The 570,294-nt window shown below is 52.2% G+C and overlaps 1 protein-coding gene, 2 long non-coding RNA genes and 1 other non-coding gene across 7 annotated transcripts; 3 read left to right on the forward strand and 1 right to left on the reverse strand.

Annotated features, from left to right (window-relative positions):
• The first annotated feature begins 14,168 nt into the window (after positions 1–14,168).
• Positions 14,169–49,770, forward strand: GLRX3 (glutaredoxin 3). 4 transcript variants are annotated; one of them, NM_001243896.1, is given in 11 exon segments: positions 14,169–14,289; positions 21,091–21,199; positions 30,884–30,958; positions 31,694–31,895; positions 37,666–37,838; positions 38,075–38,136; positions 40,137–40,194; positions 42,051–42,103; positions 44,829–44,868; positions 44,960–45,052; positions 49,521–49,770. In NM_001243896.1, coding segments are annotated over 11 exon segments (1,005 nt in total). In that variant the 5' UTR covers positions 14,169–14,200; the 3' UTR covers positions 49,572–49,770.
• Positions 49,771–56,684: 6,914 nt separating this feature from the next.
• Positions 56,685–469,219, forward strand: LOC146397148 (uncharacterized). The gene is made up of 4 exons (XR_014827763.1): positions 56,685–56,801; positions 136,718–136,830; positions 462,223–462,538; positions 467,140–469,219. It is a non-coding gene; the product is annotated as an uncharacterized LOC146397148 (long non-coding RNA).
• On the forward strand, positions 204,694–207,690 carry LOC146397149 (uncharacterized). The gene is made up of 2 exons (XR_014827764.1): positions 204,694–207,060; positions 207,208–207,690. It is a non-coding gene; the product is annotated as an uncharacterized LOC146397149 (long non-coding RNA).
• Positions 469,220–499,935: 30,716 nt separating the features above from the next.
• On the reverse strand, positions 499,936–500,041 carry LOC146397150 (U6 spliceosomal RNA). The gene has a single exon (XR_014828493.1). It is a non-coding gene; the product is annotated as a U6 spliceosomal RNA (small nuclear RNA).
• Positions 500,042–570,294: the final 70,253 nt, after the last annotated feature.

A 570,294-nucleotide genomic window follows, 5' to 3' on the forward strand; every position in this document is an offset into this window, starting at 1 on the left:
CAACCTGTACCCAGAGCCTGGCACAAAATAAGTGTTTAATAAATGCTCTTTCTCTAGAGTTCCCGTCGTGCCTCAGTGGTTAATGAATCCGACTAGGAACCATGAGGTTGCGGGTTTGATCTCTGGCCTTGCTTAGTGGGTTAAGGATCCGGCGTTGCCATGAACTATGGTGTAGGTTGCAGACGCGGCTCGGATACTGCGTTGCTGTGGCTCTGGCATAGGCCGGGGGCTACAGCTCCGATTCGACCCCTAGCCTGGGAACCTCCATGTGCCAAGGGAGCAGCCCTAGAAAAGGCAATAAGACAAAAAGACAAAAAATAAATAAATAAATGCTCTTTCTCTTCCTTCTTGCCCTCTTATTTTACAGAAAATTCTAGCATTCCCCAGTGGCTCAGCAAGTTAAGGATCCAGCGCTGTCACTGCTGTGGCTCACGTCAGTGCTGTAGTGTAGCCCTGGAACTTTCAAATGCTGTGGGTGCAGCCAAAAAAAAAAAAAAAAATTAAGAATGATCTATCCGGACAAAACTCTACTTAAAAGAGACACGTGCACCCGCATGTTCATTGCAGCACTATTCACAATAGCCAGGACATGGAAACAACCTAAATGTCCATCGACAGATGATTGGATTAGGAAGATGTGGTGTATATACACAATGGAATACTACTCAGCCATAAAAAAGAATGACGTAATGCCATTTGCAGCAACATGGATGGAACTAGAGAATCTCACCCTGAGGGAAATGAGCCAGAAAGACAAAGACAAATACCATATGATATCACTTATAACTGGAATCTAATATCCAGCACAAATGAACATCTCCTCAGAAAAGAAAATCATGGACTTGGAGAAGAGACTTGTGGCTGCCTGATGGGAGGGGGAGGGAGTGGGAGGGATCGGGAGCTTGGGCTCATCAGACACAACTTAGAATAGATTTACAAGGAGATGCTGCTGAATAGCATTGAGAACTATGTCTAGATACTCATGTTGCAACAGAAGAAAGGGTGGGGGAAAAAACTGTAATTGCAATGTATACATGTAAGGATAACCTGACCCCCTTGCTGTACAGTGGGAAAATAAAAAAAAAATATTATAAAAAAAAAATGCCCCCAACTTCCTTGGGCAGGAGTATAGGTTATTGTTTTTTTCTTTGAAATTCCTAATTTCTTTAGATACTGTATCACAAGGCTGGTTTTCATCTTTGCCTGGACACGCTTCCCCCTAGACAGCAACAGCTGTTTCTTTTTTGTCAGAAGTTGAGGAAACTGATCCCTCTCCCGGTCCGCTGCCCCCCTTGGTGGAGAGAGATGTCGGGGACCCACCCCTGGGCCTGACTCGGTCTCCAGGGTCTCTCTTCACCAGGAGGGAGCTTTCTTTTTCGGGGACTGAGGTTCCAGATCCCCTCCAGGACGGCTGTTCCCCGCTGCGCGGAGCAGGCGGCAGCCCCCTTTAGAAATCACCGTCCATCGGGTGTGAACAGACTTTAGGGGTCAGTGTTGTTCCCTGATGTCCCTTCATCCTCACGGCGTCAGGATGTTCCCTGCCGCACCCAGAGCTGCAGAAGGTTGAGGATGGACCTGAATTCAGACCCAGCTCTGGGGCTTTTCCTTCCATCGCTCCTGCCCTTGGTTCCTGGGGAGAAGCCTCCTGGTTAAGCTGCGGGCCCCGTGAGTTGGATCAAACAACAACAGCTTGCCCCAGGGGCCTTCATTTCAGAGCACATCCCCAGGCGCTGCTGGAGGGTACAGAGCCCCAGCCGGCTTGGTCAAGGCGAGCCTCTGCGCTACCCGGGCATCCGCTCTCTGTATCCTGAACACCCACCGCAGCATTTGAAGCGGGTCCCACGTGGAGTGTGCCGCCAAGGGCTTTCTCCTAACGATCTGCGTCCTGGAGTTCCCACTGTGGCGCAGCAGGATGGGGTATCTCTGCAGCGCCGGGACGCAGGCTTCATTCCCTGTGGGTTAAAGGCTCCAGCGTTGCCGCAGCTTGGCACGGTTCCCACAACCTAATCCCTGGCCCAGGAGCTCCATCATGCCCAGGGTGGCCAGAGAGAGAAAGGAAGGAAGGAAGAATCTGATTCTCAGCAGCCAGCAGAGTCCAGCTGAGTTAGCTGCGTGGCATCCGTTCCAGCCAAGGCCAGGGGAGACCTCAAGACAGGCACCTGGTCCTCCTGCCCCCTCCGGGCTGTTGTGAATGAAAGACACATCTCACCTCGCTGGGCTGTTAAGTGAGACAAAAACAACAAAAATGCGCAAGCTGCCCAGTGGTCCGCTCTGGTCTTAGGTTTCCGTGCTGGAGTCAAAACGCTCCTCAAGAGTGGCTGGTAGGACCGTCTACAGGGCCCCGAGCTCGGCCCTCGGCCTCCGCCTTGGCCTTCGGCCCCACAGCACACAGGTAACTCGAGGGGCCCACTGGCTGTGGACAGTTTCTCCCTCCCAAGAGGATTCGAGTCTATTTAGAAAGTCAACGCCTGCATGTTCGGCTGAGGGTCATGATTTTGTTCCAATGTCATTTCACCTCAGGGTATTTTATTATGGCAAGACTCCGTATAAGATTTTTCTAAATGCAATCCTTGTAACAATGCAGGAATATTTCTCTAAGGCAAATAACAACAAAAATCAACCATTATTTTCAACTTAAAAAATAATATTGCTACATAGAGAGCTTTGAGATCTAAGCTAGCTCCCCAGATCACTTCCTGATATTGTACATGTGCTCTTCAGGGACGACGAAAAATAGAAAAGTCTTTGAAAGACTTCACGGCCGAGGGCAAATTAGGGATGTGTACGCTATCACGCAACATCACGGTGTGAACCCCCATCCATCCCAGAAGTAACTGGAATCACTTGCTCCCTGCAGTAAGCAAGGGTGTTGTAGTCTGTCATTTTGCAATTTCCACCTAGGTGCTATAGAAAAATTAATTTTTTTTTTTGTCTTTTTGCCATTTCTTGGGCCGCTTCCGTGGCACGTGGAGGTTCCCAGGCTAGGGGTCTAATCGGAGCTGTAGCCAAAGGCCTCCTCCAGAGCCACAGCAACGCGGGATCTGAGCCGCATCTGCAACCTGCACCCCAGCTCACAGCAACACCGGATCCTTAACCCACTGAGCGAGGCCAAGGATTGAACCCGCAGCCTCATAGTTCCCAGTCGGATTCGTTAACCACTGAGCCACAACAGGAACTCCAGAAAAATTAAAATATTAATAAACCACAAATGTGGAGTTCCTGTCATGGTGCAACAGAAACGAATCCGACCAGGAACCATGAGGTTGTGGGTTTGATCCCTGGCCTCATTCAGTGGGTTAAGGATCTGGCATTGCCGTGAGCTGTGGTGTAGGTCGATGATGTGGCTCGGATGTGGTGTGGCTGTGGGGTAGGCTGGCACCTGTAGCTCCAATTAGACCCCTAGCCTGGGAACCTCTATATGCCACAAGTGAGGCCCTAAAAAGACAAAAGACAAAAATAAAAATTAAAAAATAAACCACAAATGTGCCTTCTAAAATCAAGAGCACTAGGTGTGAACAGAAAGTATTCGTTGCCTCTCATTTGAACTTACCACTGCTTCTAATCACTGGGTAATAATTGCTAAATGCCAGACACATGCTATGTTTTGACAATAGATTGAAATTTTAGCATGATGTTTTATGTATCATCCTAAAATTTTTTATTTGCAAGTGTGTGAAGCCCTATCGGCTATGTTTGATGATCCATGTTTGGCATGTATTGTCATAGAATTATAGTGGCTTTTTGCCTCTCAGCTCTTACAACATAGTAAGGAGAAAGCCCTAGCACGTGGAAATATGACTGATGCCGCGTTAGCGTGTGGGCTGGAAATAATAAGGATTATAAATGACTGTGTAGGTAGAGAAAATAAGGGGAGAAGACGTACTGGGGAGAAGTAAAAAAGCTTGCTCTCTTTATGCGCAGCCGAAAGAAGGCACCGTGAAAGATATATTTACTCGTCACCTTCTTTTTATTTCTAAGGGGTTTTTATTAACCCCTTTTTATCAATCAAAATGAATTGATTGCCAGCAGATGCCATATTTTTCTCTTTGAAATTATACAACAAAAGCAGAGGCACTCAGACGCACCTTCCACCTCTGCCGGTAAATAAGAGGCAGCCCCTCCAAAGAGATTGCTAAATAGTGTTAAAGAGTTTTATAGCCGGCCCTTAAAATAGGATGATTCGTGTAAGGACAGAAGTCGGCCTGGGATCTGTCTTTCCCCACTGTGCTAGTGAGGGGCAGCTTCTCCAGAGCACTTATTTAATTTAATATTTTTGCCCCATCCTAAAAGGACGTATTTGTTTAGGGTAAATACAGTCACGCCCAACAATAACTCGGTCCTGGGTATGGACCGAGTGATAACCTGATCCAAGGGGAGAAGGAACCTGGGGGGTGGGGGACCCAGGCCATGTGCCGCCGTCATTTCCGGAAGTGACCCAGTGACAGAGAGTGAGCGGAAGCTAGAAAGCCAACGTTTCATCCAGAGGGGCGAGAATGTCCTCCTGGTGTCTGAGCAGCGGCAGAACGCAGCGGCTGGGGAGACGGCACCTCCGGCCGGAGGGGATGTGCGGGTGGCAGGCCCCCCGGAGGCCGGGGACCTGGGCCCGTAGGGCCACCGTGATCTGATGGGCTTGGCGCCGGCCGATCTGCGGGGCTGAGTCTGCGCAGGTCCACGTCAGGAAGGGCTACCCTCTGGGCCCCCCACCTCGCATGCCCCTTCTCATAGGAAGGAGACCTCCCCCAGCCCCCATATCCACTGTTACTCTCTTCTTAGTTCAGCAGATACAAACTGACAACGGGAAGTCTAAAGGTCATGTGGCATCAACATTTTTGTGTGAGATATTTGTTCTGATTCAAGCAGTGAAATAGATTTCCCACGAATGAGCCAGTAACAGATACTAACTTATTTGCAATGGAGTCACCACCGCGTCTTCTCTTTGCAAAAGCTGCAGAAGAGACACAGCCATGGAGGTTTCACTACTTTATCATGAGAACATGAACTACCAACCCATCTACTTATGTTTGTTCTTTCTTTTGTTTTTTCTTTCTTTCCTCCTTCCTTCCTTCTTTCTTTCCTTCCTTATTTATTTTTTTCTTTTTAGGGCCACACTTGTGGCATATGGAGGTTCCCAGGCTAGGGGTCTAATCAGAGCTGTTGCCACCGGCCTACGCCACAGCCACAGCCATGCCAGGTCCAAGCCGCATCTGCGACCTACACCGCAGCTCACAGCAACGCTGGATGCTTAACCCACTGAGTGAGGCCAGGAATCAAGCCGGCAACCTCATGGTTCCTAGTCCGATTCATTTCCACTGTGCCACAATGGAAACTCCTATGTTATTTATATTTTTTGGCTCTGCCTATGCCACATGGAAGTTCCCAGGCCATGGATCAAACCTGTGCCCACGCAGGGACAACGCTGGATACTTAACTGCTAGGCCACCAGGGGGGGAACACCATGACCCATTTATTTTGTATACATAGTACAGAGCAATAGCCTCTGGGCATCATTTAAAACTCAGTGGTTTGCTCTTTTCCTTTCTTATTTGTTTCGCTCTAGAGAAAGGCATTTAAAGTCAGTAATTTTTTTACAGATAGATCATCCCACCCATGGAAATCCGAGATGGGTGAGTCGGTTTGGGGATTTTCAGGCACGGAAGCAAATCCTAATCTGCTCACATCACCTGAGGTTATTTTATTATTTCCCCACCTTCCCGGACTTGCCCCGACCTTCCCTGAGAGCGACTGTGGCCTCAGTGTGGGGCAAGGGCTCCCACAACGGCCTGACGTGTGTGCCCAGAGCACCACATCCCTGCCCAATGCCCGCTGGGCTCCAGTGGGGGCCACTGTGCTGGCCAGGGCTCACATAGCCCAGCTCGACAGCTCTGGAAGGGACCCAAGAACACAGATTTCAGACGCTTTTGTTTAAACAAACAAAAAAAACAAAAACCCTCAATGTTCCTTCACCCTGTGCCTGGGGGAAAAATGTCACATTATCTTTCATTGTTTCATTGTTTTATTTTTTGTCTTTTTAGGGCTGCACCCGTGGCATATGGAGGTTCCCACACTAGGGATCCAATCAGAAGTGTAGCCACCGGCCTACACCACAGCCACAGCAACGCAGGATCTGAGCTGTGCCTGTGACCTACACCACAGCTCACGGCAACGCTGGATCCTTAACCCACTGAGCAAGGCCAGGGATCGAACCCTCATCCTCATGGATATTAGTTGATTTCGTTAACCAAGGATATTAGTTGATTTCGTTAACCACTCAGCTACAAGGGGAACTCCTTATTTTATTTTACTTTTTGCTTTTTAGGGCTGCACCCATGGCACGTGAAAGTTCCTAGACTAGGAGGGGAATTGGAGCTGCAGCTGCCAGCCTACACCACAGCCACAGAAATGCAGGATCTGAGCTGTGTCTGCGACCTACACCACAGCTCATGGCAGTGCTGGATCTCTAACCCACTGAGCCAGGCCAGGAATCAAACCTGAATCCTCATGAATCCTAGTCAGATTCTTACCCTGATGAGCCGCAACAGGGATGTGGTAGATGGTAGAGAGGTGGCGAAGGATGCTGGTGTAGGTGTGGCTTTTGAGGCATCTTGTGAAACATAGGACTACGGCGGTCATTCATTTAACCAGAGTTAAGCTGGTTTGCTCTCCAGGTTGGGATGGCTTCTGCTTTGTGTGAGATGCACTGTCGGGCCAAGCCTTGGCCCCCAGAACTATTAGGGTGCATTTTTTTTGTCTTTTTGCCTTTTCTTGGGCCGCTCCTGCGGCATATGGAGGTTCCCAGGCTAGGGGTCCAATCGGAGCTGTAGCCGCCGGCCTGCACCACAGCCAGAGCAACTCGGGATCCGAGCCACGTCTGTGACCTACACCACAGCTCACGGCAACGCCGGATCCTTAACCCACTGAGCAAGGCCAGGGATTGAACCCGCAACCTCATGGTTCCTAGTCGGATTCGTTAACCACTGAGCCACGACAGGAACTCCTAGGGTGCATTTTTAAGGGGTGTGCCTTCTCAGCATTCCCAGAGCTCACACCCTGAATTCCTTCTACAGGAAGGAAGGGTCAGCTCAGCTCATGGTGCCTGCTAGACGCTCCAAAGTCCATTCCATCAGGCGGATATCTCCAGGAAAAAGTAGCCGTAAGAGTGCCAAGGTCAGTGGGACAGAGGGCCCGTGAACTCAAACGAGGCAGCAGGGGTGGAAAGGTGCTCTTCGAGGCATGAAATCTTGGAGCCACACAACCTGAAGGAGCTTGCCTGGTTAGAACTCAGATCTCTTAAGAATCACCTCTCATTTTATAAATGATCTTGTTTGTGACACCAAGGCAAAGTTGTTTGTACCCATAGCCTCTAAAATTAGAAAAAAGGATTGGTTGTTTAGCAGATGTGAGTTATCATATATAGAATGTATAAACAAGGTCTAACTGTATCACAAAGGGAACTATATTCAAAAATCCTGCGATAAACTGCAACGGAAAAGAGTATAAAAAAGAGTGTATATATGTGTGTAACTGAGTCACTTTGCTGTACGGCAGAAATGAACACAACCTTGTAAATCAACTACACATTGATTTTAAAAAATTATAAAGAGAAACAAGATGCATTTCCGCAGTGGCACAGTGGGTGGAGAATCCGACTGCAGCAGCTCAGGTCACTGTGGAGGGGTGGGTTCTGTTCCTGGCCCAGCGCAGTGGGTTAAAGGATCTGGTGTTGCCACAGGTCAAAACTGTGGCCCAGATTCAATCCCTGGCCTGGGAACGTCCATATGCCGTAGGTGTGGCCATAAAAAATTACAAATAGCAGAAGAAAACTAATTCCAAATGTACCTGGAGAATAAATACACAGACATCTGCACATGTACCCAAAACACTTTATATGCAAAACATTTGACTCAAGACTCTTTCATGTCGGAGTTCCCTTTGTGGCTCAGTGGTTAACGAATCCGACTAAGAACCATGAGGTTTCGGGTTCGATCCCTGGCCTTGCTCAGTGGGTTAAGGATCCGGCGTTGCCGTGAGCTGTGGTGTAGGTTGCAGACACGGCTCGGATCTGGCATTGCTGTGGCTCTGGCGTAGGCCGGCAGCTACAACTCCGATTCGACCCCTAGCCTGGGAACCTCCATATGCCGTGGAAGCAGCCCAAGAAATGGCAAAAAGACAAAAAAAAAAAAAAAAAAAAAAAAAAAAAAAAAAAAGATTCATGTTCTTCCCCAATCCCCAACCCAAGCTAGTGGGTCATATGTGCAGAACAGACTTGGTACATCTGACAGGACCTCAAATACCCTGCCGATTGAACTGAGAAGGCAGGAGAAAGTCAGGGTTCAAGCACGTTTTTGGTGGATCCGCAAAACCTCTACAGATAGAGCATCATTTTGTGTTGATTCTGAATTGCGGCGTCTCCAGGTTCAATAAAGAAACCACTCAACAAAGAATGCTCCTTCCGCAGCCTGAAGAGGTGGCTGATGCCACCTACAGCCTGGAAACTGGCTTTACAACCTGCATCTGGCTGGTCCTCAGTGGAAGAGAGATTAGAATTGACGCAAGGGGTGGAAAACTCACAGTCAACTCTCAAGATGAATTTTCCCAGATACATCGTAAATAACTGGAAACATGTTTAAAAAGTTCTTCAACTTAGGCATTTTTTATAAGATTGTAGCAATTGGATCAAGATTTTATTTTTTATAAATATATTTCTTCCAGAGAGCACCCTGATGGGATGTGATCACATCTTTTTTTTTTCTTTTTTTTAATGTATAGCAGCCCCAAAACATTCAAGGCAAGGGTGGATTAGGTTAGTGGGTTCATGCTTATCCACAGAGCCTTATCTTCTTAGGGGAAACGGGATTACAATGCAAGCATCAGATAACACATACTTCTGAAAAGAAATGCAGTGTATTTTTATTGGTAGAGCTAAGACGAAGTATGTCTTGAAATATGTTTTACAAATAAACTTGCACATAAATTGTCCATTCACTGCTTTGAAATCTTTTTTCACATTTGAGGAGCTGTCAGAGGTCCCTAATAAACATGAGTCTTATTTAGTTTACAGGATATGTAATTCTTCTTTTCTTTGGAAATAATTATTTTTTGAGCAAGTGCAGCAAAAATACAACCCATAAAAATCTACCTATGGCAGCATAAACAACCTTTATAGCCGGCATATACATAGAGTTCTTCTAATAAAAGCAGTTCCTGTAAGGAAGGGACCGGAAAATTGACGGATTTTGCTAAGCTCAAGAGCCGGCTGCTAAGAGTTGGCAGAGGAAACGTCACAGTCCATTCCTCTTCCCGATCTCAGACTAGTTCTTGGCTCGCAGGGTGACGGTTGGAGCATCCTAGTCCCTAAGGAGATCCCTGGGCCAAGGAGAACAGGACTGGCTGCTTGATTGGACCCAGTGTCGGGTTTATCTCAACGTGGTTTGTGAGACAACCACCCAAGGCCCATTCCTGGGGCCACCAAAGCTGATGGTGAATTCCCCTGGAGGGTTTCCTAGGGGCCAAACACAGACTGTCCCAGCTCTTAGTTACCCCACTCTTAACCCAGGCCAGTGGTCCCTCAGTGGGGTGGTGCCAGGGTGAGTGGCAGGACTGGGGTGGCCAGTGGGTGCCATCTTATGAGAATGTGGTCCAGGGATTCTGCTCTAGGCTTCTGGTCAACCCGTTGGGGCTCCTGGGGAGGGGCGTTTGTTTCAGCCCTTCCAGACCTGCACCCCACCATGCTCACGTGACATTGACCTTGACCTTGGCTTCCACCCACAGGGACAGGGCCCTGGGGTGGCGGCACTGGGGGTCCTGGTGACCCCAGCCGGGCACCGTTCCTTCCCAGGGAGCTCTGGGTCTATGTTCACAAGTTCTCAGCAGATGTGTGGGTGCTCATTTATGCCTTTTTCAGCAGCTGGAGAAGATGTTCTCGCAGCTGGAGAACAGAAATTAAAATATGTATCCTTCAGGTGCAAATCTACTGTACTTACAGTTTTACCACTTCTCTGCAGGGGGCTCCATTAATCTTGGAAGAGTGAAATTCCTCAGGAAATTAATTCCCTCCAGTTGGGGTTATTTCAGCTGGTCTTTGGGGGTGGAGTAAGTAGGATTTAGGAGCCTCTCTTAAAAGCAAGGAAGGACTGGCTGTTTTACCTGATAACAACAGTTTTTAATGCCATGCTTTGCCCTTCAAAAACCCTGGGCATCTCTTACCTGCTGGGGGTCAGGTTTACAAAGACCCAGCCAGGTGGGGATTCAACTCCACATCCTCATTTATGGTGAACAGGTGTTTTTCTCTACCTGGCTTATTTGTGCCCACCTAGTCCTCAGCACTAGACTCTGCCGGGAGAGGTAATACTCGGGTCCCGGAGAGACTGTGATGCTAAAATCTTCCTTACCTGCTCAGGAGTGGTAAAACAGCTGTCTTAAGCATAATTACACCTCAACCACACACACAGCCCTCTCTAGAATGGGGTCAGTTCCTAGACCACGAGTGCAGCTCCTTTGCTGCCAGGAAGGCCGCCTGCAGATGTCTCTGGAGCTTCAGCTCTGCCAGACCAGGACGTCAGCCCCCAGGACCCAGAGACTCAGCTTCCTGGTCCGCACGTTCCTGGGCCCTGAAGTGCCACTCAGCACCCTCCGCAAAGTGTAATTGTCCCATCCCTCTCAGGGATGAGCTGCTGGGAGAGCTGTTTCTGGTCCCTGACCGCGTGGGTCTGGGAGGCCAGGAGAGGGCGAGAAGCATCGCTGGGTTCCCTCGAGCCTCTCTCCCCCTGCCCCTGCCTGGAGAGCGATTGGGAGAATGTCATCCCACTGAATGGCAGTGTCTGGGGTTCATCACACTAGGGACAGAGGCTATAGTCAGTCCCAGTAGTTTGCTTTGTGATCTAAGTGCCACCTGATAACGATGAGGTTTTTCTGCTGGGTCTGGACTTGCTCAGGGAAGCAGAGGCCTGCGCTCCCCAGACTGAGCAGCCCTGGGCGGGAAGAGGTGGGAGCGGGGTCTGGGTTGGTGGCAAGAGAAGAGCTTGAGGCCTTACAGTGGAGGCAGCAACTGAGTCCTGGCCCTGTGCCCTCCCTGCTGTGGGTCTGGGCCATTTCCTTTGCTTGCTTGCTTGCTTTCTTTTTTTTTGTCTTTTTGTCCTACACCACAGCCACGGTAAAACGGGATCCAAGCTGCGTCTGTGATCTACACCACAGGTTATGGCAATGCGAGATCCTTAACCCACTGAGCGAGGCCAGGGATCGAACCCACAACCTCATGGTTTCTAGTCGAATTCATTAACCACTGAGCCATGACGGGAACTCCATGGGCCATTTCCTTAGCTGTGAAGTGGGGCAGGCAGTTAGGTTTCTGCATCATGAGTTGGCGGGAGCACTGAATGATAAATGCAGACCCATGACTGTGAGGGCTCTGGAGGGCTGAATAGCTCTCTATAGCGGTGTGTACCCTCCATACCTGTAGCTCAGGTGTGACAGCCTGTCCCCCAAATGTGGCTGGGCTCAGGACTGAGTGGCATAGCTTTTGCTGCAGAATCAGAGCATTTTAAAGCTCAGAGATGCACCTGCTGAACGTTAGGCCTGTTGGTATCAGTAGTGATGACTGCAGAAAGGGCAGGAGGTGGACTTGGAAAAGTTACCCGAGAGTTTTCCCAGGATTTTTTTTTAAGGTAGGGAGTGTGCTCTGTAGCAGGTGTATCCTGATTTCAGCAAGTTCCATTTAAAGGGAAAAAAAATCAGGAGTTTTTGAAACAGTCCCATTAGAGGGATAATTCTCGCTTTGGAAAAAAGATTCACTATGGCACATTTCCCTGGTGTATCGGTTTCATTATTTCAAAATTACAAAGCCAGTCCATGTTCTTCCAAAAAATGCAAATGGCAGGAAGAAGTGGATCATGTAAAAAGTGAAAATCTCCCTTTAAAACTCCCCAATTTTCATGTTTTGGGAGAAACTCTCCTCATAGTTTGGGACACATCCTTCCGAAGACCTGTTTCTAGGCTACATTCAGCTATCCAGTTATACGTTTCATTTACATATAATCCTGTTTAAAAATGGTCGCCCGAGGATACATCCTGTTTTTCAACATGCTGTTTTCTCCCCTCCTGTTGCATTTTCACAGTAATCTGTAGATTTTATTTGAAAAAAAAAACCCCACCTATTTATTTTAAAATAACTGTAGTGTCTCATGCAGTCATAAGAAATAACAGAAGTTCCCGTCGTGGCGCAGTGGTTAACGAATCCGACTAGGAACCGTGAGGTTGCGGTTGGTCCCTGCCCTTGCTCAGTGGGTTAACAATCCGGCGTTGCCGTGAGCTGTGGTGTAGGTTGCAGACGCGGCTCGGATCCTGTGTTGCTGTGGCTCTGGCGTAGGCCGGTGGCTACGGCTCCGATTAGACCCCTAGCCTGGGAACCTCCATATGCCGCGGGAGCGGCCCAAGAAATAGCAACAACAACAACAACAACAAAAGACAAAAAATAAAAAATAAAAAATAAAAAGAAATAACAGAGAGAGTCTGTGTTCATTTTCCCCCCGAAGAGAGCATCTTGAAACACTGCAGGACAATGTCACAATTAGGATGCTCATGTCCATACAGTCCGTCCGTCTTCCATCCGTTGTCCCTGTTTGCGGTCCTCTTTGTATTTCGTTCTCTGCAGTTGTGACCACACTAAGGTTTGCGTATCTACCATCGGGCAGGTCGTTCCTCGCCACCCTCTTGCAGCATTTTTTTGTTTGGTGGTTTCCGCCGCATATGGAAGTTCCCCGGGGCCAGGGATGGAACTTGTACCACAGCAGCGACCCAAGCCGTTTAACGTGTTTCACCACCAGAGAAGAATAATTCTGCTTCTGCTCCTCCTCCTCCCTCCTTACTTTGCTTTTTAGGGCTGCATCTATAGCATATGGAAGTTCCCAGGTTAGGGGTGAAGTTGGTGCTGCAGCTGCCTGCCTACACTATAGCCATGGCGACACCGGATTCCAGCTGCATCTGCCATCTCCCAGTAAGCGTGATCCTTAACCAAAGGGGCCAGGAATGGAACCCGAATCCTCACAGAGACAACCGTGGAGCCCGCTGAGCCATCACAGGAACTCCATAGTCGCAGTTCTAAAGCAGTGACATGAGCAGTGGTAGAGGCTGCACAGGTGCCCTGAACAAGGAGGGGAGGCTGCTTGGGTCCTGCCCTTCGGCCAAAGCCTGAGGACCGCAGGAGGAGTTCCACGTGTCAGAGTGGAAGTGATGACCCTTGAGATGGGAGCTACTGGAGGAGGAGGAGGAGGGGCGCTTTGGAGAGAAGGCCAGGGGTGGCTTGGCCACAGCTTAGAAAGAGATGCCCACTCTCTCTCCAGGGCAAACGGATGCGGGGCTCTGGAGGCAGAGGAGAGCTCTCAGCCATCGGTTGAGGATACTAGGGCCATGGACAGGGTTACCCAGGCCACAGAGCTTGTGGGAGGCAGGAGGAGGGGAGGTGGAAAGGTGGGGAGAGCACACTCCCTGGAGTGTCAACATCAGGAGTTGCCAAGGGGAGCCAGAGAAGGCCCCGAGGTTAGAGGGCATGGGGACCCCGGAGGCCTGAGTGAGCTGGGCCCATGGTGCCCTAGGTGATGAGCCTGCTCAGGCCGTGCTGCTGGTGGTCACAATGGGCGATGGGCCTGCCCACTGGCAGCGCTCAGGGGTGGCACTGCTGGGGGCTTAGGTGACCGGGCACGCGCTGGTGCGGGTTCGGGTACTTTGGGACTGGGTTCGAAGCTCCTTGTCAGTGTCGAGGCTCGGAAGCGCCACAGCCTCCCTTTCTTTGGCCTCCTACTCCGTCCCCACCTTTATGTAATTTAATTTTAGATTAAAATTTCAGCTTGTGAAATACACCCCCACACACACACACCCCCTTCTCCCAGCTGCAAAACACACACACACACACACACACACCCCTTCTCCCAGTTGCAGCAGGAGCAGCAAGGAACATACAGAGCCCTGCGAATCAGGAGCCCTCGCATCCAAGAACTCCGGCGGTCAGACGCCTGGAGGGCAAGATTCCCGACAGCGCCGGGCCGCTGGGGTCTGGAGCCCGGGGTCCGCCGCCCCGGGTTTCACCTTCTCCAGGCGCCCGCGCGGGCCGGGGGCGGGGCGAGCCGGAGGGCGGGGCTTCCGTGCGCGCCGCGAGGCCCCGCCCCCAGCGGCCGCCCGCGCTCGATTGCTCGGGTCTGGCGGCGGCAGCATGGCGGCGGGGGCGGCCGAGGCGGCGGCGGCTGTGGTGGAGGTCGGCTCCGCCGGGCAGTTTGAGGAGCTGCTGCGCCTAAGAGCCAAGTAAGCCGGGCGGCGGGCGGCGGGCGGCGGGGGTCGGGGGCGGCCTGGGGGAGGGGACGCGGGCGGCAGCGGGCGGCCCGGCCTGGGCGCGGCCCCGGACCCCACAGCCTCCCGGTCCGGAAGGAGAGCGGGGTCGGACCGCAGACCCCGGCCCCCGGCGCCCGGAGGCCCGCAAGCGGCCCGTCCCAGCGGCCCCGGCGCGGCGGCGGCGCGGCGACTCAGCCCCGGGCGGGACGGGGGACGGGAGACCCCGGCCCTCGGCCGCCGCGTCGGGCGGGCGGCGAGGAAGGCCGCGCGTGGTCGGCGGGCCGGCCTCCTTCCCGAGCGCTCGGACCTCGGCCACCGGGCGCCGTCCCTTTGGGAGGCTGACCCGCGGCCGGAGCCGAGGGTCCCCTGGTTCCGGACCGGGCTCGGCCGCCGTCCGTTCTGGTTTGGCCCGCGTGCCTCTTGCCCTTGGGGAGACGCCGGCAGGAGGCCCGCGGGGTGCGGCGGCCGTGCCGGGGTCGCAGGCGGGTCTCGGCGGATGGGCGCGCACGGGCCTCCGCGGCGGTCAGCCCACCTCCCCCTGTAGAGCGCGGGGGCCGGGCCGCCTCGGGGCGTCGCGGGTGGGGACGGAGGAGCGCCGGCGCCTCGTCGGGGAGCCAGGCCCCCACTTGCCCCTTTGCCAGCCTGACCCCGCGCCGGTTTCGGAACCAGGCCTCGGTTCCTGCACGGTGAGAGGGGCTAGGCCCCCGGCCACCCCGGGGTGAGCGGCGCGAACCCGCCGTGTCCCCTGGCGGGGGCAGCCCTTGGGCTTTCCAGTCTGGAGTCAGGGCCCGCGTGCAGCTCCCAGGCCAGCAACGCAGATGCAGTCCCGAGGCAGAGTTAGGGAGCCCCGGGGAGAGCGGCGCGGAGCGGGGTGCAGGGAGGTGGGAGTGGCCTTTGTTGGAAACGGGAAAGGCCGGAGCTGCTGTCTAACTTGGGGTTGGCCAAGCCTCGAGGTGGTGAAGTTAAACAACAGCTCTTTGGCCATTTCGATTTTATCTGGGAAATTGTTAAAAAAGACAAAGTGTGTGTGTGTGGGGGGGGGGCGATGCGAAAGGAGTGACATTGGCTCCTTGGTAAAAGGTGGCCCATCCTGCACTGGCCACATGTTACAGCAGCCCGGTTGTGCAGTACCCCAGGGGCTGCCTCTTGGCAGGAGCAGGGCTTGTGTGGACCTGCCTTAAATAAATGGTCAACTTACTTTCACCCGGAAGGCTGCTTTGTTTGTATGTTTCACATTTTTGTTTTTATGTTGCCTCTTTCAAACATTAAAGTCCTTAAACCATGGCAGTCAGTGAAAGTTTAAATGTTCATACCATTTGGGTGTCTTCTTGCCACTGGCCTATGCTTGAAATAATCCAGAAAACCACCTTTTCCATGGTGATTAGTTTAACCGGGAAGTTATGCTTGGCAGCTGGGGAAGGAGCAAATCTGTTACTTTCTGTGAAAATGGAAGCATTTAAGAAGATTAAATAGGAGTTCCCTTTGTGGCTCAGCGGTTAATGAACCTGACTAGGATCCAGGAGGATTCAGGTTCGATCCCTGGCCTTGCTTAGTTAAGGATCTAGCATTGTGTGACCTGTGGCCTAGGCCTGCAGCTCAATTCTACCCCCAGCCTGGGAACTTCCATATGCCCCCAGGGCAGCCCTAAAAAGAACACACACACACACACACACACACACACACACGCACACACAGAAGATTAAATAGTGCTTGTTAATGTAGTCGTTGAAGTCTGCACATCATCACTTCTCAATTTTACAGTTTCATGTGAATTGAAACATTTTTGGATTAAGTTATCTAATCAGGTGTTTATATGTTATTGAAACCTCAGCTGGTCTATACAAGGGGGCTGTTAATACCCATTTGCAGAGTAATTAAGGTTTTGCCTGTTTGTAAAATATTTAGCAGAGTCTAGCACTATATGATTTTAGTAAGTGGTAGCTGGTGTTATCTGCAGAGGGTAACTAGGAGCAGAACACCTGTATTAATAGAGAAATGACCATTTATTGAGCACTCATTATCTTACTGAGGAGAACCCAGGTTCATTACAGTTGTTTAAAATCACATTAGTTAGGATTTGAACCTTACCTTTCTCGAAAGGTTTCCCTGAATAATGTACCCTGTGTATTGGGCTGTCCACAGAGATGGAGAGGATACTGTTACATATAATCCAAGAGAGGATAATAGCTTTTATATTTGTTCCAGGTTTATGTCCTTATGATAGGCATTGCATACTTATGGAAAGTGGAATAACAAACATGAAAATACTGTGGATTATTAATAACATTAGTATGATTCTTTAATGTTTTCAGGGTGCTTATATATTTTTATTTGATGTTCCCACTATCCCAGGGAGTTAGTTATTGCTCTTTTACAGATGTGGAAGTTAATTTACTCTTCAAAGCTGCATTAGTAGTCATGGAATTTAAGTTATGTATATGTTCTTTTTTCTTTTTTGCATACATGGGCTCATACTGTTAAAAACTTTGGTAACCTGTTTTAGGAGTTCCCATTGTGACTCAGAGGTAAGGAATCTGACTAGTATCCACAAGGACGTGGGTTTGATCCCTGGCCTTGTTCAGTGGGTTAATGATCTGGCGATGCCGTGAGCTGTGGTGTGGGTCGAAGCTGTGGCTTGGATTCCATGTTGCTGTGGCTCTGGTGTAGGCTGGCAGCTGTAGCTCTCATTTGACCCCTAGCCTGGGAACTTCCATATGCTGCAGGTGCAGCCTTAAAAAGAAACGAAGAAAAAAAAAAATCAAAAACCTATTTTAATTTTTAAACAAGGTACTTATATTGTGAGCATTTTCCCATGTCATTTAAAATCTTCGAAATATGATTTTTAACGGCTTTATAATAAATTACTATATGATCATTTAAAAATCTCTATTTTTGAACAATAGATTTTTACAGTTATTTGCAATGTGAAGTACTGGGAAAGTATTCATATACATGAATCTTTGTCCCTTTAATTTCGTGTATAGGATACTTGAAAGCATGTAAGAAATATCTGGGAGTTCCCATTGGGGCTCAGTGGTTAATGAATCTGACTGGGAATCATGAGGTTGCAGGTTTGATTCCTGGCCTCACTCAGTGGGTTAAGGATCCAGCATTGCCATGAGCTGTGGTGTAGATCCGCAGACATGACTCAGATCCCACATTGCTGTGGCTCTGGCGTAGGATTAGACCCCTAGCTTGAGAACCTCCATATGTCACAGGTGCAGCCCTAGGAAAAAAAAAAGAAATTTCTGAAAGGTTCCAATTTAATTTTTACCAGCAGGATATGAGAGTGCTGTCTCACTCCATCCCTTTTTATCATTGAATATTATGCTTTAAAAATCTTTCTTCAGTCTGGGAAAAATCTTTTAAAAGATTGCAGTATTAACTTACTAAAAACTGAGTGTCCGTTGTGGTGTAGTGGAAACGAATCTGACTAGCATCCATGAGGATGCAGGTTCAATCCCTGGCCTCGCTCAGTGGGTTAAAGATCGGCATTGCTGTGAGCTGTGGTGTAGGTCACAGACTCGGTTCAGGTCTGGCGTTGCTGTGATTGTGGTATAGGCCAGCGGCTACAGCTCCGATTTGACCCTTAGCTTGGGAACCATCATATGCCATGGATTCGGCCCTTAAAAAAAAAAAAAAAAGAACTCACTAAAAACTGTAATAAAATGCACAGGTCTCATTGTTAGGTGTGATGAATTTTGACATTTGTTTAAACACAAATGGTGTAACCATCTTTCGTTACCAGGATATAGATCCCCAGAATGTTCTCTATGGTTTTTCCGATAATTTGCTTTGTGTCGCCATAGATTAGTGTTGCCTCTTAGACTTTATGTAAATGGAGTCACAAAGCTGGTGTTTTATGTCTGTCTTGTTTTGCTCAGTGTGTTTTTGGAATTCACTCATGTTGTCGCATGTATCTGTAGTTGGTTCCTTTTTTATTGCTGAATGGTGTGCCATTGTATGAATAGGCAACAGTTTCTCCAATTTGCAGACATTTGGGTTACTTGCAGGTTTTGGCTGTTATGTCCCTGGCTTCTGTGAACATTCTTGTACAGTCCTTTCTTGGGCCTGCTTTCCTTCTCACTATCCCTTCGGCCTCCAAGCCTCCCCTGCATCCTCTGCAGAAGCTCTTTGAGGGGCTGGGCAGACCACTCTTTTTTTTTTTTTTTTTTTTTGTCTTTTGTCTTTTGTTGTTGTTGCTATTTCTTGGGCCGATCCCGCGGCATATGGAGGTTCCCAGGCTAGGGGTTGAATCGGAGCTGTAGCCACCGGCCTACGCCAGAGCCACAGCAACGTGGGATCCGAGCCGCGTCTGCAACCTACACCACAGCTCACGGCAACGCCAGATCGCTAACCCACTGAGCAAGGGCAGGGACCGAACCCGCAACCTCATGGTTCCTAGTCGGATTCGCCAACCACTGCGCCATGACGGGAACTCCGAGGGCAGACCACTCTTGACCTGCTTCCAGAACTCAGCTGCACAGAAGAATACAGAGTTGGGGGGGGAGCTGTGTGCCCCAGGGGAGGAGAGAGCAGTGATGGGGAAGTATGCCCCGGCGCCTCTAGCCACCTGCACACCCGCTGGAGTTAGAACCCACCACGTGTCCTTCCCCCCTTGTGTGGAACTCCGTGTGGAGCCTCCTGCTTTCCTCTTGTGGCCCTGGACAGCTCTCCCGTCTTCCGCAGTTCTCCCTGTGACTCCTGTCCTCATCTTCCTTTGTTTCAGCGAAGGACCTTGCCTCCTACTTGGGAAAACTGCACTTCCAGAAGCATCTTCCCTCTACTTGTTCCTCTGACAACAGTACACGTTTTCTTGTAGCTTTACCCATTCTTGACTGCTTTGCTCTTCTCAAGGCAAATTCTTCCCCGCTGAAGATTCCTCTCTCCTGCCACCTCAGACCCTGACTCCTTAGCTGTCTCTTGTGTGTTTAGCGCCTCCTTCTCCACTGGTTTGTCCCCTCACAAAATAAACTATGAAAATTTCCTTGTATTGAAAAAAGCCCATCCCTTGATCCTTGATCTCTCTCTGTTTATAGACAAATCTCTTAAAGAGTAGGTTTCTAGCAGCCTCTACTTCCTCATCCTCAGTCCCGTCACGCACGCGCTGCTTCTGTCATCCACTGGAACTCCCCTCACAGTTGCTGTTGCCCTTCCTGCTATATTTGTCTTTTTTTTTTTTTTTTTGGTCTTTTTAGGGCTGTACCGCAGCATATGGAGGTTTCCAGGGGTGTAATTGGAGCTACATCTGCCAGCCTACACCACAGCCCCATCAACGTGGGATCCGAGCCGCTTCTGCGACCAACACCAAAGTTCACGGCAATGCCAGATCCTTAACCCACGGAACGAGGCCGGGGATAGAACCCGCAACCTCATGGTTCCTAGTTGGATTCATTTCCGCTGCACCACGATGGGAACTCCTTGCTGCTGTATTTGAAGGTCGTCTGCTTCCTTCTTCTGTGAGACCCAGGAACCTTGCTCTGTACCTCTTAGGTCTGTCTCTGATCTACCACCAGGGCTCTTTTTCTCCATCTGCCCTAATGGACTGTTGATGAACCCCAGCGGCTCTGTCCTGGCTTCTTTGGTCCTCCTGCATGGATGAGCTGGTGTCCGTTTCTTAATCTGCAAATCTGCACATCAAGCGTGGACGTCTTAGCTCCAGGCCGTCACCAGTGGCCCACTAGACTTCCTTTCCTCTTAGCTTGGCAGCTTCTGCACTGTGGTTCGTGGCTGGTGCCGCCACTAACCGTCAGTCACCCAGCCAGAAGCTTGGAGGCACTGGCATTTAGACCACATCTCCAGGGCCCCGGATCCTGACCCTCCTCCCTCTGAAGGTCCCGGGCCTCCCTCGGCTCCCCGCCTCCCCAGCTGCGGGGCAGGCTCCTCTCACCTTTGCTGCTTGTACAGTTCGTGTCTCCTTGCCTTGCCCAAGAGTAGTTGTCTTTGTTTCCTTTCTCCATGTGACCTATTTTTAATGTGTTTTCTTCCTGAGTTTTCAGAATTTTTTTTTTGGGGGGGGTTGAGGGGGTTTATATTTGAATGTAGAATTCTGTAAACTGAAGGGTTTTTTCAGTTGGGTACGAGGATAGACTTACGGATATCTTTGCTAAGATAATTTTTGTATGAAAATAGTTGATAGACATATACTGAGATCCCTAAGAATTTCATCAACAATTTACTAATCCACTCTTCTGTCTGTTCATACTAACAGTGTTTAGAAAATCTTTTGTAGCTTGATATAAAAGAGTATGTCCATAAAAAGCAGTTCCATGTTCCCCTGTTTTCTGGTTGCGTCCCTTCACTCGCAGCATTTTATTTCCTGTTCCTGGGGTCACTTCGTCACAGCGCCGTGTTTAACAAGTAAGTACTGCCATTAGTAGGAGTGATGCACATACAGTCATTTTTCACGAGCATTGTGCTTTGGCTACAGAGCTCTAGCTTCCGTCTTTCCTGTCTCGAAATATCGTTGATTTACACATGGCTTGTAGGTGAGGTGAGTGAGTATTCAGAACCACATCGTATGAGCTATGTATTGGCTCAAGAAAAATCATTAACCTGAAAATTCATCCAGAAGGTTCTCCAGACCTTGCAAATTTTTACAGTTCAGTCTGTATTTAATACAGCAGAACGAAACTGTATGTATTTCTGGCAGTACAAAAACAATTCAGGCAGTTCTTGTAACGGTTTCTTTGCAAAAGAAGTTAATCTGTTCAGTATTTGCTAATTTCTAAAGCTGCACTTTAAATTTTTAAGCTGCACTTTATGGGTTTACAGGTCCCTGCTGGTGGTCCATTTCTGGGCACCATGGGCCCCACAGTGTGCTCAGATGAACGATGTGATGGCCGAGTTAGCCAAGGAGCACCCGCAAGTTTCCTTTGTGAAGGTACGGTATTTTCAGTGTCACATCCTTGATGAATTTAATTCCGATTTATGCGTTAGACCACCTTTTATTAATTAACATAAGCAAGGCGTGGTGTGGGCGTCCTCATTCATGGTCGGTGTTGGGATCTGCTCTCACAGTAGATTATTCTTAAAAAGCTTGAAATATTTTTGCGTTTCTCAAGTACTGACTGACTTTCCCTAACGCAGGCTTGGGTGGGAGGACAGGACAGGCAGTGGGAGGCTGTTGACATGAGCAAAAGCAGCCTGCCTCATTCATTGTGGTTTTAATCTAGTAAAAATGTTAATTAGCCTCACTTCACTGAAAAGCTAGGTGTGGTGTGGAAAGTGACTCAGGAGAGGGTGTGCAAAGGCTGCTGGGAGCTAAGGGAGTGGGCAGCCCTGCAGGCCCGCAGGGGAAACTGAGCCCCTTCCACCTGCTCAGGAAGCAGAGGAAGAAGGGAGCCCGTCTCTCCCTGGCTGCTGTTTTCACTCCGTCTCCCATGCTCTGCGTTCCTGGGACCTTTCTGGGGGAGGCACGCACCAGGAGAGTGCGGAGACCAGACGAGCTCACTAGGTCTAGCACATTTAATGTTGTCAGTCAAGACTTGGTATGGTTTAGGCAACTGTGCCCCACAATACCAGTTGATTATCTTAGAAAGGAATTTTTGGGAAGGGAGGCACACTCTGTATTCACAAGCTGAAGTCTTAGGTGTTTTTTTTTTTTTTTTTTTTTTTTGAAAAAAACAGACAAAAACCCCAAAGTCGTATTTTTTAAAACCAGAGTTTGTGAGCTCAGAGGATGTGTTGGCAAGTATACCTGGATGTGGGGTTAACAATGATGGCAACTGCATTTGTCGGGGTGCTGCTTTTTATGTGAACTGAAAACGCAGAATTCTGACATATTGATTCCTTTACGTGGTAGGTGTTGTACTTTTTAGGCAGTTTCTGTGTAGGTAAGTGTGCTTCGAATAGGTGTTGCACTTAGATGGTTCAAAAATCAAAACTGTGAAAAGATGTGTGTTGAGAAGGCTCACCCCACGCCTTCCCCTGTCAGCCCCATCGTCCTATCTCATAAGTAACTGCTTGTATTAATTTTGTATGAATCCTTCTAGTGTTTCTTTATGCAGATAGAGCAAGTATGAATATAATAGTTAGCTTTTTAAAATTTAAGGACTTATTTAAAATTCCAATGAAATGTGTAATGTAACCTTAGATTGTAATCCTAAAATGTCCAGTATAAATAATAGAAGGGGACATTAAAACTGCATGTTTGGTCAGTGATAAAAGATAGTGATTACAAGTGAGATGAATGATTAAACATTTCAATCATAAGATTAATCAAGATGATGGCAATTGTTGTAGGTCTGCTTTTATGTGTATCATGTTACTGGTTTAGGTAACACATTGTTCTTAGCTGCCATTTGAATGATTTATTTAAAGTGACTATAGAATTTCTTCTCACATTGGTACCAAACTTGGCAGTGAGGTTTTAAGTTGTTCAAGTGCTGAAGTGTCTCAGCAAGCCAAGGGTTGGGAAGCCCTTATCTGTTGGGGATACCGGAACCCGACTGCACCTGCCAGTCATGGAGTGGGTAATTTGTCCAGGTGTCATCTTCTGGATATTCATTCCATGGCATAGTTTTTCTTCCATCAGACATCCTTGAGGGCAAAAGACAATGTGTGTGGAATTTGAAAGGTAGGTAATTTTAAAGGCTGCAGCGCTGAACAGTAGAGAGCTGATGAAAGGTAAAATATGTGAGCGAGAAAATAGTTGAGAGATAGCTGGCACTTCCCAGTAAGAGAGGCGTGTGGTTTATTTAAAAACAGCTTTCTGGGGTTCCTGTCGTGGCTCATTGGAAACAAATCTGACTCAGTTCAATCCCTGGCCTCGATCAGTGGGTTAAGGGTCTGGCTTTGCCATGAGCTGTGGCGTAGGTTGCAGATACAGCCTGGATCTGGCATGGCTGTGGCTGTATTGTGGGCCAGCAGCTATAGCTCCAATTTGACCCCTAGCCTGGGAACCTCCATATGCCACGGGTACGGCCCTAAAAAGACAAACCAACCAACCAAAAAACAAACAAACGAACAAACGTCTTTCTGGAGTTCCTGTTGTGGCTCGCTCAGTTTTATGTTAAGAACCTGACATAGTGTGCGTGAGAACGCGGGTTCAGTCCCTGGCCTTGCCCAGTGGGTTAGGGTCTGGCATTGCCATAAGCTGTAGTATAGGTCGGAGTTGCAGCTCAGATCCGGCATTCCTGTGGCTGTGGTGTAGGCTGGTGGCTGCAGCTCATATTCCACCCCCAGCCCAGGAGCTTCCATATGCTGTATGTGCCACCCTAAAATGAAAGAAAAGCAAGCCCCCCCCCCCAACCCCCAGCTTTCTTAGAGCTTTTCGAAACTTTTAGGATATAGAATTTATGTTCTATTACCCTCTATTACTTCTAATTTGATTTCTTGGTGTGTGTGTTGTTTGTTTGTTTGTTTTTACTTTTTATGGTGGCATATGGAAGTTCCCAGGCCAGGGATCACATCAGACCTGCAGCCGTGACCTATGCCACATCCACAGCCACCCAGATCCTTCACTGAACGAGGCCAGGGATGGAACGTGCATTCCCACAGAGACAACATTGGGTCCTTAACCTGCAGAGCCACAGGAGGAGCTCTTTTTTTTTAAACACTGCACTCCACATTTTTGACTTGTGAAATATAGAGATTAGTTCATTCTGTGATTTGTATTTACAGAATAATTGTATAGGTGATCTTAGCACGATGTTTTGAATAGTTTGTAAAGTTTTGTAATCATCAGCAATTCCTTATTTTGTAGAAGATGGTAAAATAATACCTGAGAAAAGCTAGCAGACATTTTTGGGTCCCAGTAGTCTGCTCACTGGAATAGGCTGCGGAAAGGCAGGGTTGGTTTTCCCACTTACGGCTTCTGGATCTCATTTCCTGGACTGATGAGGTGGTGGTAAAGTACACCCAGGCTCCGACCTGGGGCCATGCCTAGGCCCCATGCTGGTCTGCTCACCTGCCTCGGCCGTCGTATCTAGCCTGGTCCTGACATCTAGCCTGGTCCTGACGTGTGTCCCACTCTGGCGTTCTCATACCTCCCAGGGCTTGGAGGAGATACATGAGTTATTTCTGTGGCTAAAAGTCTCATAAACCTTACTTCTATTCAGTATAAAATTAACTAACTAATTGAAATGTCAAGTGCCTTTGTTTTTCAAATTCTGTAGTCAGTTTTTTTTAGCATTTTATCTTTGACTAAAACGGGAATAACATTTATTATTAAATCAGATTATTTGGTCTGTAGATAGAGTGTCTAGGGGTGGGAAGGAGGAAGAATAGTATTATTGGGTAATGAAATTAGGTACCACTAGTCATATTCATGTCCAAATCAAATGCATTTTTTTTTTTTTTTTAGGGCTCCGCCTGCGGCATATGAAAGTTCTCAGGTTAGGGGTCGAATTGGAGCTACCAGCCTGCACCACAGCCATGCAGAATCCAAACCACATCTGCAACATACACCACAGCTCATGGCAACGCCAGATCCTTAACCTGCTGAGTGAGGCCAGGGATCAAACCTGCATCCTCAAGGATACTAGTCAGGTTCTTTACTTGCTGAGCCACAGTGGGACTTCAGGTGCATTTTTTATAGGTGTGGCAATTTGTCATTTTCAAAAATTTTACATTTGATCTTATTATTATTTTTTAAGTAAATATTGTATTTAGGTATACTCATGAGGACTTAAATCGAAGCTTGTGTGAGGTATTTCTGTGTCGCTCTGTTTGCTTTTTTGGTTTCTCTCTGAACGTAGTCTGCGCCGTGGTCGGACTGTTAGAGAGTATCTGGTAGTTCCATCTGCTGTTGTTTCCTTCCCGTTCTCTCGGCTTCTCGACCAGGTGATGGGATGCCTGAGGTGGGACCTTTACCATGCCGGGCGTTCTTTCTTCTGTGTTACGGCTTCCTTCGTGCAAGTGGCTCTCCCTCCACCACCACCCCCGCTCCCGTTTAGTGCTTTGATCCTACTAGTTCATGGTGCTCATTTCACCTCATGATGCACTTTGGTACAAAAATTCTCAGTCAGACTTACCAGCTGCCTGGCTGGTGAGATTTTATGCTATTAGATTTCATTGAATGTTAATTTTGTTTGTATGGCAGCTGATGTACTTGAATTATTCCCATTGTAACTTCAGATATGAAATCAAGGGTACAGAAGGAATTACATACTTAAATTTGTATTTTTTGATCCTTTACAAAGTAGGAATCTTTATAGTCTGACTTATTCTTAAATGTGCATCCATCTTAAAGACGAAGCTCACACTGTTTAATTTCTAAAGGGCTGTGCTGTTAGTAGAGATAATTTCTGTGTCTTACACATTTAATTCCAAATGTCTGTACAGTTAGTATGCGTAAGCAGATAGTGGAGGGCAACCTCCAGAAAGGTACCAATTAGTAGTATAACTAGTTATCAACTACCTGAATTTGGTTTTTTGTGTCAGAGAATATTAATCAGTTTGGCATCTTAGAGAGCATAGGATTCCATTTTTAGGAACACTAAAAACATCTCTCAGGGAGTTCCTGCTGTGGCTTAGCTAGTTAAGAATCCAACATAGTGTCTATGAGGATGCAGGTTCGATTCTTGGCTTTGCTCAGTGGGTTAAGGATCTGGTGTTGATGCAAGCTGCAGTGTAGGTCACAGATGAAGCTTGGATCTGGTGTGGTTGTGGCTGGCAGCTGTAGCTTTGATTTGAACCCCGGCCTGGGAACTTCCACATGCCGCAGATGCAGGCCCCTCCCTCTAAAAAAAAAGTCTCAGGTAATTATAGTAGAATTGTTAAATCTTAAAAATATCTTAGTTTTGCGCTGTACTGTCTTGATAATAATAATAATAAAAAAAAATACCACAATTAGAGAGTTCCTGTCGAGGCTCAGTGGTTAGTGAACCCGACTAGCATCCATGAGGACTCGGGTTGGATCCCTGGCCTTGCTCAGTGGGTTAAGGATCCAGCATTGCTGTGAGCTATGGTGTAGGTTGCAGATGCAGCTCAGATCCCGCATTGCTGTGGCTCTGGAGTAGGCTGGCGGCTACAGTTCCAATTGGACCCCTAGCCTGGGAACCTCCATATGCCACAGGTGTGTGGCCTTAAAAGACAAAAAGACCAAAAAAAAAAAAAAAAAAAATCCGCAATTACTAAATCAACCATAATTTAATTAAAAAATTTTAAAAATGTAATAAAAATGTAATACACTTAGAGAGCTTTTAAAAAATACCACAATTAACATAGTTTATTAAATAGTTTATTAGCTGTTACTGGGCTAAATTTGTCAAACTTTTAAAAAAAGTTATCAGAAATGTTAATTTAAATACTACTTTGAAATTTATATTTGACTGTTTGACAAAGAATTTGATTTAAAAATTTTTTCCTGTTGTATTACGTTACCGAATAGAAAGAAGCCTCTATGGGGTATAACAGAATGTTCTGTAATGTCAGGTGTTTCATAGTTGATTTACACTGGGATTTTGGGTTTAATCATTCTTGCCTTTACCTTGGAGCCTCAGTGCCATTCCGCTTTTTGGCTTAGGCATAGTGACCACTGTTTGTTTGATACTCTGTTAAAATTTATTTATTGAGCTCTTAATTATGTGCCACACATTATGCTAGTCGCTGGGAATATGGAACAGTAGGGTATAGACGATAATTAGGTAACGTATTACTGAGGTAATTTCAGATGGTATTAAGTTTTGCAGAGGAAATGTATAGTTAGGCTCTGAAAAATGGGGGTTGGGGAGGTGGGTACCTTGGGTTGGACTGAAAATGTGTCTGGTAAGTGAGTTAGAAAATGAAAAGGTGACGGTCAGTGCAAGAACTGGGGAGAGCTTTTAGGCAGAGGATGAGCAGGTGCAGATTTCAGAGGAGCAGCAGCAGGCCGGGGGGTCTGGAGGGTAGTGAGAGAAAGGCTCTGGCATGACCTTGCAGAGGTCGTCAAGGGCCAGGTGCCTGTGGGCAGCGGCCAGGTTTTGGTTTTAATCCAAGTGCAGTGGAAGTGACAGTCCGATTGCCAAGTCGATTACTCTGCCTGCTGTGTGGAGAATGGTTTGAAGGGAGTGGAAGTACAGCCTAGAAGCAGGTATTCCAGTTGGCAGGCAGTTTCACTAGGCCAGGTGAGAGGTGCCTCAGACACCAGTGAGGGTAATGTTGAAATGTCATGGTCTGGGTGGGCTTATATTTTGGAGGAGGGCCCCAGGAGCCCTGCTGATGGATTGGATGGGGAGGGTGAAGGAAATAGATTGTTCAGGGCTGTCTCCTCTTTGATTTGAGCAGGGGTGGGTTAGATGACATAGAGATGCTCGGGTGAGGAACAGGTGTCGTGGGGGATGTGCAGTAGGGCTCTGAGAGCAGATGTTAAGTGTGTGGCTTGGAGGTGAGAGGAGAGGCCTGGCCTGGGTGGAACTTGGGTGTCGGTACCATGCTGGGGTGAACCCAGTCCTGGAACGTGCAGCCATGTAGTTGGTTCGTGTAGGTCAGCACGAAGGAAGAAGCCTGACCCTCAGGCTGAGAATTAGGGGCAAGGGAACATGGAAAGCCAGGGGCAGGGTATCGGAGAAGGCGGGTATGAGCACGCTTACCGAAGGACGTGAAAGGTCAGGAAAATGAGGAAAACGGGGTAGCCGCTGGATTTGGTGAGATAGCAGCAGGGCCGAGCAGAGTAGAGCGGGGCTCCCCTGGAGCTGGACGGCCTCGCTCCCCTCAGCAGGGTCCTGATCTTGACCAAGGTCCGGCCTCTTCAAGTCCCAGTCTCTTCCTTAGGACTGGGTAATGACAGCATCTGTCGTTGAGAGGATTAAATGAATTCAGTATATAAGCGCACCTGGAAGGATGTCTGGCCCCGATGCATCATAGCTGCTAGCCGTTATTATCATGGCGGTCTCTGGTGACCCCTGGGAAATTGAAGGAGTTGCTAGAGAATTCCCTTCTACTGTATTCATCTTGCTGCAGTAACATCTTCCGGCCCTTCTCACCCGATCGCCACAGACCCAGAGCAGCACCCCTGCGTGGGAAGGGTCCAAGTTTGAGATTCATGGGTAGGAAGCACGTGGTCCCCCAGAGGCGTTCTGACTGGGATTCCATGCTGAAAAAGGTTCCTCTTTGTTTGGTCCTGAAGTCATACAAGTCCTGTCATTGAAATTCAATTTTCCTTGTTTGGTTGCTGTAGTAGAAAAAGTTAACCATGGCGTTAGTGAGAAAAGCACGGGCTTTGTAGTTGTTTCTCAGCTCGGCTGCCTGTTAACTGTGTCTGGACAAGTGACCCCTTTCCCTAGCCCCTTGTGAAGCTGAGATTGCCCTTGGATGTAAAGCATGACATGCCCCGTGCTCTCCAGGTGTGACCAGTCTAGGCACTCTTATGTAAAGGCCTGTCACGACACAGGCCTGTCACGTAGAGCGTGTGTGATGCAGTGTGGGCCTCCAGGGAGGATAGTTCTTACTGGCCGTCTTTGGTCTCCTATGAATGCAGATCATCTTTTACTATTTACACATTTATCTTCTTCTTTCATTGTCAAAACTGTCATGTTTTAATCCAACGGAAATACTTCCAAGAAGTTTTAATGCTGCGAAGGTTTTTGGACTTCAGGTGCCCTTGATGTTCTGGGGAAAGGCTTCGCTGTCATGGTGCTCCTGGCCCCGGCTTGGGAGGGTTGACGTGCCACCATTTGTCTCATTGAGGTCCCGTCTTCTGGGAGCTCATTTGAGGGGAGGTGCACGGGTAGTGATCCTCTTGGCTTCAGCAGAAGAGGTGTCAGTGAAGGACCCTGCTGGAAACTTGCAGAACAGGAGAAGAAATCAGTGTTTAAAAGCGAGTAAGAATTTGTTTTCATGAGCCAGGATGCTGCTTGTTTTGTTCAGGTTTAAGATGCTGTTATCTTATCTCTACTTGGTCTCGCCTGTGTTTTTGGTTTGTACCACCTCTCCGTTAGAACCCAGGGGTGCTGCAGGTGGCGATTTTCACTGCGCTTGGCCAGTGCTGGGTGTGCGGTGGGCCCTCGCTGGATGTTAGCTGAAGGACAGACAGACAGGCACTGGCTTTGTCGTCCCCTTGCTGCTCTTCTTTGGTCTCAGTGCGGAATCTAGGAAAGACTACGGTACAGACGTTTCTCAGACTTTAGAAAGAGTCTGCTAAATAACTGTCTCCAAATGTTTTACCTTGCCTTTGTTCTTTTTTTCAGTTTTATCGGACAGTTGGCATTGATTTTAAAATATATATAAAATTTCAAATAAGGGAGTTCCCTTTGTATCTCCAGTGGTTAACGAACCTGACTAGTATCCATGAGGATGCTGGTTCAATCCCTGGCCTTGGTCAGTGGGTTAAGGATCCAGCGTTGCCATGAGCTGTGGTGTAGGCTGCAGACTCGGCTCTGATTCCAAGTTGCTATGGCTGTGGGGTAGGCCTGCAGCTGCAGCTGCGATTCAACCCCTTGCCTGAGAATTTCTATATGTCACATGTGTGGCCCTAAAAAGCAAAAAAAAAAAAAAAAAAAAAAAAAATCACATAAATACACTAAGAAATGAAAACTTAAAATACTGTTTTAAAAGGGTGTTCTAAAGAAAAAAGAATGAAGGTGGTAAGAGAGTACCTGAGACTATATGAGCTGGAAGATAGAAACCGAGACAAATGACTGCCTCCTGCTTGGTCATATCCTCATTCATGTGATAGAAGCAGTGCACTGGTTCAAGTGATGGACTGAAATAGTGCCTCAAGCCCAGTGGAAATCTTTCAGTCTTGGAAAAATGCACTGTTTATATTGTAAAAACTCTTAACAATATAATTTATCAATAGATTTTATTTCCTACAGGTATAATGTGAATACAGATTTTTATTGGTTTTTAAAAGTTTATATTACATTGACAGTCCTGTGAGGGAAGGATACAATATATCTTGGTTTACTCAAAGTACACTGTATATAAAGTCCTACAGAAAAGGCTTGCAGTAATTGTGTTCTAATTATTGAGAAGGTGTGTTACCAAACATGTTTAAATCCATGTTATCAGATGCCACATCGTATCTTGTTGGAGGGCTTCTAGGAAATTCTCAAAGAGAGCGTGGTCCTCTTATTTAAACCGCATTGAAGTGTATGAACAGACCCAGCAGCAGTAACCCAGCAGCCTTGCAGGAGTTAAAAGTAAAATTTATCAGACATCAATAGTTTATTGAAGAAATACTCCTTTTTGCTTCATAATTTGCAGAAGGCTGCACCTGTCAGTCATGATGTACTGCCTCTTGAAATTAGTCAATAGAGCAAACAGCAAGAATTGCTGTGGGCAGAAAATAAGCACTGTAATCATGACATAACTGGGGTCAGTGATTTATGGATTTCAATATAGTAGTAGCTGCATAGGATTGAAAATTTACTAGGTCACTAGTGCACCAAAAATTTTATTCACAGCCTCCAGGCATCTTTTGAAATGTGCAACAAAATAAAAACCTCTGAACCTGTTTTGACACCACAGACTCAGTGGATGACATGCCAGCCCAGTGAGTCTCATTTAAATGTAAATGTGTCATAACCTTTTGTCATAAACAACATCAACTACTTGAAGGGGTAGTGGCGGGAAACTGATGTACATATGGAAGTAGTGAAAAAGGACCTTTTTATAATCATGCTTAAAATCTTTTATTTTAAAGTTGGAGGCTGAAGCTGTTCCTGAAGTGTCTGAAAAATACGGAATTAGTTCTGTACCCACCTTTCTGTTTTTCAAGGTAAGGATGAAGACGGCAGAGGAGAGTGGGTCTGCAGGGGCCGTGGGGCCGGTTTCCTTCTTTACCCTCTCCCTGGTCCCTGAGTACCAGGCATTTGGTTGCTCCCGGTTTTGCCCTTTCTTCTTGTACTCTCACTGTTGGCTTGCCCTGGGGGTCCTGGAAAAGGGACACGGACTTGGGGGGGTGTCCAGCAGCCAGAACTGGAGAGAAGTCCAGATATGTGGCTGTAAACCCGCAATGGTCCCCGAGTTGGCTCTGAAGTTGGTTGTTGAGGGCATGTGCCTGGACGTAATGAAACATCTGGCTGGTTCTGTTTTGATTAATGACTCTTTTAGGAAGCGGGTGCAAATCTGTGCTTCAGGGCACCCCTGAGTGTTACCATAGTTCCCCAAATACCTCATTTATACTTAATAATAGATTGATCCCAGTGAGGGTGGGGGGGTCCTTTCTGTTTTAGGTTAGACTCTGATCTGGTTTGAGTTTGAGATACAGTGATGCTTTCCTAGTATGTTCCTGAAAGAGAGAAAAAAGACGGTTATTTATTTCTGAAATTGATGTCTGTAGCAGGTGACTTGTAATCAGATATTATATTAAAAAAAATTCTTCCAGCGGTAGTGTTGCCCTCTTTAAAAATTGTCCATAACTGTGGATTTGTGCTTGTTGTAATTTTGGAGCCTAAACAATAGAGATAATGAAGAAATATGCACACGTTTTAAGATGACTTTTTACCTGCAGAATTCTCAGAGCATTGACCGGTTAGATGGTGCACATGCCCCAGAGTTGACCAAAAAGGTTCAGCGACATGCGTCCAGCAGCTCTTTCCCATCTGGCGGTAGCGAGCACCTGAAAGAAGACCTCAGCCTTCGCCTGAAGAAGCTGACCCACGCTGCCCCCTGCATGCTGTTCATGAAGGGAACACCCCAGGAGCCGCGCTGCGGTAAGAGGCTGCTTTTAGGATTCCATAGCAAGTGAGTGCTGCACCAGGGCGGGTGCTCTTTGCAAGCTGTGCTGTTTTCAGACACCCTTAGAAGACTGGAAAGGTTGTAATTCCCGGTGGGGTCTGCAGGTAGGTGGTGAGAACTCAGCTGCACTATTAGAGAATGTTGGAACCGGAGGCATCCTGGAAGTCATCTGACTCAAGATCCTTGCTGTGTACTTAAGTCCTGTCGGAGGCATGTCACACCCGGCCTACTGCGCGGGTTGCCCAGCAGCAGAGTTGGGATCAGGGTCCAGCCATCATCCTGCTGTCTCCATTCTAGGGCTTTCGGCCTGTTCACTTAATTTTGTTCTCAACACTTCTCTTCTCTTTCTTGACAGCCTCATTTTATTCACATAGTCTGGATTCAGCAGTTTACAGAATTGTGGACTCCTGCCGTAGTGCAGTGGGTAAAGGACCCGACTACAGTGGCTTGGGTCGCCTCGAAGGTGCGAGCTCAGTCCCTGGCCTGGTGTAGTGGGTTAAGCATCTGGCATTGCTGCAGTTGCGGAGTAGATCACAGTTGTGGCCCATATTTGATCCCTGGCCTGGGAACTTCCACATGCCAAGGATTTAGCCAAGGAAAAAAAAAAAAGTAATTGACAGAACTGTGGTAGCGCTCCTGTGTCTACCCGGCGTCCTTTCGCCTTCCCTGTGGTCTCAACGTCTGATGACTGTGTCATTCACCCGTTACTGTCGTTTCCAGTTTACATCTGCTCATAATTTAACGATTCCTCATTCTGTGGCTTATCGTCACTCTTACTGTCTTACCACATGTATGCTTGTAATTTTGTCCTTAAGTAAGTTTCCAAGTTATTTGACCCCTCTGGTATTGGGTTTATGTTGTTTTCTTTTTACTGTGCCTCATACAACATTATTATGCTGCATAATTGAGCATTTAATGCTTTTTGATGATGCTGTTGAGAATCCAAGATTATTTGTTTCAACTGCACAGGAGGGAATTTATTAAGATAGGCGGCAGTAAAATTGAGTGTGTCATTGATATGATTACTGCATGGCCAGTGTGACTTTGTAAAAATAGCCAAGCTTCCAATAAAATTTAATTGTAAATTCTTCCCTGTATAGTTAGCAAATTGCATATTAAATCATGAAAAAGTTCGGTTTTAAAAGTGAAGTTTTATGATGAATTCCACTTAGAGAAATGGTAACTTTATCCCTCAGTTCTGCTTGAAAATCTTCGCATCAAGGAAATATATCAGTATTTACATGTCAGATGCTTGCTCTTTATTCATTGGAAGGCTAACCTAGTCTGGTTAACCAAAGATAGCACAAATAGTCTCTGTTTCGCTAGTTTGTTTTTAATGGGTGTAGCAACTAGTTCACTTTCTCCCATCAGGCATGAAGCTCATTTCTGGTACTTCAGGTGGTGACTTAATAACAAGAACTTTTGCTTTTTAGGGCCACACCTGGGGCCATGTGGAAGTTCCCAGGCCAGGGGTCAAATTGGAGCTATAGCTGCCAGCCTACGCCACAGCCGCAGCAATGCCAGATCCGAGCTGCAGCTGTGACCTACACCACAGCTCATGGCAACGCCGGATCCTTAACCCATTGAGCGAGGCCCGGGATGGAACCCACATCTTCATGGGTGCTCGTTGGATTCATTACTGCTGAGCCACAATGGGAGCTCCCCAGCCTATGGGTTTTATTCAGCCCTTCGCTCACGTCTGCAGTGCCGTAGGACTGGCTCTGGGGTGTGGCTGAGCCCGGGTGGCAGGTCACACGTTGTGAACCCACAGAGCCACCAACAGAGCTTCATCTTCTCTTCGTCTTTTCCGAGGGACAGCTTGAGGCGATTGGCACGTGGCGAAGACTGGAGCTTGGGGAAGGCCTCCTGAGGCGCTGGAGGGGAGGTGACACATTGCAAAGCCTCGTGAGACTAGATGGCACGACAGGTGACACCTGCCTTTGTAACTTGAGGTGCAAGTCGGTTACCTTCCTGTGCCTTTAGTTCTTCCTTGATGGTTTTGGGGGTTGGAGCCAGTCTTGGAGATCCTTTTCAGTTCAGAGGTTCTGTGATTATTCAAATAAAGTAGAGTTATACTTAGAAATAATTTTTCTGCTTGCCTTTTACTTCATTAGACTGAATTTATGATGTATTTCTTGCCAGTTTTATGTTAACTATTTGAGTGACTTTTAGTAGACTGTACAGATAACAAGGTAGAATAAAAAAAGTTTGAAACATTTCAGAACAATATGGAAAACGCTGTATTATGGACATTTAGGTAAGAATTAGGGAATTAAAGATTTTTAGGCATGTATGAGAAACAGTTTCATTCTTTACAAATACTTTTTTCTCTATAATGTGTATAACTCCTTTTTTTTTTTTGTATTTTTAGGGCAGAACCTGTAGCATATGGAAGTTCCCAGGCTGAGGGTCTAATTGGAGCTACAGCTGCTGGCGTACACCATAGCCACAGAAATGCGGGATCTGAGCTGCCTCTGCCATTTATACCACAGCTCACGACGGCAACACCAGATCCTTAACCCACTGAGCAAGGCCAGGGATCGAACCTGTATCCTCATGGATGCTAGTCAGATTTGTTTCCGCTGAACCATGACAGGAACACCTGTAACTACATTTTAATGGGCTTTTTTGTTTCCCAGCATTTTGGTTTCTGTTACAACATGTTTTTCTACTACATATAGTAAATAGATGGTTTTATTAGAGTGTTGGTGTTCTTTAAAAAGCTGCTTAAGGATTGAATGGAAGAGTTTTTCATTGTGACTGGGCCCTGCTGCTTCCTTCGTTGACTCTGCTCTGATTCCGTTTGCCCTTTTCTGTGCGAACTGCAGCACAGGCGTCTTTTGTCTTTAAACTCTTCTCTTGTAGGAGCAGAGCTCGACTTTCATCCTCTTCCTTTCTGAGCCTGTTCAGTGGAGAGTTGTTTTTGCTTTTCTGATGGTGCAGTAGCGATGAGGCACAGGCCAGCCTCCTTTATAGAGAATGGCCACCAGCTCCTGTGAACCCTGGTGGCTGGCAGTCTGAAAGCACTACTGTTAGTCATGCGCGTTAGTCCCTTTGGGCTCTCTTTGTGGAGTGGAGCTACGCTTGATTTCGGATTAGCGGGCCCTGCCTTGCTTTCTGTTAATCAGAAAAACATGAATGAATAACTTTTTTTTTTTTTTTTTGCTTTTTAGGGCTGCAACTGCTTCACATGGAGGTTCCCAGACTAGGGGTCTAATTGGAGCTACAGCTGCCAGCCTACACCACAGCCACAGCCACACCAAATCCGAGCTGCGTCTGCGACCTACACCACAGCTCACGGCAATGCCAGATCTTTAACCCGCTGAGCAAGGTCAGGAATCGAACCCGCAACCTCGTGGTTCCTAGTGGGATTCGTTTCCTCTGCGCCACGACAGGAACTCCAAGTGAATAACATTTAAATTTCATATCAAGGAGGCCTTGAAAGCTATTTCAGGGTCTGCCCCGGAGTCTCCTTGGACTTGGCCTGGCCCTGCACAGTGCACATCTGTCTTCTTACCCTTTACTGCAGGCTCTTCCGACAGAGTCTCACAGGGTGTTTTGAGTCTTACATGTTGACAGGGTCTCTGCCGTCAAAGAATCAGATTCTCCTCACTCCGTGCTCCTCAGGAGGATAGGAGAGAGACGCCTCTCGTGTTACAGGACAATTTTCAGGAAGCGCTGAGATGTACATCTTTTTAAACAGAGTGTTAAATCCTTGAGCATGCAGGTTAATTAAGTTATTTGGGAATTCTTGTATCTAGTTCCGTTCACAAAGCTTTTAACAAGGCAGAAGGTACTTGACCACGCTGCAGAAATTTCTCCTACAGAGAGTCCTCTAACTGGGTTTTACTTTTTGAATCAGACACAAAAACATTGCAGGTTCTGAAGTGTTCTTTCAGGCTTCCTTGCTGTTAGATAGTGAGGACACGTGGCAGTTAGGCTCCTTAGTCATGGCTCCTGTCGTGAGTCAAAATGACTGTGGATAGAAATGGCGGTTCTGTGACAGTTCAGCATGGTTTTTCTACTTTTAAATATTTTTATTGCATGCGTGCGTTTTTCTTAAAAAAGTGTGTAACTGTTTTGCTGTTAGAATAAAGCCTTCCCACCATTCTATCCTTAAGCATAACATTTCCAGTCTGCTACTTTAACCCTTAAAAATGAAACACTACCAGTCAATCTTTCTAGTCTGCATGTAATTGCCTAAAGCTAAAATAAAGCATTTCTCAGCCAGTTGCAGTAGAAATGAGTTAATATATTGGCAATAGAATAACCATCAGCAATCAGCCGTTAGCTGTTTACTAATGAACTCCCAGAAGAATGAAAAAATTTCAGAATCAGTGTTTTACTTCAGGCTGTACATGAACTTAACACTTCAGTTGTAGGAAAAGCAACTTACACGCTACACAAATAAATACTGGTGCCTCATCTCAGTGAACAGCAGATCTGAAAACGTCTGGCGCTCAGTAATAGATCCATGTTTTAATGGTAAAAGTGCTTTTGCATGACACCAGGCTGCCTATTTGTACAGTTCATCTTTTACTGAATTTTGTGATTTGATTTTATTTAAAAATAGCTGCAGATGCCGTCTTAAATCTTAGAGGAATTTTGAATCTGAAGAATAGGTTATTTTCCAGTGGATTATGGCTGGGTTTGAAAAGAAGAATGACGGAGTGTGAAGCAGCAGAGTACAAAGTGTTGAAAAATAATCGGGTAGAATTAGCTTCTAAAAAGAAAGACAAGACTAATAGGTTATGCAAGGCTGGCATGCGCAGTCTTGTTCCTCAGTGCTAATGTCATATAGGAAGAAAGTGATGCCGAAGCCGTGCAGAGCAAAACGTGTCGCAGAAGGGTAGTAAAATCGTGGAAGCGAAGATTGCCACCACCGTGCAGTTAGGAAAAGTCACGTTGTGTACTTCGGGGAATGTAAGTAGTTTTAAAAAAGATGCTGTCAAGTTATGACACCAGATGAGAAAGAATACTGCCAGTCAGTTGACAGTTCATACATAACAACAGAGAAGGTAGCTTTGAAATTTAGTCTGTTAACCTATTTTAGACTAAAAGAGAACACACTTCTTCTTGATTTGTAATTTATTTGACTTACAGGGATGATAAAGATTGACAGCTACTGAAATGGATACATAGCAGGTAGTTAAGGGCAGTAGAAATCAAACGGAATTAGGTTTCTGAGGATGGTCACGTGGTAGTTACCCGTAGCCAGTGTAGAGTGTTGTCCTCCACCTTGCGTGGATCCTCATAGATCCACAGAAGAGCAGAGCTGGGAGGGGCTGTCCTGGGCCTCCAGGCCAGTCCTCGGATGGATGGAAGAGTGTGGGGGCCAGGGGTGGGGGAGGCAGCTGGCCCGGGCTTAAGTGTGCTTCTCCTTGGTGACGGAACCCGGGCTGGGAGTCAGGTCTCTTCCTTTGGTCAGTCCTGTTTCTCCTACGACAAAAAATGTACCTAATATTGAAGAGGAATTTTGATAAATAAACATGCACTTAAGAAGAAAAACACCTACAGGTGTGTTAAAAAGTTAAGCCTTACCTGAACATGGGATGTGGTTCAAGGTCAAAGAAGGGGTTCTTGTAATTTGTTTCCTTTTTATATCCTATTCAGCATGCTAATTAAATCTTTGGTAACAGAGGCAGACACCTGTTGTGTTCAGTAGATAATATGCGCTCTAAAGTAATTTAAAACTGTGTGTGAGAGAGAGAAACTCAGTCCTTTGTTGTCTTTTTCTGTATGCAGGTTTCAGCAAGCAGATGGTGGAAATTCTTAACAAACATAATATCCAGTTTAGCAGTTTTGATATCTTCTCAGATGAAGAAGTTCGCCAAGGCCTCAAAACCTATTCCAATTGGCCCACCTACCCCCAGCTCTATGTTTCTGGAGAGCTCATAGGAGGACTTGATATAATCAAGGTTAGAATCGAAAAATCTACACCTTATAAAGAATTTTCGTGTTTAAGCATACATTCATAAGTGGTATAATACATCTAAAGTATAAATTTTTAAATTTACATTTATGAATATGAATCTGAAATAAATACAGAGTAGTTCTGATGAGGTGATGCACTAATATTCTGTATTATGGTATCACTAAGGAGATTTATGGTTTAATAAATGTTTTCTTAAACTTACATATACGTTTATTTTAGGAGCTAGAAGCATCTAAAGAACTAGATACAATTTGCCCCAAAGCTCCCAAATTAGAGGAAAGGTGAGTGTTTGAAGAGTTTCTGCCTGCTGTTTATTATTTTAAAAATATTTAAAATTTTTCAGTTTTTGCCTTGCTCTTTCTATATAAAAATCAAGATTTGCTTTTGTACCCCGAGGTCATAATTGTGTTGTCTGCAAAAGAGTCATGCAAACTTGGTAGGTCTAATTTGTCCTGAGAAAATTTAGTGATTATGTGGAGAATATTCTTTATTTTTATAGAAATGTCATTGTCATCATGGAACGACCAAATTTTAGTTCCCTGTGTGTTTCGGACCTGGCATCCAGTTGTTTTGGTGTGCAGGTTCCTGCTCGTGGTGTGAAGCTAGCCTGCTCGCTCACTGGTGTTTGCTCATGGGGAGGCCTGATGCCTGTCACTGTCACTGTCCTGGTAGAGCAGTGTGAACAGTGCTGAGTGGGGAAAGCACTTGCTGTGCCTGGAGATCCCGTGTCAGCACTGGGGCTTCTCACTGCCTTTCTAAGAGCCCTGATACCTTAGAGGTCAAGGAGAACGTGGAGCCATAAGATCACTTAGGGATTTTATCTTACAGAAATTTTGGACTTTGGCCTATAGGAAGTTAGGATTTTATTGTAAAAGAATATTAATTAATGTAGAGGATTAAAAAGTGATTTATTTCGGAATCCGGTAGCATATCAGCCATTCCTAGTTGGGGCTTGAGTTTGTAAGGTAAGACTTGGGTGCGTCTTGCAGTTTTCTTGTCATTTAACATTTTGAGAACTTCCCAGTGTTTCATACGCTACACCTCGTTGATCTGTTTTGATTAATAAAGTGATCTTCATAAATAGTTTGTGTATATGTCGAGCTGACCTGGAAGCACCCTGTTTTCGCAGTGATTACACCCTTGACTGGCTTCTCGATAGGAAGTGACTTCCTGGTCCCTGCCGTAGGATGCTTTGCTGTCCTCAGTTGGATTTTGCTGGGTAGCCTGGTGGCCCACGCAGGCCGTGCGGCCTCAGAAGACTGCTCTGCCTTTTCCAGCTTCCTTTCCAGAGAGTCTTGTATCTGCTTTCAGTGTGTTTTCTCTTGCTGTTGTTAAGTCCCCGTCTTCCTCAGACCTTCTCTCTCTTCTCCTGATGTGCTGTGTCCGTGTCTCCTGAGGTTTCAGCCACCAGACGATAATGGGCTAGAATTATAGAGAAAGTAAAATGCAGTACATTTTGAGTAATAATTTAAAGGGCCCTGGAGCGTGCAGGGCTTGGTGACATCTCTGTGGGTGGGACAGAGGGACCACTCTGGTTCCCTGGATCCGGGTAGCTAGGCATCCAGGTGGGCGTTGGGGAGCTTTCTGAGCACCAGCTGATGGTGCCCTATGAAAGTGCAGTGACCTCGCTTTGTGCATGGTCTGTGCGTCTCTGCGAGAGCTTCGTTCCTGGAGGAGGTTTTGAGCACGCGGAAGGAGGCGAACACGGTGCCGTAGAGGCCTTCCAGCGGCCCGCGTCCTGACACGGACTGTTCCGAGGTTCCTTACGGGACTCTAGGCTCTATACAGGCAGCATTCCTGACAGCAGGTTAGACCCTGAGGTTTCAAACAGCAGATGTAAAGTCAAGATGAGAGCATTTGATTTTAGCAGCTGGTGTCGGTTGGGGTTCGAGTCCTGGCGAGGCCTTGTGGGCACCCAGAGGGTGGAGCCGTGCAGCCTCAGGCCGGGAAGGGACGTTCTGGGTGGGCTCCGTCTGTAGGTCCCTCATGAAACAAGTCCTTATTGAGCCGGTTATTATTATTTTTTTAGTTGTGAGTTGATGGGCTTAAATGGCAACTCGAAGGCACATCCATTGCCTTAAACAGCCGTGTCGTGTTTTACAGTGGCTCAGGGAGACGGTGGAATGAAGGAACATGTCAGTGCATTTGCTTGTTTAATTCCCCTCAAAGCTGTGAACTCTCCTCCTGCCATCCTTCCGATCTGCCTGTTACTCACCAAGCGGAGCGAAAGTGGGGTTTAATAATTGAGCTGAGCCATTTTATATCAATTTTCTCTCTTTAGGCTCAAAGTACTGACAAATAAAGCTTCTGTGATGCTCTTTATGAAGGGAAACAAACAGGTAAAGAACTCAAAAATGGTTTTATTTGTAATTTCTTTTGATGTTAACGTCTGCAACAAGGGGACACTTATATCTTTTTTCCAGGCTTTAGCTAATGAAGCTGTAGTGCTATCAGGAAGTTATCCAGGCCTTAATTGGTGCTTATGGAGATCAAACAAAGTAATCTACATTTTGCTTGACTTTATCATCAACATCTCAGTGGGGTGTATTTCTTTCTGCTGCCAGACTTTGTCAGCTGACGTGGTCAGCACGGTTGATAGGGGCCTGGCTCTGTTGGCTGCCGTGGCTCCTGGAGCGTGGCGTTTGGCTCTGCGCGTCCCGAGCTCCAGGAGCTTCGCAGCTCTGGACCTTCCTTTAGGAGTGTCCACATGGGAAAGAAATCGGGGTGCATCTTGGCTGCTCAGAACTTATTGGGTGAACAGTTTGGCAGTTTTTGTTTGTAATGCGATAGGTCTTCTAGCTTTGATTGATGCAAGTTATGTTGCTTGTGCATCGTTTTGAATATCAGGTTTGATAAATCACCACTACCCATAGTTTGAGCAAAACTATTTATCCTTTGTAATTGCATTCGAATGGTGAATCTCCAGAGAGCGGGCTCTGCTACCTCGATGCTATTCTCAACCAGTCGTTGAGGTGGGTGGGGCTGGACAGAGCCGGCCTTTTCCAGAGAGGAGAAGGCGAGGCCCATATGCAGGGATAAACTGCGGTGACCTCAGTCGGCCTCACTTGCTGAGCGGGCTGTGTCAGGCGGGCCACTGGCCCCCAGGAGCGTCACTCCCTCTTGGGGAGTGACGGCGCGATTCCCGGCCATGCGTGACCTGTGTGAACGTTACTAGAGCCAAGTACAGCCAACTGAGCCAGGAGTTAATGGAACCGTTACAGTGAGAGGGATGCCTAGGAAGGTGGTAGTATAAATGTCAGCATGCTGGGATTCCCCGGATTAGGACCTGGAGTCTGACTGGTTTGCTGCATTTATTAAAACAAAGTAGAAGGAGTTAATTCCGTCTTTTTTTTTTTTCATTTTGATGATTATTTAAAGCAGATTTTTGTTCTCAAATTTTTTTTTTTTTTTCCTGAGAGTGCAGGAAGCATTCTTCGATTTTAGGAACAGAATTATTGGTGCTCCTGAGATGTTTATGTGGCGCCAAATCTTTTCTACAGGATTGTTGGGATTTGGCATGAAAAGAAAAAAAAACCCCACATAAACAAAGCCAAGATTTTCCATAACCTCAAAAAAGTTTGGTACTCTGTAATGTAATGATAAATTTGGAGTTCCCGTTGTGGCGCAGAGGAAACGAATCCAACTAGGAACCATGAGGTTGTGGGTTTGATCCCTGGCCTCGCTCGGTGGGTTAAGGATCCAGTGTTGCCGAGACCTGTGGTGTATGTTGCAGACTCGGCTCGGATCTGGTATTGTGGCTCTGGCGTAGGCCAGCGGCTAGAGGTCCAATTAGACCCCCTAGCCTGGGAACCTCCATGTGCTGCAGGAGCGGTCCTTAAAAAGACAAAAAAAAAAAAAAGAAAGAAAAATTTAAGAAGTGCAAGTAGAAGTAGGAAAACAAGACCCTGCAGGTCACAGAAAGATGGCATTGTGGTCATGAGGGACGTAGAGAAGGGGCTCACAAGCCAGGTCAGCCGAGGGCTGTGCATCCGGCCCGTGTTGGATGGCCCATCTTGAAGATGTGGGTCTCGTCGGCCGGTGGCTCTGGGTGTGGCGAGGCCCGAGAGGCTGGCTGGTGTGGTGGTGGCTGCCTTCTGCAGGTGCAGTTCCCTGACAGAGCATTAGATACCACCACGACCTGGGGCTGGGCGGAAAAGGCGGTACATCCTGAAATGTGTCTTTTTTGTAAATTTAGGAAGCCAAGTGTGGTTTCAGCAGACAAATCCTGGAAATTCTAAATAGTACTGGGTAAGTAAACCTTGTTTCCAAATGGTATGTTTAAGAAATTCTAACTTTTCAGTTCTGCCACTGATGCTTTTCAGTTGTTATATCTGTTTACATATTTGTATTTATTTTTGCTATAATGTTTTGTGAATGCTTTCACTTAGACCACAGTAGAATTTTCTGGCCAGTGTCACCTTACTGGTAACGTAAAGGAAGTACTTTGGCAACAGTTGAAATAACTGTCTCCTTTCTCAGTAACTGAGTTCTTACCATACATGAAGATATTTTAGGGAAAGTATATTATAGGTTTTTAATTTTCTTTAAAAAATATTCTAGCAAAAAGACAAAAAAAAAAAAATCTAGTTTCCAAATAGTTCATGAAACCGGCAGGATGCATGTAAAGGCCATTGTCTGGATCTGAGAGGCAGGGTAGATTCAATTGCAGCACTCATGCTTTTGATGTGGCTACCAAGTAAGGGAATTGCAGTTGATTTTTGTGGTTAAAAACAAAACCACTTCTTTAGAGATATTTAGCACATGTTCTACGGGGTTGTCAAATGATTCAGGTCATTTGATTTTTTCTTCTTTATTACTTCTCTCAACTGCTTCTCCATTGTAAGGTTCTAATTGTGGCTTTAGGTCGACTGGCAGCCCTGCGCAGGGACAGGGAAAGTGGTGGTGGAAATGCTGGGGCATTCTCGGGCCGGGTGGAGCAGCACAGGTTCAAATACAGCTTCAGGAACAAGAGGAGAAGCACAGTTCTCTCCAAATGATGGCGGCACCATCACTGCACAGAGAGCCTAGCGGCTCTGGCCCTCTGGCCCCAGCCCCGTCTTCATTGTGACCCAGAATGTAGGAGAGCCCGGCTTGATTTGGGTCATTTTTTACACCCCTTTCTCTGTCTTCCCTCTGCCACAGCACCCAGTGAGGCCCCCTTAGGCCACCTCTCCCTAGCACTAGCGTGTCCCCTTGGGTCCCGAGGCCTGGATGGGACAAGTCTGGGCCTGTCATAGCTGACGTACTTGACGGAAAGTCTCCATAACTTTGCTTTCTGTCCCTCGTCTGTCTGATCCCCATTGGGTTGGAGGTACCAGTTACCCCAGAGCAGAGGGGCTTCTCTGGAAGAGAATATACCCTTCCAGCTCCAGACCTGCCAAATGCCTCCCAGGGTCCTTGAACTCCACTGCTGGGTCTTGCTGGGAGCCATTGGAACGTGGAGGAGGCGCCTGGTGCTCTGTTCCTTTCCTGCATTCTCGCCCTTGTCTCTTCCTTCCCACGCCGAAACCTGTGTGCCCTGAGGGCCTGGGTACCCAGGGTGGATTGAGGTTGAAAGGCACCTTTGTCGTGAGCTTGTAGGAGGCGCGCTGGCCTCTGGGACTCTGCACACCCAGGCCCAGGACTCCTTAGCTCACGGAGGGATCGTCCCAGAAGCTCCTATTTTTACCAGACACTGTGGGCCTGGATATTTGCTCCTCAATCAACTCCAAGGGAGACTTACCTTGTGGGGGCCTTGCCTTTTTTTTTTTTTTTTTTTTTTTTTTTTTAATCTTTTTTATTCTTTCAAACATTCCTGTTTTGGTACTTGCTGATTTATCCTGTCAAGTTATTTATTTTTGACTGTTTTTGACTGTTTTCTTGGGAACTTGTTTACTAAGTAAACAGGCTTTCCTCATGAAGGTGGTTTTGATTTTACGGAAAACGAAATTTGGCTTCTTACATGTGGCATTTTCTTTGGTCAGGTTTCGGAACTGTGCCTGTGCTCACAGCCTCCCGGCGGGGATCCAGTCATACAGTCATACTCGTTTTCAGAAGATGTGGTTGAATTTTTATTCTTTTATACAACTGGTGTATATGCACCACAAATGCTTTCCCTGGTTTTGCTTTTTTAGGGCCACACCTGCAGTATGTGGAAGTTCCCAGGCTAGGGGTCAAATTGGAGCTACAGCTGCTGGCCTACACCATAGCCACACAGGATCCCAGCCAACATCTGTCTCCAACACCATAGCTCATGGCAATGCCGGATCCCCGACCCACTGAGCGAAGCTGGGGATCGAACCTGCATCCTCATAGATACTGGTTGGGTTTGCTTCTGCTGTGCCACACATGGAACTCCCCCACCGGCTTTATGTATGTTAGACATGGCATGTGTGATCTGCAAGAAGTTTATTTCGGTGCAGCGAGCACATCTCCATAGGGCAGAGATGGTTAGCAGTGGAGCCGCTCTGGCTGGTCAACCCCCAGCCCAGCCAGTGCTCCCTAAACAGCTGGCAGTAGGTTAGGGAGCAGCAGGCCCAAGAGGGCTGGACATGGAGCCTGTGTAAGAGGTGAGTGAGAATCCAGCCCTGGGTTGGCAAACTGCATTTGGCTGCTTCCTTATGTAAATAAAGTTTTATTGAGACACAGGCCCATTCATTACTGCCTTGTCTGGTTGCTTCTCTGCTTCACAGCCGAGTCTGTGTGGCCTGCAGAGCCCAAATGTTTACTCCTCAGCCATTAGAAGACATTTGCTGACCCCTCTCTAACCTGATGTTGTCCAGAGAAAACTCCAGATAAATGTGTATCTTGAGATGACTTACTCTGTGGTACCTGACGGATTAAGAAGTAAAATCACCTCCAGTTTTGCACAGGACATTTTGTTAGCAACAAAATAGTATTACTTTTCTGCACTAATTTTGAAACATCAAATAGGTTTTGTGATTTTTGTGTAAAACTCTTTCTTTTCTCGTTAAGATGCTTTTCCTTTTTGCAGTGTCGACTACGAGACGTTCGACATACTGGAGGATGAGGAAGTAAGAGCCGTGTTTTATGTTTCGTCCTGCGTCTTAGCTTTAGTCACGAGGGCCCGAGAGGCAGGTCTCAGGGTTCCTGTTGTTTCCGTAGGTCCGGCAGGGGTTGAAAACCTACTCCAACTGGCCGACGTACCCTCAGCTGTATGTGAAAGGGGAGCTGGTCGGAGGCCTGGATATTGTTAAGGTAAGGGTGGAGTTCCCCTGCCATTCCGGAGAGCTGAAAACTCGGGCGTGTTTGAAACGGTCCCTTCCGTGGGCTCGTTCTTGTCTAGCCTCGTGTCTAATCACTTCTGGACCTGCGCCACCATCTCTGCGGCTGACGTACCCTGGCCCGCCCTCACCTCCCCCGAGCCGGCCCGGTCAGCTGCCTTACTGCTCGGCCTCTCCTGCAGGCTGGCCCTTTCAGAACCTCGTCCAGCGCGGGGTCGCTGCCGGCCCTGGTCCCAAGGGTAACTCGGCACTCAGAGCAGCTCGGGGTGTGGCCAGGCTCAGAGCTGTGCCAAGTCCTAACACGCCTCAGCCTTCCTTCACCCTCTGCCTCGGGTTCCCTTGCACTTTCCATTCTTTTCTGGTCCTTTCAGGGCCGCACCTGCGGCATATGGAGGTTCCCAGGTTAGGGGTCAAATCGGAGGTCTAGCCGCCAGCCTACACCACAGCCACTGCCACAGCCACACGGGATCTGAGCCACGTCTGCAACCTACACCACGGCTCACGGCAACACCGGATCCATAACCCACTGAGCAAGGCCGGGGATCGAACCTGTGTCCTCATGGATACCAGTCAGATTGTTTCCACTGAGCCACGATGGGAACTCCACACATTCCGTTTTAAACTATGCTTTCTCTACCCTTCAAGGCCCCTCTCAGCTGTTAATCATTTATGGATTATTCCAGCCAGAAATGTTTGTTTTGCTCTTGCTCCTGAAGTTCTCCTCCTTTTAAGTTTATTTATCGTGATTGTGCTATTTTCTGGTGTCATTTTATTTTGCCTAACATGTCCTCATTTGATGGAGAAAGGGACACCAGGCAGAGACCCGCTGCAGACCTCGCCCTGCTGGCCGTGCCCCTGCGACCTGAGGCCATGGACCTCAGTTTCCTAAGAGAAACATGCAAGGTTGCAGGAGGTCATCTCCGAGTCCCCACTTTGGTTCTCAGGTGCTAGAAAACCGGGGCCTCTGTCAGACTGTAAGCACCGTTTCTGTGGTGCTTCAGTTCCTTCTCTGGTTTTCTTTAAATACATCATAACTGAATTTTAAATGGACCTGACTTTTCTTACAGAATTTGAAGTCCAGAACTTAGGGCACCCCCACCTGCTAGCAGCTGTGTGCCCCGGTGCTCTCTGGCTAGCCCAGAGCCGCAGGGCCGGCTGCCGCTGTCATAGCCTCCAGCCCTGCCCCCGGCCCCAGGCCCACCCTGGGTGTCATGGTGTGGAAGGAGGTGGCGGGGGCTGGGCGCAGGAGAGGGCTGGGCAGGAAGGCCGGGCTCTGCTCTGGAAGCGCCAGCCTCCACGGCGGTGGGCGTGGGGGAGCTTCCGGGCCCCAGGCCCTTGGCCTGGCCCATTGGAAAACTTTCTCTGAGGTGGGATCTCCGACTTTTTAAGTGGAAAGCAAGTAGTGAGCAGTGCTGCTGCCTTTAGCTGTCTTCGAGGATAAAGCGTTTGGCTCATGCCGTCCTACCGCCTGGGCCAGCGCTGAGCGACGTCAGCCGGCGGGCCTCAGGCTTCCTAAGCACAGGGCTGCGCCTTGGACCGCTGACCCCGTGGTTTCCATTTCATCCGTGCAAGTCTTGTCTCCTGCCAGGTTTCAGATTTGACGTCACACTTCTTGAGCAAACCAGTGAGGCATTTTCCCTAATAAACTCTTGTTCCTGGAGGAAAAAAAAGTTTGACCAAGTAGCTTTTGAATAACTCTGAAGCAGCAAAAATAGATCTGCATTTGTGATGTTTTATATATATATATGTATATATATATATATACATACATATATATATGTATGTATGTGTGTGTGTGTGTGTGTGTGTATTTAGTCATTTTGTCCTTTAGGGCGGCATCCGAGGCATATGGAGGTTCTCAGGCTAAGGGTCCAGTCGGAACTGTAGCCGCCGGCCTGCGCCAGAGCCATAGCAACATGGGATCTGAGCCATGTCTGCAACCTACACCACAGCTCACAGCAACACTGGATCCTTAACCCACTGAGCAAGGCTGGGGATCAAACCCGTGTCCTTATGGATGCTAGTCGAGCTCGCCAACTGCTGAGCCATGAGGGGAACTCCTTATATATATTTTTAATTTTTGTAAGACACCAACAGTCTTCAAACCCTAAATACTCTGGTGCCTGTTCTCATCTGAAGGTTTTGTAGCCTGTACCTGAGTGACTGGTAACTCTTGGAAAGATACAGTCAGTAAATCTCATTTAATTCTAAGGTTGAGCTGCACGGGCAGCTTCTTTTTGGGTACAAACAGGGTGTTATATGGCTGTTTGTGTTCACCTGCTGAGGACGTGGCCACTTGGAAATCTGCGCTCTTGTTGCCCTTGGCCTTGGAGAAGGGGCCTGGGAGCAGCGGCTGTGCGGCCAGCTCTGGTCTGTTGCAGAGTGTGCGGCTCTTCATCCTCAGGTCCCTTAAAACCGCCGCTGTGTGCAGGCGCCTTAATCCTGGTGCTCGCAGCAGGAGCAGGGGGTGCCCTTTTGGTTGAATGGGTGATTAAATAAATGAGTGACTCAGTGACTCAGCCTGTCTGATGTTCTGAGAGAAATACCTACTAAGTAATATGTACACAGTTCAGGTCACCCTGGAGAGTGAACAGGTCACCACCTCGGAATGCGTGGACTCGGACCCTTGAAGAGAGTCAGGATATTTAGAGCGGGTGCCATTTAACCCGTCTCCGAAGGACCTGTGTGGCGCCGGGCGGGCAGGCTGCTCTGGTGCTTTACATAGGCCACCGTGTGTCCCCCCAGCAGGTGAGGAGACACAGAAGGTGCGGGAGCTGTCTGCCTGCTCACAGCCAGCAGGCCGCCGGGTCCAGATTCCACCTGAGGGGCTGCCTGGTCCACCCACCACGCTGCAGGCCCGCTGCCGCCCAGCCGTGTGCTCAGGGGAGTCCTGCTTGGCCTTTCAGTGCAGCCGGATGTCTGCTCATTAAATGCATAGGGGATCCCCAGACCGTACTCCCTGTGTGGGTGACGGGGGTGGGCCTGTTTGGGATTAGTCCAGAGAGCAGTACCAGTGGATTTCAGTGGTTTTATTGATTGGAATCACTCGAAATGTTCTATCAAATTAAATGTTTATCTTAAACTGCCAAGTCTTACTGATCTTACGTCATCAGGTTTCAACTTGTTCCAAAATTTAGAACGTTTCATTTCAATATGTTCCAAATTTTAGATCTGAAAAATGGGCACAAAAACTTGCTGCATTACTTTATCTTTTTGATAGTTTCTGGTCCTTGCATTTACATGATGACACTGTGGCTTTTCCAGGCTGGGTTGAAATAGTGAAGCCCGTTTACGTGGTATCTGAGGGGTCTGTAATATCACAGTACTCCTTTTTTCAGTCACTCAAAAGTTCTTTTTCCCTCTTTATTGCGCTTTTAAGATAGGCTTCATTGTTTCACTCCAATTGTTTTGTTTGCTAATGCTAAAAAAAAACTGTTGGTTTTATTTTTGCTTTTTAGGGCAGCACCTGGGGCATATGGAAGTTCCCAGGCTAGGGGTCGAATCAGAGCTGCAGCTGCTGGCCTACACCACAGCACAGCAGCATGGGATCCGAGCCGCGTCTGTGACCTACACCACAGCCCATGGCAACACCAGATCCTTAACCCACTGAGCAGGGCCAGGGATCGAACCCACATCCTCGTGGATATAGACACATTTGTTTCCGCTGAGCCACGATGGGAACTCCCAAAACTGTTGGTTTTAGAACACCTTTTAACTTTTTTTTTTGTCTTTTTAAGGCTACGTCTGTGACACGAAGGTTCCCAGGCCAGGGGTCTGATTGGAGCTGCAGCTGCTGACCTATGCCATAGCCATAGCCATAGCCACAGCCACGCCGGATCCTTAACCCAATGAGTGAGGCCAGGGATCGAACCTGTGTCCTCATGGATACTCGTCAGATTCATTTCCCACTCCTCCACAATGGGAACTCCACCTTTTTTTTTTTTTTTCTTTTTTGTCTTTTTGCCTTTTCTAGGGCCACTCCCACGGCGCATGGAGGTTCCCAGACTAGGAGTCGAATTGGAGCTGCAGCCGCAGGCCTACACCACAGCCACAGCAACGCGGGATCCGAGCCATGTCTGCGACCTACACCACAGCTCATGGCAATGCCGGATCCCTAACCCACTGAGCGAGGCCAGGGATTGAACCTGCAACCTCATGGTTCTTAGTTGTATTTGTTAACCACTGAGCCATGACGGGAACTCCCTTTTTTTTTTTTTTTTTTGCACAACAGGAACTCCCCGTTTTAACTTTACTTTGGTAATGTGATAGTGTGCTCAGCTTTTGTGGCTTGATTCTTAGGTTGAGTGGGTTCGTGGAGTGGAGTTTTGATCCAATGAGGTGCTTCTTTTGGTTCTCTGGTACAGATGCCGTCTGTCAGTGTTGAGATGTTTGCATTGTTGATATATTCATACGCATGATATTGTTTCCTTTTTTATTTTTAGGAACTAAAAGAAAACGGTGAGCTGCTGCCTATCCTGAAAGGAGAAAACTAATCAGTGGGGGACTTGGTGCCCAGCTACTGCAGGAGGCCGTCACTCCGCTGAGTGACCAGTCCCTGAGGTGGCCGAGGAGTAGGAGATGCTTATCCCCGGTTACGCTGGTGTATTTCTCGAGGCTGCGCTAAGTGAGCGGATGCGACGTGTTTTCCACCCAAATGAGAACACAATAAACATCTTCAAGTTCAATTGAAAATAATTGTGTAGTGTCTCCTGTGATGTTAGGCGTACAGCTACTGTCATCAACCCCTGTTTCATTTCTTTTTCATCCTGCGTGCGCATCTTGGAGCAGGTACGAAATAGACCGGCTTTGGAGAGTGGAGAACCTTGGCAGCGTCTGATCCTCAGCAGCATTTCAGCAACGCATAGGCCAAGCCAATGGCTCCCCTCACTGGCCGAAGGTCTCTTTACAGCTGGAAATGCAGCTGCAGAGCGCTTTCTGTTGCGCGTCTGAGCCGGGGGCCGGGGAGATCGCAGCGGCAGCGTGGGCTGGGTGCGCGTTTAGGGCCCAGCTGGGGAAGCCCCCCAGCGTGGGGCCCGCAAGTTTCTGAGGAAGGTGGTTTCTCAGTGGCTGTGTCACAGCAAGGTCTCATGACTTGCAGAAGAGGGGGTGGCCTGGCAGAGAGCAGGGAAGCGAGATCATGCTGTGCTGAGCAGACCACTCGTTTTAACCGTTGTATCGAAGGTATTGATTTGGCCCTTGAGTATGTCGAGACTCCAGAATTCCATGAAAATTTCAACAGTGTTTTTGATCCTGAGTCTAACATGGGGAAAAAGTAGTTGCTCCTTGAGGCCTCTGTTGTGCATGGCTGGATTCACCGCCACGGTTCTTAGACTTTTTCGAACCCGAGGCACATGTATCTTCGTTAACTCTTTCTGCCTGTTGATCTGGGTGGTTAAGTCTTCACGGAACGACCTGGTGGCGTGAGGAAGGGGTACAAGAGCCAGCGATGTGGGGAGAGAAACGTCAGGAAGTGCCAGCTGTCTCTCTGGTTGTGGAGAGGAGACACCTGGGCGCTGGGGGGGGTGACGAGAGCGCCTGCACAGGGTCGTAAAGGCGGGTGTGGCCTTGCCTCCTGCCAAGAGGACATCCTTCGTGGTGGGGTTTCTTGCCTCTGTGGGTCATCAGATGGGGCTCTTTTGGGCATTCGTCTGTGAACTACTTTTTCCATTTAAAATGAAAGTAATATATAAGCAACACTTTTAAAATGCAGATGGAGGTTTCCTGTTGTGGCTCAGCAGAAACTAACCCAACCAGTATCCATGAGGATGCAGATTTGATTCCTGGCTCCGCTCAGTGGGTTAAAGCTCCGGCGTTGCTGTGAGCTATGGTGTAGGTTGCAGACGCGGCTGGGATCCCCTGTTGCTCTGGCTGTGGTGTAGGCTGGCGGCTGCTGCTCTGATTCAGCCTCTAGCCTGGGAACCTCCATATGCTGCAGGTGCGGTCCTAAGAGGAAAAAAAAATGCAGAGGGAAGTGACGTTTTGAGGTTTTATTAAGCCATGGGCTTTGGGAATGCGTGTGACTCATGGAGGGGTCCCTCATTTCCTTGTGTCCTTTGTCCCAGATCGAAATCACGTGCACACTGCTTTCAGGGTTTCTGCTCCAGCCGTGCTGCCTGTCCTCTAGTTTCTTCCTACGTCTCACCTCATCGTAAGCAACAGGATCTTTGCCAGCCTTTTCCCCGCTTGCCTGTTCAGATAGAATGTGTAACTTTTAACAAAGATGCCCATCTTCAGTTTGGGGGCCACCGTTCAGGCCACAGGCGTTGCTCTGGTGATGCAGGACTCTCCGAGCATCTTAGCACAGCCTCCCTTCGCCCGGGTGCCTGTTGCATGACGGACAACTCATGGTGTCGTCCTGAGCTGGGCCTGATGGTTTGCGCTGAGTTGAATGTTGAGTGTCTTCGTGTTGAACACCAGTTTGTCCTCCTGAATGCTGTCAGTTTGGGCTCTCTTGGCTCCAGGTACACCGAGTGACAGGGGGGCGTATTTCTGTTTTACAGGTGTCTGCACCACACATTGGGAAGGCTGAGACCTGCTGCAGACCGAGAGCCGCTCCTCACTGGTTTTCTTGGGTGTATTTTAGGAGCAAGCAGGTGATTCGAGTGCCCAGCGGAGCTGCACATTCCGCATTTCATCCCCAGTCACGCTTTCTGACCATCGGGCCTGCCCTTGTGCCGTTTTGTCAGAATTGTCATCCTGTCTCGGATCCACAAATCCTAGAGATAAGAGTCGTTCCCGGCGGGGAGGCTGACAGGCTGTCACTCGGTTGTTGCCCCGGTCCCAGCTGTGGTGGGAGCAGACTGGGGCAGGTGGCGTGTGAGGTGTTGGTGCCATCGGGACTTTCCTGTTACCTTGGGAGTCAAACGTCCACCATCTAGACTGCCTTCCCAGGAAGCCGCTGCTCGTGGGACTGGCGGGCAGCCCTCCGGACTCCGTATCCAGCCTGCGAGGCGAGGCGAGGGTTCTTGGGGATTCACCTACCTGGGGAAGGAGCTTGCAAGAATGGACTTCTTTTTTAAAAACTCTGATTTTGCTTTGTCACCAGAATGGAAGGAAAAATAAAACCCATGAAAGGAGTTAGGAATTCAGGTGAGGAGCCCCGACAGATGAATAACCTGTTAGCTCAGGGGCACAGCTGCAGGGCTGGGCCGGGATTTCCGCCTGCATCAGATGACCCCCGCGCCTGAGGCCGCCCAGCGCATTTGTGTGGGGTTAAATGGCCTTTGTGCCTGTGATGAGACTCCTGGCTCTGGCTCAGGCTGGAGTCTCTCGCTCCTGGGCACTGGGGAGGGCGTCACCCTGCCCCCGGCCCAGCCACCAGCTCTTCATGGCCTGTTACCTTGTAGGCCAGGGGCTGAGGTGAAGGCCTAGCAGGTAAAAGGTGTTGAGATTTGCTGCAATCATGTAAAGGCCTTTGTGAAGATAAGGGCTGAGGATGGTGGCCAGGGCTGGCCTTGCCCTGTGCTGGCTTGCGCCATTGCGTGGGACAGCTGAGCCTGGCGGAGCAGCTGTGCTGCTCTTGGCCTCTCTCAGGAACTGCAGGCCTGTTCATCTTGACTGATCATCAACTTGCTCAAGAAGGAGGAAAAAAAATGATTTTCCATTTTTAGACTTTAAAAAATACTACTGATGAGTTTGAAATAGACTAATTTTTAAAAATAGTATGCATATTCTTAGAATTAGAAAATCTCGTTAATGCTTTTAAAAAAAGAAAACTGCATTCCAGGTATTCAGAGAAGTTTAATTGACCTCTGAAGCAGCTGTACTACATTTGAAGCACTTGGTGCAGGTAGATCATGACCTGCCTCATTGGGAGGAATTACTGAAGTAAGGCCCATCCCACAGTCAGATCAGAAGCTTAAGAATAAAATATGGAGCATAATTTCTTTTTTGATTTAAGAGAAGTGTGTGTGTGTGTGTGTGTGTGTGTGTGTCTTTTTAGGGCCGCACCCACGGCATATGGAAGTTTCCAGGCTAGAGGTTGAATCAGGGCTGCAGCTGCTGGCCTACACCACAGCCACAGCAACGTGGGATCCCAACCGCATCTGCGGCCTGCATCACAGCTCACGGCAACGGCAACGCCGGATCCTTCATCCACTGAGTGAGGCCAGGGATCAAACCCCTGTCCTCATGGATACGAGTCTGATTACAGCTGAGCCACAGTGGGAACTCCCTGAAATACGGAACATGACTTCTGATTTAATCTTTAATTAAAATCAGTTTTCTTAAACTTGACCATAGGTACTTGGTGCCAACAAAATGCAAAGTTTTTTTTTTTGCTAAAGTAATTTGGTTCTTTGCAGATAAAATCATTTTTTTGTACTGCATTTCAGATTCTGAGTTCTAGCACTGGATTACTAACTTGCTGACTCAGTCACCAAATGGGTAATTTCAAAGGCAGGGCTTTATAATGAGTTGGGATTCTGGTTTCAGAGTCCGAGGGGCTTTTTCAGAGCGCTGTGTCCCATATTTACAAACGTTCAGATCTGGGAGACAGGAGTCGAGTCGGCTTCAGGGGCAGCACCTGGGAGAGTGTGTGCTGGGCCTGTGCCCGGGCTTGCCACACGCCAGTGTCTGAGGCCACAGCACCCTCTAAGGTTCTGGTGCATGAAGCCATCTTGCAGGGCCCAGGGCTGGCAGCTGGGGGTTTGGACCCAGAAGGACGCATTCCAGCCGTGGGTGCTGAGCTCGGGCGTCTCGGGGACAGCTGCAGCTGGAGCACCCCTAGGGGTCTCAGGTTTCTGAAATGACAGGATTTTTACATCCTGCTCAGGACTTTCTTGGCTTTTTAAGAAGGAAGTACCGGGACTCAGCACTCAGCACCGAAGAGAGCTCCCGTGCTCCCCCACCCTCTAAACGGTTATCATTTGTAGACGTAATTTTTAATCATCTCCTAAAACAGCCCATTTATGTAGGTGACAAGTTTCCCACAGGCATCCCTTGGGGGAGAGCCTGCCTGACCTTGTTTGGGGTCGCCTGGGGGGTGCCTGCCTCACGGCCTAGGGTTAGGGTTTGTTCTCCAGGAGCCAGTGCTGCACACAGGTCCAGCCCAGCCTTCAGCCTGGGCGTGGAAGTCCTCGGGACGAGGAGAAGCTTGGCATTGACATAGGATTTAAAATAGTTTTATGCTATTGCTCTGTATCTGGTGTAGAAGGGGCACGTGGTGAGACGCAGGGGCTTGGAGGCCCTCAGAGAGCCCCTCCTCTCCCTCTGGAGGAAGGTTCCCGGGCATCTGGTGCAGGCAGGAAGGAGGCCCAAGCTGTTTCTGGGCCAGCAGTGAGCCCTGGCTGGGCTTGGAACCGTCCAGGGCACTGGGCCTTCGTGTGTCCTGAGGGTCTCAGCCCCAAGTCATTGGTTCTGCTGGGCAGGGTGTGGCCCGTGAGGATGGCGGTGGGCTTTCCAGGTCAGGCTTCGTTCCCTAGGTGTGTCTGCTTTGCACACTCCTGCCCAGGGGCACGCCCCTCCGCTCCCCCGCCCCGCACTTCTGGGAAGTGGCGCCTGCGTCCCCGGGTGAAGCCTGAGGGCTGCGCCCAGTGCGAGATGAAAACGCAGCCCCTGTTCAAAGAGCAGGAAGAAGGGCCTCAGAGGTGCTGCAACATGAAGCTGCTGCTTCCACGTGCTCTACGCCATGGTTTTAGAATGTGGCTGTTTGATGTTCTAGGTAACAAAAAGTCCTAAATGGAAGTGACTGGCACGAGTCCACTTGGCTTTGCATCGTGCGGCGACAGCTTTAAGTGCAGCTGTGAGGGCCTGTAACTTGCACACGGAGGGCCTGGGTCACACAGTTTTCATAGCTCGTGTGTGCACGTGCGCCTGGTCACTAGAACGTTGGGAAGGGGCACAAAACGAAGCCTTTTATTCCCCTTCCTGACCTGTGGACAGTGACCCTGCCATCCGCTTACGCATGAGGCGAGGGGGTGGGATGGGACTTTTGGCCTCCTGACCCTTCAGTGTGCGTAACCAGCATGAGGCCAGCAGGAGGCTAACGGGCAGAGGGACAGATGGCTCCTGGTCACGTGTGGCTCCCAGAACGCTGTTACCTTCTTTCTGTGTCTGAAGCAAGTTGTGATTTGAAAGGAAAGCGTGGCCTCTGGGCGCGGGCTCCTTGCTGCTGGGTCGTAGGCGGAATGTGCTCTGTGCCCAGGGAGTGGCCGGGGACACAGGTGGACGCACACGTCACGGGCTTTTACCGCGCATACGCACACTCTTGTGCTGCTGGACTTCACTTACCAAACACGAGCCCAAAGATACAACGATGAAGAATTTCAAGGAGACAGCGGAGCCTTGAACAGCCCGGGTTCCCTCTGAGTGGGGGCCTGGTCTGTGGGGGGCCCAGGGGGCCTGATGGGGGAGGTCAGGTCCTGACCCGGGTTCTCTCCTAAAGCTTCTGTGGAAGACCACTTAGTGTCACGCAGTCCTGCTCACGAGTCTTCTCTTTGAGCAAACGTTCACTAGGGAGACCTGCACGGTACCCTCAGCGTGGTCAGCGTCCTCTGAGCCCCTGGTCTGCGTGCATTCGTGCCTTAGCACCTGCCCACTGGTGCGGATGACCTGTGCTTCCTCTGTATTTGCCACAGTGCATCACTCAGTCTTCACAACGAGGTGGGCGTTCTCAACCCCATTTTAGGGATGGGGAAACTGAGGCATAGAGAGGCTAAGCAACCAGGTCACACGGTACCAGGTGGAGCTGGGGTTTGGCCTTGGGTCACCTGGCTCCAGACCTTGTCCTATAGATTCGGAATCAGCTCCTGACCCCATGACTTGGAGGGAGGCCATTCAAGTCCCCCCTGGTGGCCAGAGGGCACCAGAGGGTAGAGGGCTGGTGCAGGTGTGGGGGAGGGGGCAGCTTCCTCTGCTTCCATGGGAAGGTGGGGGGAGCCGACCTCACCTGACCTGCCCTCTCTGCTGAAGGCCAGCCTCTGCTGGAAGCACAGTGCCTGTTTTGTGAAAACTGCCAAGGACCCAGTGCAGTAGGTGTCACTGGTGGTGTTTTGTTTTTGTTTTTTTCTTTTGTCGTGAGGGAAACAGGTTCAGAAATTTGCCAGTCACCTGAGAGAGTGGTTGAGCCAAGGTTCAAACCAGGCTCCTGATCCCTGCACCTGCTGGACGCTGCGAATGGTCATTCTTAGCAAGGGCTGTACTTGGGCTGGGTTTGGGCTACCGTTGCTGGCTAAGCGGGTACCCTCAGCAGGGCAGCCTCTCTGCTAGGGCGAGCCCATTTCCAGCCCCGGGGTCTTGGGTGGGCGCTGTCACCCAGGGGTAGACTGGGGAGCAGGCCGACGCTCACGGAGAAAGCCTCCCATCCTCTGTGCAAACAGTGAGGTTCTGAATCAAGTGAGCAAAACACTGTGTGCTGTCCTCTTAGCATGGCAGCCGCATTTGAATCAAGAAATCGCCCTGCAGCGCTGTTCAGGGTCGCGGCTGACGGCCCCGCCCGGCCGGCCCCTCTCTCCCCATCCTCAAGGGTCTGGGTGCACGGGGCGGGCGCCCCAACCCCGACGTGGGGGCTGGGTCTGCAGGCCCCGCCACCGCCGCCCCGGGAGCAGGCGTGCGCCCTGGGGGCAGGAGGGCGCCGAGCACGAGCGGGGAGGGGCTGCGCAGCCTCCGGACGCGCCCTTCCTGGAGGGCTCGGCTCCTGCGCGCCAAAACTTTCCGGAGGGGACGACCCCGGTGCACCCGACTTCTGGAGAGGTCGGATCTGGGCACCACCTCCTTCTGAAGAGGTAAGTCCCGGCGCCCGCTTTCCCGAGGGGCTGGCCTGGGCGCGTCTGCTCTGGGCCCGGAGGTCTCCTCGTCCCGGGAGACGCGCAGCCTCCGAGCTGGGCGGGGGCCGCACTGCGGGAGGAAAGCGCGCAGATGCGGCACGTCGGAGCGGGTCGCGCGCCCTGTCCCCTGCGTGCCGCCGTCGGGGGGTGGTGGTCTACAGGGGCCTCCTCCTCTGCCTCCAGCCCTAGTGGGTGACAGCAGGCGACGCCCAGGGCCCAGCGTGACGCTGGGCTTTCCAGTGCCTAATGCCTGGCAGAGGCCGGGGATGGCCTCGGAGGGACCAGGCTAAGGCGCAGACTGTTATAAACGGAAAGGGGTCCTTCAGCACCTCTCAAGCCTCAGTTCCATCGCATGCAACGCGGCGCAGACAGGTGCTCTCGCGCGCACCTGGCCGTGGACCTCCGGGGCGGGTGGAGACGGCGGGTGTCCACGCGAGGGCGCTGCTCACCGCGCTCGGGGCTGGCCCGCGCCGCCTGCAGGGGCGGCCGCCGGGCGCCAGGGGGCGCGCTAGGACCGAGGAGCGCGCGGGAGCAGATCCGTGTGCGCGTGCGCGGAGGGGGGTGGTTTCCCCCCTCCCCCAGCGCGCGCCTTCAAAGCAGAAGCCGCGGTAGGAAACTTCCAAGAGAGCGTCCGGCGCACCTGTTCCAGTGCCGCCTGGCGCTTACCTAACCGGCCAGGGCGTTGCTTGTGTTACGTTCCGCCCTGGACCCGGGCCTGGCCCTCATTTTCCAGCACAGGACACGGCGGCCGCGGTGCCTGGGGAGCGGGGCTGGGTCCCAGAACCCGGCGCGGAGCGCCCCCCACTCCCACGGTTTCCCCCCAGCCGGACAGCCTTTCGAGGGCCCTCGGTGATCCGGCTCTCGGCGGCCGCTGTGGTCTGGGAGCAAGGGTTCTCCGCCCTGCCGGGGGCCTTGGGGGACCTCCCCCCCCGCCCCGCGCTCCCAGGGGTCCCCGCATCACCGCCCTGCCCAGGGCTTTGGGTTCCGCCGGGGGACCTGCCACCCCTCCTGGTCCCGGCTGCCAGCGGGGAGCACCAGCCAGCGCCTTCGTCCCACCTCTGGGCAGCCCACCGGGTTTATCCTGAGGACTCCAGGGTGGGAGTCGAGCCCCGCCCTCCCTGAGCACCTCACTGGTGTCCCCGCGCTGCGGCCACGTGCGCCGAGGTGACAGTGCCCGGTTCCTCAGGACGCAGGGTGGGGCCGCCCAGGGTGTCGGCAGACACAGGCCTCGGGTCTGCGTCCCCTCCTCCTTTTTAGCGCCAGTAAATGTTAGGTGTCCTCAAAGGCGGGAGCTGAGGGACCCTGGGGGGACCCTGGGGACAACTGGAGGTTAGTGTTTTTTAATTAATAGACTTGATTTTTTAGACTCGTTTTAGATTTACAGAAAAAGTGGGCCCGAAGCCCAGAGGGTTCTCATATCCCCCAGCACCTGCTTCCTCTTGCCACCGACTCACCTCCGTGGCCTGATGTGTTGGAATTCACAACCAACGCTGATGTGTTACTCGCTACAGTCTGTACTGCCTTCACTTTTCCTCGGTTTTTACCTCATGTCCTCTCCCTACCGTCCTCGTGTCCCATTCGGGACCCTCGTGACACTTCATGGTCACGTTCCCAAGGTGCCTCTGGGCTGGGGCAGTTTCTCAGACGCTCCTTGGTTTTCGTCAAGTCAGCAGTTTGAAGGGTGCTGGCATTTTTGGGTTTATTTTGTCTTTTCAGGGCTGCACCCGTGGCCTATGGAAGTTCCCCGGCTAGGGGTCGAATCAGAGCTGCAGCTGCCGGCTCGACACCACACAGATCCGAGCCGCATCTGTGACCTACACCACAGCTCACGGCGGCATCGGATCCTTGACCCACTGAGTGAGTCCAGGGATCGAACCCATGTCCTCCTGAATAGTAGTTGGGTTCATTACCCCTGCACCACAGTGGGCGCTCCGTGGTCAAGCATTTGTAAGCCGTGTCTCCCTTGGGACCGTCTGAGGTTTTGTTCTGTCCGTCGAGGGGTTATTTGGGGGCGACACGCTCAACGTGGCCTCGCGCTGCCGAGGCTGACCTTGCTCCCCTGGTCGAGGGCGGTCAGGTGCCTCCCCTGCAGGTCACCCTCCCCCCACCCCGTGCTGTCCTCTTTGGGAGCTGGTCATTCTGCCCGGCCCGTCTCATAAGCCTTCTGGAAGTCTTCTCCCTGGAGGTTTGGGGAGGTTTGTCCCTCTTTCCCATTTATTTTTCCTTGTTTTTCCAGTAACTTCTTATATCGGCGTGGCCTCTTGTGGACTCACGGGTATCTGCTTCAGGAGTGGGAGGGAGTCTGGTTGAAGTCCTGGGGTGGAGCTGTGGCCCATGCATGTCCTTATTCTTGTCTGTCGAGAATGTTTCAAATGAAGTGAAAACAAGATGAGCTTAGGGCTGTTGTCCAGGGCCTGAGCCAGGCTGGTGGACAGTCACTGTCCCCACGGTGCCCCCTTGGCAGAGATGGCTGTCCCTGCCCCTTCTCCCCACCCGTGGTCACAACCAGGGCTCCTGGGGCACAGGCCCAACGTCCCTTGGCATCTAGAACCTGCCATACTTGGGATCCTTGCTCAGTGGACACAGACTGAGAACAGGTCTGGGATGCAGCAGGCCAGGGCACCCCCTCAGATGCCCCCACTGGGCACAGGCACGGCTCTGCCCTGGCCCACAGAGCAACGCGTGGGGGGCAGTGCTGTTCAGCAAAGCCCTGGGCTGGAGGGCACCCATGGCCGGTTGGCCAGGGATCTTTGTCAGACCCGTGACTGGCTCCGGCGTGGAACCCCTGCCCGGCACCCCTGCCCGGATCTGGGCCACCACAGCCCGGGAGGCGTGTGTGTGTGTGGGGGCGGGGCTGCTTCTGTGCCCAAGGCCCCGCTTGGACGGCTGCCCGCCTGGGCTGAAGGATGTGGGCTCATTATCTCGTCTGTCTTGGGGGAAGGTGTTAGCTTGGCAGTTAATAAAGGATTTTAATTAAAGAGGGAAGAACCATTTTGGCAAACTAGCCTTGTTCCCAAACTCAAATGACCTGTCAAAGTTATAAGTTTGGTTCATTTCCATCTGAACCTCTGCTGTGGGGGAAGTTCAGCCCAGAACCAGCGTGATGAGCGCCTGGGCCAGCTGGTCCCTCTCTCTTTCCTTCCAGGACCCCACAGCTGTCTCGTCCTGGCTTCTCCAGGCTGCCCCTTCTCCAGCCCCTGACCCCTAGCGGGTTCCCATGCACCCACGGACCCATCTGCTGAGCCCTCAAGGGCTCCAGTCTCCTCCTAGCTTCTGACCCGCGTGCTCTCCAGCGGGACTTTGACACCAATCTTGAGATGAGTAGGTCCCCCTGCACTGGGATAACGGAGGCGTCCTGGCTGGTCGCCAAGGGAGCGTCCGGCAGGGTCACAGCCAGCACGTTGACAGCGACAGCAGCATCCGCTGACTTCCATCAGATCGTGCTGGTCTGTGTGTGCACGTGTGCGTGTGTGTGTGTGTGCGCCTGTGTGTTCTGTGCAGCTTTACCACACGTGTAAACTCAGGTACCCCGTCCACTGTCAGGACACAGACAGCCCGGTCACCGCAAGGCTCCCTGCTGCCCCGTAGGGCGGCCTCCCCCCATCCCCCACGAGCCCGGCCAGTGGGATCTCTTCTAGGCAGGTCACTCCCCTCACTGCTGACCCCCGACCCGCCGCGGCTCAGCCCCGGACAGGGTCGTGGTGATGGTCCCGGCTGCGGCTCCTGACTCCCCTGCCGGCTGCCTGGGGCGCCCTCTGGTCTCCTCCCGCCCCAGGACCGTCTCCGGCCGGCGCCTTCCTCTGGCGCTTCCCACGTGTGTCCTGACCCCAGACACAGGGACAGCCACCTTGTCAGCCATCTCAGGGCAGCCCCTGCACACAGCCTGTGCCATGGATGCTTCCTGGGAGCCTCTGTCTCCATCTCTCCCTCTCCCCTCATTTCCTCCCTCCCTCCCTCCGCCTCTCCTGGACCCACCCGCCTCTGTCTGGGACCCTGCCTGTGTTCCCTTCTGCCCCTCCACGCCTGTGCTCCGCCAGCCCCTGGGGCTCCTCCTCCTCCTCTGCTTCCCCTTCTGAAGCAGGCATCCCAGCCGGGATCGGGCGGGGCTGGGGGGCTCCTGGAGGCACCTCCTGAAAGCAGCCAGGTGCTGGAGGGGGGCAGGCCTGAGTTGTCATGTGAGGTGGTGCTTGGGTCTCTCTCCTGTAGCTGGGTCACCGGCGGGGACAGAGCAGCAGGTGGCTGTCACGCTGCTGTTGAGGAGTTAGTATCCGGGAGAGCGACAAGCAGAGAGAGGTGGGGGGAGGCCAGTGTGGGGCCCTCCAGCTAGAAAATGTAAAACAGACCACAGTTTGGGGCAGTAGACGTTTGGATCTCCGAGAAACGCTGTCTGTCTCATCCTCCCCCCTGGCACTCCCTGGGCCGCCTGGGTACTTCCTATAACCGCGTCTCTCCCAGAGGCACCTGCCCGCGTCAAGCGCCCATAAAACCTCGCGGTTCCCAGCGAGGTCCCGGTTGCACAACCTTGAGAAGGCGGTTCAGTGTCACCACTTTGAAGCAGATGATGCGTCACAGGTTGAGGCAGAGCCAAGATGCATCAGGTGTGTGCCCTTCCCAGCTAGCGACGCGTCCCAGGCCCCTGTGCTGTTTGCATAAACGTCAGTGCGAAAGCCTGACCCCCCTGCCCCCAGCATCCTTTAACTTTCACTTGCTGATTTCCGGAAACCCAGATGACAATGAGGCAACACTGCCCCAGCACTGGGTTTCAGGTGGGGTCTTGGCTCATGTGGCCTGGGTGGCCCTGGCTGGCCCTGGCTGGCCCTTCCTGGCTCGGACGGCTGCTTGCCCTCTGGAGCTCTGGTGGCTTCTTTGCTGTAGCTTTTTTTGTAAAATGTGCTGCTCCTCAGGCTACCCTTCACCTGGAACGGAGCCATTGGAGCTTTAAAAACGGCACATGCACCGTCAGAAGGGCTTACCGTGTCGGAAAAGGAGAAACCAGGGGCCCTTTGCTCTAATCGTGTCTTAGTTGCTTTCTGCCTCAGAATGTCAGCTTTCAAGGCGTTTGCATCTCAGCATGTCTGGCTGTTCTGAGCTGTTAAAGACGGTTCTGCTCTCCTGTATCCAGGCCCCATTCAGCAGGTGTCTGTCTTTAAAGGCCTGGGGCCGGCGGGGGGGAGAGGTGTCTGCGCTTCCAGGGCTCAGGTGGCCTTTAAGGATGGAGCGGGGAGGAAGGGCCGTGGTTGGAGGGTGGGGTGGGGGGGAGAGGAGGAAATTTCCCTTCTCCAGCCAGGGGAGCTGAGAGAAGCCCCTGGGGTCCCGGGGTGGAGGTGGGACCCCAAGGAGGGGTGGGGAGGGAGGTGGGAGCAGCTGGACTCCGGACCTGAGGCTCTCCTGGGGCAGGTTGGGATATGACCCCAGCGGACCGAGGCCCTGGGGGCTCCTTCCCCGGACACCCGGGCCTCAAGCCGCAGGGAGGCCCCAGGAGTGATGGGGGGACTGTCCTGCCTCTGAACCAGTGTCCCCGTGATTCACAGAAGAGACGAGCAGTGCCGTTTCTAGGGTCTGTGCCCCCGTCCCCTCTGGCGAAGGCAGCCCTGCGCACCCCTCACCTCTGCGCCGGCGACGCCTTACCTGTGGCACCCTGGTTGTCACGGACGGCCTCCTGCCTCGGTTTGCTCATCTGTAAATGGGGCTGGCAGGGAGGGTGTGGTGGAGGTCCCCACGTGATGTGGGCCTCTCGGGGCCCCGTGCCCGGGGTGTCACGTGCAGGGCGGCAGCATGCTGGGCACTGGGGCGTGGGGGAGGTGTAGGCTGGAGGGGAGGCGGAGCGAGGTGGGGGCAGGGCGGGGCCTCCCGGGTGAGCACCACAGGGTGGAGGGAAGAGGGGCCAGGGGTGCAGGCCCCTGAGAGGGGCTGCCAGAGGGCTTTGGTGGGTGGGGTAGGGGCGGCCATTCACAGGGAGCAGCCTGGGAGGGGGGTCCCAGACTTGGGGGGCTCCCAGCCTGGAGGAGCAGGTGCCACCCTGCAGGTGAGCTGTCAGAAGGGAGGGACCTGGCTGGCGAGGGGAGCTGCTGCCGAGGGTGCTGGGCAGGCAGGGGTGTGGGCAGGTGCCGGCGGGACAGAGCACGTCCCTCCCTGGTGGCTGCCCGCCCAGGGCCGGGTCTGCAGGGGAGACTCGGGCGGCCGCACGGAGCCGCTCCCCCGATTGCCAGGGTGTCGAGTGGGAAGCGTGTGATACACTCGACAGGAGGCACTTGGCCGTCAGAATCCCAGGGCTGATGACTCCACAGCCTGGGACGTGAGGGCAGCCACACTGCCGCCTGCGAGGGCCGCGCCGCATCCCTGGGGACCAGGCCATGAGCTGTGGCCGTCATTCCCCAGGCAGGATGGAGGGCGGAGAAGCCCCTGTGACCTTCGCTAGGGGAAACCCCGTTCCTGTGCCTGGGGCCCCCCTGCACATTGGCCGGACAGGGGACACAGTCCCAGACCCCCTCTGGCCGAGGGGAAGGGGTCCCAGGAAGGCACGGCCCGCCTTCCCGGTCAGACTCGCTGCCCGGTGGCCCGGGCTGGCCCGAAGGAAAGGCACCACCTGTGCACGGGCAGCCGGGGCGCCTGCCGCTCGGAGGAGAGGGGCTTGGCCGTGGCGGGGACCATATGGGGGACGGAGGGCAGGGGAGGAGAGGAGCTGGGCGGGACCCGGAGCCCGGGCGCGGGCGGCGCTCCCGGAGAGTCACCGGTTCAGCGCGGCCGTGATGGAGCGGGACCGAGGCGGCGAGGCCCGTCCGCAGGAGGCTCGGGTGCTCTCGAGGCCAAGAGCGTTCCCTCCACGCGGATGAGCCGCAAGGCCTCATGTGCTGACCTCAGCCGCTGTCACGAAGAATGCGCCCAGGGCTGGGTGGTGGCCGGGTGGGAAGGACTCCGAGCTGTCGAGTAGCTCAGAGTCGGGTTGTTTATGTGGCTGTTTTACGCAGGGGTGCACGCTCAGCGCTGCCCCGGGGGTCACGGGGTCCTGCTTTGTGGGAACGCATAAACTGTGAAGAGCCCTCCCCGCACCGGGCCGCCCACGTTCCTCCGGGGCCCCTCGGCTGGAGTGTCTCCCGCCTCCTGCTGACGGGCGGTGCATCCGCGGGGGGGAGGTCCTGGGCCCGGGCAGCGGGCAGGAGGGCCCGCCAGTGGGAGCCCACCAGCGGGGCACAGGGGTAGTGCCGCCTGGGCCGGGGCCCCAGCGCCGCCGCCTCCTCTGGAAAGGATGCCGGCGATGCGAGCCGTCTTTCAGAATTAACTTCCTCTTCCAGCGAACTTCCGAGGTCCCGTCACTTGTTAGGAGTGACCTGAACCTCCATTTGCTTTTATTGGTTTGAAAGCCGCTCTGGGGGCCATGTGTGCAGTGGCTCAGAGGACAGGGCAAGAGAGGAGGCAGGAAGAGGAGAGTCCAGCCAAAGGTCATGGTCACGGCCGCTGGGACCTGAAGCTCAGCCTTCAGACCGGCCTCTCCCGTCAGATGCTTCTGGCCCTGAGGCCGCCTCGGAGGCTCAGGACTCTGCTCTCTGGTTCTTGAACCCATCCGCCTGCGGGTGGGGTGTTATTCAGTGTCGGCAGGAAGGAAGTTCAGACACCTGCTACCACGGCGATGACCCCCGAGGATGTCATGCTCAGTGAAGTAGGCCTGTCCCAAGAGGATAAGTACTAGGTGGTTCTGTTTCTGTGAAGTATCTAAAATAGTCAAATTCGGAGTCCCTGTCGTGGCTCGGAGGAAACGAATCTGACTAGGAGCCATGAGGTTGCGGGTTTGGCCCCTGGCCTCGATAAGTGGGTTAAGGATTGGGCGTTGCCGTGAGCTGCGGTGTAGGTCACAGATGCGGCTCGGATCCCACGTTGCTGTGGCTGTGGTGTAGGCCGGCAGCAACAGCTCTGATTGGACCCCGAGCCGGGGAACCTCCATAGGCCGCGGGTGCGGCCCTTAAAAAGACAAAAATAAAGGTCAAATTCATAGAAACAGAGAGCAGACGGTGATGCTGGGGCCTGGGGGAGGGGGTGGGGTGTTCCACAGGGACAGAGTCTCAGTTTGCGGGATGGAGAAGTTCTGGAGTCGAAGGTGCTGTGGTCACCAAGGTCGGGCTCACGCTGCCCGCTGCTCGACAGGCTGGTCAAGAGACGAGGTGTTGGGGCATGAAATAGTGACTTTACCCAGAAGGCTAGCAGCCCGAGAGGACGCAGGAAGAGTGTCCCAAAGAACCGTCTTCCCCGAGTTAGGATTCAGGCTTTTATACCAAAGGGGTAGGGGGACTACGCTTTACAAAGTCCTGGTTCCGGAGTTCCCGCTGTGGTGCAGCGGGATTGGCGGCATCTCTGCAGCTCCAGGATGCAGGTTTGATCCCTGGCCCGGCACAGTGGGTTAAAGGATCTGGCATTGGTGCAACTGCTGCTCAGATTTGAACCCTGACCTGAGTATGCTGTAGACCTCGGGTGGCCCCAAATGAAAAAACAAACCAAAAACACCCAACAGAAGAAAACAAAAAACCCTGCTTGGAGTTCCTGTCGTGGCTCAGTGGTGAAGGCACATGACTAGGACCCATGAGGACGCAGGTTCGATCCCTGGCCTCACTCAGTGGGTTAAGGATCTGGCGTTTGCCGTGGCCGTGTTGTAGGCCGGCAGCTGTATCTCCTATTCGACCCATAGCCTGGGAACTTCCGTATGCTGCGGGTGCGGCCCTAAAAAGACAAAAAAACAAAGTCCTGGTTCCCCAGACTCCGGAGGGGACAAGAGGTTAATTTCTTTTCCTGCGGCCACTCACAGGGGGGCCTGCGTGGGCGTTTCCTGTGAGCTAAAGGAAGGTGTTTGAGCTTATGGCTCATTCCAGGAGGTAGGGCTCCTCCGTTCTGTGCAATTTAAGCTGATGGCAGCATCCGCCAGTGATTAACTTGTAGCAAAAGCACAGGACACAGAGGTTCTTCCCATTACAGAGACGCTACCCCGCCCTGCGTGTGTCCTGAATATCTGAGCTGTGCCCTTAAACGTGGTGACTCTTAGGTTCTGTGCAACTTACCACAATTACAAAATCAGAAATAAATTCTCCTTAGCTCGGGCCCTTGAGGCCCCGGTAAACCTGGACACCGGTCAGCATGCGTGCTAGGCTGGCACAGGGCTCAGGTGAGGCCGCAGTGCGTGGGGACGAGCTTCCGTGCACACATCCAGTCGGCTGGCACGCCGTGAACGTGGGCAAGTCCCTCCCCCTCGTGATGCTCCTGCGAACGGGGACCACAGGGTCAGCAACTGACCAAGACGGAAGCCAGAGGATGAGGGCGGGGGGCGGGGGGCCTGAGCGGGTTTGCATCAGACCAGCATTTTTGTTCCTCGAATACGAGGGCGACGGTGTGTCCCAGCTCGGCTGGTCCATCCCACTTCACGCCTGCAGGATGACTGGGGGCCCTCCGGCCACCCCACAGGGCCTCTCCTTGGTGGGTGACATCACGGCGCCATCTGGATGGGAGATGCCAGCTGCACCCCAGCTCTGGTGTATGCCCCAGCTGTGCGGAGGTCGCTGTCAGCCGCCCTCCCTTGGAGTCGTCCTCCGTCGCCCGAGGTCAGGGCAGGAAGGCTGCCGGCCCAACAGGACCTGGGGGCCCGCCTCACTGAGCTGGAGGGTTTGCAGAACCATCTCTGGCTCTCAGAGGCCTAATGCCCTCTGCCAACGCTCTGTCCAGTTGAGGGGCGTCGAGTCTGTCCCTCTCTGCTGGGGATCCCATGCCTGGTGGCCGAAGAGAGAGGCACCAGTGTCGCCCCCCAGGGGGCTTGGCCGTGTCTCACAGGTGGTGACCCAGGAAAGTCCTGGGTCGGCCAGGATGGATGAGCACCTGCCGGTGAGGGGGCAGAGGCAGACCTGAGGAGGGGAGGGAAGCTTCGCCCCGAGTCCTTCTCAAGCCCCCAAACCTCGGGTTTGGAAATTAGCTGTCCCACTTTGCTGCTGGCCTCGGCCAGTCCTTGCTGGTCGTAGGAAGAGCACCCACCCTCCTCCTGGCTTCTCCGGGTCTCCACCACTAACCTCTTTCCAGGTGAGAGAGCGCGACCATTCGTTCCCAGGTCTCCGTTGGTTCTTAGTACAGGAAAGAATCTTCCTGCAGCCTCCCCGGAGGAGGTCCCAGCCTCGTCAGAGGCTTCCTGAAACCAAGCAATTCCCGCCCATTATTCTAACGCCCTTATTCCGGGAGTTGCACGAGGCATAGTCAGCCGCTGCACGTGCTTCTTCTCCTCTAAGCCCTGATGTTGTGTCGGCCCAGAGAGCCCTGCCCGCCCGCCGTTCCCTCTCCGGCTCCTCCTCCTCCTCCTCTGCCCTTCTCCCCCTGGCCCATGTCCCACCCGCTGGCTCAGGGCTTGCAGGGGCAGGCTGATAACACGGTGGCTCTTCCACGTGATGCCCTGTTCCCAGTGCCCAGTGCTCTGAGGGGCAGGTCCCCAAATGCCCGCTGTGGTCTGAGCGCTGGTTGGTGGGTGCTCACCAGGAGGCCCGGGGCAGACCCCTGCTTGGGTCGCAGCACCTGGCCTCGATGGCTGGGCCTACAGGGTGGTCTCAGTGGTGGCGTCTCGTAAAGGAGCTTTGTCCAACGGCAGGGGTTTGGGTTTGGCCTGGGGTTCAGGTGGTCTTCTGAACATGGCTTCATTCATGGAAGCATCAGGTGGGGGACAGCGGCCAGGGCAGGAGGCGCCCTCATGGTCGTGGGCACACATTCTGGGTGCCTGCAGACCCCTGACTGGGCATATGCACGGGTCCTGCCCCAGCCGCCCTCGGGTGCAGTGCTCCTGGCTACCTGTCCTGACCTCGGCGGCCGATGTTAGGAAAGCCTGCTGAGACTCTAACATTACAGATTCCTTAATACTGTGAGTTCACGTCGAAAATGCTGGCCCAGGAGACCTTGCCAGAGTCCTGAAGGTCACAGAGGGTTTATGAAGCCAACTTGGAGAGGCTTTTGTGATGAACACACACTTTCGGACATTTTGCTGTTTCCTGTGGGTTTTCACTATTCAACAGGCCATGACATTCACCTCACACTTTTGTGCTCATTTTTCTCCAAAGATAATTACGTGGGACACACTCTGGCGTGCTGAGGTCCTCCTCCTGTGTTCCTTGACATGGAAAATGTGAAGCTGGTATAAATTGTGCAATAAAAAGCTGATGCTGTACTGGATGAAACAAAAAGCCCCTTTTTCTAATTGCATCCGTTCGTCTAGTACATGTCTTCATTAGGGTTTTCGTACGTTGGAAAGATGCCTCGGCGGTGGCCGTTAAGGAAGCATGCACGTCACCTTCCAGTTACTCCATCTTTCTGCGTCGACAGCCAAGGGTAGGGCTGCACCCAGGACGTGGCTCGAGTCTGCACGGGGGACACGCCTCTTCTGCACTTGCGCCGGAGAGGAGTGTCTGCTCCTCGGGCTGCACAGATGCGGGAGGGGCTCCGAGCCAAGCCCGGACAGGTGCTCACCCTCCCAGCAAAACCGAATGCTACCCCTGCCTCTGCTCTGCAGGCGGGAAGCAGGTTCAGAGTGGTAAGGAGAGGGGCAGGAGACCTCAACGGTTCCCCTTCAACCACAGGCCTCCCTGAGCCTGAGGGCCACAGGAGCCCCAGGAACAGTCAGAAAGCAAAGTGTCGGAGTATTTGCTTGTTCTCCTCTCCCGGCTGGGGACGCCCGGTCCAGGGCCACCTCTGGTCCCCAGCTGGTCAGCGCAGGAGCTGGGCCTCACCCCCAGCCCTCGTCCATCAGGCCCCCTCCAGCACCATGGACAGAGGAGGGCGTTGGGCGGGCGGGCAGGGGCCGGCTGCTGGTGGTGGTGGCGGTGGGGGGGTTCGTGGAAAAGGGCCAGGACACTGCAGTTAAAAGCTCTGTCTCTGCCTAGTCAAGCTGCCCAGGGTAGACATTTGGTTTCAAGGGTGGAGAGTGAGGAATTAGGAGAACTTGTAAGCCAAAAGCACTACAGTAACAGTTTATTGGTCTAGTTGAGGAGAGAATGATGGGACTTTATTTTCCAAAGGAGCTGGCTGTTTAATCAGACACTGATAAACGGGCTGGCTCTGTCTTACCCAGAATTTTGAGGGGCTGTATTTTCCTCTTGCTGCTGCCATGGCGAGTGGCTTTAGCTTGTTTTGCTTTTGCCGCTATTTTCTGTTAATGAACTCAGCTAGCAGATGCGGCATTTATGAAAGGCACCAGGAATGGTCTCTGCAGAAGCCCTGCTCACCTGAGAAAGTGCTTTGCTGCAGGTGGGCATGTGGAATTTCGAGGGGAGGCAGTCAGGAAGGGCCCCCGGAGGGTCCCGAGCCTGGTGGGCAGAAGCCAGGGTTTCTAGGCAGGGGCACCCTTGACTTGCTCTAGGGTGGGCAGAGCAGACCTGGCAGATGTTCACCAGCAAGAGGAAGCTTCTTAACTGTCTATAACTAATAGACAGAAAGTCTCAATACTGGGCTTGACGTAGGATGTATATGAGTGTATACATTTGGGATGCATTTTAGAACATTCTGATTTGTATTTTATTTATTTTATGGCTGCACCAAGACGTATGGAAGTTCCTGGGCCAGAGATTAAATCTGAACTGCAGCTGAGACCTGTGTTGGATCCTTTAACCCACTGTGCTGAGCTGGGGATCGAACCCGAGCCTCTGCAGAGACGTGAGCTACTGCCATTGGGTTCTTAACCCACTGCTCCACAGCAGGAACTCCTAGGACGTTCTAGAATGTGAGTTTATTGAGTGTTTTCTAGTGTCGGGCACCATGCGGTTTGGGGAGCAAAGGTGGACGTGGCCCAGTTGCCCCGGCCCTCAGGCCCTGTAGGACCAGGGTAGACGTGTGCCAGCTGGGGCCTGGGGATGGGATCCACGAGGGAGGACCGCTGCTCTGGACACTCGACAGAAGCCTCTGCACAAGTTCAGGCTGCAGAAGCCCTCGGCAGGGCAGGGCGGGTGTGAGTGGGCTCTGCGGCTCTGGGTTGGACCAGGTGTGTGGTCTGGCTCAGCACTGTTCTTCCTGTGTGGCCTGCACAAATTGCTTGACCTCTCTGTGCTTCTGCCTTTGCAGGCTCAGTAGGTGTGGGCTCGTGTGGGCCGTTGGAGCTCTTACTCATCTGCACGTGGTTTTGGAGAACGTGTCCCCTTTTCCTTTATTAATTACAGGAGTAGTGCATGCTCACTTAGAAGACCCAGCAGGGTAAAAGTATTTAGCTGTAAAGCACACGGCAAACCTGCTTGATGCTTTGCCTGCACCCCCCGGAGGGGGGACCACTGTCAGCTGTGGGCAGGTTAACTGCCAAGATGTTTTTTCCTGGGTGTTTACAAATATGGGTCCTTCATATGGATTTAGGTCATTGAACTCCCTCTGTGCTCATTATATTAATGCATAGCAGCCTGTCCTGGCCATGCTTGAGTCCTGAGACATACAGGGTCAGCATTTGCAGATTTGGTTTTCCCGTGCTATAAGCTCCCTTAGGTGTAGGCCAATCCCTTACCTGATGGACATGCAGGGGTCTGGCCTGCTTCCTCCCCACCCCCAATTCCCCATTTTTCAATTGGAAAGAATGTCGCATCAGACATCCCCGTACGTTCATCTTTCATTTGGAGGAAGATTTGGATTCAATGAAAGAAAAACCAACACGTTCTTGTCTGCCCAGTGGTCTGAGCGTCAGCCCTGGGGAGTCAGTGCTCCCTCTCTGGGATACCCCAATGGGGGCAGGCTGGCCGTCTGTTAGGGGCGTCCTAGAGGGTGTTCTGGGCTGTGGGCCCATAGCTCTTTGCTCTTGGAACAATCTTGGCAGTGATATTAGGAGACTAAATAGACTTGTCAATGGCAAAGCAAAATGGTGAGAATTATATTAAGAAAATTATGTTGAGGGAATTAAATATTTATTGACAAATGGGAGTGCATCCAGGGAAAGATTTTCGGGCAGGCAAAAAATTTCAAAACTGTATTTTAGGCAGCAGGGATGTTCAGTCTGAAAAAGCATGGTGACCACCATCAAGGACCATCATCAGGGACCATCAGGGACCATCAGGGACCAGCATCAAGGACCATCATCAGGGACCAGCATCAAGGACCATCATCAAGGACCAGCATCAGGACCATCATCAAGGACCAGCATCAGGGACCATCATCAGGGACCATCAGGGACCATCATCAGGGACCATCAGGGACCATCATCAGGGACCATCAGGGACCAGCATCAAGGACCATCATCAGGGACCATCAGGGACCATCATCAGGGACCATCAGGGACCAGCATTAAGGACCATCATCAAGGACCAGCATCAGGACCATCATCAAGGACCAGCATCAGGGACCAGCATCAGGGACCATCAGGGACCAGCATCAAGGACCATCATCAAGGACCAGCATCAGGGACCAGCATCAGGACCATCATCAGGGACCAGCATCAGGACCAGCATCAGGACCATCATCAGGGACCATCATCAGGGACCAGCATCAGGGACCAGCATCAGGACCATCATCAGGGACCATCATCAGGGACCATCATCAGGACCAGCATCAGGGACCATCATCAGGACCAGCATCAGGGACCATCATCAGGGACCAGTGTCAGGGACCATCATCAGGGACCAGTGTCAGGGACCATCATCAGGACCAGCATCAGGGACCAGCATCAGGGACCATCAGGGACCATCATCAGGGATCATCATCAGGGACCAGCGTCAGGGATCATCAGGGACCATCTTCAGGGACCAGCGTCAGGGACCAGCGTCAGGGACCATCAGCGACCACCATCAGGACTAGCATCTAGGACCAGCATCAGGGACCAGCGTCAGGGATCATTGTCAGGACCATCATCAGGGACCAGTGTCAGGGACCAGCATCAGGACCATTGTCAGGGACCACTGTCAGGGACCACCATCAGGGATCAGAGTCAGGGACTAGTGTCAGGACCAGCATCAGGGACCATCAGCGACCAGCATCAGGACTAGCATCTAGGACCAGCATCAGGGACCAGCGTCAGGGATCATTGTCAGGACCATCATCAGGGACCAGTGTCAGGGACCAGCATCAGGACCATTGTCAGGGACCACTGTCAGGGACCACCATCAGGGATCAGAGTCAGGGACTAGTGTCAGGACCAGCATCAGGGACCATCAGCGACCAGCATCAGGACTAGCATCTAGGACCAGCATCAGGGACCAGCGTCAGGGATCATCAGGGACCATCTTCAGGGACCAGCGTCAGGGACCAGCATCAGGGACCATCAGCGACCAGCATCAGGACTAGCATCTAGGACCAGCATCAGGGACCACCGATTGGAAGGACATCATGCAGAAGAAGAACGATACCTTTTCTATGTGACTCAAAATGCAGAAGGACCTTTGAACATGAAGGGTTGTCTGCTGAAGAAGCGGGCTGGATTTCCGAGCCAGAATGGGGCAGGAGTGGATCCATGCATAATCCTCTCTTCTCAGCTCCCGACTCAAGTGCGTGATAAGTAAACTATTAAAAAAACAACAAAAAAAGTCATTTCAAAAGGAAGAGGGAAGCCCTCAGGCCCGGGAGTGGAGAGAAGGCCCAGGGGTGAGCAGAGGCTGGGGCAGTGCATTCTAGGGCCCAGGCTTTTCACACGCCCAGCAGTTACCGTAAGGTCTGCTTGTAACGGCACAACCTGCAGGCCGGGCTGAGGCAATTGCAAAATCAGGTAAGAGGGAAAATGTTGGAGTTCCCATTGTGGTGCAGCAGAAGCGAATCCAGCTAGTCCATGAGGATGCGGGTTCGATCCCTGACCTCGCTCAGTGGATTAAGGATCGGTGTTGACGTGAGCTGTGCCGTAGGTCACAGACACGGCTCGGATCCTGCATTGCTGTGGCTGTGATGTAGGCTGGCAGCTGCAGCTCTGATTGGACCCCTAGCCTGAGAACCTCCATATGCCTCAGGCATGGCCCTAAAAAGGCAAAAAAAAAAAAAAAAAAAAAAAAAAAAGGAAAAAAAGGGAAAATGTCCATGGTACAAGATGCAAAGAAAATGATGAACCACAGAAGAGACTCAAGAAGCGACCAGGAGATAGCACACGGGAGACTGCACACCTGGGGAAGTAGAAATAACAGCAGAGTCTGAAGACAACTTGAAGACGGAGGGTTCCGAATTCTCGTGGAGACTGAGGAGGGAACGGAATCCTTGAAATGGGGACAGGAGGTATGAGCCAGGACTGGTCCCAGGGGGAGTGGACTCTGAGGTGAGGGCTTTGTAGGGCCTTTATCTCAGGGGCTCTCAGCAATGCCTAAAGGCTGCATGGGAAGATGGAGAAGAGGGAGGAGCTATGCTGATGCAGCCACGTGAGAGGCCACAGACAAGCCCACAGGGAGCCCTGGGGCTTGGATGCCTCTCACAGTTGTCCCCCGGGAGGCAGGGGGCATCCGTACCCCTGGCCAGGGCAGGCCCGGGGCTCAGGCCGGGTCTTGGCACAGTGATGCTGTCTCCTCATTTTGTGGACATTCTCGTGGCTTCAGGGAGGTGTCTAGGGCCCAGATGTTTCCTTTCTTTGTTGATTAATGTCATGCTTTTCCTGGTCCAGACGTAGTGATCAGATTTGCGCTTTATGCAAATGCTGCTCCTCTTGTGTTATAACCTAATCAGAGGGCTCCCAGCCATACAACGCTTTGAAGCAGTTATTCTAACTATGTGGAAATTTTTCTAGCTAAAAAGCCGTGGACAATAATGTTCATGTATATTTCATCATTGCTGTTGTTGGAAATCATTCACAGTTTAAAAAAATAGATATTTGTGGCTGTGAAAAGGTAATAGAGCTTGAAACCCATTGGAGTCACAGAAGACTGTGTGTTTTGCAGAGAGGGTTCCAGGTGGAGGTGCTGCCCGGTCGTCGCTGACGTTGAAATGCCCTGTGGTCTCTGGCCAGCAGGGGGCGTCACAGAGGGCAGGATCCTTGTGCAGTCTGACCCCTGCCCCTCCTCCCCTTGGTCTGGCTTCCAGAAAACTCCACGCACATTTTGTGACTTCAGGTTGTTTTAAGTGCTTGCTGCTCTGCGACTGGGTGCCTGTAACAGCCTTGCCTTTGGATGTGGAAACCCTTACTTGGCATAAATGATTCAGAATATTCGGTGTCAGCCTTGAGAAGAGGCTCTGGCATTTTACCCACAGGGGTCTCATAACCAAACCAAACTCGGGTCCACTCACCCACGTGCAGTAAAGCCAACCTTCTGACCCCGGGCTCTGGGGGAGGAAAGGGCAGCCTTTGCTGCTTTATTGCAGGCGCCCAGCAAGGCGTCCAGGCAGCTGGTGCTGAAAAGACTCAAAGCACCGCCACAGCTTTCAGGGAAGGGTTTTTAAAGACAAGGTGAGAGAGGGGTTTTGTGGGCTGTGCAGTCAGCTCGTGGCCACCTCTCACTGGCTGGTGGCGAGGTCACTGGGAGTCAGCGTTCATGCACCGTCCAGCTCCACCTGATCTGGGGTCTTCGTGCTGGTGGGCAGTGTGCCGTTAAGGTCTCCCACCCTGGGGTGAGGGGCTTACAGTGTCTGCAGAGCAGCTCACAGGACTCGGCTCAGGGCAGCCTCACCCTGCAGCCTTTGAGGAGGAAGCAAAGGTCGTTGACTTAGTTGAATGGCTCGCCTGTTATTTTGTCTTGATGACTGCTTTCCTTTGTTTCTGCATTTTCTCACCCCTCTGCTTAAGTTGATTCTTTGGGACTCCGGGAAGGCCCAGGAGGCTGCATGTTTTCTACAGACAGACGGCAGGCAGAGGACAGGAGGGCCCTGGCGGGTCCTGCTAGGTCGCAGTCTGAGTGCCGGGTCCCTCTGTGTCCAGGACTCCTTCCTTGCCCCGACCTGCTCGAGGGCTCCTCCAGAGTTGGTGGCGCACTGGAAACAGGTTTCCAGCTCTTTCTCCTTCTGTGTCGTTCTCATCCCGGGTGCGCTGTCAGGCAGGCCCAGAGCAGCTGCTGTTTGCCTCCCCGCTGGCCACACTGCTCGCTGTCAACCATGTCACTCTCCTGGGGCTGCTAACAAATGACCACAGACTGGGCGGCTTAAGACACCAGGAGTTCATTCTCCCTCCGTCCGGAGGCCAGGAACCTGAGATCAAGGGGCCAGCGGGGCCACGGTCCCCCCAGAGGCTTGGGGGATACCCTTTCCTTTTCTGCATCTGGCAGCTCCAGGTTTTCCTTGGTTTGTGGCCTTGCCTCCCGTCTCCGCCTGTCTTCACAAGGCTGTTTCCGGCGTTGTCTCCTCTTCTGTCTCTTCAAAGGACACTTGTCAGCGTTCCCTCTGTGGTGCAGTGGGTTTAGAATCCAATTGCAGCAGCTCAGGTCCCGTGGCCCAGCACAGTGGGTTAAAGGATCCAGCGGTGTCGTAGTTGCAGTGGGTTAAAGGATCAACATGGAATCCCTGGCAACTTCCATGCGCCTCGGGTGCCACTTGTCATTGGATTTGGGGCCCACCAGGATAATCCAGGATGGTCTGTCCCGTGGTCCTTAACTTATACACCTGCAAAAAGGATTTCCAAATGAGGTTGAACTCACAGGTGTTGGGGGTTGGGACACAGACACATTTTGAGGCAGAGTGTCATCTCTGCATCACCTGAGAGGCACATGACACTGTGGGCCGCGTGCACACCTGCTTCTCCCGGTGGTCGCATGGTTGAAGGATGACGATGGGGTGGGGTGGGCTTTCTTAGGCTGGGAAGAGCCCTTGGGCTGATCGTGAAAACGCAGGGATTCATGCCAAGGGGGTGTCCTGCCCCGGCCCAGAGAGGCGGGAGGAGGCGTTTGAGAGAGAGGGTCGGTGGGCGGGGACAGGACGTCCTTGTGGCTGTGGTCCTTGGGGTCCTTGGGCATCAGATTTGACAGCCTTCCCCTGGGCGAGGTGGAGGCGGAGGTGGCGGGCCAGCCTTCCAGAGCTCGGCCTGGTGGGGTCCCCGATGGGATGGGCTGGACTCTGCATTGCCCTTGGGGGGGTGCCCACAAAGCTTCCACGTGGCCAGTTTCCTCCCTTTACTTTCTGCACGTGGCGGAGCTGAAGGGGCTTTTCTGTGGCTCCTGGGGGCTGCTGGCTGCTGACCCGGCGTGGGGGTCTGGTGGCAGGAGGATGGGGTGGGGGCCATGCCTGGTGAGAGCGAGGTGCCCGGAGGTTCCGTGGAGGCTGCTCTGACGGGTCTCACCCCCCACCCCACCCCAGAGCGGCTCCCTTCGCCCTGCGCCCCCACCTCCCTAGGGAGCGCCTGGTTGGGGGATGCTCGTCCCCACCCCACCCCATTCCCAGCCCCCTCCCCGCCTTGCTTCTGCGAGGCTGCATTAGGGCATCCCCGGGCCTTTGTGGGCCCTTCCTCCAGAAAAACATATGGAAATTATGTTTTATGACTCCACTGGCATAAAGAAAAACAGGATGCAGATATGATGAATGCTCCTATTGGGGCAAATGAAGTGTTTCTGTGGGCCCTGGTCCAAGCCCGCTGTGGCCGACGGTGACCTGGCATCTCCCCTCCTGCCCAGGGCCTTGCGCCTCCCGTGGCCCCCTGGGATCTCCGATTCAGTGACAGCGCAGCACTCATGGTCACTGTCCCCACATGGCAGGACCCAGCAAACACTGAACTTTTTAAGAAAAACTTCAAGTACGGTTGATTGACAATATTGTGTTGGTTTCAGGTGGACAGCAAAGTGACACAGTTTTTATATATATATATATATTTTTTTCAGATTATTTTTCATTATAGGTCATTATAAGATATTGAATATAGTTCCTTGTTCCGGTTGCTCATCTATTTTATGTGTAATAGTTTTGTATCTTTTAATCCCATACTCCTAATTTGTCCCTCTTCTTCCCCTTCTCTTTGGTAACTCAGAGTTTGTTTTCTGTGTTTCTATTTGTTTCACAGACAAGTTCATTTGTATCATTATTTAGATTCCACGTATAAGTGATGTATGATATTTGTCTGTGTCTGGCTTACTTAGTGTGGTCCATCCATGTTGCTGCAAATGGCATTATTTCATTCTTTTTTATGGCTGATTAATATTCCATTGTAGGAGTTCCCGTTGTGGCTCAGTGGTAACAAACCCAACTAGTAACCATGAGGATATGGGTTTGATCCCTGGCCTGACTCAATGAGTTAAGGAATCTGGCATTGCCGTGAGCTGTGGTGTAGGTCGAAGATGCAGCTTCGATCCCGTGTTGCTGTGGCTGCGGTGTAGACCGGCAGCTGCAGCTCTGATTCAACCCCTAGCCTGGGAACTTCCGTAAAAAAGACAAAAAAAAAAATTCTGTTGTATATATATATACCACATCTTCTTTATCCACTCATCTGTTGATGGACAGTTGCTTCTGTGTCTTGGCTCTTGTAAATAGTGCTGCAGTGAACACTGGGGTGCACGTGTCTTTACAAATTAGAGTGTTTGTCTTTTTTGGATGTAGGTCCAGGAGTAGAATTGCTGGATCCTATGGTAGTTCTATATTTAGTTTTCTAAGGTACCTGCATTCTGCTCTCCATAGTGGTGGTACCAGCTTACATTCCCACCAACAGCGCAGGAGGGTTCCCTTTTCTCCACACCCCCTCCAGCACTTGGACTTATGAATGATGGCCATTCTGACAGTTGTGAGGTGGGACCTCACTGTGGTTTTGATTTGCATTTCTCTACTAATCAGGGATGCTGAGCATTTTTTCATGTGCCTGTTGACCCTCCGTATGTCTTGGAGAAACATTTCTTTAGGTCTTCGGACCTTTTTTTTTTTTGGATATTGAGCCGTAGGAGCTGCTTGTGTATCTTGGATAGTAACCCTTTATTGTTACATGGTTTGCATGTGTTTTCTCCCATCCTGTGGGTTGTCTTTTCGTTTTGTTGATGGTCTCCTTCACTGTGCGAGAGCTTTAAGTTTGAGGAAGTCCCATCTGTGTACTTTTGCTCATGTTTCTTTGCCTCGGGAGACGCTGTGAGAACACACTGCACTTCGGAGTAAACAGACGTCAGAATGACTCCTGACCCCAGCGGTTCAGGGGCCCACTTGGGGTTTCAGGGCACTCGTGAGTCTCATGGCTGTTATTACTCTAGGCTTTTGCATCGCCCATTACCGTGGCAGCTGGGAACTTAATTGGCAAAATTAAGGACACCTACTTAAGAACGTACCGTAAATATTTGCTGATGGATTAACACGGGCCAGTCCTGCTGGGGCAGCTGGCACCGTCCCAGTGTCCTGTCTTTGAATGTCTCCCAGCGTTGGGGGATGCGGCAGGGGCAGGGGTGGGGGGCGTCCTTCCCTGGGTGGGACTTCGTTGGTGCCACGAGGGCTGATGACTCTCGGGAAAGGGGGCTCGGGGTTAGTGGCAGGAGAGGGAACTAAACAGTCAAGAGCTGCCCTCTGACCCTGGGCATCAATGTGACAGCCTCAGTTTGGGAGGAAACCCCCCCCATCATGGACATGGTGGTGAGAGTACAAGTGAGGGGTGATGGCCAAGGGGAGCCCGGGGGGTCCCCCAGGAGCCCACTCGCAGCCCCGCCATGCTGACATGTGCATGGAGGCAGCCTCCCAGCCCTCGGACCCTCGTAGGGACGGTTGTTGCCCTGAACGGCAGGTGGGAATTCGCGGTGCTGTTGGGGTCCCTCCTAAGTTTGTAGGTCTGTGTCCCCTGGAGAATCCTGGATTGACCCCGGGGGGAAGGAATACCATGAGGATTAAAAAAGAAAAACCACAAGGACCTATTTGTCGGGGTCTTTTTGCTTCACACTCTAAGCGCCGGGCAGAGCTCCTGGAGTGCCTGCTCCGCAGGGTCCTCGGGGGTCCAGGGACGGGCCCCAACCCAGTGTCTGGTCCCTCTGAGAACAGCTGTTGCCCCCGGGGAGCTGCAGAGGGAACGTCCTGTTTTCCTGTGATGGGGGCGAGAAGCAGGTGAGCAGGACTGATCCACTGCTGCCCGCAGCAGGCGGCCCACCCAGGCCCTGGACGGTCACCTTCGAGGTGGGTCCTTTTCCTGGGTGGGCCCAGAAGGATTGGAAGGCAGTGGTGCCATTTGGACCCAGTTCTGCCCGACTGGAGGTGGCGGTTCTCAGGGGGTCGGCCTCGCCCTGTGGATCCTGAGATGAGGCCGTGGCCGCGTTCGCGGTCCCAGGGCCTGGACGTGCTGGGCTGGCTCCCGGGAGCCGTGTCTTATGAATTTGTATCTCCACTCGCTTTCCTTCTAAACCCAGTTTCCAAACGGGCCAAGCATCCGAATCATGGAATAGCTGAAAAATGCCCACCTCCAGGCCCATCCCCAGAGGCTCTGAGGGCCCGGGCATCTGGCAGGTAACAGTGCTGTCGCCGCTGGCCCCTGTGTCTATAGATCCATGAAACCCGATGTCTTTTGGCCACAGCTGAGTTTAAAAAAGAGGAAGAAAGGAAGAGAAGCATCTGGGGCCTCAGCAGCTTCCCCCTCTCTGAGCGGTGACACGGCCCCAACTCCGCGGTCACCTGCGGCCCCCCGCCCCGAGCGTGTGTTGAAAATGTAGGTTCTAGGCCCCACCCTGGAACCACTGCCCAGGCCTGGTGTCGGGTGGGGCCTGGGCGAGCATCTTAGACACACACCCTGGGGCTCTGGTGCCAGAGGCCCGGTGATGGCACTCACGTCAGGCGGTGGCAGCCACAAAGGGCCTGTGCAGGGCCAGCCCTGAGCCCCCCACGCTCACAGATTCAGCTGTGGGGGCCCCAAGGAGGACCTCAGGACTCCCTTTTAGGGTGGACAGGACGGGGCTAAGACCCCCAGGTTTATGCCTGCCTCCCCCACCTTCTGGGTCCTGCCAGGCTCCTGGTCCTCTGAGGCAGGGCCCACAGGATGCTCATTGCCCTGCAGGGGCTGGAGCAGACAGTGGAGACATGGCGGTCATGAATAATTCAGTCCAGGGTCACTGCAAGATCACCAATTAAAACAGGATCCCGCTAACTTCTGACACAAAATCAATGCTGCGAACATCAGCAGGAGCAGCCGGGGTGGGGGCTTTGATGTGCCCCTGAGAGCTGACCACGTGGCCTGCTCTGCACACCGCAGCTCTGTGCAGACCCCCTCCTCGGTGGGCCCAAGGGGCTTGGGAGGGGCTGCGCCCTGAGCGTCCTCTCTGGCGTGGCCTGGGCTGGGCTAGGGGTGTCTCTGCAGGCGGGGAGACGCCTCCCTGGAAGCTTGGTTCCCTGGTCTGGGGCAGGGCATCTACCCTGAACGTGGCCCTGTGTTTACAGCACAAGCCGCTCAGCTTTGGGGCAGACGGGCTTAGACTCCCCGAAGGCCTTGCGTTGTCACGTCCCATCTGAGTTGCCCGGTGGTGCCCTTGTTTCCTGCGTGTTTGTTTCGCAAACGGAATCGAGTTGGAGTCGATTTCCTTTCAGATGTCGTCACACCCCATGGTGGAGTGTGAACGGGTGGCTTTTCTGGAAGAGAGAGCTCATCGGCCAGCACGTGCTCGCCCCTGCCTGAGCTCGTGCCCCGCGCGGAGCGGGCTGTGGCTGCTCACGGCACCGAGGGCAGGCAGGCAGGCAGGCAGCCAGCTCAGAGGAGGGACGGTCGAGCTGTATGGTGGCACGTCGCACAGCCATTAAATGCAACGTCCAAATCCAAGGGTTCATCATGTGGGGAAATATTGTCACATTGATAACACTTTTTTTTTTTTTTAATGAGAGTTAAAACATTTATTTCAGGTTCTCTCTCTTGCTCTCTCTCTCTTTTTTTTTTTTTTTTTTTTGTATCTTTAGTTTCTTTTTTTTGCTGCACAGGCAGTATGTGGGAATTCCTGGGCCAGGGATTGAACCTCCGCCGCACAGCAGCAACCAGAGCCACAGGGTGAGCACACAGGAGCCTCAACCCGCTAGGCCAGCAGAGAACTCCCTGATAACATTTTTAAAGGCATTAAAAGAGTAGATAAAGTCAGTCTTATTTTGGTTGAAGATGAGAAAATAAACACCACGTACCTGAACGTGTGTCTGCGCACATGTGCGGAGTCCTCAGGCATGTGTGCGTGTGAGACTGTGTGTGACTCTGGGTGTGTATGTGTGTCTGTCTGTCTTGTACAGGAGGAAGAATTTTCCTTCGCCCAGTTTGAGTCTCTGGCTGGACCTAAGAATGCAACGGCTGTAAGATAATGAACAGGAGAAAATGTCACCGAATTTTCCCACATGCATGATTCGCCTTCACAGGAGAAGGACGTTACGGGGTGAGCAGGGCTGGGCGTCTCCACACCTTTTAGATAAAGGACTGAGCTTGCCAGGAGCCCACAGGATGGAGGGTGTGGAGCAGGCGCGGGAGGGAGGATGCCGCTAGCAGGCGGGTCAGGTGGCTGCGGTTGTGTGTGCGGACCTCTGGCCCTGAGCCCCGGCTCTGGGGTCGAGACCGTGTCCCGTGTTCTTGGTGCTGCAGAGGAGGGTGGGGGCGCTTTCACGGGGGCGCTTTGCCCCCGGCTTTGGGCCGGGGTGGGGTGGGGTGGGGGGGTGCCAGTCCCTCTCCCCCCCATGTGTCTTAAGTGCCTTGGATTCGAAGGAATCAGTGCATCAGTGTGTGAAGCAGCCTATTTGAGGTGACGCTGCCGCTTCCTTCAGTCCGAAGATGTGTGTCCTGTGCCAGATCGTGGGAGCGGTCGGTTCTGGGTGGCAGGGTTACGAATACCTTCAGTTTTCTTCTGTGTTTTAAAATTTTCCATAATAAAAATGCAGGTTTTAAAAGGTGTAATGCGAAAAGAACCCGTGGTCGTAGGCGGGTCCATCCCCTGTGCGCTGGGGAGCTGGACGCGGGTGCCAGGGGTGGGCACAGCCGGGCGCCTCCTCTGCAGCTGTTTTGTGCTGGCGGAGGGCGGGGACCGAGACGCCGCCCGGATGAGTGTCCTGTGGCCCCTGCCACCCTGGGGTGGGCTTGGCGGAGCGGGGCGCTCCCGCCCGGCCTCGAGCGCCCTTGTGCCCCTGGGGTCCAGCACCACCCTTCTCCTGGGGCGCCTTTGGGGTCCCCTTGAGCCCCCGCTGCTGAGCTCGCTCCCGTTCACCTCCCCGCCCCCACCCGACTCTGCGGCTTCTCTGGCCTCTTGTTGTCGCCTCTTCTTCCTCCGCTTCTCCTTCTCCTCACCTGTGTTTTCTTTTTCTTTTGCAAAAATTATGGTAAAATATATATAACATGACATTTAATCGTTTAAAACATTTTAACCACTTTTTTTTGTCTTTTGTCTTTTTAGGGCTGCACCTGCGGCTCAGGGAGCTTCCCAGACAAGCGGTCCAATCAGCTGTAGCTGCCGACCTCCACCACAGCCACAGGAACGCTGGATCCCTAACCCAGTGAGCGAGGCCAGGGGTCGAACCCGCGTCCTCATGGTTCCTGGTCGGGTTTGTTAGACGCTGAGCCACGACGGGAACTCCCGTGTTAACCATGTTTAAGTTGCCACCCAGTGGCAGTAAGTGCATTCACGCCACTGTGCAGCCAGCACCATCGTCTCCAGAACCCTTTCCATCTCCCCAGACGGGCCCTCTGCCCTGTTAAACCGCAGCTGCCCGTTCCCCTCCCCCAGCCCCTGGCCCCCACCCACTTTCTGTCCCTGTCTTTTTCTTTTTCTTTGTCTTTTTAGGGCCACCACCGTGGCACATGGGGGTTCCCAGACTAGGGGTCTAATTGGAGCTACAGCTGCCGGCCCATACCACAGCCACAGCAATGTGGGATCCAAGCCACATCTGCTACCCACACCGCAGCTCAGGGTAATGCCAGATCCCCGACGCACTGAGCGAGGCCAGGGATCGAACCCACAACCTCATGGTTCCTAGTTGGGTTCATTTCCGCTGAGCCACGACGGGAACTCCACTCTCCGTCTCTGTGAATGTGCCTCTCCCAGGCCCGTCCGGTGGGTGGAATCACAGAGCATTTGTCCTTCGGCGTCTGGCTTATGTCACTGTGCATCATGTCCTCGGGTTCATCCGAGTGGGTGGCCTGTGTCAGAGTTTCGTTGCATTTTAAGGCGGAACAATACCCACTGCATGGCCGGACCCATCCTGTCTCTCTTCCTCTCTTGGTGGACCTTTGGGGAGCGTCTGCCTCTTGGCTGTGGTGACTAACATGCTGTAAACCAGGGGGAGCAAATACCTTTTCGAGGCCCTGCTGTCAGTTCTTTTGGGTGCGTCCCCAGGAGCAGAATTGCGGGATCGTATGGGAATTCTCTGTTTAGTTCTTTGGAGGAACTGCCGTACCGTTTCGCATTCCCGCCAGCAGCCCGTGATGGTTTTTGGAGGAGGGAGCGCGTCCCGTCACCAGCTCCGCTGGTCTGAGACAGGTCCGCCTCCAGGAGTCAGAATTACTGCCCGTTGGGGTTTTGTTTGCTTGTGGGACTTAACCTGTAGCAGAGCCTGGTCAGGCCCGAGCTAGGACTTGGCCCCAGGGACAGGTAGGTCTCAGGGTCTCTTTGACCTCAAGGACGAGAGACCCAGCAGAAATCTGGAGTGGCCTTTCTGTGCTCCCGGGTGGGGTGGAGGGACAGGGGGAGCTGCCACCTTCCCCACTGTATCATCACTGAATCCGACTGGCTCCTTAGTTGGTGGGGCCAGTGCACACTGGAAACATGGAGCCCCCTTTCCAAACATTGTTAACCATCTGAAGACCAAGCTGGACCCACTGGGCACCCTTCTGATCAGGGGGCTCTGTGTGACGGGCCACCCTGGTTGCCCTAGGTCACGCTCAGGTAAGCAGACCCTGCAGGGTGCTTTGTAAAGGCCGCCCCCGGGCCACGTGGTAGGTGTGACTGCTCTGGCCTCACCCGTTTGCGTGGACCCCAGGCACTCGGGTTCCTCCTGCCTGTCTGGCAGCTCTGGTCTCTCCCCGGGTCACACATGTGGCCGCGTTTCCCTGCCGGATCACCTGCAGGCTGGGCTGGTCCGCGTGACCCCTGCAGCCTCATCTCTCGTGGCCGGGGCCTCAGGCGAGCAGCTGGAAGGGGGGTGCTGGGCCACCACCCTGTCATTGTGGCCTTGCCTTAGGAGGCCTCTTGTCCTCAAGGAAGCTGGCACAGGCGGCTCCAGAGCGTGGGTGTTCTGTGTTCCAAGACAGCCAACGTTGGAGGCTCTCTGAGGCTTGTGTTCCAGAACTTACCCCCGCGGCCTCTGCCCCCGCCCCGAGCCAGCCCGTATCTGGGGATGGGCTGCAAGTCCCGGGGATCTTTTATTTCGAGTGGCCATAAGCATCACGTGGAAGGAAGTGCGTTTTTAGTGCAAAGCAAGTGTCTTTGAGTCACCCTGGCATTTGCCACCCGTTGCCCACAGGAATAACTAGTCCCCGTCCAGCTTCCCACGAGAACCCTCTGCGGCCTGCCCCCCACCCCCGCCCACCGTGCTCTGTCCCAGGGTTACTTGCGGCCCCGCAAAGCAAGTCACCCGTACCGGCTGCTGCGTCCTCTCTCGGGTGTCCTCACACTGGGCCTCACTGTCCTTCTACCCGAGCTCACATCCCCGCGGGCAGGGAGGCCAAGCAAGGAGACCAGGCGGCTTGAGCTCCAAAGACCCAGCTCCCCGATAGGTTCCAGGGAAGCGCTTTTAAAGGCCGGGTGAGGGGGGGCGTCGGGGGCGTGTGATCGGCTCGTGCAGGTCCCTGGTTGGTGGATGGCGAGGGAGCAGCGCGGGGACACGGGCGCCCGCCTCAGTCCTCGGCCTGCGGGCTGGTCTCAGGGCTGCGCGCTCAGGGTCATCGGGTGTTAGCGTCTTCCTTCCGGTGGGGCTTGAGTAGCTGCATGGGACACTGTTATCCGTGTCCTCCAGGGAGGAACTAAGGATTCTGTGACCTGACTCCCCAGCTGATCTAGTGTTTAAATTGTTACTGGTTCTCCTGGCCCAACTGGTTTTTTTTTTTTTTTTTGTCTTTTTGCCATTTCTAGGGCTGCTCCCGCGGCGTATGGAGGTTCCCCGCCTAGGGGTTGAATCAGAGCTGTAGCCACCGGCCAACGCCAGAGCCAAAGCAACGTGGGATCCGAGCCTCGTCTGCAACCTATACCACAGCTCGCGGCAATGCCAGATCCTTAACCCACTGAGCAAGGGCAGGGATTGAACCCGCAACCTCATGGTTCCTAGTCGGATTCGTTAACCACTGCCTGCGACGGGAACTCCTCAATCATGAATTCTTGAGCCAGCCTTTTGGAACTCAGGGGATGCCTGGGACAAGAGGCAGGGGAGGACATGGGGTGTCTGTCCCAGGAAGGCCCCAGAAGCCTCCTGCTCAGTTTCATTACACAACAGTGAGGCAGATAGGAGAATGCTAGGAGGTGGGGGGTGGGGAAGCTGAAGGGCCGAGAGAAGGTTCTTGTGAGTGTGCCATGTGAGTGTGCTCGTGTGTGCACATGTATGAGTTGTGTGTGGTACACCAGTGTAAGTGTGCGCACTTGTGAGTGTGCATGGGCACACTGGTGAGTGTTTTGTGCATGTGTGTGCACGTGTGTGCGTGCCTGTGCACGTGTGACCTGCCTGTTTGTAAATATGCCCACGTAACTGGCTTTGGTCCCAGCTCTCACAGCAAGCTTTCCGCGCTGGACAGAACAGTGAGTCCTTCTCGCCCATCTCCAGACTCCAAAGAGGGGGACCTGTAGCCCGGGGACATTGAAACATAGGGTGTATATTTTTAAAAAATCCCCACCCGCATGGCACCACTATAAAGAAATTTCTTGCATCCAACCTGTCTGCTGGTTGCAGCTTCTCAAAAACATTACTGGTGACTTTTTCCCTTAAAGAAGTAATTTGCCTCAAGGATTTACAACCACCATTCATTAGGTTTCTTCCTTATCTTTCGAAGGAACAGGACAACTTGCTTTCTTAATTATTTATAACTGGAGCCTCAGAGCAGGCAAATCTGCTTGGGGAGGGAAATTTCCCCTCCGCTCTCTTGAGCTCTTCTGGCTGGATGGGTAATAAAACTGGTCCAAGACAGATTAAGAGGAGGAGAAGCCGGACGTCTTCATTGTGTGCACTGTGGTCTCAGAAATGGGCGCTAAGCAGTGGCTGAAGCAGGCAGCTTTCATGCTTGTAGACAAAGCAACAGCAGATTTATGAGAAATTGCCAAGACAGGGAGACCTCAGCTTTGGTGCTCAATCAATGACCCGCAACAGAGGTTGGGGTTTGGGGGTGGTCCGTCCTTCCCTGTCTCTGGCCGTGAGGGTGTCCTTCCTCGGATCTCAGAGAGGCAGCAGTGTGTGATGGCTGGAAGCGAGATCTTTTTTTTTGTTTTGTTTTGCTTTTTAGGGCTGCCCCTGAGGCACGCGAGGTTCCCAGATTAGGGGTCGAATCATCAAGTCAGAGCTGTAGCCACCAGCCACATCCACGGCCACGTCACATCTGAGCCGCGTCTGCGACCGACACCATAGCTCACGGCACTTAACCCACTGAGCGAGGCCAGGGATCGAACCTGCATCCTCATGGATGCTAGTCAGATTCGTGTCTGCTGAGCCACAAGAGGAACTCCCTTGGAGCAAGATCTTAATTCTCTGCTCAGGAGTGGAACCTGGGCGGCCTGGATGAAAACCAGGAATCCCAGCCACTCAACCGGCTAGAGGCTGAAAGCAGCATCGCCCTGATTCTTGCCCCCATCGAAAGCGAGACTGTTTCGAGGAGGCAAAGACCAAGGGAAGAGTGAGGGTGTCCCCTGAACGAGGGGCGCACCAGAGAGGTGGTTAAGGACACTCTACCGAGTCCTTGTCGTCCTTTGGGCAGTTATCGTGTTTTATCTTTCACACCTGACCAGGCCCGGGGCCCGCCCCCGATCTGCGTGCGCATCTTTTGGCCAAGACGGATTCCAGAGCAGAGCATGGCGGGAAGGTGTCCAGAACATGTTACGGCCTGGCCCAACCCCTCCCTTCCTGACCCAGAGCAGTCTGTCTGTGCGTGTGCTGTTGGGGTCTCTCTGACCCGAGGATGGGGAGTACGTGACCTCTTGGTCTTTTGTCCAGGCAGGGCTTAGCCTCTCTTCTGATCCTGTCATCACCGTTGTTGAAGCATCCACAGAAGACAAGCTCCAGTTGTTTGCCTTGTGCCTGCTGCTATTTCGATCTTGAAGATAGGCGGGTGGCTGCTTGTCAGTGTCTGTGCTGGAGCCCACCTGTCTCCTGCCTCACCCTTCGCAGGAGAGATTGATTTCCTGCTCAGACAGAAAGGAGGGCCAGGGTGTCCCTCTTGCAGTGACCACTTCTTACGTAACTTTAGTTCAAAATAATCAACATGTCTTTGTGGCTTATTTGGGGGGTGGCCCTGAGCCCCCAAACCCTCCAGTTTCTGGGAGTCAAGAAGCCGCATCTTCTTGGGTCAGGCATGTCCTGGCCAGGATGGATCCCCAAAGAGGAGCTGGCACATGGGGTGGGGCAGGACGTGGACCGGGTCCTCCCTCTCTGCAAGCGGCCCGGCTCAGGCGCAGCTTTGATGCCCCACCAGCCGCTGAGGCCAGCAGGTCTGCTAGGAAGGAACGGCCCAGGACGCGAGGTGGAGGCCACAGCTGGCTCCAGGCACCCCAGGCTCGGCTGCCTCGCTCCTGGGCGGGGTGCGATGTAACAGGCAGGAGGTATTTGGCTTCCTTCACATCCTGTTCCTGGCTCACAGCTCCCAAGCCCCTGTAATTCCCATAGTGGTTAGAGCTGTGGGGGCATCTTTTGTTATAATGTTTGGTTTTATCCGCAGGTCCTGAAATAGCTCTGGACCAGTAAAGGTGAAGTGGGTGTCTTGTTATTTTTCACAGACCCTTCACCCACACCTGGGGTTCTGTTTCGAGCTGACTTTGGAAAGCCCCCAGGTAACCTCAGGATGGGCTGGTTGCCAAGGGAACCACCCTGTGGTTAGAGGCACATTTCATCCTCCTCCTTCCCACCTTGGGGGAGGGGAAAGGGCTGGGAATTGAATTAAGTGTTGTTGGCCTGTGATGTAATCAATCACGCTGATGTGATGAACCCTCTGGAAAACCCCCAAAGGACTGGATTCTAAGAGTTCTGAGAGCTTTGGGGTTCGTGAACAGGTGGAGGTGCTGGGAGGGTGGTGCCGGGGGTGGGGGGCATGGACGCGCCCCACCCCTGCCCCAGACCCTCCCCTGTGTGTCTGTTGCATCGGGCTGTTTCCAAGTTGTATCTTTATAATAGACCAGTAAGCCGGCACTGTTTTCCTGAGCTCTGCGAGTCATTCTAGCAAAGTAAGCATCGCGAGGAGGGGGCTGGGGAACCTGGCCTGAGCTTCGGAACCGTCAGGTTACAGCTGCTGGATCAGAAGCACAGTGGATGACTTGACCTGAATTTCTCCTGGAGGCTGAAGTGGCTGGGAGCCGACCTGGGCTGAGCCTTGAACCTGTGGGGTCCAACTCCGTCTCCAGGCTGACGGTCTCAGAACTGAGTTAAGTTGCAGGACACCCAGCAGGTGTCTGGAAGCGCACCTGCAACCTGGTGTCAGAAGTGTTTGTTGTCGAACCTGAGTTCAGGAGCCAGATGCACAGGAGGCCAAAACAACCCCAAACGTCGGAGTCTGGAGCAGAGAAAGGGGGACTTCAGGGCCCAGCAGGGAGAAAGGGCGGCTCGTGCTCAAAGACCCCAACTCCCTTGGAGTTCCCGTTGTGGCTCAGGGGTAACAAATCCAACTAGCATCCATGAGGATGTGGGCTTGATCCCTGGCCTCGCTCAGTGGGTTAAGGATCTGGTGTGGCCGTGAGCTCTGGTGTAGTTCGCAGATGTGTCTCAGATCCTGCATTGCCATGGCTGTGGTGTAGACTGGCAGCTGCAGCTCCGAGTTAACCCCTAGCATGGGACCCTCCATCTGCTGTGGCCCTAAAAAGACAACCCCCCCCCCCCCGCCCCCAAATCCAAACTCTCAGATGGTTTTCAGGGAAGGGTTTCTAAAGGCAACATATGGGCCTGAGGGCTGCAGGGGTGTGGCTGTCCCCTGATTGGTTGTGGGTGGGGCTCCAGGTACCTCATTCATCAGCTGGGTGTGGCTGGCCCCTGATTGGTTGTGGGTGGGGCTCCAGGAACCTCATTCATCAGCTGGGTGTGGCTGTCCCCTGATTGGTTGTGGGTGGGGCTCCAGGAACCTCATTCATCAGCTGGGTGTGGCTTTCTCCTGATTGGTTGTGGGTGGGGTAGTGGGTGGGGCTCCAGGAACCTCATTCCTGCAGCTGGGGCCTCAGCTGTAGTCCTGACCTCCCCCTGGACAGGGGCTTCCCTTCGGTAGGACAGCTCGAGGGTTGTGCCAGCTGTTCTGTGTATCCCCTGAGGATGAAGCAGGACCCTGCTTTCTGGATGCACTACTGTTTCTCCTCCTTGGTTTCAGCGTTCCCTTACTCCCCTGATTAGCAAGTGCTTGAATCTGCCCTTTGGGACTCGGGGAAGGTCTAGGAAACTGAAGCCTTCTTGCTACAACCCAGACACGGGATACAGGAGGTCCCTGCTTGGTTCCCTGTGCAGCGAGAGCTCTAAGTGTGGAGAAAAGCAGAGTTTCCTGTTGTTTCTGGCCTGCCGTCCCCCTGTGGCAGTGCGGGCGCTTTGTCCCAGCATGTACAGCAGGGTGTCTGCCCTCTGATCAGGCCCGTAGGGGTGCCACCCTGTGTTCCTCCGTCCAACACCTGCCCTAGGAGGCCACCCTGTTACCAGGCACTTGGGTCACGGGAGGTTCCTCTGCTAGGAATGGTCACTCACCAGCTCTGATTGGCTCCTTCCCACACTCCCCAGGACGCCCTGGCCTCTCAGGAGGGGGTCCTGCGGCCAGGCCCCCGAAGTTCAAGGCTGCCTCTCCTCGCTCCCCCAGGTCCTCAGTGCTCATTGCTGGCTGCTCCTGTGGCCTCTCTGAGACCCGGCAGGACACACATACTTGGGGGTGCTGCGGCCCCTGCCCCGTGCTCCTGTTTGCTGGACTCTTGTTCAGGGTCCAGCGGCCAAGAGAACAGTCTCAGACTTGGGGTGTCTTTGCTCCAGAAGCTTCCTTGCAGGGGCTTTCCCAGGCGAGCACTGCTGTGAGGATTTGTAGGGCGTGGCTGAACCCATGCCCACCCCCTGAAGGCCAGGCCAGGACTCCTGCGGGACCGTGGCCCTCCCTGGCCCAGGAAGCTGTGACGGGTCTTGATGAGCTTCTGCTGCTTCTGAACCCGGCCCTCGACAGGCTGCCAGACGAATCTTGGCATATGGTTTTTTTTTTTTCCATTTTTTTTTGTATAAAATAGTTTTATTTTGTCTTCAACAAGGTGGATTTAGAGACAAAAAAAATATCTTTTTAGCTCTGACTAGCAGAAATGTGAATGCCGTCGGTAACTTCAGAAATGATGGCCCAAACAGGATAGGTGTCTGTCCCAGGTCACAGAGCAGCCGTCAGCAGGGCTGGGCCACTCATGGGAGGGCTTAGCCTACCATTCACCAGCCTGCCCCAGGGCTCCTAAGGTGAGAAAGAAGCACTAGGGGAGCCGGCCCCTCCCAGCCCTGCTGTGTGCCGGCCACCCTTCCAGATGCTGGCACGGACCACTTTGTGCAGATGAAGGCACTGAGGCACAGAGACGTGCGGTCACTCGCTGGGCGTCACACAGCTGGGAAGTGACAAGGCTGTTTCGGCTGACGGGCTCCAGACTCCACCACAAAGCTGACTGCCTGAAACACGACCACGAGCCACGCTGGGGCCTCAGGTCGGTTTCTGTCCTTCAGAGCGCGTTTGCAGAGGGTGGATGTGTCGCGGCCTAGTTTGGAGGGAGGCAGAGAATAAACGTCCCGTCGATGAGGGGAGCCCAAACTGGAGGGCGTCCATCAGAAAATGCTCTTGGCCGCTGGCTCTGCTGGCCTGGGGCCCCAGTGGGTCAACTGGCTGTTGGTGGCACGTCAGCACACAGGCCGTGAGCTTCCTCCGCTCTTGTTAACGAAGAGAGGATGCGGTGTTTTCTGTGGTGCTTGGGACTGGCGAGCATCATGGACCCACAGGGCACGTTTAGGGCCTGATGGGCGGGACGGGGTGGGGGGGTGGGCAGGTGGAGCTGCCGGCTTCGATCCAGGCCTTCCCGCGCTCACCCATCCCCTGTGCCGAGAATCTTCCGCAGCAGGCCTCTGTCTTCCAGCAGAGGGACTCCCGGCTCCCTGACAGCGTGTAGCCGGGGAGACGTTTGTTCAGGGCTTGGCAGGTAAGTGCTGGAAACTTCCTGCAAAATCATGCGGATGTTGTGAAATCACCGTCGCAAGGCTGTCTTTTTAATAATGTGATGTTTGCCATGATTCTCCTACCTGGCTGCAGGCCCTGGGCGGCGGTGGAGCCTGCAGGCCGGGAGGTGGGTGCGGGGCTGCCCCTTGCAGCCTGAGCAGCACGGGGAGCCCGACACTGGCGTCCACAGGATGTGCCTTTGGGTAGATACCTGTGGAACCCTTGGGACCGTGGTCCCAGGGGAAGGGACTCACGTTTCCACTAAGGAGCAGGAGGGCATTTTGGTGTAGGCTTCATTTCATGAATCATCAGAGGTGCTGAAATGAGGGGGAAAGTCATGAGCCAGCTCAGGGACGTGGAGGCCGGGCTTCCGGCTTCATCCAGGGCTGATGGGGCGCAGGATGGCAGCCACATCCGAGCCAGTCCAAGCCGTGTCTGCAGAAGCAGGGCCGTCCTAGTTGTCTTTCTGAGCTGTGGACACCGGTTGACATTTGCTGTTCAGTAGCCTTGGTTTCAGGGTGCTTGGGATGCATGTGTGTGTGAGTGTGAGTGTGTGTGTGTGAGTGTAGGGTTGTGTGTGTATGTGTGTGTGTACCTGTGTATAGTTATATATGTATGTGTAAACTGAATAGACATTTAATCGGGTTGACTTACAAAAACGTTGGTCTTGTGTGGTTCCGATAGTTCTGTGTGAATGTGTGGGTCTGTTTCATATTACATTTCCGAAATGTTTGTTTTCTTGATTATAAATTATGTTAAAACTCCTGCGAGAATTTGGAAAGCAAAGAAAAGTTTAGAGAGGCAAACAGATTCCCAGGCCTTCAGTGCCTTGTGATGGTCCCTCCTATCTGTGGGTGGGTGTGCTTTGTGCTCATTTATTCAGAGAGTATTTATTGCACTGGGTTCCTGCACAGACTCCAGCCCTTAGGTCCCTGGCTCTCCACCCCCCTCCCCAGAGGCTTGTGCTGGCGGCTCCCCCCCGTGCCTGCCCCCGCCACCGCCCTCCCCCGCCGGAACTTCTCCCCTCTCCAATGCCCTCGCCTTCTTTCCCTGCCCCAGTGTTGATGCCCAGCAGGCCCACCTCTGTGGGCAGCATCTCCTCACTGGCTGGTTCTCAGCTGAGTTCAGCCGGTGGGAAGAGAGAGGTCCAGTTTTCCTCCTGGCTTCTCTTCGCTTTGCTGCCAGATCTTGGGCAGAATCTCCCCTGAGCAGCCCGCCCTTCTCACTTCGGGATTTTGTGTCCCGTTAGCCTATTCTGCCCCCACCCTCCTGTGCCCCACGGGTGGGATTCACTCGGAGGGTGGCAGTGACTGGCCTCGGGCTGCCTCTCCGTCGTCCTCCACGTGGGTGTTTGACCCTCTAGGTCGTAAGTACATCAGAGACTCTTCGTCGGGGCCTTTGGGGGTGAAGTCTCTTTCCTGGGGACGCAGCCCTGATCCGTCAGTGCGCTGCTGCTCAAGTATTCTCTTTCCCACACGACCACCACCCAGCTCCCCGGGCCATGAGCGTCTATGTTCCCGGGTTGTTAATATCTGACAAGGCACGTGGGTCAAGGGTAGGTCGCCTAAGCGTGACCTGATGTGACCTGATGTGCAGGTGGCTGTTCTGGCTGGAAGCCACGCCCCCAGTCTGGAGCCCAGAGGCCTGGAAAAGGTTGTGGGCTTTTGGCCTCTGAAAGGCAGCGACGCCTAGGGAAGGTGACGTCAGGGGGCCTCAGGGAGGGGTGTGTATCAGCTGGGACCCCTCCCTCCCACGGGGGACAACCCCCACCGGTTTCTGTCAACCCAGAGTGACAGGCAGGTGTTGATATTCTCATTCCATCAGTGAGGAGACGGACGCTCAGAGAGTTAGTGACTTGCTCAAAGTCACACCTTTTATAAATAGTCAAAATGTGATTTGCAGCCAGGCAGTTCACATTTTATGTCTTTTAAAAAATTCTCCAGAGTGCCAATTATATAACTGTCATCAGCTTGCTCTCATTCTGCCTGTCCCTGGGGTCCCATATCCGATTATCTGATGTGACTGCAAAACCCCCACGGGTCTCACGTGTAACAGCAAAGCATCACGGGAGCCTGCTGTCCCCTTCTCAGTGCTGTGGTCTGGGCGCTTGCATCCCCCCAGATTCACACGGTTGAAACCCCACCCCAAGGAGTGGGGTTCCGAGCCCGTGGGGGGCGATCAGGGCCTGCAGGTGGAGCCCCGTGAGTCGGTCGGCATCTTTCGAAGGCGGCTCCAGAGGGTGGGCTCTGCCCCTCCTGGCGCGGGGACAGCGGGAAGGGGCACTGTGCCCCTTGCCCAGACCTGACTGTGCCACCTCCCTGAGCTCAGACCTGAGCCTCCGGATCTGTGAGAAAGAGCGTCTGCTGTTTCTGAGCCACCCGGTCTGTGATGTGGGTTATTGTCGCACCAGGGGGCTGACACCGTCTTTCCAGGAACCCAGCCCTGGTTGCCCAGTTACACAGGCCAGTGGAACGGGGTAGTCCAGTAGAAACCCACTAGTCCTCTCGGGGCTTTAATTGTTTGAATATATATATATATTTTAAAGATCCGCCTGGCTGCTTGATTAGACGGTGGCAGAACCAGAGTCGCATGTGAACACTGCCCAGTGAACAACACGAGATGCTGGGAGGAGGGGGACGCGGCGGGAGGGCTGGGTGGACCACCTGAGGCTCGTCCTTCCGTGACGGCAGGGAGCGAGGAAGGACACACTGGCCTTGCGGGTCCCAAGGATGCCACATCCTGTGCTTTTTTACTTTATTAAAAAAATTTTGTTTGTAAGGGCCGTACCCATGGCATCTGGAGGTTCCTGAATGGGAGCTGTAGCCGCCAGCCTGCACCACAGCTACAGCAACTGGGGCTTCGAGCCTCGTCTGCCACCTAAACCACAGCTCACAGCAACCCTGGATCCTTAACCCACTGAGCAAGGCTGGGGATGGAACCCTCAACCTCACGGTTCCTAGTTGGATTCCGCTGTGCCTCTACGGAAACTCCCCTGTTCTCTTTTTTTAAATAAAATTTCACCTTGGAATAATTTTACAAGTATAGAGACTTTGCAAAGAGAGCAGAGCATTTCCGTGTACCCTCACCCAGCTTCCCCTCATGCCAACACCTTCTAACACATGGCTTATTTCTTTACTTATTTATATTTTTTATTTTTATTTTTGTCTTTTTAGGGCCACACCCATGACATACGGAAGTTCCCAGGCTGGGGGTTGAATTGCAGCTGTAGCTGCCAGTCTGCACCACAGCCACAGCAATGCCACACCTGAGCCATGTCTGTGACCTACACCGCAGCCACAGCAACGCTGGATCCTTAACCCGCTGAACGAAGCCAGGGACGGAACCCATGTCCTCATGGATACTAGTCAAGTTCATTACCACTGAGCCACAAGGGGAACTCTGTTTTTTTTTTTTTTTTTTAAATCAAAACGAAGAAACCAGTGCTGGCCCATCAGTGGTAACTGAACTTGAGTTTTGGTTGGCACTCACTAGTCTCCTCACTAGTTCTTTTCTCTCTTCCAAGATTCAGCTCAGGGTGTGGCAATGATGTGTCATGTGGTTGCTATGTCTCCTCAGACTGCTCTGGTCTGGCACATGGCTTCTCATTCTTTACCTTTTTCTTTTCGGTCTTTTTAGGGCCGCCCCCAAGGCATATGGAGGTTCCCAGGCTAGGGGTCAGATCGGAGCTGTAGCCACCGGCCTACGCCAGAGCCACAGCAACGCGGGATCCGAGCCGCATCTGTGACGTACCCCACAGCTCACGGCAACGCCGGATCCTTAACCCACTGAGCGAGGCCAGGGATCGAACCCGAAACCTCATGGTTCCTCGTCGGATTCGTTTCTGCTGCTCCTCGACGGGGACTCCTCATACTTCACCTTGTTTTAAAGCCTTCGGCAGTCATGTGCTTTAGAGTCTGTCGTGAGGAAGAATGGTTTTCTTGAGAAGAACGTCGGGTTGGAGGCTGTACGTGCTCTGGACACAACCGCCCGTTGGTGATGCCAAGCGGGATGTGTGTTCAAGGCCATGTTTTCTCTGCTGCCACGTCCCGTGCCCCATCCAGACGCTCTTCTGTGGGAACAAGTGGCCGAGTTCAGCCTCGCTCAGGATTAAGCTCTTCTTCCTGGAGGGGGAAACAGCCCCAGGCGTTATTCGAACGTCTCTTCGGAGGCCTCTTCTCCCCATTTGCTTATTCAGACATTTCTTTCTAGCACCAGCTCTCTTGGAAATGTATTTCCTGCGTTTGATGACAGTTCCAGTTTGTATTTTGCGGCTCAGATGGCGCCAGCTCTGGCCACGGGGCAGCTTCGGCATGGTTCTCTCCTTTTGCTTTCTGAGCACTTCCGTTCTTTCGGGCCCCACAGGGTGCCTCGTGCTCCTCTTGTGTTTTCCCTGCCTCGACCCTAGAGTCGGACATTTCTCCAAGCGGCCCCAGCTCCTTTTATTGCTGGATGGTGCTTGCAAACCACCGTCCGGCACCGCGTGTGCGTCTGCTGCAGCTGGGGGTTGTGTCTCTAGCCAGGAAACCCATGGGCTGATGCCAACCCACCCTCACTCGCACCCCTGTGGCTGGGTCTCTGTCATCTGTGTCTGTGTGAACCTCGACCCAAGTCCCCTGCAGGTGTTTCCGACTGACATCCAGGAGCCCGTGGCCCATGCTGCCTCCCCCTGCTTACCCGCCACTTTCCTCTCCCCGCGTGAGGACCCCGGTGGCCCCCACCCGCCACCCCCTTGCCTCCGTGTCCAACTCCCACGTCCATGAAAAGCCGTTTCAGGGCCTTAGCCCACCTCCTGCGGGGAAGCACTTTGCCGACTAGAGCACCGTGTCCGTGTCAGGTTCCTCCATCGTAAAGCCTCCGAGGCTCCAGCAAAACATCATCTTCCGAGATTTGAGGTCAGCTCTCCTCTTCAGTGACCATGTCAGGTGTTCATAACGGTTTGATTCTTTTGTCACAGTTCGCATTCCATCCTGGAGCCTCCGTCCTCTTGGTTGTGTTTTTTTTTTTTTTTTAATTTGCACTTGTAAGTGTTCCGTTTCCCTCCAGACGCGTTCCAGCAACGTCCAGCTGCCTGCTGTCCCCGGCGTGGCCTTTCCTGCTGCCCCGTCAGGAGTCGTACGTACGGCGCCTTTTGGCCTCTGGCTCCTTGCACTTGGCTGCTGCGTGTCGTTGTGTGAATCCGTAGCTCCCTCCTTTTCAGCCCCAGTGTGTTCTTGGGTCCGCGTGCATCACAGGTGGTTTGTCCGGGTGTCTGTCCGAGGACATGACTGGTTTTTGGTGATTCTGAGAATGAGCACCTGCAAGCTTTCTGTGTGAAGACACCTTGGGGTCTCTGGGATAAGCGCCCACAAGTCTCGCGCTGGGCTGCGTCTGGTGGCACCAAGGCAGCCTCGATGGCCGCGGGGGAGGTTCTGAGGCAGAAAAGCGGAAAGTCACCACTGGCACGGGGTGGGGGGCAGTGTCCAGTGCTGTCCCGCTCAGCCCTGCCGTCTGAGGTGAGTGGAGGGTCCCTCCTCCTGGGGCCCCTGGAGGGTTCTCCCAGGGCCACCCTTGGAGGAGGAGTTGTTGAGGTGACTGAGCCCTGTGCTGTGATAGGAGTCACCACATTGTGGGCTGAGCTTCTGTGGTGGGTACGCGCGGCCTCATTTCCTGCTGGGGAGACTGAGGCACACAGGTCTTGCCGTGGGTGCTGCTGGGCTGGGATGGAGCCACATGGCTTGGTGCCAGGGTTCCCACCCTCCCCCACATCCCGCCACTGCTGGTGGCCTTGGTGTCAGACGCGGGCGTCTGGAGGTTTCCTCCAGGCAGCGAGGATACGCTTTCAGCAGAGGAGGAACACGACCGCCTTTGTCTTCCTGAAAGAGGTGCAGGCTGGGAGCTGGTGCCGGCACGGCCGCAGCTGCCCGTGTTGGCGTCAGGCCAAGCTGGCAGGGCTGCGAGGGGAAGGCAGGGTCCCTCAGGCCTGGGTGGTTAACAGGTGTGGGGGTGAGGAGGGGTCACCATGATGCCTCTGGGTTTCTGGCTGAGAGATGCCCCCATTTCCTAAGATCACAGGGGTGAGGCCTTGACTTTGACTTGGTGTATCAGCCAGTGCGGCTGCTGTAACAAAACCAGAGACTGGGGGCTTCAGCCGCAGAAAAGGATTTTCTCACGATTCTGGAGGCAGGAAGTTGGGCGTCTCGGGGCAGCAGGGCTGGTTCCCCCTGAGGCCTCTCTCCTCGGCCTGCCGATGGCCTCTTCCCCCTGTGTCTCCTCCGGGCCACCCCTCCTCCGTGTGTGTCTGCGTCCTAGTCTCTCCTTATAAAGCCGTCCAGTCGGAGTGGGTTAGGGCCGCATTAGTGACCCCGGTTGACCTTTGTCACGTCTTCAGAGACCGAGTCTCCAAATGCAGTCACACTGCGAGGGACTCTAGGCAAGGGCTTCCGCCTGTGAATCGGGGGGCACACTGTTCAGACTCTAACACTCAGGAGTGGGAATTGGGTGGCGTGTGGGATGCACACAGGATGGCATGATGGTGGCTTTTCAGGCCCGAAGTTAGGAAAACTGGGCTGGCGACTTGGGAGGGGGCAGTTCACAGTCAGAAGGGGGTGGAATTATGAACAGGGCCTCAAGCCCTTCCATCCTCATGTCACGAGGTGATGCTCCCATGAGAGGAGGGGCCTGGCTTCTCTCCTGGACCCTGGATGGGACAGGGATGCCACGACCTGTGGGGCTGTCATCAGAAGTGGCCCAGCTTGCACCTGGCTTTCTGGGGAGGATGCTCGGGGCCCGTCATCCTGCCTCAGGGCAGAGAGAGCAGGAGGGGAGCTGGTCCCTCCAGGTGACAGAGCCGCCCAGCCGAGCCTGGTCCAGCTCCAGACCTCGGGAGAGAAAGAGCAAAACCCTTGTTGTCGCCCCGAGCCCTGCCTCTGGGGGTGGTTTGTTAGGCGGCAGTAGGTAACCAGGACCACGGCTTTCTCTCCGGCTTCAAGGACTGGAGGAAGATTTATCGTTTGGTGCTTTTAAGCTTAGTTAGGCAGAGACACAGAAGGAGTGAAATACGGTCGCTCGTGCATGGTTTGTGCTCTTCATATGCCTGTCAATTTACGGGCAGAGCAGAGCACGGAGCCAACACTAACCTGAGTTTAGACGTGGCAGATTTTTTGTTTGTTTGTTTGTTTTTGTTTTTTTGTTATTTCTTGGGCCGCTCCTGCGGCATGTGGAGATTCCCAGGCTAGGGGTTCAATCGGAGCCGTAGCCACTGGCCTACACCACAGCTCACGGCAACGCCGGATCCTTAACCCACTGAGCAAGGGCAGGGACCGAACCCGCAACCCCATGGTTCCTAGTCGGATTCGCCAACCACTGCGAGACGTGGCAGATTTTTAAAAAGTGGTGCTCATTAATCAGACCTAATGGTCTGATGGTTTTATGTGAGTCTCAGAACTCAGTTTTGCTAATTGTCGTCTTCTTAATTTGTGAATCTTCTGTGGAAGTCAGTCAAACGACCTTACCAGCTACGGTTGAAACGAGACCTTCAGTGTATACATAGCTAAGGGTAATTTAAAAAAAAGCACATGGAGGGAAGTTTGATTGAATAGACTTTCATAGCCTTGGTTTTCTAAACCGCAAAAGTGAATTACTGTGGGGTGTTTGCACGTGCGCACAGCTCTTCATCCACGGAATTCTGAGCAGTTTTACTGAAACTTGAAATGTTAGTCTTGCATTTATTCAGTATGCAAATAAAGCATATAAAATATCCCATCAAGCACTTTAAATAGTCAGCCAAACATATCTTCTTTACTGTTAGATCAGGAAACTCAAAGACAGTTCCTCTTTATTGGTTTAATTACCATATTGAATACACAATTTGGTGTAAACCTATTCTTTTCTCATCAAAGCTTGAAACACCAGCAACTGCTTAGTGGGATTTGAAATTCTGTTCTTTAAGGTAAATAGCTGTGTTTTCTATTAATGCCCTCGTTATTTATTTAGATCCAGACAGGAAGGCAGCCATGGGATGAAAACATTCATTGAAAGGCGGGGGCCGATGCTCTGTTTGTTTGGTGCTGAACTAATATTGCCGCTGAGAAGTTGATTTCATTCTTTCTGTGTGGATAGACACCTTCAAAGCAAATTACCGACGGCCCTTCTCTTCTTGAGGGGTGGCGATGACACCCTCAAAGCCTTGGCCGGGGCACGTCCCACGCTGGGGCTGTCCTTCCTGACGTGTCAGCCCCCGCTGGGGGTGGGGTGGTGAGAGACCCAGGGCTCCGTCAAGGGCAGTTTGGGTCGTCGTGCGCCAGGGGGATCAGCTCCAGGAAGAGGTGGCCGTGGGGAGGGGGAGGGGGAGGTCTGGGGGGAGAGGGTGGGTCCAGGTGGAAAGGACGCCCCGCCCCCACCACGGCTGCTTCATCTCAGGCACCTGCACTAGACCTGCCCCCACGGGAGACACATCACCACGTCCCCAGTTTTTTTAAAAATGCAGATTATCCCCAGGAGATGTGCGCTGGAGTCGTTACGAACATTCCTTGGGCCTGGAGTGGAGAGATGAGAAGAGGAGGGGCCGGGGGTCTGAGGTCCCGGAGGGAGCCTGTGGAGGAGGGCAGAGCACCAGGCTGCCCCTGCCGTCTGCCCCCAGATGGGGTGGGGGCCTCTGGCTGGCTGTCTCCTGACCCAGCCCCCATACCCTCCCCACCGTGTCTCCATGGAAACCCCACATCACGGCCGCCCTGGGCGGTGGGGAGACAGACCCTCCCATGTCCTCGGGGCTGCAGGCCACCCTCCTCTGGACTCCGTCCCGCTGGCTCAGGCCATCTGCTCCCTTGCTCAGACAGGTCTGCCTTCCAGCTGTGCTCAAAGCTGATTTTCCCGTGGAAACCATTTAAAGCAAACTTTGCTTGGGAACATAAGCCACTTGGGCAATTAGAGCTCCTTTAATTCTGGTGGTTGGGGGCAGTGCTGGGTCCTTGCCTTCCGGGCCCTCCCTCCCTCCATGGTGGATCCTAGAGAAGGTTCCAGAAACTGTTGGAACAGTGTGAAGAAACCTATTGACAAGTTATAATTTCTGGGTGCTCTGCACGTGTGAGCTTCCCAGGACTCTTGCAGATGTGACATGTCGGATTTTGTTGTTTCTCTAAATTGCGTTGCATCTGGTTTAGCTCTCAATCCCTTGGCCGGAGGGCAGGTGGGGGTGGAGTGGGGTCTGGGGATTCCGGAGGCGCCTCCCCCGTTCCCTGGGATCTTATGAGCACCTAGGCCTGGACGAGCCCCTCTCCCCCTCGTCCCCTCTAGGATCCAGGCCTGCTCCTCGTTCAGGCTCTCGGGTCCGAGAGAGGCCCCTCTGGAGGCAGGCCTTGCTCACTCCTCCGTGACCCCGAGCTCAGGTGTGGGGCCCTGCCTTCGGTCCTGCCTCCGAGGCCCTGCCTGAAGGCCACCGTCTCCCGGCAGCACAGCCCCTCTTGGCTGAGAACCACAGCCTCAGCCTTTCCATTCCTGGAAGCTTGGGCTCTGTCACTCTCGATGGCTTGGAAGCCCCAACATGGGGGACCCTCAGAGGGCGATGAGCGGCTGGGGCCCATCCCTTGGGCCGAGCAGCACGAGGGATTGTTCTGTTAATTACACCTGTTTCCCGTGGCTGCGGGAACAGATCGCCACAGATGTCCCACGGACACAGTCCTCACCCTGGAGCTCCAAATGGGCCAGGAGTCCAGAATGGGCCGGCGGGCCGGGGGACCTCCTCTCCCCCTTTCCAGCTTCCGGAGGTGCCTGCGTTCCTTGGCCGACACCCTCTGCTTCTGTCCTCATCACATCTCAGGCTCTGACGTGGCCCCTGCCTCCTCATGAGGACACAGGCCCGCCTGGTTAGTCCAGGACGGTTTCAGCGCCTCAAGGCCACTCCCATCTTCAAAGTCCCTTCTGCCTGTGACGTCACACGCAGGGTCGGGGTCAGGACGCCGCATCCTCCAGGGTCCTTATTCTGTGACGGCGTAACTAGTGTGCATCTCGCCCTGGGCCACACCTGCTCCTCTGCCGGGTTCCTGGACTCCGCCCGGGCTCCCCCTCTTCTCGGTCTAGACCTTTAGGCCTCCCCTGACCCTGTGTGAGCCCCAACTCTTCCGTAAGGACGTGTAGGCCGGGCCCACACTTGGCCCACCCCTGACCTGGCCCCTGGCTGCCCCCTGCACCTTCCAGTGGTGCCAGCACAGCAGCATGGTGACCTGGTCCACTCGGGCACTGCTAAGCCCTGGCCCACGCACAGCCCCTAACTGGCAGCCTCTCCGCATTCGATTTCAGGGTTTAGGCAGAACTGTGGCTGGAGAAGCTGAAATTTGTAGAAGAAACGTCTTGACACTTTGACGCCACTGGTCCTTTGATCCGCATTTTGGGGAGAGGACAGTCTGTGCTCCGTCCTCTGTCCGGGTCCATCTGGGACGTGGGGGGTGGGCCAAGTGTCCTTGCGCTGCCTAGGCTCCGTGACCCCATCTGCTCACAGGTGCCAGGGTGGCGGCCGCAGCCCTAACTGCACGAACGTGGGCAGGCGTCAGGGCTGGATTAAAGGTGCCAGGGCGCCGCTGAGAACGGGGTTGCTGTTCTGCTGCGACGTCGTGACTCTCTGATGTCCTCACGTGGGTGTGTCAGTTCAGCACTTGCATATTATTTATCAACCAGCTTTGGATTCTTAATCGTGGAAGAAGAGTCAGGCTGAATTTTTTCCAGGAGTCATTCATTCTGGTTTTCAAATTAAATACATGTGTCGGCTTAATCCAGAAGCCAGGGGCTTGGACGACCTGGCCCCCATGGGGAGCTTCTGGTTCTGAGGGCCCGCGGGTTTGGGCTAATTTGGGGGCTGGGGGTGGCGTGGGTTAGGACAGCCCCCCTCCCCCACCGCAGAGACCGGGTCTCGGGCTTCCCCATGCTTGCAGCCCCCTTCCTTCGTGTCCTGACCGTCTAGTTTTAGGAGTTAAGGCTGCAGGCTGGACACTGTCAGGTCCAATTATTTAGTGTCTGAGAAATGCGGGCTCATAGAGTCTTTCTTTCTATTATTTGATTTGCACCCGGGGCCTGTCAATCAAAGAGCATCCACATGACTTTTATGGGGGGTGGCTCCACCCAGACTGAGACCCCCCTCCCTCCTCGTAGGCACCCTGACACCAGGTCGCAGGCACCCTGTCGTCAGATGGCAGGCACCCTGTCACCAGGTCGAGGACGCCTCTGCGGGGAGGAGCACAGCCTGGTGGTGCTCCTCACCTGTGCTTGGCTCTCCCTCCAGAGATGGACTGTCCAGGGATTGGAGGAAAACGCGCAGGCCAAAGCCCCTTGGAAAAGTAGCGCCAGGTTAAAAGAGCCAGGGCTGCTGCAGTCTTGCGGTGGTTGTGGTCGGAAGCGCGGGTGGGCAAATGAGGCAAAACCAGAAAAGTTAGGGCCAGTAGTTGTCAGAGCAGAGTCTTCAGGGTTTGTCCTGTTTCTTCCTCAAGCCGCAGTGGGCAGCTTCGATGGCCCTTCCCATCTCGAGCAGGCGGGCCAGCGGTGGTCTGGGGATGCTGGGGCGGCAAGGGCCTGGGGGGCTGCTGCCCGTCCCAGCTCTGCCAGAGGCCCGACGCTGCCTCCCGGCTGTTGGGCTATTGTTGGGAAGAATGCCCCTGCCTCCTCCGGGTCCCCCAACCCCCTCCTCACCTGGGGGAGGGGAGCAGAGGGGCCCTGCCTGCTCGCTGGGGCATGAGTCACAGCCGGTGACGCCTGGGTTTTGTCCTGCAAGGCAGTGACTTCCTGATGAAGGTCAGTCTCGTTTGTGTCTGTGTCTCAGCTTTCGGATTTGTTAGAGGTGGGGTGGTCCTACTTTGCAAGGGGCTTTAGGGTTAAATGAGGTTTCTGTCCGCTGAGCGGCACAGAGCCTATTATCGGCTCCTAAGCAATTGAGGTAAGAGGCAACAGGTGCCATCGTGCCCCGTTTTACAGGCGGGGCACCGAGGCCTGCTTCTAAAGCTCATGCAGCTTAAGGTGGAAACAAATGAAATAAAATGTGGACCCAAACCTGTGTGGCCTTCGGCTTTGGCGTCGTGGGCGGAGCCCACCTCTGCTCTCCCAGCATCTGTGCTGGGAGGGGCTTCAGGCCCTGGGCTGGGGTGGGGGCTGCGCAGGATCCAGGAGAGTTTGGGGTCTTATCAATATATGATGGGGATTCATTACCCTTTCCACATAAATCCCGCCCCCCTTTTTATTGTCGTTTTAGAGCTGCACCTGCGACACATGGAAGTTCCAAGCTTGGTGTCAAATTGGAGCTACAGCTACAGCTGCCGGCCTACAGCACAGCCACAGCAATGAGGGATCTGAGCCGCAGCTGCAGCCTACACCACAGCTCACGGCAATGCCAGATCCTTAACCCACTGAGCGAGGCCAGGGTTTGAACCTGAATCCTCATGGATGCCAGTCGGTTTCGTTACCGCTGAGCTCTATCGGGAACTCCATAAACTCCTTTTTAACTTTTTTCCTCGCTCTGCTCCGCATTCGGAATGTCAGCCCGTCTCTTCTTGTTTTCCTGGAAAACGAGGAAACCATGTGTCCCCGTCGTTTGGAGCAGGAACCTCTCCTGGGCTGGCGTGTCTCCGTAATACAAACAGAAGAGCTCTTAAAATTAACAGGACATCAGAGACTTAGGTTTGCTGTAAAATTTCCCCAGGAACACGGTCTGCATACAAACGCCCAGGCTCCAGATTTGGCGAGCATCCTTTAAACACCTCTGCTGTGGCAGGCGGGGGCTGGGCACTTCTGTACCCTCACTCCTGTCACCTCAGCTCAAGTTCGGGGCAGTGGGCACAGGTGTTCTGTGTTCCCTGGGGGACAGGGCACGGGCCCTGTAGGGAGAGGTGCTGCGTCAGAGTGATAGCCCAGCCGAGGGGTTGAGGAAGGCTGTGGGCATCACGGGGGCCTGGGAGGCCCAGCCAAGGGCTGGGAGGGCTGGCAGGAATGACAGCGGCGGCAAGTCTGATCCCATGGCGCCCCCAGCTGGGTCCCAGGATAGGTTATGGGCAGGGCCAGCAGGTCAGACCAGTTCCAGGAAGGATGATGTATGGGCTTCAAAAAGTCAGAAAGACATTCGTGCAGAAGACACTCCAGTGCTGGGGCTGCAGCCGAGTCAGAGGACAGATGTGGCCAGAATTCAGCCTCTGTCACCCCAGCCCGGCTGGGGCTCTATAGACCTCATCGTCTGCTGGTCCTCAAAGGTCTTGAGGCGTGTGTGTCTAAAATGCAGCTTCTGGAAAAAGCACCGGCCTCACTGGAGGCTCTGATCCTCCCCAGGTCTGTTCGATGGGCGAACACACAGAGCGCAGGTTCCAGGTGTTGGGACACCAGGTCTGCAGGGGTTTGAAGCCACCAGCGGTACCACGGGGTGGGCTCTTTTGGGACTTCACTTTATAGGTCAAAGTTGTGGAAGGTTTGGTGGACAAACATGCGTGTTCCCTGTTTTCAGCATTTCTGGCTCACGCCCAGCAGGGCCAGCCTGTCAAATGGGCACAGCCCACTGGTCAGCCTGGAAGGGCCAGGGCACACGGGGACCACACTCCGAAGGGACGGGCGCACTTGACCACACTTTCCGGGAGATGCCTGGACTTGACCTGGCGCGTGGTGTGGATCAGGTGGGGACCTTGGTGCCCAGGCCTGTGGGGGCTGTCTTCGTCTCAGGATGACATGCTGGCCACTGTTCCACCCCTCCCACTGCAGGCAGAGCTCCCCTGTCACCAGGTGGGACCCAGCAGGTTCCCAGAGGCTGCTGGGAAGGCTGGGTGTTGGGTAGGACTTTTGGTAAATGAGGTTTTGTGCTTCTCTGCAGAGTCAGACTTTCCGCAGGACAGAGGTTTTATAGAGGAAAGATCTGGAACCGTCCCCTGGGGGAAATGAGATCCAGAATCTAGACAAGGACCTAACCAGTTGGAGCTTGAGAAGAATCTAGATGAGGAGGAAAAAAGCCTCTTTAGTGCAGAGGACAGAGGCTCATAACGAATAAATGTTAAGTAGAAAAAGAACATTTGATTACCATGCTCCAAGTTGTACAATATCAATTATTCTTGGGGCGAAGTTCTGGAAGGCTTTCCACCAAGAGGACTGCAGCTACCTCTGGGTGCACTTGCAAGTGCCTGGTCGATGCAGTTTGTCTGTTCTTAAGAATTTCTAAAATCAGCATCCACTTAGGGAAAGGAGGGCCCTGTGCAGATGGGGAGAGCCTGGGGGAGAGCCTAGGGTGTCCTCTTGCAATTGAACCAGGAATAGAGCCGCTGGCGAGCTGCTTTGGCTACAGCAACAGCTGGTCCCACTTTCCCTGCCTCAGAGTCCTGCTTTCCCGAAGTCCAGTTGTCCAGGCAGGTCACTCAGTGGCCAGGCTGCCCAGGGGCACCTCTGCCGTCACTGACCTGCTCTCTGGACTCTGTAGGGCATGTAGCTAGGAGCCTGTGTACTTGATAAGTGTGTGCTCTGACAGTCCCCAGACACCAGCAGAGGAGGGCCACTCAGGATGTAGTCACAGAGGAGGGGAGGCTAGGAACTGCCCTTGACCAGAGCAGCCAGCGAAGCCTCTAGTGAGGCCTGTGGGCAGACTCAGTACAGAGTCTTTGGGTGGTCTCGAGCCCCTTCTACTCACTGTGTCCACGTACAGGGCGAGGAAGCTGAGAGCAGGTCAGTTATGACCCCTGGGCAAGCTGGCTGCCTGCAGAATTCATTGCCTCCCCCGTTCTTCCAGGCCTGGATACTGTCTGAGTCTTGGTCTTTAGTTATTAGAATATTTAGACCGTTTACATTTAATGTAGTCACCAATATATTTGGAATTAAATCTCGTATCTTGTTTTCTATTTCCCATCTCTTTGTTGTATTCTTTGTTCCTTCTTGCCTCTTTTTTCTGACTTCTTTGGGATTATTTGAGTAGCTTTAGTATTTAATTTTTTTCTTTCTTTTTATTGAGATAGAGCTGACATAATGTATTAGTTTCAGGTGTACAGCATGATGATTCAATATTTCTAGAAATTTAATTTTATCTGCATTATTTGCTTATTAATTTTCTTTCTTTCTTTCTTTCTTTCTTTCTTTCTTTTCCTTCCTTCCTTCCTTCCTTCCTTCCTTCCTTCCTTCCTTCCTTTCTTTCTTTCTTTCTTTCTTTCTTTCTTTCTTTCTTTCTTTCTTTCTTTCTTTCTTTCTTTCTTCTTATTTTGAGTGGCTCTATGATTTGCATTGCATATGGTGTAGAAACGTTTCTTTTTGCCTGAAGAGTTCCCTCTATGTGTTTATAGTATACTTCTGCTAGAGGTGCGTTCTCTCAGCTTTTTTCTGTCTCAAAAGTCTGTGTTTTGCCTTCCTTTTTCAAAGATATTTTTGCTGCTGAGTATAGAATTCCAAGTTGACATTTTTCTTTCAGCATTTAGTGAAAGAAAAATCCATTGTGCTCTGGGTTTTATAGTTTCTGATAAGAGCTCTGCCGTCATTCTTTATTCCTTCACACATGGTGTGACTTGTTTTCCTCCGGCTCCTTTTAAGATCTTTTCTTTCGCACTAATTTACAGCAATTTGATTATGACGTGCTTGTGTTATTTTAATTAATTACTTGGTTTATTTATTGATTTATGTTTTCTCCACTTGATGCTTGTCCAGCTTCTTGGATCTGAGGGTTTATACATGTCACCTGATTTGGATCACTTTCAATTGTAATTTCTTTGAATGTATTTTCTGTCTCCCTTCCCTTTCCTCTCCTTATTGGACTCCAGTCACACATATAGTATACCACTTTATATTGTTCCAAAGGCCACAGAGCCTCTCTTCATATTTTTTCTGTGTTTCATTGTGTATAGTTTTTACTGCCTTGTGATTGAGTTCATTGTTCTCTTTTATGGTGTTTAATCTGCCCTTTATTTCATTTAGTGAACTTTTAAAATTTCAGATGTGTTTTTCATGCCTAGAAGTTTTTGTTTTTGTTTTTACAGCCATACCTGCAGCATGTGGAAGTTCCTGGACTAGAGGTAGAATTGGAGCTGCAGTTGCTGACCTACTCCACAGCCATAGCAACACTGGATCTGAGCCACATCTGTGACCTATGCCGTGGCTTGCAGCAATGCCACTGAATGAGGCCAGGGATTGAACCTGCATCCTCACAGACACCATGTTGAGTTCTTAACCTGCTGAGCCACAGTGGGAACTCCATGTCTGGGAGTTTTATTTGGGTCTTTGTAAAACATTTTCCATGTCTCTTCTCATTGTGGTCCTCTTTTCCTTTACTTCTTCAGTACATAGAACCCATTGATAATAGCTCTGTTAATGCCCTAGTCTGCTAATTCATTTTTTTTCCCCTTGTTTGTTGCTAATGATGGATTTCTCTCCTTGTTATGTGTCACACTTCCCTGCTTGTTTGTATGTATGGTAATTTTTGCTTTGATGCTGGACATTTTCTATTGAGTGCAGAATTTTAGTTGATTCCTTTAGAGAGTGTTGGGCTTTTCTGGGCTGGTATTTAAGTTACTTATGGATTAGTGTGGTCTTTTTGAGGTTCCGCTTTGAGTCCTTTTAGAACAGGTCTAGGTGTCTTTTATTCCAGAGCTAATTTAGCTCCATTTTAAAGAATGGTCCTTCCGATCTCTGCTGAATATCCATGTCTCTCGTTAGGTCTCTCCAATCTGACCGGAGGAAACTGGACAATGTCCAGCCCTGTGTGAGTGATGGAATTGTGTGTCTGACAGCACCCAGTATCATTCTTCCTGGGGAGCTGGTCCTGTCCAGCCTGGTGGGCTCCTTTTTGCTCCACGTGTAGCTTGGTTTTTAGCCAAAGACTCAAGGGAGATGGCTCTCTGTATAGCTCCCTCCTTTCTGGAACTCTGCTCCTAAGTTCTAGCTGCTTCAAGCTCCCTGAACTCTGAGGTCCTCAACTCAGAGAGACCACTGAACCCCGCCTGGGTTCCCCTCAAAAGTCCTGTGGCCCAGAATCAGCCTCAGACAGTGAGTGGGGAGAGTGTGAGGCCCCATCCACTTGTTTCTCTTGCCATAAGGATCATAGTCTTGCACCGTCTTTTGTCCACTTTTTTCCCTGAAAACCTTATGTATATTTTGTCTGACTTTCTAGTTCTTTAAGGTGGGAGGACAATTGGAGTAGCAGTCAACCCTTCGAGGGTAGTAGCAGAAGTTCCCGAGAGTTACTTTCAAGGACTGTTCTGAGGGCTTTATCATTGAAACGCTCTCTTGTCCTGTCACCGTGGGAGGTGGCAGCTGCCAGAGTTGGCAGTGACCCACCCCTTGTGGGTGTTGGGGAGCCTCAGGGTCCCAGCAGGCCGGGAGCTGGAAACCCTGAGGGCCGTGTGGTTCATCCTTGTGAGGAGAGGGGAGGCGAGGCCTGGTGTGTGCATCTGGACACGTGTGGTGCTTCCTCCTTGAGTTCCGTAGGCTTTTACAGATGCCTACAGGTGAGTCTCCAGGAATCTGCAAATATGCCACAGAGGTAGAAAATTCAGAGCTGTATTAGGTAGAGGAACTTCTAGATATATTACTTCTTCTCTCCTTTTTCACAGTTTAGGTAAAACGGTATGTTTTTCCCTAAAAATGTGTTTGGTGGCCCTGGGGGCAGCAGCAGTGTAATTTGAAGGTTTGCTAACTGCAGAGAAGTGAAAACTGAACTTAAGTACAAAAGCAAAGCATTCTTCAGTGCAGGTGCTTCCTTTCATTGCTTGTATGAAGCCCTCAAATTCAAGTGTGTGCTGGTTAAGGTCATGAGTGCCGAAGCTCCTGGGTCCGAGTTTGTATCCTGGCTTCCACCTTTGCTGGCTGTTTGATCTTGGGCAAATTGCTTGCCATCTTTTCTAGCCTCAGTTGGCACATCAGTAAAGTGGGATTCTAATAACAAACACCTAAAGGGCGTTGTAAAGATTGAATGAGCTGGTACGTGCGACGCGCTGGGCGTCCAGCGAGGGTTAGCTGGGATCCCTATAGACACTGCTGTTCATGGTCATGGCTGTTGTCTCCGTTGGGGTCCAGTCGCCGGATTACTTAATCAATGAGGTGAGCCTCAAAGCAATGACAGGACATACGGGCCCACGCAACCCCAGTGGTTCCCAAATGCCTCGCAGGCCTGGCTGCTTCCAGAACACCCCAGGGAGCTTGTCAAAAATACAGGTACCTGCCCACCTCAGCCCAGTTGGCTCAGAAGGCTTGGGGCATGTAGGTGTGACGGGTCCACGGACAATTCTGATCTATGGCCAGGTTTGGAACTGTCTAGTTACACAATGTAAGTTTTTCTTATTTGGTCAGTAAGTATTTAAAAGCAAGTGAAATTTTGAAAACAATAGCAACCACCACTAAATGTGGAGCTCCCCAGTGCTGCTGCAGGTTCAGGATCCTGCATTGTCACTGCAGTGGCTTGGGTTCCTGCTGTGGCATGAGGTTGATCCCAGGCCCAGGAACTTTTACATGCTGCAGGCGCAGCCAAAAAAATACTAAATGCTAGAATCATGATAGTCCAAAGGCTGGAACCCGCAGAATTTCTGTCTCTAGCTGTTGGATGAGGGTTAGGCATGCTACAATGAAACAGTAAGTTAGATTTTTTCATTTTTTCAAGGTGCCTCCTCGTTTTGTTTTTGGCCTTTTTTTTTTTTTTTTTCTTTTAGCACCACACCTGCGGCATTTGGAAGTTCCCAGGCTAGGGGTCGAGTCAGAGCTGCCACTGCCAGCCTACATCACAGCCACAGCAATGCCAGATCCTTTAAGCCACTGAATGAGGCCAGGGATCAAACCTGCATCCTCCTGGATACTAGTCAGGTTCTCAGCCTGCTGAGCCACAATGGGAACTCCTTTGCTTTCTGGCTTTTGGAATAGTCACCTTGGAACCAGTGGGCAGAGGCAGGTGAAGAAATCAAAAGAGTGAGTCACATTATTAAACCTCTGAAACCCACATGCGCCTGAAGGAGAGGAAGGCGGGGCTCCCTCTAACCGGCTTCAGTGCCCTTAGAACCCCCTTGCCTCCCGTGCAAACCCTCCACAGCCTTTTCTCTTGGAGCATTTTAGAGAAAATCCCAAACATCACGATTTCTCCCATAAATACTTTAATATCCATTTCTAACAGTAGGGGCTTAAGAAAAAACTAACTAAATTCCCTTATTGCATTGAACGGAATCAACAATGATTTCTTTTTTTTTTTTAATTTTTCCCACTGTACAGCAAGGGGGTCAGGTTATCCTTACATGTATACATTGCAATTACAGTTTTTTCCCCCACCCTTTCTTCTGTTGCAACATGAGTATCTAGACATAGTTCTCAATGCTATTCAGCAGGATCTCCTTGTAAATCTATTCTAAGTTGTGTCTGATGAGCCCAAGCTCCCGATCCCTCCCACTCCCTCCCCCTCCCATCAGGCAGCCACAAGTCTCTTCTCCAAGTCCATGATTTTCCTTTCTGAGGAGACGTTCATTTGTGCTGGATATTAGATTCCAGTTATAAGTGATAGCATATGGTATTTGTCTTTGTCTTTCTGGCTCATTTCACTCAGGATGAGATTCTCTAGTTCCATCCATGTTGCTGCAAATGGCATGATGTCATCCTTTTTTATGGCTGAGTAGTATTCCATTGTGTATATATACCACATCTTCCAAATCCAATCATCTGTCGATGGACATTTGGGTTGTTTCCATGTCCTGGCTATTGTGAATAGTGCTGCAATGAACATGCGGGTGCACGTGTCTCTTTTAAGTAGAGCTTTGTCCGGATAGATGCCCAAGAGTGGGATTGCAGGGTCATATGGAAGTTCTATGTATCGATTTCTAAGGTATCTCCAAACTGTTCTCCATAGTGGCTGTACCAGTTTACATTCCCACCAGCAGTGCAGGAGGGTTCCCTTTTCTCCACAGCCCCTCCAGCACTTGTTATTTGTGGATTTATTAATGATGGCCATTCTGACTGGTGTGAGGTGATATCTCATGGTGGTTTTGATTTGCATTTCTCTTATAATCAGCGATGTTGAGCATTTTTTCATGTGTTTGTTGGCCATCTGTATATCTTCTTTGGAGATATTTCAGGTCTTTTGCCCATTTTTCCAAACAATGATTTCTTAACATAATCTATACCCAGCCTATGTTCAGTTTCCCCCCACTTCTTTTTTTTTGTCTTTTTTAGGGCCACACCTACTGCATATGGAGGCTTTCAGGCTAGGGGTGTAATTGGAGCTGTAGCCTACACCACAGCCACAGTAACATGGGATCCGAGCCGTGTCTGCGACCTACACCACAGCTCATGGCAACGCTGGATCCTTAACCCACTGAACAAGGCCAGGGATCGAACCTGCCACCTCATGGTTCCTAGTCAGGTTCATTAACCACTGCGCCACGATGGGTCCTCCTCCCTCCATTTCTTAAAAAAGTGTGTCTTTACAGTTGGTTTGTTTTTAATCAGGAGGCAGACGTGGCCTACGTGATGGCTTTCTTTGACCCGTCTGTTCAGTAACTTAATAAACTGCAGCGCCTTCTCCCTCTGCCTCCCTTTGTACGGGGACTCGTGACAGACCTGGGGCGTTGGTGCTGTGGCAGCGCCCAGGCTCTGGGTTCGGTGGCCACACTTTGCAGTTTTGTTTGATGTGTGGTGTTGTCACTCTGTTTCATGAGTTGGGAGGCGGACTCAGAGTCCAGTTTGGGTCCAGCCTCATTTTTGTCCTTTGGTGAAAGGCTATTTCCCAGGGGTGAATAAATCAAATTTATTTCTCTTTATAAATGTAATTTTTATTTATATTTTTAGGGCTGCCCCGGCGGCCTATGAACGTTCCCAGGTGAGGGGTTGGTTCAGATCTGCCGCTGCCGGTCTACACCACAGCCACAGCCACTCAGGATCCGAGCTGCATCTGTGGCCTACACTGCATCTTGCAGCAACACTGGATCCTTAACCCCTTGTGTGAGGCCAGGGATCGAGCCTGCACTCTCATGGATACCATGTCAGGTTCTTAACCTGCTGAGCCACAACGGGAACTCCTGTAAATCAGATTTCATCTGCACATTTCTTTTTCTCGTTCATCTCTATCTCCTCTGCATTCTCTCACACCCTTTTGCAGTTTATTTGTTGGAAAAAACCCTTTTATCGGTCCTGTGGGGTTTCCCACAGCTTGGGTTTTGCTGACTGCATTGCTCTGTGTGTGTGTGTGTGTGTGTGTTACATGCGCCCCGTATTTCCTATAAGCTGGTAATTAAATCTAGAAGGTCAATCAGATTCAAGGTCGTGGGGTTTTTGGGCAAGAGGGAGATATATGCGCTTCCATTAAGAGGCAATGATGTCTGATTCACTCTCTTTTATGTTATAGGCCATCAGTGATCATTGCCCAAACCCATTAATTTCCTAGGGATTGAATTTCAAATGGTGATATTATAATTCTTCTTTATTAGATGTGCTAATTCTACAAAAAGAAATTTCTCGTTAATTATTTAATTATAAGAGCAGGTTCATGCAGGAAAGGCGGGATAAATGCTTGATCTGTTTCCTCTGTTTACTGTCTTTCAAACTAATGACCTGGTTCTCTAGCATATTCCAGAGGTGGCCAGTGAGTCCTAAAGACCTATCATTATGAACTGATGGCTTTGAACAGTTGGAGGCATTTAACCTGTTGCAGTTGTAATCTTTACTGATTCGGAAATTGCTCTGTCTTGGGGCTGTGGGAGCATCTTCTCTTTGGATGCCAAGGCCCTTTGACCTGACCCCAATCTCTGGCAGATCTTTGCTTCCTGCTAAGTCATTATGTGCCAGGCATATTTTATGCATTTTCTGTCCTACTGAATTGGACATTTTAAAAGAAAACAGTTTCATTCCTGTGTGACCTAGTATTATAGGAAATACGGTAGTAGGAATGCTTACTGCTGCTAGGTTGGTCCTTGTTTTTATTTATTTTTTTGGTGGTTTGGCCAGGAAACACGCAGATGTTTTTAGAGATAAAGAAACAATAGAGAGTTCCCATTGTAGCTCATGGGTTAAGAACCTGACATAGTCTCTGTGAGGATGTGGGTTGAAGATCCAGTGTTGCCACAAGCTGTGGTATAGGTTGCAGATGTGGCTCGGGTCTGGTGTTGCTGTGGCTGTGGTGTAGGCTGGCAGCTACAGCTCTGATTTGACCCCTGGTCCAGGAACTTCTATATGCTGCAGGTGCAGGCTTAAAAAAAAAAGAAAAAGAAAAAGAAAGAAACAATAAATTCATAATAGTTGTTTCAGTTAAAATGAAAGTTTTTGGACCTTTAAAAAAAACAGGCACAAAGTTTATTGTAAACTCACGTGGGCAAGCACACAGAGAAGCAGTTTAGGAACGAAACAGCACACTGGAGTGGAGCGTGGCTGCCACCGCTGGGGCGGGGGTCGCCTATGGAATTTTACTTGCATTTGTCTATGGCTCCACCTCCCTCTCGCTCATGCTGAAAATTCTGTATCCCAAGTACACCAACATAATTATTCATTTGCAATAATCAATAACGTGTATACACAACAGTCTCTGCGTAATCGGATCTGTAGCCCTGCCACCCCTGCTGCAGTGATTCCTGAAGTCGGTTTAAAAGACTCTGGCAGGAGTTCCCGTCGTGGCGCAGTGGTTAACGAATCCAACAAGGAACCATAAGGTTGAGGTTCGATCCCTGGCCTTGCTCAGTGGGTTAAGGATCCAGCATTGCCGTGAGCTGTGGTGTAGTTTGCAGACGCGGCTCGGATCCCGCATTGCTGTGGCTGTGGCAGAGGCCGGCAGCTGCAGCTCCGATTAAACCCCTAGCCTGGGAACCTCCATATGCCGTTGGAGTGGCCCTAGAAAAAGGCAAAAAGACAAAAAAAAAAAAAAAAGGCTCTGGCAGTTCTTTTGTCCTTAGACTGTGTCCCACTAGGATGTGCCGTTATCTTGCTGTGAGTTAAGATGGTTTGAAATCATTCCCCCCTAAGACATTAGTTTATATGGTTCAGCTTTGAATTTTAAGGACTGATTTTAAATTTAATTTTGGTTTATAGGTATATAAAATATCTACTGGTTTCCAAAGTCAGATCTGTAAAACAAGGTTATATGCACAAAAATTGAGCCTCTCTCCTTGTTGCTTCAGTTCTCTTCTGCCTCCCTCCAAAGTCACCATTAAGAATATCTTTGAATGGCTGTTGTTAAAAAGTCTACAAATAGCAAATGCTGGAGAAGGTGTGGAGAAAAGGGAGCCCTCCTGCACTGTTGATGGGAATGTAAATTGTGCAGCCACTATGGAAAACAGTATGGAGGTTCCTCAGAAAACTACGGATAATGTTAGCATATCATCCAGTAATCCCACTCCTGGGCATATATCCAGACAAAACTCTAATTCAAAAAGATGCATGCACCCCTGTGTTCATAGCAGCACTATTCACAATAGCCAAGTCATGGAAACAACCTAAATGTCCATGTATAGATGAATGGATTAAGAAGATGTGGTATATATACACAGTGGAATACTACTCAGCCATAAAAAAGAACAAAAGCATGCCATTCGCAGCCACATGGACCCAATTAGAGATTATCATCCTAAGTGAAGTAAGTCAGAAAGAGACGAGAAAGACAAATACCATATGATTTCACTTCTATCTGGAATCTAAAATAGGTCACAAATGAACATATCTGTGACATGGAAACAGACTCATGGGCAAGGTGAATATACCTGTGGTTGCCAAGGGCGTGAGGGAGTTGGGGGAGGGATGGACTGAGAAGTTGGGGTTGGCAGATATCAGCTGTTATACATGGAGAGGAGAAACAACAAAGTCCTACTGTACAGCACAAGGAACTATAGTCAATATCCTATGATAATCCATAATGGAAAAGAACATTAAAAAAGAGTGTATATATATGTGTGTAACTGAATCACTTTGCTGTACATCAGGAATTAACACAACCTTGTAAATCACTATGCTTCAATAAAAAAATCTTTAAATTTATTGATGAAATACATTTAGAAATGTATTTATTATTTGCTTTTTTAAAAAAATTTTTTTTCACTCTACAGCATGGGGACCAAGTTACACATACATGTATACATACTTTTTCCTCCCATTGTTGTGTTGTGATGTAAGTATCTAGACATAGTTCTCAGTGCTACACAGCAGGATCTCATTGTAAATCCATTCCGAGAGCAATGGTTTGCATCCATTAACCTCATGCTCCCGATCCCTCCGACTCCCTCCCTCTTCCCCCAGGCAGCCACAAGTCTATCCTCCAAGTCTATGATTTTCTTTTCTGTGGAAACATTCATTTATGCTGTATATTAGATTCCAGTTATAGGTGATATCATATGGTATTTGTCTTTCTCTTTCTGGCTTATTTCACTCAGTATGAAAGTCTCTAGTTCCATCCATGTTGCTGCAAATGACATTATGTCATTCTTTTTTATGGCTTAGTAGTATTCCATCGTGTATATATACCACATCTTCCTAATCCAATCGTCTGTTGATGGACATTTGGGTTATTTCCATGTCTTGGCTATTGTGACTAGCGCTGCAATGAACACGCGGGTGCGTGTGTCTTTTTTAAGGAAAGTTTTGTCTGGATATATGCCCAAGAGTGGGATTGCTGGGTCCTATGGTAGTTCTATGTATAGATTTATGAGGAACCTTCATACTGTTCTCCATAGTGGCTGTACCAGCTTACATTCCCACCAACAGTGCAAGAGGGTTCCCTTTTCTCCACACCCCCTCCAGCACTTGTTATTTGTGGACTTATTAACAGTGGCCATTCTGACTGGTGTGAGGTGGTATCTTATAGTAGTTTTGATTTGCATTTCTCTAATAATCAGGGATGTTGAGCATTTTTTCATGTGCTTGTTGGCCATCTGTATATGTTCCTTGGAGAAATGTCTATTCAGGTCTTTTGCCCATTTTTCCATTGGGTGGTTGGCTTTTTTGCTGTTGAGTTGTATAAGTTGCTTGTATATTCTAGAGAGTAAGCCCTTGTCCGTTGTATCATTTGGAACTGTTTTCTCCCATTCTGTAAGTTGTCTTTTTGTTTTCTTTTTGGTTTCCTTTGCTGTTCAAAAGCTTTTCAGTTTGATGAGGTCCCATGGGTTTATTTTTGCTCTTATTTCTGTTGCCTTGGGAGAATGACCTGAGAAAATATTCATGAGGCTGATGTCAGAGAATGTTTTGCCTATGTTCTCTTCTAGGAGTTTGATGGTGTTTTGTCTTATATTTAAGTCTTTAAGCCACTTTGAGTTTATTTTTGTGCATGGTGTGAGGGTGTGTTCTAGTTTCATTGATTTGCATGCAGCTGGCCAGTTTTTCCAGCAATTCTTGCTGAATAGATTTTCTTTTCCCCATTTTATGTTCTTGCCTCCTTTGTCAAGGATTAATTGACAATAGGTGTCTGGGTTTATTTCTGGGTTCTCTATTCTGTTCCATTGGTCTGTCTGTCTGTTTTGGTGCCAGTACCACAGTGTTTCGATGACTGCAGCTTTGTAATATTTCTTGAAGTCTGGAAGAGTTATGCCTCTTGCTTGGTTTTTGCTTCTCAGGATTGCTTTGGCAATTCTGGGTCTTTTGTGGTTCCATATAAATTTTTAGATTGTTTGTTCTAGTTCTGTGAAACATGTCCTGGGTAATTTGATAGGGATTGCCCTGAATCTGTAGATTTCTTTGGGTAATATGGCCATTTTTACAATATTAATTTTTCCAACCCAGGAACGTGGACTATCTTTCCATTTCTTTACATCTACTTTAATTTCCTTGATTAATTTTTTATAGTTCTCAGCATATAAGTCCTTTACCTCCTTGGTCAGGTGTATTCCCAGGTATTTGATTTTTGGGGGTGCAATTTTAAAAGGTATTGTATTTTTGTTCCTTTTCTAATATTTCATTGTTAGTATCCAGAAATGCAACTGACGTCTGAATGTTAATCTTATATCCTGCTACTTTGCTGAATTTGTTAATCAGTTCAAGTAGTTTTCGGGTTGAGTCCTCAGGGTTTTCTATGTATAATTATCATGTTGTCTGCTTATAGTGACAGTTTTATCTCTTCTCTTCCTATTTGGATGACTTTTATTTCTTTTGTTTGTCTGATTGCTGTGGCTAGGACTTCCAAAACTATGTTGAACAGCAGTGGTGAGAGTGGGCATCCCTGTTTTGAGTGAGAAGGCTTTCAATTTTTCTCCACTCAGTATTGTATTTGCTGTGGGTTTGTCATAAATGGCTTTGATTATGTTCAGGAATGTTCCCTCTATACCCACTTTGGTGAGAGTTTTTATCATGAAAGGATGTTGGACTTTGTCAAATGCTTTTTCTGCATCTATTGAGATGATCATGTGGTTTTTGACTTTTCTTTTGTCAGTGTGGTGTATGATGTTGATTGATTTGCATATGTTGAACCATCCTTGTGAACCTGGGATGAATCCCACCTGGTCATGGTGTACAATCTTTTTGATATGTTGTTGGATTTGGTTGGCTAGAATTTTGTTGAGAATTTTTGCGTCTACATTCATCAAAGATATTGGCCAATAGTTTTCTTTGTTGGTGGTATCTTTGTCTGGTTTTGGAGTTAGGGTGATGGTGGCGTCATAGAATGTCTTTGGGAGTGTTCCTTCTTCTTCAAACTTTTGAAAAAGTTTAAGGAGGATGGGCACCAGATCCTCTTTGTATGTTTGGTGGAATTCACCTGCGAAGTCATCTGGTCCTGGGCTTTTATTTGTAGTGAGTGTTTTTATGATGCATTCAATTTTATTTCTAGGGATTGGTCTGTTCAGTTGGTCTATTTCTTCTGTGGCAGGCTGTAAGATTCTAGAAAGTTGTCTATTTTTTCCAGATTGTCAAATTTGTTGGCATATAGTTGTTCATAGTATTCTCTTATGGTTTTTTTTGTCTTTTTGCAGTATCCATTGTGATTTCTCCTTTTTCATTTCTAATTTTGTTTATTTTGGTTCTTTCTCTCCTCTTCTTAGTGAGTCTAGCCAGAGGTTTGTCAATTTTGTTTACCTTTTCAAAGAACCAGCTCTTGGTTTTATTAATTTTCTCTATTGTTTTTGGAATCTCTATTTTATTGATTTCCTCTTTGATCTTTATGATTTCCTTCCTTCTGCTGACTTTAGGTCTTTTTTGTTCTTCTTTTTCTAGTTCATTTAGGTGGTGGATTAAGTTGTCAATTTGAGATGTTTCTTCTTTTTTGAGGAAGGCCTGTGTTGCTATGAATTTCCCTCTGAGCACTGCTTTTGCGGCATCCCATTGATTTTGAGCAGTTGTGCCTTCATCATTGTTTGTCTCGAGGTATTTTTTAATTTCCTTGATTTCCTCATTGACCCATTGGTTTTTTAGTAGCATGTTGTTTAGTCTCCACGTAGTAGGTTTTTTCTCATTTCTTTTCCTGTGGTTCATTTCTAGTTTCATGCCATTGTGGTCAGAGAAGATACTTGAAATCATTTCTGTGCTTCTAAATTTGTTGAGGTTAGCTTTGTGTCCTAATATGTGATCAATTCTTGAGAATGTTCCATGCACACTTGAGAAGAATGCATATTCTGATTTTTTTGGATGTAGTGTCCTGAAGATGTCAGTCAAGTCTAACTTTTCTATTGTTTTCTTTAGGATCTCTGTTGCTTTATTTGTTTTCTGTCTAGAGGATCTGTCCATTGATGCGAGTGGGGTGTTAAAGTCTCCTACTATGACTGTATTCCCATCAATTTCTCCCTTTATGTCTGTTAATATTTGTTGTATGTATCTGGGTGCTCCTATATTTGGGGCATATATGTTGTCAATAGTAATATCCTCTTTTTTTTTCTTTCTTTTTGCCTTTTCTAGGGCTGCTCCTGCGGCATATGGAGGTTCCCAGGCTAGGGGTCTAATCAGAGCTGTAGCTGCTGGCCTATGCCACAGCCACAGCAATGCGGGATCCAAGCCGTGTCTGCAACCTACACCACGGCTCATGGCAATGCTGGATCCTTAACCCACTGAGCAAGGCCAGGGATTGAACCCGCAACCTCATGGTGCAACCACATGGTTCCTAGTCAGATTCGTTAACCGCTGAGCCATGACGGGAACTCTAGTAATATCCTCTTCTTGAATGGATTCTTTAATCGTTAAATAGTGTCCTTCGTTGTCTTTCTTTATGGCCTTTGTTTTAAAGTGTATTTCATCTGATATGAGTATTGCAACTCCTGCTCTCCTGTCATATCCATTGGCATGAAATATTTTTTCCCATCCCCTCACTTTGAATCTATATGTGTCCTTTGTCCTAAGGTGAATCTTTTGTAGGCAGCAGATTGAAGGTTTTTGCTTTTTTATCCAGTCAGTCACTCTGTGACTTTTGATTGGAGCATTCAGTCTGTTGACATTTAAGGTGATAATTGATAGATGATCATTTATTGCCATTTTAAACCTTGTTTTCCAGTTGACTCTATGATTCTCCATTCTTCCTTTCTTTTTTTTTTTTTCCTTTGGTTGGATGGTCTTCAGTTATTTTCTGCTTGGGTATTTTTCTTTTCATTTTTTGTGAATGTATTGTTTGGTTTTGATTTGTGCTTGCCTTGTTTTTTAAGTATGTTAACTCCTTCCTATAATTGCGTGTTTTAGCCTGATTGCCCTGTAGGTTCGAACACTTTATTTACCATAGTAAAATTAAAAAAAAAGAAAATTAAAAAAATAACCCATTTATTTCCTTACTTCCCTTGCCCACATGTTATGATTTTGATGTCTCTTTTTTTCTTTTTAATTTTATTTTGTTTTAAACATCTTCATGATTAGATATATATATGCTGGCTTATTTGAGTGACTGCTCTGATTGTGGTTTCCTCCATCCTAGTTATCCTCTTTTTTTTTTTTTGATTTAGAGAAGCCCTTTCAATATTTCTTTTAGAATGGGTTTTGTATTGCTGTATTCTTTTAGCTTTTGTTTGTTGGAAAAAAATTTTTATTTCCCCTTCTATTTTAAATGATATTCTTGCTGGATAGAGTATTCTAGTTTGCATATTTTTTCCTTTCTGTGCTCTAAGTATCTCTTGCCATTCCCTCCTGGCCTGTAGAGTTTCTGTAGAGAAATCAGCTGATAGCCTTATGGGGATTCTCTTATAATTGACACTTTGCTTTTCTCTTGCTGCCTTTAGGATTCTCTCTTTATCATTAACTTTTGCCATTTTTATTGTAATGTGTCTTGGTGTGGGTCTATTTGGGCTTAACTTGTTTGGGGCCCTCTGTGCTTCCTGTATCTTGAAATCAGTATCCTTTAGATTTGGGAAGTTTCCAGTGATAATTTCCTCAAATATATTTTCAATCCCCTTTCCTTTTCTTCTCCTTCTGGAATTCCTGTTATGCATAGATTAGCCTGCTTTATATTATCCCATAGGTGTCTTATATTGCTTTCATGTTTTTTCCTTTGGTTTTGTCTGCTGTCCTGATAGGGTGATTTCCATTATTCTATCTTCCGCATCACTAATTCATTCCTCTGCATTATTCGTTCTGCTTTTTACTGCCCTTAGTTCCGTTTGTATGTCTGCAAATGAATTTTCTAGTTTTTCTTGGCTCCTCCTTATATTTTAGTTCCTTTCTGAGAGAGTCTGCATTACTGTTCATATCTTCTCTTAGTTCCTTTAGTATTTTCACTGTCTCCCTTTTGAACTCCACCTCTGTCAGACTGCAGAGCTCTGTTTCATTGTCAACAGCTTTAGGTGAGGTCTGTTGCTTTAACTGGGGGTGGTTTCTGAGCTTCTTCATCTTGCTTGTTATTTTCTTTATCGTGGTGGAGGTGCACTCCCCGTGGCTGGGCAGGGTTTGCCCTGGCACTGCTGTGGAGTGTTTCCGGAGGGCTGGCAGTGTGGGCCAGTCTTCTCTGAGGCAGTTGGGCATTTCCTGAGTGTGGGTGGGGCTCACAGGGTCACTCTGAAGCAAAGGAGGACTTCCCGAGGGAAGGTGGGACTGGCAGGTCGGCACCGCGATGAAGGCAGACTTCCCCATGGCCGGGCAGGGCTTTTTTCCCAGCGCTTCTGGGCCGCAGAGCTCTTCCAGGGGGCCGGCGGAGCTGGGCATCTGCTCTGTGGGAGCGCAGCGCCTCCCGAGGGCGGGAGCGGGTAGCCAAGCCGCTGGGAGGCAAAGAAGCGCTTCCCCAGGGCAGGCGCAACTGGCAGGACCACACCGCGATGGAAGCAGACCTCCCGAGGCCGGGCAGAGCTTGCCCTGGCGTTTCTGGGCTGCGGAGCTCTTCCAGGGGGCTGGCGATGCTGGGCGCTGCTGGGCCGGCGTGTAGCCCCTGGAGAGGGCGGGCAGGCCAGGGCGGGGAAAGGCCCTGAGGGGGTGGGCTTCCCGCGAGTGGTGAGGCCAGCCCTCCAGGATGGCAGGCGGCCTCAGGTCAGGTGCCCCCAGGGGAGGGGGATGCACTGGGAAGCACTGCACTCTGCCAGCTGGCGGGCAAGCGCGTCGCCGGGTGCGAGGAGTCGTCTAGGGCGGCCGCCCCTCCTCTCCCCTCCCCATCACGGGCACCTTGTCTCTCCTGCGGGTCCAGACCTTCTCCCATGTGCCCTCTGTTGTGGCTTTCCACCTGCCAGCCCTTAGCCTACTGCTCCCTCCACCCTCGACGCCCCGCTGCTGAGTGCCCCAGGCTGTCTCCGCACTGCCCACCTGCGCCCGCTGCGGGGCACTAACCTCGGGAGCCGCGGTCTGGGGCCCAGCCCCAACCGGAGCATCTCGGGTTTTGGCGACTGTGCCAGTAGTTCCGATGATCTGCTCGCTCTCACTCTGCTTTCAGCTCTCAGACCTACTGCGCGCTCTTCTCGGGTCTGGAGATCCCTCCGGCTCGGTTGATCTATGAGGTGACTTTCCAGGGTGTGGGTTCCCTTTCTCCTTCACGGGTCCCTTTCGGGAGCACCTGTCTGGTCCTGCTGCCCCTTCTCCCACGCTCCTCTGTTCCCTTGTTTTACTCAGTTATGGCACGAGACTCTTGCTGTCAGGGAGGCTTAGGTTCTTCTGCCAGCATTTAGCTGCTGTTCTGTGTGAGCCGTTTAACACGTAGATGTGGTTTTTTTGCTGTGTTTGTGGAGAGGGCGAGTGCATCCCCCTCCTCTTCTGCCATCTCGCCTCCCTCTATTTGCTTTATTTTCCTGTTTAGATGTATTTTCACATATTTTAAAAATGTCTCTACTTTTTTCCGAAGAACATACCGTATAGGTATTTTTGTCCACCCTGCTTTTTTTCTCTGTAATAGGATCCAGAGATTATCTATGTAAGTAGAGACATTTCTCCTTCCTATTTTACAGCTGTGTGAGATCCCATTTGGTGAGTGTACCATTGTTTCATTAAACAGTCCCCATTAGTGAACACTGGAGTGAATTCTAGTCTTTTCTGTCACTAATTGTACGTCACTAAATAGCTTGGGCATATGTCTCTCATGCACCAAGGGTAGATTTCTACAGATGTAATTGTTGCCTCAAAGAGTAATTGCATATGTAATTTTTCTAAATGTTACCGTATTTCCATAACCTCTATAATGGTTATGGTACCCAAATGATAACTTCAAAATTATCATTTCTTTTGCACTTACTAACTGGACTGCCAGTAAAAACTATTTGCCCTCATTAACTATTTGATTTACCTGAAATATAGTCTCTACTGCAAAAACAAATAGATGCTTTGTTCTTTCCTTTTATATGTTAAAATGCATCTGCATGAGTTGGTTCTCTAGCAATCATTGTGAACCTCATCATTTTCCATATAATTACAACCCAAGAATTTATATCTGTTGTGATTTAATCCATCATAGTCCCTTATATTTTCAAAAATATGCTTGCGCTTTTAGAATGATTTTGCCAAGATGGTGCAAAGAGTCCCTGTACCCTCTTCACACCATGTCCCTAATGCTGATGCCCTGACATCACATGGCCCTTTGTCAAACTCAAGAAATCAGCTTTGGTACAGGATCACATTAACTAAACTCCAGACTTTATTTGGATTCCTCCAGTTTTCCCACCGTCACCCTTTGTCTGTAGGATCCAATCTAAGAAACCACATTGCAGGAGTTCCCTGTGGTGCAGTGGGTTAAGGATCTGGTGGTGTCACTGCATCAGCCTGGATCGCTGCTGTGATTTGGCTTCCATCCTTGGCCAGGGAGAGTCCACATGCTGCGGTTGAGGCAAAAAACAAGATATTACATTGCGGTTACCTTTCATCTTTTCCCCTTTCTTTGCCTTATCCAGCCATCTCCTAACATTCAGATGAAATCCCAACGGACTTTAAGAGAGAGAGTGTGTGTATGTCCAGTTTGATGAGATGTTCTCAACTCCCTTCTTGCTCCAGACCTGGAATGAGCTGTTTTTCTAAGGATTGCCGGTTCTTTTCCATGCGAGATGGCATTTTGAGATCATAATTTGAGTGCCCAGGGTGCTCGTTGCCACTGGATTGTCATTGACTTTTTTTAGGCCTTTTCAGTGAACAGAGTTGAGAAATACATGCTTTTTAGAAAGGAAAAAAAATTATGAGTTTATAGATGTATGTACAGTTCAAATGAGTGAATGATTCCAAGGCCTTAAACCCAATTCCTTGAAACTAATTTTACATTTGTTTATCATTTGCATTGAAAATCTTGGTTCCTAACAGCACAATTCCTGTGCTCCTTATTGTGTGTAATGATTGTGCTGCTTATTACATAAGCAAATCGTATTAGCAGAGAGACAAGTTAGGTCGTGGTGTGGAAACAGCCCCAGACCCCGGGGGCTTGCTGCAGGAAAGGCTTAGGGCGTGTCCCACCGTGTGTCCCTCGTGGTGGCTGTGGCTCTGCTCATCCCTGGCTTCACCCAGAGGCCCAGACGGACGCAGCTCCTCCTTCCGGAAGAGGGTTGATTGTGGGAGCTGAGAGAAAACAGACTCAGCAGACTGCAAGCTGGCTTTTAAGCTTCTTGCAGCATCCTTTCCACCCACAGTGTTTTGGCCACATCAAGTGGTGTGGTCCATCCCGAGTGCAGCTGGATGAACTGAAGATTAGTAGCCAACATTTGGTCAGTGGGGCAGCCATGTGACATCCAGCCGCCGCGAGGGAATGTGAAAAACGGTGAATAATCCTTTGAAAATGGACATTATTTAAAGGACTAAGACTAGGAGTTCCCTGGCAGTGCATTGGGTGAAGGATCCAGTGTTGTCGCTGCTGTGGCTCGGGTTCAATCCCTGGCCCTGGAACTTCCGAATGCAGTGGGTGCAGCCAAAAAAGAGAACAAGGCTATTTAAATGCAGGGCAAGAGTCCCTTTTGCCCACAGGCTGAACATCAGGCTAAAGACGCAACAGTCAAGACCATAAAGTCAAGTTTTTTTCTCTGTGCCCCCAACTGGATTTACTGTGAAGTTTATTTGTCTCCATTTATTTTTCGATTTTTAGGGACCACTTTTTAATTTTTTATTCTTTGATTTAAATTTTTATAGAAAATATTTATATAGCTCCAAATTCAAGGAGTTCCATCGTGGCTCAGTGGTTAATGAGTCCGACTAGTATCCATGAGGTTGTAGGTTCGATCCCTGGCCTCGCTCAGTGTGTTGGGGATCTGGCGTTGCTGTGAGCTGTGGTGTAGGTCGAAGATGTGGCTCAGATCCTGCGTTGCTGTGGCTGTGGTGTAGGCCGGCGGCTACAGCTTTGATTAGACCCCTAGCCTGGGAATCTCCATATACCATGCTGCCCTAAAAAAGACAAAACCCCCCCAAAAAACAAACAAAAACCACGAAATAGAAAACCAGGTATATTGAGAAAAACCCACCTTGCCTTCCTGTCCTCCCCTCTCTCTTCTCACCCCCACCTAGAGATAATGATTTTTATTAGATATTAAATTAACTCATTTGTAATTATATGTTCATAATGTATTTGTAACTTATAATAAAATTATTTATTTAAAAATCATTCCTTTGTTTTTGAAAATACCTGTAAATATTTTTTTTTCTTTTTTCTTTTTTGGCCGACCAGAGGCATATGGAATGGCTAGGCCAGGGATCAGATCTGAGCCCCAGCTGCAACCTACACTGCAGCTGTGGCAATGCCAGATCCTTAACTCACTGTGCCGGGCAGGGGATTGAACCTGCGTCCTAGGGGTCCCAAGATGCTGCTGATCCCGTTTCGCCACAGCGGGAACTCTGAAAATATGTGTAAATATTCACCCATGCTTTAGGCAACGAGGTTTGAACCCCAGCTTTCAGGAGGTGCTGAGGCCCCGACCAGCCGTTACACTTGCAGAGCCAGCGGATTGACTTGTCACCTTGTGAATCTCCCCGCAGGGCTGGCTGGTGTCCCGGGTGTGTGGCCTTTCTCTGTAAGGGAACCTGTCCGCCTTTCAGCCTGGTTTGGGGACCACCTTGTCACAGCTGCCGTGGCCCTGCCTGTGCATCTGCTTCGAACAGCTTTGGTTTGAGGGCAGGGGATGAGCGTGGTCTGGAAAGTCATCAGAGATGGAGTTTCCGGAGCCTGCGGCCCCGACGTGCGGCCTGGAGCGGGCCGATGGGCTCCAGTTCGGGGCAGGGCCCGGGTCCGCGTCCCTCGCGCTCCCAGGCCCCGCCCTCCAGGCTCAGTTTCGAGGACCCCCCCCAGGCGAGGGCGCCTTCCCGTTCGCGGGGACGGAGACCGTCCCTCCACCTCTTTGGAAGCTTGAGAGCTTGTCTTGAGAGCTGGGGTTTGCTGAGGCCAACTTAAGTCCATGTGTAAAGGGTTTGGGGTTTGGTGGCACCAGTGTCTAAGAGGGCGGCGGCAGCTCAGACTTCATCCTGGAAGAAAGTGCTCCTTCCGGAAGCTTGTCGCACGGGGACCCACGTGCGTCATTCGTTCCTAAGCCTTCGCTCCTCTGAAGGGACTGTCCCCGCGTAGAGGAAGGGCCCTGACAGTCAGTGGCGCCGAGAGGCCGTGTGTGTGGGTGGGTGTGTGTGTGTGTGTGTGTGTGTGTGAGATCTTCCCACCGGAGCGCACGTGCCTGGCAACCGGCATCTCAGCAAAGGAGCCGGCTTGCTTCTTCAAACCCAGGGCAGATACCACCTCGTCTCTGTTAGGCTCTCAGCTGAAGCCAAGGGAGTGGTTTATTTTTACTTACTTATTTTCTATGGCAAATGTGCTTTATTTAAGAATTTTTTTTTATCATAGTTGATTTACAATGTTGTCAATTTCTGCTGTCCAGCAAAGTGACCCAGTAACACATATACATACATTCTCTTTCTCACATTATTCTCCGTCATGTTCCATCATAAGGGATTAGATATAGTTCCCTGTGCTGTACAGCAGGATCGCATTGCGTATCTACTCCGGATTTTATCGTTTGCACCTACTAACCCCAAACTCCCTGTCCATCTCACTCCCTCCCCTCCTCCTTGGCAACCACACGTCTGTTCCAAGGGAGTGATTTATTTTAACGTCTGAAGAAAGCACTTCCTGGAGAAGCCGGTTGCACTGGAGGCAGCAGTGTTTGCAGGCTTACAGGTGCTCTGAGATAAGAGCCTCATGGCTCTGTTGCAAGATTTACTACGGCTCTTCTCTCTTTTATGGCTGCTGTCCTTAGGAGGGTTCGGCATTTGCAATGAGAGAATTAGCAACTTCAGGCGCTCAACCCTTTTGTATTAAAATGTTACTGGTTGTGAAAATACCATGACACGTTTGGAGGCTCATAAACTCCATTCTAGCAGCAAGGATGGATTTCGGTAGGCGTTTGGACCTGGTTGGTCACTGACGGATGCCTCTTTTGGGTCCTGACGGCCTCTGGACGGACTTTGTAGAAGCGGTCTCAGCTCCGCGTCTGCGGGGTTGTGCCCGGCGTATTTGCATGCTTTTAGTTCCTTCTCCCATCGGTAAGTTCTGCAAAGCCAGCAGTCGTGTGTGTTTCACCCGGGATCATGGGCCTGGTGGCTACGGCGTCTGGCCATGCGAGAGACTGAAGAACTTTGGTGAATAAGCAAAAACGTTTGCCCAGGGTTCTGCTATCCCGAGGGAGCTCCTGGGGCTGAGCATTTTGTCTGCTGGCCGAAAAAAAGCTCCGCGAGTGACTGGCCCAGTGACCTAGCCACACAACTCTGCATGACCCGTTGCAGGTAAGCATCAGGGCCAGACTGTAAAAACCAGTCTGTCAGACTCCAAGGAAACTTCGTGAAAAAAAAAAAAAAAACAAACGCTGTTTTAATCCTCCCAAAGGCTTATTTTCTCTCTTCTTAATGGAAGCCTTCCTCCCTCCCCGCTTTTTTAGAACAACCTACTAAATGTAGCTATGTAAAAATTGCTTGTTCAGAACTTTACAAGCTACGAAATGTATTATTGCAATCTGTAGTTATATAATAAACAGACGCGGAACTATGTAACAATTCCCAGTATGAAATAATCATAAAAATCCAATATTACTTTTTCCCCAGCATAGCCTATATTTTTTAATAAACTGTCACTTCTTCCTCTCTCTGCAAACACCAGTCTCCTTTGCAGCCTGAATTTTGTGCTTTGTCTCATCTTGAACATAACAAGCAAGAGCTGCCTCTTGTCTTCCCCAGTGAACTGCCCAGGGATTTGCGATGATAAACAAGTTTGCTTTGAAATCAGCCTGAACTTTTAGGAACTGTCCACATGCTGACTGCTTCTGGGGGGATGTAGTTACAGCTACACAAGCCACGTGGATTCCGGCTGTGGATGGCGGCCTTTGACTGTGCCTTTGAAAGGGACCCCGTCTGTCATTGGCCAGGGCTGTGTTCCACAGTCTGGGACACCCTTGGCTCTGTCCCCCAATAGGTGCAGCGTTGTCACCCGCTGGTCCTCCGCAGCCATGGTGCAGCCCCGGGGACAGGCTTTCCAACTGCTCATCGTCCCTGCACCCATTTAGAAAAATAGGGGCTGAAAGGGGACATTACAGGGGATTTGCCTGAGATCCCAGATGCAGGAATAGTCTTCTCTTCTGCGGAGGAAGAACTGTCTCTAGCCAGGAGACCGCACCCCCTCCCTGCCAGCCCGTTTGTCCTCAGACAGAGCAGGTGGTTGTACACCGCCGAGCACGCTGGTTCCAGCAACTGTTTGCCCACCTGGGGGCAGCAGGGCTTTAGGATGGAAACTGGCTCTACCGTTCCGGGTTCAGTGTTAAATCTTCTTTTCTGCCTATGTCCAAATCTTTGCTCTGACTCTAGGGACGGATGTTTTCTGACCAAGAACCCCTCATTGGTGCCAAGTGCAGTTCCTAATGGGGTTGGCAGGCGGTGGGCTGGGTATTGAGGGAGGCGATGGTGAGCTCATTAGTAAGGGGAATAAAGACGGAAGCCTGACGTCTGTCCTCCGGGGAGCCTGTCCTCTGGGGGGGCCTGCGGTTCACCAGGTGGCCTGGCCTGCATGGGAGTCCCCTGCATGTGGGGGGTGGGATTAGGAAGCCAGCGGGTGCCAGGCACCTAAGCCACATTCCCCAGGAGGGACAAGGGAGATGTCTGACAGCCCCCCCCCCCCCGCCCCTCTGTCCCTAATTGGCTCAGGACTCAGGGGACAAGTGAGGATTAGTCCCCCCCCCTCCAGTGGAGGACCCAGTTGGGGCCGTCTCTGAGTGCTCAGTTCAGCTGAGGTCAGGGTCACAGTTTCTGTTGGGGGGGCAGGGAAGGAGAGGCTGGGGTACGGGGGCTGCTCCTGGGGATTTGTGGGGAGGGGAACGTGGCTGGGATCCTGCAAGCGGTGTGACCACAGGCACAGAGCAGCCCAGACCAAGATGAGTTTCCCCACCCCTGGGAGCCAGAGAAAAGTCACTCTGGAAAGACTGGACCACGAGAAACTGCAGATTTGCAACGAGAAGACTCAAGCAAACTTCACACGCAGGGAAAAATTAGTGTCCTGTGAGTGGCAGCCAAATGTTTTTCTCTAAATATGTATGATTTCAGACAAAGCCGTCATGCACTTTTTTTTTTTTTTGCCATTTCTTGGGCCGCTCCCACAGCACATGGAGATTCCCAGGATAGGGGTTGAATCAGAGCCTTAGCCACCGGCCTACACCAAAGCCACAGCAACACAGGGATCCGAACCGCCTCAGCAACCTACACCACAGCTCATGGCAACGCCAGATCCTCAACCCACTGAGCAAGGCCAGGGACTGAACCCGAAACCTCTTGGTTCCTAGTCAGATTCGTTAACCACTGAGCCACGATGGGAACTCCCGTGATGCACTTTTAACTCGCTGTTGAGAGCAGAATGGAGTTGTCTGGGTTTTGTCTAAATTCGTTTTCTGAACTAAAGCGACTGAAGCTGCCCCCTTGGCACATGGGGCTGGCGGGGGGTGGCTCTCAGTGGGTGCTTTGTTTTCATTTGGAAACTGGAATAGTGTCACAGTGGAACAGGGGGCTGTGGTTCTGAAAGATTGGCCACCACCCTGGACCGCTGGGAAGGTGGGGCTGCCGTGTCTTTAGCGCAGGCAGTGTTTTGAGCCCAAGTGTTTGGTAGCACCTGGCTCGGATCTCTCCTGGGGGAGAAGCAAGACCCCCTGCTGCTCCTCCATCCCTATGAGGAGTGATCGCAGGCCAGCGAACCCCGAAACAGCCAGGTGCTGCACCCCGCCAGACCTCCGGCCCCGTCCCCCGCCTGCCTCACCTGGTCCATGACTGCCCATCCTAAGTGCTCAGTGAGCTTTGTCACAGAGACGTGGCTCGTTGATTCATGCCGGATTGTGGGCGATTCAGTAGTCATCAATTTTGGAGTAAAATCCCCAGGGCGCCCCTCCCATCACAGACCCTGAGTGTCTCCCCAGAGGGCCCCCACCCCCCCGTTGCTGGTTCCTCGGAGTCATTGCGGACGCGCGCCCGGCGCTAAAGCAGGAGTTTATGCCTGTGCGTCACTCAGCACAAACCTGGACGTGTCCATCCCTCTGTCACTCGTGTCTCCCACCCCGAGGGGCTTGGCAGTTGCTCCTCGTTTCCCACTTGGGGCTCGACCCCGTCCTCCTAAGAGTCTGCCTGGGCTCACAGTGGGGCCGTCCTGTTGTTTCTTTATCGAGTCCCTTGGCGGTGGTTTCCAGCGTCCTGCTGTTTCAAAACACCCTGCAGGGGAGGTACCCGTCCAGTGCTCAGCCCCAGGACAGAAGTGGCTGGGTCAGACGGAGGACAGCAGCTCCTAAAGCACTGCTCTGCAGAGACTGCCGGGCGCAGGGCACACCCTTGCAAATGCACCACGGGAGGCCTGCTGCCCAGGTCTGGCCCGCAAGGACGGCCGTTCCCAGAGCCTCACTGCAGGATGTCAAGAATTATCTGGGGCTTACGGTGATGTTTTGAAAGAGAGTTTTTAAAGTGATTTGTCTTTAGAAATTCAAATTACTTCACACTGTTGGTGTTTTGTGGTAACATTTCAAATGAAATGACAGCTAAGTCCCATGGCCGATGACTAGCCCATAATACTCATTCAGTAAGTGTTGCTTCTTTTCCCCTTGAAGGACAACTGTTCGGGGCTCTTTTCCAGAAAAAGGGAAAATTTGATTGAGGGTGTGTCGGGAGGGCTAGGGGTCTCGCCTAGCCAAGCGCCTTATTGGAGGGGGCGTCGTGGCCTCGGCCCAGCTAACTCCCAGCAGCCCTTAGGAGGGGAGGTGTTACCTGCACTGACAGGTGAGCAACGGGGGCCCTGAGAGGTCGGTGCCTCAAGGTCACAGGTCAGTAAGCAGCAGAACCAGGTGAGACCCGGAAGCCTCATTCTAGCGAGTGTCCAGATCAGCTCGAGGGGCAGTGAGCTTTTGTGTGGAGCAAGGGCTCCGTGGCCAAGTGTCTGGGAGCCTCTTCCTGGACACGTATGAAGTTATCCACCTGACTGCTGAGCGATCGGCCAGGCCTGGGGGACAGAGAGATGTGCACAGGTTTCATCTAAGCCTTGCTTTCATGTCTCTCTTTGAGGGTCCAGCCGTGGGTCTCGGTGTTATTTACAAATTCCTCAAGTTGGGAAATAAAACTTGAAGGCAACTCATGTACATGCCTGATGTATTATTAATAGAGCAGAGAAGAGCCCCCCAAAGCAATAGGATCTTCGGGAAAGTCATTTTAATGTTGATGTGACCACACAGATTTTAGAGGAGAGAGAGGGTCATTTTACACCAGGTTCCCCGAGCCTCCAAATGAGGCAGAGAGATTTATAATGAAGCCCAGAGGAAGGCATTCTGACAGGCACAAACCTCTATTTCCCCATTATTAAGTGGATGTCTTTCTGAAGAATAAACTATTTGGTAAGATGTTTTCCTGGCGAGCGTTCCTAGCAGCGCGGGGAATTGTGAGTGACAGCTCCGAGTCATGCCCTTTCTGAAGAGCAGGGTGGGGGCTGCCTGGGGTCACTTTCCGTCCGCAGGAGGAGGAAGGCCAGCTGGCCCTCAAGCCCAAGCTGTCCCCGGTGCCAGGGGAGGGCTGCGTGCATCACGGTGCTCGGCTTTCGAGGTGTTCACTTTTGTAAGACAGTGAATGGTTTGCTTGCTTAATGCAGACCCAGTGACCATTTAACAAAGTTATTTAAAAATTGTTAAACATTGTCCCGAAGTGTAGTTGATTTACAGTGTTGGGTTAAGTTCGCCCGTACAGCAGTGCTTCAGTTATCCACACCTATGTTCGCGTTCAATTCATATGCTTTTCCGTTGCGGTCTGTCGCCGGGTGTCAAGTGTCGTCCCTGTGCTGCACAGCAGGACCTCGTTGCTTAGCCCTCCTATAGCTCATGGTTTGCCTCTGCTAATTCCACGCTCCCAGTCCTTCCCTCCACCCACCCCCTGGCAACCACAAATCTGTTTTCTGTTTGTGAAGGAGTTTCTGCTTCATAGGTAGGTTCATTTGCATCCTATTTTAGAGTCCAGATGTAAGCGATATCACGAGGTGTTTGTCTTTCTCTTTCTGACGTGCTTCACTTAGTGCCATCATCTCTAGGTCCATCCACGTTGCTGCAAATGGCGTGATTTCGTTCTTTTTTATGGCTGAGTAGTAGTCCATTGTGTATATGCATCACATCTTCTCATCCATTCATCTGTTGATGGACATTTAGGCTGCTTCCATGTCGTGGCTACTGTGAATAGTGCTGCGGTGAACACAGGGGTGCATGTAACTTTTTGAAGTATAGTTTTGTCTGGATATATACCCAGAAGTGGGGTTGCTGGATCCTGTCATACCTCGATCTTCAGTTTTTTAGGAACCTCCATACTGTTCTCCATAGTGGCTGCACCAGCTTACATTCCCACCGACAGTGGAGGGGGGTTCCCTTTTCTCCACACCCTCTCCAGCATTTATTCTTTGTGGTTTTTTTGATGATGGCTCTTCTGACCAGGGTGAGGTGGTACCTCATGGTAGTTTTAATTCGCATTCTCTCTAGTAATCAGTGATGTTGAGCATATTTTCATGTGCCTGTTGGTCATCTGTAGATCTTCTTTGGAGAAATGTCTACTTAGGTCTTCTGCCCATTTTTTGGTTGGGTTGTTTTTTTATTGTTGAGTTGTGTGTGCTGTTCATATATTTTGGAAATTAAGCCCTCGTTGGTGTCTGCAAATACTTTCTCCCATTCTGTGGGTTGTCTTTTGTTTTGTTGGTGGTTTCCTTTGCTGTCCAAAAGCTTAGAAGTTTGATTAGGTCTCATTTGCTTGCTTTTGTTTTTATTTCTATTGCCTTGGGAGACCGACCTCAGAAAACACTGGTACAATTTATGAAGTGACAATTTCATAGAAACCTGGCCTTTCCTTTCACATGTATGCTGAATGTGAGTGTTCTGGGGCCGCCCTGACACACGGCCACACACCCGGGGCTTAAAACAACAGTTATTTATTTTTTCACAGCTTGGAGGCCGGAAGGCCAACACCAAGGTGGGGGCAGGCTGAGCTCCCTCTGGGGTCCAGGGGAGGCTCCTTCCTGCTTCTCCCAGCTCCGGAAGCTCCTGGTGTTTCTCGACTTGTGGCCACACCCCCCAGTCTCTGCTACTGAGTCACATGGCCTCCTTCCCCGTGTGTCTCTCTGCTCCTCGTAAGGACACCTGTCATTGGACTTAGGGCCAGCATGGCCACATCTCAGCTGACTGCATCTGCAGAGACCCTATTTCCAAGTCAGTCACATTCTGGAGTTCCCCTTGGATGTGAGTTTTGCGGGGACACCATTCCATCTCCTGCACTCAATGCATAAAATATTTAGCTCAGGGATGGATGCACTAGGAGAAATATTTTATACATAACATTTCTTGAAACTAGAAAGTTTAGTGTCTTGAGTGGGGATACCTATCGCTGAGCTGGGATGATATAATCTAGTGTCCAGCAGAGCTTGCAAGTACCTGGCAAAAGTGAGGAGCTCGGGTGCCTTTGGGGTTGGTGTAAGGTGCAGGGCTTTATACTGGTGGCTGTCCCAGGGCCTTGCACGCGGGCCCTCCCTGACTCTTTCCTCGCCTTAGGTTTCTCACTGTTTTTAGTACGTTTCAAGTATACTTTGAATTCTTTGTGACCGTTGTGTCCCTACGGGGAGCATGTTTTTCTAACAGGTGGGGCCTGGCGGTGAGTCCGCACTGGGTGAGACCCCTGCCCCGAGGGCCCGCTCCTAGCTGCTCCCTGTGCTTGTAGGATGCTCAGATGGATGTGTGTCTCTGTACCAGATTCTAATCCTCAAAAGCCAGAGCTGAGGATTCTTTCTGCTAAGATTTTGTTTGTTTTTATAACCAACTGGGCTTTTCTTCAACCACAGTTTAATAAAACAGAATTATAACGGTGTGAGTAATATGAAATTTTACATGCCCTGAGCCTACAAAAACAAAAGCCGCTTTCCTGGGGACAAAGTGAGCAAGAACCTGGCTCAGATGTGAAGCTTCCTCGGCAGGGCAGGGAGGAGACAGAAGCCATGGAATTAGGTCAGAGGGGCCTGGGTTCCCCACGCGTCCCTCCAGCTCTGCTCGGAAGCTCTCTGGGGTCCCCCTCCCTTCCCTTCTGGAGGCAGGACAGCCGTGCCTCTCGCCCCCCCAAATCAGGGGTTGGGCAGTGCTAATTTCATGCTGTCAGACAAAGCTCCCGAAGGGCACAAGGGTTCGGGGAGCTTCCTCCTGGAGTGTGCGAGCCAGAATGTTCCGTGATTGGAATCCCCTGGAATTTTTCAAATGATACATCAGCTGTGTGCAAGTTGAGTAAAAACTACATATAATTTCTCTCAGTTCATATACGTGCACAAAATCAGGGAAAGACTCATTCTTAGGAGGGGAAGGGGGACTTGAGGTTCATCTGGAATGTTTCCTTTTTCAATGAGAGCAGGAAGTACTTGCAGAGAAAAAGAAATACAAATCACATCGCCCTGATGGGGCTGGAGGAGGCTCGTTGCACAGGTGGTTGTAGGAGTCCCGGGGGGGGGGGACCACAGACCAAGGGGGAAGCCTAGGGGACTTGGGAGACCACTGAGAGTTATTACTCACCCAGGAAAGCCATCAGGACGAAGCAGCCTCACTTAACCATAAATCCATAAATAAAAGCACGAGACGTGCCTCAGGTCGTTCAGTGAGAGAGGAAATGGGACCTGCTTTCACGTAGGGAAGGACGACCTTCCAAAGCAGGAGGCCCTCCTGGGGAACCGTGACATGAGCCAGCACATCTTAGCATCTGTAACCCCCTTCTGCTGATGGGAATAAGCGCCTCGACAGCCCTCGTTGACCTCATAGGGTCAAATGCTCTCTTATGGGACACGGAGGAGGAGCTAGTGATATGAGCCGGACGTCTTCGTGAAGAATGAGGAGGAACTCCGTGGTGGCGCAATGGTTAACGAATCCGACTAGGAACCATGAGGTTGCGGGTTCGGTCCCTGCCCTTGCTCAGTGGGTTAAGGATCCGGCGTTGCCGTGAGCTGCGGTGTAGGTTGCAGACGTGGCCCGGATCCCGCGTTGCTGTGGCTCTGGTGTAGGCCGGTGGCTACAGCTCCGATTCGACCCCTAGCCTGGGAACCTCCATATGCCACGGAAGCAGCCCTAGAAATAGCAAAAAGACAAAAAAAAAAAAAAAAAAAAAAAAAGAATGAGGAGGAAGGGGCCGCCTTTTCCCCTCCCCACGCCCCTTAGAGGATAAAACTGTAGCCCACTTAGTCCCGGGGGCAGAGTCTCCTTGCTTGACTGCTGGCATCTCTCACAGGCGTCCTATCCTAAGAAATCTATTTCTTGCCTGTCCCTTTGTCTCTCGCTGATTCCTTCTGTGCTGAGACACAAAGAACCTGAACATTAAGTCCAGACACCGGGTGAGTGATTCTAGTTAAAACACCGTGGGTTCAGGTCCCCATCTGGCTTTAGGCTGGGTTCGAGTCCTGGCATGTGGATTCAAGTCCCAGGCTGGGTTTAGGCCGGGTCTGAGTCAGGGGTGTGGTGGGTTTCACCTCCACGAGGCTGGTAAGCAAAACGGCCCTCACCGCCCCAAGCTCTTCCTTCTCTTTGGATTCCTGCCCCTCTCTGGGGAAAACTGTTGTCACTCTCGTTAGCTCTTTCTTTTGAAACTTAATTCTGTATGTCTAAGGTGGGCTTACATTTTTGATTGCTCCATTGGGGTATATTATTTATTGACTTTCTGTTGACTTTACTATTTGATAGTTTTTCTTTTTTTGGTTCGCTCTGGAACTTCTGTTGTTTGAATGTTGGACTTCCTTGATGAATCACTGAATTTCTCTCTCTTTTTTGTCTCTTATTTTCTCTCTCTGCCCTTTCTTCCACCTTTTCAGAATATGTGCTTAATTTTATCTTTCAAACCCTTGGAATAATTTTTCTTTCGTTCTGCTCTCATACGCTTTCATTTCCATGAGCTCCCATTACCTGGATGTTCCTGATTTACATACACCTGCTCTTCCTCCGTGGGTGCCCCGCCTCCTTCTACCTCCCCGAGGATACTGATCATGGGTTTGTCCCGGAAGTATCTGCCCGGATCCCTGCGTTGTGCCTGCTCCTTCTGAATTGCCTTTGATTTGTTGGGTTAGTTTATTGCCCAGAGCCTTTTCTCAGTGGCCTAGTGGTCCATGGCTGCTCCCTGGTATTTAAGAGAGAGGCCCTGGGATGCTGGCGGAAGCTTTGTGCAGGTGGCACTTTCTGGGGATGGTTGCTGGCACCTGCTTGTCTTACCTGCAAGCTCCTGCCGTCAGAGTCTGGTCTTTCCTCCTGGGCAGACGTTTTCCTGGAGACGAGCCCTCTCCTGCCTGCTCAGGGGGCGGATGAGGTCACTGGGCTTCCATGACCAAGTGTCACTGCTGGGGTGGCTGTTTAACAACACACTTTGGGTTCTTCCCAAGCTGGAGGTGTTAGCAGGGCTGGTTCTCCTTCTCTCCCAGGACCCCTGGTGCTCCTCCCTCTTCTGAGAAGGCCGCCTGTCCTATCAGAACAGGACACACCCTCATGAGCTCACTTAACCTGGTCACCCCTTTAAAGGTCCAGTCTCCAGATTTGGTCCCCACTGGGGATTAGAGCTTCCCCATGTGACTTTGGGTGGGAATGTAGTTCAGTCCAGAACATGGGGGGGTAAGCTGGCTGTCACTGTCCTGGGAGCCTGGGGTGGGGGCAGGGAGCCTCATGTTGAAATCAGCTTTCCCTTAATATGCTTGTTTTTGGTGCCTTGTTCCATGCCCATCTTCAGCCGGGCCCCTAATTCTCGAGTCTAGCGTCTGCCTTGCTCTTCCTCCCAAAGGCATCTCTTGTTCCCTCTGGGGTCAGGGGTGCCATGTGGACCTGGCTGGGAGACAGGATGCCGTTCACAACAGCCCTGTCTGCAGGTTCACCCTCAGAGTAGTCCAGGAATTCCTGGAACAGAGGAAACAGTGATGTTCGGTGGGCCACGTCTAATCAGAAGTCGTGTGACTTCCTCCTATGCCCCGTGGGCTTGCTGATGGCACCCTCCACTCCATGGCGTAATTTCCACAGTGCTGTCGCATTGGTGTGGCTTCATCACGGCGCAGCGTTCGCGGGTGAAACCATCTCATCTTCTCTTGCAGGAATCCTTGACCGTTTGACCCTCAGGACCAGAGCTGAAGTTCAGACAGCGGTCGTGGATTTCGTTCATCCGACTTTAGTGAAGAGATTTTGTGGCTCTGCGTGCTCCTGTGGGGTAAGGACTCCTCCGTGATGGAGGAGTAGTATCAGCTTTATTTCTGAATGAATGGGACCCAGAGAAATTGCACACATTGTGTATTCCCATCTGCTACAGTTTTTCAGACTCGAGTCAAAATATTTTCCCTCTTCCTGTGTCTTTCCAAGTGTTTGTCCAACGGGAGGCGCATCCCCCTCGCCTCAGCCGAGGTTCTGTTCTGCCTAAACGTCAGCGGCCGCTCCTCCTCCGGCGCCTTTCTGTTGTTTCAACCTTGTTTTGACCTTAATACCTCGTGGTATCGGCCGTTAAATAATGACGGGAAGCCGAGGGGGAATCTCCCTAATTACTTCCTTCAACTTTTGTGGGGCGCGTGCATGAACTGAGCGAAGCCCCGGGGGGGACACCGTCGCGGTTTTCGCGCGCTCCGTCCTCGGAGGAGCGTAATTAATGCCGGGGTCCATAAAAGCGCAGCGCTGTGGGCCTCGTAAAACTGGGAGGAGGCGTGAAAGCCCCCTCGGGCCGCTGGTCGCCATGGTTACTGTTCGGGGAGCCCTCTAGCATCGGTCCCCAGCCCCTTCCCTTCCTTTCCAGGGTCATAAGCCAGAGATTTGTGGGCCTCCGTGTGTCCTCCTGTGATTCACCTGGGTCTGGCTGGAGGTCAGACCCAGGACGCAGGGGGTGGCTAACTGGGACATCGTGGGGGACCAGGTCAGAACTAGATCACAGGTTGGTGATGAACTGAATTGGCCAACACAGGTTGGTGATGAACCGGATTGACGCACAGGTGGAGGACGCGGGGCTCTGGGAAGGGAGGAGGAACCCTGCGCCAGCACTGAGCAGAGCTAGGGGCCTGGGGACCCCTGGGTGGGGCGAGGAGGGGGGGAAGACCGGTGCCCTCCTCCCCCCGCCTCAGAAAGCTCTAACTGTCCATCCATCCCCGTGAGGGGTCAGTCCCCCATCAGGGGAGGGGGCTGGGCCAGTGAACTTCTGGGGACGCCGGGAAAGCCATCTCGACCCTGGGAGAGAGACCCGCAGCAAGGGTGATTTTAATAGCAAATTCGTGATTGGCTTTAAGTATTATTTATTCGAAGTGATTACTTTTCACGTTGACATGTGGAATGGAAAGTCGTGGACGAGTTAGAGCGCTTCTGGATTTCGAGTTTGTGACCGTCCCGTTGGCCAAAGCAAGGGACAGGGCCAAGAAGCCCACTTGGCTGGGCCTCCGCTGGCGGAGGCAAAGGGAGGAGGCGGGGCCTTTAATGTCATCAGCCGTCAGCCACGCCCCCCCCCGCATTGGGGGCGGGGCTTTGAGGTCGGGAGGTGGGGGGCGGCTGTGGACAAAGCCCTGTCTTCTCTGGGTCTCAGAGTCCTTGTCTCTTGCCCCGGGTTCTAGACGTGTGTCATCAGGAGTTGTGAGGACGGTGTGAAATGATCCGAGTGCTCAGCAAAATGCTGGCAACGTGGCGAAAAGCAGATGCGTGTCGGGTCCTGGCATCTCCTGGGGAATCGCCGTGATCGTCACAGCCACTGCCCTTTTCCTCTGGGGTCACCCCTGAAGGCGTTTTGTCGTCCCCAGTCCCCGTGCCCTCTCCCTCCCTGGTCGGGAGAGGGCACAGCGGAACCGGAGCCCAGGAAGCGCTGGACCTGAGGTTTTCAGGCCATCCGCACCCCAGCAGTGGCGAGGAAGATGAGCTGGCAGAGCCGCTTCAGTGTTTGTGCAGCTCTGAGAGGACGTGCTGGTGCTTTGTCTTGAAACTGAAATTTAATTTTGCTCTTCACGCTTCCAAGTGGAATGAGTGTGATTCTAATAGCAAAATTGTAATTGGCTTTAACTATTATTTATTAAAAGTGATTGCTTTTCACGTTGACATCTGAAATGGAAAGTCGTGGAGGAGTTAGAGGCTTCAGCTGCTTTCCTGTTCTTGTGCGGGCAGGTGTCAGTTAAAGGGGGGGGGCGGTTATTCAGTTGGAAGCTGCTCAGAATTTCAATGAACAGAACAAAAACCTGGTGAATAATGGAGGTTTTTTTGAACTTTAATTTAGCATTAAATTATGATGATGAAATACCCCCAATAAAGAGGTTTTTGGGATTCTATTGTCTCTAAAGTCAGAAAAGTAGAATGAATATGCATGAAACTGACGAGTGAGAGTCAGATAAAGCTTTTTAATTTCAAACTGCTAAGTGTTTTCAAAATAACATTTTCGGAGAGTGATTTTATTTTGGTGGTGGTGTTGCTGGTGAGGCAGGAACGCTCCACGTTCTGGAATTGCCTGGGGGCTCCACTGGCCCCGGACCCTGATGTGTTGCTGAAGCGAAGTTTCTTCCTTCCCCTCCCCCTCCCCAGACCCACAAGGGCTTCCTCGAGAAAGCCTGAGAGTCCTTCTTGACAACCTTAAATCACGTTTATTCCTGTGACATATGGGCTTTTGATGGTTTCCTAGAGAAACACTTGAAAATATGAGTGCTTTCTCCAAATCCGGCAAATCCGTGGTTTTCCTGTCTTTGCCGCCGAGTGACAAAGCCCCGGTGTGCATGGGCTCGGGCAGTGCCGGGCTCGGCTCTGGGATGATCGCTGGAAAAACAGGCATCCTGATGTCAAGGCAGTTGATTTTTAAAAGTGGCAAGTGGAGTTCCCGTCATGGCTCAGCGGTTAATGAATCCCACTAGGAACCATGAGGTTGTGGGTTCGATCCCTGGCCTCGCTCAGGGGGTTGGGGATCCTGCGATGCCATGAGCCGTGGTGCAGGTCGCAGATGTGGCTACAGCTCCAATTCAACCCCTATCCTGGGAACCTTCATATGCCGCAGGTGCGGCCCTGGAAAAGACACAAAATAAGTAAATAAATAAATGAATAAATAAAATAAAAGTGGCAAGTGTTGGCTATTTGCAATGCCGTCATTCTGATTGTTTCGGTCCTGGAAGCTCTGTGGCCGACTGGGTTGAACCCCGGGGACCTGTCCTTGCAAAGCTGGGGTACAGCCCATTTGGGAAGGGCTGCTTCCATCCGTTTTCTTCCCCCAGTTTTTTGGGAGACAATTGACATGAACATTGGGTAAGTGTGAGGTGAACAACATCTGGCTTTGATATGCTGACGGACTGCAAAAATGACAGCCACGGGGGCCTTAGCTAAGGCCTCCATCGTGTCACCTTTTAGCATTTCCTCCTGCGGGGTGAGAACATTTAAAATCTACTCTCTTAGCCGCCTTCAAGTGCATAATACAGTCTTAACTCGCGCCACCCACTGTGCTGGGCGCTCACTCATCTTATAACTGGATGTCTGTGCCCTTGGCTGCTCCTCTCCCTTCCTCCCCTGCGCCCCCTCCAGCCCAGCTGGCCACCTGTCTCTATGAGTCTGGCTTTTGTAGGTTTCATAGAGTATTTGTCTTTCTCTGTCTGGCGTAACCCCCGAGTCTCAGTCTGTTCAGCGGAGGAGTGGGGAGAATGGAGCAGCCCTGGTGCTGAGAGCAGGCTGCGGGGGAAGAGGAGGCTCTGAGAAGCTGGGGGGAGGCCAGGCCAGGCAGGGGAGTGGGGTCACTCCTGTTTCACCTGCACTCACCCTCCTCCTGACCCGCCAGCGCCTGGGAAATGGGGATTCGTGCGTTCCGTCCTCAGGCGTCGCTTGATACTCTGCTTCTGTTCCTGAAAACGCTGACAACCCAGTCAAATGTTCAGTTTTTAGCTTTAAACCCACTTTAGATGAAAGCAGAATGTATCGATTTTTGTAATGGTGCACACGCATGAAACCTCATTTTCTGGTAGATTTAGTGAAAGGGTTTGAGCACATGTGATGGTGGTACCTGCTTTATAGTTAGTTGAAGCAAATTTAATAGGAGCCGTGGCACGAGCTGACAGAGCACCTCCCCCCCCCCGACCCTGGTCCCCGCAGGTGACAGCTCATTGTCCTTCTCCATTTGTATGTTTGTACACTCCCAGGTCCTGAACTCCTGGGGCGGGGGAGACTTTGTTTTGTCTCTTTTTGTATTTGAGCCAAGGGGGCGCTGGTGGAGCAGTGGTGGGCACCCGTGCAGGGACGGGGGTGAGGGGTGCAGTTCTCAGGTGCAGGGTCTCTTGTCACCTAGGAGGATGAACAGTACCCCAGCATCCCCATGCTGTGACAACCGACACACGCCTCCATCCCCCATTTGTAAACCCATCCCAGCCTCCCCCGAAGACGTCGCAGAGAACAAGACCCCTGTACACCAGGCTCCCGACCCTCGTTGGTCCCAGAGCTCCACCTGCTCGTGGGTGCGGCTGGGTTTTCGGCGTGCACAGGAGGGGGGGTGGCCGGCCTGGGCAGAAGGAGCCGTTGCTGAGGGGCCCCAGGCTCTGTGTCCTTTTCGTCTAGCTGATGCCCCAGGTTTGCCTCACGGACCAGAGTGTGTCACCTCGTCGCTGAGAGGGGACAGCTGAGCGAGGCTGCTGGGGGCGGGTGGCTGGAGCCCTCTCTGCATGCAGGCGGTGCTCATCAGGTTTTAACGGAGGAAGGACCACAGGGCGCGCGGTGCCGCGTGGTGTCCCTTCGGCCCGGGGCCCGCCCTCTTCCCCGTGCTCCTTCTGATTTGTCCCACAACGGGGCCTGGTTTCCGGCCTCCAAACGGGAGCACGGCGCACACAGAGCCCAGGGGCCCTTCTTCCCGCTGACACGTCCTGGGACCTGCCTCTCCCTCGGAACCTGCTCTGGAGGATTTACTGGGCGTCTGCGGCTTCTTTAACCAGACCTAAGCTGGGCCGTGGCTCTGGCCGGGCTGCTGTGGGCCTTGGGCCCAGGGAGAGTGGGTGCCCAGGGGTGCCCGGGTCGGGGGTTCTGCCCCCTCGGATGGAGACTGTGCAGGTGCCCCCCACACACCTGGGGGGCTGCCCTGAGCCCCCGCCCCTTCTCTGTGCACCGCAGCCGCCCGGCACACGGGGTGCAGCCAGTCCTTGGGAGAAACGAGACCCCGGGAAGCTCCTTGCGTGGCTCTGTGCTTTGCTGTGTATCCGTGTGTTTCTTTTCCAAATTTGCAAAAGCCATGCGTGTCCATTTTCCTATCAGTGAGACCCGGTCCCTTTCTGCTGTTTTCTTTCCTCGCTGGTCCTCAGTGATGTTGGGGTGGAGTCAGGGGGCTCCCAGGTCCCTGCAGCTTCCCAGCCTAGGATTGGGGGGCCCTCCAGCACGGATTCCTGCTGACGGGGTCCCGGTGATGGTCGGGCCTCTGGGCTTTAACAGTGCTGGGGAGGCTGCCTGGACGGGGGCGGGGGAAGGGTGGGCGTTTTCTCTCTGCCTCTTCAGACCCAGGGTCCAGGGATAGAAACTGTTTCCAGGGATAGAAACTGAGGACGGAGGTGCTGCACCTCCCTGGCCGGGCAGGGCCAGGATGCCCTTGGTGCCGGGCGCCCACCCAGGACGAGAGCTGTGACGTCGTTCTGTCCCGGGGCTCAGGACACCCCACCCCCGCCCTCTCCCGGAGTCTCAGGCTAGTTTCTGCTTCTCTCTGGACCTCGGGTTTCTCAACAGCACATTGGGAAAATAATAGTACCTGCTGTGTCCTCTGTGTCACTCTCTGTGAGGCGTCACCGAGATACCTACTTGTTTGTTGGGAGAAATTCGTCTGTTATTCTTGACACAGAAAATGCCTCCAGAAAACCGCGTGACCTCCTGCCTCTTTGACTGAGCCAGGAAGCAGAGTGGCCCTGCACCTAGGAGTTGTTCCTGCGTCCTGTGCCTGCCCAGGGGCCCTGCGTGGTCCTTCTCCATCGTGGAGGAGACGGCTGGCCGAGTGTCCTCCGCAGGCTCAGCGTGGGGACCTTGCTGATCCCAGCAGGGTGGGGATTCAGTGTCAAGGCGCCTTCTCCTCCAAGGCTATGGCGCCTCGGGCTCTTGGGTTACAACCCATGGGAGCCGAGCACTTTTGTGGGACCAGCAAGGGTGTTCGGTCCCTTCATCCACCCTCCTGGCTTTTCACACCCACTGGAAACTTGAAGGTTTCCTGCTGATTCAGAATAGTTGGCCGTACCTTCTTGAAAACAATCGGCAAAGACGGTCTCCCAGTATTATCATGGGCCATTATTAAGTCCATTATTATGGACTAAAAATAGATCTGTTTTTAGAAAACCATGCGTATTTGGAAGTGTAAATTTGACCCATTCGGTGAAGTACCGTTCCATTGACTAGAATTACACCCCATATGTGGCTCTTTTTAAAGTAGGCTTGTGGGGACCCCATTGAAATTTCACAGGAAACTTGACGTTTCCCCCCAAGAGCTTGTCTTTTGTAGTTGGCAAAAAAAAGAAGCCTTCTCCACCCTGTAGAGGAAAGAAAAAAACCCCCCACCACTTAGAAGACCTCTGGAGAAAGCCCTGAAGGCAAGAAATCAGAATTCCAGGAAAAAGAAGCTCTACGCATGGGCCGGCCAGGGCGTGCTGAGCGTTTAAATGCAAATGCGGTGGAATCAATAGTTTTTGAAAATGTGTAATATGGTGAGTGAGTGCGGCCAGTACAGCATCATTCCCCCGGACCCAGGGGGGCAGGGAGCCTTTTCATGAGAACTGACATTGCCGGATGAAAGCAGGCAGCCTGTGAACAAGCCAGGGAGGGATCCTTTCATATTCTTAGAAGAGGCTGCCAGGTTTGCCGGATGCCAGTGGTCTTTCAACCAAGAGGCCCAGAAATATTCTCCCCCTAACCACGGAAAGCGGGGCCATTGCTAACCCCCAAGAACTGTACGGATCTTACTGATATTTACTTAGAATTCTTACTCGGAAACTAAGCCTGAGAGTGGTCTGGGCTCAAGTATATTTCTTTGCAGTTACTTTAGGGAGCATCTGGGCTGTAACTTGCAAGAAGCATGTTTTCGGGGGAAGTAGTGTTATCTTTAGATCACTCATATTCCCCAAAACTTGCATTTTGTGGAGAGACATTAATGAATTCGAGCCTTTGGGAGCTCCTGTTCATCCCGGCGTTCTGTTTCTCATCCCCTGAGGGAAGGATGCGGGGAATCCTTGGTCTTGGCAGATACGTCGGCCAGTTGGGTGGAAGTTCAGATTCCTGGGAATGGCTTTGCCAACGAGTGACATCTTTTGCCCTCGGGCCTCTGGCACTGTCCTCGGATGCCTGTGGGGTGAGAGCACTGACCCTGTAACCACGTGATGGCTGTCCCCAAGCCTTGTCCCTTTGGAGACAAAATTTGGCAAAGAGACTGAGATTGGTGAGGCACATTCAGCATTTAGGAGACAAGATATGTGTGGAGAAAACACAGGTGGAGCGGGGAGAGGCGAGCTTGCCGAGAGGTTTAAATCGCTTGGATGGGGCGGTCCTTTGGGGTTTCCTCTGGCCAGTCCCCTTGCTCTTTCTGGCCTCGAGCCCATACCTGGCCTCCCTGAGAGCCGCACCCCCCCCCCAGCCCTGTGTTCACACAGCATCTTTTAGCCAAGACGGATTCTAGCACAAGGGTCTCTGGGCCCCCTCTTCTGACCCTGGAGGAACCTTTCCGTGCATGTGTGGTTCGGAAGGTCTCCTTGACCTTGATACTGAGAAATGGGTGATGTCTTTATCTTTGACCCAAGCAGGACGCAGCTCCTCCTTGCCCCTGCCATCGTCTTTGTCTTGAAGCATCTCTCCCCAGAGGACAGGTTCCAGCTGCTCCGCCTGGGACCCACCAATCTCCTGGCTCAGCTCCTCTGTGGGCCAAGCCAACCCCTGGTGTCACGGTGGTGGGCTCCTGTGACGTTGCTGTGAACCCACCACGCGCACGCATCAGGGCTGTTGGCACACACATGGGTTCTGTGCGCTATTGCTGCCTCCTCGGTCCTGGAACAAAAACATCTTTTTGCAGAGAGAAAAATACTCCCCGCGTTTCCCCGCTCCTCCAGAAGGAGGGTTCGCATTTTCACGTGGTCTCTGGAGCTCTGGGTGATGAGTGGTGAGAAGCGTCTCAAGACAGAGGCCTCCTGGCCCTGGGACCCGGGCCCGGCTGTTTATCCAAATCACAACTCTGTCCTTCGAGCTCTCGAGGTCTCCTCTGCTTTCATCGTAGTTAATAGGAAAGGGATTTTACCAAGCACGCCTTTTTTTCTCTAAATCCTGGGACTTTCAGTTCACTAGCTGCTGGTTTGTAGCTCAGCCAGCTCGGGGAGAAGGAGGTCAGTCGCTGAGTCGCAGAACCCCGTCTTCCAATCAGTGACAGTCCACGTGTGCAGGCTTCTCTCGATTCCCGAAGGGGACCCTTGCTGGCATAGTCCCTGGAAGACACTTGGAGGGAGCATTTTCCCAGAAACGAGAGCTCAGAGCCACACTTCCCATGCTCATTTCCTGGAGCTTCTGGAACTAATGACCACATCCCGGGGGGTGGGGGGTGGCTGAGAACCACAGAGTGTATTCTCTTGCTATTCTGGAGGCCGGCCGTCCAAAGTCAAGGTGTCAAGATGCTGTGGTGCTGTGCTCGCCACAGTGGCTCTCAGGGGGGACCCTGGCTGCGTCTTCCAGTGTCCGGGGCTCCGGATCCCGGCGTTCCCTGGCTCGTTAGGTGAGTCACTGCAGGCTCTGCTTTCCGGCTTCATGTGCCCTTTGTCCCTCTTGTCTGTCCCTCCTCCTCCTTGTGCCTTTCAGGGACACGTGTCCCTGGGGCCAGGGCCACTCTGGCTCCGGGGTGATCTTTACTTATTTACAGCTGCAAAGATCCCCTTTCTAAATAAGGTCTCACTTCCAGCCTTCAGGACGTGGGCACATCGTCTCAGGGCTGCCGTTCAACCTCTGCACCTCTTTTGTGCGCTAGGATCGAAGCGTCAGGGCAAATGGTTCCTTTGGACGTTGCCGGCTACCCTGTAGCTACCTTCCCCTGCAGCTGCTCTGGGCTGGAATTTGGCGCTTTTTGGACAAAGCTCAATCTGAGTTTCTGCTGCAACAAACTACTCCCCGTGCCCAGGCTCTCTCGCCTCCGTTTCGCAGCAAAGCTTTTACTCTCCGGTCCTTATTTAATCAACTTCTTTCATTTTTAAAGTAGGTCTCTCCCAAACTGGAGCGTCACAGACGCACGAATGCAGGACGGTACATTACACTTGTAAATACTGGAGCAGAGAAACAAAGACGGCTGGAAAGTATCTGCATTAGAACTAGGAATATGGGTTTGAAAGTTGAGGTAAAATTCCTTTTATAGATATTAAACTGTAAACGACAAGAACGAGTTAACCAGAGCTCCCACTGTGGCTCAGTGGGTTAAGAACCTGGCATAGCCTCCATGAGGATGAGGGTTCAATCCCTGGCCTTGCTCAGTGGGTTAGAGATCTGGTGTTGCTGTGAGCTGTGGTGTAGGTTGAAGATGTGGCTTGGATCCGATGTGGCTGTGGCTGTGGTGTAGGCCAGCAGCTGCAGCTCTGATTCAACCCGTAGCCTGGGAACTTCCACGTGCCGCAGGTGCGGCCCTATAAAGAAAGAAAAAGAATGAGTTAATGGTGTGAACTCTTCGCCTGGGCTTGCGGAGGGGTTGGGGATCAGCCTTTCTCCTTCTGGGGATGTGTTTCTTCGTTGGTCCTGACGTCTGATCTGCAGAGGGACTGCTTTCTCCTAAAGTAACCCAGCGCTCTGGAAGGGCAAACCGCAGAGCTGGCTGATGCCCTCCAGCCGGCGTGTGAGAGCTGGGATGCGGACCTGGGCACCACGGCTGCGGCACCTCCCCTGAGATGCAGCATCTCTACAGAGAACTCTGAACGGCGATGTGGGCAGTGCGGCTGTCCCCAGTCTGGACCCAGGCACCGCCAGATGGGTGCCTGGGTCCAGCCACCTTCAGCTCTGATGCCCTGAGCCTGGTGGCAGAGAGAAAGGAGCCTCTGTGCAGCCCTGGGGAGCTCTGGGCTCCTGTGCACTTACGGGGGACTTTGAAGGCAACAGTCCACTTTTAGGAATGTATCCTGAGATGTTCGGAAAATGCACTTCACCGCACGCTCCAGGTTGTTCATTTGCAGTGTCCCGGCTGGAGAGTCGTTATGTGGTTTGTGCTTCTGCATCTGAAGGCAGCTCCCTGGCCCTTCAGGGAGAGGGTGGACCTGGGTCTGAAGGACCCGCTCTCCCAGAGCCGCAGGGGGCTGGTGGCTCAGAGTTCTGGCTGCGGAACAGGAAGGCCTGTCACGCCCGTGCTCCGTCACTTACTCCGTGTGGCTCTGACTACGTGGTCACCCCGTCCCTCATCTGCAAAATGGGGGGATCGCACCGCTCCCCTCAAGGGTCCTGTGAGGATTAAACATGTTAATAGAATCGGGTGCCGCGGACAGGACAGCTCGGGAAGGGGACGAGCTCAGCCAGGGTCAGTCCTCACCCAGACACACCTTTCAGGGGGTGAGCCCGTGTGGACGGAGCAGTACGCGGGCGATCACCCGATTTCACACACGTGTCTGTGCTGGTGTGTCAGCACACGTGTCAGAGGGGACATTTCTGTGGATTTTGATGAAATCATCGGTTCAGTCAAGTGCTTGAATCATGGGTTCCACGTGGGGTCCTTTTCCGTGTCCTGTCCAGCCTTTCACTGGTGCGTGGATGGGATGGTACCCACGGAGCTGGACACGCTGGTGGAGGGTGGCCTGGTCACCAAAGTCACGGAGATGCTGCTGCTGGGAGGGGAGACGCATAATTAACCACTTAATCCCAAGTGCAGTGCGGGCTGGAAGGGACAGCGGGCTTGGCTGGTGTCGGGGCCGCAGCCCTGGAAGAGGTCGTGTGGGAGCTGGTCACTGAAGGGCCAGCAGGGGTCCCCAGGGGAAAGGGGGGATTCTGGCAGAGGGGGCTGTGGGCGGGAAGGCCTGGAGCAGAAGTGACCAAGGAATGCCCGAGAGGACCCGGAGCCGGGAGGGCGCGATGGAGCAGGTGGCCGGGAAGTCGCTGTGGAAGCAGAAAGCCGGAATACGGGCGGCCACGGATGAGGTTTCAGACAGTGGAGAAATGGGATTAAGCCAAGGTGTGAAAATGCTCCCAGCTGCCCAGTGGCAGGGGCGCCCGGGGCAGAGGTGAGGTGGCTGCCTAGGGTGGCTGCTCCGGGTGTGGAGAAAGTGATTGCCTTGAAAGACAATCGAATTTAAATTCAGGGAGTCTCCCCATTTAACGTCATTAAAGGGAGGTGCAGCCCCTCACAGGACAGCTTTTTGGTAAGTTAACACCCGAGACACTCGGACGTCCAGCGGGATCCCTAAAACCCTTTAAAAGCCTGTGAGTGAGCCACTGCGGACGCACTGCCTCCTCCTTCAGCAGCAGCGGAACCCTGGGCTGGAACCCTGGGGGGGCTCAGATGCCAAGGCCCGAGACAGGTGGCTGCCCTCCCAGCCTGTCGCCCTATCTCCTGCAGTACCGCCAGCAGGAGGGCTGGCCGGATTTGAAGAGTGGATGAAACAAGAAACTGGCAGTGCTTCTGAAGGCCGGGCCTCCGAGGCAGGTGCGCCACCAGGGTCCTGGCCCGAGGCTGGGGCAGCCTGACCGACAGCCGCTCTGGCTGCGAGAGGAACAGGCCAGGTCTGCCTGGCGACCCCGCCATCTGTCAGCTGGGGACGACAGCAGCATGAAGCGGGGGCTCTGGTGGGGCTGCCCACCGAGGTCCTGCCCCCAGGGAACACTGGTGAGCTCTGGAAGAAGAGACCGCTGCCTCTGGCCCTTCTTCTGGCCTCTGGATGGGGAGCAGGGCTTCGGCAGAACTTACTGCGTGGCCGTGTCCTCTGGGGGCTCTCACGGTGCTGCAAGGAAGCTGTTTTGCTGCATCCTGGCTTTGGGGGCAGGGGGGACTCGGGGTGGGGCTTCCCGGCGCCTGGTCAGGGCCCTCTTTTCTCTTCCCAGCATAGCCCAGGCCTGAGCTCGCCGGCTCTCGCACAGCGCAGTGGGGCCTGGATGCCTGGCCAGGCCAAGTCAGGACAGGAGAGCCAGGCTCTCCTCCGCAGGATGGAGGAATGAGGCCTCCGGATTTCCGTCTGAGCCAGGCTGGCAGTGCGTGGCAAAGGGTGGGGACACAGACAGCTCTGGGGCCTGGGCTGTGCCCTCCAGTCACTGAGATGGATGTGTGCGTTTTCCTGGTACCTCAGAGAAGAGAGGAAAGGCGCTTAGCTCATCGTGGAGCCTGGGGAGGGGGGGAGCCACGGGTCAGCTGAGCATCAAGGGGGTACGTGGCGGGTGAGACCAAGGCTGGGATGTGGGAAACCAAAGATCAGTTTCCAACTGGGAAGCCCTGTGTTGGCACCAACAGGCGAGACAAACGTGAAAGCTGAGGCTGCGGTGGGAGTCACGGCAGAGATGGGTGACCTCACGTCTCAGCCTGCACGGGGTCTGTCGAGGTGACAGCTGCGCTGGCTCCGTCCAGCCTGAGCAGTGATGGAGATGTTGGGGCTCAGGGTGGCCCCCAGGGGCCAGGCGAACCCGTTGGCCACGCCCAGGCCCTTTCCCAGGCCCTCCGCAGGCGGGAAGGTCGCACTCTGGCCTCTTCCCTGCTCTTGTCCTGTCTCCCTGGAAAGACCACGGCCTCGGGTCTCCTTGGCCGTGTCCGCCTGCCTCTCATTCTGGGCTGATCCCTAAACCAGGGCCCCAGCCCAGAGGCGTGGGCTGCCCTGATGGACGGGCCTCCGGAAGCTGGGGCTGGTCAGGGGGCTGGGGCTGGGCGCAGGGGCCACCGTGTCACCTGCCTTTCTGTATTCCTTTACAGCCACTTTTCTAGGTCCGTCTTCTTTTTCTCTAGAATGGGTACATTGTCAATTCCGAAATTTCTAAGTCTTGTCATCTACTGCCTAGTGGCTTGCAACTGTCATTGCCAAAAGAGCCCTGGGCAGACAGGGGATTTATTGGCTTGTGTAGCTGATCACGCCAAGCGACCGTGTTGTTTCCTGTCCATGGCGAGTGCGGAGCTGCCCTGCGTAGGCACAGGGGCCTGTCACTGCCGCTCTGGGTGTGGGAGACCTCAGTTCGGCACCGTCCTCACTCGTAGCCACCCCGTCATGACCCTTTTCCTCCCCAGATGTCCCAGGTGGGAACCCCTGGGGCCAGGGCCAACTGAAGGGCACACCGGACCTTGGAGAGGACTCCCCTCCCTAGGAGTGTGTCCCCACTGGTCTGAGAGCAGCAAGGAGTGGGCACACGCTGGCCATGCAAACAGGAATGGGCCACGTTCAGAGATCCTGTGCCCTGCACCTTGTCTGGTCACTGTTCCCAGATGCCTAATGGTGCAGCATCTTATCAATGGGCTTTTCCATGGCATCGCTTTCTTTTTTTTTTTTTTTGTCTTTTTGCCATTTCTGGGGCCGCTCCCGCGGCATATGGAGGTTCCCAGGCTAGGGGTCGAATCGGAGCTGCATCCCCCGGCCTATGCCAGAGCCACAGCAACGCGGGATCCGAGCCGCGTCTGCAACCTACATCACAGCTCACGGCAACGCCGGATCCTTAACCCGCTGAGCAAGGGCAGGGATCGAACCCGCGACCTCATGGTTCCTAGTCGGATTCGTTAACCACTGTGCCACGACGGGAACTCCTTTTTTTTTTTTTTTTTTTTTTTTGTAGCATCACTTTCTTTTAAAGGAGGCATTTTAGTGTCAACAGGCCTCCTGGCGGTTTGGGGCATAACCTTCACGTCGAGTGACCGTCCTCCTGTTGAGTGAGTGCCGCCCGAAAATGAAACCATTTAGAGCAGGATTGATAGGAGTTATGACGAATGATCTTCCTAGAATCAGAGAGAAAGTGCGATTGCTCACTGTGTCCATTCTGGGTCACTGGATTGTGGGGGCCTTTGGAGTCCTCTGGCGGAGCTCTGTGTTTGAAGCCCGATGCAGGAATGTTCAGGAGAGGCTGGAATACGGCCGATGGGCTTGAAAGCTGTACTCCAGAGTTGCAGAGGTCATGTGTTTTCTTTTAGCAGCTATGTTCTTTAAGGGCTGAGGCCTTTATTTTCATATAAACATCTGGTTGTTCCAACACCATGTGCTGTGAAGACGTTCCTTTTTGCTCTGTCCTGCTTCATTGATGTATTTGTTGGTACTTGTGCCAGTGTCTCACTGGCCTGATTACTGTAGCTTTGTCGTAAGTGTTGAAGGCAGGTAGTAAGTCCCCCACCATTCTTCTTTTCTAAAATTGTTTTGGCGTTTTTAGGTATTTTGTATTTCCATGCACATTTCAGAACCAGCTTGTGAACTGCTATATAAAAGCCAGCTGTGCTTTTGATTGGGATTATGTTAAATTTATAGGGAAATTTTGGGAGCAGTTGACATTCTTAACAATTTTGACTCTTCAAAGCCAATAAAATAGGCTGTCTTTTCATTTCTTTAGGTCGAATTTAGTGTCTCTCAGTAATATTATAAGGGTTTTTTTTTTTTTTTTTTCTCTTTTCTCTTTACAGCCACACCTGTGGCATATGGAAGTTCCCAGGCTAGGGGTCGAATTGGAACTGCAGCTGCAACCTATGCCACTGCCACATCAACGCCACATCCTTAACCCACTGAGCGAGGCCAGGGATTGAACTCACATCCTCATGGAGACTGTGTTGGGTCCTTAACCTGCTGAGCCGCAATGGGAACTCCTGTTAATGTGGTTTTTAGTGAACAGGTATTATATATACTTAGTGAACTTATTGCTAAGTATTGTTTTTTGATTCTATTGCAAACAGAATTTAAAGAATTTCATTTTCCAACTGTTTGTTGCTAGGGTATAAAACTACAGTCTATATTTTAAACGTGTTCTGTGACCTTGCTAATTCATTTATTAGTTCTAACAGTTTTGTAAATTCTGTTGGATTTTCTCTGAAAGCAGTTGAGTTCTATGCAAATAGATAGAAAGTTTAAAAGCTGTTTAATTACTTTTTCTTGTCTTATTACAATGGCTAGGACTTCCAGTATAATAATGAGTATATGTACTGAGAGTAGACATTCCATTATTCCCTACACATTAAATCTTTCAACATTTAGTATAACTTTAGCTGTTGTGATTGTTGTTGTTATTTGTAGACCCCTTTGATAGATTGAATCTGTTCCTTTCTAATCCTAGTTTGCTGAGATTTAAACATCCTGAATGGTTGTTGAATTTTGTCAAGCGATCAAATGCTTTTTTCATGCCTAATGAATAATAAATGATTTCTTTCATTTTGTTAATAATGTGAACATATTTATTGCTTTTATAATGCTAAACTTTGTATTCCTGGAATAATTCTCACACAGTCATGTGATATTATCCTTTTAATATCTGCTAATATTTTGTTAAGGAAATTTGCAGGTTTCATGAGGTATACTTTTCTGTAATTTTTTATTACATATGCCTCTTTTCAGGTTATTAGAATTATGATGGCCTCATATCATGGATTGGGAGATGTTCCTTTCTCTTTTATTTTCTGAAAGAGTTTTTACAAGAGTTATTTCCTTCTTTAGCATATATAGGACTATTCAGATTTTCTGTTTCATCTGTGTCAAATTTGGTAAGCTGCCTGTTTTTCACAAAATTTTGTCCGTTTCATCCGGGTCTCCAAACTTGTTGGCATAAAGTTATTCAAATACTCCTTCATTTTCTTTTTAAAATCTGTATGTTCTATAGCAATCAATATTTTGTCTTTCATTCCTGAAATAGATAATTTGTCTTTCTCTTTTTTTAATCAGTATACCTAGGAATTCATAAGTTTTCTTGACGTTGTTTATTTTCTATTTCATAGATTTGTCTTATTTTTGTTATTTCCTTCCTTCTGTTTAGCTTAGGTTTACTTCGTTTTCCTTTTACTTGGCTCCTGGGTTATACACTCATTCATTAAATTTTCAACTGTTTTTTTTTTTTCTAATATAAATATCTGAAGTTATAAATTGCTCTTGGCACATTCCAGAAAATCATATCAGTTAAATTTTCACGATCATTCCTATGAATATTTTCTAAATTTCCCTTGTGTTCTCTTCTCTGAGACATGGATTATTTAGATGTTTAATTTTCACACATTAACAGTTTTGAAATATCACTATTGATTTCTTTCTTTTTCTTTTTTTTTTTTTTGTCTTATTGCCATTTCTTGGGCTGCTCCCGCGGCATATGGAGGTTCCCAGGCCAGGGGTCGAATCGGAGCTGTAGCTGCCAGCCTACGCCAGAGCCACAGCAACGCAGGATCTGAGCTGCGTCTGCGACCTACACCACAGCTCATGGCAATGCCAGATCCTTAACCCACTGAGCAAGGGCCGGGATCGAACCCTCAACCTCATGGTTCCTAGTCGGATTCATTAACCACTGCACCATGACGAGAACTCCTCTTTTTTAAATATATTGCTCAATGAATTTATTACATTTATAGTTGTACAATGATATAGCATTTCCATCTCAAACCTCCAGCATCCCCCCAGCCCCTAACCTCTCTCCTTTAGAAACTATAAGTTTTTCAAAGTCTGTGAGTCAGTATCTGTTCTGTAAAGAAGTTCCGTCTGTCCTTTTTTCAGATTCCACATGTCAGTGAAAGCATTTGATGTTGCTGTCTCATTGTCTGGCTGACTTCACTTAGCATGATAGTTTCTAGGTCCATCCATGTTGCTAAAAATGCTGATATTTCGTTCTTTTTGATGGCTGAGTAATATTCCATTGTGTATATGTACCACATTTTCTGGATCCACTCCTCTGTCGATGGACATTTAGGTTGTTTCCATGTCTTGGCTATTGTAAATAGTGCTGCAATGAACTTGGAGTGCATGTGTCTTTGCGAGTCGTGGTTTTCTCTGGATAGATGCCCAGGAGTGGGATTGCTGGATCAAATGGTAGTTCTATTTTTGGTTTTCTGAGGAATCTCCATACTGCTTTCCACAGTGGTTGCACCAATTTACAATCCCACCAACAGTGTACTAGGGTTCCTTTTTCTCCACATCCTCTCCAGCACTTATTGTTTGTAGACTTTTAGATGATGGCCATTCTGGCTGGTGTAAGGTGGTACCTCATAGTGGTTTTGATTTGCATTTCTCTAAGAATGAGTGATGTTGAACATCTTTTTGTGTGTTTTTTTTTGACCATCTGTATGTCTTCTTTGGAGAATTGTCTGTTTAGATCTTCTGCCCATTTATTGATGGGATTGTTTGTTTTTTTGGTATTGAGCTGCAGAAGTTGTTTATAAATTTTGGAGATGTATCCCTTGTCAGTTGATTCATTTGCAAATATTTTATCCCATTCTGTGTCAGTATTAATTTCTAATTTAATTCCACCTTGGTCAGAGAACATACTATATGATTTTAATCCCTTTATATAATAAATCTTATTTTATTGGCCTGTGTAGTGTATCTTGGTGAACATACTAGATGGATTTCCAAAGGGTGTGTGTGATGCTGTTTGGGGTTGTAGTTAAGAGTAAATCTATAGCTTTGCTCATCTTTAATCTATTTCTTCTATTATTTTAAGAGTGAAGGAAATGAAAATCTTCAGTAGTGCTTGTGGAATTGTCTCTTCCCTAAATTTGATCAGTTTTGGCTGCATGGGGTTTGAAATTCTATTAGGTACACGCATATTTATCATCGTTTTGTTTTCCTGTATCTTTGTATAGCTTGTAATTTTGGATTGTATCCCATACCTTGTGAGTGACCTGTCAGAGAAGCTCTGGCTTTTGTTCGGTGTCTCCAAAGAGGACTTATTTTCTTTGTTAAGCAGGCACGGTGTGTGGTTGAACTCAGCTTCAGATCCTGTCTGTCTTGCAGTGTGAACAGCTCACATCTGAATTCAGTCCTTGTGGCCTAAGCAGGGATGCTCAAAGCCTGCCCTGCATCTGGGCTGTTCAGTGGTACCTGGAGGTTCGGGTGAAGCTGATATGCAGAGTCCCTTCCCCTGTCCTGGCTGTCTCCTCGCTGCTATTTCCCATCTCTTCCCCAAGCTCTTCCCTCTGGTTTTTTTCAGCCAGAAAGACTGAGGATTTGCTGTGGCAGTTTAGCTGCCCTCAGTGTCTCAGATATGGACCTGCTCTTAGACTAAAAGTCATGAAAATGGGAAACTCACCCCATGTTGTTTCCTTCCTTCAAATATCTGCCTCCCCCAGTGTCCACCTGCTCTTGATCACTCTTCAGGGCCCTCAGATGTATTGTCTAAACAATATGTCTAAAGCTTTTTGTCTTTAAGTGTGGGAGGGCTTTCCAATGGGATCCGTGGTTCATAACCAGAAGTGGAATAATCCATTTGCTTGGTATTTTCCAAAATTTTGTTGCTGTTGACATGTACTGAGAGTCTGTCTTTATGAACTTAGGTTATTTTTATCCTCTGACTATTGTCTTAGCGGATTTTTTTTTTTTTTTTAGAGAGCAGCTGTAATTGCATTCCTTCAAGCTTCCACGTTTCATCTGAAGTCTAGAGTGTTTTCTCTATTTTGAACAATTTCCAAAAATATTCTGGGTTAAAGGGCATAAACACTTTCGAAGCTTGTGGTAAAAGTGCTGAGACACGTCTTAGGTTAGGTTTTTCCCTGGGGCTCTCCCTCCGCAGTAACAGACCTGTCTGCAGAGGGGCTACTCGTGCTTCTCTTCATTCTGTCTGCTCGTAGGAAAGGCTCAGGCTTGTGCCCAGAGCCGCAGCCAGAACCAGAGAGCCCCTGGGCAGAACGCTCAGAAGGATGGTTTTTTTTCAGCCCAAGACACAAATTAGATTCCCTAGGTTTCTTCCCACCTCCTCTCCACCTGATGCATATGGAAGTTCCTGGGCTGGGGCTCAAACCCGCACCTCAGCAGTGACCTGAGCTTCTGCAGAGACAATGATCCTCAACTCGTGGTGCCCCAGCGGGAACTCCTCCCAAACGTTCATGATTGGTATAAGCCTATGGAGCCTTGGGAATAGTTAAATCTCTCCTTGGGTTGGGTTTGCATTTTTATCATCTCTACCTCTGCTCATCTAGGCAACTTGCCACAAGTGAAGGTTGTGGGTTTACCATACAACTATTTAGAGAAGTAGCCAGTTAGAGCTTTAAGGGGGTAGAGAGACAGGCACGCCTTTGAAGGTCTCATATCAGGTGGTCCTTGAATGACCTGGAGACTCTGGAGGAGTCAGGTGGGTTCTCGGAGGTGAGCACAAGCCGGCAGCTCCAAGGCTGACTGGGGAGAAGCTGGCGGCTTGGCGACGTTGTTGACTCACTGCGTCCCGGCTGGCTGGGTCCCTCAAGCTCCTCGGAAGCCTTTAGGGCTCAGTTACGGTCTTTTCTTTCTTCTCTTCTCTTTGGCGGCTTTGTGATGCTCCCCCCGGGGAGGTGAAGTCTCCGTTTTCCTCCACACACCGCGGGCAGAGACATGGGGCACAGGAGCCCTGGAGAGAACACCGGTGCCAGCCGGGCAGAGAGCAGTCTGGCCGGGGACCGGAAGCATCGGCACCACTGGGAACTTGCTGGAGACACCGAATCCCACCCCAGAGCTGTGAACCTGCATGTCAACAAGACCCCGGGTGATTTCTCGGCACCTTAATTTGCTTTGCAGTTGCTCCACCACATCGGGAAGCCATGCGTGTCACCATCCTTCATTTTTCCAGAGAGTAGAAGGCCCACCCTTATGCCCCGTCCACCAGCCTCGGTGAGATGCTCGGCTCCGACAGTTATCAGCGCTGCCCCCTGCCCCCCGGGTCCTGCGGGGACCTCTGGGTGTGTGTCCTCTGGACGTTCTGGCAGCGCCTCTGTGGCCTGTCCATCCTGGCTGTGGCTGGCCGGCCTGGTTCGCTGGGAGGAGACTGGCCGGTGCCCAGCCCTCTTGGCCACCTGCCTTGTGCACAGGGGCTTCCCGTTCTGCCTCCCCCACCGCGCAGCCTGGGGGCACTGTGCCCTCCCCACTGTGCCCATGCCCTGCTTTCCATCTTTCTGCACCATCCTCTTGGCATGTTGACACCGGCACTGGCCTCTTGGACATGGCCACATCGTCCCTGAGAGTCTGGCCACATCGTCCCTGAGAGTCTGGCCACATCGTCCCTGAGAGTCTGGCCACATCGTCCCTGAGAGTCTGGCCGAAGCATCCCGGTTCCTCCCTGGGGAAGCTCAGGCCCCCGTCACCACGGCCCTGGGAGAAGAGGAAGTCATCTCACCAAGCAGGCCTCTGCTCTTTCACCGCGGCTTCTCTGAGGCTGGGCCTCGACCCAGAGGAGCAGGCACCGTGTGGGGGCACAGGACCTGCGGCGGGAAGGGTGAGCTTCACGGGGTGGAGAGGCGTGTGGCTCCCGAGTGATGTACCAGGGCCCTGGAGGGTCACAGCCAGTTCTCACTGGTTCTTGGACTCCTGGGAACCCGGCTTCTGCTGTGGCCCCTGCTGTGGCAGGGCCCCATGTGGGATCTCTGGCTGATGGGGCCTGGAGAACTTGGGCTCTCGGGACCTGCGGGCGGGTGAGATCCGCGTGACCTTGGAGAGCCTCTTCCTTCCCTGGCCTCAGCCTCCCCTTCTGAGAACGAGGACAGCAGTAGGGCCACCTCCCGAGGCTGCTGTGAGGAGCAGGTGCAGGCAAAGCTCCATGCACTACACCCCCTGGTCGAGCCAGCTGCAGAGGTGACGAAGACACAAAGGGCCCAGCCCTGGGCTCCAACCACCTGTCAGTGGTGACGACTTTTGGCACAAGCGGAGTGTGCAGAGCGCTGTCCTTGCGGGGGCGTGATCAGCGGGCTCGGGGAAGGTGCCTCCCTGCTGGCAGGGCGGGCCAGCCAGGGCCATGGGTGCTGCAAAGACCCCAGCGTTTCTGACCCGGCTCCATGGGCCCCTTGCTCGGTCTCGCCGGGCCGTCCCCAAAGGTCCCCTTCCTGCCCCTGCACTGGCAGTTGCCGGGGTGTGCAGGCCCCCTCCTCCCGCCCTGCGGCCGCGTGCTCGTAAGCCCAGCGGGAGGTGGAAAGGGCGTAAGTCCAAGTGCGTCTGACATGCCACCCTCAGCTCTCAGCCCCTGCGAACGTGCACAGAACCTGCCCGTGGTCGCCAGGCCGAACGGGCCTGTTTGCTGACCAGCTGTGGACTGTGGCGTGGAGTTCGTTGGGTCCTGTTCTGAAAGTGAGAAACGCGAGGGCTCTCTGGGGGCAGCATGGGGGCAAGTGTGCTGGTTTCCACCCTTGAGATCCAGGGCTGACCGGGGGCTGCGGCTGCTCCCCAGCGTCCTGAGGGAGGATCAGACCCGTATCACCAGCCCCGGGAAAGATCCAGATTCAAAACCTGAAGGTTTCTGTGCTAAGTGGAACCACAGGTCGGGCACCGTCCGTGGCTGGCGTTACTTTCTTCATGGGAGAATGAAAGCCTGGCTCAGATGAAGCATTTTTAGAGATCAGATATGCTGCATTAAGGAAATGCTTTAAAGAATCTGTTCTAAATTTCACTTTGATCTCACGAGGAATATTTTCTCTGACATCGCAGACGGGCAGGGTGGCTTTGTCTCCTCCTGTCCTCATCACTGTCACCGTGGAGCTGGCAGGTGGGTGTCCTGTGGGTCTTCCTCTCCAGGCCTGAGACATCAGACGACACCGCTGCCTACAGGCTGCTGTGATTACGTCGGATCTGAGAGCCCCTGAGACCCACCTAATTTCCTTGATTTACATGCTGACGTGACAAAGACGAAGCTCATCTCGGGGAGAGTCGGAGGCAGAGCTGAGTGGTGAGATGCAATTAGGAGCAATTTTCAGTTTTCACTGAGGATCAGATTTCAGACACTCTTGGGTCCGGGCTGGAATTCCAGGCAGAGCATCTCCAGGGCTGGTTTCCCAGGGCCTCCCCTGTTTTCTGACCTCATTTCCCAGCAGATCACGCATGGGAAGGGCCGTTGTATGACGGCTTTCCCTCTTCCGGTGTGGCCGGGGAACGGGGCTGGGGAGACGCTCCTGGCGGATGGTGTTGAAGGCAAGGACGATGCTTACTGTAGTCGGGTGAACCGTGTCCCCAAAGGTATGTCCAGGTCGTGACCCCAGGCACCTGTGAATATCACCTTAGTTGGAAGTGGGGTCTTTGCGGATGTAGTTAGGGTCAGGGTCTCAGGATGAGATCGTCTTGGATGAGACGATGGGGAGCGGATCTGCAAGCACAAGCTGCAGAATTTAAGGATGTGTCACTCTCAGGGTCGTGCAAGTGCAGGTTGGCCCTACGCTGAAAGCAGAGCTGAGAGAGGGAACACAAGAGTTCCTGATGACGTTGTCTGAGCTCCTGGATCCCACTGTACCTGAAACCATCGACCCCTGAAGTATTCAGTGTGTGAGCTCATACGTTTGCTTTTGCTCAAGCCAGTTTGAGTTGGATTTTCTCTCTCTTGCAACCAACAGAGCCTTACTCCCCATGTTACTCCCCTTCGAGGCTGGAAGGGTGCTCTGGGCCCCTCCCTAGGGTCTGCCTGAGGATCTAAACAGGGAAGTCCCTGCTTCAGAGGCAAGTCTGCAAGGCTTCCTGTAAGCAGGCCTCCTGCTGGCCTCTGACATCCCCAGAGCCAAGGCCAGTGCTCTCCCGTGAGCCAGGCTAACCCCAGGAAAGAGCCGGCAGGTTACAGACCCTGAGCGTCGCATTGAGGGGGCTGTTCCAGTTTCAGAGAAGCCTGAGGAGAGAACGATGACGGGTGCTTGGTGGGGAAATGTGTCTGATGAGCAGGTCTGTGGTTGCAAAATGAGGTCCAGTTTCTGGAGAGCAGAGCAGGCTCCTGGGCGCACCCCTCATGAATATGCAGGGTCTCCAGGCCTGGGTGCCGGGCCCGAAGCGGGTGCCCCCCTCACCTGGCCTGGCCTCCCTGCCTTCCGTGCCGTCAGCCTCCAGCCGCAGGCACCTGCCTGGATCACGCAGGACGGGTGGCCGTGGTGGGGGACGTTTTCCACGGCCCTGCCCCGGGATGGGCTTGCTTCCGGGCTCACAGCCCCGTGTTTAGAATAAAAGGCTGGGCTTTGATGAGCATGCGAGAACGTTCACGACCCACCCCGTGTCGGAGGGTTACCGAGAACACCGGAATTCCCCGTGGTAGATCCAGTGACGGCTCCTAATGAAGGTCCTGACCCCCCAAACCTGTGGGGTGTGGCCCCTTCCTTGCAGAGGGGACGGGGCACGTGTGAGGACATTAAGACTCGAGATGGAGAGGTTATCCTGGGTCGTCTGGGTGGGGCCGGGGCAATTGCAAGGGTCCTTATAAGAGGGACGGAGTCTGACGTTGACCAGAGGTCGGGACCAGGAGCCAGGAACATGGGCGTCCTCTCAAAGCTGGAAAGGCACGGACACGAATTTCCCCGTGAGGCCTCCTGGGTGGGTCGGCCCTGCTGGAGGCTGGGATTTAGGACTTTTGCCTCCGGAACGGCACATGTGTGTGGCTTGAAGCCAGGAGTTTGGGCGATTCTGTTATAGTGGCGGCAGGAAGCTCGTACGCTGCCCTCCGCTGGTCAGTAAGGAGCCTGTGGATACGTGATAAACACACCCACGGATGCTGGGGCCCAAGAGACGCCCTCGGCATCAGGCTGGGCTGCGAGGTGCCTGCAATCCCGGCCACAGGTCTGGCCTCCTCAGCTGGGATGACGTGCAGATGGGACTGAGCAGGGCGGGGGGAGGAAGGCTCACGGCCAGGCTCCTCCTCCCTCTGCCCCTGGGTTTGAGGCGTCCGCACGGGCAGAGGCAGGGGTCTCTGACGCTCAGTGACGCGTTGTGACCAAGAGGTTTCTGGGGCAGATCGGCAGCAGGTCGGGGATCCTGGTGTGCGGCTGGAGACGCAGAGGGCGGCCTCCCAGCCCCAGGGGAAATTGCACTTGCCCGCCTTCCTCTCGGCGCAGCCCGCCCTCCTCTCGGTGCAGCCCGCCCGCCCCCACTCAGACAGGTGGGATGTGCCTCCCTGTTGCGTGAGCCCCGCTGAGAACGAGGACTCCTCCGCTGACTCTCTTCCCCGTCCGTACACGTGAGGATCACAGTGGAGAGTGGTGCGCTCTGCTTATGCGGAACCCTGAGCTTAGGGCCCCTGAGACTGAAATGTCCAGCGAACACGTGCTTTGCTGGTGCAGCGAGTAGCACGTGGGGAAGATGTGTAGTCACTGACACAGCATCAGCGAGGGAGCCCCACTCTCATCAGTTGGTTATGGTCAATCTCGGCCTGATACCCTTTTCCGTGGTCGTTTCTGCTGCCCTAAATCTTTCCTGTGAAAAGCCGTAACAGGAGGGCCATCAGCAGCGCTGATGAGAAAACGATCGTGCTTAAAGCAGCACCGATTACTGGGCGGTATCACCGCCACCTCGCCGGGGACCATGCGGCACGCCGGAACGACCCTGGGCAGCAGCCCCGACGAGCCCCCGCCCGGCACATTAGTAAGATGGGGGAGAGGACTCGGGGGATGTGCTGGCCAGGCACCTCTGCGGGGTCTCAGGGAGGGTGTGAGCGCACCCGGGGTCACGACACCACAGCGCGTGGATCTGCTTTCCCAGGTGAGATGCCGAGGTCCGAGCTTCTGAGCTTTTCCTCCCTCACCGACGCTGTGTAGAAATGTCACATCTAGGCATTGGCTCAGATGAGCTTAGGAACTGGTGACATTGCAAAGGACAGAGGTGACACTGGCCCCTGCATTGGTCAGCTCGGGCTGTCAAAGGGCCACGGACGGCGCAGCTCAAACTACAGAAGGATATTTCCTCACAGCTCTGGGGGCTGCAGGCCCGAGGTCCAGGTTCCCTGGGCTGGTTCCTCCTGAGGGCTCTCTCCCTGCCGTGTAGACAGCCGCTTTGCCTGTGTCCTCACGGGTCCCTCCTGTTGCCCGGGTAACCCTGCGTCTCTGTGTCCGCATCGCCTCTTCTTCTAAGGGTGCCAACAGGGTCGGGTCAGGACCCAGCCCCTCGGCCTTGTTTTATCTCAATTACCCTTAAAAGGCCCTGTCTCCAAACACAGCCACCCTCCGAGTACAGGAGTCAGGACTTGAGCACACGGGGCTCGGGAGACAGCACAGCCCTCCTCAGCCACGTGGCGGTGGCTCATTGTGATAATGTTGGAAACACACCAGCTCAAAGCACATCTAGCGCTGACTCCTCAATTTCACACCCGCAGGGTGGGGTACCAGCCTGTGGGCAGGGGGGTGTGGGTGGATGGAGCCTGGGTATGGTGCCAGGCTGCAGGTAGGCCCAGGCCCACCCCGCGCGTCTCCTCCTTTGGGATCAGTGGCCTCTTGGGTCCTGGTCACTATAGGAGCCCAGGTGGCATAAGCCTGGCTGGGTCACCTCCACCAGTTTCCATTGGCCAAAGCCAGTGTCATGCCAAGATTATACGATCTTATTTCTGATACACAGACACATACAGACACACACGGACACACACACACACAATTATTTTAAAATCTGTGACCTTTTCATTTCTACCACACGCTACTCTTCTTGTTAATCTGTTAATGAAAGTCTCGGCTCATTGTTGAATCTTTGGTCCTGTTTTCTAGTTGGCCTGGTGTGTTTTTTGCCCAAACGCTGCCTTTTGACAGCACCGGATCTTAGCCTCAGGGTATTTTCTGTCGAACGGCGCTGACCTGCCTTAGCTGCACCTGCTTCTGCTGGGCATCTGTCGGATGGCTAACGGAACGTGCCTCGGCGTTTGGCTCAGCTGCTGTAATTCTCAGGGTATGGCAGAGAGGCGGCTGTTGAAGCCACGAATCCGGCTGAAGATGCCCACGCCGACACCGACCTTTCAATTGACATTCAATTCGACAAAATTCGTTCTGGTGGGTCTTTGACTTTTGTCAGCGTTATGGAATCCACGCTCTGGGGGAGAGGTTGGAGATTTGGGTTGCAGATCTGGGCCACTCAAGCCTTGTTGCCGTCGATAGAAATGAGTCTGTTGTATCTTACAGGAATGCAGCCTTTCTCATCTGTCTTCCTTTAGATTTAGGAATGTGTCTTAGGCTCTGCGGCTGGTCGTGTGTTTCACAAGCCGAGCCTTTGTCCTCCCTGAGAAATCCTGGGAATCCAGATACACGCCGGCTCCTCAGCTGGTGTCACACCTCCTGGCATTTTTTGGGCACTCGAGTCGAGAGGTGGTCTCCCTTCACGCGTCCCGGAAGTCATCTTTTACTTTTTAAACTTACTTTCTCTTGGGGTAAAATATTCATAGAATTCAACAGCTTAATCATTTTTAAGAGTAGTGGCCCGGCTCGGGGGCATCAGGTTCAGGCTCGCTGTTGTGCGGCCGTCACCGCCGTCTGTGGGACCTGTCACCTCCCAGACAGGAGCTCCTGGCCCCCTAAGTCGTTCCTTTAGGTGAAGAGGCTAAAAACCGTTCGCCCTCCAGAGGAGATCGGCCTGGCTGCTAGAGTGTGAACACAGGCTTTTTTTTTTTGTCTTTTTAGGGCTGCACCCGCGGCATATGGAGGTTCCCAGGCTGGGGGTCGAATCCGAGCTGTAGCCGCTGGCCTACACCACAGCCACAGCAGCGCGGGATCCAACTTCGTCTGTGACCTACACCACAGCTCATGGCAACGCCGGATCCCTCACCCACTGAGCGAGGCCAGGGATCGAATCCGCACCCTCGTGGATACTAGTCAGGTTCGTTACCACTGAGCCACGACGGGCACTCCCTGAACACACGCTTTTGTTGGCCCCAAACATGGTGAGGCTCGATGATCATTCTGGGTGTGAGGATACCGCCCCGCGTGTCCATGAGGCCAGCGAGGCTGGGAGCAGGGCCGCCCGCTTCCCTGTCCCTCTGCCCCATCAGCTGGCACTTCACCTGCCTCCGCCTCACATCCTGGCAAAGCTGAGATGCGGGTAGAATCTTCCCCGAGGTGGAGGGAATCAGGTGGTCTTCCCACATAGTTTGTATACAGAAAGTGCTCAAACACGACCCAGGACACGTGCGCAAGAGGCAGCGCCGTCACACGGAGAAGGGTTTCACCAGGGTGTGTTCCTGGTGGCGGGTCGGGGCCTGGGCTCCTGACCTCTGTCCTCCCCCGAAGGCAGGATTCCAGAGCTCGAGGGCTCCTGACAGTCCCTCTGACCACGCTGGCACATCCCTCTGGCCCAGGGGACACAGTGTCCACCCTGCTCTCAGTCCAGGGAGCTTGGCTTGCTCTTCCCCTGGCACCTGTGAGGCCTGCGAGGCCCTTCCCATGGAGCCAGCGGGCCCAGGCCGTGAGTGGGGTTGGCTCGTCACAGGGACGGGCCGCTGATGGGCGCTCGGCCAGCCAGCTGTGCAGCGCTGCGAGCAAATGCATCTCTAAATGGGGGTTTCGCTTGTAATGAAGTGATGTGACCTTTGCTTCTAGAATTTGCTGCCGTAACCTTTATTATCCGCCGAGGTGGCCGTGCTCTGGGCTGGCCCTGCCTGCTGGGTTGCAGGGGTGGCGTGGGGGATGGGATAAAAGATTTGTTTCCGCCGCGGCAGGCGACATGCAGGTGCAGCGCTGACCCGAGGCCTTAACACGCGTTCCTTTAACGGCTGTGGGGGCGGGGCAGGGAGGGGGTCAAGGTGGAGCCGACCGGGGAAGACAAACCTGGACTCCAGTGAAGCGGATGAAGACCTTATCAGGGAGCATAGCCTTGTGGGCCTTGTTTCCACCCCCGGGAGGTGCGGGGTCTCTGACCTTTCTAAGGAAGGACCCCTTTATATCCATCCACGGAATCCACGTTCTGAAATAGCTCTGCCAGCCCCCTCCATCTGCAGGTTATAAGGCCCCCCGCCCCCCAGTCAGAGACCCCACTGACTTAGGAGTCACAGCCTCTGTCACCGCAGCGGATGGGATTTAGTCAAGGGTGCGTAGGGGTCACACACCCACAGGAAGGGGCTTTCTGTGGCTCTGAAATGATCGAAGATGCTGTTACTCGGTGTGTGAGCTGCGGACCCCAGGCAGGAGCCCTGGGTTGGGTGAGACTTGCGGACGTGGCAGATGAAACAGAGGAGCCAGCATCTGCATGGAACCCACCTAGACTAAAGAATGGCTTGGCAGAGGTGACATCACCACGATGGTGACGTCGGTCGTTCCTGATTTCGAGCCCCTCTCGAGAAGAGCAACTAGCACCTCTGTAGGAACACGGGGGGATCCCAGAGCAAGGGCGAGGCTGAGGCGCCCCCGCTCCGCGGGGATGGAGACAGACGCAGGAGAAGGTGAGAGACGTGGCCGCACGCTGACCCCCTGCCCCTCCCTGGGCCAGCACAGCGCCACGCGGAGACCCACCCCCAGCCTTCAGCTCCTCCAGGGGGCACAGAGACCCCAGGGGGACAATCACCCCAGGAGTATTGTGGGGCCCTTGTGGGAATATCTGCTCTGATCCCACCCCACAGAGCTCACAGGGGAGGCTGACTCTCATCTCTAGAAAAGCACCACAGCCCTTCATGGGGACCCTTCGGGGCTCCTCGGGGCGAAGCCTCCAGAGCAAAGGTGCTGGCCTGAGAGTCAGGAAGGTGGTGCTGCCCTGGCTGTGCCCCGAGACTTTATCGGCCTCAGCATCCTCATCTGAGAAACGGGGCTCCAGGCCCTCTTCCGCCTTGTGGTCGGCCTGGTAGACTGAAGAGCAGACAACAGCGAGGTACTGCTGCGTCGTCATGACATGGCCCAAATCCAGAACAAGGACAACACCAAACGCTGGCAGGGATGAGAAGCGGCTGTGTTAGTAGCGAGATGCAACGTGGGACAGCCACTCTGGGAGACGGCAGGTGACTGCCTACCGTGAGGTCCTGGGTTAGAACACAAATAGATTGACTGTTCTAGCACAGAGCTCCTAAACCCTGGGCATTCCCTAAGTGGCGAGGCCCTTAGGGTGTCTTCTTCATGTTAACGAGGTGACTCTTGGAAGACGGGGGGCTGCTGCCCGTCGTGCCATCCTGTGCCTTTCAGTCCCAACCCCCGACCTCTGGGGAGGAGGGTCTGGATGTTGAACCAGTGGGCACATGGCCAATGATTTAAGCAGTCCCGCCTGTGGAATGAGGCCCCATAAACCCTCCCAGGACAGGGTTCAGAGAGCTTCCCAGCCGGTGGACATGGGGTCACTTGGGGAGAGGGCGTCAGGAGAGGGCGTGAAGCCCCCCCAACCCCTCGCCCCTCACCCCTGCCTCTCTTCCTGTGGCCGATCCTGCGTTACAGCCTTTGCGAATAAGCCTGTAGTCATTTAAGGAAATATAATGTTTGACTTCGCGGGCTGCTTCAGCCAATTAATTGAGCCCTAGAAGGTGGGCAGTACTGGCCAGAGGCACAGGTGACCGCCTGGACTCGTCATTTTCGGAAGTGGCAGCCGGGCGGGGAGGGAGGGTGGCCTTGTAGGTCTGAGTCCTTAGCCTGTGCGACCCCAGAGTGTCAGAGCCGAGCTTGCAGGCACCCAGCTGGCGTCGTGGAGGGTTCCCCGGATGTGCGGGGAGCGCTCCGCGCCCGCCCGCCGTGTTGGGACTGGGGGTCCCGAGCTCTGTCACCTACGAAGCTAAGCGTACTGTCACTGGAGGAGCCAGCAGCCTCGCTCCTTGGTGTTCAGCCAAAGGACTGAAAACCGATGTCCACGGAGCCCCTGCCCGTGGGTGTTTACGCGTCTTCGTTCACTTGCCAAAGCTTGTGAGCAGCCGGCGCGTCCTTGAGCAGGTGAGTGAACATGCATCAGTGGCGGGCCATCCGGGCAACGGAAGTGACTCAGCAGCGAAAGAAATGGGGTCTCAGGCGATGAAAAGCCACGCGGGGAGTGTAAGCGCGTGTTCCTGAGTGAGGGACGCCCATCAGAAAAGGCCGTGTGCTGGGTGAGTCCAATCCTACGTTCTGGGAAAGGCACGTCCATGGAGTCGGTAAAGGGAGGCGTGGTTGCCGGGGGATCAGGATGGAGGGGAGAGGAGGGGTTTTAGGGCAGTGCAGACGCTGTGTGTGACGCTATAACGACGAGGATGTGCCGTCATGCGTTTGTCAAACCCATAGGTTGTCCAGCAGCAGGAGTGGCCCTAAAGCGAACTGCGGCCTTCGGGTGACAGCGACGTGTCCGTGTGGGTTCCTTGATCGTAGCAGACGTGTAAATCTGTGGGGGTTTTGGTAGTGACTAGAGGAGGGCGTGCGTGCACAGAGCCAGGGAGGTCTCTGGTCTTCCGTTGCATTTCGCTGTGAACCTAACACTGCGCTGAAGAACCAAGTTTATTAGGAAACAAAGTCAGTAGTGTTCTCTGGGCCTCCAGAGAACCAGAACCAGTAGGATGTGTGTGTCTCTACAGAGAGAGGGAGACACCAGGAAAGAGAGACAGGCTGACTTTAAGGAGACGTGGACGTCAGCATGTCTGAAATCTACGGGCTTGGCCAGCAGGTTGGGGCCCCAGGGCAGACAAGATGCTGCAGGTCCAGCCGAGGGCCGTCTGGAGCAGAACTCCCCCTTCTCAGGCCTCAGTCTTTTTCTCTCGAGGCCTTCGACTGATTGCACGAGGCCCACCACACCAGGGAGGTTGATCTTTTTTATTCCAAGCTACGGATCTAAAGGTTAGTCTCATCCTAGCGGGAGCTGCACAGTGACCTGGATGGGCGTTGACCTGACTTCTGGGGTCTACAGTCCAGCCCAGCCGACCATCGCATAGTCTCCAAATGTGACGTCGTCTGAGCCGTGACTGCAACCCACCCCACGGCTCACGGCAACACCAGATCCTTCACCCACGGAGCGAGGCCGGGGTTCGAGCCTGATCCTCATGGATGCTAGATTCCCTGTGGGTTCTTAACTGCTGAGCCACAATGGGAACTCCCCAAACTTATTTTTTTCTGATCATGAAGATAATAACACATCCTCATGGACTTAACGGTGAAACTCAGCAAAGAATAGAAAAGTGAAAGGCCACTCTCACACTTGTTTTTCCAAAAGAGCCGCGGCTCACACCTCTTTTAAGCAAACAGGTATACCCCTGTGCACACATGCTCTCACACACACCCACACCCACACCCATGCACACACACTCCCCCCACCCATGCACACATGCTCCCCCACCCATGCACACACGCTCACACACAACACACACCCGTGCACACACCCTCACAGACACACCCCTCCATGTGCGCGCACACACACACACACACACACACACACACACAATGATGTTGCAGAAGCCGTCCCCTTCTTTGTTCCCTCAGCAGCATCACTGACCTGCCTGGGGTGCTGGTAGCTATCGTTCTCATCAATGGCTGCCTTAGTTTCCCCTGAATTAATATACCGTCATTTATGTAACCAGCTGCGTAATCGTGGGTGTCTAGGTTGTTTCTCTGTGATTTGAATATTTCAAGCAGGTATCTAATGATCTCCTTGGGACAAATTCCTAGGAAAGGAGTGTCTGAGTGCAAAGGGTGGACGTGTTAGGGTTCCTGTCGTTGAGGCGGCTGGGGGGTGTGGCTGCCCCAATTTGTCGTCCTGCTTGCAGCCCACTTTTAAATATTTGCCGGTGCGATGCACGGGGAGGGACAGCCATTGCTCTTCCTGTCCTCGAGTCCTTGAAACATGTCTGTCATTCTGCTCATGATGCTGAACCTGTCTCCTCTGTGCGGTGACTGTCACGAGCAGAACCCAGCAGAGAAGAAAGAATGATACTCGTTTTCAGAGCAAAGGAAGGACGTCCGTCAGGTGCTCACGGTTTTACCTTCAGAAGCACAGGACTGGAATGCGCGACGCGGGCACCGGGCAGGGTGGTGTAGTGAGACTCCCACGACGGCGTCTCTACTTGTCAGCGCTGAGCGCGGGAGACCCTCGTGCAAGGGAGATGGGACCGTCGTCGGCGGGCAAGGCTGCGGCCGTGATGTGGGAAGAAGAAATAGGAGGAGCGGCCAGCCGTGGGCAGGGATGACACGATGAGTGGAAGAGACCTGGGGAGGACGGGAGGCCGTGCCTGAGAAGAGCTGCGGGTGTTTAACTTGGAAGGACGCCTCCTTGCTGGCGGTGGCGCCCCCTCTAAGGAGGGGGCGTGACTCGCCCCCGTGTCTGCTGATCCCACAGATGCCAAGCTCCTTTCCAAGCAGGAATCTTGTGTTGGCAAATCTGCCCCCGTCCATCCTCTCCTCCGGCCGAGCCTGCGGGTTGAGAACCCCCCGCCCCCGCCCGGCTGAGGGGAAGAGCGGGTGGGAGCCCCCGTGGGGCCACATCTGCAGCTCCACGTGGGGGACCTGGGGCTCACTGGCATCCCCGCTCGAGGGGTGCAGAGGGACCCCAACAAACCCCGCCCTCATGCTTTATTTGTATTTTTTCTTTCTACTGAGATATAGCTGATATGCTGTATCATAGGTTACAGGTGTATAACACAGTGAGTCACAATTTTAAAGGCTGTATTCCATTTATCGTTATAAGATGTTGGCTCTGTTCCCTGTGTTGTATCCTTGTAGCTTGTTTATTTTACGTAGTCAGTTGTTCCTCTCAATCCCCCCCCATCTCACCCCTCCCCGTTCCCTCTCCCTACGAGGAACCATGGATTTGTTTTCTATGTCTGTTTCTTCTTGTTACATTCACTAGATTTTTATTTTTAAAATTCCTCATGCAAGCAATATCATAACAGTATTTGTCTTTCTCTGATTTATTTCACTTAGCATAATGCCCTCCACGTTGGTCCATGTTGTTGCACATGGAAAAATTTCATTTTTTATGGCTGAATAATATTCCATCATGTATATGCCACATCTTCTTTAATCCTTCATCTGTTCGTGAACACTTAGGATGCTCCACATCTTGGCAATTTTAAATAATGCTGCTCTGAAGATTTGAGTGCATGTATCTTTTTGAATTAGTGTTTGTTTGGGTTTTTTATTCTCTCTCTCTCTCTCTCTCTTTTTTTTTTTTTTTTTTTTTTTTTTGGATATACACTCAGGAGTAGAGTTGCTTGACCATATGGTAGTTGTGGTTTTATTTTTTGAGGAACCTCCGTACTGGTTTTTACAGTGGCTGTACCACTTTGCATTCCCACCAGCATGTGGAGGGCTCCCTTTTCTCCACATCCTGGCCAACAGTTGCTATCTGTGGTCTTTTGGATGATGGCCATTCTAGCAGGTGTGAGGTGATCTCTCATTGTGGTTTTGATTTGCATCTCTGATGACGAGTGATGGTGAGCATCTTTTCACGTGCCTGTGGGCCATCTGCAAGTCCTTTTTAGGAAAAGAACTGTCTCTTCAGGTCTTCTGCCTCTTTCTTTCTTCTTTCTTTCTTTTTTTGTCTTTTTAGGGCTGCACTCGCAGCATATGGAGATTCCCAGGATAGGGGTTGAATTGGAGCTGTAGCTGCTAACCACAGCCACAGCCACAGCAACCCCTGATTTGAGCCACGTCTGTGACCTTCACCACAGCTCATGGCAAAGCTGGATCCCTAACCCACTGAGCAAGGTCAGGGATCGAACATGTGTCTTCATGGTACTGGTCAGATTCATTTCTGCTGAGCCACCATGGGAACTCCCCCTTCTGCCCTTTTCTTAAGCAGGTTATTTGTCTTTTTGATGTTGATACGTGCTGTTTATATATGTTGGATATGACTCCTTACTGGTCACATCTTTTGCAAATATCTTCTCTGTTCGGTAGGGTGTCTGCTTTTATCTCTCATCTCACCCTTCCCTCTGGGCAGGGGCTGCCTCCCCACTGGAGGCTTTGGACGCAGGGGTTGCCCTGCAGACATCACCCTTGAGCGTTGCAGAGCCCAGTGGGCTGGATGGAGTCTTCTCTCCCTAGTGGGCGCGAGGCTGAGTGACTGCTTCCAGCCCTGACTCTTGGTGGGGTGGGCGCTGACTTCAAGGCAGGAGCTGCCGACTTTGGTCTGAAATTCCGGGGGGAGCACCCGTGGACAAGCCTGACCCTCAGACGACTCACCCGGGGGGCAGCACACCGAGGGGTCTGTTTCCACCCTGCCTGGGAATGGACAGCATCTCTCAGTTCTAATCTTCTAACCCCCAGAAACTCCCCAGAATTAACCCAGAGCAGGCGCCCCTCGTCCAGGCCTGGCCACCCCCCTCCCACCTTTGGGACGAACTCTCTGCTTCCCACCCCCCATGGCCCCTCAGTCCCTGCAGGGGAACAGAGCCTTCTTGCTGCTGCTGCAGCTTCCGCTCAGACTAGAAGGAGGTCTTTCCAGAGTCACCTGCAGGGCGCATGTTGGGTGGGGTGGCCGGACGTCCCGCTCTGTTGGGACAAGCCTGGCCCTCGGCGGTGGTCATCAGACTGCCTTTCACCCTCGCGAGGGCTCCTCTTGGGGGATGACGTGCAGGGTGCCCTGCTGTAGGACATTTGTTCTGCTGACACCCCGCCGTGGGCCTCACCAGCGTGTGGGGGTCCCGGGAGCAGCCCCGGACGTTCTAACCTGCAGCCGGGCCGGCGGGGACCTGGCCCTGCCCTCCAGCTGCCGAGGACGGCAGCCCCGCTCCTTTCTACAGGCCACGTGCCTGGAGGGCGGTGGGTAAACAATCTACACAGCTCACATCCAGGAGAACCAGGGAATTACCATTCAGGTCCAAGCAGTGACCACAATGGCCGTGAAGGGAAGGTCTTAGCCCTGGAAGCAGGTTCCTGGATGGGCGGGTGGGGCTGGAGGAGGGCGGCGTGGTGGCCGTCAGGGGGCAGAGGGAGGCCGGCCGGGACCGCGCTCGGCCCCTGACGCCGGCTTCCTGCCCCCTCCCCAGCCTCCCACACCTTCCTCTGGCTCCAGCACTGGCCACTGGTCACCGTCCGCTGCCCTCACCTCGCGGGAACAGCCAGGGCTTTGGGACTGACCACACGGGCCATGGGCGGGATCGGGGGCAGGTGCCTCCTCTTCTCTGTGCCTTGGTTTTCCGGATCTGTTAAATGGGGGCAGTGCCTTGTGGGCTTGTAACCACTGCTCTGGGCTGAATGGTGTCCTCTCCCCCTACGCCACGTTCATGCGTTGGGGTCCTGACCCCCAGCACTCCAGACGCTGACCTTACTCAGAGATGGGGTTTTCGTGGAGGTGATGAGGTTAAGATGAGGCCGGGGGGCGGGCCCTGACCCTACAGAGCCCATGTCCTTTGTACCGAGGGGGAATTTGGCCATAGAAGAGCATGGTGTGAACGTGAGACACCCCCCTGCTAGCCTGGGAGGGGTCTGGAGCAGAGCTTCCCACAGCCCCAAAGGGCCAACCGTGCCGACACCTGGTTTCAGGCTCCGGCCTCCAGACTGGGAGACGCGTCTGTCTCATGAGAAACCAGCCCTGTGTTAACCAGGCTGATAGAACCAAAGTTTCTTGGCACAGGAGGGGCTCGGTGCAGCCTGCTGAGTCAGCCCGGTGGTCCTGGAGCTGCAGCAGTGGCTGCACCCTCGGTCCTTGCAGCTCTGAGGCTGCTGTGGCGGTGCTTAGCCCGGGCAAAGCAGTGCCGTGTCCCCTGGGAAGGTGCCGTGCCGCCCTCGTCTTGCCCCCGTGGGGGCTCTGAGCGCTGAATGTCAGTAAGTGAAGCCGAAGGAGACCTGAACTGCCAGGATTGCTTTAAACCAGCTGATTGATGTGGATTTGAGTCTTTGACCCCAGTGGGTGTAGTTTTCACCATCACCCCTCGGACGCTCCTGTCTGATGGTCGTGGAGTCACTGGTATTCGAGTCAGGGTTCTTGGAGGGTGTTCTCTGTTCTTGCCCAAAACTAGGTCCTGCTCCCTCCTCTGCAGAGCACCCCCCCACCCCCGTCATCCCTGGGTTCCTTCAACTCGCCATTGCTGTTCCTGTGGGCACCTCACTGTTCCCTCCCCCGGCACCCCCAGCCCTCATCTCCTCAGGTCTCTTTCAGGCTTGGTTCGAAGGTCTCCTCTTCCATGCTGCCCCCCCAGATCACCACACCCAGGCTTTCCGAGGCTCTGACAGGCCTTGAGGATGGACCCGCCTCTGTTCGTCCTGTCCAGGCTTTTCCTAGCAGAGCTTAGTACACATGCGTGTGATTCATTTCTAGTTTCTGCATCGGTGGTTGTATTAAGACCATGCAACGTATGCGGCTTGTACTTTTTTTTTTTTTTTTGACTTTTTTAGGGCCGCCCCCATGGCATATGGAGGTTCCCAGGTGAGGGGTTGAATCAGAGCTGCAGCTGCCGGCCTACACCACAGCCACAGCAACGCAGGATCTGAGTGGCATCTGCGACCCTCACCACAGCTCACGGCAACACTGGATCCTTAACCCACTGAGTGAGGCCAGGGATCGAATCTGCGTCCTCATGGATACTAGTTGGGTTTGAGCTGCCGAGCACCACAGAAACTCCCCAGCTTATAGTTTTAATTCGTGCCAGAGACATGGTCCCTGCAGGTCTTGCTGGGGGACCCGGGTGGGCACGTGGGGTGGGCTCGTCCTGGCACTCATCGCTGTGTTGTCATTACTCCCAGCCTCGGGATAGCCTGGGATGGGTGGGAACTGTGGCTGCTCTCCGTGCTGGGGGCAGGCTGGTTGGCACTGCCATTGTCTTCTCTCAGTGTTCCCTCCTAGGCATTGTCACAAGTTCATCAATTCTTACCAATGCCATCTTTATCTTACCTCACAGATGTACCATGGTCAATGCCAGCATTTCCTTAAACTCATGGGTATTGACTTTGTTTGACGTGTACAAAGACACGGCGGTTGTCCTGGTGCGTCCGAGCGTCCCTCTGCAGCCCTGGCTCCTCGGGAGAAAGTCACGGAGGGACAATGAGCGGGTTGGCTCCAAGGCCGTCAGCCCTCATGGCACAGTTGTCCTCTGGAAGCTCGGAGCATCCACACGGCTTCTGGCGGTGAGGCTGGTGCCCAGTCCATCAAGCCGGCCGCCGCAGCGCCGGTGTTTTAATGCCACAAGCATCACCACTCGGGAGCGCGAGGGCGTAGGCAGCCGATGGTTTCGCTCCCTCTATCAGCTCTGTAGCCGTCTTGGCCCGGTGCAGTCACGGTCTAATAAGGGTCAAGAAGCAAAGCCAGCAGCTGGCTCGGGCCTCTCACCACGGAGCCCAGGGCAAGGCCCCTCCTCAGTACACCCCCATATGAGGTCCTGCAGCTGCGGCTCAGGCCATAGGGGGCCAACGAGGCACCTGTTTTCTAGATGGACAAATTAAGCAGGCAGCCCCTGCCCCCCAGATGGGCAGCCCTCATATGGGTGCTGTCTCAAGCTGGGCTGCCCCCCTTGGCCTGTGTGCAACCCCTGACTTTGTGTCCGGCCTGACCGGGCAGGGATCTGGCGGGTCCCAGCTCAGCCCCCACCCACAGCCCTGCCAACAGCGCTGGATGCCCAGGCCCGGGTCTCTCTCTGTTTTCCGTGCTGGACAGAGAGCCCCAGCGCCCGCCCTTGATATGTGGGGGTGCAGCTGGAGTGTGCCTGCGGGCGTGCAAGTGTGCGTGTGAATGGGTATGTGCATTGCAGTCTTTGTGTTCGTGACGCAGCCGACAGTGGCCTCACTCATTTCCTGATTCGGGTGGCGATGGAGACCCTGCCACCCTCCCCCTCCCCCGCAATGGGACGAAGCCGGCTGAGTTTGGAAGCTCTGTGATGCCTGGAGGCCCAGGTGTATCCGAGTTCTGACCCCACGAAGAAACCCACTCACAGCTCTGGACGAAGAGAAACCCCAAGACCTGAGAGGACTCCGTGTCCAGTGGGAGCAGGTGCTCGAGGCCCCGAGTGGCCCAGGCTCAGGGGGACTGACAGTCCGGGACTGGCCAGAGGAGGGCATCCCGATCCCAGGGCTGGACCCAGGTCAAGGGTCTGGCCTTTGGCCTGTGTGGAGCCTGCACCGTGCCCGGTCTGGCTGGCCGCAGCCCTGCGGCCCCCGGGCCCCCTGGAGGTGCTGATGGGAAGCAGGCTCAGTGCAGCGTGGGCCTTGTGGGGACGGGTGGGGAGCCTTGGCGTGGGGCTGGGGTGTCTCAGAGAAGGAAAGCTTCCCCGGGGGGTCAGTTATGCTAAGAAAGGTTTGGGGTCTCCTGCCCTGAGGGCCTCAGTCGGGCGGTGGGGGGCTGCCAGCTGCCTTGGGGGCTCTGCCTGTGTTGGGGAGGGGAGTGCACTGGCTACTTCCATCCCTGCAGCCCAGGGTGATGACCCGGTCCCTGCCGGGCACGCTCCCCTCGTGCTTTTCCGGTGCAGGCCTGGAGCACTGGCTGGTCGTGCTGGCTTTGCCAGAAGTCCCCTTGCATTTCGGTGATGGATTCAAAGGTGTGTTTTGTTGTTGACGTGGAAAGGGTTGGCGCCTTGAATCCCCTCCTCTCTGCTGACCAGACTGTTTTAATTACGCTGGCAAAGTCCAAGGAAAGTCTCCTCAGTGGGGGCTGGTTTCGCATTTTTGTCAGCATCAGCGGGGGGAGGCCTGTCCCCGCGTCCTGCATGGGACTGCGTGTTGGGGGCCCAGCTCACATCTGCGCGCCCGAGTCTCCAGACCGAGAGGTGCATCCACAGCAGAGGCTGGAGCAGAGACGGGGTTCAGCAAACCCACTGGGACTTACCCGCCCCAGCACCTCCTTCCTTAAGATATAGGATGTGCTGGGACAAACGTGAAACGAGGTGGGACAGTGGATTAGCAGGCGCTGAGCAGACTGTCCCAGGTGGAGTGGGATGTGGGGGGGGGGTCCTCCCCCATGAGCAGACCTGTGTCACCTACTGCAGGCAGCTGGAGCTGCCGGAGACCCACAGAGGCTGTGCTCTAGGAACGTTCTGGAAGAGTGGGGAGCAGGCTCCGGCGGGTAAAGTCCGGGAGGGAGCCGTGAGCCTCCGTCCTCTGCTGCCCTGTGTGGAGCAGTGCCATCCTGTTTGTAGGCATCACCAGCGTAGTTTCCTAGACCTTCTAGAAACCGAGTGGCTGGTGGTGGAGCCCGCTGCCCAGAAACAATGCCGTGTGCCCCGTTTGCGGCAGCTCTGGCACGGCCCTCTCCAGAGGCGGAGTTCATTTTTCAAACGGTCTGCGTTTGAACCCTGGACTGGCTTCCCCGGGCTCCTGGAACAAGTTGCCACGGACTGGGTTTCTTACCCCACTAGGATTTTATCCTCCCCCGCTCTGGAGGCCAGAAGTCTGAGTCACCGTGTTTGCCGTGTGGGTTCCTTCCAGAGAGAGTCCGTCCCACGCTCACGGCTCGGCTCATCGCTGGCTCCTCGAGGCCCCGTGGCCCTCCCGGGACCTTGGCTATGGACGCTCCGCTCCCGTCTCTGCCTCCCTCTGTGCATGGCCTTCTCCCCGTTGGGCCCAAACTCCCTCTCCCTTCTCTTATAAGGACACGGGTCACTGTGCTTAGGGCCACCTACGTCCAGGATGACCTCATCCCGAGGTCCTTAATTACACCTGCGGAGACCCTCTTTCCAAGTCACCCTCACAGGTGTGGGCTTAGAAATGGATGCGTGTATCGTTTGGGATCCGCCATGCAGCCCAGTATAGACCCTTTATTTCTGCATATTCTCTTGACTTGCTCTGTTTCCCAAATGAGAGGCTGAACCCTACCAGGATGAGGGTGGGTGGTGGAGGCTCTGCCCTCAGCCTCGCATGTTCCAGGGAGGGACTCAGGTGGGCTGTCTCCCGGCTTTGTCTGCCTTTGGGGCCACTCCTGGGTCGCTGGCTGGGTGGATGGATGACTTGGGTGGCTCCTCCAGCTGGTGGCGGGGGGGCTGAGGTCCAGGCTGTTTTCTGAAGTTCAGGCTGAACAGCTTCATCCTCAGGGAGAGTTTTCTAAAGCCAGGAAGGGGGACAAATACAGGACAACCCCACAGAGCCCTTCCCCCGCTACATTTCTAAGTGTAACATTAGAAAAAGCAAGGACGTTAAGCTAACCTGCACCGGGAGGGGAGCAGTGACGGTCCCCTCTGTGCCTCCAGGCTTGGAAATGATGGATTAGCTCTGCATCGAAGCTGAGGGAGCACACGCAGCCCCAGCCTGCCGACCGAAGGACTTACTCTCCTACATGCGGAGAGAGTGCTCCTACCAGCAGCAAGGGCCGCTGGCTTTGTGATCCTTGGCAGTGGGGTCCCTGGGAACCAGCCCAGACGCAGTGGGGGAGCTGGTGTCTTCCCGCTGCGTGTCTCCGGGACACAGTGGGAACCTCTGAGCCACAGGCCTCCAGTTCAGAGTGCGCCCTCGTCCAGCAGCGCAGCAGGAGCTCAGGATGAGGCCCAGTGCAGCCGGTTGCCGGCAGTTTCTCTCCAGACCGGTCCAGGGTGCTGGGGGCTGCGAGGATGGATCTGGCGTGAGTGTCTTGGCTGTTTGGGGACAGATACACGCTCGTCGCAAGCCTCTGTAATGATGGGGTCAGCTGTGGCGTTTCAGCATCTGTGGGCTTTCTGGTCGGAGGTCGTGTCCCCACAGGGTTCGCTGTCCTGCCCGAGCTCCGCACCCCTTCTGGCCACAGGAGCGGAATGCTAGTGGGTGAGAAAGCTGGATGAAATGAGGAGGTGCCTTCCGAGGAGGCAGACCTGTGCATCTTCCGCCCAGGCTCAGCATCTCCTGCCTCTGCGTGGGGCTGGCCGAAGGCATGAGACTGCAGCCGAGGCTTTCCTGGGCTTCTTCCTGCCCGTGAGGCCAAAGCCTGGGAGGCAGGGGGGAGGCTGAGGGGAGGCAGGAGCTGGGGGTGCAGCGTTCCGCTGGATGGAGAAGCCCAGACCGCACCTGCCAGGCTGGCGCCCTGCTGCCCAGTGACCGTGGGGCGTGGGTCTTCCGAGGACAGACCTCCCGCTCTGCTGATGACGGGGCCGTCGCCGCTCAGGGGCCTCCTCCGGAAAGACAGGACTTCCCCATCCTCTCCGCCCTCGGCTGTTGAAAACCTTCAGTGGGGAGGTCAGTGCATGAGACGACGCAGCTGAAAGGGCTCAGGAGGGTGACAGTCGGGCGCAGGGTCACCGTCTGGCGGCCCGTGGAGCATCGTCCTGGTCTTTGCGCGGATCGTGACTTTCTCAAGACAAAACCTCCTTCTGTGTCTTGTCACGAAACGTGAGAGCAGCCGAGCATCCTCCCGCCGTGGGACTCAGCTTCGCTCCCGCCCTCTTCCCGCCTCCCTGCCTGCCCGAGCCTGTCCTTCCTCTAAGGCTGAGGTCTGCCCCGGGCAGAGGAAGCGTCAGGTTATCGAGTCTTCGGTTATTACTTCGAGTGTTATTTTATAATTGTTTGCCGCTTAAAACTAGAAATGGAGTTAATATTTCCCCATGAGGACCAAGACGGACCCCCCCCCCCCGGTCTCTGTGTCCACGATGCAACCACCCCCCCACCGCCCCCAGCTGAGCAGGCAGCAGAGACCTTGGCTGTGGTTTCCTCCTGTGGCCTGGGGCTCGGCAGGCCTCGTGCCTCGGGAACGGACTGCTGGCTTCATCTCGGTCAGAGGAAGTCCACGCCATCAAAAAGCGGGCTGGAGAAAGAGTCCTAAGAACGTGGGGGCGGGAGGCATTACTAATGACACAAACACAAGCTGGCCCCGAGGAAATGGACCCAACTTCTGTGTCCTGTAAAGATGGTCACCAGCTGTCACCTAGTGACACAACCAGGAACATCAAAGAGGATCTAACTGGGTTTGACTCAGAGACACTGGGCAGGAAGATACAGAATTATCCAGAAGGCTAATGGATTGATGCTCCCTGTGATTTTGGAAAATTTGGTGGAATTGAGAAATGGCTCCCATCGAATAACAGGCACCCGTTTTAATGGTCAGTCGATGTGTTTTGACTGAACTTTACCTGCTGTGAGAGGCACCAGGATAAGGACACAGAAGGCTTCCATCACCCTGGAGAGTTCCCCTGCTTTCAGCCCCAGGCATACGCTGCTCATCTGCTTCCTGTTCCTATGGTTGAATTTCATGCTCACGGAGTCACACAGTTTGTCCTCTGCAGTGTTTGGCTGCTTGGGTTCAGCATAAAAATTTTGATGTTCATTCGTGTTGTGTGTGTAAGTAGATTAATTCTTTTTTACTGCTAAGTCGTGTTCTGGCATTTGGCTTTACTGCAGTTGTTCAGCCAATCTGTTGATGCGAGTTCGGGCTGTATCTCTGTTAGAGAAAAAGTCTCTGTTTTTTTTTTTTTTTTTTTTTTAACTGAAACATTTGACTCTTCACTCCTGACACTAGATGTGTGTGTTTTTCCCATACCACACAATTCTCAGACACCAGCCAGCTGTCCTGCAGTAACTCAGTTCCCACACTGCCTGGAGATGGGATCAGATCCCGTAGGTCACGGGCTCAGGACTGCTCTCACTTCAGCCCTCCTCACCCGACAGTCTAGTGTGTCACCTGTGCTTCTGACAATGATGGGCAATAGATGAGAGGTTCCACTGAGCCCCGCCTTGGGTTCCATGATTGGATAGGGCGACTCGCAGAACTCTGGGAGGCTGTTCACTTGCTGGGTTACTGGCTTGTCATAAAAGGATGTGACTTGGGAACAGGCAGGTGGAGGCGATGAGAATTCCAGGTATGGGGGCATCCCCGCCCCCTCCAGGTGCAGCATCTCCAGCACCTCTACGGCTTCCCCAACCTGGAAGCTCTCTGAACCAGTCCCTGTGGGTTTTTATGGAGGCTTAATTGTGATTGATTAATTCAACTCCTGATTAATTCAATTAATTGCGATTGGTGATTAATTCAACTCCAGTCCCTCTCCCCTCCCCCAAAATAGGGAAGGGGCGGGGTTGAACGTTCCAACCCTCTAATCACCTGGTTGGTTCTCCTGGCAGCCACCCCTCATCCTGAGGCCATGCAGGACCCCCCAGCCCCCAGTTATCTCATAGCATATAAAAAGCTTATCACTCTGGAGAAGGCTTTTCAGATGCTATGTGTCTCGCTAAAACTAAAGTTTTATTTCTGATAATATTTAGTTTTCATGTCTTTTACTTTTTGGTTCATGCTTTTCGGGTCCTGTCTTAGAAAACGTTGCCTATTCCAAAGTCTCAAAAGACTGTCTCCTAGGCGTTTCATACTTCTGGCTTTTACATTTAGGACTATAATCTTTATTTCTTTCATTTTTTTGAGGTTCATGGTTTATTAAAACGTAAAGATCTCCAAGGCGGAGTCACGGAAATTCTGGGATATTTTGCACATTGGCATTAAATAAAGTGATGCTTTAACATAGAGAAGAGTAATAAGGTTCTTCTGTTTTAACATAATTACGGGATTTAGAAAAAAAAATTAAGTAAAAATTTGCTCCAGGCAGTGTAGATCGGGGAGGAGTACAAATGATTGTCTTCGACCAGTACCGTTACTGGGGCTCTGACAGTGTCTGTAACCTGGGCTATTGCCTAAACTCCGCTATAGGCAACAATACAATAGTAACCAGAGCTTACCCCTGCCCCCCGTTTTTTTTTTTTTGGTCTTTTTACCATTTCTTGGGCCGCTCTCGCGGCATATGGAGGTTCCCAGGCTAGGGGTCGAATCGGAGCTGTAGCCGCCGGCCTACGCCAGAGCCACAGCAACATGGGATCTGAGCCGCATCTGCGAACTACACCACAGCCCACGGCAACGCCGGATCGTTAACCCACTGAGGAAGGGCAGAGATCGAACCCGAAACCTTTTGGTTCCTAGTCGGATTCGTTAACCACTGTGCCACGACAGAAACTCCAATTTTTTTACATTTTTTTGTCCGTTTTTTATTTTTTTAATGTTTATTATTATTATTATTATTATTATTTGTCTTTTTGCCATTTCTTGAGCCGCTCCCTCACCATATGGAGATTCCCAGGCTAGGAGTCCAATCGGAGCTGTAAGCTGCTGGCTTACACCACAGCTCACGGCAACGCTGGATCCTTAAACCCACTAAGCAAGGCCAGGGATCGAACCCGCAACCTCATGGTTCCTAGTCGGATTCGTTAACCACTGCACCACGATGGGAACTCCACTCCTGCCCCCGTTTTTGAAAGGCAGAGCCTTCTTTTTATTTTATGGTTTTGCTTCCCCGGATCTGGTATGATTGTAGGCGAAGACGAGTTTGTTTTTGTGTGTTTACTTCCTTTACATGGCGGTAGTTGTAGATTCACATGCAATTATAGGAAATAACGCAGAGGTCCGAGTGGTCGCTGGTACCCTTTGCCAATGGCGACATCATTTACGGCCACAGAGCAGTATCATCACCAGGATGTCGTTAAATGGCGACATCATTTACGGCCACAGAGCAGTATCATCACCAGGATGTCGTTACTGATACGTCAAATGCAGAACATTCCACCACCAGGAGGACCCCACATGGTGCCGTTTTTGTAGCCACATGCGTCTCCTCCTGCCCCCATCCCTGCTTAACCACTAATCTGTTCTCCACTTCTATGATTCGGTCACTTGAAGGCCGTGGTATCAACAGAACCATACATTGTGAAACTGTTTGGGATTGGCTGCTGTCATGGAACGTAATTCTCAGGGGGTTCATGCAGGCTGTTCCTTTGTACGGCTAAGTGGTATTCCATAGTCTGGATGGACCATGGGTTTTTTTTAAACCATTCATCCATTGATGGACAATCTGAGTTGTCTCCAATTTTCTGTTCTGGATAAAGATGCTGTAAATATTCACACATAGGTTTTGAGTCGGAGCATGCATCCCATGTCTTTGGGATAGTAGCCAGGAGCTCAACTGCTAGGTCATCGGTTAGTGGTCATGGGCATTTCGTTTTCACGGCAAGTGCCAAAATGTCTGCCATTTTACGGTCATCTCCTTTCTCTGAACTCCAGCCAGCCTTTGGTGGTGTGGCTCCTTTTAGTTTCAGCCCTTCTAGTAGGTGTGGAGAGATGTCAAACTGGGGTTTTCATTTGCGTTCCTCTAGCGGCTAATGATGTGAAACATCTTTTCATGTGCTTGTTTGCCATCTGTTTCTCCTCTTTGGTGAAAGGTATCTTCATGTCTTTTTCTCATTACTAATTAGATTGTTTTTTATTGACGAGTTTGACAATTCTTTATATATTTTAGATATAGCAGTCCTTTATCAAATATGTGGTTTACAAATATTTTCTCCTGTTTTCAGCTTGCCATTTCATCCTGTTAAACATCTTTTGCAGAGTAGCTGTTTAAATTTTGAAGTCCAATTTATCAGTTTTTCTTTTTATGATTGTGTTTTTTTTTGTATCAAGTCTGAGAACTCTTTGCCTCATCCTAGATCATGAAAATTTTTCTATCTTTTATTTTCTAAAAATTTTTTTACAGTTTTTAGTGTATCTTTACGTCTGTGACTTAATGCAGTTATTTTTTGTATAAGGGGCAAGGCATAGGTCAAAGTCCTTGTCTTTTTTTATTTTTCTGTCTATGGCTGTCCAGTTGGTGCTCCAGCACCTTTTGTGGAGAAGGCTCTCTTTCCTTCATGGAATTGTGTCTGCACATTTGTCAAAAATCAGTTTGGCATGTTTGTGTGGGTTGATCTCTGGGCTCTTTGTTCTGTTCCACTGCCTGTGTGTCTTTCGGCCAATATTGCGCAATCCTGACTACGGTATCTGTGCAGCAAATCTTAAGATCAGGTATCTTATCCTTCCCACTGTAGCCTAATTTTTTCCAAAACAGTTTTAGTTATTTTAGTTCCTTTGCCTTTCCATATAAATTTGAGAGTCATCTTGTCTCTATTTATAAAACCTCTTTCTGGGGTTTTGATGGAAGTTACATTAAGCCTGTGTATCAGTTTGAGAAGAACTGACATTGTTACTATGTTGAGGCTTCCATTCCATGAAGATGGTATTTATCTACATGGATTTAAAGCTTGTCTGATTTACAGTGTTGTGTATTTTCATCATGCAAGTCCTGTACATGTCGTTAGATTTACATCCAATTTTTTGAGGAATTATAAATGATTTGTAGTTTTAATTTTGATTTCCACATATTTATTGCTAGATATAGAAATAAATTGCATTCGGAATGTTTATCTTACATACTGTACCCTTGCTGAATCCACTTATTAGTGCTAAGATTTTTTTTTTAATATTCCTTGGGAATTTCTATATAGACAATCATGTCACCTGCAAATGGGGATAGTTTTATTTCTTTATTTTTCTTTTCAATCTGTAGGCATCTTATTTCCTTTTCTTATCACACTGGCTAAAATTTCTAGCCCTGTGGGGTTTTTTTGGTTGTTTGTTTGTCTTGGCTACACACTGCACGTGGAAGTTCCTGGGGCAAGGGATCAAACCAGTGCCATAGCAGTGACTCACACCACAGCAGTGACAACACCAAATCCTTAACCCACTAAGCCACCAGGGAAGTCCTCCGACTCCATGTTGAATAAGAATGGTGGGAACAGGTATCTTTCTCTGGTCCCCATCTTGGTGGGAAAGTGGTCAGATTTTTCATTACTCGGTCTAATGTTAACTGTAAGCTTTTTGTAAATACTCTATCAATTTAAAGGAAATCTCCTCTATTCCTATTTACTTGAGAGTTTTTCTTAAAACCATAAATGTGTGTTGAATTTTACCAAATTCTTTTTATGTATTGACTTCATGAGAATTTTCTTCTTTAGCCTGTTAACATGGTGAATTACAGTGATTGATTTTCAAATATTGAACCAGCCCTGTATCCCTCAAAGAAACCCCATGTATTTGGTCATGGCGAATAATTTTTTTATATGTAGCTGAATTCTGTTTGGTGATCATTTTAAGGAGTTTTGCATTTGTCTTCATGAGGGATGGTCGTTTGTAGATTTCTTTTCTTCTGCACTCACTGGCACTTCCAGGTTGCTGGCCTTGCCAGCTTTACATCTGCAATGTATGAGGCCAAAAGGAAACCCAGAGAACTCACCCCCACATCATTCCTTGGGGCCCAAGGTACCTCATGGGTCTGAATTCTTTTTTCCACCTTTCCGAGTCTTCTTGTATTGGTGTTATACACAATGGCTAAGGTTTTCACTCCGGGTTTTCTTCTACTCAGCAGGAGGAACAGGGAAAACTGTATCACTCTCATTCTTCCGGAAGTTTAAGTCCTTCATGAGCTGTTTTTTAGGTAATATCTATGTGTGATCTGAGATAACGGTTGAGACTCATTTTTTCCCCCGTATCCTTTATTAAGAAGACTTCCCTTGTTCTGTTGTATTACCTTGAGATCTGGGCTGTCTTTAGTTTCTGACGCCGCTTCTGAATCCAACTGGGTGTCCAACAATTCAATTAACTTCCAAGAGTTAAATTCTAACGAAGCATCAGTGTCAGACCCGCAGATTGAGGGCTCTGTCGCTAAAGACTGTCCCCGTCTGAGGCGCCTGCAGCAGATTGTGCATATGCCACCCTCACTTCTGCTTGGCTGACGACAGATTCGGTGTCCCCATGATTCCCCCTCAGGTCCAGTAATTCACTAGAATGACTCAGAGATCTCAGGAAAGTGTTTTACTTGTGTTTGCCGGCTCGTTAGAAGGGAACAGCCGATGGAAGAGGTGCTCAGGGCGAGGTCGGGGGTGGGGAGGGGGTGTGGGCTCTCCCAGCGCCTCGGCGTGCTCACCAACCCAGAAACTCTCCAAATCTCTCTCTCTTTCTTTCTCTCTCTTTTTTTTTAATGGCTGTCCCCACAGCATATGGAGGTTCCTGGGCCAAGGGATTGAATTCAAACCTTAGCTGTGACCAAATCTTTTAAGCAGTTGTGCCAGGCCAAGGATAGAACCTGCACCTGTGCAGCGACCTGAGCCACTGCTTTGGATTCTTTGTTTGTTTACTTGTTTTTGTCTTTTTGTCTTTTCTAGGGCCACACCCGTGGCATATGGAGATTCCCAGGCTAGGGGTCTAATCGGAGCTGTAGCCACCAGCCTATGCCAGAGCCACAGCAACGCGGGATCCGAGCTGTGTCTGTGACGTCCGCCACAGCTCAAGGCAATGCTGGATCCATACCCCACTGAGCGAGGCCAGGGATTGAACCTGTAACCTCATGGTTCCTAGTCGGATTTGTTCACCACTGAGCCATGATGGGAACTCCTGCTGTTGGATTCCCAACCCATCGTGCCACAGTGGGAGCTCCTCCAAGTCTCTTGTTTAGAGATTTTTTTGAAAGGTTTCATTGTGTAGGCATAATTGGTCAAATTATTAGCCATTGGTTACTGAACTCAATCTCCAGAGGTTAGGGGATGGAACTGAAGGTTCCAACCCTCTAATCTTGGCTTGGTTTCACTGGTGACCAGCTCCCACCCTGGGTGACCCCATTCTAGGCGCCACCAAGAATCACCTCATTGGCATAAGCTCAGATCCGGTGGAAGGGCGCTTGTTATGAATCACAAAAGGTCCTCCTGGCTCTTATCGCTCAGAAAATCCCAAAGGTTTTGGAAGCTCTCTGCCCCAGGGACAAAGACCAAATGTATATTTCATATTATACCACATGTCTTTTTTGTTTGTTGTTTTTTTGCTTTTTTTGCTTTTTAGGACTGCACCTATGGCATATGGAAGTTTCTGGGCCAGGGTTCAAATTGGAGCTTTAGCTGCTGACCTATGCCACAGCCACAGCAACACCGGATCCGAGCCATGTCTGTGGCTCCTGGCAATGCCGGATCCTTAACTCACTGAGCAAGGCCAGGGATCGAACCCACATCCTCATGGATACTGGTGGGGTTCATTTCCACTGAGCCACGATGGGAACTCCTGTACCACAAGTCTTTATCAACGATCCATTGGCCTTTTATGAGAGGTCAGGTTTTCTTTTCTGTTCTAATGACATAGGTCTGTCACACTCTTGATTACGTAGCTTTATAGGAAAATGTGAAGTCAGGCAACATGTGTTCTACTTCAAAAGTTTTTGGGCCATTCTAGGTCCTTTGCTTCTCCATATGTATTTCAGAACCAGCTTTGCAATTTCTACAGAAAATCCTGTTGGAATTTTGATTTTGATGTATTGCATCTATAGTTCCGTCTGGGAAGCATTAACATCTTAATAATATTGTTTTCAAATCTATGAACATGATCGATTATCTCAAAGTTTAAAAATCATCTTTATGCGAGAAAAAAGAATGTATACATGTATGTGTAACTGGGTCACCATGCTGTATAGTAGAAAAAAAATGTATTGGGAAAATAACAATTAAAAAAAAATAAATAAAATAAAAATCATCTTTAATCTCTCTCAGCATGTTTTGTATAGGTTTCACGCATATTTTGTTGAGTTATCCCTAGGTATTTTATGCATTGTTCTATTATAAATGGTATCTTAAAATTTTCCATTTTCAAAAGTTTATTGCTATTATATAGAAATAGAGTTGATTTTTTTCCAACTGACCTTATAGCCTGTGACTGCTAAATTTACCTCCTGGTTCTAGTAACTGTCTTATAGCTTCCTTAGGATCTTCTGTTTCAGTTTTTTTTGTTGTTGTTCAACATGGGATGGGGCTCACGGGTACCTGGTGGGTCCTGAGGTGTTTTCAGGTTGTCTTTGAGGCCGTGACTGTTTTTAAAGATATGCTAACATCTTATTTTGTGTGTATGTGTGGGTGTTGGTATTTGGTATCCAAAGCAATGAGGGTAAAAATGCTCGTGCGTGAATTACTGTGAGTTAAAGTAGTGACACTGCACGGTGTTTGTAGTTACTGCATCTAGACTTCCTTGAACTCACAGCAAACAACCCCATATCTAGTTTCACTTAGTACAGTAGTAAAAATTAATAATTGTATCATGGGTTTAAATATAATACAATGTTAATATATTTGTAATAAATACAGTATCATCATTTTATTAACTTTTTGATCCCCACGAGAAAATATTTAACACTCTGCGTGATGTCAGTTCCTTAGTTTATTTCTTTCTTCCATAGCATTGATATTTCTAATAGTCCAGGCCAGTCGTTTTCCCAAACGCCCCTTAATTTGGATTTATCCGATTGTTTCCTCATTATTAGAGGCAAGTTAAATATTCTTGGCAAAAATACCACACAGGCGATGTTCCCAAATAATTAATTTCCTTGCATTTAAGTAGCTTAACTGAGATGTATATTGACATTAAACACTGTGTAACAACAACATAGAAAAACCTTCTGTGTGATGAAATGGGCAGCAGATGGAAATGAAGCACCTCTACTGATTACTCAAGAATGACGGTGACTTGAAGAAAGGCTCTTGACCAGACAAAACTTACGTTGTAAAAGACACATGCACCCCTGTGTTCACAGCAGCACTAGTCACAAGAGCCAAGACATGGAAACAACCTAAATGTCCATCGATAGACGAATGGATTAAGAAGATGTGGTACATTTACACAATGGAATACTACTCAGCCATAAAAAAGAACAAATAAGGCCATGTGCAGCAACATGGATGGACCTAGAGTCTCTCATACGAAGCAGAGTAAGTCAGAAAGAGAAAGACAAAGAGCGTATGGCATCACTTATATCTGGAGCCTACTATATGGCACAAATGAACCTATCTACAGGAAAAAAGTCTCATGGGTGTGGAGAACAGACCACCCCACCTCCAGCCAATCATTGATCTGTTTTCTACTGATTATCTTTTCTAGACTTTTATGTTAATGGAAACATGTGGTGGATGGTTTTTCTCTGGCTTCTTTGATTGGGTACAGTTATTTTTAGAGTCATCCCAGTTCTGTTTCTCTTTTTATTCCCGAGCAGTCTTCTGTTGCATAGCTATAGCATTGTTTATCCGTTTACCTGATGATTGATGTTTGAGTTGTTTCCAGTTTGGGACTCTTCCAAATACAGCGTCTAGAGACATTCACGTAGAGGTCTTTGAGTGGACGTGTTTTTTATTTTTATTTTATTTTTTCATTTCTCTTTGGAAAATATCTAAGACGAGTGCTAGGCATGTATTAGATTGACCTTAACACGTTCCATGATCCTTCTAGCTTCTTTAACGTACGTAATACTGTCATAACTACTCTTTTGAAGTCTTTATCCACAAATGTAATCACCCATGCTCATTCTGGGCCAGTTTTGATTGATTTTTCTTCTCTCATTATGGGTTGTATTTTCTTGCATCTTTGCCTGCCTGGGGAGTTTTGACTGGTTGCCAGACAGTGTAGGTTTTAGGTTGTAGAATGGTGGCTGTTTTTGTATCCTATAAATACCTTTGAATTTTGGTCTTGACCTGGTTAGTTTGCTTGCAAGGAGTTAGATGTTTTGAATGTTGCTGTTATAAGCTTTGTTATCTGAAAAAACAAAGGGTTTTGTCTACGGTTATTCTCCTTCATGACTGAGCAAGATGCCTCTTAGTAACCAATGCCTAGCCAATGCCAACACCTCTTGAAGGATGAGTGTTCAACTCTCACTGTTGGAAACAGGTGCTAGTTCAGACCCTGTGTGTGCACTGGGCACTGTTCCTGCTCATCCATTCATGTGGTTCCTTCCCCAAGCTTAGGTATGTCCCCACACTCATCCATGGCTCAGGATTCAACAGAGCACTTCGGGCGACCCTCTGCTGTGGAGCTCTCTTTTTTTGAGGCTCTCTCCTCTGTACACTTGGCCTATGGATTCTAGCGCCTTGTCCTCAACTGGGGGAGACCCCCTTGCTCTTACTAGGTTTCCTTCTCCTTTTCTGAAACCTGGAAACTTCCTCTGGGAAGTAAGCTGGGGCAGTCAGAGGGCTTACCTCACTTGCCTCTTGTCTCGGGGTTTGCTGCCTTCCTTTCTTTCTCTTTCTTTGTGCTTGCTTGCTTGCCTGCCTGCCTTCTTTCTCTCTCTTTCTTTCTTTTAAAACAAGGCTTTTCTTTTTTATAATTTTTTACATTAAAATAGACTTGATTTACAATGTTGTGCCAAGTTCTGCTGTATGGCACAGTGACCCAGTTATATATATACATTCCCTTTCTTATACTCTCTTCCATCATGTTTTATCCCAAGAGACTGGATAGAGTTCCCCGTGCTGTACAGCAGGACCTCATTGCGTATCCATTCTCAAGGTCATAGTCTGCATCTACTAACCCCAAACTCCCCGTCCATCCCACTCTCCCCCCCCCCCCCCCCCGGTAAACACAACTCTGTTCTCCATGTCTGTGAGTCTGGTTCTGTTGTGTAGATAGGTTCGTTTGTGCCATATTTTAGGTTCCACATATAAGTGATATCATATGGTATTTGTCTTTCTCTATAACTTCACTTAGTATGAGATTCTAGTTGTATCCATGTTGTTGCAAAAGACATTATTTCATTCTTTTTTTTCTGGCTGAGTAGCATTCCGCTGTACATATGTACCACATCTTCATCCATCTGTCGATGACATTTAGTTTGCTTCCATGTCTTGGTAATTGTAGGTAGTGCTGCTGTGAACATGGGGGCGCATGCATGATTCTGAATTGTAGTTTTGTCTGGATTTATGCCCAGAGGTGGGATTGCTGGATGTCATGGTAGTTCTGTATTCAGTTTTCTGAGGATGGGGGTTACTTTTCTTACTGTCTCAAGTTCAATGTCTTATGCACTGTTTTTTTTGTTTGTTTTGTTTTGTTTTGCATGTATTCTGTCTGTTTCTTTTTCTTCATTGTTTCAGGTGGGTGAATAAATCTGGCCCCTGGTAGTCCATTTTGACTTGAAGTTCCATCCTCGCTGTTAAGGAATTTTGTATCTCTGCGTCATGGGTGAGAGCTATCTGTCCCTTTTTTTCCTTTTATCTTTGCCTTTGGTATCAGAATGTTGATAACTTCATTAAGGGATGTGAGAAGTGATCTCTTTCTCTCTTTTCTCAGCAGTGTTGCAAGATTAGTGTTATTTTCCTTTACGCGTTTGCTAGAATTCAGTAAAGGAAACGTTGGCTGGACAAATCGAAACGCAATCTTTGTTAGCAAAGACCCGGAAGGTGCCCAGAAGACCCTGATTAATATTTAAAGAAAATAAATTGGAAGACATCACACATTTTGTGTGTGTGTGGGGGGTGCACTGTGCTTAAGACACAGATGATTCTTATATATTACCTATGATATTTGCTGCAATTTGTTTTCATTTGTACACACATGAAGAACCACTCTTGAGTCAATTTTAAGAAGATGTTTAGGAGAAAGTATTCAGTAAACAGTTTTTAAACAAAACAGTGTTTTAAGAATCAGCGTAGGTGTAGCCGCAGATGGAGTGGACGCTTGGACTAGAAATGGAAGCAAAGGATTCAGGGGCAGAATTACAAAGGGCCTGCCGGCTCTCCATCCGCCCTGTCACTCAGCTTAAACAGGTGCAGCAAAAAAGTTGAGGTTAGAGGTGTACCCAGTGCCAGGGAAAATCCACTACATGATTAATGGGATCGAAGACAGACCTTGGGAAACTATTAGAAACTTTATGATACTTTGTAATGAAATGGAATGTGATTAGGAAAATATTTTGTGGTTACAAGATTTGTCAAACGTCAACATATATATATATTTTTTAAACAAAGTGCATGTTTTAAATTTGCTGACATTTTCTGTGATGACAAGGGACTCTGAGGTCATGCATGCCTCCTAGGATGTATTTCTGAAAAATACAGACCTTTAATCTGAACCTTCAGAGAACAGATGCTATTAACCGACAAGTGGGAAAGTGCCCCTTGAAAAGAACGTGCTCTGTAGGAAAGCAATGAAACGCCGAAAGCTGGTGTTCGAGAATGTTCTTTCATCTCGTGCTGACAGCAGTGATAGGCCCTTCTCTTCTGTCTGCATCGGCACGTTTTAAATGTTTGGGGGTGGAATTTTCTAGCATGATGCAATTTGCCAAATGAAGATTTTGATATGTTTTGAGCACATTTGTGGAAGGCATGTGGTGACACCCTTAGCATTCAGCTTGTGAGAACTACTGGTTGATTTTAGGGAGGCGGAAGGTTCGTCCATTTTTTCTGGTCAGAGGAGCTCCCCTGGGGGTCCTTCTTGGATGGATGCCAGGGAGGGAACCCTTCAGCCCAGGGCCTTGGGGCCTCTCGGGCATGGGCTGTGCTTGCCCTTTTCCTTACTGCCTGTCAAACCCTGAGCATCCAGTTCAAAGGGTTCTTGCGTGACAGCTCCACGAGGGTCTGGACTGGATGCTCCGGGAGGAGAACGTGGCCCCTCCCCCTCAGAGCTGCAGAGAAGTCAAGAATCTGTGGGGTGACGGCTCTGCAGGCGGTGGCCTGGCTGCTGGATTAGCATAGAAGGGCTTCTCACCCTGGGGGGGACCCTGGGGCTGGGGGGGGGAGCAGGAGGCCAGAGGGGAGCCTGGGGCCTGGTGCTGGGGGTGGGGCTGGATGGGTGCACAGGGGTGTGGGGGGGAGAGGAGCCGAGGGAAGCCGGGGGGTGGGGGGGACGGGCGGAGGAGGCTCCTTTGCTGCACCAGGTGGGGGTGGGGTGGGGCTTGCTTCTGGGTGGGGGCAGGGACGTGCAGAATGGAGCAAACAAGTCTGTTCTAGAAGGATGGCGGTGGGCAGGTGAGAGTCACTGCTGCAGGCCAGGAGTAGCCGCCGAGGACAGAGAGGCACGAACCTGGGCGTTTAGCAGGCAGGATGTGGCCGTGGTCCTTCAACGATGTCGCTGTGGGTGAACCGTGTCCCCCCAGGATGGCGAGTCCTAACCCCCCGGAGCCGTGAACCTGACTGCGTTGGGAGCAGGGGCTGTGCAGCTGATCAGGGAGATCAGGTCAGCGTGGGCCCCAGCCCAGTGGGACCAATGACCGTATGGAAAGGGGGAGCTGGGGACGCAGAGATGGGCGCGCAGGGGCGAGAGGATGCGGAGACGGGAGGACAGCGTCCCCAAGCAGGGGGCGGCCGCGAGAGGCCTGGGCCAGAGCCCGCGTCGCAGCCTCCGAAGGACCCACGTGGCCCGACGTGCCGACGCGGTGACGTCAGGCGTCTGGTCCCCAGACGCGGCGAGGGCCCGTTTCTGGCGCGGAGGCTCCCGGGCCGCTGGGCTGGCAAATGCTAACGTGCGGGGCCGAGGTTGCGGCCAGGGAGCCAGGCGGAGGGCGGCGGCTTTTGGGGAGGAAGGCGGGGTTTGGGGGCGAAGCTGCTTTAGGGGTGAATCCGAGCTCCGCGTGGGGCAGCGCACGCCTCAGAGGACCCCTGAGCAGAGACGCAAATCCACGTGGCCCCCACGGGTCTGGAGACAGGACTGGACACGATGGGCCTGGGCTGGGGGGGTGGTGAGGGAGAGCACGGGGGGGGGGGCAGGGCAAACTGCCCTCTGGGTGGGGGCAGGGAGCTGCCCAGAGGAGTTGGAGGCCCGGGAGGAGCCAGCGGCGGGGCGGCTGCCGGTCTGTGCAGAAGGCCTGAAGCGTCTGCGGACCCTGCCTGAGCTGGGAGGGGGCTGGGAGCTGGGCCGGGGCAGCCTGAGTGTGCCACGTGGGGCCTTCTCTGAAACACACGGGGCAGGCGACCTGCACACTGCAGGGATGGCCTTTGTGACCCTGGACCTTTCCTGGGCACCCTTGTAAGTCGCCTCCGTTAAAAGCCTCCTCTGCCGGCCTTGCCGCCCGCTTTTGAAGGACAGGAGGCTCTGACGGATGGTCCTGTCTTCCCTCTGGCTGACCGTGTCTGGTCCTTCAACCCAGACCTGGGGACCTGAGGCCCGGACCCCTCAGAGCCCAGGCACCCAGCCTCCAGTCTGGCTGGTCCCCCTGAGAGGCATTCTGCTCCGACTGGATGCTTGGCTTCTTTGCCAGCCTGTGTGTGCGGGTGTGTTTATGGCCATGAACCTGTCCTGCTGGCTTGGGCCGGGAGCTGGGCCTGTTGCAGAAACACCTGTTGCAGAGTCTGGGGCTGTGGCATTTGCTCGGCGGGTGAGGTGGGTGGGGTCTCCCTCAGCAGAGACACCCCTCGCTGTGTCTGGTCCAGACCGTGGGTCCAGGAGCTGCTGGCCTTGTCCAGGCAGTGGCGGGCAGGCCCAGCTCAAGTACACGGGCAGTTTTGTGCCTTCCTGGCCCTGCCGCAAACACTGCCCTGTGCTATTCCGCAGGCCCTGTGGCCTCACCATCCTCCAAGCACAGCTGGGGTGGGGGTCTGGCACAGGGATGGGCACCCATCTCAGTGCCTTGGCATCTCGTCTCCCCTTGTCTTGGCCTTGCCTGTGGCCCCGTGTGGGGCTCATCATGGGCAGAGAAAAGGGGCTGGTGCTCCAGCTGGAGAATCGAACCTGGTGACGGAGATAATGGTGCCTGAAAAGCCATCTCATGGAGGAACGTTCTCTAGCCGATAGTTCTAGAAGAGATCTGAGTTAGGCAGGAAGGCCGTGCCCTGAAGGGAGCTGTCCCTCTGGCCAGGGGCTGCTCTGTTACGGGAAAGCAAAGCTCTCCTCCAGGAACTGGCTGAGGGCCTCGTCCACTGTCCACTGGCTCCATCACCTGCTCACGTGCTCCAAGGCAGCCGTGCAGGGCAGGAGCAGCGCCGATGGCCCGGCTTTGTGCCGCTTCTGCCAGGGAGCCCTCCAGCTTGGCCATGGCCCAGGTACCTTTGGGTTTGCTGTCTTGAAAACTGGCTTTTCCCATCTTTTGGGGGCTGCCCCTCCCCTCCTCGCTGGTAGGTGTTGCTTTGGGTGGTGGCTCTTGTTATTTACAAAACTCATGTAATTATTTTTCTTTAATATGATGGTGGAATTTAAGCCAGATGCATTTAGGATTAATATTTTGTTTGAAAAATAAAAAGAATGTTTTCTGGGAAACAAATTTCATTATGGCAGTAGAAAAACCTATTTTAAAAGCATTAAAAAACTATGTTTTCAACTGTAGGTTAATTTATAATTAAAACATTTTTGGAAAAGATATAGCCCGGGGGGTTTATTTTACAGTCAGATACAAATGGTTATTGACGAGGGGCTCCTGTGATCACTTATTATTCTGATGAAATGATTAATACCAGGAGGTTTAAAAACGGGTCTGTCAATTTCTGCCTTCCTTTGGATCCTGCAAATACTTTTACACCCAGTCGGTTTAAGAAACTCTGGAAACGTAGATTTCCGGGTTCCCGAGGACATGGCGGTGTGTGGCCGTGGTTTCGTTTCTCCAGCCACTCCAGGATTTGGGAGAAACCGTTTTCGTGAACGAGGAGTCATTTCCAGTTGATTGAAGGCTTCCTCCCCGTATTTGTTTTAATTAATCTTAATGCAGGTCGGTAATTAGTATGTGGCTTGGAGGACTGTGGAATGTGTGTTCCTGAGACTAATTGTGTATTTAACAGTCTGTGAAGTCAGTGACGTGGAAAACGGTTTGCGATGGGAAAACAGAAAATGGGGAAGATGAGAGGTGGTCTTGGGCCCAAAGCCAGCCCACGTGCCCTGCCCTGGGGTCCTTTGGTCACAGCTTCTCCACCCGCGAGCTCGAGGGACGCCCGCCGAACTACCAGCAGCAGGCACCTCTGCCCTCGCAGGACCTCGGCGCTGTTTCAGGAGAGTCAATGTTTTTCTTGGATTGGCTCTCTTTCAAAGAGCGGCGGGCGAAGTGGCTCTGCCCGACGTGGGTGGCGGGGCTGCCAGGGCGGCGAGGCCTGTGGGCCCGGCCGGGTCCCCTGGCTCATCTTTCATCCCGGCGTCCTGCAGGTGTGCTTGGACTGCTCCTCGGGAAACCTGTCGTCTCTCTCACCGGAGGGGTAAGGCCCCCTGATTGAAAGAGTGTGCTTTCTGGCCCTCGGGCTGTGACGCTGAGCGTTCTGAGGCGTGGTGTTCTCTGGGCTGATGGAACTAATTAGGTTTAATTAACAAATTTCAGGACTAACTCCTGGAAGGCCTCCTGGGCCTGCGAGGAGAGCTTGGATGTTTCCCAAGCGGAGTCCCCTCCCCCGGCTGGTACCGCACAGATATTATTGTGTCTTTTATCACTTTGACAACAGAGTCGGGTCTCTTCTGCCCTGTTATCCTTTGATCACTGAAATGAAGCTTTGATCCTGTCTCTCGCTCATCACGGCAACAAGTTCTTGGACCTTTCGTGCCGGAAGGTGGATATCTTCAAAGAATCCTGATTTTAAGACAGGTCCCCCCACCCCCATGCTTGAAGGGTGAGACTCAGTCTTAGATGAAGCATCGTTCTCAGAGCCGGGCTGGGCTAGTGACTGCGGGAGAGGAGGTGGAGAGGGGTGGGGCACCCGCCCATCTGCTGTGTGGCTTCCCAGCAGTGGACACTGGGACCTTTCGGGATAACTCCCTTCTGACACTGACCACTTAGAGCAGGTGTAGACCCTACCGGTTAAAGGGCAGATTCCCTCAAGACCGCCCGTAGGTCAATGGCAGCCCCATGCGGGGTCCCCCCGGCCACCCGCACTTCTGTCCAACTTGGCTACAGATCCAGGGGTTCTTGGAGCTCCCTGTGAGGTTCAGTGTTTCACTAGAGGGACCACAAGAGCTCAGAAAGTGTTGTGTTCACTGTAACCATTTTATTACGCCGGGTCCAGATGACGGGCTGGGTGAAGAGGTACGTAGGTGGGTCTGGAAGGGTCTCAAGGGCAGGGCCACTGCCTGTGGGTTTGGGGTGCATCACGCTTCTCCGATCAATGTGATTGTCCCCCAGGAAGCTCCCCAGCCCCCTCGTCTGGAGTTCTTACGGGGTGTGCCCTTTTGCAGGCATGATTGGTTCACTCGCTGAATCATTTGAACTCAGCCTCCAGCCCCTCTGTCCCTGGAGGCCAGGCAGCTGAAAGTCCCAGCCCTCGAAGCCCCTGGCGACTCCTTTTCAGGAGAGTAGCTCCGTCCTGGAGCTTTATGCCTCCTTTCCAAGAGCCACCTCATTTGCACAACACAGACACCCCAGCACTCAAGACATTCCAAGGGACTCGCAGCTCTGTGCAGAGACCAGACCCAATTCTCATTCGACCACAGCGGTCTTGGGCAAAGCACCTGGACCCCGTCCTAGGCTGCGCATCCACGACCGCTGGCGACCCATTGGCCAGAAACGGCCAGTTCAAGGGACCCTGGGGAAGGGCTACTCCGAACACGGCAGGTCAACCTGACCTCGAAGAGCAGGTGCTCTGGGGCTGAGGCCAGGTCCCTCCTCATCCAAGAACGTGGGCCTGGACTTGGAGTCTGGAGGCCAAGCCTTGGTCCCTGGAAGCAGCTCCAGAAACACTTGTTGAATTCAGGCTTCACATACTTAGATGTAAAAAAAAAAAAACAAAAAAACAACAAACAAGAGAAGACAAGAATGACATTTTCTGGCTATGCCCTAGAGGAGGTTATTTGGGGAAATTCATTGGCTTCACGATTTAGCTTTGCTCTTGTAAGCCAGACTTCAGTGGAGGGATCTGGTTCTTTAAGTTTCAAATGAAATTGCTGCCCCTGCCCCAAAGCGCACACACACATGTGCAGATACGCATACACCCACGTCTTGCGTGGTCAAAACCCAGCATCCTCCCCCCATCTCTCTAAGGCAGGATCAGAACATCAGGGCCCGCAGGTCAGATCTGCCTCGATGCCAGGTTTTTTTTTTTGTTTTTGTTTTGTCTTTTTAGGGCTGCACCTGCGGCCTATGGAGGTTCCCAGGCCAGGGGTCTAATCGGAGCTGCAGCTGCCAGCCTATGCCACAGCCACAGCAATGCAGGGTCTGAGCCGTGTCTGCAACCTACACCACAGCTCACAACAGGGCCGGATCCTTAACCCATTGAGTGAGGCCAGGGATTGAACCCACATCCTCATGGACACTAGTCAGATTTGTTAACCGCTGAGCCATGACGGGAACGCCTCAATGCCTGATTTTATATAAAAATGTGGGAACACACTCGCAAGCACTGTTCCTTTGTGTCTCGTCCGCTTTTGCGAGGCTGGGCCTGTGGGGAGGCTGCAGCAGAGACCCCGCAGGCCGGGAAGCTGAAAATACTGTCTGGTGCTTCCCAGAAGGGATTTCTGGTCCCCCCGCGCCCCAGCAGTGTCAGCTGTCCCCGGGAAAGCCCTGGAGCTGGCTGATGTCTTGTGCAGAGTGACATAGGCCTCCTTTCGTGTCACCGCGTCCTTCAGACTCCGCCTGTGACTGTCGCCCGAAGCAGCGGGGCTCTGGAGGGTGTTGCCAGAAAGCGCGTCTGTTCTGAACCGACCGTCTCAGGCTCGATCTTGGGATCAGCCGGGCTCTCCTTCCAGGCCCCTGTGCCCCCTCGGGGGTCCTCTGGAAACAGCTGTGGCCTTTGTCCCAGATGGGCCAGGTTCTGGGTCAGACCGCCTGGGGCCCCTGGAGCCCCCCGCCATGGAGACTAGACGTGAGCCTGCAGGTAAGCGGGCAGGCGGGCCTAGAGGAAGGCCTGGGCCCCCCACCCGGTGAGGACCGTTTCTGGGGCAGGCCTGGCCATGGGGCCTCAGCGTGGCGCCACGTGGGGCCGTCTGGGGCTCTTTTTGGAGCCTCAGCTCTCGGGCTGTCCTTCGATTTCCTGTGTCCCACACCCTCCCTGGGGCCCGCGCTCCCCTGGCCGGTTCCCAGCACAGATGTCCCAGGATGAGGCCCCGCGGCCATTCCCCTCGGTGGGTGTGGGGGGACGGTGAGTCACAGGGCTGCCCCCTTCCCGGACTCCCGTCCCAGGACCTGCAGCATGGCTCTGGTTCCCGTGAGGAGCAGACAGGAAGGGGCTGTGGCTGAGGGGCCCCTGTGACTCACTCTTGGCTTCTCTGCCCCCTTGGTCTTGTGCACAGTTTCCACTGGGCCTCAAATCCACAACTAGGGGTTTCTTTATGCAGCTGCTTCTGTGTCCTTGGGGTGGGTTGCTTAGACCTCTGCTCATGTCCCTGCTCTGCTGTCCACCAGGCAAAGTCACTTTGCTTTCAGAAAAACGCAGGAGTTCCTATTGTGGCTCATTGGTTAACAAACCCAACTAGCATCCATGAGGACGCAGGGTCGATCCCTGGCCTCGCTCAGTGGGTTAAGGATCCAGCATTGCCATGAGCTGTGGTGTAGGTTGCAGACATGACTCAGATCTGGCATTGCTATGACTGTGGTGTAGGCCGGTGGCTACAGCTCCGATTAGACCCCTAGCCTGGGAAGCTCCATATGCCGTGGGTGCGGCCCAAAAAAAAAAAACAAAAAAAAAGAAAAAGAAAGAAAAAGAAAAATGCAACCTTTAGTGTTACGGTTTGCCGGAGGCGGAGCATGATAAACGTTCTTGAATCTACGTGAAATCCTGGGTGTGGGGCTGGGTCTTCTGGCTGCCAAGGCTGGCTGCTTACCTGTTCTGGCCAGGTCACCACTGCCACTGGGCCTAGGCTCCCCTCCATGGGCCTTCTTGCTGTTGAGACCGTGAGCACAGCACCAGGGATCCCACTGAGCGCCCCTCACCCTCCTGCCAGCACTACTGTGTCTTCTGGAAGCCTCAGCTCCTGATCTGGGCCGGGAGGGCCTGGGCCCAGAGTGACCTGCCCCGTCCTGGTGGGGGGCGGGGATACTTTCCTGCCATGGCAACACCAGATCCCAGCTGCATTTGCAACCTCTGCCGCAGCTTGTAGCAATGCTGCATCCTTAACCCACTGAATGAGGCCAGGGACTGAACTTGCATCCTCAGGGAGACTGTGTCAGGTCCTTAGCCCACCGAGCCACAGTGGGTACTCTCCGTTCTCCCTACTTTAAAGTCAGCTGATTAGAAATCTTAGTTCCCTCTGCAAAGTTCCTTCCCCGTTATAGTGGGGTGACTGGGGTCTCCCCACGTTCCTGTCTGCCAGAACTTCAGAACGTGACCGTCTTTGGACATAGGGTCATTGCAGCCATAGGGAGTGGAGGACCGAGATCAGGTGGGTTAGAGTGGACCTCACGTCCAGTGCCTGGGGCCTCATGAGAAGCGGGAGGAGACACAGACCTGGGTACGTTGGCGCCACGAGGAAGCAGGGACCACAGTGATGGGTCTGGGGGCCGAGGACCGCTGGGGTGGGAAGAGGCCAGGAGGGCTGTTCCTGGAGGTTGTGGGGCCCGATGACCTCCCCGCCTCTGGAGCTGCGAGAACACATGTCTCGTTGTGAGGCATTTCTGAGGTCCGCAGAAACCTCCCATTTTGCGGTGGTTTGTTACGGGGGCCCCGGGAAGAGAGGGCAGGTGCTTGCCGGAAGATCCAGGAGCTGACAATCCGCAGGGGGCATCTTGAATCCCGCCCCCCCAGAGTATGTGGCAGAGCCCTTTGTAAAGGCCAGGGCTGTCACAGGAGGTGCATGTGGGCATGTCCCACGGTCACGAAGATGCTCCGTCTAGGGCGGCAACACTGTGACCCAGTCATGTGGCTGATGGAGACAGTTGTTCAAACGTTTCCTTCTGTAACGATCAGTGGGGGGGTTAGAAACCAGAGTGAATTAATACAGCATGTTTATGGCCATGGACTAACACAACGGTGACACAAGATTTACTCCCAATCCCTCCGGACAGGCGAGGAGAGACTGAGGCAGAGTTAGAGGACCGGGCGACCTAGTCATTAATTAAGTCGGGTGATGTCATCGAGTCTACATAGAGAGAAGGGAGGAAATTACTGGCACAAGTGCCCTTACACCTCTGCCCCCGGGGGTCTGCGGGTGCCCTGTCCTGCTGGATGCAAAGCCTCCTCTGCATTTCTCCTGCTGTGGGGGAAGAGCAATAGAATAACCTGTAGGCGGAATAGGCAGGAGCTCAGAACGTCTTCCCAAAGTACGCTGCTCGTACTGAGGATTTGAGTCAGCTGCTTCCCAGCAAAGGCTTCACCCAGGTCATTTTCTGACGGTCCCCGCATCCTCAGCCACAGCCCCTTCCTTGTAGGTGGGGTGTACGGACAGGTACCTCTTTGGGTCCAGAAATATGTATTTTCTTTGGGGAAAAGAAGAGCTGTTACTTCTTCATGGGACAAAGCAGAGCCAACCCAGGCCATCGCAGCTCGGTGCTGCCTTCCTATGGGGACTCGGTGAGGCTGGGCGGCACGTGGCACTAACAGCCCAAGATCTTAGGGGCTGGCAACCATAAAGCCTCCCCCGTTTAGAGAGGATTAGACACTGGTGGGGTCTTTCTCCACGTTGACCTCACTCAGGGACCAGCTGCCCCATCTGCAGGGGCTGCCACCCCTGCCTCTGGGAACGAGAGCAGAGGGTCCAGCCTGGTGACCAAATGCCTCAGCTGAGAAGCTCACAGGACAGGTCTTCTCACACCTCACCGGCCACACTGGATGCACGGTTGCCCCTGGCTCGAGGGGGTGGGGTGGCCCATCCTCCTTGAGTCCCGGAAGAGGGGCATTCATGGGTGGTGGGTCTTAGGGAGGCCTGGAGGCTGGGGAAGGACTGGCTCCCATTCTTTCTGCAGAGATCCCAGGGCAGACCCAGGGCCACAGAGGATTATTAAGGGGGTAACTATGTCATGGGATGGACATGAAATTGGGGGCCGAAGGGTGGACTGGTAATTGGTCGAACATGGCCCCTCAAAGATACGTCTGCCTGCAATCTCAGACGGTGACTTTATTTGGGACAAGGGGCTTTGCAGATGTAACTCAGGTGAGGACCTTGGGCCCCTTGTCCAAAGTCAAGTCTTCCTAAGTCAAGAGAAGGGGAGAGAGATGCAGACGCCTGAGGGGAGGCCACGTGATGGTGGGGGCGGAGATGGCAGTGATGCTGCCACAAGTGGGGGGTCCAAGGCCGCCCAGCCACCAGCACGGAAGGGGCAAAAGCACGGCGTCCCTCCCAGGCTGTAGGAGGGGGCGCAGTGCCAGCTCCATGCTGATTTTGCACCTCGACTTCCAGAACCGAGAGAGAATGGATTTCTCTTTGAAGCCCCGAGTTTGTGGTGGTGTCCTGGGGAGCCCCAGGTAACTGATCCAGGTGACCACAAAAAATCCCCTGCAGCATAGTTTAGGAGAAATGATTTTCTTCCTTTGCTGCGCCTTTCCCTTCCTGATCCAGGCTGGTAGCCAGGATTCACTCTTCTTCTTTGTCTTTCTTTCTTTTTTTTTTTTTTTTTTTGTCTTTTTAGGGCCGCACCCACAGCATAGGGAAGTTCCCAGGCTAGAGATCGAACTGGAGCTGGAGCTGCCGGCCTGCACCACAAACACAGCAACAGGGGGTCCTTAACCCACTGAGCAAGGCCAGGGATTGAACCGACATCCTCATGGATCCTAGTTGGGTTCATTATCGCTGAGCCACCACGGGAACTCCCTTTTTTTCCCCTGTGCTTCTTGACCCTCCCTTCCCTTGTTTTATTTCTAAAAAGGAGCTAAAGGTGATGGCAGAGTCAGAGGCCCCTCCTGGAAGTGGGGGGAGGGGGCCTAGGCATACACTTCGCACCTGAGTGAGCTGGGAGTGGGTGAGGGGTGCTGCTGGTCCAGGGCGTCTGTGGGATGGGTTTTGGACAGGTGGGGTGTAAGCCGCTCCTTGCAAGGTTGGGCTGCAGGCAGCCGGAGGGGTGTCTGAAGTTGGGACCACCTGGTGCCTCTGAGCCACTGGCATCCAGGTTTCGGTGAGGCGCTGCGAGCCTGCCTTTTCAAATAGGCACTGGGGCTTAAAAATCTGATTAAAACTAATTTATCTGACTAGAAATGGATGCTATATTGACTTGTGTTGACTGTGTGTCTAAAGGCCAAATATGAGTAAAATCCGTAGCGGAAGAGCTTTGGCAAATCCGCCTGTCTGTGTGCTAAATACACCTGTGCCTGAAAAGCCGGCGCGGCTCTTGTTGATTTATTAGCTTTGCTTGAGAAGGTCAAACACCTGAAAAAGTACAGTTGATCTTAGATTCCTTCGCCGTGCTCTGTTCATCCCACAGACGGTTAGTTCCTGGGCCTCCGCTATAAGTGTGTGGAACACGTCTGGCCTCGGGCAGCCCTGCGCAGCCGTGGCCCAGCGTGGAGACCGCACACCCTGGCCGTGCGCGCGGGAGGGGAGGACAAAGCCCGGCCGGTGCGGGGCCAGCCGGGTGGAGGGCGCCGGGGACAGGGTCAGTGTTGCGTCTGGGCGGGCACCACTGAGGGTGACAATTGTGGGAGGATCCGGGGAGGTGGGGACAGCTGTGCGGAGAGCTGGGAGAGGGCGTTCCTGCAGGGGGAGCCGCTCATGAAGCCCCAGGTTTCTGGCAAGTTCCCGGAGCACTGGGGTGGCAGGTGACCAGGCCCATGGGGCTTTTGGATTCCATTCTGTCAGGGCCACTGGAGGCTGCTGGACAGGGGAGAGCCATGACCGGACCGTTTTAAAAGGCTGTCCTGGCTGCTGGCTGGAGAGTGGTGGGTGCAGGGCCTGGGGGGCAGCGGGCACTGTTTAGGGGGAGCCGATGGAGGGAGTGGGAGAGGCCAAGGTGGGAAGAGGAAGAAGGCATTGAGGCGGACTCCGAGACGCCCCAGGACCACGTGGGCCTGTGCTGGGGGAGGGGAGGGCCCCAGGAAGGGGCCTGGGGGTCTCACTGGCACAGGGATGGGTGAACCTTGGCGCATACAGGATCCTGTGGTTCTTTAGTTTTGGGGACCAGAGCCGCAACCCTGGCTTTGTCTGGCAGCACCCAGGCAACATCTCAGCTCCTGAAGAGCCTGCTGGAGCTTCCACAAGCCCCTGGCCACAGCCCTGAAAGCTGGCACCCCCTCTTGGCGATGCTTTCCTGGTGTGAAGAGAGAGGGAGGGCGGCCACCTGTTCCACCGCCCTCAGCGCTCCCACCCCGAGGTCAGACGAGGGGTGCTCCCTGCACCTTGGGTCTCCGGCTTGGGGCTGTCCGGGCAGGGAATCTGGTGTGGGGGTGTGCCTTCAGAACCTTCACAGCCCCCACCCCCCACCCTGGGCCTGACACTGCAGCTTCCCAGTCTGTGCTGTGATCCAGGACCAGCTCGCAGGGGCCCACAGACCTGCCCTCAGTTTCAGCCTTGGGCGCCTGTGTCCCCTCTGGAAAATCCCTTCACTTGTCCGAGTGTCAGTCCTCTCACTTGGGCAAGGAGGAGAGCCCCTTTCCTGGTTGCCATGGAGATGAGAGTTGTGCAGACCAAGTGCCCAGCAGGCAGCCACCCCCCCGCCCATAGCAAGGTCTCCTAGGAGAGGTGGAATAAGGGGAGGGAGAGGGCCCTGGGCGTGGGGGGGGGGGCCAGGAGGACGAGGACAGGTGCACACTCTCCCTCAGGGCCTGGGAGGCACGGATCAGAAGGCCCAGCCCGGGCTTGTTTGGGAGGGCAGGAGTGGCCCTCCAGAGGCCAGCTTTGCAGTGTCCCTAGCCAGGGGGACCACTCTTACCAGGTGCAGAGCCACCAAGACAGAGGTGACCCAATTGCTCTGAACTGCCCTGAAGATGATAATTTTAGCAGAGCATTCAGGCCCCATGCAGATTTATGCATTTATGCAAATCACAGCAGCCTGACTCCTGGTAGCTGCCTCTCTCTCGTCCCTAGAGAGCTGGGGTGCCCTGGGCCCCTCCAGACCCTCTTTCCCAGCGGCCGATGGGAGAGTGACAGCCCTGCCTGGGTCCCTGCTTGGCTTTCTGTGACTGATCCCAGCCTGGCTGAAGAGGGCAGAAAAAAGCTGTTCACCAGGCTCAACCCTGTTTATCGCAGGGCTGTGCCAGTCTCTTAACCATTAGCGGATTGATCGCGGTTCTTTTTATTTTTTTATTTTTTTAATTGTAATTTTATTTTATTTTTTAAAGTATTTCCCTGATATAATTTTTTTCTACTGTACAGCATGGTGACCCAGTTACACATACATGCACACATTCTATTTTTGCACATTATCCTGCTCCATCATAAGTGACTAGACAGAGTTCCCAGTGCTACACAGCAGGATCTCATTGCTCATCCATTCCCAAGGCAATAGTTTGCATCTATTAACCCCACGCTCCCCAACCACCCACTCCCTCCCTCTCCCCACTGGCAACCACAAGTCAATTCTCCAGGTCCATGATTTTCTTTTCTGTGGAAAGGTTCATTTGTGCTGTGTATTAGATTCCAGATATAAGCAATATCATATGGTATTTGTGTTTCTCTTTCTGACTTACTTCACTCAGAATGAGAGTCTCTAGTTCCATCCATGTTACTGCAAATGGCATTATGTCATTCTTTTTTATGGCTGAGTAGTATTCCACTGTGTATATTACCACATCTTCCTAATCCAGTCGTCTGTCATGGACATTTGGGTTGTTTCCATGTCTTGGCTCTTGTGAATAGAGCTGCAATGAACATGTGGGTGCATGTGTCTTTTTTAAGGGAAGTTTTGTCCAGATATATGCCCAAGAGTGGGATTGCTGGGTCAAGTGGTAGTTCTATGTATAGTTTTCTAAGGTACCTCCATTCTGTTCTCTGTAGTGGTTGTACCAGCTTGCATAATCTCAGTTCGTGACGCAGAGTCAAGTTCTCTGCTGATTGGAGTTCAGCAAACAGAGTGGCTTCCTGTGTCTGATTAATAACAGCTCTTGGTGCTTCTACTGAGCCTTCGTCAGTGATGCTGCCAGGCAGCCCCTAGGTTCTGGGGACGCCCCTGTGACAGGCAGACAAGGAGTCTTGGATCCCTGCCTGCACATCTGCAGGTGGGAGATACGCCTTGATGGAGCCAGCCTGGCTCAGGAGGCTGAGCTGGGGGTGGAGTGGGGAGGTGGGAGAACCCTTGGGACCCCCAGCTGCTCCCCAGGCCCCAGCGCTGGGTCTGACCTGAGTGAGACCCCGCTGAATGTGGGCGGACAGCTCTGAGAAGGAGAGCACATGGCAGATGGATTCACCAATTTGTCGCTGTCACATGGTTGGTTGTCTCTGACTCCCGGGAGACCTGGCTGGCCCGCACTGAACACCGACTGGGCCTCTCCTCCGGGTTGCACTGTAATCAGAGGTGCCCGCCCATCCTCCCTGCTCTGGAATGATGGAGGCGCTCGGCTCTGCCCCTCCAGACCCCCAGCCGGGTGGCCGCCCCCTCTGTGTTCACACACACCTGCAGGCCTGGCGCTGTTCATTAAGGTGCTAATATGGACGGAAAATAGACGTTTCCAGGGTGTGATGAAATTAAGACTTTCCTGTTAGCTGGCAAAACTCAGAAGAGGGTAGAACTACATCAAACGATGCGTTTGAAGCCTGGGAAGCAGGAACGCATGTGGTCTGGGCTACGGAGACTTTGAGGCCCAAGATAATTTAAAATCAGCCAGTTTACTGTGATGTCTCTGCTGAAACACGCTTCTCCCAGGCGCCTGAAATCAGAGCTCCAGCTCTGACTAATCTCTCTGTTCTGATTAGAATATTCAAACTTCCTGCCCAGAAGCAGGTCCACCAAGGCAGAGATTGGGGTGTGCCCAGGCAATCAATAGCCGGGGTGCTGGAGAGCATCGAACCGGAGGTCCTTATGGGAAGGGGCCGGGGACCCCGCATGGCTGTTCGGAACCCTCTTCCTGAGGCGCGGAGGCCAGCCCCTTACCTGTGTGACTTACCTCGGGCTGCGGAAACTTCCAGACCGCGCGCAGCACACAGGCCTCTCCCGGACTCCACCTGAGAGGACAGTGGACCCACAGGCTCCGTCCCAGAGGGCTCCGACCCCGAGAGGAAGGAATGAACCAAGAAGCGAGAGAGACGAAGCAGGGCTTTCCCTCCGCCCGCAGTCACTGACCAGGTGTCACCCCGGGCCTCAGGGCGCTCTGCCCACTGCAGAGAGCCAGCAATGAGCCATCCCGACCCCAAAGCAGGCCAGCCCAGGACTCAGTGACACATCCTCAAGGGGAGCAGGGAGCCGGGGTGATGAGCTAGCCACAGGCCCGCTGGCCCTGCTGGGAAGCTGCACTGGGCCAGACACTGGGGAGCACCTGCAGAGCCTGAGAGGGAGGCGGCGCAGCTCGTGGCTCAGGCCCGGGCCTCAGGACTCACCAGACCTGCGCCAGCATTGGTCTCCTGCTGCAGCCTCTTCCTCTGCAGGGGGACAGCTGTGCGTCACCGGCGTGGGCACCGGGTGAGCTGATGCCATCAAGTATTTAACTCGGGGCTTGGCTCTGCGTGGCACAGCTGATCCCCTGTGATTCCAGGAGTTGACGTGAGCTTGGCTGCATTCGTTTTCTGTTGCTATGGTAACAAGGCATCACGATTTAGCAGCTGCACACACCGCCAGTTTATGACCTCTTGGTTTCTGGAGTCAGAGGCCTGCGTGGGTCTCGCTAAGATCCTTGTTTCAGCCGGGCTGCCTTCCTTCCTGGGGGCTCCAGGGGGAAGCCACCGCCAGGCTCAGTTCCTTGGGGTCATAGGGCTGAGGTGTCATTTCCACACTGCAGCTGAGAGAGCTGAGAGTTCTTCTGGCTCCGAGAGGCCTATCTTGGGTCCCTGCCTGCGGGTCCGTCTGTCTCAGCGCCAGCAGCGGTGCCCGAATCCTCATGCCTGCCGTCTCTCTGACCTTCCTGCTGTGTCCCTCTGGCTTCGACCAGACAGAGTTCTTTGCTCTTAAGGGCTTGTGTGATCGCATAACCCGGGATAATCTCCATAGTTAAGATCTGCCCTAGGAGTTCCCTGGTGGCTCAGTGTTGTAAGGATCTGGCATTGTCACTGCTGTGGCTTGGGTCACTGCCATGGTGCAGGTTCGATCCTTGGCCCAGGAGTTTCCACATGCTGTAGATGCGCCCAGAAGCAACAAAAAGAACGACCTGCCTTAATCACATCTGTGCAGTCCTGTTGTGGCCACGTGATGTGACACACTCACGGATCCTGGGGTTAGTGCCTGGGGGCCACTCTGCCTCTTTGGTGGCTGCTCTGCCTCCCACGCTGGCTTTTTGAGGCATAGTTGAGGGACCCCGTTGGCTGCAGGGAAGGTGGAGTAAAAGCTCCAAGCGCTGCTTGTCTGCATGCTGACCTGCGGGCGGCTGCTGTGTGAGGAGGGCGTCCGGGGTGAGGGCTCTGCTGGGCCGACCTCACTCACGCCGCACGGCGACTCTAGGACGACGGTGCCAGGATCACCCCAGTTTTAGCGGCCTGTGGACTTGCCCGAGTTCTGTATCGGGGGGTCCCAGACCTGGGAGCCGAGCCCCTGGGTCTGGCCTGTCCCCAGAGTCAGAACTGTCGGTGGTTGTGTCACATTTCGTTAAGATACCACTACCGTGTTGTCATTACATTTGTAGATAATGGACGAGCCGTTGGTGCTGGGCTCACGTGAGCCTGGTGCTTTCAGAGCCGGCAGAGCCTCCCCGTGGGCTGGCCGGCCAGACCCGCGTCCAGCAAACACTTCCTCTCGGCCGCTGCGCCTGCGTTTACTCCTCAGCCTCCATCCCGCCTGTGGTGTCGGCTCTGCCCTGTCACTTGCTTTGGCCAGTGGAACTTGGAAGGAAGAGAGCGTGTGCCAGCGCAGAGCCCAGCCCCGATGGGCATTGCATGTTTCTCCTTGCCCCTCAGGGAGCCTCTGTCACCTGCCAGGGGATGGCGCCCCGGGGGCTGCTCTGCAGGAGGCGGCTCGTGCGCAGCCTCAATGTGACCTTGGCCCGGAGCAGAGCCTCCCAGCTGTGCCTCGTCTGGTTGGCGAGAGGCAATGCCTGTTGCTGTACCCCGCTGAGATCGGGTGGTTGTTTGATACACAGAAAACCTGGCGGGTGCACCCGGGAGCTCCACAGGAGCAGGCTAGGAACAGCGCTTATCGGGCCGCGTAAGGCTCGTGAGGAGCCGATAGGATGGTCAGTCCCACACGTGCCAAGTCCCGACCTGTGCGTGGCATCTGCATCTTCCAGGTCATCGTCATGCTCTGAGTTCCTCCTGGGGGACCCTCCTGCCTTCCTGCGGGTGGGGGCTCCTGGGGGAGGGGCATCAGAGCCTGGCCCACCCCCAGGAGGGCCTGGGCTGGGGTTCAGGGCCGCGACCACATCCTGACTCCCTGGAGAGACTGCCCTTCTCCAGATCATTTCGGCGTCTGGTCTCCTTGTGACCCTGGGAGAAGCGGAGTTAGGGTTGGGGTTAGGGTGAGGGTTAGGGTTAGGTTAGGGTTAGGGTTAGGTTAGGGTTAGGTTAGGTTGGGTTAGGGTTAGGGTTTAGGGTTAGGTTAGGGTTAGGGTTAGGGTTACGGTTCGGGTTAGGGTTTAGGGTTGGGGTTGGGGTTGGCTTTGGGGTTAGAGACAGAAGGCCCACTTCTGGCCTTGCTCACCCCGTCCTTTGCTCATGGACTCACCCATGTTTTCTGAGCTCCTACGTGGCTCCGGCACTCGACTAGGGACCCACGAGGTCAGAGCGCTCATTTTCCTGCCGTTCTGATGACCTCACGGGGGTTTGCCCAGACCCGGTACCAGCGGGAGGTTGTTGTGTGGAACGAGGCCAAGACACCCCACAGCTCTCCAGGGAAGAGCGGATGCTTTCAGCCGGCAGTGCCGGGGCAGCTTCGTGCACGCGGTGCCAAGTGTACTTGAAAAAGCTTGAGTCATTTGTTCATCAGTCAAAACACCATCTCTTTACCATCGACCATGTGCCGGGCACTGGGCTGGACCCAGGGACTCAGTGGTCAACTAGAAAGCTGTGCCCTCACTGTGTGGGCTGCAGGGCTTCATGGCCGCCGAGTAGGGACAGGGACACAGAGGGACAGGATGCTTCAGAAAAAAGAAAAACCGTAGACAAGATGTATTTTTAAGATAGGATTTGGGGCAACACTGGAAATAAAGAATGGTTAGATCTGAATGGCGCAGCATTGCAATGTAAGAAAGCCCCAGAGCGATTTGTCCTTATCACCTCTCGAAGCCTGCTAGGAACCGTGGTACAATGCGACAGAAAAAGCTGCCACTTAGAGAGAACAGCGTTAGTCACATTTCACCCGAGACCCTTGACTAGGAGGAAAGCTCTGAATGGGTCTCTGCATTATAGTGAGAGGTCAGTGAACCGCGAGTTTCCAGTCGTGCTGAGATGCCAGATGGGCAGGTGCCGAGCCTGCGTAGTGACGGCCCAGGGGGACGAGAGACACACCCTTTTGGAGAAGAGCACCAGACTCCGGAAAACCCAAACGTGCACGAAGGGTCTGGGTGTGAACAGTCTAACTGGTGTCATGTCCAGAGTGAGGCTCTCTGGGGGGAAGAGCCTGAATCACCCACTCCCAGGGCACAGCTGGTCTCTGTCCTGGCTACAAGTCAGTGGACCAGCAACCCAGGACCTGCGTTCCTGGCCAGACTGAGAAACTACGTCCCTTTTTCCTTTCGGTCCCGAGCCTTGGAAGGGAGAGAAATTAGTCCTCTTGTAAGGTTACTGTAATGCTGACAAGATTTAGACGACAAGCAGTGCGTTAAAACCATGCTGTTACTCTTTCGACTGGGACTTAGTGAATGCAGTTATAACTTGTATAATCATCTCGTTTATGGATGTGTTTCTGCTATTTATGTGCTTGAAGGCTTCAAAATAGTCTGTCATATTTTATTTGTACATATGGTTTAAATCATTTAAGGGAACTGAATTAATTTAACTTGTAAATGTTGCTTAAGAACAATTATTACCTACATTTTGTTTATCAAGCCCATTGAGAATTACATGGCAAAGAGTCTGAGCGCCCTTCTAGCTCCAAACCCCCTGCAGATGTTAGGGTCCCGAAGCTCATGGGTTTTCTTTTGTTTCATGATGATGAATTAACTAAATTTCCTAATACTGAGCAGATTATTCCTTTGTTAATTCAGCCAGTTGTAAAGACTCTGTCCTTTATGCATGTCTTGTTATCAAGGGGCTGTGTTGAGGCCACTGATTCTTAAATATAGTCAGCAGCATCTGTGTCATCTGGGAACTTGTCAGAAATGCAGGTTTTTGGAAGCCTCCCCAGCTCACCTGCCCACAGACCTCTTGAATCAGAAACTCTGAGCTGGGCCCGGCCGTCTGTGGTTCAGCCAGCCTTCTAGGGGATCCTGATGCTCCCTTGAGCCTGGGAACCACGGCTGTTGGTTTTCTCTTTCTTCTTGGGTCAGTTTTATGATTTGTCTTTGCCTAGACATTGTCCATTAAATCTAAGTTTTCAAATAGATTGTCATGGGGCTGTGAACTGAACATATTTATTTAGGATTTTTAGGAGTTCCTGTTGCGGCTCAGTAGGTTAAGAACCATGAGGATGCTCGTTGGATCCCTGCCTTGCTCAGTGGGTTAAGGATCCCGCAGCCCCTCCGCGCTGTGCTCGTCCACCTGGCTGGGAAGAATGGGAAACAGCGACTCTGACCCAGCCTATGGGCACAGTGCCCTCCAAGAAGCAAAACGGATGCGTCTCCACCTCGCGGCACCTTATTTATGAAACACTGTAACGACTGCATGTATGTGCTTTTGCTGCCTGCAGGAGGGCAACACGGGGCTATTTGCAGCGAGTTCCGTTGTGAACATTCACTGCAGCGGGGCTGGGATGTGCTGCTCACGTTAGCCTCTTCATTGGGGGCCCTCTGGGGCACCCACTTTGCCCCTTGGCGGCCCTGAGGCTTCCCTGAGTTCCTGCAGGACTAACGGTCTGCTTTTGTGGGAACCGTGGGCCTCCGGGCTTCCTGGCGACACCCGCGGTGCTCCTGGCCCTCCCACCGTCTGGCTGGGGATTTGCGAAGAGTGTGACTCCGAGTGTGACGTCTTCTTTCTTCTCTCCGCTGTTGGAACAACCCACCTCGCCCTTTCTGTGCATCCCTCCAGTGGGTGTCCGAGGGCCTCTCTGTACCAGGTGCTGGGCAAGGTGCTGGGTCTGCAGGGCGCACATCGGATCTGGTCCGTCAGGGGGAGAGCTGAGGGGATGCTCTCTGAAGCCCCTCAATCTCCATCGGACCGCGTGGGGCTGGCGGGGCTGGTGCTCTGGGCCGAGTGCTGTGAGTTCACGGTGCTGGTCGTCCGGGCGTCACGTGCCTGGGATGCTCTTGGGCCTGAGGAGGGGCTGCCCCTCTCAGGCATTTTAGGGGAAAACCTGCCTGGTGCGCTGGCGAAGCGCCTCCTCGGATGTGCATGACAAGCAGTGGCCACTGAAGGGGACCCCAGGCTTTCAGGAAGGCGTCCAAGCTGGGGGTGTGGGTCGCTCCGGCAGGTCCAGGCGCCCGTGCCCAGGCGGCACTGACCAGGGGTGGACCCCAGGGGGACCTGGTGGACTTTGATGACTCGTGAAAACACCACCACAGGCGGGAAGGGGTAAACGTGGATGGCTTACTTGTCATTTTCAAGCCATGAAGATGTTATCTCTGAATTCACTAGATTGTTATGGTTGAATGAAGACACTTAGGGAGGCAAATTCAATCGGGTTCGTTTGGAGGGAGGGGGCGTGTGAGGTCTGGGGCCTCATTTATTCATCATATTGTGCTTTAGAGCAGACCCCATGTTCACTGAGTGCGGGGGGGCAGGTGCGCTGTGCAGCCTGCAGACCTGCTCAGACACTTTAAAGTGTGATGTGCTTTGGGAATTCCCAACGGCGTAAAACATCCTTGCACCTTTTTCTAAACAGAATTCTTCCTTGGAGGGTACCATTCGGGGGTGGGGTGGATGCAGCCACAGAGGCTGGAGCGAGTGTGATCGAGGCCCTGGCCTTGGGGACTGAACACGGCTCTGCCCTCCTGTTTGCAGCAAAGTCAGTTTCACTGTCACACGGTGCATGGAGGAGGCAGAGGGGTGGGTGGCTGAAGCCCACCTGAGTTCCTCCAGCATCGTCTTGAGAGCGAGGCTGGCCTTTGCACTGCTGCTGGTCCAGAGCAAAGGGCTCCCTCCTCCCAGGCTGTGCCAGCGTTGGGGGATGGTCTGTGCTCTTCTTACTCAGTTAGGGTGGACGCTTGCCTCTGCTCCTGGCAGGGCTCACACAACCTTCCAGCCTTCAAGGAACAAATCCAGACCAGAGCTGCGTGCTTCTTCCTCTCTCAGCCCCCAAATTTCAAAATAAAAAGTCTGCTGAGGAAATTCTCGTGGTGGCACAGTGGGTTAAGGATCTGGTGTTGCCACAGCTGTGGTGTAGGTCACAGCTGCAGCTTAGATTCAGTCCCTGGCCTGGGAACCTCTGTGTGCCGTGGGTGTAGCTGTAAAAAAGAAAAAAAAAAAAAAAAAAAAAAAAAGGCCTGGTGGAGTTCCCGTCGTGGCTCAGCAGAAACGACTCTGACTAGCATCCATGAGGACACAGGTTCGATCCCCAGCCTTGCTCAGTGGGTGAAGGATCCAGTGTTGCCGTGAGCTGTGGTGTAGGTTGCAGATGGGGCTTGGATCCCACGTTGCTGTGGCTGTGGTGTAAACCAGCAGCTGTAGTTCTGATTCCACCCCTTGCCTGGGAACCTCCATATGCCGCGGGTGCAGTCCTAAAAAAGGCCAAAAAAAGAAAAAAAAAAAAAAGGCTGGTGTTCTTGTCATCTGGGGCGGGGGCGGGGGGTGGTCTATAGCTTGTGCGTGGGGCCACCAACTCGGCCTCAGGAGGTGCTGGGGTGTGGAGCTCAGCTATCCGAGGTGAATCAGGGCTGCCTTGTGGGCGTGGGGGGAGAGGTGGCCTCTCTCAGCTCTGAAGACACACAGACTGCCTGCCAGCAGAGAACCCTGGAATAAACCAGCCACCCCCCAAACCCCAGCAAGTCCCCGGAGTGAGAAATTTGCTGTTCTTTCACAATGAAGTTTTGGCTGGCAATTTCTCCGCCAAACAAACACAATTTAGGAGCCGGTTCCTGGTAACTTGCAGACGCCTGAGCCTCTGTATGTCCTACTGAGGCCACTTTACGAGGATTCATGGCTAATCGGTGCTCCGAGCCCCCCCATCCTGAGTCTAAGGGACGCTCCATCTGGCAGAGCTGGGATTTCGCATCCGCCTCTGCCATGCTTAATGCAGTTCATAAAAGTCTGTTTCAGTTGAAAAGGGGGTTTTGTCTTAAGAGACGTATTTTCTTTGTGAGGATCCATTTCCAATTCCCTTGCAAGTGAAAACTGCTTTCTCCTGAACAGGGATGAAATCCGTTTTCCCATCTCTGTGCCCTTGCTCCCTGGCTTTGGCAGCGAGGGTCTTTGCAAACACGAGGGACCCTCCTGTCCCCATTATTCCAATGTCCTTTAATTTGCACTCAAAGCTTCTGACCCCGCAGCAGCAGCTGAACAGTTCCGGTAAGTGTGTCATTACCGGGTGGCTCCTTCGGGCTCATGTGTGGCACGGTTTGCGGTTTCCCATGCCAGCCTCTGCAGCTCCATTTTCCATGGCATAGAACATCTCACCGGCACGTTTCAAACCCTGACGGATCCCATAATTTATTGAAATCCCCAGCCCTCTGCTCCGGTCACCAGAGCTTCTGCAAAACCTGGGAAGAAATGGAGCCCGGCAGATGCTCCAAGCTCTCCCCCTAAGGCGATGTGTTAGGTTTGTTAGGATGTCTGTTTCACGGCATTCAATTTCTTGTCAAAGTGCAATAAACAACAGAACGAATACGTTGTGTGATAGCTGTTCATGACTCGGTGGACTCTCTCACTCTCCCACAGCCTCTCCTAGCATCTCTGGTGTTTCGTTTAGCTGAAATGGGGCCACAGGAGAGCCCTTGCGTGGCTGATGGGTACAGTGGCGCCAAAGACGTGTGTGCTTCTGAATTCATCATTGGCCTCCGACGGGTGCCTTCCTCGCCTATTGGGCGCTTTAGCTAATTGCGCCCCGACTTCATTTGTCTGGTTTCCAAGCTGATCCCCCAGCTCAGTACCCGTCTTCCCCACCCTTTCGTCTCTGCCATCGTCCAGCTGCTACTGCCGGCGCGTCAGTGCTTTTCTAGCCTCGAGCTACCATCTTGTTCTGTTTCAACGTTTCTGACTTACTTGATGTCTTTACCCGAGCTATTTTCAGTGGTATTCTTAAAACCAAATTATTTGATGTGTGTATAACATGTGCCTATTAAACGAAGCGCAGTGACTTCAGTCAGGCATCTGTGAAGTATGTCCGTATCCAAAATTAACCTTATTAAGAGTTGGTAGGTCTGCGTTATGGGTTTGCAAGTATTTTGACTTCTCCCAATGCTGGTGAGACGTCTGTGGTTCGTTTCCCCCGAGGAGCTGAGAGGATGCTGCGAGAGTGTGGGATGGACCTGTGTTGCGGTCGCCGCGGGTCTACTGCGGTCCCGGGGTGAGAGCATTTGAAAAGTCGATTCAAAACTAATATTCTCGCCACTTCTCTCCTCTGTGTCCCTGTTGATCAGGGACTTGTAGAGGTAGTGGTTTTGACACTTGGATATCCTCTCTGTCCTGGAAATTGGTGCTGACATTTTTTCTACAGAGACATTGAACTTTGATGCTCTCTATACAAAACTCAATTGAACCCGTCAGAAAACTCGTTCTTTTTTTTTTTTTTTTTTTTGACTTATGGGATGGGAACACAGAGGTGCACTTACCAATTTCTCCATAGAAAGCAGACATTTGAGAGATTTCCGAAAAGTCGGGGTTGGAAGAGCCCTGATATCGGTCTTTGGGGCCCTCGGTAAGGAAAGGACTTCTTCTTCCTGGCTTTCGGCCTCTGAAGTGGCTTCCTAAATACTCTCGCGCAGGGGCCAGTGAGGGAGGTGTGCAGATGGCGTAACAGGGGGAGAGATTCTGGCGATTTGCCTGGAGAGATGCTTTGAACGAGGATGTTTTTAGCAGGGGGGTTTAGGAGGAAGTCGTTGCATGCAGAGGTCATTTTAAAATAAAAATCGCCATTCTGCATGAAAAGTAATTAATGAAATGCTTTGTTCTGAAACGTGGATAGTGATTCCTGCTTTCAGGGAAGCCTTTCCCCTCCTAGAGCCTCGTCTTGAGAGGACGCGTGCTCCACAGGGTGTTCTCTTGAGTTGGGCACCAGGCCGGAGAGTTCCCGGCGCCCAGATGATCCTTGGGGTGCAGCCGGAGTGAGTCCACACAGCCGCATTCTCAGCGTCTGTTTTGGGAGAGTCACCTGCCACCCTACAGCCCCCTGCAGGGGGTTAAATTGGGCCCTCCTGAAACTGCAGAAATGTGTCTCGGGGGCTGCAAGTGTCGACAGGCAGGCGGGTGGGCCCGGAGAACTGCCCGAGAACTTGGTAGGGTACAGGAGGGTTTTTTTTTTTGTTGATTTTTTTTTTTTTTTTTGTCTTTTTAGAGCCGCCCCTGCGGCATATGCAGGTTCCCAGACTAGGGGTCGAATTGGAGCTGTAGCTGCTGGCCTGCACCACAGCCTTTGCAACGCGGGACCCAACACGCCTATGACCTACAGCACAGCTCACCCATTGAGCAAGGCCAGGGATCAAACCTGCAGCTTCATGGTTCCTCGTTGCATGTGTTTCCGCTGTGCCATGATGGGAACTCGTTTTTTTTTTTTTTTTTTTTTTTTTTTCCTTTTTAGGGCCACACCTGCGGCATATGAAGGTTCCTAGGCTAGGGGTTGAATTGGAGCTGTAGCCACCGGCCTACACCACAGCCACAGCAATGCCAGATCTGAGCCCTGTCTGTGACCTACACCACAGCTCATGGCAGTGCTGGATCCTTAACCCACTGAGCGAGGCCAGGGATCGAACCTGCATCTTCATGAATACTCGTCACTTTCCTTTCCGCTGGATGGGAACTCCGGGTTAGAGTTTTATAATCCAAAGAAAAGCGGGAGAGAAGACCACCCCCCTCTTCCTTGGGAGGACGTCCGGGGTCGGGCTTCCATCCGCGGCTCCTCCCACACGTCAGGCAAGGGAGCTTTCTTGTCCCTCTGTGGTCGCCCTGGGACCGTCGCGGCGCAGTGGAAATGAGCAGACGGCAGCAACACACCCTAAGATCCCTCAGGTTTAGTAGAATGTCGCCCGTCCCTGCGTTGTTGGTTTTCGTGTGTGCAGGGAAGCATGTGCGGGCAGACTGTGGGTCTCGTGCCGCCACTGGTATTGTCCGGGGCCAAGGGTCGCGCTTCTGCTGCGTGGTTTTGTTGCTAAGCGAGCCTGCTTTCTCGAGTGATCATTAACTTACAGGGTCTCCCATACTTTCTTTTTTCCTGCTCATGATCCCCTGTTAACTATTCCGTCACCTCTGCTGGCCCTTTACTCTGTCCCTGTGACCAGGGAAGCTATGCTGGGGGCTGGGCTCACATTCCAGAGGTGAGGACCCCGGGGAGCAGGTGGCCGCTGGGTCCTCAGGTCCACCGCCTCCCTCCCCCGCAGGCCCGGTGTCACAGGACCCTCCACGTGGGATGTCCTGTCTGGAAAGTGTATGACACCGGACACTGGGCGTGGGCAGAAAACACCAGAACTTCTGCTGATACTTCTCTTCGGTCTAAAGAAATTGCGCTTTCTATTCTTGTATGTTTGTAATGTACGTCTCATCGGTCGGGTGTCCTGGCAGGTGCAGCACCCAATGTTGGGGTGATCGGGGAGCCCCAAACAGAGGTGGGGCTGGGGCTTTGTCTGTGCAGCAGCCCTCTCACGGCCCCTGCCCTGTGTGGGCGGTGACTAGTCCTCTGGGTCCAGCTGGGAACGGGGACCTACTCGGACGGGGCACAGGGCACCCTCGTGGCTTCTGGGAGAGGGAGGAGGGGGAGGGGTTATTCCTCGGGCCCCTTTCCCTCCTTCCGGGCGGGGGAGGGGACATCAGTGGCCGACTGTCCCACCAGAGGGCCCTGCTTCTCTCCAGGCTTCTCTCCTGGCAGCCCTTCGGCAGGTCTCTGCCCTCTGGGCTCAAAGTCCCCTTTCCCCCTTTTCCCTTTGGGCCTAGAGGTGGTGACCAGGCCTCAGCCACTGGCCCTGAGTCACCGTGATCTCCCTGTGGTCCTGCCCCCTTCCTGCCCACACCCCCGCCAGCAGTCATGCACTAAAAGCTCATGGGATTGTTCTAACTGTACGAGCCATGTGCTTCTTGTCACAAAGTGACAAAGGGCCCCTTACGATGACGTGGGTGGGGTACAGGGAAAGCTCAGGGCTGAGCAGAGAGGGGCTGGGCAGGTGGAGCATGTGTCCAGGCCGCGGTGTCCCCCCGTGTCCCCCAGGGAGGGCACCGACTTCCTCTCCTTTCCTCCCTTATCTTCCAGGCCCCTGAGGGCCAAATCCCCTGGGAGTGAGAACACAGGGGGTTCCGGATACGGCCGGTACTGGACAGCGCTCTGCGGCGGGCCTGGGTCTGGCGGGGTCATCCGTGACTCCGGCACCTACATTCTGTGTTCGCTGGGTCCCTGAGGTGTCTGATTAACAGAGAGATAGATGTGCAGGCGTTAGGAAAGGGCGCTCGTCTCTCTCAGGGGATGGGAGTGAAGCACCAGCACGTGCTGGATACTGCAGATTCGGAAGATGACTCTCCAACACCTAGACCTCAGGTTAGAGTGGGGATCATTTCTTAGTCATCGATCATCGCTTGGTGAGGACATTTGAAGCCACAGGGTGTGGAGATCGGCTGCTTGAAAGCCGTGAAGCTGTGGGATGACATGAGTCTGGTGAGAGGCGAGGCCAGTGGGATGAGCAGCTGAAGCCCCCGTCAGCGCCAGTCGCCGCCGAGCAGAGGATGTTGGTTGGAACAGTCTGGGTGGGAGAGAGATGTGGGGGCTTGACCCAAGCTGGTGGCATTGGGGCAGTGAGAAGAGGGTGCATCCTTGGTTCATTTTGAAGGTGCAACCTACAGATTTTGCTGCTGGATGGATGTGGGTGTAAAGTGAGTAAGAGTGACACTGAGGTCGAGCCTGCACACCTCGCAGAGCTCCCGGCGCTGGGGAGCAGGGACCACAGGGGCAGGTGGGGTCAGGGACAGAGCTCGGGTTTGGACACATGAGGACGTGCTGGGCACACTTGAACTTCTGGGGCTGCAGCAGGGCCTCCCTTTCTGGCACCCATGCCCTCTGCGGGGGGCTTTGCTGCTCCTTCTATAAAGAGGAGGAGGCTATCGCCCAGCCTTGAGTCTGGCTGGTCTTGAGACTTGCTTTGGTTGACAAAATGCAGACAGGATGTTGTGTGGCTTCTGAGCCTCGGCCTCAAGGGGATTTGCAGCGTCTGCTCTCGAGATCTTCAGCACCTTCCCTGAGATGCCAGGAAGAGCCCAGGGTGGATCAGAGACCACGTGGGACAGAGAGGAGCTGTCCATGCTGAAGCCCCCAGACCCGCCCGCCAGCACTGAGTGCCCCAGTGATGACTGAGGCCACCTCAGGGCATCGCCCCATCAGGCGGCTGGGGCATGGTCTCTGTGGAGTGACCCCAGCAGGGGGACCACCCAGCAGGGGGACCACCCAGCGGAGCCCAGCTCACGTCACTCATCCATGGAGCAGAGCAAAGGGGAGGGTTTATTTTTTGTCTTTTTAGGGCCATGCCTGCAGCATATGGAAGTTCCCAGCCTAGGGGTCGAATCAGAGCTATAGCTGCCCGCCTACACCACAGCCACAGCAATGCGGGATCCAAGCCGCATCTGTGACCTACACCACAGCTCATGGCAAGGCCAGGGATTGAACCTGCATCCTCATGGGTGATCGTCGGGTTCTTAACCCACTGAGCCAGGACAGGAACTCCTGTTTTTCAGTCACCGAGGCTTGGAGTGGTTGTCAGGCAGCGGCAAATAACGAGTAATGTCCACTTGACATGCACGCACATCCTCTGAAACACGCAGGTTGTGTTATTACTCAGGTTTGGTGAAGCCAATAAGCAGGAGACTCTTGCTGTCGAAAAGATAGCTTGTGACTCACAGTTCCCAAGGCGGGGGGGGGGGGTCACACGATGCCTTGGTGGGGGGTGGGGGGGCATGGAAGCATCAGGACCAGGCATGAGACAGAGGGAGCACGGAGACATGAGCAAGGGCCTCTGGTGAGTCCCGCGAAGACGTGGGCCGAGCGCGCAGTTGAGGAGCTGCCTCCTTTGAATGATCTCCTGGGCTCTGGGTCTGGGGTCGGACCCTGGCTGAGGGCAGGGGGTGTGTGAGAACCTGGAGGAGGGGCTTGGGCGTGTGGACTCTGGGTTAGTTGGTTCGCACGTGAAAAATGCACTCTAGTCACTTACTATCCCTAGGAATTGGGTGGTCCCGGGAGGGCCAGTCCCTCCAGGCCCCAGATGTCACAGCATCAGAATAAGAAGACAGGCTTAGTGAGCAGGTGTCCCAGAACCCGCTGGCTCTGTGGCTCTGGCTCAGGGGAAGGTCCTGCCTGGAGACGCAAGCGTGAGGGTTGTCTGAGCCTGGATGGGACCAGCCTGAGTGAGGCTGGGAGGAGAAGTGGCCCCAGGCAGAGCCAGCAGGATCTCCATGGAGATGGCGAGGAACCAGAACCTGAAAAGACGGCAAAGGAGCCACCCCCTGGAGGGGGAGGAAGCCAGGAGCGAGCTGGCATCCTGGCAGCCAAGGGAGCAGGAGGAGGAGGGCTGGACTCCGGAGCTGAGGCTGCAGTGGTCAAGGGGGAGGGGCAGAGAAGTGACCTTGGGGTCAGGTGACATGGATGGGGAGGGCGGGACACTGCCCCAGGGGTCCAGAGGGCACCGTCCCCTCTGCCCATACACCTCACGCCCAACCCCCCAACCCTTTCACCTGCCCTCTTCCTGCCTCATTTCTCCCCCATTGTGCACCTGCTGCACACGCCACGTGCCACTCACTTCTCCTGTGCCCTGTCCCTCCCCTCGGCGCACGTGGGCTTCCCTGGCGGGGGATTTTGGCCCCAGCTGAGCCCTTGGAACCCAGAGCAGAGCCTGACAGTCTGTGCCCTGGGCTGAGTGAGGGAGGGAGACGAATGCATCAGCGGACCCACAAGCTCCTGCGGTGCAGAGGAGCAGGGCCCCAGGGGAGCAGAGGCCTCGCCTCTTGGTGCCCACCCACCAGCCGCTGCTTTTCGCTGCCATTGGGTTAGGGCTTCCTCAGTGCCTGGCACTAAATAAGTCGTCATGGAATGAACAGATAAATAAAAAGGCAACGCCATGAACTCAGTGTTCAAAAGGGCTTGTGTTTTGTGTTAATTGCTAATCCAAATCTGACATTTCTCACACCTACTCCAGAAAACAAACAAACAAACAAACAAAACCACATCCCCATTAATGAAAGCACTTACTGCAATTTTACTCTGTAGAAAAGTGAGCCACTTAAGGGAAAGCTTTTAGCAAACACCAAGACAGTAAAAATTAAAGTTTAAATTTTTGCTGAATTGTTTGCAGTTTAATTATCCGGCGTGTTTTCGGCAAGAAATGCTTTAGTCCGGGGCAGTTGAACATTTGTTGGTGTGTTCTCTCTTGATTCTGCTTGATTGTTGGCGATAAGCCTTCTTGGGGAGGGCTCCAGGCTCCCTAGAATGCAGCCTGAAGTTCAGGTTCAGAAGCATGTATGCGGCCGGAGGTCCAGGTTCAGAAGCACAGTGAAGGGGAAACGGAGGAGGGACCTTGGCGCTGGAAGCCTGCGAGGATGAGCTCTTCGTGTGGCTGATGGATTTGGAGACGAGGAGCATGCGTGGCCCTCCCAGGAGCGGTGAGGCCCTTCCGATCCAGACCGGCCGGCTCTCTTAGGGAGGCCGTGTGCAGGCCCGTCGGTGTGGCCGGGGTGCGCACGGCCAGTCAAGCCTGGTTGTGCCGTCAGGACAGGCGAGGTCGTGCTGCGGGAAGGAGCGGCCTTGATCTCAGAGCGTCCAGGCGGTGAGCGCGCCTAACTTACGTTCCTGTCTCCGTCTCGCGCAGCCCGGCGCTCGTCCCGCGGTAGCCGTGCAGGGATCCTGGACGACCCAGGCGCCCAGTCCTTGGACACCTGGGCCTCACCACAGACCCCAGGTGTTGTCAGGACGCAGGAGAACATGGCACGTCCCCCACCAGCTCTTACATTCTCTGTCCAGGGTTGGTTCCATCCTTGGAGCCATGAATGGTCACGTCTGTGCTCACGGGGTTGGGAAGAGGGAGCCTCTTGGACGGAAGGCGGGAACTGGGAATAGTGGTGTGTGCAGCTGGACACAGGGTTCTGTTGCCCAGGGCCTGGTGTGGTGGTCAGATGCCAGCTGGGCACAGGAACCCAGAGGCCCTCTGGGTCAGGGAAGCCATGGGTTTAAGTGAGGAGGGTGGTGTCCCAGCTTCCCAACAACGGGGCGCCTTGTGCATCAGCTGGAGACCCCGGCATGGAGACCCAGTGCTTTCAGGACGGCCAGTCCTTCCCCCCATTCATGAGGCTCCCTCCATCCAACTCCCCTGAGCTGCTCCCTCTGGGGGGCCCAGGGGCAGACGAAACACTGAGGGGGGTCCTGGGTCAGAGCAAGCTTAGTACCTCCTGGGCCAGCCCAGGGGCGGTGCCGGAAAAGGGCCAAGCAGAGGACATGGCCCCTGTGGTTAAGGGCCCCAGTGGAGGGGCCCTGGGACCCTGCTAGCTGCCTCACCAGCCCCCCAAGGGAGAGGCCCCCCCGCAGCACGGTTCATGTCCACGTCCACGTGTCCCTGAGACTCTGCTCAGCCGCCCTGACTTGGTCCACGTGGGTTCCCGATTTCAGAGCGGGCAGGGCAGGTGTGAGTCTAGGAGAAGGAGGGGAGCTCTGGATGCCCTGTGTTGGGGGAGGGGAAGCACACGGGGGAGCCCCTGGCGGTGGCACAGAGGAGAGAAGCCTGGGTTGTCCGGTTCTTCCTAAACTTAATCTGTGGGACCAGTAAGTCTTGGTGACAGAGGCACATGCCAGGGCATCCCCACTCCTGGAGGAAACTCCAAGCAGCAGAGCAAGTGTTGCTGAAACCCAGGAGAACGCTCCTTCCCTGAAGGCCTGCAAACTTTCTCCTGCGAAAGAGGAGCATGGAGACCAAGCCCCTTTTCACCTTGGCTGGTAGGAAGCTCAAAGCCAACTAAGAAGAATGGCTCGAGCCACCAATCTTTCTCTGTAGTTTTGTCTTCTGTCCTCAGGTATGAATGATTCCATGGGTCTGTTTTTAAAAATTATTTTTGCGTTTTATATGAATTAGTGTCGGGTACTCTGTAAAGGGAAGCCCAAGGACGTGCAGCCTGTGGTGGAGGGGACTGGATGGGGAGGACGGGAGGCTTTGGGGTGGAAGGTGGAAAGTTTGTCTCAATTGACAAGACCGTCCGGGGCTGTTCACCCCCTGCAGCTGTGAGGCGATCCCCCAGGCTGGCCGTCCAAACAGTGGGTGGGCACGGGTCTTCCATGACAATGCGGCCCCAGCAACGGGATCCTTAGCCTGACTGAGGAGAGCCTTCTGGGTATGAGCCTGGAGCTGCAGGCGGGGTCCTCTCTGGCTGCTGGAGGGGCCCACGCAGAGCTGCCTTGGCTGCCCAGCGGGGGAGGGGGAGGCGGGCAGGCTTAACCTGGTGAGGGCTTCTCAGCAGGGGTCAGCATCTGAGCTTCTGAAACACCCACGCGTGGGCCTCCCCCAAACCCGGGGAGTCAGAGCCTCTGGGATGGGGCACCAAGTCGGCATTCTGAACCAGGTGGTTCCCACGTGCAGCCGGAGGGGGGGGCGGCCACCCCCTCCACTCCCGGTGGGGTGTCTCAACGTCCTGACAGCCTCACATCTCTGAGGACACTGGGTTCTCCCCTGTCCCCTGGGGAGGACCACATTCACCCAGGGGGGACCCGGCGGGGTGTGGACCGAGCTCCCCAGCTCCAGAGAAGTGATGGGGTCTGTGCCACCCTGGGGCCCCGGCGTGCCACCCTGACCCTTCTGAAGGCGGCGGGGTATGTGCACGTGCCCTCTGCTCCTTGTCCAAATCTTCGTGCTCAATGTCCCCCGAGGCTTGCACGCCCAGCGGGCTGAATTCTGCATTCGAGGGGCTGTGGCGTAACCGGCGCAGGCACATTTCTGGAGGCTCTGGTGCGGCTGCTGGTGGGGCTCTCGGGTCTTCAGGAGGGGGCGGACTCAAGGGGCCTTGCTAAGACAGGGGGTTGCTTTTTACACAAATGCAGAGGCTAAGAGCACGGGTTGCATTGGTGGGACGGGGTGGCGCAGGTGCTAGGAGGGCCTGTCTCAGTAGGTCTGGAGTCACCCTCAGCCTCCTGGAGCAGAGCCGAGGGTGGAGCCGGCCCAGGTGGCCCCAAACCTCAGACCTCTGCGGGCCTGTCCTCTGAAGTGGGCCCTGAACACTGTGGCGCCAAAGAAGAAAAAGAACGAAAACAAAAGCAAAACAAAACCCCTAGGAAAGCAAATCAGAAGGTCTTAGGAAACCTCCCCGAAATGCAAACAGCAGAGGTCGGATTCCCCCAGGAACTAATTAGGCTTCCTGTTTAAGTGCAAAGCATCCGTTCTGAAGTGCTTCCCCAGACTGGCCTAGGGCCTGCCAACCTGCCCTTCTAAATGGCTTTGTCTTCCCTTCCGGACTAATTGCTCTTTAAGCTATGTGTTGTCAGATAAACGCTTTCTTATTCAAATAGCCAAGCAGCTCCTTGAGCTCCCGAGGCCGGCTCACCTTGGGCAGGGAGCTGCCTGGGTTTTTTTCTCCCCATCTCTGGTCCGGCAATTTAGCAACTGCTGGTTGAGAGATGCTAAATTAATTAAAGAGGTAATGTAATGCAGAACAAGGCTGAACATCGAAAATCAGCTCTTAATTGAAAAATGAAATGCATCTTCCCAACATCAGAGTTTAGATTTGGAATGCTGATGTTTCATTAGCATAGCGTTCGGCCTTTTAAAACGAAGAAACTGTTCTTTAGAGAATCCAAAACCCAGTGCATTTTCCTCTCAGGTGAACTGGGCCGTGTGAGCAGTGGCCCTCCTTAAGGGCCTGCGCTGGGCAGCCTTTGGGGCTGGCTTTGTGCGGAGGGGCTGAAGGTAGCTGGTTTTTGCTGCAAAAGCTCCTGTATGCCCTGGCTCCTGCATGCCCTGGCTCCTGCCTTCTTTGCTTCTTTAGAGCCCTTTCTCAGAACGATCCTAGAGGCTGCCTCCCCGGATTAAGTCCTCAGCAAACCCGCTGAATAGAATATAATTCTCAATTCTCAGGATGTGCATATTTTGTTCAGTCGACGATGACACCCGCACCTGGTGTCCCCAAGCGCTTTTTTGGCGCCCACGCCTCTTTCCGGGATCTCCATCTAGTGCGGAGCTGGGGCGAGGGAGAGGGATGCTGATACGCAGTCCTGTCACCCGGTCCTGCTCCGTTCATTTGCAAGTGACCCCGGGAGGCCGGCTGGTGATAACACAGTTGAGAAGTGTCATTGCGTTGGGGACGACTTTGCTGCCACTGGTTTTTGGTTAATGGGATAAGTTATAATTTTACACTCTAAAATATCAGCATCCATCCAAAATGAGTACATTAAAAGCAATTAGTGTAGATTATGGATTTGAAATGGAGAAGGAAATATATTAATATGTCTAATTACTATGTTAATTAGGCATCAGTGCCATAATATTTCATACCTAAATGCTAATGTTGATGAAACTGTAATTATTATATATTTTTTTTGGAGTGAAAAATGAATCCCTGCTATTCTCCATGGTAAAGAACAGACACTGGCCCAGCGCCCGGAGGGTCCCCGCTTACCGCTGCCTGCCGCTTGCCTGCCAGGCCCTGAGTGACGCAGCCAGCATCTGAGCGGACAGGCCGTGTCCGTGGAAAACCGGGTGAAATGGTAGCAGCCTTATCCTGTCTGAGCCCCTGCTGCCTCGGGTAGTGGGTGAAGTTGTGTGTGCACAACTTGGGTGTGCACTTAGGGATTTCAAGGAATTTGCTGGACTCACATACCTTCTAAAGCCTGGTGCCTCCAGAGCCAGAATTACATTCTAATGTCTGCCGTTTTCCAGGGACGCGTCTGCCCCAGAGCCGTGGGATGGGCCAGCAGGGTGACCTGGGACCCAAGGTTCTCAGAGGTGGCTCTCGTTGCCCCCAGCCAGAGTCACCAGGTGAAGCATCCCCAGTGGCCTGGAACTTCCCTGACTTTAAAACTGACGGCATCTTGGGAGCCCTGGGACGCGGGTTCAATCCCCGCCCCGGCACAGCGAGTTAAGGATCATGCCTTGCCGCTGCTGCGGCTTGGATCGCAGCTGTGTCTCGGATCTGATCCTGGCCCTGGGAGCTCCACGGGCCTGTGGGGCAGCCAAAAATGAAAACGGGAAAAGGAAACAAACCCAAACCGACAGTCCTGTGTGCTGGGAACACTTCAATCCAAGGAGAATGGAGGTGGCTTTCCTGGGACTACCGTGGATTTAAAACTGAGGCCCCCTAGGTCCCTGGCAAAACCGGGCCGAGCCCTCCTTCTGGCTCCGGGGACACCACCGCCAGTGAGACTCCGCCAGGGCCTGTGGGACTCGAGGGCCACCCACCTGCTGGGTGGCTTTGTGTCCAGCAGTAAGGACGACTGGGAAATTAAGGTGCCCTTCCAGACACTTGGGTTCTGAGCTCTTGTGACCCTTCATGTCATTTTGCCTGTACATGGCCTGGGGCCTTGGATGGCAGCTCTCGGGGTGAACGGAACTTCGAGGCCACGGAAGGCAAGGCTGTAGGCTCCAGTGCGAGCCCTTGAGGCCTGGCCCAGCTTCCCAGCGGGTGGGAGCCCCTCAAGCTGACCTTCTACCTGATGTCCACTCTGCTTTCTTGTGGGAGTGTCCCCTATTTCCCTTTTGGGGAGCCCCTTTTGTCCCACCCGTTGGACAAAGTCTCATGGGACCAGGGTTAGGGTCCCTGAGCCTTCCTGGGGAGGAGGCGGCGGGCCACCCTGCATGGCCATCAGACGGTTCCTGTAAGCTGAGTCCTGAGCACAGGGACGAGAAGGTCAGCAGTGGCTGGAGGCGCCTCACCCCTGAAGCGCGGGGGGTGTGGCTTCGTGGTCCCCGAGTCTCTCTGGGGTCACCTGGTTTCTGTTCATTCTCAGTGTGGGTCCTTGGTCATTTCTGTGAGTCCTTGAGCTTCTTTCTTAGCCTTCTCGTGATTTCCCTAATGGCTTGAGCTTTCCAGATCGACGTAGGGTCTAGCAACCCGAGATCCCCCATGTCTGCAGAAATCAGGACCCAGGGTCTCCAGGGTCCCCGAATGGCACCCTTGCAGGGACTGGTGTCCTGTCCTCTTTAACTTGGTCCCAGGACCCAGGGGTCTCCAGGGTCCCCGAATGGCACCCTTGCGGGGACTGGTGTCCTGTCCTCTTTAACTTGGTCCCAGGACCCAGGGTCTCCAGGGTCCCTGAATGGCACCCTTGCAGGGACTGGTGTCCTGTCCTCTTTAACTTGGTCCCCTTTCATCAGGGACCCTGGTGGGGGCAGGAATTTCAAGCTGCCAGAATCCAGCCACCCAAACAAACAATCTGGTTTCCCGCTGACCCCAGCCAGGTGGGCCATGGAGAGAGAGGGTCTCTGGGCATATGGCCCCGCAGCCCCGGGCCCTGTGCTCACCTTGGTTGAGAACTGAGGGGCTCCAGGGCACCTGGCCTCCCACTGGCCATGCCGCAGAAGCAGCCAGCTCCCCTCCGCCGTGGTATGGCTCCTTGGTGGCACGTCCCTCTGTGCCCAGAGCTGGGGGCCGGGCCAGGGAATGAGTGGTCTGGGACCACCCTGTGGATGGGCCGTTCCCCTCCGGCTCAGCTTGATGACCCGGCGAGGCTATTCCTCACTTCGCTACTGTCAGCTTCACCTGCTATTTTATTCGAAAAAACAGGCTTGTGAGGCAGTGTCTGAGAATCCAGGCGGGAGGTCTCGGGCCTGCGGCTGGGCAGAAGCAGCACGGGGCCATCTGACCCCAAGAAACATCCCAGGGGGAGCACCTGCCTGGCCTGGCGCTCTGTGTGCCCAGCGCCTGGCCTGTGGCGCGACACCCTCACCTGCCCTGAGTTGGGTTCTGGCTTTGATGTGGCCGCATGAGAGCCTCGGTTGTTCCCTGGGTTTTGTCAAGCCCTGAGGGGCGGCAGGTGGGGGGGAATGGGTCCCCGCAGCTGGAAGGATGCCTGGGTGTGCCCTGAGGGCTGGATTCAGGGAGGCGTGGACGGTGCCACCCTTGGGGACCGGGATTGGGGTTTTATCAGGAAATTAGCCAAAGGAGAGTGTGTTGTTACAAGGGGGCGCCTTTGGGACGTCTGGTCATTGCTTTAGGTTTGCAGGGTGACAGGTCGTGTTCCTAACGGGACTATCTCCATGGATCCTGGATGCTCCGTACCCTGTGCTGTTGTCTTTTTTGTCTTTTGTCTTTTGAGGGCCGCACCCGCGGCATATGGAGGGTCCCAGGCTAGGGGTCTAATCAGAGCTGCCGCTGCCGGCCTGCGCCACAGCCACAGCAACACGGGATGCTTGACCCGCTGAGTGAGGCCAGGGATCGAACCTGCAACCTCAGGGTTCCTAGTCGGATTTGCTCCCGCTGCGCCACGACGGGGACTCCTTCGTAACCTGCATTGTTAAGGGAGGATATTCATTTTCAGATGCGTCTGGGAAGCGTCACAAGTGCTCAGTGACCCTGCGACAGTGTAGAAAGGACCTGCCTTGGCTGCTTACCTGGAAGGTGGGAAAGTATCTTTTTCCTTGTCTTTGAGAATTTTATTCACCTTTCGCCGCCTCAGCTCTCAGCCCACGTGAGGGTTTCTGTGTGAGTCTGAGCCCGGTGCGAGTGGGCCGAGCCGTCCGGATCCTCCTTAGATTCCCATGCGCGCTGAGCAGCCCCACGGCCCTCCCCCTGGAGAGCGTGATGGGTGCCCATCTGCCTTTGGGCAGGACGGAGTTGCCTTGGTTCTTCCCTCTGTGGTCACGGGTGATGCACGGGAGACGCAGCGGGAGGGAGGCCTGTCACGCCCGGGCTCCCCCTCCGTTGGATCCAGCCTGCCGTGGGGGCGCTGCCCGGGGCTGGGACTGGCCGGGAGTGCCTGCTGACACCACAGGCTCAGGCTGAGGCCAGCCCTGGACGCCTCTCTCTGTCACTGCCCCTTGGTTGATTTGGACATGCAGCTGTTATGCTGGAAAGCTGGTTGTCAGCTTTATGTGCAAATTGAACCCTGCCAGATGCGTTGGTGGAGATGATTAGAGCATAGTGGATTCTGTCCTCCGGAAGAGGATTTTTTCATAAGTAAACCGTTACCTTCTGCATCCTCTTGCAGCAAATCTAGATGCCTCTTCACTGAATGTTTTCAAAGCCGAGCCATCCTCGAGGAATTTAAAAAGAGGTATAACTGGGAGTTCCTGCCGTGGCTCAGTGGTAATGAACCCGACTAGTATCCATGAGGATGTGGGTTCGATCCCTGGTCGTGCTCAGTGGGTTAAGGATCTGGCGTTGCCGTGAGCTGTGGTGTAGTTTGCAGATGTGGCTCGGATCCCACATTGCTGTGGCTGTGGTGTAGGCCAGCAGCTAAAGCTCTGATTGGACCTCTAGCCTGAGAACTTCCATATGCTGCAGGTTCAGCCCTAAAAAGACACACACACACACACACACACACACACACAAAAGCTATAACTAATAAGCTAGTAGTGGAGACAAAATGATGTCATAAAGAACACTCTGATAACCCAGAAATAGTCAGAAAAAGAGGAAAAACAGGACAAAGAGTAACTGGAATGAAAAGAAAATAACTAGAAAGATGATAGGTGTAATCCGATCCAGTCAGTAAGTGTGTTAAATGCACGTCCTAAACATTGCAAATATTTTCAAGCCATTTAAAAGCCGAGATGATTGGATCAGATGAGGGAGAAAGGCGCAGCTAACTGCCTTCTAAGAAACGTACTTTCCTGTGAAGACATGGACGGGGTTAAAGGCTAAAGTTGGGAGAAGATGTACCCAACTAGCATCAGTCAGTGGACCCAGAACAAGGGCCGTCACCAGGGAAGGAGAGCGACGCACGTTAAGGGAGAGGACAGTTCATGGAGAGGTGTCATCCTGAATGGACGCGGCGAATGCAAGAGCTTTCAAATGTACGAAGCGAACTTGATGGGATTGACAAGGGCAACGGCCATAATTATAGTTGGAAAGCTGTGACCCTCCTCTCTTTGTAACCCATGGAACAAGTAAACAGAAAATCAGTAAGGACGTAGAAGATGAGCACAGTGGCTCTTCCAACTTGATCTAATTGACACTCAGAAAAATTCACCCAGCAGCAGCAGAATCTACAACCTCTCCAACGGCACAGGAAACATTCACCAAGGCAGTCTCTACTCTGGACCTTAAAATGAGCTGCAGCAATTCAACACATTTAAAATAATTAAAATTACATAAGGTATATTCTCTAGCTACCAAGGAGTGAAATGAGAAATCTATTACAGAAAGATATTTGGAAAATTCCCCCAAATTTGGAAACCAAAAGGCCTGCTTCTAAATAATTTGCAGGTCAAGGGGAAGGCGGGAAGGACAGGGAACCGATTTCCCACTGAATGAAAATAAAAACACCTGACATGAAGATTTGTGGGTTACAGTTAAAGCAGTGTTTTGAGACATTTATGGCATTAAACATTTATACTTAAAAAAAAAAGAATGGTTTCCGTTCAAGAATCTGTTAAATAATTGGATGAAGAAGAACTAATCAATTACAAAGCAAACTGAAGCAAGGAAATACCAAAGATAGGAGCAGAAACTAAGGAAATTGAAAACAGAAAAATAGAGAAAATCAATAAGACCAAAAGCTGGCTCTTGGAAAAGATCAATAAATTTGATAAACCTTGAGTCAGACTTGTCAAGAATAAGAGTGGATATACTAGATCCCATATCAGGGATGAGAGAAGGTGTCATTAGCGGTCCTAAAGACACAGGGAGTATTATGAAACACTCATAAGTATTTCAGAATTGTGGGGCATCTGTCGTAGCCTTTGACAAATTATATATTAACTCCAGGCTTCAGTTTTATCTTCTTTAAAGAGGTGGAATAATAGCACCATGCCTTGCAGATTTGGTGTCTGCTGAGGGCTTGCCTCCTGGTTTGTAGAAAGCTGCCTCCCTGCTGTGTCCTCACCCCCTTCTAAAGGCATTAATCCCTTCCCAGGTCCCCACCCTCATGACCTAATCTAACCTAATCACCTCCCCAAAGTCTTACCTCCAGATACCACCATGTCGGGGACTGGGCTTCAACAGACACATTTTGGGGGTGGGGGGAACACAATCAATCAGTCCATGCCAGGCCTTTGGCTGTGGTGTGATGTCGAGACAGCCTATGCCCCAGGATGCAGCCCAGTGGTGAAGGAGCAGGTGGAGCTGATAGGAACATCTCTTGGAGGCCTCTTGTCTGCTGCCCGTGCCTCCCATCAGCAAGTCCAACCAGGAGGCAGAGAGAAAGGGCCTGAGACGACGGAGTCTGAGCAGGGATGCTGCACAGGGAAGAAGGTCTGGGGGGATGGAGAGGACAGCCCAGGACAGGTTCTGTTTCCTCCTCTGTGAAACGAGCAGGTCGGGTACCCAGCGAGGTTGTCATGGAGACGAAATTGATAACACCTGTCCAGGGTTCCACCCAGCGCCAGCATAAAGGTAAGAACAGAGCGAGTGACCATGCTAATTTTTCACAGTGGTTTTTTATTTTTGTCTTTTAGGGCTGAACTGGAGGCATGTGGAGGTTCCCAGGCTAGGGGTCGAATCGGATCTGTAGCTGCCGGCCTACACCACAGCCGCAGCCAGGTGGGATCCGAGCCAAGTCTGTGACTGACACCACAGCTCACGGCAATGCTGGATCCTTAACCCACTGAGTGAATCCTCATGGATACTAATCGGATTTGTTTCTGCTGAGCCACTGTGGGAACTCCTTCATAGTGATTTTCGGTAGAACTGCTGTGTATTTTCTTTTTGCTAGAACACAAATCAAAAATAGCTTTCCATGTCCAAAAATTCTTCCAAAGCATCGTTTTTAGTCTCTGAAGAATATCCCGTTTTATGGATGTTCCCAAATGTCCTCAACCTTCTCTTGTTTTCGGACAGTTAGGTTCTTATTTTCCACTAAGAGTGAAGCTTCGGGAGTTCCCTGGTGGATCGGTGGGCTAAGGATCTGGTGTTGTCACTACTGCGGCCCAGGTTGCTGCCATGGTGTGAGTTCTATCCCTGGCCTGGGAATGTTCGCCTGCCATGGGCACAGCTGAAAAGAAATAAAAAAAAAAATAAGTAAGTAAAAGGAACACAATAGAGTCCTTATTATTATTATTATTTTTTTAAGTGAAGGTTGAATCAGTCTTCCTGTAGCTAAATATTTGGACATATCCTTGATCAATTTCTGGAAGTAGAATTGCTGAGTCATGGCATACACGTAGCTTTCAAGTTTTGATATTTACAGCCAAATCAACTTCAAAACGATTGTGTAGCAGTAACCACGAGCTTTGGGTCACCAGCTCCTTGGAATCAGAACTGTCTCTGGCTGGGGACGCAGGACCACTCAGTGGGTGTGTCTGGGGAACACGTGACTTTAGCTCTCGACGTCTCTGTGGATGGATGTAGGGCCTTGTATCAGCAAGATGGCATCTGCCTGTGGGGCCTTCCTCATCCCGAATGGCCACCTGCTTCTGGGGACGTGGCCACCAGGGTTCCCCTCCACACTGCTGCTTGGCCGTCTCCTTCTCAGCGCCACCCCCCTTTCCTATCTTAGTTGATTTAGATTTCCTGGAAACAGGACCTGGAGCAGGGACCGGGTGCTCTGTTTGGTTCATGGACTGTGAGCCAGCATGATGTGGGTGTGTGTCACTCTTAGGCAGAAGCATTTCAGGGCTGGAGCCCTGCTTTGTGTCTCTCCTCCCCGCCTCTGAGACCTGGGAGAATCTGTGTTCAGAAGGAGAGCTGCAGGTGGAGGCCTCACCTGGTCCTCGCCCGCTGTATGTGCGTGAGAAGTAAACCTTGGTTTTAAGCCATCCGGCTTCAGGTTTGCCTGTCATGAGAGCTAGTCTTCCTCTCCTGACTAGTTCAGGTGGGGAGTTTGACCTCGTTCATGAAATAGCAGAAGGACAGTGTGGCTGGGGGTGTGGTGGCCAAGGCAGGTGGCGCACGTGGGGGTGGTGCTGGCAGCAGGTGGCGCACGCGGGGTCGTGATGGCAGATGGAGCGGGAGTGAGGACATCAGGCTTGACTCTGGAGTAGCTGGGAGTCCTGTGAAGGCCGGAGCAGAGGACAGTTTGGTCTGGTTCACACCTCGGACAGACCGCAGGCGTCAGGATGACCTGAGGGCTGGTTGCGCCTTTTGAGGAACGCAGCGGCTGGCTCGGACAAGGCCAGGTTGTGTGTGTGGAGGGGGGAGCAGGTGGGTCCAGCACAGTTTGGAGGCAGAGAAGACTGGACTTGTTCATGGAGTCGGGGTCAGGAGTAAGGATGAAGAGAGCCAAAGACAGCTCCCCGTTCGGACCTGATCCACTGGAAGAATGATGGGGCCGATCTTGGCCCTGAGAAGACTTGTGAAAAGCAGCTTGGTGAGAAGTTCCTGGGTTCTGCCTGGGCATCTTTGGTTTGAGGTTCCTGTTATATCCACAAGGAGGGGGTGATGTGTGTACTAGGATCAGGTCCGGAGCTGTCACCCTGCCTGTTCGGCGTTAGGAGCGTGGTGCCTCTCAGAGACATGAGATAAAGCGGCCTCAACCCCGTGCATATTCTGTGGGCTGTTCGGGGTCTGTGGTGCCTCCAACGACAGCAAGCGGCCAGTTCACATTCAGATCTCGTAAGATGTTTGGTAGATTTCCTGGGAGCTGACAAGCGCACCTGCAGCACCGTTTCCTCTGCAGCTACTGTTCACAGCGAAAGCACTCCCCTTGCTTTCCACCATTGCTTCTGTGTCAAGTTCCCTAAAGTGCCTCAAGAGTCAGAGTTTCCACTTCCGAGGTTTGGTGGCGCCCAGTGGAAAGCTGCTCTCACCAGCCCCCCAGGCGCCTGGGCTGGTGTTCTCACGCTCACTCACTTTCTGCCACATGCATCTCAGCTCAGGGTGGGAATTGCTGTCCAGTCTCTGATAAAAGAGAGTTCAGACACTTGCACTCCTGCATGTCCAAGACCAGCTTCTGGTGGTGGGAGGGGGTGTGAAGGTGAGCAAGGCATGGACCAAGGGCAAGGAGCTTACACCGTGAGGATGGATGAGCATGTTGGCCTTGACCAAGCCCAAGGTCTGTTGAGGCAGGTTCTCAGCATTGTGCTCTGGGGATGTGAGGAATACGGGTACCATCTGGGAATCAGAGATGCTTTTTAGGGCAGCGGGGGGTTCAGCTGAGTGGCCAGAAGTAGGAGACCATGTTTCCTTTCCATTGCAAGTACAGAGACCTCACCAACTTACTCAACCCCGGTAGAGAATTTGCTGGCCTTCGTAACTGGCAGGGCTGGATCTAGGAGTTCGCATATCACAGTTAAGAGCCTGTCCCTATTTCTTAGCCACAGGTTCTCCCACGTCATTTCATTCTCAGGCAGACCCTTCCCATATTCTGACAGAAAAAGCCCCTATGAGCTCCAAGTGCAGACCTTACTAGTTTGGCGTCCCCTTTCCTAGGAGGGAAGAGCTTTGCTTCGCTAACTTTACAGCAGAGAAGCCCCAGGGTGGCCATGTGTCCAGTGCTTAACCAACACTGCCCATTGGGATGTGTGTTCTATTCAGCAGCCCAGGCCCTGGGCCAGCCCTCTTGCTGGACACCCACGTTAGCCTCTCCCGAACCACTTGGACAAAAGATGTAGGAAGGGTTGTTTTTCCAAAGTGAAATTAAGGAGCTGTTACCAGATGAAAAGGCATCAGTGCTGAAGGAAGCAAAAATGACAGATGCATGACATAGAAGCCAGGAGGTTGGCAGCAGACACTTGATCTGTCCATCCATCTGTCTATCCATCCCCCCACCCATCCGTCCATCCATCCATCCCTCCCTCCATCCATCCATCCATCCATCCATCCACCCACTTGTTGAATTCAATGTGTAAATTTCCTGTGGCTGCTCTTACAAATGATCACAGGTTTTGCGATTTAAAATAGCACACATTTGGAGTTCCCATGGTGGGGCAGTGGAAATGAATCCAATGAGGAACCATGAGGACTTGGGTTCAATCCCTGGCCTCACTCAGTGGGTTAAGGATCCGGCGTTGCTGTGAGCTGTGGTGTAGGCCGGTAGCTTTAGCTCCAATTAGACCCCTAGCTTGGGAACCTCCATATGCAGTGGGTGCTGCCCTAAAAAGACAACAAAATAAAATAAAACAGCACATATTTATTATCTCATAGTTCTGGAGGTCAGACATCTGACAGAGCCTCAGGGGGCTAAAACCAAGGTGTCAAGAGGGCGATGTTCCTTCTGGAGGCTCCAGGGGAGAATCCGTCTTCTTGGATTTCCTGCCTGGAGAGGCTCCCACTTCCTTCATCTTTGAACCAGCAGTGGGCAGGGTCTTCTCACTCTGCCATTTCCTTGATTCCCTCTCTTATCATCTCTCTTTTTGACGTCCAGACATTTTATTTCTGTATATTACAAACCAGACAAGCAGTTATTAATTTTGATTTAAACAGTCAACTGTATTTTAAAGTGATTTAAATAACAAGAATAACTGTCTTTTTATTTACGTTTCTGGTCATCAGTTCGAGTATTCTTTATTACTTGGTGTAGATTCAGATTTCCATCTGGTCTTACTTTCCTTTGCTTGAAAATCTCCCTTTCTCGTAGTGCAGTTTCATTGGTGAGAACATCGTTTTCAGCTTTTGCATTTCTGAAAACTATTTTGCCTTCATTTTTAAAGCTCTTTTTCGGGAGTGAAGGATTCTAGGTCGATAGTGTTTTTCAGTGATTTAGGGTCACTTCATTGCCTTTGAGCTGACACTTTTCCATCGAGATGTCTGCTGTCATCCTTATTTATTTTCGTCCAGGTAAATTGACCCTTTTCTCTGCCTTTAAGATTTTTTCCTTTATCATTGACTTTAAACAATTTGACAATGATATACCTTTGTGTGGTTTTCTTTGTTTATTGTGCTTTAGGTTTGATAAGTTTTTTTTTGATTGACGGGCTTATGTTTTCATCAAATTTAGAAAAATCTGGTCATGCTAGCCTCAACTTCTCCCCTCTTGTAGGAGCTCCCATTGCGTGTATGTTTGGCCACTTGAAGTTGTCCCATGCCACCGTGATGCTCTGTTCATATTTTTGAGCCATTTCTCCCTTTCTGTGTTTAATCTCATCTATTGCTGTGTTTTATCTCATCTATTGCTGTGTTTTCAAGTTCACTAATTCTTTCTTCCACAATGTTTATTAATTCACTGTTAATTCCATATGTTGTATTTATTTTAATCTCATACCTTATAATTTTCATTTCTAAAACTTCAATTTGGGTATTTTCAAATGTCTTCCACAGCTCTTCTTAACTTGCATGGTCTTTCTGGTATGTCCTGGAGCATATGGGGCATTGTAACTGTTTTATGTCCTTTCTGCTAATTTTGTCATCTATGTCAGTGCTGGTTTAGTTTTGGTTTCTTGCTTTTTCTCTTCATTGTGGATATTTTCTTGCTTCTTTGGATGCATAGTGGACTTGGACTGAACGCCAGACACAGTGATGTTTACTTTATTCATATGCTGGATATTTTCTATTCCCATGCACATTCTTGAGCTTTGTTCCATACCACAGCTTAGTTCCTCAGAAACAGTTTGATCCTTTTAGGTTTTATGCTTCTTTGGTGGGAGCAGGCCAGGGCTAAGCTACTCCCCAGTTGAGGTAAAACGCTTTTGGGTGTTGTGTCCTATGCTCTATACCTTAATATTTTCCTGCATTGGCTGGTGGGAACAGGCACTGTTCCTGGACCTGTGTGAGTTTGATGATTTTTCCCTGTAATCCTTGTGGGGCTCATTTTCCTGGTCTTGGGTAGCTTTTTCAGAGGATGTGCTAACTGTTGAGGGGAGACCTCCCCAGGTCTCTGGAATTCTCAAAGTGGCAGCCCTCTCCTCCTCCACGCCCTGTGACCTCCAGCCTCTTGGGCTTTCATGGAGTCACAGTTCTGTCTCCTCAATGCAAGGAGACCTCTGCCTGGAGGAGATTTCAATGCAATATCAACTTTAAGACAAATAAAAAGAACCACTTGTTGGGTCTTCTCTTCGGCTTTCCATCACCTTGGGAAGGAGAGCGCTTCAATCAGGTGACTTCTTAAATGGGTCATTCCATGTCTGAGCAGCTGTGAGTGCAGACAGCTCCTCCCAGCTTGTCATTTCTGCTGAGGAGTCCTGGTCCCACTGCTGTGATGTGTGCTCAAATCCTGGGACCGACCTTTCTCTCTGTCTCTCAGGGCTTTATTTCAGCCCCTAAACCATCCAGGTCATGCTCTCTGTTGCCTCCTTTCTTTCCAAGCGAGGGCCCCTTATTTTTTTAGTTAGTTAGTTATTTGCTTTTTATGGCATATGGAGGTTCCCAGGCTAGGGGTCTAATCGGAGCTGTAGCCACTGACTACTCCACAGCCACAGCAACTCTGGATCCTTAACCCACGGAGCAAGGCCCGGGATTGAACCCAAAACCTCATGGTTCCTAGTTGGGTTCGTGGACGGGGGGCCCATATTTAAATAGGACATTTCAGGTAAATTTCAGTGACAGGGTGTGGCGTTACCTCCTGCTTCCTAGATACTGTGATTCTCTTAGTGTAGCCCAAGCTGCTTCGGCCTTGTTGATGCCTCTGTTCTGTTTCCTGACAGTGAGCTTACAGTTGACTGAAGCCCCCACATCTTGTTTACCTTCTTGCTTGTTAAGCTACAGGAAGCGTGGTATTTCTCTGCCTCACTGTTAGCTTTCAAAGGATAAGTTTGGGCAAGTGTGTGTTAAAAATTTATTAGCAAAGAGCCAAAAAAAAAAAAAAAAAAAAGAAAGAAAAAAAAAAAAAAGAAAACCTGCCTGAGCCGGGTTTGCAGTTGTGTGTGCCCTCAACATAAATACGCTAACTTCCATCCTAAATGACACCGCGTTATGTGAGGGCTCGTTAGAGGAGGGCGCGTGTTCAAAGCACAGCCGAACGTGTGGTTACCTGAAGATTCCGATGTTTTATGGAAGTTCTAAATTCGGCAGATTTCAGCATTTCAAGCCAGACTCTTTTAAATTGGTTCTGATTCATTAAACCACACTTCAGAGAACACTTATTTAACCGATAACACTTATGGTATGAGGCTTATGGTGTAACAAATGGTATGTGCTATTGACTTAATGCCGAAATAAAGATGAGCTATTGATATTTGATTAAGATAGCAGCTGTTATATAAGTGCTAGACCCTAATGCGGAGAACACTGTTATTATACAGTAGGATAAAATAGTTACTGCAAAGCACCACAATTTAGAAAATAAAGGTTACTTGAAAGCATGAAATTATTTCAAGTTAATTTTGCACTCTGCTCTTGAAGCTGATTAGGATAAAATGTAATGAAATGTAATTTTTGCTAAGCAGCTGAGCCAGGAGGGTAGCACAAAACCCTGCAATTAGCCCTGATTGGTACTGAGCTTTCTGTGTGCCAGAGATCTGAGTGCATGCTGCTGGTTAACAAGGTGACTCTGCTAAGACTGGCCAGCCTGGCCTCTGGCGAGTGGACTGACACAAGCTGGTCTATGTTTGTGGTTGCCTCTTGGGGGCCGTGGAGACGCAGCCATTATATCTGAGTTCCCTGGGACAGCGAGAGGGCCACGGGAAGTCTTGCGGGCGTCCTGGTGTATGTCTGAGTCGGGTGGGCTTGCTTCTGGTCCCTGGGAGGGGTCCAGGTCTAGCGTATTGCTCAGCTGCTGCCCGGCCCCCTCCTTCTCGGGCTGTCGGTGGGGTAGTCACAGCGACTCACAGGGATGCGCTCCGGTGGGCGATCTCGCTGTTGGGCACCCGGAAGCGATCCCTTCTCGAGGTCTTGGCAGAGAGCTCCGCCCGCGTGTCCAGAGGTCGTGTGTGTGGCTGACGAGGGCGCTTCTGGCCCAGCAGCCCGGCCCCGTAGATTGTCACTGGAGAACGGCCTCAGTGTCTGTACGTCAATTAAGGGAACCGGCCCTGATGGACCGCGAGTTGGACCTCAGGCTAATGTGACAGAAGTGATAAGAGCTGAGCCCAGCCCTGGGCGGAGCGTCCTGCTCCTGACCCAGAGACACTGATGCCGGAGCCGCGGGAGACCTGGCTCGTGGATACCATGCTGGGCAGACGGGTGCCGAGGCCTGGGGCGTGGCGACATCGTGCAGCTGCATCAGCAACTGAGCTCCCTGCGGGGCTTCTCACCTGTGGGGTGACTGGGATTTGGTGAAAGAGGGTCCCTAGCTGAAGGGAGGAGAACGTTGTCACCGAACAGCTTGGACAGCCAGGGCTGTCCATCTGACTGTTAAAAAGTGCGTGAGCTCGTCATGTAGTCTGAGCTGGTAGAGGGGCCCAGATCAGCTACATACCCGTGAAATTAAGTGTGGGGTGGACGCCGGTGTCCTTGAAGACACCAAAGCATGAAGAGAAATTCAGCCTGCCCTGCACTCTCACTTTTTCTCTCCTGACTTTCACAGGTGTCCATGTTGGATGGAATGTCTTCTGGCTTTTTTTAAAAAGTATTGAAGTAGAGTTGATTTATGATGTTGTATTATATCTGCTCTACAGCAAAGTGATGCAATTATACATGTTCTTTTTCTTACTCTTTCCCATGCTGGTTTATCACAGGATGTTGACTACAGGTCCCTGTGCTGTACAGCAGGACCTCGTCGTGTATCCGTCTTATAGATACTAGTTCACATCTGTAGAATGACTTCTTATGTCCTGCTAAATCTGAAATGGGAGACAGTAGAAAATCAGGTTATTTGCCTATAAGGAGTGACCGTCCTAGCTGGTGGGGAGCAAACATAAAAAGGTGTTCCCACTTTTTCCTAAAGTTGAGCAGAGAGACTTGAGCCACATCCATGGTCAGCAGGCACCATATTCTTTGTGCTCCTTCTGGCGATAGGTCTTATTTCCCCAGCTTTCCCTCCCTCTGGGGTGGAGGGGGAGGTCCACTGGCTAGAGAACTTCCACCCATGCCCCTGAGAGACCCCCTGCTCTGTGCCCAGGAGCTGGAAGAGTGACACCCACGTGGCTTCCTTATCTGAAAGGGAAATAAGACAAAATGCGGTGGTCCCCCATTTCTGTGTGGTGCACAGTGAAAGCTCCATTCCTTTTACCTTTGAGGTCAGCTCCACTAAGCCTCCAAAGCTACTCTCACTTCTTAGCCCAGAGCGAAGCATCTCCAGGCACCTGGCACCCAGGTGAGGCTCTTCCGGTGCAGGTAAGAGACGCCTCTTTGTCGGTGGCAAACAGAAAACTCATTGGCATGTAGAATTCAAAAGAGCTCGGGTCAGGGCCCCTGCTGAGCCCATCCAAGTGTGGCCTTGGATCCCATCCGTGTTGTCTTAACTCTCAGGGCAAGGGCGGGGGTGGGGGCTCCCCACGAGCCAGCCTGTCCCCCCAGCAGCTCCCGCATCAGCCATGTTGTCACCTGAAATTTTAGCCCAGAGAGGGTGTTTCCTCTTGGGGGTTCCAAAGTTGGGGCTTGTCTGCCGGGGATTGTCTCCCTGGGGGTTCTCGGGTCATGTGCCCAGCCCTCCACCTGTCAGCACGGCCACAGGGTGGGGTGTGTGAAATGCCAGTTCTGGATCACATGCTTACCTCGAGTTGTGGAGCAAGGGAGGTGGGCCCGTCCCAGCTGAGCCACACAGACGGAGAGTGGCGGAGGAGTTGACCTCCAGAGGAAATCAGAAGAATGTATAATCAAGGCTGAGTGTAAAAATAGCAGCTTACCCGACAAATATTTGTTAAGTCACAGGATGAGTGATGGCGCAGATGCAGTGTATCCGTCAGAGTTCTCCAGAGGAACAGAGCCATGTGTGTGTATATATATGCACACACACACATATGTGTGTTTATGTGTACCTATATGTTTAAATGTGGAGTTGTAAGGAATTGGCTCCCATGATGTGGAGCCCGATGCTCCCAAGATCTGTGGACTGCCGTCTGGAGACCCAGAATTGCTGTTGATGCAAATTCCAGTCCAAAGCTGGAAGGCGTAAGACCCAGGAAGGGCCAGTGTTTCAGCTTGAGTCCCAAGACAGGGAAAAAAGCCCTGCAGCAATGTGCTGGCTGAAGGCAGTTAGTCAGGAGGAAACTCCCTCTCACTTGGAGCGAGGTCAGCCCTTTTCTTGTTTTCAGGGTGAGGCCCAGCGTCCTGGACAGAGTCTGCTTTTCTTTGTCTCCTGATCCAAATGTTAGTCTCATCCAGAAACACCCACACAGACACATTCAGAATAATGTGTGACACGATGTCAGGGTGCCCCGTGGCCCAGTCCAGTTGACACATAAAATTAACATCAGAGAGGAGTTCCCATCGTGACTCAGCAGTTAACGAATCCGACTAGGAACCATGAGGTTGCGGGTTTGATCCCTGGCCTTGCTCAGTGGGTTAAGGATCCAGCACTGCTGTGAGCTATGGTGTAGGTCACAGACACTGCTCAGATCTGGCGTTGCTGTGGCTGTGGTGTAGGCTGGCGGCTACAGCTCTGATTTGACCCCTAGCCTGGGAACCTCCATGTGCCTCCGTGTGGCCCTAAAAAGACAAAAAGACAAAACAAACAAACAAGCAAACAAACAAAACAAACAACATGAGAGACAGTAGGGTGTTTTCTGTTCGGCAGCCTGGCCCATCCCCCCTTTGACTTCCAATCTACTTTGTGTTCTTGGGAGATGGTTTTGTTTTTGAGGAAATCCTTTGTTTTTCCTTCTAATCAATGATAACACACAACCAATAACTTACCTCTGAGAGTCGAGGCATTTGGGGTAATTGGGCGCCGCAGACCTATTTGGGGGGACTGTGGAATGCTTGCTGTATGAGGTGTAGCTGTGTCTCCCTCACTCAGAAGCCGTCCACCTGACGGGTGTGTTTCTCCCCCACTGCCCGAGTTAATTGCGTTTTTAATGTTGCATGCTACACCTGTCAAGAGTTACAGAAAGCCAGTACGCTGAGGTTAGTTTCTAAGGACATTTATGCCGTTTCTAAAGACGAAAGAGTTTACCAGCTGTGCATTTCAAACTAGCACACAGGTGTGACCTGGACGCTTGCACGTCAGAGCCTGACGCTGCTTCTGGAATGTGGGAGGTGGCATGTCTGCTCAGGCCTCTGCACATTGGCATGAGCAGCATCAGGAGGCTCAGGCACATTCTCTGCTTCCCTGCCTCTTGGCATTTGCCCCAGTGGGTCACCCAAACAGGTGGATAACAAGCAGGGGCTGGTCTCGGCTGAATACCGAGTTTGTGTCAGAGGTTCTTGGTGACTACTGAGGCTCTGGGCAGGGCTGGGTCAGGAGACTTCCAGTGAGTGGTGGGGCTTTCTGAGCCGCCCAGTCCAGATGCAAGGGCTTGAACAGCTGAGAATGGGAGGGGGTGGAGGTTGCAGAGTCACTAGGCCGGCAGCAGCACCCCCAAGACTCCATTGTCCCACATGCTCAGCCTGTCTAGGAGGTGAAAGCTTGCATGGAGCCAGCTCAGCTAAACTATAGAAGAGACATGGATTGTGTGCATGGCTTTCATCTCCTCCCCACGCTCCACAGAGGCAGGTGGTCTGTCTGCCTGAAGCTGCCCGTTTTCTGACCACTTTCAACATTTTTTTTTTTTTTTTTTGTCTTTTTGCCATTTCTTGGGCCGCTCCTGAGGCACATGGAGGTTCCCAGGCTAGGGGTCGAATCAGAGCTGTAGCCGCCGGCCTACGCCAGAGCCACAGCAACGCGGGATCCGAGCTGTGCCTGCAACCTAAACCATAGCTCATGGCAACGCCGGATCGTTAACCCACTGAGCAAGGGCAGGGACCGAACCCGCAACCTCATGGTTCCCAGTTGGATTCGTCAACCACTGCGCCACGACGGGAACTCCTCAACATCTTTTTTCTGCCTTCATCCCCTAAAATGGATCGAATTGGGTCACCCTCACCTCCAAATTTATATGTTAACATAGCCCTCGCTACTTCAGAATGGGACTTTATTTGGAGCCTGCGTCTTTACCGGGGTAAGCACGTTAAAATGGGGTCTTTAGGGTGGACCCTTATCCAGTATGACTGCTGATCTGAAAAGATGGGGGGATTTAGACACAGAGACAGATGCATTAGAGGGGAAGTGATGTGAAAATACAAGGAGAAGGCCGCACGAAGGCAGAGGACTGCAGTGCTGCAACTACAAGTCCAGGAACACCAAGGACTGCTGGCACCCACCCGGGGATGGAAAGGGGCCTGGAACAGATTGTCCTGTCATTTCCCCCACAGGGTTCAGTGGGAGTCGGAGTGTGAGTCAGTGTCTGGCTTCTCCAGCTGTGTGGGGCATCATCCAAGAGGCACACCTGTTTCCCACCCTCCCAGGATGCTTAGGTGATTGGCATGGCTGAGTGTTGGGGGAAGCGGGGAGCACAGCAGCTGGGGTTCAAAGCTCATCAAAGGGACACTCCTGGCCACTTTTTAGTTCATCCTCCTAATCCTCCATGGGCTCCATCAGGAAGCCACCACGAGCCACTGGGGATACCTCATCTGTAAACCCCCACTGGCCCCAGGACAATGGCAGTAAATAGCACGGCTGGTCCAGTGCTCCATGTGTCTCACCCATACCCTCCTATCTCGTGGCAGGCCCCCTGAGTGACCTCTGAAGGAAGCAAGGTTGAGCATTTGCAGACCACTCGTTAGCACCTGCAGAAAGCCAGCCTGGCTCTGGAGGGTTGGGAGGAGGCTCACAAATTCGAGCATTTCACAGTGTCGTGCAAGGGAAAACAAGCAGGAGGCTCTCAGCGCTAGGCCTGACTTTGCAGTAGAGAAGGCGAACAATCTTAATTCCTCCTCAAGGAGGAATAAGAAATGTGAAGTGGGCATATCTGAAAGTCCGAGAAAACCTTAGAATCCATAGCTGGACTGACTGGTAAAGGCATTTCTCAAAGTCAGTCAGTAAAGACTGCAGGATGTGACTGCTTTTTCAAATGTGAAGATAGCAACACAAGACTTCAAAAAACATGTAAAGTCAAGGAAACATAACACTACCAAAGGAACACTATGATTTTCCACTAACTGATCCAAAGATAGAGATCTATGAAATGCCTGACAAAGAATTCAAAATAATTTAAGGAAACCCAGTGAGCTGGAAGAGAAACAGACAGATAACTCAATGAAATCATGCAAATAATACACGAACACAATGGGAGGTTCAACAGAGAGATAGACATCATAAAAAAGAACCAAACATATTCTGGAGCTGAAAAATATGATGAATAAATCCATGATACAGAGAGCATCAATAGCAGACTTGGTCAGTCTGATGAGAGAATCTGGAAACTACAAGGAAGATCATTTGAATTTATCCAGTCAGAGGAGAAAAAAGAAATAAGAATGAAAAAGAGTAAAGACGAGTTCCCATCATTGTGCAGTGGAAGCAAATCCTACCAGGAACCATGAGGTTGTGGGTTTGATCCCTGGCCTTGCTCAGTGGGTTAAGGATCTGGTGTTGCCATGGGCTGTGGATCACAGATGCAGCTCACATCTGACGTGGCTGTGGCATAGGCTGGTGGCTACAGCTCCGATTCAACCCCTAGCCTGGGAACCTCCATATGCTGCGGGTGTGGCCATAAAAAAAGAAAAAAAGAACAAAAGAGTAAAGAAAGCCTTTGTGAATTATTGAATATCATCAGGTGAAACAATGTTTATATTGTGGGAGTTTCAGGAGGAGGAGGAAGAGAGAAAGAGAGAGAGAGGAACAGAAGTGCAGAAAGCTTATTTAAGAAAATAATGGCTGGAAAATGTGCCAGATTTGGGGAGATAGGGGTATACAGGTACATGAAACTTACAGGTTCCCAAACAGATTCAACCCAAAGAAGACTTTACTGAGACATATTACAATAAAACTGCCCCAAATCCAAGACAAACAAAGCATTTTGGAAGCAGCTGGAGAAAGGGAACTCATCATATACAGGGAGCACTCATAGGTCCATTAACTTCTTAGCAGAGAACATCATATTCAAGCTGAAAGAGCTTGGGAATTCCTGTTGTGGCTCAGTGGGTTAAGAATCTGCACAAGGATGTGCTTTCAATTCTTGGCCTTTCTCAGTGGGTTAAGGATCTGGCATTGCTGCGAGCTGTGGTGTAGGTCGCAGATGCAGCTTGGTGGCTGTGATATGGGCGAGCAGCTGCAGCTCCGATTCGACCCCTGGCCTGGGGAACTTCCGTATGCCACAGGTGTGGCCCTGACAAGGAAAAAAAAACGCTGAAAGAATTTTATTTCCTAAGATCAGGGACAAGACAAGGATGTTCACTGTGGCCATTTCTATTCAACATGGTACTGGGAGTCCTAGACAGGGTAGTTAGGCAAGAAAAAGAAGTAAAACACATGCATATCACAAAGGAAGAAGTAACATTGTTTCTGTTTGAGGATGAAGTTATTTTATAGAGAAAACCCTAAGGACTCCATCAAATATCTATTAGAACTAATAAATTTGAAAAGTTGTAGGATACAAAATCAAAGTACAAAAATCAGTTGTGTTACTGTACACTAACAGTGAACTATTGGAAAGAGAAACTAAGGAAATAATTCCAGTTACAATACATAAAAAAGAGTAAAGTACTTAGCATAAATTTAACCAGGGAAATGAAACACTGAATGTACGCTGAAAACTATAATGCATTGATAAAAGACATTGACAAAGATACAGACAGAGGGAAAGCTATTTCATGTTCATGGGTTGGAAGAATTAATACTGTTGAAATATCCAAACGACCCAAAATGATTCAATGCAATCCCTAACAAAATTCATATATATATATATATATATATTACTAAATATATTAGTAATATATATATTACTAAAATAGAAAAAAATTGTATGGAACTACAAGTGACCCTAAATGGCCAAAGCAATCTTGAGAAAGAAGAACAAAGCTGGAGGCATCACACGTCCAGATCATCAAAGTATGTTACAAAACCATAATAATCAAAACAGTATGACACACACACAGAAACAGATACATAGACCAAAGGAACAGGAGACTCCAGAAGTAAATCTATGCATATATAGTCAACTAACTTTTGGCCAGAGATCCAAGAACACTCCATGAAGGAGAAATAGTCTCTTCAATAAATGGTACTAGGAAAACTGGGTATTCACATGTGAAAGGGTGAACTTGACTCCTGTCTTACAAAATATACTTGAAATGGATTGAAGACTTAAACATAAGACCTGAAACTGTAAAACTTCTATAAGAAAACACAGAAGTAAAGCTCCTTGACACTGCTATTGGCAATGAGGTTTTGGAAATGAAGACAAAAACTCAGGCAACAAAACCAGAAATAGACTAGCGAGACTACACCAAATCACAGTAAAACATCAATCCAATGAAAAGGCAGTCTACAGAGTGGGGGAAATGTCTGCAAACCGTCTAGATGACAAGGAGTGAATATCCAATGTATATAAGGAACTCGTATGATTCAATAGAAAAACTAAATAATCCAATTACAAAAGGAGACCAAGGACCTGAAGAATTACTTCTCCAAAGAAGACATGCAAATGGCCAAGAGGTACCTGAAAAGATATTCAACACCACTAATTATCAGGGAAATGCAAATCAAAACCACAATGAGATAGCACCTCCCAGCTGTTAGGATGGCAGTTTATCAGTAAGACAGGAGACAACACATGTTGACAAGGATGTGGAGCAAAGGGAACCATTGTAACACCGTTGGTGGGACTGTGAACTAGAGCAGGCACCATGGCAAACAGGATGGACGCTTCTCAAAAAATTAAAAATAGGGAGTTCCTGTGGCTCAGTGGGTTACAAACCTGGCTATTATTCATGAGGATGTGGGTTCAATCCTGGCTTCACTCACTGGGTTAAGGGTCTGTTGTTCCTGCAAGCTGTGGCGTAGGTTGCAGGTGTGGCTCAGATCCCATGTTGCTGCAGCTGTGGGGTAGGCCGGCAGCTGCAGCTCTGATTCTGCCCCTAGCCTGGGAACTTCCATGTGCCTCAGGTGCAGCCCTAAAAAGCAAAAAGCAGAGATAAATAAATAAGTAAATAAACAAACAAAGAAACAAACATAGAGCCACCATGTAATCAGCAACCCCACCTCTGGGTATATATCGGAAGGAAATGAAATCAGTATCTTAAAGAGATAACTGCATCCCCAAGTTCCTGGCAACATTATTCACTAGCAGAGATGTGGGAGCATCCTAAGTGTCCATCAGGAGATGAAAGGATAAAGGGAATGGGATAACTATATGCAGATTATTAAACAGCCATAAAAGAAGGAATCTGCCATTTGTGATAACATGGATGAAGCTTGAGGGCATTACATTAAGTAGAATAAACCAGGTGGAGAAAGATAAATACTGTGTGATCTCACTCATGTGTGGACTCTTAAAAAAAAAGAAAAATCAAACTTACAGAAACAGAGGGGAACCGTGGCTTCCAGGGTCTGAGACATTGGGAAGATGCGGCGCTGCTGGTCTTAAGGTACCAACTCAGTTATAAGATGAATAAGCTCTGGAGATTTTTATTTGTTGTGTTTTCGTGTGTGATTCTCTTTGTTTGAAATGTCCAGAACAGGTAAATCTATAGAGACAGGAAGCAGACGTGTGGTTGTCAGGGGATGAAGCGTTGGTTGGGGGGGGGGTGTGTAAAGAGACTGCATGATGTGCACGGGGTTTGGGTGATTGGAAGTTCTGGAACCAGATGATAGTTGCACAACACGATGAACGTACTGAGGAGCCCCGGAGGTGTAAGCTAGGGCGTGGGCGCTCTGGTTCACGCTTACTCTAATGCGTACTTCAAATTTGCTGGGAGAGTCGATCTCACAGGGTCACTCAGGGAGGTAATAGGTGTATTACTTAACAGTGATTATCACTTCTCAGTGTATACATACACCAAAGCATCCCTTATCTGCTTCAAATATATACATTTTTCGTTTGTCAGTTACACCTCAATAAAACTGGGAAAAAATAAACTACCAGAAAATGATGTAATGGCTCATACAATAATGGAAGAAATCTTCATATATTCCAGAAAGTTTTCTAACACTTCCATGTGTAAGTATGTGGTAACTATACATGTAATCATTTGAAAAATGAAACGCTCAAACTGTTCTAGAGTAAGGTGAAAGAGTGGCGTGTGCAGAACTGGCCCTTTCTCCAGCCCAGGCCATTTCAGAACTGATGCCTGCCGCCTGGGTGGTTCCTGTGCAGAAGCTCGTTTGCTGTCTCAGCGGCTGGCTGAGCTTTGCCTGCAGATGTCCTGTGTCTGTCCTGTGATCACCACAGCCAGTCATTTCACCTCCCCTTCTGTGGTCCTTCCTGGAGGTGGCGCCGTCTCCCTCCGGGAATCCTGAGGATGCTCCCTGTCTGGTCTCCCAGCCTCCCCTCCGCCCTGGCCCCCCTGCCCCCCAGCAGTGCTGCCCTGCCACCCTCTTCTCTGTTCTCACGCCCCCGCCCTGCCCCAGGCTGACATTGCCTCGTAGACACTAGCGTCACATTCTAATCAGGACCGAATCCGGGGATCTTTGAACTAGGCTGGGAAGAATTACATCTCCTCGTTCATTAACCTCTAGCTGAAATTTAGCATGTCCTTCAATTATGCATGCAGACATCAAAGCCCCGTGGTGTTCGCCGTTTCCGGGGACTTTGTGTCTGATACCGGCTCTGCTTCGGGGGAGGCGCTGTTGCACGTGTGATGTTCCCGCACACGGGAAGCCGTGAACCTCAGGGGGCGCGCGGCAGGCACGCACGTTTTCCTACACGCTGCAGGCGCCACAGACATGGATATTCATTCCTGCTCATCCCACGTCAGACTCCGAGACACAGGGTTGGACCTGCTGCTCCTGGGCTTGTCGTCTAGTGGCGGGTAGAGAACCTCGTGTGTTAACAGCTCATTCTTGTTCCCTAAACACTGTTTGGTACCCACATTTCATTATCATGATGCATCTCCTTTGCACGTCTGTGCTTATTTTCTGCTTTTAGCAATCATTCCTCTGCGAAGGGGCCCTAGGCTTTGCTGAACCCCCAAAGCCCATGGCTCAGAGCTTGAGACTGCCCCCCCCGCTGCCTGCAGGCGCTGCTTTTGCATCTTCTCCCCCAGCCACTTGGAGGCGGCCTCAGCTGCTGCCTTGAATCCTAAAGTTCAGTGAGGGGGCAGCCCCGCGAGCAGAGCTCCAGAGAGAAGCCCCAGCCCGTGCCCCTGGCATGCCAGCTGGTGCGGCCTGTTCATCCCAGCCGTTCTCACGCCTGTGCTTTACCCACTCGGGGCTCTCAGGGTCTCATGGCTGCCTTGCACTCCCTCCTTCCCGCATTCACACAGCTGCTGCTTCTGCAATGTTCTGCTCTCTACTCAGAGGCCATTTCAAGCAATATGTCTGCTGCGTGGCCTCCAGAGCCCAGCATGAGGCTCTCCTCGTGGTGGGGGCTGCTGTGTGGACCGGTGACCGCTGTGGGCAGGGCCTGATGGAAGGGAGGGGGTGGGGCATGTCCTGTTTCCAGTGAATCCCTGAGCTGCACAACCAGCACTTTCTGGGCCACGGCCATTGTCAGGAAGCCGTTCCTGCCTGAAGAACCAGGGGCTCCCGGTGGTCTGGGGGATGGAGAACAGCCAGATACGTGACCTTGGCTCTCCTGGGGGGAAGTTCCAAGGGCGGTGGGAGCCTGAGTGACCGGGTGATGTCCAGCTGCCACCTGGAGCTCTAGCCCATCAGTGTCCTCTTAGGGTGGACGCACTGTGGTTCCGATGCATCTGCCTGGACCCCGAGGCCCTCACTGCCTGTACTGGGTTGAATCGTGTCCTTTCCCACAAATCACACCCACCTGGAGCCTTAGAATGTGTCCTTGTTTGGAAATAAAGTCCCTGCAGGGGCAACTGGCTAAATTGAGTCGAGGTTGTGCTGGAGCAGGGTGTGCCCTCTGGGGGCCCTAAATCCTATGGCTGGTGTCCATAGAAGAAGATGGGACACAGAGGGGACCATCTGTGATGACAGAGGCAGGGACTGGCATGATGCTGCCGCAAGCCGAGGGGTGCAGGGGACGGCCGGCCGCCACCGTGAGCTGGGGCGGAGGCACAGGACCTATTCTCCCTCTGAGGCTCCGAAGAACCAGCCCTGGCAGCACCGGGATTTGGGGCTTCTGGCCTGCAGAAGTCCAAGGGAAGGCATGTCTGTTGTTTTATGGTAATTTGTCCTGACACCCACGGATGTGAACACACGGCCAGGCTCACCTGGCGCCTCACGAGGGAGGGTGTCCTGGTCCCCCCACCATGTCTGCAATATCCGCCACCCCACGGTCCCCCTCTCCAATCCCCACTCGTCGCATGGATGGGACAGCTGAGGCTGTTTGCTGTGTTTCTGGGTCAGGCTACCAGCCCTGGCAGGACTGATGATGACCTTCAACTTGAAGTTGTTTAACCGGAAAGTGTTTGTGTTTGCATGCTTTTGTAAAATTTTTAATTAACTGTTTGGCCCATAGCATGCTTTGAATACTTTCAATTGCCACCTATAATTATTTAGATGTAAATTTTAGAAATGTCAAGTGTTTCCTGGCAGAGGTAGTTTGAACACTCTAAAGCTGCCACATTTGATACTCTGTCTCAACGTGCCTCAGCCTCTCAGACCAGAGGGGCCATGTCCTGGGTGGGCTCCAGAGCTGGCCGTGGGGTCATAGGACCTGCATCCATGGTTAATTTCACTGAAGAGCTGTCATTTAAATCATGTTAAATGAGTTCCCGGAGTTCCCGTTGTGGCGCAGTGGTTAACGAATCCGACTAGGAACCATGAGGTTGCGGGTTCGGTCCCTGCCCTTGCTCAGTGGGTTAACGATCCGGCGTTGCCGTGAGCTGTGGTGTAGGTTGCAGACGCGGCTCGGATCCCGAGTTGCTGTGGCTGTGGTGTAGGCCGGCGGCTACAGCTCCTATTGGACCCCTAGCCTAGGAACCTCCATATGCCATGGGAGCAGCCCAAGAAAAGACAAAAAAAAAAAAAAAAAATGAGTTCCCGCAGAACACACGTTGCAGACATCCGTGTGTGTGTGTGTGTGTGTGTGTGTGTGTGTGTGTGTGAACACTCACCAGGGACTTCCTTGCAGGTCAGAGATGGCCTTGGCATGGAGACCAGGGTGCCTTCCCCAGGAGAGGAGGGGTGGGGACTGGAGCATGGGGTGGGGCTTGGATGCGGAATTTCCATGGATTTTAATATAGTTTAAGACTTAAGTCAGTAATCTCTGGAGATGCATTTTAGGGGAGAAGTTTAAGAAAGCTATCCTTTCAGTCTGAGACTGTGCCACCCACTCAGGTACCCGCGGTTTCTTGGGCATCTTCCATGTGCCATATGGGTGCATGAACAGAGGATACAGGGTGACTGGTGGGTCTCTGGCTGGGAAGTGTTCCTACCTGGCTGGGAGGTTGGCAAGGGGTGATCTGCTCTGCCCTGATTCATGGAGATGAGCAGGAAAAAGCTTCTGAATTCAGCACAGCCTCCCTCTTCTGTGTTTCTGGGGCCATCTTGAAGACGCGGGATGTAATAAAGCAATTAAATCCTTCATTTGAGTTTGTGGATCTTTAACACCCGCAGATCACGTTATAGATATCCGTGTGTGTGTGTGTGTGTGTGTGTGTGTGTGTGTGTGTGTGTGTGTGTGAACACTCACCAGGGACTTCCTTGCAGGTCAGAGATGGCCTTGGCATGGAGACCAGGGTCTCTTCCCCAGGAGAGGAGGGGTGGGGACTGGAGCATGGGGTGGGGGAGGGGGCAGTGAGCTGTCCGTGGTGCTGCCGGCTGGCTGCAGGGTCCCTGAGCACAGACGCCCTGAGGCCCTGTGCATCTTCAGAGCCTCCTGAGTGTAGGTGTCAGCTTTCTGAACTGCACTGCCTCGGGTCTGCCCACCAGAATCCTGTGTTTCTTCTTGCATCATTTCCAACTGTTCCAAACGGGCAAGTGTCCAGGAGGCCAAGCTCCAGTACCCAGTGTCCAAGCCTCGAATGCCTGGGGGATTCAGAGAAAAATTAATGTGAGCTGGAAGGTGAACATGATATTTGGTCTAGATTTGGAAAGATGCCCCAGCAAAGTAGTGGACACTGGGGGCTACAGAAGATGTAGAAAGAATAAGCCACTTCAGTAATTTAAACTTTTTTTCCTTGTCTTTTAAAAAAAGGGCCACACTCACAGCAAACGGAAGTTCCCAAGTTAGGGGTTGAATGGGAGCTGTAGCTGTGGGCCTACACAACAGCACCGTGGGATCTGAGCCACATCTGTGGCCTACACCACAGCCACAGCAATGCCACATCCTTAGCCCACAGAGCAGGGCCAGGGATTAAACCTGCGTCCTCATGGTTATTGTCGGGTTCATTGCTGCTGAGCCATGATGGGAACTCCAGTTTAAACAATTTTAAATCTTAGATTTGAAAGTTCACTTCTATCCTAGAGCCTGAGCAGCTGAGTATCTAAGGAATTTTGCTGGAGGTTCTCTGTGCCTCTCCCTCCCCAAGTTGCTTGCCTCTAGAACAGTCTGGTCTTCCAGCCAGAGGCTCCAGAACTTTCTGCAGGTTATTACATTGCTGAACTGGTCTCTGCTTATCTGCTGGTCAGGTCTCAGGGAGAGTGTGCATAGGCTGGTAAAGTCCACGCAACACCCAAAGACAGAATAATCTTCCAATTTTTTTATGCCCAATTTGATGCAAAAACATCAGTCTCATACCAGCCCTTTGACAAGTGACATTTCTGGGGCCAAATGAAAATCGAGTTATTTCAGTTCCATTAGGAAAAGGCTGCATGCAGATCAGAACTTAAATGCAGTATTTGCAGGCCCCGTCTTGACTGGGAATCTTGACTCCACTCGATGGTAAAGGCAATGCCCAGTGTTTGTTTTCTGCGTTTATGTAAAAGCTGCAATCAATATTTTCAAAGCAACACAAATGGGATTTAATCTCTTTGTAAATGGGTGAGGATGTCACCCGTAGATCCACAGATCTGTTGAAGCACCTGCTTCTTTTCTGAGAACGTAACCAGTTCCCTCCAGTCTCCTTATGGGGTGTGAGGAGGCCCAACAGGGCGCTGAGTGCTGGAGGGAGCCGTGGGCTGCGGATTGGAGTCTAGGCGACTGGCAGTCTTTGCCCTGGGAGCTCCCCGGTCACAGTCATCTCCGGAATCTGGCTAAAATGGGTGTTGACTCCGTGTTTCTGCTCTGTCATCTGTGGGGTGGAGGTGCCAAGCTCTCCGTGCAGCAGGTGTTTCAGGCATGGCTAGGAGGTTAAGTGAGGTGGCCCCGCAGAGCATCGAGGGTGGCGCCTGGCTCTGGAGATGCTCGTTAAGTGCCAGCTCTTGTCAGAGCTCGGGGGGCTTTGGCGCTTCCACACACCCTGCCGTGAGATGTGAGGAAAGGCTCCCCAGTCACCCCACTAAGTCAGCTGAACGGGCTCCTCTTACAGTGCAGCCCCCTCCTTGGGGCACTTGGTCAAAGAGGGTGGTTTTTCCAGACAGAGGGGCCCTTTATCCAAGCAAAGTTTTTTCCGTTCAGTTTTGTAACTGCTGCTCTAAGCTGGTGCTGCCAGCGGGTCATGCCAGTCCGCCTCTGCCAGCTCCCTTTTTGCTGCAGACAGTGCCAGGTTTGGAAATTATCTGTGAGACCTGTGCCTTGGCTCAGCTGGTGGCAATTCATCTCCACTGGCCGGAGCACTTGAGGTTAGTGGGTGGCTCTGGAAAAGGCAGCCATGGACTTGCCTCAGTGAGGAGCTGGGTGCGTGGCACCAAGAGGGGAAGTGGGTGGATGTGGTGTGTACTTGTCCCCATCTCACGCAGCCCCCCCCCCTTCCTTCCTCGGTCACCACCCCGCTTCCCTGTCAAAACTTTGCTTGCTGCCTTCACTTTCTCACTGCAGGAAGGGGGGTGGGTTTTCCCTGCTGAACCAACACCTGCCAGAGGTGCTGTCCAAGGTGCTGACCGGTCCTCCTCCTCCTCCTCCTCCTCCTCCTCACGCACTGGGCTTCCTGGCTTCCCTCCATGCCGTTGACTTCGAACCTGTGTTCAGCAAATCCCAGATCTGCCCTGACAGCAATTTCTGCTCCCAATTACGAGGACTCGCCATCTCTAATCCTCACCGCGGTCTCCAGCGCCACTGTTACGACATCTCTGTATTTAAACGGGAAAACGGAGACCGGGGGGTGGCCGGGCAGAGCGGGAGCTCAAGGCAGATCCTGAAGCTCTTTCCCTGCGGTGTCAAACTTCTGGTTCACTTGTGTCTGCAACTGCTGTGGCCACGTGCATGCCCTGATACTGCCTCGCACTCCACATGCCTAAAACCAAGCTCGCCACTGCCCCCCCGGGGCCCCTGCACGCCCAGGTCACCACCACGCACTCAGGGGCCTCTTTGCCCCTCTCCGACCACCTCCATCCATTGTTATTTGATGCCTCTGGTCTTCCCCTCTCTGTCTGTCCCAGCTTTTCATTCTCTCTTTTTTTTTTTTTTTTGTCTTTTGTCTTTTTGTCTTCTTGTTGTTGTTGTTGTTGTTGTTGTTGCTATTTCTTGGGCCGCTCCCGCGGCATATGGAAGTTCCCAGGCTAGGGGTCTAATCGGAGCTGTAGCCACCGGCCTACACCACAGCCATAGCAACGCGGGATCCGAGCCGCGTCTGCCACCTACACCACAGCTCACGGCAACGCCGGATCGTTAACCCACTGAGCAAGGGCAGGGACCGAACCCGCAACCTCATGGTTCCTAGTCGGATTCGTTAACCACTGCGCCACGACGGGAACTCCCCAGCTTTTCATTCTTCATTGCACTGCTCTAGTTGAAGCCCTCTGCCCCTACCATCTCTTTTAATTCGAACCTCAAATCTGGCGTCGACACCAGCGGGAGTGCCGTTGGATGTCTCCTTACAGCACGGCTTGGTTTTTGTTCCATTAGGCGTCCGGCTAATTGCTGTAGTATAGTTCTGCTCCATCACGCATCCTCCATTTCTCTGAACAGGCGCAATTTCAGTGACTTGCCGTCTCTCTGTCTCAAATGAGAAAACCCTGGATGCTCCTTCCGAGGAAGACTTGAGGAAACTCCCTCCCACCCTCTTGTTTGCTGGGTTCTTATGGGAAAACGGGAGGCAGCGTGGGGAGGTGACTGGACAGGAAATCATGCTCTGAGGACCAGAACAATACGTGTGAGAGTTCAGATGCTTAGGAGGCAGGCCAGCCACCCGCGTGTCACGACGCTGATGACATTTCTTGCATTTCTTCCCCTAAACAACCTCCATGTCATTACTTTAGAACCCAAGTGGTCGGATCCTTTTCCCATCGTCTTCTAGGTTCTACGGAGGAGCCCGTCTCCTCCTTCCCGGCTCCCTCCCATCTGATTACCCCCTTGTCCCCCCCCTTGACGCCCCGCCTCAGGCCGCCTCGTCCATAAGCCCTGCCTAGTTCCCCTTCCCCGGGGGAGGCTGCCCATTGCACTCAGAGGCTAGTACCCCTCATGCACCCTGGGCAGGGACGTGGACCTCCTGTCCCTGGGAGCCCCACCAACGGTCTGTGCTGCAGCCGTGTTTGCGGGTGGAGAGGGCCTGGCTTGGTGTCTGAACAGTGTCTGGAGAGAACTGGGCATTATGCTCTTTGGATGTGCCCTAAAGATTTTGTGTAAATAGTTCCTTTCCTCCTTAATCCCTAGATGTTAGATAAGTAGAGATATGAAGCTCAACACAAATAATGCCAGAAGCATCTTTCCTAATTAAATTTGAAATGCTGGTAATTATCCACATTATTAGAGCAGATCGAATCTACCTTATGTCACTGACGGGATGGCTGTTTGGTGGCTGCTGTTTAAGTCACGGTGACTTAAAGTCACATACAGATTCAGCACAAATGGCAACATGAACTGCCTTCTGGGCGTTCACTGCCCAAGGTGCCCCCTTCACAGAGGTGCCGAGATGCTTTCCACCCCTTAGACACACGAGTGCAGCCTCCCTGAGCTCATGGGTGTGGAGGAGCTGCGGTGTTGTCAGAGCGGGGTTCTGCGGGGTCTGGGTAGCATCCACAGGGCTGCCCACTGTATGTGCGGGGCCTTCTGCTTCGGTGCCCAGTTCAGCCCTGGAAGCAGGGGGTCGGGGTGCAGGAGGCAGAGCTGGGAGGGATGTTCCCTAAGCCAGGCAACGCCTGGGACCACCAGGCACTGGAAGAGGCAGGAAGGACCCTCCCCTGGAGCCTCGGACAGAGCGAGGCCCTGCAGACACCCCGACCTTGGACTTCTGGCCTCCAGACTGTGGCAAGAATATCTTTCTGTTGATGTAAGTTACCCAGTTTTTGGTACTTTGTGACAGGAGCCTTGGGAAGTAGTAAACCTGCCCTGCCGGGTGCTGGTGAATTTCCAGGAACCCTAACACAGGCGAGGGGCGGAAAGTGCAGGGGCCCCGCCAGCGATTCTCATGGACGTTGCAGCCCGCCTGGCGTGATCACGTGCTGGGTGTTCATTGCTACGTCTTGCACACCCGAGTTTGTGCAAACCGGTTTGTGATTGACGGATGTTCTTCGCCCTTTCTTTGGTTTCTTTTGTTTCTTTTCTCTTTCAAATCAGCTATTTGGCCATGGCCGTGGCGTGTGGAAGTTGCCAGGCCAGGGACTGAACCTGCACCACAGCATTGACCCAAGCCCCTGCAGTGACAACACCAGGTCCTTGACCCACTGCACGACAAGAGAACGCCTTCAAACTGCTGTTTCATTTGTTTGTCATTTCTTCTTCTTCTTCTCCTTTTATTTTATTTTATTTTTTAAATTTGCTTTTTAAGGTCATACCTGTGGCGTTTGGAGGTTCCCAGGCTAGGGGCTGAATCAGAGCTACAGCTGCTGGCCTACACCAGAGCCACGGCAACACAGGATCTGAGCCGCATCTGTGACCTACACCACAGCTCACGGCAACACCGGATCCTTAACCCTCAGAGCAGTGAGGCCAGGGATCGAACCCGCCACCTCGTGGTTCCTAGTTGGATTGGTTTCAGCTGCGCCACGACAGGAACTCCTGTTTGTTTTTCGTCTGAATGCATCCCGTTACATCTCTGGACTCTGCTGTGTCTGCTCACTTCCCCTCTGCTGTCCACCTGGGAGACAATGAATGATGGGGTCCCTGCAGCAAGTCCTGCCTGCACTTCTCACCCACCATCTCGGCGGGGACCCCAAGGGCTACCTCTGTCACCACTCCTGCTTGGAAGTTGAGTGCTCCAGGAGGAGGTGGATTTAGAATAAAATGATTTACTTCCATCCTTAAGAGGGAAGACCTGTATCCAACCAGTTCCTGCATCTCCCCCCTCCTCCCTCCTGACCTCAGACGTGCACCTGCTGTGGTTCACCAGCTATTCTGCTAGGTTTTCCCAAGGCACCTCTGTGCCCCCCAGGGAGCCCACTGGGGCCTTAGTTTTGGGTCACCTCTTTAACTATCCAGATAAGAGAGGTTAAAAAAAAAACAAAAGCCAAGGCTAAATTGCGGCTCATTTGTTCCCAGCTTGGAACACTTGTATCTGTGCAAGGCAATTAGACTTAATAGGCTCGCCCCTTGCGGAGGGTAAGTGGTTGGCTGTGGTTATTTGTAGGTGCACAGCAATGTTTTCCCTCCTAGAGCAGCCTCCTTGTTCTGATGCATGGAAAAACCAGCTCTTGGAGGTGCCCTCCCCGGCTGACCGTGGCCATTTGCAGTTACTTCGCTGCAGAGCCCAGCAGGATGGTTCCTCACTGTGGGCTGGAAGCATTACACACAGGAAATGACGGGAAATTGAGGCTGTGAGCCTTGTCCGAGTGCTCATCCCAGCACCTCTTAGATCCCAGACCTCAAAGCTTGTTGGGGACATAGGGTCTGGGGGTCAGCAGTTTGCATCAGAGCCAAGACCCTTGGAGGAGTTCCCGTCGTGGCTCAGTGGTTAACAATTCCGACTAGGAACCATGAGGTTGCGGGTTCCATCCCTGCCCCTGCTCAGTGGGTTAAGGATCCGGTGTTGCCGTGAGCTGTGGTGTAGGTTGCAGACGCGGCTCGGATCTGGCGTGGCTGTGGCTCTGGCGTAGGCCGGTGGCTACAGCTCCAATTCGACCCCTCGCCTGGGAACCTCCATATGCTGGGAGCGGCCCAAGAAAAGGCAAAAAGACAAAAAAAAAAAAAAAAAAAAAGAAAGACCCCTGGAGAAAGAGACTAAAGACCCCATGCCCCCCTTGGAGGTTGGGTGTCATTAGCCCTTGTTAGATTCTTGTGGTCTCATGCCCTGCAGGCAGAGATGACCCTCCAAGGGGAGACTTGCTTGAGGCTGGAGAGAGTCGGGGCTGCTGGCCGGGGCAGGTGCTCGTCGTCTTGGGCAAAGTCTGCTTCTGGCACTGCTGGCACAGTCCTGTGTAGGGGCTTCAAACAGGTGACTGAGCCTGTGAGTTTGGACTAAGTAGGATGCCCAGCCCGGGGCTCCCTGCTCCAAGGCCAGCTGAAGCCGAGAGTACGTGGCAGAACCACAGTCCTCCTGCCCTCACTTTGTGAGCTGCTGCAGCTTCCCTGGGACTCCTGGAGGCAAGGTGGCCTCAACCCGGGATAACGTCATGAGGAAGCATTCTGGAAGGGGATTACTTCTGGGGCAGGACCCCGGGGGCGTGGTGCTGGAGCTTCAGCAAGCTTGGCCAGGTGGGGCTAGGGCTTTGTGACTGGGACAGGTCTTGTGGGGGGGCTGCTTAAACCTCCCCAAGGGCGGGGTGGGTCCCTTGCACAAATACACGTGGGTTCACCCGGCCGTCGCACACCCCCCCTGCTGCCACCTGCTTTCTCACCGTGACCCTGACGCCGGTGTGCTCGTGGCTGAGGGGCCAGAGCTGGGCTTGGAAATCAGAGACCCGGGTGTGGATGCTGCCGCAGCCATCTGCCAGCTGTGGGGGCCCAGGGACAGCACCTCCACTCTCGGGGGCCAGGCTTCCTCATCTGGCTGCTGGGCAGTTGCCTCATGGGGCTGGTGGGGGGCGTGCCTGTGCAAGTGCTCGTTCGGAGACCCCTCGAGGTGGGTCCTTTAAACCATCACTCTGTGCCTGTGTGGTTCGTGCTTTGGGCAGTTTGGATCTAGCCCGTTCACGAGCCCTGTGCAGCTCACTTCCCCCGGAGAACTGGGGTCGAGTGGCCCCCATGGCGGCCTCCCCAAGACTATGAGGCCTGGCCCGAAGGGTATTCCTGCTGCCCCCACAGAAGGCATCCACTGACACCCCCAGTTACACCTCATAAGCTCAGTTTGGGCCAGAGGTGATCTTGTCTATCCAGGCCTCTCTTGGTGACAGTATTTAATGAAGCGACATTCCAAGGCATCTTCTGGACTTAGAAATTCTGAGCCAAGAAGCATCGTGTAACACCATCACCTGCAGAAACCAATCCTGAACTGCAATTTACTTTGCTTAGTGGAAAGAAACCAAAAGGCATGGCCTTGCTGCTTGGCTGGATGTTCTGTTAGACGCGTCCCAGCCTGTACGTGCTGGTGAGCCCCGAGCTCTCCCAGCCCAGAGCTTTGGAACTTCACTAGTTTGCCGATGTGGATGGAAGGCGGCCGAGGGGCTTATGTTGGGATCTGAATAGGAGGTCCCAGCTTTGCATGGAGGTGGATCACCAACCCGAGCTCAGAAACGTAAGCCCGTCACACCTCATCATAACAGGTGCACGCGATGATCTGTGACTTAGAATTTTCCATCCAAGACCCTTCTGGGACCTGCCCTGGGATAGTCTGGCCTCTGGAACAACACATTTGGAAGACTGCATGGTGTCCGTGACGGTGAACAGTTCCGGGAAAAATTAAGGGGTACATTCCAGTTTCACAAGGGGGTGTCCCTCAGAACGGGGTGCGAAACCTGCAGGCAGGAGGGTAGCGCCGCGTCCTGCTCTCCCAGCGCTCCGGGAGATGCTGGGTCCTCGTGTCTGCGGGGCCTCCTTGGAGTCCACTTGTTTCTGAGGCCAGGAGCTGTCTCTTGTGACCTGGCAGTTCAGGTTGTCACGTGGGGCCTTGTATCCACCGGCCGACTTCAGTATCGACTTCATTTTCTTGTGTCTCCTTCCTCATTTTCCACCAACGCTGTTGGGTAATTGCCTGGGGCCTAGGTAATTAATTGTTAGTTCTGGGTGCATCAGTTTCTTCCTCATGAGCACGAGAGGCCCCCGTGTTGAGAAGGTCTCTGAATTGGATTTTCATCCGCTCAGCACCGTCACTGTTAATTACCAGAGCCGGAGTGAGGCCATTTTGGAAATGAAAACACATTACCCTAACTTCCAGACGTGCCGGATCCATTAGGCTTCTCTTTCAGCTGCCTTGCAGATACGTGCAGATGATGGCTTGGGTGGGGACGGGGGCTGGGGGGGGGCTTCTGTAGGTTTACGAATAGATAAGATTGTGGCCTCAGCGGCTGCTTCTGTTCTCCTGACAGGGGTCGACGTGGGGGCTGCCTTTTCCTGATTTTGCTGTGCGCGGTTTAATCTGACATTTGGATCCTTTGGGAAAGAAGAGAGGCGCGAGCCCGGGAGGCTGGCAAGAGCTGCATTAAGCATGTGGCTGGGGGGCACTGGGGGCGCCCCTCAAAAGAGTGTCTGTTTGAGGTTCCTTTTGAGTCTCGCTTGGCCCCCACCTGCAGGGCACCTCCCTCTTTTAGGGATTCCTGGAACACCCTTTGCTCATGGTTTACGGCTAATGCAAGTTGACCTACCTAGCAGTGCACCTGCTATGGGCAAATGTAGGTTGACCTACCTAGCAGTGCACCTGCCGTGGGCAGAGTAGAGGCTCCCTGAACATGTCCACGCCCTCACCTCTCAAACCTGTGACTGTGTCGCCTTGTGGTGGGAGGCACCCTCCAGATGGGCTTGGATTAACTCTCTTGGGTTGGGGAGATTATTCTGGATTACCTGGGCCATGTGATGTGATTACAAGGGTCCTTTAAGAGGAGGCCGGAGGGTCAGAGGCAAGAAAAGGAGGCGTAATGGCCAGACCAAAGCTGCTTGGGGCTGGACTCATTCACTTTGAAGGGAGGAAGGGGCCCTGCAGGCACCTCTAGAAACTGGAAAATGCAGGGACACAGAACTTCCAAAAGGAACACCGCTCTGCTGACACCTGGAATTTAGGCTCCTAGACTCCAGAACGGGGAGAAAGAGAGAGAGAGAAAGAGAGAGAGAGAGAGAGAGAGAGAGAGAGAGAGAGAGAGAGAGTGTGTGTGTGTTTAAGCTGCCGAGTTTGTGGCCCTTTGGTGCAGCAGCAGTAGAAAACCAGAGAGTATCTGACCCTTGGCAGGTGGGAACTGTTTGCGCGTGGCGGATGGCAGCAGAAGCGAGGCCCCAGCTGTGTGCTTTTCACATGAAATCGGTTTCAGAACGCGCGCTCATAAGCCCTCCTCGCCACCTCCTTGTTCTGCTGAAATGAGGACTGTGTCTTGCCTTTGGATTCTCAAGGCTGAATCCCCCTGTGCAAGGAGCAATTCTGGTTAAGAGCAGCTGCTAACCATTGCCGCTGGAAAACACTGTGAAATGAAAACTTAAAGGTTTCCATTAACTTCCTTTCATGAAGTTTTCATGATGTGTTTAAAGAAAAAATTGTGAGTATGTCACCCTGTATCTGGTTCAAAGATGCAGGGGAAGAGGAAGGAGAAAGAGAATGAAAACAGCATTTGGAACTTTTGAAGGCATCGTTTTTAGCAGGCTCAGAGTCCCACCGGAAGACGTAACACACGCCTTTGGCTTAAAAGCGCTCTTTGTAGCTCTGTGTTTCTTTTGTCCTTTTTATTTCATATCTCAGCATGTCTCTTATTTGTGGTCAGCATGTTGGCTTCATTTCTCTTAGCAAGACGCCGAGTAGATCTTCAGGAAGATCTCAGAGAGAGGGCGACGGACCGCAAATCAGGGAAGCAGAGTGGGCGTCCCAGCCTGGCCGCCCAGCCACCTGTGACCGGGTCCAGCCGTGTCCCTGGCTGGGTCCTGGCTTCCTCGTCTGTAAGATGAAGGGTCAGATTAAACAGTCCCTGGACACGCGTCCCTCTGGACTCCGGTCCTGTCCAGGCCATTTGGGGGCCACCCATGGGTTCTGTTCAGGAGCCATTTCTAAGCAACGGTCTTCAGAGGTGGGCTGGCCTGCCAGGGCTCTTCCTCTTGAGGGAAAAAGCCAGCCCAAGCAAGTAAGTTTCTAACATGTTAATAAGCTGCCCAAAGACCGCCATTCGTCATTCTGATTGAAACCTTTTAAACTGCATAATTGTGCTCTGTTTTTCTCAGGTCCGATAATGAAGTAGCTTTGGCGGCAGCAGTGATTAAGCACCGGCTTGACAGAGTATGTGGGGCGCTGGTCTGTAGGGGTCTGCTCTTCACGGTTTTAAATTGACCTTAACTCTCTATGCGGAGTGCCTTGCATAGGGTGGTGGTGTGGCCAGAAGCATGCCAGCGGTGCCTCCTTCGCTCCACCCCATGTTGGTAAAGGGAGATGGACGGCGTTCCTGGTTTCCCTTCAAATGTGGTGATTCCCAGCTCCCCACCTTTTTTGCTTTTTTTGAGGGCCGCTCCCACGGCATATGGAAGTTCCCAGGGTAGGGGTCGAATCGGAGCTACAGCTGCCGGCCTACACCACAGCCACAGCAACGCGGGATCCAGTGAGTGAGGGCAGGGATCGAACCGGCATCCTCATGGATCCTAGTCAGGTTCGTGAACGGCCGAGCCACAACGGGAACTCCCCCAGCCCCCCTTGTGACTCCTGCACAAGGCCATGGCAGGGCTGCTCTCTCTTCAGCTGTGCTCCCAAAAGTCTACAAGCCCAAAAATACATTTTTTAAAAAAGAGACTTAATATATGACTTCTTTAAAGATTTATGAGGTTCTGCAACTAGATTTTGTATAAAGAAAGTACAGATCCTAAATCATATGTTTTAATAAGATCAGAGGGACTGATGCATTGGCTCTTTAGTGCTTTATAGAAAGTCGATAAATGCAGGTCGCGGGCTCCTGGGGGACGCTGGGCGTTTGGTCTTCCATTCAAGCTCACATGCTCATCGGAGGGGAAGATCGCTGGTTGAAGTGATTCGGAAAATGCGTAACTCAGTAACCTGAGCTGGAAATCCTTGGCCACTTCGCCTTCCTGGGTGCGAACGGTCTGACCCCCGTTTGAATTCCTTCCCCGCCTGAGAACACTGTTCCCAGCTCCACAGGTCGGAGGACGGCTTTGAGTCCCTTAGCAGCGAGCGGTAAAGGGCAGATGGAGAAATAGTTGCTTACGGCTTTGGGAAGAAGTCTATGAAGTCCTGTGGATCCAAATGAAATAAAGAGGCTGTGAGACAGAGGAGCCATCGGCTCCAGGGAAGGTGAAGTGGCCGTTACTCACCAGGGCGATAGCCTCTCCCGCGTCGAGGATAAACAGCGAGCCAGGCACAAGGAGAAGTGACAGGCTGCCATCTCGGTGGCAGTAAAAAGGGCTTGCTTTGTTCTTTGCCGTAACACTGACTCCATGTTTAATGACATGACCTCCAAGGCAGCCAGTCCCTCGGCGGCTCCTTCTGCTTTGCGCTGAAGGATGCGCGTTGAGAGTGGAGGGGGAGGGAGGGTGGGGTGGGGGCTGGGTTGCGGGGGACAGAAGCGCACCTGCTCTTTGGAACCCACCGAGGACCAGACCTCGGATCACGTACGCAGCATGTCCTAGGGTTCCCTGCCGCCCCCGCCGCACTGGAGATTTAGGACACGCTCTGGACTCAAGCGGCGCTCCAGCAGTCATTCTGTAGGGTCAGTGTCCCCACACCTCAGCAGGCGGGTGGCACCCTCACCCAGAGCCCATGGTCTCCTCTTGGACGGTGAAATGTGGGGTGTGGGTTGAATAGGAAATGGCATTACAGGTCTTCCATTGGGCTTCTTTTTAAAGTGTTCATGAAAATCACACTGGTAATTCAAGTTCTTCATAGAAATCAAGAAAACAAGGAGTTCCCTTGTGGCTCCGTGGGTTAGGAACCTGATATCATGTCCATGAGGATGCTGGTTCCATCCCCAGCCTCACCCAGTGGGTCAAGAATCCAGCATCGCCGCAAGCTGTGGTGTAGGTTGCAGACGTGCCTCGGATCCTGTGCTGCCGTGGCTGTGGTGTAGGCCTCAGCTGCAGCTCCGATTCCACCCCTAGCCTGGGAACTTCTATGTGCTGCAGGTGCAGCCCTAAAAAGACGAAAATAAAGAATATAGAGCTACTTGGAAAATGAATAGAAATCCCCCATAAACTTAGCACTTGAAGTCACCCAAACATTACTGTCTTAATATATACCCATCCAGACTTTATATGCTGCGTGTATGCGGAATTTTTGAGGTAATGATTGTGCTCTGCATCCTTTTTTCACTTTTTTATTTTATTTTGCTGTTTAGGGCCGCATGCATGGCCAATGGAGGTCCTCGGGCTAGGGGTCTAATCGGAGCTGTAACCACTGGCCTGCACCACAGCCACAGCAACGCGGGATCCGAGCCACGTCTGCAACCTACACCACAGCTCACAGAAATGTGGGATCCTTACTTAACCCACTGAGTGAAGCCAGGGTTCAACCTGCAACCGCATGGTTCCTAGTTGGATGCATTTCTGCTGTGCCGCAACAGGAACTCCCATTGTTTCACTTTTAAACTGAGCTATACTGTACATACCATAAAGTACACTCATCTTCTGTTTTCTTTTTATTTTTTTGCCTTTTCTAGGGCTGCACCTGCGGCATATGGAGGTTCCCAGGCAAGGGGTCTAATCGGAGCTGTAGCCGCCAGCCTACACCACAGCCACAGCTACTCCAGATCCAAGCCACATCTGCGACCTACACCACAGCTCATGGCAACGCCAGATCCTTAACCCATGGAGCGAGGCCAGGGATGGAACCCGCCACCTCATGCTTCCTAGTCGGATTCGTGAACTGCTGAGCCATGACGGGAACCCCTCCACTCATCTTAAGTGTACAGCTGGATACCTTTTAATGTGAACATACACCCCCGTCACCACTGCCCAAATCAAGGCCAAAAAACACTCGCTTCCCCCTGGAAGGCTCAGCTCAAACCCTTCTCGGGGGAGAGCAAAGGGCCTTAAACGGCCTTCGCCCAGTGGAGGTCAGCTGTGCCTGCTCGGGAGCCTCAGATGTACAGAGTCACACGCTGTGTGGTCTTGGGGGAAATATGTGGGGAATTCACTCATACTTTTGTGCAGAAAAGCAGTTACTTCTCTTCCACTGTCCAGGCCCATTCCATCATGTAACTGTGCCGCTGCTCATCGTGACCCGTTGTCCTGTTTTTGGATGCTTGGGTTGCCTTGCGGTTCTTGGCCGCCAGGAGTAAAGTTTAGGGCCATGAGCCTGTGAGGTCTTTGGGAGATGTTAGACACTCGTTTCTCCTGAGTCGATGCTCTGGGAGAAATATCGCTTGGTTGTTAAATGCATATTTAACAGCTACTACTAAACAGTTTTAAACTATTGTACCATATGCTCACAAATTCCTTTTTAATTTTTGTCATTCTAAAGGTTTGTGAAGGTACTTAATTATGATTTTAATGTATATTTTTTCTGATAAAGGCTTATGTTGGAAACCTTTTCTTCTTCTTCTTCTTTTTTTTTTTTTTTTTTTTTCTGTCTTTTTAGGGCCGAGCCCTCAGCATCTGGAAGTTCCCAGGCTGGGATCGAATTGGAGCAGTAGCTGCCAGCCTACGCCACAGCCACAGCATCGAGGGGTCTGAGCTGCATCTGTGACCTACACCACCGTTCACGGCCATGCCGGGTCCTTAACCTGCTGAGTGAGGCCAGGGATGGAACCCGCGTCCTCATGGATGCCAGTCAGGTTTGTTACCGCTGAGCCATGACAGGAACTCCCACCCTTTTCTGGTTCTTATTAGCTATTTGAACGTTCTCTCTGGTCCTTTCTGGTGATTTGCTTATTCAAGTCTTTTTTTTTTTTTCTTTTTTTTGCCATTTCTTGGGCCGCTCCCGTGGCATATGGAGGTTCCCAGGCGAGGGGTCGAATCGGAGCCGTAGCCACTGGCCTACACCACAGCCACAGCAACGCAGAATCCTTAACCCACTGAGCCAGGCCAGGGAACAAACCCGCAACCTCATGGTTCTTAGTCGGATTCGCTACGCACTGAACCACGACGGGAACTCCTGCCTATTCAAGTCTTTTACCCTTTAAAAAAATTAGGTAGATTTTTGTAACTGATCCGCAAGAATTGTTGATATATTCTGGATGTGAGTTCCTTTCTGGATATATATTTAGCAAATTTTCACTCGATGGTGATTGGTTCAATTAAACATGAATTCTTCAGGTTATTCTGTCCATTTTATCAGGTTTTTCTCTTTTCTTAATGCTTTTCTTCAGGTTAGATATTCCTCTCCTCGCGATGATGCAAAAAAGTGTTCCTCTGTTTTCTTTTCTGGGTTTACTGTCTTGCCTTTTGCATTTAGAGTTGTGATAATTCCTGAGCTGATTTTGGGTGTGGTTTGGACGAGGCCCATCTCTCACGTGGCTATTCTGTTACCATGTAGTCAAGAGCTTATCCCGTCCGCACTGACCTCAGATGCCCTCTTCCTAAAGCAAGCAACTGTACCTGTGTGTTCACTTCCGTATTTCTGTTCTCTGTCATTGTCTGTTTATCCGTCACTGGAGAAATATCACAGTGCCCTGATTACTGTGGCTTCAGAGGAAGTCTTGCAGTCAGATAGTTTGTCTCCTGACTTTTTTGTTCTCTCTCTCCAGACTTGACTATTCCAGGTTCTTTGTATTTCCATGTAAACTTTAGAATTGGCTTGTAGACTTGCACAAAAATACCTGCTGAGATCTTGATTGGGCTTGCGTGGAATTCAGAGATCAACTGGAGAAGAATTGACGCTTTTTAAAAATAATGAGTTTTATAACTCCATACATAAGGAATATCTCTTCCTTATGTCTTCTTTAACTTATTTCAGTAATGTTTTATAGTTTTCCATGTAGAGGCCTTGTAACTGAAAAAATAAATTTATTCATAGATATTTGATATTTTGATGCTGTATTAAATAGTGTTTGAAAAACTTCTTCCAATTTTTGTTGCTAGTATCTAGAGACAAAATGGACTCTTCATATTGACAATATTTCCGGTGCCTTTTCTAAACTGACCTAATAATTCTTAAAGTTTATTTGTAGATTATTTTGAATTTTCCGTGCGTTTATGGCATCTGTGAATCTTGATGTCTTACTTATCCTATCTGTCTACCTATCTGTCCATCTATTGTCTATCTGTCTACCTATCTACCCATCCATTCATCCAAGGCCAGACCCTCCAAGAGGGCCCTAGGTTTGTCTCCCCCGCTTAGCTCCCCTCCCTGCAGAAGCAGCTCACTCGATGCTTGTGCTGGAGTGGCCAGCTGTGACAAGGGCAGCTGTGACCAGGGTGCCTGGGCCACTCGGCCCGACAGAGGCCGCTGTCCACAACCACAGCCTGACGACCATGGCTTTGCCAGCCCTCTCCTGACTCCCGGCTCTGTCCGCTCTGATTTTATTCGGATATTCTTATATTCCCAAAGTGACGCATTTGCGTGGACTGTGTCTGCGAAGCTGACCTGTGAATCTGCGGTGCTGGATGTCTTCAGGGGCCTGGCGTGGGGTCCTCACTGCTTTCGAGTGTCCTTGCTGTCCTTCTTGTCTCACTGTTCCTTGAGTCCCCTCCTTGTCCTGAGAGCGCTGCATCCCTTGTGGCCGTGAGCCTCCGAGCTGGTCCACAGGCGGGAGACGGGGCCTCGGTGCTGGTCCCAGAGGGGGCCTGCCTCTCCTCTGGGAAAACACGCTGCATCAGCTCAAGGCAGTGGGAGGCTCCCCAGAGCGGGGACCCCAGGGGACCCGAGGGCACGAGTGTCGGCTCTAACTTTGCAGGAAGGCGACAGCCAAATCTGCTTGGACCTTTAAAATCTAATTTAGTTTTCCCTCTGCTTTGCAACACACCCTCTGGCCACTCTGCGGTCATGGCTCAGGGACCTTGCTGTGCCCTGGGTGAGGTGGGGGGGAGAGTGGACTGGGGCCCCTCCAGCCACTAGCACTTTGTTCTGTCTGCCGGGAGCCAGCTGTGCGCTTTCTAACCACCAGGGACCGAGTCACAGGGCTGAGCAGGCTGGGCCTTTGTAAGGTTTCCCGTTCAAATAGTGGAGTTTGGATGGTGGGAGCTGCCATAAAACGTCAGAAAAGAAAGCATGGTTTTATCCTTCTTTAGGCGGGAAAGGCAGGCCGTCCCTGCTGGGGGACAGCATGTGACAGCTGCTGCGGGCCTGGCTTGGTGCAGACCGCTCTGGGCTCTTACCACCGCCTGGGTCCCTGGGTGTCCCGCTCAGCCGCTGTGGCATCCTGCCTCCCCCGATGCCGGGCCCAGCTGCCCTCCCAGAGCCGGCAGGTACCAGCAGCTTCTTTGCCGTCCCTTCCTTCGTGCATTGGTCAGGGCTGACCGGCCGGCGTGGGGGCTCGGGGCTCGGTGCAGAAGGCCTGCTGCCCCGCTTGGCCGGAGGGTCCGTCTTCAGCCCCAGGACAGGGGAGGGGGCTCCTTGCTGCCCCACCTGCCTGCACCCCAGGTCCCCTCACCCTCTCCACGGGACATGGCCTGGGCTGGGCCTCTGCATCCTGGCTGTGGAGCCAGGGTCATGCTTAGTGCTGCCCAGGTTCAATGTCTGGCTTGGGGGTGGGGGTGGGGTTCAGTGCAGAGCTGGGCCTTGTTCCACTTTGTACTGGATACGGGGAGGACGTAGTTGCCTGGGAGGGGGGAATCTGGACGATGAAGCCACCGTCCCTGGGCAAAGGCCTTGGAGGGTGTCGCTGCTGCCAGCTTGCCTGCCCAGCCCCCTGCCTCAGCCTCCTGGGTGGCAGCCTGGGACCCACCTGCCGCTGGCCATGTCCATCTGAGCGCGTGCTGCTCTGGGGTCTTCTTGATGCTGTGGACAGTGCCCTGGGTGCAGCCTGGAATGGGGGGAGAGTGGGGGGGAGTCTGGTGGATGGGGGCTGCTGCAACAGCCCTCCCTCCAGGTGGGCATTTCGGGGGCATCTGGGGACTCTCCCCGCTGGTCTCCTTCCTCGATCCTACACCCACTGCTCGCCCCTCATCAGAAGGTCAGTTTCCATCCAAATGCCGGCTTTCCTGCTGGCTGCTGCGAACGCCTAAGGGGAGGGGGCTCAGGGGGCTGCCTTGGAAACGGTGGGGCTCCAGGGCTGCCTAGTCCAGGAGTGGGCGGGCAGGGTCCTAGCTGGGAGGGCTGCCCCAGGTTGTATGCGTGCCCTGAGGAGAGGGCTCCCTGGGCAGAGCCTGGGTAGGGGGGACCCTGCAGGTGTGGGCCTGTCTCCAGGGTCTGGTTTCATGCCCCCCACGGCCTTCACTATGTAAGGTCCTGTGTCCTGCTGGAAAGCTGGACAGAGGCTGCTCCTTCTCGAGGTTCCTGGAAGCCCCCTGCACACCGTCAACAAGAAATAGATGTGTGTTCCCAGGGTTTAAGTTAATGAATAATATAGCAGAGAAGGCAGCGCTCAGGAAGTCATATTTGCAACACCTCTGGCTGTGGCCCCGCGATAGGGCCGGATTTCCACGCTGGGCCGCGAGGCACACAGACCGCTGTGATTTCCGAAGGGCCCAGGGTTCCTGGTGTTTTTGTTTTCGCGGCCGCGTAAAGCCCTGATCCCCCCCAGAGGAGCTGCCTCATGGAGCTGTGAGCTTCCGCGTGATCCTTCATATTCACATCTCAGTGGGGTTTGCCAAGTGCCAAGTTGATATTTTTGTGCGGTGGCAGGAGAACAAAGCCGTGCTAAATTCTCAGATGTTTGGAAAAATGCCATAGGGGTGGTTATGTTGTTGTTTTACCCTTTGTGTTGTTTGCGTTTGCGCAAATAAAATAGTATGCATTCTCATGATGAGGAAAAGACAAAACAATAGTTCATGGGGTCTGAAACCAAACCAGCCGAAGCCACACCACCCCCTCCATCACGGCAGCTGCCTTGTCTGGAACCTCTTGGGTTGGCCTGTCCTCTGGGGAGAGGTCCAGAGAGCAAATATGAATATGTAGCCCGGCGAATTAAGACTTACTGTGACGCTTTTGCACCCAGCATGGAATTGGCCAGTGTGGGCAAGAATGATGACTCCTGAGAGTGTATGATCTTACATGGAAATCTGATGGAGATTTCCTCCAGCTGGAAAACAAATTTCTAAGCTATGGGAGAGATGGCTCCTGGCTGGATATTTGAGAATCATAGATTGTTCTGGAAAATACACAGCAGCAGACTCTGGGCCACGTGTCCCTGTCACCTGACGTTCCTGGGACATACAAGACAGGTGTTCCTGGTTACCAGCCCCAAGCATATGGCTAAGAGGAGGCAGTGCCTCCCTGGGACGGCCACCAGCAGCGTGACATGGGGTTTCAGAGCACAGTAGGGGCCCCGCCTGGTCCTGATCCAGGAGGAAATTGCAGCCCCACCTTCCTGCACTGGACTTGGGCGAATCCACCCACTCGGCTTGGTGCTGCCTCCTACCCACCAGGGCACCCAGCAGGTCTTACTTTTGTCCTTGTTGTGCGGTCATCAAAGACCATCCAATTAGGAGTACAGAGGCTATATTTGATTCCATTTAATTACTTGGGTGTTTTGCATAACCATTTTCCAGGGCTGTAACATTCTGAAGTTTCTTTTTTTTGTCTTTTCTTGGGCTGCTCCCGAGGCACATGGAGGTTCCCAGACTAGGGGTCTAATCGGAGCTGTAGCCGCCAGCCTCCGCCAGAGCCACAGCAATGCCAGATCCGAGCTGCGTCTGCGACCTACACCACAGCTCACAGCAACGCCGGATCCTTGACCCACTGAGCAAGGCCAGGGATCAAACCCGCAACTTCATGGTTCCTAGTTGGATTCGTTAACCACTGAGCCACAATGGGAACTCCGATTTCTGAAGTTTCTATAAGAAAAAAATCAAGCCTCCTCTCTGCATGGATTGGTGTCAGAGGGTCTATAAATGTAACATGAGAAAAAATTAGGCTGTTACAGTAAAAATATGCTGCGGTGTCTGTGATAAGCTGGTTCTCATGGAACCCAATATTATTGTGCAAATGACACAGTCCCGCAGAAATTGTCTCTCTTGAACTCATGGGATAATGTTTAAAAAATCCACCTTGTGATAGTTTCTGACAGGGTTAATAATCTTATTTTCTTATTTTAAAGTTTGTCTAAGAATGTCTTTATTTGCCTTCATTATGTTTTTCCAATTCGTAGTAAAATACACAGAACATGAACTATCATCTTAGTAATTTCTCACTGTACAGCTCAGTGCTATAAAATACATTCACGGAGTTCCCGTCATGGCACAGTGGTTAACAAATCCGACTGGGAACCGTGAGATTGCAGGTTTGATCCCTGGCCTCGCTCAGTGGGTCAAGGATCCGGTGTTGCCGCGAGCTGTGGTGTAGGTCGCAGACGCAGCTCGGATCCCACGTTGCTGTGGCTCTGGCGTAGGCCGGTGGCTACAGCTCCGATTTGACCCCTAGCCTGGGAACCTCCACATGCTGCGGGAGCGGCCCAAGAAAAGGCAAAAAGACAAAATAAATACAAATACAAATAAAAATAAAATACGTTCACGGTGTTGCGCCACCATCTCCACCGTCCATCTGCAGGACTCTTGTCTTCTTGCGAAATGGAAGCTCTGTCCTTATCAATCACTAACTCCCCATCCGCCCTCTGCCCCCAGCTCCTGGCACCCGCCCCGACTCCTGTCTGTATGAATCTGCCTACTCGCGGGACCTCATAAAAATGGAACCACACAGAATTTATCTTTTTGTGACTGGCTGATTTCACTCAGCATAATGTCCTCAAGGTTTGTCCAAGGGTTCACTTTCTCTTGAGATGATGGATCTGTCAAATATTTGTCTATGTGTAACAGCAGAGAGAAATTCGAGTCCACGCCAACCTGCATGAGATGAAAGATGCCTAATGACATGCCCGCCATGGAAGTGGAGGCTCCCCAGGGAACTGGGTGTGTTTGGCCAGTTTTCCTCTCCCGACCGTTGCTCCCCAAGTGCGTGGAATTCTCTCTGAATACGCTGTCCCCAGAGAGGTGGGGGCGCCCTTTTCTTTTCAGCTGGAGCTGGAGCTGTGCTGGTGGGGGTTGTCTGGATGGCATGCTCTGAAACTCAGTCCAGGCTGCCCGACCCGGGAATCAGCAAGAGGCCGAAAGTGGGCCTGGTGCCCTTCTTGGCATCACGGTGGTGCAAAGCCTGCCCGCCGGGGGACTGTGTGCAGGGTACCCAGGCCAGTGATGAAGAAGAAGAAGGGTAAGGCTGTGTGGAGGGGAGTGATGGGTGCCGCTGGCAGGTGCAGGGGTGGGGGGAGGTAGCCTGGGCGCCGGCGCCCTGTCAAACAGCCTAGAGGGGCGCTGTGCCCTCCTGGTGCCCAGACAGGGCTTTGGTACTGTTCTCCGTACAAGGAGCCAGGGCTGCCTGGAGAGCCTTGGCTCCCACATTTGGAGCAAGAGAACCGAAGATGGGCCTGCAGCACCTTGTGAGGAGACAAGGGTGCCGCCCCCTGTTGGGGGTGGGGGTGATAGCACAGCCAGACCAGAGAGGACATTGATGGCTGGCCGGTGATAATCTGAACCTCGGAAGCAGACCTCACTGCTGAATTTGTAAAGGGCTGAACTGCAAGGACCATGTGTTGGAAAAAAGTCATAGAGACTGATGGGCGCATCCGTCAGTTCCCGATGATAGAAGCTGAGCCTGTCTGACCCAGGATTCCTGGATCGATGACCCCCCAGCAGGTCTGGGAGGAGGCAGGAAACGACACCTTGGATGTGGACTTGGCAAAAATGCCACATCAGAACCACCCGGCTAGTGCGCATGAAATCAGGTGCTGGACCCCGGGGACCGGCATGCATCCTGGGAGGCTGGGAAGCTGGAGGTGCTGTCGAAAGATGCCGGGGCTCTATGACGCTGTCTGGTCCCTGAGAGGTGCTGCAGAACTTGGTGAACCTTGAGAGCCATGACGACATTTCACGGCCGTAAGAATTTCCCATGAAGGGCAGAGATGATTTGCATAAGTCCTCCGTGATTACGGATGGAAAGCTCCCACCATGAAAGAACCTTGGTACGAGAAGAATCAGCTCCTTTGGTCTATAAGACCCAAATTTGCTAATTTGTGGAGCTGGTGTCAACACCATCTGTGGGCCCCCTGCCTGCAACCCCAGCCAGGGACTTGAGCTTTTGGGGGGGGGGGCGGTGACTGTATGCGCTCCATGGCCTTAACTCTGTGTGGGGAGCTTGATCCAGTGTGTGTGTGTGTCCTTGTCCTGGCTGGGGTGACAAGCGGATGGTGAGGGCGACGAGGGGGCTTGGGGAGGAAGGTGGGTTATCTTTGGACGGGGTGGGTTTGAGGCGCTTGTGGGCATCACGTCGGTATTTGGAAATCTGGGGGTGTGTGCAAAGGCCAGGCCCTCTGGAAGATGCTGGCGTGGGACGGGCCGGTGAGCTCAGCTGGGGATGGCTGGCAGCAGGGAGGTCAGGGCTCTGTGCAGAGTCTCAATTTCCGTGACGGGGAAGCTCGGAGAGGCCCCTTCAGGCACCCAGGTCCTGCCCTCCATGGCGAGGAGAGCTGGGGTGCCAGCTTCCCCTCACTCCCCCCGATGGCTCCACCCTTGGGAATGAGGAGGGACCCGGGCTCCGATAGTTACCGTGAGTGACAGCAGGGGAGGGACTGGACCCGACATCTGTTTCCCCATCTCTGAAGGTGGCCTTCCCCTGGGTGGCGAGGCTTCCACGCCAGGACGTGTGTGAGACGTGTGGCCCAGTGATGGGCACGTAGCAGACACTCAGGAGCCGTCACTGTTCTTAGTGACCAGGATGCCTCCCAGCTACTTTCGGGAGCCCTCATGCCAGTGGACCTAGCTGGGCACCCTCTGCCAGGCTCCTCAGACCTCAGCGGGCGCTTGGGCAGTGGAGCCAAGTGACTTTGTAGGACACCCTCGCAGCCTGGCTGCTTCCTGTGAGGGAGGTGCCCACGTCCTCCCAGAGCCCCTGGGGGCCGGGCCCCCCAAAGCCACCGCCCGCTGGCTCCCCTCTCTTCCACAGGGCCTGGCAGGGTGGGGGCTTCCCTCTGCTGGGGTGAGTACAGAGAGGGCAGGGTGCCGGCTTTTCATTTATTTCAAATGAAAGGTTCCATCTGTTCCATCTGTGTCGGTCGCCCGCTCCACATCAGTGGCCGGGGCCAGCAGACGCTGCCGAGGCCACGGGCCACCTGCCAGGCAGCTCTAAACCTTCTTTCTGGATGTAAAGTTCTCAGGAAAAAAATGCATCGAGTTTACTGTTGAACTTGAGTTATTTTTAGGGACAGATCTGTGAATTATAACAAAGCAATACTGTAGGGAGAACCACTGGTCCTGGACGTGCCTCAGCCCCAAGTCAAGCTCATACAGACACTATTTCCAAGGCACGAGTCTTTGCCAAGTGAAACCAGTGTCTTGTCGGAACGAGAGCAACACCTCTTGTTTCGCGGGACCAGCCAATGTCTTCTTGTTCGGGCGCCGGGTGGCATCTCCCGAGCGAGAGTCCTGACTCTCCCGTCTGGGAAGGGACCTCTTCTCGAAAGGCCCCTCTCCGTCCCCCACTCCAGATGGGGCAGTGGGTGGGGTGCTCTTGGACTGACCTCTTTCTGCACCCCGCTGAGGGCGCGTCTCCAAGGAGGGGCCCGAGGCTCCTTCCACGTCCCGACTCCCACCGGCCCCCACCCCAGCCTGTCATCCCGGGGATGGAACGGGCTCGGGGCACTGAGGCTGCCCTGGGAACGTGTCTGGGGCTTTCCGTGCCCTGGGAAAGCGTGCTCTGGGCTTGCGGCCCGAGTGGGCTCTGGCTCCCTGTCGGAGGCCCCTCAGTGCCTCCGAAACGCCTGGCTCCCACCTTATGCCTCGGAAAGTACGGCCTCGCCCCGGGGCGTGTGTTCTTGGCTCCCTGCTCCTGCTCTGACAGTGAAGCTGTGTTCTGCTGATTTCCAGTTTCTGCCGTGGTCCACATGGACCTGAGAGCATTAGAAATCCTTCGCTGACATTTCTCCCCAAACCTGACCGTGGCGTCAGCTCCAGGGCGGGCTGCGGGAGGCAGGCCAGGACTGTCCCTTCCCTCCCGCTGGGTCTCCGAGAAGACTGGACACAGAGGGACGGTGCCTCGTACCCGGAGGCAGGTCACCTGATCCTCAAGTGACACCATTCTCACAGAGGTGAAGGGCAGCTTGGGGACTGCAGGCTGGCAGAGCCCACGAGTGGCCTGCGAGGGCGTCCTGCCCGGGCCAGGTGTCCTGGTAGAGAGGGGACACCTCTGGGAGTTGGGCTTCTCCGAAGCTGGCTTTTCTTCAGTTTCTTGAATTTGAATAAAATGAAGACCTGTGGACGAGGTAACAGCAGCTCTAAGCTAAGTAGTTCTGTTTTCAAGAAGTAGATCCCGGAGTTCCCGCTGTGGCTCAGTCACTGCAGAGGTGTGGGTTTGATCGCTGGCCCAGTGCCGTGGGTTAAAGGATCTGAAGTTGCTGCAGCTGTGGTGTAGGTCACAGCTGTGGCTCAGATTCAGGTCTTGGCCCAGGAACTTCCATATGCTGCAGGTACGGCCATAAAATTAAAAAAAAAAAAAAAAGAAAAAGAAAGAAATAGGTCCAGTTAAGGGCAGGCATCTGAGTATAAAGAGCGACCAACTTTACACCAAATAAAACTCTGTTTTGAATTCAGCCATTCCTTCCTTCCTTTCTCTTAAGATTTTCATGCGTTCCCTCTGTGAACCTCTTTTGCTTGTTAAAGAAATTGGACCTGGGTTTCCTGTCCTGGGTCACTGACATTGTCGTGACACCCCTGTTGGGGTGAGGGAGGGCCCCTGAGGTCTGCACACCACGCTCTGCTTAGCGACCCACTGAAGGGTCTCGGGTCAAGGTTTCCGGGCATGTCAAGTGGTGCCCGGGCTGCAGCGTGATGCCCACGTCCCCACCTCCCTACCACTTACCTGGCAATAACCTGTTCAGTCTGTTTCTCCCCCCAAATACACTGGAAAAAAGCCTTGGATCATCCAGATAAATATCCAGTTGAACGGAGTTAACAGAACAAAAGGGAACAGCACAAAAGTGAACCGTTGCTCTGGGGAAGAACAACCCCTGCGTTTCTGCGGGCATCTAGCCCACGACAGCCTTCTGCCAGCTCTTGGCTCGGCCGTGTCAATGAGCCCTGGGGAGGTTGGAGCTGGAATTTTCAAATGTGATGCCATCACGTGTACTCGTCTTTGGCCTAGAGGTCTTGGTCTGGGGTGAATTACTGAAAACTACTTTCTGGCTTCCTTAACAGGAATTGCTGCGTTGTGGCCTGTTTATGGGTCCTGGGTATTGGATTTAAGAGAATAGATAACTTACTGCTTACAGGGGCAATGCTCCTAAGTATTGGAATGGAAACTCTCTCCTGTATTGTTGGGGAGCCCAGCGCAGGCGTCTTTGGCGTTGGGAGCTGGCTGGCTCTGGCACTGTCCTCTCAAACACCGAATCTTATTTTCGAGGTCGCTAGGGCTTCAGCGTGAGCGGTGGTGGCATGGGAGGGGGACAGGACAGAAGTCATAGGGGTGGAGAGTGGGAACAGGTTCAGGGCAGTCTGAGGGGGGCGCTTTGGATTTGGCGCTGTCCGTAGGGGGAGGGTGGTGAGCAGGGTGAACGGACACTCTCTGGGGCCTGGGTTTGGGTGAGGAGGGTGGGAGCCCAGGAAAAGGAGCCGCCCAGGAGTAAAGGCGATGAGAGCATTTGGGGCAGGTGGGCTTGAGGGGCCTGGGGACCTGCAGGTTCAGTCTAGAGGAGACAACCGGCGAGGCTCTGTGTTCCGAAGTCACAAGAGTGCAGAGTGCAAAGAGCAGCGATCTCGCCCTGTGGTTTTTGTTTTTAATTTCTTTGATTTTTGCTCAGTCTTCATCACTTTGCTGTGGGCTGTTCTTTTGCAGTCGTAGAAGCTTAGATCATCACAGAGAGAACTTTTTTCTTTCCTAGGATGAGACCTGAATGTTAAAATTGATTCTGAAAGCACTGCTTTCACATCACATGTTGATGTGTTTTCATTTCATTCAATTAAAAATATTTTCTAATTTCCTTGGGACTTTCTCTGTGACCTGCAGGTTAGTTAGAAATAGCACTTGGGTGGAGTTCCCGTCGTGGCTCAGTGGTTAACGAATCCGACTAGGAACCATGAGGTTGCGGGTTCGATCCCTGGCCTTGCTCAGTGGGTTAAGGATCTTGCATTGCTGTGGTTGTGGTGTAGGCCGGTGGCTATAGCTCTGATTAGACCCCTTGCCTGGGAACCTCCATATGCCATGGGTGTGGCCCTAGAAAAAGACAAAAAAAAATAGCATTTGGGGAAATTTTTCAGATATCTCTCTGTTATTGGTTTCTCGTTTAACTCTACTTGGCTCAGAGAGCATAGTTGATTATGACTTAAATTCTTCTACATTTGTTGAGGTTTGTTTTAGGGTCCAGAATTTAGCCCATCCTAAAGAACATTTAATTTCCTCTTAGAATTTGTCATTGTGTGGACTGTCCTATAAATCTCTATCAGGTCTTGTTGGTTCAAAGTGTTGTTTAGATCTTCCATATCCTTACTGATTTTCTGTCCTGCTTGTTTCTTCAACGACTCAAAGAGGATTTTCCAAGTTTCCAGCTATGTACATACAGATCTTTGTCTATTTTGTCTTTCAGTTCACTTAGTTTTTGCTTTATGTATTTTGAAGCTCTGTTGTTAGTTGCATGGACATTGAGGATTGTTACAGCTTCTTCTTTTTTTTTTTCCGTCTTTTTTTTTAGGGCTGTAGCTGCAGCATATGGAGGTTCCCAGGCTAGGGGCCGATGGGCGCTACACCGATAGTCTACACCACAGCCGTGCCACAGCCACAGCAACGCCAGATCTGAGCCAAGTCTGCGACCTGCACCACAGCTCAAGGCAATGTCACATCCTTAACCCACTGAGCGAGGCCAGGGCTCAACTGCATCCTTATGGATCCCAGTCAGACTTGGCTTCCATCCTGGTTTCCACTGAGCCATGACAAGAACTCCTGTTATAGCTTCTGGACGAGTTAGTGATGTCCCCTTTGTGCCTGATAGCATTCTGCAATCTACTTTGATGTTATTTTGCGTTCTTTTTTTTGATTAGTGTTCATACATGATATTTCTATCTATTCTTTACTTTTAACATAAATGTATATAAACCCATTTAAAATGTAACCCATGTTACCAACATACAGAGTTATAGATACATGTCTTCATTTTATTTTTTGTCTTTTCTAGGGCCGCTCCCACAGCATATGGAGGTTCCCAGGCTAGGGGTTGAATCAGAGATGTAGCCACCGGCCTACTCCAGAGCCACAGCAATGCAGGATCCAAGCCACGTCTGCAACCTACACCACAGCTCACAGCAACGCCAGATCCTTAACCCACTGAGCAAGGCCAGGGATCGAACCTGCAACCTCATGGTTCCTAGTCGGATTCATTAACCACTGCGCCATGATGGGAACTCCTAGATATATATCTTTATATAGAAAATGTGTTTCTTGTAGAATGTATATGGTTTGGTCACGCTTCTTTATTTAATCATCTTCTTTTGTTTTTTTGGTTTGTTTTTTTTTTTTAAAGCCCATTTCCATTTGCTGTCGTTATCCATGATGTTGAATTTAAAATGACTGTAGAGCTACTTGTTCCCATTTGAGTATCTCAGTTCGGTCATCCGGTTATCCCAGGGCCGGGGCCTGACCCCGCCATGTGGCTGTGAGGCTATTTCACTCCGAGCGCTTTTCTTCCCCCTGAAAATGTTTCTTTTGCTCCGTGTGGTACTTATTTTCCCAGCGGACTCACCGACCTATGGAGGCGGGTCCCCTGCCTTTGCTGAGCAGCTGATCTGGGGGAGAGAAAATAGCCTTGTCCTGTCGCATTAGCCGCGATGGGAACAGCCGGTCTGGCGGCCGTCCAGCCTGCTGCTGCGCTGACCCGAGAGCAGAAAATCAGCGTCGCCTTCCCAAAGTGCTCTTGATTTCTCGATTTGGCTATTTGTCGGGTTTCCATCTTCTGAGCCCCTGAGTGACTGACTGTCTCTGAGGACAGACAGCGTGTTTAAAGGAACAGACAGTTGATCCATTGTTGCAAAACACGAGTAGCTGCACCGCCGAGCGTGGGGTTGGGATGGGAGTCTTGGGAGGCTCTTCCTTCTGGGGGAGTCACGGCCCCCGGTGTCCTCGGCTTCCTCGAATTGAGCACAGACGCCAGCTCATCGGGGACAAGGGCCGTGACACCCGACGTGAGGCCAGGCGTGTCCGTGTGTGGAAGAGATGGGGGCTGGGAGGGAAACCCTTGTTGCATCGGAGTAGAGTCTAGCGTTTGTGGGGAAATGGCAAGGCTGTGGGAGAGCCGGGAACGGCCTCGCTTCTTCTGTTATTGAAGCGTCGCTGATGTTCAGCGTCGGGCCACCTGCTGTGAAGCGACCCCGTCGTACGTGCAGCCACAGTCTTTCTCTCGAATCTTCTCCCGTCATGTTCTGCCCGGGGCTCGATGCGTGGAGCAGGACCTCGCCGCCTGCCCATTCCTAAGCTGTTTTTAAGGGAATCGTGTACCAAAGGACACACGTGTGTCTGGTTCTGCGGGAGGGTTTCCTGCGTGTCCCCTCCGATGAAGGGCCGGTCTGTGTGCCTCGTCTTGCGGGAAAGTCCACGAGCAGGTCGCTGGTTTCCCCCTTGTTCTTTCTGGTTTCATTGTGCGTGTCTGTGCGTGTGCATCTGTGTATGTGCCTGTGCATATTTGTGTGGCATATGCATGTCTGCGTGTGCACGTGTATGTGTCTGTCCATGGGCGTGGGAGTCCATGTGGGAGTCTGTGGGTGTGCGCGTGCACTCACGTGTGGACCTGGTGGGCCCAGCGGCCCTCTGACGGGCTGGTCATCCCGAGGCCGGATGCCGTTGGCTTGGCGGGATTCCGGGGCCCTGAGCTGCCTTTGGCACCTGCGGTGAATGCGAGACCCTGCGGTGAGCCTGCTCCTGCGTCCGTGCTTCTGCTTTCACTGCTTTGTGCTGCGCAGAGAAAGCAGCTGGTGAGCGGGGAGAGCCAGGATGGGCTCCGGGGCCATCCATCAGGGCGACGCAGGGTGTCTGTGAAGTGTTAGAGACATGTACGGCCGAGGGGGGTGGCCTTTCTCCTGGAAGCAGAATTGTCGGGGGTCTATCCCCTGCCACGGCCTCTCAGGGAGATGCAGACCCCTGCCCCCCAGAAGCTCTGGATTTACATCAAAATCCCCCCCCCTGCCCCGCGCCAGCCCTGCAGACACATTATTTTCTCATAATGGCTTCTGGGTGGAATCTTTACAATTTCTTAAGCAGCATGGAGGGGGGAGAAGCACATTTCATGCAAAGGGAATAATAGCTTGATTATTTCATGCTATTTAATATTTATAAATACTTTTAAATTGAAAAATGTACCTTTTAGTGAAATAATGGAATGACCCCACGCAGGGAAGGCTCGGTTGGCTGTTTCCTCTTTCATCCTGGGAGAAGCACCTGCTGTGTCCTGTGTGCCGGCTCTTGGCACCAGAGTCTGCAAACAAGTCATCTTAATTCACTGTGCTGCCGCCTCTGTACCTGGACCTGAGATCATCAGTTACCCATCCATTTCAGATTCTGAACACAAAACCTGGAATCCTCATGGTGCAACACTGAAATAGGCATTTAATAGGGAAGGTCATTATTTCCCCTTATTATCGTTCCAGCGATTAGCTCTTCCCTGGCTCAGGAAAATAAGATCATGCTTGATTATTGTTCTGGGTGGGAAGGGAATTGTCCCTGACCCTAGACTCATCACAGCCATGCTTCCATGTTCCTCCACCCAGTTTTTATGGCAGGTGTGGACGGGTAAAATCGGCTTGGGTTTTGCATTTCACCTTTTCCCCGTCCGCTTCTGCCCGGGCTAACACACTGTGAAATGGACAGGGAAGGAAAGGAAAGAATTGCAAAGCAGAGGAAATGCAGCATGTGGATACCCTGTCGCGGGAAGGCTGCTTGCTAATAGAGTCTGCTTTTCGCTGTTATAAAAGACGCGCTACAAGCAAGGTCCTGCCCTTTGAAAAGGCAAGCTGTCTCTCTCCAGGCTCCTCCAACCCATGGGCAGAAACACTTGGAAACTCTTCCTTTAAGAACGAGCTCTACAGATGGCCAACAAGCACATGAAAAAATGCTCAGCATCCCTGATTATTAGAGAAGTGCAAAATCAAAACTACCATGAGATACCACCTCACGCCAGTCAGAATGGCCATCATTAATAAGTCCACAAATAACAAGTGCTGGAGGGGGTGTGGAGAAAAGGGAACCCTCCTGCCCTGTTGGTGGGAATGTAAGCTGGTACAACCACTATGGGGGGCAGAATGGAGGTACCTTAGAAAACTATACATAGAACTACCATATGACCCAGCAATCCCTGTCTTGGGCATATATCCGGACAAAACTTTCCTTGAAAAAGACACATGCACCCACATGTTCATTGCAGCTCTATTCACAATAGCCAAGACATGGAAACAACCCAAATGTCCATCAACAGATGATTGGATTAGGAAGATGTGGTATATATACACAGTGGAATACCACTCAGCCATAAAAAAGAGCAACAATGCCATTTGCAGCAACATGGATGAAACTAGAGACATTCATACTGAGTGAAGTAAGTCAGAAGGAGAAAGACAAATACCCAATGATATCACTTATATCTGCAATCTAATATATGGCACAAATGAACCTTTCCACAGAAAAGAAAATCATGGACTTGGAGAATAAACTTGTGGTTGCCAAGGGGGAGGGGAAGGGGGAGGGAGAGGGATGGATTGGGAGCTTGGGGTTAATAGATGCAGACTTTTGCCTTTGGAATGGATTAGCAATGAGATCCTGCTGTGTAGCACTGGGAACCATGTTTAGTCCCTTGTGATGGAGCGTGATAATATGAGAAAAAAGAATGTGTACATGCATGTGTAACTGGGTCACCATGCTGTACAGTCCAAAAAAAAAAAAATTGGTAAAAGCTCAAAAAAAAAAAAAAAAAAAAAAAAAAAAGAAAAAGAAAGAGCTCCCGCAGACTCTGCTCGTCCAGCTCCAGCGCTGTGCGTCTTTCCGTCAATTACCCCGGATGTGGCCTCGGCCACGCCCCCTGCTGGGAGGAGCCCAGGTGCCCCCCTCTTTTCACCTGCAAGGTTTTCTTTCTTTTTTAAAAAAGTTATTGAAGTACAGGCGCAATGTTGTGATACTTTCTGCTGCGCAACAGAGTGATCCAGTCGTGCACATACACGCATCCATTCTCTTCCAGGTTCTTTTCCCTCCTGGTCATCACGGAATATTGGGTTGAGTTCCCTGTGCCCCCCAGCAGGTCCCACCGACCGGCCATTCCATGTACAATAGTGTGCATTCTTCATACACAAAAGGAAAACAGACCCTTAAAAGGTACAGGCTTCCTTGGGTTCGGTGTGAGATTCCTGCTTTGGGGACTAGAGATTGAGTATTGGAGGTGACCCCTGCACCCCATGTTTTGGCTCAAGCCCCCTTTGGGGGTCATCCATAATGGAGACTGCTGGGTCACCTTCGGGGGGTGGGGGGAGGTTTCTTGACACCTCCCCTTGTCTTTTGTTGTCGAGGTGTGGAATATTCCGTCCCCTGGACGCACTTTTCCTGATGCTTCCTCTGTGGGCGGGCGAGGGGGGCGTCTTCATTCTGTGAACAGGGTCAGTCTAGGTTTATTCGTGATCGTTGGCATGTTCCCAAGTTTTAGGAAGGGGTCGACACCGTGACCAAGATTATGGGAAATGGGGGTTCCACTGACACATAAGATGCCCTCAGAACCTGGTGTTATCCAAACGGAGGAGACTGAGGGACGTGAGGCTGGCCTTCCGGTGACAACTCGAAACTCATGACCCAGATTCAGCTTCTGAGCGTGACAGGTGTTCTGGGCCGGCTATGGGAGAAAAGTCCTCGTGTGCTGGCCGTGGTGAGGTGGGGTCCATGGGCCACCGTGCCCGGGCAGCGAGGCCCATGCTCTGCAGTGCTCTTTGCAGTCCTCCAGACAGGTCTGTGAGGACCTTGGGCCGGGCTAGCCAGCGGGCACTCCAGATCTCAGGGGAAAAGGTCCTGCCTGCTGGTGACACAGTGGCGCTGGGGGCAAATGCATCTGTATTGGCGGGTCATGAGCCAATGAGACGCGCAGGAACCTTGCTCCCGTGGGGGTGTGGCCTCCATCGCTCCTCCTGCCCGCCCGCCCCGCCCCCTGGCGCCGCCCCGCCCCCTGGCGCCGCCCCGCCCCCTGGCGCCGCCCCGCCCCAGCCCCTCCTGCCCCTCCTACCTGGTCGCCCAGGTCCTGGCTCAGGTGTCTTGTAACTGACACTGCTCCTGGGCCCTCCACCTCAGCCCCTCACATTTCCTGCTTGGGGCCAATTTAGGTTTCTTCCCTGCAGGGCCAGGACTTGCCCTGTGAGGCAGCTCAAGCTGCTCTGATGAATTCCCGCATCCTGGGTGGTGCGCGCGCGCGCGCACACACACACACTCATGTCTCAGGGTTCTGGAGGCTGCAAGTCCACGATCGGGGCGCCCCCTGGTCCAGCCCTGGTGAGGCCCCTTTGGGGCTGCGGATGGCCGCCCTCTCGTTGGGTCCTCACATGGAGGAAGCGGGGAGGGCGCTCTGTAGGGTCTCTTCTCATAGGGGCCCTGGTCCCCTTCCAGAGGGTTCCACCCCCCATCACCCCTGAGGCCCCGCCCCCAACACCATCCCATGGGGGGTTAGATCTCCACACGTGGGCTGGGGCACAAACACCCGGGAGGTGCCCAGTGCCTCCTGCGGCCGCCCCTTCTCCTCCGCAGCTTCTAGTTTCCTCATCTCTGCCACCTTGTCCGACAGAGGCCGTGACCAGTCAGGTTGAGCCCCGGAAGAGGCTGCGGGGCAGCTCTGGGAGGGAGGGGCTTTGCGGGACCCCTGCCCAGGCGTTCTCCTCCGTGACAGGGTCCAAAGGCGTGCCCACCCCAGGCGGCAGATTCGAGCCAGGGAAGCTCAGCTCAGTCTCCCCATCCCAAGAAAAAAATCGGAACGAATGTGTTCCCGGCACACAGACATAACAATATAGCGGAAGGAGAGTCCCAGGGGCCCCCGCCACTCCTGTGCGTGGAGATCCCGCCGGCTCCGCCCCACACTCAGCTTGCTGGGGAGGGTTATCACCGGGCACAGGGAGGGCCGCGTGGGGACCCGGGGAGGGAATCCCCGGTGGGGGGGTGGGCTGGAGGGAATCCCTGTCCTCCTCCCCCAGTGTCACACAGCGCCGCCGTCCCCTCCCCCAGCATGGTGACACCTGCTCAATGTTCTCACCCAAGGTTTTGACCCTGTCTGGTCTGCCTGGTGGACACGGAGATCCAGACTCCAGGAGGTGGCAGGTGCTGAGGAAGCTGCCGTGTTTGGAAGGACTTTGGGCCCATGCCCACCCTTGTCAGGCTGATGGTGCCTCTCCAGACCCAAGGGCCCATAGGCCAGCCAGGGGTCGGCGCCTTGGGCCTTTCTGAGGAGCGAGGTGGCCTCTGTGGTAGTCACCAGCCCTGCTCTGCGCTGGGACAGTCAGTCCCAAGGAGCTTACTCTCCTTTGAAAGCAGCTTCTTTAAAAGCAAAGAAAACAAAACCCAAGGATGGCCCGTTTCTTTGTTTTTCTAGAAATGGATGCCTGGCTCTAAACTGCGCCCGAGCTGTGATTTCTAATCTGAGAGGCGCATGCCCGGCTCAGTGAGAGCCCGAACCGCCGGGACCGGGGCCGGGCAAAGGCCTGTGCAGACCCTGCAGTTTTATCCAAACACTGTGGTGAAACCATGGAGCCATCGAGGCAGATTCAATCCCTTGCCCCTGGAGTCAGCAGCATCGCGAGGGGATGCTGGGTATCCAGGATCCCTTCTCCTGATGGCGAGGGTTCAGCGTTGAAACCGTCTGTGTCGGGGGAGTTGTAACTGTAACCCGGGGGCAGGGCGGGCGCTGAACCCTTCCTTCTCCTACGTGAAACTGGCTCCGGCCAGCAGGTTTAATTGAAAGAAAAACTCCAAATAATGCAATTGACTCGGGGCCGCGTTAGGGTTGCTGCCATGTTTGGAGTTAGTGGCTTGTTGAATGTTAGGAGAAAAATCCACACTTAACGTACACATTTATTGGAGTTCCCGTCGTGGCTCAGCAGGTTAAGGACCCAGCTAGTATCCATGAGGACGCGGGTTCGATACTTGGCCTTTCTCAGTGGAATAAGGATCTGGCGTGGCTGTGGCTGTGGCTGGCAGCTGCAGCTCTGATTTGACCCCTAGCCTGGGAACTTCCATATGCTGCGGGTGTGGCCAAAACCAAAAAACAATCCCACAAAAAAACAACCAAACAGGAGTTTCCATTGTGGTGCAGTGGAAATGAATCCGACTAGGAACCATGAGGTTGCAGGTTGATTCCCTGGCCTCGCTCAGTGGGTTAAGGATCCGATGCTGCCGTGAACTGTGGTGTAGGTCGCAGACGCGGCTCGGATCTAGCATTGCTGTGGCTGTGGTGTAGCCCGGCAGCTGTAGCTCTGATTCTACTCCTAGCCTGGGAACCTCCATATGCTGTGGGTGTGGCCCTGAAAAGACAAAAGACAACAAAACAACCAACCAAACAAAAATACATATTTATTTCCCTTGTAACAGGACCTGTTGCCTCACTTCTTTTTCTGAAATAACCTTTGAAAGCATCAGTGTCTTAGACAAGGGCGCGGTTGTGTCGCTGCTGTGCGGTCTTCTGTCTAAGCTCCCAGCGGGGGCTCTGGCAGGTGCTTCAGCTCCCCGTGGAGGGCCACCGTCCCTGGGAGAGCCAACAGATCGTTTTTGGCAACGTGGCATTAAACTTGAGCCTCTGTGGGGAAACGTCTTCTGAGATGCATCAGCTGCTCTGGCTAATGGTGCCACACCGTGGGAGGCTGTGGTCTGCGGCCGAGGGGGAGAGCTGGGTGCTGTCTCAGGGGGAGGAGGTTGCGCAGGTCTTTCCTGGACTGAGAAGGGTGCGTGGAGCCTGGGTTTGCATTGCAGCCACAGGACCACCCCCTCAGCTGTTTGAGCAACGTCCTGTCCGGGGTGACCTTGTTCGACCTGCTGCCCATCAGTGGTCCTGAAATCCTTATTCTTCTTCTTGGAACCCTCTAGGAATTCCTGGTATTGCCTCAAGTAAGACAGCATTTAAAATTCCAGCCTGTTGAGGATACTTGGTGGGGTGGGGGCGCGTTATATCAGGAAATCCAGTAAGTTCTTAGAAGGGTGATTTTCAGTATGACTGCTGGTTGGGGTTGGGGAGCACTATATCTTCCAGATCAGCCTGAACGATAGATAACATGAGTAATGGGAACTATTTAACTTATTTTGGTTTAATCTTAAAACTTTCATTATGGCCATACTTTGCATGTGTGTGGGTGTTAGAAGAGGATTGAAGCCAGGGATTTGCGGCAGTTGATTTGTTGAAAGAGCTTTGATTGGCTCACGGGCCGCGAACCCCACCTCCTGGGAGCAGGTGTAGAGAAAGGGATGTTCTGGGGGGAGAAAGGTCACCTTCTGATTTGGTTCAGGTGAGACCTCTTGGGGTTCGTGGTGTCCCGGGGGTGGGGTTGGTGTTCTGTCTGTCATTTGTTCCCTCCTTTGTCCATCCAGTGCGTACTTACTGAAGCTGACGCATGTTTGGGGGGGGGTATTAATTTTTTAACTTTTATTTTTAGCGAGCAGTGTATATGTCTAAGATGTGCAATGTGAAGATTTGATACACGTGTATCTGGTGAAGGGGTTACGGTGGTCAAGCTGGTTAACACAGCTCCTGAAATGGTTACCTTGTTTTTTGGCGATGAGACCATCTGAGGCCCACTCTCAGCAAATCTCCGGTGTCCAGCAGCGTACGATCTGCCGCGGTCACCACGCTGCACACGAACATCTGGACGGTGCATCTCGCGCGGCGGCAGCTTGATGCCCTTTGACCCACACGTCCCTGTTTCCCACACCGCCTCATCCTGGTAACTACTGTTCTACTCTCTCGTCCTGTAAATGTCACTTTGAAAATAATTTTTTTGCCCTCAACCCTGGCATATGGAAGTTTCTGGGCCGGGGATTAAATCCAGGCTTCAGCTGCAGCAACACTGGATCCTTCAAACCGCTGCGCTGGGCTGGGGATCAAACCCACACCTCCGCAGTGACCTGAGCCACTGCAGCTGGATCCTCAGCCCACTGTGCCACAGGGGGAACTCCAAGTATAACTTTTTAAGATTTTACATATAAATAGACGAGATCAGGCAGCTTCTTCTTAAAGTGTCTGGCTTCTCTCTCGCAGCACGATGCCCTCTAGGTTGATCCACTGTGTTGCAGATGGCAGGACTGCCCGCCTCGTGGCTGAATAAGTTCCTTGTATTCGTACTCCAGTCTTTATCCATCATCGGCTGATGGCTGCCGGGCCGTTTCCATAGCTTGGCTGCAGTGGGCGTGGGAGTGCAGACATCTCTCTGCGTAAACACCCGGAGGAGGGATTTGCAGATCATCCGGCAGCTCTGTTTTTGCCTCTTGAGGAACCTCCGTACTGTTTTCTATCCGATGCTTCTCTAAGTGCCGCCTGTCATTGAACAGGGACCAGTGTCTGTCCTCTTGGGCTTGTCGACTTCCGTTGCCTGAAGCCACTTTCAAGTTCCAATTCTTTGCCATTGGGAGAACGTGTTGCTGATCTGGTCCAAACAAGAATCCCTGCCCTCTGTTGCGCACAGTGAGCCACGGTGCTCTGGGGAGGGGACACGGGGACCTCCCCACTGCCCACAGCTCTGCTGGCTTGCTTTGCTGCTCGTAGGCCACTTGCCACTTGCAGCGACACGGATGGACCTGGAGATGATGATTCTAGGTGAAGTAAGCAGACAGACAAAGACAGACCCCTGATAGATACCATTTATATGCGGCGTCTAAAATACGACACAAATGAACTTGTCTACAGAACAGAAACAGACTCACAGACACAGAGAACAGGCTTGTGGTTGCCAAGGAGGAAGCGGGTGGGAGGGCTGGGCTGGGAATTAGGGGTTAGTAGAGGCAAACGAGTCCACAAGGATGGATCAACCAGGCCCTCTTTGTTGCACAGGAGCTCTAGTCCGTATCCTGTGATGAACCATCTCAGGATCCTGTGGCAACCTGCGTGGGAAAAGGATGTGAAAAAGAATGTGTATCTGCCGAATAACCGAATCACCTTGCTGTCCACCAGAAATTCACACAGCATCGTAAGACGACTACACTTCAACGAAATAGATTTTAAAAATGATGACACTTTGATTCTTTCTTTTTCTTTTTTTTTTTTTTTTTGGTCTTTTGGTCTTTTGGTCTTTTTAGGGCCGCACCTGTGGCATATGGAGGTTCCCAGGCTAGGGGTCTAATTGGAGCTATAACCACTGGCCTTCACCACAGCCACAGCAATGCCAGATCCGAGCCGTGTCTGCGACCTACACCACAGCTCATGGCAACGCCAGATCCTTAACCCACTGAGCAAGGCCAGGGATCAAACCCGCAACCTCATGGTTCCTAGTCAGATTCATTTCCGCTGCGACAGGAACTCCATGACACTTCGATTCTAATACTGCCTCAAAATCTCATTTAGAAAACCCCAGATTAGGACGAAACAGTTTGCCAGGGAGGATCTGGGAGAATTGGCGGGGGCCGGGGGCGGGGCGGGGGGGGGGGCACAGAGCAATACCCTCTGGGCCTTTGTGTCCAACCGTGTTTCACTCCTGCCTTTGTCCCCAGTGCTGTGTCCCCCAGGGCTCCGTGTGCCTCGTCCCACCATGTCCTCGTGGGGAGTGGTCCCAGTAGCGAGGCGAGGCAGGGCAGGGCCCGGACACCTGGAGATGTGTCACTCAAGAACTGCGGGAACGCTTGCCCGAGTTCGACGCTCGTCCTCCACAGTTAGGGACAGAAGTGGGAAATTCAATATTGGGGAAGAAAGAGGAATAGATTCTGAACCCAGGCTGCAGACAGTGTGATGGTGACACATTTGTGTCCTTGGAGAGGGAATTTGCCAGCAGGATCGGCCAAATCTGGCCCCGCGGTGCCAGGCCAGCCACCGGGGTCTCTCCCGTGCCGTCTCCTGGAGGCTTGTCCCTGCCACGTGCTTCTGCTCTCGGACCCCCTCTGTCTCTCCCCTGAGGCATTGCCGCAGAGCGCACGGCTGTTCAGAGTGCTGCCCGGACACTTTAGGATGCTCTGCTCGTGGTGCCGTTGAGCTGGTGGGGCGGCCCTGCCCTCGGGCCCCGCTGCCTCAGGAAGAGCCCTGGAAATGACTCTCGGGGCAGTAGAGAAAGTGAGTGCTACTACCCACTTCCTGCCAGGCTGGGGGCCAGGTGGCTGCAGGGGCCCTGGTGCTGGAAGGCGCCCCCGGCCCCCCAGGTGCAGGCCTGCCCATCTCCTGCTCTTACTATTCGTGTGGGCTTTATTTATTTGTTTTCTTGTTAGGGCCGCACCTGCCACGTATGGAGGTTCCCAGGTGAGGGGTCGAATTGCAGCTGCAGCTGCCAGCTTACACCACAGCCACAGCAACACTAGATCCTTAACCCACTGAGAGAGGCCAGGGATCAAACCTGCATCCTCATGGGTCCTAGTTGGATTCTTAACCTGCTGCGCCACAGCGGGAGCTGCCATGTGGCTCTAACAGGGTTTTGTCTGGGTGCCCGTCGAGGGGGATCCTCTAGCGGCTGTAGGAGGTTTGCTCTGAGCACCGGCCAGCTGGGGGTCCACCTGAACGGAGCCGGCCTGCACGGGGACCCAGGCACCATGGCCGGTGGTCCAGGCAGGCTTCGGTCTCTGTCAGTGGGCCTTCCGCGGAGTGCTCTGTGCCTGGGTCACCTCTGATCTGATGTGTAAAAGTAGGATCATGTGACGTGGGCCAGTGCTGTCCGCTCATCCTTCAAAGGGAAACACGAGCTCAGTTGTGCCAGAGCCATGCGGGACCAGGGCTGAGAGAGAGCCCGGCGGGAGCGGCATCACAGATTCCTTGGTGGCAAATTCAGAAACCCACTGAGGCAGCTCATGGAGTGGAGGGTTTATTCGAAGGGCACAGATGCTGCCCAAATCCTAGCAGAAGCTAAACCATCAGGGCCCAGGAGGACGGGGCCGGCTCTGGGGCGGGGGAGGACACCAAGAGGCCCGTGGAATTACTGGGGCGCGGATCCGGAGGCCTGAGCTCTAGGCTGAGGGGTCCAGCCGGGCCTGCCTGTCTACACATGCTCCAGCTGTCACCCTGAAGTGCCCGGTTCATGGTGGGGTGCGGAGCCCGGCTGCGCCGAGCTGGCAGATAACCAGGACTTACTAGATGCTGCGAGAGGATAGATGTGCCCTCCTGAGTGGGCTTTAATGTGCACTTGCCGCTTCCGCCGGCCCCCCAACACGCACAGCTCAGCTTGTCAGCAGCCTCAGAGGGTCTCTGTTCCTAAGCTGCAGGGTCGGGAGGACCATCGCACCTGGAGCCTCAGATGCAGTTCAGCCCCTGCAGGTGTGGACGCTGCGCAGGGACTTGTGCGTGTCCGGGCTGTGCTTTCCCGTCCTGTCGCAGCTCAGGAGGCGTGACTCAGAGAGGACGGGCAGAGGTGGGGGTGGCGTCCCCTCCCCGCAGGGGCCTGGCGTTTGCTCACAGGTTGGGGACACGTGGCCCACAGACCCACCGACCCCTCCACTGGGGGAGCAGGGTGGAGGGTGCGGTGTGGGGGTTTGGGGGGGGCATAAGCTCAGGGGCTCCAGGCTCCGGGCAGGAGTGAAGGCAGTGCCAGTGTGGACATAACCTGCTGGGGGCTGAAGACGGACGTGCCGGGTCTTTGCCAGGACCGGGGCTGCCTTAAAGGACCACAAACCCGGAACGCAGAGCAGCAGACGTTTTTCCTGCCGCGGCTCCGGAGCCCAGCGGTCTGAGGTCAAGATGTGGGCAGCCCTGTCCCTCGGAGGCGCCTCGCTTCTCTCCCGGCTGCGGGGGCCTCAGGTGTCTGGGCTGGTAGCCGCGTGCGTGAGTCCAGGGGCCTGTCCCCCTGGTCCTTCCTCGTCTCTTCCCACTTCTCCGTCTGCGCGTCGGTCCCGTGGGCAGGGTCTCTTTGTACAAGGACCCAGTTGCTGGGTTAGTAATGACCTCATCTTAAAGCGGTTACCTCTGCAAAAAGGTCACATTCCAAGGTGCCGGGGGCACAGAAGTGTCTGAAGGCGGGTCCAGAGGTCAGGACTCCCCCCCGCCCCCGCCACCTAACGGGGCTTCAAGGGGCGTGGCCTTCATGCCCCTGATGGAGGCTCCTCGGGGCAGCCTAGGCAAGGAGTGGGACTGCGGCGTTTATACCACACTCTGGTGCTGGGACGTGGTGGAATCGGTGGGAAGGCCAGTGGCTCAGTGCCTGGCGGGCTTGGTCTGCCTGTTCATGGCACTGCCTGGGGCCCAGAACCAAGGATGCTCGTGCTCTGCCCAGACTGGGCGCGTGAGTTCAGGAGGGCTGGGCTGGCAGGGCCAGACGCTGGCCACTCCATGGTGGGCAGGAAGGGCAGGTCCAGGTCTCATGGCCAGGGCCTGGCCAGCAGCAAGTGGGGTGTGGGCTTGAGGCCAGGTAGAGACGGGAGCGCTGGACACTGGATCAACAGGACCGGAAAGGTCTCGAGCTTGTCCAGGAAGCTAGGGGCTGCGGAGGGGGTGAGAGGAGGGGGGAGCTCGTTCCCGCAGCCCCCGGCCCCACGTGGACTCTCCCTGCTGCTCCTGGCTCAGGGCCCTCCTCCTCTCGGAGTGTCCTGGGCCAGCTCACCCAGCTCCTCGCCCTGGAGGGCCGCAGGGCTTTAGCCTCGCAGCTCTGGAGGCAGACTCTGGAATCGAGGGTCCCCGGGCGGTGCTCCCCCCTCGGAGGCTCCCTGGCCCAGACGATTTCGGGTGCTGCTGCCGGCGCGGTGTCCCTGGCCTGCAGGGCGACCCTGGGGGCCTGGCCTCTGGGATCGCGTGAGCGTCCTCCCTCCGTGTGTGTGCGGGTTCAGATGATCTCACGAGACCCTCACTTCGTGGAGCAGCGCCCACCCCAGTCCAGCCTGTTTTGAAATTTGGCCACATTCTGAGCTTTGGGCGGGCATGAATTTGGGGGGACGTGGTTCCACCAGTACGGGGGAAACACTCCCGAACGTGCCAGTGGGGCCCTGGCCTCCGCCACAGCCGATAGGCCACATGCTTCCCTGTCGGGCTCAGCTCTCGGCGGCCCCCAGGAGCAGCTGCCCCCACTTCCCACGACTCCTCAGCCACCTAGCCGGCCCTCGGGGGTGGCATCCTGCCCCCCAGACCCCCTCGCCTGCCTCAGGTGTGAGAGCCGCCCTGTGGCTCGCGTGAGCAGTGGTCAGTGCCGCGTGTCGCTTCCTCTGCTGCAGAAGCCCCCCTGCCCCAACCCGCAAAGGATGCCAACCTAAGGCCCTGTTGGTGGAGAAGCCCCTGCCCACAGCTCATGGCAACACTGGATCCTTAACCCACTGAGCGAGACCAGGAATCAAACCTGCATCCTCATGGACACTAGCTGGGTTCATTTCTGCTGTGCTGCATTGGGAACTCCAATTTCATTTGAAAACTTTTCCTTCTTTAAAAAAAATTAAACCCTTAGCAAGCATTTACTCTGCCAGTTTTGTATTTTGAATTAGACTGGGGAACAATTTCAGCCACATTGTCCTATTTGCAGGCATGAAGTTTTCATAATATCACCTTGTCCTTTTTTTTTTTTTTTTGGGCTGCACGTGTGGCATAGGGAAGTCCTGTGCCACAACCATGGTAACACCGGGTTGTTACCCCACTGTGCTGAGCCGAGGATCGAACCCTCGCCTCCACAGTGACCCGAGTTGCTACAGAGACAACACTGGATCCTCACCCTGCTGCACCACAGTGGGAACTCCTCATCTGGTACTTTTATGGACTTTCTCCAAAACATCACTCTGTGCCGATCGCTCTCCTGGTGTTGGGGACATAAGCGGCCGCCTCCATTCTTGGGGAGCGTGGAGTTGCTCTGGGAGCCTGGCCACTGTCGGGGTCACACAGTCCATCCCTCGGGGCTCGCTGTCCGAGGGCAGAAGCGGGGAGTGCAGACTGATGGGAGAGGCTCCAGGGGCCCCGGCGGAGGCGGGGGAAGCGGTTTGGCTTGGAGGTCATGCAACCACGCGGCAAGAGGGGCTTTGGGCTTTTTCCTCTTTTTTGACTTCTCTGATTTGGCACAAGCTCTTTACGAAAGTTATCCACCAAAGGACAATGTGTAAGAGAGTGAAAACAAAGACCTCCCTCCGTTCCCCTTACCTGGAGGGACTGGTGGGTCCAGGCGTCCCTGCACGGGTGCTGGCGGGAGGACACGTGGTCGGTCAGGTGGCCGCCATCGGGGATAAAGCAGGATTGTATGAATATGTATGAAAGTTCATTTTGCCTCAAGATAGAGGAAGGGAAGCAGAAGGGACTGCCGAGCTTCGGTTAGTGCTTCTGATTAAAGGAGGTGTTAGTGCCATGGCGAGGCCTCCGAGGCGACGGGAAGGGACGGTGGCGTTGGCAGCACTGGAGCCATATTGACAAAGGCCCGGGGCCCCGTCCCGTGCGCCCTCTCCGCTGGGGAGCCGGGGCTCTGCCACGACGCCCCTCCTCTCCTCTCCCACCTGCAGGTTCTCGTTAGCTGTGAATTTAACCTCGTCAAAGCTGCTGTCTGTCACTTGGGTGTTCCCTTCGGGGCACAGTGGAAAACGAATCCAACTAGAATCCATGATGATGTGGTTTGATCCCTGGACTCACTCAGTAGGTCAGGGATCCGGCGTGGCCGTGAGCTGTGGTGTGGGTCGCAGACGTGGCTCGGATCCCGCGTAGCTGTGGCTGTGGGGTAGGCCGGCAGCTGCAGCTCCAATGCCACCCCTAGCCTGGGAACCTCCCTGTGACGCAGGTGCTTCTGTGCGCGTTGGTCCCACTGCTCACCCCAGTCCTGTCCGCGCAGCCGCTCCATCCCTAGGTCATTGGATTCATTTCTGGATTTGTCGCCGCTCCTCGTTCTCCTGGAAGAACCCAGCTGTCAGGCTGCCCGGGCCTTGGGCTCTCCGAGGGTCTGCCTGTCCACGTACACTCTGCATCTAGCAAGGGCTGTCTTCCTGCTCCTGAGAGCGCCCTGCGGTCTCCTGGCGTCCAGGGTGGAGCCTCTTCCTCGTCGTCCTTCTGCTGGATTTGTGACCCAGTGGGGGTCCACTTAGGGCCGGCTGGTGGCATGTTCCCCGAGGCCATTCAAGTTGGGTGTCGGCCTCAGGTCTCTGCGTGCCTCACCTTCTCGTCCCCAGAACCTTGTGCCCCAGGGGTGTCTGTCCCCTGACCCCTTTGGCCGGGGAGGACTCTGAACCAGTCTGGCCGTTCACAGTGAATTACCCACCTAGACGGCCCAAGGTCATTTCTTTATGCCCGAAACCCGTGCCTTAACCAGGGTGTGTCTGAGTGTGTGCAGATGCTTCTGTACAATTTGACCCTGAGACGTGCTGGGTGATTTTGCGCTGTAGATTCCCAAGCGGCTTCCCCGGGAAACCCTTCCTTTCGGCTTTGCTCCCGCCGCTGTCTTCCTTGGTGTTCACAGGCTTTTCTCCGTGCGGCTAATTCAGTGTTAGTTGTAGCCTCTTTCTTGACGTTTCGACTTTAGCGAGTATTTCCGTAATGATGGTGTTTTTGGTCAATTTGTTTCCTGGAGTCTGCAATTTCCATTCTCGTCTTATTTTCTTGTTTTAGAATCTTGCCTCTGAGTCACTCTTCTCATTGAATTCCTGTTCTTGTTGTGTCCTTCGCAGGCAGGACGCAGGGGACATTTCCCTCTGTTCCTCGGGGGGGTGTGTTTCTGTCCAGGCTGTTTATCTGTCCTTCACAAGCACGTCTTCCCCCTCCCTCCCTCCCTCCCTCTTGTTTGCTGTCAGGCTCTTTCCTTTGGCGTTGGTGTCCTAGGCCACTCATTGTCAGTGTGGCGCTGAAGCCACCTGTACCCCAGACCAGCGACATCAGAGCCTCGCCAGTGCGTCTCAGGCACCTTTCTAAATCTCTCCAGCTATTTCCAGCACGCAGCCAAGGGTGAGAACTGCTGTGCTAAAGTGTCCGATTATCCAGGAAAATAGGAAACAACAGTCGTGCAAGTTTAACCCCTGCTACAGGAAAGCGGTCACATGCAGCCGGTGTTCTGAGCTGTGGCATCGCCTGTAGGGGCTGGTGTAGGTCCCCCAGTGCAGAGGCAGTGACAGAGCCTAGGGGGGTTCGGCTCCCTCCCAAAGTCCTTGGTTACCTCGGCCCTTTGGAAACTTCCTGAGGGCTTCTTCTCGCAGCCCAGAGCCCTTGCACAGGAGGCAGGAGCTACTTGCTTTGCAACACACCTCACTTAGCTTCCAAACAGTTGTTCTTCTGCAGCAAAAAGTCTTTCCTCAAGGCAGCCCTGGTTGCATTTGCTAGTTTCTCCCCAAGCCCAGTACCTGAGCCATTGCTTAAAACCAAGCTGTGAATTGCTCATTCCTCACTAATTCCCAGATGGAAATCGTGATTTTTGTTTACTTGCCTAAAAAATGCACATTTGGCCTGAGGCCCCGGCTGAAGGAATTTTAAACATTCTTTGAAAGCTATAAAGATGCGTTGGGAATGAAATGACCACTCCGCTTTAACTAGTGCAGTCATTTTTTAAAGCTTGCCGTTAAGCGGAGGGGCTCAGGGGTGGCTGATCTGCAGCCACCAGGAGAATGTTAATTTCAGTGGACACGTCGCTTGCAATGAATTTGTGGTTCAGGAACAATTTCTGAGGCAGATAAAGCCCCATTACAATGAATAGCATTATGACTCAGTGCAGCCAGTATTTATTGAATATTTAATTTGACGGAAGAATGGTGCGAAATGCCAGCAGCTCACCCCAGAAGAACCAACTGTTGCTGGGTCCAGACAGATGGCTGGAGAGTCCTGGCTGGGAGGCCTGGGTGGCAGAGCCTTTTCTAATGTGAATCAACCCCGGACAAAGCACGCTTCCCCTGTTCGGAACCAGAGAACGTGCGCCCACAGCTGGAAATACCCAGTTATGTTTTGTTTTGTGTGTCTGTGAGCCCTGAAGTTCCCGGCCCTTCTCTCGCCCCATGTCCCTGCCTCTCTATTGTCATTTTCCAAACTATGCAGATGAAAGCATCATGAAGGGTTTGCGTTCAGAGGAGGAGGAGCGGGAGAGGCGTGGGGTCAAGCCTCGCAGACCGCTGCCGGGTCTGCCCCTGTCATGTGGCTGTGGATGGCGCGTGGGGCCCAGGCTGTGGGACCCGGGGTTCTGACCCCGCCTGCCATTCATTGTGGGCAGTGTGTTCTCGTGAGCGCAGGTTCTGATCTGTAAATGGGGCCCCCTTCCTGCCCCACCAGCCTCCCAGGGACCAGTGGGGTGCATGTCCAGCCCTGAGCGAGAGGACACTGTGTTCTGTCCCCAAGGGTCTCAGTAGATGCCCTGCCTCCCCTCCTTGCAGCCCGACCTCCTTTCCTTCTGTGTTCTACCATCTGCCCACCGCAGGTGCGGCCGGTTCTGAGGGAGCAGCTCGGCGGGGGGGGGGGGGGGGGGGCGCGTCCTCAGCTTGGTCAGAGTGGAAGGAGGGAGAGCAGGTGGCCCTTAGGAGCCTTTCACGGTGGGGCCTCCTGAGACTCCTGGATCGGAAGCCCAGCAGCCTCTTCTCCTCCTGGGGCCTCTCCCCTGCATCCTGGGAAACCGAAGACAGGGCCCAAGCCGGGAGCTCCCACTGTGGCTCAGCAGGTTATGAACCCAACTAGCATCCATGAGGACGCGAGTTCGATCCCTGGCCCTGCTCAGTGGGTTAAGGATCTGGTGTTGCCGTGAGCTGCGGTGTCGTTTGCAGATGCAGCTTGGATCTGGCATTGCTGTGGCTGTGGTGTAGGCCAGCAGCCGTAGCTCTGATTTGACCCCTATGCCACCCGTGCGGCCCTAAAAAGGAGAAAAGCGTTTGACAAATGAGACTTTCAGACTTAATGGAAGGTGCTCCTCAGACGTCTCCTTGCTGAGCTCACAGAAACGATGCCTTAGGAGTGGTTCTGTTTTCCAGTGTGGGACGTTTTGGAATTTGAATGCCAATGACTCTGTTTCTGAGGCTTCTGAGAAAGCCAAGTGTCGTGAGGATGACCGTGGCGGACGAACTGTGTCCCCCAGTTTACGGGACGGAGGGCAGGAGGCCGAGCTGGGGCCAGCCCTTCGCCCTGTGTAGCGGGGTGTTTGCGGTCCGTCTAAAGCCGTCATGGGGCAGCGTTTCCGGGCGGGATGCTCTGAGGAGCCCGGCTCCCTGGGCCCTGTTCTGCCCCCTCCACCTGACTCGCCTGACGGGAGGGTACGGAAGCAGAGGGAGGCAGGGTGGGGAGCGTTGAGTGGAGGGTCGAGGGGAGCCTCGGGGTGTCTGCTCTACTTTCGTGCGAGTTTGCGCGTTTCTGGAAGGAGAAGAGTTGAGACACATTCCCGTGTAGATGGAGGAATAACAACTGGCCTGGAGGACAGCAAAGAAGACGGTTTCCCCTTGGAATCAAACGGGGGGAGCGTTTCTTTCTGGGGAGCGGGGGATGGGGATGGTGGGGGCTGTGCTGCAGGAGGGAGGGCAGCCTGCCCTCAGGGCCTGTTACCTGCGTGTAGGATCCGGAGTCAAATCAGGACAAGAGCAATCTTAGCAGCTGTGTCACAGGAACGCATTTTTCCCGGAGGCTCCTGTGTGTGTGCGTGTGTGTGCACACGTGTATGGGCACACGAGTGGGCTTGTGTCTGTGTATAAACACACACAGACGTATCTGTGTAGGCGTGTGCTGTGCACACACGTGTGTGCACGTATGTGTTTATGTGTGCAGCCATGTGCATCAGAGTGTGTGCGTGTTGTGGGGGCATGTGTGTGTTCATGTCTGCACATGACTGTGTGCTTATGTGCTTGGGTGTGGTTATGCCTGTTGCGTGTATATGCATTTACATGTACACATGGGCCTATGCCTATGCCTGTATGTGTAGTATGTGCTTGGGTCTCTACGTCCTTGTAGATACACGGATTTGTGCATGTGTGTGTGTGTGTGTGTGTGTGTGCACGTGCATTCCTGTGGATTTGTGTGTATGTGGATTTGTTTATGTGTGTGTGCATTCCTGTGGATTTGTGTGTATGTGGATTTGTGTGTGTGTGTGCATTCCTGTGGATTTGTGTGTATGTGGATTTGTGTGTGTGTGTGTGTGCGTGCATTCCTGTGGATTTGTGTGTATGTGGGTTTGTGTGCATGTGTATGTGTTCCTGTGGATTTGCGTGTATGTGGGTTTGTGTTGTGTGTGCGCGTTCCTGTGGATTTGTGTGTATGTGGGTTTGTGTGTGTGTGTATGCATTCCTGTGGATTTGTGTGTGTGTGTGTGCGTTCCTGTGGATTTGTGTGTATGTGGGTTTGTATGTGTGTGTGTGTGTGTGCGTGTGCATTCCTGTGGATTTGTGTGTATGTGGATTTGTGTGTGTGTGTGTGTGTGTGCATTCCTGTGAATTTGTGTGTATGTGGGTTTTTTTTGGTGTGTGTGTGTATGTGCATTCCTGTGAATTTGTGTGTATGTGGGTTTGTGTGTGTGTGTGCGTTCCTGTGGATTTGTGTGTATGTGCGTTCCTGTGGATTTGTGTGTATGTGGGTTTGTTTGTGTGTGTGTGTGCGTTCCTGTGGATTTGTGGGTTTGTGTGTGTGTGTGTGTGTGTGTGCGTGTTCCTGTGGATTTGTGTGTATGTGGGTTTGTGTGTGTGTGTGTGTGCGTTCCTGTGGATTTGTGTGTATGTGGGTTTGTGTGTGTGTGCGTGAGTTCCTGTGGATTTGTGTGTATGTGGGTTCGTTTATGTGTGTGCACAAGCGTAGGAACACAGTCGCTCTCCGGGGCTTAGCAAAGAGCTGGCCGCGCCTGCTGCGTGTCGAGGCTCCACGCCCTCAGTCCAGTTGTAAGACGGACGAAAGTGCTCTGCTGACAAAGTGAGCGGAGAGTGAGGTGTGCAGTGAGAGGTTGGAGGTTTTCACTCATCACTTTATGTTGTGTTCCCCCCGTTATGTTGTTAACTCAGTGAACCCGGGCCAGCCCTGCCTCTGCTGTCGCTATCGCTCAGGTGGGCGGCGTGTGGCAGCTTTTATTTCTTGAGCACCTACTATGTGCCAGGTCTGGACAGGGGTTAGACTCCAGTAGTGAGCCTGCTGCACCGTATCCACCTCGAGGAGCAGGGCGTTTCCAAAAGGCGCAGAAAACATCGCGGAGGCTGAGGGATTGTACTTCTTGGGGGGCAGGCCACCTGCCTGGAAGGCTTCCTTCCCTAGGGACAGAGACGGTCCCTGTAGGGGACTCCGTGGGAGACACACAGCTTCTCCCATCAGACCAGGCTCGGGGGCCACAGTCAGATGACACAGGTAAATGCCCACATGTCTGGGAGGGACACAACCCCAGCAGCGGCCGAGCTGGAACCACGTGCAAGGGCCTTGCCAGCGTCTTCGCTTGTGTCCGTGGCCCCTCCGCTGGGTCTGTGCGAAAAAATGCACAGCCTGAAAGTTGAGAGTCAGGTTTTATTCGGTGGACTTCAGAGATCGGGGTGGGGGTCGGGGAGCCAGGAGGCACAGGAGTTTTTGCAACAAGGGCCAGGAAGTCAGAGCATCAGGAGAGAACCACTGGTATTTAGAGAAAACCCAACGTCTCCGGCGAAGGAATTCAGCGCTTTTCTGTGTTTGGGGAGAGGTGAGAGTCAGGCTCGCTGAAGTCATCGCTTTGAAGGGCCCTTGGCTCTCTGGGGCCAGCGTCCTGTGCGCTCCCATCCCGAGTCTCCTTGGGGGCACCATCAGGGCCGCTGCGACGTGCTGGCTGGGGGTTGGCAACATTTTTTATTCACACGTCTCCTCAGGATGGTGGTTGCGCTGGCAGGGTGCGCAGAGACCTTTCTGGAAAGTGGTCCTGGGGGCAGCCTCTCCTTCATCTGTGGGATTCAGAGTCCGGATGATCACAGGGCAGAAGCAGGCGCTCCCATTGTTCCCAGCTGGAGAGGCGGAAATCCTTCGACTTGGGGTCCAGGACCCCTGCAGGCCCAGGGCAGGACTGTGATGCCCGCAGGCCTGGGTGAGAGGGGCGTTTCGCTCAGAGCCAGCCCAGCTCGTGGAGAAGAGCACCTGCCTCTGGCCAGAAAATGACAGAACCTCGCAGGACCCTCCGGTCTTACCCGTAATGTGCTGGGCGCGGCAGTTGTAGGGCCGTCTGCTCTGCCATCAACAATTTACCGGTGTTCCGACCTTGAAATTTTGTGACGACAGGTGTCATTAGCACCAGCATTCGCCTCTGCTTTCCTGGTCCAACAGCAACAATTTCAAGACGTGCTCCTGGGCGACTCTGCCCTGGGCAGACGCTGCCCACGCCGGGGTGGCCGTGGTGACCCTTCTCTGGCACGTGGAGCACCCCTGGCTTTGGGTCACGACAAGACACGGGGCCTGGCTCGTGACCTTGCTGGCGCCGACCAGTGTGGCAGCTGTGGCCTCATTCGCACCTGCAAACTGGACGCTTGGGCCCCGGCCTGTCCCCAGAGACTGACTGTCTGCGGACGAGCCCGATGGCAGCTGTTGGACCCTCTACCCCGACACGGTCAATTCGTGGTCCGAGGAGGGAACGACGGAGAAGGTACTCTTCTGCAGAGTCCCGTAGAAAATGGCTTTTTCAGGTGCAGCTTCACTGGTCCGTGGGATGGACGAGAGAGCTTTTACATCAATTTGCCTTATTTCTGGCCCCGCCTCTTCACCGTGCATCTGGAATCCCCACGTGTGGGAAACATCCACCCAGGACGGCCTCAGAGTCTCCTGGGATTGGGGTCTAGGAACTAAAACAGCCATATCGCGTTACACAACACCTTTTGTGAATTTTTTTTTTTTTTTTTGTCTTTTGTCTTTTTAGGGCCGCACCCCTGGCACATGGAAGTTCCCAGGCTAGGGGTCTAATTGGAGCTACAGCTGCCAGCCTGTGCCAGAGCAATGCCAGATCCGAGCCTTGTCTGCGACCTACACCACAGCTCATGGCAATGCCAGATCCTTCACCCACTGAGCGAGGGCAGGGATCGAACCTGCAACCTCATGGTTCCCAGTCAGATTCCTTTCTGCTGCGCCATGATGGGAACTCCTCCTTTTGTGAATTATTGGTGGCATCTTATCAAAGTAAATTGCCCCGTCGTGCAGTCCAGCGGTGTCAGTCTATCACCATTTTGTGGCTGATGGATCCAGCTCCCTGGCTGGTTTTTAAAAGTCTGATTGATTCCCCAGCGGCAGAAGAGTGTGCTGAAAATGCAGAAAATTCAGCTTTCAATAAACATATTAAAATCGTTACAGCTCGCTCATGATAACGGTCCACTTGGGTGATAAACTTATTTCCCTTTCTGTCTGCAGAGCTGCGACACCTCCCGTGGCTTTCGCGGGAGGCTGCACAGACTCAGGGCACAGCGAGTACCGAGAACTCGTTTCAAGCCTTTTTGCTTCCTGGGTCAGCTGTACAGAGAATGCTTTCTTAAGAGCGTGTGCGTCTTGTCCCCCTCGAAAGCCTCGGGGCCCGTTCTTTGCAAACGTGGGCTGGGGGTGCAGAGCCGACCCTGAGCTCTGCCTCCCTTTGGCTGGCAGAGGCCTGGCACGGGTGTTGGCAAGTAGGAGGCCTGTGGCCAGTGCACAGCAGAGTGGCCAGCTCCTGCCCAGAGCTTCTCCGGACCCGAGCGGGTGGGTGGGGCAGGGGCACGGGGTGTGTGGAAAGGAACGGGGTGGCAGGTGGCTGGTGAGCTGTGAGCGCTCTCAGGGGTCAGGTGCCGGCGTGGTTTCCTGGTGTCTGGGTTTCCTGAGCTGAAGCACTCAGAGCATCCAGGGCACAGCAGAGGTCTGCCTTCTGATTGGACGAAGGATGACATGCGACCGGGCACAGCTAGAGATGTGGGGAGTCCTTTCCTTCAGAACCCTGGTCGGGGTCCGTCCAGGGCTGTAAAGAGGTTCGGGGGGGTCTCCGGCACGCCCAGCCCTCCCCGAGTGTGCCCCACCCCGGAGGACAGCCTGGTACCCGGGCCGAGGCTCCCGTCTCAGCTTGTCTTGAGAATGGAGAGAATGTTTGTTTTCTCAGTTGGCCATAGCGTCTTCTGTTTGCACAGCAACCTGTGTGCCCAGGGCAGAAGTCTCCCGGAGCTGCTGGAACAAACGACCACAAACTGGGGGCTTCCAACGACAGAGGCTCCAGCTCCGAGGCTGGAAGTCTGAAATCAAGGTGCTGTGGCAGGCTGAGCTCCCTCTGGGGAGTCTGGGGGCTCCAGGCTTCACCCCACTCAGCCTCCACCTTCACAAGCCTTCTCTCTCTGTCTCCCGAGGACGCTTGTCTTTGGACTGAGGGCTCCCCTGCTTAAGCCGGGGTCCTCTCCTCTCGAGATCCTTCATTGTTAATAATCCGCCAAGACCCCTTTTCCAAATGAGGTCCCATTCCCAGCATCCAGGACGTGGGCATCCTTTTTTTGGGGGGGAGGGATCACTCTTCGACCCGCCACACCCAGTTTAACAAAGGACGAAATGAAGGGCAGCAGGGTCCAGCTGGAACGTTCTGGAACCGTACAAGTTCTCCTCGTGGGACAGCCAACGGTTCCAGTTTGCCCAAGACTGTTCTGGTTTTAGCGCTGAAACTCCCAAGTGTGGGGAGCTGCTCAGTCCCTGGGACATGGGCAGTCGGTCCTCCCCACCCCCGAGTCCCAGCTGGTCACCTCTGTCTCCAGCTCCCCACCTGCCACTGTCCTGAAGTTTAACCTACTCCCGCTGTTCCTCACGGCTGTGCCACCTGATGTGTACTGCTAAATAGTATTTCATTTAGATCTCTCTCTTCTGAAGTTTAAAAAAAAAGTGAGCACACAATGACTGGCTGGATTCTTTGCTTGGCACTGGCTGTGAGGCTCGCCTCTGCCTGCGCACGCGCCACACGCCTCTCCTCCTCCAAGGACTCCATCCTTTATTCTTGCTCATTGCTGGTAGGTGGGCGTTTGGGTTGTTTCCACCCTTGTAAACTCTGGCTCTGCTCCCACATTCTCCTGTTCCTGGGCAGCTGTCCCTGAGGGGTGCACACCTTTTTGGTACCCCTGCAACGTCTCAGCTGAGGGCAGGCTTCCTGTGCTGCATGCCTGCTCCCCGCGGGGCTGAGAGTGCCTGTGGCCTGCGTCCTCTTCACCGCTGGAGTTGCCAGCCTTCTCCTGTCCCTTCTCCACAGAGTGTTTGAGATACTTTTAGAGGCATGTACTAACTTTTCATATCAAGTCCAGAATGTCCTCCCTGGAGTTCCCCTTGTGGCTCAGGGGGTTACAGACCTGCTGTTGTCTCTGTGAGGATGCAGGTTCAATCCCTGGCTTGCTCAGTGGGTTAAGGATCTGGCATTGCCATGAGCTGTGGCATAGGTTGCAGACGTGGCTGGGATCCCTTGTTGCTGTGGCTGTGGTGTGGGCAGGCAGCTGTAGCTCCAATTCGACCCCTAGCCCAGGCACTAACATATGCTGCGGGTTCATACCCCCCCCACCCCAAGAAAAAAAGAAAAAAGAATTTCCTCCCCACCCCTGACTGTGCTATTACCCCCTTTCGGGAGTGTTTGGCTCTTCCACACCCAACCTAGAATGACCCGCCAAGCTCCTTATTACAGACAAGCCGTCGGGATTGTGGGGGGACTTGCATCGAGTTTGCAGACCAACTTGAGGAGACACGAACACTGGGGGCCCCAAGGCTCGCATCTCCACTTCCCTGGGTCTTAAGTTCTTTTCCATAAAGTTTTATAATTCTCCCCACAAGAGACGGGAATGTTGGGTTATATTTATTCTTAGAGACTGTGTATCTTTGTTGCTATCGTAAGTGACATTGTTGTGATCCCAAGACCTGTCCAAAGATTATTTGACACTTGCTTCTGCAAGAAGTAGGGCTTCCCTCCCTTCCTTTGGGCGTGTGCTGGATTTTCTCGTTTGCTTCCAACGAGTAGATTAAAGTTGAAGTGACAACGAGTAACTCCAGGGGGTGAGCTGTCCAGTTACTGCAGGAGGGGAGGGAACCCCAGGTCCCCACCCGGCCTCCAGGGTCACCCTCGGGGCCACTCCTGACTGTGGGGTGGGGATGGGGTTCGGAGCCCCCACTGGGCACCCACTGATGCCTGCTGAGCTGTGAGGATGGGGGAGTCCTCGTCCTCTCTCCCCAGGAGAGGGGTCCCAGGAGAGGACTGCAGAGGGCTGGCGAGGTCAGAGCACAGGAGAGCCTCTGCGGGAGGGCGGCCTTCGGGACACTGGACGCCGGCCAAGGTCCTGACCGTCTCCTGCTCTGCCCTGACGCCCTGGCAGGGAGGGGGGTTCCTGCCCAGTGCAGGCGAAGTCGGCCCCACGGGGCCTTTGCTGCTCAGGTGGGGGGTGGACCGTGGGTTTTCCCGTTACTAGAGAAGAGCTGTTATTGTCTACAGCGGTTTTCTATCGTTCTTCTTTTTTATTGAAGTGTAGTTGAGTATTTGCAATGTCGTGTTAGTTTCCGATGTACGGCACAGTGATTCAGGCATATATATACTCACTTTTTCAGGGGCTTTTCCATGACAGGTTATTACGTAATGTTGGACAGAGTTCCCTGCACTCTGCAGTAAGTCCCTGTCGTTTACCTGTTTCGCAGACAGTCGTGTGCATGTTTTCGTCCCAAACTCCTGATGTACCCGCCCCTCCTTTGGTAACCGTGCGTTTTCTGCCTTCATTGGGGACCTCCTTCCTGGTCCGGACTGGACAGAGGCTTCGGGTGGGGCTCCTGGGGCCCCTGCTGGTGCGTTCGGGAGGTTGGCTTCGAATCTGGATGTTTGCAGCAAAACGGAAACAGCTCGCTTGCAGGTGCTGCCCTTCAGCTGTGAAGGGCCCTCCCCTCCCCCACCCTCCGAGGACCCTGACACAGTGCCCAGACGACGTGGGCCTTTGCTCCACCTTTCTGGATGTGGAGGTCATTGAGGTTTTGATTTTAACCATCACATTTTTCACTTCTAGAAATTCCTTTTTTTCAACTCTGCTCTTTGCTTCTATCGTTCTCTCTTTCTCTTTTTTTAGACTAATAAGCTTTTGCATGCCTGCTTCCACTGCTTTTGCTGCTTCTCACTCAGGGCGATTTATCTCCTTACGTGAAGACACCGCCTGTCTCCCTTGGCTTGGTGGAATTCTTCGGGAGCTGCGTTGAGATTGATCTCCTGCAGCAGGTTCCAAAGGGACCTCTTCCTGTTGTCGGGCCATGGCCACGAGGCCCCACTTAATTTAAATTTCCTGCTTGGAGGTTTCCGGATTAATAATAAAGGCAATTCAGAGAGAAGACCTGCAAGGGACTGGCTTGTGGTTTTCGGGAACATTTTTCTCCTTCCCCTGAGAAAGGGCTGAGAAGCGCATCCCTTTGCCGTCTGCAGGCAGGAGGTGCTCCCTGCTTCTCTACACAAGGTGGACGGGGCATCTGGAGCCCTCTCTTGAACTGCGAAACTCTCCTTAAATTTTCTACATTGAGTGAGTGGTCCTTGGGTTTCATGTTCACCCAACATATTAACATAACGTAGGTCTATGCATCTTTTTTTTTTTCTTTTTAGGGCTGCACCCGCGGCATATGGAGGTTCCCAGGCTAGGGGTCGAATCAGAGCTACAGCTGCTGACCTACACCACAGCCACAGCAACGCAGGATCCGAGCCATGTCTGCAACCCACACCACAGTTCATGGCAACCCACTGAGCGAGGCCAGGGATGAAACCTACAACCTCGTGGTTGCTAGCTAGTCCGATTCTCTTCCACTGCACCGCAGTGGGAACTCCCGTGCATCACTAATTGTTTCCGAGATGAGGGCCAATCGGGTGCCCATCCTGCTCTGCCGGGGGGGGGGGGGCCCTGGGACTTTAGGGGGCGGGGTCAGAGGCAGGCTTTCAGGCAGAGGCAAGTTTGAGCAAAGTCCTGGAGGGATGCGTGCCCGGCAGTGCTGGACCGTCTGGGGCAGCTGGATGCCTCCTTGGCTTGGTTCTGGAATAAGAGCCTGAGAAAAGCAGGTAAAGGCCTTGGAGACTAGGCTGGGAAGTCGGGAGGTTTTTCCTGGGAACTGAGGACCCAGTAGGATGATATCTGGGAGACGTTAGGAGGACGTGGTGGGTGAGGGTTGGGCGGACATAAGTGGGGAAAGGCAGAGGATGGGAAAGTGATGTGTGCAGGAGCAGGCGAGGTGCTAACGGCGGGGACAGTGGGAGACACGGGGAACTCAGAAATGAAATGGGTGTGTGGCGTGGGGAACAGCGAGAACTCAGAACTGGAAGGACCAGGGCACGTTCTTCCTTCTGAGCCGAGGCTGGACCCTCCCGAGCTTGTATTCCGGCTGCACACATGGCTGGCTTCCACCTGCGTGCGGGCAACGCCCGGAGATGCTTTGTACGGGCACACGTGGCCTCCCTGGGACCGACGGGCCCCTCTTCTGTGATTCCAGCCTATTCGGCTCCTGATGGGTGCGTCCAGCAGCTGTGTGGGCACCTGCCCCTCACCTGGCTGGCTGTGTGCTGAGCACCGTTCTGGCCGTGGTGGCTGCTGGGGGCCCTGCTGTGACCCAGCCACCCCAAGCCTCATTTCCCAGGCGATGGACCTCTTGCTATTTTGCTGTGATTACAAGAGGGTGAGAGTGCCGGGAACATTTCTGCTCAGGATTTTGGGTAACGTTTCACAATAATGGATCATTTCCAACGTCCTTGATGAGATAGACGCCCGGATCTCTATGAAATGGAAAAATTACGTGGACCCTGTGGCAAAAACAGCATTTTCTGTTTGAAAGAAACAGAACCTCAAATTGGAGCCTCTTCCTCATTGCAGAATCCTGCCCTGCCCTTGGGGGCAGAGGAGAGGTGAGAAGCCGGTTCTGTAGTTTCTCATCTGGTGCTTGTTTAGTGCTCAGAAATGTTTATTGCGGGGAGGAGTGAAGGAATTCCTGGTGCGAGCCGCCGGTCCCAGGGGCACGTTTCCTAACGGCGGTTCCTGTGGTCCTGGTCCTTCGAACCCCTGGCATCTGCCGTGTGCTGCTAAAGGTAACCCAGGCACAGAAGCATTTTTCAAAGCTTCTCGGCACACACGTCGGTTCGAATCAGCAGCACCAAACTGGCGGTGTTTGAGGGCTGGCGGGACAGGAGAGGGAGGGGCTGCCACACACAGATGCAGCAGCAAATCGAGCAGGCCCTGTGATTGGCCGCAGCCCGGCAGCGGCCTCGTGTTTGTCGGTGGGGGGACCCTCCAGGACTCAGACACACTCGAGACGGGACTCTGCGAATCTGCTGCAGGAACCGGCTCCCGCTGTTACGGAGGCCAGCACGTCCCCTGGTCTGGTCTGCGTCTGCAGAGTGAGAGCTGGGGCTGGGGTTCGGCCCAGCCTGAGACTTGGGGGAGCCGATGGTGTGACTCCTAGTCCAAGTCCAAGTCCAAAGGCCAAAGGCTCAGGCGCTCTGATGTCCGAGGGCAGGAGAAGACGGACGTGTTGGCTCGGACGGAAAGCGCACCCTGGCTCCGCCTGCGTCTTTCGTTCTGTTTGGGGTCTCAGTGGGTTGGAGGAGGCCCATGGCTTTGGGGCGCTGTGATCTCTCGCGCTCTTGAGCCGAATGCTCGTCTCTTCCAGACCCACCCGGAAGTGATGTTTTGCCAGCCAGCTGGTCATCCCTCAGCCCAGTCAAGGTGGCACAAAGGGTTGACCCTCCCACATGGGACTCTCCTTAACCGTGTATTTTGAATGGGAAGGGGAGGTCACCAGCCAAGATGCAAATTCCCAGGCGCCCCTGGATGCCCCCAACTGGGGACTGAAGGAGATGAGGTCTCCTGGCCAGCACTCAGGGGCCACCTGTGCACACAGAAATTTGAGCTTCCTAAGCCTTAGAAATGCTATTGGCCCAGAACCTTCTACCAACAGACAGCAGGAGGCTAAAGCTGGTGCCAAGCAGGCGTGGCAGGGTCCCAGGCAGGCCGTCGGCTAAGCCATGTTTGGGGGGCGCTGAGAGCTCGGGGGGCTTCAACAGCCCCGGGGCACTGACCTCGCCCAACGAGCCTGGGCTGCACCCCACGGAGTCGGGACGTGTGGGTGGGCAGGCGTGGGGCTCTGTGCAGCCGCCCCTGTGCTGCTGATGGGCGGCCAGTCTGGAGCACCACACGTCTCGAGTGAGGTTCTGGGGTCCACCCCGGGCCAGGGTGGAGGCAAATGCTGGGCTTGGTGTGGCAGTGCTCAGCGACCTCACAGGCGTGACTCGCGTTCAGGGTGCTGGTGGGACTGTATTGCCTGTCCCCTTGGAATCAGGCTTAGCCATGTGACCTGATCTGGCCCCTGGATTGGCAGACGTGGTGTCCCTTCCAGGCTGCGAATGCAGGTGCCAGTGGGAATGGCCCTGCTGTTCTATAACCACACGGGACATGCGGAGTGAGTGGGAGACAGACGGCTGGCTGCCCGCGATGGCCGAGGTTTCCAGCTTGTTGGTTTCTGGGTTGACCCTCGATTCTTGTGCAGGCACATGGGCTGCGTAAGCAAGGGCTCAAACTAGCAGTTGTTTTCACCATTAAGCGCCTCCTTCGTTACCTCCATAGAGAAAGGAAACTGTGTCTCCTTTGGTAGCCTTTCCTCCTGTGTTGCTTCTCAAGCGCCACCCGCGGATGGATGAAGCCAGTCTTTTGATGCTGAAGTGCTTTCTGCTGCTTCGACAGGTTTGCGCCCTGGAAAACGTATTCCATTCAGGGAGCTTGGTTATTTAGTTTGTCCCTAGGAAATGAGTGTTATGTCAGGGGCAAAAAAATCCAAACTGATTAGAGCACATGGTGGCCTTTTCTCATGGAGAAAAATGCTTCCAGAAAACTGGCTGATGCCAGTGAGATTTGTGCGAGCAGCTTTGCTCTCTGGGCTTTTACTGGGGAACCTCAAGGGAGGCAGAAGGAGGAAAACACACCACTTGCTCGAAAATCCTTTTTTTTTTTTCCAGGGGAACATTTAGCCGCTGGGATGGTTATGCTGCTTTGAGTAAGAAATTTTTCCCACGTGTAATAAATACATTAGACTTAGCGTGAGCTTCCCGCCAAGGTGAGTCTGCATGAAGGAAGCGATGATTCTCCCTTTATTTAATTCTTGACGGGAGCGATGGCCAGGCTTAGGGGAGGAAGTGGATGAGGGAAAAGAATGGGTTGAATTCAGGTGTCCTGACCTTTGCATTTTGTGAAATTTCTGTTTGTGCTTCAGGGAGAAATAATTTTAAAATACTAGTAAGAGGAAGCAGCCTTTGCAAAAACTCAGTACATATTTAAATGTTAGGTTTTCTTTTCTTTTCTTTTTTTAAGATCTGAACTGCTGTTTGGGGCTAAATTATTGTATGGCTCTTTTCCAAAAGCCGAAATTCTCTTGACAAGGGGCAATTTAAGGTTTCTGAAAGCTTGTATATGGCGGTGAGAAGCTTGTAGGTACCGGACTCCCTAGGAATAGAGGAGGAGCGAGGGGTGAGAGTGCCTTGTGCTTTCGTTTTGGCCCAGTCGGAGGCGTGCTGGCAATGTCCAGCCCGAATCCTAGAGGTGCCTTGCACCTCCAGCCGCGTGGGTCCTCAGGTGCGTGATCGGGGGGCAGGGAGCGCCTTTCTTTGTGTTTGCACGTAGACCGCCCAGCCCTGCCGGTGCCTGTGCCCTGCGGGAGCTCGGAACGCAGAGAGGGCTGTTCCCGGGAGAGCCCTGAGATCCTGTTCATGGGGGCACCGAGTAGCGCCAGGGAAGGGGTGGGACTTTGTGGCATGTGCTCGCAGTTAGGTGGGGGACCAGCCTCCCGGGGAGTGGGTGTGGGCGGGGGAGGCTGGAGAGGGACAAGCCCGTTCCCCCCGGGGAAGGAGCCCAGCTTCCTCTGTGCAGCCTCCCCACACGTCTCCCTCCTGCTCCCCCGAGTAGCACGTGGGTTAGGACTCCGCCCAAGAAAGGAAGCAGTGCCGCTCACAGCCACCTGGGTGGACCTGGAGACATCACGCTAAGATCACCAGTAAGTGGGACAGAGACAAACACCATGTGAGGCCACTCACACGTGGACTCAAGGGACTTGTGACAAAGCGGAAACACACTCAGAGGCATGGAGAACCAATTTATGGCCCCCAAAGGGGGCGGGTGGGGGGAGGGGAAAGTGGGATTATGGGATTCGCAGAGGCACACTTACCGTATACAAAACAGAGAATCGCAGGCCCTACTGTGTAGCGGGGAACTGTAGTCAGTGCCTTGCAATAAACTGTCATGGAGAAGAACTGAAAAGACGAATATATGTATGTACACATATACATATAGTACACCTGAATTAACTTGCTGTACGCCTGAAGCTAACATACTGTGAATCAACTATGCTTCAGTTAAAAAATTGATACAATAGGAGGTCCCGTTGTGGCTCAGTGGAAACGCATCTGACTGGTATCTTTGAGGACCCAGATTCGATCCCTGGCCTCGCTCAGTGGGTTTAGGATCCAGCGATGCCGTGAGCTGTGGTGTGGGTCGCAGATGTGGCTCAGATCTGGTGTGGTTGCTGTGGCTGTGGTGTAGGCCGGCGGCTATAGCTCTGATTTGACCCCTAGCCTCAGAACCTCCATATGCTGCAGTGTGGCCCTAAGAAAATAAAAAAGACCAAAAGAAATTAATACAATAAAACTTCACAGGCCCACCTACCCCAAGCTGCTGCCAGCTTTTTTTTTTTTTTTTTTCTCTTGCTCTGGTGACTTTATTTAAGGGCTTGTGACTGACAGCTGTCCCCAGCCCAGCCCTTCCCTTGCCTACAAGAGCAACCCAAACATGAAACTGGGACACCCCACCAGGGGGCCTGCGGGACTGTGGCTTCAGGGAGGGGAGGTGGGTCCGGTTGAGAGGGTCCCACACTGCCCAGGTGGGTGAGGAGGCTGGGAGTCCTGAGGGAAGTGGGGGGATGATGTGGGCGGGGAGGGGGTGCACAGAGGGAGGTCTCTGCAGACCTCAGCCGCCAGGTATCTTTCGACAGATCTGGGGGCTCGGCTCTGCAGGTGTCCCCAGGTGGCGCCAGGGCCGCAGGGTCACCTTGTTTATGGCCCTGCAGCCCCGCGTCCTCGTCGTCCTTGATGAGCTGACCTCCGCCGTAAGGGGGCGGCCTCGCAGCCCCTCTCCCTGGGAACTCGAGCCCCCTCTGCCCCTGGTCTCAGGGGAAGGCGAGGAGCCGTGTTCGCTGTGAACAGGGCCCTGCCTCTGTCCTGGTGCCCGTCGTCCGCGTCGTGCACGGTCACAGTGGATGCCCCGAGGGCTGGTCCAACAGAGGCCAACCTGCGATCGCAAAAGCGTGGAAAAGCATCACCCTCTGACCACCCGGGCTACACCCTTCTCAAACAGGCCCCAAAGGGCTCCCAGAAAGCAGGCACCCTTGTACGAATCAAGTGCCAAAATGCCCCTTGTGTCTTCTGGTCCCTCTTCTCTTAGCTGGGCCCCTGCGTTGGTCGTGTGCTCTTCAGCAGGGCAGCGTGAAAAACACGTGGGGGGGTTGTTCCCGTCGAGGCTCCTGCGGCCATGACGTCACTCCCCGTTGCAGCGCAGCCTTCCTGCTTTTATGGGAACCGCACGGTGAATTGCCGTCGGCTGAGGGCAGCGTGTGGAAGGTGGGTCTGACTCACGGTGGACACACCTGCCTCCGGACCAGTGAGATTCAGAGTAGAGCTCTCTTGAACCCCAAGTCTTCCTGTGTGTGGGCAACAATGCTGGCGTCTCATACAAAGCTGAACCTCAGGACTGGGCGTCACTCCCTGCAGTGGCCACCGAACAGGGAGGTTTCATGGGCACTGACAGGACAAGGCAGGAAACGAAATGCCACAGTCCACTGTTCCCGGGCCCTGGCAGGCTCTGGATCCTTCCAGAAGGTGGGCTCTTTCGTGTCGTGCGCGGTTGCTCTGCTTGGAGGTGGGGGCCCTGCCTGAGGGTGTGGGTCTCCTTTCCCGGTCCCCCGCCCAGGAGGCAGTGGTATTGCCCCCCCCCACTTCGCCACTGCCCCAGAAGCCAGGGTAGCTGCCGTGGTCAAGGGAGGTGGCCACCTGTGTCGGCCACTAGTCCCCAGTTGTTCATTTTGGTAAAAAATGGGGGCTGGACTCAGTCTCAGTGCATGACATTTTGGGGAAAGTTTGAAATGGGGGTTCTGAGGGGCTGTGACGGTTTTCTTGCTCATGTCATTTTCCCTGCTCACTGGTCTGCCCTTCTTCTTGGGCCTGTTATCTGTTCTGTCCCAGAGGCTGAGGCCCAGGGCTCCAGGGCGATGGATGGTGTAATCACGGCGGGAGGAGGTGTGGCTGGAGCTGCCGCAGGGAAGGGAACCAGCAGGCACCTGTCAGGTGACAGTGGTGACGGGTCGCTGGGGAGGACGGACGGCCTCCCCGGATGTCGTGTGGTCTTTGTTCCTCTCCCTCCTTTCCGGTAACAGATGGAGGGGACAGTCTCTTAGCCCTGCCCCCAAGGATGTGTGGTTCTGTACCTGGGGCAGGGGTTACACCTTCCTCTGGAGAATAGCACTGGAATTAGACCAGATGAATAAGCTTGACTGCTCTTTGGCGGTTTAACAACTGAACTCTTTGGTGGCATTTCTAGAACTTAGAGTTTCCGTGGATTTAGGAAAAGGTCCTTCTTATAAACATGGATTTTTATTGTTCTTGTTGGAAGCTACTCATCAAACACCTCTCACCCACGCTCCTGCTCTTTCCCTCTGGCAGGTGCATAGTTCAAGTCCCTTAAACACATGCTGCTACTTACCTGCCACCCCAGGCGGAGGCTTTTCAAAGAGGCTTTTCACTGATTCCCAGTCAGCCCGTACAGTGGAGTGGTTTAGAGGCGAGACGCTGGGCTCACCTCCACCGCTTCCCATCCTGACCTGTGGCCTGGGCAGGCTCTTCTGAGGACTTGTAAAGTGAGACTGCAGCGGCTCCAAGCCCTATGGCGAGGATCAAGTGAAGGAACACACGCAGGGCACTCAGGCCAGGGTCCCTCGTGGGGAGAGCTTAGTAGTAAATCCTGAATGTCGCCATGTGGGCCCAAAGTCCCCCACCACGCATATTCTCTACACTGTGTTTGAAAACTCAAAAAACTGGAGAGGAACCAAACAGGAGTTAAAATGACCGTTACCAGTGAGGGCAGACAGGTGTGGACCTGCCCCGGAGAACAGCCCGAAGAGCTGCAGGAGGAATCCGAAAATTCCGCTTGAAAGCACAGGAGAACTGTCAGGTTCCAGGGGAGGAGAGAGCTGCGGAAAGACGGTCTGTTGTCTGGGGCAGATGTGACCCTGGGGGCATCTGTACTTTCTGAAAGTAGTGTCTCAGTGGCCGGGAAACTGAGCAAGTTTTCAACAGCGTCTGGAGGCTGGGAAGCAAAAACTCGAGTCAGATTTTGAAAGTGAAAGGCTGCACACTGTGATCTCTAGGACAAGGAGTTGTAGGAGAGCATGAAACTACGGAGCTAATAGAGATAACGGTGGGAAGAGTGAAGATATCCCGTGACTCGAGGAGATGGCGGGAAAGACACGCAAGGACACGGAAAAGGTGGGACGGATGGAAAGCGAACCACAGGACAGAGCGTTCATCCCACACAGATCTGCAGCCCCAAGGCTTTGCGTGGAGACCTCGACAGTTGACAACTCAAACGAAGGACAAACCAGAAGCAGCGGAGCTCACAAAGACCAGCTTTAAACCGCCTCAGCCTCTGACTAGAGGACAGGATGATGCACTACCCGGGAGAGGAAAGGGCATCCTCACCAAAGCAAAGTCTGTCATTAAAATCCTCACCTTATCTCTGCCATTCTTCAGGTGCAGAATTTTACATTTCATAGGAAAAAAAAAAAAAAAACACACCACTCTCAGCAGCTGGCGTAAGATAAGAGACATAAGACATAGGGACAAATGAAAAGAACAGTTGGCCACGCTGATCCACGTGGCATCTAGGAAATAGGAAGATGAGCTAGGACACAGAATTATCAGGAGCAGGGTGTAGAACAGCCACACTTAATGTACTCAGGGGAATAAGAGATAAGAGTGACACAATTGACAGAGAGGTAGGAACTTAAAAAGAAGGACGTGGTAATTCTAGATTAGAAAAGTCCTGGAATTGCAATGAACCCTGCAGTGGTTGAGTTTAACAGCACATGAGACAAGTGAGGAAAGAATCTGGAACCCCTAGCACAGGTCAGAAGACATCCAGATTGAGTCACTGAGAGGCAGAAGGATGGGGAAATGACCCTGAAGTGATCACATATTAACAGGAGCTGGATGAGGCGGGGGTGGGGTGGGGTGGGGGAGGGGAGGGGAGAGGCGGGGGTGGGGTGGGGGGATGGGAGAATATTGGCATCTCCTCATGGTTGAATGTACCACCTAAAATCAGAGCTCACCGAAGAAGAGCCACCATCATAAGACGCTAAGTAACAGATTCCAGGGGTGCTATCCAACTTAGGATCAATATAAAGAGAGCCACTCTCAAGCACATTAAACTAAAATTGCTAATATACAAGACAAAGAGGAACTCTTAAAGGGAGTAAAAAACCAACTTCCCCCTCAAATATTGCTTTCAGAGAAGCAATAAGATCGACAGCCGACTTTTGAACAAAATGATGAACCCCGGATTAAGAGCCAAAAGACAGGTTGAATGTGCTGAAGAAAAATAACTGCCTCCTAGACTTCTATAAGCTGTGACAACATCTTTGATAAATGAAGGCAAATAAAGATTTTTAAGACAAACAAAAAATAGGCAGAGACAACAGTGGAAATAACTCATGTTTCTCTGAAAAAGTTTATAAATGTATGAAACATAAGTATTCTTAGAGCTAAGGAGACATGCATTCTCTTCCATACTTAGAAAATTTTCACATGAAACATTGAAAAGGAAGATACCACAGTGAAGTTGTTTTTTTTTTTTTTTTAACTTTTTTCCATGGAAGTACATTTTCTTTTTTGTCCTTTCTTTGTTCTTTTTGCTTTTTAGGGCTGCACCTGTGGCATATGGAGGTTCCCAGGCACGGGGTCCAATCAGAGCAACAGCTGCTGGCCTACACCACAGCCACAGTAGCACAGGATCTGAGCTGTGTCTGCGACCTACACCACAGCTTACGGCAATGCCGGATCCTGAGCGAGGCCAGGAATTGAACCCACGACCTCATGGTTCCTGGTCAGATTTGTTTCCACCACGCCACACTGGGAGCTCCTGGAAGTCCGTTTTCTTAAGCTCACTGTTCTCTAGTGCTTCATCATTCACTGTCTCCTAAATGCTCTGTGAAAGGGCTTTGTGGCTTCGAAATCGCTGGGTCTCCATGTCACAGGGACTCCCCCCTGCCCCGCAGGTGGTACAGTGCAGGGCACAGCAAGCCAGACAGATGTTCCCCGGCCCCCCACCTGCCACCCCTGATCCCATCTGCACACCTCCATGACTGCACATGATGGCAAGTTGGGTCGGGGTGACCTTGGTGAGGCTCCACAAGTGGGGGGGTCGAGGGGTGCCAGCAGCAGGCAGGTGGTCACAGCAGAGAGAAGCTGGAGGGCCGAGCTGCCGAGGGTGGGTGTGGCCCTGGTGGGATGGAAGCCTTGGTTCTGGCGTGAGGCCGTCTTCTCCGGCTTCAGGTGCAACAAGAAGGGGACTGGAGGTGGGCTCACTCAGGCGTCTTCTGTGTGATATTCTGGATTCTCTCTGCACAGCAGAGCACGCCTCTCCCCTTGGGATGTTCTGTAAAGTCTTAACTGGGCCACACAGGTGGCTGTTCACGGTTGCTTCTAGAAAAGGCTTTAAAAATGTCCCCTGAGGCTGTTTAGAAGATATGCTGGTAAATTCAGAATTTTGTTCAAGAGAAACTGTTTTGGTTAGCACGTCCTCTCGTAGGCGTTTGGGTTGGTTTGTTTTTATGGCCACACCAGGGGCATATGGAAGTTCCCGGCTAGAGGTCAACTCGGGGCTGCAGCTGCCGACCTACCCCACAGCCACAGCAACGCAGGATCCTTAACCCACTGATCCGAGGCCAGGGATGGAACCCGCATCCGCACAAACACCATGTCAGATTCTTAACCTGCTGAGCCGCAGCAGGGTCTCCCCTCTGGTAGTTTTCCACACCTACCTGAGCTCACGGTGAGCCAGCCAGCTCGGGGTTGAAGCGGCCTGCGTCTCTGGGCTGCTGTGGACAGGAGGTGTGGGTCAGCAGGAGGCCGGGCCCAACCCATGGCGCTGACCCTCGTTCCAGCTGAGAGGACAGCTCACCCCCTCCCCCATCCTTGCACCTTCCCTTATCCCAGAAACAGGTACTGCGTTTCTGCTAAAATGCACGCCCTGTGCTCCTGGAGTAAGATGGGAGCGAGGTCTGGAAAGACCCACAGCCATGGGTGGCAGTGATGACGTCACCCAGAATGAGGACCGCACACAAAGCTGTCACCCCGAGGTGCACCTGTGCTCGGTTTTCCTGGCTGCCCTGGGCCGCAGAAAACGAGCTCACTTCATGAGCCTTACTGTCCACTGATGGTGTGCTCAGCATGTCAGAAAATAGTTATAGTCAAGGACAAGGTGACACGAATCCCCAGGGCTGGTCACTCAGCGGGGAGGGGCTGGCTGCGGGCCCTCAGGAGGCCGCACGGGGGTGTGGCAACGGGGAAGGGTCTCAGAGCTGCGCTGGCTCTGCGTGGGATGGGAGCGGCCTGGCACAGAAAGGGGTCAGCACAAGGGGGTGTCTTCCAGCGTCGGTGGAGCAGAGCGGCCAGACGCAGGACCGTAGATCATCACGGGCGGCACTTTTAATTGTCACAGTGTGGAGTCGATTCATACGTATTGGATCAATGCCTGTATTTCTTTTCCAGCCTATGCTGGCATTTTAAAAAGTAAGTTTATCGGGCAATTCTGAGTAGCTGGGGCAGCAGTGAATGCCTAGACCTGAAACATCCAGCGGTTCCCTGAGTAAAATAAAGAGGAGCAGGAAACACACCTGAAACTGCGCAAAACCAACATTCTCTGCGTAGCTCGAAGACAGAGGGGATCGGCTGGCAAAGTGCTGTACGTAGGCACAGGAGCCCCAAACACGGCGAGTGGATCCCTTGCTCTGCGGGTCTCTGCAGAGTGTGTGCAGTTCACAGAGCAGAGGGGACCTGGCAGTGCATCTGGACTGGATCTAAAGCCACGGCCGGAAAGAGACCGTCCCTCGCAGTATGAAAGTACAAAGCTTTCTGGTGGATCAAAGCGCTCCCTGCAGAGGAGAAACTTAAAAGTGTGCCCTGGGTGCAAGGAGGCAGCCTTGAAGGGCGGCACCGGGCAGCGTCAGGGCGTAACGGAAAGGGGGGCTGCTCCGGCCAGACAGAAGGAGGCAAAGGGAATCTGGGGTCCTGCAAGGACAAGACATCGAAAGGCGTGTGTCCCTCCATGGGCACCTGCACAGGGAGAGGACAGTCATTCAGGAGCGAGCCTCCAGGCCCGCGCTGCACAGACAGGGAGCAGAAAGCGTGGTCGTGAGCTAAGAACCTCATTCATCCGCCAGGTCTCCAGCCCTGGCCTCATAAATGCTGGGTGCAGATGCCTCTGTCTGCACAGAGCTCCCATCCAAAGGGCATCCAAAGGGGCCTCCAAACAGTCAGTGCAACCAGTTCCAAAGGTATGAGTCCAAAGAGAACCTCCAGAACAAAAATGTAAACGGCCATCAAAGCCCAAATAAATAAAACAACGAAACAACGACAGAGTGTGTGCAGTAATCATGAGGTTCCACCGCTACATTATCTCAGCAAAGGGTGCTGGGGCGACGGGACAGTCCACACACGAAGGCCACCCTGGACCTTTGGGACTATTTACAAAAACTGATACAATATGGATCATGGCTCTGAAAGTAAGATCAAAAACTCTAGACCGTTCATGGCTCTGAAAGTAAGATCGGAGACTCTAGACCGTTCATGGCTCTGAAAGTAAGATCGAAAACTCTAGACCGTTCATGGCTCTGAAAGTAAGATCGAAAACTCTAGACGGTTCGAGAGAAATGTTTAAGGAAAAGGTCTCAGGACTTTGGGCTAAGCAAAGATTTCTTCGATGAAACACCATATGCAGAATCTGTGAAAGAAAACAGTGATAAATCAGACTTTATTATTATCATTATTGTTATTATTTTTTGCTTTTTAGGGCCGCACTTGGGGCATATGGAAGTTCCCAGGCTAAGGGTCCAATTGGAGCTGTAGCCGCCGGCCTACGTCACAGCCACAGCAATGCGGGATCCAAGCCACATCTGCGACCTACACCACAGCTCACGGCAACGCCAGATCCTTAACCCACTGAGCCAGGCCAGGGATCGAACCTGCAACCTCATAGTTCCTAGTTGAATTTGTTTCCACTGTGCCGTGGCGGGAACTCCTACTAAAAATTTTAACCTTGGCACTTCAAAACTGACCGGAAAGAAAAAGAAAAAGGCCATCTGCAAAGTGGAAGAAAACGCTTGCAAATCATGTATTTGACAAAGGCTTTATCTGCAGGATGTATGAAGAATTCTTACAACTCAATAAGACGACAAACAGGTAAGGAAAAATGGGCAATAATTGAATAGATTCTCCAAGGTAGATGTATGAACATTGAATAATCACATAAAATCATGATGGATGTGATGAGTCAGTAACATAATGCAAATTAAAACCGCAGGCCCTGTAAACACTGGCACTGCAATGGCTCTGATCCAAACGATGGAAACAGCAAGAGTCTCGGGATCCAGGGACCCAGGAAGACCCCATCCCGCTGGTGGGAACATGCGTGGTGTAGCTCCTTCAGAAAACAGTTTGGCAGTTGATTAAAAAGTTAAACAAATGAATCTCTCTGCAAAACAGAAACAGACTCACAGACAGAGAGAGCAGACCTGTGGTTGCCGAGGGGGAGGGGGAGGGAGCGGGAGGGACGGGGAGTTCGGGGTTGGTCGGTGCCAACCGTGACATGTAGAACGGATAAGCAGTGAGGTCCTGCTCTTCGGCGCAGGGAACTCTGTCCCATCCTCTGGGGCAGACCACGATGGAAGATAATGGGAGAAAAAGCAGGTGTATACATTACGACCGGGTCACTGTGCTGTGCAGCAGAAGTCGACGTGACACTGTAAACACACAAAACCATGTCTTCGCCGTAGGACCGCACAGTGCTACCCTTAGGTGTCCAGCCTCGGGAGAAGAAGACGTGTGTCTCTGTCACGTCTTGTGTGGGGCTGTTCCGAATGGCGTTACCCATGGTAGCCAGACGGCGATAACACCCCCGTCCCATCACCTGGCGGACAGACCTGTAAAATGTTCTCACAGTGTGTCTTCACTCGGAAAGGAGGAAAGAGGTGCTTCCCACCACACGGACACATCTTGTTGACATTATTCCACGTAAAAGAAAAGGTGGAGGAGCACACGGACTGCGCGGTCCTGATCGTGTGCAACGTCCAGACGAGATGCACCTGCGGAGACAGCGAGGCGATGAGCCCGTGACCTCAAGTGGCAGGCAGGTGTTTGGGGGCGGGGGTAATGGAACCACTTGAGAATTGGATCGTGGCATTGGCTGGGCAGCTCTATGAGTTTACTGAAAATCACTGAATTTTACATGTAAAGCCAGTGAATTTATGATGTGTAAATTATACCTCAATAAAGCTCTTACAAACAATATGACGGGGCTTAAACCAAACCTCTCAGTCTTATCAATTCAGGTGAATGGGTTTAACGCTCCGTGTAAGAGAAAATGATTTTCAATTTGCTTCCGAAAGAAAGTCCCACACGTATGCTGGAAGCCGTGACTTACCTGAACAAAAGGAGTCAAGGATGATGAGACTAATGACCCGCACTAAGGCACTGGGAAGGAAAAGGAGGTGGGGCGGTGGTGCCTTCCGCAGACCGCGTAGACTTCCCAGCACAAAGAAGGATGCATTTGCTGCCAAAAGCCACAGTCCACAAGGAAGTGGCCACAATTACGAATTTCCATCTTCCAAAACAGCAAAACGACCAAATTTAAAAGGCAAAAGCAGAGTTCCTGGTGTAGCTCAGGGGGTTAAGAACTTCACATGGCCTCTGTGAGGATGTGGGTTTGATCCCTGGCCACGCTCCGTGGGTTAGGGATCCAGTGTTGCTGTGGCTGTGGTGTCGGCCGGCAGAGGCAGCTCCGATGTGATCCCTGGTCCGGGAACTTCCATATGCTGTGGGTGTGGCTGTAAAAAGGAAAAGGAAAGAGAAAAAAAAAAAAGGCAAAAACTGCAAGAGATTCAAAGAGACTTCCGTAGAAAAGGAAGACGCTAAGCCATCATTTCAGCGTGAGGGAGAGGCGTGCAGACACAGGTCAGATGGTGGAAGACCTGCGTGACCTCATCGATGAGGTACGTTTTTGGATATATTGTAAGTTACACCCTGATGATATCAACTCACAGTCATAAAACGCATAAATGGTCGCAATAAACGACCTCTTGTCATGCTTCAGAGAAAACAGCCTGAAGTTCTGAGGAGTGGGGAGGGGGATTACAGAGAACACGCTTGGGTCACGAGGCCATAAAAATACAAAGTATTAAAAAACAAAAAGAGGCCCATCCATCAAAAATTTAAAACCCCATTAACCCTTGAATGATAGGAGAATACAAACCAAAATTATAGAATTCATAAAAAATGACAATGAAAACACTTTCTATCAAAATCTGCGGCACAGAGTTAAAACCATGATCAGAGGAAAATGTAAGGCCCTAAATATCTTTACACATAAAAATAAAAGGGGGAGTTGCTGTCATGGCTCTGAGGTAAAGAAACTGACTACGATCCATGAAGACGTGGGTTCGATCCCTGGCCTCGCTCAGTGGGTTAAGGATCTGGCGTTGCCCCCAGCTGTGCTGTAGGTCGCAGATGTGGCTCGGATCTCACGTTGCTGTAGCTGTGGCTGTGGCTGTGGTGCAGACCAGCAGCTACAGCTCTGATTCAACCCCTGCTCTGGGAACCTCCATATGCCGTGGGTGCTGTCCTAAAAGGAAAAGAAAGAAAGGAAGGAAAGAACAGGATGAAGAGAAAGGAAATAATTTTCCTCCTTAAAAAGCTAGAAAAGGCAGTTCCCGTCGTGGTGCAGTGGTTAATGAATTCGACTAGCAACCATGAGGTTGCGGGTTCGGTCCCTGACCTGGCTCAGTGGGTTAACGATCCGGCATTGCCGTGAGCTGTGGTGTAGGTTGCAGACGCGGCTTGGATCCCGCGTTGCTGTGGCTCTGGCGTAGGCTGGCGGCTACAGCTCCAATTGGACCCCTAGCCTGGGAACCTCCATATGCCGCGGGAGCGGCCCAAGAAATGGCAAAAAAAGACAAAAAAAAAAAAAAAAAAAAGATTCATGGCCTGAATGGAATCAAGTAGCTAAAAAAAAAAGCTAGAAAAGAAGCCGTAAAGCAAACCAAAACAGTTGAATGAAATAATAAAGATGAACGGAAATAAGCAGAGTCCAATACCATGTTAAAACGGTATCACACTCTAAGCTGGTTTTTTTCTGTTACTGCGGTGTTGGTCTTGTATTAGAGAATCCGTTAATATAATACAATATGTATTAATAGATCTAGGAGGAAAACGCATGTTTTCTCCTTAGGTACTGAAGAGGTCTCTTCCGAAATTTAATCATTTGTCCTGATAAAATACTCAAGGAAGTAGTAATTGACAGACACTTTATTAACATCGTAAATGCTTTAGTTTTACAATCTCCAGCCTACTAAACGGGGAGACGTTTTCCAAAATGATTAGGCACAAGCTAAAGGTACACACGCTCTGTACCCCGTGCAGCACTGGACAGAGAAGGGGTGCTCATCGGGCCCTTAGACGAATGAAAATGCAATCCGTGCACCTTAAGACGGCACTGGGGTGGCGTGTCTCACTGAACTGATGGACAGAATTGCTAGAATCAGTTCCCCACTCTGTGGCTAAGGTAGTGGGGGGACAGGCACCCTCATCTTTTGCTGGTGGGAATGGAAGTTTCGCACCCCGATGGAAGGGAATTTAGCAAATAGCTGAAAAAATTACATTTGTGTTCTTCCTTTGCCCTCGCAGTCTCACTTCTAGAAAGTTACTTTGATGTTACACTTCCGAAATGTAAAAATACACATCTGCAAAGTTACTACTGCAGCACTGTCTGTAATTATAAAGCGCTGGGAGCAACCTGAGTGCTCCCTGCGTCAGAGCGAAGCTGAATAGCCCCTGTGTGCCCAGGCCGTGAAGTCGTTACTAAGCAGCTTTGAAAAATGAGAAAGGTTTCTATCAGCTGGCATGGAATGATACCTGGGCTGCGTTGTTAAGCAGGAAAAGAGCAAAATGCAGAAGAATGGAACGTGCTATTGTTGGCGTAAGTGAGGAAGGGGAAATACACGGGCATTGGTTCATTTGTGAAACCAACCACACATGCAGCAAGGGTCTCCCAGAGACGGGAAGTGGTGCCGCCCTGCGTGGGCGGGGTTGGGCGGCAGAACCCAGAGAACAAGAATGGGGAGTGGGGCCTTGGGGGGGCTCCCTGTCAGTCTCACTGTGCAGACCTGCAGAACTCTATTGCTATCGTGTGACTCCAACAAGGAAATCAGGAAAACCAGCAAAGCCGGGTGGGGGAGGGGGGGGTCTGGGCGGGAACACCTGCTTGGGAGTAGAAGAAATGGAGTGACTTGTTTTCCAAAATGGACAGCACCCCACAATAGGGCAGGGGCGGGGCCCGGTGCAGGTGGGGTGGGGGGCTCCCTGGGTGACTGATGTCTGAACACAGCATTTGGACGCTCCGTCCTTAAGGGCCGGACGGATAACCCCACTTGAACTCTAGTCAGGGGCTCACTTCTCGCAGAGGCACCGGTTCGCAGTGCTAAGACAATCGTCCCTACGCCCTCACGTTCCAGGAACAAGCCCCAGGAAATGCGCTGCGGCTCCTGCTGAAGAAGAGAGCCACGTAGGGAGGGAGAGGAGGTGGAAGGGAGCCTGGGCTGTTGGACTGGACACTGGGACCCTGATGAGGGCACACAGATCTGTTTTGAGCCGGTGATGCTGCCCTTTGCCCCATGGGCTTTGCAGCTGCTGCATCACACAGCCCTTTGCCGGGGTGGGGGGGAGCCAGACCCTGTCCTGGTGGCAGTGAAAAGGGCGAAGGCACTGACCCCTCTGTCTGTGGTCTGGGCCACCCAGGCTCCCAGGGGTCAAACCTAACTCCCCTCTTGGTGCCCCCAAGCACGTCAACCTCTCCGTGGCTCCGTTTCCTGTCCTTGCTCCGGGCATCCACCTGCCACAGCTGGGGACGCACATGAGAAGCACTCAGCATGGCCCCCTGTGAAGCTTGTTGGTGACCTCTTACTATTATCACTTTTCCCTTTTTGAGAAAAATCAGTGTTTTTAATTATTCCGTGGGCAAGGGCAGGCCTTTGGGTTGTCGAGTGGAGAACCAGCTTTGGGATGGGTGGAAACGTTTTGGTAGTTTTCTCTTTCCAAACTGCCACCCCTGGCCCTTAACTGGGCCCCTCCCAGGATCTGGGGAGTCCTCAGCAGGGATGCTGGCGGGAGTCTGAGTTCACGTCTCAGCGTGATGGGGGTTTGAAGGGCAAGTCTCTGTTTTCCTTGAGGGCATCAATCTCTCAAAAGGCTAGTTTGGGACCTGGGGCCTGGCAGCTGGGAAGAATTTCCAGTGTGTTTGGGCTTCAGCACAGAGAGGTTAGAACATGGCAGCTGCTGGCAGCTGTCGGGCTGGAGGACGGGATCTGGTTTTCATAGCTCAGCCGAGAGGGAGGGACAGTGACAGCAGGAGCTGCTGTTTTCTGTGCTCTGAGCAGCGCCCCCCACCGCCCGCACCTCCGCACAGACGTGCAAACACTGCCTCCCCACCGCCTTTCCCTCCCGAGAAAGGCGTGGCAGGTCCTTATGGATTAAAATGGCAAATCGAGAAATGATCAGCATTTGGGTAAAATATCCCCACAGCCTCACCGCTCACAGCCCAGCTCTGTCCGCATCTTCAGCTATCTCAGTCCTTTTTCTCTGTGTATGGCGGTTTCCTTTTTCTTTATACATGCAAACAACCAGACTTAGGTATACGTAGTATTTGAATTCTCTTCCAGTCTCATAGCATTTTATCATAAGCATTTTGCAGGGCTGTTGAGACTGTACCTGAACACGTAACATTTGTTGGTTTCACAAGCGTGCTGTCACAGCTTTGTCGAGGTCTAATTGATAGATGACAGACCAGCGCATTTCAAGCGTACCGTCTGATGTTTTGGGCAAGTGTATGTACTCGCGAGGCCACCACTACCCTTGGGAATAATAACCTCACCCTCAAAAGCCCCCATGTGTCTGCTGAGATCCCTCCGTCCCAGCCTCCGAGGCCCCCTCTCGCCCCCGGGCATCCGCTTGCTGCCTATTGTCACCGTTTTGTAGTCCTAGTCTCCTGTTTCTAGAAAAGTGGAAAGCAAGGGTCTGTTCTTTCCCGTTCAGCTTCCTTCAATCCCAGTAGCTGTTTTCAGGGTATCAGGGGAGGTGCGTGGTGGTGGAAGGAAAGGGGAGATATTGATCAAAGCCCTCTTTTTATGGCTAATATTCCGTTGCACGTACGTATCACATCCTCTTTATTCTCTGTTGTTGGATACAAGTTGCTTCCATGTCTTTCCCGCTTTTTTTGATTGTTGCATTTTGAGAGTACTTTACATATTCTGGATACAAGCCCATTTTTAAGATATGTATATTGCAGTATTTTCTTTCTCTCTTTTGGTGGAAGGAGCACACCTGTGGCATATGAAGTTCCCAAGCTAGGGGTTCAGTGGGAGCTGCAGCCTCCAGCCTCCACCACAGCCACAGCCACAGCCACACTGGATCTGAGCTGCATCTGTGATCTATACCACAGCGCACGGCAATGTTGCATCCTTAACCCACTGATTGGGGCCAGGGATTGAACCCACATCCTCATGGATACTGTCCTGAGCCACAGTGGGAACTCCGGCACGACTGTCTCCAAGCTGCGCTTTGTCTTTGCATTTCCCCGACAGTGTCTGTTGAGTAGCAGAAGTTTTGAACATTGACGAGGTCCCATTCATCAATTTATTATTTTGTGGATTGTGCTTGGAGTGTCCTACCTAAGAAATCGTTTAAATCAAGGTCACAACGATTTTACCTTACGTTGCTTTTGAAGTGGTGTAATTTGGGGTTTTATATCTAGGCCTGTTACCTGATTTGAATTCTCTTCTATGTGTAGCAAGCTGTGTGGTTTGCAGTTCTTGTGAGCCTTTGCATACGGCTAATACCCAGGTGTTCTCGGACCATGTCTGAAAAGACAATGCTTTCTGTACGTGATTGCCGTTGTGTCTCGGTCACACCTCCGTTGTGTTGTGCACGTATGTGTGGATCTGGCCCCGGAATCTGCTTTGTTCCGTTGGTCTAATTGTCTGTCGTTACGCCGATATCACACTATTTTAATGCTTGTGACTTTATGATGGCTTGAAATCGGTTAACCGGAGTCTGATGTTTTACAAAACTTTCTTTGATGGTCTCGAGCGCGGCGGGCTTTCCCTCCCCGTCTCCAGGATTCTGATCTCACTCTTCCAGCCTGTAGGATTTCCCTGTGAGCCACGTGTTGAACGGCTTTCCGTGTTCCTTGAAGACAGGGAGGCTGACTCGGGCTGGATTTGGAGGCGCGAGGCTGCGGGTTGCCAGTGACCATCCCCTGTTGCTGGCGGCAAGCGCAAAGTCTGCGGATGCTGGCTCCCTTCAGCGAGGCTCAGTCGTGGCTTCTTTCGCTGGAACCCATGGATCCAGGGAGGGCCGTGAGGTGGGCTCAGACCTGGAGGCCCCCTTGTCGCCCTCCCCACTGTACCCGCTGCAGCCCAAGACTGGCGGACGCTTTTATTTGAAACTTGGCTTTAGCATGTTTGGGACCCACGCATCCAGCCTCTTGGGGCCTGGACACGAGGGGATGTGGCTCTGCGGTTCACGCTGCTGGCAGGACCTCGGGCTCCCACAGAGCAGGCCCCGGGGGCTGGGTGCAGCTGACCGCCGCGCCTGGTGGGCGCTGGTGGGCACCGCTCTGCTGGAGGCCCCACTCGGGCATCTCAGAGGTGGAGGGACACCCTTTGAGATGCTGCTTCTCATGTGCTGGTGTTTGCCACTGGAGGCAGCGTGTCGGTGGCCACCAGTGTCACTCTTCATCACATTCTCTCTTTGAAGAATACTGGGATGAGTTTCCTTGTGGCTCAGTGGGTTAAGGATCCAGCGTTGTCACTGCGTGGCTTGGGTTGGATCCCTGGCCCCGGAACGTCCACATGCCACAAGCGTGCCCATGCCCCCAAAGGAAAATGCTTGTGTAACAAGTCGTTAGTGATGGAAGTGAAGTCCCTGTGCTCGGAGCCTCCCGTGCACCATCCCCCGTGCCTCTGGTGGGTTCTCTCGGCGCCTCTCTGGGGCGGGGACCAGGACTCCCACCGGGATGTACTTTCTGGCCTCCAGAGCCTGGGCCCTTTCACTAAATATTTCCTAGCTGCTTAGGTGGAGGCTGATTTTTTTTTCATTTGTGCATTTGCATGGTTATCTAAAGCAAATTAAGAAATCTCACTTGAGCACATGGACTCAGAGAGTCTTCACATGAATTTTTAAAAATTCAGAATGAATTTAATGTGGTTCAAGATGTGTTTTGCGTGTCTTGGGGACAAAGACACATGGACGGGTCCGTGTCAGGCTGACGGCTAGTCGTTCTCCACAGGCTGACCTGTAAGGGCACCCATGTGACGGGATGTCTGTGCTCGATTCTAGGGGACACGGCATAGATGAGGGCAGTGGGGCACTTCTGTGAAGGTGACATGCCACGTGGCAAAGCCCGTCAGGAATTCCTGGCATGCTGCATCTTTTCCTCCTGGACAGGGTGACATGGACACTTCATTGTCCCTTGTCCCTGGGGCGCAGTGTATGGATGGTCAAGGGTCTCTGCGTGGCTCTGAGGATATAGGCGCCATGGGGAATGGAGCCTGGGCCAGTGGGTGGCAGGGTTAGGTCCTGCCCTGATGTGTCCCCCATGGAAATAACAGCAACACTTACTGGGCCCGAGCATCCGTCATCTCGTCTGCCCCTCCCAGAGCCCCTGAAGGGAGGTGCCCTGCCCCCCTCAGCTTTGGGAGAAAGGGACTGAGGGATCAAGAGATTATTGGGGTGCCCAGCATCGCAGGGCTGCTCGGAGGCGGGTTAGCTCCAAGCCTGGGCTCTGCGTGTCCCCAGAGCCATCCAGGGGCCAGGGTGGGGTAATCACAGCAGACACGTCCATTGCTAAAGATCAGGAAAGCGAGAAAGCCGATGCTTTTCCTCAAACAAAACGATGGAAAATGTTTCCAGTTTATGCTGAAGAAGAGGCATCATTATGTTAAAGATAAGCAGAGACAATGAGCGCTGGAAGCGTTTCTAAGACCAACCGTCTCATTTCTTAGTCAAAACATGTCTCTTCCACTCACTTCCTGACGCGGGAGTGTTATTACCCCGTTCATCACATCTGTCCTTTTACAAAGGCCTCGCTTTTATTCACAGTGTCGTGGGATGTGCACTTCATTTCGAGGAGCCCGTCCCCTAAGGTGAAAACCCGGCCCCGGGGGACAGGCGGACCTCGGCTCCCGGGTACCCGCGTCCCAAAGCCCAGAGGGCCGACCTCCCGCAGGAAGGGGGAAGCGTTCGGCTTCTACCCGGAGCCTTCGCAGCCGAACCCCCATGTTCCTGCACTTTAGACGGGACCCCCGCCTCGCTGTCCTCCGTGAGGTCTAAAAGAGCCTCTTATTTCAAGGGCGCTTGTCTTGCATCTCCTGTGGGTTGAAATAAACGCTAGTTTCTTCGGTGCATTTTTACACCAGAGCCCACTTGGGAGGGCGGCGGGCGAACTCCTGCTGGACGCGGTTTAAGACGTCGGCTTCGGGAGGCGGTGGAGCTACAAGAGGACGAACCAGGGTGGTGGGAACTGTTTGCCAAGGGCTTTGTGTGACCTCCCCGCCGTTATCAAGGTCAAATGGGATGCCGCCTGAGTTCATCGAAGCCCCAGGATCAAGACTAGGTGTGATAACCATGGTTACCGGCTCACCTTGCCGGGTCTGTGTAGATGCAGAGAGGTGCCGGCTAAGAGCTTCGGCGAGTGGAGGGATTCGTGTGTCTGTTAAAATTAAGACCGTGTAGAACCGGACAAAACAGCTGTTAAATTGTGATTAGCCTGGGCTGCTATAAAAGCACATGTTTGCCAAGGAATGAGCACAACAGATGCGCCAATGATGTGATCATATTTGCAGAAACAGTTGACTTAAAGTCAGGATGTCATTAGCGAAACTGAAAGTGAAGGGACACGTAGCCCCATTTTTCACCGTCGGGAGCTGCCACGTGGCTCACCGCGGAGCGAGCGCGCTGTCTTTTCTGGTCCGACTGCAGTGTTTTCATGGCTCATCACGTTTTTTGTTTTGTTTTGTTTTTTGTTTGTCTTTTGTCTTTTTTGTTGTTGTTGTTGTTGTTATTGTTGCTATTTCTTGGGCCGCTCCCGCGGCATATGGAGGTTCCCAGGCTAGGGGTTGAATCAGAGCTGTAGCCACCAGCCTACGCCAGAGCCACAGCAACGCGGGATCCGAGCCGCGTCTGCAGCCTACACCACAGCTCACGGCAACGCCGGATCATTAACCCACTGAGCAAGAGCAGGGACCGAACCCGCAACCTCATGGTTCCTAGTCGGATTTGTTAACCACTGCGCCACGACGGGAACTCCTCATCACGTTTTTGACCCAACCTCCCCAGGACCACAGATCTGACCCCAACACAAAATAAATGCACAAAAGCAATGCGAGTCTCCTTAACGTTTTAAACTTAAACTAGTAGAATCAACCTCCACTCGCTATGAAATGGGCGTCAAGAAACCCTGGCAGCTCGTGTCGCCAGCATTTTAACTCCAGACAGTAAGCGTGTGGTGTGGTCAGCGTGCGGAGCCTTCCTCCTTGGCGACGCACGCCGGGGACTCAGAAGGGGTTCATGGAGGTGGGGTGTTTGACTCCCTGGTTTCTCACCCCACCTTCTGCAGGTGTGGGGGTGGGCTCTTGCCCTGGCTTCAGCCCTGGAGAGAGCCTTGAGGCCGCTCTTGGAAGTCCTGGAGGCCTTGGCCTCTGTCTCTGACGTGGCCTTGATAATGGATCGTTCCTGGATGCTTAGCCTGGGCTGGGGCACAGTAGCTGTGGCCTGAACATCACCTGCTACTTTCACTGCATCCCAGCATCCCGCGGCTGGGATTGGGGGGGGCGGGGAGCTTCCGAATTGTCTCTCGGTCTCAGCACGGTGCCTGCCCAGAGTTGGGCTTTATTTGGGAAGGTGTGGAGGCAGATATGGCTTGAGTACAGGCATCTGAACCTGTTCCGGGTCCTTGCCCGCTCTCCAAAACCCGTCCTGGATGCCCAGTGAAGGCACCTGAGGGGGTGATGGGTAGCTGGGTGTACTGGCGGGTCACTCACTCAGGAAGAGAAGCTGCTTTTCGTCTTCACAAACTCCAGCTGACCGGGGGCGGGGGCAGGGGGAGTGCCTCCTTCTCCTGCTGTGTCCTTGGAGGGCCGCCTCCAGAGCAAAGGGCAACCCCCAGTCAGACTCCACCTGCTGGAGGAGGAGGTGGCAGGGGAAGGATGGGAGCTGACTGGACCCCCAGATGGGGGGTCTGAACAAGCCCCCTCGTCAGGATGGAGCGCTCCTGGGTCCTCCATGCACCTGTCTACCAAATGGTCCCATGGTTTGATTAGAAAATTGTGGCTGGTACTGTTAGCAGTTGAATTTAAGAGAACTCTTGTGTCTCAGCGAATAATTTTCAAAAATTGTATTGTCTTATGCTTATAAAAGCAATACATGGAGTTCCCTTCGTGGCGCAGCAGAAACGAACCTGAGTAGCATCCATGAGGATGCAGGTTGGATCCCTGGCCTCAGCGGGTTAAGGATCTGGCGTTGCCATGAGCTGTGGTGTGGGTTTGTGGGTTGCAGATGCGGCTTGAATTCTGCATTGCTGTGGCTGTGGCCCAGGCTGGCCCCTACAGCTCTGATTCGACCCCTAGCTTGGGAACCTCCATATGCTGTGGGTGCAGCCCTAAAAAGACAAAAAAAAAAAAAAAAAAAAAAAAAGCAGTGTATGCTTGCTGTGGGAAATAGCATAAAATTTACTTTTAAAAATAGCATAAAAGGTAGTAAATATTCATCAAAACTCCCGTTGAACCTGTCTCTCTGCCCCTGTTGGATTTACTTCTATTCTTTATTTTTTTTATTTTTTATCTTTTTTTGACTTTTTGCCTTTTCTAGGGCCGCTCCTGCCACATATGGAGGTTCACAGGCTAGGGGTCTAATCGGAGCCGTAGCCACTGGCCTACGCCAGAGCCACAGCAACATGGGATCTGAGCCGCATCTGCGACCTGCACCACAGCTCATGGTAACGCCGGGTCCTTAACCCACGGAGCAAGGCCAGGGATCAAACCTGCAACCTCATGGTTCCTAGTCAGATTCATTAACCACTGTGCCACGACGGGAACTCCCTCTACCCTTTACTTTAAAGAAAATGCAGCCGAAGTTGGTGGAGCAGAGACCTCCTGTGGGCAGTGCTTAGACCCACTGTGGCCCAGAGCAGGAGGGACCCTGGGGGACAGTGACGTGCCCAGGGTTACAGCAGTGACTGGCTCAGATGGGACCAGCCGGCTTCCTTCTTGCCACCCTAGCCTCTCTCCTCCTTCCTGACAGAGCCCCTTCCTCTGTCTCTGGTTCCAGAAGAGGTGATGGAAGGAAGGAGCATGTCACTTTCTGGCCGTGGACAAGAGGTCCCATCCAGTGGACGGCAGAGAAATGTCCCAGCCCCTTCCCACAGCCACTGCCCCTGCACCTGCCAGTCTTGCCCTAATCATGGGACCACTTGCTGCAGAGGCAGGACCAGCCCAAGACCGCTGGCCTCCACACCCTCTCTTTCCCGCTGCTGGCCTGCCTGCCACCACCCAGTGTGATGGTTCCTTTGCAAGGGTTTCTTCTTGGCTAATACCTCTTGTTACCTGACCTCAGGTGACGAAGGGTGACAGGTGACAGCTGCCAGCCATAGCGATGTTCATATAGCACTTCATATTTTCCAAAACATCATCCTACCATGGAGTAGGCAGTGCTCTGAGAAAGACAGAGTTCCGGGGGCTAGGGAGAGTAATTGTGTCTGGGGAGGATCTGGAGGGCTTCCCGGAAGAGGTGCCCTGGGATTGGTCTTCAGGGCAGTCTTCACTCTGCTGTAGAGGGCTCGGGATCATGGCTTTTCCTTCCCTCTAAGGCATCAGAATTGGATTCTAGTTCAAGTTTATTGTTGTTTAAACATTATTTATTTAAAAAGTATTTCAGGGAATGTGTTTTAGTAAAATATATTTGACAGCTTTTCAGAAAACGAGAATCGAAATAAGTTCCTTTTGAGCTCAGTTGGCTAAGTGAACCCATTCTCTATGCACTGTTTCCACCAAGTGCTTAGATAAGGTGTTGGCTTCACTCAGTGGCCTTGGAGCTTTGGGGTGACGGGGAATAAAGTCCGGGCTGCATTTGGAGGTAATTAGATGGAGAGAAATTACCCAGGCGATTGTGGTGTTGGCGGGTCTTTCGAATATATGCTAAAAAGGGATACTCACCTTTATCTTAATCGCCTCTGCAGTAAGGTGACAGGTGGTTAATATTAGGAAGGTACCTTTTTGCTTCGGGGAGGACTGTGCCGATAAGAACTTAGGAGCCCAGTCAGGCAGGAGGGAGCCCAGGCTGACCACGTGGCTGGAGGCTCCTCTGAGTTTCTGCGGCCACCCCTTGTCTGCTGAGTTTTGGTCTTTACGCCTTTGATCTCAGAGGGCTCCCCAGCACCTCTGCCTGGGGTCCGGACTGCACCCCTGCAAGACCCCGTTCCCTTCCATCGCCCCCACCCCAGCGGCATCGTGCCTTGCCTTGCTCCTTGTCCTGAAATCCACTCCCCTGAGCGTTCCTCCTTCCATGGTGCTGACAGAGGTGAAATTCTGTTTCTGTGCTCTGTTCACCTGCTCCACTCCTGGGGGCAGTACCATCTGGCCAGAGATGGGGGTGGCTGGCCCCTGGTGGGGAATGAAGGCTGAAGGCGGTTATGGAAGAGTGATGGGAGCGCGGGCACCACGAGGCAGCGTGTGGTTCCAGAACCGGATCTGGGAGGGCTGGGTGGTTCAGGCTTGGGTGGGGTAGGACACACCTCTGCTCGGAGAGCCTACCCGTTTCTCTGTGGGTCCCTCCCCGCAGGCGCCCAGAGCTGAGTGAGCTCGGAGCTTCCCCGGGCAGGATGTCACACCAGTTGTGAGAATTTTCAGCTTTGTCGGCAGCTGCTTGGGGCCTGGACTTACAGACGGGAAATCTGTCCACCGTCTCTGTGGAGATCCCGCCAGGCTCCAGGTTCTTCTGCAGAAACCCTAACGGGCCAGCTCCCGTTTTGCACAGGAGCCTCTGATGTAGAATCACACTCCCTGGGTCCTTTCCTTGTCCCCTTGGCACTTCTCACCTTGGGCGCAGTCATGGTGTGTCCTCAGCCTCCCCCCAGATGTCACCCTCATGACCACCGGGGTTAGTTTGGGCAGCTCACGCCAGCTCTGGGGCCTCCACTATCTTTCCTGGCACAGAGCAGTCACCTCATAAAAGTGATAGAACATTAGAGAATTCCCATGGTGGCTCAGCAGTAACGAGGCTGACTAGGATCCATAAGGATGCGTATTGGATCCCTGGCCTCGCTCAGTGGGTTAAGGATCCGGCGTTGCTGTGAACTGCTCTGTAGGTCAGCCAGCAGAGGCGAATCTGGCGTTGCTGTGGTTGTGGTACAGGCTGGGAGCTGCAGCTCCGATTCAGCCTCTAGCCTGGGAACTTCCATATGCCACACCTGTTGGCCCTGGGGGCGGGGGGGAGGCAAAACAAACAAAAAAATAGAACATTTTTTTTTCTTTTAGTGGCTGCAGCTATGGCATATGGAAGTTCCTGGGCTAGGGTCCAATCTGAGCTGCAGCTGCTGGCCTACGCCACAGCTACAGCAATGCCAGGTCCTTAAGCTGCTGATTGAGGCCAGGGGTTGAACCCACATCCTCATAGAAATGAGGGTCCTAAGCCTCTGAGCCACAGCGGGAACTCCGATGGAGCATTATTTTGTAAGACGGAGCCCATGGCCTCGTCTGCTGCCAGGTCTGCCCGGACCCCTGCCGGACTGATGGGAGTGCGGCAGCCTTGGGTCTTGGGAGGGCAGTTCCCAAGTGGCCGCGATGGGGAGAGGCCTTTGTTGCTGTGGAGCGCCTGCCCCCGTCCCTGCTCACCCTGCACGTGAGCGCCCTGTTGACAGCTGGGTGCCACGTGTCCTCTTCCTGCTGCCCCACCTGTCCTGAGGCCACAGCTCAGGCCCTTGGTCTACACCCGACGCACCCGAGGGCCCGGTGGGGAGGAAGGACGTGGTGGGAGCTGGAGTCCCCATCTCGTGCCGACTGGACAAGGGGGCCACCTGAGGCATCCTCGCCTCTCTGACCTACACATCACAGCTGTATCAAGATCAACGCTGATCTGCATCCGGTTACAAGATCCTTGCAAACGGATTCCGCTTCTGTAAAGACAAGGACGCCTTCTGCAATGTCTGTCTTTCCCACCTCAGTTTGCTGAACCTAGAACGTTCTCCGTCCCTCCTTCACTGAGGTCTGCCCTGCCTGTGCCTCTGGCTGGATTCTCCAGGTGGGAGGGAAGGCTTTGAGAGCTGTGCCCCTTGGGGTTGTGCGGGAAGTGGTATTGGCTGCGGTCTGTGCTTGAGGGGAGAGGTGGCATTCGCACTGGCTACTTGCAGTGTGCACATCTGCTGGAGCCCACATTGTGCCCCAGAGCTGCAGGGAGAACTGCCCCGTGTGAGGGGCCGATGGGCTGATGGGATGACGGGAGAGGTGGTTGAGAGAAGGCCTGTCCCTTTGTCGTCTGCTGGATGTATACGAGCAGCACTTTAAGTGTTTTAAGATCCCTTTGGTTTTCTGGGCTGTGTCCTCATCACTTTGGTTCAGCTCTGAAGTGGCCCCAGTGCGCCGTGTCACTGAGTGGGGGATGGGAATTTACCCACCTGTGTGGGCAGGTTAACCGTGACCATCTCCCAGGTGGAGCGACAGGTGACGCGGCTTCACTCCTGCCTCCCTGTACCCTCCAAGTTCTTCACTTAGGAGAAAACAAACCAGGATAGCATTCGGTCTTGCATCAGCAGCCGGGTGGTCGGCTCTCAGGGGCTGGTGCTCAGGCTCCGTGGCCACTGGGTATAGAGGTCTGGATGGGTCAGTACCTGCCTTCCCTCCAATTATGGGCCAACTGAGAGCAGAGCTGACTGTCAGTTAATTCATAATATGAAATATTTCGTATGCTAATTTCTTAACTGTCAGCTTTTATTTGCCAATACAGCAAGCCTTTATTGGTTTCTGTTGTAAAACCAAATCCCTAAAACTCTAGGTTCTTAGTATTTTGAAATTTCAATTATCCGCTGTGATTGTATCTCTATTTACAGACACATTTGCATGCAGTAAGAGCTGGTGTAAACAACAGGCCTTTTGAAGTGAGGAGAGCTATTTGAACCTCCAGTGAGAGTTGGGGGCTGTTGTTTGCTGGAGAAAAATCACTTTCCACAAGCAAGCCAGAACTGGGGGGGTGGCTGGAGGGCGGGGGCCCTCTGGGAGCCCGAAGACAATTGTTTGGGCAGCGGCCCGGCTGTGATGCCAGCCCTGTGCTAGGTCTGGGCACTCTAACAACCTCCTGGTGTCCGATGGATCTGCTCATATGTAGCCTGCCTTGGTGAGCCTTTAAGGCAGGCCCTGTGACTCAGCCAGGACTCATTGATGTCTTGATGGGTCTTTAGACTAATCGTGACATTTGCAGTATTATGTCCTAGGAAGCCCGGAAGAGTCTTGAACTGCCAAGAAGCTTTAGCTTGCTGTAATGTTCTACATGCTGCTTTGTTTAAAGCATCTTAAATCTTAGATGGTTCTGTGGGCAGCAAAGGCAGTGCTTCATTGCTTTTTCTCCGCTGGAGGAATGTTTGTTGAGCGCTGTCCTGGGTGCTGAAGTCCAGAGACAAGCCGGACAGAGCCCAGGTGGACGGAGGCCGCTGGACTCCTATTCGTCCAAGTGTCCTCTGCCTGATGGTGCTGAGAGGCCGCAGCCTAAGGGTGGGCAGGTGGTGGGTGCAGGGCCGAGGAGCTGCTCTTTCGCCCACAGCCTGGACAGGGTTTCCCTGCTAAGGTGATCTTGGAGCATGCATTTAAATAGATGTTTGCAAAGGTTAATGGTTGCACTTTAAGCCAGATGAATGCACTTTAAACAGACTGACAAAAGCTCTAAGGACAGGGAGATCTTGGTTCCAGAAGGACTGAGCCTGTCTTTGGAGTACCTCCATTCCTCCACCCCCGTCCTTGGGACATGCACAGGGTTGCAGGGGGGAGGGGGGTGTCACACCCTGCTCTCTGGGAAATGGGGGTGAAGGGCTCCAAATGGGATGCTGGGGGAAAACGGGGGTCCTTGGCTGGGTCAGTGCCTGCTGACGGACCGACTGCCAGGGGCCACCTGCAAGGTCCTCCGCGGCCAGCCTCCCCGCCCCCTCCCACCTCCCACGCTATTGGCACCAGCGCGGCAGTGCCCAGCTGAGAATCTGGGTGGTGGGAGAAGGGGGCAGGGGTGGGGCCGTGAAGAAGCTGCCCTGGGAGCAGAGCCTGCTGGGGGGAGACCCTCAGGGAGCCTGGCTCAGGGGCTTCCTCCCTGTGCACGCAGAGCTGGGTCTCGCTGGGACTCGGTTCCTGGGGATCAGAAGAGTGACCTGCCCACTGTGAAGCAGCTGCAGAGAATAGGAAAATGCCCGATCGTCTCATTTTCTTCTAGAATTGAAATTGACGGTTGGCAAAAGAGAAAGGCATTTGGGGAACACAGTCCCTTTCTGCCATGAAGAGGTGGTGTCTTTGGCCCCTCCACTGGGCCCCATATCCTGGGCAGAGCATGGGTGTGGGAGGGGCCCAGCATGCTCCCCGAAAATGAATCTTTTTCTTCTACTGATGGAGTGCTTCTGTACCGCTGTTTGTTTGGTTGGTTACTTGAAATTTTCTGTAGCAGTTTACCAGGAGTGGTATATTCCTTTGTCTCACTGTTTTTCCTCTGCGCATAGATTACGTGTTTCCATAGCATCTGCTGTGAATTTTAATTCCGATGCTCAACTCCAAGGGAGCCTCGCAGAGCAGCCGGCGGGGTTAGCAGTCGGACCCACGTTCGTGGCACAGACAGAGGGTTGTAAATGTGTGAGAAGACACGGACCCAAGACAAAGGAAACAAAATCCTACAATTGTCCCCTTGTCCCCATTCTGTCTCTTTGAGAGACCTCTGTAGCAAGGGACCCATATGCATAAGATCACTTTCTTGGTTTTGTTTTGTTTTTGTTTTTGTTTTTGCCAATAATTGTCCTTTGGTTCTTTAAGGCAATATCACAAACCCGCCGTAGCTTTTAAAGGAGCAATTATGTGATTTGTAGTTCGATTGAAATGGAAAATGCAATTCTGTGTTCGGTTACTTCAAATTGCAAAAATAAGCTTACAGGATCGGGCCGCTATTTCTCATCAGCCTAGGAAGAGTTTCCCAAATCCAGGGAACCCTCGCGGGAGTCCCGGGGGCTTGAGCTCCTGCGGTCAGGGCTGGGTCTGCGTCACTGAGCACGGAATCCTTGAGTCCCTTCCACACTGAAAAGGTCAGCCGGGTCTGTGTGTGTCCAGGGCCTGCGAGGAGACGGTCGTCGGGGGGACCTGGGCTGGGTGCTCTGCCTTCATCCAACACAGTCCTGCCAGGCAAGACAGGGTCAGTTCCTCTGCCGAGGGCAGCCAGCACTGCGGCTGCATCTTATTTCAGAAGCAAAACTACAGATCTGCGATTATGCGGTAATGATTTCACTGCCTCCCGAGTGCAAGGGGCATTGAGAGCCAAGGACTTGAAACACGTCCCCCTGGCCCTTTGCCCCAGGCTGGATCTCAGGCTTCCAGGCAGGGGGCTGGGCGTCTGCCTGCAGATGTCCTGCTAATGTGTCCTGCAGCGGCGGGAGCAGGCGGTGCCCCTCCCCGGGCACCTCCCAGCCCTGCCTATGGGGCTGCAGAAGGTGCGGGCGTTTGCCCCACGGGCTGGGACGTGCCCAGAGCAGGAGTCAGGGACTCTGTCATTTTGCCTTTGAAGAGTTCCCGTTGTGGCTCAGCAGTAACGAACGAACCCAACTAGAATCCATGAGGACACAGGTTCAATCTCTTGCCTTGCTCATTGGGTTAAGGATGCAGCGTTGCTGTGAGCTGTGGTGTAGGTTGCAGATGCAGTTCGGATCTGGTGTTGCTGTGGCTGTGGTGTAGGCCGGTAGCTGCAGCTCTGATTCAACCCCTCCATAGGCTGCGGCAGATCTAAAAAAAAAATTGCCTTTGACTTTCTGCTGTGCACCCTCCAGCCCCCCTACCCCAGCACCAGCTCCCCATGAAGAGGGGAACGGCTGTGGTGCTGGGGCTGGTCTAGGAAAGCACTGGGGTGGGGCGACCTCAGCTGTGCCCCCCAGGCGTGGGCTAGGATCACCCATCGCGCCGCTGCTAGATGGGGTGCCGTCCTTAGGGAGAGGCCCTCTCTTTCACGGACAGTGACTTCCAGGCCTGGAGAAGTTAGCCGTTGGCTTTGCCAAGTCTCAGAGTTGGGACTGGAGCCCAGGCCCAGCTTGGCAAGGACTTGGCCGCTCTGCCCTTCTGGCAGTCTCTCCTGGGAGCCCCTGAACCCGCCTCAGCCCCTCTGTCAAGGGCCCTCTCACCATCTGACCTTGCCTCTCGTGGTCCCTTCATTCTCTGGACTATGAGCCTCAGGCTGTCCTTGTCCCCCAGCCTTGCCTGCTCTGGAGGGAGAACGTTCTAGAGATCCAGGCTGCTGGGGTTTCCCTCCTCGACCTTGGCAGCTCCAAACGTGCCCTGGACCTGAGTCCCCAGTGTCTGGGCTTCCCCCACCTCCAGGTGGCACTCCTCCTGAGCCACCCCCCCCCCAGACACTCGCTCTTTGCCCCGGAGGCTGGCCATCCTCCCGGGCACTCTGGGCACCGGAGGGAAGCCGTAGGTGACGAGAGAGCTTGCTTGGTGGCAGGGGTGGGGCTGACCGCTGTCTCCCCAGTGCCTCCACACCGCGTGCAGAAACGAGGCAGCAAGGATGCAGCTTTATGCCTGGGAAGCGGGGAAACGTGACAAAAGTGGCCTTTGACAGCGGCAGGGAAAGGGCTGTTTCCGGGGCCTGCGGGGGTGGGGGTGGGGGTCTGTCCCCCGGCATCCGGCATCTGCTGTGGCTGTTTCGGGGCAGGGTGCCCCAGGCGCTCTGTGCAGAGGTGCGGGGAGGGGGTACCCCGTGGGGCAGACACCCCGTGGGGCAGACACCCCGGGGGCACAGCTGACCTGACCCTGGGTCTAAACTCTGTTCCCATCCACACACTTCAGATGAACAGTTTTCTCAGTCGATACTTCTGTACAAAATAAATGGAAATCGTTGCCCCAGCCCCCGTTGAGCGGTGGGTAATGGAGTCGTCCGAGGTACATGAACACTTGGAAACCTCAGCCCCGTACATTTCATTACATGATGCACTTCTCATGAAAATGTATTTTTATGCTTGATATGTGTTTATCGAGATACAGATAACGTTTATGTTGTTTGGATTGGTCGTGCACTAGGAATAATGCAGACACATTCAATCCAGAAGAAAATTATTTTTAACGCTTAGAGTCTTCTGGCCTCTGGAAGTAAACAGTGTGTACACATTTCGCATCAATATTCTTGTGCAGAGAATTATGATCGGGTGACGATGGCACAATTTCAGGCGTAAACATGAGCCCGCTGGGGTCAGAGTCCGAGGGATCAGGGGAGAGGCACACACGCTGAAGGGGAAGCACCAGACCATGGGCGACTCTGTGTCAGAGAAGCAGCTGCTTGTGACTTTGAGACACGGAGACGGTGGGCGTGGCACTCTTGTCATTGAGATTCCATGGGGCGCATTAATAATGACCTAAGGGGGTCCTGAAACTCTAGTATTTACAGTTGGCCAGAGTTTACGTCCTTACCCGCATGACCTGTGTGTGTAGTTGTCTTTGCGTTGTGTGTGTATGGTGTGTTGTATGTATATGTGTTTGTGTGTTATCTGCATGTTGTGCGCTTTCTGTGTTGTGATGTGTGCTTATGTGCACTTGTGTTTGTATATCTGTGGTATTGCATGTGTATATGTGTGTTGTGTGTTGTATGTGTATGTGCTGAGAGTTGTGTGTATATTGTGTTGCCTGTATGTGTGTGTGTTGTATGTATCTTGGGTTGTGTATATGTTTGGGATGTGTTGTGAAGGTGTGTATTGTGTGTATGTTGTGGGGTGTGTGTATGTATATTGTACTGTGTGTATGTTGTCGGGTGTGTATATGTGTTTTGTGTGTATGTCACATTGTGTCATGTGGGTTTTGTGTGTACATGTGCTCTTGTATATTGCATATATGTCATGTTGAATATGTATCTGTGTTGCATGTGTTGGGTGTTATATGGATATATGTTGTGTTTGTGTGTATATTGTGTGTATATATATTGTGTTTTGCATGTATATTGTTCTCTGTGTGTATATGTGTGTTGTACTGCATGTATGTATGCTTGTGTTGTGTTTTGTATGTATACTGTATTGTGTGTGTGTATGTGTTACATGTATATGTGTTTGATGTTGCATATATATTGTTATATGCATATATATGTTTGTGTGTTGTATGTCTATGCATGTTACATGTTGCATTATATGATGCACGTTGCAGGTATATTGCGTTGCTTGTATATATTTTGTGTTGCATGTTTTGTGTACACTGTGTTGTGTGTGTGTATGTGTGTTGTGTTGCATGTATATATGTTTTTTGTGTTGTATGTATATTGTGTTGCATGTGTATGTGTGTTTTATGTTGTATGCATTGCGTGTTGCATGTCTATTGTGTTGCATTATATGTTTGTATATTGTATGTATGTTGTGTGTTGCCTGTGTTGTGTTGTAGTATACGTGTTTGTGTGTTGTATGTGTGACATGAGGTGGAAACACTGGGGAGACATTGACCTCAGCACACCCAGCCTCTCGTCACTTCTCCCTCCTTGGAAGGCGGCACGCTGGCTCCGGGGCCGCACAGGCCTGTAGGAAGCGGGGAGGAGGCGGCTGGCCCCATGGGGGGGAGCTCTAGGAGGTTCCTGGGGACCCGCATCTTTCTCTGGGCCCTGAGCTCCCTGCACCTACGGCTGCTGGGGGCGCCGGGCACCTGGCTGAGGCTGCTGCTGGCCCCTGGGCTGGAGCCCAGGCCAACCTGCCTTCCCTCCCCCACAGCTCCAGAGGCCTGCCAGCCTCAGACCTGTGCTGGCCTGTGCCCTGAGACCCCACTGCTCCTGGGCCTGGCTGGCTTTGGTCCCTTTGTCCTTCCCCCCACCCCGGACGGCCCGTGTCCATGTGTCTTGTGAAGCTGTAGGCCCAGGACGTGCGGAAGGCCCTCCGCCACCCCCGCCCACTCCCCCAGCGGCATCGTTTCCATGGTGTGTGAGGCTCCGTGGCTGTCTCCACTTTGTTAGTACCACCCGCTCGCCCTGTTGCGCTGTGTGAGGGCTGCCCCGAGAGGTGTGGGCATGGGCCCGCCGTGGCTGCCCTCCTGGTGAAGGCCAGGAGCGCCGATCGGCACCTCCAGGTCAGGGCCACGGGCTGGGCCTCCGGGATCCGAGCTCCTGCTCCGTGGCTGTGGCCCAGGTCTTCGTGCCATCAAGGGTTCTTCCAGAAACAGCCTCGAGTTCCCTGCAGTGAGGGATGCCCTCACCCTGAGGCTCCTGCTGCTGACAGAAGCTCCGAAGAGCTCGCCCCGCAGCTGCCCCCCAGCACCTGCCCTGGCTTGTGGGATCAGAGGCGTCCAGGAGAGCCACAAGGTGTCCAAGGGCCGCCTGGTAGCTTTGCCAGCGGCGGGGTCAGAAACTTCTGCCTGGAGCACTCAGCTTCAAATCGAGCTTCCGCGCGCACGTGTGTGTGTGTGTGTGTGTGTGTGTGTGTGTGTGTGCATGTGGGTGTGTGTGTGCAAGTGTGCGTGCGCTCTCTGGGCATGTGCAAAAAAACCTTGCACCCAGCCATCTCCTCCCGACCTGTGCAAAACGAGACTATTTTCATCAAATATACCTGAGCCCTTTCTGTAAGAGGGTTTGGAATTTTGAACGAGGCATCGCATTGTGCGGATGCCTTTCTGGAATGACCTTCAGAGGAATTTATAGCCTCGCCGGTCCAGCCCCATAACTCAAGTCCCTGTCAGAGGCCGCATCAAGGGCTCAGAACCGCATCAAGGGCGCCTCGGTTGGGATGTCTGTTCAAGACCAGTTGTTTCCTGGATGCTGTGTGTCACTTGAATTGTGCTAATGATTTTTCTGTGTGTGGGGTGGACAGCGTAGGCTGGGGCTAAGTAGTTGGGAAGACTGTCACTGAGCAGGAAGAGGTCCCACGACATGCCTGCGCTGAGGTGGGGAGCACAGAGGTTAAGGCGCCCACGTGGTCCCTGAGATGCAGCATCCGCAGGGCTGGGGGCGGCCAGGCCGTCCTCAGGGCACTCTCCTGGGCTTGTGAAAAATACTTAGAAACCTACAAATAATGTGATTTAACAAAAGCCCTTTTCGATGTTGACTTTATGATAAATTGGTACCCTTCTTCTAGCTTGTCCTGTTTTGTGTTTTATCTGTGTTGTAGCCTAAACCAAAACAAACAAACAAACAAAACAAATCCACGCTCATGCACAGCTCTGCTGGACGTCTCTGCCCCGGGACTGTGATCCTTTGTGCCGTCAAAGCATCTTCCAGAAACAGGCTGTCGCTTGTGAACAGCTGGACCTGTTTCGTGGGTCCTGCGGGGAAGTAGATGGTCATGTTTTATGGTTATTCACCTCCTGGTACTCAGTTCCCAACGCGGTCGTGCCACCCATGCTGTGGTTTCTTACTTGTGGATATTGAGTGTCGCTCTCACGGAGAACATATTTTTCTCCTATGCGCATCGTGGAGGCTCACGTCTTCAGCAACTGGGTGAGTGAGAGGCGTGGGGGCTCTTGCGTGGGGGGGGGGTGGCATGATTTGTTACTGCTGCAGCAATGAGACGAGGGCAGCAACGGGACAGCACCGCCGCCAAGGACAAGGTGGCTGTGCAGCTCCCCGCCGTCCTGCTGCTGTGGGTCGTCTCCGTGCAACACAGGGGCAGGTCCCCGTTCTTCAGTGCCGCCTGCCCACCACGCCCTGAAATGTATTTGGGAGCAGGGGGCACGTGTCCCAGGCTGGACGTGGAGGGTGTCCCTTGCTGGTGTCTCGCGACAAAGGCATCGCATGGGGCGAATCCCCTGCCAGCATTCAGAGGACGGGGACCCATTTCCAGCTGCTCCCCCAGAGGGACATGTGCACTCACGCCGAGACCTCTGGGAGATGACGTTTCCTCTCTTGAGAAAAAGAATTAACGTTGTTTTCTGTTTTGGTCTCAGACGGTCCTTTTGCCTTTTCCATCACTGGGCTGCGAGCCTTAGGATTCCCACACAGACCTGTGACTTCTCCAAGCTTTGTGCACTGTGTGTGTGTGTGTGTGTGTGTCGCTCTGCCCAGGAGGGAGGCCACGTGGAGACCACTGCAATCCGGAAGAAGCCCAAGTGGGCAGCACACCCCCTGCCCTGCAAGCAGGTGTCTGTCCTCTGCCCCGAGTCTGGGGCCCACTGTCACGGGGCCTCATGGAGGGGGGCTGGCTGTGGGCTCCAAACATATTGGATTGTAAGACGAATCCATTGTTATCTTTTTTGTTTGTTTGTTTTTTGTCTTTGGTCTTTTTAGGGCTGCACCCACAGCACATGGAGGTTCCCAGGCTAGGGGTCAAATCGGAGCTACAGCTGCCAGCCTGCACCACAGCCACAGCCACACAGAATCCGAGCCATCTTCGACCTACAACACTGCTCCCAGCAACGCCCGATCCTTAGCCCACTTCGCGAGGCCAGGGATCGAACCCGAGTCCTCATGGATACTAGTCGGGTTCGTTAACCACTGAACTGCAACGGGACCTCCCATTGTTTTCTCACTTTGACTCAGACAGACACCCGTGCACGTCCTTTCTGATTTTTCTCCAGCAGCGCTCACCTCAACACTGAGCTCCCCATAGAGGAAATAGGTTTCGCTGTAGAACGCTGATTAATTGACGGATCCAGTGGTGGGTTGGTTTATTCGTTCCCTTGGAGGTCTCCTCTGCGGCGCACACAGAGCTTGCTCGCACGAGGAGAGTGAGAGAAGGACGAGAAGCCCCTGTCCTAACAGAGCTTCCTCGATGGGGGAGGCAGAGGTGAATCAAATAGATCCTAAGTCGTGGTTTAATTGCAGTTGGGAGGAGGGGGCAGAGGAACGTGTCATGAAGTTGTGGGAACCGGGATGTCTTTTGGAGTTGCCTGCAGGCACCCATCTCCTGCCAGGCACCCTCACACCTGGCAGCAGGTGGATAAGGATGCTGAGCATCACTTTCACCTGGTCGTCACCTGAGGGGCAGGTGCCGGCGGGGGGGGAGGGGGTCCTGACTGGGGGGAGGGGCAGCCTCTGGTTTTCCCTTGGAGGATGCCTCTGGAACCATGTGATCTGCACACTTGCAAACCTTACGCGTGGGGATCTCTGCCTCGAGTTTTGTGGACTTTCCAATCAAACTAACGAGGAGAGGTGGCTCTTGTAGCTAAATCCCATCATCACGGCTTGAAGTGTCTCCTTGGAGGACGCGGAGTGCGTAGGAAATAACATCAGGTCCAAGATGTTCCCAAATAAACACAAACTGATTGCCACCTGCTTCGCAATCAAAGCTGATCACCTCGCAGCAGAAAGAGCATGTATTTCCATACCGATTTCCTCTGGAAAAGAACTGGGGAAAGTCCAGATGCCATCATCGTTTATGACAAAGGAAGGCAAACTATTAAATGATGGAATGTGGAAAGGGGTCCCCAAAGCCGGGACGCCGTGCACGTGGTCACTTGTCCCCTGGGGCTGAGCAGCAATCAGGCGCTGGCTCGGGGCTGCGGGCTGCTGAGCCCCCCTCACCTGATGGAGAAGCTGACCTGTGCGGAACCAGAAGGTGGCCCGCGAGCTCTCGGTCCTCCTCCAAAGGGACCGAGAGCTGCTTTGTCTGGACAGATACATGGCTCCTTTTAAACCGCACTTCCAGTCGGCGAATGGACCCCATTTGCATTTCAGAGACTAGCGCAGTCCGGGGATGTGGGGTTGGTGGCCTGCGATTCTCTTTTCACTCCCCTGAGCCGAGAAATTGGGAGGAAAGGCTGCTGAGTGGCCAAGAGGTGACAATTCAGGCCGCTGGCCTTTCCTCCTCTGGCAGTGCTCAAATGTCTGGGGTCACTTCCTTCTAAAAACCTCTTTCTTTTTGGACAGTAAGGTTTAATCTGAGTTTTCTGCAGACAAGCAGAGTAATTTGAGGCGTGAACTGAGGGGTCTGGGAGGAAGCCCCAGCCCCGGGCCTGCAGAGGCCTCACTCCAGGTCCCCCAGCACCTCCGAGGACCCTGGCGGTGCACGCCTGGCCCTGCTGGCTGCGCCCAGCACCAAGGGCACAGGGGCTCGAGGGCTGGCCCCAAGAGAAGGTTCTGGGACTGCGTTACCTGGGAGAGGGCGCTGGGAACCGTGAGCAGGTAGCGAGGTGTCCGCATTCGTCCCTGTTTCCTGGGGTGGCACCCCAGGCTCAGGGTCACATGCCAGTCCTGGGGTCACTCCCTCCTGCTCTGTGGCCAGGCTGGGTGTCCTAGCAGGAGGAGTCTTGTTCCCAAGGTCTCCCATCCCCACCCCTGCCGCCCCGGGTCCTGCAGCTTCATTCTCTGCCTGATCTGAGTGAATTTATATCGAGCGCGACACCATGTTTATGCGATAGGACCTTCCCCTGAATTTCTTATGTGGAAAAACTCTGAAAAGGTAATGACTCTCCCTGAATTTCCATCATCAGCGACACTGACTCAGAATCTCAGCAGGTACTAACTCCCACTTTAAAATATTCCTCGAAAAGAATCTTGGTGAGAATGGGTGTGTGTGTGTGTGTGTGTGTGTGTGTGTGTGTGTGTCTGTGTGTGTCTGTGTGTGTCTGTGTGTGTGTGTGTTGTTGTACAGCAGAGATGACCACAGCCTTGTAAATGAACTAGACTCCAATACAACTTAAAACAATGTAGACAAAACAAAAATAAAACACTCCCCGTGGACAGAGAGGGGCCACCCGGTGGGGACTCGAACAGGCTCCGAAAACATACTTTCTGCCCCTCCTCCTTTTCTGTGAGGCCCCTCTGTGCTCGGCTGCCCTGTGGGAGCAGAGGCTGGTCCTTTGCCATGGCTCTCCTGTGAGATCCACTGTCACTGAGCTTTCCTTCAAGGCCAGGAAGTCCTGTGTTCCTTTTGGTTAAACACGTGATGAAAAGGAGCTGGGTTTTCACAACTACTGCGCGCTCCATGGGCCATTCCAGTTCAGTGAGATCTCGTAGGCGTGCTGTGTCTGTGAGCACATCCAAGTCCCGCCAAAGCGAAGGGGACCCTTGGCTCTCGTCCAGGAGAGCGGCTTTGAAGGTGCTGACCAATGAGCTCAATCAGCTGGACCCCAGCGTCAGGGATCAGATGACCTGACGGCCAGGTCTTCTCATAAACGCCCCAGAGCTGTGGGAAGGTGGACGTTGACGCTGGTCACTCACCCATCCATCCATCCATCCAACTTTTATCGAATGCTTCTATGCCCACGCTTCAGGTCCTCTGTGCACAAAATTGGGTAGAATTGGGGATCGGGGATGAGAGTTAACTCTCCTACCTAAAATCTTTATTTGCACTTGAAGTTAGAAATCCTGGTCTCTGTCTCTTTTCAAGGTTAACACCACACATTTGAGCACGTGACCCCGAGGCTGACTTTTGGTCCCTTCGTTCGGGCGAGTTCCCTGTAGATGAGCTGGTTCGCCTCTCCTCCAGGGGCCGTGTCCCCCTGGATCTCATGCACTGGGCTGGGAACACCTCCCCTCCCTAAACATCAACTCCTATTCTTTTTGGCATCTTCAGCCCACTCTCATCCTAGTTTCTCTCTTGCTGCTGAATTTGGGAGGAGGCCATTGCAACAGTTCAATAAGACTGAAAATTTTAGCTCTTCCTGTCAACCTGTGGCAAGACATGGGTGTTAGCTACCAGGGCTGTATGTTTCTGAGGCTAATTTCGCAAAGACTAACCCTCTTCAGTAAGACTTGGTTGATGAGTGGGGGCCTCTCCCCCAGCCCCCAGCCCTGCCCCTGGCCCACCTCCTCCGCCTCAGGAAGCCCTGTCTGCTTTGCAGCCCGTCTGGAGCGTGGCGCCCGCATGGCCGTGCTGTGGCCACACTGATGCTCACCTCAGGCCGATGGTCCACTTCCCTGGTCATCACGCTGTGTCCCCATGGTGGCTCCCAGACGTTTCAGTTGTATTTTCCCCTGGCCTTGTTGTGAAATTTGAGGGACCCTCCTCCCCGTCCCACATGAAGCTCCAGTTTGTGTCGCTACGGTTGAGCTGGCTGGTTCTGTAGTTCTTGAAAATAACCAAACTAGTTTTACGTGGATCTAAAGTCAAGTAGCAAAAGCCAAACTTCCCTATTCTTCTTGTTCTGGCCTTCAAAGAAGACGTGAAATTGGAGGAGGCCAGCGAGTTGACTCAAGATATCTGTCCCCAAACCTGAGTTCAACTGGAATGAACTGTTTTGAACACGGAAGAGCCTCAATGGCAGGAAGGTCTCATCCATGGGCTCTGCGCTCTGGCAAGCTCACGGCCACCGCGAGGGATCAGCTCTGCAGGTGGGCCTAGGACGGGGACAAGCGTGCCCCGCTGGACTGTCCTGCTGACTGCAGGAGGTCCTGGGGGAGATGTCCCAGGTCCTGGAGCAGAGGACGCCGCGGTGGGTGGGACACAGAAGGTTCCCACGAGAACCCCATAGACCCCGAAGGCAAAGCTAGAACCTGTTTCTTATCGGTGTCTGCAGATAACACGCCACCTGTCTTCCAAGTGGAGGGGTACAAACAAGACATGTACAGAAACCACCATGCCAGGCGCCAGAGCCAACACTCCGCGGTGGCTGAGGATGTAACCTGAAGCCACGTGGCAGGCAGGCCCGGGGGCGATGACCCTCCTGCCTCTCCCCTTCCCCATAGCTCTCCGCTGGCTACTTCCCACCCAGCACCTGCACCCTCCAGCCTCTGCTCACCCCGACCCTTCCCCTTTGTTTAACCCTCTGCTTGGAAGGCTCTGTGGTCCCCCCCCACCCCGCACCCCACCTCTGGTAAGTTGCTGCTGAAGTGTCACCTCCTAGGGCTCTATTCGATGCCTCTAGGGCATGTTTATACAGGATCTGCTGGAGTGTTACAGCAGCGCTCACCCTGCAGGGAAAGCCTTTCTTTGTGCAAGTGTTTATCCTCTGTCTGCTTTGCTTGCTGGGTTGTGAACTGACAGGAAGAAGGGTCCCGTGTCCCCAAGCCCCACCTATAGGAGCCAGACACCGACATGCCGACGAGCCGAAGGAGTTCAGCTCCATCCCCTCCTCTCGCCCACAGGGATGGGGTCCTGCTTCCTGCAGAGCTGTCACTCCTCCTGGCACCTCTGCCGTCAGGCTTGCCTGCCCCACGGAAGGGGAGCGAGGGAGGGCTGACCATCGGATGGCGTCACATCTCTAGGAAGTGACCTTTAGAGCAGCTTGCAGCGTTTGGCGGCCTCTGCAGTGGGATCAGATTTCATCCACTGTGCACTCCCTCCCCCTTCTCCTAAAGACCATCAGAAAGAGAGTTTTCTTTTGAAAGTTGATGGCCTCAGTGGTTCAACGGCAGTTGCCGTGCCCCTAGCAGCTGTTACTCCTCGCAACAGTGCATCGGAAATGAAGCCGGGCTCGGGCTTAATGGAAATTGTCCCTTGAAAGGTTTGATTTTGGAACATTTATTCTCCATTAATTTCAAGTAGACTCTAAATTGAGCAAAACCGTCTCTGTCTCTCCTCTGCGTTGCAGATTTTGGCTGCCAAATGGATGCCAGGCTGCCCGACTCGGGGGCTGGCTTTGTGATGCACAGATTTTAGGGGACATACTCACCCCCCCCAGCTGGTTCTGGACCCCACTGGGCTTAATCAGTGCTGGGGCGTCAAGTAGATTTTAATGCACTGTCAAGATGAAGTGACACTTCATTGAACGGCTTATGCAGACACAGGGGTGGTTGTGGGGGAAGGGCCGGAAGACTCTGCCCCGGATGGGAAGCCGGTGGCTGAAGAACCTCCCCCTGTGCTTCCCCCTGCACCCACGGCTCTCCCGCGGTGTGACCTGACTTTGGGACCAGCAGCAGCATTTTCGATTCTCCCGAGCACCGTCTGGGCTGTGATCCCGTGGCTGGGGGCCTGAGGCTGCATTTGCCTCAACGTCGGATGAGAAAACGCCAATAGTGACTCACGATCCGAGGGCGCAGGTGGTCTTGCGTGGATGTGTAACCTGCCCGAGACCACACGCTGAGTGCCTGGGTGGGGACTGTGATCTGAGACGTGGCAGATCCAGAAACGCGCCTTGCCTGCTGAGCCCTCCTGTCTCCACACCTCGGACAAACTAGGGCTGCAGGCAGGCACCTGCAGAGGTCCCTACTCCCCTGGAACTTGTGAGGCTGGATAGAACGGCGTTAACGCCATCCTTTGTGGTATCCGCGCAAAGTGGAAACGTGACGTTGGCCTGTAACTAAGTCAGTACACTTGGGATAAAGAAGACAATTATAAATTGTTTCTATGAGGGGGTAAAGTTTGCTAGGAAGTGACATGCCTTATTTGCTTGCTCCGTGTGCACCTGGGCTTTGGGCTTTGCTGCAGGAAGTCCAGAGCCCCGGGCTTGGTGCTCTGGCCCTTTCGTGGTCTCCTGCCTCCTGACCCTGGCGCCGGTGGCCCCTGACATCCGTCTGCTTGTCTGGTTTCTTTTCCAGTCCCGTCCACCGGAACGCTAATATTTGGCTTACCACCCCGTGGAGTACAGACATGGAGTGGTTTTATGTTTTCTAGGCATTGTCTTCTGCTGCTCATTGTAGCCTGTCTCCACCTCTTCTGGCATCTTTGGAGGAGTCCATAGTTTTATTAAAAGCCTGAGTGAATCCAGCTTGAACTCCAGTCTCACCTGTCCCCCCACCCCCAACTCCCGGAGGTCCCCATGAGCTGCAGGAGGAGAGGTGGGGTCCCGGGTCTCCTGTCCACAGGTCTGTGAGGGTGGACAGGAGCCTGAGTCCTGTCGACAGGCGGCTGTTGGAGTTGGAACTTGTCTGTGGGTTGTGGCTGCCTCTCCGGCAGATGCCCGCAGTATCCACAGCTGCCCTCTGGCAGGTGCCTTTGTGAATTGCGTGGCAGCCCCCTTCCCTGTGCTGGAGAGTCCCTTCCAGCCCCCTCCCACCCTGCCTCTGTGCCATTTGCTCCTTAGACCCCTTCCTTAGGGGGCAGCCCACCTGGGAGGGGACAGCAAGATTGCTCAAGCCCAGCACTGTTGCCCAGAGTCCATCGACCCAGTGGCAGCACAGAGGCTCCACTGACCCTCCCAACTCTCCTCTCTGCCGTCTCCCCACACAGGAAGAGCAGGAGGCAGAGGGCCAGCCTTTAGAGAAGCCCAGGAGGATCCTTGTGTCACTTTGAGCCAGGCTCTCTCACGCTCCTGGCCTGGGGGGCAGGAAGGAGCCCTCGCTCTGCTCTAGGCTGAGGGCACAAGCTCTGCTTCTCTGGACTCTCCTCCATCCACCTCTCACTGCAGCATCTGTGTGCCTGGGCTTGTGGGGGAGCTGTGCAGGGAAGTTGGAGGGGGGCTGTGCAGGGAATTTGGGAGCTGGGAGGGGACAGGGCTGGACAGAGGAGTTGTGGGGGCGGGAGCTGGGCAGGGGAGGAGGGCTAGGGGGCTGTGGTGGAGGCTGCAGAGCCATGGGGATCACTTCCTAGTGAGGGCTGAGGGCACATCTGCCTCCTGGTTGCTGGCACCACCAGTGGGACATGGGACAGGCAGCTTCCCCAGTCTCTGATCCATCTCTGCCCGCGGCTCTGGGTTCTGAGAGCCACATTTAACACAGCAGGTAAAGGTGCACACTCATGCTGCAAATCGTGTGCTTTCCCAACGCCTGCAGCCACCTCGCTCCAGGGGGCCAGGCGCCCTCCCTCCCTGCTCCCTGCAGCTGCCGGGAGCCTGGCCCGACCTCTTCCAGGGCCCGGTCTCGCCTGCTCCCATCTCCTCCGGGTCTCTGTTCACTACCTTCTCCCCTTCCTCCTCAAGCATCACAGGGAGTCATCAGACGTTTGTCCGCTCTGCTGATTAAACGATTGGAAAGTTGTCACTACTTTGCAGCTTGGAGGAGCTAATGTGTCTTGGCTGCTGACATGTGAAAGACGTCAATGAAACTTTTTGAGACTCGGCATTTTTTAAAGGTAGTTAATTGAAAATATTGGTCTGTTGGAGGTCCCGTGGTGGCGCAGCGGAAATGAATCCGACTAGGAACCATGAGGTTTCGGGTTCGATCCCTGGCCTTGCTCAGTGGGTTAAGGATCCGGCATTGCCATGAGCTGTGGTGTAGGCCACAGACACGGCTCGGATCCCATGTTGCTGTGGCTGTGGTGTAGGCCGGCAGCAACAGCTCTGATTCGACCCCTAGCCTGGGAACCTCCGTATGCCGCAGGAGCGGCCTTGAAAAGTCAAAAAGACAGGAAAAAAAAAAAAAAAAAAAAAAAAGAAAGAAAAAGAAAGAAAACACTGGCCTGTTTATTCACTATTTATTGGACTGTTTGATTTTTTCATTTTCTTTTGAGTCAATTTTGTCCTCTTGTAAGCATTTTCATGCTTCTTTGATAATATTTGGTTGGATTCTTTGGACGTGGGACTCAGACTGACTGTGCTGTTAAGCTTTCCTTCTGCCTGTCGGCATGTGCTTCAGTGTTTGGTTTTAATCTTGTCTTGACACTCATAAAGTGTCAACTTTGTGTTCAACTATGGGGCTTTAATAAACTGAAATTTTGTATTTTCCAGGGCTGTTAAAAAAATGGACATTTATAGGAAGAAAGAAAACCCTCACACACCCTCTAAATCCTTAGAAAGACGGGCTTTTTAGTGATTTGCTTCTTCTAAAAAATAAAAGTCGCCACATTTGTATACTTAAAGTGAGAATATATTTAAATGATTACAAACCAGATGCATCTGCAAACCTTTCAAGAGCAATAGCTCCATCAAGAAAGTGCTTAAATAAAAAACAAATTATTGCAATTTTCAGGTTGAGCAATAAAGTATGTGTAATTGCCGTGGCTAATATATGCATTTAATGAAGTATATCTGTCTTCCTGAAGGAGCACCACCAATCAATTTGTGATGAAGTCAGTGTAATGAGGAAACAAACACTGTTCCATATGGTTTGAAATCCCCCTGTGGCTTACGTTAATCACACAGTGGTTAGTGTCATCTGTGTACCCTTTTCTGTGCTCAGGTCCCATGGGACTCGTCCCCAGTGGAGTCCAGTTACGCCCCCAGGAGCCTGGCACGGGCAGGGCACGGGGGCTCCGCAGAGCTGACATCACACGACGCTCCGCCTGTGGTTGGGACTGAGGGCTTTGGAGTCAGGCGGTCCTGGGTTTGAGTTCTGGCTTCTTTTCGCTGCTGGCAGATTTGAGACATTTTCCTAAACTTCCCGAATTCTGATTTTCCTGTATGTGAGTGATGATGATAATAATCACGTCCACAGGTTGGGGTCATTGGCAGGCTGTTAAAGGCATTTAAAACATCCATTGGGGAGTTCCTGTCGTGGCGCAGTGGGAACGAATCCGACTAGGAACCATGAGGGTGCGGGTTTGATCCCTGGCCTCGCTCAGTGGGTTAAGGATCTGGCGTTGCCGTGAGCTGTGGTGTAGGTCACAGAAGCGGCTCGGATCCGGCATTGCTGTGGCTCTGGCATAGGCCGGCAGCAACAGCTCGGGTTAGACCCCTAGCCTGGGAACCTCCATATGCTGAGGGTGCCGCCCTAAAAAGACAAAAAGACCCCAAAAAAAATTTCGTTTAAAACATTCACTTTGGTGATGGTGGTGATGGGGATACCTGCCAGTTATTTAAGGGGTGCTACTAACCAACGGCTTGCCTTCTTCCAGGCTGCGGACGTAGCTGGGGGAGGCAAGGTGACAGTCGAGGAGGGCCTGAAAGGTTGATCAGATTCCAAACAGGAGGAAAAGGGGCATTTGTGTCTTCACCCACTGAAGATGTCCAGGGATTGAAACCGCATCCTCACGGAGACAACGTTGGGTCCTTAACTTGCTGAGCCACAACAGGAGCTCCTGTTTGGCAATTTTAATTGTCGGCAGACTATTGCACCCGCCACAGTCCAGGAGATTCAGAGACGTTTCAGGCCATGGAGGTTCCCCCTGTGCTGTTTGGGAAGTGAGCTAGTTCCTGACTTCTGTCTTCTGTGGGGACACATCTGACACCGATGATGGAAGGGTGCACTGCTGTGCAAATCTGAGGCTGGTGTGGAAAGAGCCACAGAGAATGCAAAATGTGCTATCCAAGAGCAACCACGAGGTCACTTTAGGAGTCTCGTATCGCTAGAAGGTGAGTGAAAGGGTGAGGGCCCCAGGGAGACCCATAACCAAAACGTGTTCTGGATGCGATTCAACACGCCGCTGAACGTTGATGACACTTCCAGGGTGGGTCTTCACTGCAGGTGGGAACCTGTGCAGCCTGGGATGGGGCCTGATGGGGCTCTGCTGACTGAGGGTAACTGGGCGACCTCCACAGGGGAGCTGGACGAGTGGGGCCAGACGGAGGGAGCTGCGTGCCAGACCTCAAAGGTTCCCCCGGGGGAGGGGGCGTAGCCAAGGGAAGTCTGAGGGGGGACCGGGTGTGTGTTATGAGCCACCGCATTTTTGACAGAATCATATATATCTCATACATGACTGGTAAGAGTAATGCCAATGAACCAAAGACCCACGTACCCACCGCCCACATTACGAAGGAGAACATGAGTGACTCTTTAACGTCCACCGTGGCCCCGCCCGTCGCACCATCCTCTCTTCCTAAGTTCGTCACCAGGCCTGGTTTTGTGGTTACCATCCTTGCCGCTCTTGATTTGTAAAAATCACATGGGCACCAATCCCTAAACCATATTTTACTTAGTTTTGCAGGACTGTGGACTTTACGTAAGTGTGGTCATGCTGCATTCTTCTTGCTGAATGTTATGTTTCCTCCATGGTGAGACATGTGAGAGAGATTCGTCCACAGTGGTGAATGGGAGGAACCATAGTTCATTCATTTTACTGCTTGTCGGCATTCTAGATAACGGAGACAGCGCCCTTTACCCACTCCGCCGCCAGTGGATGATGCTCAGACGTTTTCTATTACCAGATGCTGCTACGAATATTCTTGAATTTGTCTCCTGGTACATAAAGCAAACATTTCATGCATTTTTTCATATATATATATATATATAAGTATTTTAAAGTACACACATATATATAAATCCATAAATGTTTATATCTTCCAGAGCATAGGTTTTGCACTTCTTTCCATTTAATGAGACAGTGCCAGTTGGTTTTCTTTTTTCCCTCAGCTCTATTGAGATGTAACTGACATGCAACACTGTATGAGGTTAGGGTGTACATGCTGTCCATACGATTCCCTTACACACTGTAACATGAACACCAGGGTAGTGTTAAGAGCCAACACCCCTAACACCTCGTCACGTCACTACTGTGTCTGTTTTGGAGTGAGAAGATTTCAGATCCATTTTCTTGGCAACTTTCAAGTATGGAACACAGTATTATCAGCTATAATCTCGGTATTATTAACTATATAATACAGTAGATCCCTAGAACTTACTCTGTTTTCCAAGTAATGACAGCATTTTGCACCCGCCCAAACCTCAGTTGCCCTCACTTCCTGTTCGAAGTTCCTGTTCAAAGATTTCTTAGTTCTTCTCAACTGGTACGTAGGACATGGTATCTCACTGTGGTTCTAGCTTCCATTTCCATGATTATTTGTGAGGCTGAGAATCTTTTCATAGGTTTGTGAAACTTCGGTTTGAAATTTTTGCCTATTTTTCCATTGATTGTGTTTTTAAAGTTGACTTGAGGAATTTTTTTTACATAGTCTGGATACTTTTGTATACAAAAGTACATATCCTGGAAAACTTTTGTTGTTTTTTTAAAAAATGTTGCAAATATAGATCATTACATGTTTATGGTGTGTTTTATGAACAGGCGAATAGGTTTTTTGTTTTGTTTTTTCTCTTCTTTTTAGGGCCACACCCATGGCATATGGAAGCTCTCAGGCTAGGGGTTGTGAAGCTGCAGCTGCTGGCCTACACCACAGCCACAGTAAGGCCAGATCTGAGCCTTGTCTGCAACCTACACCACAGCTCATGGCAACACCAGATCCTCAACCCATTGAGTGAGGCCAGGGATCGAACCCCCGTCCTTGTGGATTCTAGTTGGGTTCGTTACCTCTGAGCACCTCCTAGGTGTTTTTTGTTGTTGTTTTTTTTTAAACACAAATTTATCTATCTTCCCTTTGTGTTTGTGCTTCTTTCTCATGTTTAAAAATCAGGTCCTACTTTGAATTCATAAAGATATTTTCCTAATTTCCTTCTCAAGGTGTTACAGTTTTGCCCTTCACATATGAACCGTAATCTTCCGAATTTCACAAAGGTCAGTGTGATTCAGTTTGTAGAGTGTAACTGTAACCTATTCATTTCATGCTGCATATTATTTCATTCCGTAAATAAGCCACTATTTGTTTATCTGTTATTCTGGTGAAAGACAGTTGAGCTTGTGTCTAGTCTAAGGCTAGTTTGAACAATGTATCCATCACATTCGAAGACTGTTTTCATGGTTTGTGGGCTTGCGTATCTCCTGGGAACATACCCAGGAGTGAAATTCGTGGCTCCCAGGGCCCTTCAGGTTTAACTTTAGCAGGTGGGACCAGTGGTTTTTCCTCGAGTGCTTCTGACAGTTTACCCCTACGAGCAGCGTGTGGGAATATTCCCACTTTTCCAGGTGCTCACCAGCAGCCGGGGCTTTTGGTCACTTTAATTCCAGCCCTCTTGGGGAGTGTGCGCGCAGACGTTTGGTCTGCCTTTCCCACCCTGCCTGTTGCTGGACACCTTTTCATGCGTTACTCACTGTTTGGGTTTCTTCTTTTGTGTGTAATATCTTTTGTTCCATTTTTTTCTCCTACGTGGGCTATCATTTTCTTATTGTTTGGCAGGAGTTCTTCATGAAACAGTCGTTGGGTTTTGTCGAGTCGGTTTGGAGTGCTGGCACAAAATTTTCAAAGGCTGGGTGGCTTTTTTTTTTCTTTTATTTGGTCTTTTTAGGGCCATCCACAGCATATGGAGGTTCCCAGGCTAGGGGTCAAATTGGAGCTACAGCTGCCGGCCTGCACCACAGCCACAGCCATGCAGGATCCGAGCCATGTCTGTGACCTACACCACAGCTCACAGCCATGCTGGATCCTTAATCCACTGAGCAAGGCCAGGGATCAAACCCGAGCCCTCATGGCTCCTTGTTGGGTTCATTACCGCGGAGCCACGAGGGGAACACTGGGTGGCTTTTTAACACCATTTATGAGCATTGATTTCTCACAGTTCTGGAAACTGGCAGGTCCGAACTCAAGATGCCAGTGGCTGGGGTGTTTGGTGGGGACCCTTGGAGGCTCACAGATGGCCGTCTTCTCAGTGTCCTCCCGTGGCAGAGAGCTCTCTGCAGCCTCTTCGAAAGGCACTGATCCCACCCTCCGGCTCCAGGCTCATGGCGTGATCACGTCACCAAGGCCCCCGCCTCCAACACTGCTACGCTGGGGGTGAAGATTTCAATGTGCGGCTTTGGAGGGGGACACGTGGCGTCCACAGCATCACGTAGGGTGTCGGTGTCTTCCGCCGATTAGACAGCTTGCCTTTCCCCGCCGCAAGGAACAAGGGCCATCATTTTCATATAATCAGGCGCATCCATCCTCTCTGTCGGGTTGGTGATTTTTATTTCCCGTTTAAGAGAGTGCTCCCACTTCAGGTCATAAAGATAGGCTCCTATTTTATCTTCTAGAAGTTTTTTCCTGTCACACTCAGGTCTCCATTCCAATCCAAGCCTGTCTCATGCAGGGAAAACACCAACCTTTTCTCACTGCTCTACGTGTCATTTTGTCATCGACCAGGGCTCTGTCTGTGGGTGGGAGTATTTCTGACTTTCTCCTCTGTCCCACTGCTCTGTGTGTGCGTCGGTGGCCGTTCAGTCTGTGTTATTTCCTTTCGCTTTAGAATCAGTCTTTTTTTTTTTTTTTTTTTTTTTTTTTTTTTTTTTTTTGTCTTTTTGCCTTTTCTAGGGCTGCTCCCATGGCATATGGTGGTTCCCAGGCGAGGACTCTAATCAGAGCTGTAGCTACCGGCCTACGCCAGAGCCACAGCAATGCCAGATCCGAGCCGCGTCTGTGAACTGCACCACAGCTCACGGCAACGCTGGATCCTTAACCCACTGAGCGAGGCCAGGGATTAAACCTGCAACCTCACGGTTCCTAGTCGGATTCGTTAACCACTGCGCCACGACGGGAACTCCTAGAGTCAGTCATGAGGTCAAGCAGAGCGAGTCTATATGTAACCTCGCCCATGCTGGGTCCCTTGCATTTCCATTTTAATTTTAGGTTAAGCTTGTGAAGCTCAACAGACACTTTGGAGTTTGCTTAGCATTCCTTTGAATCCCTCTCTTGAGGCTTGCCTTCATTTCTCTTAATGAAGTTTCCCCTTCGTAGAGATCCTGCATGCTGTTAGAGCCATTCCTAGACGTTTGAAATATTGACACTCGTGTAAACGGTGTCTTTGCAGGCTGTGGTTTAGCTCGGATGGTGGCTAGGAGGATGACTGGTCTTCCCAGACTGACTTGGCAGGCAGCACCATTTCAGAACTGTCCCGCTAACGCGGATGATGTATCTCTACCTTCCCTTGGAGTTTATGGATAATAACAGCTTAATTTCTGACTCTTCCATTTTTGCCATAAACAGTTTATCAAAGCAGAAAAGTGGTGTCAAGTGAAGGGAGTTTCTGCTCTTTCTAGTTTGCGAACATTGATTTTTTTTGCACAGTCCCATACTCCGTCTGATGACTTGCTCATCTTCTTAGCCTCGTTCTCTGGACTGGGTATGAACTTCCATGGGAAAGAGTGTCTTGAACCCAGAACTCAGCTCCCTGGGTCAATTTCTTCCTCTCATGTTGTTGGATACCAGTGTCTTTAATGACTTTTTAAAATAAATTCCTAATCTGCCATTTCCAGAAGTAGAATCCCAGATAACACTATTTTTAAGTCTCATATTGGTATTAATACCATTTGGAAGAATATAGTCAATATGTGTTTAAATTTACTCACATTTGAGACAGGATTAAGATGGCAGAATAGAAGGACCGGAGCTCAACTTCTCTCCTAAAAACAACCAAATTCACAACTAAAGACTGAGCAATCTCCACCCAAATGGACCAGAAACCTTAAAAAAGATACCTGACTCCAGAAGAGAAGGAGGAGGCCACATCAAGAGGTCGGAGGGGCGATTTCGTGATATAAACAACCCCATATCTCCCGGGTGGGAAGCTCCACAGACTGAAAACTAACTGGCTCACAGAGACTCACCTACAGGAGTGAGTGTTCTGAGCCCCACATCGAACCCTCACGTGCAGGGATCTGGCACTGGGAGAAAGAGCCCCTGGAGCATCTGGCATTGAAGGCCTTTGGGGCTTGTGCGCAGGAGCTCCACGGGACTGGGGGGAAAAGGAGACCCCATTCTTAAAAGGCGCACACGGACTTTCATGTGCACTGGGTCCCAGGGCAGAGCGAGGTCTCCATAGGAATCTGGGTCAAACCTGACTGCAGTTCTTGGAGTACATCCTGGGAAAACAGGGGTGAATGTGGCTTGCTGTGAGGGAAGGACATTGGAAGCAAAGCTCTCAGGAATATTCAGCAGCTGCCTTTCTCTGTAGGGGGCCATTTTGGGAAAATCTGGCCCCACCCATCAGTCAGGCTGAGAAGCCCCAGGGCAAACAACAATCCAGGTGGGATCACAGCCCCACCCCTCAGTAAACAGGCTGCCTAAAGACCCCTCAGGCACACAGCTGCCTCTAATCCCATCCAGAGACTAAGCCCCACCCACCAGAGGGATTAGAATCCCCTCCACCTACCAGGGGGCAGGCATCAGCCCCTCCCATCAGGAAGCCTACAGCAAGCCCCCATACTGACTTCAGCCACAACGGGGGCAGACACCAGAAGTAAGAGAGGCTACAACTCTATTATCTGTAAAAAGGTCACCACACCAAAAACCTATAAAAATGAAAAGACAGAGAACTATAACTCAGATGAGGGAGAAAGGAAAAACCCCAGAAAATAAGCTAAGTGATGAGGAGATTCTCAGCCTCCAGGAAAAAGACTTTAGACTGTTGATGCTGAAGATGATGCAAGACATTGGAAATAAACTGGAGGCAAAGATGGATAACTTACAGGAAACACTGACCAAAGAGATACAAGATATAAAACTTCAACAAGAAGAGATGAAAAATAAAATAACTGAAATAAAAAATTCACTAGAAGCAGCTAACAGCAGAATACAGGAGGCAGAAGAATGAATAAGCGAGGTGGAGGACAGATTAGTGGAAGTTACAGATACAGAACAGAAAAGAGAAAAAAGCCTGAAAAGAAATGAAGAGAGTCTCAGAGAACTCTGGGACAATGTGAAATGCACCAACATCCGTATTACAGGGGTGCCAGAAGGAGAAGAGAGAGAGAAGGGGACAGAAAAAATATTCCAAGAGATAATAGCTGAAAACTTCCCTCACATGGGAAAGGAACCACTCACTCAAATCCAGGAGGCATAACAAGTACCATATAAAATAAGCCCAAGGAGGAACACCCCGAGACACATATTAACCAAACTGACCAAAATTAAAGACAAAGAGAAAATCCTGAAAGCAGCTAGGGAAAAGAAACAAATAACATACAAGGGAACCCCAATAAGGTTATCAGCAGATTTTTCAGCAGAAACTCTGAAGGCCAGAAGGGAGTGGCATGATGTACTTAACGTGATGAAAGGGAAAAAACTCCAACCAAGATTGCTTTACCCAGCAAGGCTCTCATTCAGATTTGAAGGAGAAATCAAAACCTTCACAGATAAGCAAAAGCTGAGAGAATTCAGCAACACTCAACCAGCCTTACAACAAATACTAAAGGAACTTCTCTAGGCAGGAAAGAAAAGATCAGCAACAGGGAACAAAAATTCCACAAATGACAAGGCTCACCAGTAAAGGTATATATACAGTAAAGATACGAAATCATCCATGCACAATTATACCACCAAAATCAGAAATCATGAGAAGAGGTGGGTACAAATGCAGGACACTGGAGATGCACTTGTAATTAAGAGAACAACAACGTAAAACAATCTTGTATACATATAGACTCTTATATCAAAACCTCAGAATGACTGCAAACCAAAAATCTACAATCGATACACAAACAAGGAATCTCTGGAGAAGAAATATATCTCATAGTAAATAAGTGCATAATTTACCCTGAAGGGGGTCATTTGACATCATTCTTGGAATGCTGATGTCTTCTTAGAACTGATTCTGATTTCCTCTCCATCAAAGAATTTATAATTATGATTAAATAATGCAACTGTACAATTAAATAATATAGTTCTACAACTGTATTATCAATAACCATTTCTCTCCATGGTAAAAAAAAAAAAAAAAAGAACCAACCATTAAATATTTGGGTTTGTTACTGCAGACTACCCTAACTGAAATACCATCCCGGAGTAAGGCTGATCCTCTCTCATCCACTGTCACGTCTTGCAATCCACTCTACAAAGAAACAAATACAGAAAATGCCACATTTATATACATATAAATGCCACTTTGGGGAGATTTCAAGTAGGGTTTCCTCCTTTAGGAATTCTTTATGTAAATCAGAGAATGAAAATAGTAAAACGGGGAGGAAGGTACCATCAAACTATACCCACCGAAGCATCTGACTTTCAGCTGGGCTTAGCCTATTATATTAATCACCTAGTCTGACCCTCACAACAAAACTGTGAAATGGATACTATCTCTATTTTATAGAAAGAAAAACCCCAAACTTAGTTTCCGCAACTTCCCGACAGCCACAAATGGAAAAAGAAGCGTGGAATTTAAAACTGATCTAATACATATGCAAAACAAACTCTTTATATGACAATGTATTTCCTCTCAAAGTTTTTATGTACTTGTTGGTATACACAAACTATAAAAAAAGAATATCTATACGTTTTAATTGGGCCTTGAAATAAAGTTATTATTTCAATTAAAAAAATATTTGCTCACATTTACCGCTTTCTTCCTCCAGCTCAGAAACTCCTTCTGGAGTCACCTGCCTGTCTTCCATCCCGCATCTGGGAGGATCTGTGCCAGTGAATCCGAGACTTGTTCTCTTCAGTCCTTTGATTTGCCCTCCTTCCTGATGTCTCGTTGGGTGCAGACTGAGGCGATACCCTCTTGGCACTGTTTTCTAGGCTGCCTGTTGGGGTTGAGCAGACAGCTGCCAGGTGAATGCTGCCTCTTGTAGCTTGTCTTTCTCTTGTCTCTGGCTGCTCTCCCGATCTTTGGCTTTAATATTCTAGTTTCTCCCCAGTAGGCTGTAATGTGTCTCCCTTGTTTATTCTCTGGGGTTCAGTGTTTTTGTGACTCTGAGGATTTATATCTTTCCTGTGTATGGAAGCATCTCAGGTATTATAACATCAAATATTGCCTCTCCCCAACCTCTTTCTTCTCTCCGAAACTTCCCTGACACGTGTGCCAGCTTTCTCATCTCTGATCATTTCTCTCATATTTTCCATGCCTTCATCGCTCTTGATACTTGTTTTCAGATCTTTTCCCACTCATCAATTCTCTCTGCAGCTGGTTTAATATGCTGTTTAACTCCATGCATTTTAATTTTACTGCATCTCTTTGAGAGTTTTCTATTTATTTTTCAGTTTGCATAACTATTCGTAATTATTCATCTCTTGTTTTTGTTAATATGCTGTGTCTCTCTTTTGTTTCTTCATAGTTTGTATAATTACTTTATATTTTGAATCTAATAGTTTTTGATAGTTTTCTAGTTTTTCTTAGTTTTTTTCTTTCTTTCTTATAAATAGTCTTTTTTTTTTTTTGTCTTTGTTGTACCCGCAGCCCATGGAGGTTCCCAGGCTAGGGGTTGAATTGGAGCTGCAGCTGCCGGCCTATGCCGCAGCCACAGCAACTCAGGATCCAAGCCATGTCTGTGACCTATACCACTGAGCGAGGCCAGGGATCGAACCCGCGTCCTCAGGGATCCCAGTGGGTTTCACTAACCACTGGGCCACAACAGGAACGCCTCCTTTCTTATAATTAGGATATTTTGGGTAAAGTATTCGGATTTTCTTCTACCAGGAAACTCAGGAGCTTTTGACTTACTACCTGGGACCATGTTAGTCTAAACCCTCAGCTCGTTGGGTCCTGCAGACGGGGAGATGCTTCTCAAACCTGCGGGAGGTGGGCCAGCATGTCAGCGTCTCGGGGGGACGCTTCCCTTTGCGCTGGAGACAGGGCCACGCCAGTGAGTTTCCTTGCTATCTTCAATTCACGGTTCATTTGTGAATTGGAATTTTTTTTTCCTGTGGGGGGAATTCGGGGGTTCTGGCTTTACCTCCTGTCACTCCGCAGGGATGGACACTAGTGTCCCTAGGTCACTGGAGATCCGTCCATGAGCCTGGCATCCGCCAGCTTTGGTGCTCACCTAATTTCATGGATTAGCTTTCTTTGCGGCCTCTGCGTACTTTCATACTTTTTTAAAAAGCTCTTTCATGTGCTTGAGATAGTGTTTTTTGTATTTTCTTGATATTTTTAGGATTTTTTTTTTTTTTTTTTTTTGTAGCGGAGACACTGTGCAGTGGTTTTGCTCTGTGTTGACTTGGCTGAATGGACTTGGTCCTATCCCCACCACCTCCTTCCTGCTAAGTTCCTGACAGCGGTGACCACAGGAGAGAGTCACGTGCCTTCTAGAAGGTGTGCGAGGGGCAGCCGCTGCTCTTTGGAGGCCGTCTCGGTCAGGGTCCCATGGAGATGGACCATGGTGGTCCCGCAGCGGCGGGATGCGTGGTGTCCCGTGCTTGTCCACATCCCCCCACGCTGCTCTTTCAGCTCCGTTCCTTCCTGCTGGTTCTGTGGCCTCGGTGACCAAGGGAGAGGCAGCCCCTCCACCAGGCAGAGGCTCAGCCTTCCAGGTACTTTGGCGCCAGCTGCCCGGGGCTCCTCTTGGGCAGCGGGGGTGGGGAGGGGGGTCGGGGTCCCCATCTCCCTGCCAAGCTCAGTGCTGCGGGATCGCGGTGGCCACCCTGCCCCCAACCCTGCAGGCACCCACCCCCAGGGGCACCAAGGCCTGGGCCAGGCCCCGCCGTCCCTGACACTGTGGGGATTCTGCTTCCCTGGTCACCTGATGAGGAAGACTTCTGAGCTATCTGGGGTGGGGGCGGGGGTGTGTGTCCTTTGCCCCAAACAGAAACCCTAATGCTGAGATGTTTACATGGGGGCCATTCAGGGACTTCTTGGCAAATCTGATGAAACTTAGGGATCTTCATCTCAGAAAAATAAGCCAAAGTAACTAGCAGCCACGTTTTTCTTGAATTTTAGGGAGTTTGAGGCCATAGGTAAAGAATTTCTGATGACTTATTGGAGGTAAATACCTTTTTGATTATTGTCTAATAATGAAATCCTAGAAAGCACACCAATCCTTTGGCATGAAATACTGCATATACGGGTCTTTGTAATAACGGAAGATTGCCTCTTTCAAATGTAAACTTTGAAGTGAATAATTTTTAGAAGTCTGTCTAATGTGGCTTCTGTATTTTATTCCTCCTTTAACCACCTTTGGCATAATCTTTACATAATATTTCATCATTACGTAGTGAAATAATTAATACGACGTAATTACCGAATTACTCGTATTACATAGTTACTGGACATTTCATAATTACATTATCTTTATTTGATATTTTGTAACTGTTTCTGACGTCATCTTTACTTGATATTTTATAATAAGCGTAAAACTGTAGAACTCAAGGGTTAGAAGGAAACACTAAGGATATGTGATTATAATCGAAGTGTCTGGAGGGAAATTGCGGGTCCTGCCATCCTCCTGTCTCCAGCACTGGCCCTCGCCAGCTGATGGGATGCTATTTAATTCATTTGACGACTTCTGACTTCACTTGTGGCTGTCAGTCGGAGTTTTCCCGAGGAAGCCCACGCTGCCCCGTCCCTCTGGCCACCTTTCTCGCCGTGACCTCCCCTCATCGGTCAGGGCATTTATACCATCGCACAGAATTGGTCTTTCAGGGGTTCCCATCGTGGCGCAGTGGTTAACGAATTCGACTAGGAACTATGAGGTCTCAGGTTTGATCCCCGGCCTCGCTCCGTGGGTTAAGAACCCGGCGTTGCTGTGGCTGTGGTGTAGGCCGTCGGCTAGAGCTCTGATTAGACCCCTAGCCTGGGAGCCTCCATATGCTGTGGGTGCGGCCCTAGAAAAGGCAAAAAAAAAGACCAAAAAAAAAAAGGAGTTCCCGTCGTGGCGCAGTGGTTAACGAATCCGACTAGGAACCATGAGGTTGCGGGTTCGGTCCCTGCCCTTGCTCAGTGGGTTAACAATCCAGCGTTGCCGTGAGCTGTGGTGTAGGTTGCAGACGCCGCTCAGATCCAGAATTGCTGTGGCTGTGGTGTAGGCTGGCAGCTACAGCTCTGATTCGACCCCTAGCCTGGGAACCTCCATATGCCGCGGGAGCGGCCTAATAAATAGCAAAAAGACAAAAAAAAAAAAAGAATTGGTCTTTCAGATGACAGACTTCTGTTTACAGTCAGTTCCTCTCTGTTAGGACGTTTTAAATTGACATGTAGTTGATTTAGGGGTTCCCGTTGTGGCTCAGCAGAAACGAACCCGACGAGCATCCATGAGGACGCAGGGTCAATCCCTGGCCTCGCTCCGTGGGTTAAGGATCTGGTGTTGCCGTGAGCTGTGGTGGAGGCCGGCAGCTACAGCTCTGATTCCACCCCTAGCCTGGGAACCTCCGTACGCCAAGGGTGCGGCCCTAAAAACACACACACACACACACACACACACACACACACACACACATAATGAAGCGTAATCGATTTACAATGTCATGTCTGCTTTAGGTCTGCAACACAGCAACTCAGTTATATATACAATGTATCTATCACATTTACAGTATATGTATATTACATATAGTCTTCTTCAGATTCTCTTCTTTTATAGGTTATTACAAAATATTGTGTAGTGTTCCCTGGGCCATACAGTAGGTCATTGTTGGGTTTTTATTTTATGTGCATTAGTGTCTGTATGTTACCCCTAAACTCCTAATGCTTCCCTCCCCCCTTTCCCCTTTGGTGACCCTAAGTTTGTTTTCGAAGTCTGTGAGTCTCCTTCTGTTTTGGAAATAAGTTCATTTGCATCTTCTTTCTTTTAGATTCCACATATAAGTGACATCATATGATATTTGTCTGTCTCTGCCTTCCTTCCCTTCGTGTGCAAATCTCTAGATCCATCCATGCTGCTGCGAATGGCATTGTTTCTTCTTTTCAAGGCTGAGTACTGTTCTCTTGCGTTTGTGACCACACACGCAGCCCTCTGTCCAAGGGGGTCCAGGTCGCCTCCATGGCTCGTCTACTGCATGTCATCCTTCGTTGCCTCCCCCACTGCCGCCCCCCGAGCCTACCTCACCCCCAAGGGTGGGGTTTCTCTGCGTGCAGCATGCAGCTCGATCCTCTTCGACTCCTTCACAGAGTGTGGTCTACACCCAAGCTCCATTATTTCTTAGTCATCTTAACCTCAAACAGAACCTAAAATGATGGCGCTGCCATTGACTGCGCTTCCCCCGAATGCAGGGGAGGCTCGCTCCTGTCATGTGCCGGCAGCGGGAATGGAAACCGAGAGGGACAGGCATCCGCCTGGCTGCAGGATATTGCTTTAAAACTCGCTGTAGTTCAAAGGCAGTGAAGAACAAACCCAGATATTAATGATTTCAGGAAAGTTTCCGAGGAAGGCTTTCGAGAGGGCATGATTAAGGAAAATGTGAAAAAGAAGTTGAAGTGGCAGTTCTCTCTCGTCTAGAGACCTAAGCAGGAAATTGTCAGGAAGGGAAACGCCCTTCGTACAGGCTGCTACGCTTTGATGTTGCAAACAATTATATCTTTGACGCATGCCATGTATTTGCATCGGAACAAGACATTTTGTCAAAATCAGATGCAGGATGGCTGCATGTATTACCTTCTCTGAAGCGCGGTGCTGGAGTTTTCAGGTGTCACACACCTACAGTTGGCAGGTGGCTCTGGTTTTCAGACAGTGAAGGGAGTTCAGCACCTGCTGAATGGTTTTAGCCCAGAACGTCAGCACTGCCGTAGCTCCCACTTGTCACATTAGTAGGTTGTGCTGTGATAGGAAACAGAACCTTGCTGCTGTGGGACTGTCATGCGGAAAGCTGTATCAGCGTTATCAAGTGTCCCAGCTGAGTAGACGGCTGTGAATAGAGAGAATTACCCGATGACCCCGCTTCTCTCTGATGCTGCCTGATTCCGTGGTATTGTTGTCTTTGGGGGAAAGGGTTTTCTTTGGGAGTAAAACTATTACACGATCTTGTGAAATGGGTCTTGATTCATCTCATATCAGCTCTCTAGCCATGTAGGTCTGACTGAAAGTATCATAGACAGCGTTCTGTTACTTCCGCACTGTCATTCTCACGGGACTGATCTGTCCTTCGTAGAACTATAGATGTCATTTCCTAAAATGCAGGTTGGAGCTTCCTTAAATACAGTTTTGATCACAGATCCTCAAAAGCTTAGCATTTCTTTGAACCACTTGTTTCTTTAAAAAACACACACACACACCTTAGTTCAGGCATATTTTGCATATCGGATATGTCATCATTTTAAGTGTGATTTTCCTAATGTAAATTTATTTTTCTGGGATTTTTTTAGTAAATTGTTCCGGTTGCACAGACCATTACTATAAATTAGTTTTAGAACACTTTCATCACCTGCGTACGATTCCTTTTGCACATTTATGTGCTCTGGGCAGCCATTCATCTACTTTTTCTGGTAGCTTTGCCTTTTCTGGGTCTTTCTTATAAATCAACTCCCTCAGTACTTGGGATCTTTCTGATAAATCGACTGACACGAGACGTGGGTTCTTGAACTCACCAGAACAGTTGGGAGGCCCCTCAGTTGTGGTGTCTGTGATCCTTCCTTTTCACTGCAGAGTGTGTTTTGTTGTCTCTTCACCAGTTGTTGGACATTCAGATTATTGCCCATCTGGGGATATTAGCAACAATACAGCAAAGAAATATGCAAAGGTTTTATGTGGACATACATTTTCACTTCTCTGGGGGTATTTCTGAGTCATGTGGCAAATTTATGTTTAACTTGTTAAGAAACGGACAGAGGAGTTCCCGTCGAGGCTCAGTGATTAACGAGCCCCACTAGCATCCATGAGGACGCAGGTTCGATCCCTGGCCTTGCTCAGTGTGTTAAGGATCCAGCGTTGCTGTGAGCTGTGGTGTAGGTTGCAGATGCGGCTCAGATCTGGAGTTGCTGTGGCTGTGGTGTAGGCCGATAGCTGCAGCTCTGATTCGACCCCTAGCCTGGGAACCTCCATGTGCAGCACGTGCAGCCCTCAAAAGACCAAAAAGAAACTGACAAGTGTTTTTTGAAGAGGCTGCACGATTTTGCATCCCTGTCAGCAATGCATGGTAAGAATTTTTTGTACATTCTGGACACCAGTCCTTTTTTACTTGTGTCTTTTGCAAGTATTTTCTACCAGTTTTTTGCTTGTATTTTCATTTTCTTTTCAGTGTCTTCCAAGTTGCAAAAGTGTTGCATTTTAATGAGGCCCAATTTATGGATATTTTTCTTCTTTGGACCATGCTTTTGATATTGTATCTAAGAAGTCTCTGCCTAACTCAAAGGCTTCACATTTTTCTGTTTTCTTCTAAAAGTTTTATTGCTTTAGCTGTTACATTTAAGTCTCTGATCCCTTTCAAGTTAATATTTTTTGCATGGTATCTAAGTTGCAGTGTTTTATTAGCATTTTCCTAATGACTAATGGTGTTGAGCATCTTTTCATGTGCTTATGGGCCATTTCTGTATCTTCCACGGGGAGATGTCTATTTAAATTTTGCGTTAATATTTTGATTAGGTTGCTTATTTCTTTATTATTGTGCTTTAAGAACTGTCTGTATGTTCTAGATGCAAGTCTTTGATTAGATCTAAAGGAGTCTAAGTCCATTTTTTTTTTTTTGGCATATTGTCCCAGCCCCATTTGTTAAAAAGGTTATCTTTTTTCTCATCAATTGCCTTGACACTTTTGTCAAAAATCAATGGCTGTAGAATTTATCTGGACTATCAATTCTGTTTCATTGACCTATACAGCTGTTCTTTTTTTTTTTTTTTTTTAATCTTTTTGCCTTTTCTAGGGCTGCTCCCATGGCATTTAGAGGTTCCCAGGTTAGGGGTCCAATTGGAGCTGTAGCCACTGGCCTACACCAGAGCCATAGCAACACCAGATCCAAGCCTCGTCTGTGTGCTGGATCCTTAACCCACTGAGCAAGGCCAGGGATCGAACCTGCAACCTCATGGTTCCTAGCCGGATTCGTTAACCACTGACCCACGACGGGAACTCCTATACATCTGTTCTTAAGCCAGAATGACACTGTCTTCAGAGGAGTAGAATTAGAGTAAATTCTGAAATTGGAAGTAAAAGCCTCCCAACTTTGCTCTTCTTTTGCAAAATTGTTTTGTCTGTTCTAGTTCATTTGCATTTCCATATAATTTTAGGATCACTTTGTCAATTTCTTCAATAAAGCCTGTTGGAGTTTTGGTAGACATTGCATTGAGTCTAAAGATCAACTTGGAGAAAATTGCCATCTTAATATTAATCTTTTAAACCATTGATTTTGGATTGTCTTTCTATTTGTTTAGATTTTTATTTTCCCTAGGCATTATTTTGTAATTTTCAGTGTACCATTCTTATACTTCTTGTGTTAAAATTATACCTAAATATTTTACCTTTTTTTGATGCTATTGTGAATGGTATCATATGCTTAATTTTGAATACTTTATTGTTTGTATATAGAAATACAATTGATATTTGCATATTGATCCTGTATCTTGCGACCTTACTATTGCTTATTTATTAGTTCTAATTTGAATCCTTTAGCTGACATACAAAGAATTGCACATATTTAACAGGTAAGTTTTGGAGTTCCCGCTGTGGCACAGCAGGTTGAGGATCTGGTGTCACCCAGCCGTGGCATAGGTCGTAGCTGCGGCTTGGACTCAGACACTGGCCCGGGGACATCCAGGTGTAGCAGGTGCGCTGAAAAAGAAAAAGAAAGTGGAAGTCTCAACCTGTGTGTAGTCTTGTAAGATCGTCAACACAATCAAGAGGGTGAATCTGTCCTCACCCACAAATTTCTTCATGCCTTTAATAACGTCTCCTCCTGACTGTACCTCCACTGCCCCCACTAAGCACACAGTGACCTGCCTTTGGTCCTGATAATGCTAGAGTTTTATGTAAATGGATATCATACAGAACAGACTCGTTTTTATCCACCTGCCTCCACTCAGCGTAACTGCTTTGGGGTCATTCACGTTTGAGAGTTTGCTAAAGATTCTGGATACAAGTCCTCAATCATACATGTAATTTGGAAATGTTTCCTCCAGTGTCTTTTCTTTTGTTCTTTTAGTGTCTTTTGAAAGGGGGACATGTGTACTTTTTATGAATTCCAATTAATTTTTTTTCTTTTATGAATTGTGCTTTGGATGTGGGATCTAAGAATTCTTTACCTAAATTAAAATCACAAATACTTTCACCTGTATTTTCTCCTAGAAGCTTTATAGTTAGTTTTGGTTTTACAAATAGGTGTGTGAAACACTTCGACTTAAATTTTGAGGGGGTATGAGTCTAGGACATGTACATGGTTTATTTGTATCAGATAACTTTCAAAGGTTTTTTGCATATAGAAAATTGATTTTTTAGCACCATTTGTTGAAAAGACTGTCTTTTTCCCTCTGAATTGCTTTTGCATCTTTGTCAAAAGTCAGTGTCCATATTTGTGTCTATTGCTGAAATCTCCACTTTGTCCCTTTCACCTGTTATAATTTTGAAAATTTTAATGCCCTGTTTGGACTATGACACCTTTATGTCTTTATAAAGTCAGTGAAAGTTATACTTCCAACGTTCTTATTTTTCAACACACTTTTTCTTATTTTAAGTCTTTTTGCAATTCTGTGTGATTTAGAATCTGTTTGTCACTTTCAAAAAAGCTTTAATGGGATTCTGCTGAGTATAGCATGGGGTCTCTAAAATCGGTCTGGAGGAAAAGGACGTCTTAACACTACTGAGTCTTCTGACGCATGAACAAGGCGTGCATTTCCATTCATTAAGTCTTTAATTTCTCTTGGCAATAATTTGTGGATTTTATTATGCACACATATTTTGTTGGATTTATCTCTTTTCTATATTTTAATGCTAGTATAAGCAATATAGTTTTACAATTAAGATTCCAATTGTCTTTTGATATATAAAGGAAGTTGATTTGAGGGTGTCAGCGTTATTTCTACTCTGCAACCTTGTTAAACTCACTTATTTGTCCTAGTAGCTTTTGTAGATTTCATTGAATTTTTGTTGTCAATCATGTCATCTCAGAATAAAGACAGTTTTCTTCTTCCTTGCCAATCTACATGCTTTTTATTTCTTTTTCTGTCCTGAGTGCCCTGGACAGAACCTTCAGTGCAATACCGAGAGAGTGACGAGGAGACAGAACCTTCAGTGCAATACCGAGAGAGTGACGAGGAGACAGAACCTTCAGTGCAATACCGAGAGAGTGACGAGGAGACAGAACCTTCAGTGCAATACCGAGAGAGTGACGAGGAGAGGCATCTTTGTTTTGTTCCTGATATTAGGGGAAAACATTCTTCATTGAATTTGACCTTAGCTGTCGTTTTCTCATAGATGCTTCTTATTAGGGTGAAGGAGTTCACTCTTAGTTCTTGTCTCCTGAGAGTTTTTAAGGGGAACAGATGTTGGATTTTGTAAAACATCTTTCTGTTCAATTGAGATGAACATTCATGTAGTTTTTATTTCTTAGTTCGGTAATATGCTGAACTACATCGATTTCTTTTCAAATGTTAGACAATGCTTTCATTTCTTAAATAAAGCCTGCTTGGACATGAGATATCATTCTTTTAATGTATGGCTAAAATAAACGTTGTTAGACTTTTCATCTATGTTTATGAGAGATTGGTCCCTAATCTTCTTCTCTAACGATGTCTTTATTTGATTTTGGAATCAGGTAATGCTGGCCTCCAAGAATGAATTGGGAAGTGCCCCATCTTCTTTAATTTATGGGTGTGTTTGTGCAGAATTGATATTTCTTCCTTAGACGTTTGATGTGATTCATCAGTAAAGCCGTCTGGTTCTAAGGGGTTTGGGAGGGTGCAGGTGCAGGGCAAAGATTCTTTTTTTGTGTGTGTGTCTTTTTGCCATTTTTGGGGGCCACTCCCATGGCATGTGGAGGTTCCCAGGCTAGGGGTCGAATCGGAGCTGTAGTCACTGACCTACACCAGAGTCATAGCAACGTGGGATCCAAGCCGCGTCTGCGACCTACACCACAGCTCACAGCAACGCCGGATCGTTAACCCACTGAGCAGGGGCAGGGATAGAACCTGCAACCTCATGGTTCCTAGTCGGATTCGTTAACCGCTGCGCCACGACAGGAACTCCATGGGCAAAGATTCTTAACAGAATTCAACTTTAACAGACGTAAAACTATTAACATTGCTTATTTTTGGTAGTTTGTATCTTTCAAGAAATCTTTCATTTCATCCATGTTTTTGAATGTATAAGCTTAAGGTTGTTCATAATCGTCCCTTATTATCCCTTTAATACTTACTAAATCTGTAGTGATGCCCCTTCTCTCATTCTTAAGAATGGTAATTTGTATCTTCTCTCTTTGTTTCTTGATCGGTGTATCAGTTGTGTTGTTCAAAGAACCAGATTTTGACTTTATTCATTTCTGGTTTTTCATTGGCTTCCATTTTTATCTCTACTATTTCTTTTATCCTGTTTATGTTAGATTTAATTTACTATCCTTTTCCTAGTTTTTTAAAGAGGAAATTGAGGTTCTTGAGACCTTTCTTCTTTTCTAGTGTAGGCATTTGGTGCTGTAAAGTCCCCCCTAATTCCTGCTTTAGCTGTATCTCACAGTTCTGATATGATGTCTTTTAACTTTCACTCAGTTTAAAATATGTTCTAACTTCCCTTTCGGTTTCTTCTTTGACCTGTGGGTTGTTTAGGGGTATGTCATTTTGCATAGAGAACAGACTTGTGATTGCCAAGTGTGGGGGGGACGGGCTGGGAGTTTATAGGGTTAGTGGTGTAGACGATTACATATGGAAGAAATGAACAACGAGGCCCTACTGCAGAGCACAGGGAACTCTACTCACTATCCTGAGATAAACCATAATGGAAAAGAATATGAAAAAGTATATATATTTATATCTGAATCACTTTTCAGCAGAAATTAACACATTGTAAATCACCTATACTTCAATTAACTTATGTTTCCTAATATCTGGGTGTGTTCCAGATATCTTTCTACTATTATTGCTAATGAAATTCCATTTTGGTCAGAGCACGTACTTCCGTGACTTGAATCCTTTGGAATTTGTTTCGTCTTAAATTGTGGTCCAGGATGTTTTCTGTCTCGGTCCGTTTTAGGTGTGCCCTTGAGAAGAATGTGTGTTCTGCTGGTGGTGGTGGAGCGTCTCCAAGTGCCAGTCAGGTTTGGTGATAGCCCCGTAGGAGTGTCGACATCCTTGCTGGTTTTCTTTGTGCTTCTATCAGGTCCGGGAGGAAGGGTGCCGTGATTTTCATTTTCTGTCTTTTACTTTGCAGTGTTATCTGTATTACTTGATGTATTGTGAAACTCTGTTATCTGTGCTGCTCGATCAGTTGAGCTCTATCTCCTTAAGAAACTGCTTTTCTAAATTTCTGTGAATAATCTTGACCCTGAAATGCTTCTTATGTGCTAAGATAGTTAATCAAACTTTCGATCAGTGTTAGCATGACATATGTTCTCCCTGTGGTTTTCTTTTAACTCACTCTTATGTTTCTATTTAAGTGCATTTCTCATAGGAAGCAGGTGATGGAGTCTTGCTGTTCAGGCGATCTGACGGTCTCTTCGTGTTAATTGGAATATGCTTGGTCAAATTGCATGGGATGTGATTATTGCTTGGGTTCAAGGTCGTGAGCTTGCAGTTTTCTAGTTTCCCCGTTTCTTCCTTGCTGCCTTTCCCTCTTTTCTGTTTTCTTTCCAGTTAATGGTATATACTTTGTGACTCCGCTTGATTTCCTTTGTTGGCTTATTAATGATAATGCTTTTAAAAAGATAGTGATGGCTCTGGGGTACGTAGCGGGCATCTTTGACGGTCACGTCTATCTTGGCACGATGCTGCACACCCTCACCTGCGGCAGAAGAGCCTTACAGTGGCTTAGTACCGTTTCTCTCCTCCTGGCCTTTGAACTTTTGTTGTCATTTGCTTTTCTTATATATGCATTATAAACTCTGCAATACTTGTTATTTTTGCTTAAACCGTCAATTATTTTAATGAGATGTAAATAATAGGGAAAACGCTTAAATATTTACCAAGGTAAGTACCACTCCTAAGCCTCCTCATTATTTTCTGCAGATTTTATTTCCATCCAGTATTATTTTATTTCTGTACAGAGAACGTCCTTTCACCCTTTTTTTGTAGTTCATGTCTTCTCAGGATAAACCCTTCCAGCTTTATCCCTTCTGCACATGTGTTTATTTTGCCTTTGAAAGGTTTTATCTGAGTATAAAATTCTAGGATGATTTTTTTTCCATTCAGTCATTTAAAACAGTTGCTCTGCTGTCTTGCGTTGTTTCTGATGAGGAGTAGGCTGTCATTCTTTTCTTGTTTTTCTGTATGCAGTTTCTTTCTGTTTGTTTTTAAGGTTTTCTCTTTATCACATTTCACCATTTTAATTATAATGTGCCTTGGGCTCATTAAGTTTCTTGTTATCTGTGGATTTATTGCTTAATCAGACTGAAGAATTTTTCTGCCACTAATTCTTCAATTTTTTTTCTCTGCCTCCCTCTACTCCTTTGGGGACTTAAATACATGTATATTGTAGCTCTTAAAGATGTCTCACAAGTGACCAATGGCTGTTTTATTTTTCTTTGTTATTTAAACTCTGTATTTTATTTTGGATAGTTTCTGTTGCTATGTTGTCAGCTTCATGAATTCTTTATTCTTTGGAGTATAATTTGCCTATCCAGTGTAACTTTTTTCATGGCCTCACCTGTGGCATACGGACGTTCCCAGGTAGGAATTGAATTGGAGCTGCAGCTGCTGGCCTACACCACAGCCACAGTAACACTGGATCCGAGCTGCATCTGTGACCTATGCCGCAGCTTGTGGCAACACCGGATCCTTAAGCCACTGAGCGAGGCCAGGGATCGAACTCACAGCCAGGGAGCAGGCGCACATCCTATGGACACCATGTTGAGTTCTTAACTGCTGAGGCACAACAGGAACACCCTGTAATTTTCATTTCAGACTTGCAATTTTCGTCTTTGGAATTTTTATTTACTCTTTATTTTATATATTTCCTGTCTCTAAGAAATTTTGATTTTTGTGTTTTTTTAATTTTTTCCATTAGAGTTGACTTACAGTGTCTGTCAATATCTACTGTAGAGCAAAGTGACCCAGCCATACGTACATACATCCATCCTTTTTCTCCATCGCGTTCCTCCAGCATTACCCTCCATCGTGCTCCACCACAGGTGACTAGATCTAGTTCCTCCGCTGTCCAGTAGGATCTCTTTGCTTGTCTGCTCCAGGTGCAGTAGTTTGCACCTGTTAACCCCAGACTCCAAGTCCATCCCACTCCCTCCCTCCCCTTGGTAACCACAGGTCTGTTCTCCAAGTCCATGAGTTTGTTCCTTTTCTGTGGAGAAGTTCATTTGTGCCGTGTGTTAGATTCCAGAGATGAGTGGTATCCTGTGGTATTTATCTTTCTCTTTCTGACTTACTTCACTCAGTATGAGAGTCTGTAGTTCCATCCATGTTGCTGCAAATGGCATTAATTTGTTCTTTTTATGGCTGAGCAGTATTCCATTTTGTATACACACCACCTCCTCTTAATTCTTTCCTCTGTCAATGGACATTTAGGTTGTTTCCACGTCTTGGCTATTGTGAATAGAGCTGCAATGAACATGAGGGTGCATGTGTCTTTTTCAATAAAAGTTTTGTCCGGATATACGCCCAAGAGTGGGATTGCTGGGTCAAGTGGTAGTTCTATGTATAGTTTTCTAAGGTCCCTCCCTTCTGTTCTCCACAGTGGTTGTACCAATTTACATTCCCACCAACAGCATAAGAATCTTTTGAACATATAGAATATATTTGTAATAAAGTTTTTTTTCCTTCCTTTTTTTGGCTGCACCAGGAGCATTTGGCAGTTCCCAGGCCAAGGACTGAATCAGAGTAGCAGCTGTGACCTATGCCCTAGCTGCAGCAATGCCAGACCCTTTAACCCACGGCACCAGGTTGGGAGTTGAACCTGTGCCTCTGCAGCCACCTGAGCCACTGCAGAAACAAAGCCAGATCCCTAACCTGCTGCACCACAGCAGGAACGCCTTGCAAAAATTTTAATGCCCTTGTTTGCTGATTCTAACATTCGGGTTGGCTTCCATTGAGTGCTTGTTCCCCTCTTCACGGGTTGTGTTCCCCGCTTCTTTGTGTATCTTTGTTAATTTTGATCAGACATTAATACATTTTACTTGGTTGCTGGATAGTTTTGTGTTCCCACAAATATCATCGAGCTTCGTTCTGGGACACAGTCAAGTTAAAAGGAGACAGTTCTATTCCTTTTCTATTCCTTTAGGTCTTCTTTTATTTTATTTATTTATTTATTTTCGTCTTTTGTCTTTTTTTTTTTTTTTTTTTGTCTTTTTGCCTTTTCTGGGGCTGCTCCCTCAGCATATGGAGGTTCCCAGGCTAGGGGTCGAATCAGAGCTGTAGCCACTGGCCTACACCAGAGTCACAGCAACGTGGGATCCGAGCTGCATCTGCGACCTACACCACAGCTCACGGCAACACCGGATCCTTAACCCACTGAGCAAGGCCAGGGATAGAACCTGCAACCTCATGGTTCCTAGTCGGATTTGTTAACCACTGTGCCACGATGGAAACTCCTTTTCTTTTGTCTTCTGTATGCACCTGTGGCATAGAGAAGTCCCAAGGCTAGGGGTCCAATGGGAGCTACAGCTGCCAGCCTACACCACAGTCGCAGCAATGCAGGATCTGAGCCGCATCTGTGACATGCACCACAGCTCACGGTGATGCTGGATCCTTAACCCACTGGGCAAGGCCAGGGATCGAACCTGCATCCTCATGGTTATTAGGCGGATTCGTTTCCGCTGCACCACAAGGGAATTCCCTTTTTTTGGTTTTTAAATGATTTTTATTTTTTCTGTTATAGTTGGTTTACTGTGTTCTGTCAATTTCTGCTGTACAGCAAAGTGACCCAGTCACACACATAAATACATTCTTTTCCTCACATTATCCCCCATCATGCTCCATCACAAGTGACTAGATAGAGTTCCCAGTGCCATACGGCAGGATCTCATTGCTTATCGATTCCACAGGCCTTGCTTTTCTGATGTTTCATGTGGGGTCAAAACAGTATACAACCTGGAACTAACTACTCCTCATGGTGGAGAATTTTCCCCGCTGCCCTGGGAATTGTGAGAATTCCCAGTCTGGTTGGTGGGAGCAAGCTCTGTTTCCAGCCCTTGCGATGTACTGTTTTCTAATTTTGGGGGTAGCTTCTCTCCTCGGCCTCATGTAGATCCCCCACCACCTGCATATGCCGATATGGATTCTGCTCAACTTTGCTGACTCTTCCAGGACATCTTTCTGCAGAACTTTGGGGTTCTCTCGCTCTGCAGCTCTCTCTGTCAACACCCTGCTCTGCAGACTTCACATTGGTTTCCTGGAGTCTCAGCTCTGTCTCCATCACTCAGGGGAACTGCCAGGCTCCACCTGGGTTCCCAGGGGCTGTGGCTCTTAAAACAGGAAGCGGGGCACTCAAAGGTGGTCTGTTTTTTGTTTCCCACAGGTCCCTGTTTTTTCATGATGTCTGGTGTCTTGAAAACTCTTATTTTGTGGGTTTTGTCTTTGTCTGCCTTTTTCCCCTTGATTCTTTGAGATGGGACATTAATTCCTGTTTCTCTCCCTGGGTGGTAGCAGAACTCTGTTTACTAACTCTGTAGCCTGGCATTCAAAGCCTTCCAGGACCTGGCCTTTCCAACTGAAGTTTTCACGATATGCCTGTGTTTAGCAATTCCCTGTAAAGTGTACATGTCTTCTGGTTTTGAGCCTTTGCACATAGCTGTGGTCTGAGTGTTTGTGTCCCCTCCCAAATTGATATGTTGAAGCTCTAATGCCAGTGTGATGGCTTTAGTAGGTGGGCCTTTGGGAGGGGCTCAAGTTGTGAAGGTGGACCCTTCACAAACGGGACTCAGACCCTTTTAAAAAGACCCAGGAGAGATCCCTGCCCCTTCTGCCATGTGAGGACACAGTGAGAACTGCCAGCTGTGAGCCAGGAGGAGGGTCCTCGCCAGGGTGTGACCGCCTGATCTTGGGCTTTCCTGCCTCCACACCTGCTGTTTGTAAATCCCTTCGTCTGTGGTGTTTTGTTTTGGCCCCTTGAATGGACTAAGACATGCATGCCCCTTCCTGTTGTCCTCCAGTTATGGGTTATCGGTGCCTCACAGCACTGGTCAGTGTAAAGACTCCCCTCTATCCATCTATCTATCTATCCATCCATCCATCCATCTATCCATCCATCATCTATCCATACATCTATCCATCTATCCATCCATCTGTCCATCTGTCTATCCATCTATCTATCTATCCATCCATCCATCCATCCATCCATCATCTATCCATATATCTATCCATCTATCCATCCATCTGTCCATCTGTCTATCCATCTATCTATCTATCCATCCATCTGTCCATCTGTCTATCCATCTATCTATCATCTGTCTATCCATCTGTCATCTGTCTATCATCTCTCTATCATTCTCTTATCTATCTATTGTTTGTTATCTATATTTATCATCTATCATCTATCTACCTATCAATCTATTATCTATCTAATATCTATATCTATCTTACTATCTATCTATCTATCCATCCATCCATTCATGCTCAAGACCTACTGTGAATCAGGCACTGCACTGGGACAGTACTGGTGGCTGAGCAGACACGTCCCTGTTCTCTGGAAGCTCCCAGACTAGTTACAGACAATCATGCTGCAATGTGGGGAGTCATGTGATAGTCGAGTGTCAGGGGCTGTGATGGACAGAAGCAGGAAGCCCCACGAAGGTTTGGGCTCACTCAGGAAGTGATCTCCCTGGTGAGAGGGAGCGGAGTCAGGAGGGTAAGGAGAGGGTCGAGCTGAATGATGCTGAAGGCTTGGACATGAGCAGGGAGAGACGAGGGAGAGCTTCCAAGCCCCTTAAGAACTTTGGGCTTAATCTTGAGGGGTCATATGGAGCCACTGAAAGGTTTTAGTCCAGATTCTGACTCAGTGAAACTTGTACTGTGTACATTTACTCCCACTTTGGCGTGGCCGGGGGACCAGGACTGGAGAAGGGGCCTGTTCCCATGGGTGGAGAGAGGCAGTGTGCTGGGGAGCAGGATCCAGTGACCAGAGGGGAAGGGTGATCAGGAGGGCATCTGGGTTCTGACTGGGCCATCGGCGGACCCTGTGCCTGTCATTGGACTAGAGAATGGGCCGAGGTGCTTTGGAGAGAGATGGCTCTTCGCCATCTCTCTGCCCGGATCTTTCTTTTCATTTCATGGTTAATTGCTGTATTTCCCCGGCTTCCAAAATTTCCCACTTAATCCTTAAGACATTTTTCCTTGAATTGGAGTTTAATGAAGTTTAATCGGTCACGTGCTTCTCCTGCTGGCCTGTGATTGCCACCGGAGACAGGGCTGTGTGTTATTCTTTGTGCTCCAGCTGCTATTATGTCCCCAGAACAATGCCTTGCACACAATAGGAGATTAATAAATTTTGGTGACTCAAATTAACAAAGGGGCTCCCTTCCCTGGGACATAATACATGCATGATCGAATGCTTTTCTATCACGGGAAGCAGCACTGTGTGCCCTCCGCTCTCTTCTTGAGGACTCGGTAGGTGTGCAGTTTTAATTTCGAGATCTAAATAGATGTGTCAACCGTGTGGGGTCACCCAAGAAATTCTCAGCTTGGCTTTTTTCACTGTCGTAACATTTATGATCCCGTGGAACCACAAGCCATTTCTTCAATAAAGACAGGAAGGAAGGCACAGAAGCCCAGGATGACAGTAGGGCCGCCCAGGCGCGTGGGCAGCCACAGCCTTGTCAGATGGATGCTAATGAGGGGCAGGGAGCAGGAGGTGCCCGGCGGAGTACCACGCGGAAACCTGTCTTCAGCAGGCGTGCAGGCGGGAGCCGCTGCCCACAGAGACTTGGCCGGAAGGTGTCTGGAATCTCAATCTGGGAGCGGGGCTGGGAGGCAGCTTCTGTCAACAGGGGACGTGCCTGCTGTTTATTGCTCCTGATAGATCTGCCGCCCCACCAGACACCTGTGGATGGCGTGTCAGGACATCAGGGTGGAAGTATCAGCTCCTAAAGGAGAGCTTTTCAGCGAAGATATGAGACCCCGAAAAAATCAATACCCCTGATACAGAGATGCTTCTGGAGGTGTTCTTTTGGGAATGAAGAGATGGCAAGGTCTTGCCAACACTTCATATCTTAGAAACAATATTTCTCTCTAAAGAATTGGATCTAAAGCACGGTTGCAGCTGTGCTTCAGAAAATACAGACAAAGCCACTTACCTCTTGTCGCGTGAGCTCCTGGGCATTTCCAAGCCCAGCCAGGCCCCAGGATGGAGCATCCAGATCTCCCTTCCCCTCGTCCCGACGGTCACCGGTCACCGCAGCCTGTGCTGACACAGTCAAGACACACTGACCATTGTTATTCCAAATGGGTGGGGGGCCTGATGTCTCCCGTGCATTCTAGAACTTTGCCCCTATTTTTGCTTCCCTGCAGCCTAACCAACGAAGGATGTTATGTGTTCTGAATTTTTGACAGGCGGGACAGTGCTGTTACCTTGCTACGTTTCACAGAGATTTAACCTTGCGGCGGTGACCTGTTTTCGTGCATTTTATTTTCCATTTGTTTTCCTTCCTTTGCTTATTGATCGTGTTGTCTGTATTTCTCCTCCCTGCGTTTCGGACGCTCCACGTGTTAGATACGTGACTCTGGTTTTCTCTGCCGGGGTTTCTCTGAGTTCGGTGGGTGAGCAAGTCTTACTCAGCGCTCGGAGGTCAGCTTGATGGTGGTTTTTTCCATTTTGAGCACCGGGAGAAATGCGTCATCTTGAGGTTTATTTTTCTTTTATTCCATTATACTCTTTCGCTTGGCAGAGTTAGGGGATCCTGGATGGTCCCACCTGGCGGGAACGATGGAGAGGATGTCCCAGGCGGCACGGAGGCTCCACGATGCCCCGGAGATATGTTCCCAGCATGTTGTGTCCAACCTCGTGTTGCTTCTGAGCTGTACAAACATTCAGTAACTTGCCCAGAGCCCACTGTGTGTGCAGATGCGTGTGCACGAGTGTGTGTGTGTGTGTGTGTGTGTGTGTGTGTGTGTACTTGTTATAAGGAATCGGTCACATGGTCATGGAGACTGACTGGTACCAAGATCTACAGCCAACAAACTGAAGACCCAGGAGAGCCAATGTTTTAGGTCCATGCTGAGTCCAAAGGCCTGAGATGGTGTTGTTCTGATCCAAAATCTGCAGGCTCCGAGCAGTTCCCAATGTGGCTCAGCGGAAACAAATCCAACTGGTATCCATGAGGATGCGGGTTTGATCCCTGGCCTCACTCACTGGGTTAAGGATTCGGCGTTACCGTGAGCTGTGGTGTAGGTCACAGACGCAGCTCGGATCCTGCTTTGCTGTGGCTCTGGTGTCGGCTGGCAGCTGTAGCTCCAATTCGACCCCCAGCCTGGGAACCTCCATATGCCTCAGGTGAGGCCCTGGAAAAAAAAAAAAAAAGCTGAAGACTCAAGTCCAAGGGAAAACCAGTGTTTCGAGGGCGGGTCAGCCTTGTTATTTCATTCAGGCCTTCGACTGCTTGGGTGAGGCCCACCACACTGGGGAGGTCCGCTGCTTTGTGCAGTCTTCCAATTCAGGTGTTAAGCTCATCCGGAAGTACTGTCACAGACACTAAAGGTCTGGTCCCCTAGGGCCCAATCAGATGACCTAGAAAATTCACAGCACATTTTCTGTCTCCCCCAGAATATAAGCTCGATGGCTTCACCTCTAGAAGGTAGAACAGGGCCTCGTATATGGTAGACATCAAGCGAAGGTGTTCAGTGGTAAAGTCAGATGGTTTGAGTCGTATTTAGAGACTATGTTTTGATATCCGACGGAGTAGATTCCTTCTCCTTATGTTTGCAAATTTTAAAAATATGTTCTTATGCTCCCTTTGTACTGAGAACAAAGAGGAGCTTCCTCATGGGATGCTCCGGCCCCGCCTCCTCACCAGGTGCGTTTGCGCCTGGCCCTGGTCCAGCTGTCCCCACTGCTGGGTCCTCTTCCTGGTCCTCTAACAGCATGAGCACCAAACTAGAATGTTCTTTCTGTGCTCCCTTTTCTTTTAAACCGTAATTATATATAGTGGGTATATAATTAGTCAGAGTGGTGGTTGTTTTTCTTCTGTATTGTGAGCTGTGACAAACACACCTAGACTGAAATGCTGTCTGCCCTTCAGAATCCCTGTATACACCCTGACATGGAGCCATGCCATCTTGGATGGCATGGGATTTTCTTGATTTTCTTTATAGATGTAACACCTCCTTATGCATCCCTGACAAAGACAGTTTAATTTTACCTGGCGTAATGTCAGCGGACTGGTATAATATGGTGACTATTTTTTTTTGCTCATTATGACATCTTGGAGATTTATCTGTGTTGAGTGCAGCTGTAGCATGCTCACTTTTATTGCTGTGTAGTAGAACATCGTGTAATTACACTGTAGCTGGAGGGTTTGCTTAGATGTCTCCTGCTGGTAGACGTTAGGTCATTTACAGATTAGTCTGGTTCCAGATTGGGCTATTGCAAATAGAACTGCTATGAATAGTCTTGTACATACATTTTGGAGTGTGTAGGTATCCCTTTCTACAGGTGAACACCCACGTGTGGATTTACTGGCTCGTAGGATATGTACATATTGTGCTTTATTTGATACTGTCAAGATTTTTTCCCATTAATGCTTCCATCAACAATGACTGAGCATTCCAGTTGCTCCACAACCTTACCAACCCTGGGTGTTATCAGACTTTCTAAGCTGGCCGTTCTGTTGGGTAAACTGTACTGCAGAGGGTTTTTACCGTGTAGTTCTCTGACTACCAGTGAAGTGGAACCCATTTCCATTTGCCTGTTTGCCAGATGGGTAGTCTCTTTTTGTGAAGTACTCACTCACGTCTTTTGCCTGTTTTTTGATTGGCTTTCTCGTTCGCATTTTCATTGCTGCTTTGTGGTGCATACACTTGTGACTCACCCTTTGTTGGTGATTGTGCTACAACCATCTCCTCTTCCGTGGCTGCCTTTTCACTAAACTTGAGGTGATTTTTATTGACAGCTGTTATTAATTTTAGTGTAAAAAATGATCAATACTTTTCTCTATGGTTAGTTTTGTGTGTGTGTGCTGGCTTATGAAATATTATTTTACTCAAATATTTAAAGGTATGTCCCATATTTTGAGCTAAACGTTTATCACTGATTCACGTGGAATCAATTTCTGTGTGCTGTGAAGTCTGGGTCCTGCTTAATTTTTCCACGTGGATACTCAACCATTCCGCCCAGCTTATTTCGAGGGCAGCCTTGGTTTATTGTTCTTCATCACAGCTCAGGTGTTCTTGCATGTGTGGGTCTGTCTCTGAGCTCTCAGGGCTGTCGTACCAACATCACAGTCTGAATTATTTCTGCTTACTAAGAAGGCTTGAAACTTGGCAGCGCACGCCTTCCCCTCCTTTTACTTGAGTCTTGGCTGCCACGGATCTTTGCTCTTCCATATACATTTTACAACCATCTTGCCAATTTTGCAAGCACCCAAACCTAGGACAGAGCCTGACCCATTGTGAATACAGTGAAGTGTTTCTTGAATAAATAAGCAAATGTGTTTGTTCAAATTTTGAAGTCCTTTTCCAAATTCTCTACAAGGACCCTGCATTTAGTCCTTTCATTTGAAACTCATAAAATTTTTAAATTAATTTTGAGGCGCTATAATAAAAAAGGAAGTCAATAAAGATACCATAATGATGAAATTACATGCACTTGAACAGTGTGGGCTCAAAATGAAGATAAACACAGAAGAAATTGAGAGGAAGATCATTAAGCCTAGCATCACATTAACAGTGCAAGGGACTAAAACACTTCTTTTAGAATTGGGCCAACTAGACAAAAACTTAAAAGATCGATTCACGTTTTGATGATACAGATGCAGAAAGGTTTACGTGCCCCCAAACAGAATTCATATCCTTTCCTTCACCCACAGTACATGTGCAATAATTGATCAAGAACTACGATACAAAAGACCTGTATAAATTCGAAAGAATCAGCATTATATGTAACATGTTCTCTGGTTTTAAGGCAATACATTTAGAATCTAGTAATAAAAAATGTGAGAAAAAGAATGCTCAGATGAAACTAAACTGTGATTCCTGGTAATTATAGAATATTTCAATGTCTATACCTGCAGCGTCCGGAGTTGCAGAGTTGGTACCCGATGAATGTTTCTTGAATGGACAAACGATAATGTGAACATTAGACGTAAGTCCTAGACGATCCAGCAAAGCCATTTCTTAGAGCATCGTTTGTCCTAAAAGCACATATTAGGAACCAAGAAAGAAGGGTTTCGTGTCAAGTACTTGCCTTCTTTCTTCCACCATAAATTCCACTAAGTCTCATTGACAGTAATTCTAGACGTTCGGGTCCAACAGCAAGATACCATTTTACAGCTGAAAGGCTGGCAATGCTTTTAAGAGTTGGTAATAACAGGTGTTGATGAGGATGTTGAGAAATGAGAATGATGCTGACGGGAGCGTAAATTTCTACGGCCACTTTGCAGGGCAGCATGACGACGTCAGGCAACAGCGAAAGGGACCTTACTCACAATTCCGTTTCCGGGCACTCACGTGTCTAAGACCTGCACAGGGTGCCGTGTTGTAGTCTTGTTTACTGTAATCGAATTTGAAAACAATTTAAATGTCCATCAATGCACAAATGAGAATGAACACATTGCAGTGCATTTATACTGTGGATGCTTGTGCTCTCCAGAAATTAAAATGATGGAACCAGATCAACAATATATGAATTTGGTAGATCCTAAAAGCAATGTTGAATAAAAAAAGCAAGTTGTAGACTGAACGTGTAGTTCATTCTTTTGTGTGTATTAAAAAAAAAAAAAAACCCAAACGATATATTGTTTGCAGGTTTATAGTTATACATAGTTAAGATAAAAAATACAATCACAAAGGATGAAGATGAATGCATGTTTGAGAGTTCCTGCTGTGGTGCAGGGGTTAAGACTCTGACCACAGCAGCTTGGGTCACTGCAGAAGCATGGGTTTGATCCCAGGCCCAATGCAGTGGGATAAAGGATTTGGCATTGCTGCAGGTGCAGCCTAGGTTGCCACTGTAGCTTGGATTCAATCCCTGCCCTGGGAACTTCCATATGCCACAGGTGTGACCATGATAAATAAATAAGTAAAATAATTCATGTTTGTTGTTGCCTATGAAAAGATGGGGAAGGGAGTGGGACCAGGAAGCGTTTCAAAGGGGATTTTAAGTGTATCTGTGATGTTTTGTGTCCGATTGGATTTGCTGGGGTAGCAGGAAATCGGAGAAGAGAGAGAATAATTTGCAGGATTTTATTAGGGACGGCACTTGAGACCAACACCCGTGACCAGCGGAAGGGGGGGGACTACAGGACTACAGGAGAAGCTGAGCTGTGACGAGGACCCAACGAAGACGCAGCCTCCTGGGGGAGCAGGTGCGCACTGCAAGTGGGACCTGTTCAGAGTTGTCTGCGTGGGACACCTTTTCACCCCTTTGTTATCAGCCTGTGGCTGGGGGCTTGCCTGCGGAGGGGTGCAACCCAGGGAGGAGTTACTGAATCACAGGCAATGGCCTGCCAGCCTTTTCGCAGGTGGTCGGGGCTGAAACCTGCTTGTCCTGCCAGGACAGTCAGGGGAGGTTTTTTGGCAGAACGTTCTCCAGCCCGACTCCCCCCATCTCTCTGGGGACTCAGCGCTCTCTTTGTCTTTATGATCATCTCAGGAGGAACCAAAGGCTTCTCCCCAGATGCCACTTTAAGCCCAAGACTGAGAACCCAGCTTGGTGGGACAGCAGGCACGGTGGCCCTGCAGGCGTCCTTGCGGAGCCAGGTGACCACGTGGGCGGGCCACCCACTAAGCCCGCATCTGTTTAGAGCAGTGGAAACACCTTTGGCAGGGCTCTGAGAAGCGCCCACACTTTTCTTCCCTCCTTTGTTTGTTTACCTTCATGTATTTGTAATAAACGTAACTAAGGATTCAAAACGCCGAGGACCCAGGTCTACGCAGTGACACCTCCCCAGCCCCGTCTCCCAGCCGGTTTCTCTCCTAAACCTTCCGGAGAGCGACATTCCATGCACAGGCTTGACCTCTGCCCCTTGGGAAGGAGGGGATCTGGGGGGGGGGTCATTTTGCCCTGGGGAGTGACAGTGAATGACATTTGGGAGTGAGGACTTTAGTGGGGATGTGAGGGCGATTGGGGTGCAAAGCGGCAGGAAACAGTGAAATCACAGATCCGTCTTCTGGTCTGAGTGGGGGACAGTTGGGGAGGCCTTGCCAGTGCCACCCCAGGGGCCCCCGGGGGTGGAGGTGATGCGGGAGACACCTGCGTGCTTACAAGACACGTCGCCCTGTGCTGTCACACGCTAGAACCGGTGCGACTGTTAACCTATTAACATAACGCATTTTACTGAGTTTTAAACTTGCCTTTCACGTTCATCATCATTCAGAATAAATAGATGCGTTCCTGTTGTGGCTCAGTGGGTTAGGAACCCAAACATAGTGTCCGTGAGGATAGGAGTTTGTTTCACTCATTGGCTTAAGGATCTGGTGTTGCCTTGCCTGTGGCATAGGCCGGCAGCTGCAGCTCTGATTTGACCCCTAGCGCAGGTGTGGCTGCATATACAATAAATAATCCATTCCCCAGATTATTGTTTGAGCTCTCTGACTTTCCTGAGATGCTAAGCCAACAAGATGTGCCGGTTCTTCTGTGAAGACCTGCGGTATCAATCCCCAGTTTAAAAATATGGGGCATGAATCCTATTTAATTGTTTAAGCAAAGTACAGCCTCATTAGGACTAATTGACGGGGTCCATTCTCTTGAATGAGGTTGTTCCCTGGATAATATAAAGTAAAACATCCTTCTCCTTAGCATTTTTCAAAACTCTCATTAACTGACCAGATGTGTAGTCATTTGTTTAGTAGCTGCTCATTTGCTGGCTGTGAGCTCCGGGCAAGCAGGGGCCCAGGCTGAGCTCGTTCAGCATTTCATTGCGTGACTCAGCACGGCGCCCGGAAAGGAAAGATGAAAACATGAAGTGAAATGAAACGATGGATGGACGGATGGATGAGAGGAAAACATCATTGCTGGGAATGTGCCAGGAAAAACTTACTGCAGATATTAACTCTCGTAAATGCCCTGGAATCCTGCAAAGCATGGTTATGCATGTGAGGGTTCCTGAGATAGGATAAGTGTGTGTGGGGGGTGTGTGTGTGTGGTGTGTTAGTGTGTCTGTGTGTATAGTATATGTGCGGGCGTGTGTGTGAGTCTGCATGTGTGTGGTGTGTGATGTCTGTGTGTGGTATGCGTGTGGTGTATGTGCAGGTGCCTGCATGTGTGTGGTTTATAAGTGCGTGTGTGTGTGCGTGTGTGTGTGTGTGCGTGCGCGTGTGTGTGGCGGAGTCAGGGTTGCCGGGGGGACGGGTGGACAACAAGGAAACAGTTGTGTCCAAAATGCGAATCACCTCAAGGGAAACCAGACGCTCCGAACCGGCCCTCTCAAATAAGATGCAAAATCGAAGTGAACGGGCGGAGGAGAACGGAGGGCTTACTTTTCTCCAGGAAGACGCAGCCAACAGCAGTTGATGTAAATTCTCACGGAAGCAGGACCAGGGAGGAGGATGACGCCCTTTCTCGACCACTGTTGGCAGAACAAAAAGTGCTGTCTTTGGGCTGTTGAGAGAAGCTGCACTTTAACCCGGAGGCCCTGGGGCAGGTGCTGGGGGTCTTCAGTGCAGAGCCGCCGGCGGGGACGCTGACCGCCCTCCTCCAGGCAGCGGATTGGCCCTTTCACGGTTGAGTGTGATCGTGCCTGGGGACAAGGGGGGGAGGAGCCAGCAGCCTTCTGGGGAGATCTGCGTCTGTGACCTCTCTTTTTACACACACCCTGGGCCAAGTTGAGAAGAAATGGAGGTGGGAAGAACTGGGGCAGCTCCACAGCTTGAGGGGCGGGGAATCCAGGCGATGGCTCGGGGGGGTGGGGACTCGGGGGATGGGGACTAGGGGGATGGGGACTCGGGGGGATGGGGACTCGGGGGATGGGGACTCGGGGGGTGGGGACTCGGGGATGGGGACTCGGGGGATGGGGAATCGGGGATGGGGACTCGGGGGATGGGGAATCGGGGATGGGGACTCGGGGGATGGGGACTCGGGGGGTGGGGAACCGGGGGATGGGGACTCGGGGGGTGGGGACTCGGGGGGTGGGGAATCGGGGATGGGGACTCGGGGGATGGGGACTCGGGGGATGGGGACTCGGGGGGTGGGGAACCGGGGGGTGGGGACTCGGGGGGTGGGGACTCGGGGGATGGGGACTCGGGGGGATGGGGACTCGGGGATGGGGACTCGGGGATGGGGACTCGGGGGGTGGGGACTCGGGGGTGGGGACTCGGGGATGGGGACTCGGGGATGGGGACTCGGGGGGTGGGGACTCGGGGGGTGGGGACTCGGGGGGTGGGGACTCGGGGATGGGGACTCGGGGATGGGGACTCGGGGGGTGGGGACTCGGGGGGTGGGGACTTGGGGATGGGGAATTGGGGGAACGCCTTGGGGGATGGGGAATGGATGCGGAATTAGGGGCACGGCTTGGGGGATGGGGACTCGGGGGGGGATGGCACAAGGCATGGGCCAGGGTTTGTTCGGGGAGGGCTGAGGGACTAGTCTGGTGTGCTGGGTCTACTCTGCAGGGCACAGGGGAGGCGGGCCCCTGGGCTGTGTCTGGGGTCACGGAGCCAGGGCCCTCGACCACGGAGGGAGGAGGACTTTCCTCAGAAGGAAACTGGATTCTGTTGGGAAGATAAGGAGGCGTCACGGGCGCCCTGGGAGAGCAGATCTGAGGCTGGAGAGGTCACAGAGTGGGGTCTGGACAGGCTTTGCAGCAGGGGAGAGGGGACCCCTGGAGAACTGGCTTGTCCCCCCATGAGCCGCATGTCATGGGCAGAGCAGAGGGGCTGTGGGTTCCGAGCTCCACGCGTAGCCCCTACCCACCAGGAACAGGCAGGAGCCTGTGTGGACCCTCTGGAGAGTGGCCTCCCCGCCTCAGGCACCGACGTCCGTCGGGGGGGCAGCAGGGGCAGCTGTCCTGGAGAAAGTCACCAGCGTCCCCCCACTGCCCTATTTGATCACACCTCCTGCCTGTCACCCTCAAACACTCATCCCTGAAAAGGAGGCTGGGATCTCTCTTCCGAGGCCGGTGTCCTGGGCGGGTGTCACAGCCTCGAGCTGGGAGGCAGCTCGATTAGAAAGGGTGATTTCCAGGAGGGGATGGGACGAACGGTCACATCTGACCTGTTCCGAGACTGTCAACCAGCACAGAGTAGGAGGCGCTGGATCGCCGCTGACTCTGGCCCCAGAGTTGCGTGTGGCCTGGCAAGAATGAGGGACCCCCTGGCCTGTGCCCACCCTGCTGGGAGGTCACCCTGCTGTCTGGCTCTCACCAGGAGGCTGGAATGGATTGTGCCATACCTGCTGCTTGAGAGGCCTTGTGACAGGGGGTGTGGGAGCCCCTGCATGAAGCCTCCCCTTTGCTCTGAAGTGGGGGGCCCTGGGCGGGGCTGTGAGGGTGGGGCGGGGCTCTCCGAGGGAGCTGATGTTCCCTTGGAAACTCTTCCTGGCTACTGGCTGGCTTGCCTGGCTCTGGAAACGGGGAGCTTGTCCATTCCCTGTGGACTCACTCGGTCATCCATCCAGCCGTCTGTCCATCCACCCTTCCATTCGCTCAACACTGGGGCTGCCAGTGACGTGAGGGGTCAGCCATGCTCTCTCCAGGAGGAAGTTCTTGGTCATGGCCACAAGCAGGTGCCACCCGAGCCATCACATCTGCAAGCCACGAGCTCCTGAAAATGCCGTTTTCTTACGCCTCTCATTTTTGCTCATCAGCCAGGGGCTCAGCTGCTGTCAGGGATCTGAGCTGAGCTACAGGCGATGCTCGTGCTCTCACTGTCTGAGGCCTTTTCATTTTGACACTCAGCCCTGGTCGCAGGCACCGGGGACCAATTTCTACCCGTCACCCGTGTGTCAACCTTCGCTCGGCTTGTTTGCTGTGATCGCTGTCACCTCGGTGGCTCAGGGCTCTCATCTGTGACCTTTTTTTATCGTACGTGCTTTTTACTTTTTAAAGGCAGTGAAGAGACTTGGGATGCTCAAATAAGGAGACATCTCTTTTAGGTGGGAACTTTCCCGTTTATTCACAATGGGAAAGGCCTCGTAGTGGGAACGTCGGCTTGAGGGGCCTGACCTGCGGCTTCAGACCCACAGCATCCCCGGGTGGGGTCCATGTGAATGCGGATATGCCACTTTTATTTTTCAGAAAAAGAACTTACTGCTTCACAGTGTTGCGATACCCTCTCGTTGCCTCTTTTGAAATCATGAAGAAGAGGTAAAGCCACGTCTTCCCCTGCTGTGCTCACGACTCTGAGTAAAGTGTGGACATGGTATTAGGATCCGTCTGCAAACCCAGAGCAAAATAGAAGATGAATTGTCTCCTCCAGTTAAAAGTTTGCACTTATTTCCGTGACCTGGACGGAGGACACTTTCTGGAGTGGCGGGGGAGGAATGGTCTTCCCCAGGTGAGACCCACCTGGCATCTCTGAGCGTGCTTCCACCCATCGGCAAACTGGGGTCACCACGGAGCTGTCCTTGCTATGCCCTGTCCTCGGGCTCCGGGGCCTCCTACCACACCCTCTTCTTTCTGCCAGCCTCTCCACGTTCATCAGCCTGGTGCCCTCTGGAAACACCTCTCTTCTCCCCTGGCAGGCTGATGAAGGGCAGAGGTCCATGCATCAGGTCCACACCCCAGATCCCAGGAGTCCCCCACGTAATCTCGTACACATCTCTTTCGTCATTACAACACAATATGTGGCATGAACATCTCACTATAAACAGTCCGCAACATCCTCATAAACATTGTGCTGTATTTCCCAGACTCTAGGATGATTTTTATCGCTCCTCACTTATCTGTAAATCCTCACTTCCAATTTCCGCTATTATGGAGCCGTGGCAGTGACTTTTTTTTTTGGCTTTAAGATAGATGTTTGAGGAATTCCTTGGTGGCCTAGCAGCTAAGGATCCAACATTGTTGCTGCTGTGGCGCAGGTTCAGTCCCCTAGCCTGGGAACTTTCACACCCCAAGAATGCAGCCCCCCCCAAAAAAAAGATGTTTTCGAATGGGACAATTAGGTTAAAAATCACGATTCCTTTGCAGGCTTTTGGTGAAACCTCCAAGTCATTTTCCAAATGGGTTGTAGGGATTTCTGTGCCTACCATCCGTGGGTGCAGGAATGTGTGCCCAGTCTCAGTGCTGTACCCGAGCCGGCCCCCAGGGTCCCCAGAGCCAGCAGTGCACGCATGTGCCCAACCCTGCCTTCAGCTGAGCTGCTTGGAAAGCTTGAAAGTGGGAGTGTGAACCCATGAAAATCAGCACGGGCTACAGATCAGGACCCCCCCACTCCGGCCCCGCCCCGAAGAGAACTGGCACACCATTGTCTTCGATAGTTGAAAAACAAAGAACAAAACAAAAGCAGTTTGACGAGGTTGAATTGATGGCCAGCATCTTTCCCCCAACTTCGGGGGGAGAGGAGGAGGTACCTCCAGGCGTGGTCTGCTTCCCACGTGCCTGGTCCTTGGTACCCTGTGGATGGTGCTTGGAAAGCTCTGTCTAGAGAGTGTGTGTCCACTGCCTGTGGCCATTTGGCCCTTTGGGGTCCGACCACTTGTCAGCCTCTGTCCCCTGCAGCCCTAGCACGAGGCCTGACGTCTTGGGTTGAGGTCACTGCCATGCTTGTGATGGGAACCCCCGCAGACCTTCAGAGGCAGCTTCCCCCACCTCCTCCCGCAGAGGGGCTCAGGGCCCTTCCTCTGCACTGGCTGGGGAGGGGGAGATGGTGCTGGCGCCGTCCGCAGGGGTGACCCAGTGACGGGGCTCGTGGCCCTGTGTCCACTGCCACTGGCTGTGATTCACGCTAACAAACAGACACCAGTCCCAGCAAAAGAGGTCTCTGCCCATGGAGGCTGGTGCTGCAACAGGTGGCATCACCCTCAGTCCCTGGGAAGGAGGCTGCCTTCCCGCCTCTGGCTGGCAGCTGCATCTCGCCAGCCCGGTGGAACAGCACCCATAGTGGGCTCCTCATAGTGGGCAGGAAGCAGCATTTTGTGGACTGTCTTTGGAAGGACAAAGCCCCTCAGAGAGACGAGAGCTGTTTCCTTTCCTCTCCTAATAAAGGCCTTCAAGGTATCCAGGCTCCAGAGCCTCGCTGATGGCCCTGCGGCCACACCAGACGCCCTGCAGGTGCTCTGAGGTCATTACTGACACATCAAAACAAAGCAAAGATGAACACAGCAAAATGTAACGTGTCTGTGGTTACAGCAGGGATGTGGATTTTTCTGTAAAGTGTAATGAATTCTTATTGTTAGAAAAATGTCAAAAATAAGGAAAATAGGAGTTCCTGCCGTGGCACAGCGGAAATGAATCCAACTAGGAACCATGAGGTTGTGGGTTTGATCCCTGGCCTTGCTCAATGGGTTAAGGATCTGGTGTTGTTGTGGCTGTGGTGTAGGCTGGCAGGGCAGCCCTGACTCGACCCCTAGCCTGGGAACCTCCATATGCCATGAGTGTGGCCCTAAAAAGACAAAAAAAAAAAAAAAGACAAAAAAATAAGGAAAATAAAAGAGCAGTCATAAAAATTAACAATAAAAGCACCGTTCAGAGATAAAAATTGTTAACATTTCGATGTTTTCCCTGCCTTCTCTGAGTGCATTTTTAGATGATTTTTTTTTCTGATTGTGTCACAACGTGTCAAAAACTTCACATGTGACTGTCACACTCATAAGGCCCTTTTAATGGCCAGATCAGATTGTATCCCAGCATATGTGATATTTCACCTGAGCACTCTGCTTGTGCTATTCCTGGCTTTTCTGGAAATCAGTGCTGTAATGGAACATTTTTCTGTGACAGTTTTTGCCCACAGTTGGGGGTCCCTTTGCAAGAGGCCTTGAGACGTGGTTTTCGCTCTGGGGTCCAGCTTCAGTTTAAATCCCAGCTCCCCACTTACCAGCTGTGTGGCTTGGTGAGGTTGCTGAACCTCTCTGTGCTCCACGCCCCTCCTCTGCAGGAGGTCTTATAAGGTGGAGAGACCAGGGGTGAGGCACACGAGGCGCTGGGACTGGCACACGGTAAGCAGGGCTGACAGCAGCCTGGCGGTTGTCCTGCCACAGCCTCATCCAAAGATGATTAGCAGGGCTGGGACCCAGAGTGGACTGGCAGAAGCAGAAGCGCTTCTCAAGGTTCTGGATTTGTGTTCTAACTTGCTTTCCAAACTCTTCTAAAAAGACAACATCGCTAACCTAATGTATTAAAAAAAAAAAAAAAAAAAAAAAAGATGTTTCTATACCTCAGTGCTTTTTTCTGCTTTTCCTCCACTTCTGTCCTGATCACCCCTTCACCACTGGGGACCAGGGACAAGGGACCAGCAGGGGGGTCCCTTCTTTGAGTGTGGGTCACACAAAGGACACTGGTTGGAGCCCCGGAGGGTGCAGTTTGTTTTGTCTGGGACTCTCTCATCCCCAGCTTACACCAGAGTGTGGGTGGCTGGCGGGGTTCTGGGGGGAGGCCCGCACGGCTTGTCCCTCTCACTCAGCCCTTGGGCTTGGGGGTGCCACCTGTCCCTGCTTGGAGAGAGGGTGCTTCCAGAGCAGCACCCTGCGAGCCCAGCTGAGCGAGTTCTTCTGTTTTCTCTGCCCCCTCCATGGCTCAGTGGAAAGGCCCCCCGCTCCTCCAGGACACGCAAGCAGAGCAGAACCGAGGGCAGGTCTTCCCCTTTCGCCACCCCACGCTCCTGGTCTATCTGAACAACCCGTGTGGTTTGAAATGAGACTCACGATGAGGTTCTTTCCAAACAGCTCACTGGGGACTTGTGCCTGCATCTTGTGTCAAGTGCCTCTGCCCACTGCCTGGCCTGCCTTCTTGTCACACAGCCTGATCTAGGGGCATGTCCAGCTGGGGATGTTTCTGTTGCATTGTGGTTGGCCTCGGGGCCAATATGGTAGCTTTAAGTTGGGTATTTTTATGGTGTATTTTAGAATTTATAAGGCAGTGTTTCTTGTTTAAATTTCCCTTCTTGTTATTGTGTGTTTTTCTTCCAACCGTTAGAATGATTTTAGGGCAAAAAAATCATGTTGAGGTGATGCTTGAAATCGGTGCTGATGCCTTGACTGGGTAGCCTGTGGTGGTATCTGCGTCACGCTGCCCAGGTTGCCATTTATGGGGTGTGAGGCTTAGCCCTGCTGCAGCTCTGATTCTTCGCATTAAATGGGCAAGTGAAGGTGCTTCTTTCATAAGGTGTCTTATGAGCATGATGATGGATTTGTGTCCTTTCTAAGAAACCTTTGACCAGCACGAGATGGCCAAGACGTGCTCCTCTGTGCCCTGGTAGATGTTTTACAGCGGTAGCTTCCATTTTTCGGGCTAGGAGAGCTTTCAAGCTAATTCTGGGGTACGACGTGACGCCCCCGTGTTGACATCCAGTGGTTACAGCATCATTTGTTGAACATACGTTCCTCTCCTCATTGACCTGCTTTGGTACCTTTGCCAAAGAGCCATTGACAGGGTGAGTGCGGGTCCATCTCTGGCTTTCTTTCCTGTTCTGCTGAGCTGTACACTGTCCTTCTGCCAGTACCACCCTGTCCTTATTGTAGCTTCACGATAAGTCTTGACACCAGATGATGTAAGCATGGCAGCCATGTGGAAGTGCCCCGTGGCCGAGAGCCCTAGCACTGGGCTCCGAAGTCCACCTGCACTGAGGGGAGCAGCATAGACAGACAGACCCTCTCCAAGGAGGCACCAGCTTGTCTGATTGCCTCTCTGCCTCAAGGAGCCCCCGCGCCTTGCAGAATTTCCTTAGGCCTCCTGGCAGCCCAGGGCATTTCCTCCATCCCCCCCAAAAAACATCCCCGCTGCCCCTGACCACCCCGGGTCACTGCTGTGTCACAGGCCAGCCAAGGGCGGCCAGTTTTCTTCCTCTGTGTGAGAACACAGCGTTTCCCCATGATGAGCCTTGTGTTTGCTTCTCAGAGGGCTTGGAAAAACACAGCTAATCATCCCGTTATTTTTACATTTTATTTTTACTTTTTATAAAAGTAATGTTGATCCTTTGTGTTTTCATAAACTTTTTGGAAAAATGTTGCCAAGTTCCATAATAAAAACTTGCTGGGGTTTGGATGGGGTTGTGTTGGGTAGAAAAGCCAAGGAGGGGGAATCGGCATCCTTCCTACAGAGAGCCTCCCCATCAACTGTCCCTCTACGTCCCCACATCACCTTAGTGCTCTGCTAAGGGACGTTTTGTGGTTGTCAGCATGTGGGTCTTATGCATATCTTGTGTAATTCATCCCTAAGTACTTCAGAATTGTGCATATGCTCTTGTAAGTTAAAGGGTCACTTCCATTTCCAGCTGTTTGTCACCTGTATGTGGAAATGCGGTTGGCTTTTCTATGCTGACCTTGCCTTCAAAACATTTTTGGCTAAATTTGCTTATTAGTTCCAGTAGCTTTTAGGTACATTCCTTAATATTGTCCACTCCGTGACCAAGTCATCTGTGGAAACGATGGCTTGAATGCTTCTTCTCCAACCTGCGCTCCTTTTATTATGTTTTCTTATCTTATGACATCGGTTATATCTCAAGAAGAGCTGACTGGAAGGGCAAGAGCAGCTCTCTGTCTTATTTCACGGCATCGGGTCTGTAAGAGGGACATTAGCAGTTGGGTTTGCATAGACCTTAGCTGAATGAAGGAAATTTCTTTCTTTTCCTGATTTGCTGAGATATGTGCGTGTGTGTAAATGGTCGGGACTTTGTCAAATAGATTTTCTTTCTGTACCTACGAAAATAGTCACATAGAGTTTTCGCTTTCATTTTTAAATATAGTGTATGACATAATTTTGAAACCTCTTAATCTCTCCTCCTGGGAAAAACTCTAATTGGTCATGTGGGCTCTTTTTTGATGCATTGCTGTCTCTGGGTGGCTGACAGTGCATTACCGGTTCCTGTGTGTGGGTGTATGAGGATCGTGGTTTGGTTGCCGCGGTTTTCTTCCCGTTGTGGTGGCTGTAGTCCTGGTCTCAGAGTAATGCTGAAGATGAGGTAACATTTCCCCTCCTCCTAGTTTCTGAAAGTTTGTGATTTCTTTAAATGTGCCATAGATTCTGCCACTGAAGCATTCCTGGTGTGGAGGTTTTTCTTTTATTTAGGGGAAGGGTTAAAATTTTCTTGGGATTTAGGGGTATTCAGATTTTCTGTGTCTTCACTTTTGGTCATTTCTGCATGTTCTCATGCGGGTGTCTTGAGTGACAGAGCATTGCTTTTATTTTCCCATTGTTGACATAGCATTTTCCCCTGGATGTAATAAGTCACTTTTTCTCTGGCTTCTTTTAATATTTTCTCTATTTAGCGTATACGTAGATAAAAGGAAAAATACTAGTATGTACCTAGCAAAGGTTTCTTTGTGTTTAGCTTGCTGAATTCATGGCTATTCTTGGGTCTCTATGTTAATGTTTTCCGCCAACTTTGGAAGATTTTGTATATGTCTAAATGTGATTTTGTTTCTATCCCATTTTATCTTTCTTTACCACATGGGACTCTAAGACTGTATGTTATGGATGGCTTGATATGGTCTCTGAAGTTCTCAATACTTTTTCCTCACTATTTTTCAGAGTTGTTAATTTCGATTTATCTGTACACAACCTGCTCTTTTTCTTCTGTGCCATCACAACTCTGCTATTGAGCCCGTATAGTGAATTTTTACAATTCCAGTGCCTGTACTTTGTGGCTTTAGAAATGCCATTTTTACCGTTCCAGCCTCAGTCGTGATTTCCTGTCTCTGCCGTTATTATGACCATTTTCCCTTTTATCCTTATTTCTATTTATAAGGTCTGCTTCGAAATCTCTACTTGCTAAATCCAATAACTAGGTCATTTGCAGTCAGTTTCTATGGACTGCCTTTGACTCCTGCATATAGATTATACTTCTCTTTTCATCTGCATATCTAGTAACTTGAGTTTAAAAAAACTAGACAGTGTAGAAGGTAGTATATAGTGATTTGAGAGTCCATTGTGTTCTGCGTATTGTTTGCCTTGTTCTAACATGCAGTTAACTTGCTGGGCTTCAAATTACAAGCTTTGCTTTTTTGTTTTATGCAGCTGCTGAGATCTTTGCATTGTTTTTATGTATTCCAACCCCCAGAAGGTGTGCTTTTGTAAGCTGAACTTGCCAATATTTGCATTTCCTTGCAATGTTTTAAAGTCCATTTATCACAGGTCTTTGTGTATTTGGACAGTTCACCTGTGCGTGAATCATTCAGCAGTCTGTCTGGGACGATGGCTGAGATGGGGCTCTGGTGTGGCTTCTCCGAGGTTTCCTTGCTCCGAGGGGCTCCCCCTAGATTCCAACAGCTCTGCGGGTCTGCAGCTCTGTCCTCCGATGCATCGACCCCAGGAGGTGTTAGCTCCTTGCCCCCTGAGCTGCGTGCTTTGGGAATGTGCTCAGTTATCGAAGCAGTGAACACACCGACCTCACCTGTGAGGCTCTCATCTTCACGAAGCCACCCCTCCCCGGTCTCTGTGGCTTTTCCACTGCGTCTCCTGTAGCGCCCCCACCTGCGCAGGGTTTGCTGCCAGCTGGTGATTTGGGTGGGGTTTATATTTACATTTATTTATTTATTTTGTCTCCTTTCTGCAGTTCCCCCCCTGTAACAGGCGTTGCCCCTGGAAACGTCTAGCTTTTTTTCCAGTGCTGACTTCCACCCCCCACACCTGGGCTGGTCCTGCTCCGGTCACTGCTGCCGTGGCAGCCAAGGTCTTGGAAAGCTCCCTGGGGCTCCTGCTGCCACTGACTCACCATTCTTACTCTTTTCAGTTGCTGCTTAATTGTTCCGTACCATGAGCCCTTCTCCTGGCTTTAGTCCATTGTTTCTGGCTTTCTAACTCTCTTTAACTAGCTGTTTCAGATATCTAGCTAGGCTTTACGATTTTATCTGCGGGAGCGTTTCCCTGACCACTTTGACTTGCTGCAATCATTGCCCCCTTCTGAGATTGTAAAACAACTCCCTTTAAAGTCAGAGTACTTTCCCCGCTCTCGTTTTGGAATTGAGAACACTGGCCACACTTCTGAAGGAATTTAAGTAATTATGGTGAGAATGGTACATCGGTTTTTCCATATGTTCACTAGAATGAACTGTTAGTCCTCTGTAATTAACTGTGATTCTACACGTGATAGAAGCACCTGAGTATGCTTAGTTTTCAAAAGTCATTTTTTCTTTTTTGTAAATCAGAAATGGGTGTCCCGTTGTGTCCAATGCATTATGAGCATGGTATTTGATTTTTGTATGGGTATTTGATGTATTGTTTTTAATCATTAGGTTTTTAAAAGGTAAAAGCAATCTGCTTTTCCCTTGATTTTTGCATTGTTACTGTAGTTTACATTTCTTGATTGGTCTTGAAATTGAATATTTTTATATGTTTAGGAGCTATTCAAAACTCCTCTTTTGTGAATTGACTTTGCATACATTTCTCTTTCGCAGTAACCTTTTAAAATGGATTTGTTACAGCTTTTTATGTATTAGGGTTATTAAACTGTTGTCGTCTGTGCCATTAACAGTTTCCACGGGGTTCGTTTACTTTCCAATTGTGTTTATGATGCTTGTAGCTATCAAAGGGTTTTATGTTTTTGTATAAAGATAGCATTTTTTCTTTCCTTTGGTATTACATTTAGAATAGCCTTTCCACCACATACCAAAGTCATCTGCATTTTCTTTCAACACCTTTACCGCTTACTCTGCATTTAAATTTCTGCCCACCAAAGATGTATGTTGATGCCTATTGGAAAAGAGGATCTAAACATTATTTTCATGTGGGTTCTCACTTTCTTAACATCACTTATTGACTAAGTCATCTTTTTCCTATTTCTTTGAAATTCTACTGTTATAGTTTGAGAAGTTGTAAGTCCTTGGATTTGTTTCTTAACTTTAAAAAAATTCCAGTGCTCTGACTTTGAGTGTGTGTGTGTGTGTGTGTGTGTGTGTGTGTGACATTTTTGTTATTCTAATGAATGCATTTGAGGTTGAATTTTAAAAATATTTTATAGGGCAAGTACCTATATTAATTTCTCTTAATTTTTTATAGTATCCTTATACATGTTACTTTCAAAATAATTTTAGAAACATTTGGTTAAGCCTATTCGTGATTTCCATTGAAATTGCGTTAAATTTATAGAGTTAATTCGGGAAAAGATGACATTCTTCAAATTTTGAAATGTCTTCTCTGGAAACATGGCACAACTTCATTTGTTCACGTCATTTTTATGACTTCCATAATCTGTACGATTTTCTTTATGTGGGTCTTGTACATTTCAGGATGTTTTTGTTCCTGGGAAGACTGTAGTTTTGTTGCTGTCACACATGGGATCCATAACCTAAACCACTCAGTTATTTTTACCAGCATATTGCAATTTATTTGGCAGCAGCAAAGAACTGCAATTTGGGACATGCAGCCACAACAAATCCCATGCAGTTCTGATAAAGAAAAGAAAGGAAAACTCTTTTATAGAGGAGAAGTGGAATTTGAGACTGGCTCTTATAAACAAAAATTTCATTGGCGGAAACTGAGAGTTTAAAGTATAGTGGCTTTTCATTGGCTGAGTTGTGACAGTCTCTTTATTGGCTGAGTCGTTGAAGGCAAGGAGAAAATCTTTCTTCTTCCTGCTGGTGGTTGTGAAGTAGAGTCACTTCCTGTTGGAGGTGCAGGGGACATCTTTTCCTGTTGGTGTCTGTGGCGAGGCCCTGCAGTACATTTATGAGAGCGCCCCTTTCTGGCCTCCCAGCTCCATTTTGGTGAGGTTTCTCCTTATTAATTTTTGTAGATCCTTCTGTATTTTTACATCATACTTGGTTTTTATTGGACTGTAATAAATTCGCTAGGTTTGAAGTCCACTAAAATTAAAAACATTAAAACAGTTTGTTCTAATACATTTTGATGTGATTCTCTAAGATAAAAGTCATATCACCTACTGAAATTACAATATAAATGATTTATTTTGTATGATATCATATTTTGAAAATTTGTTTTGATTTCAGAAACAGTAGTGATAATGAGAATTTTGCTTTAATAGGAAGTGCTAATAGTTTGATATAAATCTTTTTTATCTTATTTTAAAATATATATCTTAGAAATACTTTTCTATCACTATTTTAAGAGTAAAAATCAGAAATGAATGTTGAATTTGCCAAATGACTTTTAGACATTTAACACAATAAGCATATGGATTGTTTTTTGGACCCACTGTAGTAAATTATAATACTAAACTTACTAATGTTTTTCTTAAATTAAACATTTTGGCCATTTTCTGTTTGTTTAGCTATCTTGATATATATATATATATACCAATACTCATTTGGAATTTCCAAATGTTTATTCACAGCTAGGATATTAAATAGCTTGATATTTGTGCTTCTAAAATTTTTTTGGTGTCAGAGTTATGCACGTGAACTGGGAAGTTTTCCAAATATCTATATGCTGATATAATTTAAATAGCATAAAGATGATCTCTTTTTGAGTTTTGAAATAATTTGCTCATAAAAATGCCTGGACCTAGGATATTTTATGAAGTTAGTTCTTGGGCAATTTTAAACATTTCAGGTTTAAATTGATTTCTAACTATAAGCCATATATAAATATACTTTTGCTATGTGAGTTTTAAAAAATAGATAAAGCAAAATTCTGTCTTGATTTTGCCCATGTTGCCTTTCCTGTTCCCTCAGCAGAAGCAAAAACTTACATCAACTGAGTATGGATTCTTCAGGTTTCCCTCTATATATTTCAAAGCATGGATAAGCACTTATAAAAATATAAAAATTTCCTCTGTGCTTTATTTTTACACTAAATAATTCTGAAGAAACTTGCCTTTTAAACAATAAATCTTAAAAACTTTCCATGTGAATATATGTGACTCAGTCTATCTTTTACCACTGAAAGCATGTGATGGGAATCACCTTCGTTTAATTAGCCTTTGGTGACATTTCTCTTATGGGTACTGGTATAGTTATACTTTCTCGTATTTCCTTAAACACTTGGCAATCCCTTGGAAACATTTGCTTTGCTAAATATCTCCAATATCATCCAGATTTCCTTTCTTTTTTTCCTCCCTCCTTCACCCATTCATTCAATAAATGTTTTTTTGAATGCTTGCTATGTGTCAGGCACTTTTCTAGAGGCTGAGAAGATACCTCTGAACAAAAAAGACCAAAATCTCTGACCTCATTCTGTTGACATTCAAGTGTATTTTGAAGTTACAGGTTTGGATTTCCTAAAATCATGAACATTAAAAGAATTAGCCCAGGAGTTCCCTGGTGGCTCAGTGGGTTAAGGATCTGGTGTTGTCTCTCCTGTGGCATGGATTTCATCCGTGACCCGGGAACTTCCACCTGCCATGGGCACAGCTAAAAAAAAAAAAAAAAAAAAAAAAAATAGACTGTATTTCAGGGTATTTTTTGTGAAATCGACTCCCTGCTTGTGATCATCTGTTTTCATTCCCAGTGTTTTTATTTTTGTTTCCTTTTTCTCTGCTTGCTTGGAACACAAGTGTTTTTCTCATTCATTTATCTTTCTCTATTATCATTTTAAATGAAAAAACCCACCAACAAAATTTACAGGTTCTAGTATTTTAAAGGGATTTATTTCATTTCTCCTTTTAAATTCGGCAACCATGGTTTTCAGCTGGAAGCAATATTCCTGATTGAAGCATGACTGTCATCTGAAATTTTACTAAAAAAAAGTAAAAGTAGGGAAAAATGACCCCCTTGTAAGTTACACCTCAGAAATGAAGAACAGAGAGAGGTGAGTGTGAGGCGCAGGGGGTGGGTGTTGTCGCCACAGAAGGAAGACCACACACACACGTGGCCGTCGTCATAGCTGTCCGACCCACGCTGCTGGCCCGCCAGTCCCTCTGGGAGGACATGAGCTCGTCACCTGCTTGCCCTCAGATAAGTCCCTGCCCTTTCCTTTGCTCTGCTCTGTTCTGTATCTCAAGGGACCCGGACCAGGCAAAGCCTCCCTGAAGACAAAGGACAGAGTGGAAGCCTTGGCTCTTCCGGACACACAGACTGCGGTGATTGGTGCACGGGTGGACCTGTCAACAGGTGGAGCAGAATGAGGTGTTCAGAGATGAAGACGTATTTGTGTCATCGCTTGATTTACAACACAGCCACACGTCGAAGTTGACACGCTTACAGAACGAGGCAGGAATGGCGTTTTCAAAAAACTTGCTGCTGTGACCATGCTAATTAAAACCACAATGGGCTGCCAGTACCCACGGGCTAAAACTTCAAAGATAGAACATACTTAGCGTTGAAAGGATGGGAAGCAACGGGAGCTCTAATGTGCTCATGGGTGTGAATGTGCGTTTGTCCCACACTTGGGAACACGGTTCAGCACAGCTCTGCTCCAGACCCGGAAATTCCACTCTTAGGTAGCTCCCCAATGGGCACTGGCACACGTGAGCACCCAAAACTCTGCTGAAGGACGAGTGACTTGCAACAGCTGAAAACCGGAGACAACTCAAGTGCAGACTTGATCAGTAGGTGAAGGAACTTCGGCCGTCCACCTCGACACGGGGCTGCATCTCACAAACGGAATGTGGGTGTGGGAGCCGCCAGACAAAAGATTGCGGAGCAGAGGAGGGTCCACTGATATAAAGTGAAAAATACTGCAAAACGAAACTGCGGTTTAGTGATGACTACCTACCTAAGTGGTGCTAATACAGAACAAGCAAGGAACGGTCACCCCGAAAACCAAGACAGAGCCGGCTGATGAGGAGGGAGGAGAGAGGAGCCTGGGCTGAGAAAAGGGAATTTAGGAAAACCCTGCGAGCCCGGCACTGTGCTCCGATGACTTCGTGCATCCTTCGCTTTATAATCATGTGTAATGATAATAATAATCCATGTATCATAGTCCATAGTTGACGATGTTTATTTTACATTTAAATATATTTTTAAAAAACAATGAAATGAGAGTTCCCCAGTGGCACACAGGGTTGAGGACTCAGCCTTGTCACTTCTGTGGCTCGGGTCACTGCTGGGGCGTGGGTTCAATCCCTGGCCCAGGAACTTTCGCATGCCACGGGCACAGCCAAAAATAAAGAATAAACATAAAATAAAAAGCAATGAAATGGTTTGCAGTAATACACAGGCAGAGCGAATGGCCAGTCTGGTAATTTTACAGGGGCCTCCTGCTGAGACCCGAGGATCAGGATGTCACAAGAGTCACGGGGCCGGGCGGGGGGGGGAGGAGGGGGGAGAGTGGGGTTCGCACAGAATGAGCCAAATCGCACTCATTGTCTTGGAAACAGAAACTGCTTATGAGTCTAAAATGGAAGGTGCAAAGTACAGTCGGTTCTAAGCTCCTGACGCCCCTCGCGTCACCTGGTTAAGGTGAGACTTCAGTCAGAGGCTGAGAAAGAGGTCACTCGCCCCAGCTGGGGCTCAGAAAGACAAAGAACTCAACCCCGTGGTGCTGGACATCTCAGCCCTCTCTGCGAGCTCCGTTCTGGCTGCTCACCCATGATTTCCCATCCCTCTCCCTGCCTCCGGCTGGCGCTGCCCCCACTGGGCTGTGCGTGGAAAAGGAGAGAGCCCTGATGCTCCCGGAGTGGCCGATGCCGAAGCCAAGCCGCCGCGTGGGAGTCTGGGGGAGCGGAGCCTCGGCGGAGCAGCCTCCACCTGAGGTCGGAGCGTTTCTCCACCAACTCTGTCTTCCTCGAAAAGACAATTCAGAAAAATCTTAGCGGGGCGTCTTTCCATTCCTGGAAGAAGTGTAATTTTCCTGGGTGATTTTGTTTCCAAGGGAAAACATGTTTCTACGGTGGAAGCAGATGCAGAGGGCGGTAGTAAGTTGGGCCTAATGACAAAAAGGCAGTGTGAACACAATGAATAAATGTTTAATTTGGGCCCAGATAAGCCAGATGCAAATTCTGTTTCCTCAGGCAGTGCACATACTGATCAGTGAGATGATTACTTTGAATAAGGGTCAACTTTTGGTTTAAGAAAACACAGCGAAAACATTAAATATTTATGGAATGTAGTTACTGCAGCTGGAGGCCGAGAGCCCCGCTCCGGGCTGTGCTGCTGCCTCACGGCCCCTGCTCCCGTCCTGCAAGCTGCTCCCTTAATATTTTTCTTCCGGCTGTTGGTGGGGTTGGGGGCAGGACACGTTCATTTATGATCCAGGGAAAAACAAGGCCAAATGCAGATGGTCCCTACATCGATTGAGGCTACAACAAAAGAATTTCAAAAGCTAAGCTTGGAGCAGTAGAGCAGAATCGCTCCCGTTCGTGTGTTTGTGTGAACTCAGCCCGTGGACCACCCGTCTTTGGGCCGTGCGGGGAGCCGAGAAGATGCAGGGACTCAAAAAAGGACCTTGCCTGATGGCAGAAAAACCCGAAGGCAGGTTCTTAACCAAGAAAGGGAGCCCACCTGAATGGTACAAGCCGAAGGTGGGCCTCTGGTCAGGAGGAAAGCCTGCCTGCACGGTACAAGCCGAGGGCAGGCCTCAGGTTACACAGCTCTCACTTTGATGTTGATGGGGAAGAATTGGGGTTTTCCTGGGAAAGCAATGTCCATGTTTGTGCTGGAAAACATGGACTGTTTCTCGGGTGACCTAGTCTTCCCTGTTGTTTTATTTGTTATTCTGTTTTTCTCAGTCTTTCCTGATTATTTGCTTATTATTCTTATTTCCCACTCCTATTTTCCTGTGGTGATTTGTGACTTAACAAAATTACGACAGTAGTGTAATAAGAATTTCATCCTGAAGGACTCGCCCCTGTTTAATCCAACTTAGTTAAAACATAGTGTTTATCTACTAACTAGTTACATAGTAACTTTAGAGACGTTTCCCCTGTTTAAATCCAACTTAGTTAAAACATAGTGTTTATCTACTAACTAGTTACATAGTAACTTTAGAGTTAGGATCTTAATGAGGTCCATAGAAGTTAGCCATGTCTTATCCAAAAAACCTAGCTGTGAGTTTTGTCTTTGATTTTAAAAGCCTTTTACTGATAGCTAGTTTAAGTTGTTTTATATTTACTCACACTGTCTCCCTGCCATAACGCTTTGAAGAGAAGCACCAGTCTACAAACAAAGTTTGTAAATGCCAAATTCTTGTGTTTTATGGCCTCTTCAAAGTACTCACTAAGTTTAGTTTAGAGATCTTAAAACAGGATGCATAGCTGCTATATACCATGTAACAGTTAACCAATGTACTTTTAACACTGTGATGTCATCTGTAGTGAAAAACTGTCTATAGAATCAACCACTGCTGCCAATGAAGTTGGAGCAGTCCAATGTGGTGAAAGAAGGCCAAAGAGGCTGTCTCCATATATATTCGCCGATGCGCGTCCCTCTCCGACCGGGAAAAAGCGTCCGCTCCCTGGCCGCCGGAGCTGGCCTCCCACAGGGCCGTGAAAGCAGAGGTCGCCGTGTTCTCCGCTGCTGCTTCACTCACGCGAACACTGCCAGCCGGTAGAGACGGAAGCCGTCAACTCTGCACCCTGAGATTCCGGGGTCACCTCCCAGCCCTGCCTACAGGCTGGCCACGTGGAGGGCAGTTGGGCAATTCTGCTGGATTGGCAGAGACTTCGTCCCTGCCTCATGATAAATTGGGGAAGGAGAGCCACTGCCATTCTTTTAAAACATGTGCAAAGGGAGTTCCCGTTGTGGCCCAATGGTTAATGAATCCGACGAGGAACCATGAGGTTGTGGGTTCGATCCCTGGCCTCGCTCAGTGAGTTAAGGATCCGGCATTGCCGTGAGTTGCCGTGTCGATCACAGACTCGGCTCGGATCTGGCGTTGCTGTGGCTCTGACGTCGGCCGGTGGCTACAGCTCTGATTGGACCCCTAGCCTGGAAACCTCCATATGTCCCGGGTGTGGCCTTAAAAAGACAAAAAAAAGACCAAAAAAAATGTGTGCAAAGGCATCATATATATGTGTGTATGTACACACACACACACGTGTAAACACATAAATATACACACATCCTTATGTACATTTATATGTATCCACACGGGTACATATTATAAACTTTTAAATATGTATGTTGTATACACATATGAATTTATATGTGTATGTAGTTATACATGTTTAATATTGATATGTGTACATGTTGTATATACACATTTCTATATACACATATGTCTGTACATAGATGACATTTATCCACTTGTACACATGTGTGTCTGTGTAGTCACAGATGAGGCTGTGTGTACACACCGGCACCATTGACGTGGACGGTGCGGACGTGGGGGAGACCCCCCTCCGCCCCCAGGCAGTGCGTGAACACGTGAACATGACGCGTGCCGTGGGTGCCCGGATGCTCATGAGGACTGAGAGCCAAGCCCTGCGCCGGCCTTGGCCAAAATGTGCGCTTTTCCCCCAGGTGTTCTTCTGCGTCTGTCGAGGAAATCTGGCTCCTTTGCCGTTTTGGTGGACAGTAGTTTTCTTGCTGAGACCAACAGCTCCAGCCAAGATTTTCGAGAGGTCTTCCTGAAGCTTCTTTTCTCTAAAGCAAGACCACCTCGCAGTCCTGTTGGCTGAGGACAGCAGTTCAGCGGTGGGGTTACGGGTGCTGCTGGTCCCTCGGGGGTGCCTTGCTGCGTCTGGCCTCTCCCGGAGGAGCTCGTGACCCGGCAGGTCGACGTAGAAAAACTCTGGGTTTGTTTATTTCGTGGAGATCCCTTTCTCTCTCCCCCAGGCAGGAGATCAGAGCTGCCCAGGTCTGATGTCCACTCCTCCGATGCAGCGTCTCTGTTCCCTGGCATCCACGGGGCGCGACACCTATTTTCAGCACACTCTGGAGCTCTCAACACAGCCCCGATCTCTGAAGATACTGGGCAGCTCTCTACTTCTGCATCTGCTTTCGCCTCTCAGAAATGTCCCCATGGCAAGAGACACTTGACAACCTTCTAGATCCAATATGTCCATGTCAGGTGGCTCAGAGTCCTTCATGACTCAACTAACTTTTAACACAGCGGGCTGGGGTCCCTGTGGTGATGTGGAGGCTTTAGGACTTGGTGGGGCCAGTGCGGGGGACTGTTTTTGAGACGATGGTTTCTTACCACTTTCCTAAAAGTTCCTGATTTTCTCCTTGGGGTTGAGCAGCGCCACCTGCTCTGTTTGCTCCGCGTTTCCCTTGGATCGCTTGGCCTCCTCGGCCGGATTCCCCAGGAGCTCAAGGTCATCCCTGCTGCAGCCTCCATTCCTTGTACCCGGTGGTCAGCCGAGGCTCGGTTCTCAGAGCTCAGGGCCCACGGCCATGGGTTTGGCGGGGAGGGACCCCACCCCACCCCTCCACGGTCCCCTCCATGGGTCACCTCCCTGTATCCTCTGTCCACGCAGCGTCTGGACCCTTCCGTGCAGATCTGCCTGGAGCTTCTCAGCAGAAGACCAAGCACAAGTCCTAGAGAAGCTTATGTCCTCTCCTGCGGGCAGACCAGCAAGCAGCCAATTGAAGCCAACTCCAGAATGCCCAGGTGCGCAGTCAGCATCTAAATGGAGGGAAAAGCTGGCTTTCTTGGTGGGCCAGTAATGTCACTGCTATTCTAAAGTGGCTCAGAGCAGTGGTGCTTAATCGGTACAGAAGGTCTGCTCTGGGGCTGTTGGACATGAGTGGGGGTGTTTGTGGTTTGTCATACAGCTGGAGACCTACTGGCAATGAGACCTGTGGCCAGGGATGGTCACTATTCTAGGCCGCAGCAGGACAGTCCCAGAGGCCAGGCAATGGTCCATCCCAAAGAGCCATGCCACCACATAAGATCCTTCTGACTCGGGCCGATTCTGCTCTGGGTGCTTCCTGCACTTTCCAGTTATGGAGCACCTGCTCGGAGCACCTGCTGTGAGCACCCTCGAGGTGTCAGTCCTGTCACTGAGCTCCATTTGGTCCTGTCCTCACTGTCCATGGACTTTGTGGGAGCAGCGGGCTTTCTCCAGACAGCCAAGCGTCATCCGTGTCTCTTGAGGCCAGGCTGGCACCTCAAAGGTGGCTGAGGTTCCTGATTTCCCATCCCCCTCCTCTGCTCCAAAGCCCCATGCACTCCTCCTGCCACAGAGAGACGCAGCCCAAGGTGCTCCTTCCTGCCGGGGAGGGGTGGACTGGAGACTAAGGACTCACAGGATTCTTGTGTAAATGAGCGCTCGATGGGCTGCAGCTTCCTTCGCATTCATCAAGTTCAGCTGGAGGTGGGTGATCAAGAGGAGGGGGTGATAAGGAGGCCTTTGGTGATTGATAAAGATAGACCTGTATTTAAACACGATTTGGAATGAGGGAGGTGTGGTCGAAGTATTGTGAACAAAACACAGATTTGGTTATAAAACCTCCAGAAACATGCTCCATGCCTTTTCACAAACAAGTGTCAGAAGAAACGGGATAGGCTAAGATGGACCAATCTCACATAATCTGCACATTTTAATTCTTAGAACTCCTAGCCACATCTCCCTTCTGAGAGGTCAACTCCCACATGCCCGGGCCCGCACCTGTTACATGCTGTGAGGGCCAGGGGCTGCCCCCTTCAGAGAGAGAGCTGACATCGGCGTATTTCATGATGCATGAGAGATGGGGTCACAGTGTCATAGTGCCTTGAGGTGGAGCGGGGGGACTTCTCAATTATTTACTAGGATTTGTTTCAATGATCTAAGTGTTTTTAACTTTCAATTTTGAAATAATTTCAAGTTTAAAAGGGTTACATAACAAAGAACTCCTATCTACGCCATCCTCGGATTCACTAATTTCTAAATATTTTTCCATACTTAGTTAGTCTCCCTTCTCTCTCATTTTTATTAAGAATCTGTAAGCCCATACTGATACAGTATTAACAGACTATTATAATAGTTCTGGTACGGTCATGGATTTTAACCCATTTAAAACATTAAATGTTGTGATGGATGTTGGAGCTCAAATTGTCCTGTGTTTCCCCAGTGAGAGCCCTTTACTCCAGTTCCATGTGCTGTGTGTGTCTCCAGTTTACGCCAGTTCCATGTGCTGTGTGTGTCTCCAGTTTACGCCAGTTCCATGTGCTGTGTGTGTCTCCAGTTTACGCCAGTTCCATGTGCTGTGTGTGTCTCCAGTTTACGCCAGTTCCATGTGCTGTGTGTGTCTCCAGTTTACGCCAGTTCCATGTGCTGTGTGTGTTTCCAATACTTTTGGACCTTTTCTTCCTTTTTGCACAAAAATATCTTGCAGGCTTAGCTTACATTTCCCCTGATCCATCCTAGGAATTATTCACTTATCTCATTACTTATCCTATAGCGGGAAATGGTATTTAGAAACCAATATCTGTGTTCTTGGTGGGCTCATTGCTAATGGAGTGTCATCAATTCTGCCTCTTGGCAAACAAAGCAAGGGAAAAAAAAACTGTCTGTCTTTCTACTTATATCTCCTTCTGCACCACTAAAACCACTAGTTGATGCTTAGATCTCCAATTCCCATCCAACACAATGGGATTCTTCCCAGCCTGACTACATTTCTTATTTGTAGCTTCTTCTGCCAATAAGATAAGCTTATTGGCATGGTATTTATTTAGTCACTCAATCCTACAAACACAGAAAGCATTTTTAGAATTGCTAATCTATTCTGCTGTGAAAAACAAGCTTTCTGAGGACTGCTGCTTCCAGTCTGTAACCTCATACCTTGAATTACCAGAAAATGAAATAAGATGTGTGACCATTAAACAATAGACTGCCCAGGGAAATGAATGCAGTTAGCCCTACGACTGCACAGCTTACTGCTTAGAAGTTTCCAGGCTGAGGCCCAGAACCCAGAAGATTTCCTGGGACGAGCACTCTAGCAGAGGATAGCATTCCCCTCGGGAAACAACGACAATCCATGACACAGGACCAAAAATTCTACCTGAATGTGCTGGCAAGTGAACAGAAGTAAATAGATTGCAGAGGGAGAACACTCGCCAAAGGAGGGGAGAGGTGGGCTGATCCAAGCTCACTGCCATCCGCAAGGCTTATGCTGTGCTGAATGCAACCAACACAGCACGCACAGCAGCACTGTCTCACGTGGTTAAACCTATGTATGATCTGTCTTGCCGAGGGACCCAGAATGCCAGGCTGAGGCGTTACAAACACTGCAGGAAGTAGGGAACTGTTTAAGGGTCTTCCCATGTCCCTGATGGAGCCCGAAACGTGCATGTGCAGAACAGACTCTCTGTAGCTGAGCCGAAGGCAAGTTTCATGAGCTGAGCTGCCTTCTGAGAGAGAGAGAGTTTGCAGTTCAAACCCAACCAAGGTGATTACTTGCTGAGAAAAGGGAACAATGGTTTTCAGGTAAAACAGATTCTAGCCTCTCGACCCTGAACGCTCACAGATTCCAGAACACAATCCAAAGATGCCCCAGCACACGAAAAACCGAGAAAATGGAATACGCTCCCAAGAGACAAGAAAAGACAAGTGATTTAGCAAGTATCTGGCATGAACAAAATGTCGAAACTATATTTTAAAAGGTTACCCTAATTGACCCCAATAAAGTAGAATGAAACATATTTCTATCTTACCTTCATTTATTCTTTCTCTAATATTTTCCCTTTCTTTATGTAGACCTGAATATCTGGCCTATAGCAATCATTTTTCCTCTCTATGAAGAAGTTTTACTATTTCCTATAAGGCAGGTCTACTGGCAACAAAGTCCCTATTTTTTTTTTTTTTTTTGCTTATCTGAAAGAGTCTTTTTTTTTTTTTTTTTGGATGCACCTGTAGCATGTGGAAGTTCCTGGGCTAGGACTCAAACCCGTATTGCAGTTGTGACCTGTGCCACAGCTCCAGCAATGCTGGATCCTTAACCTGCTGTGCCACAGGGGAACTTCCATGAAAGTCTTTATTTCTCCTTCGCTTTTGAAGGAAATTTCACTGGATACAGAAGTCTAGCTTGTTGATTTTGTTCTTTGAACACCAAATATCTCCCTCCACTCTCTTCTTGCTGGTTGGTTTCTGTAATCCTCACCCTTGTTTCTTTAATAGGCAGGTTATCCCTCTGACCCCTCACTGACTCTCTGCCCTGGATCCTTGCAAGATTTTCTGTTCATCTCTGATCTTCTGAAGTTTGAATGTGTATACCAAGGTATAGACCTTTTGGGGTTTTTTTGGTCTTTTTAGGGACACACCTATGGCATATGGAGGTTCCCAGGTTAGGGATCAAATCAGAGCTAAAACTGCCAGCCACAGCCACAGCAACACAGGAGCCAAGCTGCATCTGTGACCTACACCACAGCTCACAGCAACGCCAGATCCTTAACCCACTGAGCGAGGCCAGGGATCAAACCCATAACCTTATGGTTCCTAGTTGGATTCGTTTCTGCTGTGCCACGATGGGAATTCTGCAGACTTTTTGGTATTTGTCATGGTTGGTGTCCTCTGAGGTTTCTGGAACCGTGCTTTAGTGTCTGTCATTGCTTCTGGAAAAATTCTCAGCCATTATTACTTCAAATATGCGTTCTTTTCTTGCTTCCTTCTCATTCAGGTATCCTTATTATAAAATTGTATGCTTTTTGTAATTATCTCACAGTTCTTGGGCATTCATTTCATATTTTTCACTCTTTCTCTTTCCATTTCAGTTTTAGAAATTTCTATTGACACATCTTCAAACTCATGGATTCTTTCCTTGGCTGTGTCAGTCTGATGAGTCCATTCTTCACTTCTGCTATTTTTCTTTTCAGCCTTTCCTTCTGCTTATGTCTCAGAGGTTATGCCTCCCTGCTTACATTACCCTCTGATCTTGTATGCTGTTCACTTTTTTCATGAGCGCTCTTCGCATATGAATAATAGTTACCTTAAGTTTCTGGGCTCATCATTCCAGAGTCTCTGCCCTATGAGGTCAGGCTCAGAGGCTTGGTCTGTCCTTCGCTCTGGATTTTTTTTTTCCTTTTAGCACGCTTTGAAGTTGTTTTTGGAAAGCTGAGCATGATGTCCTGGGTAAGTAGGACTGAAGTAGACAGGCTTTGGAGTGTGGTTTTATGTTCGTCTGGCCAGGAGTCAGGCTCTATTTGCAGTGGCTTCAGGGTGTCCTTGTTCTCATCTCCCCTGATGTCTTTGGGTTTCCCCAGAGATTCCTTAAGTAGGGTTGGCAGATCTTTGAGTTGTAGCCCCAGTTATGACACAGGAGCCCTGTCAATGCGATGGGGAGCTGGCGGGGCGGCGGGGGGGGGCGTGATCTGCTGTTCTATGTTTAGGGGTCTTTTTCGTAGTGAGCCTGAGTTGGGTGTTTTCCTTCCAGAGGTGGAATCCCATTAGATCTGGTTAAAAAAAAAGTGTTTCCCTAAGGCAGGGATTGTTAAGAAGAAGAGAATGCTCTGGGCATATTTCAGATTCGATAGTTTTTCTGCACCCCACCCCCATGGGAAGCAGTGGAGACTTTTCTCTGATGTTTACTGTGACGCCTGGTAGGGTCCTGGAGGTAAAACTTATAAAAGTGTACCCTCTGAACACCGGCCCTCTTTAATGATGTATAATTAGAGAAAACTCCGTAGAGACTATGATGTCTCTAGTTAATGGAAATATTTATGTGATGAGGGTAACAGCCCATTGGACGACAGAGGAAGGGGTAAGGGAACCTGAAGATATCCGTGGAAATTATCCAAGAGGAGAGAAAACAGGTTTTGTTTGTGTTGGTGTTTTGTTTTGTTGTTTGTTTTTATTTTCTTAAAGAATAAAGTCTGAGTGGTTTGTTAGAGCAAATCAAACAGTTCAGTGTGCATGTAATTGGCCTGCCAGGAAAGAACAGAGAAGATGAGGCAGAAAAATATTTGAAGACATTATGTCCAAAATGTCCTACATCTGATGTAAAACAGAAAGATGCTAAATGAACCCCAAGAAGAAATAAAAAAAACAACACATAGAAGCCCAGGTGAAGCACATAATTATCAAAGTGCTGAAACCAAAGATAAGGGGCACATCTTGAAAGGAACAAGAGAAGGCCTGCCTATGACTTACAAGAGAACCAGAATGCAATTAATGGCTGGCTCTTCAGAAACAATGTAGGACAGAAGAAAATAAAATAATGTCTATAAAGTGCTGAAAGCCAAAACACAAACTCTACTCAGAATTCTATATTCAGTGAAAACATTCCTCAAAATTAAGGAAAAACACAGACATTTTCACATAAAGGGAAGCTAAAATAATTTGCTGCCAGGAAACCTTTGCAATGAGAAATGCTGACATAAGTTATTCCGTCTGAAGGGAAATGCCACTAGACCGGAAATTGGATCTTCCGGAAAAAATGAAGAACGTTAGAAATGGCAAACAGCCTGGGTGTTTCAGAACCCTCTCAACTGTGCCCTGCAAAGTGTGAGCGACACTGTACGCAAATTTAGAAAAATTAAGCTGGATATTGGGGATGCTGGGACAGAATGCAGATGGTGGTACCTGTAGCCAGCTGTGTTACCAGTGAGTGCCATGTCCACCGTGAGGGTGGGAAGGGGAAAAGGAACTAGTCTCACTTATTTTGGTGTTTTAACTGGATACTGTAAGTCTCAAGATGGAAAGAACTGGTTGTAAGCGCTGTTCCCCTGAGGGGCATTTGTTTCTGGCATGGATACAGTGTAGCAAGTCTGCACTAGTTCCCTGCCTGCTAGGGTTGGAGAAGCAAGAAAATATATTGTGATAATGGGAGCCAGTGGAAGTCAGAGCCATCCCAGGAACTCATGCTTGTTGTAATGTTTATGCAGATAAACACAGAACTAGTCAGGGATGTGGATCCTTCAAGGAGATAAATGGTTGCGTGTTTTCATAATGGGCTCTCCGAAGCCCCCATGTGTAGCATTGGCTAATTTCTGTGCTGTAAATATTCCCACCATGGCTTACTTTAAGTTACCAAGATGATGCTGCCTGATGCTATGTTAGGAAAAGATGTGCACAGTAGGATCATATGACTGAACAGAAACTATTCTGGGCCACAGAAATCTCAATAAATTTAAGAGGGCTGAAACACTAAAGAAAATGTTTTCCGGACACACGCGAATTATACAAGGAAGCGATAACTGAAATCGATCTGGAAAAATCCCCAAATATTTAGAAAAATTAAACAACACTCTCTGTGTGTGTGTGAGCATATGTCGAAAAAGAAACCTCGAGAGAAACAAGAAGAAATAAGAAGAAATACAACCCAACTCAATTTATGAGGCTGGTGTTATTACTCTGATGCCAAAATCAGAATAATGTTCCTGATGCGTATTGCTGTGTAGTGGAACTTTCTTCCAAGGAAGTATATGACTCGTGAGAAAGTAAGATTGTGACCCAATAGTCCTCAGGAACGTCTGTGCTAAAATTGTCAACCAAACAAGAGCAAGTTGAACCTGTCACGACATCAGAGGACATTTCAGTCCTGGAATTTTACTCCAGGAAGTTAACGGTAGTTTAACAGTGAAAAATTCACCAGGTAATTCACCCTCATAACCATGTGACCATCTCTGTAGATGCGGAAATTGTGTTTGACAAAATTTAACATTCTTACATAATGAAAACCCTTAGAAACGTAGAAATGGGAGGGACCTTCTCTGACCCCATTAAGAGCATCCAGAGCGTTGAGAAAAACGTACAGCCAATCTCATGCTTAATAATAAAAGGCTGATTCCTCGTTGTCAGTGCAACAGGGAAGATGGAGAAATAAAATGTAAATTCATTTGGATTGGAAACTCATGTGTAAAACTCTCTTTATTCACAGAGTACATGGTTAGAAAAACAAAGCAAAAACCCAACGCATCTACCAAAGAAAGCGATGGAAATTAATGAGTAAACTTAACAAGGTCACAGGATACTAGACCCATATACAAAAAAACCTCCTGCATTTTATTAAAAATAAGTGTAAATTTAACTTTAGAGACACCACTTGCTAGAGAATCCAAAAAATGAAATACACTCATTAAAAAAGATATTTACATTAAAACTGACACAGCCACCCACATTCCCCCAAATGGATTGAACCATCTACATGCATGATTTGTTGGCTGAAAACTACAAAATACTCCTGACAGAAATTAAACAAGACCTAAAAATAGGAGTTCCTGCCGTGGGGCAGTGGGTTAAAAATCTGACCACAGTGGCTCAGGTTGCTACAGAGGTGTGGGTTCGATTCCCAGTGGGTTAAAGGATCCAACATCGTCTCCGCTGTGGCATAGGTCCCTGGCCTGGGAACTTCCGTATGCCATGGGCGTACCGATGAAATGAAGTGAAATGAACTAAACTACGTAAATAAGTGGAGAGTAATTCTCTGTTCATGGTGCAGGAAGTTCGGTATCGTTCACACATCAATACTTTCCACACTGATCTGGAGTCACACAAGCTCAACCAGAACCCCCACAACCATCATTTCCTAAAACTCATGGAAATGCGGAGAACTTACCAAAAATCTTAAGAAAAAATAAAACAGAGGAATCATACTACCTGGTTTGGGGTTTATTGCATAAAGTGACAGAGGCTGGGACTGTGGTGCTGGCATTCGAACAGACACGAACCCCAAAGGGACCGAGTATGTGACCACATACCCACACATACAGGCTTAACCGATTTTCAGCAAATTCACCAAAGGTGATTAAAAAGGGGAGAGGATGGCCTTTTCAGCAACTGGTGCTGGAATAGCTACCTCTTTATCTGCCCGTTAATATTTGTGTAGCATGTAAAAGAAATGTATATAACACATACTTTATAGATTGTATTTATTTATTATAGACTTCCATGTAAACATGACAAGTATAAAGTTCTTAAGAAAGCCTTGGAGGTAATTTTTGTGACCTTGGGAGTCACCAGCTTTCTTAGGAACAGAAAAGACAAAACATCAAAGAAAAAAATACATAAATTTGACTCCATAGAAATTTTTTAAATAATCTTCAAAAGACACATAAAGAAAATAAAATGGTAAGCCACAGACAGAAGAAAATATTTACAAAACATATCTGATGACGGAAGTGTATCCACAATGCATAAAGATGGACAGACCTCAGGTGATCATAGTGTGAAGTCAGACAAACACAAATATCAGGTGATGCCACTTACATGCGGAATCTAGAAAAGTGCTACAAATGAACTTATTTACAAAAGACAGACTCGCAGACATAGAAGACAAACTTACGAGTTACAAAGGGGGAAAGGAGGGAGAGAGAAGTTAGGAGTTTGGGATACAGACTACGTATGTAAAAGAGAAAACCAGTAAAGGACCTATTGTATAGCACAGGAATTATATTCAGTATCTTGTAGTAAAATCTATAATGGAAAAGAACCCCCAAAAAGAATGTGAATGGGCTGACTCACTTTGCTGTGTACCTCTGCACTAACGTAGCACTGCAAATCAACTAGAACTCAAAACAATTTTAAAAAATGAAAATTATATACAGAAAAAGTTCAATATTAGATTTAAGAATAATGTTTATTACTTAAATATTCAAGAGAACTTAAAATGTTTTTACGTATATGAAGAAATCCTACAACTCAATACAACAAAGACAAAACCCCAATAACTGATGGGCGAAAATCTGAAATACATTTTATCAAAAAGAGGCACATGTGGACCAAAAACACAGGAGAACATGCTAACACTGGTGTTAACTGAGGGAAAGGAAAATGAAAACCCCAGTGAGCTGCCTTAACTCACTCTTCCAAATGCTTACGGTTATACAGACTGAAAATCAGGTGCTGACAAGGTGTGAGATAGCAAGTGTTCCTGCCCTGCTGTGGGGCTGCTATGTACAGCCCAGCAGAAAGGAGTTTGGTAGGTTTTATCTGTATGAACACCCTCTTCGGCATGTATCACCCAATCCCTCTTCTCAGTATGAACACAAGATAAATAAACACCCAAGTCCACACAAAGACGTGTACCCAAGTGTCCGTCATAGAAGCATTTTTTTTATCACAGCCCCAGCCTGGAAGGGATCCAGACGTCCACTGACTGGAGAGTGGACGGCCCACGGCCCACACGGAGGGATCACGCTTCAGGATAAAAGGCACAGCTGATCTCACAGTGAACCCCAGGAGCGGTATGCGGAGTCCGAAAGGAATCAGACAGAAACTACTCATACTCACTCATTCCGGTTACACAAAATTCTGGAAAAGCCACCATTACGGCAATAGGAAGGAGATGCGTGGTTGCCCAGGGCCGGGTTGGGGGAGCAGGCTGACTGCAAGGGGCACCTCTGGCCTTTGGCGGAGGAGGGTTCTGTATCCTGACACTCCTGGTGACTTAACAACTTCAGGCCCTGTCAAAACTCAGTGAATGGTGCACTCAAAACTGGTGAACTTATAGTGTATAAAGCACGCTTCAATCAAAGCGATTAGCAATAATAAGCCGCCCTCCCGGCAAACAAAAACCTAGGGAGCAGGGCACCTTAACGTCCCAGGGCGTGAGAGAGACGCTTCCCAGGGCTGGTGGTCCTTCCTCTCTGGTCCAGGGCACAGTCATCAGACTCCTGGGGGCCGCAGCTTTAGCAAGTGATGACATTTCAGGTGCCCAGGCCACGTCTGTCTGGTGCAGAAAGCCCTGGAGCTCTGGCACCTCCCCCGGGGCCACAGCCCTCCTTTCTCCTGTTAACTCCGCGTCAATTAGCCCCTCACCCCTTCTGGGCTCAAGGCCGCCCTCTTTAGAGACCTGGGCTGGGGCTGGGGGTCTGGGGGGTTGGGGAGGACGGTGGAGGCAGCCGCTCGCCCTCTCCACTGCTATTCTCGCATCAGGGCTCTCAAGTCCGATTTGCTGCCCTGCGCCTGCCTTTTGCTGAGGTCCCCCGACACCCCCCCCCCCGCCCCCGGTCAGGGCGCCACTGGGCTGAGCCAAGGCCTTACCTCTGCCTGCTCGTCCGCACGCTGGTTCTCGGTGTGTGTTCAGACCCCCGGCTGGAGGCACCTGTGGTGGCTGCGGTGAGGTGAGCCGGGCTGGGGCCTTGCCACCCCCGCTCCACGCCCTCCCTGGTGGGTTCCGTCCACAGTCCCAGCAGCCCCACTTCAGGACGGGGCTGCGGGATGCTGGCTGAGCAGGTGCGCAGGGATAGCGGTGAAGGGCGGCTCTGGGCGGCCCAGCGGGGCGCCGATGAGACTGGAGCGCTTCTGGCTGCACTGACTCCCCACCCCCACCCCGACCCCGGGTCTCCCCTCGGCGGGGGTGGGGGGAGGGTTCTTTGTATCGCAGAACCGTAAGAATTCAATTCTTATGCCCAGCGCCTGTATCCCTGGGGAAGAGAGGAAGGGACCTGGGCCCAGACTGGGCTCAGCGCCTTGGGTCTGACCCAGAACCTCGTGACTTTGGGCAGAGCGGGATGCTCCAACCCCTGCGGGGGGGGTGGGCAGTGCCCCTGAGTCATGAGGACATGGGTGTGGCTGTGTTGGAGCCCTGGAGACACGCTCCAAGGACTCAGACCCCGGAGCAGGGGGATGATGGGGTGGGGGAGACCTCGCCACTGCCGCCAGCCCTCATCATGCTGTTTGTTGGGCGGGGGTGGGGGGCAGAGTTACCCCGCGGGCTTGGTGTTGGGCTGGGTCCCAGCTGTGCCAGGATTCACACCCATCAGTCTGAGGTGTAAGGTGTACCTTCCAGAATGCAATTTGGCCAAAACCCTTATTCTCCATGCAGTTTGTGTCCGAAAAGCTCCCTTTGAGGCAGGTAACCAGGCCCTCTGGGCATCAAGGGCCTCACCCAGAGCCTTGTGGGAGGAGCCTTGTGGTTTGGAGGCAGCCGCAAACCCGTGCAGCCTGGAAGGCTGGAACTTCGCGAATTTATCCCACAGATACTGATTTAAAGGCACAATGGTGTTGTGCATTTGGGAAATTTGAATAATGGGCCTTCCCTTTAGAACATTTTTGGAGCGAGAACTCCAGCATCTACCCCAGCGTTTCGAGCACAATCCACGTTTCAGTGAAGCCCTCTGAGCCCCTCCCTTGTCATTGTGCCCAGTCTAGCTGGTGGCCCCTGGGTGCCCGCGCCCACCAGAAATATTTCAGAATGGTTCTGGAGGGCAGAGGAGTGCAGGGGCTGAGAGGGGCTGCCGGTGCCCACCCAGCCCTAGGGCTTGGAAGGAAGGTGACACGTGGTGATGGCCACCGAGCAGGTACCCAGAAAGCACGGGACTTCAGGGATGTGGCCGTGGTTGCAGAGCCTGTGGCCAGTGGCCAGGGGAAGGTCCCATCCCCCTCGGTAGGAGCACTAAGTGCAGGTGACACAGACAGGAACTGCCCCCAGATGCCCAGTGGCAGGTGGCTCTGTCTAGGGAAACGGCCCGAAGGTGGTGAAGATTGAATGAAAAGGAAAAGGTTCCCTTTGGGGAGATTTAGTTGTCTCCCGGGGAGGGGAGCCTTGAGAACTGGCGCGGGTTCAGGTAGAGAGACAATTAGACTTTACACACTCTCATTCCGTGGCAGTGAAATGTTATCACCATCGTAAGTATTTTATCTCATATTGCCCAGCTCCGATGCCTGTGCCCTCCCTGCTCCACCTCAGCCCCCAGGAACTGCTGGTCTGAGGTCTGCTTCCTGCAGCCTCTCTCTCTTTTGTGCTGCAGCTCAGAGACTTCAGTGGCTCCTGCATGAGACTGGGTTGTTGGGGGCGGGGGCCGGGTGGTGAGCGCGCGGGCGTGGGGTTGTTGGAGTGTGTGTGTCTGGTCCCGCCAGGGCCTGGACCAGGTCCTCCGAACCGCAGGACTGTCTGGGAGGGAGAGGACATTGGTTACCAATGAGCTTGAGGCCTTGCCAGCATCTCAGGGCGATATGTCACTAATGCTTAGCGAGGGGCCACGAGGGCCGTCAGGGCCGCTCGTTGGACTCCCTCCAGGGCCCAGGACCCACAGCTTTAACTTTGATAACTAATAAAACGAGGCTTTGAAATGACGGACTCAGGCCTCCCCCCTCCTGCGCCGTGTCACCCTGTTTAATTAGTGTGTCTGCCTGTCAGGCCTTGGCAGCGTCATTGGGAATATCAGATCCACAAACACGACCTTCGTTCAGGGCGTCGTGATAAACTCACGAGAAGGGGCAAGGCATAAAGCGGATTTCTGTTTTGCTGCTCCCCCCACCTGTCTCACGTGGGGCCAGGGGCTTGATGTTCACGGGGATGCTTTGTGCATGAGACTCAAGTGGGGTTTGTCAGACCAAGGTCATCATGGAGCTTGTGGACAGAGGCAGGGTGGTGAGAGCCAGGGAGGGTGGCCCACGTCCCCATCTGGGGGCAGCAGGATGCAGGTCACAAGCTGGTGGGGGACCCCAGAGCCATCTGTGCTGGAGCTGGTTCCCAGAGGAAGGGCAGAGAGAATGAGCCCATCCATCATAGATGCAGACAGGACCAGCCTGGTGGGGCGACTCCGTGGATTCTCAGCCTCCCTGTGAAAAGGGCCTCCTTTGCCCACCGAGAACACACCGGGAACTCTGCCGGCCGAGATGGCAGGTCTCCTGGAAGCACGAAAGGGGTGGTGGCGTGTAGCTCAGGTCACCTAGAGCACTTGGGCGCAGGCCTCCTGAAGTCAGCTCTGAGCATCTGCAGAGATTTGGGGTCCTGCAGCTGTGGGTGGTAGAGGTCTCTCTCTCTTTCTCTTTTTCTGGCCACACCCATGGCACATGGAAGTTCCTGGACCACAGATTGAGTCGAGCCACAGCTGTGACCTACGCCACAGCTACTGCGGCAGTGCTGCCTCCTTAACCCACTGCACCACAGCGGGAACTCTGTGGTCTCTTTTTTAAAAAAATAGATTTTTTTCTTCCAGTTTTATTGAGATATAAATTGACATCCAGCACTATATAATGATTTGACTCACACCATGAAATGATGACCACATAAGTTTAGTGAACATGCATCAGCTCCTGTAGAAACAGCATCAAAAAAGAGAAAAAACATACTTTTCCTTGTAATGAGAACTCTCGGGATTTACTCTCCTAACAACTTTCACGCATAATCTGCAGTGGCGTCCCCTCCCTCTGTCACACTGTGTATTACGTCCCTGGCATTTATTTATCTTGTGACTGGAAGTGGGCACCTTTCGACCAGCGTCACCCAGTCTCCCCTCCCCACACCCACGGCCTCTGGGGGCCACAGATCTGATCATTTTTTTCCATGAGGTCGTCTGTCTGTTTTTGGAGGATAACTGACCTGCGATACTATGCTAGCTCTTAGCAGACGACATAGGGAGTCAGTATTTCTGTGCATTTCAAAACCATCACCATGATACGTCGCGTTCCCATCTGTCACCATACAAAGACAGTGCCTCATTACTGACTGCATTCCCCGCAGTGGACATTTCATACCTGTGTGTGACTCATCGATTTTGTTGCTAGAAGTTTGTACCTCTTCATCTCCTTCTGCTGTTTCTCTGCTCCTCCACCCCTTGGCTCTGGCAACCACCTGTTTGTTCTCTGTATATACGACACTGTTTCTATTTTGTTATGTTTGTTATATTTGTTCATTTGTTTTATTTTTTAGATTTCACATGTTAAGTTATGTCATACAGTTTTTGTCTTCGTCCACTTAGCCTAATATCCTCTAGGCACACATTTTGTTGCAAATGGTAACATTTCATTCTTTTGATGACTAGTTTTCATATGTCTTCTTTATCCAGCCAGTCATTGATAGCACTTAGGTTGCTTCCATATCCTGGCAACTGTAAATGATGCTGCTTGAACATGAAGGTGCATGTATCTCTTCGTATGAAAGTTTTTGTCTTCTTTGGATAAATACCCAGAAGTGGAATTGCTGGATTGTATGGTAATTCTGTCTTTAATTTGTATGAGAAATCTTGTACTGTTTTCCGCAGTGGCTGTGCCACTTTACCTTCCCCCTAACAGTGCATGAGGCTTTGCTTTTCTCCACATCCTCTTCAACATTCTGTTATTTATTTTTTGTCACAGTGATTCTGCTGGGTGTGAGGTGGTACCTCATCATGGTTTGGATTTGCATTTCTTTAACAATCAGTGATATTGAACATCTCTTCATGTACCTATTGGCCGTCTGTATGTCTTCCTTGGAAAAAAATATCTATTCAGATTCTCTGCCCATTTTTTACTCACGTTTTTATATGCTGAGTTGTATGAATTCTTTGTATATTTTGCATATAAACCCCTTTTCTGCTTCCTACCAGTTTTGAGTGGCTTATTTTACTGTATGTGTGCTTTTTCTGATGAGATTTTTTTTCCTTTTGGACTTTTTACGTTTCTAGTGTGGACTTTTCTGTTCTGCTTGGAGACGTCCCCTTAACATTTCTTGTGACGCTGCTTTGGTGCTGCTGAACTCTTTAGTTTCTGCTTATCTGTAAAACGTTTGATATGTCCATCAAATCTGAATTAGGGTCTTGTAGAGTAGACTTTTTTGGTTGTAGGTTTTCCCCTTTCATCACTTTAGATACATCCTGCCACTCCCTTCTGGCCTGCAGTTTCTGCTGCCAAGTCAACGGATCACCTTATGGGAATTCCCCTGTATGTAACGAGTTGCTTTTCCCTTGTTGCTTCTACTATTCTGTCTTTATCTTTAATTTTTGCCATTTTAATTACACCGAGTCTGGTAAGCTCCCCTTTGGGTCGATTCTGTTTGGATGCTCTGTGGTTCTGGGACCTGCATGTCTGTTTCCTCTCCCAGGTTAGTGAAGTTTTCAGCTATTACGTCTTCAAATATGTTCTCTTCCCCTTTCTCGCTCTGTCTTCTTCTGAAACCCCTATAATGCAAATGTTATTACACTTGATGTTGTCTAAGAGGTCTCTTAAACTGTCCTCTTTTTTTTTCAAATTCCTCTTTCTTTTTTTCTATTCTGCTTGAGTGATTTCCCCTATTCTGTCTTCCAGTTCACAGAGCCATTCCTCTGTATCATCTAATCTACTGTTGATTCCTTCTCATGGTTTTTTCCCCCCCAGTTATTGTATTCTTCAGCTCACTTGGTTCTTCTTCACATTTTCTGCCTCACTGTTAAAAACTTCTAACTCATCACTCTGCTTGTCCATTCTTCTCCTGAGTTCTTTGTGCATCTTGGCAGTCATCACCTTGAAGTCTTTGTCAGGTGGTTGGCTTATCTCTGCTTCCTTTAGTTCTTCCTCTGGGGCTTTATCTTGGACCTTTGTTTGGAACTTATTTCTCTGTTGCCTCATCTTGCCTGATCCACTGTTTTTATTTCTACATATTTGATATGTTGGTTATAGTTTCTGTTCTTGGTGGTCTTATGTAGGAAAAACAGCCTATGGGGCCCAGCAGTGCACTCCCCGCTGGGCAGCAGAGCTATGTGCTCTAGGGCTGCCTCTGCCTGGGCCAGGCAAATCTTTCTGCTGTGGTGGGCTGACTGTAGTGGGCAGTCTGGTAGTTGTGGCTGGTCCCTAGTCCAGTTAACTTCCAGGCTGTACCTTGTGTGGGGGCTGCTGGCCACTGGCAGGCAGGGCCAGGTCCTTGTGCATGTCTGCCTGATTTTTGCAGAGCAGAGAGCTCTCTAAATGCCCTGGTCACCTTCCCACAGAGAGTTTGCTTCAGAAAAATGATTGTGCCTCCAATGAGCAGGAGCTAATTATCAGACCAGGGCTTTTTCTGTTAAAATCAGTTTTGCTAAAATAGAACTCTATTGATTATTAGAGGAACTTAAAAAATAATCTGGAAAAAAAAAAGCCAGCAAAGACAACCCCAAACCACCTGAGCTGGGTTGGTGTGCATGGTGACTGTGCCTTCTAGGTGACAGGAAGCTGTCACCCTGAGGTCACATGGAGGGACATTATGTATATTTCAAGACAGCAGAAACCACGTCTTTTCTCTTCATGCTTTGGTCCCAATCTGGCACTGATCAGGCTCTCAAATATGTGACTGAATGAAAGGAGCTGGGAGGTGAAAGGCAGAGGGCTTCCTTCGCCCACACTGTCAGACCCAGGTCCTTCTCATTTCTCTCAGACACAGGTATCCCCTTGTTTGCTGCTTTTCTTAGACAAGCATGTTAAAGCAGAAGGTGCTGTCGTGGTAACTGAAGTATCTGCAGCCTCAGAGTGGTGGCACTTGGAGGCAAAAGGCACAGCTCATCACCAGGAGCCACCAGCTCTTCTCCACTCTGATGTGAGCCACTTGGCTGATGTGAAAAGTTTGATTGGGATTCAGATATAGTTATTCACTGACAAGCTTTAATTTAAGAACATACTAATTTGCAAATCTGATGCCTTCTCATGTCAAAGACCCACACCCAAAAAAGGATGCTTTAAAAAATTATTAGGAGTTCTTATTGTGACTCAGTAGGTTAAAAACCTGACACAATGTCAGTGAGGATGTGGATTCAATCTCCAGCTTGCTCCGTGGGTTACGGATCCAGCGTTGCTACAAGCTGTGGTGTCACAGATGCGGCTTGGATCCAGTGTTGCTGTGGCTTTGGCATAGGCTGGCAGCTGCAGCTCTGATTCAACACCTGGCCCAGGAACTTCCATATATCACAGGTGTGGTCATAAAAAAAATTCTTAAATGGCATTATTATTGGAAATAAAGCTTCCCCTCTTCCCCAACATTGAGAAAATGCTCTCATTTGGCAAAGTTTCTAACTGGTGCTACAGCTTTGTGGGTCTCTGATAATCATGTGCTATTGATGCGGCCACCTGGGATGAGCAAAGCACCGATGGGAAAAAGAAAACGCCTGTGGAAGCAAGAAACAAAGTCCAGGAGATTCAACCATCGTGTCAAAAAGGAAGGAGAGTTGGCTGGGTTGTTTGGAGCAGTGATGAGATTGTCAGCATGGCTGGTTTCCTTTCGTTACTGGAGAGCCGAGACATGGAGGAGGAGGGGGCCCAGGACCCTCGGCCTTGAGGAGGAAGTTTCCTGGGAGAGGGGATGGCTCTTCCAGCCATGAGACACATGAGTATTTCCATCTGGGAAATGTTTCCCGACCAGAAAATAAATAATGCCAAGAGCAGCAAAGCAAAGCTCTGCCACCGCCAAGTCCTCAGTGTTCCCCCACCATCCACCCACCCTTGAACCTGCACACCATCCACCTTTCCTGTGGCCAGAGCAGGTAGGAAGGAACCCCCCACCCCAGTCTTGGAGGGACTCAGGTGAGCATGAGCTCGTCCAGCAGGGTGGACACTGGGCGTAAGCAGAGGGGGATCCAGAGCTGGGTGGGTGGGACTGGGGTACCTTCCAGATAAAATGCGGGACGATGTCAACTAAAGTAATCCATAAACAGGAGTTCCAGCTGTGGCGCAGGGAAAACGAGTCCGACTAGGAACCATGAGGTTGCGGGTTTGATCCCTGGCCTTGCTCAGTGGGTTAAGGATCCGGAGTTGCCGTGAGCTGTGGTGTAGGTCGCAGACGTGGCTCAGTTCCTGTGTGGATGTGGCTGTGGCTAAGGCATAGGCCAGTGGCTGTAGCTCTGATTTGACCTCTTGCCTGGGAACCTCCATATGCTGCAGGTGTGGCTCTAAAAAGCTATAAATAAATAAAGAAGGTCATCAATAAACAATCAATAAGAAGAGTAGAAAAGAGTTTTATTTGAGCCAAACCGAGGACTAGCCTGGAAGCTCACTGCCTAGATTTACTCTGAGAAGCAGAGTTTTCAGCAGTTTCATGTCTTGTCAGAACAAAGAACATGAAACAGGTCAGGTTACGTTTCTTCAAGGTTTCAGAAAAAGGAACAGACCAGCCCATTCACCGTGAGTCGGCGTGGCCTTGGCAGCTGGGAAGGGAGTCTTACCATCAAAGGGGCACTGGCGCGGGCGCCCCAGGAAGAGGGTGTTTAATCTTTGCTTTTCACCTGGACAGTCTTTTCTTCTGGTCAAGGCGCCCTTTCCTCTCATAATTAAAGTGGCTGTACAAGGCGTGCCTGAGAAGCCACTAACAGGCTATCTTACTTTGCATAAAATTCGAGCTCACTCATCTCTAAGCCGGAATGACTTGCCTGTATCTCAGTATGTGAGCGTTTCTCTCATCAAAACCCAGTTCAGTTTGAATTTGACAATGACGATATTTTAGTTGAAAACGGCCCAGAGGTTGCATGGAAGGTACTTACACTGAAAAAGGTCATTTGTCTAAAATTCAACGTGGACTGGCTGCCCTGCCTTTTTACTCATGAAATACGGGGATGATGGACTGGGGTAGGGGTGGGGTTCGGGGGGAAGAGGAAGGGGCTCTCGTGTGCCCACACAGTGGGCTGGCTGGTGGGGGCTCCGTCGGTCAATGTCAGAATGTTAAAGACTCCAGACCCTGCGAGGGTGTCCGCGCGGGGCGGGTCCGCTCCCAACCGTAAGTTTCAGAAATATCCCCCACTTTCCCTTGAGGCAAATTTGCGACAGGATCGAGCTGCAGCAAACCCTTTGTATCTGCGGAGTGACGGGGACCTCGTTCCCACACGGCTTTCCCCACAAGTGCTCCTTTACCATGAAAACTTGAACTATGAAATGATAGCTAGCATTTGGCCAATGCTCGCTGTTAACAGGCACCAGGGTAAGTGTGCCACACATCTCCTGTCATTTCCTTGTCACGGAGGGTCTCCCTTATCTCTGCAGTGACAACATATTGAGGAAATAAATTCCTGGGCAGCTAAGTTTCCCCCTCAGAGCGGTGGTGACTGTCGTGTTTCCTCCCAGGCTGCTGGGTGGGCTCGATCATCACAGAACCTCCCCGGGTTGAATTTCAGATCAACAATGAATACTTATTTAGTATAATATGTCCCAAATAGTTCATGGGACATGCTTGTGTTCAAAAGTTTGTTTAAAATTGAAATTTAACAGGGGGCTGGTATCAGCCCTTCTGGAGACACAGTTTCACACACAGCAAGAGCCACCACCTGACCCAGAGTCTGCCCTGCTGTCCCATCAGGGAATGATACCCTGGCGAGGACCTCGCTTCGGTGGCACTTCTGCCCAGAGCCAGCACTCACTTGGCCTTACAGAGGAAGAGGAGGGCTTTCCAGAATGGGAAAGGGGTGAGCCTTACCTGTGCTCTTCCTGACGGGGATGGAGAGAGGGGCAGGGAGCCTTATCTCTCTTCTTCCCAACTGTGATGAAACGAGAGCTGCAGGTGGCTTCACCACACACCGCCCTCTCCACTTCGCTCCCCGACCTGCCTGGCCTGGTTCAGGCAGCACCTGTCTCCTTCTTCTCCTTTTCTGTAGGCTCACAGGTAAGACCCATGCCACCATCCACCACACAGTGTTTTGCTTAGTGCTACCTGTCCCCTGTTTTATTAATGAGACCCTGGAGGGGGTGAGGGAACGTGCGTGACTCAGGCCCCAAGTCCATGTGCATCTGCACCAGCCCAGGGTCCAGCAGGCCACCAGTGGGACGCTTCTGCATGTCCAGTTTGGGGCTTTGGGGACGTGTGCCTGGAGAGGGGCCCTGGGGTGGCTGTGGTGTGTGCTGCCCTTGAGCAGGTGGGGACTTGCCAAGCGAGGTTGGGTGGGACTTGTGCCAGGACCCTGGGAGGGGTGGAGTATGTAGACTCGGACCCCTGAAGGCTCTCCAAGGCCTGGGAGAACGAATGCTGAGAAAGGACAGTGGGGGCGGGGTGGGGAGAAGCCCATAACAGACATCAGGAAGCCCAGAAACATGCTCCGGGCTTCAGGAGGGTGTGGGTTTCTCTGAGAGGAAATGCATGACGGCTTGGTCAAGGTCTCGGCGGAGGATTTTTCTCCCGGCTGTGCTGAAGCTCATAGGCTGTGACTCTGGGCTACAAGCGCAGACCGACTGGTGTTCAGATGAGCCAGAACCTGACATTTTGTTTCATTTTTTTCCACGTGTGTTCTATCTGCCCTTCCTTCCTTGGGACAATGCCAAGAGTCTGCATCCAGTCCCAGCCATGTGTTCCAGAATATTCTATGTCAGGTCTGGGTTCAGATTTGCTGAAGACAGCTGTCAAAATGTCAGTCATCTCTGAAATTCATAGGAAAGGAGGATTGAGCTTGGGAGGAAATGAGGAAGCTTCCAGAAGAGCCAGTGCAGCCCATTCTCCAGCAGGAAGCAACTCCGAGCCAGACAGGCCCCTCTGACCAGAACAGGGAGGAAAAGGGACCACTTTGGAGGTAAACTTCCTCCGTCTGTACTCTCAAAGGGAGAGACTTCATTTTCTAAAGTTCATAATGAAAGAGAATTTAACAATTAATAATATGCAAATTAATGCCCCTTCTGTATTACTAATGCAAGTTTTACTATTTAATTGCTAGAGAGCTGCAAGTCGGCAGTGCCAGCGTAGCTTGAGCTGGGAAATGCAATCGGACCTGCAGCCTTGTTTGCAGGGGGAGGGTGACCTTGGAGTTAATTTACCTCCCACCTGTCCCAGAGTCTCCAAGGTTCCTGGAGGCAGAGGTGGAAGGTCCTCCATCCAGCCATCCTCTGTGGGCATGTGGGAGCTGGCGAGCAGGCACTGCCGGTCCCCTCCTGTGGTGGGCAGGTCCCCTGAGTGTCTCCCACCTTCCCTGATGATGCCCTAACCCCAAATATGATGGAATTAGGAGGCGGGGCCTTTGGGAGGTGATGGGTTAGATGAGGCTAAGAGGGTGGCGCCCCCAGGACAGGACTAGTGCCCTTGTAAGGACAGGACGGGACCCCAGAGTTTGCTCTCTTTGTCGTGGGAAGATGCAGTGAGCAAGTCAGGGAGCCAGCCCCCACCCAGAGCAGAATCTGCAGGAACCTTGACCTTGGACTTTTCAGCCTTCAGAACAGTCGCACCGCCCCCCTCTTCCGCCGTCTATGCTATTTTGTTGTGGTGGTGAACGGATACACCTTCTCGCTGGAAGGAGCCACTGCCCAGCTGACCAGGTGCTGGGAGGAAAGCCATGGGATCCGGAGAAGCAACGCCGGTCTGGGTGTGTCACGCTGTTATGAGTGAGCCTGGGCATCGCTTCCTCGGGGGGCCCTTAGCGCCACTTGCTCCTCCCTTAGAAGGAGCCCTGGTTCTGATGGGCAGCCCGGAGCACCTGCTGCCGCCTGAGTGCACAGCCGTCTCCCTTGATCATCTCAAGGGTTCTCTGTGCTGGGGGTGATGCCGTGTGAGCGTCCCTGAGGGTCCCGACCTGTGACCCTCTTTCGTCCGTCCCTGCCTCTCCGTAGAAACCTGCCCCTTTGTCCCACAGGTGAGGTGCTCACCTGCTGCAGGGGGTGGTCGTCCTCGCTCTGAGTTCCTCACTCACTTTACAAGGTGGCCGGTTCCCCTCCGTTGTCCACACTGACTGTCTTCTCTGGGGTCCAGACTCCATCTCTGTGGGTCTACGTCACCCCAGCCATATGGGTTGTTCTGCGGGGGCTGCAGGGAGAAGGCTTGAGCAAGGCAGTCGGTGCTTGCTGAGCTGAAATTGAGGATTTACCAAAACAGGGTAGACAGTTCCTAAGCCCTAGAAATAATCCAGTAATTTGCAGTGGAACAAGGCTTTGGAATCTGCAAGATAAAACATGTTTATATGCTCTAATAGTTTGCAGAATGGGGAGGGTGGATGGAGGAGACCAACTAAAAAAAAAAAGACATATTTTTAATAAACATTTTTGCTAATTCAAATTTTAAAAAATATGTATTCAGAGCAGAAAGCTTGAAAAATGAAAAATAAATCACAAGCACTAAAATCAGTAAATAAATACATAGACTTGCCCATCGTCATGCGACCCAGGAGGGAGAGCCATTAACACTTCGAGGTAAAACTTTTTAGTCTACTTTTGAGACTATAATTTTATTTATTATTATCTTCGGTATATTAAAAGGGTGTGATTTTATATATTCTTCTGTAGAGTAGACAAAAAATATACCAGGAAAATACTATCTCCAAAGAAGCTACTGTGGTTCTTTTATTATTGTACTAAATTAAATTACATTTCTAACACCAGCAATCAACACTTACATGGTATAACTGAAAAATGCTAAGGAATAAATCTGAAAGAGATGTGTAAGAAAAAGCAATAAAAACTTACTTTAAAAGTTATTAAGGAAGACCCAAATACATGGGGAACTCTACCACATGTGTGGCTAGGCAGACTCAACAGCATAAAAATATGAACGCGCCAAAAAGTAACGTATAGATTCAATGCGCTGTGAATTTTCCTTGTGTCAAGTAGTGTTCTAATAGGATTTTGACGGCTTACAGAATTGTATTATGTAGACCTACCAAAACTTGCTTAAGAAACCCTTTGTTTGGTATTCAGATAATATTTATATTTTTCACTGACAGAAAATGCAAAATATTGATATAAAGTTAATGAAAACATTGATATACAATATGCATTGGATACCTTTGAAGTCAAGCTATCAAATGTATTTCTAGTTATTTCCTTGTTATGAATTCTTCGGTGTAAAATTGCTAAGCCAGAGGCCACAGCCGTTGAAAATATCTTCCTGCAACCTGCCCACCAGAAACGTTTGCTCAGTTTTCACTCCTTCTATCGAGTTAGCTCCCGTCCCCACCCCCTTCCCAGTCCTGGTGTCCTGTTCACAGGGCAGCAAGACGCACCCATGAGCTCGTGGCTGGACTTGGCCCGGTGCCGCCCAGGAAGGTTCCAGCCAAACATGAGGCCCATGTGTGGTGCATGAGAAATGTTTTTGAATGAAAAGGTAAAAGGCAGGTTGAGATTGAGGAGAGACTGTTACCCGCTTCCCACTCTGCGCTGAGAAGGGAGAAGGAGGTGACAGCGGAACGGAGCCCTAGGAGGAACGGGAACGCGTCGTGTTCCCGATGGGACCAGCCAGCAGGTGCAGTCAGGAAACGGGACCCCTGAGCCCCCCAGTGCCTGTGCCCGCCTGCTCTGTGTTCTCAGCCGGGGAGGGGGTGGACATACGTGGTCTCTAAGGCCCACGTTCACTCATTTCATCTTCGCGTCACAGTCCAAGGAAGATGATGAAATCATGGACTAGTGATCCATAAACATTTTCAAACTCGGAGCCCTGTAGCTGCTGGGCCAGGGCCGATGTGCGAGGCTTTTAGGTGTTGCCGAGAAGGGCCCACGGCCCTGATGTCCCTGCCCCCTGGGGTGGGGGGCTCCCGGCACTGAGGGGCTTTAGCCCCTACATGACCTGGGGGCGAAGGCACTGGTTCCCACCCCGAGTGTGTGCTTCACTGTGAAGCCAGTCACGGGTGTTGGCGCCACTGCCACGCTTTGCGATGGCCAAGGACCTGGGTCTGATTTTACGATCACGTCACTGCTGTACGTGTTGTTTACCGAAGGCCAGACGTACCTGGTTTATGGTTTACATTTTCCCTGGCTGCACTGGCATAAACTGCGGACACATTTATGTGAATGTAAACCATATGCGTCTCAGGTTTAATACGTTTTAAAATGTTGGATCTTTTAACAGATGCATGCCTGTGTCTCCTGATAACTCATCAGTGTCTTAATTTTGGGGAAGGCTCCTGGAGGCTCTGAGAGGGTTGTAAGGACACACTGGAAACTGGGAAGCCAGGCCCCCAGCAGGTCGGAGGGGAGGCCGTCTGCCTTTGGACCCCCAGGGTGGAGAGCCCCGATCTGCAGAGCTGGGACATTCTTTCTCAGGCATAGTTCTAGTGACAGTGCAGGTTAATGCATATGACCCCGGGTAGGAGTTCCTGTTGAGGCTCAGCGGGTTAAGAACCTGACATAGTATCCATGAGGATGTGGTTTGATCCCTGACCTTGCTCGGTGGGTTAAGGATCTGGCGTTGCTGCAAGCTGCAGCATAGGTCACAGATACACCTCAGACCCTGTGTTGCTTGTGGCTGTGGTGTAGGCTGGCAGCTGCAGCTCCAATTTGACCCCTGGCCCGGGGAACTTCCATATGCTGCAGGTGCAGTCCTAATAAGGAAAACAAAACAAAACAAAACACCAAAAAACCCCATGCGGGGTAGGTTCTTAGAGGCATTCTACAGGTGTGAAAAGGTTGATCTGTAGTTGTTGCTTTAATTGAGTCCTTGACTATGGTTTTCTCCTTTAAACCAAGAAGTGGATGTATTACAGGTCATTCTCATACCAAGGCCTCATCTCTGGTCGATGCTTCAAGTATAGCTCGGCACCAAGCAGCCCAAACCCAGAGCCCCTCCACCCCCACTCGGTTCTCCCAGGGTCTGTGAGTGGTGAGCTGGCAGGGCCATGCTCCTGCCCACAAACCGCACCCCACAGCCCTTCTCTCTTCCCTGAGAACATCCATCATACACCACCTGGCCATGTGCTGCCCGTCAGGGGGAGTTCGAGATCAAGCTGTTACCCAGATCTCATAAGATCCCGTGGGAGGCCGGGCTCAGACTCGCCAGAAGTGCCCCAGGGTCAGCCTTGACTCCAGCCTGTGGATGCGGCTCTCACTGGCATTTGCTGGAGGAAGCGCGCGTTGATGCTCAGTTTGGAAACTTCTGACATAAGAGTGGCCGAACTTCAAGAGATGATGCACTGTTGCTCCAGCAGGAAGATGTCAGAAGCCGAAACACTGGATGGATCTGGAAAGGCTCTGCCGAGCTTTCCATCTTGTAGCGAATGGGACCTAACCTTTAGATCGACCTTCTCCAGACTAAAATGGGATGAAAAAAAAAGCAAACCGTATCAAGAGAAGCCCGGGTGAGTGGAGCCTATAACAAATGTGCTATTGGAGCCTAAAGAAACTTCCAGCCCAGAGTGTATTCTGTCTGCTTTTATCACTTAAAGAAGCATGAAAGACGGGAACTCTGAAACCTTTAGAAAGTGCTGGATAAAGAGCAGAGGATTACTGATGGCTGTGATATTATTGCCAGGGATCAATATGGCAGTCGCAGTTCAATAAAAAGAAATTGGCAACCTCTGCTGCCCTGAGAGATCGCCGCACGCTCTTTCCTGGGTCCTAGTCCCGACACTGCCGAGATCTTTCACCACCCCGCCGCGGGGGCCCTGGCAGGGGAGGCATCCCGCAGCCGTTGGCTTGAAGGGGTCTGGATGGGGCTCTTGCTTGGACCACGCATCACAGCCGAGAGCATCCTTATTCAGGGAACGTGGTCCCAGGAGCCCCACGCGGGAGCTGCTGTGTCCAGTTAATCATTTTCTGATCTGTTTCCCTTGTGAAATTCATTACTTTTCATGGAAACAAATATCTGTCAAAATATCACATTAGCCTGGCACTGGAAGATTCTTATATCCTCAGCATTAATGACCTTTTTCCGCTGAAGGAGAGCTGATCAACCTCTCTGAGGATGCCTTCTGGATCGTGGGGCTGTTCTCTTGTCCTCAGGTGGTACATACCCTTAATTGGTTCAGGAGGCCCTGCTGCTGGGCCCCAACCAGGGGGCCGGTGCGGAGGAGCCAGCACAAGCTCGAATGCACTTTTCAGGGCAGATAAAGTCTTCAGATGAGAGGCAAAACATCGTGTTACCGCTCGTAAAAAGTGCCAGGTCTTTAATCTATGGCTCCACTAACATGTTCATTAGAGAACCGGCTGAGACAGAGAGCGTGGGCTTTTGCTGCTGCAGTTGGATATTTGTCTCATATTTCATTAGCCGGAAAGTGTGGAAGAGGCCCAGGTCAGAGCAGTTTGGAGATGAGCCCCCGAACTGGTTTGGCTCGACGCCTGCCCTGGCTCGGGAAGAGGCAGGGGGATCTGGGTCCAGCCCAAGTTTCTGCCACTGTCTTCTTCTTCCTGCCCCCACCCCGCCCCCCTGCCCCCCGCCCGCTCCACCTCCACGAAGGCCTCCCCCACCCAGAAGGTGGAGCAGCCCAGAAAGGAGAGATGTGCCCAGGACCGGCCACCAAGCGTCTTGCTTGGTTCTCAGGGTAACACCCGCTCCTTGACTGTTGAATGATAACATCCGGCCACTTATGAAGCTGAACAGAAGAGGCCTCAGCTCTCCATCTGAAGTCCTTTGGTCATGAAAGCCCCGTGTCCGTGGGCTCCAAGCCTGGGGGGCTGTTGGTGTGTCTGGACACCTTCCCTCTCTACAGTGACTGAGGTCCTGGTCCCCCCAGACACTGCCCCCCTCCTCCCCGCTGGCGCCCCATTCAGCCCACTTTCCCCACTCGGTCCATTCCTTCTCACACCCCTGTCACCAAGTCACTCTCAAGAGCGCAGCCGTGCCTGTTCCTCGAGGCTGCTGCCGCAACGAAAGCAATTGCGGACTTGATTTAACCAATACGTAGGCTAAGCCACAAATTTACAGTCAAACTGTTTTCTCTCTGTCTCATAAACACATTTCAATTGAAAAGCACAATTTCAGACTGGAGCTAAGGCAGACCATCCAGCTGTACTTAAATGGAAATAAATAGAAACAAAGCACGAGCACTCGCGGGCCGGAGCGAGGCGTCAAATCCATTCTGGGGTCCGAGGCGGAGAGTGTAATTGATGCCGCCCTGCAGACAGACACAGTTCACCGTCTAACCTGGAGCCACACGGACTGGCGGCAGTGGAGGGAATGGACCTGGCTTCCCCGGAGTTGTCCTGATGGGGCGGCTGCTTGTGGCCCAGCCAGTGATGATTCCAGATCATTCTGGCAAAGGTGAAAGCGGAGAGGTTTTATACTGAGTCATGGCCCCAGCTGCCTTCCAGGGCCTGCCTGGGGGTCTGGTGGGGGCCTGGCTCTACTGTTCAGGCCAGTGTGGTCCGGGTTGGGGTGAAATGTTTGAAGTAATTATTAATTCATTTGTTCATAAGTATTGTTTAGACCAGGCCTTGTGCAAGGCGCAGGGACAGACTATGAGCAAGACAGACCTTGTGAAGAATAGAGCCGGGGGGTGGGGGCAGCCAGCGGTCAAGTCAGGATCAGTTTTGACTCTGTTTCTATTAAAGCACAGTTGATTTACAGGGTTGCGCCAGTTTCCACTAGACAGCACGGGGGCCCAGTCACACGTGTACATACATTCTTTTTCTCCCATTATCTTCCGTCACGCTCTGTCCCAGGAGACTGGATAGAGTTCCCTGTGCTGTTCAGCAGGACCTCATGGCTTATCAATTCTAAAGGTAAAAATTTGCATCTACGAACCCCAAACTCCCCGTCCCTCCCCCTCCCTCCCCCTTGGCAGACACACGTCTGTTCTCTACGTCCCTGAGCCTGCTGCTGTTCGGGAGACAGGTTCATTTGTGCCCTACCTTAGATTTTTTAAAAGATCCCTCTGCTGAGTTGGGAGTTACAGGGGTGGATGAGGACAATCAGACGGAGAGGGGGGCAGTCACAGGGACAGGGTGGTGGCAGCTGGGACCCGAACCGTAACGGGAGTCTGGAAGAGACTGAGGCGGGGCTTCTCCAGGGCTCGGCACAGCGTGACCTTCGGGTGGTGGGTGAGGGAGAGACGGGAGTTTGGGGTGAATTTTAGAGTCCTGGTTTGTCCAGCTCCTTGGGAGGTGGCTCCAGTTCCTAAGGAAAGGGATCGGGGAGGACCGGGCTGGAGAGAAGATCGCTGCGTGTGAGCATGTGTGGCCCCGGGGCGAAGAGATGCCCGCTGGGCTGTGAGGGCACGTGGTCTGGGCGCAGAGGAGTCTGGGCTTACTTACGAATTTATCATGAGCCTGGACCCAGAGGAGAATTCCTGGAGACAGGGTACAGGTGGAGAGAATAGGCTTGAGAGTCTTGGATGCCTGGCGATGGGGGCAGGGCAGCTGAGAGTCCAGGAAGGGGGGGGCTCTTGCCTCCACCCAGGAGGCTTCACAGACGGGGGTCTGGTCTGGGTGCAAAGGACCCTGAAGAAAACCCATCGGATGTCACCGTCGCTGGGGATTTTAAGGATGACTGCTCAGCTGGAGCGATGCAGGCCCGAGGCCGAGGGAGCCAGTCGGGTGGCAACATGTCGTGAAGAAAAGGAGACGTGCAGTAAAGAGGAGGCTGCTGGCGTTCGGCTAAAATTGAGGCAAAGCAGTTTAATGTCTATCATCACCCCTAACGCAGGAAACTTCGGATGGAGGAAAGCTTCACCCACTCGCAGCGGAAGCTCGCCCATCTCAGAAGGTCCCGTCCTCTGAGAACATGCAGCCCAGCCGTCCATGCATGTGCCATGCTCACCTTGGGGACAGAACCAGGGCCAAGGGGCAGGAGTCTCTGGGGACATAGAAGAGAAAGATAAAAATGTGAGGGGAAGAAAAGGGGGGAGTTCCCATCGTGGCTCAGTGGTAATGAACTCGACTAGGATCCATGAAGATGCAGGTTCGATCCCTGGCCTTGCTCAGTGGGTCAGGGATCCAGGGTTGCCGTGAGCTGTGGTGTAGGTCACAGACGTGGCTCAGATCCTGAGTTGCTGTGGCTGTGCTGTAGGCTGGCAGCTGTAGCTCTGATTCGACCCCTAGCTTGGGAACTACCATATCCCCCAGGTTTGGCCCTAAAAAGCCAAAAAAATAAAAAATAAAAAAAAAATAAGTGACTCCCTTGGTTTGATGGTCTTAATTCCCGAGGCAGGGGTCTTCTGAGCTTGAATGTCTAGCAACCTTCTCCTCAACACCCTGGATCTACTGCCACAACTGTCAGCCTCCAAGAACGATCCGAGGCTGGGGACAAACATTTTCTCATAAAGAAAGCCCACTGGAGTGTGTGTCACTCTACCGGCTTCTCCAGGCAGCCCCGCCTGCGGAGCAGATGGTCTGGTGCCTCCTCTGTGGAGGCGGCCAGCGGCCTTGGGGCAGAGATGTGTTTCTCCAGGTGTGTCCGCGAGGGTCAGCCCTTTCCATGAGGAATCGCACTTCAAACCAGCCGAGTGTCAGGAAACCGCCCTCGCCCCCCCTCCCGCCCCCGGCTCTGGCCGCCACAACCAGGGAGCTTCTTGGGACCCGTGGCCTTGGAGACCTGCTTCGCAGGCTGGGGACAGCGACCCCTGCTGGGTCCAGACCGGTCCCAGAGGCCGGGCTAGGCACCCGGTTACCACGTCCATCCTGCTGGTGCTTGAGCTGCAATGAATAGGTGGTCCTGGGGTCCCATGGCCTGAGCCGGCCAGATGCTCCCAGGCTTCTCCCAGCTGAAGGCAGGGTCACCCTCATCCCAGCCACGACCTTCTGCCGGCCCTTCCAGGAGGCCTGCTCTGTGTGTCGGGGCCGTTCTCCTCAAGGATCTGGTTGGGGGTCTGGTGGAACACAGCCAGACAGAGGGGGTGCACAGGGAAGGTTCTAGATGCCAAGCCACGCAGCCACTCAGGCTCTGCTCTGCGGGGTCCTACCCCTGTCTCCCCAGGGTGCACAGCCTGCGAGGGGCAGAGGGGCTCCGAGAACACGGCTCCCGAGTCCCGAGGAGCCCACTCCTGGGTCATGGAGGACATGAGACAATTTTAAGGGACGCAGAAACCCCTACGTCTGGGCTGGTGGCCACAGGAAAGGAATGGGGCCAGTAGGCTCGAAATGGGTCAGAAGCATGGAGTTCGGCCGTGGGGCCGGGGGCACACAACAGGATGGAACAGTCTTACAGGACAGCCCCAGGCAGAGGGCTCCGGCACAGGGATTACGGGGACCCGAGCAGTGAGTGGAAGGAGGCAACAAAACCCTAACAGAGTCTGGGAGACAGGGTCCGGCGCAGAGCCTCCTGGGACAGGGGTGCCCTCAGCTCCCACTGCCGCTGCAGAGACCTGGGTTCCAGCCCATTCCTGCCAATGGCGGTGCGACTTGGACAAAGCTTGGTGGCTTTGATGGGTCCCAGGCTCATGTGGTCCCCTGTAAGACGGCAAGAGCACTGCCACGTGGGAAGAATGGAGCAGAAGCATGGCACTAGCGATGCCGGAGATACGGATGAATGGTTTCCTTAAGCCCAGGACTCCGGCATGGGCCCCGGAGGGAGCTCCCACGGACACTCCTCACGTCTGTTTCTTCTGGAAAAGGAGGCTTCTCTTGACTCCGGATGAGAAGGGCAGGGTGGAGGATGGAAGCTCCCCACGTGATTTGGGAGCAGCAGGGCAGGTGCCCCATGAGGTCCGCTGAGGATGTGACTTTTCCGGGTGACACGGGACATTCTGCTCCATTAACAATGGCGCCTCAGCCTCACGCCCACTCTTAACATGCTTGATCTAGTGCGACTTTCCTTGGGACTCTGCACGGCCAACTGAGTTCCGAAGCCGAAGGAATTCCGAAATGAATGTGCTCTGCTCTGAAGCAGAACACCTGTCATTCTTTGGCCCCGAGTCCCGGGCACCATCCTGGGAATGGACACAGTTTACGAAGGCTGTTCTGAGCTCATTGCTCAGAGCTCCAAGGCTCCGAGCTTCATAACACGTCACGTAGCTTGTGCCACCGCATAACAGGCTGTGGCAGATCCTGAACACATTTTGCAAGTTTACTTGGCGTGACAAGAATGAATATAAAATTATTTGCAATAGATTTACCAATAAAAAGAGAATTTCTGTTTCCATCAGGAAAGCTCTCACCCATGGCACCAGCTGTCACTCGGCACGTGGAGGCAGGCCAGGCAGGGTTCCCGCTCTGCCCGCAGCATCAGCCTCCCCAAAGCAAGCAGATGCCCAGCGCCGGGGACCCTCCTGGCTCCCTCTGATTCCTGGGCCCCCCACGCTCCACTTATCCTTCTTTGACCATTAATCGAGGGTATTTTGCCTCCAAAATGCCTCCACCTGTGATGCAGAATCTGTTCTGAATGGGAGGGCTGCTGCCAGTCCATAGAAGTGGCAGGAAAACAAATGCTTTAAAAAAAAAAAAAGCAAATGCTGATTTGAACCAGTCACTTTCTTTTCTTCTTCTATTTTTTTGGTAGCTATAGGCCAGTGTTATGCTGTTACGTTAGATCAAGTCCCCCGGCCCAGGGTGAGGAGACGTCATGACGGCAGGTGGGCTCCTCTGAGATGGGCCCTGCTCGCCACGTCGTTAAGGCGCTGGTGCCTTGTGTCCCCGTTTGCCCCTTTATTCGCCAAATATCTACGCATCTGACCTCTCTCTGACTCTTTTTGCCTCTGTCTCCCTCTGTCTCTCCCCTCCCCTATCTCCATGTAAATATTTTTTTCTGATGGATGCTGAATAATGCAAAGGCATGGGGTGGGGTGACCCCAGGTGATTCTACAGAACGGCTAGATGGAAGGGATATGACTTCTCTTTAAATTATTGGGGGGAGGAATATAGCTTTCGATGTACAATTTTTCTGGCTAGCTGCTGGGGCAAAGAAACAAGTCAACACAATTTAATGGTGCAAAGTGACGGACCTTTTATTAGGCGTGCAATTAGGTCTGTGGTTCTAGACTTTGGCAGGAGTGTGGCTGGTGTCTCCACTGGGGCCTTGCAGGGCAGGAGCTGGCTGAGTCCTGGCTGGGTCTGGGCATCTGGCTTCCTGTTCTGTGGCTTTGATCCTTCTCCAGGTGGTGTGGCTGGAGTTGGAATGTGCGAGGTAGCGATTGGCCCCGGGCTGGGGGCTGGCTGGCATCGCCCTCTCCGCACGGCCTCTCCTAGGCTGCGAGGGCTTTCCTGGGCACAGGCAGCTGGGTTCCCCTGAGGGAGCATTTCTGGAGACTGCAAGTAGCAGCTGCCCATTTCTTAGGGCCGGGGCTTGTCCTTTCAGGGTATTCTGCTGTCTCAGCCATGAGCGATCCTACCCGCTTGTGATGGAGCGAGTGTCAAAGACAACGGACCTCCTTCGCCCGCCCTGGCAACGCCTGCCAGGGAAGCACGTGGCTCACTGGCTTGGGAAGCGTTCATGGCAGTTGATTCTGGGGGGCGGGGACTGAACAGGAAGGAGAGGGGAGATGGTGGAGGTGATCTGGGGGCAGAACCTGGGCGCCAAGATGAATCAGCCTTCCCCGAGGTCAGAATGTTACCAAGCAGCAACCCAGACACATCTACCCCAAATGTCTCACGTTGTTTTCATGATTTCGCTTTTTTTTTTTTTTCCCCTTAATTCAAGGATGAAAAACCAGGCTTGTAGAACAGGTCTACACTCTGAAACCACCACGGTGGACTCACAGGAAAACTGCCCTCTGAGCTCGCTGCGGGGGATGGTGGCCCTGCGGGTGACCTCTGCTTGTCTCCACAGGGCCCAGCACAGTCCCTGCCCTGGGCCCGGTGCCAGGCGGGGTGCAGCCCCCACTTTCCCATCAGGCCTCCTCCTCCGCTTCTCCCCTCCCCGCGCCCCCAGCAGCCCCACCCGAGGGCAGGTCTCTGTTGACAGGCGTTTTCATTTTATAGCGTCAGGTTTCCAGAGCTATGTTGGAGGCTGTCTAGGTATAAATAATAAGCGTGTTAATAGTTCAGATTTTAAAATTGCTTCCTGGAGGAAAAGGCTCCCAGACAACGGCCACTTAGGGATTCCAGCAGGTGCCGCGTTGGGCTGAGTTCTGGTCGGAAACTGTCCGCGCAGATGCCTTGGGACTGGAAGGTGAGGCGCAGGCTGCTGAGTGATTCCGGGAACTGGTCCATACAGACTATCCTGTCGCTTCTGCCTTTCTCTCCGCTCTCCTGGGAGGCACGTGGAGCATCGGAGGTGACAGCCGATGAATACTGCATGTGAAATGGGGCCTCTTTCAGAAGAGGTCCACGGGGAGCGGCTCCTGTGAACCTGTTGGGGACCTACCCTGCCCGGCTGTCTGCCGTACAAAGGGAAGTACGGGCCAGCTCGGAGGAGGCTGGAGCGGGCACGCCAGCCGTCACATCCAATCTCGGTCAGTGATGAAGTGGAGCTCACCTTCCAGAGGTTTTTCAAACGCATTTTCTCAAATTTGCATCTAACTATTCTCAATTATGGATACTGTCACCATCCCGTGCTTAATAAGATCAGAGGATTCTTCGGGGGGAAATGATATCTGCCGCAAAGCGGAGTGCCGGCAACGTGACCGGCAGAGAAGGGGCGCCACCAGCAAACGTGGTGCACCCTGCGTGCAGGTGAGCGCCTGTGGGTGTGCAAGGTGGGCCCCCGCGCTGGGGCTGGGGAGGGGCCTCGGGGGGTGGGGGGGAGGCAGGCAGGGGAGGCAGGCCAAGGATGGTGACAGGGACGCGTGGGCACAGTGGAGGAGGGGCTTCTGGAGCCGTCTGTCCTCTCTCTCTCTGTTCCTCAGTTCTTGCTCCAAACCCTTGAAATATCTCACTTCAAAGCATATATATAAACCCTCTTTGCAAAGAGGGAATCATATTAAAAAGAAACACTTTGGCCCTTAATTTGTTTTCATTTTTATGTTTAGGGCCGCCCCTGTGGCATATGGAAGCTCCCAGGCTAGGGGTCGAATCAGAGCTGTACCAGCGGCCTACGCCACAGCCACAGCCACGCACAATCCAAGCCAGGTCTGCGACCTACACCGCAGCTCACCTCAACGCCCAGTGAGCGAGGCCAGGGATGGAACCTGCAGCCTCATGGTTACCAGTCACATTGGTTGCTGCTGCACCACGGAGGAAACTCCTGGCTCTTAGTTTTTACGCGGTGAAATCCGGGTACTGTGGCATCCTGCTCGTGGCACTGCCTTTGGTTCCTCCTCCGCCCTCACTGTAGGTTCGCTCTGTCCCCGGAGCTCCGCCCCCACCCCGAAGCCGAAGGCAACACAAGGGCTAAGTGTGGAGGCACCAAGGGGAATTCCTGGGACCAAGACCAGCGCCCCCATCCTTCTCTCGAGTGAGTTGCATCCTCGGCCTAGGCCGGCATCGGTTTATTAGCTGCAAGAAGATTTAATATCTGAGTAAGTGGGAGACATCAGAACCCCTGCCTTCTCTCTGGATCTAACTGGTCCACCACTAATCTGACCTTTTGAAATCTGAAAGGCCGTTTAAATCTTTGCCTCCATCGACTTCTTCTGCCCAAAGACGTTTCGTATCCTTCACCTGGACCACGTCTCAGAACTGGTCTGTCTACACCCATCCATTCTCAGCCCTCCATCCTATCTCTGGAACGGCTTCCTGACAACAGCAAATATAGATTAAAGTAGAGTCGTGTCATGTCATATGCATATTTAATGTAGAGATATTCAACTCGACAACTTCAGCAAAAAGATACAGGTACTCATACAAGAGACGGGACCATGTGACTGTCCGAGCAGCATGTGTGGCTCAGAGCATGGGACGTGCGCAGGTGCATGGCGGGTTCTTTCTCAGCGGGGCTCTGTTCTCAGGTGCCTCTAGAGGGCAAGCCTCTCATCACTATGTCGTCTGGCTATTCTCGACCCGGTGGATGACCTCTGGGATGTGATTCCTGCTTGCTTGTGTCATCCCCTCCCTCAACTCTGGGCTGGATCTAGAGACCCACGCCCAATGCACAGCAAATGACAAGAGTGATGGCGGTCGCCTTGCCCAGCTTCCCTTGCTGTCTGCTTCTGGGTGGTTTCAGTCAGGGAGGCACTGGTGGGAAATGGGAGCTTGGCAAAGAGGAAAAGCAGGGGACATGCCCCCCTCTGCCCAGCTTCTACTGGACGCCTCACTCGCCATGTTCCCCGATGCCGCCAGGACACCCTCCCCCCATGAGGATCTGGTCCCCACTTGAAGGCCCTGGATGCTGGGCTCTGCTGCAGCCGATCAGCCCCTGGGGTGTGAGTGGCTCCTGCAGGGCTATTTTCCATTTTGCTTCATCATCTTTTAATTATTCCATCAGCTATGCAACAGTTCCCTCTGCTAAATTCTCTCTGTTCAGAAACCCAGAGTTTTCCCAGCCAGATCCCAGCCAGTAGCGTGCCCCCCAGTCCCCCCATCCCTGGTCTCTGTGGGACACTCTCCGTCTTGGGTCACGTTGGGTCGTGCAGGCTCAGGGGGAAGAGAAGCTATTTGTTGCACGTAGCACTTGGTCAAGAAAAGCCACTCTGCTGCTTTCTTCCCTGGGAGCCTGGATTTCTCACAGACAGCAAAGTGGAAATGGAGGAAGCAATTAACCCTTTAGCTGATAACGCTACCCTGTTAATCCTTTAAACAACGTCAGTTAAAAACATGACTTGATTGTTGTAGCCAACATCGGGACATGTCGCCAGCCTGGCCTCTCATGGCCTTGGCTCAGGGCTCTGCCCTTGGCCCTGCTGCTCACTGTCTTCCAGGATTACGTGGAAGCTTCCCCGACCACCTCGCTGGGTTGGGAAGGGCCATTGGGCTCACAGCTGTGAAGGGGCTTGAAAAGTGTGAGGCCGAGCTACCCCCTCTAAGGTTTGGCCTCATCAAGGGCTGCCCTTCTCTGCTTTGGTGTCACAGACTTTTACTTCCCATGAGAATAGCAGAGGAGTTCCCGTTGTGGCTCAGTGGATTAAGAACCCGACTAGTATCCATGAAGATGCAGGATCGATCCCTGGCCTCGCTCAGTGGGTTAAGGATCCAGCGTTGCCGCCATCTGCGGCAGAGGTCCGGGGTCTGTCTTGGATCTGGTGTTGCTGTGGCTGTGGGATAGGCTGGCAGCTGCAGCTCTGATTTGACCCTTAGCCTGGGAACCTCCATATGCCATGGGTGTGGCCCTAAAAAATAGAGAGAGAGAGAGAAGCAGAGCAAAGCAAACTTCTCGTTGGGAGGAGAGCTTCCTTGCTGTGGAATTCTCAGTCAGGATGGAGACACGATGGTGTAGGCTTTGTTAGCGGGGCCTGTGGAAGCTCCCAGCACTCATGACACTGAATTTCACAGAGTCAGCTGGCTGCCTTCCTGGGACGTGTGCATGAGTTTTACACACCGGAGTGCAAAGGAAGGTCATGGAAGCCAGTGACCGAGCCCCACGCTGTTGAGATGAGCAACACCTTCCTTCAATCAGCGAAACCCGGCCGTCCGCTCCGTCCGCTCAGATCGTCCAGAGGTGCAGGCAGCTGCCCCTCCCTTCATCGGCTGTTAGAGCGGCCAGGAAAGGCCCCAGCGTCATCTGTGTGACAGATGAGAGATTCTGTTGGACAGGTTTCCCCTGTGATGGACAGAAGCAATATCTGGCGCTACAGGAGGTACCATCATGCAAGTCTTTATAAAGGCAACGCTTGGGACGCAAAAGACTGTGCCTCTAAAGATGCACGGTGGATATTTACCCGTCACCTAGAGCCTGAACAGCAGTTTTCATTAAGAGTCACTGGTGTTTTAAGTCTTTTCAAGCCCTCCTTCCTCTTCTTTCTATATTCCCATCTCTCTTGTTTCATCTCGTTTCATTCTTTGTTGGAAAAGCACACACGCCCCTCTCACCACCCTCCAGGTGGGCTCTCGTGCTCTGTGCAAGGCGTCGGAGAAGATACCGTGTCGGGAATTAAAGCCCAGTGCTCGTGCTGCATCCCTTGCCTGTGATGACGTGAACATCTCAGCATGAAGCTCCCTCGGGATCGTCCCAAGAAAAAGGAACTCGCCCACCCCTTCCCCGAGGGCCAGACCTCTGCCCCCCCCCCAAAGTCCCACCTTTACGCTTCTTCTCAGTGACCGTGTTGGTGTGAGTGACCAACTCCGCCATTGCTGGACCTGCCCTTCTGTCCTGATTTGGGTGAGAGGGACTCGCTGCTCTTTGCTTTTCTGTCCTAGATGTGCCTCAGCTCTCTTGGGGCCTTTGTGTTTCACATAAATTATAAATCTCTTCATTGGATTCTTTAAAAATATTCACAGGAGTTCCTGCTGTGGCTCGGCAGGGTAAGAACCTGACATAGTGTCAGTGAGGATGCAGGCTTGATCGCTGGCCTCGATCCCTGGGTTAAGGATCTGGTGTTGCCTTAAGCTGTGGTGTGGGTCATTGATGAGGCTCTGGTCCAGCGTTGCTGTGGCTGTGACGTAGGCTGGCAGCTGCAGCTCCCATTTGACCCCTAGCCTGGGAACCTCCATATGCCACAGGTGCAGCCATGAAAAAAAAAAGCAAAAAAAGAATATTGGCAGAAATCTCAGGACTAGTCTACTGGCATATATACTAGCATTGTCTGCTCTGTGGCTGTTTTACTCTCTGATTTTGTATATCATTGATTCGTGTCATGTGCTGATGTCAGGGGCGTGGTCACCCACAGATCTCTAGATGTGCCTTCCAGAACATTCATGGAGAATTCCTCACTCTAGTAAACATGGAAGTTGTCATCGGTAGAAGGAGAAGTTTTTCACACGTGCGCTTACTCCTGTCTATCTCGTGAGCTCCTCAAGGGCAGGAACCCCGTGCTGTGGATCTTGCTGGCACTGCCACCTTACACCATGTCCGCAAAAGAGCAGGTGCTTTCAGGGCTGTGCTGGAACAGACTCTCACGGACTCATCTTTCTCCAGCTCTGCGTCTGGTGATGTTATGTTGAGGTCGAAGAAGGTCCTATTGGGAATATTTACACAATAAAAAAATTGGCAAACAACAGATACATCATGTTTTTTGCTCCAGGAGATGCTATGCCAACACCCCATTCACATACGTGTAGTATATTTACTTTGTGAATGAAGACACGCCGCTTTTATCTCAAGATGTGGAGGTCAGCTGTGCTGCGCAGTGCTATTGGAAGGGATGGCTCGTCTGCAGGTGGAGACGGCAGATGCGGTCGGCCTCAGCCACAGCAGGCTCAGACCTGCAGAACAAACCTCACCTGACACTCAGCTGACTTGGGAGGTAGGTCGTGTGGGCTGTTCTAAAGCAGCCCCAAGGGCATCAGAGGACAGCCCTCTGCGCTAAGCCAGCATTCGTTTCCCACGTGGGCCTTGGGCGGAGTTGGGAAGCCCAAGATTCTACCCTTCTGTGCTCTCATATTAACTGGCAACGACTCACATCCATTCCTTTATCCAAACCAATGGTGGACTGAGTGCATGAGTCTAAGTCGAGATGTTAACTAGTGCCCCCGTCAGGATCTTCAAGAAATTCTATCCTTCACGCTTCAAAGAAGCGTTGATTAAAGATCTACTAAGGTCCCATTAAGAACAACAGAGGCAGTTCTAGGGGCCCAGCAGTGCTAATGGATTGCTCTTCTCTTTATGCAATTTAATTCTGTCATTAATTTCACTGTAAGGAAAGGTCTGCTATTGCAGAACTACCGCCCATCTGTACAAGGTTGCTCAGAAAAGAGAGTTAATGAACCTCCAAAAATAAGCCTGCCTCTCACCTGGGATTATCTTGATCACAGGAAGAGTGCAGGTCAGTGTGTTGAAAGTAAAATTATGCTTTGTTGATGCCTCACTTTGCATTTCAGAGAGCTTTGTTTTTTAAGGAATTATCAGAAAACAGTGACTCCTGGGAAAGACTTTTTTGGCTTGTGAAATCTGCGTATTTTCTTGGCATCATTAAAGAACAGGAAATAAAATGTTGTCCAGTGCGTGACTTCAAGCGGCCATCTCGGTGCAAGGAAATTAAAGGGATGAGAGGTGAAATTGACAGCCTCATCCACGTTATTAATATTCTATGAATCTAAAAGGATATAAAACGCCAACAGTGGGAGCCAAATGCAGAAAAAGATGCTCCTCAGATCAACCTGAAGGAAAACCTTTGCGATGAGGTAGGTCTAATGAGGCTGAAGCCCCAGGCTTCCTTCCCCACGTCTTAGGAACCAACTCCAAAATAATCAATACATTTTATTCAGCCTCATGTGGCGCCCAGTCTTGTCGGGAAGACGTGGGATGGGTTAATTGATGAACTGATCAGCTGTCTAGCTGTTTCCCCTAATTGTTTTCTCAAGAAACTGATATGCTTACGTTCCTGCTGTAAGTGTGATGAGCTTTGACGCCGGAGTCCAGGCAGCTGGTTAGACTGAAGTCCCTCATTCCTCAAGACGGCAAAGCAATCAGCTCGTGCTCTGGGGGTGTCACCTGCCTCGGCTTTTCCAAGCCTCTGGCTTGCCGGGTCTGGTGTGATGGGTGGCGTGGCCTGGACACGTCTGTGGGGACCTGGCTGAGTGGTCTCCCCAAAGCAAAGTCAACTTCCAGCTGCTTCTTTGTTTCGTAGGATGTGGGGTGAGCTTGCTGAGCTCTCAGGCCGGGATGGCTGTGCGGCTCTCACTCACAGCCCCTCGGTCTCCTGGTGTCCGCCGGAACCTCTCCCTGCCCTGCGCTGGGCTAAGGCCCGAGGCACTGGCTGAGCGCCAGAGGGTGTGGCGACCCAATCCACCAGCCCCCAAGGTTTCGGCCGGTTCTTGGGCCCAGGTCGTGGCAGCCACGCACATCTCCCGGGGACCCCAGCCTCCCAGACGCTGCGGCAGCCCAGGGGTCCCGTGAGATCGGCCCTCTCAGCTGCAGGTGAGTGTGTGTGAGGCTGGGGGAGGCAAGAGGTCTTCCCGGGCCTGTGTGCAGATGCTCGGTCACTCCGGTGCTCTTGGAGAGAGCCGGCCTGGCCAGCCCGCCCGCAGCACTTCTCAGCCCCAGCGCCTCTAATCCTCGGGACAAAAACGTCTCTTCAGGCTGGTGCTGTTATTATCCGGTTTTGCAGACGGGAGAGTGGGGCTCCCCGTCTGGGCTCTGCCCTAGAAGGTGGTATCACTGGGACCTGTGGGGGTGAGGGAGAGGGGAGCTGGTTCTGGGGAGGGGCCTGGGGGCTGGGACGGGGACAAGGGGACGTTGCGCTGCATGCTTTTGTCCAGACTCGGGTTCCTGGAAAGAGCCTCAGAGATGAGAATTCCTGTGAACGTGGGACGTGGCCCAGGCGAGGGGCTGGGGAGCGGGGTCAGGTGGGGGCACAGTGGGCAGCCGCCCCCGGGGGATGGGAACGGCACCTGGCAGGTGCTGCAGGGACGCTGGAGGTGCCGCCCCAGGACTCCCAGCCCAGCCTGAGGGCCGGCTCAGAAAGAGGAGGCCTGCAGCTGCAGGGAGGGGGACCGAAGGGAGGCTCAGCCAGGCTTCCGCCACTCGAGATTATATGTGAGGCGGGTTTTGCCCGTTCAGGGGATGGCGACCTGTTTCTCTCTGAATCAAAGATTTATTGGTGCTGACCCCGCTGCCCATGGCTGAGGACAGGTCTGGTGACAGAGCACCCAAGGCACCACCTTGTGATGGAGGGGGGGACAGAATGGACCAGAGGGGCTTGGGGTCCCAGGGACACACCTGCTGGCCACCCTGCTCCACCTGAGCTTGAAGGCAGCTCCGCAGAGGCGGGGATGCCCCCCAGGCCCATGCGGCTTAGGAGGAGGAGACGGGGGGTGGGGGTGGGGGAGAAGGCACGGGAGGCACCAGAGACAGAATTTACAGGGAGACAGAGTTTGAGAAGGACCTTGGGAGTCTGGGCAACTGCAGTCAACCTTGCGCCTGCCCAGCAGACCGTCCCTCTGCCCCAGCACGACGGTGTCCTTGAGGCAGGAAGTCGGTGGGCTCCAGGAGAGGCAGCTGCAGGTGGCCTCCTGTCTACACGTCCTGAGGCAGGAGAAGGGCGGACTCTAGGACAGACCTTAGCATCGGCTGCCCGTCTACACTACATGGTAGAAGTAACAACAGCCGCAGGGCGAATACCTGGTGCTTGTCTTCTGAGAACCTGTCATGCGATGGTGAGGACACGATCAGAAGAGGCAGAACAAAGAGGTCCCAGCCCCCGTCCTCAGGGTCAGGGAGACCCCAACTCCACATGCACGGAGGGACCCCTCTGGGTCAGGAAGGGACGGGGCTCCAGGCCATAATACGTCTGGGCACCCTCCCGCCACGCTCTGCTCTGGAATCCATCGTGGCCAAAAGATGCGCACGCAGATCCGAGAGGGCCCTGGGTCTGGTCAGTGCGAAAGAGAAGACAAAGAAGTTGGCCAGAGGAAGACAAGGACTGGAAGAGCTGTCCTGTGTAATTTAAATCACCTCGCTGGTGCTCCTCCGTCGGGGGCGCCCGCAGCCTCATGGCTCCTCTGGGGCGCATCGCTGTTTTGCTTCTGCCTTAGATAAACGGACTAAACCTCGGTGTTCCTGGGCTCTCCCCCGTGTTCTCCCGTGTTTCGAACAATAAACTTGATGCCTGTTTTTACAGGTGTTGCCTCATTGAAACTTTCCTGCTTTCAACAGGGGGCAAGAATCAGGGCAGTTCTGCTTCCAGCCGCTAGCCGGTCGAGGGGCTGGGATTCCCGGTTTTCAACCAGGCCGCCCGGGTTCCGTTCCTGAGCAGAGAATTAGGATCTGTCTTCGAGCCGTCCCCCACTGCTGCCTTTCCGAGATCATCCTGACTGTGAGGTCAAGGGCAGGAGAAGATGGGCGAGTGGTGGCAGTGTCCACTGGGATGTCCCCTGGGAAGCATAGCCACGGAATCCCTGTCACCCTGGGTCACCCAGAACGCTGAAGCCTCTGGTCCTTCCTTTGGGAGCCTGGCACCCCAGGGGCTCAGGGGTGGGGGTGAGACAAGCGCTGGAGGGCTGATCAGTCGCCTGCACATGGGCTGCTTTGATGAGTTGAAAGAGCCCAGGACCCCCCCCCCCCTTCCCAGGGCAGAGACCCCATCCCAATCAGAAGAGCTCTCGGGGAGAAAGTGACACGCTGTTAACAGTTTGAAGAGTAGTTTCCTTCTGGGTGTCCCCACGGCCTCCAGGCCCCGAAGAGCACCTCTCACTGTGTGTCACAGCACTGGGACCCCACCTCTCCCCACGCTCCCTGCCCTGCATCCTCCCAGGACTGCCCTGTGGCTTTAAATTGCCCCTGCTCCGGTTCGGTGTCTCAAGGCGACAAGAGGAGAAGGAAAAGCCTTTTTGGAAAAGAGAGCATGCAGAGGCCCCTCGAAACGGGATGAAAGCGGCACAGACAGGGAAGTGTTTCTTTTGAAAGTAGATATGCAGGTATCATTTCAGAATGAAGATTTTTAAACATAGACCAGATCAAAGAAGCGTGTGTTTTCTAAAGAATCAGGGAATTCAGGGGGCTACAGCTGCCGTATCCCACTGCCGGGGGACTTTGGGCCTGCACACGAGGGGCTCAGTTTACCGACTGGAACTGTGGCTTAAAATCTGCCCCACAAACCAAGTGTCAATTTCCTGTGCCAATAAAGCAATGGTGGTGAATTATGCGAGTGTGGACGGGGTCCTTGGCACGCGTCCGTCATGGACACAGATGTTAACTGCAGTACGTCTCTCTCGAGATGTTTTCTAGTATTTATGAAGATGATTCATAAAACTAAATCCCGTTTGTTCTAGAGCAGCGCTTGATACGCGCCGAACTGTGGACGGGTTGCTAGAGGGGACACCCTAAATTCGGGTGACACCGAATGGCTTCTGATGAGGACCGATTGGCAGAATCAGCCCCACTTTCCTTTACAGATGCCTGTCTGTGCAGAAGTGTATGTTTGTCTGACCTGCACCCTCAACCACCCACTTCCGGTAGAAACCGACTCTACCCAGTCCCGCCTCCTAAAGCAACCGTGTCAGAGAAGGCTTTTCCTGGAAGGCATCGATAGATGTGACCCTGGCCGTTTATCAACCACGGGATTCTTCTGCTTCCCCAGGTCATCAGCAGAGACTGTCCATGCTGACCCGCTGACCTGGCTGGGGGAGGGAGGCCTGTGCGTTCCTGAGTGCCTCCGTGTCACCGCGGGGGCTACTTGGCTGGTGTCACATCACCCGCCCCACATGGCTCCTCAGGAGGTTTTTTCACTTATATTCCTTGATCAGGTAGCTGTTCCAGAGTGTCCAGAGGCTCAGATGCTTCTAACAGGTGCATCCTGACTATTAAGGAGAGGCAGAGCCCAAAGCAGGGCCTGTGCCAGTCTTAGGGGAATTGTCATCAGCAGAGAGCAGTTTATTTCTGTTACAAGTTCCTGGTCTGTGTCATGTTTTTAAGTATGGAATTCCAGAGGTTTGCTTGTTTTGACATGGATGGCGTTCATGGGGATGCCATGCTTGGCACACGGCAGGTGCTGTTGTTGAGGGAACAACCGGCTCATCACAGCAGGGCCTTTGCTGCCCGAAGGGACTGGGGCCACCAGAGCCACCATATAATAGCACCTGATGACTTGCGAGAGATGCAGGGCAAGCGAGACCCCGGGGAGCCCCTTGCTCAGAAGCCCTGAGGACCCCCTGCAGGAGAGGGCTGAGCGCAGAGGCCGTGGCCCGCCCACGGTCACAGAGAGGGGCACCAAGCACCCCTGCGTGGAGGCTGTGGCAGGTAGATGCGGTGTCCTCGGGGGCCGGGGAGGCTGAGATGTGGGACCGGGCAGGCACTGAGGCAAGCAGGGCTCCTGGGGACGGCGTGGGGGCAGCTGGGGGCCGGAAGGCCTCCCCTCGGGACAGCTAGAGTGAAACTCAGAGCTTGACAGCAAGGCAGAGAACCGGAGAGCCGGGAGGCCAGAGAAGAGGGAGGAAGGGCTGGGGCGCTGGGGAAGCTGCTCGGACAGGGGTCCTCTGCAGGACGCTTGCTTACCAGGAGGGCCCTCAGCGGACCCAAGGGCCCCATTGGAGTTACCCCTCTTTAGGAATTTGTCACTGGTGTGGCCACTGAGGGTGTGACCAGGTTAGGGGGCTCGAGAGCAGGGCAGGCCCTGGGGTCTTCCACTGACCCCTCTCCAGCCCGGGCAGAAAGGTGCCCTGCGGAGGACGGGGACGTCTCCAAGCCCCCGGTGGGCGGTTAGGGCATCAGCTTGTGCAGAGACAAAACCCATTGCTCGCTGCGCCATGTCCTCTGCTGTTTGGGAGGGTCCAAGCTTGCCTTCCTGTGTGTTCTGACCAATTCCCAGCAAACCGTAAACTCACCAGGACGGCGGCTCACCTGTGTGCTGGGTGTTTTCCTGTGGGCGCAACACAGCTAAATGTGGGGCACATGCCTCTAGCGGCCAAGGGCGAGGGACAGCCAGGCTGCGGGACTGCTGGCGGGGGCGGGGGGGGGAAACACCTGGGAAGCCTTCCATGCGTGTGGATTTCCAGGCTGCCCTGTCGGGATCACGGTCTAAACTCAGAGCTCGAACCCTGTCCTGCCCTGGACATTGTTGAGAAACAGATTCTGGAAATGGAAGCAAATCTGTTTGCTGATTCAAAATGTGGGCCTCTGGCGTGTTGGGTTTATCCAGAGGGAGAAGTCTTTGAGTCAAAAACAGAATATTTGTGCGAAATTGGGGCTGAAGGAAGGAGAGCTGGACCGGCCAGCTCGGTTCCGTCGTCGTCTTTCCCGGCAGGACCCTTTCTAGGCACAAGGCCCTCACCGCGAGCGCAGGGATCCCCCTCCCCGGCCGCCCCCTTCCGGCGGCTGAGCTACAGGTGCAGAGGGCAAGCTTGTTGCTCGCTGACTCTGCAGAATTCATTAATCGTCTGCAGGAGCATCAGGGCGCCCATGACGTATGGATTGCTTTTGAAGGGAGGCACATCTCGTGTAAAGCCGTGCATTCATCATGCGCTCTTCTCCAGCTGCACTTGCGTTCCAGGACCCAAGCAATTCTTAAGCACTCATGGGTTTTTGACTTGGGATTTGCTCTCTCCTTGTAGGCGTCTCTGTTATAACCTTCCTGTATTAATCCAGTTTTGAAGAAGTGTTTTAAAAAATTCTCCTGCGGGGGGAAAGAACCTCGGAGCTAAATTGGCCTCCAGGGTTTCGGAGACCGGCTCTCTCTGCACTTCCCCGTTCCTCTCAAGCTGAGGTTCATCAGCCTCTAGGATCCGGTTCAAGCCTTAAAACCTCTTGGTGCGTGGCCTTAACCTTCACCCCGCTCTCAAATGTGTGTTTCTCTTTCTGCCATCCAGGCAGCAGGGTTCCCCCCCACCGCCCCGTGGTCTCCTCCGTGTCCTGGGGGAGGCATTTGGGGCCTGCTCCCCGAGTTCCCGGAGGAGAAGCTGTGAGCAGGTGTGTGCAGAGCTGGCAGAGCGAAGAGCCAGGCAAGGGTCCGAAAGTTCCTGGGTCTGGGGATCGCCCACTTTACTCTGACAGCGGCTGTCCCTGGGGACGCGAGGCCAGGACAAGGCATCACCGTGGTTTTCGGGTGAGCTCTGTAGGGGCTGCCCGGCGGCCGTCCAGGCTGCTTTGGACTTGGACCGCTCGTGTGATGGATTCTGGTCTCCTGATGGGGCCCCACCCGTTCGACCCCAGGAGGGTCTGGGCTCAAACGCGCCAGGGCACTCCCCAGATGGCTCTGCGACCCTGGCAGGCACTCTAAAGAGGAGGAAGCCAGACGGCTCCCTAAAGAGGCTGCGTGGTATAGAGCGTCAGTCTGGTCCCCGCAGCCATTGCCTTGAGATGGAGTCAATGTCGCAGGACCCCTGAACCCCGAGGGGCCAGGTCCCCATTGGGCTTCGAAGGGCAGTGAGATGAAGGCAAAGTGATGGAATCAGCCTTGCAGACGGCCGTCCCGCGTGGTCAGAGTCCCTCCTCCCCGCACGGTCCCATCTCGGCAGGTTCCAGGATCTGCTGCCGAGGCTGCAAAGTAGCAGAGGTGCTTCTTTGGTTTGGTTTGGTTTGGTTTGTTTATACGGCATGAAGAAGAATCATGCTTTTGCTCAAGATAGAGAAAATACATACAGAAACCAGCTCGGGGCTCGGCGTGCCCGGCCCTGCTCTCACCCTGTTGACGCCCCTGCCACCTGCCCTGTCCCCTCCTGCCTGCGTGAACTGCCTTGTTAGCATTGACATGGTCACACCTTTCTCATCTGCCTCCAGTTTCTTGCTGCTTAGGTCGTGGCTGGCTGTGGTTTCCATTCGGTCACCACGAATGTTTAAAACATGTCAAAACAGAAGACGCCGTTCCTTTTCTCCCTGTCATTGCGGCTCCTGATGTGGGGATGGTTCACTGTGTGGTTAATTGCTGCTGTAGACACTGGGCATCTGTCACTGCCTTGTGCCCTGTGGTCACTCTTACCCCGTTCACACTGAGAGGCGGACCGCTCACGGGTGGAGCCCTGGAAGGCGGAGCTAAGGCTGACCCTGGGTGTTCTTTGCTAGGCAGTGACACAGGCACACATCAGTCACATTCTATTTGCTGCCCTATCCAATGGGGGCTGTTCTTCTACCTGCAGAGACGGCAGGTGTGGGCCCTGCGCCCGGGCCCTCTGCCCACAGTCACTGGATGGATCCCAGGGCCTCTGCTTGCACCCAGCCTCCCCCACACGGGAACAGAATTGTGCTGAGTGACCAGGGCAGCGCTGTCCACCCTGGGGGCGTCCTCTGCTGGGCGGGGCTTTCGCAGAGGGTGGGTCTGTGGGAACCACGTGGCCACAACCAATTTTTTTGCAGGAACGTTTCAGAATATTCTCCGGGCTGCAGAGTGATGTAAGCTGAAGGGATATTCTGGGAGGTCCTTTAGCAGACAGGGCGGCGCCCACACAGCAGAAGGCTCCTGCAGGGTGGCACATTCCAGTGAAATTCAGACAATTCGTAATGACGATCCCCGTGCCCCTGGGGGCCCCAGGGGCTCCTTTCTGAAGCTCCCAGTCCAGGAGGCTGCCTTCCCAGTCCAGGGCACCCCATCCTGTCTGCTCCTCTCAGAGGCTGCTCTTGGCTGATGGTGGACACAGCAAGCCCTGCACACCCGGCTGGGGTCTCTGTGCCCCCCAGCCCTCCATCCCACCCCCGAGGGCCTGGCCTTGGACCTGGGATCCGGCCACACTTCAGTCTAGGCGGACATTTAAAAGTCGGCCCTCCCAAGGATACTCCCACCTGGCCCTGGGGGCAGTCGCTTGTTTAATTGCAAACACAGCTGAATTGAAAAGTGTGCTTCTTTTCCAAGCAAAGAAGAAATGGTAAATATCAGAAGCCTCACAGGTGGTTTTCAGAAACTGCATGGGAGACACCAGGCTGCTTTCAAAGGCCGTCCTCCCGAAGGAGACGCACAGGCCGATGAGCACAGATGGACGCCTGCCTCTGTCCTCAGGTCCCAGATCCCCGACCGAGTGCTGCCTCCCCATCTCCGACCTTCCGGTCCTGCCGCCCCGGTCGTTTTGTTCCCGTTGAGGGTTCCGCAGTTCCCTCCTGAGTCCTGTCTGGACTCGGGCCTCCCGCACTGGAGACGCTTTGCTGCACATCCGCAGAGGCTGTGTGCACCCCAGACCCTTCACAGAGTTGGCCGTACCCGGACCTGCTGACCGCAGCTGGCGCATGCCTGGACGCTTCTGTGGCCTCTGGAGACGATGCCTAACGTTCCCATCAAACCCCTGGGAAAGGGTTGATTTTCCAAGGACTAAGCTATTAAGATTAGGCAATAAGACAGGGGAGCAGCCCAAGTGTCCAGCGACAGAGGAATGGATAGAGACGCTGTGGTACTTACATGCAATGGAATACTACTCAGCCATAAAAAAGAATGAAACAATGCCGTTTGCAGCAACAGAGATGGAACTAGAGATGATCACATACTGAGGGAAGTCAGACAGTAAAAGAAAAGCATCATATGATGTCACTTACATGTGACATCTAACATATGACAAAAATGAACTTACGTATGAGGCAGAAACAGACTCAGACAGAAAACAAACTAAAGGTTACCAAGGGGAGAGGGGCTGGGGTGATGAATTAGGAGTTTGGGGTCAGCAGATACACACTACTGAATATAAACTGGATGAATGACAAGTCCTACTGTACAGCAAGGGAGCTATATTCCATATCCTATAATAAACCATAATGGAAAGAATAGGAACAAAGTCGAGCAACCATTTATTCTTCAAGCAACAAATATACAAGCTGTACGGATTAGCATGGTCCCCAGTGCCCTTGTCCTCAGCCTGCCTCTCTTCTGCAGGAACGGCCCTCCTGGAGCTGCTGGCACCTGATGCCCTCACATTTTTGCAACAGCAGCCGTGCCAATGCTCCTGAATATCATGTCAGCAGCTTTGATTTTGACAAATGAAATCTCCTGCAACATGCCTGGGGTACAGACAGGAGCAGATGAATCACATTTGAAAACACGAGGCTGAGGAGACAGGATGGCAGGGTAGCCGGGCTCAAGCGCCCCGCCTTTCACGGAAAATACAAGGTGAACTGTGCTTTGAAGATGTGGGGTCCAGGAGGGACCTTGATTTCTGCAGCAGGTCCAGTGACGTGGACACAGACCCGGGTGCGAGAGGACAGCCGTCCTGAGTGATTCTCCAAGAGCGAGACGCCCCAGGGGTCAGAACCTGGACCCCTGCTGAGGCTGGTCGCAAGCTTCCCCATCAGTGCCTTGGTGACTTTGTGTTGATCAAAAGTCTGCAGAGGGGCAGCCGGACAGAGGACTCTGAAAACTGGAAGGGTCCGGGGCGCCGGGCTGAGGCTGACGCTGCTGCAGGCCAGGGCCCCGGCCGGCCCTGGGGAGATGGGCAGCGGGGATGCTGGGAAGTGGGCGTGGGAGCGGCTAGAGGTCAAAGCTACCCTCCTTCTGGGCCTATGAGGGGCTGTCTTGGCCCAGCTCCGCTGAACTTGGCGTCTGCACCCAGCGTCCAAGGACTGTGGTGGGCGCTGTATCCTCAGGGGGCCTCCCGGGTCTGTTTCAGCGGTCAAGGGCCCTTCAGGACAGGTGGACAGCCCTGCCCCGGGGGTGCGGAGACTCTGGTGAGGGCAGACAGCCAATAATGAGGTCATGGCCTCGGTCAGCAGGAAGCGGACATGAGAGCTGAGCTGACCCTGCACCTGGGGCGATTCTGAGACCAGGGAGCACGGGGACCCTCAGCATGTCTGTGCAGCCAGCCAGCCCCCCGCATCACCGCCTGAGCAGGGGAAGCCCAGTCGTGGCCGTGGCCGTGCATCTGTCCAGGGCTGGGGGGCACCCGGGGTGAGCTGCCCCTTTTGTTTATTGTAGCCCCCATACCTGGGGGAGGCAGTCAAGGGCTGCTCTCTGTAGCCCCCCTTCTTGAGTGAGTGTGCCTGGCTGGACTGCAGGCTCTGCGCAGGTGGCAGAGGCTGGCAGGAGGGGATCCTGGGATGCGGGGGCGGGGCGGGGGGGAGCATCGGCTCTGCAGTCAGACCAGCAGGTCCAGGCCCATCTTGCCTCCAACTGTTTGAGCCGGTGCGGAAACCATCTTAGCCCCAGTTTCCTACCTGTCATGTGACGACAGCAGCAGTCACGCCTCCTGAGACACGTGAGGGCTAAGCCCTAAGCCGGATGCTGCTCGGAAGGGAGGTGCCGGACGTGGTGGTTCTCCTTCCTGAGTTACTGTCATTGCGGCGAGTCTGGGGACTTGGGGGTGGAAGTGGGGTGCAGATGGGGAGGGTGGGATAGCATGGGGATGGGGTGGGGGGTGTGGGGACTGGGGTGAGAGGGGAATGAGATGGCTGGGACGGAGTGAGGATGGGGGGGATGGGGTAGGGTGGGGGGGGGTGGATTAGAGAGAGCAGCCCAGGCCCTGCAGCCCTCACCTCACCTGCTCCTCGCTCTTGGGCTCAGGACCTCCGGTGGTTTCCTCGAGGTTAATCACAGGCTCTCTCCACCAGGCAGTCACGATCGGACGACAGGGACACCTGCTAACGAGGTAATTGAGGCTATTTGTAGCGGTCGAGGTGGTGCTGAAAATCGCCAGGAGTCCGTGCCTGGCTCTCTGGAAAAGACAGTGCCCCTCAGAAACCGTCTCTTCCCCGAGAGCACCTGACGCCGGCAGGCTCAGACCTGGTAGAAAGGGACTCATTTCGGAAACAGAGAGCGTGTCTGCCCAGAGCATCTGCCCCCCGACGGCCATGCTGGTGGGAGGGGTTCTGTTTAACTTTCGCGCTAACCCATCCACCCCGGGGCCCAAGGGGACAGAAAGGGACCAGGACTTACAAGTGCCTGTGACTCCAGAAGGGGCGCCTGGAGACGCGGACAGCGCCCCTGCCCCCCACCCCTGCCCGCTCTGCTGCCCCACCCCCGCCCCCATCCAGGCTGGTAACGGGACCAGCATTTTAGAAAGTGTTGGTTTTAGTGTATAGTTTTATAAATAAGACTTTATTTTCAGTACAGTTTTAGATTTAAAGGATAAATGAGCAAAGTCTAGAGTTACCCGCACCCACTCCTTCTCCACACGGTTCACCTGTTGGTAATGTCTTGCCTGAGCGCGGCATGGCTGGCACACTTGCTAACAAACCGATAGGCGGTGAGTCACTGACGTCCACCTCCCCCTCCATGCTGTGCAGATGGTCGGGTTTCAGCAAAGGCCCAGGGTCTGGTACCCATCATGACAGTGTGACGTGGAAGAGGGTTGCGGCCCCCAACACCCTCTGCTCCGACAGCCGCTTTGGCGAACTGGGGGCATAGTTAAGGGGCCAGCTGTGCACGTCCACGCTGACCATACCCTGCACCCAGGCACCTGCCGCCCGAGAGGAAGGAAGGGGGCGGCACCCCCTTTCCCGCTCTGTAGGCGGTCTTCACCGAGTCTCCGCGGGCATTGAGAGCCAGGCGTGTGGCAGGCGTGGCTCCAGCCAGCATCAGGGCTCCCAGAATTGTCCTCAGCTGTCTTTTTTGTTTAAAGCATTTATTTAGAACAGGAACAGGAAGGGGCTTCCGCCTCCTCGCCTTCCAGTTAATGCAGGTCTAGCAGAAGCCTCTAAGGCCAGACATCCCCGTGACCTCTCCTGGGCCAGGCCCTCGTCCATCCCCTGTGCCTGTCCCTTGAGCCCCATCCCCGAAATGGGAAGTGTCTGGCCCTCAGTCATCTGTTCCCAGGCAGAGGCTCCGGGATGCGGCACAGGCTTCACGTCTGGGACCCTCAGAATCTCCCTACCCTTTGGTCGCCCCCCCTCCACGCCCTCAGGCCTGTGGGCTATTTCCCTCCTAAAGCCACGTCTTGCTGGACCAGACCTGTGTCCTTGGCGCCTCTGAGAGTTTGGCCGTGTGGGCTACGAAACGCCCCCTGGGCCCAGAGCCAGGGCAGGCCCCCTGCCGTCTCCAATCCTTCCCAACCTCCCAGATGGCAGAGGCCCGCCCACCTGCCCAGCTGCCGCTCTGGGCCCCGCCACACCTGGGGTGGCAGGGATTCCAGGGCCCAGGCTGGGCACCAAAGCATCACCGCCTGACCAGGAACAACCTCCCTAACTGTTTGAATGGCCTCCTGCCCGTCCGTGTCACCTGGGGCCCGGGCGCTGTGCCTGTTCTCGCTCTTCTTGCCGTGGGAACACTGCCCTGGTCGCTGACAGTCGTCTTTCCAGAAGGACCGGGGCTGCTGGTCCGACTCTGGGACATCAGCACAGAGATCTGATCCCGAGCCCCTCTGCTCCTCCCCTCTGCTGCCTCGTGTTTCCAGGGATGTCGCTGTAGCCAAATGAGATTTATTTCCAGGAACCACCGTCGTTCTCTTCAACACTGGCTCTCGGCTCCTTTCCCATCTAAGGCGTGTGTCCGTGTGCGTCTGCGTGGGCCCACAGGGATGGACCCTGCAAACGCCCTGTCTTTGGCTTGGTTCCCCTTTCCCTAATGCATGGTAGGTGACATTGGTGTTTGACGCCAAGCTGGCCCCGTGAGGACAGATGGCCGGCCCTGCGGAGAGCGATGGGGGCCGGGAGTTGTGGCTGCTGTGATTCCAGCAGGGAGCACAGCCGTGGCGCCAGCTTGGAACAAGCTTGGGGAGCAGTTCAGTGTTTTTGAGCATCTGGGTCGTGTGTGCAAAGGGACCAAAGCAACGAAAGTGGGGACACGTCACACTGAGGATAACAAGAGTAACACAAGGCATAAGACAAGGCGCCTTTAAGAAATAAGCCAGGGGAGCTCCTGTCGTGGCTCAGCGGTGACGAATCCGACGAGTATCCAAGAGGACTTGGGTTTGACCCCTGGCCCCGCTCAGTGGGGGACGTATCCCGCATCGCCATCCGGCGTTGCCATGAGCTGCGGGGTAGCTCACAGACGCGGCTTGGATCTGGCCTGGCTGTGGCTGTGGTGTAGACGGGCAGCTGCAGCCCCGATTCTACCCCTAGCACCCTTGGGTACATATTATTTCCTTAAAGGCAAATAATAATAATAACAACGGCAGAGCAGAAACGGATGTTAAGTTCAGTCCGTAAGAGACCTCTTCCTTTTTATTTTAACAAAGTCTCTTTCTTGTTACTTTGTCTTCTGCTGGTGGCGTTCGCTCTACCCACAGGGTGGTGGCCTCGCCCTGGAATTGAGAGTGTTTCCAGCAAGCTCAGCAAGGAACCCAACTTCAGAGGGGAGCTGCACAGGCTGTTGGCATCTCCTTACGTTGGGGGAAAAAATCCTCCTTTAAGGGGCAAACAATTGCTTAAGCAGGAGGTACAAATGGAGGGTATTACTACCTGCTGTTCTGTGAGCACAGTGCCATCGATCCATCGCTAACCGCCCTTGTCCCCCGCTGAGCGATCTGAAGAGGGATCTCCTGCAGTGGCAGCTGCAGCAATAACATTTCAGGGGAAACGCCTTTGAATTTTTTTCCCACTAGATAATCCTCTGAATCTACCTGTGAGGCTTTAAATAGACCCTGGAAAACGTTGTTCTCTGGGTAACTAATCGCACAATGGTTGCTTCTTCTTTTTCTCCCCATTGGTCATATTCTTTTATTTGTTTATTTATTTATTGAGACTTACAACCCTCTTGAAACAGTGGTTTCAGCCCCACGATCCAGCTACATTTATTAGGTCGTAGCTGCTAGGAAGAGCCAGACACGGACACAGAGACCCCCCCCCCATCCTCCAGACACCGCTTCTGGGCAGCAAGACGTGGGGGGAGGATTTTTTCGAAATGCAGCCGTGTCTTTACTTAGAATGTTAGATGTGCATCGAGTCCTCCTCGGCCTGTGCTGGCTTCTGGCTTGAAAGAGGCAAAGCCGGCTGCTCCAGACCCGCCTGTGTCCCAGGGACCTGACTCACTTCTTTTTAGAGGGCGAAGGGCTTCGGAACAGGCCCCTTTCACACGTCGCTGCCATGCTTGGAGCCAAAGGCACCTGAACCACAGCAGACCTGGGACGGGCTCTCGGACCCCCAGCCCAGCAGCCCGAAGGCAGCGCATAAATGCCCTTGGGAGGGCGCTGCCGCTTCCTGCTCTAGGAAGGGGAGACCAGCTTCAAACTTGTCACAGGGGTGCGATGGCGCAAGTCCACACAAACACCCAGCCAGCCAGCCCTTATCTGCCCTTCGTTTCCCCACGAGTTTGCCTTCCCACACTTGCCGCTCCCCCTACCCAAGCCGGTTCCCGGTCCTGCGGCTTCTCTACTGGGTGCTGTTCTTCTAAGAGCCTCTAAACGCCCCAGTACCAGCCACCCTCGAAGTTTCTCATCACTGTCTGCTTCAGCATCTGCGTGATGCTCCCCTTAATAGGCCTTTGTTTGCTTTCTCCGGTTGACCTACCTCTGGTCCATCGACTCTGCGGGGCCTCAGCCAGAGCATCTTTTTTTTTTTCCTTTCTTTTTCCGGACACACCTGGGGCATATGGAGGTTCCCTGGCTGGGGCCGAATCAAAACTGCATCTGCCAGCCTACACCACAGCCACAGCCACGCCAGATCCGAGCCACGTCTGTGACCTACACCACAGCTCAGGGCAATGCCAGATCCTTAACCCACTGAGCAAGGTCAGGGATCGAACCTGCATCCTCATGGATGCTAGTCAGATTCGTTTCTGCTGCGCCACGACGGCAACGCCATAGAGCAGATCTTAAACGCTCTCAGCGCAGAAAGAATCGGTGATGATGTGGGGTGATGCAGGTGTTAGCTAAGCCCAGAAGTCATCGTTTTGCAAGACACAAATGTATGGAATCAACCCCACCTGAGACTGACACAAGGTCCTCTGTCCGTTACGTGCCCTCCTTCTTACCAGAGGTGGTGGGTTTGGGGGTGAGAGCTGGAAGCCCGGCTCTCTTCATTAGCAGTAGCAATTCCAGACCCTTTTGAACGTCAGACTCTGATTGCGTAAAAGTGATGAACCAGGCGCCTGTTGTCAGGATCTGGGAAAGGTTGGACTGAGAAGACAGAGCAGCTTCCTTCTGGATCAAGGACACGGCTTGTCCCCAGGGCACCTGGACAGAATCCAGCCCCCGGGCTTCTCTGCAGGACCCCCCCAAGATTGGGGTTGCTGCCCACAATCCCAGCAGCTGGTCATCTTTGGGAGGTGCAGGGGGCTCCCCTCGCTGCAGGCAGCCCTGGGAGACCCTGTGGGGGTGCGTCCTCCAGACCCCCACTGGCTGCATCTCCCGTAACTGCAGGACAATATTCAGCCTCTGGGGGCGCCACCTGCCCCTGCTTTCTAGCCGTCCTTGCTCTCCTGCCATCCCTGTGGAAAGGCTGGCAGGAAGGCTGTTCCAGAAAGGAACGAATCTCATCTCGGCCTTTGCCCCTGGGAACCAGAGCCCAAGAGATCCAGTCTTGCTGCTCCTGGGGGGGCTGAGGGTCCCCTGCTCTCTGCTGGCGGGCAGGTGCCCCTGGGGTGGTGCCACGTGGACTGTACCTGCAAACTCAGGCGCAGATGTTCCAGGCTGCAAGCACGCAGCTCCCTCGCCTTCGCTGCCTCCCACCTGCGAGGCGTCCTCCTGCAGCAGAGGGGCTGTGGCGCTGCAGAAAGTGACCAGGTCTTTCTCTCCCAGCCATTGCTGAGCCGGCCGTGGGCCCCGAGCATGGCCGCCCTAGAGAGAGCCGGCTGGCGCTCAGGTGAGGGCTGCACATTATTTTCATGTGCATCCGCCAAGGACTTTCTGCTTCCTGACCCGTTCTTCTTTTAGAGGAATGAAGACATGTGAAGAGACGTCTTCCACAGCCTGGCCATTGCCGTTGCTCCTTGAAGCATCAGGGTTACGTGGCCAAGAGACACACTCGGCCAAGGAGGCGTATTGAGCCCAGAGGATTGTACTGTCCTCTAGGGATGGTTTCTAAGCAGCTTAGGGTGTGTGTCACCGGGCAGGTGGTCGTGGCGCCCTGTCTGCGGTGGGTCACAGCACCCCTGTCTGGGGATGGCTGGGGTGCAGCTGTCCCAGCAAGCTCTCTGGAAGAGCAGGGTTGTCCCAGGAGAAACCCAGCAAAGGTCGGTGGCTCCACGGGGAGCCTGTGCCATCGCCCGGCCACCCTCCCCAACCGCACGCCCTCCACACCCGCTCAGTGAAACCCTTCCTCCCACCAGGATGGTGAGCTTGACGGCCTTCCCCTCCGAGTGGCCACTCGACGGCAGCTAGAGCCTCATGCCAGGCACTGGTCTGTCCTCACTCCTGTCTGTTTGCTGGACTCGTCTCAGCCTCCAGCTCTCGGGAGCCTGACCAGCACCTTGGCCTTTGGTGCCCCAGGTAGGCACCTCCATGTTTCGGGTGACGCAGCCCCTGCAGTCCAGGGGACAGGACACGCAGGCAGAGGTAGGAGAGCGATGCTTCTGCATGAGGGGTGTCTTGGGGTAACTACTGGGGGATTCAGCCTCTGGCAGGTACAGCTGACCCCACACTCATGCTGCACTTCCTGAGCATTCTGCCCTAACAGGAGCTTTCCTTGGGGGTCCCTGCCTGAGTCTGGAGTGACCCCTGGAGACACGGGGTTGGACCCAGACAAACCATTCAGAAGACCCAGCTTGGAGTCTGAATCTGGCACTGACCTCGAGAGCCTTGGCATGCCTCACCACGCTTCCCGCTTGTGATCCCATCAGATAAGACAAATATTGTCCCTCGTGGGCATATGTAACTGCCTTTCATGATCTGACCCGTATTGACTGAGCGTCTCCCGTGGAGCAGGTTGCTGGCAGATGCCGGGACGGAGTGGCCATGGGCAGCGTCTCTGCTTGTGGTGCTGCTATTCCAGCCCCTCTGCCTGGTGATACCCAGCGCTCAGCCGAGGTGCACCTGCTCCCAGCACCTTGACACCGGCTGCTCTGCCAGTGTCAGAGCCACTCACAGGTGCCCCAGAGAACTGGACCGCCTACTGCCCAATTGGAAAGTAACACTCAAGTCAGGCTTCTGCGTGAAAGCCATTTAGTTTATGTTCTAAGCCCGATTTTATTCAGACCCTCCGTCTTTAGAACCACATCTGGATCCCAAGAGAGAACTTGAATACTTAAGAAATAAGACCAACGTCTTTACCTGAAACACGCGTCTACAAATGCTTCCCAATGACTTGATTCACAGGAAGGTAGGTCCTCAGCTTGTGTTAAAAATACACACTCCTCTTTAAAAATAAAGTGAATTATAGCTAGTGTGCCAGTTTACTGAAACAAATAGACTGCAAAGTTGAACGTGGCCGATTGTTTCTAAATAAATCCATTTCCACCTTCCCTGAAACTCACTGGTAACCCATACATCCATTAAGCAAGTCTCTTCTCTGCCATTTAGAACCAGGGAGTAAAGATATTTATACAAGAAGCGTGATGTTTGGGGATAGGAGTTTCTGAGGACATGACTCATGTGTGGTGTATCGTCAGGACACAGCCGTCTTCAAGCTCCATTTTAATTTCCTTATGATCTTTGTACTATTTATTGTACAAACAGAAACCTGTGCATATTTATGGCAAATAGCAGAGCTTTTCATGAGAGCGGGGGCATAAATCCACGCACCCTGAAAGAAGGGAGACAGGCAAAGTCCAGTTAGGCAGCGATTGTAGACATAACTTTCAATTAAAATGGAGTTGAGTGGAACAGGATTACAATCATTCCTCATTTTTATATCGGCTCCCAAGCAGATAGGGGAGTTAAGCTCCAACTCGCCGTCTTATCAGGCTGTTTTCTAAAGGCAGGTGCGTTTGGGGAATTTAACCGAAGCGTGAATTTCCAGATCCTTTTGTGTCCGATGACTGCTGACACGGAAGGGGGTGTCATCTGGAAGCTCCGGGGAGGTTTTCTTACTGGGAGGCGATGGCCGGTTACGTCCTGCATGCTCTTCCGAGAGCAAATCAGAAGCCTCGGACGGTGCCTGAAGGGGCATTTCCCTCGGAAACAACCAAACGACATCCGTGAAATGCAGATGGCTCGAGTCTTTGACCGAGTGATTCGTTGTTCTCACTGAGGACGAGAAACTTCCAGTCCAAATGCTTTTACCTTTTCGAAGGTTTTTCCCTGCAGCGCCGCCCGGGTATGACGCAGCTTCCGGGGAGGTTGGCTCTGTGATCTGGAAAGTGTGCTCTGAGCAGGTGCCGTGAATGTGCCCGTGGTCCTGGGGCCAGGCGGGAGAGTCTGGTGCTTAGGGCCGCGCCTCTCGGTGGCAGTACAACTGAGGACAACGACGTGTGCCGTCTAGGACCCAGCCGCCTCCACTGCGGGGGGTGGGGAGGGAGGTAATAGCACCTCCCCTTCAGAGACGCGAGGGATAAAATGGAAATCAGGGCTTCCTGTCGTGGCTCAGCAGAACGAGCCTGAGCGCATCCGTGAGGACGCGGGTCCAATCCCTGGCCCCGCTCAGTGGTTGAAGGATCCGGCGTTGCCAGGAGCTGTGGTGTTGGTCCCAGATGCCACTCGCATCTGGCATTGCTGTGGCTGTGGTGTAGGCCAGAAGCTGCAACTCTGACTGGACCCCAGCCTGGGAGCTTCCATCTGCCGCATGTGTGGCCCTAAAAAGAAAGAAAGAGAAAAGGCAATCAGCACAGTTGCTCGTTAATTGTGCAGGTGGCCAGTGCTGCTTCCTGTGACCTCGCGGCCTGTGTCTGAGCTTCAGGATGACACATGCTGGGCAGGCTGTTGTCCACTTTGCTCCCAGTGCCGGCAGGGTGGCCCAGAGCAGGTGCAGTCATGGTGGTCAAGGGCACAGGGGCCTCGGATGTGCAGGGCTCTGGGGGGGGGGGGGTGTCTGTGAGGGGGAGGGGCCGGCGGACCGCCCTGCCTGGGACAGGGGGGGCCTAGCTGGAATGGGCTCCTCCCCGGCGTGTGGACTGAATGTTTGTGTCCCCCCAAACACGGGTTGAGACCTAGCCTTCAGGCGGTGGTGTAGGGAGCAGGATTCGGGGGTGGAGCCCTTATGAATGGGAAGAGGGCGCTTGCAACAGAGACCCAGAGAGCTCCCTCGCACCTACTGCCTGTGAGGGCACAGTGAGACGGTCATCTACCCAACCGGACCTCACATCTTAGTACCCGAGGCCTTGATCTTGGACTTCAAGCCTCCAGAAGCCTGAGAAATAAATCTCTGCCATTCACGGGTCACCCATCCTGTGGCGTCTCATTACAGCAGCCGCAGGGCCCTGAGACACCCCATAGTTTCCTCAAGCACTCGGAGTCTCTTGGAGTTGAGGCAGAGTCCACAGATTAGCATGTGGGCCCTGCCGGCCGCCAGTCAGCTCCTGGGGCTGCCATTTTCCTGTCCTTTCCCTCCAGGTCCCTAAACCTCAGCCGTTCGGGGGCTGTGAGCATCCTGGAGCGAGTCCAGTGAACTTTGCGGGGTCCATCTCCTGGCGGCCGGCTCAGTTTGAGAACACGGTAGGCACTTAATGAAAGTCCTCCAAGCCAGTGCTGTTGATGGCAAGGCCAGAAGGTACCTCCCTGATGCAGCACTGTCCCCATTTGCGTGAGCTGATGTCCTGCTGACCAGGACCAAAGTGCAGAGAAGAGGCTGCAGGGAGCAGTCAACGTGCCTTCGAGGGGACACAGCAGATGAGGCGTCGGGAAGGCCCAGGGGTCTGCCTCTCTGAAGGTGAGGTTCGGACCGGAGTAGCTCAGTCTGCGGTGGGTGGGGGGGTGTCATCCCGGGAGGGAGCAGGTGCCCACTCCCGTAGCTTGTTCACCTCGCAGGGATCCGGCACCTGGCAGCACCAGTAAGTGCCGGGGGCTCTAAACGCAGAAGTCGTTGCTGTCCAGGGGTTCCAAGGAGGCTGGAGGGGAGGCTCCTGGAGCAGCTGAGCATCCCTGCCCGGCTCTTCACAGGAATCAGCCATTGGCTCTTAGTGGGGCCCATCCCTGCCACCCTGCCGGGTGGGTGTTTACATACGTGCACCTGGTAAGGGCTATAGGAGCACTCTTAGGATGCTGAAGGTCATCCAGGGTCAGAGCCCAGAGGAAATAGAGGGAGAGGAGGTATCTGTGCTAACTGCAGTGCCCTGAGCCATTCGCAGGTCCAGGAAGATGGGGGCGTGGGCGGCACTAATTTCATTAGTGAAGGGAGGTTATGTGTGGATAATTGCCTCAGGTGGGCAGCCTGAGCAGACGCCCCCTTTCATTTGCATGTCATTTGGGGCTCCCTTTATGTCTGTAAGAGCTCTTCATATGTGGAGGAGGACAGAGTGGGCCTGTGAACTGCTCCCATCCCAGTTCCACTGGGGAAACTTAAGAAATTACAAAGGAAATTAAGGATGCAGCTCCAGTCCTTCCTCGATTCAGGGTAATTGGTGTGCACAGAGCAGGGCACCAAGAGCATTTCTGATCGCCAGCATCCCGCCGGGCCCTGGCCATGGAGATGCTGTGTGAGGCTGGAGCTGGTCCCCAGCATCTGGAGAGGTCCCTGGAGCGTCATCACGCGGGCTCTGGGCAGATGGGATAGGCGGCTGGGAGAGGACGCTTTCCTGGAAGCACAGGTGGTGGAGGCTCGGGGCCCGCCCCCGGGACGGCTGGTCCATCCTAGCTGTGGGGAAGGAGACCTCCCAGCTCCCAGGGAAGTCGAGAGCATGAGCTCCTGCACCGGGAACGTCTCCCTGGGCCATCCATCCTGGAGGAGGGTGATGGGAGAGCCCGGGCTGCCCACTGCTTCCCCCTGAGGTCATCTTGGGTCTCCAGGTCCCTGGGCTTCCAACTGCGGGGTCCTCTGTTCTTCCATCACTCCGACTTGTGGGCGGATGGAAACACGGACCTGGGAAAAACACCCTTGGGGTGGTCCTGGAGCGAGCGGGGGACCTGCCGAACTTCATGTGGGGCTTAGAAGGAGAGTGCCCCTGCCTCCCAGTCCCACAGTCTTGCCCAGTTCCCGCCACTAGGAGGAGAGTGCCCCTGCCTTCCAGTGCCACACTCTTGCCCAGTTCCCGCCACTAGGAGGAGAGTGCCCCTGCCTCCCAGTGCCACACTCTTGCCCAGTTCCCGCCACTAGGAGGAGAGTGCCCCTGCCTTCCAGTGCCGCAGTCTTGCCCAGTTCCCACCAAGTTTCTCTGGAGGATGTGTTACTGCCCAGATTCTGTGCACAGGGGCTGGACCCAGGGTGGAAATAGGGTTCTGAGGCCTGCGTGTCCCCCAGACTCCGAGCATCTCCCGGGCGCCACCTTCTCACCTCGGGCAGCTCTGACCTGCCATGTGGATTCACTCAAGCCCTCGCCCAGTTCCACGGAAGCCGGGCTTCCTAGGACGGAGCCCCATCCATCGGCCCAGTCCCCAGAGACGGCGCCCAAGGAGCCCAGTGGAAAGCCCACCGCTGGGGCTCCATGTGTGAGAAGAAAGCACGGCAAGAGAGGTGGAGGCTCTGCGACATCCAAGACTGGAGCTGAGGGAGAAGAGTGACGGATCGCTCAACTCCAAGTGCGCCTCCCTTCATGGCAGGAGAACTGCATTAAAAATACAGAGTTTGACGACAGGAAAGGAGCAGAAACACTGCTGAGTGCATGAAAAAAAGTGCTGCTTTTAACAGCTGATGTGCCTGGTTCCCAGTCCAGGGTTGTCTGAACGAGTGAAGGGCGGGCACGTGGGGCCACAGCGCCCTCACGCCCCACCTTGTTTCAAACAGCAGCGCTACCGCTGCCTGTGGAGGAAACCAGTCGCTCCATTCAGAGGCCATTAATTTAGTAATTAGGAACCGAAATCCCCGGCTCCGAGCAATCAAGGGTGCCTGTGCCTGAAGAGGCAACTTGGTGTCCTTATAGAAATGTGCCAAGGAAAAATGGAACGGTGTGAGGGCAATTTCCTTTATGGTCATAACTCGAAAATATCTTTAGACTCTTGTGATCACACACCCCTGAATGCAATGCTTTTTCCACATGGCTGGCTTATCTTGACTTCCTCTGATAGGAAACAGAAAAATTGGTTACCAGGGAATTTGCGTTGATTTGTCTCTTGGAAACGATGGACTGTCGTCGTTACCGGCACTGAACCCGGGGCGTCCCTGTGGGGAAGGAGGAAACTCATCAGGAAAAGGACGGCCTGGCAAGGCTGGTGACCAGAAAGGGACGCCATCCGTTTAGGATGAAGAGCCTGTCAGTGGCCCCATTAGCCTGCCTGTTTCACCGCACTTAATACCTGGGGCAGTACATTTGTTTCTGGGAGACTGTGCAGACGCTGTCTCAGGGCTTGGGGCCAGACTCGTGTGTCTGCTGCTCTCGGATGAAATCACGAGTCAGCCATTCTCCGGCCACATCAGTGCCATGCTGTGCCACCTCAAATCGGGGGCGATTCCCAGGCGGGTCCTTGCTCTCAGAGGATGGTGTGTCTTTCACGGTCCACATTCATAAAGCAGCCCTGCAAATGCGATGGAGACGCAAAGAAAAGCGAGGATGCTTCCATTAGCCTTCACCTGTTCAGCCCACCTGGGTGATAGGCATGTTTGCTTCCCTATCAAAGATGTTCTGCATCAATGTCGGCAAAACACAGAGAAGGAAGACGGGTCTGCACTGAGCTTCTGTGCATGTGTTGAGTGCCTTGCGTATTATTGTGCTTTTTGACAGTGGGTTTTCAATGAATGAAAGCGTACAATGCTTTGCAGGTTGGATTAAAATATGGAGCCACCATGGCTGTCTGTAAGGCATTATTTGATTAGTGTGATAAAGCACAGCACAACTTTTACAGCTGTCGACAGAGATATTCTTGGGGAAATAATTACACGGTGCCTGGGGATGTGGCTCAGTGCTCAGCCCAACGCTTTTCTGAGATCACGAGGATGAGTGTGACACGGATTTACTGCCTTTCCCCTTGATAACGCCAGCCCGCCTTCAAAAGAAGTTGAGAAGGCATTTTTAAACACGGATCTTTCAAAACCATCCCTTTGATATTAAAGCATATTTGCCTCTCTGTGATCAGTATGGTGTAAAACCTGGGGGCTCTGATTAGAACGGAGCAAAATGGAAATGCCGCTGGTAGGTTTTGCTCCTTCACATTTTCGGTGCTCAGACCATTGCAGCATCCTCTCTTTCCCGTGCTTCAGGAAGAAAAGGGACAATCATAGTGATGCCTCAGTATTTGATGCTACCCTTTCGTATTCTCAAGCGGCATTTATTAAAACAGGCTGGGTTCTGGTGTCAGCAAGATCTAGGCTCCAGCTCTGCTTCTGTCACCACCTGGCCCTGTGGCCGTGGACATCTCACACAGTTTCCCACTGTTCGGTTTTTCTCACATTGGAATAATATGGTACTGCCTGGTAGAATGGTCATGAGGTTGAAGCATTAATGCATGAGTAGCACTTATACAGAAAACAGCACTCCAAAGAAGGGCAAGAAATAATGGCCGTCCCTAGCCCCCGAGGCAGCAAGTCCTTCTTAAGGACTCCCTGTGTCGGGCACTGTTCCAGGGGAAGGCAACACAGAACCAGACCCAGAAGCAGAAAGCGCCGTTAGAACCGCAAAGCACAGCTGCTGCCCCCATGGACCACTCATTCCTGTGAGGATAAAAAACAAAACAGGGAAAATAAACAAGATATTTCTGATGGCTGCTTCAGCTCTAGGAAAAGGAAGAGATGGCATAATGGACAGTGAGTGGCAGTGGGTCTCGGGCAGGGGGTGTCAAGGAGGCCTCACGAAGAGAGGCCCTTCGAGCCAAGCCTTGAATGATGGGGGTACAATGCAGGGGGCGTGTGGGTGGAGAGCATCCAGAGCAAAGCTCAGGGCCAAAGGAGCTGGGCCAGGTTTGACTCGCTTTAGGAACGGAGGGGAGGCTGATGGTGGCTGGACAGCAGGTCTGGCAGTATGCAGGTATGGGGTGAGGTGGCAGGAGCAGGCAGGGGTCTCATGACTGGCACCTCACAGGCATGGTGCAGATGCGGCATTCATTCCAGGTATGATGGGAAGGTCGTGTGGGGCTCATGCTCCTTTTATTCTTATCATTTTGCTGTTTGTGACCAGTCACTGCTGTTGTGCGGACAGAAGACAAGGTGAGCGATTAGAGAGGAGGATGAGGGGCTCTGGGGAGGCAGGTCCAGCGCTGGAGGAGAGGAGAGACTGAGGGCTCACCGCAGGGTGGGTAGAACTCACGCGAGCTGCCGATGGCTTGGCTCTGGAGCTGGCGGCGAGGAGGGAGTCCATTGTCACCCCTGTGTGCGGTCTCTGCCCCTCCTAAGATTGGGGAGCATCTACTGTTACTGGTTCTTGACATTTCCTTCTGCTTCATCAGGATGTATGTAGCCTCAGCAGAGATGACGGCCAAGCCTTCTTGGATTGAGTTCAAAAGAAATTAGAGGCACCGAGGACAAACAGCATGTTTGAAGTTGTTGCTGTGAAGGGAAGGCGAGAGATGGGACATATCAGCAGGAGAAGGAGCGACGGAGAGAAGATGTTTTGCTCCTGGTTGAAATAACAGCATGCTTATGTGCTGAACGGGACGATCCAGTGGGGAGAATCTGATGATGCTGGAGGGAGCAGGAGAGCTGCTCTCACAACGCCCTTGAGGAGAAGAGGGGCAGACGTCATGCAGGAGAGAAGGCTGCATGGGCTTTGAAACTGCAGGGAAGGTCCCTGGACACATGCTCAGATGGACAGGTGCTTGTGGTGATGGGAGGCAGTGAAATTCCATTCCGATTGTCTCTACTTTCCTGGCGAAATAGGAAGCAAGGTTAGCTGGGTGTACACGTGACAAAAGAGGTGTTGGGAGTTTCAAAAGGCAGGAGGGGATTTTGAAGGCGGCGTATGGGAGGGGAGAAGGAGCAGACACTATGAATAAATATTGAGGCTTTCTGGGCAGCATCAGGGTGCCTTTGATGCCAACCGGCTTGAATCTGCAGATCCAGTTCATGCAGGTGTGTTTTCCTCAGTCACAGAGACAGTCAACATGAAGCAGGCGGAGGACATTTAGGGCAGAAAAGATAGGGAAGGGTGAGAGAGCTGGCAGTGTGCACAGGAGTGACTATAAAAATGGATGAAGAAATTTAGTCCCCGTAGGGAGAAGCGTGGCCGTCGGGGTGAGGGAGGGTGGAGCTGTGGCAAGGTCAGGGCGGTGAAGATGCTGGGCTTGTAGGATTCTTGGAACCTGGTAATGCAGAGGGTGAGCTGAAGGCACTGACCAGGGAGGCTTGAACGTGAAGTTAGGAGGGGTTGCCGTGATCAGTAGTGACACGCTCTGGGAGGCGACCGTAGGAGTGGGGGTGAAGGCAGACAGCCTGGAGAACGAGATTGCCCGAGAGCATGTCCTTGCAGAGAAGATGTAGAAAGTTCAGTACCAGATGGCAGTACTGAAAAAGATACGACATCAGTCCGAGGGGACAGGATTGTCACAGAACCTAGGGCCTCCTGGGGTGTGGAAATGGGTGCACTGCCCTGGAGAAGGAAACCCGACATGGCCCTGGGATTGCTATTTAAATGGCGCATTCTTCCTGGTGCAGCCCACGCGTCACACCCGGCAGTCCTGGATAACTTTCCCCCAGCCTTGCCACATGCACACACATCCCTCTGCAAAGACAACCAGCGCAGTTCAGCCCTCTTCTTCGAGTGAAGTCACTGCCGTGCCATGAGCCCTGGGGAGGCGAGGGCATCAAATTCTAGTGGTGTCTGAGGACATGCCCTGGTGTCAGCTCTTCCCGTCTGTAGATAACTGTCCCCGCCACGTGCCTCTGCTTCCCCGCTAGCTCTTCGATGACCTTTTATCTCACATGACACAACCCAGCACATCAGAGTCTGGCTTATCTCCTAATCGCAGCCCATCAGAGCGTGTTCTCACGTCGCACTGAGCATATTATCCCCGGAACACACACCGGCGTCCACAATCTGGAGTCGCTTCCACTCCCTCACACATTTCAGCCCTCGGGATGCCGAAGTTCAGAGAGGTCTCTGGTGGCTAAACTTGTATCACGTGGCCACTTAGTGTCTGACTTTAGACGGAAACTTTACTCTCCCAAGTTTGCACCTGAAACCTTGAACCCTCCTTGACCGGTGGAAAATTGAACAGTTACTTTACTGCTGATAAGAATGAGTCCTGATGCCCCAGCAGCATTTCCCTACGACTTTCTCACAAGGATTCAGGATTTCTGTGAGCAGCATCCTGGATAACTTTCTCCCAGCCTTGCCATGTGCACACACATCCCTCTGCGAAGGCAACCAGTGCAGTTCAGCCCTCTTCTTCGAGTGAAGTCACTGCCGTGCCATGAGCCCTGGGGAGTGAAAAAATACAAGGGAATAATTTTTGCTAATGGATTATTATATTCCACTTACATATATTTTGCTAATTATCTTATTCATAAAAAATCATTGCTCCAACTAAATGACATGTGATTCCTTTCTGTTGGAGGCTTGAGACATTTTCAAAAGCATCTGGGCAATTGACTTAGTTAGCACTAAAACTCTGATGTCAAGAATGCTGGGGTGGATGGAGCTCGTCCACTGTAGTCACCAAGTTACCTCTGGGTTCCAGCGAGGTTTGCATGATGAGGGTTTCTAGAAGAAGCTTCTAGAGGGATGTCTAGAAGGAGACTCCTTGGAGGCTGGTGTATCAGTGAATCAACATGGCCTGGCAGTGCCTGTGCTCGGGTGCTCTGAGCGGTCACAGTGGGAGAACGGAGGGGAGGGCTGGGGCTGGCACCCCCTTCAAGATCCAGGATTAATGTCTCCAGAATCCGAGAGTCTGATTTACCGTAAGGAGGCAGCAGTGCCTAATGGGACCGTTATTTGAATTGGATAAACTTACGGTCAAAACCTAGCAGATAGAGAGCGGAAGCACAGTCATAACACTTTGTGTAAGCAATGCATCAGGGCGGACCAGGATCAGCTTCTAAAAGACAAGCCCCTGATCCTGTCGAGGTGTTTCAGGACCACGGACAGCAGCCACATGCCTCTCCCCCTCCTAGGGCTGCGTTCCACTTCTGCTTACAGTCAGCATGCTGCTCTCAGGGACCTGGGAACCCAAAACTGAGATTTGTGAGATGGGTGAATGAATGTGGGAATGGATTAGATACACTGTAACACATCCATATCCACAAATCACAACCTGAGGACCAGCAGTGCCGAGAATCTGCCTTTCATAATTACGAGCCCCCATAGAAACTGGGTTTCTGTTTGTTCATACATTCGCTCTCTGCCCCCCAAATATGTCCTAAATATTTATTCTAGGAAATCTCCATTCTACGTTCTGAAAACAAGGGCCAAAGAAAAAGACTAAGTCTCTGCTCCCATGTGGCTCACATTTCCAGCGAGGGAGACAGGTAGAAATAAGCTGATAAAGTAATAAATATATGATACCCACTGCAGAGCGTTTAAAGTGACAATAAAGCAGAGCAGGCAGGTATAGATGAAGCACTGTTCTAAGTAGGACGCCGAATCAGTCAGGGCCTAGCAGGTCAGAGGGGGCGGCCTCAGAGGGTTTAGGAGAAGAGGTGTCATGAAGGAATCGCTCACCGAGCTGTGTGAGAGCTGAGGAAGGCCAGACAGTGGAGGAGGGCTCGGGAGGGACAGTAGTAAGCTCTTTACGTCTTTAAGCCTGAGGAAGTGAGAGGAGGGAACAGAGTTTCCAGAGTCGGCTAAAGGATATTCCCACAGAAGAAGGTCTGATTAGAGGGAGCGACAGCCACGTTCCCTGCTAGAGGCAAAGCAGGGAGTAAGGCCAGGCTTCCAAAGGCTGGGGCTTACCCTCTCCTCCCCACCTCCACTCCTGTGAGTGCAGACCCCAGAGGCCAGAAGGCAAAGGAGCCTGGGGGATGGAGTCTGTGCCTCCTGGATTTGAGTAGGGGGGCAAGGGGATACAGGGCGGGGCGGATACGGCGCCACCCACATAGTTGGTCAAGGAAGGCTACTCTGATGAGGCCACACTTGAGCTGGCTGCTGAATGAAACAAATATTGAGCCACCCGGATGTCCTGAGAAAAAGCCCCCCCCCCGGGGGGAGGGGCTTGCGTCCTGCAGAGGCCCTGAGGCCGGAGCATGCTTGGTGTGCACAGGAAGGGCAAGGAGGCGGGAGTGCCCGGGGAGTGGGAGCAGGAGACGGGAGAGATGAAGATGGGGCCACGGGACCAGGTCACGTCAGGCGCGTGGCTGCATCCTGGATGCACTGCTTAAGCCTCAGTGAGACGGGAGGCACCAGAAGAGGGACACAATAGACCCTTATTTCTGACATTTCCTATATGAATTTTAAATTTTTTTACGGTTTTATTGAGGTAGAGTTGATTTACGAGGTGGTGACAATTTCGCTGTACAACAAAGTGGCGCCGTTGGCGTGTGTACACTGGGGTCTATGGAGTGACTGGCCAACAGGGACCTGCTGTCGAGCACAGAGGATGCCACCCAATATTCTGTGACCATCTCCGGGGAAAAGGATCCAAAAGAGAGTGGATTGGGTACACGTGTAACTGAACTAAGATAACTGAAAATGAGCGCTCTGGCCGGTCTAGGAAGAGCAGGCTGGCGAGGGGCAGGACCGCAGTTAGAGCTCTGGATGTTTATTTGAGACGGACTTACTGAGTTCCTGCTAGTTGCCAGACATCGTTACAGGCCGTGGTGGTGCAGCAGCATACGAAACGCCGAAATGAAACAGTACAATACCCTCTTTCTTGGTGAAGGCTCGTGCGATCATCCAGGCAGGACATCCAAGTGGCTGTAACCAGGTCATCATGGGACAGACGGGATGAAGTGGTTGCATTCTTGATATGTTTTGCAAACAGAGCCATTACCATTTATTCGCTAATGGATTGGATGGTCGGATCTAAGGAGACAGAGGTCCAGTAGGACTCGGCCTTTTGTCCTAATCGAAGGGAAGCATGGGGCTCCTGATCTGCAGACGGGGGATTTGGCAGAAGAGCCGCGGGGGCAAATCAGATGTTTGTTCCACACAGTGGAAGTGGCGCGGGGCACAGGGCTCCTGGGCGTAGAGCCTGGGGTGGCAGAGCTGCTGTTCCACACTTGGGAGCTGTTAGAACAGAGATGTCCCTGGAGCCGTGGCGCTGTGCCTATGAAACCGCCTGGGGCGTGGACGTGGGTAGAGAAGGGACGAGGCTCCAGGTCGGAGCCCCAGTTCCAGCCAAATGGCAGGGCCCAGGGCACAGGGACGTGGGGCTGCCGTGCACGAAAGGGTCCAGCAGCCATTACAACCTGGGAGCCGAGAGCAGGAGGGACAAGGGAGGAGGAGGTGCCCCAGGTTGGATGTGGGGGGCAGAGCAGGGAGTACGAGCAGGGCTGAGAGAGGACCGTGAATCCGGCCGCATAGAAAGGCACTCGTGACCTTGATGAGAGCAGCCAGGACGACATCCCATCACTAAAATATCTGCGTGAACGAGGACCCACCTTTAAGAAAATAATCTGAATCCAGGGTCTTTAGGGCCGCATCCCTGAAAATGTTGTGGATGGGACCCCTGCCCCACTGCGCTCAGGGGAGAGGGCGGGATGTGTCAGGGACCCAACAGGGCTCTCTGCTGGCGCTGTAATGGGGACCGCCAGGTCGCCTGGACCTCAGCAAGGACCTGCCTGCCTCTGCTTCCTCCGCCTGCTGCACCTTCTCGAGCCACTTTCAGAGGCCGCCCTGCACAAGCTAACCAGGACCACAGGGCCACTTGCTGCCGTCTCTAAGTGGCAGAGGCGCCAAATCACATTTAAAGCCATAGCAGTTTGTAGTTTTTTTTTTTTTCTTCCCTCACACTCAAGGCATATGAAAGGTCCCAGGCCAGGAATCGAATTAAAGCTGCATCTTCAACCTACACTGCACCTGCAGCCTACCATGCAGCTGCATCTTCGACCTACACTGCACCTGCAGCCTACACTGCAGCTACGGCAACATGGGGTCCTTAACCCACTATGCCAGGGCAGGGATTGAACCCGAGACCCCACCGGATCCTTAACCCTCTGCACTATGGTGGGAACTCCCAGAATTTGTAGTTTTAATGCTGATAATTTATAGGAGTGCCCAGTTGCTCCTTATGGAAGCTGCTAGAACCTGCAGTCAAGAAGTTACAGAATGTTCGGTGTGCCAGTAGGCAAGCATGTCTGAATCATTTTCTCTCGTTGTACCAACAAACCTGCAAACACCTGCATGCGGCTCCTCCCCTGGGTGTGCAGCGGGGAGAAGCTGCGAGAGAGACAGGCGGGGGAGCCGTGCCCTCACTGCATGAGACCCCAGGCCGGCCGGGAGGACCAGGGTCGGCCTCCCCTTAAACGTCTTCCAAAGCCGGCAGATGGTGGAACGGGCCATTTCCTTCCTCAAGTGCGATCCCTCCAAGGTCTTAAATTCCGGTGCTAAAGGAGCAGCTTTTCTCCTCCGCCTAATGAATTCGAAGTCATAAAATTGCCTGGGTAAAAGCAAGACAACAAATGCTTAACCACCAGGCCTTTGGGGGTTGATGACTAAGCAGAGCCCCTGGGGTGCAGGCCAGCATCTGGGAGGGTCAGGCTCAGGGCACAGGGACAGGAGAGCCAGTGGCCCCGGGACAGCTGCTTCCCCAGGGCAGCGGCCTCCCCAGGACCCAGAGAGGCGACGAGCCATGGCCACTCGAAAAGGAGGCTGACTATGGAGAACAGTTTGGAGATACCTTAGAAATCTATACATAGAACTTCCATATGACCCTGCAATCCCACTCTTGGGCATCTATCCGGACAAAACTCTACTTAAAAGAGACACTTGCACCCGCATGTTCATTGCAGCACTATTCACAATAGCCAGGACATGGAAACAACCCAAATGTCCATTGACAGATGATTGGATTCGGAAGATGTGGTATATATACACAATGGAATACTACTCAGCCATAAAAAAGGATGACATAATGCCATTTGCAGCAACATGGATGGAACTAGAGAATCTCATCCTGAGTGAAATGAGCCAGAAAGACAAAGACAAATACCATATGATATCACTTATAACTGGAATCTAATATCCAGCACAAATGAACATCTCCTCAGAAAAGAAAATCATGGACTTGGAGAAGAGACTTGTGGCTGCCTGATGGGAGGGGGAGGGAGTGGGAGGGATCGGGAGCTTGGGCTCATCAGACACCACTTAGAATAGATTTACAAGGAGATCCTGCTGAATAGCTTTGAGAACTATGTCTAGATACTCATGTCGCAACAGAAGAAAGGGTGGGGGAAAAACTGTAATTGTAATGTATACATGTAAGGATAACCTGACCCCCTTGCTGTACAGTGGGAAAATAAAATTAAAAAAAAAAAAAAAGAAAGAATTAAGTGATGATAAAAAAAAAAAGAAAAGGAGGCTGGACGGAAGATTGGGGCTGGGCTCCTGGGCCTGAGGCTGCGTCCCGCCAACAGCAGCAGGTGGTCATCTGCAAAGCGCAGCAAAGCGCACAGTGCTCCTCCTGCTGAGACCCTCGGAACTGGCCTTGTGCGGGAAGAGGCAGCCCTGGGGTCTCCCGCCCGGCGATCAGAGAGAACTGGGGCCTTGCTGGGTACGCTCACCCGCCCGGCGTTCTGGAACACAAATGTGTTCATTACTGAAGAAATGCTGCTCCTCTAACAGTTTCTGGAAAACCTGCCCAGGTCACCACACGTCGTTACCTTCAGAGATAAACATGCCCGAAAAGTTCTGGTTCTGTGAGGATGGCGCAGGTTTCTTAGCCAGGAAGCGATCAGTAAAATAGACAAGGTGCCTGGGGAAGACGGATGCTTTGCTGGAGTCCATGGAAAGTGCCGCCCTGAGGCTGGAACACCCTGTGGTCTCGCTGAGTCGGGGACAAGGGCCTTGGCCGCCCGAGGCACTGACGCCAGGGGCCCTGGGCACCCAGTGGCTGAGGTAGTAACTGCTGATGGAGGAAACCCTGTGTGTGTGTGTGTGTGTGTGTGTGTGTGTGTGTGTGTGTGTGTGTGTGTTTGTGCGCATGCACGCGTGTGCATGTGTGTGCAAAAGTACCAACCCACGATTTCTAACTTTGCTGGGCTGGGTGGGGGTCACAGACTCTCTGTAACCGGATTGAATCTGTGGCTTTTCTTTTAGAAAAAATGCAGGTCCCCACCCAGGGGCGCAGTTGTGCATTTGGCTTCAGCAGGAGCTGCTTGGGTAAGAAGTGCTGAGCCACAGCTACTTTGAGCTCAGCCTTGGGCTGTCCTGAGAGCCCGGTCGGGGAGTTGGGGGGAGGCCGTGAGGAGGGGCCTGCACATCTCTGGCAAGTCTGTGAGGCGCCTTCTTGTGGCTGCGGGGACAGGGGGACCGGGGGGGCTCCCTTAGGGTGGGGTGCTTGCTCAGCAGCCCTCAAGGGATGGTGCCATTTCATACACGTGGTCCCCTTGGTGTCCCCCTCACCCTGGGGCATTGGCCCAGTTTCTGGAACGGGGCGCCCTGGAGATTTGGGGCAGGTCCTGCACTGGTGCTCCCTCTGTCCTGGCTCTTCCGACACCTCACTCTGGATTCTGGGTGTGGATTTGCCCCAGAGACAGAGTTTGGAGCAGAAGCAGGAAACGGGTGGCAAGAGGGCTGCCAGAGTCCCGGGGACCCTCTGGTGGTGCCCTTGCTGCCCCTGACCTGACCTCTGGCTCCCAGCCATCTGTACCCCTGTGTGGACGCTGGGCACAGAGACGCCCCTGAGAACTCCTGGGTCAGCCCCACCGCACAGGGTCTAGTGGGTCCCACAGCCCAGCCAGTCTCACCAGTGCAGACATGAGGGCACTGGACACAGCCTGCCCCCACCCCCCTGAGTCTGCGTCTCTGCCCCCCTCGGCTGTCTGGTCATAGCGTCGTCCCCAGATCAGCTGCTCAAACCCACCCCCGCGGGGCCTCAGCGTCTCCCCAGCCTGCTCCTGGGGGGCTTCAGGATGGAAATCTCTGAGAACCGGCAGAAAGATGGGGGGGGACAGTTGAGGATTGCAGAGCCCTGGGCCATTTTCTGCCAGGTCTCACCTCTCCCCCCACCTGGGAGCCAAGAGGAGGGACTCTCCTCCCCCCACGCAGGCTGCATATCAATGGCTGTGAACTTGCTTGCCCAGCTGTGGGGTGGGGGGCAGGGAGAAAGCAGGCCCTAGGCCCCTCCAACTCAGCCCCTCCCTGTCTCCACAGCGCCCCCCTCCCCCTCAGCCTGCACCTCTGCAGAATTCCAATGGGGCTTCAAGTGTTCCCTGCAGCTTGCTCATCTGCATCCTGCCTCCTGGTTTCTGCCGCTTCTCCCCAACACTGAGCACACCCCCGCCGCACCCCCCCACCAGCCACGGAGGACTTAGTCCCGATATCAGGGAAAACCACGCTGTCCATTTTAAACTCTTGATAGGAAGAACTCCCCAGACCCCTGAGCTTCTGAGGAGCTGCGAAAACCTTTGATCCTCCTGTCCCCAGCGCCGGACCGTCCCCCTGCGAGAGTCCTGGTTCCCTGCAGATGGACAAAGCCCCAGAGCAGAGCGGAGCCTGAGTCCCAGTCAGAGAAGAGGATGGGGGTGGGGGGTGGGGCAGAAGAAAGTTAGAGAGGGTGAAAGAAACGGGGCGCTTTGCTACCGCCCTCCTCGGAGACCAAAGTGATTGAAGCAAAATGAACTGGACATGGGAGATTTTGGAAACAGACCCATTGGAGCTGTGGTTGAAAGGATGAAAATGCAACCTGACCCCCCCAGAACCCAGGAAGTTAATAAAAAGCTCTAAATGCCCTCAAATTTCGGACCCTGTTCCCTATAGGTAAAAGACCATACCTCTTGCTGTTTTAGGGCTTGCTTTCTGTTCTGTGCAAAACTAAGCGGAGGAAAAAAAGAAAAAAGAGAAAATAGGCACCTGAGTACGTGCCTCTAGGCATGAAACTCCTTGAAACTGCTTGAGATAACAGGGAAAAGGGTCCCTAACTGATTGTTCGGCTTCTGTAAAGCTGCCTGCATAAGATGAAAGGAGGGGAAGTTAATCGCTAAACCGACCCCAGTAAGATCGGCTGTGCCATAAAATGTTGAAAATCCTGGTAAACATACCTTGGTGACAATATGTCTCCCCCTCCCAGGAACAAGCCCAAACACATAACTCCAGAACAAATTAAAACTAATTGGTCCACGAAGCACGGGTTCACAAATGATTGGTTTGTGATATTTTGAAATGATTGGTTTGTGAAGCACGGGCTTTGCTGTGAACCCCAGGCTTTGTTGTGAATCCCATAAAAACTATCTTGACTCCGCATTCGGGGCCGCAGTCCTCTACCCCTGCGTGGTGTATGACTGTGGGCCTCAGCGCGCTTGGAATCAAAATCCTCTTGCTGTTTGCATCAAGACCGCTTCTCGTGAGTGATTTGGGGTGTCGCCTCTTCCAAGAGGAGGATTTTCTTTCCACTGGCCTTTCATGGTCACATATCCTGGCACCCGAGCATGGCCAGGCCCTCCCAGCCATCCACAGAGCGGCCAAGTTCAGAAAGGGCCAGATCAGCCGGGAGAGCCAGGTGAACAGGCAAATGGACAAGACAGACAAGTTACAACCCGGCGAGTGTGGTCAGAGAATTCGCAGAGTTGGAAGGCAGACTACAGAACTACGCCTTTGGAAATATGCGGCCTCTGGGGGTAACCGACCCTCCCACCACTAATAAGGGGCCGAGGAGGCATCTGCTGACACAGAGATTCTGCAAGGCCAAGGGGGGCCCAAGGACGTGCCCCGCTTCTCAGAGAATCCTTCATGGGCAACGGGCACCTCCAGGCTTCCCACCTCACCTGATGGACAGTCTACATGGCAGCAGCCGGAAAGCTGTCCTTGAAGGCTATGTTTTCTGACCCGGGCAGAGTAACTGATGACCTGGGGCTGAGTGAGTGGCTGATGACCCAGGCAGTGTGGCCAGTGACCTGGGGCAGAGTGGCAGGGTCTCCAGCTTTAGAGGGCCTCCCTTGCCCGCACCCCTCCTGCACTGCCCACCCCAAGCTGGGCTCCGAGAAGGACTGGGCTCCAGCTTTTGCGTTTTCTCTTTGGCACCCCGCTCTCCTCTGAGCAGAGTGGGGACAGAAGCTCCCGAGGTCTCACGCAGTTATCCCGTGACAATGGCCAGCGTGGCGGGCAGGCTCTCCAGGACTCAGGACCAGGCCCCTTTTCTGGGCTGAGCTCTGACTTGCTCCAAAGAGCTGTGCTCCACCTGCCCTGGGGTCTGGGCCCCTGGGCCCTCAGACGGTTCCGGCCCCCCTCAGCTGGCCCCACCCCAGATGGAGGCCTCACTTCTTCCGTCCTCCTGGCTGTGCTCCTGTTACATTATTGACCCTCAAGTGCTGAAAAGGCACACCTTCCTCTTGCTGGTCCTGCAGAAAAGCCCCCAGCGCCAGGGCCCCACAGTTGGGGAGCGAGACTAAGCAGGGGGACAATCCAGAACCTGAGGTATCCTTGAACTGCCTAGTTCAGCCGCTCCACCTGCTTCTCACGAAGTTTGGACGAGAACACGAGAACCCCCCATGCTCATCTTCATCACTCCTGAGCCCACCGTGGAAGCATCAACACCCACCTTTTAGGGCTCAGCGGGGCTCAGAGGGTTTGGGTTTCTTCCCCACCATCCAGCCTTTTGTTTGTGTTCCCCCCTCACGTCTGGTCTAAAAAGTACCATCAAAGAGCAAACACTGGCAAATCAGAAAGCAGTGAAGCCCTGCTGGCCGGGCGTAGGAGGCTGCCTGGGGCCCGTCATCTCTGATCCCTGTGTGACTTGACGGAGGAGAGAACAGCAGTTCCTGTTGCCCTGACAACTCTGGGGCGATGGGCCGCTGCTCATTTGAAAATACAGCCTCAGTCTTTGTCCCCGTTCCAGGCCAAGGGGCTCCACCTCCACGCCCTCGAGACTCCTTTGTCTCACCTCGTCAGTAATTATTTGGGAACTTAAACCAACAATCACCAATATGCTTAAAAGGCCCCCGGGGGGAGGACCCCGCAGCCTGCTGTGGACAGAAGCCCACACGGCTCGGCAGACACCTGGCGTGGGTGGGGAATAACCTGGGACCCTGTGGAGAACAGGTCCCCGCCACCCCACCCCACCCCGCCACCCCCGAGACGCCCTCCTGGCGGAGGGGGTGGGCTGTAAACCCTCCTGGCAGGAGGGGTGGGCTGCTGCTGTCTGCCTCTGTGCCCCTTATCGTCTTCTCTCAGATCCGGAGCCCTGACATAGCCAGGCTGGACGCCTGCTAATGTCAGAAGGCTGGGCTGGCAGCCTTCATGCCAGCTCTGAGGGGCATCTGTTTTTCGCTTTTTGTCTTTTTAGGGCCCCGCCTGTGACATATAGAAGTTCCCAGGCTGGGGGTCAAATTGGAGCTGCAGCTGCTGGCCTAGACCACACCCACAGCAACCAACGCCAGATCTGAGCCGCATCTGTGCCCTGCACAACAGCTTGTGGCAATACCGGATCCTTCACCCACCGATCGAGGCCAGGGATCAAACCCGAATCCTCGTGGACATTATGCTGAGTTCTTACCCGCTGAGCCACAAGGGGAACTCCTTGGCATTTGTTTTGATTGTGATGATGAGGGGCCACCGACTTCCTGGGCAAAGTCTCCTGTTTGGGCCCCTCTGTGTTAGCCTCCGGGGCCTCCTTCCGCCCTGCCCCCAGGCACAGCTGCCCAGCGCTCCAAGCCCTGCTTCCCCAAACCCCTTCCCACCCTCTTAGGGTCCACTGCAAGATTTCACAGCCGTAAGACGCAGTCTGGGCACAGAGAACCCGGGAAATCACCCCGAGAGGCTCACCTGTGGGAGAAGATGGTGAGGGGTCCCGCGGCAGCCTGCGATGCCGGCACGGGTCCCGGGCCTTCCTGCCCTTCTGCCGGGTCCTGTGCCCGCCTCCTTTGGGGCCCTTCCAGGAGATGCCCACCCGCCACACCCAAATGTGCACACTGAAGGCCCCTGTCCTGTGAAATCCTGGACACACTCCCATTACCTTGCTGCTGCCTGCAGAGGCCGGTTAACCACGCCCGGGGGCCTCTGTGTTCTAGAGCAGGGCAGCGAACGACAGCCCTTGGGCCAAAGTCACGGTGGCTTTGTAAACAAAGTTTTTTTGGAACACAGTCCACTCCCCGTCTACCCCCACCTTCCGTGTCGGCTGGCACACAGCGCGGGCAGAATGAGGGCTTGTCACGCCGACGGCAAGGCCCTCGAAGCCCCAAGCCGCTGCTCGGCAGAGTCTGACCCCTTCCAGAAATTTGGCTGACACCTGTTTGGGGGCAGTTCTTCTCCAGCTTTAGTGCATGCTTAGAAAGCACTGGAGGGCTCACGAACCTTCCAGGTCTGGGGTGGGACCTGGGATTCTGCATTTCAACAACCACGCTTGTGGTCGCAAGTCCCCTAAGCAGTGTTCTCAGTCCTGGCTTCGCGTCTGAATCAGCTTCAGCTGTTGCAGAAACCGCAAAAACCGTGGCTGTGGAAGGAGACAGAGGGCACTCAGAGATATGGAGAAGCCAGGCTTCTTCAGCACCGCTGCGGGCTCGGAGGAGTCACCTCCAGAGTCTGAGCACCAGGTCTTTGTTCTCAGCAATGTTTATACACTACAAGGTCTCGATTTTCCCATGTAAGCATCCCGGACCTCCCCCGCCCCCAAGCAGACAGTGTTCCTCCCTAAGAGACTGAGCAAGTGAGGTTACAGAAGCAGAACTGATCAGCAATGCTGGGGACACGATTAGCAGGGCTGATGGCTTGGACAGAGGGCACACAGTGGTTACATTATTACAAGAAGGGTGGTATAGTGATGAGCATAGCTGGAAAGGCTGCAGCTGCCTTTTTAGCCAAGGGGGGGGGGGTTGTTCTTTAGTTAAAACTCTTATTTCAAAGCAAACCCCGTGGTCCAGATCCAGCTCCCACCAGCGAAGTCAGGGGGATGGGCTGACATGTGGGTGCGGGCTCCTGTGAATCAGTTCCAGGGGTGCCGCGGGGGTGGCCGCCACTGCCTGCTAACACTGCCCAGGAAGTTCCCCAATCCAAGCTCCCCCTCGTCGCATGGCCCCCGGCAGAGGACACGCCTGGACATTCCAGGGAGCCCTTAGGGAGGATTCTGATGTGAGCTTGTCTCGTTGTGGGTGGTGGATGTGTAAACACACCTGCCGGCAGCTGTGGGGGCAGCGGGCAGCCCGTCCCTGGGACTCCCGGTCCCTCCGGGTCCCCGGCTGCCATGTCCGTGTCTGGCAGGGCAGCTGGGGATGTGGAGCCCCGTGCCCTGGACCCGGCTGCGAGCGGGTGAGCGATATGATTCCAGACGGGATCCCACACTTGGGCAGTGCCAGCCGCGGCCACACGGGGAAGCCGCACGTGGCTTTTGACGCCGGGTGTAAACACACGCATGTTCTTAGAGTGACGCTCACCCGCCGCACTGGCCAGTGACGTAGGTTTGAGCACGGTCCCTGTGCGGGGCTTCTCCCTGTCATGCCCAACCTCAGACCTGGCTCCGGGCGTGTCCACGCCCGAGGCTCAGGCAGTAAAGAGGGTGTCGCCTGTAGAGGATTTAAAAGCAAAGCCAACGGGGAGTTCCTGTCATGGCTCAGCGATTAGCGAACCCGACTAGCATCCATGAGGTTGCGGGTTCGATCCCTGGCCTTGCTCAGTGGGCTAAGGATCCGGCGTTGCTGTGAGCTGTAGTGTAGGTACGGATGCAGCTGGAATCCTGAGCTGCTGTGGCTCTGGTGGAGGCCGGCAACTACAGCTCCAATTCGACCCCTAGCCATGGGTGCGGCCCTAAAAAGACCAAAAAAAAAAAAAAAAAAAAAAGCCAACGATAAAATACCCACCAGACGCTGGCCCCACCTGGGAACCCCCCGAGTCTCTGTGAGATCAGGGGACCGTCCTTAGCGGACCAGACGTGATTCCTAAGACGGCCGAGATGCTGATGGCCACGCTAAGCAGTTAAATCCCCCTGCCCTTCTGGTTCTGGGACACGGCTGACAGCAGAGGTCCACTCTCCCCACGCGACCCGGCTGAGCCCCTGAGGGCCCTGGTGACCTGGACAAGCCCAGACTCAGACCGCAATCTCCCGCCTTTCCCTCCTCACTCATCCCTCGGGACGAAATGCCTCCCTGGCCAAGGGTTAGTCCTTTGTGGGAATTGGCCTGGAACCCCAGGATGGATAAGAAAATTCCCTGAGGCTGAAAACACTTGAGAGCAGTAGATGCGGAAGGAAAGGCCCCCTCGGAGCTTCCCTTCTTCGCTTAAAAACGGTGACTTCTGGGCAGTGAGGCTGCTGTCAACCCCTGTGTCAGGTGGGTCTGCTTCCAGGGAGAGAACAGGGGGAAACCGGGCCCAAGTCCCCTCCGGGGAGAGTCAGGGCCTCGGAGAAGGGCCCCTGGAACCTGCATGAGCAAGCGTTGTCACAAACGTCCTTGTTTCTATTGTTCTCCTGAAACCAATGTGTCTTTCTCCTAAAGAAACCTTTTTGGGAGGTCCCGTCGCGGCTCAGTGGTTATTGAATCCGACTATGAACCATGAGGTTGCAGGTTCGATCCCTGGCCTTGCTCAGTGGGTTAAGGATCCGGCTTTGCCGTGAGCTGTGGTGTAGGTTGCAGATGCAGCTCAGATCCTGCTTTGATGTGGCCCTGGCGTAGGCCGGTGGCTACAGCTCCGATTAGACCCCTAGGCTAGGAACCTCCATATGCCATGGAAGTGGTCCTAGAAATGGCAAGAAGACCCCCCCCAAAAAAAAGAAAAAAGAAAAAGAAACCATTTTGTTCTCCCCCCAAATCCAGGTTTTCCATTGCCCATTCCTTTAACTTGCTAAGTTAGGTACATGAGCCCCAAAGTCTAACCACGGTCGACTAAAAACATGCACAACCTGAAAGCCGAGTGTTCAATCTTATTTGGGGTGAAATGAGGACGTGAGCCCAGGAGACAGCATCTCAGGGAGCCCCGAGAAACCGTCCGAGGAGGCGAGGGGGGAGCCAGGATCTAGGAGTTTTTGCACCAAAGGGAAGGTGGTGGGAACAATAGGTTTACAGAAAACCCGGTTTATAGAAAACCCATTTCTATGCGGAGACGGACGGTCAGGGCCTCCTGGAGCCACTCCTTGGATGCGCCTCGCTGGGGGCCAGTCTCCTGGGTGCCTCCCCTGAGCGCCTCCGGCTCCCTGGCGCCCCCTTGGGAGGGGCCGCTCTCACGGATGACCCCGACAGCTTTTGTTTTGCCCAGGAACTGCGGCCCAGCAGGCGGTTATTCGATAGCGCTCCGGAATTCCGCCCCAAAGAGGAGAGGGGACCCTCGAGTCCGCCGTCCTGGGGGGGGGGCTGCGGCCAGGGACGCAGGTCACAGGATCTGCTGCTGGTCTCGGGAAGGTCACTCCTCGTCACAGACCTCTGTCACCCGGACGGATTTTAGTGTTTCTCTAGATACGAGGAGATGCAAGAATTGGGCTCATCAAGGCTTCGCCTAAAAATATCCAACTCTCTGAAGACCTGCTCCTCCCGTTTTCCCAGAGCACAGAGCCTCCCTCCTCGTGTCCACCCGCAGCTCCGCTCGGGGGCTGCTGTGGGTGGGCAGCGGCCGTGGCTCATGTCTTACTCCACGTAGAGGCTGATGGCAGGTGCCAAGCTTCACACCAGTGTGTTGTTACTTGTCCCTGAGTAGATCCACATTTCATGTGTGAATTTTTCTCCTCTTGATCTTTCGTCGATTTAATTCACATGCCCCAGGTACAGAACATAAGGAGGTAGAGGAAAACGTTTTTCTCCACAACACAGGCTTCTCTTTCCTCCAGTCCCTGAACTTGGCCAGCCTTTGACAGTGGGGACATGTCACAAGGACATTCTCTGGTCAACTGTCCCTCGCTCCAACCACTTCACCCCGTTCTTTCCGGGCTTTGTTACCCCCCCACCATTGAAGCAAACGTCTCTTCTCGACCTCAGAGACCCTGGCAGGTCGCCTGTCTGAGGTCGGCCTACAGCAGTAACCCACCCACCCCCACCCCGCTGTGATAATCCTTTTGAAAAATGCCTCTCCCGTCTGGGTTGGTTTCTCTTCCTCGCGATCATAGGCCCGGAGCCACAGCCTGGCCTGACGGTCACACCAGTGACCAGGTAGGGCCGGCTGTGTGGGCCTCTCCTCCTCTCCAGCTTGCTTAGATGTCAGCACGAGCTCTGAAGGCCAAACCCAACGGCGGCAGCTTCGTTCCCTTGTGCTGAAGACTTGGAAAGTCTCGGAAAGGCCAGGCTGGAGCTCGTAAAAGACGGCGAGCGCCACACTCCGTTATGTCCTGTCCTATCACGGTGCAGAAATCAGGCCCATTTTGACTCAACTCTATGAACTTCCGCTTTGGTGCTGCATTTTATGTGACGGCCTCAGCCCCTCGTGGCCGCAGAGGCAGGAGGCTCGGGAGGCCGCTCATCCAGAACTAGCACGCAGGGCTGCTGTCTCCCAGCTGCACACACGCAATGCGTGGGAAAGGCCCCCGAACCACGTTGGTTTCCGTGAGCCGCACTCCCTGTCCCCTTGTTCTGGTCTCTCCAGGGAGGGGCGGCTCTGATCCCCCCCCTTCTTCTCATTCGCTCGCGCTTCCCTTTATGTCGGAAACTCTCTTTGGGTTTGAACAGAGACGATGCGAACAGCTTTCTCTGATTTACAGTCTCAGGTGGCAGAGGCCTCAAGATCCCGACCCCCCAGACAGTTAGGACGGAGGCGGGACCCGATGGCCTCGGCGGGCGGCCTCCTTTGCCGAGCCCTGGCCTCCCCGTGCAGCCGGGACCCCTCACCCTCTGGGGGCCCGAGGGTCCACCTCCCCACACGCCCCGGGGCTCAGAGGGGACGCCTGGGATTTTCTGTGGGGTCGACAGCAACGGAGGCTGCACACGGGAAACCCTGGCGGCTGGGCTCTCGGTGTCACTGCTTCCCCAGGGCACTGCCGGTCACTTGCCTAAGCAGAGTGGCCAAGGCGCAGCTGGGCCCCGGGGGCGGAAGCCCGGCCTGTGAGTCCCCCTCACCCCCCTGTGGCTCTCAGCTGCCTCCCATGCCCTCGGCTGCCCTTCCAGTCCTGACAGAGTGACAGGGGAGACAGATCCAATTAACGGAAGTCACATGGCCTGACCTTTGCAAGGTGGTGGCTCTGGCCTTGATTTACTTTCCAGGAGAAGCAGCGCCTCCTCAGTGAAACATGAAATAGCGAAGAAGCCGCACCTGGTGTGTTTGAAGTTTAAAAGGCTGCAGCCTGTGGGACTTGTCACCCCGGTGTTTGAAAAGCGATGTTCGTGCATGTTTACACGCCCCCCGACCCTGAATGCTTCAGCCGAGACGGAGGCCGTTGCTCAGCCACGTGCTGTGATGCTAGACGGTGTGTCTCGGCAGCCGGTGGGGGCATCTGCTGAGAAAGCCTCTGCCCGGGCGGACGGGCCAGCTCGAGGCAGGGCTCAGGCCAAGTCCATTCTAGCGCAGTGGTTCTCTGATCGGCCCCACGTGGGCCCTTGAGCTGCAGGGAGAGGAAATCTCTCCGCCCATCCAGGGTGGCTTTCTAAAGGCCGCCTGCCGCCTGCAGAGCTCAGGTGTTTATAAAACACGCTGTCCTAGCTCCAAAGTGGGACAGCGTAGGGCAGACCCGCCCCTAGTGCAGCCGCCAGAGAGGAGGAGGCCGTGGCTGGTGGGCCGCTGGGCTTGTTTCTCCAGATGCCCTGCGGCCAGGAGGAGGGGGAAGGGCGGGGGGGGGGGGCGCTGGCCAGAAGTGGGTCTGAGCGTGCAGCGGCTGCCCCCTGATGTGGCTTGGGGGTAGGGGACGGGGTTTTGGGAGGAGGCCAAGAAGGTCCGTGGCTGCACAACAGGCTGTGATCTCGTCTGGTCCATCAGCTGCCCTGCTGTCTCCCCACATTGTGTCCCACCTGTGCTTGGCCCCTCCCAGGCTCATCCTGGCTGGCTGCGTGGCCTCTCAGGGTCTCCCTGCCAGGTCTGGGCCCGATGGGCTGGCGGCCTCTCTCCTCCATCCCCCCACCCCCTTCCCAAACCCCCCCGGGTCACTAGCAGCCACTGACCTTCGGCTCCTCTGCGGTCAAGACTGGAAGGTCTGATGGGACAGGGTTTTGTCGTCAGCGTGATCATCTCCGCCGAGCGTCTCGGTTGCCTGTCGGCGCGTCAAGGCCCTTTCTTGACGCACTTGGCCTTGGAAACAGTCACTGCAGTGACATCCATAGGTCGCTCCCGAGTTCTCTCCCTCGGGCCCCACAGAGCTTCCCAACGCACAGAGGATCAGCCTCCCCGAGGCTTCCGGCATCACGGTGCTTAGATGACTGCCACGTGCAGGTGGAGCTCCGTAGATCAAGACGAGAGACGTCCCCACTGCGCCCCAAGCCCTCATGACACCAAAGCGCACAGCGTTCGTGAGCGGGCGGATGCCAGCGTCCGCTCCTCCACGTGCTCACGTAAGGCACACGCCCTGCTCCATTGTATTTGCCAAACGACACATCACGAGCCGCTTCGAAAGCCGAACACATGCTTCCCCCGCGGCCGGTCACACTCTTCAGCAATTCTCCCAGGAATATGAAAAGTACGTCCACACAAACTCCTGCGCTCAACAGTTTATAGCGGTTTTATTTGTGATAAGCAGAAACCTGGGACCAGTAGGAAAACGCTTAAACCCCAAACGGCTCAGCCACAGGGACGAGTGAACCAGGGAAGGACACGTCTGCTTGGGAGGACCTTGAGGGCCACCCCGAACGGTCACGTGCTGCATGATGCCGGGTGTGTAACGTTCTCCGAATGACAAGATGGTGGGAGGAGGAAGGACTGGGGGTGGGGTGGACGTGGGTGTGGTGGGACGGGAGCCTGTGGTGGTGAGGGGACTGTGACCTTGCTGGCGGTGGAGGCCACCTGAGTCCACACAATGCGATGCTTAGAACGTCACCCTTGGTCCCCATGCGGGGCTCCGGGGTTTGACGCTGTGCTGTGGTTTTGGAAGATGGAACCACGGGGGAAAGGGCGGTGCCTACAGGGGGCTTGTAATACTGTCTCCGCGGCTTCCTGCTTCAAAATAAAAACGGTTTTTTTAAAGCAAGTGGGTGGAGACGACGTTTTAATATCAGATGAACCACATTCACCCCAAACAAGGGCAGCGTGACACCCTGGTTCTTGGGATACCGTCCTGCTGCCCCCCCGTGTGAGTCCGCCCGAGGTCAGAGGTCGTGGCAGGTCGCCGTGCCCGTGGCTGTCGTGCGGGTGTGAGTGAGCGCACGGAACGGCCTGCATCTGTGCTGCACTGAGGCAGAAACCAGGGAGGCTGCAGTTCCTGCCTTTGTACGAAAAGACATCATACAAGGGAGAAAAAGGAGGCTGCCACCCTCCCTCAGTTGTCTTAAATCCTGGACGAACAGATATTACTCTGCCTAGAAATGCAGCCTCTTGGAAAGATCCATGGGCGGAAAAGGTATGTTGATGTAAAACAGCCGTCATTTAGAAGGAACCCAGCCATCTTCGCGGACTCGTACATTCTTTCAAACTTGGAAAATGTGTCATTAACACCGGGGCTGAGACCGCACCCCTGCACGTGTGTTTAGCATTCAGAAAGGGAGCCCCAGATGCCGAGTGCAGGCTCCCAGCAGGGAGGGAGGGAGGCGGAGGGAGGGAGGGAGGGTGAGGACAGAAGAAGGGGTGAGGATGGAGGGGTGAGGTCGCAGGGGTGCGGAGGGAAGAGGGACCACACTGGGCCGGCTCTCCCAGGGTGAGTCCCCAGAGGGCTTCACACAGCACATGCCTTAGGCTTGTGGCTTCAGAGGAAGTCAGCGCCTTCTCTTATGGTTCTGGGTCGAGCGTCCACGGTGGGCCTCCCTGGGTGGAACCAGCGCCAGCAGGCTTCCTTCTGGGGCCTCAAGAAGGAAATTGGGTCCCGGCATTTGAGCTTGAAAAGGGAGTGGTGCCCCGCCCCCTCCAGAGCCAGCGGCGGTGGGGGGTTCCCTCCGGCCATCTCTCGGCCTCTCCCTCCGCCTCCGCCTCCGCATTTAAGGCCCGTGTGGCCACTTTGGTTCCCCCTGGATGATCAGAGGGACCATCACTCCACCTCAAGGCCAGTCAGTTAGCAGCTTATTGCCACCTGCCTCCTTACTTCCCCTTTGCCAGGTAGGGCCTCAGGGTCGCAGGCTCAGACTCGGGCGTGAACACCCCCGGGGGCGTTGTTCTGCGGACCCCCGTGGCCTTGCCATCTGAGGCAGCCCTGGACCTCGGGCTCCCTGGGGCTCAGGGCCGGCTGCCTGCAGGGTCTGCCCCTCAGGGCATGGCCGCTCTTGGCGGGTAGGTTTGGGTTTCTTTCTATCCTCAAAGCGCAGAGCACGCATCCTCTCCCCTACGTGGCCTCACGCCCCTTCGTCCGCACAGCCCGGGGCAGGTACCATCGCCAGCACCTTTGTACAGATGAGAAGAGCAGGCTCTGAGCGCATGAAGCGTCTTCGCGCTGCTGACCTGGGACTCACACCCGGAGGCCTGGGTGCTCTCCTGTGGCGTCTCCTGACCCATAAACACACTGGCAATGCAGGCAGAGACCTGAGATGTGTGTCTACACTGCAATGAGCAGGCCCTGATGGTGCATCAGCCCCAGATCCCTTTCAGCAGCAGGAATCTGATGGGCAGAGCCTGGCCAGGAGGAGCCTATGTGGCTGGGGGGCCAGCTGGGGCAGGCTGAGCCGGGAAGGGCCAGCTCACTTGCCTCGCTCCCCATGGCCATGACCTGGGTCCCTGTCCTGTGTCCCGGGGCCACTCCCCTTCCCATCCTTTCTGCAGGAGGCGGGCATGGGGGCTCTGCCTGTGGCTGCACGACCCAGCTTGCCTCTGCAGGTGCCTCTGGTCTCCCCCCACACACGCCCCTTGGAAAGGCTGAGTGGAAGGCAGAGGCTGGTCTGGGAGAGCAGGGCGTCCCGGGGAGAGGGAGCGGGGCCCAGACTGTGAGGTGTGGAGGGAGGGGTGCGGTGCTGTCCTGAGACAGGAGCACAGGGACCCACCTGGAAGACCAGGTGTTGCCTCGGCAGTTCCTGCAGCTCAGCCAGGCGCCCAGGCCTCCCGCAGAGAAGCCGCCCTGGCGCCTGCATCTGGCTCGGCATTCGGTCCTGTCTCTGCTTCCGAGACTTCTGTTTGTGTTAGCTCCATTTTTCGGGTAACTGCGCTTTACCCGTGAGTGTGATGATGGAATCTGTGTTTGCGCATTGTAAATATTGTAACTTTAGAACCAGTTGCATAAAATATGAGAAATGTATTTATAATGGGGCTCGTGTATTACCGTAAGAGTTTCATCGAGAGAAATAGGTTTAAGCATTCTCATCGTGAAAAAAACATTTCATTTCTCCTTATTTACAGTACACAGTTCATTGGTTTTTCAAAAAAGGAAGACATAAAAAGAATCCATGCTGAAAATGCAGAATGAATTCAGATCTGTTTACCTCTAGAGACTTCTCTTGGACAGAAAGAAAAACAAAGCCGGTGAATTGTGGGAAGAGGTTGCTGAAAAAAAGTCACACCATCACTTAAGCGAGGCTCCGGCGTGTTCATGTTTATTTACAGCTCAAGGGGTCCATTCACACATTTCAAAACCGCTCTTGTGGATTTCGCTGAGCTGATTGATAAAATACGAGGAATGGACAGTGCTTCCCGGGCAGGTCGGCGCTCTGACCTCTGAGGGCGCCGCTGGGGAACCGGCAGCCTGGCCCCCGTGCTCCACGCAGAACTGCCCCTGCCCGGCCGTGGCCCCTGGCCAGTCCTGTCGAAGCCGCAGAGACTCTGGCCCATGTGACCAAGTGCTGAAGAGTGACAAGCTGGCTCAGCCGTGACCCGAGCGGCTGCCGTGTTGCTCCTGTCTGGCGTGCCTGCCTGGTCACCTCCTCGGATGTGGGGCCCTTCGGCTGCCACCCACCCACAGGGGACGTGGTGCTCCCCCAGGGTTATGAAGGAAGCGCACACCCAGTGAGCCAGGGCAGGCTCATTGCTTTTACCCGTTTCCCAAGAAGCCAAACAGGCACATGGTCCTGCAGCGCTCAGGGGTTCGGCCGCGATGCGTGAAGCCACGTTTCCTAGCCGCTCTGCCCGTGATGGCATGACCATCAGCTCTTCTGCTGGCTCGTCTCTGCACTCAGCTTGCTTTCTTGGTCCACCCAAGCCATCCTCACGCCGCTGCTGGGCAAGAAATGGTTAGAGCTGGAAGGTTTTAGTCGTTAATATCGCATCTCATGTTCCTCTGCATAATTCCTTTGGCAAGGAAAACCGAGGCCCTTTCATTTTATTATAGTTAAATGCATTTTCCTAACAGCTTGTTTTCTTGAGCATCTTAATAATTCTTGCTATGGCAGCGGTCCCTTCTCTGATGATAGCAGAAATTGCAGCAATAGGAACACAGGCAATGCCATCCTTCTTCTTTTTTTTTTTTTTAATCCTATTTTGGCTGATATCACAGAATCCGTGGTCCTAAAAGAGAGCAAACCCTTTCCAGCTCGGCATCCATCAAAGTGATTCTAAACATTAGTGGGCAATTGACTCGTTGAGGCTTCGTGAGCCCACGTGGGGAAGCGGGAGGGACTCAGAGGACACAGCCCGGAGCCCAGAGCCTCTTGACAAGAGGCTGGCTTTTCAGTGCGAGGCTCAGCGTGATTTGGTATGAAAGAAAGTTAGCCTTTTTTTTTTTTTTTTTTGGTCTTTTTAGAGCTGCACTCAGGCTAGGGGTCAAATTGGAGCTGCAGCAGCTGGCATACACCACAACCACAGCAATGCCAGATCCAAGCTTCATCTGCGACCTACACCACAGCTCACAGCAACACAGGATCCTTAACGCACTGCATGAGGCCAGGGATCGAACCCGCATCCTCCTGGATACTAGTCCGGTTTGTTACCACTGAGCCACAATGGGAACTCCGAAATTTAGCCTATTTAGGCGCAAAACCGCCCTGAATTTTAGGAGTCTGGCCCTCGGGACGGCCTGATCCCCGGGTGGGGGATGGGCCTGGGCTGTGCTGTGCTCCGACACGGATGCTCATCTTTGCTGGCCAGACCCCTGCTCAGGGCCTGACCTCGTTGCTGCTCCCACCCTGTCCAACCCTGCCCAAGCCCCTGCTGATGCCCCCTCTGCCTGGGGAGCACTCAGTCCCAGGCCCACCCACAGGACCCACCACCAGGACTGCCCCCCGCCCCCAGACAGCCTGAGCGGCTCAGCCCAGAGGGGCTGGGGGCCCCCCACCTGCCGCCTCTCTCCAGAGCCCCCTGGGGACTCCCTCGTGTGCCCCTAGCCTGCGGCCTCGCACTCTGCTGCCTGGGGTGGGCCTGCTTCTACTGGGACAGACTGAGAACTCAGGGCTCTTCCCGCTGCGCCCCCACCTCCAGGCCTTTCAGAACAATCTCTGCCCCAGGCAGCCCCTGCCCCATCCTTCTTTCTGTGGGTGTGGGGCCTTCTGCTTGGAGTCCAGTGCCTAGTCTCAAAAGGCAGACTCCCTGGCCGAGGAGTCCTCAAAGCAGGGGTTCTGAAGACACTGGAATAACGGGTTGTTTGATTTTTCAGGAAAAATGTATCCAGACCTTCTCGGGGGCAAGATCGGAACCCCGCGTTATGGTTGCAACCCCGCTGACCCCGTGTGCATGGCCTGCGGTTTGGCACGCTCAGGACTTGCTGTGCCTCCGGAGAAAGCCCTGACCTCACGGCCCCCTGAGGCCACCAGGACACACTGTGAGAGCGAGGCCACCAGTGAGCGCCCGGACACACCTGCCCCTGACCTGTACCTGGCCACCCAGGTCTGCAGGCCTGGAAGGGGCAGCTCCAGTGCGAGCTGGAGCTATGTGGGATCAGGTGCCGGGACCCTGGAGCCCGGCAGCCACAGGCCTGAGGGGACACACGGGCTCCGCCCAGAAGCACCGGCTCATGCTGCATTTTCCTTTCGGCTGTGACCAGGGCCTCCCATCTCCCCAGTGTCTCTGTAACTAAAGTGGCCTGAACCCCACCCATGGGCCACGTCTGGATGTGTGGGCTTCTGGTGGCTGCAGTAACAGAGCACCACGGGGGGGCTGAAAGCCACAGAACTTGTCGCTCTGGAGGCCAGCGGTCCTGAGCAGGGCCTGCAGGGCCGTCTCCCCCTGGGGGCATCTTTCCTGCCACCTCCAGCTCCTGCGGTGGCCAGAATCCCTCACAGGCCTGTCTTGCACCTGCATCCCTCTGCTCTCCGCCTCTGTGCCTCCTGGCCTTTCCCTCTGGGTGTCCCCTCCTTACAGGGACACCAGGCATTGGATAGGGGCCCACGCTAAGCCAGCGAGACCTCACTTTAACTGATGACATCGGCAAAGCCTCTGTTTCCAAACATGTCATATTCTGGGCGTGCGGGTGACGAGAGCAGGGCTGGAGGGCTTGCTGGTCCCTGGCTCTGATGTCCACTCTCCTCCGACAGGCCAGTGTCCCCACATGGATGGCCTTCTCCCGAGTCCTCACTGGCCTCTGGATTAATGTCGTGTGAGGCTGGAGGCAGACACAGGGCCTTCTGCTCCAGCCGTGCACGCAGCTGTCACAGGATTTCTAGCTCTGCAGGAACCACATCCAAGGAGGACGAGTCCCACCACAGGACTTGCTGTAGGAATTGCGGATGCTGGTAATTTCCATTCAACTCGAAGTCCCAGCCCCTCTTTTATGGGGGCCCTGAAGCCGCACTCCAGCCCTTGTCTGCTGGACAGCTGTTCGGCTCGCCTGTCACTCACACTTGTGTCTCAGCACCAGCTGGCCGTGGACAGGGAGCAGGATCTGTACCCAGAATTTCCGGGAGGGGCCGGGAAGGTGGCAGCTTTTGCAGGGCTGATTTTGTATGGGATTGCATCTCCTTTTTCTGAACGTTTTCCCATGGAGGCCTAATGACATTTCCTGCTTGTCCCAATCCACGCAGAGCAGAGGGATCTTGGCTCAGGGGCCATGGAGCCTGGTCACCTGCAGAAATGGTTGACCCGAAGTCATGTTCGGTGAGGTCCCTCTCGCACGCGGTCAGAGGGAGCTCTCTCTAAGACGTCCGCCCGGAGGGCCGACAGGAGGCAGCCCGCCAGGTCCCCAGTCTGCGTGGCAGTAGAAAACGTCGCCGTGTGGCATTACCGAGCGCCACCCAGGCCCGGCTCTGGGCAAGCGGACTGGGGTCCAGGCGTGCGTGGCTCAAGGCCACATTTCCCGGGCACCACAGACTCTCACTGTTTGCACAGAAGAGAAGCAAAGACGGACCCAGACACGGGGTCCGCCCTGGAAATCTCCAGTCAGCGCTCAGGGGAAATGGGAGGCAATGGCCAGGGCTGGTGAGGCGCCGGCCGGGGGAGGAAGCAAAAGGCCCAGCAGGCGTTGGGGGAGCAGCGATGGGCTGTCAGAGCCCTGATGGCCAGCAGGCCTCCCTGTGCGGCCTCTGTGGGGCACATCCTGGACACACACAGGTGCGCAGGAGGCCAGGCCAGGCTGCGCCCCTTTGGCTGAACTCAGCTGGGGGTCAGGGGGTACCCGCGAGGCACAGGGCAGGGTGGATCAAGCGGGGAAGCAGAAAACAAACCTCACAAATATTTCACTTTCTGCGTCTCGGTTTGTTCCACGCTTTTAGAAGAACAGGCCTTTCCTGTCATCCTCTGAGCGTGCACAGAACCGTCCGGATCTTTCTAGAATAGATTGAAAACACCTACTGCTCCTCTTCGCACCTGTTCCTTTTGAAATTCGGCGTCTCCATCCCGGGGACTTCGATTTCTTCCAAAGCCGCAGAGGCAGGGCTCAGAGCCCTCAGGACCTCCATGTGTGGGCCTGCAGTGGGTTTTTGTTCTTTCCCGCAAACAGTAAATCGCACAATGAGCATCTATGACGAGGTGTCTTCAAGCACTGCCCAGCCCACTTTGAACACAGTGGTGTTCTGAGCTGGCTTCGCGCCCCCCATCATAGCCACACACCTGCAGGCTGACTGCAGGTCGCTCGGGCTGCCAAGGCCAGCGTCCAGCGATGGGTGGAGAGAGATCGCCGGTCAGCTTTCTCTTGCCCAGAGCTAGTGCGACAATAAGGACGACAGGGGCGGGGGAGGCTCTGCCCCCAGGCGCGGCGGAAGGGGGCCCCAGGGCCTCATACACGTTAAATACCTCTGTGCCCAGGGACTCCAGGTTTCAAGCATTTGAAGTGGGTTTTCCCAGCAGGACTGTAAGACACGAAGAGCCCGATGCATTTACGCTCTGCAGGAGGATAGGGCTTAGCTTACTTTGGAATTGGGACATTCTAGAAACTTACCTTCTGTGGCAGGGCACGTCCTTCAACGGTGGGGCGACGGGGACCAGGCGTGGGGATGTCTGCCCGTGAACTCACAGGAATGGGGGATGGATCCTTCTGTATTCACTGCAAATATCCCAAATGCTGCATTCGGGATGCAGACCCGGCTGAAGCCTGCTGAGGCCCTCGTGCCTCCTCACTCCGACAGAGGTGGCGGCCCCTGGTAAGTCAGTCTTTACGCAACGGTGTTATCTCCGTAGAAAGAAGCTCTTCCCAACCCCAAACGAGGTCTTGTATCTTTTCAGTGTTGAGTAGAAGGTTGGTGGTGGAGCTTCCTGCTGGCTCAGGGGGTTAAGGATCCAGTGTTGTCCCTGCTGTGGCTCAGGTTGGATTCCTGGCCTGGGAACTTCAGCATGTTTCGGGAATGCCCCCCCAAAAATGCAGAAAAAAGATTTAGAGAAAATCATTTAAAAAAATGGAAGGATGGTGGGTGTCCACAAGATGCTTAGCGTCCTCGGTGGGGGTGGGGCAGCCAAGAGCGCTTCCCCCGCGTCTGCAAGGACGGATGGTGCACCAGGGTCCCCAGGCGGCCTCGACCAAGGGCCACCAACTGGGGTAGTTCTTTCCCTGTCTGGAGGTGGGGTCTGAAATCAAGGTGCCGGCGGGCTGGTTCCTCCTGGAGGCCTCAGGCTCCTTCCCAGATTCTGATGGTTTCTGGGCATCCTCGCTGCCCCCTGGCCTGTCGTCTCCACCCCTCTGCCATCACCACGTGGCCTCCTGTCTGCGGCTGGGACTGCCTCTTCCCACAGGAGACCCCTCCTTCTACTGGGGCCCCCAGGCGTGACTGCCCCTTGCGGCCTGACTCGATCACATCTGCAAACACCCTATTTCCAAACAAGGTCACAGCTGTAGGAACAGGAAGGCTTGGGACCCAAACATCTTCGGGGACGCAGTCCAGCCCAGTGCAATGGTTTAGGCTCAGATTCTGGACCCTGAGATATGGGTCAGTGTAGGGTCTTGTTAAATGTCCTGTTATTAGCTGTGATTTTGGCCTTGGGTGTGAGAACACCAGGCCAGGAATGGTTGGGTTTTTTTTTTTGGTTCTTGTTTTAGTTTTTGGTCTTTTTAGGGCCTCACCCTCTGTACATGGAATTTCCCAGTCTAGGGGTCATGTCAGAGCTACAGCTGCCGGCCTCCACCACAGCCACAGCAACTCGGGATCTGAGCCATGTCTTTGACCTACACCACAGCTCATGGCAACGTCGGATCCTTAACCCACTGAGCGAGGCCAGGGATCAAACCTACATCCTCATGGATCCTAGTCAGATTCGTTTCCGCTGCGCCGTGATGGGAACTCCCAGGACGGATCTTTGTTGGCCTTGGATGGGCCTTAGCGCCCCCAGAAGAGGCCGGGAACTCTGTTGTCAGATGCACGGACACAATTGTTCTAAGTCCACAAGGCCCTGGGCAGCGTCCTCACTAGAAACACACATAGGTGAAGGTCACGTCCATGGAAGATTTAAAATCGGTCCCTCTTTGCCAATGTCCACACTGCGATGCCTTTGATTCTGTTTTCTCTTGGGCCTAGAACGCAGACGAGGGGATGTGTGTTCAGCGGAGGGGCCTGGTTTGCGGGCTTTCTTTCTCCAGAGCAACAGACCCAGTAGCTCAGGTGCGGTAGGAGGTCCTTGGAAAGGAGCTGGCTCCTGGCACGGTGGAGGTGGGCACGTCTGAGATTCGATGCGCAGGCTGGAAACCCAGGCAGGATTGGATGCTGTATTTTTGAGGCAGAGGTTCTTCTTCTGGAAACCTCAGTGTTTGCGGTCAAGGCTCTCAGGGTTTGTCGTGAAGTCACCCATGTCATCAGGGGTAATCACCTTTCTCTAAAGTGAAGTGGTTGTTGGTGTCAGCGACCCACTAAACCTCTCCATCGTGGCCCTTAGACTCCTGTTTTGTGACAAAACCGGCTACCACAGCCTGGCCAGGTGGACACAAACTGACCCTCACAGGGGCTAACGCGAGCTTACCTGGCAGGCACAGCACGAGCAGAGCAGCAAAGGCAGCCACAAGAAAGTGGCTGGGGGCTGCACCCACTCCACCGGAGCCCCCCTGCCTCGGGCTGCAGGTCTGCACTCAGACCCCAGAACACAGCCACGTGCATGACCCCCTCGGTGGGGAGTGGCCCAGCAGGACCTTGGGCACAGGGGGTGTGGGCAGGGCCCGGGAGTCCCTGCAGGTGTCTACACAGCACTGTGATGGTGCGGTCCCAGGAAGGGGGGCCTCGGCACCTGGGCTGGAGACATAGCACTTCTGCCAAGAGGACCAGCCACGTCCACGCTCCTCCCTCTGCCTTGTGACCTGGCCTGGGTCATTTTCTGCACAGGAGGTTTGCTCATCTGTAAAACGGGACTGTGGCAACAAGCCCTAGGCAGGCTCTGGTGAGCGAAGGGGAGACCACGGGGCTCTCACCCTGAGGGACGGTCCAGGAGACAGGGGTTAACGGGCACTGTGGTCCAGCGTTGTGGGTCCTCAGGGCAGCGAGGACGGAGCCTGCCACTGCCTTCCCGTCCCAAGCTCCTGGGGAGGGGACTCTCCGGGGCCCGTCTCTGTCTCTAAGGAGAAAAGCAGGGCTCTGAGCCCACGGGGACCTGACCCTCTGCCGGGGGCAGGGGGTTGTGGTCATTTCTCCCGTGGGGTGGGTGACATGGAGAAGCAAGCACGACCCAGGAACACAATCGGTGGTGACCAGGTGCACGGCCAGGCGGACCCTGGCTGGGTCCCCCTTCCCCAGACCCCTAGGTCCTCTGGGCCTCACATCCTGGCCCAAACCCAACCACCCTCTTTGTCTGGTCCAAGCTCCTGCCTCCTCCTCCCTGGCCCTGCCCGCCCCTCCTGCCCATCCTCCACGCTGCCCCACGTCGCCCTTGGACTTGCTTGCAGGACCACCCGCCACCAGATCGGCGTTCCGCACGGGCTTCCTGACGATGGAGAGAAGGCCCCTCAGTGTCCCAGAGCCCACCCCACTCCCCAGGCGACCCTGTGATGTCGGCCGGTCACCACCTGTCCAGCGGGCCTGCCCCCTCCAGTCAGCCTGTCCCCCACGCCGTCCTGCCGCCTGGTGCTCACGCCGCCGTCCCTTTCCTCTAAGCCATTCCTGTCGTCCTTTGAAGCAGACTCCATGTCACTCTCATCTCCTGGCGTCCTTGTCTGGGGCGTCCTTGGCCCAGGGGCCGGGCTGAGGTCCCCGCAGCTCCTCGGTCGGCTCCCGCCCACCTCCCCTGACCCTGCAGTAAGACCACCTCTCCTGTCGCTGGCGGGCCAGGACACTGTCCCCTCCCTGCTCTGGCTCCCTGTGGGCAGGGACACGTGCCCAGGGCAGCACGGGCCTCGGCCCTGCAAGCTGGGGAGGGGATGGAGGCTCCAGCACGTCTGCCGGGAGCTTTGATCCGAGCAGAGCAGTGACTAATGACGAAAAATCACCAGTCACGGCAGAAGCATCGGGAGGCCCGGCCAATTCGGTTAGAATTGTGAATTAATGTACGGATGTTTCGGAATAAATGGATTGTTGGAAAATGCCAAGCACACCTGCTGAGCACGGAGGCGATGTCGTCACTTTCTCCTGGGGGCTCTGGACACAAGCCTGTGGAAACTCCCACCGTCGGCCTCCCCTCAGTGAGGCCCGACCTTGCCGCCTCCTTCCTGCTGCTCGGCTGGGCTTCCCGGCCACACACGGCGCTTGTCTGGATGACCCGGCCGCCCGGGAAGTGGACGCAGCCCCGCCAATCCCGCTGCACGTGCCTGCCCCGCGCTGCCCTGCGAGCCTGACCCCAAGGCTCTGCCTCCAACGTCCGGCTGGGGACGCTTCCAGGACCCTGCAGCTTCCCCGCTCCTGCCTACCTCCCCTCCGCCGGGCTCGGTCCTCTGAGCGCCCCCTCAGCTGCAGGTCCCCTGGGCTCTGCTGTCTGCTGCCCCTCTGCCCTTTCTGCGGCGTCTCCCGTCCCCGCGCTGCCCTCTTCCCATGGATTCTCGCAGCCCTGCCCATCGCTGGGCGTATGGCCCCGACTTTCCCGTCTCCCCAGGGAGCCCTCGCAGGCTGCGTCTGTTTCCAGCCAGGACTCTGGGTCCTGAGCTACCAGAGTCCTGTGTGGCACCAGTGATCCTGGACCAGGCGGCCGGCCCCTGCTTGGCCTTGCTGCTCTCCTGCCCACAAATGCTGCAGGTTCTAGTGGGATGTTTTATGTTGGTGCTCCTTGACCCAAGGGGATGCCTGTCTTCCTGGGGATTTGATCCCTGTCCTGAAGCCTTCAGGAGGGATGTGGGTGCAGGAAGGGCCACCCATCATGCAGCAAAGTCCCCTGGGCAACACTGGCAGTGCCACTGTCCAAGTGACCACATCCCCGGAGTCAGGAGGCAGGGTGCTGTGGCCTGCGGCTCCCTCAGGGGCGAGGGCTTGCCCACCTTCATCCCTCCCTTAAAGGCTCTTGGTTCTGGGAGTTCCTGCTGAGGCTCAATAGTTTAAGAACCCAACAGAGCATCCATGAGGATGTGGGTTCAATCCCTGGCCTCGCTTAGTGGGTTAAGGATCTGGTGTTGCTGTAAGCTGTGGCAAAGCTCACAGATAGGGCTCAGATCCCGCATTGCTGCGGCTGTGGTGTAGGTTGGCAGCTGCAACTCTGAGTGGACCCCTAGCCTGGGAACCTCCATATGCTACAGGTGCCTCCCTTAAAAAAAAAAACAAAAAAACCCGCTCTTGGTTCCTGGGCCTCGTTCCGCCCCCAAGAAATGCTTGGGGTGTCACTCAGTCTCTAAAATCAGTTCACAAACGTTACCAGACTTTGCTCATCAGATTTCAAAACCTTCTTCTGTCAGCCTCTGAAGAAAGAATCATTTCTTATTAATTCTCATTAGTTCTCAGGGGACAAAAGGACAGGGCAGGTGAGCCCGAGTTCTTTAAAAAGCAAAAGGCTGAGTTGAAAACAGAGGCGCACCTTCCGCCCAGCCTTCTCTCGTTTGCAGACTGAGAAATAACAAAGTCCATTTCCTCAGATGCGCTGAGGCATGTGCCTGGCAGCCCCTCGTTTCACGGTGGGTACAGAGAGAGCAGGGCTCCTGAGTCGTGCCTGTCCTCAGGGAGGCAGGTTCCACTTTGCAAACATATGTCGTCACCTTCCTAAGATTCCAGCAAACCACGTGACTGCTCAGGATGCTCGAGGCCCATCCTGCTCCCTGCGCCACAGTCTCAACACGACCGTCACATATGGAAATACAATCCCTCAGTTATGTCTAAGTTCACCTTGTGATTCTGAAGAGTCCAAGTGATGCCATCCTAACTCTGCGTGAAGGGAGCACTGCTGAGTCAGCCAGCCTCGGCAGCTCCGTTCTCACTCCCGTCTGTACCTCTAGCCCCGCTGGCGGCACCACGGAGGTGAGATTGGCCAGGACAAGTGCCTGCTTATTCGGCAAAGGCCGTTGGGCTCATCTCACTGGCATGTGCGTGGAGGGCAAAGGGGCGAGTTCTGCATAAAATGCACCATTTTTCCCTTTTACTTCTTACTTATTTTTTTTGAAAGAGAGTTTATACATTCAATAGTTCTTTGTTTTTAATTTTTATTTAAAAATTTTTGGACTTTTTTTTTGGGGGGGCGCTGTACTCGTGGCACATGGACGTTCCCAGGCTAGGGGTCAAATCGAAGGTGTAGCAGCTGCTGGTCTATACCAGAGCCACAGCGACATCGGATCCAAGCCACCTCTGTGCCCTATGCCAGAGCTTGCAGCAGTGCTGGATCCTTAATCCACTGAGGGAGGCCAGGGACTGAAGCCACATCCTAATGGATACTAGTCGGGTTTGTCACCACTGAGCCACAAAGGGAACTCCCAATTTATAAATTTTTATCAGAGTATAGTTGATTTGCAGTGTCGTGTCAGTTTGTGCAAATACGGCAGTGCGACCCAGTCAAGCACCTTCCCTTTCTTAAAACTGTGCGACGCCGCGCAGATCCGCCTGCCGTCCGTGTGCGGGGCCATGCTAGTCTTCCCTGCGTGGTTCCAATTTCAGCACACGTGCTGCCGACGCGAGCCCGGCATACGCTTTTTAATCCCTCCACGTGACTCTGAGGTCCGAGGGCACCGGGCTCCGTGCTGGGCTCAGGGCACCGAGAACCCACGTCTCCTCCCGGGACAGCCAGGCGCCACCACCCTTCTGCCGTGATCTTGCAGGTATGGGGCCTGCTTGCACCTGCGTTTCTGTTTTCTCGTGCGGGAAGCCCAGGCCAGGCTTCATTGACAGGAATCCAAAGCGAGTGACCCACCCCATGCATGTGTGCTGTGTTTCCAGCATGAAGGGGAAAGTGAGTAGTTTTAGTATATTTCCAGGCCCCTTGGGGGTCCCGGGCTTCCCAGGAGGCTATCCAGGCCGCCTCGGTTCCCCACTGAAGACCCCCAATTGGCAGGCTGTTGACTAGTCCCAGGTTCCTCCGTGCTGGGTTCATGGCCGGTGGGGGTCGCTCTGTTTCCTCAGAAAGACAGATTCTCATCCGAAATCCTGGTACCTGTCAGCGTGACCCTGTTTTAAAGTAGGCTTTTTGCAGATCAAAGTTACCTTAGTCACACAGGAGGACCGGTGAGTCTGTCAGGAGAGAGATTAGAAAACGCAGACCCCCAGAGAAGACGCCGTGAGACGATGGAGGCAGAGACAGGGGGACGCGCCACAGGCCAAGGAAGCCAGGGCCACCCCGAGGTGGGAACTCCAACCTGTAATAACCTATAAGGGAAAAGCATCCAAAATACATATATATATGAATCGCTGTGCTGTATACGTGAAACTAGCACGCCATTGTAGCTCAGCTCTACTTCAATTAAAAGAGAAATAGAAATAAAGGAAAAAAGTCTACTTACCATCCTGTTAGGGTGAGAGTAAATACGTTCTGACTGGACAGAGATCATGTCACCGCTACTGCGGTGTTTATCTTTAACGTCATGATGTTTGGGGGAAGTGATACAGGAACTCTTAGGGGAAAAGGCGCCTCCTCCAGCACCTGCCACGCGTGGATTTCAGGCTTCCAGGCTCCAGAGCCGAGAGGATGCGTCTGTGGCTTTAAGCGGGCGGCTTGTGGTGCTGTACCCGCAGCCCCGGGGTGCTGGCATAGCAGGGTTGGGAGTTCTGAACGGCCTAAGTGCCCGGATCTGCCATGAAGCTTCTTCCAAACATCAGGTTCTTGGGGGACCTGGAGGAAGCTCCACCCTCCTACCCAGGGTCCAGGTTGGGGCTCCGCCACCCCCTGTCCTCAGGATGCCCGCCCAGAAACCCGGATCCACGCGGAGCCCCAGGGCTTTTCCAGCTTCCTCCTGGCAGCGCCCACCCAGAGCCCGGGAGGGCCTGGCAGTGTGCTTACGGGCCTGAAGGGCGGTCAGCTCAGAATCGTCCATCCCTGGGAGCTCAGCGCAGTCAGAGCCGTGTAGCTCCGCCCAGAAAGAAAGTCAGCAGGCGTTTTTCCAGGGTTGATAACCGCCTCCAGGGACGTCATGGCATTACCCACGCTGAGCTGGGGAGAAGGAAGGCCTTCTGAGCATCCGTAACAAGTAAACTTTTCCCTGAGCTGCGCCGGAACGAAGAGCAGCCTCCCCTAGAAAATAGTCCCGCGAAACAGCCACGGAAGGAAGCAGAGAACGCGCTGCCCCCCAAAAAGCAGGTGGGGGGAGCTGCGAATTAGAAAAAAGCGTTATGCTTTTTCCTGGATTTTGTGATGCTGGTGGCCTTCCCAGCATTTGTAAATTTAATGTGTGTTGTGATATCTTTTTCTTCGTATTTACTTTGCTGCCCAATTTTTACTTTTTTTTTCTTAAAGAGACCACTCAGCTCCAGGCCCTGAGCCCTCTGTGTTTCTCAGGTCAGTTTATTCTGTGGGAGCAGGTGCCCTGAGGGCAGAGGGCTCCCCATGCAGACAGCCTGTCACCTGCAGGTCAGGGCTGGCCTGTCTCTGGTTGACCTGAGCCAGGATTCTGTGCTCCCTCAAATCCCACTGGGCCCAAGACCCTGCTCCTCAGCCCCCTCCCTGAGCTCTCAGGCTCTGGGGGTGTGGGGAATCTGGGGGGGGGGGGCAGGGCCTGCTGTTCACCCAGGGGCCCCTCCCACCTGCCTGGAAAAGGCCGGCACTCAGCCAGCTCGGGTCATCTGGTCAACCACCCTCGACGCCTCCCGTACCGTCACCTGGAGGGTCCAGTCCACAGCCAGGCCTGGAAGATGGGTGCAGGCCGGGGACCTCCTCTCACCGGCGATGCTGGTCACCCCGCTGTCCCCCGCCCTGCTGCCCCCACCCCATGGCCTCCCTCTCTTTCCGGATCAGCTCCCCTCCCCACCCTCTGCATCACAGGCAGACCCACTGGACCCCAGGGATGCAGCCTGCTGCGACCGAGCCTTCGAGCTTTGGGCCCCCAGACCCCGCTTCTCTGTCCTGGGAACCCGCGGCCCCTCCAGGCCCTTACCAGCGAGTGTGGGAGCAGAAAGCGGGGGGCACAGGCCCAGGCCGGCGGACACACGGTCCCTTTAGGTTTTATACCCATTCTGCGAAAAGCTGTTAAAGCGTCTCTCCCTTCCCAACGCAGAGATAAAAGGCCTCCTCACAGACTGATGGGGACTCGGGAGGGAGAGGGCAGGGCACGCAGCGCCGGGCCGTCCGTGCCCCTTCCACGGGGGTGTGTGTGCCACACACGCCACATGCACCACACGCACACTACACACACACCACACTTACCGCATAGATCTCACACAGACAGAGATCACACACACACACACACACACACACACACACACACACGGCACATGGATCCCTCCCACCCCCATTCGGGATGCACATTAAAGGAGCCGTCTTAGCTGACACTCACTGGCCTTCAGGCCCCTCGATCTGGCGGGGACGCGAAGGGGCAGAAGCCAAGGTGACCGTACGCTCACCACTCGCAGGTGCCTTGAATGGTGCTGGACACGGATGCTGCACAGTAAGTTCCTGAAAGGACGCTGTGCCGTCTTAGGAGGAGTGGATGTTCCTCAGGGGGTCACGTGGTCACTGCGGAGGTGGCTGCCCATCCCTGGCCTTCCCCAGGCATCACCCTGGCTCACATGCCGTCAGTTATGCACCCCCAAGGTTTGGTATTTTCTGCCTTTTCCATAGTAACAAATCTGTGAAAGGAAATTGCTTACATGCTGACTTTGTCATTGTCACTGCCACACATGGCCGTCCAGGCATGTGACCCACAGGGCAGCGCTGCAGACCTGAGGACGTGAGTGCGGAGGCAGCCCTGTGAGGGGTGCAGAGCCTGGGGGGTCATCGCATGTGCCTCACGGCACCGAGGAGCCTGGACGGGGCAGAGACCCTCCGGTGATGTAAGTCCAGCCTCTGCACATCAGGCAGTTTCCGCGTCAACTTACAAGTTCCACCCAATGTGGCTGCCTGCTGCTTTTCCAAAGGAGGATCCACGCCCAGACTCTCTCTGCTTCTCTAAGGAGGGTTTGCCTCGGAGGATTAGCAGAGGGCTTGGCGAGAGCCCAGGTGCCAGCTTCCCAGGGGAGCCCCAGACCCGTGGCTCCTGAACCCTGGCCCTGCAAGGGCCACGACCGTGGCCACACTCCCAGCGACTCCCAGGTTACTAGTTACCCAGTGTGTTCGGTACTGCTGCCCTCTCTGCAATTAAGCGTAGGGTCTAAACAATACTAAATACGTAGTCAGCGCCTCATACGGAAAGCTGCTATCACTCAGCAGACATGAGAGTGGCTGAAATCCGCTCACTCATGTTCAGTAGTGTACGTGGGCGTGGGTAAGGGAGTCGTGGACGAAATCTTGAATGGATGCATACACACACATATGTGCTTGAATAAATGAGTGACTAATAAAATTGTGTATTAATATTATGCATGTTATGTGCAGAGTTTATGTCCTATGTCAAAATACGCGATAGTATCACTAACACACGTGGCCTCTCCAGTCTGTGGACTTGTCCCTCTGCCTGCAGGGCCTCCCGTCTGCTCTGTGTGGGGCAGGAAGGGGAGGTGGCGTTGGGTCGTGGCGTTTCTGTGCCTGTGGGGGAGAGGACAGGTGGACAGGTGGCTGTAGACAAATGGGATCTGCGGGGGTCACGGGTTGGAGGCAAGGATGCTGGGGTGACGAGGGCAGGATGGGCTCTCGTAAGAAACGGAGTTTGGGGGGAGACCCATGATGGGTAGCTGGGTAATTCCTGTCCCCAAGGGGCCTTTGAAAGGTGGGACGGTTGTCAGAACAGCTGTAGAACTTCCCGTTCCTTCAGTGAGGGTTGCTGGGTCCTGCCGTCTCGTGCTCTGTGACCAACAGATCCATTTCTTCCCCACAGTCAGGTGGGAAGTCAGGGTGGGGGCTGACTGCGAACTGCTCTGCTGTCGGGCAGGCGGCCTTTGCTGTTGTTCAGAAGTAATAGCCCTGTGACCTGGTCCCCTCCTCTGACTTCGAAACAAGTCCCCCCCGAGTGACGGGGAGATGGGTGGTTTTCCTAGATACGACCGTTAAGAACGGATTCTTTTCATTCTTCACGTGTTAACTGAATTTTCAGTGGATTTTTTTTGGGAGGGGTCTTTTTTGTCTTTTTTAGGGCTGCACTGCAGCATATGGAGGTTCCCAGGTTAGGGGTCTAATCAAAGCTGTAGCCTCTGGTCTACACCACAACCACAGCAATGATAGATCCAAGCCGTGTCTGCGACCTACACTGCAGCTCATGGCAACACTGGACCCTTAACCCACTGAGCGAGGCCAGGGATCAAACCCACAACCTCATGGTTCCTAGTTGGATGCGTTTCCTCTGTGCCACAACAGGAACTCCTCAGTTGATTCTTAGTGGGGAGAAAAGACAAGAAAAACACTCCAGGGAATGTACCCTGAATGGATTTCTTAGTATTTCTTCTCAGACTGCGGCCTCCTACGGAGGGTGAGTCACCAGGCGACCGCCCGGAAAACAGCTGAGACTCTGGCTTTGAAAGGGTCCCCCCAGGAGGGCAGGTGGCCTGGGGGCTGGCCGGCTCCTGGCTGGTGGCTCTGCATGGGCCAGTGCTCGGCTCTCCTGCCACTAGTCCCTGCCCGGTCCCTGAGCGCAGGAATGGACATGCCCAGCCTCTGCAGTGGACAGAATCGAACCCTGGTTGTGTCAGGACTCATGCTGAGCAGACACGACCGCATAGGCGCCTTTGTAAGGGTTTAGGGAGGACCAGAAACGTGACGTTTGCGAGGACATCCTCGAATATCCTGACAGAAATGCTGTTCAGGCCACAGAGCTGCGGTCACGTCACTCTGTCCCTACAGAGTTTAATTGGTGTGTAGAGCTTTCTCCACTTTAAAATATTTTAAAGTATTTATAGTTAGAATGTTCTGATGTTCAAAATGCGCAGGGGCTAAAACAAGAGTCCTGTTTCTAAATGAGGGTGTCAGGGACCTGAAGGCTGACCTTGGAAGCCCCCACCTTAAGACTCCCGCCCCCGACTTCACACACACCTTCTGTGGTCATTTTCCCCAGAACCTCAGGGGCCTTTATAAAGAATTGCACTTACAATAGCCAAGACGTGGAAATAACCTCAATGCCCATCAACAGATGAATGGATCAAGATGTGGGACATATACACAACGGAATACTACTCAGCCATAAAAAAGAAGGAAATAATGCCATTTGCAGCAATGTGGATGCGACTAGAGATTCTCATGCTAAGTGAAGTAGGTCAGAAGGAGAAAGACAAATACCGTATGATATCATTTATATGTGGAGTCTAAAATATGGCACAGATGAACCTATCTACAGAACAGAAAGAGACTCACCAACAAAGAGAACAGACTTGTTGCCAAGTAGGAGCGGAGAGGGAGTGGGATGGACGGGGAGTTTGGGGTCAGTAGATGCAAACTATGGCATCGAGAATGGATAAGCAGTGAGGTCCTGCTGTGCAGCACAGGGAGCTCTACCAATCTCCTGGGATAGACCAGGATGGAAGATAATACAAGAAAAAGAATGTATATGTATGTATGATTGGGCTACTTTGCTGTACAGCAGAAATTGACACAACGCTATAAATTAAACTATAATAAAAAAAAGAATTGTGTTTGCTGTACAGAATCCCCCAGAATTAGCCATCAAAATGAGCAGCGTGACCGTAATCCCGCGTGGCCCCGGGCCGGGGCTGCGGTGATGAACGTCCGTGGTTCCTGACTCCAGGAGGCAGCCCCGACAGCCGTCGTGTCTGCGCTGGGCGCTCTGGGGCTGAGGGAGGGCGGGCACCTCGGGCACCGTTCACAGGGTCAGGGCAGCGAGGGCCTGTCTCAGGGCAAATCCCCCTCCGTAACCAGCTTGCCTGCCCGGCAGCTTAAGGGGGTCCAGGGGCTCCTCTCCAAGTCTATTTCTATGGGGCCAGGTGGTACCCTGACCAGGAGCCTCTGCTCCCACGTGGTCACTTGAAAGACAGAAGCATTTTATCAGGAAAAAAAAAGGCTCCTGCACATTAGTTTAAAACACAAAAAATTGGGAAAGATCAGTAAAAACCATACAGGAAAGAAACCAGGAGATGCGGCAGTGTTGTCCAGCTGAAGAGTCTGAGATGCACCTGGCATGTGCACTAGGGGAATAAGGAGGGGGCTCAGCCAGGGAGGGAGGGAATTCTGGAAGCTTCTCTGAGCAGCGTGTCCGGCAGAGCTGCTCTCAGGTGTTCCCACCACGTGGCGCCGGCTGGGCCTGGCGTGTGCGTGGGGTGTTGGGGGCTGGAGATGGAGGGTCCGGGCCCAGGGTCCCCGGGCAGCCTCCACCGGATGCTTCTCCAGAGGCACACACCCCCCCGGGGGGTTTTCTGGGCCCCTCTCTCCCCACGGCTTCCTGGTGACAGGTGGCCGGGGAAGGGCCCAGCTGGGAAAGACTGTAGGGGACACAGGTGCCGGCAGAGTCCCCAGAAAAAAAGGCGCAGGATCCACAGCATCTCACACACTACAATTCATGACTCCTTCGCTCTTGAAAACGCAGAATCTAATTACCTTCCTGTCAGTTCCAGCAGCGGCAGAGGAAGAGAAACGGGAGACGCCTGTGAGGTGCCAGCCATGGGTGCGTCTGTGGAAAAGCTCAATTTTCTGGTTCTTCCTGGTGGTCGTATTTCTTTCTTCTCCAGAGCATTTCCGCTTACTTCATTTATAATAAATAACCCCTAAGTACGCCCTGCATTTGCTCAAAAGACAGAGGCAGAAATCAGAAGACAATAGCAAAAGAGAAAAATTTTGTCTCAGGAAGGGAAAGTATACAAAAAATATATATGTATATTTTTTTTCCCAGGAACACAACTTGTGCTCTCATTACCAGTTCTGGAATCATCTAAACTTCCTGGAGGCGTTTACCTAGGTAGAGTCCCTTCCACCTGCAGCCCCCCCCCACACACACACACAGACACACACAGACACACACACACATACACACCGCAAAGGTAGAGTTATTTCACAAGACAGATCTTTTTGCTGATAGGGTGCTTCGAGCACACCGCTTCAGGAAGCTGCCTGTAACAACTACATCCTTGTTTTATCAAGGTCAACATCTGGGGACAAGGTGAGTATTGGAAGCCAAGACGCATTCAGAGAAATTCTGTTTTGCCCCCTTGAATGTTAACGTAGTGACAGGGTGTCCTCCAGGCAGGAAACCGTGTGTCCGGAACCAGGCACACGTGCACCTCAGGGACTTGGTGTTTTGATACTATTTCTTTCAAATATTCTTGGGTTCAGAAATATGAAATGTGGAAATAGACAAAGAAAAAGAAGCTACCGCCTAGAACGAATTCATTTCAACGCACATGTCAGCTTCCGCTGACCCGTGATGGTGAAGCCTGGCATCATGTGTTGAGAAGGATGCTGAGGGCGTGAGAAGATCCATCAACAGCATGTGCGCTGGCTGGTGGGGCGTGGGCCTGTGGCTGCATTTCTCCCTCCTGATGTGCATGTTGGGTGAAAAGTGGAGAGGGAATTGTGTCTTTAGAAAATGTGAAGGCTGAGGGACTCCTTCCCTTCCTTTGGGGTGGGGCGCCTCCACCTGGGTACCACACCTGCCCTCGCCTCTGGGAGAGTGACTGCCTCGGTGGAGACACTGGCAGCTTCATCATGTCCATTTGCTTGCTCGAACCTGTTCCTCAACCAAACGCGGTCCACTTGCCCGAGTGCAGTGACGCCCATCCTCCGACCCCAGGTAGGGGGGAAGGAAAGGGCAGCGCTTACCGCAGGGCATCAAGGGAGGCGTGCCAGCAGCTGACGCTTCGGAGACCTGAACCCCTCGTGGCTTTCAGGAGAGGTTTTCTGAAGACAGGGTGGGGGGGGTTGTGTGTGGGTGATCCGCTCGTGGGCACCCTTCCGATTGGCCGATGGTGAGGTCACTTGGAGTCAACGCATCAACCTTCTGCTTCCAACCAGTCTGGGGCCTAGGTCCTGGTGGGCAGCCCAGAGCTAACGTTTTCCTCCTGGTGGGGGTTTCAGTGTCTGCAAAACAGCTCAAGGACGCGGCTTGGGATATTATCTACTTACAGCCCTTGAGGGGGAACCAGAGTCCTTGACTTTGTTGAGTGGAGGCTCCCCACTGTGAGGTTGGGGAGCCTGCATGGAGCTGGTGCTGCTGTGACATCATGACAGAATCAAACAGGAATCAGACTGAACAAGGTGGGCATGGAGCTCAGCTCCACCTCCGCAGGCACAGCAGACCCGGGGGCCCTGTTTTCCCAAACATTCGCAGCTTCCTCGTTACTTGGAGATTGCAGAACACATGCCCCAGAACGTTCTGTCCCTTCCCTTTCGATCCTTTTGCGAGTGAGAGAACTGGCCGTAGCAAACCAGAGGGGCTGGGCAGGGCAGCCACATCGGAGACCCAGGTCCTTCGAGATGCCCTGGTGCCTGGCGCGGAGCCCACCTGACCCGGGGTTTATGCTGCGCGGTAACTCGCCCGCTCTTCCCGTCACGACGCAGCACAGAGTGTGTCCTCTCCAACAGCTTTTTGGTGTCTTGGAAATTTTCAAAAGAGTTTATGTTAAATATTAATAGCAACCTCACAAGGGTTTTGCCTTGCGCTCTAACTGCAATTTCGCTGCTATTTAGGCTAGTTAATGCACTATGTTTCTGTCTTTAAACCTAGAACTGTGCTCCCAGGATTCTCCCGAGCCTGAGCCTGGTGTTTGATGGATGGAAACGCCTCTCCTGAGGCCATGGGGGGAGGGCAGCGGCTCATGGGTTTTGCAGGTGGGGGTTCATCCCTCCTGCCTCCCACCTATGATCTGGGACCTGATCCAACAGCAGAGAGGCCCTGAGCCCATGAGGGGGTCCCACCTTCCAGAGCAGAGCCGGGGCCTGCCCCCTCCCCCTCGCCTTCTCTGTAACTCTGCTTCTGGCCGCAGCTCTCATCTTTACCCCAGGGCAGGGGGCTTCCTGCCTGCTCGTGGAATGATTTGGACGAGCCCACCACGTCCTCCACTGGGACCAGGGAACACCGCCCCCCTGTTGGGAGGGAGCTTCTTCCAGGGCCCCCACTGTGGCCCCTGTTCCCAGATACAGTGCCGAGGGTCCCTCCTCCCTGGGCGCCGAGACTCTGTGGCACGTAAACAAATAAATGGCCGGCCAGCTCCTTGGGTGCCATGTGTTGGTTGTCCCCGTGACCCTGGGGCAGAGATCCCTCCCCTGCTCATCGTCAGAACAACCCCCGCTGCTTCTGGTTGAAGGAAGTCGGACCCCAGGCTCAAGGCCACTTGCCGAAATGCCCTTGGAAGGGAAGCGAGCGTCCCGCCCGGTGCAGCTCCGCTGAGAGTGAAGTCCTTTCCAGGCCTTGTCCAAACCAAGCACAGTCCCTTCAGTGTCCTCGCGGGAAGCAAGGGTCCTTGTCACTTTCCTTGGTGATGAGCAGGACTTTAGGTGGGGAGCGGGCGTGTCCACCTGCCTGGCACGTCCCCTCATAGGCCTGGACTCATAAACCGTTTCTTATCAGCCCGTCTCTTACGCGGGGACTGGCTCCCAGACTGAGGACAGCAGAAGCTGTGACCTGAGTGAGCATGAGAGTCTGCACGTTGGGGGGTCATGTCTTCACACAGATGCCCAGCATCCTCCCCCCTCCACATGGCCTGGGTCCCACCGCCCGGGGCCGACCCCTGTCCCTGGTGTCTGGAACGTTCTCTCTGCACAGGTGAGGTGCCACTGCTTCTGGGGCTCTGTGAGGGTCCCGTGGGGGGCACTTGGTTAGGAGGGAGGGGGGCTCTTCCCAGGAGGGTGGTCCCCCCACTGCGGGCAGATGCTCCTCTGCCAGCTTCTCACCAGCTTGCCCTTGCCCTGCCTCTGTGCCCTGGGCTCCGCGTCTGCTGTGGGTCACCTGAGTGTTTTGGGTGTGCTTCTCCCGGGAGGGGGTACGCGGCTGCAGCGCTGCCTCCCATTACACACCCCTTTCTGTGCTGCCGCTCTGCCAGGCTCCTGACGAGTGCAGAACCTGCCGGCCCTGGTTGCCCTGGCATCGAGGTGGGTTTGCCGACTGGCTTTGCACCAGCAGAACAGGGCATCGACTACCACAAAAGAAATCTGGCGTCTCAGACAATCCCGCTGTGAAAAGTCCAAGCCACACGAGAGGTTCTGGGCTAATGATGAGACTCCGTGTGGGGGAGGGACAGAGACAGAGACTGAGAGAGACAGAGACACAGAGAATGTGAGAGACAGAGACTGAAAGAGACAGAGAGACACTCAGAGAATGTGAAAAAGAGAGAGACAGAGAGAGAAAGAGAGAAACACAGGGACATACGCCCACACCAGTGAGCCCCGCTTGGGCCTCCGCTGACACCCCCTTTGAAGCAGAGCAAACCAGCCAAGCCCCCCCACCCCATTCTTGACTCAGTGAACTGTGCAAACATGCAATGTTTGTTCTAAATCCCTAAGTCTGGGGCTGGCTTCTCAAGCAGCAGTACGTAATTAAAACACACATCCCCCAACAGCTGCCGTCTGAAACTCACGGTGAGCATGTCCCTGCCTCACCCCTTTGTCCAGGGGAGTCGTTCTCACATTCTCAACAATAACCATGTCAGAAAGGGGACACTTTGGAGATGAATGCTTGATCCTCAGAGGAAATTAGGATGTGCTGAAGAATAGAGTGTGTGTTGGCCGGAACCTTCATGCCTCGGAGCCGAGAACCCATCAGATCTTTCGAGCAACTTGGGTCTTGTGCTCCCCCCCCCCGCCCCCGCCCACACTGAGCCACAGAGACGCGTCTGCGACCTGTCTCCCCCGCTCCCAGCTCCCATGGACCCTGACTCCATGGCGCTGTGGCCTGTCCATCCGTCTTACCTGCTGGGGGCCCTGTGAGAGTTTATGTTTAAGAGCTTCTTTTATGTAAAATTTTGAAAACCACTAATCCTGCTCCCCATGTTTCATGGTTAAAGCCGCTATAATCCAGATGGGAGCAGGGACGCACTATTGTGTGAAAAATTCAACAGGACAGCACCCTTCACAGCGGGGAGTCCTGGCCAGAAATCTGCAGGTCCCATGGCTCTTCCTTGTGGCCACCGTGGCCACTGACAGGTGTGCACACCTGGGAACCCAGGGCCAGGCTCTCAAACGCCCTGGGCAGCATCATGGGACTTACCTGACCTTTCGTCATGGAAACTGTCCCCGCACAAGTCAGAGATGCAGTGATTACGGACTATGTGCCCAGGGTTGTCATTACTTAGCTATTTTGATCTCCCTGCCTCTTGAGGCGCTGCTAATTCTGGCTTATATAGATGTTCCTTTAAATAGATACTTAGTAGCAGCGGCTGCACCTTCAGGATCCTGGGCGGTTAGATACTGCATGTAGGAAAATGCTGTGTGGACATAAGCTCTTTGTTGATCAAGCCTTAAGCACCCCTCCGTGCTTCAGTAATGCCAAGAAAGGTGCCCCTAAGTGGAGCAATAAACTTTAGGTGAGTCAGGAACTAATAACACCTCAACTTTGTTCTCGAACGCCTGCCCCCCTCCCCCCAGCCAAAGTTGCTTAGCTGGTCCTTCTTTGTGGGTGCGGGAAAGCCCGCCCCCTGGTCCTTTTGGAGCCCAGGCCCCTTGTTCTGGTATCAGCAGCCAGCAGATGCCCTAATATGGAGACTGTCTGAGCCCCACCTGCTGGGCGCCTAAGGGGAGGGTCCTGGGACCCACGTGCATCCCGTCAAAGGAAAGAAAATTCCCCCAAAAGAAACGCCGGCCATGACGACAGATCAGCGCATGGAGGGACACGTCCACATTCAATGAAGGTGGGTGGGGGCACTTGACATTGAACTAGAGCGCAAGTCCTGTTATGACAGCTCAGGACCCCGTCTGAACATGAAATCTTGGAAACACTTGAAGTGGTAACTTGGCTAATCGACAGGACACGTGAAAATATAGAACCTACTTTCCTTCTCCCGCATTTCCTTGGACCACAAATGTTCTGAATGATGCCCCAAAGCTGGCTTCCACTGAAATACGTGTGTAAATATCTTCTATGCTACGTCGCTCTATGCTGACCCCAGCGCACTGCACTATTGGTAAAAAAATAAATAAATAAGGGGTTTTTAGAAATTGCTGAAGTTATGAAATTTAGTCAAGTCCTCAGGGAAATAAATTGGGTTACATCCAACAAATTAAAGATGATCGATGGTTAATTTCAAGGGCATAGTTAATCAATTTCATTCAACTGGGCTTTGATTAAATATGCAATATTATCCAATGTTGCCCAACTTTTGCTTAAACTCTCTTTTAATGTTTAAGTTCTCAATAACTACATTTGTTTTAACGACCTCTGCTTATCCGTTAATTAGCTACATTGTAACATTTATCTTTAAATTCAGAATGGCTCCCCTCCATGTCACAACTAGGTAGAAAAATCACTCCCCTTTACTTCTCTTCTTAAGCCTATATTTTCCAAGAAATCACATAAAATAACTTGTCATCAGTCTCAAGTTATTTTAAAAAAAGCTTTAAACAGCAAAAACGAAACGTCATAGATATTGTTTTTCACATTAATTTGCATGTAAATGATACAATCACTTCATCGCTTATAGTTTAGGGAGGGGGAAGCTGATAAAAAGGAAAGGAAGTTTAAATCAAAGCCAGCCTCCGCTAAGCTACTCATCCAGAATCCTTCCTCATTTATATTAAAAAAAAAAAAAAGCCTCCCTGAGGCTCCGGAGAGCTTCCCTGCAGGTTGGCCCGCCTCCTGTGGCCGACCCGCCTGCCCTTTTTCTTCCACCTGGGCCACCTCTGTCCTCCCCCTCCGGGGGCTGTGGATCCTCAGTCACTTGGGGGTTTTGTGTCCACAGAGACGGTTCAAGTGTTGTCACTGGGTGTGACCCCTGGGCCCACAAACTGCCTCCTGCAGCCCAGGAAGCTCACGTGGGAGCCTGTGAGGTTGGCAGCCCCTGGAGGGAGGGGCCGGGAGCCCAGCCGAGGCTGCCCGCTGCTCAAAGGTGTTCAAGTCTGGGAGTGCTCAGGTGTCCCAATGCTGCTGTCCCCATAGTGATGGCTGCGTTTACTGAGCCCTCACTCTGTGCCATGGCTGGCCGTCTTGCCCTCGCCTCGTGTCCTCTGAGCAGCTCGGGGAGTATCTGATCCCCTGGGTGCAGGGCGCCCATGCCCCAGAGCATGCTTGGCCCTAGCCTGCCTTTTCCAGAGGGGGCCTTCTCCGTGGAAGCCTGCCTTACAGGGGAGATGCTGGGGGGATGAGGAGGTGCGGGGAGGGGACCATCTGCTCTGAGGCTCAGTGCTCCCGAGGAGAGGGAATGGCCCCAAGTTCATGAGTGATGCTCCCACGAGGAAGGAATGGAAATCCGCTGCTCTCGGCTGTGGGACTTTCCTCCCCAGAGCCAGTAATTCCCATGGCGGACGCCCGAGTGCCCTGGTTCTGAAGCCTCTGCCTGTCCTGGGCCGTCACCAAGTCACCTGCTGTGAGCCGGGCCCCCATCCAGGCACCAGATGCCCAGTTACTGACACACCCCTCCGGGGTCCCAAGCACACTCCATCAGCCACAGGCACCACGCGCCCCGGGCATTTTCATAACAGCGGCTCCACAGCAGTGCCCCCGAGACCCAGTGCCAGGAGCCAGAAGGGTGGCTACCCCAGGAGGCACCCAGGAGCGGCCTCTGCCTGCGCAGCCGACCCCGCGTGCTCCCACCTGCCACTCTCCCCAGCCTTGGCCACCCCCAGGGTGCCTCTGCAGCTCCCAAACACAAAGCCTTTTTCAGAACGTGTGTCACTGTGCCCCCCGTCCCCTTTGGGGTGACTGTGTTAGGAGCATCTTACTTAATCGAGATAGTTGTTTTTGCATTAAGTGAAATGGCAGGACCTAAAGCCCTCAGCACCCGCTGCCCCAGGTCAGGCGTCCACATGCAGAGCAGTGAGCATGTGAGTTCCCGTCCGGAGTGGGGAAGACAGATGGGCTTAATTTAGAGCGTGCGGCCAGCGAGCCCATAAACACATGAGCCAATCTCCATAGATCAGACGGGCGCCGCTCGTGCTCCGTGGGGCTGGAGGATGTGACGGGGGCTCCAGGTCGGAGCTGGTGGCCTCAGGTAGCTGGGCTGGGACAGAGCCGCTGCCAGATGGGCGGGGACACGACTCGGGTCTAGTTCTGGCCCAGAGTGATTGGCACCGGGGTCAGGACTGCTCCAGCAAACTGCAGGCTCCGCTCATGTCACGCGCTAACGAGGGGGCCTGGCCGGCAGCATGTTTGGGCCAGAGCCCCACCCTGGCCGAGTGGGAGGTGGGGGAGGTGCAGGCGGTTGTCTGGGGGCCACGGAAGTTTCACCTCCTGGTGAGACGACTCTGTGAAAAGCCTCCATTACCTCTGTCACAAACATGCTGTTTAAGGTGCCAACCTGCTCCCCAGATGTGCAGGCAGCGTCTCCATCTGAGTCAGTTCTGGGTGGACTCCGGGAGTTACCCCTTACACGGTGGGAGCGCTGGGGCTCCCAGAGGATCAGCACGTTCCCCGCAATGAGGCATCTGCAGAGTGGAGCCGGGGTCCCAAGCTCGGACCTCCGCCCGCAGCAGGTTGACGAAGAGGCTCTTCAGATCCCGGGCGGGGCCTGACCCCAAGCGTCATCACCTCACTCACAGAAACTCCCCAAACCTTTTTCTCCGTTGTCCCCAACCCCGAGGCTGGCAAGTTTGCCATCGGCCCCTCCCAGGAGGCCCTCCGAGGCCACCCCACACCCTCCGTCTCCTCTTACCCTCGGGCTGTGTATTCACGACTCTGGGCATGTGCGTGTGCGAGTGTGTGTGCGTGGGACTGGATGCACGGCTGGAGGTAGGTGGAACTGAATCGTGTAAATGTGAGCGCGTTGAGTGCAGCGGGCTTGAGTGCAGTGTGTGTCCGTGTGTGTCTCCCCCAGAAGGAGGTGGCAGGAGACGGGGACAAAGGACACCATTAGGGCATCGCCAATCACGCTTGGTGCAACTCTGCCGAGAGAAGGCATCCATTATTTAGAATATAATGCCTTCTGCAGAAAGCGTCTGGATTGCTTTCATAACGTCTAGATTTATGTTTAGAAAACATGGAAATTGTTGGTTGCTAAGGAAACCACTTTTTGAACATTATCAATAAAAGCTAATGACTAAAGATAGCCTGCTTTATTTGGATGGAAATTACTCCCTCCCCAAACTGGAGGAAATACACACACACACACACACACCACACCGTTCACATACAAGTGTACCAGTGAGATCCCATTGGTTTTTTCCCTTTTTTTCCCGCTGTGCCTGTGGCATCCGGGAGATTCCATGCCAGGGATCGAGCCTGTGCCACAGCAGGACCTCAGCCACAGCAGGGATGATGCCAGATGCTTAACCCACTGAGCCACTAAACCATATTAAATATACTGTAAGCGAGGGGAAGGTTTAAGAAGAGGAAACAAAACAGGAGCCGTTGCTCTGGCTAAGAACCCACAGGCCGCCTCTCTGCCATCCCCAGCCCCCAGACTCCACAGAAGTGGACAAGTATGGCACAATGAAAACTACACAAGGCAACTCACTTAAAGCACCAGCAGGGTTTGTGTGTGAATTAACTATCGGATTCTAAAGTTCATATGGAAATGCAAAGCGTTAAGACTGGCGATGAAGAAAACAAAGAATTTTTTTAAAACCTGGGCATTTACGTGACCGGATGTTGACATATTACAGAGCCATAGTTGTGAGTATAGCATGGTGCAGACACAAGGCAGAAACACTGATAGAACCTGGAGGCAGACCCGAAACTACTCATCCCCTGATTTATGACAAAGATGAAACTGCAGTGAAGACAAAAAAGGGCTGGTCATTTTTGAAAGTGATGATGGGTCCCTGGCTGTCTCCAGGGGGCACCAGTGACTCTTGACCGCTGCTTCAGAGTGTCCTCAAAAGCTCCCCAAAATGCAAAAGCTTTTACAAGGTAACTTTGGAAAAGTCTTCAAGACTCTGGAACAGCCCAAAATTTTAAAAAATGAAACATTCAGCATTGCCCATAAAGAAGAAACTTGATAAGTTGGATTACATTGGAATAGAAACTTTTCATCATCGAACGACGCCCCAAAAATGGTGAGGCGGCTGCAGCTCAGGGGAAGCTATCCACACGCCATAAACATGAAACATGGCTCATGGTTAGACTAGAGCAACCTCTGCTACGGATCCATAGGAAAAATATAGGCAGACCAACTTAAAAATGGACCAGACACTTCACAAAAATGATTATCCCCATTGGCCCCGAGCATGGGGAAGTGTTTAAGGCTAGTGCTCATCAGGAGATGCACAGGAGAGCCCCAGTGAGTCACCAAACACCCCCTCGAGGAAGGCTGTGAGTAAAGTGAGAAAAAGCAAAGGTCAGGGAGTGTCTGAGGCGCTGGGGGCCTCGGCAAGTCCTGGTTAGAGAGTGAACTGCGGTCCCCACGTTGCAGGGGTGTCTGTTCCGGTCTGTGCAGGGGAGCAGGTGCATCCGTACCACCCTGCCATCTCTTCTCAGGTGTTCAGTGGACAGGAATGCGTGTGCTCCCCGGGACGTGCAGGGTCACAGCAGCTCCCTCCAATGCACCCCAGGGTGGAGACGACCCAAGCGTCCGCTGGCAGTGGAAGCCCCTGGCTAAGTGGCCACGAGCAGGCCGTGGGAGACGCTACACTCAAGGGAGCCTTATGACCGCTCTGCCCGTTCACATGGACCCCACACTGGAAGCGTCCAGTGAAAGAAGCCAGATGCAAAACGGACAGGCTGTGGGGGGCGTCCCACACTCCCTGATGCTCGTCCATCAGTAGGTGTGGGTCTACACCCCTCCCTTTGAGTCTCTGGGGGCCACCGACCACTTCCCCCAGAAGCACACAGCAGTGTCAACACCTGCGACTTCCGAGGCCAGCCCGTAAGGGGACACACAGTTTCTGGTCTGCTCGCTGGAGCCCTGCAACTCAGTTATGCACTGCTGTGTAACAAGGCATCCCCCACTTAGGGGGTAAAACGTCAGCCATTGTATGTGCTCAGGGATGAGAGGGTCAGGATTCGGGGCAAGCGGAGCGAGGGTGGCTTGTATTCTCTGGGAAGATACCAAGGGCTCCTGTGAGTCTAACCTCTGAGGCTGGAGCAGCTGGGGGAGAAGGTCAATACCACACGGCTTCTCTGTCCCCACGCCTGGGCTGAGATGCCAGGAGGCGGGCTCGGCGGGGTCTGCCATCAGAGCACCTGTGTGTGACCTGCCAGCATGGCTGTCTCAGGCGGTCAGGATCTGTGGTCCCATTTAGACAAAGCCCGACAGTGTGTGAAATGAGTTATGACGGCCTGGGCAGTGGTTGTTTTGGGAGGGGGGTGCTCTCGTGACCAGAATGGGTGTGGCCAGGGCCTCTGAGTGTGGCATTCTCTGATTTTGTGATCTAGATGAAACAGGTGCTATCTACTTTTTTCTTTTTTTTTTTGTCTTTTTGCCGTTTCTTGGGCCCCTCCCGCAGCATATGGATTTTCCCAGGCTAGGGGTTGAATCAGAGCTGTAGCCACCAGATTACACCAGAGCCACAGCAACGCGGGATCCGAGCCGTGTCTGCGACCCACACCACAGCTCACAGCAACGCCGGATCCCTAACCCACTGAGCAAGGCCAGGGATCGAACCCGCAACCTCACGGTTCCTAGTCGGATTCGTTCACCACAACGGGAACTCCAGGTGTTATCTACTTTTGAAAATCCTCCATGCTGTGTGCCTAGGCTTTTTGCATTCTTCTACGTTCAGGTTACACTTTCTCAAGTGTCCATAGGTAAATATGCCATTTATCTCATGCTGGGTGGGCACCGGGTCCTGTGCTGGTTCTTTTCTGTGTCACCCTGTGTGATCCTTACAGGAGTCTGTCAGTTAGAGACCACTGTGGCCGACAGGAAAGGGGGCCTCCCAGCTTTCACAGCCCACAGAGCGGGATCTGGATGGTTCTGTTGATCCCAAGCCCTGGTTCTTTCTCTTTTTTTTTTGTCTTTTTACAGCTGCACCTGCAGCATATGGAAGTTCCCAGGCTAGGAGTTGAATCAAAGCTGCAGATGCCTGCCTACACCACAGTCACAGCAACACGGGATTCGAGCCACATCTGTGACCTACATCACAGCTCACGGCAGCACCGGATCCTTAACCCACTGAGTGAGGCCAGGGATCGAACCTGCGTCCTCATGGATATGAGTCAGGTTCTTAACCTACTGAGCCACAATGGGAACTCCCAACCTTTGCTCTTAAGCATGATTTATATTGTTCTTAAAATGAGTGCTCTAAGCCATTAGCTAGACAACCAAAAAAAAAAAAAAAACTTAATAAAATGGAAAATGCACATCAACTCTCAACCTTGCCAGAAATCAAAGAAATACAAATTCAAAAGACAAGGACGTATTTTTCTTTCTTATCAAATTGACAATAATTATGAACATGATGTTGCCTTTATTTGGAAGGTTGAGGGGAAATTCCTGTGCCTTGCTAGTGGGGATGTAAAATATTGCAAACGTCTTATGACTACTTGACAAATGCGTATTAAATATTTAAATGTACATAGCCTTTAACCCAGCAATTCCAATTCTACTGATTTCTCCTAAGAATAATGGGCCAATTGTGCAAAACAGAGGCTGCAGGATCTTTCATCATAATGGATTACGGGAGACAAAGGAAAGAAAAATAGAAAAGTAGGAAGGAAGGAGGGAGAGGGGAGAGAAAGAATAGAAAAATTAAAAGGCCCTTAAGAATGGATTCATTAAAAAATTTAGGGAACATTCATTCACATACATAGAATGTTGCATTAATCACTGTATAACATTATGCATGCACATGTATGTGCATGTGTGTACACTGACTTTGCAAAAGCTTGACCAACATAATCCACTTTGTAAATATGTATGGATATTTCTGTGCAGAATAGTGAAAGGCTCTATTCCAAAAGGTGAATACCTCCCCCCCCAAAATTAAATACCTACGAATAAAGCTGACCAAGGAGGTAAAAGACTTATATGCTGAGAACTGTAAAACGTTAATCAAGGAAATTAAAGAGGATTCAAAGATACGGAAAGATATCCCATGCCCCTGGGTTGGAAGAATTAATATCATAAAAACGGCCACACTACCCAAAGCAATCTACAGATTCAATGCAATCCCTATCAAATCACCCATGACATTTTTCACAGAACTACAACAAACACTCCAAAAATTTATATGGAACCACATAAGACCCAAAATTGCCGAAGTAATCCTGAGGAACAAAACCATGCAGGAGGCATCACTCTCCCAGACTTCAGACAATATTGCAAAGCTACAGTCATCAAGACAGTGTGGTGCTGGTACCAAAACAGACACTCAGACTAATGGAGCATAACAGAGAACCAGAAATAAACCCAGACACCTATGGTCAATTAGTCTTCGACAAAGGAGGCAAGAATATAAAATGGGAAAAAGACAGTCTTTTCAGTAAGTGATGCTGGGAAAATGGACAGCGGCATGTAAATCAGTGAAACTGGAACACACCCTCACACCATGCACAAAAATAAACTCAAAATGGCTTAAAGGCTTAAACTTAAGACAAGGCACCATCAGACTCCTAGAAGAGAACAGAGGCAAAACGTTCTCTGACATAAACCTTACAAATGTTTTCTTAGGTCCGTCTCCCAAGGCAACAGAAATAAAAGCAAAAATAAACCAATGGGACCTAATCAAACTGACCAGATTTTGCACAACAAAGGAAACCATAAAAAAAAACACCCCCCAAAAAAACCTATGGAATGGGAGAAAATAGTTTTAAACAATGCAACTGACAAGGGCTTAATGCCTAAAGTCTACAAACAATTTATAAAACTCAACAGCAAAAAAATCAGCAACCCAATTGAAAAATGGGCAAAAGACCTGAATAGACATTTATCCAAAGAATATATACAGATTGCCAATAGGCACATGAAAAAATGCTCAACATCACTAATTATTAGTGAAATGCAAATCAAAACTACCATGAGATACCTCCTCACACCAGTCAGAATGGCCACCATTAACAAGTCAACAAATAACAAATGCTGGAGAGGGTGTGGAGAAAAGGGTACCCTCCTACGCTGTTAGGTGGCAATGTAAACTGCTATGGAAAACAGTACTTCAGAAAACTAAATATAGAAATACCATATGACCCAGAAATCCCACTCGGGCATATATCTAGACAAAATTTTCCTTGAAAAATATGCATGCACCTGTATGTTCATTGCAGCACTATTCACAATAGCCAAGACATGGAAACAACCTAAATGTCCATCAACAGATAAATGGATTAATAAGATGAAAAAAACAAAACAATGTCATTTACAGCAACATGGGTGGAACTAGAGACTCTCATACTACATGAAGTAAGTCAAAAAGAAAAAGCCAAATATAATATGATATCTCTTATATCTGGAATCTGATATATGGCACAAAAGAAACTTTCCATAGGAAAGAAATTCTTGGACTTGGAGAACAGACTTGTGGTTGCCAAGGGGAGGGGGAGGGAGTGGGATGGACCCCAGTCTGTGGTTAATAGATGCAAACTATTGCATTTGGAATGGATAAGCAATGAGATCCTGCACTGGGAACTCGATCTAGTCACTTATGATGGGACATTACGGAAGATAAAGTGAGAAGAAGAACGTGTGACTGGATCACTTTGCTATACAGTAGCAATTGACAGAACACTGTAAACCAACTATAATGGAAAAACTAAAAATAATTAAAAATGTGAATGAGTGTTTGGGGAAGAGTGATTAGCATCATGCTTTTTTGTATTTGCCATGTTTTCATATTGAACGTGTGTTTATCCATGTGTATATTCTCTTTGCAGTAATTTATGAAGAAAGCAGAAGCAATATGAAAAATGCTCACAGTTTTGTCAAATGCCAAAGTAGAGCTCACAGCAGCTCAATGTGATGGTGGCTGTGCAGTGCTCAGGGAAAAATGCAAAAGCAATAGTGGCTGCAGCAAGATGACAGGATAATTTTTTTAACCTATTTTCGTATATAGTAAGTTCACATCATTACTTCTGGAAATAACAGAAATGTAAAAGAAAAAATTAACCCCCCTTGTTCACTCAAAACTTACGCCCTACATGTACTGTTGGAGTTCAGTTGTGTGACCTGTTTCTCTAGAGAATTCACACTGGTCCACAGCTGCGGCCACTCTCTGGAGGGGATGGTCCCCCCAGCATGGCTGGACGGGGCCCGCTGGGCTCTGAAGTGGGTGGGGCTGGTGACCCTGCTGGGTGCTGTCCACAGTGGGCTGTCTGTTTTGTCTCTGCACAGGGTGGGCTCTGGGCCACTGTGACGTGGGGCTCACCGCTCAGGGGCCTCTACCCTCAGCTCCAATCAAGTGCCTTCTGCAGTGACCTCTAGAACTGCCCAGTGACCTTGTCAGTGCTGCCCAAGAGCCCCCTAGGTCCCAGTCCACATGCCTGACTAGTGCCCAGCCCCTGCGTGGGTGGCCTCCAGCCACTCCTCCCTCCTGGCCCCACCCTCTTCCCCACGGACACCGCCCGTCACTCATCTCCCCTCAGGGGGCTACTCAGCTCATCAGGGCCCACAGGCTCGTGTTACCTCTGAAGGGGGCCTGCTTCCTTGGCTCTTCCTTCTCTGCCCCATGAGACATTACACTTTACACAAGCATGCACAGCCACACCCCTATGTACATGCTTGCCTCCACGTGCACACAGCCACACGCCCCTGCAGGCACAGTCACATCCTGGCATGTGACTTCCCCACACACCTGGGCTTGCTCACACACGCACACTCAAGCCACACAAACCCCATGGGCACACACAGAATCACTGACTCCTTCCTTGCACGAACACACATGCCTGCACCTGCACATAGTTTCCCTGTGACTCTCTGCCTGACGCCTGCCTTATTGATGGCACTATCACCTTGTCATTTATTCTCAAGTGATGGACTACCAGAAGTCTGTCTCTCTGACTGCACTGGCCCATGTCTGCTTTATAAGCAGCTACACCTCTGAAGTCGTCAGAGTGCCAGGCACCTACGAGATCCTCAGAACACTTGCCAGATGAGCGGGTGATTGGCTGGCTGTGCAGTTAGGGAGGGACGGGCAGCCTGTCCAGGAGTGAGGGGACTGCTGTCACCCAGCAGCCTGTTGGCATCTTGGCTGCAGGACCACTCCTCAGCATGTGACCCATGTCGTTGCCCAGGCCCCCTACGTGCGAGAACCTGCATGGGTTCGATGCTCTGCTGCCCCAACTTGAACTTGGTCTCAGCTCTTGAACACGGTCTCAGTCAGCACTGGGCTCCCCACGGGGGCTGTGCCAGGCCTGGTTCCAACCTCCCACACCTCTACCGACCAAGAGGGTAGCGCAGATGTCCCAGGACTGCAGGGGCTGCTCTGGCGCTCCAAAGCATCTGTGTCCCCCCGGCCATGGGAACATGGGAATGTCCCATCCCTCTTTTTCATTCTTTTTAGGGATGCACCCGTGGTATGTGGAAGTTCCCAGGCCGTGGATTGAATGGGAGTCGCAGCTGCCAGCCTACACAACTGCCCCGGTCACACTGGATCCTTAACCCACTGAGCAAGGTCAGGGATGGAACCCACATCCTCACAGAGACAACGTAGTGTCCTTAACCTGCTGAGCCACAACGAGAACTCTGAATGGCCCACCACTCTTCAATGAGGCTGGCACTACCAAGAAGCCGCTGCCACGCACTCATCCTGCAAGCACGGTACATGGGCCCTGAGCCCCCATCGTCTGCAGACGGCTTGTAGGACTTTGTGCCTCTTAAAGAAGCTCCAGAGAGAAAGCCAGTGCGCGACTCGGGGCCTCCCCACTTCCGGGAGCGCTGCGTGCTGCCATGAGATGGGGGTGACATGGAACATGAGGGGCGCAAAGCACACGGCCCCCTGGATGTCTCCAGCTGCCCCGTGAAGCCCCAGTGACAAGCTACGGGGGTGTGACCGGCACTGTGCACAGGGGATGGTGGCCAGAGGGACAAGGCGTGCATGCAGGGGTGAGTTCTGTCACATGGGTCACATGTCAGAGGCTAATAAACCCAGGAGACCACGACGGAGTAAACGCCTGACTTCACTGTGACCTTGGCGTCAGGTCTCTCACAAGACGGCCGTGCTTGTAGTTCCCACCATGGCTCAGAGGAAACGAATCTGACTAGGAACCATGAGGACATGGGTTTGATCCCTGGCCTCACTCAGTGGGTTAAGCATCTGGAGTGGCCATGAGCTGTGGTGTAGGTTGCAGACACGGCTCGTATCCCACGTGGCTGTGACTGTGGTGTAGGTCGGCAGCTATTAGCTCTGATTCTACCCCTAGCCTGGGAACCTCCATGTACCGAAGGTGCGGCCCTAGAAAGACAAAAGACCAAAAAAAAAAAAAAAAAAGGAAAAGAAAAAAAAAGACAGCCTCGCTTCTGTACCAGGAGGAGGAGGCCAGAGGCCAGAGAAGGTGGTAGCAGCACGGAGTGAACTGCCCGTCGGGTGAGCTGCCTGGTTACAAACGTAGACCAAAGTGCACAGCCCTTGCTGGCAGATTGGAATGAGTGGAGGTGGGTTGTTAATTACCTCCTGACCAAGTGGGCGGCTCCAGGTAACACTCTAGTCAAAACACAACCACATATGGGGGTTCACGTTGTGATGCAGCAGAAATACAGCTAATATCCATGAGGATGTGAATTTGATCCCTGGCCTTGCTCAGTGGGTCATGGATCTAGCATTGCTAGTGAGCTGTGGTATAGGTTGGAGATGTGGCTCGGATCCCATGTTGCTGTGGCTGTGGTTTAGACCGGCAGCTGCAGCTCGGATTCAACCTGGGCAATTCCATATGCTGTGGGTACAGCCCTAAAAAGCAAAAACAAAACAAAATGCACCCACCCAGCCCCACACACAGCTACACACACCCACACGAGCACATGCACATGCTTACCCACAGGAGCTTGTACACACAAACACACACACACATGCACATGCACACGTGTGCGCGCACCTGCACACTCACACGTGCCCCATCACAAACTCACCCCCTACAAGTGTGAAAATAACCTGCATTTTCTCTTCTTCTTGATTCATTCCCCTTGCTCTCTGCCTCTCTCTCCCTCCAGGGTTGCATCAGGAAATTCCCAGAGGACATTTTGTACTGTCCCCCTCCCCGGTGGCCCCCAATTTTCATACCTGGTCCTGGAGCCTCAATTCAAGGTGTCTTTACTGAGCCCAGAGGCCTCTCCATCTGAGCCGGGGCCAGGCCTGGGTCAGGGTGGGAGGATGGACCCTGCATGGACAGACCCCAGGGTGGGATGTGATGGGGGTGAGGAGAAGGCATCCCATGGCCATTCAAGCTGTGGGTCATGCATAGCAAAGAGAGGATACCAAGGCTGCAGGGAACTGGCCAGCTGTGGCCCCTGCAGCCCCCAGACTGAGCTTAGGCTGAGAACTGACACTAAAGCCAAGCAGGTGTCCCTGGTATCGAAGCCTCTTCCCCTGGCATTGCCAGTCTCCCATGCAAAGGCAGGAGTTGCAGAGGGGCTCACACACTCCCTCTGCACGAGCTTGGTACTGAAAACACCCCCAGCCCTGAGTAAGAGGCATAGCTCTCTCAAAAACATGACACAAACTTCTCCTGCACCATCCGGTGTGCAATGAAGCAAAAGGGGTATGGAGCCCTCTCAGGTTCCATAAGACAGTGAGAAATCCGGCTCTAGTCCTGTGATAAGTAGGACAGTTGTGCAAGTTAGGCATTAATTTGGATTTAGAACGCTCCTGCCACACAGGTGGTAACAGAAAATTTGGGCAGGACGTAAATTTGGACTGGATCCTAATTGTTTCCTTGTGTACTCAGGGTTTCTTTCTTTTGTTTCAGTAATTGCTTCCTAATTGTCTCCCAACAGCTGAAGAATACTTAGTTTATCAAACAGAACTTTCTAAAGCACCTCCTGAAGGTGTCGGCACTCGATACTGAATGCTGTCACCCAGAAGAAATGATTTGCCAACCCCAGTCACTTCTGTGACACAGGCGGAGTCCAGGGGGCTCTCCCAAGCAAGCAGGAGCCCGGCCGGTGTGGGAGGTGGCAGGGAGCTGAGGCTTCCAGCATCCCCACAACGGGCCATTCCACGATGATGAGTCAAGGCAGCAGATGGCACTTCAGTCTAAGCTGGGACTTGTTAAGAATCTGGAGGTCCTCATTCCGCCCTAAAAACAAGACAAAGATGAACACATGGAACATTGATGACTTTTCCTGGACCCAGAGGAGGAAGGCAAACTTCCACCCTGAAACCTGGAGAGATGGGTGAATCCAGACAATCAGGGAAAAGACCAACAGCAGGAACAGAAACCACCATGGCCCTAGTGGTGGAAGGGTTTAATGGCCATTTTGATGAATTTCTGGAGGCTGATCATGGACAAGTGTGAAAGCCAGAGACCTCTGGGGCTTGAGTTTTAGGAGGGCTCTACTCTGGGTTTTACCTCCAGTAACCCAGAGAGAGTTCTCACAAAGAGGAGCCAAGGGAAAAAAAACCCTTGGGGCTCAGGTAGAGGAGGAGGAAGTGACTCTTTAGAAACAGGCCCAGAATGTGCTCCACAGAAAAAGAAAAGACTTCGGAGTTCCTGTCATGGCTCAGTGGTTAACAAATCCGACTAGCAACCATGAGGCTGTGGGTTTGATCTGGCCTTGCTCAGTGGGTTAAGGATCCAGTGTTGCCATGAGCTGTGGTGTAGGTTGCAGACACAGCTCGGATCCTGTGTTGCTGTGGCTGTGGCATAGGCCAGTGGCTATGACTCTGATTAGATGCCTAGCCTGGGAACCTCCATATGCCTTGGGAAGTGGCCTTAGAAAAGGCAAAAAGACACAAAAAAGAAAAGAAAAGAAAAGACTTCACCAATACTTACTCCACACGGGGGGAGGTCAATTAAACTGTCCCTGGCCCCCTCTACCTTCCCAGCTCACCTGGGTGAGGGGAAGCAAAGATAAATAAGTAAGTAAAAACCAAAAAGTAACCACTCTCCCCCATACTTGTGAAAATCAGGTCCAGGTTCACAGGCCCAGTGAGGGATTACATTTCATATAAGACTATAAAATACTTCCCTTCCCACCATATCCACAGAGCTCCAGCATAAAAACATTATAATTCAGAGCTGAAAGGCACAGACTCTATTTAAGAAGGAGCCCCTAGGGAAACCAAAAGACAAGGGAAGAGACAAAAGCAGGACATTTGAACAGAGTTCCACACAAAGCAGATGTTAATCTAACTGCATCAAGGATCCCACCAAATATAAAGTATAAAATGAGTACCCCTGATTCTATACGGATACAGATCAATGCCTGAATGGACTGATCAACAGAGAGATCAATGCCCCATGCAGAATCGCTCCACCTGTGTGTGAGCTGCCCTGATGACCTCCTCATAAAGTGGGTGGTGGGAAGGCGGGGATGAACACACACAACGTCAGGGGTAAGCCAGTCCCTGGTGATGATCCCTGGTGATGATCACTCGGTCAACATCCCCAGGGTAAGTCACGTGGACAGCAGGTGCCCTGATAGGATGGATGGAAGTGACACTTTCCTCTGTGATCTTTCTCCCCAGAATGCATAACCCCATGAAATCAGGCAAGACTGTGTGGGGTTCCTGGGCACAAAAACATTTTTGGGTCCCCTATTTCTTATTTTTAGGGAATAGGCTTCAGCCTCCATGACCTTCCCCAAGTTCCAAACGGCAGCTTCCAACATTCGCTCATCAAGGACAGGAGGGGATGCAGAGACCAGGGAGGAGCCATCATGGGACCACTATGCAGCCTGGGGGCAGGTCCTGGTCCCCCCTCAAGGGACAAACAGAACAATATCTTTGAGCTCTTCTGTAGAACTAAAACCCCCAACAAACGGAAGATGTTGACTACTTGGTGAAGCATCTTCATTCCAGAGAGAAGGTCATGGTGCAATAGCCTCAAGGACCACCAGCACCATGCCGGGGTCCACGAGGGGCCACTAAACACCAGCTTTGAAGAACACAAGCTGGCATCTACCCCGATCCTTATCTGCAGCCCTATTTTCCACTCCTAAACTATAAAACTACCTTGTATGGTCCCCCAAAGGAGGGCGCAGTCTTTAAGGCATTAGCCTGCTGTGGCCTCTTTGGCCTGGGAAAGCAATAAAGCTATTTTTTTCTTCTTCACCCCAAACCATCTCTGCATTTCTACTCAGCACTGGTGGACGGAGGCTAAATTTGGCCACACCCAGGCTCAGCATAGAAAAAAAGAGACAAAAAAACCCCCCAAACGAACCCCCAAACCAAAAAAACTAGACAAAAGCCAAAATAGTGGGAAATCCTGCAAAATATACGTGACACTCTCCTCTATATCAGTGGCACCTCTGGTGACCATTCCTTCTCACGGTCCTTCCTATTCCATTCTGAGCCCCGGCCCCAGGTGGAGGGGTTAGCACACCTACTCGTGACACACGCACCCATGTGCACACGCACACCCCCCAACCCTGTGCGTTTTATTTTGCATGTCCTCAAGCCTGTGTGACACCTCACTGGCCACTTGACCTTCCCTGTGTCCACAGGTTTTGCTCGTTGTCCAGACTGCGCACACCCATCCTCGGCGCCTGGATAGCCCTTCCGTGGGACGCGGTTGTCACCACTCAGAAGTCAGGGGGCTGCTAGTTTAGGTGCCTTGGCTCTAAAACAACCCAAACGTGCTTCTGACCGGGTTCTAACCAGTCTCGGTAAAGGACTGTCACACAGTTGTCACCACTCAGAAGTCAGGGGGCTGCTAGTTTAGGTGCCTTGGCTCTAAAACAACCCAAACGTGCTTCTGACCGGGTTCTAACCAGTCTCGGTAAAGGACTGTCACACATCCCCGCAGGCCAGTCGCTGCACATGTGCACACATGCCGTCACACATCCTTTTCACCCAGCGGCCACTGGCGCCAAAATCGTCTGGGCGCAGGACAAAGAGGATGGCTTCTCTCGGTAGACCCGAAGTCATGAACTCAGGGGGCCTTAATTAACACGACGAGGATAGACCCCGCTTACTGCATTTGGACATCGATGCTTTCAACACTTCTCTCCTGATGGGAGCCAGGCGGCCAGGCGCCTGGACAGCGGGTGGCACTTCTAAGGGTCAAGATTCAGGCGGATCCAAGGGCCCCGATGTTGGCGACAGAAACTCCTATCGAAGCTGTTGACTCTGGGCCCTGATACACGCTGCTGCCCGACTGCTGCGGGGGGTTCAGAAGACTCTGCGCTAAGGGACACCTCCCCTCCCCTCCCCTCTGCCGCGTAGGTGGGGCTGATCGGAAGCTGCAGAGAAGCCAGCGTTGTGCAGAACAAGCCGAGAGTGACACTTAGTAGCAGAAGGTCGCCCGTTCCGAGTGAAACGTGGAATGGTGATTAGCTGATGAAACAGCCGGAGGCGCTGACCCTTCAACATGGAGTAACGCCAACCTACATCTCCCAGAAGCACAGTCTTCAAATGATTTGCAAGAGAAGCAAACAGCCCTTTGAGGAGAACACGGGAAGGACCCTCTCCCTGGATCCCCTCCCGCCAGCCGACCGGCTCTCGTGAGCTGACAGCCTTTGCCCACCAGGCTAAAACACCACGGTGTCCACCCCAGGGACAGCCGTCCATTTACGGTGACCTTTCAGGGACAACAGATGCGCTAAGTACACTAACTCTTCTCCTGAGAAGTGTGGGTGTTCTCAGCCAGCCATTCTATGGTTTTTTTTCCCGTCATCAAAACGTTGCTTTTATAACCCGAAGTAAATTCTCCACATGTTGTGACTTTGGCCTTGAGCCTCGCTGCCCCCCTTGCTGGTCCAGCCCTCCTGCGCCCCCCACCCCCCGCCCCAGGGAACAGCCAGTGCCCTGAAACCTGCCTCGTGTCTTCTGCCCTCTCCTCATCAGCACCTGGGCAAAAGCTCTTCTCTGCAGACGACCAATTAAACTTTCGCCCACGTAAAGGCTGCGTTTACAAAGGCTTTGCCGCCGCCCTGCAACAGGCTTGAATTTGCACAGCAAGAAAACTGATGATCCTGTAACGCCGGGCGCCCCCCCGAGGCCCACTGGTCGGTTTTCCCCAGAACAGGCACCCTGCTGTCCTCCTCCTGGGAGGGTGGCCTGTGATGGCGGGACAGAGCCTGAGCCACAGCCACTCAGGCTCAGCCTGGTGGGACCGCCCGGTCCCCCTGCCCCAGATGCAGGTCAGGATGCGGCCGAGGACGTGTTCACACCACTGGGCAGACAGCGCCAGCCTCCCAGCCGCACGGGGGCCGCTCCCGAACATCCGGGCCCTGGACACAGAGGGAACAGGAGGGGTCTCTGTGCTCAGGACACATAAAAGCAAAGCCGCCAGCAGCCGGCGAGGGAGAGCGAGTTGCACACGGAGCAAAGCTCCCTGGCCCCATCTTGCTTCCTTACAAACAGCAGGGGCGGGGGGCAGTGGTCGCCTCCGACATCCCTGAGAGGAGCAACGATGCGGACCAGGCAGGGCCAGCCTGAGACAGAGGGTACACCCCGGCCACACCGGGGCTGACCCCCATGGCCCTGTCCTGCCCTCCGTCCTCTCGGCCAGGCTCCCGGGACGGCTGGGCCCCACCTCAGGCTCCGAGCTTGCTGTCCCTGACCGATGGCCATCCCATGGGGGCCCAGTCACCACCCCTCCCTGTAGGTCCCATGACTTATAAACTCCCAGGGTCCTCCCTCAGGCCCCCAGGAAGCAAGCCTGGGACAGCCGTGGGCCCAGAGAAGGTTTAGGAGAGACCCCGGGACCAGCGGGGAGTGAGACAGAACAGGCAAGAGGCAGTGCAGAGTGGGCTGTCGGGCAGGGCTATGGGCAGGTGGGGTCAGGTTGCTGGGCCCCAAAGGGGGTAGAGAGGTCATAGGGTATAGGTCAGGGGTTGGGAAGCATTTTCTTTTTTTTTTTAAATTAAATTTAATTTATTATTATTATTATTATTATTATTATTATTATTATTATTTGCTTTTTAAGGCTTCACCTGCGGCATACGGAGGTTCCCAGGCTAGGGGCCAAATTGGAGCTACAGCTGCCAGCCTACACCACAGCCACAGCAACGCCAGATCCAAGCCATGCCTGTGACCTACACCACAGCTCACGGCAACACCGGATCCTTAACTCACTGAGCAAGGCCAGGGATCAAACCCGCAGCCTCATGGTTCCTAGTTGGATTCATTTCCACTGCGCCATGTTGGGAATTCCTTTTTTAAAAAATTTTTATTTCTATAAATGGCCAGGCTAGCAGGCTGCAGTGTCTCTGCAACTGCTCAATTCTCTTCTGGGGTGAAAGCAGCCAGAGAGCACCCCTGACCGTGTCTTAATAAAACTTTATTTAAAAAAGCAGGTGGTGGGCTGGCTGGGCTCTGCAGCTGCAGTTCGCCGCTCCTGGTGTGGAATGTGCCTCAGCTTTCTCATGAGGGACAAGGGGGCTGGGGGGGGTGCTTGGGGCCCCCCCAAGACTGAGGGCCTCACCTCCCTGAACTTGCTTGCAGCCCCTTGGCCAGCCCAGGACCCCCCCCGCCCCGCCCCGCCAAGCTAGCTCTTGGGCTGCCACTCGGACCCCCTGAACATGGAAATTCTCTCCATCACCCATCTAAGGATGTGACCCAGAGCTTGAGGTCCTCTCTCCAGCAGGCCTGGGAATGTCCCCGGCCTGAAGGACCACTGCCACTCTTTTGACGGGCAGGCACCCCCACGAGTGCAGCTGCCGCAGTCTTTAAGTGTGAGACGCTGGGGCACCCCATAGTCCCCCAAAGACGTGTTCACCGTCCAACCCCCAGAACCTTGGATGGATGTGACCTTATTTGGAAAAAGGGCTTTGCCGACAGAATTACTTACAGATCTCCAGAGGAGCTCGTGCTGGACTGGGTGGCCCTGAGGCCTGTGACGGTGTCGGTAAAAGAGACACAGACGCCAAGGAGGTGGCCCATGAGGATGGAGACAGAGATCCGGGTGGGGTCACAGGCCCAGAGCCGCCTGGAGCCGCCTGGAGCTGGGGTGCTGGGCAAGGGGTGGTAGGGGGACTCCCTGGAGCCCCCGGGGGGCCCGCAGCCCCGCCAGCACCTCGATGTCAACTTACTGCCTCCAGACTGAGAGAAAGTGCCGGACTGTGCTGATGGCCTCGCAGCCCCAGGAGGTGGAGACAGGGCCAGGTGCAGCTGCGTCCGCAGGTCTCACCGCCTCTCAGCTCCTCCACTGGGACGGAGCCCCGGGTGCCCGGCTGAGAATCCACTCCCAGGTCCCCACCGAAGGCGCCCCAGCCGTGAGCCATGGCCCGTCGGGCCCACGGACTTCCCACAGACTCTCCCCTCAGCAGCAAGGCTAACCTTTCCCTCGCTTCCTCTCACCTTCCGTCTTTCTGAGCAGGTTCACCAAAACCTGTGCAAAGAGATTTGCAACTTTTTGTTACTTTAGTTTTATTTGAGCCTATCTGGGCAGGAGTTCAGGGGAGAAAATGACCCTAAAAAAATTCTACCTACACACCCGAAGGGACCTTCTGATGTGGCGACTGAACGAGGCGGGAGAGACTCTGCTGGACCGAGCATCTCGGAGGGAAAACCATGAAGCCTCCACGTCCATCTCCAGCCCGGTGGTAAATGGCACGAGGCTATTTCTGAGACGAAGGCAGGAAATCAGATAACCGACACCTGTAAACGCTGCTGGAATTACTTTTCCCGATTGTGTGTTTCCCAAGAAGCGGGAGGAAAGTCCATTTCACCACAGGTCACGGACGACCAGACACGGACGCTGCCCCGAGCCTCCCAGATGCCTGCTGGGCACCAGGTGGACCGCCGCCCATCCCCTTGCACAGATGCCCTCCAGGGCCCCAGTTGCTATGGCAACCTCCATCTCCAACTCCCCACGGGGAGCACCATCTGCTTGAGGCATCTTCAGCAGAACGACGAGCAAGAGCGCGTCTTCATTTGCTGCCTTTGTTTTGGGAGATTTTGAGGCCCTGGGGACTCTACTCATTCAGACACCTGCTCGATATGTCTGCATGAGACCCTTGGGAAGCAGATCTGCGTCCCTGGCCCTTGCCTGCTTGCTGCACTGGGCACCTTCCCACGTCTGTTCTGCTGCTTCTCCAGAGCTCTGAGGCCTCCAGCAAGGAGTGGCCATTCCTCTGATCATTCTGTATCTCACAGGCATTCATTCAATTCAGCACATTTCCTGAGTGTCTAAGACTGTTTATTCCTTCAACAAATGCTTATTTGTTGTGTCAGGCGCTATTGAAGGCTCCAGGGTTGTAGCTATATATAAAAGACTACACTTGACATCCCTACCCCAGGGCCTTTGCACTCCCCTCCCCTGAGGCTGCAAGGCTTCGGGCCCTCTCCCCACCCCACCCCCTTTCTTTAGAATTCCTAGTGCCTGCCTCTTGCTCAGTTCTCCTCAATAATACTCATCCCTAAGAAAGACCTGACAGCTTAGCTCTGGGGTGAAGAAGGGAACAGGTCAGAGCAGGACCATTCTGGGTGGGAGTGCGGGTCCAGGCAGGCTTGCCACGAGGGTGTGGAGGCTTCCTGGTGATCATGCGGGGACCACTTCAGTGGCAGAAACTGGGCGTGCCTCTCAGCCTGGTCTGGCTCAGGGTCCCAGTGCGAGGGGATTCGCGTCTGTCAAACACATCCGGGGGTTTTAACCCAGCACACCCTCCACACCGAGGCCCACCCGGGATTCCGAGGCCGGGGGAGGAAGGACAGGGGCTGGGGGTGGGGTCCTCTGAAGGACAGCCTTTCTGACCTCGCCTGAATGAGCTTCTCGGGGCTGCTGTAACAGGCTGCCACACACTGAAGGGCCTAAAACAACAGACATTTTTCATCTTCCTGTTCTGGTGTCAGATGCGCAACCCGGGTCTCCCTGGGCTGTGAGCAGGGTCTGGGCAGGGCTGCGTTCCTTCTGCAGGCTGGGGGGAGAATCCACTGCTTTGCCTCTTCCGGCTTCTAGAAGGGCCGTCCTTTATGGGCTCTCAAAGCCAGCCACCCTCTCACACTGCTTCCTCTGCTGAGAACTTAGTCTGCCGAGACCCTGGTGACTACTTGGGGCTCCCCTGGCTCGGCTGGGATAATCCCCACTTTGCAAAAAAGATTCTTAATCATATTTGCACCATTCATCTTGCCAAATGTGGTGAGTTTGCAGGTTTTAGATATTCAGGCGAGGACATTTGGGGACACTCTGCCCCTGGACCTGCTTTCCCGTCCTGCCCTCAGATCGAGGGAAGCTTCCTCTCTCTTCTGCGCCAGGACATGTGTCCTTTGTGTGTGTCCTTCCCATGCTGGGTTCCCTGGAAAATCACCAGGATGCTTTCATGCCTGATTCCTTCAACGTCAGGCCGTCCTGGTTCTGGGTGACTTAGCCCCAGGAATTCTTAGGGACCCTTTTCTCTCAATGAAACCTGGCTTCTAAAACTCAAAAGTGGTGGTGGATACATGCATTACACACCTGTCCAATCCAGCAGAGAACGCGGCAGCAAGAGTGACCCCGGATGTAAACGAGGGACCCCGGGTGACGACGTGTCTGTCCACTGCAGCTCTTGGTGGAAACTCACAGCCCGGTATGGTGGAGCTGTTGCTGGCGGGGGAGACTGAGCCTGTGGGGGCAGAGAATGGGCAGTGCTCTCAGCCTACCACTTGGCTTTGCCGTGAACCTAGAATTGCTTGAAAGAAAGTTTGTTAATTAAAAAGTAAAAAGGGGAGTTCCCATCATGGCTCAGTGGTTAACAAACCTGACTAGGATCCATGAGGATGCAGGTTTGATCCCTGGCTTTGATCAGTGGGTTAAGGCTCCGGCGTTGCCATGAGCTGTGGTGTAGGTTGAAGACGCGGCTGGGATCCTGCGTTGCTGTGGCTGTGGCTGTGGTGTAGGCCGGCAGCTGCAGCTCCGATTAGACCCCTAGCCTGGGAACCTCCATGTGCCTTGGGTGGGGCTCTAAAAAGACAAAAGACAATCAATCGATCAGTCAATCAATCAATCAAGGAAAAGGGCTTGTTGTCAGAGCTTTGTCATATTCTTGATTTTTTAAAAACGCTTTTAACCCTCAGACCTGACTATTTGTTCTGGGTGGCCATCTCCCCTGGATCAGCACATATATTTTGCACGTACGATCCGGGAACGTTAGGACGTTTCTGGCAATAAAGACACTTGAACGTTTAAGACATGTCATCCCTACAGTCTCCCCCGAGAAGCCACCTGACAGACCACAGACTGGTCCTTGGCATCCTCAGGTGCCCATGCCACCAATGAGGAGTTCCTCAGTTGTGGCACTGGGAACGTCTCTGCAGCTGTGTGTCTACATTCAGTCTCCAACATCTTGTCTTTAATGCATGGTGTTGGCTGTCTAGTAAGAGTTCTAGCTCAGGATGCGGTCATTTCTCATTCCTGTCCTTGCAAATAAACTAGAACATTCGCGGCTGCCTGCAGGTGAGCAGCACTGAATAGGTCCTGGCTGAATTGCCTCTAAAGTGGGTCAGCAGAAGTCCTGCAGCAGAGCCATAATCAGGTTCAGAATTGGTTTCCAGGTGATGTTCAACTGAGTTGGAGGAGAAGGGACTTGGCATGTGGTGCCCGAGCCGAGTCCAGCCCTCTCCATCCTTCTACAGAAGCCTGCATGCAGGAGACCACACCTGCTCCGGAAAGAGGAAGCCTTCAGCAAGTGTGCACGTGCAAGTGTCCACACCGCCTGCCCGTGGCCATGGCTGCAGGGTGAGGCTCAGGGCAGAGGTGGACAGGAGAGGGGACAAAGACACAGGACCTCCATTCTTCATGTCAGCTGGAAAGGCTGCCACTTCAGGACACAGCAGCACGCCTGATGACATGCCTGCCACATGGGAACGTGGGCTCTGTGCCCCCACCCCTGTCCGTCCATCTCCCGAGAGGCCATCAGTGGCTGCGAGGCCGATGCCATGGAGATGCCCCCAGGAGACTTCAGACCTGGCACCCAGCCGTTTCCAGATTCATTCTTGTGCTACCCGCCCCCTGCCCTGCGTGACACCGTGGTTTGTTCCAAGCGACAGAACTCCCAGGCCAGAGAAGAAGTTCTAACCACAAGCTGGTTTCCAGGGCCTGGCCAAGTGCCAGGAGGGGAGAGATTTGCACGGCATGGCTACAGGAAGACCACAACTCTGATCCGAAAATTGTGAAAGTAGCTTTAAAACGGCATTGCTGACATAGCCGACAAACTAGCCAGGCCAGGATTCCTTCTCAGACAAGGAAACCACTGCAGTCCTTTCTCCGGCGCAAACGAACTTGCCTTTTGTAACAGTCTCGATCTCTGGCCTTGGAATTGGAAAAGACGTCTGAGAATGCGGTCAGACATCGCAGGGGTGCGAGCCGATGCACACGCTGCACATTCGCTTCTAAAATCACGCAAATGCTGACTTCTTACCTCAACTTCGTTCTTTTTGTAAGAAAAGCAGTGGATTCTCCATCGATGGTCCATGCTCCATCCTTTGCTCCCTTTTTACCTAAAATACGATCTTTTTACAGCAGTAAGATCAGGACGTGACCTTGACAGAAGGGCCAGGGCCACAGATTTGGGGACCTGCCAGGTCCACTGGACGTTTTGGAGTGCGAGGGGCACGTGGCCAGGATGAACAGCCCTTGGCCCAGCCTGCCGCGGGCTCTTGGCCTCTCTTGGTGATTTACGGGCGCTCTGCTGCCTGGGTGTTTTCTGTTTTCATTCCTCAAGCTGGCAGCTCTTCTTCTCATAAATTAGATCAAAGCGGCTTTCAGGGGGTACTGAGAGCTGCCGAGGGCTGATGGTTCTCTTTGGAATTGCCTGACTTACTTTCCTAAAATCCAGCGCCGTGCATCAAGCCAAGACTGGTGTGCAGAAATGCCCCCGGGGGGCGTCCCTGGCGGCTCCCTCTCCTCATCAGGACTTAGAGTCGATAGGTTTCCAAGCAGATGATGATTCTAACACAGATTAGCATTTGCAGAGATAAACAGACTCGCAGGAGAGAACTTCAAGTCCACAGGGCTCAGACTGGATGTAGCCAGCTTTTCTGGATACATGTGGAATGTCCCTCAAAACAGGCTTATCTTTTAATTTTTTTAAAGAAAATCTGCACGGCCTTCCCCTTGTGTGTCGGTGTGCGAACTACCTCTTCCTAGGAGGACACGAGTCACACTGGATCAGGGCCACCCTAGTGACTTCATTTTACCTGAATCACCGCTTTCAAGACCTAATCTCTAAATGCAGTCCCTCAGGGTTAGGGCTTCAGCTTGCAGGGGCGGAGGGGGTGGGGCACAGTTCAGCCTTCATAGCAGGTGACCAAGTTAACGTCCTCTACAATGAAGGCAAATCTTTTCCTACTGAGACGGCCGACTCGCTGCCAGCTTGCTGACACAGAGCTGGGTGGCACACTAACTGGGACCTTTTTCTATCAGCCTCAGAAGAGATACAGCACTTCTGTTCTGGCAACAACAGATACACTGTAATAACCCTCGGGCTGGAAACAATTATAAAATAGAGAGAGAGTGCCTGTGCGTGTGTGCGTGCGTGCATGCGTGTATGTGTGTGTGTGTGTGAGCGCGCACATGGGTAAGCACTTAATTCCTAGGGAGTGATGGGGACCAGTTAATGCAGGTGGACTTAAGGGGGTGTGACCCCTGACAGGAGGCAAGCACAGCAGGTGTCCTAGGTTCCCGGGTAATTTCCCGAGAATGTGTTTCGTCCCAAAGGATGGAGTCAGGGAGGGGGAGAGGGATCAGGGTGTAGGGAGAGGTCCCAGCAGAAAGCAAGCTCTTTCTAGGCTGAGGAGACATCCGCAGAGTTTAGGAATAACAGAGGCTGAAAATTAAGGTGCTAAACCCCAGAGGGAGGGGACCTCAGAGAATGAGCTAGAAAATCCACAAACACCTGGCCAGCTGTGGGCTAACTCCTGAGCTATATGTGTACAAAATTTGACATCCAATAAAAAAAATTACAAGTCTTGCTAAAAATCAGTACTGAATAACAAAGAAAATCAACAGATATTAGAAAGAGACCCACAGAGATTCAGATTTTGGACTTGTCAGACAGAACTTTAAAAAGTTGTGATTAATACAATTAAGAATAAAGAGAAAAGGGCGGAAACTTTTATCAGGCACCTAATAATCATTAAAAAACTAAAGAGAGGGGGAGTTCCTGTCGTGGAGCGGCAGAAACGAATCCGACTAGGAACCATGATGTGTGGGTTCGATCGCTGGCCTGGCTCAGTGGGTTAAGGATCCAGCATTGCCGTGAGCTGTGGTGTAGGTTGCAGACGTGGCTCGGATCTGGTGTGGCTGTGGCTGTGGCGTAGTAGGCTGGCAGCTGTAGCTCTGACTGGACTCCTAGCCTGGGAACCTCCATATGCCGAGGGTGTGGCCCTAAAAAGACAAAAGACAAAAAAAAAAATAAAAATAAAAATACAGAGAAACTGTAGCATTAACATGACCATAACTTTTATTAATAATTGAACAAATGATTTTAGCAGGAGATTAGGCACTTCCTAATAAAGTTAGTGAAACATGGTAATTCACTTGGAATTAATCAGTGTGATGTACAAAGAGGAAAAAGAACAGAAGATGTAAAGAGAGAGTGTAAGACATGGGGTGGGGCAGAGCAAAAGAGTCTCATCTGTGTGTGTCAGAGTCCCCAAAGGAAAGTGGGAAGAGTGTTAAGACTGATTCTGGCTGTCGCAGTTCCTGTCGTGGTGCGGCGGAAACGAACCTGACTAGGAACCATGAGGCTGTGGGTTCGATCCCTGGCCTCGCTCAGTGGGTTAAGGATCCAGCATTGCCGTGAGCTGTGGTGTAGGCGTGGCTCAGATCCTGCGTTGCTGTGGCTGTGGTGCAGGCTGGCAGCTGTAGCTTCGATTTGAACCCTAGCCTGGGAACCTCCATATGCCATGGGTGTGGCCTAAAAAGACAAGAAAATAAAATGCAATAAAATAAAATTCTGGCTGCCAATTTCCCAGAACTAATGCTGTGTTTCAGCTCAAGCTGCCGTAACAGAGTGTCACAGACGGCACGGCTTAAGCCACAGAAGGTAATCTTACAGTTCTGCAGGGGGCGTCCGAGGTCAAGTTTCCAGCAGATGGATTTCTCCTGAGTCCTCTCTCCTTGGCTCGCAGACAAGGCCTTCTGTGCCCTCTCGGCCTCTCCTCTGTACTCGGGCAGAGAGAGAGGCTCTGGTCTCTCTTCCCCGTCTTCTGTGGGAGCAGCGCCCCAGCCCCGTGACTCCATTTACCCGTATTTACCTCCTTGGGGGCCACACCCCCCCGCCGTCACATTCGGATTGGGGCGTCACCTTCAGAATGTTGGGGGACCACGATTCAGTCCATAACACAGGCCTGAACGAATGAAAATATCACGTCATCGATGTACCGACACCTTCCAAATCCAAAGCGAGAGAAACACAATGAAAACCCCACTTAGGCAAATTATGGTTAAATGAATCTTTGCTGGAAAATGAAGATGAGAAGACATGAAAAGCAAAATAAAGAATATATTAAAAGGGAAAAATAATCCCTCCCTTCACGGGAGCAGCAAGACCGAAAACTGACTTTCAGAAATGAGCTTCAGGAAAAAATGGGGTAAGACCATTTAGGGAAGTTTCTGGATGTGATTTCAAATATAAGAGTGTAAGAGTAACAAATTCTCCCCACCTCCATTTGACCCCAATTCACCAGTTATTTCCGTTTCTCCACTTACCTTTTGTGCATCTTCTCTTTCCATGACTGTACATAACTCGAATCCTATGTACACGTCCATACGTGTGACTGTTTAGAATATGTATTCATACATCTTCCCCTTTAGATGCGATTTGCAGACACGTTCCTCCTTCACTCCTAAACGCTTTGGTGTGAATTTCCTCCGAACAAGGTCATTCTGTCACAGAGCCCCAGTAAATTTTTCAAAGTTAGGACATTTTGCATTGACATGTTATCAAACATGAAATCCTTCCTGAAAGTTCCTCTGCTCTGCTGCCTGGGACCCGAGCAGGTGACGTTCTGCTTCCGGCATCTGGTCCCTCCCAGTCTAGGTCGGTCCCTCTTGGTGTCACATTTCATCGTTTTGATGTCTTTGAAGCGGTTGGAAAGTTACTTCATAAAACGTTCCATGTGGGTTTGTCTGCCGTCTCCTCCTCGTGATTAGATTCAGTTTGTTTTTCTTGATAGAAATGGCGTGAGAAAGATTTTACGTGCTGGCAAGCGAATCCAGCAGATGAGGGGCTGTTCGCACCTCAACTCGAATTCAAAGACAAAGGGTTTTCCCCAGTGTCCCCGCCTTATCTGTAACTCCTCTGCACCACCGTGAGAAACCCGGCCCATCTTTGCCCTCAGTGTACTCGCTTATTCACACAGCCCTCGGCTTGAAGGAACCCACATTGGAAGCACACACCTCGCCCCTGAGAAAACAAACTCCCCAACTTGATTTCAGCATCTGTTTAGAGTCTCTTTTTGGTCTTTCCAATCCGTTACCTCACCAAATTATTACGTTCAAGGGTTCCTGGCTTAGTGCTCCCCTCTTTGGTAATCTGTGTTACTTCATTGATGCAGTTGTACTAATTAATCCTATTTTAGGGATTTTGAGTGTGTGAAATCTTAATATGGTTCCAAAATTCAAACAAAACGTAATGTTCAAAGAAGCGCCTCCTCAACCCTGTAACCTCATCGCCCCACAGGCCTGCAGGGAACAAATCTCAGCTGTTTCTGGTTTATTCTCCCTGTGTTTGTTTGTGCAAAACTAAACCGATAGATATTCTCATTTCTTCTTTCTACAAACCATATATGCATCCTCTTCTGTCCTTTGCACCTGCTCTTATCAATACATCCGTTGAGTCCATGAGTAGGGATGTGCCCTTTATCTTTTTTACACCCACCCACTGCTCCCCTGTGGGTCTGCCTGCAACTCTCTGGTGACCCCATGCGTCTGGTCATTGATGACAGAGGCAGGCTGACCTCTACCAAGGTCAGAGAGTCAGCATTCGAGGCGCACAGGTTTCGGGCTCTCAGTTGCCTTTATTCAGTTTCCATTGCTCTGTCGTTGGAAGCTGCCATAGGTGAGCTGGTAGGTGTGACTATCCAGTACAACTTTAGTATAAAAGCTGGCAGCTGGTACTTAGTTTTCCAAGCCCTGGTTTAAGAGATTATTAGTTTGCAATCACAAACAACGCTGCCATGAATAACTTCGTTAATTTGCATTTTTGCCTTGTTTGAGGGACAGTTTCTGGGTTAGTTCGTGGAGGTAGGATTGCTGGGTGGGAGACAAGTACAAAGAAGTTCTGACACCGCCCCTCCTTGAGAAGGTGTCTGTGTCCTGCCCACCAGCGATACACGGAAATGCCTACCCCATGGCCTGGTCCTCAGAAAGTGCTGGCAAATTTTTCCACTTTGATAATTTAATGGGTGTGAGATGATCTTGCAGTGTGGTTTTACTGGCATTCCTCTAATGTTGGGGAGATTATTATTATTATTTTTTTTTGGCTGCACCCATGGCTTATGGAAGTTCCCAGGCCAGAGGTCCAATCAGACCTGCAGCTGCCGGCCTGCACCACAACCACAGGAACACTGGATCTGAGCCAAGTCTGTGACGTACACCACAGCTCACGGCAGCACTGGATCCTTTAACCCGCTGATCGAGGCCAGAGACCAATCCCGAATCCTCATGGATACCAGTCTAGTTTGTTACCACTGAGCCACAACCGGAACTCCCCCCAAAAGGATTTCGTTTAAATTTTTATACACAGGAAAATTTTGCAGCCTTGGGAATGTCTACTTTTAAAAGTTTTTGTGTAATTTCCTTGTGTAATTAACAGTATCTCATTTTTTCCCAGGTATTTCCTCCATAATTTTCTAACTTCTATAGGAATTATTCTATTTAAACCTTCTAGTAAGGGTCAATTTTGGAGAACTTTATTTTTATAGGAAATTATAGATTTCATTGACATTTTCAAATTTATTTGCATAGAGTTCTGTACATAATCTCTTATGATGGTTTTTATGTTTTGATTTTTTATATGTAAAAATATATACGTAATACACCATTTTACTCTCTTTTCTTAATCAAGGTAGCTAGCTATTTATTTACACTGATATGTTGATTTTTTTGGGGGGAAAATCCAGGTTTTGATTATTAATTTGAGCTACTGTTTTTCTCTTATTTGCTACATTCATTTTTGCTTTTATCTTTGTTTGATTTTTGGTGATTTATTTCGGTTTACTTTTTTTCCCCCCCTGGCTTTTTCATTTATTTTTGTTTATCTTGACATAGGGATTTAAGGCTACAGAGTTTCCTCTGACTATTGCTTTCAGTGAATTCCAAAACCATTATCACAGTTTTTTAGAAATTCTGTAACTACAGTTTGCTTTTCCTCTTTTAACTAAGAGTTGTTTGAAAGTCTGGTTTTTAAATTTCCACGCTACATAAAATTTTTGTTTTTTAGTTTAATTATTAGTTTCTGGATTCATTGGATTGGGATCAGAAAAGCTTCTTTGTGATTTTCCCACTTGATATTTTCTTTGTATTGATATTTTCTTTGTGCCCTAGTAAGTGGTCAAATCTGGTGGAAGCTCCATATGTGCTGAGGGGCGAATTTCAACTAGTTCAAGAAGACCTGGCTTATTGAGGATGTTGCTAGTATTTTCTAGCTCCTCATTGATTCTTGTCCAATTCTCTATTCTCTGTTTTATGGATATATTTACTATATTATTTTCAGCAGAGTTATTTGTAACCGATATGTATTTATTGTGAATTGTGGTCATAGTGTTAAAACTCTTAGGATCAGAGCCTCTGCTTTCCCCCTGCTGTCATTAGCCTGGAATTACTCTGTCTTCCTCCATATTTCAGCCTTTTAAAAAATTTTTTTCCTTTATAATTATTTTTATTTTTTCCATTATAGCTGGTTTACAGTGTTCTGTCAATTTTCTACTGTACAGCAAGGTGACCCAGTTACACATGCATGTATACATTCTTTTTTCTCACATTATCATGCTCCATCATAAGTGACTAGACATAGTTCCCACTGCAGTACAGCAGGATCTCATTGCTTATCCACTCCAAAGGCAACAGTTTGCATCTATTAACCCCAGATTCCCAGTCCGTCCCACTCTCTCCCCCTCCCCCTTGGCAAGCCTTTTGAAATCACTGTGTTTTTAGATCTGACGTAAGCATGCAGCATACAGTTGAGTCTCGCTTCCTGAAACGAATCAGGAGTCATTTTTAAGAGGTCAAACTCTTTCCTGTTACGTATGGCTGTGACAGGTCCCACTGCCGTTCCATCACTTCGTGCACTTATCGCTAGAGTTATTTGTGCATAGTTGCTCTTTTCTTTCCTTCTGCGTTGTGTTTTCTCCACTCACTTATTTTACTCTCTCTCTCCCTCTCGTCTTTACATTGGCTGCGTTTTGTTCCAGCTGTGTTGCATCTTTGTACTTAGGCATTTCAACGTTTCCTTGGTTGTGTGTGTTCTTATTTAGTATTTTTCTACCTTAAAAATAAATCAGTTTGGGGAGTTCCCTGGTGGCTCAGAAGGTGGAGGATTCCGTGCTGTATCTGCTGTGGCTTGGGTTTGATCCCTGGCCTGGGGAACCTCTGCGTGCCATGGGCAGGACTAGTAAAAGAAGAAATCAGTCTGGGTGGTCATACCCTTGACCGTCCTGTGCTCCATACCACCGTCAATAGGCTTACTTTCCTGTCCTTCTTCTCGTCTAAGTTTTGCTTTCCTTTTTAGTTTTTATGATTTCTGTTTTGCCAAAGTAAGCCGTCCTTATGTATTATTCTTCTGCTCTCATCTCCACGCCATGAGTTAAGTCTCAACTATTCAGTCAAGAATGTTAAATAGCGACCTTCGTTCTTCAGTCACAGCTTGGATGGGTGATGTTTTTCCTTCAGGGAACTCCTCAGGAAGGGCTCGTGAGAACAGTGGTCCCGTGACCTTCCAGGATCAAAGTTGCTGTTCCAGCCCTGGCATTAGTTGTCTGTGTATAAAACCCTCGGTTCACTCATTCTTCCCTCGTATTTATCAGAATGGTTCCCTGTCATCACCTTGAGATGTCTGAGGCCAGACTAATTTTACTTTCCCTTGTAGGTTCTTTTTGTATATTTTCCTTGAGGTCCAGAGATTTTTCTAAGCCTTTAAAGGGTAATGGTTTTACCAGGCTCAGATCTTAAAGTTGATCATTCTGGGTCAATTTTCTCTGGTCCCTGCAGGCCCTGGCAAGATGCAGACTTGTATCTTCTTTTATTTCTGTGAAGTATCCACAAAGTATAGGTTTGCCTATTAGCTCTGATCCACTTTTTTTGGGGGTGGTGGTGGAACACTCCAATTATACATGGATTTGGTTTTATTTTTTCTGTTCTCCATTTCAACCACTTTTCTTTAACCCTTTTTATGTCTTTCTTTCTTTTGTTTTTATTCTCCTAACTATTCTGACTTTCTTCTATGACTTTTTTTTTTTTTGGTCTTTTTGCCACTTCTTGGGCTGCTCCCGAGGCATATGGCGGTTCCCAGGCTAGGGGTCAAATCAGAGCTGTAGCCACTGGTCTACGCCACAGCCACAGCAACGCAGGATCCTTAACCCACTGAGCAAGGCCAGGGATCGAACCCACAACTTCATGGTTCCTAGTTGGATTTGTTAACCACTGAGCCACGTTGGGAACTCCTCTTCTATGACTTTTAATAAATTTATACTTAAATATATTCTTACTCAGGCCATTTATAACTTTGCTTTTGTTTCTGATATGACAGTATCTTTTTCTTCCATTTTTCCCCCGTGTTCAATAAATTCTCATTTTATTTCTTCTAGTTTTTGTTTATTTTAAAAATCTTAATGTCTGCATTTCTGATATCCCCAAATGCTTATAGGGAGGTATTTAATTTAACATACTTTGGAGTGTTATTTTAGTTTTATTCTGCATTTTTTTTTTTTTGGTGGTGAGTTCATCAGTTTAAATGCTTTGACTTAAATTTTCTGCTTAATCTTGCATTTCCTTTATACGAATGAATACTGCTTAAGTTTATCCTTATTGGAATAGTTTGGAGAATATTGCAAGTTTTATATTTTAAGAGAAACTTCTGTCATTGTATCAAAATGTAGCTCCTCTAATGGAGTTTTAGGGGTAACAGGTGGAAGTGATGTGTGGCTGTTTGTGTTTGGGGATCGATTCTTTATTTTTTTGGGGGGGATCTATTTTATTTCGCAGAAACCCACATTTTCCCTGCTTGCTTTGCCCTCTCTCCTTCCACCACCCAATGTCCAAAAAGAGTCTTTCCTTCAATTTTCAGCCTCTTCTTCCCCAGGAGTGATGCCTTTCTGAGTCCTGCTTAATTGAACAACCTTCCCTACAGTCAGTGCACTGATCTGATAAGATTTTTTTTTTTCTGGAATGTTTGCACTTAAGGTGGATTTCCCATGTTCAGAGCCATTTCAGATACATTTTGGGCCCCTGGATTTCCTCTTTCATTTATGTGCATTTTCCTCAAATCCTGCTAGGTTCCCCCAAACACTTGCAGCGCAGGCTCAAGGGAGTGTGTCTCCACAACGCCCTGCTCTTTAATTTTCAACATTTGAAGTGTTATTTAACTTTTTATTATGCAGAAGATGTTTTGTTTCTTTGTGTTTTTCTGGACACTGTTTTTGAGGCTGTGTGGAGCACCTGGAACAACATCCGGAAGGAGCTGGGAAAAGCCCTCCAACCAAGACACTCATGTGGCGTCTTGTTCAAAGAGGAAGGCGCAAAAATGGGAAGTGACAGGCGTCCGTGAAGAGGCGGACGACAAGCGGGTCTGGCGTGTTTGCCTGTGGGACCTCTCTGGGCAATACCGGACAATGAGATGCTGATTCAGCAGCGTTGACCCCAAAGCAGTGCGGGAGCGCTGGCAGCCAGACACACGAGCACGTGCTCTGTGGTCCCGCTGGTGTGACATTCTGGAGCAGATAAAACCAACAGGGCCACAGAAAGCAGATCGGGCTGGTCCGGGGCTGGGTGTGTGGGCGCCTAAACCAAATGTGAGGACTTTGGGGCCCCGTATCTGATTGTGCAGGTGGGTACACGGATGCAACTTCTGCCAAAACTCACTCAATGCTTCACTTAACATAGCTGCATTTTATAACATGCAAAGTATACCTTGAAGTTAATTCTTTAAAGAGGAAGAGATGCCTTCAGAAAAACAAAAGCTAGGAGTTGCCGTTGTGGCTCAGTGGAAATGAATCCAACAAGGAGCCATGAGGTTGCGGGTTTGATCCCTGGCCCCGCTCAGTGGGTTAAGGATCTGGTGTGGCTGTGAGCTGTGGTGTAGGCTGGCAGCTGCAGCTCTGATTCAACCCCTGGCCTGGGAACCTCCATATGCCACGAGTGCGGCCCTAAAAAGCAAACAAAACAAAACAAAACAGAAGCTAGAAGAACAGATTTCTGTAAGAACCGCACCCCAAGGTCCACTCCACGGAAAGGGGAGCCCTTGAGTCGGAGGAATTGTCTCAGATGGAGCCGGATGTGTGAGGAATAAAGGGTCTCGCTCCTGGGCCTTGGTCTCCCTCCCCTCCTGCCTCCCCATCCGCCGCGGAGGTGAGCCTTCCATACACAGATCCTCCCTCCATCAGAGCAGGACCCGGGACGAGACCCGAGGGGATGGGAGCTTCCCCCGGAGCATCGGGCAGGGGGCGCCCACACCATCCATCCCTACAGCCTACAAGGCTCGGCCGCAATTGAGAGGCTGGTGGCACTTTGCGGGTGGCCCATGTTTTCTCACTGCAGGGCATTTTCGTTGTGCTCCATGAAGGAGCCAGCCCTGCATCCGGCCCGGACGCGGTCTAACTGCGATGGTGCAGGTGCTGGTCCTCCAGCTCGCGGCTGCTAGGGATTCGTAGCTGTACAGCCTCTTGAGATGTCTATTTGACAGTAATTCTGAAAACCCAGAGATGACTAAAAATAGAGCTCTCAGGAACGGGAAATCTGTGATACCAGGGCGTGTGGCGAACTCTGATAATAAACACCTCCAAGAATTACACTCACGGAACAGAATGTTTTATAAACCTTGACAATAACAATCAAGATAATAACACCAGCTCTGGCAAAAATGGAAAGAGGTGAGAAGTGAGTGGGTAAAATCCTATGCCTTTTAAATCTCTTCTCCCAGGAAAGTCAGTCAATCATTACTGAATAAAATGGAAACTTTACCTAAACAAAGGACTGAAGCCTCAGGATTTTTTTTATAATGTTTGTACTTTTTAGAATCTCAGAGGGATCTTGTATGAATAAAATATAAAGAAATATTTCTAAAAATCAGTAATCTCCTCAGCTTTACTTCTGTCATTTTTGGTTTAATTCTGGTAAAATTGACTTAATATACTCGTTAAACAGTATCATATATTATGAGTCTGTTAATAGTAAGATGTCACTCTTCCATACATTTAGTTTCTATTCTATCTGTATCTGGGTTAAAAAGTCTGCCTTGATGCTACTGTAACATTAATAAAGGGTATGATTAGGACGTAAGATTTGGGGGTGTTTTTGGAAGAGCATTCTCCTGCATTTTCATTATTTTATAACTGCAATTATGTGATACTAGTGGTGGTGACGATGCCGTCAGCTGGTCTTTCTTGGGTGCTTTTTAGGTTCCAGAAGATGGTCTTGGTCCTTGGCATCTTTTAACAGCCTTAATCCTCACAACAACCCCGTGAAGGAGACCCCGACTTACAGACTACCCATCAAGGAGCAGAGAGATTATGTCACTTACCCAAGGCCACTGGCAGAGCCTGGCATCCTGGCTCTGAAGCCCACGCCTCTCCCTGCCGGGATCCGCCCCTCTTAGCAGGTGGAATTTTTATACTGTATACCAGTGTATACTAGTTTTATACTAGTTGGGGAGTGGTAGGGGCAAACACTGTACCAGCTGCTAAATAGCGATAACTTAATATGAAGTCGTTAACTAGGTGACTGACAAATAGAAGATGCTGAAGACTCACAGAGGCAGTAACTACTGAAGCTGCTGCCAGAAGAGGAGAAAGGGAGAGGACGGGGTGATTAAAACTTTGAACTGAGGGAGTTCCCACTGTGGCTCAGTGGGTTAAGGACCTGACCTAGTCTCTGTGAAAGTGCAGGTTCAATCCCTGGCTTTACTCGGTAGATTTGGGATCTGGGGTTGCTGTGGCTGAGGTGTTAGCCCGGCAGCTACAGTTCCAATTTGACCCTTAGTCCAGGAACTTCCATGTGCCGCAGGAGCAGCTCTAAAAAGACAAAAATAAAAGCAAAACCATTTAGACCAGGGTTCATAGGAACCACCCTAGAGTAGTAATAGGAAGCTAGCAATAAGAAAACAGGGGGGCGTGATCCCCTTCCTCATGTCCCAGCCCAGCCATCTCTCTGGCATCTCCTCCTGGCAGAGCCGAATATGAGCCTGCTGGAGAATCAGAAACGTGGTGTGCAGAATGTGGCTGCAGCATCACAAAACAGAGGATAGGAGAGTGAATTTGCAGCTGGGAGATGGCTGTATGATGGCTGGCACAGTGCAGCCTTTTAGGTGCTGTGAGTCCATACACTCTCGTCACCTGGGCACTTCCATAGGGTGCCAACACGGTCCTAACGAGATCCAGCCATTCTCCACGCAAACACGAGTACTCTCATTCTACCCCCCACCCCCCAGACCCACACCCATCAAACTCTGCTCATCTCTGAGACAGGCACGCTGCCCATCTGGGCTGATGGTCAACACCCCTGGGCATCTGGTTACCTAAAAAACCCAGGGTAAAGGGGCTTTCCCAGGAAACTTGTATAAGTAATAAGGGTCGAGAGGAGAGAAGAACAGAGACTCCACCTGCGCACGCAGCTGTCAGCCTGGGGACGACAGCTGATACTTCCAGCTTCATTCTCAGGGATCGGAATGGAGCCACAGGGAAGGTGGGGTGGGGAGGTGGACAGGGTTATTTTTCCTCCAGGAAATAAGGGGGGAAGAAACCTACAGGCAGAAGTAAGCCCCTTCCCCAACCAGGTGCCTTTCATACAACAACATGGACCTCCAATCACAGGCTGTTACCTGCCAGGTGCTGAGGGTCCCTGAGCAGGGGGAGGTTCTGCGAGGAAGGGGTGGCAGTGCTGGGGTATCTCTTCGATGTGGGGGAGGCAGCAGGTGAGGAGGGAGCCTTCAGCCGCGTGGCTGCCATGACGATGGTGATGGCAGCTATAGAGGTTCAGGGTCAAGTCCACTGCCAGCCGAGCGGGCCACTGAATACAAGCCAGTGGGTTTGGTCCCGGCTCCGGGCCCTGGCAGCTGGCTGCTCCCCTTGGCGCTGAGAGCTCGGAGCAAAAACGAAGGGAGGTATGACAGGAGCGAAGGGGACTTTGGCTCCCTGCTGCTGGGCACTGGCCAGAGCTCCCCTGCCTTCAATCTCCCGCACCTTCCTTCCTCCAGCCTCGCTACTCACCAGGGAGGGGCGGGGGTGGGGAACGCCCAGGCGGGGGCGCGGCCATGAATCCACTTGCCTTCCTTTGCATCCCAACTCAGGGGCCAGCGGCGTGATCTGGGACCAGTCACTGCAGCCCTCCGAGCCCTCCTGCCTCGGGCAGGGCTGTGGGGATAGTAACGCCATGGATTTGTGTCCAGCTCTGGGGCTGAGGCTGCCAGCATGGCCGTGTCCTGGTGAGAATGGCCTCTGGGCTGAGAATGGCCTCTGGGCTGCAGGTGGCTGGTTTCCCCTGTGCCCTCCTACCTGGGTGCGGAGAGGCCAGAGGGCTCTGTGGGGTCCCTTATAAGGGCCCTGACCCCATCCTGGGGGCTCCACCGTCATGACCTTTCACCTCCCAAAGGCACCCCCCCCCGACTCTACCACTGGGGTTAGGACTTCTACACAGGAAATTTAGGGGATGCGAACATTCCACCAGAAGGGCCCGCAGTTTGGGGTTCTTCTGCTGACGAGCTCTGCTGTGCCCTGGCCCGGTGCCTGGCTCTGGGGGTGGCCAGGCCATTTGCTCACTGGTAGAGTCATGATGGTGGCTTGTCTCTGAGTGCCACCAGTACCTCTGTTTGGTAACCTGGAGTCCATCACATGTTTTCAGGAAGGGGTCCCGAAGGCCCCAGGCCCCCAGTGTGTCTCGTCGGTGGAGCCACAGGATAGCAGATGCCCAGTGTGTGACCAGGGCTGATGAACAGGGGGTGCCAGCTGACTGCCCCGTGAGTGGGTCTCGGACACTGCTCTCTAGGTCCAAGCTTTGCAACCCGGGCCCGTGTCAGGAAACGGAGTCAAATCCAGGAGGGCTGGAGGAGGAGGGGGCTGGGAGCCAGGCCAGAGGCCATCCAGCCCCTGCATCCCCGTGCACTGTTGTACCACCCCTGCACCTTCCATCTGCCCCACTGCCAGGCTGCCCCTCCTTCGAGGGACGTGACCCCACTCCCTGTTACCCAACCTCGCCCTCAGCTCAGTTCTTGCCTCTTCAACACATGCTCTGCCCCCTCCCATCTCCGACAATCAGGAAGCCACATTGTTCCATCAAATTGTTAACATGCCTCCTCCAAGAAGTCCTCCCTGGAGTTCCCCTCATGGTTTAGTGGGCTCAGCACCCAACCTAATGTCCATGAGGATGCAAGTTCGATTCCTGGCCTTGCTCGGAGGGTTAAGCATCTGGTGCTGCTGCAAGCTGAGGTGAAAGTCACAGAGGCAGCTCGGCGGACCCGGTGTTGCTGTGGCTGTGGTGTCGGCTTCAGCGGCAGCTCCCATTCCACCCCTAGCCTGGGAATCTCCACGTGCGGCAAGTGTGGCCCCCAAAAGACAAAGAAGTCCTCTGACTGGAGAAAGCTTCCCTTTCACGCCCTCTGCTGAGAACACGGCCGCCGTGCGCCGCATTCATGTACGGTCGCTTCTGACACTTTGCCTGGGCCTTCCTGCTTTGGTTTGCTTTTGTCGTTCGGGATTATCTGCCCGGATTGGTGAGTCTGTGAGTTTGGGGAGCCTCACATGGTATTTATTTTCCCGAATAACAGGGGTGCAGACAGCGGAGGTGCTGCTCGGGGAGAGAGAGGCCCTGAATTCGAGTCAAATGAACGCACCTTCTCCTCCGAGGACCCAACCGACTGCGCTCAGGACCAGCAAGGATGCCCCCAGAGGCGTGTGTCTCGGATGAGTTCCCCGGAGCCTCTGGGTGGCCGTAACCATCATTTGTAACAGAGCGGTGAATACTGCTCCAATCATCGCTGGTACAACTGCAGAGAACCGTCGGTCAAAGCGGCAGAAGGAATCCAGCTCTTCTTCCTTTCATTGCGAAGGGCTGTTTGCGGCGGGCACGGCCATGTTTTGTTCATCCAGCCGGAGAGGAGTTTAGACGTGCAGAGGTATCGTCAAGAGATGGAGGCTCATTGTCAGATTCTTCAGAAGCAGGGGGATGCTGGCAGTGCCACTGTGACTCCCTCACCCCTGGCACAGCTGTCTCAGGGAGAGCTGACCAGCTCCCACTGGTCAGCGGGATGCTGATGACTTGTTAGGTATGATCCCTCCCTTCCTCCTGCACGAGGGACACCGTCTCCCGAGCAAAGTGGCGGTGGGGGTGGGGAGCGGGGTGCTTCCAGAGTCAGCGTGTTTCCTGTCTGTCTTCTCGTCCCTCTGCCACAGCCCCGGGGACCCTCAGGGGATGTGCCGTAGGAGTGACAGGTAAACTCTGTCTTTCCAAACTATTGACGCACGGGGTGTCCCTGCGACACCTCCAGGACTGTCTTGACAAAGAGCCCCACCTTCTGAGTTGGGGTGTGAGTTCTGAGCACCCGGAAATGCCTGTGACGGATGATCTGAAATCGTGGCTTTTAGGATCCAACCTGTAATTCCAGGGACATGCACGGTCTCATCTACTAAGGAAAATAAGGGAAAGTAATTATGTGATGCGCAGAGGTAATGGAACAAGGGTATCCATTTTTTAAAGGTTTGGGTGAAACGAAATGTGCTTGGATCTCTTTTTTCACTGTGAATGGAGATTAGATAGCAAACCAGGAAGGCTTATGTGGAGGAATAAACAGATTCCTACTGAGAGACAAGAAGCGATCATTGCTGCTGTAATTACATGAAGGAAAAGGAAGCTTTGACCAAGTAGCGTGGGAAAGCGTCCTCGTTTACCGAGAGCAGAGGCTAGAGGGGCCAGGGAGTGGGGACCCCCCGCAGCAGCCGCATCTGAAATGGATGAAGGGAGAACCGGACGTTGTCAGGGGCCGGAGTGAACCACCCCAGGGCTCCGGAGGCCCGGGAGGCAGGACCATCGGCAGGGCTGGCGCCGTGGGGCAGCTGAGCGCAGAGCAGCCAGAGAGGGGCCCCAGAAGGCCGGACGCTGGAAAGGGGAAGCTCCCCAGCAGGGTCCTGGGGCTCTTCCTGTGGGAGGTTGTTGGCTTCGGGCCTTCAGGTCCCAGAAAAGTGACAGGAGGAGGAGCCGGTCGAGGAGGAAGACTCAGACCCCCGGATTCGGGGTGGAGACCATCCTCCAGAATCAGAATTCCTGGTGGTGGCTGCTCCTGGGCACCGCCAGGCAGGGGACCCCAGGTCAGGGACTGGCCATGGGCTGGGTTCTCCCAGGGGACCCGCCGCCCCAGCACCTGGGCAGGCAGAGCGCGGCCCCCAGGCACTGGTGGCTGCAAGGAGGCGGCGAGCAGGAGCCGCCGGGCTCTTTCCCTCAAAGGCAGGCCGTCCTCAGTCCTGTTTCCTCGTCTGCAAAGGCAGGGACCGCGGGGTCGTGGAAGCACTTGAAAGCCGCAAAGCATGTTGCCTAGGACGACGGGCTGCAAACAGTCGTTCAGTCATTCTCATATTTGGTTCTGGACCTCGCGCCCAAATCTGAGGCTAAGAGTTATGGCAGAAGGCTTTCGAACTTCCCATCAAAACAGGTGTTTACCAGGCATTTTTAGAGGAAACTTTCTTTGATCACATGTGGTCTCCATGTAGGCACATTTCTAAATTTTCATCTAATTCACACACTCCGCCCTTCCTGCCCAGCGCAGGTACCAGTCAGACCCTAAAGCAGTAAAGCTTGGAGAGCAGAAGGTCTGGGCTCCGCAACGCTCTGCTGGGGGCTTTTGGGCTCGTCCCCCACATCCCTACGCCCGGTGGTCCTCCTTTTAAAAATGGGGAGTTCCTGCTGGGGCTCAGCAGGTTAAGGACCCGACATCGTCTCTCCAAGGACGCAGGTTCCACCCCTGGTCTTGCTCAGCAGGTTAAAGATCCAGCATCACTGCGAGATGTAGGTCGCAGATGCAGCTCTGATTTGACTCCTGGCCTGGGAATTGCCATACGCCGCAGGCTCAGCCATAAAAATAAAAATGGGCTGAATGCCCCCTCCGCTGCCCCAAGCAGTGGGAGAACGGATTCAGACCAGCCAAGGGCCCGGGTTGAGGGCTCGAGGGGCTCATCTGTTCTCTTTCATCCCTCACTTTCCAAAACGTAAAAATCTTCTGTGCAAAGAGCTGTCCCAGGGTCTGGTTGTTTTAATTTAAAAAAGGACAGGAGAAATAGCGGGGCCCTAAGCAAGAGTCCCTTCCTGGACCCTCCAACCACACAGAACTCAAGCCCCTCTGTTTCCTCCTGAGCCTGAGACCCTGGCAGCCAGGTCGCACCCCACCCCCAGGGTTCTCCAACTATTAAAACATGCAGGTCGGGAGAGATGTCAGCTTGAATAATTCATCCTAAAACCTGAATCAGAGCGAGTGTCCCGTAAATTATTACTGCTGTTTCTAGCATCACGCTGACCAGGAAGACGGGCCGGTATTTCCAAAGCAGCGGTGAGCCCCTGAGTCTGGGCGCTGGCTCCTGGCGGGGATCGCTCTGGGCCATCACGCTCCCTGATTGATGTGACTCTCTGAGCGCTCGCTCAAGACGGGCCTTCAAATCACTCGGTTTGGTTTCAGGAAGCAAACGTGGTAATAAGCACATGTCAATTCCACGGCCCTGCAGGGTTTGACGCTCTGGAAAGAAAAGTGATCAAACGCTATTTTAGAATTAGCCGGCTGATGCCCTCCCTGCTCTGCTGTGTGCCTGAAATGTCAGCACGAGCAGAATCACGGGGAACGGCTGTGAGGCTCGTGGTCCGGCGTGGAAATCCAGGAGGAGCCGGGAGCAGCGGTGGTGGCAGTGTTGGGGCGCGGCCGCTGACCACAGCCCGAGAGCTGTGCTGGAGGGTCTGCGGTGCACTTGGGGCTCGACTGGGGCCGGGAGATGTGGGCTGGCGGGAACCGGGTCAGCCCGCAGAGCCGCCCACGCTCCCTGCACCTTCCACCCGGAGGCTCTTGGCCGGGAGAAGCAGGTATCAGAGGGGCGCACGGAGTGTGCGGGGGAGATCTACCCGCGTTCCTTGGTCAGAGGGCACGACACTGATCTGAACGTGGTCACAAACCCCTGCTGACGACAGTGATTGTGACACAGCTTCATTCCAGTTACTCCAAATATTGTGATTCGCGAGTGTGAGCTGCCACTGTAAACACACAGCCACACCCGTCGCCGGGAAGAGAAAGTGCGGTGTAAAGGGACGGATTTCCTCCGTTCAGATCCCTGGGCCTTCCCTCTATTTTCAGCTGTTACCGCTCAGAGTCAGGATTTAGGAAGGAAATTTCGGATGCACCATGTTTCCTGTGCTACGGGGCAGAGAGGTGTGAGAACCAGGGTGTCTCTCCCAGGGCCCAGGCTGTCCCCATGGCAGCATCGTGCAGCTCCGCCCAGACACAACCCGGAGGGGACAGAGCCTGGCGCCCAGGCCTGGTGGCTCGGTGCTGAGCCGTTTCCATGCCAACGTCCAGGGTCAGTAAGGCGACAGCAGAGCCTCCTCAGAGCTGCTTCCTTCATGCCTTGAACATACTTTGAAGGAAGCATCAAGATGATTTATGCAGTTTAGTGGAAGGTACCATGAATTCTTTTTCATAGGATTGTGTGGGATTCACTCTTCGGGGTCTAGGCTATCTCTCCACCCCACAGGGAAGCAAGCCCTGCCGCCCACTCCACCTTTCCCAGGGGTAGAGGCTGCTGCTGGCTCATGGGGGCTGAATCCCCCAGGGCAGGGGTGGGAGCACAGCCCAGGGGACCCTGCAGTCAGGAGATGCTGCCCTGCACCCAGCGCTTGCATGTTAGCCCCCGCCGCCCGGCTGCCTCGGCTGTACCATTTCAACCTGGAGGGCGACTGCCCCTCACACCTTGGTTCTGTCTGGAGAACATCTATCTCCCTCCTGACCCAGGTTCGTGGCTCTAGGGTCCTCTCAGCCCCTCCCCAGGGCCCGGCTCTAGGCAGCAGGCCTGCAACGAGGGGTGATTCAGGTCACTCGTCTTTGATGGGCGTCCCAGCCCCTGGCCCCCAAGCCCCCTGGCCCCATCCTATGGCAGTTACCTGCCTCCCAGTGCAAATCCTTATTTTCTGAGCCGACTCCCCTGTCACCACCTTGATTCTGGGGGTGTTGGGGGATGTGCTTGGCAGTTGCCCACTTAGGAAGGATTCTGCGTGCTGAGTCCTGTGAAAGGTGGTGCAGCAGCAGCCTTGTTGTGGACAGAGGCAGCATGAACCACGAAGGGGTGGGCATCAGGGTGCAGCGCATTAGCTTTAAGTAAGTAGCTGGGCCTCATTTGTAATCATGAAAATCAGGCGACAGAAACATCCCACCAGAGACAGTTAAGAATGTGATGGTCCAGCCGTGGGATGAGGCAGGATGCACCCAGCCCTTGCAGCTTGCGGAGGCAACAGAAGCACCCTTGTGCTGTTGTGTTAAGTGAACAATCACCCCCTGCACACTCTGCTTCCCTAAAAGCAAATCTGTGTGTAATGCAACTCAAATAAAGAAAAAACGGCAGGGAACAGTTAATAGTTATGACCAGAAAAGAATGAGCGGATTATGCCCAAAGGTTGACCATGTTGGTTATTTGATGACGTGTGGGATGGTTTGTGGTCTACTTTTCATAGTACGGTTAGATGATTTTCTAAAGAACCAATGATCAAGTTCAGAAAAAAACAAAACTGATTAAAAATGGGCAAAGGACCTAAATAGATATTTTTCCAAAGAAGAAACACAGATGGCCAACAGGCACGTGAAAAAATACACAACATCATTAATCATCAGGGAAACGCAGCTCAAACAACGAGGTAACATCTCATGGCTGTCAGAAAGCCTGTCATCCAAAGGCCAGCAAACAGCAAGTGCTGGCAAGGATGTGCAGAAAAGGTGACGCTTGTGCACTTGTGGCCGGGACTATACATGGGAGCAGCCACTGTGGCAAACAGTGTGGAGGCTTCTCAAAAAGTTAAAGATAAAACTACCACATGATCCAGCAATCCCGCTTCTGGGTGTTTATCTGAAGGAAGTGAAAACATGAACTCAAAAATGCATGTGTACTTTCAGGTTCACTGCAGCTTTCTTTGCAACATCCAAGATACGGCAGTATCGTCTATTGATGGATGCGTGGATAAAAAGGTGTAATTTTACTGATAGAATATTACTGATCCATAAAAAGGGAAATGTCGTCATTTATAACAACATGAATGGACCTTGAGGAGTTGCGCTAAGTGAAATACGTTGGACAGAGGAAGACAAATACCACTTATATGTGGGATCTAAAAATGCAAATACAAAACCTTCCAGTTCATAGAGGTAGAGAACAGGCTGGTGGTTGCCAGGGGCTGGATGTGACAATACACCATGGCAACTATAGCCAACAGCACTGCATTGCATTTTTGAAAGATGCTAAGAGAGTAAATCATTTTTTTTAAATCTTTTTGTCTTTTCTAGTGCCCCCCCTGCGGCATATGGAGGTTCCCAGGCTAGGGGTCTAATTGGAGCTGCAGCCGCCGGCCTACGCCACAGCCACAGCAATGCGGGATCTGAGCCATGTCTGCAACCTACACCACAGCTCATGGCAACACCGGATCCTTAACCCACTGAGCAAGGCCAGGGATCAAACCCGCAACCTCATGGTTCCTAGTCGGATTCGTTAACCCCTGAGCCACGCCGGAACCCTGAGAGTAAATCTTAAAAGTTATCATCACAAGAAAAACAGTCCATAACTCTGTGAGCAGACGGGCGGTAGCCAGAATCACTGTGGTGATCATTTTCCAGCACAGACACTTGTCAAATCATCATGCTGAACTAATAGAAACCAGGTCAGTCATACCTCAATAAAAAAGGAAAAGGAATTACGAATGTCCTGCCTGCCAGGTGGTAACATAAAGTGCTACGTCACAAGGGGCATCCGCTTTCACGGGAGAAATTCCTCCTGACAAACCACAAATCAATTTCCTTTCATTTTCAAGCTTTAGTAAAAACAGGGCAGCATAAGCCTTAATTCTCATCACTGATAACCATACCTAAAATCCTTTCGGAATACAGTTAAGCTTTTTTTTTTTGGCCATGCCCATGGCATGTGGACATTCCCAGGCCAGGGATGGAACCTGCTCCGCAGCAGTGATCTGAGCCACTGCAGTAATCCTTAACCCTCTGTGCCACCAGGGAACTCCAGCTAAATCGTTTAAGATCAACACCAAATTACAAAGGGGGAGCTTGCTGCCATCTGGGATGTTCTATGTCCTTGTCTAACACCAGCTGGTTCCCCCCCGTGGTGCTGGCACACTTGGGCACGTTCAGAAACTTTAAGCACAAAGTTTTGGGGTTTTTTTTCCTGTTTTTGTTTATTTTGTTTTTGGCCACTCACCCTCTCGTCCATGTTTTAATTCAGCTGCCAGAGGAGAAAGCTCAGATTTCTTCTCTGATCACGTCCTGTTTCAAAGTCTCTGTAACAGGCATCCTGGGTCCTAAAGGCAGCGGCGGCTGGCCCTTGGCCCACTCCCTCCCGTTTCTGTTTCTGTCCCCTTTGCTGGATCCTTTTTAGTTACTTCCCTAAATTAACGGCCATGCCTCCTGCAGCTCCTAATGAGAAACCCCAGGGCCATCTTCTGCCTTCCTCCCTCTCTTCGTTTTCACATTTGGGCAACGACCTCCTGCCCCACCCGCCCCAGTGCACCTAAGCCTCACCCTCTCCCAGCCCCTCTGCCTCCCCGCCTGCTGACCCCTCTCTTAAGCCGACTCACTTGTGCCTCACCAGGACCTCTCCTCGGTCTCCCCGCCTCCAGCCTCTCCCGGCTCCAATCCATTTTCTGTGCTTTGCTCGGTATGTCTTAATGAAATATCGTTTCATGCCCCAATTTGCAAGCTAGCAGTTTCTCTTCTGCCACAGGACGAAGATCCGTCTTCTCCAGAAGACACTTAAGGCTCTTTAGTCCCCGACTCTATCTTGCTTTTGTGTCGCATCTCTTGCTACCACGACAGGCGAGGGTCCCTGTTCGGCCATCCACATGGGTTTCCCGACTCTTCTGCTGGGGGAGGGTATTGTGTGTGTGTGTGTGTGTGTGTGTCCCTCTGTCCCTCAAAACACACGCACACACCCCTCCATGGTTCTCTCCACCTGGAGCCTGGTGCACCTGCCTCAACTCAGGCAGCACCGCTTCCAGGAAGCCTTCCCTCAGCTCCCTTGAGGAACTTGGCTGGCTCACTGGTGACTGGATGCCTTTCCCACCAGGCCCTCAATCCCCTCGTCTTTCCTCCCATTTCTGTGCCTGTGTCTTGTGAGCATTTTCCTAACTGCAATATGAGCAAACACATTCTCCACTCAGAGAAAACAGGATTCAGCCCCAGGAGCACCTGGTTCTCAGCTGCTTCATCACCTCCTTTCCCTCCGAAAAGAGCGTGGAACCCGATGTCAATGGAGTTACTCCCACCCCCTCCCTGGGGAGCTGTGCCTTACAGGAGGCGGGGCCTGCCTAGTAGGGGGGCAGAATTTTTAATCACTACTGATGCGTTCCAGAAAGAGGGCGATGGGGTTCCCCTTGGGGCTCAGTGGTAATGAATCCAACCAGTATCCACGGGGATGCAGGTTCAGTCCCTGGCCTCGCTCAGTGGGTTAAGGATCCAGCCTTGCTGTGGCTGTGGTACAGGTGGCAGCTGCAGCTCCAATTTAATCCTGGCCTGGGAGCTTCCATATGTCACGTGTGTGGCCCCTGAAGCAAGCAAGCAAGCAAGAAAGAAGGGACTAATACACAGCTAGAGTTAAGCCCTTCATAAGCCATCACAACATTTTTGAGAACAGTGTCTTATTTAGAGAAGCAAACGGTGATAAGGAAAGGAACGCACCCAGTCTTAACATTTTCCAGTTGCTAATGTGATCAATCATTCAGCAAAGAGCAACACCTATTCAACAGTTCCGGGGGCCAGAGGTGAGGAGAAAGACAAAGATAAAACACACATGTTTCCGTTTTTCAAGACGTTACATGGAATCTGTGATAGATTTTTAGTGCCATGGACTATCAATTTCCCAATATTTGGAGCTGGCATAGTCTAATCAAGAACAGTTTCTGTTTAACGTTTGATAGGACCCGGAAGCCGCTTTTAATCTCAACCCTGGTTTTAATTTCTCCTACAAAGTGAAATGACAGCAGTGGACACGACTGAACACTTTGCTCTGGTGCTGGTCTCATGTGCACAGTCACCAAGCTGAGTCACCCTGACGGATTCCTCCACTGATGTTTACTCAGGCCTCTGCCATGACCTGAGTCCCACGTTACTGCCTGGAATCCACAGAGAGAGGCAGGCGGGAAGGTGACGGAGACGCAAAGCTGGAGAACGCCTGGGGCTCCACGAGACCATTTCTGACAACCTGAGAACGTAAGGGAACCTCCACTGGGATTTTCTCATGTGTCAAGCTCATGTGAAATCCCAGGAAGTCACCTTGACTTTGCTCGCTTGCCCTGGCATCTTGTCTCTTGGTTCCCAAGAACTGTCCAGTGATGCCTTGTAACCGTCTGAGACCCGTTCTCTGGTCTCCATCCCTCACCCTTCTAGCCTGAGAAGGAAACTCGTCCTTTTCTGTCCAGACCATTCCAACAATGTCCCCCACGGTCTGGGCAGCTGACGGCTGTGGACAGCTTACCTCCACACCTGTTCTTCAAGTGGACACCTCCGTGGTCCTTGCTGCATCTAAACACGTGAGACCAGCCTTCTTGGGGTGCTGCTAGGGGGCCAAGCCCGCTGCCCACAGGACGCTCGGATTAAAGGGATGCATACGCTTCGTACACTTGCATTGAGAGAAGATGTGAAAATCGGTTTTTTCACTCACGACCACAGGGAAGGTTTAGGAAGTCCAACTACTTCATTTTGGTTTCTGGGCTCAGTCGTGGTTTTTAAAACACACAGTATCTCCCTGGGACCTCACGGCCTTGTTTCATCCCAAGCTGATCACACTTTCACCTTCATTCACCCTGGGAACCAACATTTGGGGCTATTTTCAAAAGCAAAGGAAAAGAAGGCATTATGTGACATTTACTGTGGATTCAGCTCTCACTACGTACTAAAGTGAAACAATTTCTCTTCCGTCTTAGGCTGTTGAGACTTTAGGGCTCCCTGTATGCCTACTAAATGGACCAACGCCTGGTCACTTTCTGGAAAGCCTTGAGTTTCCAAGGCAGTGCCCCTTGGCACAAGAACACCCCAGGTCTGGGGGCACCAATGGTTCACTGTGTTCAAAGCCTTCGCAGGTGCTTAGGAATTTTGCACGTTGGAGGAGAGAGAAAAGTCGCATGCGTTTGCCAGAGATGAACTTTTGTCATTGCCGTGTTATACATGAAAAAAAAATTCTCCCTTTTGCTTCCTTAAGTTGGAGGCTAAAGAGAAGAATTCTTCAAGTATGTGCTTAGTCTCCAGCATGACTAGTATTTGTGCCAATGTAAATACAGCCTAAAATTTAACCCTCTACGGAGGCAGCCCTTTAGAAACCATTCTTTCTACTCCATGAGCAGGACATGAGACCCAGTGCACATAAAGAGTGTATTCCACCCTCGTTCTCAATGGCTGTTGCACCGGAATAATCCTTGCTCTGCCCTGGGGACACACAGCCACAAGTATCTGGAGAAGGAGCCCAGGGATGGGCTTTGTGACAGACCACTGGGCTCGTCAATGCTCGTTTTGCATCCTCTGAAAATGGGTTGGCGAGATTTAATGTGCCACTGAGTTCCCTCGATAAACACACATCTACCGCAGATAAGTTCCCTTTCCAGATGGATGCTGTTATGCCTTTGTCTAAATAGTCTCTATTTATAAATCTCCTTTATTCATTTCACTAAGCCGTGCAGCGAGGCTCCCATGTGGGGGACACCAAAGCAAAGGCTTCAGTGGAAGGAAGACAAAAGCGGTGACCGGGACACAAACCGTGTGTTGGGAAGACCCACTGAGGCAGAGAGAACTTTTAAAAACTCTCCACACCACGAACAGCATATACATTAGAAAGTTAAGGAGTGCCTACTTTTAAGTCAAGAAAAAATCGGCTCGATCCTCAACTGAACTCCCACGTGCTCTTTGGACGTGGCAAATTCCACGAGCCAGCCGTCCTACCCAGTGTGTGTTAAACATGCCTTTTGGCTTCAGGAGGGTTAAACAGCTTTATTTTTTGCAACACCAGAGAGCTCACCTGCCCTCCACCTCCTTCCAAGACCTGAACGCAGGACCTGTGCCGGGGGTAAGTGGAGAGAGATGTGCAGATTATTGATGGTTATTTAGTTTCTCGTTTTCAGAGTTTTTTTCAATGAGCGCATTTTCTTGGTAACGCTGTCTTCCTGTTTTCCTTTACTGTAGCTGCAGCTGTTACCGGGAATACGGAAAACCCTGAAGCTGATAAATTACGTTTCACATCTGAAACAATCCACATTTCTGGCACAGTGGACATTTATATAATGGTCTTTGCCACGGGCAAAACTTTTTTCTGAGGGACATGGAGATTCTTTTCTTCTCCCCGTGAGGAAGGAAACCTCAATACATCTCAATTTATCCTCAACCGAGATGTCTGATTTTGCAATTACTCGAGAAACCTGATGTCGTGTTAGTCCAGTAGACTTAGCATCTTACCTCTGTCTCCTTGCCCTGTCTGGTCCTGTTGGGTTCAAGTGAGGAAATGCCCAGCTTGTCAGAGATCCTCGTCTCTGACTGGGTAGAGTTGGGCCAAGGATGCCATCGCTCAGAAAAGGCTCCTGGCTTTGCATCAAACCTAATTATGCCCTTTATTTCCTCCTGGGCCTCAGAGTTCTTGCTGGCACAGTGGGTTAAGAATCTGGCTGCAGCAGCTAGAACTGCTGCAGAGGTGCAGCTTCCATTCCTGGCCCAGGAACTTCCATGTGCCAAAGGTGAGGCCATTAAAAAAGAAGAAGAAAAAAAAAAAGTCACCTCCCAGAGGATTCCCTAGAGAAGGCATCTGTGACAGTCACTGATGTGAAAACTCAGGTGCACTGTTTCCTGCCCTCATCAAAGCCTCCCAGCCCCCACAATACATGCCCTCCCGCCAGGGCCATGCCCTCCACTCCTGGAGCCACTCAGAGGCTAAGCGTGCTCAGTTGCAGTTCGGGGTCCGTGCTGCAGGAGGAACATGTCCCAGTGTCCTGTGGCCACATTGCTCTGGCTCCATCCTGAGGGCCGTGGCCTCCCACAGTCCCTGGTCAGTGCTGGAGGAGCCTGCACCCTGGACGGCACTCCTGGGAGCGGGGGCTGGACAGATCAAGGATGCAGCATGGTCTGGTGCAGGGCAGAGCCTGGCCCCCGCTGGTGAAAGTGCAGGTCTTCCTGCCACTTGCTCCGCGGACATGCCACCTGCCACCCCAGATGGAGCCTCCCTCCTCCCCAGATGCTTCGTCGACCCCATCCTCCCCGTCTCATGCTCAGACATCCCACTTTCACCCACGCAGTCAGGGTGCACCGGCCTCTACTGTATCTTAGAGTTTCTCTGGCTTGTTTTAAAAATGAAATATAATCACTGTTCACTATTTCTCGCATGCACCACGTGGCCAAGATAAATACATGTGTGCTTTCCTCGCAGCCGTCTCCTTCCAAGAGTCTTTACTCCTTGGAGCGTCCATTCCTCCCCAGAGCACAGCAGAAATGATCCGACTTGATTGTAAAATCCAGAAGGAGGGATAAACGAGCTTCAGGTCTCCCTATCCAAGTTGGGGATGAGCATTTGTGACAAGCATCTGTACTCAGCTGTTGGGACTTTTCTATGTTTTCCCATAATCAAATAGTAAGCATTTCATGGCCCCAAACAGGTCGTAAGCAGCAATACGGTGGCACAGTGAGTGAAGCCCTTTGGAGAATGACAGAGTCACAGCCAGGGAGCTGGCCCACAAGCCTGCACTCAGTACACCTGCAGATGCTTAGTAGGACATCAGCTCGTGACTCCCGGGCTTCTGGGGTCGAGGGGTTGTAACAACCTGAAGGTTCAAGCTGTGTGCCACACATGCTCTTTGCCTCCTGCCCGATGACACCACATCCCCCGTCAGCTCAAGAAGTAGTATCGCAGCTGAAACGGACAGCGTTAATGGCCAGAACCCAGCCGGAACTCAGACTGGGACTTGAACCCAGCCTAAAGCCAGATTGGGACTTAAACCCATGGTTTTATGTTAGAATCCCTCATCTGGTGCCTGGACTCACTGAGGTCCAGGTTTTTCATGCCTCAGTGCAGAAGGAATTCAGGGAGAGACAAAGTGATGGGCGAGAAATAGATTCATTAAGACAGGACGCCTGTGAGAGATGCAAGCCGGCAGGTGAGGAGGCTCTGCCCTGAGGATCTGGGGGCTACAGTTTTATCCTCCAAGGGGCGTGGGGGTGGGAAAAGCCCGCCTCTTCCTTCCCGGGAGTGGTAGCTTCTCCTTGGTGTCCGGTATTCAAATCAGCAGAAGGGTGGTCCTTAAACTCCTGCCCTTGGTCTGAACCTGCATGCAGGTCTTACCCCATCCCCCACCCCATGACCTGAGGTGTATCTGGCGCCTCCACTAGCTATTATTAACTCACAGAGTCTCCCAAAGTCCCCTAGGTTTCCCTCTCTGTCTATGGCCCCTTATTGGGACTTCTACACCTACCTGTGCCTCCTCCATCCCTATCACTTTTATCCCAAAAAATAGCATTGGGGTGGGGGAGGGAGGAGGGTATGTATGGTCTATTTTAGGAGAAAATTCCAAACAGTTTTCCAAAGCAGTTGTACCCACTAACCTCCCACCCACCAGCTACGTGTGGAAGACTGTGGAGCCTCCTGAGTTCCACGCTGGGGTGCCCAGGCACCCTTGCATCTGCCATGGCTGAATGGACTGTGGGATGCCCCAAGGTCATGATCAGCCATCCCCTGACCCCCCAGGGAGGGAGCATAGCTCCGGACTTGTTCCCACAGAATTTCCCCTTCTACTCACCCTCTCCTGGGTCACTTTTCTACTGGACACCCTGTTTTCCTAATGGATTTGTGGGAGTTCCCATTCATCCAGACACCAGCCCTCTGTCGGTGTCATGAATCGTTTCCCCCAGGTCGCATTTTCCTATATCAGAATTAGAAAACCACCTCCAATGCCCCCCGCAGTGATCTGGGGCTGCCTTACCTGATTCCTGCACCTGTTGGGAGAGGGCTCGCCAGAGTCAGGACAACCACTGCCTCCTTGGCTGCTCCCAGCACTGAGGGGCCCAAAGACCAGTGCAGTCGTGTCCTGAGAACCTGGCTCAGTGGAGATTAGAGCTAGGGTTTGGAACTGGTCAGAACCAGGGGACCAGTCGGAGTCCTGGCCTTCCTAATTGTGTCATTTCCCTGCTGTCCCCCAGCTGCACGTTGCTCCATGGACAGTGGAGAAAATGAAATTTCAGATGAAATGATCTAAATCAAGTTACTGGCTTAGGGACCCTGAGTGGAGAGTAGATGTGGGACAACAGTGGCTTGTTGCAGAAGACAATGACGATAACTCAGGGGCACTCTGGGCATTTTCCTTCCTGCCAGACAGGTCAGCGGTAAACCTGCTCACGATCCTCTCCCTCCACCAACCCTGTGCACAGGGCAGGCAGCCCCTGCGTGACAGGTGAGGAATGCTGTCCTGAGACTGAGGGTTTTAGCAGCTGGGGCCAATTAGTTGTCCTAACTTGTAAAATATCTCAGATTTCCACGTCAGTGGGAATGGAATCAGCATCTCCATTTATCATCCTCCGGTTAAATTAGAAGGAAACCATTCCAAAGACAAAGACTCCAGAAACTTCACAGAATCCCAGTTACCTTCAGTCTGACAGGGAGATTGGGAAAAATTGGGTTTTAAAATTGCTTCTGATATACAAATGGCCCTATTGAACCTCCAGAGCCAGAGACTCAGAACTTAAGGCACATAATCCTCTCTGGTTTCAACAGCCCCATCCATCAGCCCTAAAGTAGCAGAGCCAGAAGCGCCAGTGAGCCTGGAAGGTACAACGCCTCCTTTCTGGGAGTCTGGGTGTGCCTGGAGGCAGCACTGTCTCATCCATCAACCAGGAATGTAGGACACAGGCCCAGCTTTCTCTGCCTTCATGAGTATGTGTGTTTGAGTGAATGGATGGGGGAGGGGGGGAGGGATAGAGGGAGAGATGAATGGTTGGATGGAGTATGGATGGATGCAAACATAGATGGATGAGAGTATGCATAGATTGATGAACAGATGGAAGAACAGATGGATGAATGGATGTACATGGATGCACAGTTGGAAGGATAGATAAATGGATGAATGGATGGATGCATGCATAGATGGATGGATGGATGGATGGATGCATAGATGGATTGATGGGTGGGTGGGTGGATGGATGCATAGATGGATGGATGAATGGATGGATGGATGCATAGATGGATGGATGGATGGATGGATGGATGGATGGATGGATGGATGCATAGATGGATGGATGGATGGATGGGTGGATGGATGGATGGGTGGATGGATGGATGGATGGATAGATGGATGGATGCATAGATGGATGGATGAATGGATGGATGGATGCATAGATGGATGGATGGATGGATGGATGGATGGATGCATAGATGGATGGATGGATGGATGGATGGATGGATGGATGCATAGATGGATGGATGGATGGATGGGTGGATGGATGGATGGGTGGATGGATGGATGGATGGATAGATGGATGGATGCATAGATGGATGGATGGATGTGTGAATGGATGGATGGATGCATAGATGGATGGATGGGTGGATAGATGGATGGATGCATAGATGGATGGGTGGGTGGATGGATGCATGGATGCATAGATGGATGGATGAATGGAAGCCCACATGCATACACAGGTGGATGGATTTGGGGGTGGGTGGATGCATGGGTGGGTGGAGGGGGGTGAGGAGGGGTCAGGGATTTTCCCGGGCACATTATAGGCCCCTCCCTCCCCTCCAGCAGGCCCACCTCGATGGCTTCCTCCTGTCCATACCTGGAGGACCATCCTTCACAAGCCTCAGCCCTTGTGATCCTGCTCTGCTTTCTATATCTTCAACCAGTGCACCTGAGTGCCAGGGAAAGTGAAGGTAGCAGGCCTCCACCCACAGAGACTCTGGATGGAGAGCTGCAGCTATGGTCTGGGCTCAGGAGCTCTGGGAGACACAGCCTGTCTTTCTATTTGTCCCCCGTTAGCCCCACTGCTGCTTCCTAGAAGAAAAGGTCGCCTTCATTAAAGGCAGTCCTCCGATGGTGTGGGGCCAGGCAACCCCCACGAGCTTTGCTCGGTCAGATAAGGTCAAGGAGGGGTGATTATTGCTTACGGTTCCACTAGGCAGGTGAGACCCGGGGTTACACACTTGTGTTTAGGGGCACCTGGCCCAGCACGGTCAGAGGGACTGTGCCAAAGGCCAGCTGTCACCTGTGTCCTTCCAGAGGTGACTGGCTCTCTCACCTGGGGAGGGATCAAGGTCATATCCCCCATGGGTATTGGGTCGGGGGCCGGGGCCACATAGCCTCAGGCCATTCTTTCCTCTGGCCTGTGGTCTGGTCAGTGACCCGAGCTGGTCACTGAGGGAAGTGTCACAGTGGAGGCTGTCGCCTCTCTGTTCCTGAGCAGAAGCAGAAGCAGAAGCAGAACTTGGGTGTCGGCAAGAACGTGGACTTGGGGACCAGCTCTGAGGCTGTGATTCCACAGTCCTGGTGGCGCCACGCCGCCGGATTAATCACGTGCTGTTGGTTTCCTGTGAGACAGGCTGTTCTGCATGCAAGGATGCACCCTCTCCACAAGTGCATCAAGCGGGGCCCGAACCTGCCTGAAGCACCTGCCCCCGGGAGCGGGCAGACTCCCAGCCAGGCTGAGGAAGTGACCTGGAGGGGCTGGGACACCCCTGCCCTGCCCAGCTGCGCCTCCTCCTGAAGCCAGAGCCCCGCAGGCTGCCCTGTCCCCGTGAGGGGCCATGGGACTCGGGCAGAGGGAGCACAGGCTGGGTGCGTGGATGGAGTCTGAGGTTTCGTAATGAAAACATAGGCCAGTCTTCGACTTCAACATCGGTCTAAATGATACACTAAACATCAAGCTAAGGAAAATGTATCTAAATGTTTCCTCAGCCTTTGTAACTTTGTAACATGACAGCTGATGGGAAAAGCACAATCCTAAGCCCTGGGCTCAAATAGCTTTGCACCGTCAGGATCATTTGCCTCCTGAATGAATAGTTCACCGCATCTCTGTGCCTGGTCCCCTCCAGGGGGGCTAGAAGACCAGCATGTCCCCCCCCCCGGGGGGGGGAGCACCTTGGTTTCCTTGGCCTGACACGACCCGCTGATTGCTCTCGGACTGGAATCTCTTCACAAAGCCGGCAGACCTCGTCCTAAAACAGAGGATAAAGGGTCCCACAAGGCACAGCTGCTTTTTCATACAATTCCTCTTGCCCTGGGCAGGCGACAGAAAGTATAAAACACAAAAACGTGCTAGATCACAGTGCGGCTGAGACCAGGGGGCAGAAGAGAAAACAGGTGGAGAGAGAGAGGAGGGAAACAGCGAGGCAGGGGGAGGAAGCCAGGGACGCAAGGAGCCCGGAGTTGATGTGGAGGGGAGTGTGCGCTACCACACCCAGCCTGCGGGTCCTGTTCCCACAGCCTGGGCATTGCCAGGTGTGGGCAGCTCGCTCCTTAGAGCAGGAAATGTCCTGTACTGGGTCCCACTCGGCTGCATTCTGAACAGAGCAGCCTGACCACAGTCCAGGTCCCACGTGCCTGGTGCAAACCCACTGGGCACACACACACCTTGTGGGCACACATGCCAATGGACACACACCTGGTGGGCACACATGCCAATGGACACACACCCAGTGGGCACACACATCTGGTGGGCACACATGCCAATGGACACACACTCACTGGGCTGGTGGGCATGCATGCCAATGGACACACACCAGTGAGAAGGAGTGGGGCATGTGCTCACACCCAGCTTGGGCTCCCCCTGCCCCTGTGGCTGGGCGCCGTGCCTGCTGGTGGTCTGAGCCCGCAGCCCCCAGGCCCTCCCTCCTGCAACATCCTCTCTGACTCTCCTCCCCTTGGTGCGTAAGCTCTGTGAGGCCCTGTCGCCTGGGTTCTGCCTGTCCTAGTTCTAGAATTCTACCCGGCGCCTCAGGCAGCTCAGTGCGACCTCGGTAGGGAAGTGGCCACTGGGGCGGGTGATCAGCCTGCTGCATCCAGCCGGGAGGTGCAGGGATGCACAGGTTCCTGCTGGTGAGCTGAAGATGAGGTCAAGCTTGTTAGCAGAGTGGGTAAAACTCCCAGGACGCCCACGGCCTCGGGACCTCTCAGCTTCGCTGAGCTGTTCTGGGAGACACTGGCCAAGTCAAAATTGCGCTTGAGTTGCGACGGCCTCCAGAAACGAGGGCTCCCACCTGCCTCTATTTTCTTTTGTTTCATTGCTAGTGATTATTTATTAGAGTCTAGTTGATTTACAGTGCTATGTCAATTTCTGCTGTACAGCAGAGTCAGACACATGTATACCTTCCTTTTCTCATACGTCTTCCATCATGGTCTACCCCGGAGACTGAGTAGAGTTCCCTGTGCTATAAGTAGGACCTCCTTGCTGATCCGGTCTACGTGTGATAGTTTGCGTCTACAAACCCCAAACTCCCAGTCCATCCCCGCTCCCCCTTGGCAACCGCAAGTCTGTTCTCCATGTCCACGATCTGTTTCTGTTTTGCAGACAGGTTCATAAATGAGTCCATCTCTATTTTCTGGTGGAAGGGGCGCTCTCGAGCCCAGAGCGTGGCTTTCCCGTTTGGTACTGAAACCAGCCCTCAGGCTGGGGTGTGGAAGGTAGAAGCGGTCTTGGGCAGGCCTGACCTTTCCTGGGACACCCAGCATTGGCGAGGCTTAGGTCAGTTTTCCATCCGGGGGACTGGGGCTCTGGAAATCCCACTCCTCCGTCCTCTCTCTGCCCTGCAGGCTCTGACCTCCACGGCTGCGCACAGGCGCAGGTGGGCACGGATGCCCCTCCACCTGGGCTCCCTAAATGCATGCCCCCATACGAGGTGTTAGGTGATGGCTAGGTGACCATCAGGAGACTCTTGCCTCCTGGCAGCAACTGGACCTAGTGCAGTGACAGGTGTGGAGGTGATGAGAGTCCAGAAGTCCACATTCTGGTGCCAGTTCTACCACGAGAACAGGTGTGGGGCGTGGCAGTGGCTGACCTCTCTGCCCATCCCCTCGAGCCCCGCATCAGCTCAAAGAAAGACTGGGTCGGCCTGGAGGGGCCCCAGGGGTGTCTTCCGTCCTTAGACTCCAGGGGGAGGTTGGGAGGCCTGCACTGCAGTGCAGTCACTGAACCCGTCCTAGGAATAATCCTGAATGGGACCTGGGAGCCTGGAAGAGAAAAGGGCACTTGGTGGAAAGATTCATGAGATCCAAAGCAAATCTGGACCTCAGCAAACAGTACCTACCTGTCAAGCTCGATGTCTTACTTTGCACGGAGGCACCATGGTTGTGTGAGTTATTATCATTAGGTGAAGCTATGTGAAGTGTTCCCGAACCCTTAATATCATGTCTGCACCTGCTGCAGAGGCAGGCCCAGGAGATCCTGCGGGCTTGGCTGCAGGCCAACCCAATAAAGTGAGTCACGTGGATTCTTGGTTCCTTGTGCATGTAAAAGTTATGTTTACCCTAGACTGTAGTCCATCAAGTGTGCAGTAGCACTACGTCTAAGCAAAGACGGAAGTCCCTTAAATACGGAGGCTTTATTGCTAAAAAATGCTACCATCGGAGCCTTCCGTGAATCATAGTGGTAACATCAAAGGTGGCTGGTCACAGATCTCCGTAGCACGTCTAGTAACAATGAGAAAGTTTGGAATATTGCAAGAATGACCGTATTGTGACAGAGACATGAAGTGAGAGAAGGCCGTTGGCAAAGAGTCCTGAAGACTTGCTCCATGAGGGTTGTCCCAGCCTTCAATCTGTAAAACACACAGGAATCCGTGGAGCACAACAAAGCAGGGCATGATCAAGTGAGGTGTGCCTGATCTAAAATTACTCCCAGTAAAAATCTGCTAAAGGAGTTCCCGTTGTGGCTCAGTGGTTAACGAATCCGAGTAGGAACCATGAGGTTGTGGGTTCGATCCCTGGCCTTGCTCAGTGGGTTAGGGATCCGGTGTTGCAGTGGCTGTGGTGTAGGCCAGGGGCTACAGCTCCAATTGGACCCCTAGCCTGGGAACCTCCATATGCACCGGGAGCGGCCCAAGAAATGGCAAAAAGACAAAAAAAAAAAAAAAAAAAAAAAAAAAAAAAAAAAGAAGAAGAAGAAAAATGTCTGCTAAAAATAAAAGAATGATCTGAATATAGCCAACATGTGGTAGCAACCATAAATGGAGCATAACTTTGAAAAATTGTGAATCACTAGGTTACACATCTGAAACTTACATAATATTGTACATGAACTACACTAATTTTAAATTAAATTAAATTAAATTGTATTCCTTCTCCTAAGAAATAAAAGGGTGAGTGAATGAGTGAGTCCAGCATGACGGTGGACAGCGCAGGCGTCCACAGGCTGCTTGTCCTTCTGGAGGGGGCATCTCCACATTTTTACCCCAGGCACATTTGCACGACAGGTGCTCCTTAGCCTCACACCAG

This window comes from Sus scrofa, chromosome 14 (assembly GCF_054392235.1).
Source record: "Sus scrofa isolate SSC_HxYL_T2T_F1_AM1 chromosome 14, Sscrofa_HxYL_maternal_Yorkshire_Landrace_v2.0, whole genome shotgun sequence".
Taxonomy (NCBI): domain Eukaryota; kingdom Metazoa; phylum Chordata; class Mammalia; order Artiodactyla; family Suidae; genus Sus; species Sus scrofa.